The sequence below is a fragment of the Jaculus jaculus genome, chromosome 19 (assembly GCF_020740685.1).
Source record: "Jaculus jaculus isolate mJacJac1 chromosome 19, mJacJac1.mat.Y.cur, whole genome shotgun sequence".
NCBI classification, from domain to species: domain Eukaryota; kingdom Metazoa; phylum Chordata; class Mammalia; order Rodentia; family Dipodidae; genus Jaculus; species Jaculus jaculus.
In genome coordinates this window covers 58,726,987-59,280,846 of record NC_059120.1, presented here as the reverse complement: position 1 = coordinate 59,280,846, position 553,860 = coordinate 58,726,987, and the positions used below count along the sequence as shown (strand labels likewise).

The window sequence follows — 553,860 nt, the reverse complement described above, 5'->3', positions numbered from 1 at the left end:
AATTCCAGGTCAGCATGGTACACAGTGAGATCCTACCCAGAACCTGCCAACCCCCCAAAATATATATAGTTTCCTCTGAATGAAGGGTAATTCACCCTGGCAGAACATCCTTAGGAAGTTCATGGAGACTCAGGAAGTTTCAGAGATCATTAAGGTTCAGGAAGTTCCTGAAAATTAGATCACAAGACCCTTGCACATTTGGAGAAAGAACTATGGACAGAAAAATTCCTACTGGCAGGGCTGCCTCTAAATTGGGCATGTGAGCTTGGGGGATGCAGGTTGAGTTATCCCCTCTGGTAGGGTTTTGTTGGTTTTGTGATGATGGTGGTGGTGGTTCTTCAAGGTAGGGTTTCGCCCTAGCCCAGGCTTGACCTAGAATTTACTATGTAGTCTCAGGTTGGCCTTGAACTCATGGCAGTCCTCTGCCTCCTGAGTGTGGGGATTAAAGATGTGTACCACCACACCTGGCACCCTTTTGGTTTTGTTTTGTTTTGTTTTTAATTTACCTTTGAGCTAGGGAAATGGCTTAGTGGTTAAGGAATGTGCCTGTGAAGCCAAAGAACCCAGATTCAATTCCCTAGGACCAGTAAGCCAGATGCACAAAGTGGCGCATGCAGCTGGAGTTCCTTTGCAGGGGCTGGAGGTTCTTGTGTGCCCATTCTTTATATCTTGCCCCCCTCTGAAGTAAGTAAAAATTTAAATACTACAATAATGGGAGACAGAGGTAGGTGAATTGTAATGACTTTGAGACCACCCTGAGACTACAAAGTGAATTCCAGGTCAGCCTGTGCTAGAGTGAGACCCTACCTCGAAGAAAAAACAAAAAACGTGTGTGTGTAAAATAAATTTATTTTTAATTGGAGAGAGTGGGTGTGCCACGGCCTCCTGCCACTGCAACCAAACCCCAAACCCTTGTGCCACTTTGTATGCCTGGCTGTATGTACTGGGGAATCAAACCCAGGCCCTCAGGCTTTGCAAGCAAGTACCTTTAACCACTGAGCCATTTCTCTAGCCCCAAACACTGCTTTTTTGGGGGAAGTGTTTAGAGGTAGGGTAGGGTCTCCCTATAGCCCAAACTTAACTGGAATAAACTATGTAGTGTCGGGCTGGCCTCAAGCTCAGCGATCTTCCCACCTCTGCCTCCGCAGTGGCAGGGTTAAAGGCATGTGTCACCATGCACAGATTACCTTGTTTGATTTATTAATTTTTGTCAGAGAGAATGAGCACACCAGGGCCTCAAGGCTGTGCAAACAAACTTCAGGTGCATGGTTCTCCACGTGCATCTGGCTATGTGGGTACTAGGGAATTGAACCTGGTCCTTAGGTTTTACAGACAAGTACCTTAACCACTAAGCAATATGTCCAGCCTTTTTAAAACTTTTTTAATTTATTTATTTGAGAGCGACAGACGCAGAGAGAAAGACAGATAGAGGGAGAGAGAGAGAATGGGCGCGCCAGGGCTTCCAGCCTCTGCAAACGAACTCCAGACGCGTGCGCTCCCTTGTGCATCTGGCTAACGTGGGACCTGGGGAACCGAGCCTCGAACCGGGGTCCTTAGGCTTCATAGGCAAGCGCTTAACCGCTAAGTCATCTCTCCAGCCCTCAAACTTTTTAAAAATATTTTCTTTCATTTGTTAAAATGGGCTCACCAGGGCCTCCAGGCACCACAGATGAACTCAGATGCATGTATCACCTTATGCATCTGGCTTCCCTGTGGGTACTGGGGAATTGAACCTGGGTCCTTTGGCTTTGCAGGCAAGTACCTTAGCCACCAAGCCATCTGTCCACCTACCCCTTTTTTCTTTTTTCTTTTACTTTTTTTTTTTCTTTTTTTCTTTTTTTTTTTTTGCAGTAAGGTTTCATGCTAGCCCATGCTAACCCGGAATTCACTGTGTAGTCTCAGGGTGGCCTTGAACTCATGGTGATCCTCTTACCTCTGCCTCCCGAGTTCTGAGATTGAAGGCATGTACCACTAAGCCTGGCCCCTATTATTTTTAAATATTTTACTTATTTGAGAGAGAGAAAAGGCAGATAGAGAATGGATGCACCAGGGCCTCCAGTCATTGCAAATGAACTCCAGACGCATGTGCCACCATGACCTTGATTGTCCTTCCTCTACCTCCTGAGTGGTGGGCTTACAGGAATATACTATCATGCCTGGTTTATGTCCTGGGGATCAAACCAGGGCTTTGTAAAAGCTAGGCAAGCACTCTACCAATTTAGCTATATCCCTAGCCAGTAATTGCTTTCTTAGAGGACATTATAATAAATTTTTTGCTCATCAGAAAAACAAATTAGTCAGAAGGCATCATGGTGCTGGAAAGAAGTGACCGGAGTGCTTAGTACTGTAATATCTCTATCACACCTTCCAAGGCTCAGGGTCCATTGTGGAAGAGGTGGCAGAAAGAATGTAAGAACCAAAGGAAAAGGAGGACTCTTTACAATGTGCTCCTCCAGACACAAAGTGGCCTGGATATCCATGACTTCACAGTGCCTGACACCACCTACACAAGACCATCCTAATAGGAGGAAAAGATCATGACGTCAAAATAAAAGATTGAGGGAGGAGAGGATATGATGGTGAGTGGAATTTCAAAGGGGAAAGGGGGAGGGAGGGTATTAACATGGGATATATTTTTCTTTAGAAAATAATCAAGAAAATGGAATATTTATATGTGCAACAGAAGTGAAAGAATAAGCAAGTCTAACCATATTTGTGTTTGGTAAGCTATGCTAGATGTATAGAAAGTCACATGAAGCTGTATATATAATCATTTCAGTAGAAATGGAAATGATTAAGTCATGAGATATGTTACATTGTGATATTACTCTATTTGTACTTCCTGAACCCTAGTCTGTATAACATCATATACTACGTTCTAGGCCTATCACACACTTTTTTGTCTTACCATGTTTTCATTCCAGAATTATTTTTATGCAATTCTAATGTGTTGAGTTGATTGGACTGTGCTGAATGCAAAGCCTGAAGTTTTTAAGTCATTATTCTGGTATTGTTACCCGAGCAATTATTTTTATTAAGCTCCTCAGATGAATATGATCAAAACAAAACTTTGTTTTTTCTTACCTGAATTAGGGTCTCGCTGTAGCCCAGGCTAGGAAATCCACTTAAGATGGCAGAGTAAGAGAAGAGTAGAGGCCAGGCGTGGTGACGCACATCTTTAATACCACCACTCGGGAGGCAGAGGTAGAAGGATCGCGTTGAGTTCGAGGCCACCCTGAGTATATAGTGAATAGTCACTATAGTCAGCCTGGGCTACAGCAAGACCCTATCTCGACAAAAAAAAAAAAAAAAGGAAGGAAGGAAGGGGAAGTAGGAAAGGGAAAGGAAGGAAGAGAAAGGAAGAGAGAGAGAAGGAAAGGAAATAAAGAAGGAAAAGAAAGAGAAGAAAAGAATCCTGGCTGTATGGACAACCTATGCTGGGGCGCCGGGGAACTACAACACCCACAAGGCACTGGGCGCGCGGAGCGGAACCCTGGCGTTTCCGGCCAGTCCATTTCCGGTCCTCCGGCCGCTGACGTTGTCTTCCGGTCGTGCGTGTCCCCGAAAGGCCGTTAGGGATGAGCACGGTGGGTCTTGCGAAGAGGGGCGGCAGCGGGCCTGGCGGGGGTCGGGTCCGGCCGGGGCCCCCGCGGGGTGTCCGCGCGGGCACCGCGGCTCCCGTCCCCGGCGGGCCGTGGGGCGGGGCACCCCGCGAGCGGACGCCGCGGCCCCCGCGCGGAGAGCCCGCGGGAGCCCGGGACGGCTGCGGCCGGGGCTCGGCGGCGCTTGCGTTCCCGGAGTGATGGCTTCCTCTGCTCTCTGTCCTCGGTCGTGCCAAGATGCGGCTGCTGGCGTGCGCGGTGCTGGTCCTGCTCGCCGCCGCGCGGGCCGAGGAGGGCGCCCGGCTCCTGGCGTCCAAGTCGCTGCTGAACAGATACGCCGTGGAGGGCCGAGACCTGACCCTGCAGTACAACATCTACAACGTGGGCTCCAGGTGAGTTCGCAGGCGGGGCCGGGGACATCGTCGTAGGTAGCAAATCCTCTCTCCCCCTCCCCCTTTTTTCCAGGCCGGGTCTCACTCTAGCGCAGGCTGACCTGGAATTCACTATGTAGTCTCGGGGTGACCTCGAACTCACGGCGATCCTCCTACCTCTGCTTAAAGGCGTGCATCTCTTCTGTGTTCCGTTTACTTCTCCCCTATCCCCACGGGAGACAGGAATGGATTTGAGCGTCTTTCCCTCTAGATTTGAGTATTTTTGCCGTCTCCCTCACCGCCGACCCAAGTTACTGTGTACCTTCATTTTGAGTGGGCACTCGTCAGGCCCAGCGGGCAGGTGCGCCCCTTGGCCGCTTGAACGTGGCGCCCCTTTCTTGCTTCCTCTGCTTTCCAGTGCCGCATTGGACGTGGAGCTGTCTGACGACTCCTTTCCTCCGGAAGACTTTGGCATTGTCTCTGGGATGCTCAATGTCAAATGGGATCGTATTGCCCCGTATCCTCTTGGCTCTGGGTGATGAAGGCTTGGGGTAGCGGGAGGGGCGGGCACGTTGTCCACAAGGCAGCCAGAGGTATTGTGCACAGGATGAGCATGTATGGCCCTGGACGATGAAGGCTGGATGATCTTGTATGTCTCCTCTTACTTAACGGGTTCCTTTTCCTGATCTACCAGATTCTTTTTCCCTATGTGTTAAATTATGTGTATGTAGATTTGAAACAAAAAAGAAAGGAAAGAAAGAAAAGCTGGGCTTGGTGGCTCATGCCTTTAATCCCAGGCAGAGGCAGGAGGATTGCTGTGAGTTCGAGGCCACCCTCGAGACAACATACTGTATTTCAGGTTAGCCTGAACTAGAGTGAGACCCTACCTCGAAAGAACAGAAAAAAGAAAAGAAATGCAATAAATGTATATTTGTTTGTTTGTTTTGGTGGGGTTGGTTTTTCCAGATAGGATCTCACTCTAGCCCAGGCTGACCTGGAATTTACTATGTAGTCTCAGGTTGGCATCAAAGTTGAAGAGATTCTCCTACCACTGCGTCCTGAGTGCTAGAATTAAAGGTGTGTGCCATCACGCCCGGCTTTGTTTTGTTCTTCAAGGTAGGGTCTCGCTTACTCCAATCTGGCCTCAAGCTCCCAGCAATCCTCCTACCTCCACTTCCCAAGTGTTGGAATTGAAGGTATGTGCCACCACACACAGCTTAAAATACGTTCTTCAAATTTTATATATATTTGTTTGTTTGTTTGTTTGTTTATTTTCAATGTAGGAGCTCATTAGCCCAGGCTGACCTGGCATTCATTATGTAGTCTCAGCCTGGCCTCGAATTCATAACGATCTTCCTACCTCAGCCTCCCAAATGCTGGGATTACTTTATTCCTTCCCTTGGAGAATGGCAAATATAATGACATTACTTGTGTTACTAATGGGCATTTAGTCCAAGTTGAAAAGTTGCTGACAGCCTGGGGTCAACATTGTCTCCAGTCCTTAACCCTTGGCCTAGGGCCAGCAATGTCTCCCACACGGTCGTCCTGCGCCCTCTGAAGGCTGGCCACTTCAACTTCACATCAGCAGCGATTACTTACCTGGCCCAGGAGGATGGGCCTGTTGTGGTGAGTTGTACAAATCTGGTTTTTCATGCTGGGGTCTCACTCTAGCCCAGGCTGACCGGGAATTCACTATGGAGTCTCAGGGTGGCTTCAAACTCTCAGTGTTCCTCCTACCGCTACCTCTGCCTTCCCAGTGCTGGGATTAAAGGCATGTGTCACCATGCTACTTGCTGTTTGCAATACTTTTTTTTTTTTTTAATATTTCATTGATTTATTTGAGAAAAGGAGGCAGATATATAGAGAGATTGAGCATGCAGGGGCCTAGTCTAGCCACTGCAAACAAACCCCAGGCACGTGTGCCACCTTGTGCATCTGGCTTATGTGGGTCCTGGGGAATTGAACCTGGGTCCTTAGGCTTTGCAGGCAAGCACCTTAACCTCTAAGCCATCTCTCTAGCCCTGTAACACACTTTTCTAAACTGCTTTGCACAGACTACCTGGAATTGTGGTGTCTTGATCCTAGCTGTGTTCTCATCTTTCATATTATTTTGCACTTCAGAATCAACCTTAGGACTCCAGTTTCAGTGCTGACTGACCCCGAACTCATTTTGCAGACAAGGCTGGCCTTGAACGTGCCTCTCTCCAGAGCTAAGTTTACAGGTGTCTGTTGCAGTGCCCAGCTTTTCTTGACAAGGTCTCATGTAGTCCAGGCTGTTGCCCCTCAAGCTCTTGCTGTGCATTACACACTGGTCCTGAGTTCCCAGTCCTCCTACCTCCGCCTCCCAAGTCTGGCATCACAAGCATGTGCACTGCACCAGGCACTACCTGGTACTTGGTGGGTTAGTATGCACAAAAGTCAAGGGCACAGCTGCCACCTTAGGACCAAGTTGTTTACAGTGTGCTCCAAACCCTTGGCCCCTCTTGAAAGCAAAGGAATGTGGGCCAGCCCCAGCCCTCCGCCAGTAATGGGCACTGGGTAGGGCTTCACTGTTCAGGCCCTTCTGACAGAATTATCTGAGCCTTAGGTCAGCCCTGTGAAGCCATTCCAGGTGTGCCTTGCCTCGCAGGCAGGCCTGAGCCTGTGGCCATGGTGGGTTAAGCTTTAATCTGAGTTGCATGGCTGGCCTGCCCTGTTCAGTACATGCTGGCTGTGGGTTGCTTTGGCTCTTCTACCTCCTGATTTACTTCTTTCCACCACACTGAGGGAGTTGTCCAACTTGCCAGTGCAAGTTCCCTTTTGGGGGCAGTGGCTCTGGGGACTGTTGGGGGCAGTGGAAGCATTTGTGTAGGTGACCTACCACTTGCACTGCAGCCCTTGGCCCTTCATCTTGTGTTTTTGAGGTAAGGTAGGGTCTCACTCTAGCCCAGGCTGAGCTGGAATTCACGGTTAGGCCCTTCATCTTGTTTGTGGGTTTTGTTTTGTGTTTTTTTTTTTTTTCCTATTTTTCAAGGTAGGGTCTCACTGTAGCCCAGGCTGACCTAAAGTTCACTATGGAGTCTCAGGGTGGCCTTGAACTCATGGCGATCCTCCTACCTCTGCTTCCCGAGTGCTGGGATTAAAGGCGTGCGCTACCACGCCTGACTCATTGTTTGTGTTTTTGAGGTAAGGTAAGGTCTCAGTCTAGGCCAGGCCAACCTGGAATTCATGGATAGGCCCTTCATCTTGAAGCACTCCTGGGCACATTGGGTACTGAACTTCGTGCTTAGAAGTGACTGGCTGGGACAACTGTGTGCAGATGAATGAGTGGAGGGTCACCTGGTTCTTTGCTTTGCAGGTTGGTTCCACCAGCGCTCCTGGACAGGGAGGAATCCTGGCTCAGCGGGAGTTTGACAGGAGATTCTCCCCTCACTTTGTAAGCTTCCTAATGCTCTCCTTGTTCTCCTGGGGTGCAAACATGCTTTTGCTTTTGGGAACTCTTGGTCTCCTTAGAAGACTGAAGATTGGTTGGTTGGGCCTTTCCTATATTTTGTAGACCACAGGTGGCAAGACCTGCCTCTTCACAGTTACGACAAGGAGCTGCCGAGTTAGGTGACACTGACTCCACAGCGTGAGAGACAGACTTCAGCCACTTTGTACTAGGAGTGACCGGAGAACTTTCCGGGCAAAGTTCCACTTAAATTTTGGGCTCTGCTGGACCCCTACTTTCCCTTCCCTGTCCCCTCATCCAAACTTCTAAGCAAACCTTTGGTTTTTCCTCCACAGTTGGACTGGGCTGCCTTTGGGGTCATGACCCTGCCCTCGATTGGCATCCCCCTGCTCTTGTGGCACTCCAGCAAGAGGAAGTACGACTCTCCCAAGCCCAGGAAGAACTGAGCAGCGGCCACAGCCCTTCCCCCAAGAAACCAGGTGCTTTCCAGACCCCAGAGGATGTCGCAGATACTATCTACCACTTTGCCCTTGGCCCATGGCCACTTGGTCCTGCATCCTGCCCTGCTCTTGGCTGGAGTTGGGGTGCAAGCCTGGGAGAGCCTCCCGGGCTCCTCATGACGCCATACAGATGGGAACGCCTCCAGCCTCGACCTTGGGGCCAGAGTGCCCCAGCAAGGTGCTGTTGGTGTGTGCTGCTGGCAAGATGAACTCCTGGGGCTCCAGCAGGGGCCCTTTGGAACACTGCCTGATGCCAACTCCAACCCGTGACCTCTCCTTCTCTGAAGAGGGTGGAAGATTAAGTGAAAGCTGTGGGACTCTTGGAGGCTATACAGGCTCTGCCCTGGGTTACTAAATGGGTTTTATAATAAAAACAAATGCCATGCTTACGGATCTTCTTGTCAGCCAGTGGGCAGAGTTGGTTGCTAGAGCCTAAGTCCCAAGAGTGTGCGTGGGTCTGCCTTGGAGGCAAGGCCTCCGAGTTTCCACGCCACGTGCTCCCCAAGCCCATCTTCCTACATGCCTGTGAGCAAATGGAGCTGATGCTGCTCTGCCGAGGAGCGGCTCCTGCTGCTCCAGAAGTTCCCATCTGCTTATCAACCCTTTGTTTTGTTTTGTTTTGTTTTGTTTTGTCTTTCAAGGTAGGGTTTCACTCAGCCCAGGCTGATCTTGAATTTACTCTGTAGTCTCAGGGTGAGGATGGCCTCAAACTATTGGCAAGCCTCCTACCTCTGCCTCCTGAGTGCTGAGGTTAAAGGCGTGCACCACCATGCCTGGCTTTTTTTTTTAAGATGGGCTGTGGTTAAGGTGCGTCCCAGCAATGCCCAAGGACCCATATTCGATTCCACAGTACCCACGCTTACAGATGGACAAGGTGGTACACAGACCTGGAGTTTGTTTACAGTGCCTAGCTGCCTCGTTCTCTTTCAAATTAAATTTTTTGTTTTGCTTTTTGAGGTAGGGTTTCACTCTAGCCTAGGCTGACCTGGAATTCACTATGTAGTCACTATGTACTTTGAGGGTTGCCTCAAACTCTCAGTGATCCTCCTACCTCTGCCTCTCAAGTGCTGGGATTATAGACATGCACCTCCACTCCCGGCAGGGGAAAAATTATTTTTGAGAGAAAGCATGTATGTGCCAGGCTTCCAACCATTGCAGAAAAACTCCAGATGTATGTGCCATTTATGTGGGCTCTGTGGAATTGAACCTGGGTCATCAGGCTTTACAAGCATCTTTCAACACTGAGTCATCTCTGCAGCCTTGTTTATCACCCATTCTTGAAGAGCTTAACTCAGGCTGGAGAGATGGCTTAGCGGTTAAGGCGTTTGCCTGTGAAGCCTAAGGACCCAGATTTGACTCCCAGGTCCCACATAAGCCAGATGCACATGGTGGCACGTGCATCTGGAGTTTGTTTGCAGTATAGCTAGAGGACCTGGTGCACCCATTCTCTCTCCCTCTGTCTCTAACAAAAAAATGGTAACTCTCATGCCTGGTTTAACCCATTCTCTTTAAAAAATAACTAGCTTTGGGCTGTAGAGTTGGCTTAGTGGTGGTGGTGCTTGCTTATGAAGCCTAAGGACCCAGGTTCCATTCCCCAGTACCCACAGAAGTCAGATGTACATGGTGGCACATATGTCTAGAGTTTGTTTTGCAGTTGCTGGAGGCCCTGATGCATCCATTCTCTTTCTGCCTCTCTCCAATAAATAATTTTTTTAAAAAAAGTACTTTCGGGCTGGAGAGATGGCCTAGCGGTTAAGCACTTGCCTGTAAAGCCTAAGGACCCCAGTTTGAGGCTCCATTCCGTAGGACCCATGTTAGCCAGATGCACAAGGGGGCACATGAGTCAGGAGTTTGTGTACTGTGGCTGGAGGCCCTGGCCGACCCATTCTCTCTCCTTTGTCTTCTTTCGCTCTCAAATAAATAAATAAATAAATGAACAAATAAAAGGGGGATAGCTTTGGGCCAGGAAGAAGGCCTAGTAGTTAAGGGTATTGGCTTGCAAAGCCTGAGGGCTCAAGTTGAGTTTTCAAGCTACCCTTGTAAACCAGATACAAAAAGTTGTGTCAGAGCTGGGTGTGGTGGCACATGCCTTTAATCCCAATACTTGGGAAGCAGAGGTAGGAGGATGGCTGTGAATTTAAGGTCAGTTTGAGACTACATAGTGAATTCCAGGTCAGCCTGGGCTACAGTAAAGCCCTACCTTAAAAAAAAATTTGTGCAAGCATCTGGTGTGTGTTTGCAGCAGCAGGAAGCCCTGCCACACAGAGCAATCCTACCTTGGCCTCCCAGGTGCTGGAATTAAAGGCATATGCTGTCACACCTGCCCAAATATGGCTTTTTAAAAAATTGTTTATTGAGGGAAATCCAGAGCCAAAGAAAGGCACCCATGTGGCTAGAGATCCCATGAAGTTCAAGGAGTTTCTGCCATGTGGCAAGCTGGAGGGGCTAAAGAACTCATGTGGAGAGTAAGGGCTCGGGGACTTCCCAGCTAGGCCCAGCCAGCAGCCAGCTGGGCAACCCACAGCTGGACGTTCCCAAGTGGTCAGAGAGCCTGCGCCCACTTGCACAGGTGTTTGTAACCTTATGGTGGTGGGCTGTCTTCTAGATCAGGTGAACCACAGAGGCAGCTGGCTGGTTAGGGCTGGGGCTGTCTCAGGAAGAGGCTAGGCCTCACTCCAAGTTCTGGGGGCTGAACTTGACCAACCAGTGTTTAAATCCTATGAAAGACCTCCCTCCCAGGAGGGGTCCTGGTTGGTTGTGGAGAAACAGGTCTAGGGAGCTAGGCGAGAGATAAGATGTCAGATCATCATTGATTTCTAGCAAGTACACACGTTCCTGTCCCTTTTTCCCTGCAGGGGTCCAGTCACCCTAACTGAACTCCCCTGTCATTCCCCTCCTGTCGGGAGAAGACACTAACTGCTGTTAGAGTGCAGGGGCCTGTAAGTCAGATCGTGGACTATTTCCCGCAGAATGGGGGTGTAGAAATGCAGCAGTTAGGGCTGGAGAGATGGCTTAGCGGTTAAGCGCTTGCCTGTGAAGCCTAAGGACCCCAGTTCGAGGCTCAATTCCCCAGGACCCACATAAGCCAGATGCACAAGGTGGCGCACGCATCTGGAGTTCATTTGCAGTAGCTGGAGGGTCTGGTGCGCCCATTCCCCTCCCCCTCTCCCCTTTCTCTTTCTGTCACTCTCAAATAAATACAAATAAACAAAAAAAATTTTTTAACATAAAAGAAATATAGCAGTTAGAGAAGTTAGAGAGTCTCTCCCAGAGAGGGGAGCTATTCTAAAGGAAGATAACGTTGGGAATTAAAAGTAAGGAATTAGTGAGGAGCCTCAGGGTTGTCCTTCCTGTGGGCTTCTAGGCCTTGGGAGTATTTGAGGGAACCCAGGCCATCAAATGGCACAGGACTATCTGACAGGGTCTGAGCCTATTCCTGTGCGGCTTATAAAACAAAAAAGAGATTAACAGTTATCAGGAACATATACACAACATTTAACCTTGATGATGGTGAATACACCGTATTCTGTATAATTTTTCCAGAGTGTACCTTTTTAAGTTTGCGCTGGGGGTAACCAAGGCCAAAGGTTGGTACCATAGAGCCATAGGGTACCAATATATTGTTGGCCTCAGAACTTACTTAATGATGCCCTGGCACAAGTTAGAAAGAGATTCACCATTGTTCCCAGTATAAGGAAGCCTCATTTTAGATTTGAAAGGAAAAAAAAAAAAACTTTTGGGGGGTGGTTTGAGGTAGGGTTTCACTCTAGCCCAGGCTGATCTGGCATTCACTCTGTAGTCTCAGGGTCGCCTCAAACTCTTCAATCCTCCTACCTCTGCCTCCTGAGTGCTGGAATTAAAGGCATGTACCACCAGGCCCAGCTTCCTTTTTTTAAAAATACTTTATTTTTGTTTATTTGAGAGAGAGAATGGACACACCAGGGCCTCTAGCCGCTGCAAATGAACTCTAGATGCATGCACCACCCTGTGCACCTGGCTTACGTGGGTCCTGAAGAATCGAACCATGGTCCTTTGGCTTTGCAGGAAAGTGCCTTAACCCCTAAGCCATTTCTCTAGCCCTGATTTTTAAATTTTTTTAAATATATGTTATTTATTTATCTGAGAGAGAGGCAGAGTGAGAGAGAAAGAAAGAAAGAAAGAGAATGGGCGCTCCAGGGCCTCTAGCCACTGCAAACAAACTCCAGATGCGTGTGCCCCCTTGTACATCTGGCTTACATGGGGCCTGGAAAGTTGAATTGGGATCCTTTGGTTTTGCAGGCAAATGCCTTAATGGCTAAGCCATCTTTCCAGCCCCGATTTTTTTTTTTAAATTTTATTTATTTATTTATTTGAGAGTGACAGACACAGAGAGAAAGACAGATAGAGGGAGAGAGAGAGAATGGGCGCGCCAGGGCTTCCAGCCTCTGCAAACGAACTCCAGACGCGTGCGCCCCCTTGTGCATCTGGCTAACGTGGGACCTGGAGAACCAAGCCTCGAACCGGGGTCCTTAGGCTTCACAGGCAAGCACTTAACCGCTAAGCCATCTCTCCAGCCCCCAGCCCCAATTTTGTCCAATCTTTTTAAGTTCAGTTGTCCTATGGCAGCATAGGCCATAACTGAGGCACAGAAAGGAAGCATATCTTATCCTTCAAATACCTAAGAGCTATAAATACAGGCAGAACCTGTTACCAGTCTTGAAAATAATATACTTCTGGGCTGGAGAGATGGCTTAGCAGTTAAGCACTTGCTTATGAAGCCTAAGGACCCCAGTTCGAGGCTTGATTCCCCAGGACCCACGTTAGCCAGATGCACAAGGGGCGCATGCATCTGGAGTTCGTTTGCAGAGGCTGGAAGCCCTGGCGTGCCCATTCTCTCTCCCCTTCTCTCTCCCCCTCTCTCTCTCTCCCCCCCCCCCGCCTTGAACTCACTCTGTCTGTAGCTCTCAAATAAATAAATAAACAAAAATTTAAAAAAAGAAAATAATATACTATTAAGCCAATTAATTTAGCCTAGAAGTTGTCAGCAAAAGAACAAATTACGAGCTGGAAAGATGGCTTAGTGGTTAAGCACTTGCCTGTGAACCCTAAGGACCCCAGTTCAAGGCTCGATTTTCCAGGACCCATGTAAGCCAAATGCACAAGGTGGCACATGCATATGGAGTTCATTTTCAGTGGCTGGAGGCCCTGGTATGCCCATTCTATCTGCCTCTTTCTCTTTCTCTGTCGCTCTCAAATAAATAATAAAAAATAAGCAAAAAAAATTTTTTTAATCCTATTTTAAAAAAGACTAGTTACACAATATAAAATTTTGGCACCTGTATTTGAAAATGTCTTTGATTAGTCCAGATACCTGTGTGGGTACCAATTACCCGGGGAACATTGGAAGCAGAGCCACAGTTTGAAATTAGTTCTCTCAGATGAGGAGCACTGAGTATGAGGCTGTACCCTAAAGAAGGGAACATGTGTTCAGAGATAATTTTGTTATAAGCACTGGACTTGAGATGTCAGAAATGAGACGGTTGCTTTACATAAAATAGAGCACAATCTGCTCATTGTTGTAACAAAACAGCTAAACTCTAGTACAACCCTTGACAAATCTGTTTTATTTATTTTTGTTTGTTTATTTTATTTATTTATTTAAGAGCAACACAGAGAGAGAATGGACGCGCCAGGGCCTCCAGCTACTGCAAACAAACTCCAGATGTGTGCCACCTTGTGCATCTGGCTAACGTGGGTCCTGGGGGATTGAGCCTCGAGCCAGGATCCTTAGGCTTCACAGACAAGTGCTTAACCACTAGGCCATCTCTCCAGCCCTGACAAATCTGTTTCGAAAGAGAAAATACTACTTGAGAACCAATGTTTTTAGCTTAATTTTGGATAGCAATTGGCCACCATGCCCAGCTTATGTATAACAGCAATTTTTATTACATAAAACAATTTTGTCTTACCCATAATTGAAAATTGATAAAGCTTAGGCAAGCTATCCCAACATGTTTTATTGAGGGTAAAGTTTATAGTGACTGAAATTAAATCACCTAATCCTAATGGAATAAAGCTAGTGATGACCACTTGATAGAATTAGCATAGATAAAACAGGAGCTGCCTTTAAAGTCACAATGTCTTTAGGTGTGAGTACCTCATCCTTGGAAATTAAACACTTATATGTGAACCTTTACATTAAGACTCAGTTTCTCTAATAGTAAAACCTTGACAGCCAGGTGTGGTGGCGCACACCTTTAATCCCAGCGCTCGGGAGGCAGAGGTAGGAGGATCGCCTTGAGTTCAAGGCTGACCTGGAATTCATTATGTAATCTCAAAGTGACCTTGAACTCAAGGCGATCCTCCTACCTCTGCCTCCCGAGCGCTGGGATTAAAGGCATGTGCCACCACACCTGGCCATTCTCTCTGACTCTTCCTCTCTCTGTCTCTCTCTCTCTCTCTCTCTCAAATAAATAAAATAAAATAAAATGCAGATGGAATGGGTGCACCAGGGCCTCCAGCTGCTGCAAACTGCAGACACATGTGCCACTTTGTGCATATGGCTTACGTGGGTCCTGGGGAATGGAACCTGTGTCTTTTGGCTTTGCAGTCAAGCACTTTAATAGCTAAGCCATCTCTCCACCCCCACCGCACATTAAAACAAACAAACAAACTAGTGGATGAAGAGATAGCTTAGCCGTTAAAGCGCTTGCTTGCGAAGCATAAGGACCCAGGTTCGATTCCTCAGAACCCACATCAGCCAGATGGTGGTGCATGTGTCTGGAGTTCATTTGCAGGGGATAGAGGCCTTAGCATGCCCATTCTCTCTTTCTCTTCTTCTCTCTCTCTCTCAAATAAATAAATAATTTTTTTATTTTAAATTTTTTATTTATTTATTTGAGAGCGACAGACACAGAGAGAAAGACAGATAGGGGGAGAGAGAGAATGGGCGCGCCAGGGCTTCCAGCCTCTGCAAACGAACTCCAGACACGTGCGCCCCCTTGTGCATCTGGCTAACGTGGGACCTGGGGAACCGAGCCTCGAACCGGGGTCCTTAGGCTTCACAGGCAAGCGCTTAACCGCTAAGCCATCTCTCCAGCCCCAAATTTTTTTTTTTTTTAAGACAGTGGGCTGGAGAGATGGTTTAGCAGTTAAGCGCTTGCCTGTGAAGCCTAAGGACACTAGTTCAAGGCTTGATTCCCCAGGACCCAGGATTCTGGAGTTCGTTTGCAGTGCTGGAGGCCCTAGCATGCCCATTCTCTCTCTCTCTCTGCCTCTTTCTCTCTCTGTCTGTTGTTCTAAAAAAAAAAAAAGACAGTGGCGGGCTGGAGAGATGACTTAGCTAGCGGCTAAGGCACTTGCTTGTGAAGCCTAATGACCTGGGTTCAGTTCCCCAATACCCATGTTAAGCCAGATACACAAAGTGGGACCTGTGTCTGGGGCTCATTTTCAGTGCCCGGAGGCCCTGGCTTGCCCATTCTCGCTCTCTTCTCTCTCTGCTTGCAAATTAAAATAAACTATAAACCGGTGTGGTGGCACACGCCTTTAATCCCAACACTCAAAAGGCAGAGGCAGGAGGATTACCATGAGTTCGAGGCCACCCTGAGACTACATATTGAATTCCAGGTCAGCCTGTGCTACAGTGAACTCCTACCTTGAAAAAACAATAAATAAATAACATAATATGATTCACATGTATATGTATATATATATATATACACATATATATACACATATGTATATGTATATATATATTTATTTACTTACAGTGACTTTGGCTACAGCAGCAGTGAGGAGCCACTGACCAACCCAGGAATGCCGTGGTCCGAAAACAGCCTCCCAAGCAGTAGGGAAACAACAAACACCAGCTTTGTTCCTGCCACCGAGTTTCCCCTTTGGTTTCTGCTCCTCGGCTCCCCTGCCCAATGGGTTTAACCTTTCCTTTGCCCAGCAGTGGGAGCCTCGGGACCCCAGGAAGATGAAAAGGACCTGGAGACAACGCGAGGCCCCGAACGGGGTGGCCCTCGGCCAGCTCACATCCCTGCTTCGGGGGTTGCATCTGGGACACTCCAGGCATGGCCAGGTCAGCGGGCAGGAAGGGTCGGTTTGCTTTGGTTCAGTGTGTTCTGGCGAAAATGCGGAGAGGGTGGAGAATGGGGACGGGGGGGGGGGGGGCAGAGGCTGGCGGCTGAGAAGGAGGCAGGGGCGCAGAGGAAGCTGGTCCCCCCGAAAATGCACTCGGATGACTTTGTGGTTTCTTTCTTGATGTGCACACTTGTGATCCATCTCCTTTCCCAAAATCTGGGGAGCTGCCCGTGTGCCTGTGGAAAAGAGGACTAGCAGGGGAACACAGGTGACAAGCAAGGAGAAGAAAACCCTCTCAAGAGAGCAGCTTGGCTTGGTGGCGCACGTGGGAGGCGGAGGTAGGAGGACGGCTGAGAGTTCAAGGCCACCCTGAGATTACATAGTGAATTCCAAGTCAGCCTGGGCTAGAGCGAGACCCTACCTCTAAAAAAAACTTTAAAATTTTTAAATAGGGGCTGGAGAGATGGTTGAGTGGTTAAGGCATTTGCTTGCAAAGCCAAAGGACCCAGGTTTGATTCCCTGGGACCCACATAATGCACAAGGGGGCACACACATCTGGAGTTCATTTTCAGTGCCTGGAGGCCCTGGCACACCCATTCTTACTCTCTCTCTTCTTGCCTATTCCTGTATCTCTCTGTGTCTCTCAAATTAAAAAAATATATATATTTAAAAAATTAAAAAATAGGGCTGGAGAGATGTCTTAGTGGTCAAGGCCCTTGCCTGCAAAGCCCAAGAACTCGGGATCAATTCCCCACTACCCACATAAGCCAGATGCACAATGCAGTGCATGTGTCTGGAGTTCATTTGCAATAGCTGGAGGTCCTGACATGCCTATTCTGTCTCTTACTATCTGCCTCTTTCTCTCAAATAAATAAATAAATACGAATAAATGTTTTTTAAAATATTTTAAAAATTGGGCTGGAGAGATGGCTTAATGGTTAAGGCATTTGCCTGCAAAGCCAAAAGATCCCGGTTCAATTATCCAGGACCCACATAAGCCAGATGGCAAGGTGGCGTGTACATCTGGAGTTTGTTTGCAGTGGCTGGAGGTCCTGGCACACCCATTGTCTTCCTCTCTCTCTGCCTCTTTTTCTCTCTCAAATAAATAAATAAACAAATACATAAAATAAAATATTTTTATAAATTAATTAATTAATTAACTCTGGCCAGTTAGCTCGGTTGGTTAGAACATGGTGCTTATAATGCCAAGGTTACAGGTTCAATCCCTGTACAGGCCAGTTGAAACAATTCCTTAGCCGGGCATGGTAGCACACACCTTTAATCCCAGTATTTGGGAGGCAGAGGTAGGGAGATCACCGTGAGTTTGAGACCACTCTGAGACTACATAGTGAATTCCAGGTCGGCCTGGGCTAGAGTGAGACCCTACCTCCAAAAACCAAAAATAAATAAATCAAAAGAAATCAGCTTGCTTGGAGTTGGTGGACTTCAAACTTCCCTTAAGTAGTTAAAAAACAAAACAAAACAAAACAAAACATGAGAGCCATTGAAATCAGACTTAGCTGGGGTCGCTGGCTTCAGGACTGTACCCCTTTCTTCACCCTCCCAGGCCATCTGGTAGGAGGATAAAGGCAGACAGCGCGCCTCCACTCTAAGAGGACCCTCCCTGGGCGATGTGATCCCTCCCCAGGTCGTGTGGAGCCCTCTCCGGGGAGAGTAAGGACTGATCTCACATCTGTCCTAGACACTGCGTACCCGGGCCGAGGTTCCTCCCTAAAAGGCAATAGAGATAGTGCCCTCGCCGCTGCCTGCTTGTGCCAGGTCTCCTCCACCCCGGGCAGTGCAGACCAGCCTCTGACCCTCCCACGCCGCCTCCGCACAGCCCGGTGCCAGGAGGAGCCAGGTGCCGTCCTTTCCGCCCCCTTCGCATCCCGGCGCTCCAGCTTCTCCCCGAAAACAGTGAGTGGCAGCCAGGGCTGAGGCTATCCGCCTTCCTTCCCGGGAAGGCAGAGCAGGAGAGTGGTGGGGTGCGAAGCTGTCTCCCCTAGCAGAACAGCTCACCCGGCAGGAGCAGCAGAGACCAGCCGAGGCAGGAACCAGGAACGCAGGCCCCAGCCAGGACGACCCCGCAGGCCCCAGCCAGGACGACCCCGCAGGCCCCAGCCCAGGACGACCCCGCAGGCCCCAGCCCGGGACGACCCCGCAGGCCCCAGCCCGGGACGACCCGCAGGCCCCAGCCCGGGACGACCCCGCAGGCCCCAGCCCGGGACGGCCCCGCAGGCCCCAGCCCGGGACGACCCCGCAGGCCCCAGCCCGGGACGGCCCCGCAGGCCCCAGCCAGGACGACCCCGCAGGCCCCAGCCCGGGACGGCCCCGCAGGCCCCAGCCCGGACGACCCCGCAGGCCCCAGCCCGGGACGGCCCCGCAGGCCCCAGCCAGGATGACCCCGCAGGCCCCAGCCCAGGACGGCCCCGCAGGCCCCAGCCCGGGACGACCCCGCAGGCCCCAGCCCAGGACGACCCCGCAGGCCCCAGCCCGGGACGGCCCCGCAGGCCCCAGCCCGGACGACCCCGCAGGCCCCAGCCCGGGACGGCCCCGCAGGCCCCAGCCAGGATGACCCCGCAGGCCCCAGCCCGGGACGGCCCCCGCAGGCCCCAGCCCGGGACGACCCCGCAGGCCCCAGCCCAGGACGACCCCGCAGGCCCCAGCCAGGATGACCCCGCAGGCCCCAGCCAGGACGACCCCGCAGGCCCCAGCCCGGGACGGCCCCGCAGGCCCCAGCCCGGACGACCCCGCAGGCCCCAGCCCGGGACGGCCCCGCAGGCCCCAGCCAGGATGACCCCGCAGGCCCCAGCCCAGGACGGCCCCGCAGGCCCCAGCCCGGGACGGCCCCGCAGGCCCCAGCCCGGGACGACCCCGCAGGCCCCAGCCCGGGACGGCCCCGCAGGCCCCAGCCCGGGACGGCCCCGCAGGCCCCAGCCCGGGACGACCCCGCAGACCCCAGCCCAGGACGACCCCGCAGGCCCCAGCCAGGACGACCCCGCAGGCCCCAGCCCAGGACGACCCCGCAGGCCCCAGCCCAGGAAGACCCCGCAGACCCCAGCCCGGGACGGCCCCGCAGGCCCCAGCCCGGGACGACCCCGCAGGCCCCAGCCCGGGACGACCCCGCAGGCCCCAGCCCGGGACGACCCCGCAGGCCCCAGCCCGGGACGGCCCCGCAGGCCCCAGCCCGGGACGACCCCGCAGGCCCCAGCCCGGGACGGCCCCGCAGGCCCCAGCCCGGGACGGCCCCGCAGGCCCCAGCCAGGATGACCCCGGCTGCGTCGCCGCAGGGGACCACCGTCTTGGAGCTGTGTCCTGCCCTGTGCACGCCTGTGTCCTCACGGAGTAAGAAGCAGTCACCACTTTCAGTCACTCGTGGTTTAAGGCCTAGCCACATAGGAAAGGGCACAGTTCCATGTCTGGCAGCATCTGCCTTCTTCTTCCTCTCAGCTGACTGACAATAAAACGACTAAAAAAAGAAGAAGAAGCCGGCGCACGCCTTTAATCCTACCACTCGGGAGGCAGAGGTAGGATTACCATGAGTTCGAGGCCACCCTGAGACTCCACAGTGAATTCCAGGTCAGCCTGGGCTGGAGTGAGACCCTACCTCGAAAATCAAAAAAAAAAAAAAAGAAGAAGAAGCCGGGCATGGTGGTGCACGCCCTTAATCTCAGCACTCGGGAGGCAGAGGTAGGAGGATTGCTGTGAGTTGGAGGCCACCCTGAGACTCCACAGTGAATTCCAGGTCAGCCTGAGCTAAACTAAAGTGAGACCCTACCTACCTCGAAAAACCAAAAATAAATAAATAAGTAAGTAAATAAATAAATAAATAAAAGAAGGGCTGGACAGATAGTTTAGTGGTTAAGGCACATACCTGTGAAGCCTTAGGACCCTGGCTCGATTCTCCAGGTCCCACGTAAGTCAGTCTGGGGTTCCTTTGCAGTGGCTAGAGGCCCTGGCGCACCCATTCTCACTCTCCCTCTCTGTCTCTAATAAATAAAATCTGTTTTTGAAAAAAAAAAAAAAAGAAAAGAAAAAGTAGTGGCCAAGGACCTTAGCCAACAACAGACAACAGTGAGGCGAGCGTATTTACCTGTTTTTCTTTGCTTTATTGAGTGCTTCACAGGCGGTTGTGCCACTTTACAACTGAAGATGGTCAGACAGCTCCAGCTAGTAGATATCTCAAAGAAACGGCACAATTATTTTTTATTTTTATTTTTTTGAGGCAAGCCCAACAGACTACCTTTTGCGTGTGTGTGTGTGTGTGCGTGTGTGCGCGCGCGCGCATGCGCGCAAAAGAGAGACAGACAGAGAGAGAGAATTGGCACACCAGGGCCTCCAGCCACTGCAATCGCACTCCAGACACATGAGCCCCTTATGCGCATGTGCGACCTTTCACGCTTGCTTCACTGTGCCTCTGGCCTCTGTGGGACCTGGAGAGTTGAACATGAGTCCTTAGGCTTCACAGGCAAGTACCTTAACCACTAAACCATATCTCCAGCCCCACGATTGTTTATTTTACTTTATTTTATTTTACTTATTTGAGAGAAAGACTAAAGATAGGTGCGCCAGGGCCTCCTTCCACTGCAGATGAACCCCAGATGTATGTTTCACTTTGTTACCTCACTTTACCTAAGTGTTGGGGAACCCAGGCCTTAGACAGGGGTGTGTGTGTGTGTGTGTGTGTGTGTGTGTTCTGAGGTAGAGTCTTGCTCTTGCCGAGGCTGACCTGGAGTTCACTATGTAGTCTTGGGCTGGCCTTGAACTCACGGCGATCCTCCTACCTCTGTCAGGATTAAAGGCGTGTGCCACCACACCCGGGACTATCTCCATTTTATAGATGGAGGAATGAAGCTAATAGGTAATTCATCCAAGGCTGTCATAACTAATGAGTTGGCAAAGCTAGACAAAAATCTCCTAACCCCAACAGGCCCTGTCCATGAATCACAGGACCCTCAAACAGGTGGGTTCCTCACTACCTCAGGAAGTCCAATGTGTACTCAAGTTGTCCTCTGTCCTGAAGGAAGAGTGGGTGAGGGAGAGCCTGCCACGCCCCCAGCCGTTATCAAGGAAAGGGTGGAGGAGCTGGTCAAATATCCTGCCACTTGGTATCTACAACAAGCCCTGCCATGGGCTTTCTGTGTACTGAGTTGCTTGGTCACCCTGTTCCTGTTTGGAGCTAGGGCCTTCCTCACATACAGCTGCCCTCCTAATCTCCCTTCCCTGCACTTTCATCACAAACATCATCGTCCCTCCTCCAAGACTGTAACCTGCCTCTTAAAGGGACCAGCAAGCCGTCTGGAAATCAATAGAAGAGGAGACAAGAGACTCCCTTCTGGACAGTGATCCAGCCGATTTCCAGCTGTGGCTGTCTTCCTGAGACGTGCGCTTTCTCCCCTCCCCAGAATCTCCCTGGCCCTGCCAGAGGGCAGGTGAACATTCCCCGGGGTCCCATATTCTCTCCCCTTGGACTCAGCCCAGCCCGCCTGGCTTCCCATACTCACCCCCTTCCCCTGGAGCCTGAGTCCCTCGCTACCCTTTGTTCAGGAATGCAGAGGACGGGGCACTGGCAATGAAGGGGTTAAAGGCTTGGCCACAGCATTGTCTAGTGTGTTTGGAGTAGGGAGGGGAAGGGAAGGGCTTGAGCAGTTGAAGAGGTAGGTCAGGACTGGAATGAGTGTCCCCTGTCCCCTACTCCTGGACCATGAGCAGTTCCCTAAGGACTAAGGGAGGTACTCCCACAGAGGGGCTAGACTGCACCCTCAGAGGGGCTGCCTGAAGAAGGGCTCCACCTATTCGGAAGTTACCAACTGAGGCCAGGAGCTGGTCTCCCATCTTTGGGACATCTCCCAGATCTGGTGAGTTTGCTCTTCCCCCCTGCGCCTCGTCCTTACCTGGTGAAGGAGGAGCGGTCCTTAAGAGGCAGCCATGCCCAGGAGCCCCTCAATACCCCAGCGGTGGCCAAATTCTTTATATTTTCTTTTTTTCCCCCGAGGTAGGGTCTCACTCTAGCCCAGGCTGACCTGGAACTCACTCTGAAGTCTCAGACTGGCCTCAGACTCACAGCAATCCTCCTACTGCTTTCCCAGAGCTGGGATTAAAGTTGCGAGAGACACCATGCCCAGCTCTTTATATATATATATTTTAGTCCTTAGAATTCTATAGGGCTTACATACCCCAGTCCTTATATTAAGTATAAGGCTTAATGAAGTTAAATAACCTATGTCAAATTAGAGATAAATTGTAGGACTAGAATTCAGACTCAAATTCATCTAACATCAAAGTCCATGATGTTCTCTTTAATGCGTTTATTCAGCTTTGTCTTGTTTCAGTTTTCAAAAATAGGGCTGGAGGGATGGCTAAGCAGTTAAGGCGCTTGCCTGCAAAGCCAAAGGACCCAGGTTTGATTCCACAGAACCCATGTAAGCCAGACACACAAGGTGATATATGCATCTAGAGTTCATTTGCAGTGGCTAGAGGTCCTAGCACACCCATTCTCTCTCTATCTCTCTCTCTTTGCCTATTTCTCTTCCTCTCTCTCTCAAATAAATAAATAATTTATTTGAAAGGGGCAGATTGAGAGAGAGAATGGGCATGTTAGGGCCACCACCCACTGGAAATGAACTCCAGACATATGCACCACCTTGTGCATCTGGCTTATGTGGGTCCTGGGGAATCAAACCTGGGTCTTTTGGTTTTGCCGGCAAACAGCTTAACAGCTAAGTCATCTCTCCAGCCCCTTGCTTTTAATTTTGAGCCAGGGTTTCTCTCTAATCTAGGCTGACCTGGAACTCACTCTGTAGCCCAGGCTGGCCTAGGCAATCCTTCTACTTCAGCCTCCAGAGTGATGGATTAAAGGTGGAGAGAGCAGCCTGTCGTGGTGACATGCGCCTTTAATCCCAGCACTTGGGAGGCAGAGGTAGGAGGATCGCTGTGAGTTCAAGGCCACCCTGAGACTACATAGTGAATTCCAGGTCAGCCTGGGCTAGAGTGAGACCCTACCTCGAAAAACCAAAACAGGAAATAAAAAAATAAAGGCATGAGATGCTATTCTTTTTTTTTTTCAGCATTACTTACGTTTATTCTTGGGGTGTTGGGGGTTGAACGCAGGGCTTCTCATAGGCTAGACAAGCACCGCTGAGCTACATGCACAGCCCCACTGTGTTTCTTACTTGGGGAGTCTGTGCACCAAGGACAGCACTGGGGCCATAAAACCCCGAGATTCTAATTCCCCTGCATTTTTTCTTTTACTCCGAGGAGTTAATTCTTAGATGCAATGGGCCACCATAGTTTAAAGAGTTTTCCTCAGACTTTTGAAGAATTTAGACAGGATCATGGTGTAATAAGACATAAGATTTTTCATTTACAAAGAATTTAAGTGCCTATGTAGAGTTAAGAAGCTGTTGTGCCTTTATGATATAATAAAATAACCTTAATGTGGGGGGCATGGCCGGGCATGGTGGTGCACAGCTTTAATCTCAGCACTTGGGAGGCAGAAATAGGAGGACTGCTGAGAGTTCAAGGCCACCCTGAGTCTACGGAGTGAATTCCAGGTCAGCCTGGACTAGAGTGACCCTACCTTGAAAAAACAAAAAGGGTGTGGGTGTGTGCTGGAGATGTAGCTCTGCAATCGAGCTCCTTCCTAGCATGCACAAGGCCCTGAGTTCAATCCCCAGTACAAAGTAAAATAAATAGCCACTGGACTGGAGATATGGCTTAGTGGTTAAGGTGCCTACCTCCAAAGCGTAAGAGCTCATGTTTGAATCTCCAGGTTCCACATAGCCAGACGCACAGTGACGCAAGCACGCAATGTTGCACGTGCCCACAAGAAGGTACACACATCTGGAGTTCATTCCCAGGGGCTAAAGCCCTGGCATGCCCATTCTCTCTCTCTCAAATAGATAATTAAAATAAATAAATAAATAAATAAAGGGCTGGAGAGGTGGCTTAGCAGTTACCGAAGGACCCAGATTGGATTCTGCAGGTCCTATGTAAGCCAGATGCCCATGGTGGGCATGCGTCTGGAGTTTCTTTGCAGTGGTGGAGGCCCTGGCACACCCATCCTCACTCTCTGTCTCTCTCTCTCTTCCTCGCTCTGTCTCAAATAAATAAATAAATAAGATAGATAGATAAAATGTTTAAAACTATATCTTTAAAAATAAGTAAAATAAAATAAATAGCCACCAACTCATCCTTGAAAGCCAGGGACCTCCAGGATCTAGATTGCCCCATCCATCCTATTAGAGGTTCCCCCTTCCACCTCGTCCACTTAACTGTTTCCTGGGTAACCCCCTAGACCACTTGGGCCGAAGTCTTCTCAGAGGAGTCCCTCTGAACCCCAGGTCCCCTCACCCCGCCCTCCTGGCACAGCACCACAGAGACTGGCAGAGGGGAGGAGGACAGGTTGCCTGTGCCCTTTGCCTCCCTGTCCCCAGCCTCACAGCCTGGGCTGGGACCTAAAGTGCTGGTAGAAATGCACAGGCAGTTACAGGCCCCCGGAGCACGCACAGCGTCCCTAAACTCAGTTTGCAAACCAAGCCAAACCAGGTGGTCGCCTTTGAAAGCATCAAAATTCCTGACTGATAGCCGGGTGGGCGTGGTGGCGCACGCCTTTAACCCCAGCACTCGGGAGGCAGAGGTAGGAGGATTGCCATGAGTTCGAGGCCACCCTGAGACTCCATAGTGAATTCCAGGTCAGCTTGGGATAGAGTGAGATTCTACCTTGGAAAAAAAAAAAATTCCTGACTGCTGTGTGAGCTGAGGGTGGGACAGTATTTGAGATGCCTATTCCCTGACTTAGTGGAGGGGTGTGGTTAGATCAGGGTCAGGGGATGCTTGACAGTCTTCCCAGCTTTGAACTTTCTAGAATTTACTGTTAATAAAGCCAGTAAGTCTGCACTATGGGCCCTGGCTACAGGTGAGGAACCTGTCCCGTCCAGAGTCGACCGGAAGCCGATCTGGGCAGGGCAGGTAACTTTTGCCCTTTGCAACCCTGCTCACCCGTGTGTCTGTGTCAAGATCCACCCGGCTCTCTTCTCGGGCCGACACTTGGTAGAGGCCAAAAGAACGTTTGCTGGACGAGCAAGTCCTCCCTCCTTGACTGACCCTTTCAACCCGGGGCGGCGGGGGGCAGGGGTCGTGCGGCTCTCTGGCAGTTGATAAGAAAATCAGAGAAAGCCCTGGAGAGATGGCTCAGAGGTTAAGGCGATGGCCTGCACTCCTAATGACCTAAGTTTCATTCCCTGGTGCCCATGTAAAGCCAGATACAGAAAGTAGTGCGTGCATCTGGGGCTTATTTGCAGTGGCTGAAGGCCCTGGTGTACCCGTTCTTTTTTGTGTGTTTGAAGCTCACTCTGTATTCTCAGAGTGGCCTCAAACTCAGGGATCCTCCTACCTCTGCCTCCTGAGTGCTGGGATTAAAGGTGTGCACCACCACACCGGGCTGGTGTACCCATTCTGTCTGTCTGTCTGTCTGTCTCTCTCTCTTATCTCTCTGGAAAAAAAAAAAAATAACTATATAAGATACATATATATATAGTCAAAGAAGACTCAAACAAGACAGGTGGATGGGTGAAGGTAAGAAAATGTGCCCGCATGGAGTTGTGGAGTTGTCCTGTGTGCAAGGGTGGGAAGGAAGTACAGGTGATTGTTTTGTTTTTGTTTTGGAGGCAGGATCTCATTAGCCCAGGCTGACATTGAAATCACACTCACCCTCTCAAGTGCCATAATTAAAGGCATGCACCACCACACCCAGCTTTTCATTTATTTTATTTTATTTTATTTTATTATTTTATTTTATTTTATTTTATTTGTTGGTATTTTTGAGGTAGGGTCTCATTCTAGACCAGGCTGACCTGGAATTCACTATGTAGTCTCTGGGTAGCCTTGAACTTTTGGTGATCCTCCAACCTCTGCCTCCTAAAGTGCTGGGATTAAAGGCGTGAGCCACCATGCCTGGCTCTATTTCTTGGTGGTTTTTTTTTTTTTTTTTTTTTTTCATTTTTCTTTATTGAGAGTGACAGACAGAGAAAGAGGTAGACAGGGAGAGAGAATGGGCCCTCCAGGGCTTCCAGCCACTGCAAACGAACTCCAGATGCGTGTGCCCCCTTGTGCATCTGGCTAATGTCAGTCCTGGGGAATTAAGCCTCGAGCTGGGGTTCTTAGGCTTCACAGGTTGGCGCTTAACCGCTAAACCATCTCTCCAGCCCTATTTCTTGTTTTTTTTGAGGTAAGGTTTCACTCGAGCCCAGGCTGACCTAAAATACCCCAGGCCATTTTATTTTTTTAAATATTTTTATTTAGCTGGTTAACTCAAAAACACAAAACGAGGGCTGGAGAGATGGCTTAGCAGTTAAGGAGTTTTCCTGCAAAGCCAAAGGACCTCAGTTTGACTCCCCAGCACCCACGTAAGCCAGATGCACAAGGGGCACATGTGTCTGGAGATCACGTGCAGAGGCTAGAGGCCCTGGCGCACCCAATTCTCTCTCCCTCTGCCTTGTTTTCTCTCTCTCTCTCTCTCAAATAAATAAATATATAAATAAAGTTTGAAAAAATACACAAAACAGAACAAACCAGGTATGGTGGCGCACACTTTTAATCCCAATACTTGGGAGGTATAAGTAGGTGGATCCGCATGAGTTTTGAGGCCACGCTGAGAACACAGAGTGAATTCCAGGTCAGCCTGAGCTGGAGAGCGAGACCTTACCTTGAAACACCAATGTGTGTGGGGTGTGTGTGTGTGTGTGTGTGTGTGTGTTTTATTTAGCCAGTCATGGTGGCACACACCTTTAACCCCAGCACTTGGGAGGCTAAGGTAGGAGAATCACTATGAATTCAAGGCCAGCCTGGGACTTCAGTGTGAATTCCAGGTCATCCTCAGCTACAATGAGATCCTGCCTCAGCTAGAGACATGGCTCAGCAGTTAAAGTGCTTGCCTGCAAAGTCTAACAACCTGAGTTTGATTCCCCAGTACCCATGTACTGGTACGGTGGGAGGCCCTTAGTGTGCCCTTAATCACTCTCTTTCCATTTGCCTCTTTTTTTTGTTGTTGTTGTTTGTTTGTTTGTTTCTAGGTAGGGTCTCATTCTAGCCCAGGCTGACCTGGAATTTGCTCTGTAGTCTCAGGCTGGCCTCAAATTTACAGTAATCCTCCTATCTCAGCCTCCCAAGTGTTGGGATTAAAGACATGCACCACCATGCCTGGCTCCATCTACCTCTTTCTCTCAAATAAATAAATAAAATACTTTAAATTAATTAATTAATTAATAAAATGTGAATGATGATACCTTTCTTGTAAGGATATTTAGAAACTTGATAATGTATGCAAAGTAACTGACATTGTGTCATTAACAAGCACTATGATCATTGCTGTTATTTAGTGGCAAAGAGACGGCAGGGCATATTGAAATGGAAGCCTAGAGAGAAGACATAAGACAAACAGAAATAAGCATCATGTGAGAGTGACCCACTCATTATCTTGAGAGAAAATAAGGAGGGATGGAGAGATGGCTCAGCAGTTAAAGACACTTGTTTGGAAGGCCTGATGACACTGGTTCAAATCCCTAGTACCCAGGTCAATCCAGGTGCACAAAGGGCTGCACGTGTCTGGAGCTCATTTGCAGTGGCAAGAGGCCCTGGCCGGCCCATTTTCCCCTCACATTCGCAATCTCATTCTTGTTCTCGCTCTTTCTCTCCGTGCTTGCAAATTAATAAATAAAAAATACTTAAGGCATGGCATGGTGGCACACGCCTTTAATCCCAGCACTTGGAAGGCAGAGATAGGAGGATTGCTATGAGTCGAGACCACCCTGAGAGTACATAGTGAATTCCAGGTCAGCCTGGGCTAGAAGGAGAACATACCTCAAATAACAACAACAACAACAAAAATAGAAATAAAAAAAGGAAAGCCAATAAATAAATAAATAAGGGCTGGAGAGATGACTTTAGCAGTTAAGGCACTTGCCTAAAAAGCCAAAAGATCCAGGTTCAATTCCCTAGGACCCACATAAGCCAGATACACAAGAAGGCGCATGCATCTGGAGTTCATTTGCAGTGGCTGGAGGCCCTGGTATGTCCATTTTCTCTCTCTCTCTTTTTTTCTCTGTCAAATAAATAAAATATTATTTATATATATTTAACATATTTATATATTATAATAAAATATTTAAAATATTTTATTTTTAAAAGTTTAAAAAAAAAAGGAGCTGGGCATGGTGGTGCATGCCTTTAATCCCAACACTTGGGAGGCAGAAGTAGGAGGATCACTGTGAGTTCAAGGCCACCCTGAGATTATATAGTGAATTTCAGGTCAGCCTGGGCTAGAATGAGACCCTGCCTCAGGAAAGTTAAGAAGGAATCCACAGCAGGACACTAGCACAGTCTTGGTGGGAATCAGCAAGAAGAGTAAAAAGCAGGACTAGAGAGCTGACTCAGCAGTTAAAGGCTCTTCCTTGTAGCTGGACGGATGGCTCAGCAGGTATGGCATTTGCCTGCAAAGCCTAACAACCTGGGTTTGGTTCTCCAGTACCCACATTAAGCCAGATGTACAAAGTGGTGCATGCATCTAGAGTTTCTCTGCAGCGGCTGGAGGCCTTGGTATGCCCATTCTCTGTGTCTTTCTCTCTTCTCTCTATGTCTTTCTCTGAAAATAAATCAACATTAAAGGCACTTGCTTGAAAAACCTGAAGGCTGGGGTTCAGTTCCAGTATCCACATAAGGCCAGATGCACGAAGTGGCTCATGAATCTGGAGATCAATTGCAGTAGCAGGAGGCTACAGCATGCTCATTTTCTCTCTCTGCTTATCATTCTCAAATAAATAAAAACATTTTGTTTCAATTTTTTTGTTTGTTTGTTTTCAAGGTAGGGTCTCACTCTGGTCCAGGCTGACCTGAAATTCACTATGTAGTCTCAGGGTGGCCGCGAACTCATGGTGATCCTCCTACCTCCGCCTCTTGAGTGCTGGGGTTAAAGGCTTGCGCCACCATGCCGGCTTTTTTAAAAATTTTAACTTATTTTTTAATATATTTTTAAATTAATTAATTAATTAATTAATTTGAGAGCGACAGACACAGAGAGAAAGACAGATAGAGGGAGAGAGAGAGAATGGGCGCGCCAGGGCTTCCAGCAAACGAACTCCAGATGCGTGCGCCCCCTTGTGCATCTGGCTAATGTGGGACCTGGGGAACCGAGCCTTGAATCGGGGTCCTTAGGCTTCACAGGCAAGCGCTTAACCGCTAAGCCATCTCTCCAGCTCTTAACTTATTTTTATTTGAGACAGAGAGAAGAAGAGAGAGAGAAAGAGAATGGGCACGCTAGGGCCTCTAGCCACTGCAAACAAACTCCAGACACATGCACCACCTTGTGCATCTGGCTTACGTGGGACCTGGAGAATTGAACCTGGTTCCTTAGGCTTCTCAGGCAAGCACTTTAACCACTAACCCATCTCTCCAGCCCCATAAAAAAATTTTTTTTTAAAGAATGTGAATTGGGAAAATGGTTCAGTGATTAAAGGTGCTGTTTGCAAAGCCTGCTTGCCAGGATCTGAGTCCAGTTCCCACATAACATTAGACACACATCCCCCCCAACAAATAAAAATATTTTATGTATTTATTTATTGGAGAGAGAGAGAGATAGAGAGAGAGAGAGAGAGAGAAAGAGAGAGAAAGAAAGAAAGAAAGAAAGAAAGAAAGAAAGAAAGAAAGAAAGAAAGAAAGGCAAATAAAGAGAGAAAAAATGGGCATGCCAGGGTCTCTAGCCATTTCAAACAAAACTCCAGACACATGTGCCACCTTGTGCATCTGTCTTACTTGGGCACTGGGGAATGAAACCTGGGTTCTTAGGCTTTGCTGGCAAGTACCTTACCGATAAACCATCTCTCCAGTCCATTATTTTAAAAAAGGATGCAGTGAGACACACAAAAATCTTGTGAAATTCAAATTTCAGTGCTCATAAAGATTTTCTTTTTGTCTTTCTTTTTTCTTTTTTTTTTTTGGTTTTTCAAGGTAAGGTCTCAGGCTGACCTGGAATTCACAGTCTCAGGATGGCCTTGAACTCATGGTGATCCTCCTACCTTTCCCTCCCTAGTGCTGGGATTAAAGGCGTGCACCACCACACCTGGCTGTCTTTCTTCTTTCTTTCTTTTAGATATAACCATACTCATTCAGTGTCTTTTTAAATTTTCTTTCTTTTTTTTTTTTTTTTTCTCAAAATAGGGTCTCACTCTAACCCAAGCCGACCTGGAAGTCACTCTGTACTCCCAGGCTGGCCCTGAACGTGATCCTCCTACCTCTGCTTCCTGAGTGCTGGCAAGAAGGGTGGGAGCCACCACTCAGACTCTTGATCTGGCACAGTTGTTAGCTGGAGCACTCTCTACCTGTCCCTCTCTCTGCCCTACCACAGGGGACTTTGGGACTGTCTCCTGGAGTGGTAGCTGAGGATGTCTCTCGTCTAAGAGGAGGGAAGATCACAGCCTCCAGCCCTATCTCTGCACACCGCCCAAGTTCCCTCCCTCCCTCTGAGCAGCAAGTTCTCTCCTCTCCATAAACCCTCTCTCCAGCCCTCGCTCACTCTCTTTTGGCTTTCCTGCTCCAGGTCTATTTATCCCCCTTCCTCCCCTCCATCCATTCTCTCTCTCTTTCTCAGCTGATACATGCACTTCCTTTCTCTCTGCTTGCTCGCTGTCTCCCCCCTCTCTCCCTTTTCCTCTTCCCCCTTATCCCCCACTTCCTCATTACAATAAACTCTTGGATCCAAGAAGATGTTCATCTTCCATTGTGAACCCTGAAATCTAACAGTAATGAGTCTCAAAATTTCAGGAAGGACTGAGTGTGGTGTTGAACACCTTTAATCCCAGCACTCAGGAAGCACAGATAGGAGGATCGCCATGAGTTTGAGGCCAACCTGAGACTACATAGTGAATTCCAGGTCAGCCTGGGCTAGAGTGAGACCCTACCTCGAAAAAAAAAAAAAAAGAAAAGAAAAAATCAGCAAGAGTGAGCTGGGCGTGATGGTGCACACCTTTAATCCCAGCACTTGGGAGGCAGAGATAGGGGGGTCTCCGTGAGTTCAAGGCCACCCTGAGACATAGTGAATTCCAGGTCAGCCTGGGCTAGAGTAGACCCTATCTTGGAAACCCCCCCCAAAAAAAAATTCAGGGAGGAGGTCTGGAGAGATGGCCTAGCAGTTAAAGGCACTTGTTTGCAAAGCTGACTGCCTGGGTTCAATTCCCCAGCATCTATACAAAGCCAGGCGCACAAATTGGTGCATGCATCTGGAGCCGGTTTGCAGTGGCAACGGGCCCTAGTGCACCCACTTGCTCTCTCTGTCTGCCCCTTTCTGTCTCAAATAAGTAAATTAAAAAAACATTTTAATTAAAAATAAATAAATAAACTGCACATGGTAGCACACACCTTTAATCCCAGTGCTGGGGAGGCAGAGGCAGGAGGATCGCCATGAGTTTGAGGCCACCCTGAGACTACATAGTGAATTCCAGGCCAGCCTGTGCTAGAGTGAGAGCCTACCTGGGGGAGGGGGGATTGGTAAATGGAAAGAGGGAGTAAGGGCGTGCAAGGGCCTCCTACCACTGCAAATCAACTCCAGGTGCATGTGTCATTTTGTGCATCTGGCTTCATGCGGACTCTGGGGAATTGAACCGGAGCTGTCAGACTTTGCAAGCAAGCGTCCCTAACTGCTGAGCCATCCCTCCAGCCCCTAGTATTTATTTATTTGTTATTTTTATTTTGGGAGAGAGAGAGAAAATGGGTGTGCAGGACCTTCACCCCGTTGCAGACATGTGCGCCCCTTGTGCGCACGTGTGGCCTTGCGCGCCTGCGTCACTGCATCTGGCTGCGCGGGACCTGGAAAGTCGAACATGAGTCCTTAGGCTTCACAGGCAAGCGTCTTAAGTGCTGAGCCATCTCTCCAGCCTTAGTTACTTTCAGGTAGTGTTTCACTCTAGCCCAGACTGACCTTGAAATCTGTCATTTCAGGCTGTCTTTAAACGTACAGCAATCCTCCTACTTCTTCCTCCTGAATGCTAAGATTACAGATGTGCACCACCACAACTGCCTGATTTTTAAAAATATTTTTGGCGGCTGGAGAGATTGCTTAGTGGTTAAAGCACTTACCTGTGAAGCCTAAAGACTTAACGTTCAGTTCCCCAGAACCCACATAAGCCAGATGTACAGGTGGTGCAGGCATCTGGAGCTCTTTTGCAGTGGCTGGATGCCCTGACATGCTCATTCTTTCTCTCTCATAGATAAATATATTTTTAAAATTTCATATATTTATTTATGTGCAAACAGAGGGAGAATGTGAATGGGCACATCAAAGCCTAGTGCCACTGCAAATGAGCTCCAGAGGCATGCCCCATGTGCATCTGGCTTTATGTGGGTATTGGGGATGGAATCCAGATCATCAAACTTTGCAATCGAGTGCCTTTCACTAATGAGCCATCTCCTCAGCCCATCACTGACGCTTTAAAAGTTCCATTTAGTTATTTATTTGAGAGAAACACAGGCAGATAGAGAGAGAACGGGCACTCCATGGCCTTCAGCAGTGCAAATGAACTCCAGACGCGTCTGCCTTATGTGGGTCCCAGGCAATCGAAGGTGGGTCCTGAGGCTTCACAGACAAGCGCCTGAACTGCTGAGCCGTCTCTGCAGCCCTCACCCACCTTTTATAAGATTATGTGGCTTATGAAGATGCGATCAGCATGTCTGATGCACTTGAAAACCACTGAGGCACGCGCAACCAGGTGTGCCCTTGGAGTTCGAACAACAGCATCTCTAGTTCTCATCCCAGCCCCCGTAGTGTGGGGGTGACCACCGCTGACGGGTGAAACTCGGAGGAGGGCACTGGAATGACCTGTGAGAGTAGGGGACAAGAAGACCAGTTAACTGACTACTTCGCGCCCTTTCCTGCCCCCACTCGCCGTCTCGAAAGTCTGATTCCAGACCTATTTCAGAGTCTCTTATCTCTGTCCGGCAGAAACAGTTATGTGACACAATGTGATCTCATTTGAGAACTAAATAAAGCCATTGTTTGAAACCTAGCCCTGGTAGCTCCCTTGTACCGTTTCCTGTGCTCAGGAGGCAAGGGAAGGTGGGAGGGGCCTGGGAACAGAGAACGAATTTCAGAAACTGGAGGAGGAACTGTCTGTGGGAGAAAAGACTTACTAAGCCTCATCCTTTGAAGAAACTAATAAAAATTATTGGCATTACAATATGGATGGGAACAGACGTTAAAAGACAGGAAAAGAGCTTATCATTGTGGCGCCCGCCCTTGATCCCAGCATTCAGGAGGCAGAGGTAGGAGGATTGCTAAAGTCAAGGCTACTCTGAGACTATATAGGGAATTCCAGGTTATCCTGGGATAGAGTGAGACCCTACCTAACCCCCCACCCCGCCAAAAAAAAAAGACAGGAAAATGATCGGAAAGATGGCTTAACAGTTAAGTCACTTGCCTACAAAGCTTAAAAACCCAGGTTTAGTTCCCCAGTACCCACATAACCCAAATGTGTCTGGAGTTCATTTGTAGTGGCTAAAGGTCCTTTATGTCCATTCTTTTTCTCTCTCTCAAGGAAATAAAATATTTAAGCCGGTTGTGATGGTGCACGCCTTTAATTTTTTTTTGCTTTATTTTTATTTATTTACTTGAGAGTGACAGAGAAAGAGGCAGAGAGAGAGAGAAAGAGAGAGGGGTATAGGGGGGAGAATGGGCTCGCCAGGGCTTCCAGCCACTGCCAAGGAACTCCAGAGGCATGAGCCCCCTTATGCATCTGGCTAACGTGGGTCCTGGGGAATCGAGCCTCAAACTAGGGTCCTTTGGCTTCACAGGCAAGCGCCTAACCGCTAAGCCATCTCTCCAGCCCTGGCGCACACCTTTAATCCAAGCACCTGGGAGGCAGAGTTAAGAGGATCGCCATGAATTCAAGGCCACACTGAGACTACATAGTGAATTCCAGGTCAGCCTGAGTTAGAATGAAACCTACCTCGAAAAACCAAAAGTAAATTAATAAATAAATATTTTTTTAAAAGACAGGAAAAACTGAGAAATGATGATGTGAGGGAGATACATCCCAACAAATTACACTCTTATAGAAGGCTGAGACCAAAAATGGAATCCTGGGTGGATCTTTTTTATTTATTTATTTAATATTTATATATTTATTTAAGAGAGAGAGAGTTTTCTCACCACTGCAAACAGAACTCCAGATGCATGCACCACTTTATGCATTGTGGATACTGGGGAATCGAACCCCAGCTGTCTGGCTTTAGTAAGCTAGTCCTTTAACCGCTGAGCTATCTCTCCAGCCCAAAGGTGGGGTCTTTGAGAAGAGGTTGGACCCCAGTTGGTGTGAGCTGCAGGAAGAAAGGTAGGAGGTATGCCCAGATATTCAGATGAGCCAGGCGTGGTTGGCGCATGCCTTTAATCCCAGTGGTTGGAAGGAACAATTTTCTGAAAACCCAGATGAAGCTTCCTGGAGACTGAAGACAGCTTGGAGAAAGGTTAGCTTCCCCCACAGAAACCCAAAGAAGGGAAGGTTCTGGTGCACAGCTTTCTGGTCCTTCTGGGCCTGCCAGAAGTGGTCCTGGGAGAGAAGACCCAGACACTCCTCCCAGCAGAAGGCCTAGAGAGACTTGGCTTGGGAGGAGATGGGCAGAGGTGAGCCTTACTTATCACTTCCCTTCCTGCCCTCCACCACCTTCGTAGAGTGGAGCTGATTTGCAACTTGAAGAGCACCCGAGTGTTCTTAGCACAGACACAGAGACGCCCTGACGCCAGCCAAGCTTGCTGAGTGAAGGCCTTTTGGACGGGAGGAGACACAAAGTGGCTGAAACTCCGAGCCCTTCCCTCTGATGTAAGAGGGGTCGGAATGACTCTCTTACTCCTCCTTGTATAGCCAGGGCCTTGAAAGAATGCATAGCGCTTTCTCACTGTTTTCTTTTTCTTTTATTTTAGAGACAGAGAGAGAAAATTGGCCCGCTAGGGCCTCAGCCACTGCAACCAAGCTCCAGAAGCTTGCACCTCCTAGTGGGCATGTGTGGCCTTGCACTTGCCTCACATTTGCACATCTGGCTTATGTGGGATCAGGAGAGTTGAACATGGGTCCTTAGGCTTTGCAGGCAAGTGCCTGAACTGCTAAACCATCTCTCCAGTCTTGTTTTTTAAAAAATATTTTATTTGAAGCCGGGTGTGGTGGCGCACGCCTTTAATCCCAGCACTCGGGAGGCAGAGGTAGGAGGATTGCCATGAGTTCAAGGCCACCTTGAGACTCCATAGTGAATTCCAGGTCAGCCTGGGCTAGAGTGAGACCCTACCTCAAAAAACCAAAAATATATATATACATTTTTTATTTATTTGAGGGGGTAAAACAGCAGAGAGAAAGAGAGAATGGGCACACTGGGCCTCCAGCCACTGAAAATGAACTCCAGATGCATGTGCCCCCTTATGCATCTGGCTTATGTGGGTCCTGGGGAATTAAACTGGGGTCCTTAGGCTTTGCAGGCAAACACTTTAACCACTAAGCTTTTCCTCAGCCTTTTTTTCTTTTTTTTTAGAGAGAGAGAGAGAAAGAGGCAGAGAGCCAGGCATGGTGGCGCACATCTTTAATCCCAGCACTTGGGAGGCAGAGGTAAGAGGACTCTCATGAGTTCGAGGCCAGCCTAAGACTCTACAGTGAATTCCAGGTCAGCCTGGGCTAGAGTGAGACCCTACCTCAAAAAAAAACAAAAAAAGGGCTGGAGGGATGGTTTAGCAGTTAAGTGCTTTCCTGTGAAGCCTAAGGATCCCAGTTCAAGGCTTGATTCCCCAGGACCCACATTAGCCAGATGCACAAGGGAGCGCACGCATCTGGAATTTTGTTTGCAGCAGCTGGAGGCCCTGGCATGTCCATTCTCTCTCTCTCTCTCTCTCCCTGCCTCTCTCTCTCTCTCTGTCGCTCTCAAATAAATAAAAATAAACAAAAAAATTTTAAAAACCAAAATAAATAAATAAATAAATAAATAAAAGAGGCAGAGAGAGGAGAGAGAATGGTAATGCCAGGGCCTCCAACCACAGCAAACAAACTCCAGAAGCATGTGCCACTTTGTGCATGTGGCTTATGTGGGTCCTGGGGGATCAAACCTGGGTCCTTTGACTTTGCATGCAAGCATCTTAATTCTTAAGCCATATCTCCAGCCCTCACAAACTTTTTCTTTTTGAGGTAGGGTTTCACTCTAGCCCAGGCTAGAATTCACTATGTAGTCTCAGGGTGCCCTCAAACTCATGGTGATCCTCCTACTTCTGCCTTCTGAGTGCTGGGATTAAAGCTGTGTACCATCACACCTGGCCTATAATGTATTTTGATTATAATACCATACCCGGCTCTAAGGTCCTCAAGCTCTGCTCACCCTTCCCTTTCCTTGTCTTTCAGGGTGAGCTGCGGGTGCCTCCCATGAACAGGTCACTCTCAGAGGCGCTCCACGTAGACAGAAGCCCCGGGCCGGGCGGCTGCACGCGCCGCTGCCTATCTGCCATCGAATCCAGAGAGCAGCTAGAGGGGGGAGAAGAGAAGGAGGAGGAGGAAGAAGAGGAAGAGGAGGAGAGTGATGCAAAACAGGAAGATGACAATGACTTCCATGCCTTGCCCCTCAGAAGGTCGGGGGCTTTCCATGGCCGTAGCAACAACTATGACCCCTTCAAAAGACATAGTTGGGGGCCCGGCAGGGAGCTCCAGGACCCCTTGAGCAGGTAAGTCCTCAAGAGACTCCTGTCCCTTACTCCTCTGTCTCTGTACCTTGGAGAAAATGGTGGAGAGGGAATATTCTGATGTCCTTGTGCATCTACTGATCACCTTAGAGATACAAATATCTAAAAGAAAGACAGAGGTGGGAGGATCACAGTGAGCTCAAGGCCACCCTGAGACAACATAGCGAATTCCAGGTTAGCCTGGGCTACAGTGAGACCCTACCCCGAGAAACAAACAAACAAACAAAATAGCTCCCCCAGCAGCCCTCATTTCCTTTCCACTGATCTCCCAGGCAGGCTGGGGGGCTGTTGGGATGGGGGTGTGGAAAGGAGGCATGGGGTTTCCCTATTAGGACACTTGGGCACCATTGGGTTTCATAGCACTGCACAATGCTGTCAGCAGAGCAGGATCCTATGGCCTCTAACTTGGTCTTTCAGATGGGGATCCAGGCCCAGAGAACTCTAGGAGGCGTCTTGACAGAAGTGGGTCCAGGGTTGGCGTGCTGGGTCTTTTTTATCCCTGGATCCTGCCCACACTGGTTTCTGCTGAGACAGAGCAGACGTATCCGGGCTATAGTGGGGAGCAGCTGGGCTTTGTTATTTGTTATTTATTTGTTCTTTTATTTTTTTGGTGGTGGGGGTTGTTGAGGTAAGGTCTCACTCTAGCCCATGCTGACCTGGAAGTCACTGTGTAGTCTCAGGCTGGCCTTGAACACACAATGATCCTCTTACCTCAAAATATTTGACAAAGAGCACAGATAAACTCCAGAGGCATGTGTCACCTTGTGGATCTGGCTTCATGTGGGTTCTGAGGAATCAAACCCAGGTTAGTCTTCGAAGGCAAGAGCTGAGCCACCTCTCTAGCCTTCTGTTGTTTGCTTTTGCAAAAGGGACTTATGTATCCCAGGCTGGCCCCAAACTGTATCCTCCTGCCTCTACCTCCCAAGTGCTGGGAGTTAAAGGCATGTGGAGACCTCACCTAGGGTAACAGATTTTTTTTCGCCAACATAAGGTCTTACTTTAGTCCAGCCTCACCTGGAATTCACTGTGTACTCTCAGGGTGGCCTCGAACTTAAGGTGATCCTCCTACAGACTGTGCCTCCCAAGGCCTGGGATTAAAGGTGTGCACCAACATCCCTGGTCATTCAGATTTTTTTTTTGTTTGTTTGTTTTTGTTTTTGTTTTTGGAGGTAGGGTTTCCCTCTAGCTCAGGCTGACCTGGAATTCACTATGGAGTCTCAGGGTGTCCTCGAACTCACAGTGATCCTCCTACCTCTGCCTCCTGAGTGCTGGGATTAAAGGCGTGCACCACCATGCCCGGCTTTTTTTTTTTGAACAGCTGTTAAATTTTATTTTTCTTTATTTATTTGAGAGAGAAAGAAATAGGTAGAGAGAGAGAGAATGGGTACAGCAGGGCCTTCAGCCTCTGCAAATGAACGAATTCCAGATGTGTACACCTCCTTGTGTATCTGGCTTACGTGGGTCCTGGGGAATTAAACCTAGGTCCTTTAGTTTTGCAGGCAAGTGCCTTAACCGCTAAGCCATCTCTGCAGCCCAGAACAACGGTTCTTGTTCAGAGTTTTGCCTGTGCTCCCAGGAAGCTGTCCACTTCCTCTTGGCTTTCAGACTTCGGTCCTGTTTGGGGAAGGTGTCAGGGATTGCTCAGGAGAGGAGACTCTGGACCTTCCCTGCCCTGGCCGGGGCGGGAACTGGGCGAGCAGTGCTGCATAGAGGAATATCCACAGCACCTTCCGACAGGCCTGCGTGAAGGAAGACAGAGAGCCTCTGCATACCAAGAACGAGGTGCCTGCCAACTGTATCTTGGGGTGTCTCAGTGTTACTCACCTCTCACGACCAGTCATTGATTCTGGGCCTCAGGTGGAGAGGGAAGGGAGCCCTGGTGTGCTATTTAGCTGAGGAAGGGAGAGGCTGTCATCAGCAGCCAAGGTGGGCTGGGGAGATGGCTTAAAGGCTAAGGCCCTTGCCTTCGAAGGCAAAGGACCCAGGTTCGTTTGACCAGGACCCACATCAGCCAGATGCACAAAGTGGCACATGCATCTGGAGTTCGTTTACAGTGGCTGGATGCCGTGGTATGCCCTCTTTCTACATCTCTCTCTTAATTTCTTTTTTTTGTTCATTTTTTATTTATTTATTTGAGAGCAACAGACACAGAGAGAAAGACAGATAGAGGGAGAGAGAGAGAGAGAATGGGCGCGCCAGGGCTTCCAGCCACTGCAAACGAACTCCAGACGCGTGCGCCCCCTTGTGCATCTGGCTAACGTGGGACCTGGGGAACCGAGCCTCGAACCGGGGTCCATAGGCTTCACAGGCGAGCACTTAACCGCTAAGCCATCTCTCCAGCCCTATTTTTTTTAATTTTAATTAATGTATTTATTTAAGAGAGAGATGTAGGGCTGGAGAGATGGCTTACCATTTAAGGCGTTTGCCTGAGAAGCCCAAGAACCTGGGTTTGATTCCCCAGGACCCACATAGGCCAGATGCACAAGGTGATGCATGTGTCTGGAGTTTGTTTGCAGTGGCTGGAGGCCCTGACGCACCCATTCTCTCTTTCTATCTGCCTCTCCCCCACCCCCCGCTGTCAAATAAATAACTAAATAAATAAAATGTTTTTTAAAAAAATTAAAAAACGTGGTGGCTCATGCCTTTAATCCCAGCATGTGGGAGGCAGACTTGAGTTCAAGACCACCCTGAGATTACATAGTGAATTCCAGGTCAGCCTGGACTAGTGGAATAGCATGAAACTCTAACTCGAAAAAAAAAATTAAAATTTAACAAAAGACAAAAAAAAAAAAAATCCATAGACAAGGAGGCAGAATCCAGCTGCTTCTTCCCTTCCCCTGACCCTCTAGAGGGCAGTCCTGCGCTTTGACCAGCAGGCGGCACCCTCGTCCGCAGCCAACAGTGACAAGGCGGAGACCATCGGAGAAGCCAGTTTGGGTCTGGGCGGAGGGTAGGCTCGCTGGAAGGACTGGGGTTAAGTGGCAAACGGCCGGGGTGGGCTGAGGTGGTGTTTCCTCCCCGGTGCCCGTCACTGGCGACTGGCTGAGAGGCAGTGTTGGCAATGCATGTTTCAGGAGGAGACTGCAGCTATTGGGAGGCCCCGGCTCCCAGGACGCCCCCTTTCTGCAGAGCCAAGAGGAACTGGACCTCTTTCTGGGAACCCAGCGGCGGGATGGCCACCTCTTGCACCTGGTATGCCGGAGCCCCCCGGGAGGCCACTACCTTGCTCCCCCTGTCCTGCCCCGCTCTGGGTCCCCGCTGTCCCGCCAGCTGCTGCGTCTCTCTGTGCCCCGTTCTTGGTAGCCTGCCGGTCACTTGCTCCGACGCTCGTTCTTCCTCCTGTCTGATGGGCCCTCCGGGTTCCTCTCTCCTTAGAAGGCCCCGCTTCTTTCCGCAGGCCCCGCATTTTCTAGCGCTGGGCTTTGTATCTGTGGGACCCTGCTCAGCCTTCTGGCTTGGGGGAACCGTGGGGAGGGGTGTCCCAGGGTTTGAGGACCTCTGAGGACGCACAGGGCTTGGAAGACACCCCTCAGTGTGCTAGCGAGAGTCCCTGCGTGCAGGGGAGTGGGGTGTCTCAAGCCCAGTGGCTGGAGGTTACCTCCAACAGCTCGTGCCCTGGCAGCCTCATTATCAGGGGGTCTGTGGTTTAGGAGAGAGGCTGAGAGAAAGAGACTGTGTCTAGCCTTCCAGGAAAGTAGCAAGACCCTATCTTGTACCGTTTCCTACTTTTCTCCACAGCTCTGCATGTGTACCCCTAGATCCACATTTACCATGTGATGATTGAGTTCCTCTTTAAAAATCAAAACAAAACAAAACAAATACATTTTTTTTTAATTTGAGAGAGAAAAGGCAGATAGAGGGAGAGAGAATGGGTGCACCAGGGCCTTGAGCTACTGCAAATGAACTCCAGATGCATGTGCCACCTTATGCGTCTGGCTTACATGGGTCCTGGGGAACTGAAACTGGGTCCTTAGGCTTCACAGGCTTGCAGTGCCTGCAACCGAACTCCAGACACCACGCGTGCGCCCTCTTGTGTGCGTGTGCAGCCTTGTGTTCTTGCCTCACTATGTGTCTGGCTTACATGGGACCTGGACGTACCCTGCCTGTGTTTCAATCTCTTAAGGTTTTCCTCTAGTCCTCTTCTTTACCGGGGGAAGCGAAGCGTTCTTGGGGACCTTACCCACAGATGTTTGGACTTTGTATTCTTTAAATAAGTGAACTTCCCTTAATTAATTTTAAAAAAGCTTTATAAACCAGGGGTGGTGGCACACACCTTTAATCCCAGCACTCGGGAGGCAGAGGTAGGAGGATCACCGTAAGTTCGAGGCTACCCTGAGACTACATAGTAAAAACCAGGGCAGCCTGGGCTAAAGCAAAAAAAGCTTTATACTTTTATTTTTAAAGCTTTATAATTTTTTTGTTTTGTTTTTGTTTTTAGGGGTAAGGTCTCACTCTAGTTCAGGCTGACCTGGATTTCACTGTGTAGTCTCAGAGTGGCCTCCAATTTATGGTGATCCTCCTACCTCTAACTCGCCAGTGCTGGGATTAAAGGCGTGTACCACCATGCCTGGCTAAACTTTATAATTTAAATAATTTATTGATGATTTCAAAAAAAACCAAACAATACCTGGGTGTGGTGGTGCATGCCTTTAATCTCAGCACTGGGGAGGCAGAGGTAAGAGGATTGCCGTAAGTTCAAGTCCACCTCAGACTACATAGTGAATTCCAGGTCAGCCTGGGCTAGAGTGAGACCTTACCTTGAAAATAACAATAATAATAATAAAAGAATGGGTAAGCTGGGTGTGGTGGCACACGCCTTTAATCCCAGCACTTGGTAGGCAGAGGTTAGAGGATCTCTGTGAGTTCGAGGCTAGCCTGGAACTACAGAGTGAGTTCTAGGTTGGCATGGGCTACAATGAGACCCTACCTTGAAAAAACAAAACAAAAGAAAGTGTAGCCCTGCCCCTCTAGGAGAATTTATAGACAGTTAACAGTTGCTGGGGGTGGGAGAAGGAATTCCAAGCCCCCCCCTCCCTGAGAATCTCTAGGCAGTTAATGGTTGCTGGGGGAGGGAGACACATTTTCTTCAGTGGTGTGGCCATTGGTAAGTTGCTTGTGTTCCTGTAAATAATCCCTCACCCATACTCCTGTCCGCAACCTTTAATAAACATATTGGGCCACCCAAAGCAAAACAAAATTTAAAATTATTAAAAAAAAAAAAAAAAAGGTGGTCAGGCATGGTGGCACACGCCTCTAATCCCAGCACTTGGGAGGCAGAGGTAGGAGGATCGCCATGAGTTTGGGCCACCACGAGACTACATAATGAATCCAGGTCAGCCTTAGCCAGAGTGAGACCCTACCTCAACAAAACAAAACAAAACAAAGCAAAAGCCAGATGTGGTGGCGCACACCTTTAATACTTGGCAGGCAGAGGTAGGAGGATCGCCATGAGTTCAAGACCTCAGCCAGGGCTAGTGTGAAACCCTACCTCAAAAAAAATAAAAATAAAAATTAGAAATTGGATGTAATGACACATGCTTGTCATCCCAGCGGTCAGGAGATACAGACCAGCACGCGGATGAGAGTTCAAGGTCATCCTCATCTGTTTTTGTTCTATTTTTTGGAGGTAGTGTCCGGTGGGCTAACCTGGGTTTGGGTGGTAGAGAAGCGTGTGACTCTGGGTAGAAGGCCCCACTTGACGTCTAGGGAGCAGCACGGGAATAGGGGGTGAAGCATGGCCTTTCTGTGAGCACTCTTGACCTGGTTCTAGGGTCAGAGTTCTGGTCACCCGTCTGCTGGCTACCTGACCACCGGCATGCTGTCCAAGTCCGTATCCATGAGTGGCATCAACTTCCTCTTGGACTGCTCGGATCCAAGTGGTAAGTGGAACTGGGGTGATGCTGTGGAGGCCCCTCCCTCAGCGTGTCACCACCGTCCTCAGAGGGGAGGGGGCTGTCTCGGATCCTGCTGTGCTGGCTTATCTCCAGCACACACGCTTGGAGCTCCCAAAATGCCTTTATTCAAGTGATAGATTTTATTTTAACAAATAAATCAATATTTTATTAATTTAACTTATTTGAGAGAGAAAGTCTGGAGTTCATTTGCAGTGGCTGGAGGCCCTGATGCACTCATTCTCTTTCTCTTCCCCAAATAAGTGAAATATATATACATGAAAGAAAGAAAAAGAGGCAGATAGAGAGAATGGGCACGCCAGGGCCTTCAGCCATTGCAAAGGAACTCTAAATGCATGCACCACCTTGCATTTGGCTTATGTGGTTCCTGGGGAATCAAACTTGGGTCCTTTGGCTTTGCAGGCAAGCACCTTAACCATTAAGCCATCTCTCCAGCCCCCAAGTGACGTATCTTAACTCAGCATGTTGGCATTCTGAGACTCCTGCCAATATAGGGGACAGAGGCCAGAGTGAGACTTCCTAGCCTCCCAGAGGTGGGGGACAACGATCACTATGCATCGTGCCCTCAAGACAGTGTGGGGACGTTAGCCAGATGCACAAAGGGGCGCAAGCACCTGGAGTTTGTTTGCAGTGGCTGGAGGCCCTGGTGGGCCCATTCTCTCTCTCTCTCTCTGCCTCTCTCTCTCTCTGTCTGTCGCTCTCAAATAAATAAATAAATAAAAATGAGCAAAATAATTTCAAAAGAAAGAATATTGAAATGGAAAAAAAAAAAAGACAGTGTGGGGAGTCCACTGCTGAACCGCAGCTCCACATTTCTCAGAAGCAGAAATGAACCATCAGGCTTTCAGTCCCCCCCTTTTTTATATCTATATAAAGGCATTTAGTTTATTTTTCAAAAAAAATATTTTGCTAGACGAGTTGAATACTGTAACTTTACATGATCATAATATTTAATAAATTATCTTCCTGTGCAACAGGTTTCTTTCTTTTCTTTTATTTTTCTTTATTTATTTGAGAGAGTGAGAAATAGGCAGGGGAGGGAGGGAGATAAAGAGAGAATGAGTGTGCCAGGGCCTCCAGCCACTGCTAATGAACTCCAGATGCGTGCGCCCCCTTGTGCATCGGGCTTACTTGGGTACTGGGTACTGGGGAGTGGAACATGGGTCCTTTGGTTTTGCAGGCAAGCGCCTTAACCACAAGGCCATCTCTCCAGCCCCTCAGTCCCCTTCTGCACAGAACCCCACCCCTAAGTTCCTCAGCTGTGCTCAGCCCTGACCCCGCCTGCCTTCCGTTTGGGCTCCGGTGTCCGCCCTCCGGACCCGTGTCACATGCCCCGCAGCCTGGGAGCCTGATCTGGATGGGAGCGGTGGGAGAGGCCGCGCCGGGCGGGCACCTTTGTCTGGCTCTAACTGGGCACTTCTTGTGTGTTTGGCAGGTAGCTTGTCCCCCTCTTCGGCCACTGACCTCAGCAAGCGGTGAGTTGGGGGGTTTTGGAAACCTTCCGAGAGGCAGCTGTGGGAGAAGTGATGGGTGTGAGCTGCGGATTTTATAGCCCCAAGGTCTCAGTTTCCCAAAACCTGATTCTTTGTAGAATCCGTCCGAGGGGTGGTCGCCCCCCGGGGTGCGGTGGGGGATTAGGTTCAGAGGACCAGCCAGACCCCAGGGAGCCCGCTGAGCGGAAGGGTGAGGGCTCCTGGGTGTCTGCGACATAAGGGGACCTCCAGCCGACCTGCGGCCCGACAGCCCTCGGGAAAGCCCGTGGTGAGCCCGTGGTGAGCTCAGGGACTGAAGATGAATGGGGGATCGTCCCAAGGAGCCGGGGAGCATCCTAGCTCCTAGCAGGAATCAGGGCTGGGAGCACAGCTCGGAACGGAGGAGGTGGCTGGACGGCCACTATGAAAATCAAATCGGCGTGCACAATCAGCACCTGTTTATTTGGCTTGCATGGCTGACGTCTGAGCATGTGGGGGGGAGCCCTACTCCACTCGGGGTGTCTGTGCTGAGTCACGGGCCCTTTAAGATCGCAGGCTGCTCTGTGGTCCCGGAATTCTCCAGCTGACACATCCTCCTGGCTCCCTGGTGGGGATTAGCTCACAGAGATGGGCTGATGAAATCCCAGGAAATTTGGTTCTCACTGGCTTTAGGCTGAAAGGCTTTTTTTTTTTTTTTTTTTTTTTTACCCAAACGGTAGAAAGTCTACACAGTGCTCTTGTTCTGAGAGGGGAAAATGCCCCTGGAAGGCTCCTTTCCGTCCTCGCCTGGAGGGGAGCAGTTTCCGAGAGGCGCGGCCCTCCCATCCTGAGCCGGACTCGCCAGGCAGGGGGAGGCCCCTTGTAGCTGGGAGGAGTCTAGCAAACGGAGGGGCCTGAAAAACTGCAGTGTCCAGATCCTGAGGTGCTCCGAGGTGGGCATTGTTCCCAGGCCCCCATCTTCCTCTTCCCTAGGATGCTGGTTGTATATTCTTTCCCAACTCCAGCTTCTTCTGTTATTTATTTATTTTTTTTCCAGGTAGGGTCTCACTCTAGCCCAGGCTAACCTGGAATTCACTATGTGGTCACAGGGTGGCCTTGAACGCCTACCTCTGCCTCCTGAATGCCTGGATTAAAAGCATACGATACCAGGCCTAGCTTATTTTGATTTTTGGATTTTTGAGGTAGGGTCTCACTCTAGCCTGGGCTGACCTGGAATTCACTCTGTATGTCGTCTCAGTGCTGGGATTAAAGGCACACACCACCACACCTGGCTTTATTTATTTATTTTCAGTTTTTGAGGTAGGGTTTCACTCTGGTCCAGGCTGACCTGCAATTCACTATGTAGTATCAGGGTGACCTCGAACTACCTCTACCCCCAAGGGCTAGGATTTAAGGCATACACCAGCACACCCAGCCTGGCTCTTTATCTATTTATTAAATATTTTATTTTTATTTATTTATTTGACAGAAAAAGAGGGAGAGAGAGAGAATGGGTGTGCCAGGGCCTCCAGCCACTGCAAACAAACTCAGACACCTTGAGCATTTGGCTTACGTGGGTCTTGGGGAAAGTGAATCTGGGTCCTTTAGCTTTGCAGGCAAGCACCTTAACTGCTAAGCAGCCATCCCTCCAGTCCTTCATCTCTTTCTTTTTTTTTCTTTTAATATTAATTTGTTTGTTTGAGAAGGGGGTGAGAGATAATGAGAAAGAGGGAGAGAGAGAGAATGGCCACACCAAGGCTTCTAGCCACTGCAAACAAACTTTAGATGCATGCGCCACCTTGTGCATCTGGCTTATGTGGGCACTGGGGAATCAAACCTGGGTCCTTAGGCTTCATAGGCAAGTGCCTTAACCATTAAGCTATCTTTCCCATCCCTCATCTCTTTCTTTTGTTTTTGCAGTGGTACTCAGCTGGAAGGGGACTCGGGTACCTGGGCAGGCTCTTCCCTGCGCCGTACCTTCAGCTTCCTGTGGGGCATGACTGGCAAAACCAAGGTAGGAGTCAGCCTGGGAGACAGGCGCCTCGGTGGTCTTTCTCCCTTCTCTTTCCCCGCACCCCAGCAGGACACTCCTCAATTCTCCCTCTTAGCAGTGGCTCACATATGTCTCTCTCTGTTCCAGTAAATCGCCTTTTCTCTGCTTTCTTCCGCACTTTAGCTTAGCAGCCAACTGTGAACAGCTGGATGAGAACAGGCCAGGACCCCCAGAAGCTGAAGGCTACTCACCCTCCCTCACGTTAGGCCTCTGTAGGTAGGAAATAGGGAGCAGAAGTTTCACCGGTGGACATAAGAATGGAAATGTTAGCAAAATTAAAAATATATATATTTTGTTTTTGAGAGAGAGAGACAGGAAAGAATGGGTGCACCAGGGCCTCCAGCCAGTGCAAATGAACTCCAGACACATGTGCTACCATGTGCATCTGGCTTACGTGGGTTTTGGGGAGTTGAACATGGGTCCTTAGGCTTTACAGGCATGCACCTTAATGGCTAAGCCATCTCTCCAGCCCTAGTCTCTTTTATTTTGATGTCATCATTTTTCCCTCCTATTATGAGTGTCCTGTGTGGGTAGTGCCCAGCACTGCAAGGCCATGGATATCCGGGCCATTTTGTGTCAGGGAGGGTGCATTATATAAGCAGTCCTACTCTTCCTTCAGCTTCTATTTATTTATTTTTTTAATTTTTAAAATTTATTTGAGAGAGAATGGGTGTGCCAGGGCCTCTAGCTGTTGCAAACCAACTCTTGTGCAACTGGCTTACATGGGTCCTGGGGAATTGAACCTGGGTCTTTGGCCTTTGCAGGCATGTGCTTTAACCTTTAAGCCATGTCTCCAGCCCTCGTTTCTGGCTGTACACACGTGTGTGGGTTCTGGGAATCCAGCCTCCGGGCTTTATCCACTGGGCCATCTCTCCAGCCACAGAGAAGGATTTTATGTTTTGCGGATTTATATGAGAGTAGGACAGGCTAGGACCGCTTGCTGCTGTAGACAAACTCCAGGTGCACGCGCGACTTTGTGCATCTTGATGTATTTGGGTACTGGGGAGTTGAACCCAGGCTGGGGAGGCTTTGTAAACAAGTCCCTTTAACAGCTGAGCCACCTACCCTGCCTGCAAGGATAAGTAATTTAGTAATCATTATAGACAAGACTGACTCCGTTATTTGCCCAAGATCCTCAGGTGGAGGGTTCATGTGACATGGCCTTGGCCTCTTTAAGTAAACCCAACATATCAGCCTTCCTAGAGGAGCCCGTTGGATGGCCATTAGGATCAGGTGTGTCTTCACTACCCTTCCCAGGATGCCCAAGGGGCATGCTGATTTCAGAAGCAGACTTGTGGAAGCCACAGGGGGCTCAGCAGGAGGCTCTCCATCCCATAACTGGCCACGCCTTCCACAGCCAGTCCTCTCCTAAGGCTTCCTCTCTAGCTGTCAAAGAGTGAGACATATATACATAGGGTCTTATTGTAGCTCAGGCTGACCTGGAATAATCTCAGGGTGGCCTTGAATTCATGGTGATCATTCTACCTCTGCCTCCTGAGTGCTGGGATTAAAGGTGTGTGCCACCATGCCTGTTTTTTTTTTTAAGTTTTTTTAAAGTTTTTTGTTTATTTTTATTTATTTATTTGAAAGCGACAGACACAGAGAGAACGAGAGAGAGAATGGGCGTGCCAGGGCCTCCAGCCACTGCAAATGAACTCCAGATGTGTGCCTGGCTAACGCGGGTCCTGGGGAATCAAGCCTCGAACCGGGGTCCTTAGGCTTCACAGGCAAGCGCTTAACCGCTAAGCCATCTCTCCAGCCCCTGTTTTTTTTTTTTTTAATTGTACTTATTTATTTTGTTTTTTCGAGGTAGGGTCTTACTCTAACCTAGGCTGACCTGGAATTCACTATGTAGTCTCAGGGTGGCCTTGAACTCAGCCTTGCTCCTACCTGTGCCTCCCAACTGCTGGGATTAAAGGTGTGTGCCTCCATGCCTGGCTTATTATTATTATTTTAAGCGTTTATTTATTTAAGAGAGAGAGAGCGCGCATGCACATGCCAGGGCCTCCTGCCACTGTAAATGAATTCCAGACACACGCGCCACTTTTTGCATCTGGCTTTACATGGGTGCTGGGGAATTAAACCTGGGACCTTCAAGCGTTACAAGCAAGCACCTTTAACCACTCAGCTACCTCTCCAACCCCATATGTATTTATTTTTAAATATTTGTATTTACTTGCGTGTGTGTAGGGGTGTGCCAGAGTCTCTTGTCACTACAAATGAATACCAGATGCCTGGGCCACTCTTGTGCATCTGGTTTTCCGTGGGCGGTGCAGCGCTGAACCGAGGCCAGCAGGCACCTTTAGCTGCTGAGGGGTCTCCCCGGCCTGAGATATGCTTTCAATGGGCTAAAGAAGGCAGTGGCTACTTTTAGATTCTGGAAGAGTCTTTGGTTGTATATATGTAAAATCTGGAAGAGATCACAGGGTAGTACGCTGGGGCTGGAATGAAGAAGAGGTATGGGGAGAAAGGGAACCCCCTCCCCCAGGAAAAGGAAGTGTTCCAGAGGATGAAGAAAATAAAAACTGAGTCAAGGTAAAGGTTTAGCTCACTCAGTGCAGATGGTTCTCAAGGTCTGGTTGTCTGACCGCATAGAATGAGGGGCAGGTAACAACAGGTGGGATGAAAAGCAGGCTGGAGGATGGGGGAGGCAGGAAAGAAGAGGGGTGTGTGTGTGTGTGTGTGTGTGTGTGTTTTGAGGTAAAGTCTCTCTCTAGCTCAGGCTGACCTGGAATTCACTCTGTAGTCCCAGGCTGACCAGGAGCTCACAGGAGCTTCCCAACCCTGCCTCCTGAGTGCTGGGGTTAAAGGTGCTTGACAACACACCTGGCCAGAGGGTTTTGTTTTTTTTTGGACGCAGGGTCTCACTCTAGCCCAGGCTGACTTGGAAGTTACTCTTAGCTCCAGGCTGCCCTTGAGTTCACAGCTCACATAGTTTTATTTATTTATTTATTTTTATTTTTTTTCACATAGTTTTATTTTAATTAATTTATTTGACATAGAAAGAGGGAGGGAGGGAGGGAGGGAGGGAGGGAGACAGAATGGGTGTGCCAGGTCCTCTAGCCACTGCAAAGGAACTCCAGACATTTGAGCCCCCTTGTGCATCTGGCTAACCTGGGTCCTGGGGACTTGAACTTGGGTCCTTTGGCTTTGCAGGCAAACGCCTTAACTGCTAGGGCATCCCTTCAGCCCAGGTTTTTTTGTTTGTTTTTTCGAAGGTAGGGTCTCACTTTAGGTCAGGCTGACCTGGAATTCACTCTGTAGTCTCAGGGTAGCCTTGAACTCACGGCGATCCTCCTACCTCTGCCTCCTGAGTGCTGGGATTAAAGGCGTGCACCACCACACCCGAGCAGTTTTATTTCTTTATGGGCAGAGAGAGAAGAAGACAGAAGAGAGACAGACAAACAGAATAGGTCTGCTAGGACCTTCAGCCACCACATGAATGTGCCACCTTGTACATCTGGATTTACATGGGTACTGCAGAATTGAACCTGGGTCATTAGGCTTTGCTGGCAAGTGCCATAACCACTAAACCATCTCTCTAGCTCCCCCTTTTTTGAGTTAGGGTTCCCTCACATAGTTGTTTTTTTTTTTTTTCCATTTATTTATTTGAGAGAGAAAATGAGCAGGGAGAGAGAATGAGAGGGAGAGAATGGGTGTGCCAAGGTCTCCAGCTGCTGTAAATGAATTCTAGATGCATGCACCCCCTGGTGTATCTGGTTTATGTGGGTCCTGGAGTATGCAAATGCCTTAATCGCTAAGCCATCTCTCTAGATCTTTTTTAATTCCTCCCCCCCCACCTATAGGGTTTTGCTCTATCTCAGGCTGACCTGGAATTCACTATGTAGTATCAGCGTGGCCTCAAACTCATGGCAATCTTCCTACCTCTGTCTCCAAGTGTTGGGATTAAAGGCATGTGGTGCCACGCCAAGTCCTTTTAAAATTTTATTTTCATTTATTTATTTGAGAGAGAAATAGGAGGTAGAGAAAGAGAGAAAAGTGGAGTTTTTTTTTTTTTTTTCAAAATACTTTATTTATTTGAGAGGGAGAGAGAATGGATGTGCCAGGGCCTCCAGCCATTGTAAATGAACTCCAGAAGCATGCACCACCTTGTGAATCTAGCTTATATTGGTCTTGGGGAATTTAATCTGGGTCCTTTGGCTTTGCAGGCAATCGCCTTAACCACCACGCCATCTCTCCAGCCCACATAGTTTTTAGTTTCAATTTTTTTTTTTTTTTTTTTGAGGTAGGGTTTCACTCTAGCCCAGGCTGACCTGGAATTCACTATGTAGTCTCAGGGTGGCCTCGAGCTCATGGCAATCCACCTATCTCTGTTTCCCAAGTGCTGGGATTAAAGGCATGTGCCACCACACTCAGCTTCTGTTTTTAATTTATTTATTTGCAAGAGAGAGGGAGAGAGAGAGAGAATGGGTGCACCAGAGCCTCCAGCCACTATAAATGAACTCCAGATGCACACACCATCTTGTGCTCTGGCTTATGTGGGTATTGGGGAAATGAACCTGGGTCCTTAGGGTTCACAGGCAAGCATCTTAACCAGTGAGCCATCTCTGCAGCCCCTGACAGTTTATTATTTTTTAAATAAGTTTATAAGAGACAGGTAGGGAGGGAAAAAGAGAATGGGCACACACATCCGAGACTCCAGCCACTGCAAATGAACTCCAGACACACGTGCCACCTTGTGCATCTGGCTTACATGGGTTCTAGAGATTCAAACCTAGGTCCTTAGCCATTGTAGGCAAATGCCTTAATCACTAAGCCATCTCTCCAGCCCTGTTTTTGGAGGATGGGTCTCACTCTAGTCCAGGCTGACCTGGAGTTAACTCTGTTCTCAGGGTAGCCTCGAACTCACAGCAATCCTCCTGCCTCTGACTCCTGAGTATTGGGATTAAAGACATGCGCCGCCAAAGCTGGCTTTTAAAATAAGTTTTACTTATTTATTTGAGGGGGAGAGAAAGGGACAGACCATGGGTCTGCCAGGGCCTCTTGCCATTGCAAACAAACTAGATGCCTGCACTTTATGTGTCTGGGTTTACCAGGGTATGGCTACTGGGGAATTGAATCTGGCCACTAGGCTTTACAAACAAACACCTCAGCTGTTAGCTGAGCCATCTCTCCAGCCCTTACATGGAGTTTTCATATGTATATGTAAATACATATAATATGTATATTAAAAGGATCTAAGTAACTTTTATTTATTTGTTTGAGAGAGAGAGAGGAAGAGACACAGAGAGAGAATGGGCGCACCAGGGCCTCTAGCCACTGCAAAGGAACTCCAGACACTTGTGCCCCCTTGTGCATGTGGCTTACTTGGGTCCTGGGGAATCAAACTGGGGTCCTTAGGCTTAGCAGGCAAATGCCTTAACTGCTAACCCATTTCCCCAGCCCTAATATATATTTAAAAGCAGAGAGAAAGAAAGGTAGAATAGGTGCACCAGGGCATCTAGCCACTGTAAACGAACTCTAGACGCATGTGCCGCCTTGTGCATCTGGTTTACGGGGATACTGAGGAATTGAACCTGGTTCCTTGGGCTTTGCAGGCAAGCGCCTTAACCGCTAAGCCATCTCTCCAGCCCTCACGTAGAGCTTCTCTACTTACCAGACCCCTGAGGAGCTGGAGGTTCAAGTGCTGGGCTTGCTGGTCACCCAGGCTGTATTTGGATCTCAGCCCTTATGCTCTTCCCCAGGCCTAGGAGAAAAGCTTAGGTCCCACCCAGCTCAACAGAGATCTCTGGGGTCCCAAGGAGCGGGGCCAGGCAGCTTGGACTCTGGCTGGTTTGAAAGTGTACATTCCTCAGTCTCGACTAGCCATCGAGGGGAGGAAAGTGAGAGCTGTGGGCGCCCCAGAAACGGTCTGGGGGAAGGTTTTGAGGCTTCCCCTAGGTCTCCACTGGCAGGCACAGGCCCGAGAAGCTGCCTGTGAAAGCCATGTCTGCTTCTTCCAGCCTGCAAAGGGCACAGCTTGCTCTTTTGCTATATAAGGACCCTAAACAGGAGAATGGGTGCAGAAGGTGAAGGAGCTAGATCGGAAGCAGCGCTGCGAGCGCTGTGGGGGAGGTGGGGGGTGAGGAACCCAGCCAGCTCAGGCAGTGGTGAGGCACTGGAGCCCAAAATAGAGCCAGAGGCTAAAACTGGCACCACAAGAGTGCCGAGTTGAGCTGGAAACCTGTACCCTGGTCCTGCTGCTGAGCAGGCCGGCAGCTAGTAGACCTGGGTGGGGCCTCCTCCCTCTTCCTGCTTCCTCTGCACCATTTGGGTCCAAATCAGACAGGGTCCTGAAAACCTAGTGCCTTGCCCCAGGGTTCCGCGTGCTTCTAGTTTCCACAGAGCAGTGTGGGACCCTGAGAGGTGGAAACGAAGGGGGTGTGAGCAGTGGTTAGACCGGCGGATCTTTTCCTGTAGCATGTAACTCACAACATGGAGGGTCTCTCAAGGTTCACTCCGGGGGTCTCGATGAAAGATGAGCGTCCATGCTGGGCATGGCGGCACACACCTGTAATCCCAGCACCCGGGAGGCAGAGGTAGTTGGATCGCCGTGAGTTCAAGGCCACCCTGAGACTACATAGTTAATTCCAGGTCAGCCTGGACCCGAGTGAGACACTGCTTCAAAAAACAGAACAAAACAAAACAAAAAGAAAGATCAAAGTCCGCTTCTCCAATCTTCTCAGCAGCTGTACTCAGATACTTCCTGACAGGCTGTTTTCTAGTCTTCTGTTTCCATTTTTGAAAAAAATATTTTTTATTTTTATTTATTTAGGAGAGGGGGAGAATATGAGCACGCCAGGGCCTCCAGCCACTGCAGACCAACTCCAGATGGAAGCACCTCCTCCTTGTGCATCTGGCTAACGTAGATCCTGGGGAATCGAACCTGGGTCCTTTGACTTTGTAGGCAAAAGCCTTAACTGCTAAGCCATCCTTCCAGTCCTATTTCCACTTTTTGTTTGTCGTTTTCGAGGCAGGGTCTCACCGTAGCCCAGGCTGATCTGGAACTCACTCTGTAGTTCCAGGCTGGCCTCCAGTTCACAGAGATCCTCCTACCTCTGACTCCCAAGTGCTGGGACTAAAAGGCCTGCACTACCATGCTCCACAAAAACAACAAAAAACTTTTTATTTGCAAGCAGAGAGAAAGAGAGGGAGGGAAGGAAGGGATAGATAAGAATGAATGGGCACACCAAGGCTTTGTGCCCCTGCAAAGGAACTCCAGAAGCATTCACTACTTTGTTCATCTGGCCTTATGTCTACATACTGGGTAATCGAACTTAGGCCTTCAGGCTTTGTAAGCAAGCACCCTTAACCGCTGAGGCATCTCTTCAGCAACCCCTCTTTTTTTTTTTTTAAAGGTAGGGTCTCACTCTAGCCCAGGCAGACCTGGAATTCACTGTGTAGTCTCAGGCTGGCCTCGAACTCACAGCAATCCTCCTACCTCTGCCTTCCCCAGTGCTGGGATTAAAGGCGCGAGCCACCATGCCTGGCTTTCTTCAGCCAATTAAAAAAAAATACATTTTTCCATGTGTTTTCATTTTAATTTGCAGCAGACAGAGGACTGGTATCAGCAGACATGACAGAACTTCTTAGCATCAGGAAAGCGGTAGAATTCCCACCTTCACCCCCCAAAGTAGCTGGCGGAGGTGTAGCTGAGGAGGGTGGCCGGGAGTGTGTGTGATCAGAGAATTCTCTCCCCTCGGTTAAGACTTTGGGGAGTCAGTCCTCTCCTTCAGGTCTACCAGAGGCATAGCATCTAGTTCTCTGGTTTTTCCCTCGCCCATTGGCCCGCCCCCATCATAAAAGGGGGTCTTACCTAGTCTGGCCTGCCGGATGAACCCTTAGGGTCCGGGAAGGACCAGGTTCTGGGACGGAACATCCTCAGGCCCTGCAGGTCTTTTAAAGTTAAAATAAATAAAAGAAGGTCGGGTGGGGGGTGTCGAGCGGGCACCCAGGCAGAGCCGGGCGGCCGGTCCGCGCGCGGACTGGGCAGTGTGAGCGGAGGCCGGCCTGCGGGGCCACACGGCAGCCGGTCCGCGGAGCTCCCCGGGGGGCCGGCGGGGAGGTGGGCACGGCCGCCCCGGGGCCGGCGGCGTCCCGTCCGGTGCGCCCGCCCCCCGCCCTCCGTCCCCGGGCCGCGCTCCGCTCCGCCTCCCCCTTCCTGAGCCCCGGCGGGGGGAGGAGACAGGGTTTGAGGAACTGGCGCCGGGTGCCGGGCGGGAGGACGGGCGGGCGAGGGGGGATCGCACACTTCCTGTCCCCGAGACGACGCGTGCGGGCCGGACCCCTCCCTCGCTGCCTGCCCCGCCGTCCCCGGGTCCGCGCCGCGTCCTCCCCGGGGAAGGGGGCGCCGCCGTCGGATTATGTCTCGGATCGAATCCCTGACGCGGGCGCGCACCGACCGGAGCAAAGAGCTGGCGAGTAAGGTGGGCAGTGTCGCGGGCGCGTCCCGCCGGGGCCCTGCGGCGGGGATGCGGACGCGGATGCGGCGGGGACGGGGACCGGGACGGGGATGCGGCGGGGCGGCCGGGCGGCCTGGTGGGTGGGGCCCGTGGGGGGGCCGGCGGGGGGCCCGGGACCCGCGCGCGCGTCGCTGCTCGCGCCCGGAGGGGGACCCCGGGAGAGCGAGAGGGTCCCGGGCTTCGCTCGGAGCCTCGCAAGAAAGTTGCTCGGGTAAGGACGGGAGCGGGCTCGCGTGCACACACACATGCACACACGCATGCACACGTGCACACACACGCGCGCCCTCGCAAGCACGCGCGGGGGTCCGCGCGGCCCCCCACCCCGCCCCGCCGCCGCCTGGCTCGTTCCGCCTTTGTCCCGGCTCGGGGCGGGCGGGAGGGGGAGGGGAGGGGGTGGTTTCCCGGCTTCCTCCCCCACCCCACCCCCACCCCGCCGAGACAAAAAAAAAAGAAAAAGAAAAAGTCAGCTCCTCGTCGCCGCCGCACAAATGGACTTTCCAGCTGCGATCGGGTTCTCGCCAGGGTGGGCGGCCGAGGCCGGGGTGGGGGAGCTCCGGGGCGGCGGGCTCCCGCGCCGGACCCTCGGGCTGGCTCAGGTGAAGGGCGACCGCCGTGCGGCCTTTGTGTTAGCGCCTTCTCCCGCTCCATCCCCTGGGCCTTGGACCCCGGGCTGGTCCCCGACCCTCGTCTGCCCCGACACCTTTCTCCAAGACCCTTCAACTGACCCCCCTCCCACCCTTCCGGTTCATGTTCACTTCTTGGGGTGGGGGTCCCTTCACCTGTCATCTGCAGCGTGGGGTGTGCAGAACACACACACACCCAGCCCGCATCACTGTTTTCCCCCATGTGTCCTTTATCTCTCTTGTCTTTTGTACCCAGTCCCATTCTCCAATGACTTGGCCTGTCCACACCTCCAGCGCCCAGGAAGTGATGACACCAGGGCTTGCATGTGAATAAGCGAAGCCGGGAGGGACCTAGTGCTTTCAGACAGGTTCCTTGCTTCCTCAGGGCACCCACTCCTCTGGACATTAATCTTAATCTCTGGCCCCACCCCTGGGCCGCTCTGGTCACCTTTGCTGGCCTGGGAATGCCCCCCCCCCCAAGCCACCCAGGGCTTGGAAATTTTCCACCCCCCACCTTCTTGGTTCCAGGGTTTAGCTACCTGATTTTGGGCTAAACTGACCACGGGGGGTGGGGGCTGGGCAGGGAAGGAAGCTTCTAGGCTGTTCTTGGGAGGAGGTTGGGGTTGGGGTCCGCTGGCCCAGGGCGCACTGGTTCTGGAGTAGCTCTTGGGTGAGGTGGCTGCAAGGGTGGAACGGCGAAGTGGCAGACTGGCCCTTCACAGCCCTGGGCCAGGCCAGGCCCCAGCTCCCAAAGTCTGTTTATTTTTTCAACCGTTTGAGCAGAGACCCTGGAGTAGAGCCAAGGGGGGCGGGAGAGGCCTCTTTTTTTTTTTTTTTTTTGAAAGCATGGAAATTTGGTTCCACCCCCAAAAGGGAAAGCCATGGGGAACTGGGGAGCATACCTGTGGGGGCGTTTAGGGAAAGGTTCTCTGGTTCTTTTTTTTTTTTCCACCAATGGGGGAGCTGAAAGTCCAGATACCTGGGATCTTGTGCCCTGCTTTTTTTCTTTTTTCCATACAGGCTCTTCCACCCTGGGGCTGGCTGTGGACCGGGGATTGGGGATCTGGTTGGGGTGGGGGGGCTGAGGGGGTGGATCTGAGGGCGCCCAGAGGCCACCGAGGAGGGCGGTTGTCAGTTTGGGCCGGTCGGAAGGGGAGGGCCACCTCCGGAAAGCTGTGGTTACGGAAGGGGGGAGTTGGTTCTTGGCCAACAAACCCTAGATTCCCCTCTCCCCCCCTCCCCCAAGCGCACCAGCTGTCTCCTTTCTTTTTATACTGTAGTGGGAAGGAGAGGGGGCCCCGCTGGAAATGAGATTATTTGAGGAGCATGGTCTGCCCTGGTACCTGCGGGGGGGATGGGTCGGGGCCCAGTCCGCCGCTCCATTCCTGGACTCCTGCCTGACTGAGAACCACCCCACCGGAGGAGGAATTTAAGTATAGCCTCCCCACTTCTCCTTCCCTCCCTCAGAAGCTTTCTCTGCACCTCCAGGCTTCCCTTTCCTCTTCACTCTGTCTCTGCTCTCCCAGGCTGTCAGGCCTCCACCCCCCCCCCCCATCCTACCTCCTCATGCCCCAGCCCGAAGCCTCCCTCTCCCTCTTCACGCCCCTGCGCATCCTTCCCTTCTTTCCTGAGCTCTGACCTCTATGGCTCTGCCCTTGCCTGCCTCACAGGGACCAGAGGTCCAGCAGTGGCTCGGGAGGTGGTGGGTGGGGGGCTCTCCAGGACCCTAGAGCTGGAATATGGTGGAGGGCAGGTGGAGGGGCCCCGGCTTTGTTCTGACTACGGGAGAGGTGGTCGGCTTTGTGTGCACGGCCAGGAGGGCTGGTGAACTGGGGAGCGGAGGCCAGAGCACTGGCCGTGGAGAGGGCCCTGTGGGGAGGCTGAGACTTTTGAACACATTGAGAAAGATTCTAGGGGTCACGGAGGTTAAGGAAAGCACCCAGAAGCGGGGGAGGGGGTAAGACCAGGGTGGGGAAAGGGGGCTGAAGGCATGAGGAAGCCGTGCTGCAGGGTTGGATGGGGTGTAGGGAAAGATCTGGGGGGGGGGAGCCTGAGGAGGGTCTGATCTTAATCCCACTAGCTCTGGAACTGTGACCTTGGGCTAGAGGGGAACGAGTCTGAGTATATGATTGCTGTGTGCACATGCTACCTGTGTGTGCTTGTCTATGGCCCTAAATGCTTTTTTCATTTTGTGAGAATATCATGTGTCTCAGGCTGGCATTAGACATGCTATATAGTAGAGGATGACCTTGAACTCCTGCTCCTCCTTGCCTACATGAGATTATAGGAGTGTACTACCACACCTGAGTTATGTGGTGCTAGAGGCTGAACTCAAGGTCACGCACAGTGGGCGGGCAGCCGCTCTGTCCACTGAAGCGCAGTCCTGGGGTGCTCTTTGAGACAGTGGTCACCGGAGCAGGGAGCTCATGTTTTCTGAATATGAGGAAGTAGTTATATTTTTAGCTTCAGCCTCCAAGTTGAAGTATTAGGAACAGAGTGAGTGGATGGGTCAAGGTTTCTGGAGCTGGTAGAGAAGAAGGCTGAGGGCTGGAGAGATGGATTAGCCGTTGAGGCGCTTGCCTGCAAAGCCTAAGGACCCATGTTTGATTCCCCAGTACCCATGTAAGCTAGATGCACAAGGGGGGGCACACTGGAATTCGTTTGCAGTGGCTGGAGGCCGTGGCACACCCATTCTCTCCCTCTCCCTCTCTCTCTTTCTCTTTCTCTCTCAAATAAATACATAAAGTATATTTAAAGAGAGAGAAAGGCTGAGAGGAGCTGGCTGGACTCTTCTGGGTTGTTTGGGTCTCCTTGGGGGAGAGGGAGGGGGAGGGAAGGGCTTCAGGCAACAGCTGCCCCTTCCCAACTCAACGGGCCTGCCCTGTGCCAGGAGGGCAGGGAGTCCTGGCACGGCTATTGTTCACTTGCACAAACGCCCGTCTGTTTGCGTGTCTGTTTGCATCGGGCCCTCTCTTCCTTTCTCTGCCATTTTTTTTTTCTCCTGGCTCAGCAGGTGTGGCATGGTGGGGAGGCAGGCTGGGGTCCAAGGTCCCTGGGTGTCGGTGTTCCTAGCCTGATTTGGTGCCTCTGTCCCGCTTCACCATGGTGCATCCTCACTGCCCAGCGTCTCATTCGTCTCCCTGCTGTGAGCATTAAGAGCCCCTGCGCGTTCAGGGATGTCTTCCTGTTGTCTCTGTGCTTGGCGTGAGCGGTTCCCTTTGGCCTTCCTTCTGTCTTCATCCCATCCCTGAAGGAGCAAGGCCTGGCAGGGGCCATTCCAAGTCCTTCTCCTTGGTCCCACGGTGAGGAGCCCTTCCCCTGTCCATTTCCTAGTCCGGTATCTTTCCCCCGCGGTGGTCACACTGAGAACCAGGCCTGAGCCTGGTGTGTTCTGACGCGCTGTTAGGACCAGCGCTGGAGCGCTGAAATATGAGGATTGCCCGCAATCCCAGCTCTCAGGAGACTTCTGAAGTAAGAGAACTGCCTTGACTTCCAGGTCAGCCTGGGCTAGAGTGAGACCCTGTCTTAAAGAAACAAAAGCACAAAGGACCCCCCCCAAAAAAAAAAAAGTCTTATGTCTACTAGGTACTCTGTCACTAAAGCCACAGCCACCCTTCATAGCCAGTGACCCTCATCTGCAGTGTCCACAACTGAGCCACAGGCCTCTGGGTCTCTTCAAGACCCCAGGGTCTGCACAGAGGTCTTGGGAAAGAGGCTGCTTCAGGTCGTGAGCTGAGGTGATGTTTTGGTACCTTGGGACCTGCCCAGAGGCCTGGGTGTAGACTTCCTTGATGGGCAGACAAGGCCCTGAAAGACAAGGGCACTGAGAGCTGAGGCCATGTAAGCGACGCTCTGGCTCTGGGTGGTTCTGCCAGGCCCTGTAGCGCCCTTGGAAGCCAGAGTCCAGGTCAGGCGTGTCCTTACGCATGTCATTTCTGCGTGCCAGCCCAGGAAGCCAGATGGAGAGGACTGAGGGAGACCTTTCAGCTTCTCAGCAGTCGGTTCCAGGCCCCCTAACAAGATCTGGTGTGACCGTGGAAGGAAGGTTTGGGTTCATGTGACCCTCCTGGTGTCAGGTCGGATGAAGTAGCAGAGAGAGTGGGAGAGCTTTAAGAGGGAGAGGAGCCGGGCGCGATCCCTGCACTCAGGAGGCAGAGGTAGGAGGATCGCAGAGAGTTCAAGGCTACCCTGAGACTCCATAGGCCAGCCTGGGCTAGAGCAAGACCCTACCTCAAAAAAACAAAGAGGGAAAGGAGAGACAGAGAAGGCTGACAACTCTGAGGCTCTGGTAGGGAGTGGGGGGCAAAAGGGGCCCCTGAGCAGGGGTGTTACCAAGACCTTATGTCTCTGTTTTGCTCCCTCATTCCTTTCATTTCTAAAAATGTGTTAGGGGCTGGAGAGATGGATTAGTAGTTAAAGTGCTTGCCTGTGAAACTTAAGGACCGAGGTCCAATTCCCCAGGACCCACGTAAGCCAGATGCAGAAGGTGGTGCATGCTTCTGGGAGTTTGCAGTGCCCGGAGGCCCTGGTGCACCCATTCCCTCCCTCCCTTCCTGTCTCCCTCGCTCCCTCCCTCCCCCCCCAATAAATAAGTGGGGCTGGGTGTGGTGGCACACGCCTTTAATCTCAGCATTTGGGAGCCTGAGGTTGGAGGACCGCTGTGAGCTTAAGGCCACCTGAAGACTACATAGTGAGTTCCAGGTCAGCTTGAGCCAAAGTGAAATCCTACCTCAAAAAAAATTTTTTTTTAAATTAAAAAAGAAAGTTTTGGGTGCCTGCTGTGTTCAAGGTGGTGTGCTGGTTGTGTTTATTTGTCATGTGTGGTACGTGGGGAGTGTGCACATGTGTGTCCTGTGTGCACACAGGTGGAGACCAGAGGAGGATATCGGGTGTCCCCCATTACTTACACACACACTCCCTCGAGACTGAGCTACTCTTTTCATGAGCCCCAGCAACTCTCAATCTCTCTCTCTTTTTTCTATTTTTTTCAAGGTAGGGTCTCACTCTAGCACAGGCTGACCTGGCATTCACTGCGTAGTCTCAGGGCGGCCTCGAACTCATGGTGATCCTCCTATCTCTTGGGCTGAAAGGCATGTGCCGCCACACCCGGCTCCCAGCAGTTCTCTAGTCTGCTCCCACAGGACTGGGGTCACGGAGGATCTTAGATCCTCACGCTTTCTTGTCACGTGCTCTTACCTGCTGAGCCGTCTCCCGAGGCTCCCTCCTCCCTGCCCTTTTGAAATCAGGGCCTTGTAGTCTCTTAAAGCCCAGGCTGCCTTGAACTCCTGATCCTCTTGTCTTGACCCCCCACGTCCTTGGATTGTAGGCACGTGCTCTTTTTTTTTGTTTTTTTTTTTTTTGCATTGCTGGCGATTGAGCCCAAGGTCTGTGTGTGCTCACTTAAAAATATTATTTGTTTATTATTTGTTTGAGAGACAGAGAAAGAAAGATGTAGAGAGAATGGGTGTGCTAGGGCCTCTAGCCGCTGTAAATGAACTCCAGATGTGTGCGCCCCCTTGTGCATCTGGTTTATGTGGGTCCTGGGGAATTGAACTGGGGTCCTTTGGCTTTGCAGGCAGTCACCTTAACTGCTAAGCCATCTATCTTCCCAGCCCTGTGTTCACTTAATCTGTGATGTTGCACTGGCTTGGATAACAGCAGTGAGCAAGGATGACTCCTTAGGGAGTTTTGTAAGAAAGAGGCAGGAAGACATCCAGTACTGGACAGTAGACACTGGGCCCAGCAGGAAGGGTCCTGAGTACCGGCATGGGCCGTTGTTTCTCTCCCTGTTGTACTGGGATTGAACCCAATGCTTCATGCGTGCTATACACTTGACCACTGAGCAGCATAACCTGCCCTTTTACAGGTTTTATTTTGAAGGCTGGGGCGATGGCTTAGCAGTTAAATTGCTTGGCTGCAAAGCCTAACGACCCAGGTTCGATTCTCCAATACGTACATAATGCAGATGCACGTAATGGCACATACATCTGGAAGTTATTTGCAATGGATGAAGGCCCTGGTGTGCCTATGAGTATTATTATTATTATTATTTTTAAAGTTTTAAAGCCTTCCAGAAAAAGAGCCGGGAGTGGTGGTGCATGCCTTTAATCTCAGCAGAGGTAGGAGGATCACTGAGCGTTTGAGGCCCCCCTGAGACTACATAGTGAATTCCAGGTCAGCCTGAACTAGAGTGAGACCCTACCTTGAAAACACAACAACAACAACAAAAAGGTTTTATTTTGAGATAGTCTCACTAAGATGTTCGTGTTAACTTTGAATGTGCCATCTTCTTGCCGCAGCATCCCAGATTGCTCCTAAGTAGGCTTTGTGCTACCTACCACCCCTGCCTGTGACAGACAGGTCTCCTGAGGGACAGATTGGGACGTGGAGGTAGATAGTTGTAGTGCTTGGTGGTGCGTATGTGGTGGAGTGAACCAAACCAGCCCACTGAGACAGGCGCCGGGGACCCGGTGTCAGTCCATCCCTAGCAGCCTGAGCCCTGGGGCAGGCTCAGGCCAGCCATCCTGGAGACAATAGTGCTAGGCGGTGCCGGGGCTGCGAGCTGCGCCTGAGCCGGGATGTGCTGCTGCGGCTGCTGTGGCTGCTGCCCGCTGCTGCTGGCCCACCTTGAGCGGGGGCCCGACCCACCCAGGGTGAGTGTCAGGGCCCAGAGTGCCTGAGCTGTGGAGAACATTGGTGCCGAGAGGGGCAGGGCCACCATAGCCCCCTTCTCGGTCTCCAGTCCTCTCTCTTCCGTCAGAACTGTCCAGGCAGGTGAGTACAGAGAGCCATGCAGAAAGGGGGCTTGTGGCAGCCATAGAGTGGATAAGAGAGAGAAAGGGAGAGGGAGGGAATGGGCGCACAAGGGCCTCTGGCCACTGCAAAGGAATTCTAGATGCATGTGCCGCCTTGTGCATCAGGCTAACGTGGGTCCTGGGGAATCGAACCAAGCTCCTTAAGCTTTGTAGGCAAGCTAAGTCATCTCCCCAGCCCCGCTTGTTTGCTTTTAATTCAATTGTAAACACTCATCCTTTCAACTTGTGTACAAGAAGGCTTGTGTGGGCAGAGAGAGAGAGTCTGTGGTGTGATGGCTGATGGTGTAGACTTGGCCTGTGAGATTCCGCAAGGTGAACTTGAGATGACTGATCTACAAACATTGTTGGTTAAGGAGCCGCACCTTCTTGGAAGATGGCCGGGGATTAGGCCAAAACGGGAGACTTCTAGTCATTCAGCTGAGCGGTAACCAGTGAGAAAGAAAAGAGGCTCCTATGTCAGAGGCTGGAGTCTGAGTTGGGGGAAGGGGTCTAAGGGAGGGAAGGGAGGCCACATGTAGTGGAGGAGGAGGAGAAGCAAGGCTAGCTGAGAAAAGGAAGGCAGAGGTGGCAGTGCAGAGGAGGGAGTGCCTGGGCCCAAAAGGGAGGACGTGGGGAGAAGCGAGGAGACTGGGTGGAAAGGAGAAGCTGGCCTGGACCTCTCAGCACATGTCTGCTCTCCCAGCCCTCTGCAGGCTGAGGGAGGAGGCGCTCCCGAGAGTTCGAGGCCAGCCCGGAGCTAGCTACACAGTGAGTTCCAGGTCAGCAAGAACCACAGAGAGAGAGAGAGAATGATAGAGAGAGAGAGAGAGAATGATAGAGAGAGAGAGAGAGAGGGAGAGAGAAGGGAACATGAGGGGAGGAAGATCATGGAATGATCTTTAGACCTCTGGTGTCTGTACATCCTCAGGCCTCCCCAGTTGAGGAGGGCCAGGAGAGAAGGACTTTAATCACCAGGACACCCCAGGGCACTGCAGCCCAGTGCCCTGTGGCCCTGGAGCTATTGACTCAGAGCTTGCACACTTCTCTTTTTCTTCTCTGCCTGAGCCCTGGCTCCATTCCCACCCTGCCTGCAAGTGTGCCAGGCACTCTGGCCAGCTGCAGGCCAGGCTCTGCTCCTCAGGCCGAGGACTGCCCACTCAGCTGTATTTCTCAGTCCCGGGGCCCCGGGCATCCTCAGGGTGCTCTCGAACTTTGGAGGCAAGGGCACCTTGAAGGGGATGGTCAGTTTCTAGTTCTGCGTGGTCCTCTAAGAGTGGGGGGGTAGGGAGAAGTCCACACCTTAGGTAACAACTAAGGAAGATCTTAGAACAAGTGGGAAGAACTATGTCATTCTCTTTTGACCATTTTAGGGTTTTTTTTTTTTTTTGGACGGGGGTGGGGAGAGGCATAGGTTTTTGAGGTAGGGGCTCACTGTAGCCCAGGCTGACCTGAAATTCACTATGGAGTCTTAGGCTGGCCTCGAACTCACGGCAATCCTCCTACCTCTGCCTCCCGAGTGCTGGGATTAAAGGCGTGCACCACCACAGCCAGCCACCCTTTTTTTTTTTTTTTTTTTTTTTGAGGCAGGGTCTCATCAACTTCATTTCAGACTCACTGTAGCCAGGTATAACCTTGAAGTCTGTGCGTGAGGATAAATGTATATGTGTATGTATGGGTATGTGCATGGGTGTGTTTGTGGGGTCAGGGTAGGCGCTGGTTGTCTTTCTCAGTCACTCAACATCTTTTTTTTTTGCAAAGTAGCGTCTCTGTAGTCCTTGGCTGGCCTCAACCTCACAGTGATCCTTTTATCTCTGCCTCTTGAGTACACTACATCCAGCCTTTTATATGTATTTTGTAGTTATTTATTTTTGTTTTTCGAGGTAGGGTCTCCCTCTAGCCCAGGCTGACCTGAAATTTTCTATGTAGTCTCAGGGTGGCTTTGAACTCACAGCGATTCTCCTACCTCTGCCTCCCCAATGCTGGGATTAAAGGCGTGTGCCACCACGCACCAGGCTCAGCCTTTTACTTTTAATATTTTATTTATTTATTTGAGTTGAGGAGGGCACCAAGGCCTCCAGCCACTGCAAATGAACTCCAGATGCATGCACCACCTTGTTCATGTGGCTTACTGGGGAATTGAACCTGGGTCCTTTGGCCTTGCAGACAGTTGCCTTAACCACTAAGCCCTTCCTCCAGCCCTTGTCTTTTCACCTTCTTGGGCTTTTGGGGACGTTCAAAGACTTGAAGAGGGACAGAAAAGAGGCAAGGAGAATGGCTTGACTTGCAGAGGCTACAAGAAGTGGGGGGGAAGCCTAGAAGGAGAAGGCCTATAGGGGTGTGCAAGAGGGGACGCAACGCGGTGTGCAAGAGGGGACGCAACGCTGTGTGCCTCAGCTTTGAAGAGCTGGAGGTTAGATGTCAGCAGGCATTGATTGAGATAGGAAGACCACTTGGGTGAGGAGCTGTTGAGGGCACTCTGAGGGTTTGTCCGGGAAGGACAGCTTGAGTGTCGGAAAGGGTCAGTTGCAGCTGGGCGTGGCAGTGCAGGCCTTTAATCCCAGCACTCAGGAGGCAGAGGTAGGAGGATCGCCATGAGTTCAAGGCCACCCTGAGACTCCATAGTGAATTCTAGGCCAGCCTGGGCTAGAGTGAAACCCTACCTCCAAAAAAACATACAACAACAAAAAAAGTTGAATTGCAGGGGACATTTTTCTTCTGGGCCAGCCAAGCTGGCTAGCTGATTTCCTTCCTTAGACGTCCCAGAGAAGAGGAGTGAGCTGAGGCCAAAATCTGCAACTCCCCCCGCCACACACACACAATCTGGGGATCTGTGTTGGTCACAGAGCCTCCAGGGAGAGGTCTCCAGGGGCTTGGCTTGAGTGGGAGTTAGAAGAGCTAAAAGTTTGGGGTTTTAACTTGGGGGGTTGGAGTGGCTGTGGAGGCATTCCGCCTTTCTAGCCAATCTAATAAGGGGATGTCCTGCCCTCCTATCCCTGCATGGCGTATGTCCGTCCCGTCCCCCCCCAAGAGCTGCCACAGAGACAGCAGCTCCAACACGGTTGTCATGGTTATGAGAGGAGCTAACACCCCATAGATTGGAAACGCTAGTGAGCTGGCACCCTCTGTTTCGCCTGCTCTCCCCTCCTCTCCCTCTCCCCCCCCCCCAACCCCGCGCATCTCCCCCCCAGCACTGAGAACGTACCGCAGCCCGGGGGCGAGCAGAGCTAGGGCTTGGAGGTGGAGTGAGGACGCGCAGATCCAGAGCTAGGCAAGATGAGTGGCAACCGGAGGCAACCTAGCCGCCGGGGCCAGGTGGGTCAGGGCCCCCCCACCCGGAGCCCTCGGTGGGGGGGGGGGGCGACTGTCCCAGGGCCTGATCACACCTGGACAGCCACCTCTTGACACTTGTGGGCCGGCCGTGCAGTGGGAATGGCTGTCTCTGAGCCTGTGCAGGCAGACGTTTCTCCTCCGCCTCAGCTTGTCACTCCGGACTGCAGGCACCTAGCGTTGCTTCTGTCTTTTCTCATCCCTTCTGCAGGCCCGGGAGAAGGAGAAGATGAAGGAAGCCAAGGATGCCCGCTATACCAACGGGCACCTCTTCACCACCATCTCAGTTTCCGGCATGACCATGTGCTATGCCTGCAACAAGAGCATCACAGCCAAGGAGGCGCTCATCTGCCCGAGTAAGCTGCTTGCCCTCCGAGGGCCACTCGGACTGCCATGCCACCCTCCCTTAGTCCTTCCACCCGTCCTTTCTGCCCCCCACCCCCGTGCCAGTGCACGTGTCTGGTCCCCTCCTCACGCAGGATGGTGACTGCTGGAATGTGGCATATTAGCGGGTTGCCTGGGGGCATGGGTGAGGGGAGGCTGGGAGGGCCCTCCATGCAGCTGTCACCTGCGGGGTGTCCCTCTTACTCCCTGTACAGCTGCTGAGAGAGTTAAGGGAGTTGCCTGGAGACCCTGTGGGCCTGAGTGGGCGGGTGGAGTGGGGGGGGGGAGCCGCCGGCCGCAGCTGGTTCTGCCTGTCTTCCCGGGAAGCACTGGACATTTGGATTCCAGATTCTCCTGTGTGTCGCCTGTTTGGTGGGGGGGGGGGGGGTTCTGAGGACAGGATGAGGTTAGGCCCTCTGTCTGTATCTTGAAGCTCTAGTCTGATTAGCCCCTGAAAAAAGAAATACATGTGTGTGATGGGAGCCCGGGCTCCAAACTCTCACCTTGACTCAAGCGGGATCGCCAGGAATTCCTGCCTCCCGGTGTAGACAGGGTCAGCTCAGCCGGCCTCCCCTCGGTCTCCCTCTAATTAGACCAGGATGGGGTTGTTGGGACCCTCACCTCAACCAAGCCTCGAGCCTCCAAATCCCTATAGAACTGGGGACAGGGACCCCGCGGAAAAGAGCCACTGAGACCTGCCTTCCTACTTCTTCAGTGTTTGGTGTAAATCTAGGAGGGTGAAGAGGGAACCCCAATCTAGATTCCTCTCTAGACCTGACAAAATACCCAATCCAGAAGCTTGTTGCCAGGGGAACTGGGGAGGCAGGCGGCACTATTTTGAGAGCAGGTGGAAAGCGGAGGTTCGATCCAGAGACACTAGGTGTTGAGGATAGGAACAGGGGGGAGGGGTTGGTGCTGCTTCAGCGCCCCCCCCCCCTTCTGTCTGCCCCCTCCACCCCACCCTGCGCGCCTTGTATTTGTGGAAGTGAGCGTGGTGCTAGGCATTGTCTGGAGGTTAGCAGTTTCCTGTAGTGTTTGGCAGGGCCAGGGAGGCTGGAGAGGGCCAAGGGGCCGAGAGCATGTCCATCAGTCAGTAAGGGGACAGCCCCAGCCCCATGCCTGGGCTTGCCTCGTCCTTCCTCCTCTTCTCCCCTACTCCACGGCAAGGTGAGACAGGATGGGTGGAGGAGGGACAGATGGCGTGTAGGACTTCCTGGGCTTGGAAGGGAGAACGCAACCTGACTGGAATTGATTCAGGAGTCTGCCAGGCCGGGCAGGAAAGGGTGTGGGCACCCAGCCATTGAAATGCTCTAGGCTCAGCCAGAAGCCACTGGCAAACACATGGGGATTGTGGCTTCGGACTCAGGCACGTCTGAGTTTAAATATATTACTTATTTATTTGAGGGGGTGGGCAGAGAAGGGGCACACCAGGGCCTCCAGCCACTGCAAACAAACACCGGACACGTGTGCCACCTTGTGCATGTGGCTTACGTGGGTCCTGGGGGATTGAACCTGGGTCCGTAGGCTCTGCAGCAAGTACCTTAACTGCTGAGCCACCTCCAGCCCCACATCTGAGTTGAAATCCCAGCTGTGCGTCAGCTGGGTGGCCTGGGCTGGTGAATAAATTGTCCAGGACAAAGTCTTCTCCCATAAAAAAAAAGAGGGCAAGTGGGTCTGCCTGCTGAGGGTTGCAGGGTGAGTGAGCAGAGCACATTTCCCCAGGGCGCAGGGAATGCTGAGTCGGCCTGTCTGCCTCACGGGCACCTTCTGGTGTCTGTGGGAGTCCAGAGCCCGCCTGCCAGCCTCACCTCCTGTGCCTCTCCAGCTCTTCCCTTGCAGCAGTCAGGACCCTTGTTGCTCTGGTCCTGTCTCAGGCTAGCTTTGGTTAGGATTACCCAACCACATCCCTTCCACTTCATTTCCTGTTTGAAGGAAGAGAGAGAGAGGAGACCTGGGGCTGGGCTGGGGGTATGGCTGAGAATTCTGGGAAGGAAGGAGAGTGTCTGAGGAGTGGATGTGTAGCCAGGGGGAGTTGTGTGTGTGTGCTGCCGTGCCACCCCCCCTTCACCTTCTCTACCCCACCCCCCCCAGCCTGCAATGTGACCATCCACAACCGCTGTAAAGACACCCTGGCCAACTGCACCAAGGTCAAGCAGAAGGTGAGGCCGCAGGGCGGGCGGGGGGCTGGGGGAGAGTGCAGGAGTCGCGTGCCGCCTGCACGCCCTGCCACCGCGCCCTACCTTGTCTTCCTCACCCCCCTCTTCTCACCGTGGGGCGCCTCAGGCCCGCCGCTGGAGTTTAAGGCCACGGCGCTTGAGTTTAGTCACCCTCTTGCCCTTAGCCGTAGGGCCAGCTTTGCCCCTCGGGGAGGGGGTGACCCTTGGGTGACAGCTGTCTTGATGACTCCTCTGCTCTCTTCCCTGCCTCGCAGCAACAGAAAGCTGCCTTGCTGAAGAACAACACCGCCTTGCAGTCCGTCTCTCTCCGAAGTAAGAGTGAGTACTGGAGGGTCAGTGGCCTTCCCTGAAAACTGGAAGGAACTAAAGAGTTCATAACTGTCCCTAAAGCACTCAGGCAATAAAGAAACAACAGAGGCATTGGGCCGCATTAAGCCTGACACCTTCCCTGACTGCTGTACTCCCCTTAGCCTAGATGGCCTTGAAGGACCAGGGACCATCTGAGTGTCCTCCCTTAGACATTCCTGGCTGAAGAAGCCTGTTCTGAACAAGGACACACACAGCCTCAAATTTCTTATCCACCGCACCTGGTACAGCCTGATTCTTAGGATCCTCCTCATAAGTTCGCACCCCAGCCTGGCCCAGGGCTTCAGCCTTCATCCCCCAGAAAGCCTGTTGCCCCTCACTGCTCCTCTCAGTAAACAGTCTGTAGAGATCAGGTCCGGTGTTCTCTTTTGCTTTTCTCTCATACTTTCCTTACAGTAGTATTGGAGGGTTCCCCGCCCCTTGGCACCAGGCTGCTGAGCCCGTGGGCTCTGCTGCCCCCATGAGGTCATACCTGGGCATATTCTTAGTCTTAGCGGCAGGACCGAAGAATCCAGTGGATTAGGTGCAGACTGGGATGGCTGGTCAGCTGAGTCTGGCCACATCTATAGAGTTACTGTCAGTTAGATACACTGCGCTTAGGGAGTGTTGATGGCAGCGGATCAAGTGTCAGTTCAGAAAGCGGGGTGCAGGCTGGCCATGGTGGCACACGCCTTTTAATCCCAGTACTCGGGAGGCAGAGGTAGGAGGATCAGTGAGAATTCAAGGGCACCCTGAGACTACAGAGTGAATTCCAGGTCAGCCTGAGCTAGAGTGAGACCTTACCTCAAAAAACAAAAGCCACCACACAAAAAAAGAATAAACTGTTTATGAATGCTGCAGGATGATACCAGTGTAAGGTGGCACCCATGGGGTCATGTTGCCATCTTCTTTCAGCTAGAGAGGGGCTCAGGGTGGGCCCGAGGGTCGGCCTCCATTGTCGTTGAGAAGCCGGCGAGGCCAGAGGCCTGGGGAGTTTGATTCTTGCCTGCCGGGCCTCTCCCCACAGCAGCCACCCGGGAGCGGCCAACCTCTGCCATCTACCCTTCTGACAGCTTCCGGCAGTCCCTGCTTGGCTCCCGCCGAGGCCGCTCCTCCTTGTCTCTAGCCAAGAGCGTCTCCACCACTAATATCGCTGGGTGAGCTCCCTCTTGGGTCCCGAATTCATGATCATAGACAGATGGGTAAGAATGCAGGGGAGGGGGATAGAAAGATGGCTTAGTGGTTAAGGTGTCTGCCTGCAAAGCCATAGGGTCCCAGTTCGACTCTCTAGGACCCATGTAAGCCAGATGCACAAGGGGCACATACATCTGGAGTTCATTTGCAGGGCCTCCAGGCCCTGGCACACCCATTCTCTCTCTTTCCCTCTTTCTCTATTTCAAACAAACAAATAAATAAATAAGCCCAGTTGTAAGCTGGCGTGCTGGCACACACCTTTAATCCCAACACTTGGGAGGCAGAGGTAGGAGGATCGCCTGAGTTCAAGGCCACCCAGAGTCTGATCTAGGTCAGCCTGGGCTAGAGTGAGACCCTACCTAGAAAAAAATATGCAGGGGAGCTGGCCGCCTGGGAAGGGGAAAGGGTCTCCTGCTCATGTGAGGGTGATGCCCATGGCCTGTACTTCCTTCAGACATTTCAATGATGAGTCTCCCTTGGGGCTGCGCCGGATCCTCTCCCAGTCCACAGACTCCCTCAACATGCGGAACCGAACGCTGTCCGTGGAATCCCTCATTGATGAAGGTGAGCGGATCAGAGGACTTTGCAGCATGAGTGGCTTTTGCAAGGAGCCTGGGATGCCCCCGGGCAAGGGCCCAGGCCTCAGGGCGGAGGACTCAGCTTCTTCCCACCGGTGCCCCAGGTGCAGAGGTAATCTACAGTGAGCTGATGGGTGACTTTGAGATGGATGAGAAGGACTTTGCGGCTGACTCCTGGAGCCTTGCGGTGGACGGCAGCTTCCTGCAGCAGCACAAGAAGGACGTAATGAAGCAGCAGGACGTCATCTATGGTGAGCCAGGAGCGCTGGCCCACCTACGTGGGCAGGCCTTGCTTATCTGCACCCTCCTTTGTGCCAGCTCCACCTCGCGTGGCCCTTCCTTCCTACCCACTGACCTCCAGGTCTGGCATCAGGTTGCCCCTGGGCTCCCACATCTCTCTCTCTCTCTTTATTTATTTTTATTTTTTATTTAATTTTTGGCTTTTTTCAAGGTAGGGTCTCACTCTAGCCCAGGCTGACCTGGAATTTACTATGTAGTCTCAGGGTGGCCTTGAACTCACAGTGATCCTCCTAGCTCTGCCTCCCGAGTGCCGGGATTAAAGGTGTGCGCCATCATGCTTGGCCTGGCTTTTTTTTTTTTAATTAATTAATTTTTATTTGAGACAGAGAGGGAGAGAGAGATAGAATGGGCACACCAGGGCCTCTAGCTACTGCAAATTCAGATGCATGCATCACCTTGTGCGTCTGGCTTATGTGGAACTTGGAGAATCGAACCTGGGTCCTTAGGCTTTGCAGCCAGGCTGGCCTCAAACTCCGTTATCCTGCCTTAGCCTCCAGAGTGCTGGGGTGTTTGGTAGAGCCCACCACATGCAGCTCTCAACAGGGCCTCTCTTACTCAGCACACTCTAAATCTTCACACCTCCTTCTTGCCCAACATTGTGCCGGGGACTGTGGGAAACCTAGGTAAGGCCCTAAAAGTAGTTTACAGCCGAATGGCAAGGAATAAGGAAATGCAGATGGTAACCTGGAAGGGACCAAATCCGGCCCCCACAAATCATGGCCAAGCACGAGGAGAAGGCCAAGTGTCCCACTGTCCCCCACAGAACTCATTCAGACAGAGCTGCACCACGTGAGGACCCTGAAGATCATGACGCGCCTTTTCCGCACTGGGATGCTCGAGGAGTTACATGTGGAGCCAGCAGTGGTCCAGGGCCTGTTCCCCTGCGTGGATGAGCTCAGTGACATACACACACGCTTCCTCAGCCAGCTGTTGGAGCGCCGACGCCAGTCCCTGTGTCCTGGCAGCACCCGGAACTTTGTCATCCACCGCCTGGGTGACCTGCTTATCAGCCAGGTGAGAAAAAGCGGAACCCGGCGACGTCCACTAGAGGCGAGCGCTTCTCGCCTCCGGCCGTACCGTCGTGGCTGGAAGGGAGCCAGGGAGATCCGGAGAGGAGGAAACCAACCTGTGTGGCAGGCCGGTGGTGTGCCCGGGGCGGTGTGCCCGGGGCTGAGGCGTGGCTCTGTGGGACGTGCTGATCACCTCGCTCTCCCGGCTTCTAGTTTTCGGGTCCCAGTGCGGAGCAGATGCGCAAGACCTACTCAGAATTCTGCAGTCGCCACACCAAGGCCTTGAAGCTCTATAAGGAGCTGTGTGCCCGAGACAAACGTTTCCAACAGTTCATACGGGTAAGCGGCCCTTTGCCAGCCCCCAGGCCTCTGTCAGGAGCGTCCTGTCAGAGCTGGGCCTGCATGGAGGGCAGACCCTCACCGGTCACCCTCAGGTCCCTGACCACAGCAGCCTCCCCCAGGGAAGAACTTGTTCCACTGGTTGTCCATGTACACTTTTCGTGACTTTTGTTGGGTTGGGCCTTATCACAAACCTGCAACATTCTTTTTTTGTTTGGTTGGTTTTTTTTTGTTTTTCAAGGGAGGGTCTCCCTCTAGTCCTGGCTGACCTGGAATTCACTATGTAGTCTCAGGTTGGCCTCGAACTCATGGCAATCCTATCTCTGCCTCCTGAGTGCTGGGATTAAAGGCGTGCACCACCATGCCCAGCCTGTAACATTCTTTATTGGTTTTAGAAATACACTGCTTTAATTTTTTTTTTGTTGGAGGGGGGGTTCAAGGTAGGGTCTTGCTCTAGCCTAGACTGACCTGGAATTAAATATTTTTATTTTTATTTATTTATTTGATAAAGAGGCAAGGCACAGAGAGGGAGAGAACATGGGTATACCAGGGCTTCTATCCACTGCAAACGAACTCCAGACCCATGCGCCATTTTGTGCATCTGGCTTATGTGGGTCCTAGGGAGTCGAACCTGGGTCCTTTGGCTTTGCAGGCATGCACTTTAACTGCTAAGCCATTTCTGCAGCCCCTGTTTAATTTTTTTTGTGTGTGTGTGTGAGAGTGAGAGAATTGGTGCTGCCAGGGCCTCAGCCACTGCTGTCAAACTCCAGACGTGTGCACCCCTTTGTGCGCATGTGTGACCTTACCACGCATTGCATCACTGTGTGTCTGGCTTATGTGGAACCTGGAGAGTAAAACAAGAATCCTATGCTTTGCAGGCAAGGGCCTTAACCACTAAGCCCGCCTGTTTTAAGTTTTGTTTGTTGGTTGGTTGGTATTTTTAGATAGGGTCTCACTATAGCCCAGGCTGTCCTGAAATTCATTCTATAGTCTCAGGCTGGCTTCCAAGTTGCAGTGATCCTTCTACCTCTGCCTACCGAGTGTTGGGATTAAAGGCCAACTTTGTCTTAAAGTTTTAAAAATACTTTTTTAAATATTTTGTTTATTTTTATTTATTTAAGAGCTACAGAGAGAGAGAGAGAATGGGCGTGCCAGGGCCTCCAGCCTCTGCAAACGAACTCCAGACGCGTGCTCCCCCTTGTGCATCAGGCTAACGTGGGTCCTGGGGGATCGAGCCTCAAACCGGGGTCCTTAGGCTTCACAGGCAAGCGCTTAACCGCTAAGCCATCTCTCCAGCCCCATTTTTAAAAAATAATTTTGTTTATTTATTTAAGAGTGACAGAGAGAGAGAGGGAGAGAATTGGTGCGTCAGTGGAACTCCTGATGCTTGTACCACCTGGTGGGCATGTGTGATGCGCTTGCCTCCCCTTTATGCATCTGACTTACATGGAATCTGGAGAGTCAAGCATGGGTCCTTAGGCTTCAGGCAAGTGCCTTAACTGCTAAGCCATCTGTCCAGCCCAAGCAGTTAAGGTGTTTGCCTATGAGGTCAAGTGACCTGGGTTCGATTTCCCCAGGACCCATGTAAGCCAGATGCACAAGGAGGTGCATGCATTTGGAGCTCACTTGCAGTGGCTGATGGTCCTAGTGTGCCCATTCTCTATCATTCTGTGTCTTTCTCTCTCTAAAATAAGTAAAGTAAAGTGAATAAAACTTAATTGATTACAGTAAGCAGGGAATGAGAAAGGGTGCGCCAGGGCCTCTTGCTGCTGCAGACCAACTCTAGATGCATGGGCCGGTTTGCACATCTGGCTTTTCATGGGTGCAGGGGAATGGACCCCAGCTGACAGGCTTTGCAAGCAAGCAAGCACCTTTTAGCTGCTGAGCCACATCCTCAGGCCCCAAACCTGTGCCATTCTTATCCTCACTCTCAAAAGCCTGTCACCTAGTCCAGTGAGAGTTAAATGGCCATTGCAGGGCCAGCATCAGACCTTGGGCTACCCGTCTCTCCATCACCTTTAGCCTTAGGTCTTCCCTTGCAGAAAGTGACGCGCTCCGCTGTGCTGAAGCGGCACGGGGTTCAGGAGTGCATCCTACTGGTGACACAGCGCATCACCAAGTACCCAGTGCTCATCAACAGAATCCTGCAGCACACCCATGGTGAGGAGGAACAGTGAGCGCAGGGACGCCAGGGCAAAGAAGGGCTCAGGACAGCCACGGGAAGGGAAGGGGCCCCGGTGGGGATACTCTAGACAGCCTCTTAAAGGTAGCATCAAGATTCGGTGGGAATTGGACTAAAATAGCACCCTGGCTAACCCACCTCTCCTGCCAATTCTCCTGTGCCAGGGACCGAGGAAGAGCGCCAGGACCTGGTAACGGCTCTGGGTCTCGTGAAGGAGCTGCTGTCCAACGTGGACCAGGATGTGCATGAGCTGGAGAAGGGCGCCCGCCTACAGGAAATCTACAACCGCACGGATGCCCGCGCCCAGGCCCCGGTGCCTGGCAAGGGCCCCTTTGGCCGAGAGGAGCTACTGCGGCGCAAGCTCGTCCATGATGGCTGCCTGCTCTGGAAGACAGCGACGGGGCGTTTCAAAGGTCAGTCACGCTCCGGAGTCAGAGTGGGAGATGAGTCTGTCCTTAGAACCTCTCTGCTTGTAGCCTTGACTGGAGGGTGCCTGTTGGGAAAAAGTCTTATCTGTTGCAGTAGAAGACTGAATTCTGCCTTTGGTCATGGGCCAGACAGGGACTTCCTTATCAGTATGCATTCATTTCTGTGGTTCTTGCATGCGCCAGGAGACACTGGTTTTAATAAAAAAGACAGTAACTCAGACCAGGAGATGTGCTCACGGCAGTTGATTCCTCAGCCAGAATCCCAACTACCAAAGATACAGCGATGCTGCCCGGCGACCCCGTTGGGGGACTGAGCCGAGCGACAGACAGGAAGGTTAAGGACGAGAGGTCAGACTAGAAGGACCTTAGTGCTGGCAGGATAACTCTTTCCCAGACTTATTTTTCAGAATTTGTCTGCTCTGGCAGACTTGTCACCTAAATCAGGGGAAGAAAACGGCAGGCCTCGGGTTTGAGTTCAGGTTTGGGGGCACCTGAAGCCAGAGCCTGCGTGAGACTCCACACCCATGTCATGAGATTCCTCCTCCCAGGGCCTTGATACTCTCATTTTTCACCAGCTTCTTTCTTCCATCCTTTTCTCCCCTTCCCGTCCCTCCCACGCAGCAGCTAAGAATATAAAGCATAGGGAGTTAAAAATAGCAAAGCTGAAGCCGGGTGTGGTGGCGCACGCCTTTAATCCCAGCACTCGGGAGGCAGAGGTAGGAGGATCGGCATGAGTTCGAGGCCACCCTGAGACTACATAGTGAATTCCAGGTCAGCCTGGGCTAGAGTGAGACCGTACCTCGAAAAAAAAAAAAAAAAGCGAGGCTGGGCTGGAGAGGTGGCTTAGCAGTTAAGCACTTGCCTGTGAAACCTAAGGACCTGGTTCAAGGCTCGATTCCCCAGGACCCACATTAGCCAGATGCACAAGGGGGCGCAAGCATCTGGAGTTTACTTGCAGTGGCTGGAGGCCTTGGCGCACCCATTCTCTGTCCCCCTCTCTCTCTCTCTCTGTGCCTCTTTCTTTCTCTTGTCTGTCACTCTCAAATAAATAAAATGAACAACAAAAAAAAAAAATAGTTATGCTGGAGAGCTCTATTTCTGAACAGTTAGCAGCTTTCCCCTTCTGCGTGCCCACAGGGTAGTGATGCCCCCAACTCCTCCCTCCCTCAGGGCCTAGAGGTATACCAGAGAAGGAAGAGGAAGGGCCTGGCATTAGTTAAAAGAAAAATGGGTGTTCAGGGCTAGCCTTTCCATGTTTTTATTTATTTATTTATTTATTTTTGGTTTTCTGAGGTAGGGTCTCACGCTTGCCCAGGCTGACCTGGAATTCACTGTGTAGTCTCAAGGCGGCATCGACTGTCTGCAGTCCTACCTCCGCCTCCTCAGTGCTGGGACTTAAAGGCGTGTACCACCATGGCTGGCTTTTTCTTTCCTTTTAAAAAAACCATTTTTTAAAATTTTTTTGAAAAATAATTTTTTATGTTTTTTATTTATTTATTTGAGAGCGACAGACAGAGAGAGAAACAGGCAGATAGATAGGTAGGGAGTGGGCACACCAGGGCCTCCAGCCACTGCAAAGGAACTCCAGACTCGTGCTCCCCTTGTGCATCTGGCTAATGTGGGTCCTGGGGAATCAAGCCTCGAACCGTGGTTCTTAGGCTTGACAAGCAAGCGCTTAGCCGGTAAGCCTTCTGTCCACCCCCCCCCAATTTTTTTTTTTATTGGGCTGAAGAAATGACTTAGGGTTTTAGGCGCTTGCCTGTAAAGCCAAAGGACCCAGGTTCAATTCCCCAGGACCCATGTAAGCCAGATGCATCAGGGGTCCCATGCATCTGAAGTTCGTTTGCAGTGGCTGGAGGCCCTGGCACACCTATTCTCTTTCTTTCTCTCTCTCTCTCTCTCTCTCTCCCCCTGCCTATTTCTCTCTCTCAACTAAAGAAAGAAAAATACAATATTTAAAAAATATATCTTATTTATTTAGTTAGTTGAGAGAGAGTGAGAGAGAAAGAGGTAAACAGAGAGAATGGGCACATCAGGGCCTTTGGCCCCTGTAAACAAACTCCAGATACATGTGCCAACTGGTGCATCTGGCTTAATGTGGTATCTGGGAAATTGAACCTGGGTCTTTAGGTTTTGCAGGTAAGCGCCTTAAGTGCTAAGCCATCTCTTCAGCTGTTTTGTTTTTGAGGCAGCGTCTCTGTAGCCCAGGCTGAGCTGCAGCTCACACTGTACCAGACACTTTTGGCACTCATAACACTCCTCCAACCTCAGCCACCCAGTACTGGGATTAAAGGGATGTGTCCCCGTGCCCCACACTCATCTCTCTACCCCAGAACTGGTTTAGTGGAAGGAAGCTAACCTTGTGCCTCTATAGATCAATAGGAATTTAGAGCAGATCCCTAAAAAGGTCCCCATCCTGCACTGGTTAGATGTTAGACATGGAACTTGAGAGTCAAGAAAACATAAACCCTCTTTTCCTGGGAATTGGATGAGTCGCAAAAGCCTTGGACCAGGCCAGGCTTGGTGGTACAGACCCTGTAGTCTCAGCTATTTAGGAGGCTGAGGCAGGAGGGTTGCTTGAAACCACTTTTTTGGTTTTGAAGGTAGGGTCTTGCTCCAGCCCAGGGTGACCTGGGATTCACTGTGTAGTCTCAGGGTGACCTCAAACTCATGGCGATCCTCCTGCCTCTGCCTCCCGAGTGCTCGGATTAAAGGCGTGTATAACTACGCCCGCATATAAAACATATATATTATGTATATGTATATATAATACATATATTTTTATTTTTATTTATTTATTTGACAGAGATAAATAGACGCAGAGAGAGGGAGAGAGAGAATAGTCACGCCAGGTCCCTACCCACTGCAAACGAATTCCAGACACATGTGCCACCATGTACCTCTGGCTGACTTGGGTCCTGGGGAATCGAACCCAGGTCCTTTGGCTTTGCAGGCAAGCAACTTAACCCCTAAGCCATCCCTTCAGCCCACATAAAGTATTTTTAAAAATAATATAGAACCAGGTGTAGTGGTGCACGCCTTTAATCCCAGCACTCAGGAGGCAGAGGTAGAAATATTGCATTGAGTTTGAGGCCACCCTGAGATGACAGTGAATTCCAGCCTGGGCTAGAGCAAGACCCTACTTCAAAAAACTAAAATAAAATGTTAATAAAAATTAAAAAAAAAACTAAAATAAATAAATAAATAAACAAAAGCAAGACAAAAAAATCTTGGGCCCCTTCACCCTGAAAAAATACACATGTATCCTATCAATATGTGAGTGTTTATGTAACTGTAGCGGTTTTACGGAGCCCTTAGAACCGGGAAGTCCTAGGGACTTGAAGACCCTCATTTAAGAAGCCTGAGTCAGTGCTGGAGAAATGGTATCATGGTTAAGGCACTTTCCTGTGGAGCCAAAGGACCCCAGTTCAGTTCCCCAGGACCTACATAAGCCAGATGTACAAGGTGGTACTGCTTCTGGAGTTTGTTTGCAATGGCTGGAGGCCCTTGTGTGCCCATTCTCTGTCTCTCTGTATCTCTCTTTACTTGCAAATAAATAAATAAAGTTTATTATATATAATATAACATATGTATTATATAAATAAAATTTATCTCAAGTAAATAAAAAGACAGAAGGGCATGGTGGCATACGCTTTAATCTAAGCACTTGGGAGGCAGATGTAGGAGGGTCACTGTGAGTTTGAGGTCACCTTGAGACTACATAGTGAATTCCAGATCAGCCTGGGCTCGAGCAAGACCCTACCTCGAAAAACCAAAAAAGAAAAAAAAAAAAAAAGAGAGAGAGAGAGAATGAAGAAATGGGAGTCTAAGAAAGTGGAAGAAAGCTGGTTATGGTGGCTGAGGTAGCAGCATCACAGAGTTCGAGGCTAGCCTGGGCTATAGTGAGACCCTGCTTCAAAAAATTAACGTGAAAGAAGCAATCAGGGGGAAGAGAGGCCAGGGAGGGAGGGATAAGGAACCCGTACAGAGGAGGTAGACCGTGGCCAGGGGAGGGAAGGGCTGCCTGATGAGGTAGTCCCAGTCCCTGGGAAGGGGGGACACTTAATTAATCTCTCCATGTTGAACATTCTTTTTCTCTCTGCCAGATGTGCTGATGTTACTGATGACAGATGTGCTAGTATTTCTCCAAGAGAAGGACCAGAAGTACATCTTTCCTGCCCTGGTGAGACTTTTGTTCTTGTCTTTCTTACTTATCCCTTCTTTTTTTCCTCCCAAAGCCCAAAAGAGCTCTAGAGTCTTCCAAAGTTACACAGCCATTATAACTATTACTGAGCTGATGAGATGGCTCAGCTGTTAAAGGCACTTGTTTGCAAAGCCTGCCAGTCCTAGTTCAGTTCCCCAGTACCCATGTCAAGCCAGGTGCCCAAAGTGGCACTTGGGTCTGTAGTTCATTTGTAGTGGCAAGAGGTCCTAGTGTGCCCATGCTCTATCTCCCTCTTTCTCTACTCATAAATAAACAGTTAAAAAAACTGGGCTGGAGAGATGGCTTAGTAGTTAAGGCATTTGCCTGCGAAGGCAAAGGACCCAGGTTCAATTCCCTAGGACCCACATAAGCCAGATGCACAAGGGGCACATGTGTCTAGAGTTCATTTTCAGTGGCTATAGGCCCTGGCATGCCCATTCTCTCTGTATGTCTCTCTTCTCTCTCTCTGTCTCTGCTTGCAAATAAATAAAATAAAAAACAAAAAAACCTGTTACTGTTAACCAGGCGTGGTGGCACATGCCAGCACTCGGGAGGCCTGGACTAGAGTGAGACCCTACCTTGAAAAATAGGTGTGTGTGTGTGTGTGTGTGTGTGTGTGTGTGCACCTGAGATGTACACACACACACATACACATATTTATTTATTCATTCATGAAAAAAAAAGGCAGATAAAGAGAATGGGCGCACCAGAGCCTCCAGCCACTGCAAATGAACTCCAGACACATGCACCACCTTGTGCATCTAGCTTACTTGGGTCCTGGGGAATTGATCCTGGGTCCTTAGGCTTCCAGGCAAGTGCCTCTCCTGCCTGTTTCTTTTTTCCTCAAGGGAGGGTCTCACTCTAGCCCAATAGCCCAGGCTGATCTGGAACTCAACCCTGCATCTCCAGACTGGCCTCATATTCATGGTGATCCTCCTACCTCAGCCTTCTGAGTGCTGGGATTAAAGGTGTGTGCCATCACACCTGGCTGAATGTCCAAGTTCTTAACTTGTATTGTGGGGGTGTTTTTCTCAGTTCTTTGTGCATTTAATGGTTGAAGACCCAGCACCCTAAGCCTCAGGAGTCCTGGGCTTAATTTTTCATTTCTTTTCTTTATTTTTTTAGCTTATAAAATTGTTTAAATGTTTAATGTATTAAATTTTTTTTTCCAACTTTTTATTAACAACTTCCATGATTATAAAATTAATTTTTCTTTTCCCTGGCAGGATAAACCGTCGGTGGTGTCCCTGCAGAATCTGATCGTACGTGACATCGCCAACCAGGAGAAAGGGATGTTTCTGATCAGCGCGGCGCCCCCTGAGATGTACGAAGTGCACACGGCATCCCGGGATGACCGGAGCACCTGGATCCGCGTCATTCAGCAGAGCGTGCGCGTGTGAGTGTGTGTGTGTCTTGTACATGTGGCCTCTGGGTTCCTTCTGTGACTTCCCTTCCCGGGCCACGGTACTTCCTGGAGGCAGGCGCTGGAGTAGAGGCTTAGAGACGAGAGGAAAGGCTGTCTGTATCCTCACAGCACATGACGTTCTAGTTTGCATGCCGACAGCCCCGACGGCCCTTCAGACGCTCCGTACGCGGCCAGGCCTCGTGGCTCCGTGAGCGCTTGCTTTGCTGCTCTGCCGTCGTGGTCCACGAGCAGAAGGCCGTTTGTTTCGGTGGGGTTGCATCTTAATTTTGTAAAATGCAATGAAGAAGAGGATATGAACTCACCCAGAGCGATGAGCAAGTCTCATTCACACACTTAACACACTACACGTAAGAAGGAACTCAGTCCTGCCACGCGTGGTGGCATATGTTTTAATCCCAGCACTCGGGAGGCAGAGATAGGAGGATCACCATGAGTTCGAGGCCACCCTGAGACTCCATAGTGAATTCCAGGTCAGCCTGGGCTAGAGTGGGGCCCTACCTTGAAAAACCAAAAAAAAAAAAAAAAAAAAAAAAAGATAATTAATTGAGGGCTTGAGGGAGATGGTTCGTTGGTTAAAAGTGCTTCATGGCAAATCCTGCCTGCCTAGATTCAACTCCCCAGCCGCCCACATGAAATACTGGCAGAGATGTTGGAAATGGTCAGATGGGGTGGTGCATGCCTGTAACTCTACCGCTTAGGCAGGAAACTGGAGGATGACAAGTTCTGGGCTACATGAGACCCTGTTTCAAAAACAGCAACCACGACAAAATCTTAGGGCTAGGGACATGGCTCAGCTGTGCGGACCCAGTTCAGTTCTCCTGGACCTAAGTAAAATGCCCCTTGCAAAGTGTCAAGCACGTCCACGACCTCACTGTGGCTACGACAAGGTTAAGTGGAGGCAGGAAGCTCGTCGTCACAGCCGCCAGAGACCCTGTGTCCAAGAAGGTGCCGCACAGACGCCGCCAGGCTGTCCTCTGACCTCCACATGCATGCGTGGCACACGTGTGTGCATACACACGCCAGAAACAAAGGCAAAATAAGTCTTTTTTTCTGTACTTTTTTTAAAATTTTTTTTGTTTTATTTTGTTTTTTATTTATTTGAGAACAACAGACAGAGAGAAAGAGGCAGAGAGAGAATGGGCGCGCCAGGGCCTCCAACCACTGCAACGAACTCCAGATGCGTGCGCCCCCTTGTGCATCTGGCTAACGTGGGTCCTGGGGAACCGAGCCTTGAACCGGGGTCCTTAGGCTTCACAGGCAAGCGCTTAACCGCTCAGCCGTCTCTCCAGCCCCTGTTTTTATTTTTGTGTGTTTTTTTTTTTTTCCAAGGTTGGGTCTCAATTCAGGTTTGCCTCGAACTCAGCCTCCCAAGTGTTGGGATTAAATTGACCATGCAGTCAGTTTTTTGTTTGTTTGTTTGTTTGTTTGTTTTTAAGCTGAAACAATGAATCCTACAGAATGAACTGTTGAAATAAATGGCGGGAGCTGGGGGAGATAGCTCAGTGGTTGAACGTGCTGCCTTTCACACTTTGATTCTCAAACACCCACATAAAGCCAAACAGAGTGATGCATTTGATCCCAAATTAATCCCAACCTGCCATGTCATCGGGAGCAGATCCAAGAGAACCTGGATTTGCCAGGCTGGCCCACATGGCAGGTGGGGTCAAGGAGGAAGAGCCTGCCTGTCTCAAACCCAGGTGGACAGAGATGATTGGTGCACAGCGAAGGGACAGTGGGAGGTCTCACCAGAAGAGGGAGGTGCAGGACACATGTAGAAAGGAAGAAGGAAGCCAGGCCTTAATCTGGTGTCTGTCCCTAAATTCACCCTGCAGATGCCCGTCCAGGGAAGATTTTCCCCTGATTGAGACGGAGGACGAGGCCTACCTGCGGCGAATCAAGAGTAAGTTCTCCCCCAGGGAGCTCATTCAGTGGTTTATCATAAGCCCACTCACAGTACTAGCCGATTGTTGAAAAGATGAAAGAGGGCTGGAGAGGTGGCTTAGTGGTTAAGGCGCTTGCCTGCAAAGTCAAAGGATCCCAGTTCTATTCTCCAGGATCCCCGTAAGCCAGATGCACAAGAGGGCATGTGTGTCAGGAGTTCCTTTGCAGTGGCTGGATGCCCTGACACACTATTCTTTCTTCTTCTTCTTCTTCTTCTTTTTCTTCTCTCTCTCTCTCTCTCTCTCTCTCTCTCGGCCTCTTTCTCTCTCAAATAAATAAATAAAAATCTTTTTTAAAAAAAAAAAAAAAGGATGAGGGCTGGAGAGATGGCTTAGCGGTTAAGCGCTTGCCTGTGAAGCCTAAGGACCCCAATTCGAGGCTCGGTTCCCCAGGTCCCACGTTAGCCAGATGCACAAGGGGGCGCATGCGTCTGGAGTTCGTTTGCAGAGGCTGGAAGCCCTGGCGCACCTATTCTCTCTCCCTCCCTCTATCTGTCTTTCTCTCTGTGTCTGTCACTCTCAAATAAATAAATAATTAAAAAAACAAAAAGATGAAAGAAGGCTGGAGAGAGGGCTCAGCGGTTAAGGTGCTTGCCTATAAAGCCGAACGACCCTGGTTCTGTTCCCCAGTATCCATGTAGGCCAGATGCACAAACTAGTGAGCACATCTGTAGTTCATTTGCAGTGGCCAGAGGCCCTGGTACACCCATTCTTGCTTTCTCTCTTTGTTTGCAAATAAATAAATAGAAATGAAAGAAAAAACATGAGAGAGCCTAGCATGGTGGCACATGCTTTTAATTCCAGCACTCGGGAGGCAGAGGTAGGAGGATTGCAGGGAGTTAGAGGCCACCCTGAGACTACAGAGTGAATTCCAGGTCAGGCTGAGCTAGAACGAGACCCTACTTTAAACAAACAAACAAACAAAAACAAAACAAAAGGAGGACTTTCCATTTCAGCATCTGGAGTGAAAGCTGTGTGGTTGCAGATACCTGTGATCCCAGTACTTGAGAGATTAAGCAAGCTGCATTGTCATCCTTGGTGACGTAGCCAGGCTGATACCAGCCTGGGCTAACATGAGGCTATCTCAAAAACAAGAACCCAAAGTAGGGAGTCGGCCGGAGGGATGGCTTAGCAGTTACGGTGTTTGCCTGCAAAGTCTAAGAATCCAGGTTCTATTCCCCAGGACCCAGGAAGTTAGCCAGATGCACAGGGTGGTGCATGAGCATGCGTTTGGAGTTCGTTTGCAGTGGCTGGAGGCCCTGGCGCGCTCATTCTCTCTCTCTCTTCCTCTTTCTCTCTGCCAAATAAAAAATATTAAAGATAAAGTGGAAAGTAGCGGAAGGATGTGGCCCTGCCCTCTTCACCATGAAGCACCCATCCTGACATTCTTGGTGCCCGCACCGGCTCCCCCCGTCCGGTCTGTGTCCCAGCTGGCAGGAGAAAAGGAGCGAGAGGAGTGTCGTACTTCTGCCGTCTGTTACTTACGTCTAAAGGGCAGAAGTCAGTGACGGATCAGTGTCTGACTGCACATTAGCCTGGGAAACATCATTGCTAACTGGGTAACCCAGTGCCTGAATAAAACTTACCCTCTCTGATTTAAGGAAAGTGAGCCAGGCGTGGTGGCTCAGACTTTTAAACCCAGCACTCAGGAGGCAGAGGTAGGAGGACTGCTGTGAGTTCAAGGCCACCTGAGACTCCATAGTGAATTCCAGGTCAGCCTGCGCTACAGTGAGACCCTACCTCGAAAAAAAAAAAAAGAATGAGGTGGAGGGGGACAGCCTACATACTTGGTCACAAATCGTTCTTTCTTTCTATCTTTTTTTTTTTTTTAATGAGAGAGAGTTGGCATGTTAGGGCCTCCGGCCGCTGCAGTCGAATTTAGCTGTGTGTACCATCTTGTGCACACGTGTGACCTCGCGTGCTTATGTCACCTTGTGCGTCTGGCTTACATGGGACCTGGAGAATCGAACCTGGATCCCTTGGCTTTGTAGGCAAATGCCTTAACTGCTAAGCCGTCTCTCTAGCCCACAACTCTTTCTTACATAAGCTATGTGCACCTCCCTCCCCCCCCAAAAAATATTTTTCTTTATTCTGAATGCCCCAAATCTAAAATTTAAGTCCTGTAACTGTCTCCTGGGTGGCCCCTCCCCCCGCCCCCGTGCTACCCTCTTCCTGCCCACAGTGGAGCTGCGGCAGAAGGACCGGGCCCTGGTGGAGCTGCTGCAGGAGAAAGTCGGGCTGTTTGCCGAGATGACCCACTTCCAGGCCGAGGAGGACGGTGGCAGTGGGATGTCCTTACCTGCTCTGCCTAGGGGCCTCTTCCGCTCTGAGTCCCTCGAGAACCCTCGGGGCGAGCGGCTGCTGCGGGACGCCATCCGTGAGGGTAGGGGAAGAGCCAGGCTGGGCACTTGCCATCAACGCATGTGGACTTGTCGCTGAGGACCCGAGCAGGGCATACCAGGCCCACAGCCCGTAAACAGCCCAAGGGCTTGTCCTGGGCCATTTCACGGCCTTGCTGTGGACACCTCCCACTGCACAGACTGGCTTCCCTTGGGCACATCCTTGATGGCCCTCACATGCCGTCTACAACCCATTTCCCATGTGCGAACTTCCCAGAATACTTAAATAGTCGGTGTTGGAAGCTGAGCATGGTGGCGCATGCCTTTAATACCAGAACTTGGGGGCCAGAGGTAGGAGGATGGCCGTGAGTTTGAGGCCACCTGAAATTACATAGTAAATTACAGGTCAGCCTGAGCAAGAATGAAACCCTACCTTGAAAAACAAACATTTTATATATTTATATAATCTGTGTGTTGGGTGAGTGGGATGTCATACAGCATCCTCCTGGCCTCACTTCATCCCTTTCCACCCTCAGTGGAGGATCTGAAAGACCTGCTGGTGGGGCCTGGCGTAGAGCTGCTTTTGACGCCGAGAGAGCCAGCCGCGCCCTTGGAACCGGACAACGGTGGTAACACAAGTCCTGGGGTCACTGCCAGTGAGTGCCAGGCCAGAGACCAAGGTAGTAGGTGGGAGGGCAAAGGAGAATGGGGGGGTGCCACGGTCCTGGGAAAGTGAGCTCCGTTCCTACTCTTCTCCCCGCCAGCAGATGGCGAGGCGAGAACCTTCAATGGTGCCATTGAGCTCTGCAGAACCGACTCGGACTCCAGTCAGAAGGTTGGTGCCCGGGAGGGTCAGCGCTGGCTTGAGGAGGGAAGGGCACTGTGGGCGCTGTGGATCCCCGGTGGAAAGCTCCCGGGAACAGATCCCCAAGGCCGTGTGTCTGCTGACCCCGTCCTTGCTCATTTTCTGCAGGATCGAAATGGAAATCAGCTGAGGTCCCCCCAGGAGGTGAGATGGGAACTACGGGAGAGGCTCTCGCCTTAGAAATCACAGCCCAGCTTGGGGTGGATTGGGAAGAATCCTTACCTCAACGTGTCTCTCCAGACATTTTTAACTCCCCCCCCCCCCCCCCCCCCCCCCCCCGCGCGCACACACACACTCCCTCACTATCACGTTTGATGATCTCTGGGCAGTTCTCCCATTCTGTTTCTGCCCTGTCCTCTGTCCTCAGGAGGTGCTGCAGAGACTGGTTAATCTCTATGGACTTCTGCATGGTCTACAGGTCAGTGTACAAGGGCTGGAATGGGGGAAGGGTGCTGGCCAGAAGTGCCCAGGTAGCGGTAGTCATCCGAGCAGGCCTGAGTACTTCCAAGCCAAGTTCTCCAGGGTCGATGACCTGGGTCCTGGCGGATTGAGAGTGAGGAGGTGTGGGCTGGAGAGCTGGCTCAGCCATTAAGGTGTTTGCCTGCAAAAAGCCAAAGGACCCAGGTTCAACTTCCCAGTACCCACATAAGTCAGATGTGGGGGTGGGGGGGCATGCATCTGGAGTTTGTTTGCAGTGGCTGGAGGCCCTGAGCAACCATTCTGTATCTGCCTCTTTCTCTCTCTCAAATAAATAAATATATAAATAAACATAAAAATCACGCCTTTAATCCCAGCACTCGGGAGGCAGAGGTGGGAGGATTGCCATGAGTTTGAGGCCACCCTGAGACTACATAGTGAATTCCAGGTCAGCCTAGGCTAGAGCGAGACCCTACCTCGAAAGAGAGAGAGACGGAGAAGAGAGAGAGGAGGTGGAGGAAGCAGCCTTCTGAAGGCGCTTTCTGGCCTGTCCCGCCCGCAGGCAGCTGTGGCACAGCAGGACACTCTGATGGAAGCCCGATTCCCTGAGGGCCCTGACCGCTGGGAGAAGCTGTCCCGGGCCAACTCTCGGGATGGCGAGACCAGCCGGACCGGGGCTGCTCCCGCGGCTCCCGAGAAGCAGGCCACAGAGCTGGCACTCTTGCAGCGGCAGCACACACTACTGCAGGAGGAGCTGCGCCGCTGCCGGCGGCTGGGCGAGGAGCGGGCCACTGAGGCTGGCAGCCTGGAGGCTCGGCTCCGGGAGAGCGAACAAGCGCGAGCCCTGCTGGAACGGGAGGCCGAAGAGGCTCGCAGGCAGCTGGCCAACCTGGGCCAGAATGAGCCGCCCCCACCCGAGGCCCCCTGGGCCCGCAGACCGCTGGATCCGCGGCGCCGCAGCCTCCCGGCCGGGGATGCCCTATACTTGAGCTTTTCGCCCCCACAGGTGAGGCTGCTTGGGATAGCAACTGACCTGGGGGGACATAAGGCCCAGTGGAGCCTGACCATACACAAGAAATTAAGATACTAATTGAGGTTGCTTGAGGGGTGGCTTAGCGGTTAAGGCGCTTGCCTGCAAAGCCAAAGTACCTTGGTTCGATTTCCAAGGAAAGGGAGCACATACATTTGGAGTTCATTTGCAGTGGCTGAAGGCCGTGGCACGCCCATTCTCTTTCTTTCTGTTTGTCTCTCCTTTCTCTCTTTCCCTCTCTCTCTCTCTATTTCTCCCTCCCTCCCTCCCTCCCTCCCTCCCTCCCTCTCCCTCTCCCTCTCTCTCTCTCTCTCTCTCTCTCTCTGCTTGTAAGTAAATACATTTTAAAAAAAGATACTAATTGAGGCCGGCCATGGTGGCTCATGCGATTCATCCCAGCACTGAGGAGGCAGAGATAGGAGGATTGCCATGGGTTTAAGGCCACCCTGAGACTAAATAGTGAATTCCAGGTCAGCCTGGGCTAGAGTGAGACCCTACCTTAAAAAAAAAAAAAAAAGAGCCAGGCGTGGTGGCTCACGCCTTTGATCCCAGCACTCAGGAGGCAGAGGTAGGAGGATCACTGTGAATTCAAGGCCACCCTGAGAATACAAAATGAATTCCAGGTCAGCCTGGGCTAAAGTGAGACCCTCTCTCGAAAAAACAAACCAAAAAAAAGGTATTAATTGTGGGCTTGAGGGAGATGGTTTATTTGTTAAAGGTGCTTCGTGGCAAAGCCTGCCTGCCTAGATTCAACTCCCCAGCCGCCCACATAAAGCCAGGCAGGCATTCAATTGCAGCAGCAACAGACCTGGCACACCCATGGTCGTGTGCACACACACACACACGCGTGCACACACACACACACGAAGATGCCAACTGAAGGCTGGGAAAAGACAGTGGGTAACCATGAAGACCTGAGCTCAGACCCCCAGAACCCAAGTAAAATGCCAGGCTGGTGTTGTATGCCTTTATTCCCAGCCCTGTGGAAATGAGGTGAAATTCATGGCACTCACTGGGTATCTCGTGTAGCTGCATAGGTGAACAGTAGGTTCAGTGAAAGACACGTCTCCAAGAATAAAGCCGAAAGTGGTAGAACAAGAGAGCTGTTGTGGCCTCTGGCCTCCACATGCACGCGCACCTGTATACTTGTGTGTGTTCATACAAGAATGTACAAGCAAAAAAATAAATTTTAAAAGCATATATAACAGCTGTGCATGTGACGCACACCTTTAGTCCCAGCACTTGGGAAGACAGGAGGATTGCTGTGAGTTCGAGGCCAGCCTGAGACTTAGTGAATTCCAGTTCAGCCTGGGGTTAGCAAGAGCCTACCTTGAAATAACAAAACAAGACAAGATACTAGTTGAACTGGGGATGTAGCAGAGGTAGAGATATTTCACTTGGCAAAGTGCTTGCCTTGTAAGCATGAAGACCTGAGATTGAGTCCCATGCCCCGTGTACATAAACTGGCAGTGAGGGCACCTGCAGTCCCAGAACTGGGGAGAGGAAGGAAGGTGGGTCCCTGGGGGCTCAGTGGCCAGCTTCTCTAGCCTCCTTGTGCATCGGCCTCACATGGGTTCTGGGGGAAGGAAACTGGGTCCTTCGTCTTTGCAGGCAAGTGCCTTAACTGCTGGGTCATTTCTCTAGCCCTATTTATTTTTGAAGTAGGGTCTCTCTGTAGCCTAGGGTTAGAGACCCTTCCTCTAAAACCAAAACAAACAAAAAAGTTCAATGGGACTCTGGCACGAGTATTGAAGGCAGACATCCTGGAATTATTTATTTAAACTTTAGTTCTTATTTATTTACTTGAGAGAGAGAGGGAAGCACAGAGAAGGAGAGGGAGAGAAAATGGACGCACCAGAGACAGCCTCCAGCCACTGCAAACGAACTCCGGACACATGCGCCCCCTTGTGCATCTGGCTTACATGGGTCCTTTAGCTTTGCAGGCAAATGCCTAAACTGCTAAGCCATCTCTCCAGGCCCACCCTGGATATTAGAATGAAAGGACCCAGTTGATGGAACTCCTGAGGTGTGGGGGGGGGGGGTCACTGATGAGCCCAGGGCAGAGTGCTCCGAGGAGCCCGCTGCATTCCTGCTGCTCACCTGGCTGCTGCTTTTCCTGCCCGTTGCCCGTAGCCTGGCCGAGGCCACGACCGCCTGGATCTGCCTGTGACTGTGCGTTCCATCCACCGACCCTTTGAGGACCGGGAGCGGCAGGAGCTGGGCAGTCCTGAAGAGCGGCTGCAGGACAGTAGTGACCCCGACACCGGCAGCGAGGAGGAGGGTAGCAGCCGCCTGTCTCCACCCCACAGTCCGCGAGGTGAGGCACTGGTGGGTCTTGGGGTCTGAATGGACCGCGTTCAGTTGAGCCCCGACCACCCAGACCTGAGCTCTCCTGAGAGGCAGGGGGGACTTCCCCACCTGTGCTGATGAGTGGATGGTGGAACTCCAGGAGGAAGTGTTCTCCCACTGATGGCTGACTGTCAGCTTACTCCTTTTTATTGTTTTTTTTTTTGTTTTTGTTTTTGTTTTTCAAGGTAGGGTCTCACTCTAGCCAGGGCTGACCTGGAATTCAGTATGGAATTTCAGGGTGGCCATGAATTCACGGCGATCCTCCTACCTCTGCCTCCACGCCCGGCTATATATGTATATAATTTTAAAAAGGAATAAATTAGCTGGGCGTGGTGGCGCACGCCTTTAATCCCAGCACTTGGGAGGCAGAGGTAGGAGGATCGCAGTGAGTTCAAGGCCACCCTGAGACTACATAGTGAGTTCCAGGTCAGCCAGGACTAGTGTGAGACCCTACCTCAAAAAAAAGATAGTTAAAATTGTATACATATATATATATAATTTTTTGTTTGTGTTTTTTTATTTTTTTAATTATTTATTTATTTATTTGAGAGCGACAGACACAGAGAGAAAGACAGATAGAGGGAGAGAGAGAGAATGGGCGCGCCAGGGCTTCCAGCCTCTGCAAACGAACTCCAGATGCGTGCGCCCCCTTGTGCATCTGGCTAACGTGGGACCTGGGGAACCGAGCCTCAAACCGGGGTCCTTAGGCTTCACAGGCAAGCGCTTAACCACTAAGCCATCTCTCCAGCCCTGTTTGTATTTTTTTTTCTTTTTATTTATTTATTTGAAATAGAAAGAAGCAGATAGAGAGAGCAAGAATAGGTGTATCAGGTCCTCTAGCCACTGCAAATGAAACTCCAGACACATGTGCCATCTTGTACCTCTTATGTGAATCCTGAGGAATCAAACCTGGGGCCTTTGGCTTTGCAGGCAAGCCCTTAACCAATAAGCCAACCCTCGTTTTCTTTTCTTTTTGTTTTTGTTTTTCGAGGTAGGGTCTCACTGTAATCCATGCTGACCTGGAACTCACTATGTAGTCTCAGGGTGGCCTCGTACCCACGGTGATCCACCCACCTCTGCCTTCCTAGTGCTGGGATTAAAGGCGTGCACCACCACACCTGGCCATAAGGAATCCATTTTAACGTAAAGCAGTTTCAAAGACTTTCCACGTCTTAATAGATGATTCAGGAAATAACATAATCAAAGGTCTGTGATCTCAAGATTCCGGATGCAGTAGTGAGCCTGTCACTGAAGTGTTGGTCCCTCCATGTGCTCTAGGCCAAGTCTAGGGTGCCATTTCTTGTGGGAGGCCCTTCCGACTCACCACCTCTACCCTGTGCCCTTTCAGATTTCACCCGAATGCAAGACATCCCAGAAGAGACGGAAAGCCGAGACGGGGAGCCCGTTGCTCCAGAGAGCTAAGCGGGCCTCCTCCCAGCCTAGCGCCCCACCGAAGAACACTGCAGAAAGGGGCAAACCTTGGGGCTCAGATCTGCCAACAATGAGGGAATATTTGGAAGAAACTGCTCATTGTCCTTGCCAGCTTCTGGGATCCGTGGATACTTGGGGCCATGTAGAAAACTGGGAGCGTTAGGTCACAGTACCCCTGGTGGCATCCAAGAGCTACACCACAGATGCCGATCTCTCATGCCTTCTTCCCTCTACTTTAGGAAAACTTATTTATTTATTGTTTATTAGTTATGGGGGAGAGGGAGATTCAAAGGACCCAGGGACATGGGAACCAAGCCATAGGGATCTGGGGGGCCTTGTCCTTTAACACTACTGGGGTATGTTCAGGCTTAGCCTTGCAACTGCTGGGGTTCAGCCCGACATCGTCCCCAGCAACACCTTTGACAAGAGGCTTCAGCCACAGGGCTACTGCCCCTCTCAGGAGGGCTGTGGGCAGTCCATGCCCCTCTCCCTGCTCCCCTCAACCCTCTGCCGCTCTTCTCTCCTCTCTGTATCCTCCACGGAAACCCCAGGGAGATACCCTGGCTTCCTGGAATTGATAGAGTAGAGGTTAAAGTGGCCATAATGGTTTATTGGGGGTAAGGGAAAAATCCACAGGGACCAGAATGTTTTGTTGTTGTTTTTCTTTTTTTTGTACCAAAGCCAAATGCACGTGTTTTTTTATTTTCAAGAGAAGATTGTAGGCACTTTTGTGTCCTCGTCTCTGAGCGAGCGGAGCAGGGAAAGATGTGACTTCCCTCCTTTGTCCACAGCAAGGGGCTCCTGCTCTGACCTCTTCCTCTGCCACCTGGAAGAAGCCCTGGGATGGGTGGGGAAGTCTCGATGTACCTCACCCATCTCCTGCCACAGCAGCGATCACCTGCAACCTCATTAGAATTTGGGGGATTTTTCAGTGGAACCCCAGTGCCAGCCATTTGTCTCCAATTTGATTGTTTAAAAAAAAAATAGAAAAAAGGAAAAAAAAAAAAAAAGATCAAGCAGGGAAAAAAAATTAAAAGACCTGAAACCCATGTGATTGTCTTGTAATATCTACCCTTTTTTTTTTGGTTTTACCAGGTAGAGTTTCACTGTACTCTAGGCTGACCTGGAATTCACTCTGTATTCTCAGGGTGGCCTCGAACTCACGGCAATCCTCCTACCTCTGCCTCCCGAGTGCCGGGATTAAAGGCGTGCGCCACCACGCCTGGCTGTGCCATTTTTTTTTATTATTATTGATTTCAGAGCAAAAAGATGAGGTGAGTGTGCATGCGCACGGGCCTCTTGCCACTGCACAGGAGCTCCAGGCACATGGGCCGCTTTGTGCATCTGGCTTTACATGGGTGCTGGGGAATCGAAACTGCGCCACAAGTTTTGCAAGCAAGTGCTCTTAACCGCTGAACCATCTCCCCGGCTCAGTATCTGCTAGTTCTGAGGATGGTGGTGTCAGCCAGGCACTGACCCATGTCACTCTTCAGTGACTGGCAAGTGAAGCTGTTTGAAGTCTTTGTTGTTTCGTTGGTGTGGGGGAGGGGGACATACACGTGTGCAGAATCCATGCCCTGTACCCCTCGACCTTAGCTCCATAGGTAGCATCTCTTCCTGAATGTGAAGCCATCTGGTTTTTTTTTTTTTTTTTTGGCTAGATTGGCTGAGTCCCAGCTAGCCCTGCTGCGATGGTTTGTTTTGTTTTTTTGAGGTAGGGTCTGTTTTAGGCCAGGCTGATCTAGACATCACTATGTATTCTCAGGGTGGCCTTGAATTCACAGTGATTTCTCCTACCTCTGCCTCCCAAGGGCCGGGACTAAAGGTGTGCATCGCCATGCCTGGCTAGCACACCTATTTAAAGAACCTACAAGGAGGCTGGAGAGATGGCTCAGCGGTTAAGGCGCTTGCCTGCAAAGCCTAAAAATACTGGGTTTGATGGTCTAGTGCCCATGTAAAGCTGGATGCACAAAGTGACACATGCATCTGGAGTTCATTTGCAACAGCCGGAGGCCCTTTTAAGAAGTAGCCAGTCTAAGCCGGGCGTGGTGACGCACACATTTAATCCCAGCACCAGCACTCAGGAAGCAGAGGTAGGAGGATCGCCATGAGTTGGAGGCCACCCTGAAACTACATAGTGAATTCCAGGGGAGCCTGACCTAGAGTGAAACACTACCTCAAAAAAAAAAAAAAGTAGCCAGGCTGCTGGGCATGGTGGCACATGCCTTTAATCCCAGCACTTGGGAGGCGGAGGTAGGAGGATCACTGAGTTAGTTCCAGGTCAGCCTGAGCTAGAGTGAAGCCCTACCTCGGTGAGAAGAAAAAAAAGGCCAGGCCAAGGAGCCAGTGTTCTACTTCACTTCCTCCACCCCAGAGCAGCCGGGCTTCAGGGTTCCAGCATGCAGACCTGATTCTGCAGCTGTCTCCATGTTGGGAGACCAGCCTTGGAAAGGGCAGGTGGAGGAGACTGATTGTGGATAGGTGTGAGGAGACACAGCATTCAGACCACCAAGACGGGATTACAGTTCCCCTGCACATTCAGGAGGGAAACTTGGGAGCCTGGACTGTGGATAAGCCCATCTTCAGTCCCAAAACCAAGTCTTCCCTTTATTTAATTTAATTTTTTAGTTAAAAGTTTTTCAAGGTAGGGTCTCACTCTAGCTCAGGCTGACCTGGCTCTCACTCTGTAGTCCCAGACTGGTCATGAAGTCACAGAGATCCTCCTACCTCTGCTTCTCCCAAGTTCTGAAATTAAAGGCATGTACCACTGTGACCAAAAGTCTCTCTTCTTTTACCATTTTTTCTACTGTCCCATCCCTAATGCCTTTTTCAGAACCCGGTCCTAACCTTTAACCCTCACGCGGCTCTGCACTTGGAAGCCAGGGCCCAACTTACTTTCCACTCTTGCCACATTCTGTTCCTAGAGGAGCCCCGAACTTCTCCAGCCCACACATCATGACACCCTCCCTTTCTCCTTCATCTCTCTTGTCCAGAATTAGGTCCAGATATTGTCACCCCAGTCAATATTTGCCTGTGGACATGAAGGAGATGCCCCCAAGGAAGCCAATATCCGGCCAGGTCAGGAGAGCTGCTGGGGGCCGGGAAAGGAATGCACCCTTGGAGGATTTTCCATCCTCCCAGATTGGCTGGGAGCAGGCCTAGGGTTTTGGAACCAGTTTAAACATTATCAAAAAGGAAATTAAACATCAAAAATCTAATTAAATCTCTTTCCTATTGTTTACTATATTGTGAGCTGGATGACTCTTAAAAGCTACTCAGCAACCCATAGAACTGGTGCTTGGGGGTGTCATGGCCCCCCCTCCAGAGGGGTGCTGCTCTTGCTCTGAGACTTTGAATGGCCAGTGTCGTCCTAGCTTACAAGACTGAGCTTGGTCCTGAAAAGAAGGTGGTGGTGGAAGTTTGATCCCATCTCTCCTGCTACCTCCCCTTCTTCCCAGGAGTGGTCCCCAAGAAAGTCCCTTTTGATGGCTAGTCCGTGTCATTGATGCCCAGTGAACCTGAGAACCAAGGAGAAGCCCTTTTAGAGGCCCATGTGGTAGCCAGAGTGAAGGTGGTGTCCCACTTACTCGATTCCTTCAGTTCATTTTCTGTTTGTTTGGGACTTTTGTTTTCCAGGTAGGGTCTCACTCTAGCCAGGCTGACTTGGAACTCACTCTGTAGCACCAGGCTGGCCTCAAACTCACAACAGTCCTAACAAGGTCTGCGAGTGCTGGAACTGAACTGACGGCATGCACCACTACATCCAGTGTTGTTTGTTTTTTCTCCAAGGGGAGAGAGCACAAGGGCTCGCCAGGGCCTGCCCCTGCAAAGGGACCCTAGATACTTTGTACAACTGGCTTTTTGTGCGTACTGGGGATTCAAACCTAAGCCATCTCCCAGCCCCCCTTTATTTATTTGCAAGCAGAGAGAGGAGAGAGAATGGATGCATCAGGGCCTGCACCTACTGCAAACAATCTCCAGATGCAAGCACCACCACTGCGCATCTGCCTTTATGTGGGTACTGGGGAATCAAACCTGGGTCCTTCGGCTTTGCAGGCAAGTGCCTTAACCACTGAGTTATCTCTCCAATCCCCCTATTTTTTTTTTTTTTCAAGGTAGGGTCTCATTCAGAACTAGGCTGATCTGGAATTCACTCTGTAGTCTCAGGGTGGCTTCAACTCACAGCGATCCTTCTACCTCTGCCTCCCGATTGCTGGGATTAAAGGCGTGTGCCACCACGCCCAGCCTTTTTTTTCTTTTCTAAGCGTGGTGTGTGTGGTACCACGTATGTGGGGTATACACATTTGTGTTCTTGCAGCACCCCTTGTACGTGCTGTGGCGGGGCAGGGCACTTGGAATGTTGGATACCCCACTTAGCCGCTATCCCAGAGCGTCTTCCTGACCCTCGAGCTTGCTGTTTCCCGGCTAGCTCCAAGATGCCTGGGTCTTTGCTCTCCTATAGCACTGCGGCCACACGCCCACAGCCACTCCTGGTCATCTGATGTCTGATTTGAAAGGTTTCTCAGGCCCCCATGGTTGCACAGGAATTGCTCTTCTGAGCTAAGCCATCCATCTTTCCATCCACTTTTTTTTTTTAATTATTTTTGTTGTTATTTTTACTTATTTATGTGAGAATGACAGACAGGGAGAGAGAGAGAGAGGAGAAGGAAGGAGGGAGGGAAGGAGAGGGTGAGAATGGGCATGTCAGGGCCTCCAGCTACTGCAAAAGAACTCCAGATGCATGCACCCTCTTGTGCATCTGGCTAATGTGGGTCCTGAGAAATCGAGCCTCAAACCGTGGTCCTTTTTTTTTCTTCTTTTTTTGGGATATTGTCCCACTTTAGCTTGGAGTTCACTAGTTAGGCTAGACTGGCTGACCAGCGATCAGGCAAGTCTTAGACCCCACCTGCTTCCAACTCCCCCCACCCCCACATTATAAGCACATACCACCTGGGCTGGGTCATCAGCTCTGTAAAAAAAAAAAAAAAAGTTGGGCTGGAGAGATGGTTTAGCAGTTAAACGATTGCCTGTGAAGCCTAAGGACCCCGGTTCAAGGCTCCATTTCCCAGGACCCACATTAGCCAGATGCACAAGGGGTCACACGTGTCTGGAGTTCATTTGCAGCAGCTGGAGGCCCAGGCGTGTCCATTCTCTCTCTATCTGCTTCTTTCTCTCCCTCTCTGTCTCTCTCAAATAAATAAATTAACATAAACAAAAAATATATATTTTTTAATTGGCTGGGCCTGGTGGCACACACCTTTAATCCCAGCACACAGGGGAGGCAGGGGTAGGAGGATCACTATGAGTTTGAGGTCACTCTGAGACTACATAGTGAATTCCAGGTTAGCCTGGACTAGAGTGAGACCATACCTCATAAAACCAAAAAAACAAGAAGGATTGGAGAGATGGCTTAGTGGTTAAGGCAGGCTTGCTTGGGAAGCCTAAAGACCCATGTTTGACTCTAGATCCCACGTAAACCAGATGCGCAAGATGACGCAGACACACAGTGTCGCACATGTGCACACGGGACGCTTGATCTGGGGTTCAACTGCACTGGCCGGAGGCCTCGGTGCATTAATTCACACACACACACAAGCTATCTCTTTCTCGCTCGCTCTCATAAAAGAAACTTGGGGGGCTGGAGAGATGGCTTAGCGGTTAAGCGCTTGCCTGTGAAGCCTAAGGACCCCGGTTCGAGGCTCGGTTCCCCAGGTCCCACGTTAGCCAGATGCACAAGGGGGCGCACGCATCTGGAGTTTGTTTGCAGTGGCTGGAGGCCCTGGCACACCCATTCTCTCCCTCTCTCTCTCTCTCTCTCTCTCTATCTATCTATCTGCCTCTTTGTCTGTCGCTCTTATATAAATAAATAAAAATAAACAAAAAAACTTATTTAAAAAAAAAAGTTTTTTGGGACAGGATCCCATGTACCCCAGCTGGCCTCAGTTCAGTATGTCAACATGTGGCCTAGTTCCCCTGCCTCCACCTTCTGAGTACCAAGATTACAGCCGTGGGCCACACCCGGTCGATGCAGTGGCAGCGATGGGACCCATGGGCTTGTGCACGCTGGGCAAGCGTTCTACCAACATTCCCAGTCCCTACAGAACTGGCGCGCTGCTGCCTGTGGCGGCACACACTTGTGCTCCCCATGTTTGGGAGGGTGAGTCAGAAAGATAAGGACTTCCTGACCTTCCTCACCTACACAGTGAGTTCAAGGCCAGCCTCAGCAATATGAGATGAGAGAGAAAAAGAGGACTTTCAAATCAATTTTTAAAAATTAAAAAGGTATTTTACTTAATTTGTTAGAGAAAGAGAGAGAATGGGCATGACAGGGCTTCTACCCACTGCCAACGAACTCCGGAAGCATGTGCCACCACGTGTATCTGGCTTACTTGGGTTCTGGAGAATGAAACCTGGGTCCTTAGGTTTTGCAGGCAAGCACCTTAATCACTAAGCCATCCCTCCAGCCCCCCAAATAAAATATTTTAAAAAGAGAAAGAATCCAGGCGTGGTGGCACACACCTTTAATACCAGCACTAGGGAGGCAGAGGTAGGAGGATGGCTGTAAATTCAAGGCCATCCTGAGACTCCATACTACATAGTGAATTCCAGGTTGGCCTGAGCTGGAGTGAGACCCTACCTCAAAAAAAAAAAAAGAGAGAGAGAGAAAACTTGGAAAAAGCCAGACATGGTAATACTTGGGAGGTGGTGGGAGAGGGTCAGGATTTCAATGTCACCTACAGCTAACGTAGTTTGAGGTCCTAGGTTACATGACACCTTGTCCTTGTCTCAAAAACGACATCAACAGCCAGACGTAGTGGCGCACACCTTTAATCCCAGCACTCAGGAGGCAGAGGTAGGAGGATCACCATGAGTTTGAGGCCACCCTGAGACTACATAGTGGATTCCAGTTCAGCCTGAGATAGAATGAGGCACTACCTTGAAAAACCAAAAACAACAACAACAAATCAGAGTGATCCAAAGAGGAATAAGTTGACCCAAGATAAAGGCTCAGGTGCAGGGGTTTTGCTGGTCAAGTTGATCTGTAGAAGTGGAGAGGAAGAGGAGCCTCTTCTCTAGTTCCCGTTTCTCTGGCCTTCAATCCCTCTGTGCGGCTCTTACCTCTCTTCACCCACCCACATCTTTCCCTTGTTCTTATCTCTCTCTAAGGCTTCAATTAAGGAGACAGATATTCCCCAGTCAGCACCAGGGCTTCACTAAAACCCAGTGTCTGGCAGGTGCTGAAGATTTCAGCAAGACCTCACGCCTGGCGGCGTCCTGCAGGGAGGCTCCACCCGCGTCGCAGCTCTGTGCACATCCCGAGGTGCTGAGAAGTGTGGGATGACCAGAGGAAGAACGCATTTTTGTCTTGGTTTCACGGAAGCGTGAGGGATATCCTGTTTTGAGGTGAGGGTGGAGGGTAGTTAGGATAGACTATTGATTCCCTAAGGGAAAAGTTCCCTTGAGGCCTTACAGAAAGCAGAAACATGGAAAAAAATTGTCCATGCTGAACTGCAATGAAATATCAAAACAGTCTATGGATAATCCAGAAGTTTATTCTTTTTAAAACCATTTTATTTATTTATTTATTTGAGAGGAAGAGGCAGAGGGAGAGAGAGAGAATGGGTGCACCAGGGCCTTCACCCACTGCGAAGGAACTCCAGATGCATGTGGCCCCTTGTGCATCTAGCTTACATGGGTCCTGGAGAATTGAACTGCGATCCTTTGGCTTTGCAGGCAAACGCCTTAACCACTAAGCCATCTCTCCAGTCCCTCAGAAGATAATTCTTAATTTTCTTTTCCCAACTCCAGAGAGAAGAACAGGGAGAGGCTTTGCTACACCCAGTGCCTACCTAGTCCCCAGCCTCCCCACTCTAGCGTTGGGGAGCCCAGGTGAGACTTTTCCTGGGGACACTGCGGCCTCTTCCCTAGGGTGTGTGGGTCCTGCACCTAGCAGATCCCAGGAATAGGAGCGTCCAACTCAAACCTCATCCAGGTGTCCCTTTGTGTTTGAGAGTGCGGTAGAAGGGCCACTTCTGCCTACCTCCTTAAAGGCCACTTGTTCCACAGAGGCCTTTCCTTGAGGCCAAAGCCTGGACAGGAGATCCCTGAAGGAGCTAGCCAGGGCCCTCCTGGGCTCGCGCCGGAGGAGACAGTAGACCACAGGGTTGAGGCAACTGTTGCCGTGCGCCAGGCAGGTGGTGACTGGGAAGACGTAGGTGTGGACGGTGTAGAAAGTCCTGTCCCAGGGCACCAGGTCGAACTTCACCAGCACTCCCCAGAGAGTGACCACGTGGTTGGGGAACCAGCACAGGAAGAAGGAGGCCACTAGGATGCGGACGGAGCGGGCCACCGCCCTGCTGTCCTGTCGCGGTCGCCTCCGGCGCAGGAAGGCCAGCAGCAGCAGGTAGCTGGTGGTGATGATGGCCAAGGGCAGGACGAAGGCCAGAACCACCCTCTGCAGCTGGTAGGCCCCCAGCCAGTACCTGCTGGGGAAGCGCAGCAGGCAGAGGTGCACACCCCACAACTCATCCTCGCCCCCAAAGATAGCCGTCGGTATGGTCACCACGGCAGCGGCCGCCCACGCTGCCAGGGTAGCCACACGGGCCCAAAAGAGTGAGAGGTGACTGCCTGGTCCCACGGCCGTGGACACCACCCGGTATCGGGCAACGCTCAGCGTGGTGACGAGGAAGATGCTGGAGTAGATGCTGAGGACGGTGGCGGTCAGAACTATCTTGCAGAGGGCACTTCCAAAAGGCCAGTGGAAGTCCAGTGCTGACTCAGCTGCCCAGAAAGGGAGGGTAAGGGCCAGCCCCAGGTCTGCCAGAGCCAGGCTGAAGACAAAGGTATCGGAAGGAGGCCCCGGGGCTCTCTGAGCACAGCTGCGCAGCACCCACAGCACGGCCAGATTTCCCAGCAAACCCGTGATGCCCACAAGTCCATAGGCTACAGCAACCGTGATCCTTAGGGCGAGGAATTCCACAGGAATGGCAGCGCCGTCGGGACTCAGCACACTGCCTTCAGACGTGTTGGCCCAGAAGAGAGTGGGCAGAGTGGAAGAGGCATTGAGTGTGGGCATCACAGGGCATCAGAGGTTGCTGGCACAGGGAAGCAGGTCCAGCGAGTGACTACCTGCTGGACTGGCAAGGACCACAGCAGGCTCTCAGCAGGGGAGCTCTCACAGGGACCTGGGTATTATTCTGGGGCCTTTAGTTGCCAGAGTGCTGGCCTACGCCCACACCTCAGAGGGAGGGCTGTGGGGTGTTGATGGAACAGGCCACCCCTTCCCTGTTGGGCAAGATCAATGGTGGGTGGAGTAGGGCCAGGGAGGAGTGTGTGCGTGCGTGTGTGCATCTGTCTGTGTAGGGCTGTACACAGCAGAGAGGAACGTTGGGGATAGGGGAGTCACCATACTGTGGAGAACAGACAGCCTCAAGCCTCTACCCTAAGGTTTAGCTGGAGATTGGATGGATGTCAGAATTTCCTCCACTCAGAGCAAGAAGCCAGGGAAAGAGCTAGAAAACCAGAGAGGCTGAGAAGAAGCAGCAGGTGTCTGGAGTCCTACATCTACTGCCCCCTGGCTGTGCGTCTTTTAGAGTCCGCTGACTCCCCTGAGACCGTTTCCTTGCTTAACACTTCAGGAGTTAACTGTGTGGTGGTGCATGCCTGTCTTGTAGCCCCAGCTACTTGGAAGGCTGAGGCTGACACATCGCCTGTGCACAAAGGTTCAAGACCAGCCTCAGCAACACCAAGATACAATCTCAAAGAGCAAATAGCAGGCGGCGTGGTGGTGGCGCACGCCTTTAATCCCAGCTCTCGGAAGGCAGAGATAGGAGGATCACGGTGAGTTCGAGGCCACCCCCCACCCTACCTCTGAAAGTACACAGTGAATTCCAGGTCAGCCCGGGATAGTGAAATCTTATATAAAAGAAAACAGAAAACAAAAACAACAAAAAAAGAAAAACCAAGCCAGGTGTGGTGGCATGCGCCTTTGATCCCAGTACTCTGGGTGCAGAGGTAAGAGGATGGCCTTGAGTTGGAAGCCAGCTTCAGGCTACATAGTGAATTTCAGATCTGCTTGGGCTAGAGTGACACCCTACCTCAAACAAACAAACAAAAAACAGGCAGAGTGGTGCACATCTTTAATGCCAGCCCTTGGGAGGCTGAGGGAGGAGGAGGATTGCTGTGAGTTCAAGGCCACCCTGAGACTACATCGTGAACTCTAGGTCAGCCTGGGCTCCAGCAAGACCCTACAAAAGGCCCGGGGGGGAGGGTGGCTGGAGAAAGGACTTTAGTGCTTAAGGCACTTGCCAGTGAAGCCTAAGGGGAGCCAGGTTCAATTCCCCAGGACCCACATAAACTAGATGCACATGGTGGCACAGGTGTCTAGATTTCATGTGCAGTGGCTGGAAGCCATGGCACACCCATTCTCTCTTTCAAATAAACAAAAATAAAATATTTTTAAAAATCAAAACGAAGGAACAGGAAGGAAAAGAAAGGAGGAAGTTGTAGCTTCCTGTCAGCTGCACCCCAGGAGCACTGGACATGTGAGGCCCTAGGCTCTGGTCCATGACTAGTCCTGCCAATCATACCACCCCCCATAGGCATCTCCTCTTGCCCTGGCTAGCAGGCAGAGTTACGCTTCTCCATTCCCTGAACTCTATCCCACATCTCAGGGCGCAGAACAGACCCTCCACTCCTCAGCCTGGGTGCTGGACTCAGCAGTCACCCAAACTCTACTGAGTCACTGGGAGTTCAAAGGTTGAATCTCATGGACAAGAAGGAGTTTTAAAAGAGAAACCAAGCTGGGCGTGGTGGTGCACGCCTTTAATCCCAGCACTTGGGAGGCAGAGGTAGGAGGATCGCTATGAGTTCAAGGCCACCCTGAGACTACATAGTGAGTTCCAGGAGAGCCTGAGCTAGAGTGAAACGCTACCTCGAAAAACCAAAAAATAAAAATAAATAAAAGAGAAACCATTATAGAGAGAAAGGTTAGAGTAAAAATTTGCTGCAGAGAAGCAAATTTTACTGTATACAAATGTTGTGCCAAGACCCCTGACCAGGAGCCAAGTCCCCCAGTCACTCAGGAGTCACCCAGAGAACTGCCACAGAAGCCGAGACACTCGAATGTAAAAGCAACAGGTTTCTTTATTGCAAGCCTAGGCCTGGGCTCCGTCCCCACAGCCCGGCAAAGCGGTAGTGAGGGAGAGAGCCCCTTTCTTTTGGGGGAAGGGGTTCATATAGGAATTCAAACAAAGAAGTAGGGGATAGATACATGGTTGGTTGATTTAAACAGTTCTGATTGGCTTGGGGTTTCAGCGGACAAAGTTGGGGGCAGGAGCTAGGCAGATGAAGTCATCTCCATTGTCCTTGAAGCGGAGATTCCTCAGTTTCTTTTTTTTTTTAATTTTTTTTTTAATTTATTTGAAAGCAACAGACAGAGAGAGGGAAAGAGGCAGATGTATAGAGAGAGAGAATGGGCACACCAGGGCCTCCGGCCACTGCAAACGAACTCCAGACATGTGCGCCCCCTTGTGCATCGGGCTAACGGGGGTCCTGGAGAATCGAGCCTCAAACCGGGATCGTTAGGCTTCACAGGCAAGCACTTAACCGCTAAGCCATCTCTCCAGCCCTCCTCAGTTTCTTATCTAAGCAGGTGGTCTGAGGGCTCCCCCCACACACACAGTGGAGGGTTTCTGCAATGTCCTTGAAGTGGAGATTCCTCAGAAACTTTAGGGGGAAAGGCAGCAATTAAGCAAGCAAAGTTTACAGAAGCAAAAGGTCAGCACATTGGCCGGCTAGTTTTCTATCTAAGTCAGGCCTGGGCCTTTTTTAAAAAATGGTTATATTTGGTCTCACACCAAGAGCTCTCATACAGTACTGAAGAAATGGATTAGTGGTTAAGGCGCTTGCCTGAGAAGCTTAAGAACCCAGGTTCAACTCCCCAGAACCCATGTAAGCCAAGTGCATAAGGTGGCACATGCATCTGGAGTTTGCTTGCAGTGGCTAAAGGATCTGACATGCCCATTGCATTTCTTTCTATCTATCTATCTACCAATTTTATTTTTGTTTAGAAAGCCAGGCATGGTAGTGCACGATTTGGGAGGCAGAGATAGGAGGATCGCCATGAGTTTGAGGCCACACTCACACTACACGTGGGCTAGAGTGAAACCTTACCTCGAAAAACCAAAACAAAAAAAAGGTATTATAGGCTGGGCGTGGTGGCACACGCCTTTAATCCCAGCACTAGGAGGCAGAGGTAGGAGGATCGCCGTAAGTTCGAGGCCACCCTGAGACTCCATAGTGAATTCCAGGTCAGCCTGGGCTAGAGTGAGACCCTACCTTGAAAAACCAAAAAAAAAAAAAAAAAAAAAAAAAAAAAAAAGGTATTGTTTTAGAGACAGTGAGAGACACAGAAGGAGAGAATTGGCGCCCTAGGGTCATCTGCTGGGCATGTGCAGCCATGCGCTTGCCTCGCCTTTCTGCATCTGGCTAAGGTGTGATCTGGAGAGTGGAACTTGGGTCCTCAGGCTTCACAGGCAAGTGCTTGAACTACTAAGACATCTCTCTAGCCCTAGACTTATAGTTTCATTTTTTGAGGTAGGGTCTCTCTCTAGCCCAGGCTGACCTGGAATTCACTATGTAGTCTCAGTTGGCCTTGAACATAGGATGATCCTCTAAACTCTGCCTCCCCAGTGCTGGGATCAAAGGTCCTTCCCACCACACCTGGCTTCTTTGTTATTTTGAGGCATGGTCTTAATCTAGCTTCAGGATGGCCTGGAACTCACCCTGTAGCCTAAGCTGACCTGGAACTCATGCACTTCTACCTCAGCCTCCCAAGTGCTGTGACTACAGGCATGCACCACACCCAGCCCTCACATACTTTTGCAGAACAAAGACCAGTTATTTTGTAGAACTTTCCTTCAATCCGGTGGTGAAATTTCCACGGAGACACCATAGAAGAAGCAACATGTTTTGTTTTTATAAAGGTCCATATTTTGCATATTTTTTTAAAAAAATATTTATTTATTTGACAGAGAAAGAGGGATATAGAGAGATTAAGAATGAATGGGTGAAGACTATACTTTCAGGGATCATTTCTAATAGGGGGTAGATCACAGATGAGCCTAAACAATGGTACCAAACTGCCTGTATTTGATGAAAAGAAAACTAATAAACCAAATTAAAAAAAAAAAAAAAAAGAATGAATTGGCGCACCAGCGCCTCCAGCCACTGCAAATGAACTCTAGATGCCTGTGCCCCTTGTGCATCTGGCTAACATGGGTCCTGGGGAATCAAACCTGGGACCTTTGGCTTTGCAGGCAAATGCCTTAACTGCTAAGCCATCCCTCCAGTCCAACATGGTTTTATTTATTTATTTATTTTTGAGGTAGGGTCTTGCTGTAGCTCAGGCTGACCTGGAATTCATTATGTAGTCTCCGGCTGGTCTCAAACTCACAGCTATCCTCCTACCTCTGTCTCCAGAGTGCTGGGAAGTAAAGGTGTGCGCCACAACATCTGGCTTTATATGCATATATGTGTGTGTGTATATATGTATATATGCATGTGTGTGTGTGTGTGTGTGTGTGTGTATAAAGGTCTGTACTTCGCAGATGTAAAAGAAAAATTTATTTATTTATTGGATAGAGAAAGAGAGAGAGAGAATGAATGAACCTGCCAGGGCCTCTAGCCACTGCAAATGAACTCTAGATGCGTGTGCCCCCTCGTGCATCTGACTAATGTGGGAACTGGGGGATCAAACCTGGGTACTTTGGCTTTGCAGGCAAATGCCTTAACCACTAAGCCATCCCTCCAGCCTAACATGGTTTTACTCTTTATTTATTTATTTATTTATTTATTTATTTATTTATTTATTTATTTTGAGGTAGGGTCTCACTCTAGCCCAGGCTGACCTGAATTCACTATGTAGTCTCAGGGTGGCCTCAAGCTCATAGCAAACCTACCTCCTGAGTGCTGGGATTAAAGGCATGTGCCACCACACCAGGCAACATGCTCATTACAGTGCATCAGGTAAGGAGGAACATAGTATTTATTCCAGTGATGTTAACTTTGATCACTGAGTTAAGGTCCCTGTGAGATTTCTCAACTATACAGGTACCATTATATTTTTGTAATTAATAGGTATATAGATTTTAAAAGATATTTTATTTATTTCAGAGAGAGAGAGAGAGAGAAAAAAAAAAAAAGAGGCAGCTAGAAAGACAAGAGAATGGGTATACCAGGCCCTTTAGTGGCGTAAATGCACTTGAACTCCAGATGTAAGGGCCAACTTGTGTATCTGGTTTATGTCGGTCCTGGGGAATTGAACCTGGGTCCTTTGCCTTCATAGGCACATGCTTTAACCGCTAAGCCATCTCTCCAGCCCACTGATAAGTATCTTTGAGGATTTGGGGAAACACATGTGTGCATGGCTGTGCTCTGATCACCTTGTTTTTGTGGAGTTACGGTCTCATACTCTATCCCAAGCTGACCTGGAATTCACTATGTAGTCGCAGGCTGGCCTTGAACTCCTGGCTATCCTTCTATTTCTGCCTCCCAAGTGCTGAGACTAAAGGCTTGGTACCACCACTCCAGGCCAAAAGTACCCTTTGTACTTGGGAGGTAGAGGTAGGAGGACTGCTGTGAGTTCAAGGCCAGTCTGGGATTACATAATGAAGTCTAGGTTGGCCTGGGATAGAGTTAGACTGTACCTTGAAAAGCTAAAATAAATAATTAAATTAAATTAAATAAACAGATGGGCTAGAGAGATGGCTTGGAGGCACTTGCCTGGGAAGCCTAAGGACCCAGGTTGAATTCTGCAGGTCCCACATAAACCAGGTGCACAAGGTGGTGTAATCCTCTGGAGTTATTTGCAGTGCCCAGAGGCCCTGGTGCATCCATTCTCTCTCTCTCTCTCTGCCAAATTAAAATAAATTAAAATGAAATAAGAAAAAAACAGGCTGGAGACATGGCTTAGTGGTTAAGTGCTTGCCTGTGAAGCCTAAGGACCTCAGTTCAAGGCTCAATTCCCCAGTATCCACATAAGCCAGATGCACAAGGGGGCGCAATTGTCTGGAGTTCCTGTGCAGTGGCTGGAGGCCCTGGTGTGCTCAGTCTCTCTCTCTCTGCCTGTCGCTGTCAAATAAATAAGTAAAAATAAAACAAACAACAAAAAAATGAAATAAGAAAAAGAAATTTTGTAAGTAGAAATCAAAATGGATCATTTTCTTTTCCCTAAACATATAATAAGCAAAAGCAGCAAGATCAACCCCTGCCCCCCAAACACACATCAAGGTGCTGGCCTTGACATAAATCAAACTGGGAAAAGTTTCCAATCAGCAATAATCACATCTCAGATAAACCTCATTGGCTCTGCACAAAGCTAAAAATCATATTGAATTTGGGGAAAATCTGCTACTTTACTGACTCAATGTATATCATGATCTGTGCTACTAACTTGCCTGCAATAAAGATGGCCCAGCTGGACGTGGTGCTACACACCTTTACTCTCAGCACTTGGGAGGCAGAAGTAGGAGGATCACCCTGAGTTCAAGGCCACCCTGAGACTACACAATGAAGCCCAGGTCAGCCTGAGCTAGAGTGAGACCCTACTTTAAAACAACAAAAAAGATGGATTCGGGCTGGAGAGATGGCTTAGCGGTTAAGCGCTTGCCTGTGAAGCCTAAGGACCCCGGTTCGAGGCTCGGTTCCCCAGGTCCCACGTTAGCCAGATGCACAAGGGGGCGCACGCATCTGGAGTTCGTTTGCAGAGGCTGGAAGCCCTGGCGCCCCCATTCTCTCTCTCTCCCTCTATCTGCCTTTCTCTCTGTGTCTGTCTATCTCAAATAAATAAATAAAAATTAAAAAAAAAAAAAAGATGGATTCCCTAGCACTGACTTAGCTTTTAGACTACACACAACACTCATTAAAAACTTTATTTTAACCAGCCGGGCGTGGTGGCGCACGTCTTAAATCCCAGCACTCGGGAGGCAGAGGTAGGAGGATCACCATGAGTTCAAGGCCACCCTGAGACTACATAGTTAATTCCAGGTCAGCCTGGACCAGGGTGAGACCCTACCTCGAAAAACCAAAAAAAAAAAAAAAAAACAAACAAACTTTATTTTAATTATTTGCGAGTGACGGACAGAGAGAGAGAATGGGCACGTCAGGGACTCCAGCCGCTGCCAACAAACTCCAGATGCATGTGCCCCTTGTGCATCTGGCTTACATGGGTCTTAGGGAATTGAACCTGGGTCCTTTGTCTTCACAGACAAACACCATACCACTAACCCTTTTGGTTTCTTTTTAAAATTTGTATTTATTTATTTATTTGACAGAGAAAGAGAGAATGGGCCCACCAGGGCCCCTAGCCACTGCAAAAGAACTCCATATGTGTGCGCCCCCTTGTGCATATGACTAAATGGGTCCTGGAGAACGGAACAACGGATCCTTTGGCTTTGCAGGCCTTAACTGCTAAACAATCCTTCCAACTCTCCTTTAGTTTTTTTGAGGTAGGGTCTTTTAGGCTGACCTGAAATTCATTATGTAGTCTTATGGTGGCTTGAAACTCACAGTGATCCTCCTCATTAAATGTGCACCACCGTGCTCAGCTCCATCACCTCATTTCTATGGGCTACTAGGGATGGCAGAGAATTACACAATGCTCTGATCATGAACCCGACGCCTCCTGCTCGCTGGCCCCACTGTTCAGCCCATCCCTGAGCCAAGACCACTGCTTCAGGGGCTACGCCACCATGCACCCCGAGAACCTGTCGCCCGGCCAGCTCTCCTTTGTGCAGCAGATCTGCAGCTGTCCACCCTGTGGAAGCTGACTAGCAGGAAGCACTGCTGCCAGGGGCTGGTGAAAGTGGGTGCCCTGGCATCCTGCAGGGCACGGTGCTCAGCTTCGGAGTGCTTCAGTTCACAGAGACCCTGACGTGCCCCACAACAGTTACACATTGTGTGGCATCGGACGCTGATAGCAAGCCCTACCTGCATGTGTCCGAGGAGCCCGGATCTATGCGTGCAAGGATCCCGTGGAGCTGACCTGGGCACCAGAGGGCCACACCTTCTCAGCCCTGGTGGCACAACCCACTGCACCCGTCATACATCTCCACCGACCTCGCACACCTGCAGGATCTGCGGCACATGCTGCACCTCCAGGGCATCCTGGCACATGGCCCAGCAGGACCCCGGGCTGCCCTTCTTCTTCTGGCTCAGTGTGGCCTCCCTCATCTCTCTTTTCCACCTCTTCCTTGTCAAGCTCATCTATGAGTACCTTGGGCCAGGAGCACTGAAGATCCCAGTGTTGAGCTTTTGGCCACCATTGGCAAGAGATGCCCAGCCCTGAGCATCCTGCTGCTGCAGTGAACAAGAGATCCTTTGAAAACTTCTCCAACTGACTCAGGCTTTTTTATTTTTATTTTTTTGCTTCGAGGTAGTGTCTCATTCTAGCCCAGGCTGACCTGAAACTGTGTAATGCCAAGCTGGCCTCGAACTCACGACAATCCTCCTACCTCTGCCTCCCAAGTGCCTGGTTAGGTTTTTCTCCCAAACTGCAAAGCCTTTTTTGCTTTTTTTTTTTTTTGGTTTTTCAAGGTAGGGTCTCACTCTGGTCCAGGCTGACCTGGAATTCACCATGGAGTCTCAGGGTGGCCTCGAACTCACGGCGATCCTCCTACCTCTGCCTCCCGAGTGCTGGGGTTAAAGGCGTGCGCCACCACGCCCGGCTTTTTTTTTTTTTTTTTAGTGTATTTATCTATTTACTTGAGAGACAGGGAGGAAGGAGCGCGCCCGGGGCTCCAGCCAACGAACTCCAGGCGCGCGCGCCTCCTTGTGCATCTGGCCAACGCGGGTCCCGGGGATTCGAACCCGGGTCCTTCGAGCGCAGCCCGTCCCTCCAGCCGTCTCTCCGCGGACCCCCTGCAGCCGAAGGTGCGCGGCGCGGGCGCCAGGTCCCCGGAAGCCGCGGTTCCTTCCGGGCCGGAAGCGGGCGCGCGCCGGGGGCGTGGGGAGGCGGAAGTGACGCGCGGCCGGCGGCGGGGTAGTTGGCGGGTGGCGGAGTCCGTGCCCGTCGCCATGTCCGCGGGGAGCGCGACCCATCCTGCAGCCGGCGGGTAAGGGGGCGGCGGCCGGGGGCGTCGCGGCGGGCGTGCGGCCGGGGGCCGAGGGCGAGGCCTCCGGGCCGGCGTCGGCGGAGGGGAGCGCCGGGGCGGGGGCACCGCGGGAAGGGCGAGCCAAGGAGAAGGCGGGCACGGCCCTGGGCCGCGGGGGACCCGAGGGGCCGGCGGCGGCCTTCGCGGGGCGGACGAGCGGGACCGGGCGGGGCTTCGCGGCGGGGGGTGGGCGGGGGGAGAGGACGCCCGTAGCCGCGGAACGGGGAGCTGGGCTCGGCGGGCGCGATCGCGCCGGGCCGTGGACGGGGGCCCGGGCCGGGGGAGGCGGCGAGACCGGCGGAGTTGCCGAGCCCGACGGCCCGCCGCGCCCTTGTGTTCCCGCCTGCAGGCGCCGCAGCAAATGGGACCAGCCGGCGCCCGCGCCCGCGCCCCTGCTCTTCCTCCCGCCCGCCGGCCCCGGCGCCGAGGTCTCCGGCGGCGCGGCGAACCCCGCGGGCCCCGCCGCCGCCGCCGCTCCCTCGGGGGCCTTGGACGCCGCCGCTGCCGTGGCCGCCAAGATCAATGCCATGCTCATGGCCAAGGGCAAGCTGAAACCCACGCAGAACGCGGCCGAGAAGGTATTGCGAAGGATTGCGGTGTTTCCTTCCTTCCTTTCTTTTCTTTTTCCTTTTAGATTTTTAATTATTAATTATTTATTCGTAAGCAGAGAAAGGGAAGTGAGGATGGACGCTGCAGAATGAACCACCTTGCGCATCTCGCTTGACCGCGGGTTCTTACAACCCCGTTGGTCGCTGACGCTTTGCAGGCAGACGACTTAGATGGAACCACTGAGCCATCTCCAAGGCCGCTAATTGCATTTTTTTTTTTTTTTAATCCTGTAGCTTCATAATCAGGCATGTTAAAGCCGGGGATACAGTAATTTAAAGATCATTGAGTTTTGGAACATTCAGGTGGAGCATAATTGTCAAAGTATCTTTCAGGGCTGGAGAGATGGCTTAGCGGTTAAGGCACTTGCCTGCGGAGCCAGAGAACCCAGGTTCTGTTCTCCAGGACCTACGTAAAAGGATGCACAAGGTGGCACATGCGTCTGGAGTTTGTTTCCAGTGGCTGGAGGCCCTGATAGGCCCATTTTCTCTCTCTCTCTCAAATAATTAATAAAATATTTAGAAATATGTATACAACTTTTAGATTAGGTAGGGTTTTATTTATTTTATTTGATGAACTTACAGTTTTGAAAGTGTCTCCCTGTACAGCCAGCCCTTTTTGTAGACAGGCCAGCTTCCAACTTGGCCAGAGACATGGGTGAGTTCATCACACCTGGCTGTGAGGCAGTTTTGGTTGTACTTGCTGTATTTATGGACCAGGTAGATTTTATGCATGTCTTTGGGGCGATTTCGGTGGTATGCCTTTTCCAAAAAAATTTTTTTTTAACTATATGAAAGAAAGCCAAGTGTGGTGGCGGACGCCTTTAATCCTAGCACTTGGAGGCAGGAGTAGGAAGATCGCTGTGAGTTCGAGACTGCATAGTGAATTCCTGGTCAGCCTGGGCTAGGATGAGACTCTACCTCGAAAAAAAAAAAAAATACTGTAGGGGGGTGCAGATACAGAGAGAATGGCTGCACCAGGTCCTTCAGCCTCTGCAAATGAACTCCAGATGCATGTGCCACATTGTGCATCTGGCTATGCCTCCCTCCCCCCCCTCCAGGTAGGACCTCACTCTAGCTCAGGCTGACCTGGAATTCACTATGGAGTCTCAGGATGGCCTCAAATTCAGGTTGATCCTCCTACCTCTGTCTTCTGAGTGCTGGGATTGAAGGCATGCGCCACCACGCCTGGCTTGGGTATGCCTTTTCAATTTTTTTCTAATTCGAGAGAGAGAGAGAGATGAATAGAGAGAGAATGGGCGCACCAGGGCCTCCAGCCACTGCAAACAAATTCTAAACACATATCCCACCCTGTGTATCTTGTTTTATGTGGGTACTGGGCAATCGAACCTGGGTCCTTTGACTTTGTAGGCCAGTGCCTTAACTGCCAAGCCATCTCTCCAGCCCATTATTGGCATTTTCCAAGGTCTCACTCTAGCCCTTGCTGACCTGGAACTCAGGCTGAACTCACAGAGATCCTCCTACCTTTGCCTCCTGAGTGCTGGGATTAAAGATGTGTATCACCATGCCCAGTATTTAGTTATTTTATAGTCCCAGTATAATGGAAGGTAACAACTTAGAAGACTAGATCATTTCCTGTCATAAAGGGCAGCAATCTCCCTTCAAAATGATGGTAGTGGCTGTATTGCTATAGTATATTTGTTGGCAATTAAAAAAGAAAATCCTGCTGGGCGTGGTGGTGCACACCTTTAATCCCGCACTCGGGAGGCAGAGGTAAGAGAATTGCCGTGAGTTTGAGGCCACCCTGAGACTCCATAGTGAATTCAAGGTCAGCCTGGGCTAGGGTGAGACTCTATCTCAGAAAAAATAATCCTGACATCTTTGATAAAGCAGAGCATAAACTGTGAAAAGAAAATCCTAACAACTCTGAATTCTTGTTCCTAGTTAGCATATGAGGAAAGAAGCTCATGAAGGTGGGATAATTTGCCCAGGATCTGTGGTGTTAGGCACGGCATTTGAGTTCAGTCACCTCAGGCAATCAGTGATTTAAAAAAAAAATTTTTTTTTTTTGTTTATTTATTTGAGGGAGACAGAGAAAGAGGCAGAGAGAGAGAGAGAGGAAAGTGGGCAGGGCTTCCAGCCACTGCAAACAAACTCCAGATGCGTGTGCCCCCTTGTGCATCTGGCTAATGTGGGTCCTGGGGAATCCAGCCTTGAACTTGGGTCCTTAGGCTTCACAGGTAAGCGCTTAACCGCCAAGCCACCTCTCCAGCCCCAATCAGTGATTTTTTTCTACAAACTCCAGAATTGTATTTTACTATTGTTCATCTCGCTATAATTATCATTTCAAAACATTGTTCTGGCTTAAATTAAAAGGTGTAGTTTGCCGGGCAGGTGTGGCGGCGCATGCCTTTAATCTCAGCACTTGGGAGGCAGAAGTAGGAGGATTACTGTGAGTTTGAGGCCACCCTGAGACTCCATAGTGAATTCCAGGTCAGCCTGGGCTAGAGCGAGACCCTACCTAAAACCACCCCCCCCCCCAAAAAAAAAGAAAGAAAGTGAAAAGCCGGGCCCTCCCTTTTTCTGGCTATCCATTTGAGGCAGGATCTGAACTACGTCTCACAGATGCTCAGTCAGCCGCTGCCCGTGTGAAAAGTCAAAGATCTGCCTCCACTTCTGTGAAAGCCCATCCACAAGAAAGGCTCCTCTGCCCTAGTTGTCTTGAGCCAGGCGGACAGCTGATTCAGGGTTTCTCTTTCCAGGCTCCACCTGATAACGTTCCTAGAGGCCCCCCCCCCCAAAAAAAGAAAAAACTGGGAGGCAGAAGTAGGATGATCGCTGTGAGTTCTAGGCCACCCTGAGACTACATAGGGAATTCCAAGTCAGCCTAGACTAGAGTGAGACCCCACCTTGAAAAATGAAAAAAAAAGGTGTGTGTGAGGGGGAGTGGAGAGATGGCTTAGTGGTTAAGGCGCTTGCCTGCAAAGCCAAAGGACCCAGGTTTGATTTTCTCAGAATCTACATAACCCAGATTCACAAGGTGGCACCTACTTCTGGAGTTCTTTTGTGGTGGCTGAAAGCTCTGGCACACCCATTCTCTCCCTGTTTGTCTCCCCCCACACACCCAAAATAAAAATAAAAGTAAAAATAATAAAAAGGGTTTTTGAGTTCCATTTTAGGCAACATGATATGTAAATAGTGAATTTAGTACCTGCGTTTGAACCCAGAATCTGTAGTTCATGTTAGTTACAGGAATGCATGGACATGCCCAGCTGGGCTTCAGAGACTCAGACTTGGGTGGTTTCAGACCCTCTGCTTGCATAGGAAGCCCATAGAACACATCGCAGAAAGTTGTTTTCAACATTGGTATGCACTCTGAAAGGCGGTTGCAGGATTCAAGCATGTTTATGGCTCAGGGTAAAGTATTTCACCTTTTTTGTGCTGACTTGCTACACATTCGTTGTTGGAAGGCAATCTTGTTAACTGAAATGTAGCTTTATCAAGTTTATAACTTAAGTTGAAACTAGATTTGGTCTTACTGGCTTTTCATCCATTCTTCTGTAACAAGAACTAATGAGATGATACAGTTAAGGGCTTTTGCGTCTGTCGAAAGGATGAAATCAGTTTGGAGTATTGTGACTAGGAGTTGCGTGAGTGCGGCTTCTGGTGCGCGGGCGAGGTGCGGGCTGCGTGGATGCTGTCTGCCCTCGGTATTTTGCTCCGTGCACAACCTGCAGATTGACCTGTGAAGCAGCACAGCTTCCATGTACTTTCAGCAATTAGAGCTTCCAGTCCGTAGTTTCCATAATGACAGGGTCAAGACGGCATCAGGCAGGCTGGGGAAGTAGCTCCCCTGGTAGAATGCTTGTCTGGCGTGCGCGAGAGCCTCGCGTCCACTGCACCTCCGGCACCACGTACCACAGAGTGCTGGCGCATGCCTGCGGTGCTGGCACTCGGAGGTAGAGGCAGAGGTTATCTTTGGCTACATAACAGGGTCAAAGCCAGCCGGAGCTATGTGAGACCCACCTCTAAAAATGTATTAGTTTATTTTGGTTTTAAATATTTACCTATTTGAGAGAGAAAGAAACAGGCAGATAGAGAAAATGGGCACACCAGGACCTCTGGACACTGCAAACAAAGTCCAGGTACGTGTGCCACCTTGTGCACATGTTGGTACTGGCGAAGTGACCCTGGGCCCTTAGGCTTCGCAGGCAAGTTCCTTAACTGCTAAGCTATCTCTCCAGCCCTGTTCATTTATTTGCGATAGAGAGAAAGAGACAGACAATGCGTGTGCCAGCGCCTCTAGCCATTGCAAATGAAGTCCTGATGCATGCACCACTTTGTGCATCTGGATTTATGTGGGCTCTGGGGAATTGAACATGGATCCTTTGGCTTTGCAGACAAGTGCCTTACCCACTAAGCCTTCTCTCCAGCCCCCACATTTTTTTGTTTGGGATTTCAAGGTAGGGTTTCACTCCAGTACAGGCTGACCTATGTAGTCTCAGGTTGCCCTCAAACTCACAGCAGTTCTCCTACTTCTGCCTCCTGAGTGTGAACCACCACGCCTGGGGTTTCTTTTTGTTTGTTTTGTTTTTGGGTGTAGGGTTTCCCTCTAGCCTAGGCTGACCTGGACTCACTGTGTAGTTTTGGGTGTGGCAAAACAACTATTTATTTATTTGAGAGAGAGAGAGAATCGGAACGCCAGGGCCTCTAGCTACCGCAAGGGAGCTCTAGACGCATGCGACCCATTGTGTGGCTGGCTTATGTGGGTCCTGGGGACTCGAACCTGGGTCCTTTGGATTTATAGGAAAGCTCTTTAACCGCTAAGCCATCTCTCTAGCCATAACTTGAGACCCTGTCTTTTTTTTTTTTTTTTTGGTTTTCCGAGGTAGGATTTCACTCTAGTCCAGGCTGACCTGGAATTCACCATGGAGTCTCAGGGTGGCCTCGAACTCTCAATGATCCTTCTACCTCTGCCTCCTGAGTGCTGGGATTAAAGGTGTACGCCACCACACTCGGCTGAGACCCTATCTTTAAAAAACAACAGGAGAGTGCTGGAGAGTTGGCTTAGTAGATAAGGCACTTGCCTGTGAAATCTAGGGACTTAGGTTCAATTCCCCAGTACCCACTTAAGCCAGATGAACATGGTGGCACATGTGTTTGGAGTTCCTTTGCAGTGGCTAGAGGTCCTGGCTCACCTATTCTCTCTCTGCCTGCTGCTCTCAAATAAGTAAATTAAAAATATGTGTGTATATACACACACACACACACACACACACACACACGTGCTCCCTTGGTGTTTTGGGGTCAGGTCTCTCTAGCTCAGTCTGACCTGGGATTCACTATCTATTCTCAGAGTGGCCTTGAACTCAGGGTGGATCCTCCTACTTCTCCCTCCCAAGTGCTGGGATTAAGGGCATGTGCCGCTACGCCCAGGAAAATAAAATATTTTAAAAAATTAATTTAGTCAGGAGTGGTGGTACATATCTTTAATCCCAGTACTCCGGAGACAGAGGTAGGAGGATCGCTATGGGTTTGAGGCCAGTCTGAGACTACATAGTGAGTGAATTCCAGGTCAGCCTGGGTTAGAGTGAGACCCTACCTTGGAAAAAATAATTCAAAAAATGCCACAAGGACTGGGAGTGATGGTATGTCCTGAAGCCAAGGACTCTCAACATTAGGTCATCCTGGGATGCATGACAAGACCTTGTCTCAGAAACAAAAAGCAGGGCTAGAGAGATGGCTTAGCATTTAAGGCTCTTGCCTGTGAAGCCCAAGAGCTTCATGTTCAAATATCTACATAGCCAGAGGCTCAGTGCTGCACATGCACACAAGGGGGCGCATGCGTCTGTAGTTTTTCTCAAAGCAGGTTGAAGGTCCTGGAGTGCCCATTCTTTTTCTGTTATAATTTAAAACAAAAGCAGGAGTTGGAGAGTTGGCTTAGCCATTAAGGTGCTTGCCTATGGAGCCTAATAACTTCAGTTCAGTTCCCTGGTATCAGCATAAAGCCAGATACACAAAGTGGCACATGCATCTGGAGTTTGTATGTAGCCATGGAGGTCCTGGAAAACCCATTCTCTGTCTCCTATCTCTCTGTCTGCTTGCAAGTAAATACATAAAAATAGTTTAAAAACTAACAACCCCAAAAAGCAAACAAAAAACTTGATATAGTCAAAGTTACAAAGAATTCTGGAAATTGACTCTTATTGTCACTTGACAGGTTCCTTTTTATATCGTTTGTGATGAATGACCACATATAAATGTTTATGTTGATCTGTAAAGGATAAGATGGGGGAAATCAGTGGGAATTCAGATAATTGTAAACCAGACAATAAAATGTTTTATTGAGGCGGGGAAGATGGTTCAGTGGTTTAAAAGGCTGCCATGCCTCCACTCAGTTCCCCAGCACCCATGTAAAGGTGGAAGTACCTTTACAAGGATCTGTGATCCCAATGAGATGAAGGCAGCGGGAGGTGGAAACATGAGAATCTCACGCATATGGTCAGCTAGTTTGATGTTTGTTTGCAAGCAATGCCTTTAACCACTGAGCCATCTCCACAGCCCCAGACTGGTAGCTTATAAAAGAGCAGAGACCTTGTGTTGAAGGTGGACCACACACACTTCGAAGTTGTCTTCTGACTTCCATACACACACACACACACACACACACACACACTCTCTCTCTCTCTCTCTCTCTCTCTCTCTCTCTCTCTCTCTCTCTCCATGGCATGCACTCCCCCACACAAAACGTTTAAAAAGTATTTTGTCATTAAAACTTGTAAAATTTCTCTTTGTAGCTTCAGGCTCCTGGGAAAGGCCTGACTAGCAATAAAAGCAAGGATGACCTGGTGGTGGCCGAAGTAGAAATCAACGATGTGCCTCTCACGTGTAGGAACTTGCTGACACGAGGACAGACTCAGGATGAGGTGTGGACAGCTCTGGGGAAGGTGGCAGGTGCATTTTAAAGAAGCTGTGGACAGGAGTGTTCTGAGTGGGTTTGGGTTGTGATTTTCATTAATTTAACTGCAGAGGTTTCTACTGGGTGGAATGAGTGGGAAAACACTGTCCTGCTGTCTACCACTGAGACCCACTAATTACATCATCTATTTCTAATCAATGAGTTATATAGCTGTGATGTTTCAGTATTTATACATTATTTTAATCGAACATTTTTTTTCTTTCAGATCAGTCGACTTAGTGGGGCTGCTGTGTCTACTCGAGGAAGGTTCATGACAACCGAGGAGAAGGCGAAAGTTGGGCCAGGGTGTGTGTCCTGTGGTGCGGGGAAGCACCAGGCGTGGCTCACGTACATGTTTGTAGCAGAACTGAAGGCAGTCTTCATGCGTATGAGAAATGTTGGCAGCAGCTTTTCTCTGTCATTTGCTGGGCTTTTTTTGGGGGGGGGGCCACTTGAGATAGGATCTCACTGTAGCCCAGGCTGACGTGGAATTGACTGTAGTCTCAGGTTGGCCCTGAATTCATGGCGATCTTCCTACCTCTGCCTCCCAATGCTGGGATTAGAGGTGTGTGCAGCTAGGTGTGGTAGTGCAGGCTGAGACTACATAGTGAATTCCAGGTCGGCCTGGGCTAGAGGGAGACCTTACCTCAAAACAAAACAAAACAAAACAAAAGGTATGTGCCACCACATCTGACTTTGTTGGGCTTTCATTTCACCATTTTCTTTCTTTCTTTCCTGAGGAAATAGATGAAAGTGACTTGGGCCAAATCTAGACCTTACCTTGCAAAAAAAAAAAAAAATATATATATATATATATAAAACAGACAGTAGGTTGGAGACAGCTTAGTTGTCAAGTCGCTTGCCTGTGAAGCCTAAGAATACAGGTTCTATTCCCTAGTTCCCACAAAGGCCAGATGCACAAGGTGGCACATGCGCCTGGAGTTTATTTGCAGTGGCTGAAGGCCCTGGTTTGCCCATTGTCATTCTCATTCCCTCTCTCTTTTTCTCTTTCTCTTTGTAATAAATAGATAAAATAAGATGACAATGATTAGCATTTAACTTATTTATAAACCTTTTTACTGTACAAATAGCTCCCCCCCATAAAAAGTTTAGATTGTGTTTCCCTTACCCACAAACATGCGTGGGTCACTGGTGATTGAATCCGTGGGTCTCATGCTAAGCATAGGCTTTTCCATTGAGTTACATTTCCAGCCCCTCCCTTTAAAAAATATTTTTATTAAGCCTGGTGTCATAGCACACATTTTTAATTCCAGCATTAGGGATGCAGGGGCAGGAGGATCACAGTTTGAGGCCACCCTGAGACTACATAGTGAATTCCACGTCAGCCTGAGTTAGGGTGAAACCCTACCTCAGGGGGGGAAAAAAAATCAAGGGCTGAAGAGATGGCTTAGTAGTTAAGGTGCTTGCATGCAAAGCCAAAGGGTTCAATTCCCAAGGACCCACATATAAGCCAGTTGCCCAAGGGGCCACATGTGTCTAGACTTCATTTGCAGTAGCTAGAGGCCCTGGTGCACCCATATTCTCTCTCTCTCTCTCACTTTGCCTGTTTTTCTCCCTCTCTCTCAAATAAAATAAAAGGGGCTGGGGAGGTGGTTCAGTGGCTAAGTCGCTGCCTAGTGAGCCTCATGTGCTGGGTTCAATTCCCCAGGACTCATGTAAAGCCAGATGCACAAAGTGGCTCATTTATTTATTTATTTATTTATTTATTTATTTATTTGAGAGAGACAGACAGAGAGAAAGAGAGAGAGAGAATGGGTGCGCGCCAGGGCCTCCAGCCACTGCAAACGAACTCCAGACACATGCGCCCCCTTGTGCATCTGGCTAACGGACCTGGGGAACTGAGCCTCGAACCGGGATCCTTAGGCTTCACAGGCAAGTGCTTAACCGCTAAGCCATCCCTCCAGCCCAAAGTGGCACATTTTTCTGGAGCTCATTTTGCAGAGCTGGGCATGGTGATGCATGCCTTTAATTCCAGCACTTGGGAGGCAGAGGCAGGAGAACTGCTGTGAGTTAAGGCCACCCTGAGAATACATGGTGAATTCCAGGTCAGTTTAGACTAGAATGAGACCCTGCCTCAAAAAAAAAAAAAAAGAAAAAAAGAGAGAGAGAGAGAGGTTGGAGGGAGGGAGAGTGGGCATGCCAGGTCCTTCAGCCACTGTAAACCAACTCCAGACACATGTACCACCTTGTGCATCTGGGTTATGTGGGTCTTGGGGAATCAAACCTGAGACTTTCAGCTTTGCAGGCAAGCTCCTGATCTGCTATACCATGTTTCTAGCCCAGACTCTTGATTTTTATGAGTCCAAGGTCAGTGTTTTATGTTTCTCTTTTAGGGATCGTCCATTGTATCTTCATGTTCAGGGCCAGACACGGGAATTGGTGGACAGTAAGTAATATTTCCAGCTCGTATGTCACTTCTTACGAAGACCAAAGCACTAGACTATGTATTACTTGGGTAACTTGTCCTTGAAGGCTCCTCTGACAGAACCGTCCACCAATTTGCTCAGGGGGTTAGAGATGGGTAAAGTCAGGTGCGTACCTTTAGCCTTCACGCTCAGTGGCTGAGGTAGGAGGATAGTCATGAATTAGTGGCCAGACTGTGTTGAGAGGAAAGGTGTGATCATCACATCTACATTTTACTTATTTGTCTTGGTGGATGCCTGTGTGTTCTTGTGTGAGTGCAGACGTGTACGTGCCACTGCATGAATGTGGAGTTCAGAGGGCAATGTCAGGTGTCCGCTCTTGCCTTCTGCCTTGTTTGAGTCAAGTTCTTCTGTAGCTGTCTGCAAGGTGCTGGGGGATTCTGCTCTCGTCTCCCTTCCCTGAGCTGTTTGGAGTTAGAGATGCTAGGACTGTAGTGTCCACCAGATGTGGATTCTGGGGATCAAGCACAAGTAGTCATGCTGCCCCGAAGCACTGAGTCACCTCCCTAGCCTGTATTCCTCCTTTTCCGCTTTCCTCCTCCTCATGTCCTTCGCTCTTCTGTTTCCTCTCCCCTCAGGCTAATGGTTGAGCCAGAGGCCTCATAAGCAAGGCCACCATTCTACCCGCTGGGCTGCATCCCTGTCCCTTCTAACAGTATTTACTGTCTGATTTTGTCTAGGAGCTGTAAACCGAATCAAAGAAATCATCACCAATGGGGTTGTGAAGGCCGCCACAGGGACAAGCCCGACTTTTAATGGGGCGACAGTCACCGTCTACCACCAGCCAGCACCAATCACCCAGCTATCTCCTGCTGTTAGCCAGAAACCTCCATTCCAGTCAGGGGTATGTTTTGGTATTTTAGTTATTTTATTTTTATTTGAGAGAGAGAAAATTGTCACATCAGGGCCTCAGCCACTACAATCACACACAGATGCTTGGGCCACCTCGTGGGCATGTGGGACCTTGTGCTTGCTTTGCCTTTGTGCATCTGGCTTACGTGGCATCTGGAGAGTCAAACATGGGTTCTTAGGATTCACAGGCAAGCACCTTAACAACTAAACCATCTCTCCATCCCTTTTTATAAGGATTAATCAATTTTTGGTTTCTCAAGGTACGCTGACGTGTAATTCGTAATCTCGGTGGCCTGGGTCTCATGGTGATCCACCTACCTCTGCCTCTTGAGTGCTAGGATTAAAGGTGTGCATCACCATGCCTGGTTTAATTTTATTATTTACTTATGAGAGAGAGAGAACGAATGCATATCAGGGCCTCCAGCCACTGCACATGAACTCCAGAATCATGTGCATCTGGCTTATATGGATCCTGGGAATCAAACCTGGTCCTTTGGCTTTGCACTCAAGTACCTTAACCACTAAGGCATCTCTCCATCCCTCCCTTTTCCCCTTTTAAATTTATTTATTATTTATTTGTTTGGTTTTCCAAGGTCAGGTCTCACTCTAGCTCAGGCTGACCTGGAATTCACTATGTAGTCTCAGGGTGGCCTTGAACTCAACAGTGATCCTCCTACCTCTCCCTCCTGAGTGCTGGGATTAAAAGCTGCCCCCCTTTTTAATTAATGCTAAATAATACATATGGAGAAGAAAGTTCTGATGGGCTGGAGAGATGACTCAGTGGTTAAGGCACTTGCCTGCAAAGTCTAACGACTTAGGTTTGATTTCCCAATACCCACATAAAGCCAGATGCACAAAGTGACATGCATTTGAAGTGTGTTTGCAGGTTCTTGAAGCCCTGGTGTGCTTGTTCTCTCTCTCTCCTTGAAAATAAATATATGTTTTTAAGAATTCTGTACCTTCAACTTTAGAATTGCCTACTGTAATGGATCTTTCAACTGCATCTTCTTATAGAAAGGGCTGGTAAGGGGTGTATAGATCAAAGGCTGTGTGCATAGTGCAGTGTGAGGGTGTCGGTGGGGTTGAATTTGTAAACTTGAGAGCACCTGGAGGATCAAGAAGGCAGTGTCTGATGAAGCAAGACTCTGCTGATACACTCCTCCTAGAGAAACAGGGTTGGGGAGAGCAGCCCTTGTTAAAGAGCACTGCGGGGCTGACTGTGCTACCCTACATGCTTCGCTCGTCTTTGCTCTCTACCATGTATATGTTTACACGCGCGCACACACACACACACACACACACACACATTTTGTTTTTTCAAGGTAGGGTCTCGGTCTACCCCAGGCTGAACTACGTAGTTTCAGGCTGGCCTTGAACTCATGGCAGTCCTCCTACCTCTAACCTCCTGAGTGTTGGGATTGAAGTCATGTGCCACTATGACCCAGCTAGTATAATTTTTTAAAAAATAGGGCTGGAGTGGCCGGGCGTGGTGGCTCACGCCTTTAATCCCAGCATTTGGGAGGCAGAGGTAGGAGGATCACCGTGAGTTTGAGGCCACCCTGAGACTCCATAGTGAATTCCAGGTCAGCCTGGGCTAGAGTGAGACCCTACCTCGAAAAACCAAAAAAAAAAATAGGGCTGGAGAGATGGCTTAGCAGTTAAGCGCTTGCCTGTGAAGCCTAAGGACCCCTGGTTCGAGGCTCGATTCCCCAGGACCCACATTAGCCAGATGCACAAGGGGGTGCACGTGCCTGGAGTTTGTTTGCAGTGGCTGGAAGCCCTGGCATACCCATTCTCTCCCTCTGCCCCTTTCTCTGTCTGTCGCTCTCAAATAAATAAATACAAATAAACAAAAAATTAATTCATATATTTGACAGAAGTGGAAAGGAAGGGACAAGAATAGGTGCTCCAGGGCCTCCTGCCACTGCAATCAAACTCCAGATATGTGTACCACTTTGTGTACCTGGCTTTACATGGGTCCTGAGGGGTCCCTGCCAGGCTACATGTTAAGTTCTAGTCCATTCTGAGATATATAGCAAGATTTTGTCTCCCAAAACAAAACAAAACAAAAGTCTTGGTGAAGTTTATGATAGGAATTGTAACAGATTCATGTAGACGTGAGTCGTGGTCAACAATATTTAGTTGAGAGACTGAGGAGAGGACTCCATGATCAGGTGCTGGCTTGCAAAGCCTGCGCGCCTGGGCTCAGCTCCTCAGCACCTACATGAAGCCAAATGCATCCCCCCCCCTTGGTTTCTGAGGTAGGATTTTGCTCTAGCCCAGGTTGATCTGGAATTTACTGTGAAGTCTCGGGGTCGCCTTGAACTCACAATAATGCTCCTATCTCTGCCTCTCATGTGCTGGGATTAGAGGCATTAGTGCCTCCAAGCTCAGTTCCTTTTTTTCCCCTATACCCAAGTTTCTGTCTGCCTCTGCCTCTCCGACCCTCCCTCTTCCCCCCACAGATAAATAATAAGATATAATAAATAGTTAGGTGATTTTTTTTGTTTCATTTTCTATAAGATTATGATCCTATTACATATTCTGTATAATCTGAGGTATTCTGTTCTTTTTCAGATGCATTATGTTCAAGATAAATTATTTGTGGGTCTAGAACATGCTGTGCCCACTTTCAATGTCAAGGAGAAGGTGGAAGGTCCTGGCTGCTCCTATTTGCAACACATTCAAATTGAAACAGGTGCCAAAGTTTTCCTGCGGGGCAAAGGTTCCGGCTGCATCGAGCCAGCCTCAGGCCGAGAAGCTTTTGAGCCCATGTATATCTACATCAGGTATGGGTAGAAACAGAGGCCAGTCACCCTTCACAGCATAGACCAGAAGCAAAAGAAAATAGGCTTTAATTCATTATAACATGAACCCAGCATGGTGGAAACTGCCTATAATCTCAGCCCTTGGGATGTGTAGCCCGGTGGATCAGGAGTTCAAGGTTTCCCTTAGCTATATAGTAGTTTGAGGCCAACTTGCTGCATGAGACCATGTCAAGAAATATCAGGACTGGGTGTGGTGGCACATGCCTTTAATACTGGCACTCAGGAGGCAGAGGAAGGATTACCATGAGTTCAGGGCCACCTGAGACCCCATAGTGATTTCCAGGTCAGCCTGGTCTGTAACGAGACCCTACCTCACAGAAACAGAAAAATCATTTCCCTGAGAAATGCCAATAAAACATAGTCATGACACTGATTATAAAAGGCTTATGTGATGTTTTGTGTTCCTACCGGATAACTTCCGAGGGCTAGAATTCAGCTACAGTGGGTATAGGAAACTTCCAAACTTCGATGAAAAAATATAAATTGCATGAAAAGTGAAAAGTGGCCAGGCGTGTGGCATGCGCGGGTCCTAGCACTCAGGCTGAGGTAGCAGGACCCCATGAATTCAAGGCCTACCTAGATAAAGAAAAGGAAAAAAGAAAAGAATTTGCAAGCTGAAAGTTGAATTGTTCTGTATTATTCTGTTCTTTAAATTTGTGGCTTATTTTTATTTATAGTCATCCCAAACCGGAAGGCCTAGCAGCTGCCAAGAAGCTCTGTGAGAATCTCTTGCAAACAGTAAGTTGCACTGTATATGTGTTTTATGTATGTAACAGAATGTGTATACATGGCACATGTACATGTGGTGTGTTGATATTCCTGTGTACTTTCTTGTGTGTGTATGACGCGGCATGCGTGTGGAGGTCTGTGGACAGTGTTCAGGTATCAGTATTCACTGTCAGCCTGCTGGGGTTGCATGAACCTGGCACACCTCTGGCTTCATGTGGGGATTTATTAGAGAGAATGCGCGTGCCAGGGTCTACAGCCACTGCAGATGAACTCCAGATGTATGTACCACCTTGTGTATCTGGCTTAGGATGGGTTCTGGGGAGTCGAACCTGCGTCCTTAGGCTTCGTGGGTAAGTGGCTTAACTGCTAAGCCCAGGAGTCTGTTTTTCATACAGGATGCCCCCCTTCCCCCAAGCTAGGGTCTCACTCTAGCTCAGGCTGACCTGGAATTCACTAAGTCATCCCAGGGTGGCTTTGAACTCACAGCGATCCTCCTGCCTCTGCCTCTCCAGTGCTGGGATTAAAGGCGGGTGCCACCATGCCAGCAGGATTCTTTTTATATGCTAAATTAAACTTTATGGAGAAAAACTTTCTTGAGCCAAGATCATCCAGAAAGAAGCACGTGATCTAACAGTAGGTCGACCATCACTCTTCACTCCCCACATGAGAGGGATCATAACCAGCCAGGCTCAGCTGCTGACATGGATTCAGGGTTCAGACTCGGGTGGTGTTGAGCTGGAATGCTCGCATAGGAACTGCACTTCCCCTGGGCCGCCGCTCCCTTTGCTGTGCCTTGCGGGGAGTACGTGTTCTTCACTAGCTTTTCATCGTACTTTGGAAACTTAGAAACAATAGTATGCTTAGAAAAATAAATATACCTGGGTATACTTACCCTCACCTTTAATCAAAGGGCAGAGGTAAAAAGGATTGCTGTGAGTTCCAGGTCAGCCTGGACCAGAGTGAGACCTTACCTTGGGAAAAGAAAAATAATTAGTAAGATGAATGTAGTTCACATGTAAAGAATGCACTGAAGTAATTATTCCATCCTTATTAAGTTGGGGGTGACAAGTAAATACAACTGGATGACTAATTGTCATCAATTAACTAGGGCTTAGAAATATCATAATTGATCAGACACCAAAATTAGTCCAGTTTGGAATATTTGGGATTGTTTATACCCCTGATTCCCAAAACCTGGCTTAATAATGTATAGTGGGTGCTAGGAATGGTGGCACACACCTTTAATCCCAGCACTCAGGAGGCAGAGGTAAGAGGGTGGTTGTGAGTTCGAGGCCACCCTGAGACTCCATAGTGAATTCCAGGTCAGCCTGGGCTAGAACGAGACCCTGCCCCTAAAAACAAAACCCAAGCTGAGCATGGAGGCACACGCCTTTAATCCTAGTTCGTGGAAAACTAAACCCTGTCCACCAAAAATAGAAATGTATACAGGTCTGCCTTAGTCCAAATTTAGATTGGACCATTAGTGATGGGACTATTTTAATTTCCATTTGCTTTGGTCCTTGAATTGGAGAAGCAGATTGAGAAGAGCAGTGAGCTGAGTCCGGGTTTGAACTGCTTTCTTCTCTTGTCCAGGTTCATGCCGAGTACTCCCGGTTTGTGAATCAGATCAGTACTGCAGTGCCTTTGCCAGGTGCGTACGCTGAAGTGCCTCGCGGCGTTTTCATAGGGATTTTGTGTAAAGTGACTTACTTGAGCTAGCCTAATGGTGCCAGGCCTTAATGATGCTCCCTTCAACTTAGGGAAATGTGGGAAGCCTTTCATGCTTCAGTGTTGTTCTTCCCTAGATATTGTTTGATGTTCAGATAAAATGTCTCATTCTGCTGCAGCTGATTAAACACTTTTTTTCTTCCCCCTCAGGCTATACGCAACCCTCTGCTCTAAGTAGTATCCCTCCTCAGCCACCATATTATCCAGCCAATGGCTATCAGTCTGGTTACCCTGTTGTTCCCCCTCCTCAGCAGCCAGTTCAACCTCCTTATGGATTACCAAGCATAGTGCCACCAGCTGTTTCACTGGCACCTGGAGTCTTGCCAGCATTACCTACTGGAGTGCCACCTGTGCCAACACAATACCCAATAACACAAGTGCAGCCTCCGGCTAGTACTGGACAGGTAGGATGCCAGTATATACAACATGCTATTGAGCTTGGGACATACTGGGGAAAAGGTAGCATTTCAGAAGTAAATCATTTCCAGAGCAGGGTCTCGCTCTGGCCCAGGCTGACCTGGAATTCACTATGGAGTCTCAGGGTGGCCTCAAATTCACAATGATCCCTTTACCTCTGCCTCCTGAGTGCTGGGGTTAAAGATGTGCGTCACCATGCCTGGCCACTCTTGAGGTTTTTTATTTTTTTAATTATTTTGTTTATTTTGAGGCAAGCCCAACTGACTGGCCTTTCCTTTTTTTTTTTTTTTTTTTTTTTGGTTATTCCACATAGAGTCTCACTCTGGCCCAGGTTGACCTTAAACTGACAGCAGTCCTCCTACCTCTGCTGCCTCCCAAGTGTTGGGATTAGAGGTGTGTGCTGCAATGCCTAGCTCCTTTTTTCATTTTTCTTTAAAAAAATTTTTTTTTCAAGGTAGGGTTTCATTTTAGTTCAGGCTAAGCCAAAATAATTATGTAGTCTCAAGGTGGCAAAGATTTTTATTTATTTATTTATTAGAGACAAATGGGGAGAGAGAGAGGGTGAATGAGAGAGAATGGGCACGCGAGGGCCTCTAGCCACTGCAGACAAACTCCAGATGCATGTGCCACCTTACACATCTGGCTTATGTGGTACTTAGAGAATCAAACCTGGGTCCTTACGCTTCGCAGGGATGTGCCTTTACCATTAAATCCTCTCTCCAGCCCAGCTTAAGTTACTTTTTATTTATTTGAGATAGAGGGGCAGAGAGAGAAAGAGGAGAGAATTGACATGCCAGGGTCTCCAGCCACTGTAAACAGACTCAACTCATGTGCCACCTTGTGCATCTGGCTCATGTGAGTTCTGAGGAATGGCACTTGGCTTCTTTGGCTTTGCAGGCAAGCACCTTAACTTTTAAGCCTTCTCTCTGGCCAGGCCCCCTCTTTTTCATTTGTGTCTTAATTTATTTGAGGGAGGGTCTTCCTATAGTCCTAGCTACCTGGAACACACTGTAGTTCAGGTTGGCCTTTAATTCCTCCTATCCTCCCAAGTGCTGGGATTATTATTTTTTGCTTTTTTTTTTTTTTTTTTTTTTTTTTTTTTTTTTTTTTTGTTTTTTGAGGTAGGGTCTCACTCTAGTCCACACTGACCTGAATTCACTATGTAGTCTCAGGGTGGCCTTGAACTCACAGTGATCCTCCTACCTCTGCCTCCCGAGTGCTGGGATTATTGATGTGGGCTGATACCCAGCTCACTCTTGATGTTTTTCCCCTTCTGTGTTTCCACCACCAAGCACCGTGAGGATTTGGGATCATGTGTGTTTGTCATCCCCTGCTTAGAATGAGAATGACTTACAAGAGTTGCCACCAGATAGTTGTTTCAAGTGGGAGTGGTCAGCTGACTTTCTGTAAAGGATGTTGATGGTAAATAATGTAGGCTTTGGGGGCTGTGGAGTCTCTTGTCACAGCTGTTCACAGCAGTGTCGGAAAATGGCAAAAGGACTGAATGTGGCTCTATCCCGTGGAGCCTTATTTCTGAAATGAGTTGCAGGTCACAGTCAGTTTCCTTGCCCTTAGTATTATCGTCTGAATAGTCCTCAGAGAGAAAGAGGCTGGCCTATAATCCTCCTCTCAGTTATCAGGGGTCCCCCTCCCCCCCGAACACAGTATAGTTTTACATTTTTATTTTTGTTTTTCGGGGTAGGGTCTCATGCCAGCCCAGGCTGACCTGAAATTCACTATGGCCTCGAACTCACGGCGATCCTCCTAACTCTGCCTCCTGAGTGCTGGGATTAAAGGTGTGCGCCACTACGCCCGGCTTTTAATTTTTTATTTTATTTATTATTTATTTGCAAGCAGAGAGAGGAGGAGTGTACCAGGGCCTCCTGTTACTGCAAATGAACTCGAGATGCATGTAGCAGTTTGTGCATCTGACTTTACATGAACACTGGGGAGTCGAACCCAGGTTATTAAACTTTGCAGGCAAGCACCTTAACTGCTGAGCCATGTCTCCAGTCTCTCCCTGTCACACACACCCTCTTTCAGGCAAGGGTTTATGTAGCCCAGGCTGGCCTTGAACTCCTGATCTGTATGTCTTCATCTTCCAGGAACATTTGTCACAGTTACCTGTTTCCTATTCTGATCTTAGAAATACTACATATGCAAATGTTGCTAATGCCGGGGCATGGTGGGCACGCCTTTAATCCCAGTACTCAGGAGGCAGAGGTAGGAGGATCGCTGTGAATTTGAGGCCACTCTGAGACTACATAGTGAATTCCAGGTCAGCCTACCTTGAAAAAAGCCAAAAAAAAAAAAAAGGAAGAAAAACAAATGTTCTATTTAATAAACACGAATTTCCAAACTTTAGAGCCACAAATGCTGGCATGTTTTCTTTACAACTTTTACATTATAGAGGAATTTTTTGGGTCTGGAGATCAGGCTCTGTGACATCACTTGCTGTGGTTGAACCCTTAGCATCACCAAAAAAGTGGGGGGTGAGGGAGGGAAATAAATTGTGGGGAAGATGAGTTTTCTAGCTCATCTGGCAGTAGAAAACTAAATTAGTGCATAGTAATAGTAATGGATTTATAGTGGGTCCTTTCCTATGGGTACCTCATAGTGTATTATTTATTTATTGCATATGTGTGTATGCCACTGCAAAGGAAGCCGGGCACATGGGTCACTTTTTACATGTACTGGGGAATTGAACTCAGGACATCAGGCTTTGTAAGCAAGCATGTTTAACCACTGACCCATCTCCCTAACCCTTAGGATGACAGATAACCTGGTCCATGTTGGTGTTAAGATCTGTTGTGGTCCTTCTTGATTCATTAGTTGGAATTCTTCCTTGGTTTGTTTTGGTCCCAGAGTCCGATGAGTCCTTTCATTCCTGCTGCTCCCGTCAGGACCGCTTTGCCGGCTGGCCCCCAGCCCCAGCCCCAGGCCCCCCCCCCCAACCCAGCCCCAAGCACAGAAGAGACGATTCACAGAGGAGCTGCCTGATGAACGGGAATCTGGACTACTTGGATACCAGGTTAAATAAAAACACTCTCTCTTCCTTCCTTCTTGTCCTCCTAGTGTGTACTCCCTAAGAGAACGAATGTTTACTTCTCTGTCGAAGGCCCTCCTAGTGCAGGATTTCTGTTCTTGGGCCCGTTTAGGTTAGGTTAGGGTTCAGTTCTTGAGTCTAAAGTCAGATGATGCCCTGGTGCCAGTGTGGTCTTCGGGGTCGGTGTATGCAGCGAAGTCTCCATGACTGACTGGAAGTTCTGTAGCACTCTACACACTAACTAACTTTTGAAAGCCTCTGATACTCCACATTCTTTACAACTCAATGATATTCCACATTCTTTACAACTCAACAAAAACGGTCAATTGCAGAGACATCGTTTATATTTAAACTTTGGCTTTCAGTTTACTAGTCTACCCCTCCTTTTTTTTTTTTTTAAAAAAAATAAAAGATGATTTGTTTTAGCTCTACCCTCCTCTTCCATCCCAGGAAATATTTGGCAGAAATGAAGTGATTCAGTGCATACACATGTCCCCATTAAAGCTGCAAGCTGATCAAGGGCTTGGGGGCGTAGCTCGGTGGTAGGGTACTCATCTAGCTTACACCAGGCTCTGGGTTTGACCCAGTACTGATGGAGGAAAGAATAATTTTGTTATGATTTTATCAGAAGTGCTTTGAGGTATCTAAACAACTTTTTTAAAAATACTTTATTTGATGGAGAGAGAGATGGGTGCCCCAGGGCCTTCAGCCACTGCATACAAACTGCAGATGCATCTGCTACCTTGTGCATCTGGCTTATTTGGGTCCTGGGGAGTTGAACCTGGGTTCTTTGGCTTTGCAGGCAAATGCCTTAACCACTAAGCCATCATCTTCAGCCCTAAACAATTATTTTTAAACATATATTTAATATTTATTTATTTGAGAAGAATGAGAAAAAAAGAGAATGGGCACAGCAGGGCCTCCAGATGCTACAAGTGAACTAGAGCTATGTGTACCATTCTACACATCTGGATGCTGGGGACTCAGGCAAATGCCTTAACCGCAAGCCACCTCTCCAGCCCCAACGATCTTCTTGCTCTATTTTTAAAATGTTCTTATTTATTTATTTCATCGAGAAAGAGAGGAGGGCAGGGCTGAGCCTCTGGCCGCTGCAAATGGACTCCAGGTGCATGCACCACTTTGCACTCTGGCTTGAGTGGGTCCTGGGGAACCAAACCCAGACTAGCAGACATTTTTCACCACTGAGCCGTCTCTTCAGCTCATCTTTTTGATCTTTTTCTTTTTGATCTTTTTAAGTTACTCTAGTCATGTTTATATAAAGCAGTTTAGTTAGGAGCAACCAGCTGAAAGCATCATGAATTACACATCCCCGTGACTAAGCCTGTGGGAGAGACAAACGCTTACTTTGACTGAAGTACTAATCCAGATCCCGGAGGACAAGTAGTGCAGCTTAAAGAGATAGGGCGCTTGACAGTTACATTAAGGAGCTAACGTCACTGCAGCAGGTGTAGATTTGCTAATGCCACTGTATTTTTCTGCTCATAGCATGGACCCATTCATATGACTAATTTAGGTACAGGCTTCTCCAGTCAGAATGAGATAGAAGGCGCGGGATCGAAGCCGGCAAGTTCCTCAGGCAAAGAGCGAGAGAGGGACAGGTAAGTTATTGGGATGTTGAGTTGAACACTAACACTGTCTCAGAAGCAGTTCAGTGTAACTTTGAGTAATTTAGTGCTTGTCCAGCCATCTTCCTCTTTTCATTGATTTTTTTTGCCATTTTTCTAAGGGTAGGCAGTAACAAAACTATATAATCATGGCATTTTCCCTACTTAGAATGATGGCATGGTGGCACACCCTTGTAATCTTAGCATTCAGGAGGTATAGAAATGCGGACCAGGAGTCCTAAGCCACCCTTAGCTACATAGCAAGTTTGAGGGCAACCTAGGCACATAAAGAAAAAAAAAAAAAAAGCCAGTCGTGGTGGCGAATGCCTTTTATCGTAGCACTAAGGAGGCAGAGGTAGGATCACTGTGAGTTCAAAGCCCCTCTGGGCTAGAGTTAGACCCAACCTGGGAAACAACAACAGGAACAGGGTGGATCAGTATTTGGGAGGCTGAAGTGAGATCATTGTGAGTTTGAGGCCAGGCTGGTCTACAGGTCAGCCTGGGCTAGAGACCCTGCCTCGAGAGGGGAGAGGTTAAACTAGTGAATGGGAATGATGACAGGATATTATGGGTATACATTCTTTAGGCTTTTGGGGGTAGGGTCTCACTCTAGCTCAGTTGACCTGGAATTTCCTCTGTAGTCTCAGGCTGCCCTCGAACTCATGGTGATCCTACCTCTGCCTCCCAAGTGCTGGGATTAAAGGCATGTGCCACTGCCTGCAGCTGGGTGTGCATTCTTTTTTTTTTTTTTTTTACTTTATTTTTAATATATTTCATTTATTTGAGAGTGAGCAAAAGAGAGAATCGGCGCTCCAGGGCCTTCAGCAACTAAACGAGCTCCACCTGTGTGCGCCCCTTGTCATAAGTGGGTCCTGGAGGGTCGAGCTGGGATCCTTTGGCTTTGTAGGCCAGCGCCTTAACCGCTAACCAGCTCTGCAGCCCTGGGTGTGCATTCTTGAGCCAGAGTGCAGTATTTGATTCAGTGCTTACAATTCTTTCCTGGATTGTTGCCTTAGCTTGTAGAAGAGGGAGCTGAAAGGGGGTGTGTGTGTGGGGGGGGTCAGTCATTAAAGAGCATTTGCCTGAGCAGGCTGGTTAGCTCATTTCTTTCTCTAACATTTCATTCTATATTATTGTTGTTGCTATAATTACTATTATTATTATTATTTTGGTTTTTTGAGGTAAGCTCTCACTCTAGTCCAGGCTGACCTGGAATTCATTATGTAGCTTCAGGGTGGCCTTGAACTCACAGCAATCCTCCTACCTCTGCCTCCTGACTGCTGGGATTAAAAGTGTGTGCCACCTCACCTGGCTTGTTCTGTGGTTTGTTTTTTTTTTTTTTTTTAATTGTTGTTTTGTTTTTGTTTTTTGCATCAGGGTCTCTCTCTAGCCCAGTCTGATCTGGAATTCACTGTGTAGTCTCAGGGTGGCCTTGACCTTCCACCGATTCTCCCACCTCTGCCTCCCAGTTGCTGGGATTAAAGGCGTGCGCCACCACGTGCCACTCATTCTGTTTTTGGCATGACCTGTGTGTAGAGACAGACTTGGTATGGGCTTGAAGAGAGTGATAGGAGGGAGCAGTGGAAAGCATTGAAATTTATGATTAATGAACCTAAGATTATTGACAGCCTTTATTGTTATTCTACATTCTACAAATTGAGTTTGTCTAAGAAGAGATTTCATTCTTTTAACAGGCAGTTGATGCCTCCACCAGCCTTTCCAGTGACTGGATTAAAAACAGAGTCTGATGAAAGGAATGGGTCTGGGGCCTTAACAGGAAGCCATGGTGAGTAGGGGATAGCTGGGGGAAATGGGAGTGACTAAAACGGTCTTAAGCAATTAGTTTTCTAGCTTGAAGACCATTCAGACATATAGTCTAGCCTCTATAATCTACTGGCTAATGAGAGTACTTTAAAGAAAAGTTTGGCTTACAAGGACAGCATGTGGTTATATAGCCTTTTACTTTCAACCAACATGTGCCTAGAAAAGTCGGCTGAGCCTTCTGTTATACATGGCATCAGCGACTGTAACGCCCTAGGAGGACCTTGGTAGGTAATTTCATAATTCGGTTGCTTATGTAGTCTGGCTGCTTGCAGGTAATCTATACAGACTCAATGAAATTTAATTTTCCTTTCTGTTGGGAGCTGAGCCATATGGGCTAACAGCATTCCAGAGCTCTAAATCCTGTGGTAACACAGGACTCATTTCTGTTCTTTGTCTGTAGTTGTGATAAGAAGGAGCAGAAGATCTAGGCGTGGTGGGTGCCTGTAGTCCCAGCACTAGGAGATGGGGGCAGGAGGTCAAGGCTATTCTTAGCTACATAGCAAGTGTGAGGCCAGTCTGGGCTATGCAAGACCCTGCCAAAAAAAAATGGGGGGTGGTGGTAGAAGCAAAGATAGTCTTTTCTTTTCTTCTTTTCTTTTCTTTTAGCTCTTTAAAAGGTGGAATATCAACCCCATAAACTGACTTGCTAACTTTTCCTTTTTTTTTTCTTTTTCCTTTTTTTTTTCTTTTTTCTTTCTCTGTTTTTTCTTACATGGTTCTGGTGGATTCACATTTGCTGGTGCTGGCTGTTTTTCGTGTGATCTTCAACGTTTTGGGGTGACCGTTGACCCTGTGACTTCAAAATGGTGTCCAACTAACCACTTAAAATTAACATCTTTTTTTTTTTTAATTAACAAATTTATGGTATTTTTTCTTTGTTTTTGTTTTGGTGGGGAATGGGGCTGGGGTTGTTTTTTCTCTATTTTAGATTATCCAGCCAAGAAGATGAAAACTACAGAGAAGGGATTTGGCTTAGTGGCTTATGCTGCAGACTCGTCTGATGAAGAGGAGGAACATGGCGGTCATAAAAATGCAAGTAGCTTCCCGCAGGGCTGGAGTCTGGGCTACCAGTACCCGTCCTCCCAGCCGCGAGCCAAACAGCAGATGCCTTTCTGGATGGCCCCGTAGGAAACAGTGGAACACAGCTCTGACTCTTAGCAATAATGCATGCATTTGATGTAACAAGACTCTGGGGCCTGTTCGGAGAGCCATCTTGGACCTTTGCAAAAAGTTAGAGATGCAGTGTCTCGTCTTAAAGGGATTTTAGTCTTTTAAAAACATTCTTATTTCTGCAGTGGCATTATATCTGTTCAAATTTACTTAGAATCACAGATTTGTCTCAAGCTTTTTAATGGTGAAATGTGTTTGTCCAGAGACGTGTCAGGACAAGGTTATTCTCCTGTTTGCCTGGTCTAGCCTTTTCCCAACAAATAGCCTCAACTTTGACATAGAGAAAGTTTTGTTTGTATTTTAATACTGTTGGGTCAATTTTGATAATAACTTGTTATATACAAAGCCTTACTGTTTATTAGTGGGGAAATGATTTCAAGGTCATCTTTTCCTTTCAGTACTTACAGTTCTAAGAACTCATCCCTGTTTCATTTTGGATTCTTTCTGCTTTGGAAAATGCTGTTTTACTAATTTAAAATTGTATACAACTGGAACATGAAGAGGAAAATGAAGTAATTTTTCCATTATGTCTTTTTATTGGGGTGATTGAACGTTGACACCTTAGGCATATTTGTCTCAGATAGCCGCTGCTGTTGTCACTGACCTCCTATGCTCCTGGCTTCAGCCGCATCAAAGAAACTGACTGAAAGGTGGTCAGAACTCGTCACAGAAGTGAAGCACGGTGACCTGTCAGAACTTTTCACAGAAGTGAAATGTGGTGACCTGTTTCTCAGAGCAGGTTGTAGCTACATAGATGCCATGACACATTAGGATGGTGGACTTAATGACCGTGATGCAACCTGCCCTTTTTGGCATACAGATTTGCCAAAAGAACTTTTTTTGTATCAGATACCCATGTGTGAAAGTGAAGGAGCTAGGCCGTGGCCAGGAGTGGTTTGAGAAACTGAACTGTCGTTTTTGCACATTTGAATACTTTGCAGGCTGGCTTTGTACAAACTTACTCCCTGCTTTCCTATATATTGTAAATAATTAGATAATAATTTCATTATAAATAAATGTATAAATATTCTGCTTGTCATTTCTGTTGCTTCCATAGACCATTCATATACTAAAATTAGATTTTTGTTGTTTTGTTTTTCAAGGTAGATCTCACTCTAGCCCAAGCTGAGCTAGAATTCACTCTGTATTCTCAGAATGGCCTTGAACTCTTGGCCATCCCTCAGCCTCTCAAATGCTGGCATTAAATGCATGCGCCACCATGCCCAGCTTTCCTCCACTTTTTATGTGGATGCTTGGGGAATTGAACCTAGGCCAGCAGGCTTTCCAAGCAAGTGCCTTTGAGCCTGGGATTAAAGGCATGAGCCACCAGATCTCATTTTATGTATGTATGTATGTATTTCTTAGTGTATTTATTGGAGAGACAATGACGAAATGAGCATGCCAAGGCCTCTTGACACTGTAAATAAACTCCAGGTGCATCACCACTTTGTACATCTGGCTTTACTGCGTGCTGGGGAATGGGTCCAGGCTGGCATGTTTTACAATCAAGTACCTATAATCACTGAGCCATCTCCCCAACCCCATTTATTTCACACAGGATTAAAAGAACTGAGTGTAAGCGGCTGGAGAGATGACTCAGTGGTTAAAAGGGTTTGCTTACAAAGCCTAATGGCCCAGGTTCAATTCCCCAGCACCCATGAAAAGCCAGAAGCACAAAGTGGTACATGCATCTAGAGTTAGTTTGCTGTGTCAGAAAGCCCTGGTTTGCTTATACACTATCTGTGTTTGCCGCTTTCTGTCTCTGTCTCACAAATACGCTGAGGGTAGCTAGATGAAGTGCCCTATGTATTTTGGAAAAATGTTGCCATGCATGGTTGCACATGACTTCAATCTCAGCACTCAGGAGGCCAAGGTAAGATAATCACAGTGAGTTCAAGGACAGCCTGAGATTACATGGTGAATTTAGGTCAGCCTGAGCTAAAATGAGACCGTACCTCAAAAAAGAATAAATGGGCTTAATTCTCCAGTACCCACAGGAGGACAGATGTACAAAATGGCATGTGTGTCTGGAGTTCATTCATTTGCAGTAGCTAGGGGCATTTATGTAGAGGGAAAGAGAATCGGTGTTCCAGGGTCTCCTGCTGTTGGAAACTAACTCCACGCTCATGCCAGTTGTGTGTCTGGTTTTATGTGGGTAGGTACTTGGTAATTGAACCTCTGCTGTCAGGCTTTGCAAGGAAGCACCTTTAACTATTGAGTCATCTCTTCCATTTTTTGTGTTTTTTTAATTTATTAGCCAGATGCAAATTGTGGCACATTCATCTGGAGCTCTTTTGCAATGGCTGGAGACCCCAGCACACCCATTCTCTTCTATCTCTTCTCTCTGTGCTTGCAAAGAAATAAAAATATTTAAAAACAAAACAAAACAAAGGAACAGGCATAGTGGCCCACACCTGTACGCCGGTAATCAGCACTGGCTTGCAAAAGCAGGAAAATGGGAAGCTAGAAGCGGACCTAAGCTACATACCTGAACAGTCTCTGAAGAAGTGGCTAGTGGAAATTGCATCGGTAAAGTTCATACCACCTTGTGTGCTACTTTTATACTGAGGGACAATACTGCCGAGTATTGCTGGGTTTGTGCTTGGAACTCTAGTTCCAGGTTGGCTTCAAACTCAACAGTCCTCCCTCAGCCTTCCAAGTGTGTATGTACCTGTGCATGGGCACAGCAGTCTCTTGCTGGTGAAATGAGTACCAGGTGCATGTGCCCCCTTTTATATGGGTGCTGGGGAATCAAACCCTGGCTGATCAAGCAGGCAAGTAACATCAGCCACCAGGCAATCTCGCCCTGCTGGTTTTCCCAGGTAGGGGGTCTCTAGCTCAGGCTGACCTGGAATTCACAATGTAGTCTCAGGGTGGCCTCGAACTCTCCGCAATTCTCCTACCTCTGCCTCATGAGTGCTAGGATTAAAGGCGTGTGCCACCACACCCTACTTCTTTTTGTTGTTTGTGACAGGGTCTCATGAAGCCCAGATTGGTCTGGAACATGATGTTGCTGAGGCTGCCCCCCACTCCTCATGAGCTGGGATTGTAGGGCGTAGTCACCACATCTGTCTTGTTATTGGTATCTTAAAAGCCCCTGAATTTTATATTCTTTCTGCAGAGAAAAACTATGCCCAACCTGGGACTACAGAGTGAGTTCTAGGTCTACCTGGGTTAGAGTGAGACCCTTCCTCAAATAAAACCACACATTTATTTAAAACAAAACAAAAAAAATGTGCCTTTTAATGCATATGGCTTAAGATAATGTGCAGCACTCCGACTCAGGCAGCTGATGTGTGAACATCTGGTCGTTTTCAAGCTGTGGGGGGGAAGGGGTTCTCCATGACACGCGGCCACATTCCTCGTTTTCACCAGCAGCGATCAGCCCCGAACAGTCTGAAGAAAGTGCTTTCTGCTCTGCCTGATGGAACACCCGCATAAGTACGTGCCAAACTCGGCGAGAAAATGTGACCACGCGGCTTCCTTTGTGCGTCCTGCAAACCGGCCTCGGCGACCTCGGGCCGGGCGGGCGTGGTTCCCGCGGTGGGCGTGGCCCTCTCCGTGGGCGTGGTCGCGCTGTGGCTCCGCCCTCGGCGCCATCTTGCTCGGCGCCGGCGGGGTCACAGGTCAGAACCGGCTCCTCCGCCCTCCGGGGACCCGGTGGCCGACGCCTGCCGAGACCTTCTGTCCCGGGGGATACGCGAGGGCCTGGGGGCGGCCGGGAGGATCCCCCGCTTCCCCGCGGACGGCCCTCTTTCCCGGGCCCCTTCCTGCCGGCCTGGGGCGTCGCTGTGCGGGGAAGTCGAACTTCTCTGGGCTGGTGACTGGTGAGCCTCCGGGAGGACGGGGGTTTCCCGCGGCTTCCGGGTCGGCGGTGAGCAGGACGGCGTCCTCATCCTCGGTGACACGTTTTCTTTCCTCCTCCAGGGGACCCTGCCCGGGGTCCCCGCGGCCGCCCCGGACGCCCATGGATGCCGGGGCCCGGCCCGGCGGCGGCGGCGGCAGTCCTGCGGGGCTCTCTCGCGAATACAAGCTGGTGATGCTGGGAGCCGGGGGCGTGGGCAAGAGCGGTAGGTGACAACATTGCCGAGCGCTTAAGTGACACCCAAACCAGGCTCAGGGGCTGTTATGCAAAGTTAGGACTCAGATGCTTTCTCCGAGATGCACTTGATAAGGATTTTCAACTTCAGAATTTTTTTCTTGTTTTGAAGCCATGACCATGCAGTTCATCAGCCACCGATTCCCGGAAGACCATGACCCCACCATTGGTAAGTCAGACCCTCACGTAGGTTCCCAGTGCACCCTGTGAAAGTACCTCAGTGGATTTCAAGTTGAGAAATGGTGTACTATATTTTGAGTCACTAATTTTTGGTATGTAGCTCAGATTTATTTGGAAAGGAGTAAACCGTTTAGTATTTGTTTTTCTACACTTGACATGTGCATAAGTCGTCTTTAGTGTCTGGGGGTTAGGTTGAACATTAATAGGACAACTTTCTTTGTAATTCTTTTATGGCTGTTATACTGTATTGTCAGATTAAAGCAAAAGTTTAAAGGCCACTTATGAGGCCCTTTTTTTTTTTTTGCTGTCACGTCTAAAGCTCTGACTTGAGACACCCCGTAAGTATGAGTCAGCTGGTTTGAACTTCCACAAAAGGAAGTAGAGAAACAAGTAGAGCCAGAGGACAGGAGTACAGCCCAGGCACACAGGGCCTCATGTCTCCACTGGACTGCACTCACTTCCCCAGCCTGCAGGCCACTGAACACTCCTGTTTAGGAACTGGATGCATGGCTCAGCAGTTAAAGTGCTTGCCTGAAAAGCCTAAGGACCCAGGTTTGATTCTCTAGTACCCACATAAAGCCAGATGCACAAGGTGGTGCATGCATCCTGAGTTCCTTTGCAGCAGTTGGAGGCAGTGGCAGGCCCATTTTCTGTGTGTCCTCTGCTTGCAAATAAATATACAAAGCCTTACTCAAAAAAGGCCTGGGGGGCGGGGGCAGGAGTGGATGCTGGAGACATGGCTTAGCCGTCAAAGTGTTTGCCTGTAAGGCCTAGTGACCCAAGTTTGATTCCCCAGTACCCACGTAAAGCCACATGCGCAAAGTGTTACATGCATCTGGAGTTCATTTGCAGTAGCTAGAAGCCCTGGCATGCCCATTCTGTCTGTCTGACTCTTCTCTCTCTTACAAATAAACTTTAAAAAAAAATTTTTTTTAAAGTAGTCCTGCTTTCTCCATGTCTTTAACTCTCAGTTGTTGGTGGGTTGCTAGGAAAGTAGCTGTCTTTTTTTGTGGTAGTGAGGATTAAGCCCGGGCCTCAGCCTGTTAGATACGCTCTACCACTGAGATTGTCTTGCTTTTCTGTTTGGTTTGTTTTGAAACCATTTTGCACACTGAAGCCTGGGTTGGCCTGGAACTCACTGTGGAGCCCAGGCTGACTTCAAACTCATGGTAATTCTCCTGTCTCAGACTCCAATATGCTAGGATTATAGGAATGAGCCAACATGCCTGGCTCCATAGCCCTCCTTTTTATATTTACTTATTTGCAGGCGAAGAGAGAGCAGGGAGAAGAGTATATGGACGGAAACAAATTCCACATACGTGCACCCCTTTGTGCATCTGGCTTTGTGTGTGGATACTGGGGAATTGAACCCAGACTTTGCAAGCAAGCACCTTTAACCACTGAGCAATCTCTCTATTCTTTGCTTTGTTTTTTAAATTTTACTCACTTGAGAGAGAAAGAGGCAGGTAGAGGACTGGGAATTTTATGAATAAAATTAATGTAGGGTTCGGATCCATGGTCAGCCAGCAGGCCTGAGCTTTGTACCACCTGCCCTGCCACTGACCCCATTTTGAGCCTTGATAAAACTGTTTGGGTCTAGAAAGTGCCTCTCCCCAGTAACGTGGGAGGGTCACTGCCTATGCCGGCAGGGTTGGTGCCAGTGTCTGCCACCACTGCCCTCCTGTCCGGCCACCTGCAGGCGTCCCATGATTGCTGGGAACCTTGGCCTGGAGTTTCCCTATTGCTATTGCCAAGCACCTGTCACGGGTCTGGTGGCCTTTGTGTCGTCTCTGCTTGCTGGTGGTAGGGTAAATATACTCATGCACCTCCTTCATTTTACCCCTACCCCCATACAAGGTTTTAGAATTTCAGCTATCAAGTGATCAAAGTTTACTCGGACACCAGTCTTTTTGTTCTCTTGTATTGTGATATGATCCTGACTGACTGGGCAGAACTCATTTCCATTCCATTCACAGGTGCCACAAGTAACTTTTTTCATGCTTTTAAGTTTTTATTTATTTTACTTATTTGTTAGTGTGTGTCTTTGTGTGCACACTTGTGCAGGAGTGTGCCAGGATCTCTTATCAGCTGCAAACAAGCATGTGGCTTTCTGTGGGTGGTTGGGGAATTGAAACTGAACCAGCAGTCTTTGTGAGCAAATGTCTTTAAGTACTTAGCCATCTTCCCAGCTCCCTCCCTTGTTGTTGAGGGGCAAGGTCTCATTCTATCTCATGCTGACCTGTAACTCTGTAATCCAGGTTGGCCTTTAATTCATGGTGGTTCTGTCTTCCTATCTCTGCCACCCAGTGTTGGGATTATAGTTATGGGCCATCTCCCTTGGCCAAAAAACATGTTTAAAAAATTAAGAGGGGCTGGAGAAATGGCTTAGCAGTTAAGTGCTTGCCTGTGAAGCCTAAGGACCCCGGTTCGAGGCTCGATTCCCCAGTACACATGTAAGCCAGATGCACAAGGTGGCGTATGCATCTGGAGTTTGTTTGTAGTGGCTGGAGGCCCTGACGTGCCCAATTCTGTCTCTCCCTGTCTCTCTCTCTCTGCCTCTTTCTCTGTCTATTTGGCTCTCTCAAATAAAGATAAACAAAAAAGAAAAGAAAAATAAGAAAAAATTAATAGAGGGCTGGAGAGATGGGTTAACAGTTAAGGCGCATTCCTGCGAAGCCTAAGAACCCAGGTTTGATTCTTCAGGTCCCACGTAAGCCAGATGCACATGGTGGTACAAGCATCTGGAGTTCGCTTGCAGTGGCTAGAAGCCCTGGCATGGCCATTCTCTCTCTCCCCTGGCCATCTCTAATAAATAAATGAGCCAGGCATGGTGGCACATGCCTTTAGTCCCAGCACTTGAGAGGCAGAAGTAGGAGGGTCACTGTGAGTTTAAAGCCACCCTGAGATTAGTAACTAATTTCAGGTCAGCCTGGGTTAGAGAGCAAGAACCTACCTCAAAAAACCCAAATAAATAAGTAATTTTTTTTTTTTTTTAATTAAGAGATCTTGAAGCCAGGTGTGGTGGCATGTGCCTTTAGTCCCAGTACTTGAGAGGCAGAAGTAGGAGGATCACTGTGAGTTTGAGGCCATACTGAGACTACATAGTGAATTCCAGGTCAGCCTGGGCTAGAGCAAGACCCTACCTCAAAAAACCAATAATAATATTAATAATAATAATAATAAAAAGATCGTGAGCTGGAGAGATGTCTCAGTGGCTCAGGAACAAAGACCCAGGATCATTGTGCAGCAGGTAGAATTAGCAGATGCACAAAGTAACGTGTGTCTGGAGTTTGTTTGCGATGACCTTGAACTCACAGTGATCTTCCTGCCTTTGCCTTCTGAGTGCTGGGATTAAAGGCGTGCACCACCACGCCCAGCTGTCATTTTTTAAAAAAATTATTTTAAGCTGGGTGTGGTGGTGCATGCCTTTAATCCAAGCACTCTGGAGGCAGAGGTAGGAGGATCACCCTGAGAGTGCAGTGAATTCCAGGTCAGCCTGAACTAGTGAGACCCTACCTCAAAAAAACAAAAAAAAAGGAAAAAAGACAAAACAAAAATGATGACATCAGTCTTGTCAGTCCGGCCTAGTGGTGTACATCTTTAATCCCATCCATCACTCTACAGAGGTGGGATCACCCTGAGTGCAAAGCCATCTTGGGCCCACAGTGTGAATTCCAGGTCAGCCTGGGCTAGCGTGAGTCCCTACCCCAAAAACACAAAAAAAATCATGAGACTGGAAAGAATGGGTTTGGTGGAGGGGTTTATGGGGAGAGGGATAAAGGGTTGTGGGAGGTGTTACTGTTATCATCGGGTTGTGTGTGTGTGTGTGTTAAGTGTTGCAGGGTGTGTTACTGTTATCATCGGGTTGTGTGTGTGTGTGTAAAGGGTTGCAGGGTGTGTTACTGTTATCATCGGGTTGTGTGTGTGTGTAGGTTGTCAGTCAATGTAAAGTTAAAAAAGATGTGGAATCAACTTTTCCATAGGATGACTTTTAAATGTCATGTCTTACCCCCTCCCCCTCTTTGTTCTGAGGTAGTCTCACTCTACTCCAGACTGACCTGGAATTCACTATGTAGTCTCAAGGTGGCTTCAAACTCACAGCAATCCTCCTACCTCTGCCTCCCAAGTGTTGGGATTAAAACTGTGCACCACCATGTTTAGCTAAATGTCACTTTTCTATGTGTGTGGGTTTATAATAACCTTTTTTCCCTTCCGTAGAAGATGCTTATAAAATCCGAATCCGTATTGATGATGAGCCTGCCAACCTGGACATTCTGGATACAGCAGGACAGGTATTAAATCCCAGAATGCCTGTCCCCATAATGCGTGGCCCACAATCCCCATGGGGTTGACCTGCAACCCCAACCAGGAAGCCCTCTTCAAAAAAGGGGGAGGGAAGGCTGGAGAGATGGCCTAGTGGTTAAGTGCTTGCCTGTGAAGCCTAAGGACCCTAGGACCCACATAATCCAGATGCACAAGGGAGCAGATGCCTCTGGAGTTCCTTTGCAGTGGCTGGAGGCCCTGATGTGCCCATTCTCTGTCTCTGCCTCTTTCTCTCTGTCTCTCTCAAATAAATAAATAAAAATTAAAAAGGAGGTGCAGAGAGGAGGGAAAGGATGGCTCCAGCATGCGATGTTTACATACAAAATATGTTTATATCTAATAATAATTTAAAAGATCCCAGAATGCTCTGAGTGAAGACTTGGACTCTAGTAACGGGGGAAGGAGGCTTATGCAGATTAGGTCTCTAGTTTGTTTCTCGATTTTTCATGCACTCTGACGCACGGCAGTGGGCAGTGGGCCTGCGGGCGTTTCCTGCGCGCGGCACTAACCTGGCACTGCTGGCTTCCCCAGGCAGAGTTCACGGCCATGCGCGACCAGTACATGCGGGCAGGGGAGGGCTTCGTCATCTGCTACTCCATCACCGACCGGCGCAGCTTCCATGAAGTTCGTGACTTTAAACAGCTGATTTACCGAGTTCGTCGCACGGATGACACGCCTGTGGTTCTTGTGGGGAACAAGTCTGACCTCAGACAGCTAAGACAGGTGATGAAAGGCAGTGTTATTTAATCGTGTATAATTGGTCTTTTTATTTCTTGACATAGAGATTTCCTTTGCCTTAAAGGAGAAAGTGAGTGAGAGCCAGTGCACACCTTTAATCTCAGCACTCAGAAGGCCGAAATAGGATCACCATGAGTTCAAGGCCACCCTAGATACATAGTGAAGTTCAGGTCAGCCTGGGCTAGAGTTGAGACCCTTCCTCGGGGGGGAAAAGAAGGAGAGAGAAACCATCAAATAAGGAATTGTACCCCCCCCCCCAAAAAAAAAAAATAAAGCCAGGCATGGTGGCACACGCCTTTTATCCCAGCACTTGGGAGGCAGAAATAGGATTGCCAATAGTTTGAGACCACCCTGAGACTACATAGTGAATTCCAGGTCAGCCTGGGCCAGAGTAAGACCCTACCTCGAAACTCCCCCCCCCCCAAAAAAAAAAGAGTTGTAGGATGGCCAGGCGTGGTAGCACATCCCTTTAATCCCAGCACTTGGGAGGCAGAGGTAGGAAGATCGCCATGAGTTCAAGGCCACCCTGCGACTACATCATGAATTCCAGGTTAGCCTGAGGTAGAGTGAAACCCTACCTCGTAAAAAAAAAAAAAAAAGAGAGAGAGAGAGAGAGTGTATTTAGGATGATTATTTCCTAAAATTTCAGACATACATCTGTTTATATTGCAATAGGAAAAGCTTAGGTCAGACTTCAGGATAAACTTCCCAATAGTGAGGTTTAGGAACCCAGGAAGACCAAGAGAAACTATACACAGGGTTTATACTCAGTTAAACTATTGGAAAATCTGTTCAGGGACATATAAACAATTCATAGGCTGTCTGTCCAAAGTTAGGAGAAATTATGGCATTGTCATAATTTGGTATATCATGTTAATTTCCTAGTAAGGTTTGTATGACAATAATAGAAGTATGTGTCTTTTTCCTTTATGCTTTCCTTTCTTGATTTTTTTTAAATTCTTCTTTGAGGTAGGGTCTCACTCTCGGCCAAGCTGACCTGAAATTCACTCTAGTCTCCAGTTGGCCTCCTGGGTGCTGCGATTAAAGGCATGTGCCACCACACCCATCTTTTTTGCTTTTCTTTTATTAAAATGAAAATGAAGAAAATTGAAATTGTGTATCTACTTGATAGATGTCCAAATATTTTATCTTAGCTATGTGTGGTGGCACACACCTTTGATCCCAGCGCTGGGGAGGCCAATGTAGGATTGCTGAGTGTTCGAGGCCAGCCTGGAGCTACAGAGTAAGTTCTAGGTCACCCTGGGCTGGAGTGAGACTCTGCCTTGGGAAAAAAAATGATAATAATATAATCCAACATTGCTGGGTGTGGTGGTGCACGCCTTTAGTCTCAGCACTCAGGAGGCAGAGGTAGGAGGATTGTGGTGAGGGTGAGGCCACCCTGAGATTACATAGTGAGTTCCAGGTTAGCCTGTGCTAGAGTAAGATCATACCTGGATAAACCAAAAAAAAAAAAAAAAAGCAACATTTTATTTTAGAGAGCTGGGGATATAACTCAGTTAATAGGTAGAGCACTTGCTCAACATACCCTAGGCCCTGAGTTTGCACCCCAGCGTTGCCTAAGCTGGGTGTGGTGGCACATGCCTGTAATGTAGCCAGAAGGATGTTGAGGCAAAAGGATCATAAGCTAAACATTGGGCTGGAGAGAGGGTTCAGCAGTTAAGGCACTTGACTCCAAAGCCTAATAGCCAGAGTTCAGTTCCTCAGTACCCATGTAAAGCCAGATGCACAAAGTGGCGCATGCATCGGCATTTGTTTGCAGAGGCTAAATGCCCTGGGGTGGCACCCATTCATTGCCCCCTTCTCTTTCTGAAATATATAAGTAAATTAGAAAAAAAAAAAAGCAACAGATTATTCTCAGATACATAGCTTGTTCAGGGTTAACCCCAGGATGTATAAGGCCCTGTCTCAATTTAAATTTTTTTTATTTATATTTATTTATTTTTAGACAAAGAATGAGAGAATGTGCATGCTAGGTCCTCTAGCCACTGTAAACGAACTCCAGATGCATGTGCCTCCTTGTGTATCTGGCCTTTGTGGGACTGGTAGAATCGAACCTGAGACCCTGTCTCAGAAGTTATCTTGGGGCTGGAGGAATGGCTTAGCGCATGCTTACAAAGCCAAAGGATCCTGGTTCCATTCTCCAGGACCCACGTAAGCCAGATGTACAAGAGTGTACATGCATCTGGAGTTCCTTTGCAGTGGCTGGAGGCCCTGGCACAACTATTTTCTTTCTCTCTCTCCCTCTTTCTCTCAGATAAATAAATAAGTAAAATGTAGTTTTTAAAAAGTTGGGCTGGAGAGATGGCTTAGCAGTTAAATGCTTGCTTGTGAAGCCTAAGGACCCTGGTTCGAGGCTTGATTCTCTAGCACCCATGTTAGCCAGATGCACAGGGGGTCACATGCATCTGGAATTCGTCTAAAGTGGCTGGAAGCCCTGGCGCGCCCATTCTCTCTCTCTCTCTCTCTCTCTCTGCCTTTTTCTCTGTCGCTCTCAAATAAATAAATAAAAATAAACCAAAAAAAAAGTTTAAAAAAAAAAAGTTGGGCTGGAGAGATGGCTTAGCGGTTAAGCGCTTGCCTGTGAAGCCTAAGGACCCCAGTTCAAGGCTCGATTCCCCAACACCCACGTAAGCCAGATGCACAAGGTGGTGCATGTAGCTGGAGTTCATCTGCAGTGGCTGGAGGCCCTGGCACATCCATTCTCTCTGTCTCTCTCTTTCTCTAAAATAAGTAAAATATGTTAAAAAATATAATAAAGTTATCCTTAAACAAAATACAGTTATCTTGCAGTGAGGCCAGCAATAGAACCATCTACTTTGAAGTCAGCAGAAGCCTTCGAAGGCAGGTAGCACAGCCGTCAACACTACACAAGGCCTACCCTGCTGGCACCCCTCCAGAGTTGGGGCGCTGTCTTCCTGTTATGGAAACCCATTTACTCTTTTTGACAGTTGTCATTGTTTTCTACTGTGCCACTATAAATTTTCTCATGTTTATACTTTTAAAGGTCACCAGGGAAGAGGGATTGTCTCTGGCCCGAGAGTTCAGTTGTCCTTTTTTTGAGACGTCTGCTGCATATCGCTACTACATTGATGATGTTTTCCACGCCCTTGTACGTGAAATTCGTAAAAAAGAAAAGGAGGCAGTTTTGGCCTTGGAGAAAAAGTCTAAACCCAAAAGCAGTGTGTGGAAAAGGCTAAAGTCACCATTCCGGAAGAAGAAGGATTCCGTCACTTGAAGGGAAGTGTGACGCACTGTCCTGCAAGCTGCAGTGCTTAGTTGAAGCCGTCCAGGACCTGCAACATGAGCGCGTTTGCTCCTCTCCCAGCAGGACGGTCTCTTCAATGTCACTGGTGACAGGGACATGCCTACTAGGAGTTACTGGTCTTACCTCTTAGCTGATTCTGACTTACTAGCCCAGCAGAGCACTGTCTCCTTTTAAGTTGTCACTTTATAGAGTTTGATATGCCATTGTTTTGGGTTATGTTGCTGGTATGAATTAGTGTAAATTGTTCAAGCCCAGGAAACTATGTGTATTTGACTCAGTGTACAAAAGGGATTTTGTGCTGTGTACTCCGCACCATCCTTAACTTCAGCTTCTGGGGACTGTCCCACAGAAGGAGTTCCGTTTTGGTTATTTGCTCTGCACTTCCTGGAGACTGAAGAAAAACCCGGTAGAGAGATCAGTTCTGAAGAGGCGGGTGCGGAAGAACAGCAGGTAACTAACTGTGCAGCTGATCCCGTGGTAGGTTGAGAAGTGATAAGCTATGGGGGAACCTGCTATAAGCTTGCCCAAGACGGTCTGGTTAGAAACTCCAGGGCCAGTGTTCCCAGTGTGAGCCTGGCATTCTGAGAAGTGACATCCCAGAGGCTTGGGGAGAGGGGGAGATGACAAGCATATAAAGTGAATGAAGGGTTCTCCTCAGGTGTTACTTCACTCTCCAGAATTTGGCTTGTCTTCACCTTTAAAGGAATGCATTGTGGGAACCAATAGGTCACTAATCTCCTGTTTAAATTCTTAGTTGGGCCAGACATGGTGGCTTACTCCTTAATCTCAGTTCTCCAGAGGCTGAGGCTGGAAGATTGCCACAAGTTCAAAGCCAGCCTGGCTACCGAGTGGGACCTGGTCTCAAAACAACAGAAATCCCTGTTGACAGCTGCTTACAAGTACTCTTGAAGAGCGAGGCTCACGGCCTTGTTCATGCAGTAGAGCCACCAGGGGTCAGAGTAAAGCTGCGCCTCGCAGACCTGCAGGCGTTAGATTCAGGGCTCTAAGAGGGCCTGTGAGCCAACCACGGTGCTGCACGCCCAAATCCCAGTAGGAGGGTTCCAGGTGAAAGGGCTACCCAACCTTGGTTATATATTGAGACTGTCTCAAGAAAAGGAACCAAGACTCAACATAATTTGTGTTTGATAGGCCATTCTTGAAGCTTTAATATTCATATACAAAATTTATTTTGTAATCCAAAGATTTCCTTATTAGGGCCTTACTACATTCACTTCAGGATTGTCTGAGCCGACAAAGTTTAGCCTAAGAGAATATCACTTTGCTCTCTGTATATGGTTCAGAAACTGTAGTCTTGGGGATGGGGAACAGCTTTAAAGCTGGGCACGGTGGCACACACCATTAATCCCAGCACTTGGGAAGCAGCAGTTAGAGGACCTGGGGCCACAGAGTAATTCCAGGTCAGCCTGGGCTGGAGCAAGACCCTGCCTCATAGAGAAACAAGGGAAAGAGCTTTCAGAGTTGGTGATGAGCTCTCCTTTACCATCAGGATTATCTGGATAACTTGTTAGGTGTGGGGAGTCAAGTCAGAAGAGCTGAGTCAGGTCCCATATATCCAATATGAAGTGTCTCTAAAGGACTGTGTGTCCACTGGAAGCTCAGGTGACTTAGCAGCACCTCTCAGAAAGCCACAGCTCAACTTTCTATTGTCTAGAGACAGTGAGGATGGAGTTACTGTGTTTTTCTTTGTAAACTGATGGTAGACTCTCCACTCGATTGACTTTACAGTTCTGAGTGAACTTCTGGAAACTACTGCTACCAGATAAACAGTACCTTAAGCCATCTAGAAAGTGAAGGATCAGAACTTGAGTCTGTGCAGGACAAAAATCTCAGCGGCGCCACAGCAGTCTGAAGTGAGGATAAAAGGACAGTGCAATTCCATTAGCACCATGGCCGCCCCGCTAGATAGCTCATGCCCCTGGTGCTGCGCATGATGGCCTCGGGGTGGTCCTTAGCATCAGCAAGGAGTTGACTACTGTGTCGCACAAGGTAGTTGGGGCAGTAAGAAGTATGGCTAGGAGGAAAACTGTAAGACAGAAGAGAAACAATTCCTATTGTATAGGAGAAAAGCAAGGGTGTTTCGAGTCAGGTACGGTCATCTTTGTCCCTTGAGTAAACTGGTCTTTAGTAAGTACTGAGCAGTCCATCGGTGGCACTAGATGGTCCCTCGGGGGCAGTCTTAGGAAGTCCCAGTCTTGGTGAAAATAGGGCACAGCTAATGCATGAGCGCTAAATGGTGTTTGCCCGGCTTAAGGGCACTAAGATTATTCACTGCCGTGACCTTTGAAGAGAGGGAGATTCACGGACAGCTGAAAGGCACTTGAATCACCTGTGTCAAAGCACCTTTGAAGAGAGGCAGATTCAGGGGCAGCTGAAAGGCACTTGAATCACCTGTGTCAAAGCCAGGTTAGTAACTTCCAAGACTCCCAGAGCTAGTATCTACAGTTAGCTGTTCATAATCAGCAGGGGACATACGCCTTAACTTTGTAATATATCAGCAAAAACATTCTATTGTGATTGCGGGGAGGATGGGAAAGTTTTTCACTCATGTACTTGTATATGAATGCAGTTTGTATGATACAATACAAGATTTTTAAACAATTTGTTCACCTTTTACTTACCTATAATAGGGCAGAATTGTTTGGGATCATTACTAAAGGGTGATTCAAAGGAAACAAATAGAGCGGGGCGTGGTGGTGCACGCCTTTAATCCCAGCACTCTGGAGGCAAAGGTAGGAGGATCACCATGAGTTCAAGGCCACCCTGAGACTACGTAGTGAATTCCAGGTCAGTGTGGGCTACAGCAAGACCCTACCTCAGAGAAAAAAGGGGGTGTTGGAAAGATTGCTTAGTGGTTGAGACACTTGCCTGTGAAGCCTAAGGACCCAGGTTTTTCTCCCTAGTACCCACATAAAGCCAGATGCACAAGGTGGCACCTGTGTCTCGAGTTTGTTTACGGCGGCTAGATGCCCTGGCATGCCTATTCTTTCTCTCTGCCTTTCTCTCAGAGTATTAAAAAAAAAGAAAGACTCGAACAAGTTGGAGCACAGACACCTAAAAGTTAACTACTGGCCTCTCTACACATGGGCCTTGGCAGGCACACGTATAGACAAGACATACACGCGGCACTCAGGAGGCAGAGGTAGGAGTGTTGCCTTGAGTTCGAAGCCACTCACCCTCAGACTTCATGGTAAGTTAAGGTCAGCCTGGATTAGAGTGATACTTTACCCGACCATGGTGGCAGATGCACTCTGGAGGCAGAGGTAGGAAGATAGATCACTGTGAGTTCAAGGCCATCCTGAGTCTACATAGAGAATTTCAGGTCAGCCTGGGTTAGAGTGAGACCCTACCTCAAAAAAACAGGGCTGGAGGGATGGTTTAGCGGTTAAGGTATTTGCCTACAAAGGCAAAGAACACAGGTTCAGTTCTCCAGGACCCATATTAGCCAGATGCACAAGGGAGCGCACACATCTGGAGTTCGTTTGTAGTGGCAGGAGGCCCTGGTGTGACCATTCGCGCTCTCTTTCTCTGTCAAATAAATTAAAAAAAAAAAAAAAAAAAAAGATGGGACAAGAAAAAGTAAGTTCCAATCTTGCTACAAAGGAGATTGTTGGAGAGAACAACAGACTATTAGGTCTTAATGTCTGTATGTTTGAGGCATGCTGAAATTGTTAAACTATTTTTTTTTTTGGTTTTTCGACATAGGGTCTTTAGCTCAGGCTGACCTGGAATTCACTATGTATTCTCAGGGTGGTCTCAAACTCATGGCGATCCTCCTACCTCTGCCTCCTGAGTGCTGGGATTAAAGGCGTGCACCACCACGCCTAGCTCTAACCTCCTTTAAAACATGAGTTGGCCATGAGACAGATTTATTGAAATGTTTTAGCTTGTGTCTAATTATCACATAGAAAAAAAAACAAAAAACCTAGTGAGCAGCCTTTGTTCAGCAAGAGCATTCCTCAGCACACATGGTCATGTTACGAACCCGCCCAGTTTTCTGAACAAAAGCTCCTGGGTGGGGACATGTCTCATCTCCTGCCTTTCCCATGGCTGCTCTCTGCTCAGAGCCAGAAAAGGATTTAGTACCAACCCTAGTGTCCTTGCAAAGGAGTGTGGAGGTGATGGAGACAGATAAGGACATGTAACTGTATGACAGTGAGTCCAGATACGCAGCCAGAAGGTTGGTATGCACACCCAAAATAGTCTCGCCTGGACATTCTGACATTTGGACAGTCTTATTTTCATTTTCTCTTTCTCCATCTTTTTTTTTTTTTTTTTTTTTTTTTTTGAGGTAGGGTCTCACTCTAGTCCACGCTGACCTGGAATTCACTATGGAGTCTCAGGGTGGCCTTGAACTCAGTGATCCTCCTACCTCTGCCTTCTGGTTGCTGGGATTAAAGGTGTGTGCCCCCACAACCAGTTTATTTTCTCTTTTTCTTTCAGTTGCAGTCAGCTTCCAGTTGGCAGAAAACACCTGACCAACAGCAGCTTGTGGAAAAAAGGGGGTTTATTTTAGTTTACAGACTCAGGGGGAAGCTCCATGGAGTAGATGATGGCATGAGCAGAGGGTGGACATCACCTCCTGGCCAACATCAGATGGACAACAGCAACAGGGGAGTGTGCCAAGCATTGGCAATAGGAAGTTTGCCCCCAATAATACACTGCATCCAGGAGGCGTTAATTCCCAAATTGTCACCAGCTGGGGACTTAGTGCTCAGAACACTTAAGTTTATGAGGGACACCTGAATCACACCACCACTCCTTTCTTTCTTAATTTCTTTCTCTGTCTCTCTTTAAAAAATATTTTGGGCTGGAGAGATGGCTTACCGGTTAAGCGCTTGCCTGTGAAGCCTAAGGACCCCGGTTTGAGGCTCAGTTCCCCAGGTCCCACGTTAGCCAGATGCACAAGGGGGTGCATGTGTCTGGAGTTCGTTTGCAGAGGGTATCTGTCTTTCTCTCTGTGTCTGTCGCTCTCAAATAAATAAATAAATAAAATTTAAAAAATATTTTATTGGGGCTGGACAGATGGCTTAGAGGTTAAGTGCTTGTTTGTGAAGCCAAGGACCCCAGTTCAAGGCTCAATTCCCCAGGACCCACGTTAGCCAGATGCACAATGGGGTGCACACGTCTGGAGTTCGTTTGCAGTGGCTGGAGGCCCTGGCGTACCCATTCTCTCTCTTTCTATCTGCCTTTCTCTCTGTCTGTTGCTCTCAAATAAATAAAAAATGAATAAAAATTTTAAAAAATATATTTTATTGGGCCGGGCATGGTGGCACACACCTTTAATCTCATCACTGGGGAGGCAGAGGTAGGATTGCCTTGAGTTCCAGGCCACCCTGAGACTACATAGTGAATTACAGGTCAGCCTAAGCTAGAGTGAAACCCTACTTTGAAAAACCAAGAAAAAAAAAAAAAAGGGCTGGAGAGATGGTTTAGCGGTTAAGCGCTTGTTTGGGAAGCCAAGGACCCCGGTTCGAGGCTGGATTCCCCAGGACCTACATAAGCCAGATGCATAAGGTGGTGCATGCACCTGGAGTGCATTTGCAGTGGCTGGAAGTCCTGGCATGCCCATTCTCTCTCTCTGTGTCTGCCTCTTTCTCTGTCTGTTGCTCTCAAATAAATATCAGCAAAAAGATTGGGGGGGCCTGGAGGAGACAAAAAATTATTTGAGAGAGAAAAAGGCAGCCGCCTTCTTTTTTTCTTTTTTTAATATTTTGCTAAGCCTGGCATGGTGGCGCATGCCTTTAATCCAAGCACTCACTTGGGAGGCAGAGGCAGGAGGCTCACCAAGAGTTCGAGGCCACCCTGCAATGCCATAGTGAGTTCCAGGTCAGCCTGAGCTAGAGAAAAACCCTACCTTGAGAAGCACTTATATGTAATTTGAGAAAGAGTATGAGTGTGCCAGGGCCTCTTGCTTCTGCCAAGGAACTTTAGGTGCATTTGAATTCCAGGTGCATTGGCCACTCTGCATCTGGCTTTATGAGTACTGGTGAATCAAACCCAGGGGCACCGTCCTCCTGCACAGGCTCAGGTTTTCCTTCCCTTCCTTCAAGTTGTCAAAACAAAATACAAACACCGGGGCTGGAGAGATGACTTACCCATTGAAGCACTCACGGGAGAAGCCTAAGGACCCAGGTTTGATTTCCCAGTATCCAAGTAGGCCAGGTGCACAAGGTGGCATATGTGTCTGGAGTTCATTTGCAGTGCCTGGAGCTCTGCCATGCCTATTCTATCTACCTCCTCTTCTGTCTCTCAAGGGAAAAAAAAAAATCTATAAACCGATCAGAATGTTTTAACAATGCATATAATAGCTGGGCATGGTGGCACACACCTTTAATCCCAGCACTCGGGAGGCAGAGGTAGGAGGATCGCTGTGAGTTCGAGGCCACCCTGAGACTGCATAGTGAATTCCAGGTCAGCCTGAGCTAGACAGAGAGACCAAAAAAAAAAAGAAAGAAAAAAGAAAAGAAAAGAAAAACCAAGATGATAATAACAATAATACACATAATTGTAATGATGATTATAGCTTTTTTACTAAGTTGCTTACATTGGCCTTGGACTTACTCTTATGTAACTCTTACTCCTAAGTAGGTGGACATGCAACACCTTGACTGATTTATGATGGTCACAGTATTTGTTTATTTATGAAAAAGAGGGAGAATATGGGCACACCAGGCCCTCAAGCCACTGCAAACTAACTACAGACACAAATGCCATCTTGTGCATCTGTCTTGGGTGGGTCCTGGGGAATCGAACCTGGATCTTTGGTTTTTCAGACAAGTGTCTTACCCACTAAACCATCTATCCAATCCTGATGGTCACAAATTATTGAAGGCTTACTATGTGTTAGGGACCAGTATATTCAGCCAACTTTTATTTTTTTTTGGGGGGGTGTTCTTGTTTGGTTTTTCAAGGTAAGGTCTTAGTGATCCTCCTACCTCTGCCTCTGGAGTGCTGGGATTAAAGGTGTGTGCCACCACACCCAGCTAAGGAGACAATTTTTTTTGCTTATGTTTTTTATTTTTTTTAATTTTTATTTTATTTTTTTTTTGCTTATGTTTTAATTTACTTATTTGAGGATGACAGAGAGAGAGAGAGAAGCAGATAGAGAATGGGTCTGCCAGGGCCTTCAGCAGCTGCAAACGAACTCCAGATGTGTGCGCTCCCTTGTGCATCTGGCTAATGTGGGTCCTGGGGAATCGAGCCTCAAACTGGGGTCCTTAGGCTTCACAGGCAAGCACTTAACCACTGAGTCATCTCTCCAGCCCAGGAGACAACTTTTAAGTTTCATTTGTTTTCTCTATGAGAGAGAATGAACACTGTAGGGCCTCCAGCCACTACAAACAAACTCCAGGCACATGAGCCACCTTGTGCATCTAGCATCCTGTGAATACTAGAGAATCAAACCTAGGTCCTTAGGCTTTGCAGACAAGCACCTTAACAGCTTTTTATTTATTTGCTAGCAGAGTTTGAGAGATTTTTTGTTGTTGTTGTTTGTTTGTTTATTTGTTTGTCTTTTAAGATAAGAGTTTCTAGCCTGAATTCACTCTGTAGTCTCAGGGTGGCGTTGAACTCATAGTGATCCTCCTACCTCAGCCTTCCACGTACTGGGATTATAGGTGTGTGCCACCATGCCTGCTCTAAATATTTTTAAATTTTTATTTGTTTATTTGAGAGAAAGGCAGACATAGAGAAAGAATGGGTATACCAGGGCCTCTAGCCACTGGAAACAAACTCCAAACGCATATGCCTCCTTGTGCATCTGACTTACGTTGGTCCTGGGAAATAGAACCTGGGTCCTTTAGCTTTGCAGGCCTTACCACTATGTAATCTCTCCAGCCCAGAATTTTTTTTGACTTGATACTTATTTAATGCTAGAAACAACTGGTGGATCCTAAGCAACAAAGAGAGTGGAGTTCTGGATCCCTGGGTTAAAGCAAAAGAGGGATTTTAAGGAGTATGTAAAGGGGAAGAAAGCCAGGTGTGGTGATGCATGCCTTTAATCCCAGCACGCAGGAAGCAGAGGTAGGAGGATATTGACGTGAGTTCGAAACCACCCTGAGACTACATGGTGGATTGCAGGTCAGCCTGGGTTAGAGCAAAACCCTACCTTGAAAAAGAAGAAGAAAAGAAAAAGAAAGGGGGAGAGGAAGAACAGAGACAACTTCATAGGAAAGGAGATGTGGGAGAAGCCTGGGGGGGGATGGGGCAATGTGACCACGCGGAGGCTTAAATGTAAAATGTCCCCATGAACTCTCGGGCTTGAATAGTGTGACCCTAGTTGGTGCTGCTGGGAAGGTTGTGGAAACTTCAGGAGGTAGAGCCTAGCTGGAGGGAGTGTGTCACTAGGGGCAGGGGTTGAGGTGGCACAGCAGAGCCCCACTGGCTCTCGACTCCCTGCTGAAGAAAAGGTTTGATGCTGGTTGGCTGCTATTGCCAAGGTAAACTTCCTGTCCAAACTGTGAAAGTTGCCAGGCTTGGTGGCACACGCCTTTAATCCCAGCACTCAGGAGGCAGAGATTGGACGATCGCCGAGAGTTTGAGGCCACCCTGAGACTACATAGTGAATTCCAGGTCAGCCTGGGCCAGAGTGAGACCCTACCTCGAAAAACTAAAAATAAATAAATAAATAAATAAATAAATAAAATGATGTGCTCTGGCCCTTTGAGTATCTCAGCACTTTGAATTCATGTTCATCCCGCCTCCAATAGAAGAACCAGACCACCGTGACTGCGCCTATTTAATGTGAATCAGTCTTTATTTTGCACTTGTGTGGTGCGTTAACAAATTCAACATACAAGATAGCATTACATATTGTAGTTAGTGTTACAGCGTTATGCAACTTCACACAACTCATGTTAGCTTTTTCAGTTTTTTCATTTTTTAAAATTTGAAACATTTATTTTTGAGTTTCATTTTTACAAGAGAAGACACAAGGTAAAGACAACCACTTCTGAGAGGGGTCATGGTGTCACTGACGTGGCCATGTTAAAAGCCTTCCAATTTCCCTCTCCTGTCCCACAAACCAGTTGTCTGCTTCTCGGCTGAGAGCACTAATCCATAAGCATGTCCGTCTTGGCAGTGCTCCACTAAGAACTGAAAGAGGTAATAGCTCATGAAGGGACTTTTGTGACTGTGAAAAGCTCTTGTGGTTGCAGAGGAATGGAGAAGTCCACATGGGACGGGCTCTGAGGCGATCAGGAGTGAGCCTTGCAGACCTAGCCCTAACCTTGAGTGCCTTGTGCAGAAGCTAGGATGGGACTCTCGTCTTCCTAGGGACTCTCGCAGAGGCAGAGGTCGGAGTGGGCCTCCACCTCTGTCTGTCAGATCTGGAAGGAACACGTGTGAAAGCCAGAGTCAGCTAAGAAGCTTTGGGACACCAAAGTCCAGGGCACGATGGGTCAGGCCTGAGGTAGGAGGGAGGAATCCTGTACTGTCCATTTCTCTGCCTTTTTTTTTTTTTTCTGGCAAAAGATACAGAAGCAGCTCCTGGTTCACGGGTCTATGGGTTCCTCCACGATCACCTCACCATCTAGTGCTCCATAGACCAAAGGATGCAAGAAATAGAGCTGCGGGGCGGGGGTGGGGTGGGGGCGGGGAAAGGGGAGTGGGCGAGGCTGTTTTCCCAGACTTCCACCAGGAGGAGCTACAGAGGCACACACAGCAGGGCAAAGACCGGACTCCACCCGTGGCTTAGCAGTGTTTCTGGGAGGCGAAGGAAGCAGGCTGCTTAGCGGCTGCTGCTGAGTTTTTAGACATTAAGGCGATGAAGAGGGATCCTTTCCATTGTTTTTCCTAACGGGGCTTCAGAATGCTCCTGCCAGGCTTCCGTTATAAACTATCTCAAAATGCATTTTTAGAAGACAAAGTATTTTTCTTCTACGTATGATACAATATTTACATCCCATGGGTTACAGGACAGGGACTAGTGATGTGACCCCAACTGATGATGAGACAGGAAGTCAGGTTATGGAGGGGGTGTTTGATAAGGCTGACCCGGCCAAGAGTAGAGAGCTACTCTGTGCTGTCAGGAATCCAGGCTGAAACTAAAAACAAAAAGACGGGTGGAGGGGGGCAGACTGGATTTGAATCCACAAGAGCTAAGGGGACCAGAGGCAATGAATGACACCAGCCTGTCCACGGAGAGCCAGCTTTTCCACTCCCCACGCAGAAGTAGCTGGAGAGCAACAGCCTTGGTGGCAGAGGACACTCCATTCTCAGCTAACCCTTCAAACCCTGGATCAAGCTGTTTCCTACTGCACTGAATTCCTCTTCAGGCTGTCAAAACTACGCACTGCCCATCCCAGCTCACGTACTGTTCCTGAAGTTTCAGATCTACCCGGTGAAAAGTCTCCACCCTGGAGCCAGGAGACCTGGATTCGAATTCCAGCCTCACGTAAGGCAGAAGCCGGATGGGACTCTGGCTCCCCAACCCCTTTGCCAGGTCACGAGGTTCTCAAGTGCCCAGAACTGCAGTCTTGCTTTTGAGGGAAGATCAATCAGTTGTTACCATTTTAAAGAGCCATTGTTGAAAAATTCAATGAGAAAAAAATCCTTTCTGAGGGCCCGTTTCCTTGTGAAACAAAAACGAACTTCATTACATCTACGTAAACTGAGGAGACTCAATGTGTCTCCATGGTCAGCAAAGGCCAAAGAGTCTTTCAAATCTCAGAGGATTGTCCACCTATCGTCTCAGGAATGGCTGTCGCTACTGGAGAGAGCTGCACAGACCTCTAGATGACAGTCATGTTACGTACGTCTTTTCTTGTCCCCCTATCTGCAAATAGCATTTGGGATCATCAGGATGTGTTCGCTGGCACTATCCTATAGCTGAATGGGAGGTCTCCAAAGTCCCTTCTAGAGTGGTAATCTCTTTCTATACACCCGGGTTCCACCTGGCAAGTTGGCCATGTTTACTGGGGCTGTGAGTCTTAGGCTGCCTGTCGCCCCTTCATAGCAAAGACACCCCACCCTCAGCCGCTTTTTCTCCTGCATGCCCTGCCATCCCTCCTTTTTGTGTTGGCTTACTACCAACCTCTGGCCTTTGAACTCAGCCAGAGAGCAGAGATGTAAAAGGTGACAGGGACGCAAGATGGGGACAGGGGGAACATCAGGTCACTAACAGCAGAAGTTTCTTCCGCAAAGATGGGGCAGGGGAATAATTCTCCAGAGAAGCCCAGTAAAAAGGGGCCGTTTCAGGTAATCAGCAAATACAGTTCGGCACAAAACACAATTTTCATGGATTAAAATCTGCAACTTGATATCAGCAGTTAGGCGATTTCTTCAGTTTGTATTAGACATGCAAGTATAAGGATACACTGTTATATATAGACTTGTAGGGGTCTTTCCCTCTCTTTCCCCCCCCTCATTTTAAAAAACCAAAGAATTTCTAGTGCCTTGCAAAGGAGAAAAAAATCACCGCTAAGAACTGATTTGTGGCTGTGGTCACGTGGGATGTTCTCTGAGTGGTTTGTTCTGTAAGAATTTTTTTTCCCTATAACTAAAATGAGGTTTCGACTCTGCTTCTCTGTCCTTTTCTCTCCCTGCCGGGTCCCTACCTAGCCCAGCCCAGGGTTAGAGGCGAGGAGAACAGGATCAGTACTCGCTCAGACTGTGCCACTTGGTTACGGGCTTACGGGGACTCTCGCAGACCTCTCTCCAGTGCTCAGCGCCACTGGCAGTGACACTGTGAGCCCCCAGGATGAGCCTGCCCACCACTTCGTTCTTGGTCGTGCGGTCGAAGTCGATGACCAGGAACTCGATGCTGATGTCAGGCAGGAGGTCGGTGGGGATGTCGTAGATGAAGGACTCGTTGAAGACCGGATTCAAAGTGCATTTCTTTACGTGGGTTTTCTTCTTGGCAATGCGCTTTCTGCCATAGTAGACGGTCACCTTGACATAAGGATCTGGGGCCACCAGAGGAAAGAAAGAGAGAGACAGGCCTATGACACAGTCCCCTGTGCTTTCATATTGGGATGGGGTGGGGGTGGGGGGACACAACTCTGTCGTTCATATGTTTGGTGACCATGTGGGCTTCAATGGTCACACAGTACATGTACACAGGACATTGTGAGCCTGGCTGCCTAGACAAGGTGCCAAGGACCTCGAGCAGGGATAGGGCAGAGTAGCGCCCTGCCTGAGGATAAACCCAGAGCGAGTGCTCAGCACCTGGCATGTGTACCTCATTTCGGACATTTGCTTACCCTGAACACCTCCCCACCAACAGACATCGACTGAACTTACACATCAGGGAAAAGGTTAGCCAGAAAGAGGAACCGATGAGAAGTGAAAGAGGGAAGGGGTCCTGAAATGTGAGGGTGCATTAGCACTATAGTCAGAAGTAGGGAGTGTTTCAGACAATCAGAAACAGATTGGAGTAAAGCCGGGTGTGGTGGTACACTCCTTTAATCCCAGCACTCCAGAGGCAGAGGCAGGAGGATCCCTGTGAGTTCAAGACCAGTCTGGGACTACATAGTGAATTCCAGGTCAGCCTGGGCTAGAAAAAAGAAATAGGTTGAAGTAAATAGCTGCTACCTGAGAGACCGGTGATGTCCATCTTCGGCAAGTGTCTGGCTTTGAGTACCACCACTGTCATTCTCTGTGCCACAGGCTGGTATGACAGAGACACCTGGAGCTCCCCTCTGCTAATGCACTTCTGTAAGGAAGGAACAGCTGGTGAGAATCCTGCAGAGCATCAAGGAACACCGGAGATGTGTGCAAGGAAGACAGCCCGCAGGTGGGCATGTGTGGGAGGTGGGAGGACAGAGAATCCCACTCCTGGTGTTCCAGAAAAGCTGTGAAGATCAGCCTAATGGTTCAGAGACGTGAGCTCTAAAGACATCCTAGGTGGGCTCCAAATCCCCACTGTGATCACTCTGGCTTTTTCACTCTCTTTCTCTCTGGCTTTTAAAATTTATTATTATTATTATTATTATTATTATTATTATTGTTATTATTAGGTAGGGTCTCATTCTAGCCCAAGCTGATCTGGAATTCACTATGTATTCTCAAACTAGCCTGGGCCTTGAACTCATAGTGATCCTCTTACTTCCATCTCTAGAATGATGGGATTAAAGATGTACCACCATGGTCCCAAAACAGTAAAACTCAATTTGATGCCTTTGTTTGAAGTACCCCCCCTGCACTCCCTCCCCCGAGGTAGGGTCTTGCTCTAGCCCAGGCTGACCTGGAATTCGCTATGTAGTCTTAGGGTGGCCTTGAACTCACAGCAATCCTCCTACCTCTGCCTCCCAAGTGCTGGTATTAAAGGTTCGTACCACTATGCCCGCTTCTTTTTCTCTCCTTTATTAAAAGATTTATTTATTTATTAGAGACAGAGGGGGAGAGAGAGAGTGAGAATGGGATGCCAGGGCCTATAGCCACTACAAACAACCTCCAGATGAATGCACCACCATGTGCATCTGGCTTACGTGGGACTTGGAGAATTGAACCTGGTCCTCAGGCTTCACAGGCAAGCACCTTAACTACCAAGCCATCTCTTCAGACCACTGTTTAAGAAAATATTCTATGTATTTATTTGCAAGCAGAGAGAGAGAATATGGACATGTCAGGACCTCCAGCCACTGCAAATGAACTCTGGATGCATGTGCCACTTTGTACATCTGGCTTTACGTGGGCATTGGGAATTGAACCTGGGTTGTTAGGCTTTGCAGATAAGTGCCTTCACAGCTGAGCCGTCTCTCTAGCCTTTTGTTGTTGTTGTTGTTGTTTGTTTTTATTGAGGTAGGGTCTCATTCTGGGTCAGGCTGACCTGGAATTCACTGTGTAGTCTCAGGGTGGCCTGGAACTCAACTCAGTAATCCTTCTACCTCTGCCTCATGAGTGCTGGGATTAAAGGTATGCACCACCATGCCTAGCTAATATTTTTCCTTGAATTAATAAACAGATATATATTACCTTCAGAACTGGCGGGATATTTCAGTGGTTAAAGATACCCATATACCTAGTACCCACATAAAGGCAGATACACAAGATGGTGGTATGGATCTGGTGTTTGCTTGCTGTCTTAATCTCTTTCTCTTTGCTTGCAAATAAATCAATTAAGATATATATATATATATATATATATATATATATATTTCTTTTTGGCTTTTCGAGGTAGGGTTTCACTCTAGTCCAGGCTGACCTGGAATTCACTATGTAGTCTCAGGGTGGCCTCGAACTCATGGTGATCCTCCTACCTCTGACTCCCGAGTGCTGGGATTAAAGGCATTTGCCGCCATGCCCAGCTCTCAATTAAACATTTAGAGGGAGGGTTTCAAGATAGGGCCTCACTTTAGCCCAGGCTGACCTGCAACTCCCTTTGTAGTTCTAAATTGGCCTCCATCTCATAGAGATCCTCCTACCTCTGCCTCCAGAGTGCTGGGATTAAGGTCATGTGCAACCACACCAGACTGTTCTGTTTTGTTTCCGTGGGACAGAGCCTCTCACTATATCTGGAGTTCACTCTTTTCATTAGACCGGCTGACCGGGGAACCCAGTGGTCCTCTTGTCTCTGCCCACCCCAGCTCTGGATTTACAGGTATGCAAGGCCCTTGCCAGCTCTTCATGTGGCAGTGCGAGTGGAACCCAGGTCCTCATACTTGCACAATAAGCACTCTTACCTGCTATGCCATCTCCCCGATAGAAAATCAAGTCAAAAACAGATGGAAGCTGGGCGTGGTGGAGCACACCTTTAATCCCAGCACTCGGAAGGCAGAGGTAGGAGGATCACCCTGAGAGTATAGTGTGACCCTACCTTGAAAAAAAGGAAGGGCTGGAGAGATGGCTTAGCGGTTAAGCACTTGCCTGCGAAGCCTAAGGACCCCGGTTGCAGGGTCGATTCCCCAGGACCCACGTTAGCCAGATGCACAAGGGGGCGCACGCATCTGGAGTTCATTTGCAGTGGCTGGAGGCCCTGGCATGCCCATTCTCTCTCTGCCTCTTTCTCTCTCTGTCTATTGCTCTCAAATAAATAAATAAAAAGAAACAAAAGCATTAAAAAATTAAAAAAATAAAAAGGAAAAAGGAAAAAAAACCCTCCCATTCCTACGACCAACATGCAGTGAAGACGTCTATGGCCATTTAACAGCGTGGCATTATCTACTCTACCCACATGTCCTTCCTTCCCACTGCTCCTGTGGGCCCACAGCTCTCTCTGCATGACCTCCTTTACACTTCTGTGGGAGGCTCAGTGGTTAAGGCACTTGCCCATAAAGCCTAACCACCTGAGTTGACCTCCCCAGTCCACACATGAAGCTACAAGCACAAAGTGACGCAGGCACCAACATGCTGGGTTCACCTTTTTTTTGTTTGTTTGTTTGTTTTGAGGTAGAGTGCACTCTAGTCCAGGCTGACCTGGAATTCACTATGTAGTCTCAGGTTGGTCTTGAACTCGTAGAAATCCTCCTACCTTTGCCTCTCAAGTACTAGGATTAACGATGTGCGCCACCATGCCTGGCTACCTTAACTTTTTTTTTTTTTTTTGGTTTGGTTTTTGGAGGTAGGGTCTCACTCTAGTCCAGGCTGACCTGGAATTCACTATGTAGCCTCAGGGTGGTCTTGAACTCATGGCGATCCTCCTACCTCAACCTCTTGAGTGCTGGGATTAAAGGTGTGCGCCACCATACCTGGCCTCAGCTTAATTTTTTAATAAATATATTATTTATTTTCAAGCATAGAAAGAGAGAGAAGGTAAGTGTACCAGGGCCTCCAGCCACTGTGCATCTGGCTTACATGGGTACCAGGGAATCAAACCTGGGTCCTTTGGTTTTGCAAGCAAGTATCTTAAGCTAAGTACTTAAGTACTTAAGCTTAAGGGCTAAGCCATCTCTCCAGTCCTGTCAGCTTAATTTTTTGTTTGTTTGAGGTAAGGTCACGCTGCAGCCCAGGCTGACCTGGATTCACTATGTACTCTTAGGGTGGTCTCAAACTTAGTGATCCTTCTACCACTGAGTGCCAGAATTAAAGGCATGCACAACAATGCCCAGCTTTTAATTTTTGTATTTTTGTTTGTTTTTTTTTTGATTTTTCGAGGTAGGGTCTCACTCTGGCTCAGCTGATCTGGAATTCACTATGTAATCTCAGGGTGGCCTTGAACTCTCGGCAATCCTACTACCTCTGCCTCCCGAGTGCTGGGATTAAAGGCGTGCGCCACCACGCCCAGCCAGCTTTTAATTTTTTTTTTAATTTTTTTTGTTCATTTTTATTTATTTATTTGAAAGTGACAGAGAGAGAAGGAGAGAAAGAGACAGATAGAGAGGGAATGGGCGCGCCAGGGCCTCCAGCCACTGCAAACGAACTCCAGACGGGTGCGCCCCCTTGTGCATCTGGCTATTGTGGGTCCTGGGGAAACAAGCCTCGAACCGGGGTCCTTAGGCTACACAGGCAAGCGCTTAACCGCTAAGCCATCTCTCCAGCCCCAGCTTTTAATTTTTGATGTTTCTCATCTATGTCTTTTTTTAACCTGTGCTCCAAAAAAGTGGTGTCACTGGTGCACTGACAAATTCAGGAAATAATGACTGGTCCTGGGCTTCTGCAAGTGTGCCACACAATAATAATGGGGAGAACCAGTGAGTTTTCTGATAAAGGCCAGAAAATATAGTTTGGAGGCTGAGTGTGGTGGTGCACACCTTTAATCCCAGCACTCAAGAGGCAGAGGTAGGAGGATCACCGTGAGGTTGAGGCCACCCTGAGACTACATAGTAATTCCAGGTCAGCCTGGGACAGAGTGAGACCCTACCTCAGAAAAAAAAAAGAGAGAGAGAGAGAGAGAGCGCTGCATTTCATCTGTGCCATGCCTGGAATTCCCTCATCAGTCATTTCCAAGACCCACTGCCATGCAGCTTCCTGCATGTCTACTGCAAACCCTCCTTGCTATAACCAAACTCCCGCCCTTTCTGGGTTTGCCCTCAGTGGGCACCAGGTAGAGGTGCTTTGCACGTACCACACAGCCTCTACAGAGCCTTCTCCCAATCGCTCTGTCTCTGTGTGCGTGCATGTATGTGTGGGTGTGTGTGAGTGTGCAGGCATGTGTGTGTGTGCTGCTGAGAATTTAACCCAAGGTCTTACACAAACTAGGCAAATGTTCTACCAGTGAACTACATTCCCACCCCCAGGCGTCCTTTATAACTTGGGTATCTTCTTTCAATGATATCTGGGTAGAGGCTGGTCAGAATCACATGCTTATAGACCATCCTTTACCCCCAACATTTTCTTTATTTCTTTCTTTTTCTTTTTAAGATTTTATTTATTTATTTATTTGAGAGCAACAGACAGACAGAGAGAGAAAGAGGCAGATAGATAGAGAATGAGTGTGCCAGGGCATCCAGCCACTGCAAACAAACTCCAGACGCATGTGCTCCCTTGGGCATTTGGCTTACGTGGGTCCTGGGGAGTCTAGCCCTGAACCGGCATGCTTAGACTTCATAGACAAGCACTTTACTGGTAAGCCATCTCCCTAGCCCTCCTTTCCTTTTTTGAGGTAGGGTCTTGCGCTAGCCCAGGCTGACCTGAAATTTAGTATGTAGTCTCATCTGCACTTGCTTGAAGTGCAAATCTTCCCATAGGTTCTTTTTTTTAAATTTTTATTTATTTATTTAAGAGACAGAGAGAGGCCAGGCCTGGTGGCGCACACCTTTAATCCTAGCACTTGGGAGGCAGAGGTAGGAGGATCACCATGAGTTTGAGGCTACCCTGAGACTACACAGTGAATTCCAGGTCAGCCTGGGCTAGAGTGAGACCCTACCAAAAAAACAAAACAAAACAAAAAAAAAAAAAAACCGAGAGAGAGAGAGAGAGAGAGAGAGAGACAGACAGACAGACAGACAATATGGGCATGCCAGGGCCTTTAATCAGTGCAAATGAACTCCAGACACATGTGCCACCTTATGCATCTGGCTTATGTGGGCAGTAGGGAATCAAACCTGGCTTTGCAAATGCCTTAACTGCTAAGCCATCTCTCCAGCCCAGGTTCTTCTTAAGGCAATGGGTTCAGGGAGCCTGGGAGACCAGCAGCCTGTGTGGGGCTGCAGAAGATCTGTCTGTGATCTCTCTTGTTGGGTACTTTACTCAAGACCCCAACACTGGCCTATTTCTCATGAAAAGAGTTGATAAAGTGGAAAGAAACTTGGCTCTCCTCAAGAGCCCCTGGCGGTTTGGCAAATGCTATTGTCTGTGTTCTGTGCCCAGTGCCCTAGATCTGAAGCTGCTTTGTTCCCAGCCCTAATCGGTTCCTTTCCTTACCAGTCTCTTCCCAGCTGCAGCTGGGCACAGGCCCGTCTCCCTCCCACAGTAGTGCTGTGGAGCGCTCTCGGGAGGAGTCTGGCTGGTGAGTGACCTTGCCAGATTGTAGCTGTAGCAAAGGGTGTGTCAGAAAAGGTCCTCCTGTCAGCACAGACAGAGCAGGGATGGAGCTACTGTAAAGGGGAGCCAGGCAATGGGGAGGTGGGGAGCACAGACCTGCGCAAAAGCAAGTAGTGGAGGGGAGAAGACAGAAAAGGGACCAAGAACAGTCTTGGTTCTCCTCTACTTAAAGCTGGCCTCAGATTCACTACCTAGCCAAAGATGACCTTGAACTTCTGATCCTCCTACCTCTACCTCTAAAGTGCTGGGATTATAGCCTGTGCCATGATGCTCAGCTTTAAAGGTCAAAACTGGCCAGATTTGGTGGCATGAGCCTGTAAATCCAGTTTTCAGATAGCAGGGCAAGACTGCTGCGTGTTTGAGGCCAGCCTAGTCTATATAGCAAGTTCTTAGGCAAGCAGGGCCACACAGCAAAACCTTGTCTCATAAAACAACAATAGATAAATGAGGAAGGAAGGAAGGAAGGAAGAGGCCAGGCATGGTGGTGCATGCCTTTAATCCCAGTACTCAGGAGGCAGAGGTAGGAAACTCACCTTGAGTTGGAGGCCACCCTGAGAATACAGAGTGAATCCCAGGTCAGCCTGGGCTACAAGACCCTTCCTCAAACAAACAAACAAATGAAGGAAGGAAGAAAGAAAGAAGGAAAAAAAGAAAGAAGGAAGGAAAGAAAGGCAGGCGGACTGGGGATATAGTTTGATTGCCAGTGTTTGCCTAGTATGCAGGAAGCTCTGGGTTTGATCCCCAGTGTTTTATAGACAGTATGGTGGCACATACCTATAATCTTAGAATTTGGGGAGTAGAGGCAGGAGGATCAGGAGTTCAAGGTCATCCTCAGCTATACACTAAGTTCAAGGACCACCTGGGTTATGCAATATCCTGTCTCAAAGTAGATTTAAAAACAAAACAGTTAATCTCTGCTTCCCCTCCCCAGTGACGGGGACGGAACCCAGGGCCTCTTACATGCTAGGCTGAGCCACCTCCTCAGCTCTCTTTTGTTTGTTTGTTTTTCGAGGTAGGGTCTCACTCTAGCCCAGGCTGACCTAGAACTCACTATGGAGTCTCAGGGTGGCCTTGTACTCTCGGCAACCCTCCTACCTCTGCCTCCGGAGTGCTGCGATTAAAGGCGTGTGCCACCATACTGGGCTGCTTGCTTCATTTTTGCCCACAATGATTCTCTCCTTGGAGGATGTGAGAACGTCAAAGTGTTGGACTCTAGATGTCTTCCTGGATCTTGGGATGGAATAGTGTGTTCATGTTCTGACCAAATGTTTCTTCTCATGCCTGTAATATTCTCCAAAAGTTTTGAACTTTCCCAACCCCTGTGAGGTGGTGCTAGGTGGAATAGCGGCTGCTTGGGCAGCAGTGAGAAGGCGCCTACTACAGACTATGCCCCTGTGCCCACTCTTCCTGCTGGTACTGTGCTCTCCCGACACCCACTGCACATCTCAGTCCTACTGATTCTGAGCCCCTGGCTCTGCTGAAGTCTGAATGAGCCTGCAGGGGGTCCGGGCAACAACAAGGAGTCATGGCAACTGTAGGCAGCGCTTTCTAGGAGACAGGCACTTTTATTTTATATATATAAATATATTTTTTACATGTGTGTGTGTGACAGAGAGAGAGAGGAGAGGGAGAATTGATGCATCAGGACTTCCAGCCACTGCCATTGAACTCCAGACACATATGCCATCTTATGTGCATGTGAGACCTTGTGCTCTTGCATCACCTTGTGCACTGGCTTAAATGGAATCTGGAGAGTTGAACATGGGTCCTTAGGCTTCGCAGGCAAGTGCCTTAACCGCTAAGCCATCTCTCCAGCCTGACAGGCACTTTTATAAGTGGTCTTTATAGCCTTTTTTTTTGAAATTTTTACTTATTTATTTATTGGAGACAGAGAGAGAGAGAGAGAGAGAGAGAGAGAGAGAGAGAGAGAGAGAGAAAGGGCATGCCAGGGCCTCTATCCACTGCAAGAAAAACTCCAGACACATGTACCACCATGTGCATCTGGCTTATGTGGGTTCTGGGGAATCGAACCTGGGTCTTTAGGCTTCACAGCAAGTGCCTTAACAACTAAGCCATCGCTTCAATCCTGATACTTGTTCTTTTTCTCCAAGAATGTGAAAAAACTCCATAAGGGTAACAACATGCTAGGCTTATTTCCTGGTTTCATCTTCATAAACTCTTCAGGCAGGCAGCGTGAGAGGAACTAGAGTCCTAGAAGGGTTAGGAAGCGCAGGCACTGTCATAGCGGAAAGAGATAAGCTAGCATGTGGAGTCAAGCAGCCCAGCTCCACAGCCCAGTGCTTAACTGTAGTCCTAGTCTGCCTCCCCACTTGTGGAAGAAATGAATGAACTGCGGGCATTGGGCGGAGGTGTAATTTTGGCATTACTGAAATTAATTCAAGAGCCAATTAACATTAACACAGTGAAGAGAGAGGGAGAAAAGGCAGGGTGAAGGGCTCTCATCTGTTTTCTTTTATGAGAGAGAGAGAGAACTGGCACACCAGGGTCTCCAGATACTACAAATGAACTTCAGACACATACGCCACCTTTATGTGGGTACTGTGGAATGGAACCTGGGCTGTTAGGCTTTTCAGGCAAGTGCCTTAAATCTTTCCAGACATTTTTTTTGGGGGGGGGTATTTTTGAGCAATGTCTTTAGCCCAGACTGGCCTTGAACTCATGACGATTCTCCTATCTCTGCCTCCCAAGTACTGGGATTAAAGGCATGTGCCACCATGCCCAGCCTATTGCTTATCTTTTAAATTTTTAAATTTCATTTATTTGAAAGAGAGAGAGAAAGGGTATGCCGGGGCCTCTAGCCATTGCAAACTCCAGATACATATGCCACCTAGCTTTATGTGGGTACTGGGGAATTGAACCTGGGTCCTTTGGTTATGCTAAGCCATCTCTCCAGCCCCCATTGCTTATCTTTAATAGCCAGGAATGTGGTTAACTGCTCTACTGTCACACTGTGCCACCCTTATCTTCCCCTTCCATTTATCCACTGAGACATGGTATCCCTACCCTATCATCCCTCCTCAACACACTCTTCCTCACCTGGATATTCCTTTTGATGATGTCCCTGGTCAGCTGAACCTTGCCTGTGCTAGGGTCCACTCCAGCCAATGGCACCATGACCTCCCCAATGACGTCGTCCCGCGAGAAGCGATCAAAGCTGAGGACCAGGAAGTGTAGTACCAGGTCCTGCAGCTGGCTGTACGGGATGCCATAGAAGGTGAAGGTCTCGTCGAAGACGGGGTCCAGCGTCTTCCGCAGCACTCGGGTCTTCACGCGATGCCGCTTGTCAGGAAGGATGGTCATTTTGATGTAGGGGTCAGAGCCCTGTGTCTGGTCATCCATCACTGGCAGCCCATGGGCCTCCTGGATGGTCACCACCAGAGCTTTTTTGGGAAAGTTATAGTCCACTGAGAAGGTGAGGGACCCCAGCATCACCTCCTCCTCCGGTGATGATGGGGAAGTGGCTTTGCTCTCCCCAGGGGTCACGCTGGTCACAGGACTCCTCAGTTCTTCCCCGTAGTCCCTTTTGATGGGCAACTGGTCTATACAAGACCTGGAGCTAGACCCCCTGGGAGCCTTGTCTTGGGTCAGCAGGCCAGCCTCCGCGGCATCCACCAGCAGGTTCCCGTGGCCTCCTTCCCTCCCGGGGCCATCTCTGTCTCTCCGTGCTTTGGTGATTTTCTTCTTGTTGCTGAGGGTCTCTGGGTATATGCTGATGCCTTTCAGCATGTGGATAAACTTGTACGGCGGGGGCTTGTGTTTCTTCTCAGCCTGCTGGTGGCAGCACGTCCACACAAAAATAGTCACCGAGATGCACACCACCAGCACAGAGGCCCCGATGAGGCCAGCCACCACTGGGGACACGTCTGAAGGGAGAGACCGGAGATGGGTCAAAGCAGCACTCCAACCCCTGTCCAGGGCACCCCACTCAGCACCCCTTGGGGAGCCAAGCTGATCCTCGATCTGGCTTCCACGACAGAACATGACTATCAGGACTCACATTTCCCTTTCTCACTGCCTTGGAGCAAGCCCTGTCCTTCCCTCTCTGGAGCTCTGTGCCTGCTCTGTTCTCTCCACCTCCCCGCACTTACACGCGTGTTCGCAAGTGCGGACCGATGTTACATGCCCATACACTGCTCCCTAAGTGTTCTTCTTTCTTTTCTTTTTTTTTGGTTTTTCAAGGTACGGTTTCACTCTAGTCCAGGCTGACCTGTAATTCACTGTGCAGTCTCAGGGCGGCCTCCAACTCATGGCGATCCTCCTACCTCTACCACTTGAGTGCTGTTATTAAAGGTGTGTGCCACCAAGTGTTCTAAGGTCTCCCCCGTGTCAGAAATCCGTTCATTCAGCACGAGCCGAGCTCTGGGCTTCAGGAGAACATTCCACAGCACTCAGGACAGACTTTGAGAGCAGTGGATCTGTGCTGATGACTGTGGGGTTGAGTGTAGATGGTCTTGGTAGGAGACCAAGTGTGTAAAAGTGAATGAGTAGTAATAAGATGAGAGCTAGGGGCTGGGAGAGATGGCTTAGCAGTTAAGGTGCTTGCCTGTGAAGCCTAAGGACCCAGGTTCAACTCCCCAGTACCTACGTAAACCAGATGCACAAGGTGGCACATGTGACTGGAATTCATTTGCAGTGGCTGGAGGCCCTGGCACACCCATTCTCTTATTCTCTATCTGCCTCTTTCTCTCTCTCAAATAAATAAATAACTATTAAAAAAAAAAAAAAGGAAGAGAGCCAGGTGGGTTGGTGCATGCCTCTAATCACAGCACTCGGGAGGCTGAGGTAGGAAGACAACAGTGAATTTGATGCTATCCTGAGACTACATAGTGAATTTCAGGTTAGCCTGGGCTAGAGTGAGAACCTGCTTCTCTCTCTCTCTCTCTCTCTCTCTCTCTCTCTCACACACACACACACACACACACACACACACACACACACACACACAGGTTTCAGCCAGGCCTGCTGATCCATACTGTCATTGAGCCAAGGGTATTACTGAAAACCTGAGGCCAACCTGGGTTACAAATCAAGTCAGGCCAGAGATTGCTCAGTGGTTAAAGGTGCTTGTTTTAAAGCTAAAGCCGGGGCTGGAGAGATGGCTTAGCAGTTAAGCGCTTGCCTATGAAGCCTCAGGACCCCAGTGTGAGGCTCAATTCCCCAGGACCCCAGTGTGAAGCTCAACTCCCCAGGACCCACATTAGATGCACAAGGCAGCACATGCGTCTGGAGTTCGTCTGCAGTGGCTGGAGGCCCTGGCGCGCCCATTCTCTCTCTCTAATTGCCTCTTTCTCTCTGTCTGTCGCTCTCAAATAAATAAACAAAAAAAAAATTTTTAAAGCTAAAGCTGGTCACAAGTTTGCGTCCCCAGTACCCATGTAAAGCCAGATGTACATAGTGCTTCTGATGTGCCCATCCTTCCTCTCTCTCTCTCTCTGTTGTTCTTAAATAAATAAATAAGAAAGAAAGAAAAAAGGGGAGCCAGGCATGGTAGCACACACCTTTAATCCCAGCACTTGGGAAGCAGAGGTAGGATGATCACTGTGAGTTCAAGTCCAGCCTGTACTACAGAGTGACTTCCAGGTCAGCCTGGGCTTGAGCGAGATCCTACTTCCAAAAAACAAAACAAAACAAACAAACAAACAAAACAAAGAATAAAAAGGGGCTAGAGATGTACCTTAGTTGGTAGAGTGCTTTCCTAGCATGCATGAAGCCCTAAGTCCCATTCCTAGCCCTACATAAACTTGGTATGGCCAGGCATGGTGGCACATGCCTTTAATCCCAGCCCTCAGGAGACAGAGGTAGGTGGATCACCATAAGTTCGAGACCACCTTGCAACTACAATAGTGAATTCCAGGTCAGCCTGAGCTACAATGAAACCCTACCTCAAAAAAAAAAAAAAAAGGTGTGGTGGAACATGACTGTAATCCTAGCATTCAGATGGTGAAGACAAGGAACCAGAAGTTTAGGGTCAGCCTTGGCTACCTAGTCAGTTTGAGACCAGCATGGGCTACATAAGACTGTCAAAAAGGAAAGAATTGGTGGGGGAGAGTTCTGGAAAGATGGTTTATCAGTTAAGGCATCTGACTGCAAAGCCAAAGGATCACAATTCCACTCTCCAGGACCCAAGTGAGCCAGATGCACAAGAGGGCGTATGCATCTGGAGTTCGTTTGCAGTGGCTGGAGGCCCTGGCATACCCATTCTTTCTCTCTTTCTCTTTGCCTCTTTCTCTCTCTCAAATAAATAAATAAGAAATATTTTTTTAAAAATTATTTATTTATTTGAGAGCGACAGACAAAGAGAGAAAGACAGATAGAGGGAGAGAGAGAGAATGGGCGCCAGGGCTTCCAGCCACTGCAAACGAACTCCAGATGCGTGCACCCCCTTGTGCATCTGGCTAACGTAGGACCTGGGGAACCGAGCCTCGAACCAGGGTCCTTAGGCTTCACAGGCAAGCGCTTAACCGCTAAGCCATCTCTCCAGCCCAAGATATATATTTAAAAACGGAAAGAAGGAAGGGAAAGAGAGAGGAAAGGGGGATGGGAAGAAAGGAAGGGAGGAAGGGAAACAGGGATTATGCCAGCTATAATTTTACCTTATTTTGCTTGCTTATTTTTGTTTTTGAGGTGGGTTTCACTGTAGCCCAGACTGACCTGGAATTCCCTATGTAGTTTCAGGGTGGTCTCCAACTCATGGTGATGCTTCTGCCTCTCCCTCCAAGTGCTGGGTTTTAAGGCTTGTGCCACCGAGCCCAGCAAATTACATATATATATATATATATATATATATATATATATATATATATACACACAAAAGAAAACAAAACAAAACATATATATATATATATATATACACACATACACATACACACACACACATACATACATACATACACACACAATCATATACATATATTTTTTTTTTCAAGGTAGGGTTTCAGTCTAGTCCAGGCTGACCTGGAATTCACTATGTAGTCTCAGGTGGCCTCGAACTCAGTGATCCTCCTATGGCTGCCTCCTGAGTGCTGGGATTAAAGGCATGCACCACTATACCTGGCCCCAATCTATATTTGTTTACCTTACCTCATATTAATTTAATAAAAGCAGATATTTTCCTTTCTTTATCTCTCAGCTTCCCTACTATCTCACAGTGAATATAGCTTTGGTCCACCACACACATTCTCTGTTATAATGGTAAAGTAGCTCAGCTGGCCTTGAAGTTACATAGTTGAGAATGACTTTGATGTTCTGATTCTTCTGCCTTCACCTCCTAAGTGATCTTATTCAGGTATGTGCCATAATGCCTGGTCTCTGCTAGGGTGTCTGTCTCAACACAGCAATAATGTCACGTGACCATTAATTGAATTGTCTGAAACATGAACCAAAATGGACCTTTCTGTTTTTGTTTTTGTTTTTGTTTTTGTTCATTTGTATTTATTTGAGAGTGACAGAGACAGAGAAAGAGAGAGAGAGAGAAAGACAGAGAATGGGCGCGCCAGGGCTTCCAGCCACTGCAAATGAACTCCAGACGCCTGCGCCCCCTTGTGCATCTGGCTAATGTGGGACCTGGGGAACCGAGCCTTGAACCGGGGTCCTTAGGCTTCACAGGCAAGCGCTTAACTGCTAAGCCATCTCTCCAGCCCTGTTTTTTTTTTTTTTTTTGAGGTAGGGTCACACTCTGGCCCAGGCTGACCTGGAGTTTACTATGGAGTCTCAGGCTGGCCTAGAACTCATGGCAATCCTCCTACCTCTGCCTCCCAAGTGCTGGGATAAAGGCATGTGCCATCTTGCTGGGCTCCTTTCTTTTTCTTTTTAAATTATTATTTATTTATTTGAGTGAGAAAGAGGCAGAGAAAGGTGGAGAGAGAAAGAATGGGCATACCAGGGCATCCAGCTACTGTAAACAGATGCTAGATGTATGTGCCACCTTGTGCATTTGGCTTATGTGGGTCCTGGGGAATCGAACCTGGGTCCTTTGGCTTTGTAGGCAAGTGCCTTAACTACTAAGTCATCTCTTCAGTCATGGACTTTCTTTTTAAAATTTATTTGTTTTTAGCCGGGCATGGTGGTGCACGCCTTTAATCCCAGCACTCGGGAGGCAGAGGTAGGAGGATTGCCTTGAGTTCAAGGCTACCCTGAGACTCCATAGTGAATTCCAGGTCAGCCTGGGCTAGAGTGAGACCCTACCTTGAAAAACCAAAAATAAATAAATAAATAATAAAATTTATTTTTTTTGCTGGTCGTGGTTCTGCACATCTTTAATCCCAACACTTGGGAGGCAGAGGTAGAATGATCACTGTGAGTTTGAGGTCACCCTGAGACTACACAGTGAATTCCAGGTCAGCCTGGGCTAGAGCTAGACCCTACCTTGAGAAACAAAACAAATATTTATTTGCAAGCAAGAGTGAAGAGATAGACAGAGAGAATGGGTGTACCAGGTCCTCTTGCTGCTAAATGAACTCCAGATGCATGTGCCACTTTATGCATTTGGCTTTATGTGAGTACTGGGGAATTGAACCTAGGTCCTTTGGCTTTGCAGGCAAGTGCCTTAAGTAATAAGTCATCTCCCAGCCTCTAATAATATTTTTTATAAAAACTAAAAAGCTAGAACAATTGCTCAGTGGTTAAGGCGCTTGCTTAGAAAGCCTAAAGACCCAGTTAATATTTCCTGGTCCCCACATAAAGCAAGATGCATGGAGTAACACATGCATTTGGAGTTCATTTGCAGCAGCTGGAGACCCTGGCACACCCCTTCTCCTCTCTGCTTGCAAAAAAAAAAAAAATCAATAAAAATATTAACTGGCCATAGTGGCACACACCTTTAATCTCAGCATTTTTTTGGTTATTTTTATTTATTTAATTGAGAGTGACAGACATAGAGAAAAAGAGGCAGAGATAGCGAATGGGCATGCCAGGGCCTCCAGCCACTGCAAACAAATTCTAGACATGTGCTCCTCCTTGTCCATCTGGCTAATGTGGGTCCTGGGGAATCGAGCCTTGAACTGGGGTCCTTAGGCTTCACAGGCACGCGCTTAACTGTTAAGCCATCTCTCTAGTCCTCCCCTTTTTTTTGAGGTAGGGTCTCACTCTAGGCTAGGCTGACCTCTAATTCACTATGTAGTCTCAGACTGTCTTGGAACTAGATCCTCCTACCCCTGCTTCCCAAGTGCTAGGATTGAAGGAGTGTGTCACCAAGCCCGGTTTCCTTTTTTTTAAAGGAAGGGTCTCACTCTAGTCCTGGTTGACCTGGAACTCACCTTGTTTTTTTTTTTTTTTTTCTTTTTCAAGGTAGGGTCTCACTCTAGCCCAGGCTGACCTGGAATTCACTATGGAGTCTCAGGGTGGCCTCGAACTCAAGGTGATCCTCCTACCTCTGCCTCCTGAGTGCTGGGATTAAAGGCGTGCGCCACCACGCCCGGCTTTGGAACTCACTTTGTAGTCCGGGCTGGCCCCAAACTCACAGCAATTGTCCTACTTCATCTTCCCCAGTGCTGGAATTACAGGCACCAGCCAACATGTCAGGCATTTAAATAAAATTGTTAATTTTTTTGCAAGCAGAGAAAGAGAGAGAGAATGAGAATGCCAGGTCTTGTAGCCACTGCAAACAAACTCCAGGTGCATGTACCACTTTGTGTGTCTGGCTCTATGTGGGTACTGGGGAATCAAACTTATATCAGTAGGCTTCACAGGCAAGTGCCTTTATGCTGAGCCATCTCTCTGACCCCCATATCAGGCATTTTACAGGGTACATGTGTATGGGAGATCAAATTTAAGTCCTTATGCTTCTGAGGCAACAGCTTTACCTAGTGAGCTGTCTTCCAAACCAACCCCCAGCTTTTTCTTTTTTCCAGGTAGGGTCTCGTTCTAGCCCAGGCTGATCTGGAACTCACTCTGTAGTCCCAGGCTGGTCTCAAACTCCCAGCGATCCTCCTACCTCTGCCTCCCGAGTGCTGGGATTAAAGGCATGTGACACCATGCCTGACTTCCAGCCTTTTTTAGAATTTTTTTTATTATTATTTGCAAGCCGACGGGGGGGGGGGGGGGGAGAGGGGGAGAGAGAAAGACTTGGTGCACCAGGGCCTCTTGCTGCTGCAAATGAACTCAAGATGCACGTGCTACTTTGTGTATTTGGCCTTACATGGGTACTGAGAAATCAAACCTGGGCCATCAGATTTTGCAGGCAAGCACCTTTAACTGATGATCCATTCCCAGGCCCAAACCCCAACTTTTTTTAAAAAATTATTTATTTGAGAGAAAGAAAGAGGGAGTGGAGAAAGAGAGAGAGAGAGAGAGACAGAGACAGAGAGAGAGAGAGAGAGAGAGAGACAGAGAGAGACAGAGAGAGAGACAGAGACAGAGGGAGTGCCCGCGGCGTGAGTGAGTGAGCACCAGGGCCTCCAGCCAGTGCCAGTGAACTCCAGAGCATGTGCCCTCTTGTGCATCTGGTTTATGTGGGTCCTACAGAATTGAACTGGGATCCTTTGGCTTTGCAGGTAAATGTCTTAACTGCTAAGTCATCTCTCCAGCTCCCCTCTTTTTTTAGAGACCATGTTTCACTATAGTCCAGACTGACCTGGAATTCACTATGTAGTCTCAGGCTAGCCTTGAATTCACAGAAACTCTCCTACCTCTGCCTCCCAACTCCCAAGTGCCAGGATTAAAGGCATGTTCCACCATGCCTGGCCAAACCCCTGCTTTTTTTTTTTTTTTTAAATAATGACAAGTTTCATTATAGTTGCTCAGGCTGGTCTCAAACTCATGCAGTTGGCCTTTACCTCACGGTGATCCTATTGCTTTAGTGCTGGGCATGGCCGGTCTGGAGAGCAAACCCATGGCCTTGGACATGCCAAGTAAACATTCTACCTCTGAGGTATACTCCAGCCCCAGACCTGATTATTGACATTTGTTCCCAGTAGTGCAGTGGGATTAGAATGAATTTTGGCAATAGCTGGACATTGTTTTAAATTCTAGGGTTACCATAGCTAGTTTGTTTTTACTTTCTTTTACTTCCCTAAACCTTAATTTCCTCATCTGGTGATTATATGTAATAACGTCTACACCAGAAGGTATCAGGATTAAATAAATGACATATATACCCTGGGCATGGAGGATCATCTTGAGTTCGAAGCCAGCCTGAGACCACATAGGGAATTTCAGTTCAGTCTGGGCTAGAGAGAGATGGTACCTTGAAAAAAAAAAAACAACATTGTATATAAAAAGTGGACATATATATTAAATATTTAATTTATTTATTTGAGGGTGAGGGAAAGAGGCAGACAGAAAGAAATAATGGGCACTCTAGGGCCTGTAGCCACTGCAAATGAACTCCAGATGCATGAGCCACCTTGTGCATCTGGCCTGGCTTAGGTCGGTCCTGGGGTCCTTTGGCTTTGCAGGCAAGTGCCATCTCTCCAGTCCCCCCAAAAGTGGATATATTTTTAAAGAATTTAATTTATTTATTTGCAAGGAGAGGAGAGAGAGGGAGAGATCACACCAGGGCCTTCAGCTGCTGCAAGTAAACTCCAAATGCAGTACCACTTTGTGCCTCTCACTTTACATGGGTACTGGGGAATTGAACTGGGGTCATTAGGCTTTGCAAATAAGCGTCTTAATGGCTAAGCCATCTCTCCAGCCCAACACATATATAGTTCCCCATTTCCACTGGTATTCCTTCCAGAGGAAATCATTCTACTATGTTCTGTATAATGTATGTTTAATCGGGGGAAGAAGTAATCAAGGGGTGTGAAGATCCCTTGCCTGGATCTTATTATCATTTTTATTATGTTTAGGAAACAGAGCACATTGGTTTCTGCTCATTTCCATATAATTTACTTGAGAGAGAGAAAAGCCATTTTCTAGCTGGCTTGTGTCCCCACCCCCATGCTCACACCGTTTCGACTGTCTGGAGGACAAAATCTCTTAAGAGCTACGCAGGTTCTTAGTCCCAATGGATTTCCCAAATGAAACTGTAGCGGCCTGGAGGAAGAAACTGGGCAACTGTAATTTATTTACTGGACCAGGAAGCACAGCCTAAGAACTTTGCTCTTAGGAATTCCCAAAGGGGGTGGGGGGGACAGAAACCCCCCCCAAAAAACTTGTTCCTTAAGTTTCTCTTTCCTACCTCCCCATTTATTTATCACTTCACTTTCTGCCCCTGGGATTGTAAAAGTGATTGCCGGGAGCCCCCAGGGCAGGGTGGGGAAGCAGCCGCTCCGCGATGACGTAATGCTTTCTCCGGTACACAAAGCATCCTCCCCGGGGCTGGGCCTCGCTCGCCCCTCCCCCCGCCGCGCTCGCGCCCCCGCCCCCGCCGCCACCAGCGCGGGTGAGTGAGTGCCCCTCTTTTTTCTTTCTTTCTTTCTTTTTTTTGAAAAGCCAGACCAAGGGAACAAAGCCCCCGCCCCCCGGAAGGAGAGCCTAGGCCCCAGAAATAGACATCACGTCATCCCCCAGCCGAGCAGCGCCAAGCGCCATTTGGTAGCATCCTAAAGAGGACCCCGCACCATTACCGTGCAGAAAGGGGCTCGCGAGTCCTCCCGGCCCAGCATCCAACCCGCGGGCTTAAGGAATGGCTTCGTGTTTTTTTGTTTTTGTGTTTTGTTTCCCCACCCCTGCACCCTTCATTCCCCGGGGTGGCTGACGCCTCCCCCCCCCCCCCCCCCCCCCCGGCTGCCACCCTGGCTGCCAGCCCACAAGGCCCGGAGTCTCCAAGCTGCCATCTTGGCGACGCCCATCCCCCACTCGCCACTCTCCCTCCCCCGCAGCCCTGGCATAGGCGGGTGGGGGGGGGGCGGGGAGGCAGGGGCACCGCCCTGCGTGCCCCTAGGGGGAGGGCTTGGCCTACCCCACCTCTCCTCCCTCTGGAAGGAGGGGTTCACAGCTCACCTCCGGCAGTGCTGAGTGGGCACACGCACAAGGTTTTTATTTTTATCTATTTTTTTATTTTATTTTTTGCGTCCTGGACTTATCCACCCGCGGTGTGTTGCTCTGGCCTTGCAAGTCCCTGCAGCCCACAGCTCAAGTTTCAGGGGCTGTTCCACTGCCTGCTAACTCACCCCCCCAGACCCCATGACAGGATCCGATGTGAGCTTCCCTTGACTGCCCCATACCATGGCCCTCTTGGCTTTGCAGCATTTCTGATCACTTCCAAATTAGTTTGCCCGATTCTACTCACCGAAGCTAGGGTGGATATTGGTGATTTCAGCCATGTCGCAATCAGAAGCAGTTGAGATGAATGCTTCTGCAATGGTCAGGCAACTCGAGGCATCCCCCGGTCAGTTCCGAGCCCGCTGCTGTTCGGTCAGGAGAAAAGGACGGTGTCTAGCGGACTTCCCCTGCGACGATTCGGATTCCTGGTTGCCAACTGCGCTATCTCTTGGATGCTCCAGGGATGCTCTGAGCTAAGGATGCAGGTGCAGTCAGACTGGTCCTGATGCGAGATAGGCTCCGCCTCTTTCCGAAGGGCCCTCGGTCCAAAACTCCGCCTCTGCCCGAAAGGTTCCGGATGATCTTCCAGACGGGAGACTCCTCCTACTGCCGAGTTTTCACGAGGATGGAGGCTCCGCCTACTGATGTGCCGAGTAAAAAGTATAGTTAGGCCTGCAGAGCGTCGTGCCCACGCTTGGAATTACAGCCTTCTGGTGGGTGAGGCAGGGGCATAGTTCATGGCTAGTCCCGGCTACAAAGGAAGACCTCGTCCTAGTAAACAAGTTCAGGAAAAGGATCCTATAAGACTGCAGATACTGATTTTGGGTCCCTTGGTTTATATTGGAATAGAATGTTCTGGGTCCCAGGAATTTGAAAAAATCTACGCTTTCTTGATTTCAGTATTGGGTTTATTTAAAAAAATTTTTTTTTCTTTATTTATTTGAGAGGAAGGGAGAGAATGGGCACGCCAGGGCCTCCAGCCACTGCAAAGGAACTCCAGCTGCATGCGCACCCTCGTGCATCTGGCTTGCAAGGGTCCTGAGAACTCAAACCAGGATCCTTTGGCTTTGCAGGCAAACGCCTTAACTGCTAAGCCAGTTCTCCAGCCCCATTTGAAGTTAAGGGATCTAAGACCCAGAGAGGAAAAATGAGGCAAGAAAAAATAACAGGGAAAATTCCGAGACATGAGAAAGAAGGAGTCCTTTCACTTAAGAGTCTGGATGTAGCCTGCACCAGCAGAGAAGTAAGAATTGGAGCCCAGAGCCAGGCATGGTGGCGCATGCCTTTAATCCCAGCACTCAGGAGGCAGAGGTAGCAGGATCACTGTGAGTTCAAGGCCATCCTGAGACTACAGAGTGAATCCCAGGTCAGCCTGGGCTAGAGTGAGACCCTACCTCGAGAAACAAAACAAAACAAAACAATTGGAGCACAATGAAAAATTGCTTAGCTGTGTGTGGTGGGTGGTGTGCACCTTTAATCCCAGTACTCAGGAGGTCAAGGTAGGAGAATAACTGTGAGTTCGAGGCTACCCTGAGACTACATAGTGAATTCCATGTCAGATTGGGCTAGAGTGAGACCCTACCTCGGAAAAAACAAAAACAAAATCCCCGAGCTGGAGAGATGGCTTAGCAGTTAGCACTTGTCTGTGAAGCCTAAGGACCTGGGTTGGAGGCTTGATTCCCCAGTACCCACTTAAGACAGATGCACAAGGTGGCACATGCATCTGGAGTTCGTTTGCAGTGGTTGGAGGCCCTAGTGCACCCACTCTCTCTCTCTGCCTCTTTGTCTGTCTGTGGCTCTCAAATAAATAAATTAAAATAAACAAGCAAACAAACAAACAAACAAAAAATCCCAGCACTCGGGAGGCAGAGGTAGGAGGATCGCCGAGAGTTCGAGGCCACCCTGAGACCCATAGTGAATTCCAGGTTAGCCTGAGCTAGAATGAGACCCTACCTCGAAACCTCCCACCCAAAAAAGAAAAATAAGGTAATTAGTCCTTAGGCTTTATTGTAGTGACTAAGTGACAAAAACTGCTATAGTTTGAATTGAAATATGTTTGTTAGTTTCTTCACCTGTTTTTTTTTTTTTTTTTGAGGTAGGATCAGTTTCAACTTTTTATTGACAACTTTCATAAATATAGACAACACACCATGATTATAATACCTTCCCAACACTCCTTTTCCCCTCTCTCAATCTCCCCTACATTGAATTCCTTTTTTAAAAAAATTTTATTAGCCTTTTCCATGATTATAAAAAATATCCCATGGTAATTCCCTCGCCCCCCACTTTCCCCTTTGAAATTCCATTCTCCATCATATTACCTCCCCATCATAATCATTGTACTTACATATATACAATATCAATCTATTAAGTACCCTCCTCCCTTCCTTTTCTTTTTTTTTGTTTTTGTTTTTCAAGGTAGGGTCTCACTCTAGCCCAGGCTGATATGGAATTCACTATGTAGTCTCAGGGTGGTCTTGAACTCAAGGCATTCTTCCTACCTCTGCTGGGATTAAAGACATGTGCCACCATGCCCTGCTTGAATTCCTTATTCTTTCCAACTAGTCTCTATTCTATTTTGTCGCCATAATTTAAATAAATATTTTATTTTTTTATTTATGAGAAAGAGGGAAAGGGAGAGAAGAGAGAACGGGTATACTAGGGTTTCTAGCCACTGCGAATGCACTCCAGATGCAAGACCCAACATGGACATCTGGTTTATTAGGGTTCAAGGGAATTGAACCTGGGTCCTTAGGCTTCACATGAGTCAACTTCAGCACTTTTTTTTTTTTTTTTTTGAGGTAGGGCCTCACTCTAGTCCAAGCTGGTCTGGAAGTCACTACGTAGTCTCAGGCCAGCCTCAAATTTGGGACGATCCTCCTACTTATGACTACTGAGTGCCTGGATTAAATTTTTTTAAAAATATATATTTTATTTATTTATTTGAGAGGGGAAAGAGGCAAAGGGAGAGAGAGACAGAGAATGGGCATGGCAGGGTCTCCAGCCACTGCAAAAGAACTCCACATGCATGTGCCCCATTGTGCATCTGGTTTACGTGGGTCCTGGACAGTTGAACCTGGATCCTTTGGCTTTGCAGGCAAATGTCTTAACCACTAAACCATCTCTCCAGCTCTGTATTAATACTTTTTTTAATAGAATACCTGTATTTCTTTTTATCTTTCTTTTTTTTTGATCCTCCTATTTCTGCCCCCGAGTGCTGGGATTAAAAGTGTGTGCCACCATGCCTGGCCTTTTAATATTTTACTTTTATTTACTTATTTGAGAGAGAGAGAGAGAGAGAGATAGAAAGGTAGGTAGAGAATGGGTGTGCCAGGGCCTCCAGCCACTGCAAATGAACTCCAGAGGCATGTGCCACCTTGTGCTTCTGGCTTACATGGGTACTGAGGAATCAAGCCTGGGTCCTTAGGCTTCATAGGCAAGAGCCTTAACTGCTAAGCCATCTCTCCAGCCCACATACACCACTTTGTGCATCTAACTTTATGTGGGTACTGGGGAATTGAACTCAGGATGTTAGGCTCTGCAGGCAAGTCCCTTAAGCACTGAGCCATCTCTAGCCCTGTCAATTTTTTTTTTCCTCCGGTTTTTTGAGGCAGAGTTTTGCTCTAGCCAAGACTGACCTGGAACTTACTATGTGGTCTCAGGGTGGCCTGGAACTCACACAGATCCTCCTAGCTCTGCCTCCCGAGTGCTGGGATTAAAGGCATGCACCACCATGCTTAGCCCTGGTACCTTTTTTTCTGCCACCTCTTCTAATAACATGGTCTATGAGCCTTGGAGGGGTTGATAGAAATATTTCATTTAGTGCTGAACACTCTATTTTCACCTCTTAGCACTTGGATGAGTTTTGTTTTTTTTTTGGTATGTGTGTGTGTTTCTGGGTAAGTGGCCTAGAATTCATTCATGGTGATCCTTCTATTTCTGCCTCCAGAGTGTTGGGATTGCCGCAGTTGCCTTTAATTAAAAAAAATGTATTATTAACCCCCCCAAAATGTATTATTATTTATTTGTTTTTCTTTTTCGAGGTAGGGTTTCCCTCTAGTCAAGGCTGACCTGGAATTCACTATATAGTCTCAGGGTGGCCTTCAACTCATGGTAATCCTTCTGCCTTTGCCTCCCAAGTACTGGGATTAAAGGCATGCGCCAGCACGCCTGGCCTTATTATTACTTTTTAAAATATATTTTATTTATTTGGGAAAGAGGGGGGGAGAGAAAGAGAGAGGGGGGAATAGGGAGAGGGAGAATGGGTGCACCAGGGCCTGAAGCCCCTGCAAACGAACTCCAGATGCATGCGCCCCCTTGTGTATGTGGCTTACGTGGGTCTTGGAGAATCGACCTGGATCCTTTGACTTTGCAGGCAAGCGCCTTAACCTCTAATCCATCTCTCTAGCCCCGTATTATTATTTTCATACTTTATTTACTTATTAGAGAAAGAGGCAGATAGAGAATGGGCGCGCCAAGGCCGTTAGTCACTTCGAACGAACTGCAGATGCGTGCGGCCCTTGGTGCATCAGGCTTTCGGGGGTCCTGCGGCTTCGCAGAACCAGTGCCTTAACCGCGCAGCCAGCTATCCAGCACTATTAGCAGCATTATTTTACTATTTTTCCTTTTTTTTTTTTTTTTTGCCATAAGCTGAGGCGCAGGCACTGAGGCTTCCCGGGCCGCAGGGACGGCGCCCCGAAGCAGGGCGCATGCGCCGTGACGTCGCGGCGCGCCTCTGGGACGCGGGGGCGCGCACGTCCGTCGCCGGTGTTGCTCGACTTCCGGCCGCGGCGGCCGTCTAGTTTCCGCGGGGATCCGGCCGGCCTTCCAGGGTACAGTGTAGCGAGCCGCGGGCGGGAGACGGGAGGCCGCGGGCGAAGGGGGCCCGGGGTGCGCGGCCGGGAGGGCGGCAGGGTTGGGCGCGGCGCTGTCCGCGGCGTCGTGGCGCAGGAGCCCGGCGCCGAGCCGGAGCGCAGCGGCGACCCTGGGCGAACGGCTCCCCGAGGGCGCCGCGGCTCCCAGCCTCCGTCCCCTCGCCCGCGCTGCAGCTCCGCAAGCTTCCAGCCAACCCCGCCCCCTGCTGCCAAACAGCTGCCTCTCCTCTCCCCTTCCTCACTTCTCTTCCTCCCCTTCTCCTCTTGGTCCCTTCTCCCCTTCCTTCCTTCTCTCCTTCCTCATTTCTCCCCTTCTCCCCTTTCTCACTTCTCCCCTTCTCTCCTTCCTCCCTTCTCTTCCTCACCTTCTCCTCTTCCTCCCTTCTCCCTCTTCCTTTCCTTCTCCAGGCCTCTGTAATTCACTTGTGCAGTCAAGGGGTCTCCTCGGTTCCTTGCCCTCGCCAGTGCCCGCCTTTCATTGGTGTACAGGTATTAGGGACTGAACATCCTCTTGGTTATTGAGCTATACCAAGATAACGGGTGTCTTTATGGGAGGGGACTTCCCTATTGTCCTATAGAAAACCGGAGTATGGGGCTGGAGAGACGCTCAGTGGTTAAGGCGTTTGCTTGCAAAACCTGAGGACCCCGGTTCGATTCCCCAGGACCCACGTAAAGCCAGATGCACAACAGGAGCGCATGGATCTGGAGTTCTTCTGCATTTGATAGAGGCTCTGGTGTGCTCATTCTGTCTGTCTGTCTCCTGCCCCCCCTCCAAAAAAAAAAGTTAGGGAGGTTTAAAATTAACTTCATAGATAACACGGTCAGAAAAAATTTAATTTTTCAATATATTTTTTATTATTTATTTATTAGAGAGAGGGAGAGAGGAAGTGAGAGAATGGGTGCTCCAGGGCCTTCTGCCACTGTAAACAAACTTCAAAGGCATGAGCATCTGGCTTACGAGGGTTATGGGGAGTTGAACCTAGCTCCTGGACTTCACAGGCAAGCGACTTAACCACTAAACGGTCTCTCCAGCCAGAATTTTATTTCTTTTCTTTACTTTTTTGGTGCTTCAAGGTAGAGTCTCACTCTAGCCCAGGCTGACCTGGAATTCACTATGGAGTCTCAGGGTGGCCTTGAACTCACAGCTATCGTCCTACCTCTGCCTCCGTAGTGCTGGGGTTAAAGGCATGTGCCACCATGCCCGGCTCAGAATTTTATTTCTTAAAGATCTCAGCAAGTCTTCTCTACTGCTCTGTTGGACTGACATCCAGACTTTGCTTGAAGATGGGGGTGATGGAGAACTCGCTGTCACACAGGGCTACTTATGCTGTTCTTACACTTATTTCTTTGAGAGGAAATTTTTCCTGGCTAGAATAATGCAACTTGGGCTTGGCAGTGTGTTGCAGGTGGTAGAATGCTTCCTTTGCATGCATGAAAACCTGAGTTGCATCCCCAGCGTCACATCAGCCGGCATGGGTCCATGCTTGTCATTCTATCACATGGGAGCTGGAGGCAGGAGGATCAGGAGTTCACGGCCAGCTTTGGCTACATAGAGAGCTTGAGGCCAGCTTGGGCTGCATGAGATCCTGTCGCAAAATGTTTAAGATTGGGCTGGAGAGATGCCTTAGTGGTTAAGGCATTTGTCTGCAAAACCAAAGGATCCCGGTTGGGGTCTCCAGGACCCACTTAAGCCATATGCACAAGGAGGTGTATGCATCTGGAGTTCGTTTTCAGTGGCGGAGGCCCTGGCATACCCATTCTCTCTGTCTTTCTCCCTCCCAGATAAACAACAACAACAACAAAATATTCAAAAATGTTTAAAATAAAATTTATTTTATAATTTTCACTAGGAGAACACCACTTTATAAGATGACAAAAGTACGTTTCTGGCTATTTCAGAAATTGTTGGAAATTCTGTCTTAACATCAAGGCAAGATGTAATGATTATTTATTTATTTATAAAAATATTTTGTTTATTTAAGAGAGAAAGAGGTAACTAGAGAGAGAGAGAGAGAATGGGTGTGCCAGGGTGTTCTGCCACTTCAAAACAACTCCAGATGCATGTGCCACCTGTGCATATGGCCCACAGGAGTACTGCCGGTTCCTTAGGCTTTGCAGGCAAGCAACATAAGCACTAAGCCATCTTTTCAGCTTCAGTGTTTTTTGTTTATTTGTTTGTTTGTTTTTGAGGTAGGGTCTCACTCTGGCTCAGGCTGACCTGGAATTCACTGCATAGATGTTGAGCTCACAACGGTCCTCCTACCTCTGCCCCCTGAGTGCTGGGATTAAAGGCATGTACCATCACGCCTGGCTGAGCTCCAGTATTATTTTATTTTAGTTTTTTAAAATATTTTTGTTTTTATTTATTTTTTGGTACGGTCTCTTGGTAGACCAGGCTGACCTGCAATTCACTATGTAGTCTCATGGTGACCTTGATCTCATGGCGATTCTTCTGCCTTTAAGTGCTGGGATTAAAGGGATGGGCTGCCATGCCCGACTTTTAAAAAATTCCAGTCAATTCAGCAACTCAACAGTAGATTTTTTTTAAAAATTATTTTTATTTTACAGAGAAAGAGGGAGAGAGAGAGAGAGAGAGAGAAAATGGGTACACCAGGTCCTGTAGCCACTGCAAGCGAACTCCAGATGGTTGTGCCCCCTTGTGCATTGTGCATCTAGTTAATGTGTGTCCTGGTGAATCAAACCTGGGTCCTTTGGCTTTGCAGGCAAATGCCTTAACTGCTGAGCCATGTCTCCAGCCCTCAACAGCAGATTAAAAAAAAAAATTTTATTTATTTATTTGTTTATGAGTGAGAAAGAGACAGAGAGAAAGGGATAATGGGCAGACCTGGGCCTCTAGCCACTGCATATGAACTCCAGACACATGTGTCCCTCTTGTGTATCTGGCTTACGTGGGTCCTGAGGAATTGAACCTGGGTCCTTAGGCTTCACAGGTAAATGCTGTAACCGCTAAGCCATTTTCCCAGTTCCTGGAACACTAGATTAAAAAAAAAAAAATAGTAATTGTAGCGGGGGCTGGAGGCATGGCTCAATGGCTAAAGGTGTTTGCTTGCAAAGCCTGTATTCAGGGTTCCGTTCCCAAGCCTCCCACGTGAGCCAACACAAAGTGCGGCACAAGCATCTGATGTTTCTTGGCTGAGGCAAGTGGCCCTAGTGCGCACACACACACACACACACACACACACACACACCAACAAATTAAAAAAATTCTAACACGGCTGGAGAGCTGGCTTAGCAGTTAAGTTATAGATGCACAAGGTGGCACATCCATCTGGAGTTTGTAGTGGCTGGACCCCTGGTGTGCCCGTTCTTTCTATCTACCCCCCATAAATAGATAAAAAAACTTATTTGTGGGCTGGAGAGATGGCTTAGTGGTTAAGGCACTTGCCTGCAAAGCCAAAGGACCCTGATTCAATTCCCCAGTACCCATGTTAGCCAGATGCACGAGGAGGGAGCGCACGCGTCTGGAGATCATCTGCAGTGGCTGGAGGTTCTGGCGTGCCCATTCTCTCTCTCTCTAGTCAGCTTCTTTCCCTGTCTCACTCTCTCAAATAAATTAAAACAACAACTTAGTTGTGAGTAGAGAGACAGGAAAGTCTAGGCTCACCAGCTGCACCTCTTGCTGCAGTTTGATGCCTTATACATGCACCACTTTGTATATCTTGCTTTATGTGCATACTAGGGAGTTGAACTTGGACCAACAGGTTTTAAAACCAAATGCCTTTAACCTTGTGCCATTTCCTCAGCTCCTTAAACCCTCTTTTTATTTATTTAAATATTTTTTATTTATTTATTTGAGAGACGGAGAGAGAATGGGTGTGCCATGGCCTTTAGTTGCTGCAAATGAACTCCAGATGCTTGTGCCACCTTGTGCATCTGGCTTATGTGGGTCCTGGGGAATTGAACCTAGATCCTTTGGCTTTGCTGGCAAGCACCTTAACTGCTAAGCCATCTCTCCAGCCCCTTTTTCTAATATTTTTGAATTAGGTTCTCACTCTAGCACTAGGATTCTTTACTAAATCTTACCTGCACTTATGCTGTAGTTACATTCAAACTACTACCTCTCTCTCTTTCTTTTCACTTGATGCAATAGAAATTTGTAGAATTTGAGGTAACAGTTGGCCAAGGTAACATACTAATCAATGTGGGATTTGAGTTTAGTTACTATAACTATTGTTTCTTGTCTTCCTCTAAAGGAATACTTGTCATTTGATATGAAGTATTATATTCAAGATTAGCCTGGGACGCTGGGCGTGGTGGCTTATGCCTTTAATCCCAGCATTCTGAAGGCAGAGGTATGAGGACTACCATGAGTTTGAGGCCACCCTGAGACCGCATAGTGAATTCCAGGTCAGCCTGGGCTAGAGCAATACCCTACTTCTAAAAGTGGAAGAAAAAAAATTAGCTCTGGATCAAATGAAAAGATAGTTGAGTAAATATTGTTACTGCTATAAAGGATTTAGTAATTTGCTTTCATCTTTATAGAATGGAACCAAAGTGGGACTTTTAAAATGTTGCCGTGTAAAAAGAGAAGGACAGTGACAGAGTCCGTGCAGGAGAAGGATGATCAGGGAGAAGATGACTTAGAGTCTGCTGTTAAACCAGAACCTGATGACGTTAAGGACTTGGGGCCAGCATCACTGTCCTGGAGTCCAAGTCACGGCCATGCTGAGGGCCCCGAAGTTCAATCCCTGCCACTTGCTGACAACCAGCTTGGTGTGGAGGAGGCATCGTTGAGCTGTAGCATACTCACCCAACACACACATTTACCCGTTTTGGAAGCTGTTGACGTAGCCATCTCTCAGGGACTTATTCTTCCTTCCTTGGAGTCTTCTCATCCCCATGATACACACACTGAGAAAGGAAAACTTCCGGCCACTCCCTCACGGAGAGGGAAAAAAGTTGTCTTCAAGGCCAGCCTGCTGGCTGAAGACAGAGGCGATCATCCTGTCTTACAAGAGCCTTCAGGAGATAGTGAGGACATCATTGGAGAAGGAGGTGAGGGGGAGGCCTGGGGGGAAGTCACTGGAGAGGGAGGTGAGGAGGAGCTCTCCTTAACAGTGTAAGTTCAGATCTCTGATGGGAGGATCCAAATCCAAAATGCCTCAAAAAATTAGTTTTTATTTTTTTAGGCAAATCCCAAAGACTGGCTTTTTTTTTTTTTTTTTTTTAATGAGGGAGGTAGGGAGGGGAGAGATGGGGATGTGAGGGAGAGAGAATTGTCATTCTAAGGCCTCCAGCCATTGTAATTGCCACCTTGTGAGCACATGTGACTTTGTGCTGTGTGTGACCTTGCACATGCATCACCCTCTACTTCTGGCTCACATGGGAGCTGGGGAGTTGAACCTGGGTCCTAAACCTTCACAGGCAAGTGCCTTAACTGCTAAGCCATCCCACTGCAAACAAACTCCAGATGCATGTGCCCCCTTGTGCATCTGTCTAGCCTTATTTTTTTCTAAGGTAGGGTCTCACTCTAGCTCAGGCTGACCTGGAATTTACTATGTAGTCTCAGGGTGGCCTTGAACTCATGGTGATCTTCCTACTTCTGCCTCCCAAGTGCTGGGATTAAAGGTGTATGTCACCATTCTTGGCTTTGTATTTTTGAGGTGGAGTCTCACTCTATAGACCTAGGCTAGCCTCAGAATCACAGGCATCCTCCTACCTCTGCCTTCTGAGTAAAACTTACTTATTTTTTTTTCTTTCTTTTTTTTTTTTTTTCTAAACTTACTTTTTTTTGTGTATGTGAGTGCATTTTTGCCTGTGAGTTGTGTGTATGCTCTGTGTGTATGCATGTGAAGGCCATAGGTTGACATCAAGTATTTTCCCCATTGCTGTTTTTACACGTGTGTACGTGTGGGTATTGTGTGCATTTATGTGTGCATGCGTGTGGACATACCTGTTTGGAGTTTGGAGCTGACATCAGGTGTCTTCCTTGATCACTCGCCACTTTGTTTTACAGAGGTAAGGTCTCTTACTTGAACCCAGGGTTCAAAATCAGGCTATTCTAGCTAGCTATCCAGTGCCCCAAGGGCATTATGTCTCTGCCTCCCCAGCACCAGGATTGCCTGTGGGCTGCCTCAGAGTGCTTGGGATTTGAACTCCTGTCCTCATGCTTACATGGCAAGCTCTATCCACTGAGTCATCCCTAGAGCCCTGCCACTGTTTTTTTTTACTTTTTTTAAATTTTAATACAGTGTCTCATTCAAGCCCAGGATGGCCTGGAACTCACAGTGACCCTCTAATCTTAGCCACCATGTCTGGCTTTTGGCTACATGTATATATGAAAAAAAAATTTATTTTACCCTTGAGTCCCATCTCCAAGATACCTCTTTAAACTCCCCCCAAATCTAAAATCTAAGCTGCTTTTGGTTGTGAGCATCTTGGGTAAGGGTCTTATCTGTACACTTTGCCATTGCTTTCCCTTTAGTGCCTTTGCAGAGAGGTGCTTCTGGAAAGTGTGCTGGTCTGGTGGCTACATTGTGCATATGGGTTTACATGGTTACTGGGAATTAAACCTTTAATGGCAGGCTTTGCACTCACTGTCTTTAACCACTAAGCCATCTCTCTACCCCCACCCCCTTTTTTTTTCTTTTTTGGTTTATCGAGGTAGGGTCTCACTCCAGCCCAGGCTAACCAGGAATTCACTATGGAGTCTCAGGGTGGCCTTGAACTCAGGGTGATCCTCATACCTCTGCCTCCCGAGTGCTGGGATTAAAGGCATGTGTGCCTCCACACCCAGCTAGCCCCTTCTTTTAATTTTAAAATATTTATTTTCAAGGATAAAGAGAGAGAATGAGAATGGGTCTTTTTCCAGGGCCTTTTGCTACTGCAAATGATCTCCAGATGTATGTATTACTTGGTGCATCTGGCTTTACATGGGTACTGGGAATTGAGCCCTGGCCTGCAGACCTTGCAAGCAAGCACCTTTAACTGCTGAGCCCTCCTCTATATATTGAAGTTCAATGCTTATGTAGATTTAAAGGTTCTGATATGTGTGTGTGTGTGTGTGTGTGTGTGTGTGTATGTTTGTTTGTTTTGTTTTTTGAGGTAGGGTCTCACTCTGGTCCAGGCTGACCTGGAATTAACTCTGTGGTTTCAGGGTGGCCTCGAACTCACAATGATCCTCCTACGTCTGCCTCCCTAGTGCTGGGATTAAAGGTATACACTACCACGCCCAGCTTATTTATTTATTTTTGTGATAGGGTTCTGCTCTCCCGCCCAGTCTGACCTGGAATTCACTGTGTAGTCTCAGGGTGGTCTTGAACTCACGAAAATCCTCCTGTATCTGCCTCTCAAGTGTTGGGATTAAAGGCATGTGCCACAATGCCTGGCTATTTTTTTCCGCCTCTAGGTAGGGCCTTATTCTAGTCCGGCTGGCATAAAGTTGTAGGCTAGTTGGTGGCAGTTACTTTAGTCCCAGGGCCTGGTAGTCTGAGGCAGGAGGATTGGTACAAGTGAGGCAATAGGCAATAGCACGTGGTGGAGGCTAGAGGACATCCTCATTGACATGGTGAGGCCAGGCTGGTCTGCCTGAGACTCAAGACAAGAACAAAGTGAAAGCAAAGCAGGGCAGGTGTGGTGGGCCAAACGTCATCCCAGGACACAGGAAGCTGAAGCAGGGGATTTGCTTCCTGGTTCAAGGTGAGAAGGCCTGGCTGACCTACACAGTGAATCCTGTCCCAAGAACAGCCTTTGGACTGCAGAGGAGGCTTGCAGACAAAGCGCTTGCCACACCAGCTTGAGTACCGAGTTCCAGTCCCGCGCTTGGAAGCTGTGGTGGCTTCTTTGCTAGCATGTCTACTGTGGCACGGGGGCAGAAGTGCACAGGCCAGCTAGTCTGCAGACAAGTAGAAGGTGAGGACTGACCAGAGGTGTCCTCTGACCTCCGCGAGCCTGCTGTGGCGCTGTGCCGCACGCGTACCCATGAAAACAAGAAACGGACCAATATTACGATATGAAAAGACAAGTCTTTGGCTTTTCACCTCTCTTGAACTTCCAGGTCCCTGTTCCCCTCATCTCTGCCCAGCTGGGCTAAGATGGTGGGGTCTCGACCTCTCCTGCCTTCTGCATGGCAGGAGCTCTCTGCATTTTTTTTTTCTCTTTCCTTCTCTTACTGTAATAAATTCTATCTAGGTCTTAAAAACAACAAGCACACCAAAATCCAGCTAGGTCTGGTCATATGCGCAGACACCTTTAGTCTCAGCACTTGGAAGGCTGATGTAGGATGATTGCCTTGAGTTCACAGCCAGCCTGAAGCAACAAAGTGAGCTCAGGTCGGTCTGGGCTAGAGTGAGACCCCATCCAGAACCCTTCCCCCCACCAAGAATAAAATGTACTCTGAAACTGAATGTAGTGGTGTGTATTCCTGATCCAGCATTAGGGAAGTAGAGGCAGGAGGACCAGAAACTCAAGGGCATTCTCTGATATTCAGTGAGTTTGTAGCCAGCCTGGGTTACATGAGACCTTGTCTCAAATAAAAACTGAGCTGAGCATGTTGGCACACACCTTTAATCCCACCACTCAGGAGGCAGAGGTAGGTGGATTGCTGTGAGTTTGAGGCCACCCTGATACTACACAGTAAATTCCGGGTCAGCCTGGGCTAGAGTGAGACTCCGCCTCAAAAAACAAAACAATGGGCTGGAAGGATGGCTTAGTGGTGAAGGCGCTAGTGTGCAAAGCTAAAGGACCCTGGTTCAGTTTCCCAGGACCCTGGTAAGCCAGATGCACAAGAGGGTACATGTGTCTGGAGTTCCTTTGCAGAGGCTGAAGGCCCTGGTGTGCCCATTTTGTCTATATCTGTCTTTCTCTTTCTCTCTCTCTGCTGCTTTCTCTCTTGAATATAAATAAAAAGTAGGAAAAGTTAAAATAAAAACAAAAGAAACAAAGCGACACAGTGATATGTAAGTTACACAGTGAAAGGCTGGGCACCGTTGTGCTCTGCTCTTGCTTGCGCGTCTTCCTCAGTGCAGTGTTGAACAGCCTCTCCTGTGTGTCTCATGGATCCCTTGTGAATGTGCATTCTTCTTTTTTATCTGACAACTTGATTTCTAATGTTTGGTGCTTTTTCTTAAGTGCCACCATGCGCACCATATTTGCTTTTTTCTTGAGAGTACACGAATATTTCTTTCCCTGTTTTTTTAAAAAAAAATTTTTATTATTTATTTTGAGAAAGAAAGAGGGAGAGAGACAGAGATTGAGAATGGGTGTACCAGGGCCTCCAGCCTCTGCAAACAGAATCCAGATGCATGTGCCACCTTTTGCATCTGGCTTATGTGGGTCCTGGGGCATTGAAGCTGGGTCCTTTGGCTTTGCAGGCAAGTACATTAAGCATTAAGCCCTCTCTTCAGCCCCCCTTTCAGTTTTCTTTCATTTTTTTTTTTTGAGCATTGTGTTTGTATATATGTATGTATGATACATGTGTGTATGGATGCACACATGCGCTGGTACGAGCGAATGGCAGAGGACAACTTTGTCATTGCATCCACCTTTTTTTTGAGTTTTTTTTAAAATTTATCATTATTATTTTTTATTAAAAACTTCCATGATTATAAACAATATCCCATGGTAATGTCCTCCCTCCTCCCCACTTTCCCCTTTGAACCTCCACTCTCCATCATATCCCCTCTACCCTCAATCAGTCTTTCTTTTTTTTTTTTTTTTTAATTTTTTTAATTTATTTATTTATTTATTTGAGAGCGACAGACACAGAGAGAAAGACAGGTAGAGGGAGAGAGAGAGAATGGGCGCGCCAGGGCTTCCAGCCTCTGCAAACGAACTCCAGACGCGTGCGCCCCCTTGTGCATCTGGCTAACGTGGGACCTGGGGAACCGAGCCTCGAACCGGGGTCCTTAGGCTTCACAGGCAAGCGCTTAACCGCTAAGCCATCTCTCCAGCCCTTTCTTTTATTTTGATGTCATGATCTTTTCTTCAAATTATGATGGTCCTATGTAGGTAGTGTCAGGCACTGTGAGGTCATGGATATCCAGGCCGTTTTATGTCTGCGGGGAGCACACTGTAAGGAGTCCTACCCTTCCTTTGATCTTACATTCTTTCTGCTACCTCTTCTGCAATGGACCCTGAGCCTTGGAAGATGTGATAGAGATATTGCAGTGCTGAGCACTCCTGTCACTTCTTTTCAGCACCATGGTGCTTTCTGAGTCATCCCAAGTTCACTGCCATCTGAAAAGAGAAGGTTCTGTAACCAAAAGTGAGAGTAGCATTAGTATATGGGTATGAACATTAAGAGAAGAGCTTACTGGGCAGTTTGGTGAGCATAGTATTCACTTTTAGCCAGACAACAGCAGACATTACACCCCTAGGGCTCATGACTGCCCCTGTTGTAGGTTTTCAGTATCAGGGATGTATTCCCTTCCATGGAGCGGGCCTCCAGTCCAATTAGAGGGCAGTTGGTTTCCACCATGACAGACGTGCCACTATTGTACCTGTTGGCTCATTTGGCCTGGCTGGCCAAATGTAAGGCCTGTAGTGTCCACTGTTGAGTATCTTCACTAGTGATTTCTTTCTCTCCGATTGAACTGCATGCAGAATGGCTTTTTCCAGCTTTCTGTCAGCTGGTCTACATGGAGGAGGTTATCAGTTCAGTTCCAACAGGATTTCTCAGTGGCCTTGCAGCCCAAGTATGTGGAGTCTTCAGCAATAGGGTCTTACCATCTATTCCTGGTGGGAAACCAAGGGCCTCGGCAATGGCCTATAATGTTTTTGGGGCATCAGGGACCTCCCTGGGCAACAAGTCACTAGAAGGTATCCCATTCCTAGCACTGAAAATTTTCTAGCAACAACCTATGGCTCCTGAGTGTGTTCCATTGTCCAAAAAGTAGGTTTCCATTACCTTTTTTTTTCTTCAATTTTTATTTGAGAAAGAGAGACAGAGAAAAGTAAGTACACCAGGGCCTCTTGCCACTGCACACAAACTCCAGACACACACACTGCTTTCTGCGTCTGACTGTGTGGGAACTGGGTAATCAAACCTTAGTCCACTGGCTGTGCAGTCAAGTGCCTTTCACTGTGAGCCTGCTCTCCAGCCCTGATCTGTGCCTTGTTTTCAGTGTTTGTCTTAGACTTCTGTCTTGAAGAGAAGGGCATGACTATACATATAATATGTATATATATATATTTTTTTAAGTTTTAAAAAAATATTTGTTTGAGAGAGAGTGGGGGGGAGAGAAAGAGAAAGAGAGAGAGAGAGAGGGAGGGAGGGAGAGAATGGGCACACCAGGGCCTGCATGTACTGTAAACAAACTCCAGCCATATGTGCCACCCTGTGCATCTGGCTTATGTGGTCCTGGGGAATTGAATTATGGTCCTTTGGCTTTCGAGGCAAATGCCTAAGTGCTAAACCATTTCTCCAGCCCAGGGTACAGTATATTTTATGAAGTTGTCTACAAAGATACTAGGATAAGATGCTAATTTTTGCAGTAGTTTTGTTTGAATATGGGTCAAGTGTGGAGCGATATTTGTGGTTTTTCTAGGCAAACCTCAAATGTATTCTGAAGAGGACTTAGCACTCCTGCCTTCAGACAGTCAGTCTGCACCACGAGAGCAGCCTAGGACACCATCCCAGCCAGAGGCTTATGACTCTCCTCAAGAAACGGCACTCAGCTCTGTGGCCCACCAAGCGGAAGAAGAGACTGAGGATGGAGGACTCTTTATTCCAATGGGTAGGCTGTCTTTTTCTTGTTAATTCAAAGATTACCAACAACTATTGAAGGACACACGATGTACAAAACTACGCCTGTCTCATAACCTGAGTTTTCTGGTAGGATAGTGGTGATATTCTGAGCTGTGTGCCGAGAAGTCCATCTTGTCCTCCCTGTGTGCTATCAGCCCCACACATGTGTAACCATGACCCTGACTTTCAGTAACATTTATTAGTTTCTCTGCTTTGTTTTATTTTTTAACTTATTTTTATTTATTATTGTTTTGTTTTGTTTTGGTTTTGGTTTTCGAGGTAGGGTCTTACTCTAGCCCAGGCTGACCTGGAATTCACTCTGTGTCTCAGGGTGGCCTCAAACGCACAGCGATCCTCCTACCTCTGCCTCCAGAGTGCTGGGATTAAAGGCGTGCACCACCACGCCCGGCTATTTATTTATTGTTGAGGTAGGGTGTCACTCTAGGCTGGTTTGAATACACTGTGCAGTCTCAGGGTGGCCTCAAACTTATGGCGATCCACCTACTTCTGTCTTCTAAGTGCTGGGATTAAAAGTGTGTGCCACCACTCCTGTTTCCTCTGCTTTTTTTCTGAAACATTTTTTTGTTTACTTTTATCTATTTATTTGAGAGCGACAGACAGAGAAAGAGGCAGAGAGAGAGAGGGAGAGGAAAGGAGAGAATGGGTGCTCCAGGGCCTCCAGCCACTGCAAATAAACTCCAGATGTGTGCACCTCCTTGTGCATCTGGCTAATGTGGGTCCTGGGGAATTAGCCTTGAACCGGGGTCCTTAGGCTTCACAGGCAAGTGCTTAACCATTAAGCCATCTCTCCATCCCATGCTTTGTTTTTTATAAAAGCAATGAATCATATGCATATACATTTTGCAACTGATTATTTTCCACTCAACATTATGCTTATGAAATTAGTCCATGGGGCATGATGGTGCACACCTTTAATCTCAGCATTTGGAAGGCTGAAGTAGAAAAATCATGACGATCCTTGACTATAGAGTAACTTTTATATCAGCCTGGGTTAGAGTGAGACTCTACCTTGAAAAATACAACAAAGACCCTGCAAGGTACTCTGTGCTATTTTATATTTTCACCAGCAGTATTTGAGATTAGTAGTTGAGCTACATCCTTGCTATATCACTTCTCAGACCTTATTTACTTACTTATTTTTAATATATATTTTTAAATTTTGTATATTTGAGAGAAAGAAACAGAGAGAGGATGAGAGAGAGAGAGAATGGTCACACCAGGGCATCCAGCCACTGCAAACAAACTCCAGACGCATGTGCCACCTTATGTATATGGCTTACATGGGTCCTGGGGAATTGAACATGGGTCCTTTGCCTTTCCAGGCAAATAACTTAGCTGTCAAGCTATCCCTGCAGCCCCAGACTTTTAAATTATATTCATTCTGATAAGTATTTCATTGTGTTGTCAATTTGTATTTCTCAAATGAGTAATGATAGAGTATATTTCCATTTATTTACTGACTGTGTGTATATCTTCATAGAGTTATTGTTTTCATTGTTGTGTTATTTATTATTAAGTTAAAATGTTTCTTTTCTTCTCCCCCCTCATTTCTCTCCTCTCATCTTCCCTCCATATTCTGTCTTGTCCTTCCCTACTTTCTTCTCTGTCTTCTCCTATCCTTTTTGGCAGGTTCTCATTCTAGCCAAGGCTGTCTTACATTTGAGATTCTTCTGGTTCACTTTCCTTATTGAGACAGGGCTTCTTGTACCCTAGGTAACCTTGAACTTGATATGTATAACTGAAGATGACTTTGTACTATGTATATATTTGTTATTTTCATTTCGATTTTTTAAAAATATTTTTGTTTATATATTTAATTGAGAGCAATAGAGAGAGAGAGGTAAAGAGGCCGAGAGAGAGAGAGAGAGAGAGAGAGAGAGAGAGAATGGCTGCTCTAGGGCCTCCAGCCACTGCAAACGAACTTCAGATGCGTGCGCCCCCTTGTGCATCTGGCTAACGTGGGTCCTGGGGAATTGAGCCTTGAATTGGGGTCTTTAGGCTTCACAGGCAAGCCCTTAATCGTTAAGCCATCTTTCCAGCCCTTGTTTTGTTTTTAGAGGTAGGGTCTCACCTAGCCCAAGCTGACCTGGAATTCACTATATAGTCTCAGGGTGGCCTTGAATGCATGGTGATCCTCCTTCCTCTGCCTCTTGAGTGCTGGGATTGAAGGCATGTGCCACCATGCCTGGCTTATTTATTTATTTATAAATAAATAAATAAATACATGCATATATGTATATATATATATTTTCTCAATTTTTATTAACATTTTCCATGATTATAAAAAATATCCCATGGTAATACCTCCCCCCCCCACTTTCCTCTTTGAAATTCCATTCTCCATCATATCCCCTCCCCCTCTCAATCAGTCTCTCTTTTATTTTGATGTCATGATCTTTTCCTCTTCTTATGATGGTCTTGTGTAGGTAGTGTCAGGCATGGTTCGGTCATGGATATCCAGGCCATTTTGTGTCTGGAGGAGCACGTTGTGAGGAGTCCTACCCTTCCTTTGCCTCTTACATTCTTTCCACCACCTCTTCTGCATTAGACCCTGAGCCTTGGAAGGTGTGATTGAGATGTTACTCAGTACTCCAGCCACTTCTTTCCAGCACTATGATACCTTCTGAGTCATCCCAAGGTCACTGCCATCTGAAAAGAGAAGATTCTCTACCCAAAGTGAGAGTAGCATTAATATAAGGGTATAAATATTAAGAGAAGTGCTTACTGGGCAGTTTGATAAGCCTAGTATATATACTTATCCAGACATCAGCAGATGTTACACCCCTAGGGCTCATGGCTACCCCTGTTTTAAGTTTTCAGTATCAGGGATGTATTCCCCCCATTGAGTGGGCCTCCAGTCCAATTGGAGGGCAGTAGGTTTCCACCATGACAGATGTGCCACTATTGCACCTGTTGGCTCATTTTATGTATTTATATATTTTTTAAATTTCTTCTTTTTATTGACAACTTCCATGATTGTAAACAATATCCCATAGTAATTCCCTCCTTCCCCCCACTTTCCACTTTGAAACTCCACTCTCCATCATATCCCATTTGGGGCTGGAGAAATGGCTCAGCAGTTAAAGGCACTTGTTTGCAAAGCCTGACAGCCCAGGTTTGATTACCCAGTACTTACTTAAAGCCAGATACGCAAAATTGCATGTGTGTCTGGAGTTCTTTTACAGTGGCAAGAGGTTCTAGTGTGCCCATTTCCTCATTCATTTTCTTTCTTTCTGCTTGCAAATAAAACCTAAGTAAAATTATATAAATGCATATATTTAAAAATTTTTTAAATTTAAGTTTATTTAAAATAGGCAGAGAGAGAGAAGGAAAGAGGTAGGTAGAGAGAGAATGGAAATTCTAGGACACCCAGTCACTGGAAACGAATTCCAGACACACGTGCCACCTTGCACATCTGGCTTATGTTGGTCCTTGGAAACCCGAATCTGGGTTGTTGGCTTTGCAGGCAAGCTCCTTTAACATCTAAGCTACTTCTTTTTTTTTTTTTTTTTTTGGTTTTTTGAGGTAGGGTTTCACTCTAGCCCAGGCTGACCTGGAATTCAATATGTAGTCTCAGGATGGCCTTGAACTCATGGTGATCCTCCTACCTCTGCCTCCCGAGTGCTGGGATTAAAGGCATGTGCTACCAAGCCCAGCCTAAGCTACTTCTTGAGCCCCAACTTTTATTTCTTTATATGTACCCACTCATATAAAAATGTTTTTTTAAAAATCTAGTTGGGGGCTGGAGAGATTCCTTAGTGGTTAAAGTATTTGCCTGCAGAGCCAAAGGACCTTTGTTCAGTTCCCCAGGACCCACATAAGTCAGATGTACAAGGTGGTGCATGTATCTGGAGTTCGTTTACAATGGCTGGAGGCTCTGGCATGCCCATTCTCTCTCTCAAATTAATTTAAAAAAATTATTTAAAAAAAATCTAGTTAGCCTGGCATGATGGCCTACTCCTTTAATCCCAGCACTTGGGAGGCAGAGGTAGGAGGATCACCGTGAGTTCAAGGCCACCCTGAGACTACATAGTGTATTCCTTGTCAGCTTTGGCTACTGTGAAACTCTACCTTAAAAAGCCAAAAAATAAAAAAATAAAAAAACCAACAACAGCTGTACACACACACACACACGTATGTATGTATGTATACTTATTTATGAGAGATTTTGTGTGTGTGTGCGTGCATGCGCGTGCGCGCGCCAGGGTCACTAGCCAGTGCAAATGAACTCCAGATGAAGGTACCACTTTATGCATCTGGCTTATGTGGTACTGGTGAATTTAACCATGACTTGACTGCTGAGCTCTTTTTAGCCCTTCAGTTTTCTCTTCTATACAGTATACAAAGCCAATAATTAAACCAAATAGGGCTGCTTCTCAGAGGAACAAGGTCACTAATGCTCACTAAGCGTGTAGAAGAGTCTGAGGGAATGTCAGCTCTTACTGCAGTGTCATTACATCTTCATTGTCACCACCATTATATGGTCTTTGTCTGGTTGTCGGGGCCAGCTAGCTGGCAGCTTGGTTTTCTACTGTTGTCTTTTTGGGCAAAGTTCCTGGATGCTTCAGGAGATTCTGGCAATGCTCTTGGTTTATTTGCAGAAGAGCAAGACAGTGAGGAATGTGAGAAAAGAAATAAAAAGAAAAAGGGTACCAAGAGGAAACGGGATGGAAAGAGTCAAGAACAAGGGGCCTTGGCATATGACCTCAAACTGGATGACATACTTGATCGGACACTGGAGGATGGTGCCAAGCAGCACAACCTGACGGCAGTCAACGTGCGGAACATCCTTCACGTGAGTAGCACTGGTGTAGCTCTGGGAGTGAGATGCACATTTACAGTAGAAAGCAAATGAGAGAGAGAAAGAGGCACAGAGAGCGGGAGAGAGAGAAGGAGCATGCCAGAGCCTCCAGCCACTGCAAATAAACTCCATATGCATGAGCCACCTTCTACATCTGGCTTGGGGAATTGAACCTGGGTCCCTTGGCTTTGTAGGAAAATACCTTAAGTACTAAGCCATCTCCTCAGCCCTACATTTTTTTTTTCCAAGTAGGGTCTCACTGTAGCCCAGACTGACCTGGAATTCCCTGTGTAGTCTCAGGCAGGCCTCAGGCTCATAGTCATTCTTCTACCTCTGCCTCTGGAGTGCTGGGATTAAAGGCACAGGCCACCACACCTACCTAATGTTTTTATTTTTTTAATTAAAAATTTTTTTTTGTTACTTTTATTTATTTATTTGAGAGCAACAGAGGGGGGGGGGAGGGAGAGAGAAAAGGTGTGCTAGGGCCTCCAGCCACTGCAAACTAACTCCAGACGTGTGTCCCCCCTTGCGCATCTGGCTAACATGGGTCCTGGGAATCGAGCCTCAAACCGGGGTCCTTAGGCTTTACAGGCAAGTGCTTAACTACTAAGCCATCTCTCCAGTCCTAATTTTTTTATTTTTTATTTTTTTTTTGTTTTTTGGTTTTCCAAGGTAGGGTCTCACTCTAGTCCAGGCTGACTTGCAATTAACACTGTAGTCTCAGGGTGGCCTTGAACTCATGGCAATCCTCCTACCTCTACCTCCCGAGTGCTGGGATTAAAGGTGTGCGCCACCACGCCCGGCATGTTTTTATTTTTTAATGTTATTTATTTATTTGCAAGCAGGAGGTGGAGGTGTGTTGTCTGTGAGTTTGAGGTCAGCCTGAGACTACATAGTGAATTCCAAGTCATCCTGGGCTAGAGTGAGATCCTGCCTTAAAAAGGAACAAAAAGGGCTGGAGAGATGGCTTAGCGGTTAAGCGCTTGCCTGTGAAGCCTAAGGACCCCGGTTCGAGGCTCGGTTCCCCAGGTCCCACGTTAGCCAGATGCACAAGGAGGCGCACGCGTGATCCTCCTACCTCTGCCTCCAGAGTGCTGGGATTAAAGGCGTTCGTCAGCACACTTTTTTCTTTAATATTTTATTTATTTATTTATTTTGAGGTAGGGTTTCACTCTAGCTCAGGCTGACCTGGAATTCACTATGCAGTCTCAGGGTAGTCTCGAACTCATGGTGATCCTCCTACCTTTGTCTCCCAAGTGCTGGGATTAAAGGTGTGTGCCACCACGCCTGGCAATATTTTATTTATTTATTTATTTATGAATGAGAGAAGCAGTGAGCGAGAGAGGGAGGCAGATACAGAATGGGGTTAGGGGGGCAGGGCCTCTAGCCACTGTAAACGAATTCCAGACACATATGCCACCTTATATATGTGGCTTACATGGGTTCTGGGGAAGTGAACCTAGGTCCTTTGGGTTTGCAGACAAGCGCCTTAACCGCTAAGCCATCTCTCCAGCCCCCTTTCTTTCTTTCTTTTTTTTTCTTTTTTGTTCTGAGGCACGGTCTCACTCTAGTTCAGGCTGACCTGGATTCACTATGTATTCTTAGGGTGGCTTCAAACTCACAGCAATCCTCTACCTCTGCCTCACGAGTGCTGAGATTAAGGGCATGTGCTACCACACCTGGCTCCTTTTTTTCTTTTATGGGATATGTAGGGTCTAATACTAGGTCCAGGCTGACCTGGAATTTACTGTGTAGTCTCATGCTGGCCTTGAATTCACAGTGATTTTTCTATCTCTGCCTCTCATTCTAGGATTAAAGGTGTATGCCACATGCCCAGATTTTTTTTGGTTTTTCAAGGCAGAATCTTTCTGTAGCCCAGGCTGTCCTGGAATAGTGTCAGGGTGGCCTTGAACTCATGCGGTCCTCCTACCAATACCTCCCAAGTGTTGGGATTAAAGGCGTGCACCACCACACCTGCCCTGCTTTTTTCTTTTAACACTTATTTTTTAATTAGCCATCTCTCCAGCCCTTAAACACCTTTTTAAATTTTTTAAAAATTTTTATTTATTGTATTTATTAGAGGGAGAGCGAGAGAGAATGGGCGCATTAGGGCCTTACCCTCTGCAAACGAACTCCAGATGCATGCACCTCCTTGTGCATCTGGCTTATGTGGGTCTTGGGGAATGAAGCCCGGGTACTTTGGCTTTGTAGGCAAGTGCCTTAATCACTAAACAATCTCTCCAGCCCTGGACTTCTGTCTTTATTTGCCTTGTTTTATCTAGTTAGAAGCTGTTGGAGCACATAGCTTTTGTTTACCCTCCATATAGATATGGTTGCAGTCACCAGAGGTGAGTGCTATTATCCTGAAGACAGTGCTTTGGCATAAAGTGAAATTCCGTCTTTCTGTAGGAAGTCATCACAAACGAACACGTGGTAGCCATGATGAAAGCAGCCATCAGTGAGACGGAAGACATGCCACTGTTCGTGAGTAGTTTGTTGTCACTTTTTCCGTGTTGTGGAAGAGAGTGCCTATAAACTGGCAGTGTGTAGGAGGGAATAAGGGAGTTCAAGCAACAAATCCCAAGAAACATAATGATTTTTATTGACTATTTTCTTCCTATTTTTCCCTTCTTAGGAGCCAAAAATGACACGTTCTAAACTGAAGGAAGTAGTGGAGAAAGGAGTGGTAAATGTTCTATTTTATTTTTCTTTCTTGGTAAATAGAATCTCATTCTAATTCATAGGGAAGAAATCTATGAAAATTTTTGGATTGGGTTTGCCCCTTTAAAAAATTATTTGTGTGCGCTGGAGAGGTGGCTTAGCAGTTAAGGTGCTTGCCTGCAAAGCCAAAGGACACAGGTTCGATTCTGTCTGGAGTTCGTTTGCAGTGGCTGGAGGCCCTGGCATGCCCATTCTTTCTCTGTCTCTCCATCTCCCTCTCTCTGTCTCTTTCTCTCAAATAAATAAATAAATCTTTAAGAAAATTATTTGTGAAGCCAGGTGCAGTGAATCCCAGCACTCAGGAGGCAGAGGTAGGAGAATTGCTGTGAGTTCGAGGCCACCCTGACACTACATAGTGAATTCCAGGTCAGCCTGGGCTAGAATGAAACCCTACCTTGAATCCCCCCACCAAAAAAAAATTTTTTTGTGGCTGTGCTGGGTTGTGATCAATGGGAGAATGCTTACCTGATATGAATGAGAGTCTTGGTTGAAGTGTCAATATCACAAAAATTTTTAATTTTTTTTGTTAACAGGGAAGAGGCTGGAGAGAATTTTTAGTGGTTAAGGTGCTTACCTACAAAGCCTAAGGGCCCAGGTTTGATTTCCCAGGACCTACGTAAGCCAGATGTGCAAAGTGACGCATGTATCTGGTGTTTGTTTACAGTGGCTGCAGGCCCTAATATGCCTTTTCTCTCTCTCTGTCTCTCTTTTTCTCTCTCAAATAAATAAAAATATTAAAAAATGAAGGATTAAGGAATGGAAGAAGGGAGCAATGGAGAGAACTCAGGAAGGAAGGAAGATGAAAGAAAAAAGAAAAAATTTTATTTTTGTTGTTTTGAAGCAGGGTCTCACTCTAGCTTAGTCTGGCCTACAACTCACATTGTAGCCCAGTCTGAATTCTTGGTGATCCTCCTACCTTAGCCTCCTGAGTGCTGGGATTCAAGATGTGCGCCACCAAGTCTCACCAAGTGAGAAATTATATTTTTCTTTCATTTTTTAATGTTTTAAATGTATTTAGAGAGGCAGCTAGGTAGGTAGGGATGGGTTCACTAGAGCCTCCTGCTACTGCAGATGAACTCCAGATGCATGTACTACTTTGTGTATCTGGCTTTATGTGGGTACTGGGGAATTTAACCCAGGCTGCCAGGTTTTGCAAGCAAACACCTTTAACCACTTAGCCATCTCTCCAGCTCCAAAGAAATTTAATTTAATTTAATTTAATTTAATTTAATTTAATTTTCAAGGTAGGGTCTCACTCTAGTCCAGGCTGACCTGGAATTCACTATGGAGTCTCACTGTTGCCTTGAACTCACAGTGATCCTCCTACCTCTGCCTCCCGAGTGCTGGGATTAAAGGCATGTGCCACCACAACTGGCTGAAATTTTCTTTTTTATTGGTCTTTAAATGCTAGCAGTTGAGAAGGCAATGCAGGAATATTTTGGCCACCTTGGCTACATTTTGGGGCACTTGTCTATCTCCAAGCAAAACAAAGAATTTATAGATACCTTCGAAGGAGATTTATGAGCAAAATCTTTTTTTTTTTTTTTTTTTTTCATTCTGGCATGTGTGTATATGTATGTTTGACTGGATGTGTGCACATGTATGGTGGAGGCCAGACTATATTATATTCAGGTGCCATCTCTACTCACCCTCTCCCCTGACCTCCTTTTTTTTTTTTTTTTGATTTTTTTTTTAATATTTTTTGTTCATTTTTTATTTATTTATTTGAGAGCAACAGACACAGAGAGAAAGACAGATAGAGGGAGAGAGAGAGAATGGGCACGCCAGGGCCTCCAGCCACTGCAAACAAACTCCAGACACGTGTGCCCCCTTGTGCATCTGGCTAACGTGGGACCTGGGGAACTGAGCCTCGAACCGGGGTCCTTAGGCTTCACAGGCAAGCGCTTAACCGCTAAGCCATCTCTCCAGCCCTTTTTTTTGATTTTTCGAGGTAGTGTTTCACTCTAGCCCAGGCTGACCTGGAATTCACTATGTAGTCTTAGGGTGGCCTTGAACTCATGGTGATCTTCCTATTTCTGCCTTCTGCATGCTGGGATTAATGGCATGTATCACCACACTTGGCCTTGACTATATCTTATTTTATTTTTTTAATTTTAGAGAGAGAGAAAGGAATAGAAAGAGGTACATATAGAGAGAGCCCGGGTGCTCCAGGCCCTTCAGCTATAGCAAAGGCGTGTGCCACCATGCCCAGCCCTAAAATTATTTATTTATTTGAGAGAGAGAGACAGAGAGGGGGGTGGGGGGGATGAGAATGGGTACACCAGGGCTTCCAGCCACTGCAAACATACTCCAGAAGCATGTGCCCCTTTATGCATCTGGTTTATGTGGGTCCTGGGTAATCGAACTGGGGTCCTTAGGCTTTGCAAGCAAATGCCTTATCTGGTAAGCCAGCTCTATAGCCCCTTTTTAGTATTTTTTATTTTATTTATTTGAGAGTGACCGAAAATTGGCACACCAGGGCCCCTAGCCATGCAAATGAACTCCAGATACTTATGCCACCTTGTATATCATCTGGATTATGTGGGTCCTTCAAAGTTGAACCTGGGACCTTTGGCTTTATAGGCAAGTGCCTTAAGTGCTAAGCCATCTCTCTAGCACCTTCTTTGTTTTTTGTCTCTTGGCCTGGAATTCACAGTGTAATCTAGAATTTGTAGCAGTCGTGCTGGCTCAGCCTTACATATGCTGGGATTACGTATTTAAGGAGCACATCCAGCTTCTTTTTTTTTTTTTGGTTTTTTGAGGTAGGGTCTCACTCTGGCTCAGGCTGACCTGGAATTCACTATGTAGTCTCAGGGTGGCCTCGAACTCTCGGAGGTCCTCCTACCTCTGCCTCCCAAGTGCTGGGATTAAAGGCGTGCGCCACCACGCCCGGCTAACATCCAGCTTCTTGTATCAAAGTTGATGGACTATGGAGAATATTATGCTTAGGGATGATCGTTGCCAGTAGATGACTGACTCTAATGAAGGGGAAATGAAAAGCAGGGATGGAGAGATGGCTTAGCAGTTAAGGCACTTGCCTGCCAAGCCAAAGAACCCAGGTTCAATTCCCTAGGACCCACGTAAAGCTGTATGTATAAGGTGACACATGCATCTGGAGTTCGTTTGTATGTCTGGAAGCCCTTGCACACCCATTCTGTCTCTCTAATAAATAAAAATAAAGTATTTAAAAAAAGAAAAGCAGTTTCAATTAATTGCTTATGTTCTTTTTTGATAGGTTATTCCAACCTGGAATATCTCACCAATTAAGAAAGCCAATGAAATTAAGGTAAGATTGAAGAAATCATTGTTCCTCTTTTACAGAAAAACTCAGCTGGCCTTGAAACCTAACCACTTTCCTTCTCCCCGCCCACAATTTTTCATTTATTTATGTGCATGTATTGTGTGAATGGGTACAGCAGGGCCTCTTGCCTTGCAAACAAATCTCAGATGTCCATGCTACTTTATTTATTTATTTATTTATTCATTCATTCATTCACTCATTTATGAGAGAGAGAGACTAAGAGGCAGAGGAGGAGAGAGAGAGAGAATGGGCTAACCAGGGCATCCAGCCACTGCAAACTCCATACGCATGCACCACCTTGTGCATCTGGCTTATGTGGGTCCTGGGCAATTGAACCTGAGTCCTTTGACTTACAGGCAAGTGCCTTAACCACTAGACCATCTCTCCAGCCCCTGTGGCACTTCTTGTATGTGGCTTCAGTGGGAGGCTTGGGAATTGGACCCTGGCCAGCAGGCTATGCATGTAAATACCTTAAACTGTGAGACATCTTCCCAGCCCCTTTTTTTCAATTCAACTTTTATTTATTTATTTATTTTGTCTATTTGAGCTAGAAAGATTGTGCACTCAGGGCCTTGCCACTGTAAATGAATTCCACACACATGTGCCACCATGTGTATCTGGCTTACGTGGGACCTGAAGAATTGAACTTGGGTCCTTAGGCTTTGTAGGCAAACACCTTAACCACTAAGTCATCTCTTCAGCCCCAATTTAACTTTTTTTTTCAAGGGAGGTTCTCACTTTAGCCTAGTTGGACTTGACTTCACTATGTACTCTCAGGCTGTTCTGGAATCCTCCTACCTCTGCCTCCCAGGTACTGGAATGTGCCACCATGCTTAGCTTAATTTAACATTAAATTTTTTTAATTTTAATTTATCAGAGAGTGAGGGTGGCAGATAGATTGAGAGAGAGAGAGAGAGAGAGACAGACAGACAGACAGACAGACAGAGAGAGACTAGGTACATGAGAGCTGTAGCCACTGCAAATGAAATCCAACTGCATGTGCCACCTTGTGCATTTGGTTTATGTGGGTCCTGGGGAATTGAATCTGAGTCCTTAGGCTTTGTAGGCAATTGCCTCAATTGCCAAGCCATCTGTCTAGTCCCCAATTTGTTAACTTTTTAGACCTATCTTTTTGTTTTAAGTCCAGGTTTTCTTTTTTTTTTTTGTTCCAATCCTCCTAGTTTGCAACTTCTGGAATCGTGTATCCCTTTCCTGTCATTTTGTGTATATTATTAGGCTTTTATTTATTTAATATTATTATTGTTTGTTTTTCGAGGTAGGGTCTCGCATTAGCTCAGGCTGACCTAGAATTCACTAACGGTGTCTCTCAGGGTGGCCTTGAACTCACAGTGATACTCCTTCCTACCTCTGCCTCCAGAGTGCTGGGATAAAAGGCATGTGCCACCACGCCCAGTTATTTTTTTGCTGTTTTGAGGTAGGGTCTCACTCAAGCCCAGGCTGACCTGGTATTCATTGTGTAGTCTACGAGTGGCCTTGAAATCACAGAAATCCTCCTACCTCTGCCTCCCGAGTGCTGGGATTAAAGGCGTGTGCCACCACGCCCGGCTGTCATTAGGCTTTTAGGATTGTTTTTTTCTGTTCTAATTTCTTTCCAAGTATTGATCATTTGTGCTCCGTCCGTCCGTCCTTTTCCACCTCTTCCCTACGGTGGAGCTGCACTTTCAGCCCCATTCTGTCTCCTTCTTTCATGCAGCCTCCACAGTTTGTAGATATCCACCTTGAAGAAGATGACTCTTCAGATGAAGAGTACCAACCCGATGAGGAAGAGGAAGATGAGACTGCTGAGGAGGTCAGTAAATGCCATTGCTAAGAAGGGTGGGTGCACATCTCTTCTTATCATTGTTTCCTGTTGTCTGGAGGTGACTGGGACCTGTTTCTTTCACTAAGTATTTCTTTCTGCTCTTCCTCCTCCCTCTCCCTCCTTCTCTCTTTCATTTTTTTGTGTCTTGTTTTTGTGAGGTTCGGTCTCACTCTAGATCAAGCTGACATGGAATTCACTGTATAGTCTCAGGGTGGCCTTGAACTCATGGCGATCCTCCTACCTCTGCCTCCCAAGAGCTAGGATTAAAGCCTTGTGCCACCATGCTTGACTCTTTTTTTTTTTGAGGTAGGGTCTTGCTCTAGCTCAGACTGATCTAGAATTCACTATGTTGTCTCAGGGTGGCCTTGAACTCACAGCATTCCTCCTATCTCCATGTCCCAAGTGCTGGGATTAAAGGTATGCACCACCATGCTTGGCTTTTTTTTTTTAGGCCCATTTATTTTTTTTATTGTGTGTGTGTGTGTGTGTATGTATGTATGTATGTATGTATGTATGTATGTGTGTGTGTGTGTGTGTATATATATATATAATTTTTATTAGCATTTTCCATGATTATAAAAAAATATCCCATGGTAATTCCCTCCCCCCCCTGCACTTTCCCCTTTGAAATTCCATTCTCCATCATATTACCTCCCCATCTCAATCATTGTACTTACATATATACAATATCAACCTATTAAGTACCCTCCTCCCTTCCTTTCTCTTCCCTTTATGTCTCCGTGTTAACTTACTGGCCTCTGCTACTAAGTATTTTCATTCTCATGCAGAAGCCCAATCACCTGTAGCTAGGATCCACATATGAGAGAGAACATGTGGCGTTTGGCTTTCTGGGCTTTTTTTTTTTTGTCTCGTCTTTTTTTTTTTTTTTTTTTTTTTTTTTTTGAGGTAGGGTCTCACTCTAGCCCAGGCTGACCTGGAATTCACTATGGAGTCTTAGGGTGGACTCGAACTCATGGCAATCCTCCTACCTCTGCCTCCTGAGTGCTGGGATTAAAGGGATGTGCCACCATGCCTGGCTTGTCTTTTTTTTTGAGGTAGGGTCTCACTCTAGCCCAGGCTGACCTGGAATTCACTATGGAGTCTCAGGGTGGCCTTGAGCTCACCATGATCCTCCTACCTCTGCTTCCTGAGTGCTGGGATTAAAGGAGTGCACCACCATGCCCGGCTTTGTTTTGGTTTTTGAGGTAGGGTCTTACTCTAGCTCAGGCTGACCTGGAGTTCACTATATAGTATCAGGGTGGCCTTGAACTCATAGCAGTCCTCCTATCTCTGCCTCCCAATGGCTGGGATTAAAGGCATGATCCATCATACCCAGCTTGTAAAAATATTTTTATTTATTTATTTGCAAGACAAGAGAGAGAGAACAGAGACAGAGAGAGTATGCACTTCAGGGCCTCCATATACTGCAAATGAACTCCAGATGCATGTGCTACTTTGTGTATCTTGCTTATGTGGGTACTGGGTTGTTAGGAACCTGGGTAGTTAGGCCTTGCAGGCAAGTTCCTTAACTGCTGAGAGATATTTCCAGCCCTCTTTGCTTTTTTATTTTATTTATTTTTTAGTAATTATTTATTAGGAAGAGAAAGATAGGATGGGCTTGCCAGGGCCTCTAGCCCAGTGCAAACAAACTCTAGATGCATATGCCACCTGGTATATCTGGTTCATGTGGGTTCTGGGGTTTTGCAGACAAGCACCTTAACGGCCAAGCAATCTCTCCAGTCCTATTTTATTTTATATTTACTTTTTTTTTTTGGTTTTTGAGGAAGGGTGTCACTCTAGCTCCGGCTGACCTGGGACTCATTCTGTAGCCCCAGGCTGTCCTTGAACTCACAGTGATCCTCCTACTCTCCTTTAATCTCGGACTAAAGGCATAGGTCACCATGCCTGGCTTGTAACGATTTTGAAAAAGTTTATAATGCAACTGAGGTGAAGTTATTCCTGCCACTTTTTCCTACTTAGGATTTTCCACTGTTAATCGTTTATTTTCTTGCTGGGCGTGGTGGCGCACGCCTTTAATCCCTGCACTAGGGAGGCAGAGGTGGGAGGATCGCCATGAGTTCATGGCAGCCCTGATACTACATGGTGAATTACAGGTCAGCCTGGGCTAGAGTGAGACCCTACCTCCTAAAACTAATCAAATCAAACAATTGAATAATGACTGATATTCTGTGACTTATTTCTTGCAATACTTCTACGCGTCCATAAAGTGACCTGGGTGTTTTATAGAGCCTACTGGAAAGTGACGTTGAAAGTACTGCTTCTTCTCCCCGAGGGGCCAAGAGGTGCAGACTGAAGCAGTCTTCTGAAACGGCTGAAACCGATGAGGAGAGCAGCACCTTGTCAGAGGTAAACCAGCCTCACACCACAGAGAGAAGCTGTATGTAACATGAGCCCGTTGATAGGCTAAGGGGGATTTGACTGGTCCCCATTTTTAGACTCTCAGTGAGTGAACAGATAAGAGAACTCTGGAACCTAGTCAAAAGGATAAGCTTGTGTTCTTATTAAAAGTCTTTCTTATTCCCATGTTTTCTTTTGTTTTTTGGTTTTTCAATGTAGGGTCTCACTCTGGTCCAGGCTGACCTGGAATTAACTCTGTAGTCTCAGGGTGGCCTTGAACTCATGGCGATCCTCCTACCTCTGCCTCCCAAGTGCTGGGATTAAAGGCGTGCGCCACCATGCCCGGCTTGTTTTTTGGTTTTTTGAGGTAGGGTTTCACTCTAGTCTAGGCTGACCTGGAATTCATTATGGAGTCTCAGGGTGGCCTTGAACTCACAGCGATCCTCCTAAACACCTTTTTTTTTTTTCAAGGTAGGATCTTGATCTAGTCCAGTCTGAACTGGAATTAGACTCAGGCTGGCCTTGAACTCACAGTGATCATCATCCTCCCTCAGCGTCCCAAGTACTGGGATTAAAGGCGTGTCCCACCATGCTTGGCTTTTTTTTTTTTCTGTTTATTTTCAAATTTATTTATTTGAGAGAGAGGGAGAGGGAGGCCAATAGTGAGGGAGAGAATGTATGTGCCAGGGCCTATAGCCACTGCAGACGAACTCCAGATACATGTGTTCTCTTGTGTATCTGGCTCTACTGGGGCATAGAACCTGGGTCCTTTGCCTTGCAGGCAAGCACCTTAACCACTAATCCATCTCTCCAGCCTCCCCCCTTTTAACTTTTCTATTGATAGCTTCCATAATTATAGATAATAAATCATGACAATTTCCCCCTACAAATCCACAAATCCATCTTCCATCATATCCCCTCCCCCTCTTAATTAGCTTTTAAAAAAATTTATTTTTTTGTTTTTAGAGTTAGGGTCTTGCTCTAGCTTGGGCTGACTTGGAATTCACAATGTAGTCTCAGGGCGGCCTTGAACCCAGGGCAAACATCCTTCCTTTGTCTTCCAAGTGCTGGGATTAAAGTCAAGCGCCACCATGCCCAGCTTCTGGCTGGCCAATCTTAAGGCTTGCAATGTTCACTGCTTTTTTACAACCATGATGTTTTCTGTCTCCCATAGGGCTGCATGCAGCATAGCTTTTTCCAGCTTTCTGTTATCAGGCCCAGAGAGAGGAAGTTTTCAGCTCAGCTCAAGCTTGATTTCTCAGTGACTTGCAATCCAAGTGTGTGGAGTCTCTGGCAGTAGGGTCTTACCATGTAGTGTTGCTGTCCAACCAAGAGTCTTGGCAATGGCCTATAATATTTTGGTGGTGTTAGGGAACTCTCTGGCCAATAAGTCACTGGAAGGTATCCTGTTCTTGGCATTGAAATTAACATTCTGTGGCGTCTGGGTACACCATTATCCAGAGTATAAATAGGTTTTTTTTTTCTTTTTTTATAATTTTTTTTGTATACTTTTATTTGTTTGAAAGCGGTGGACAGAGAGAGAGAAAGAGGCAGATAGAGAGAGAGAGAATGGGCACGACAGGGCCTCCAGCCGCTGGGTCCTTTGCCTTGCAGGCAAGCACCTTAACCACTAATCCATCTCTCCAGCCTCCCCCCTTTTAACTTTTCTATTGATAGCTTCCATAATTATAGATAATAAATCATGACAATTTCCCCCTACAAATCCACAAATCCACAAAAAAAAGATGCATGCGCCCCCTTGTGCATCTGGCTAACGTGGGTCCTGGAGAATTGAGCCTTAAACTGTGGTCCTTAGACTTTACAGGCAGGCACTTAACTGCTAAGCCACCTCTCCAGCCCATAAATAGGTTTTTATACAGCTTAGTCATCACATCTTTTTTCTTCTTTTAGTTTTTCGAGGTAGGGTCTTGCTCTAGTCCAGACTGATCTGGAATTCACTATATAGTCTCAAGGTACCCTTGAACTCACAGCAGTCATCCTACCTGTGCCTCCCAGGTGCTAGGTGATGGAGTGTGCTACCACCCCTAGCCTTTTAAAAAATATGTTTTATTTATTTATTTGAGAGAGAAAGAGGCAGAGAAAGAAAGAAGGGGAAAGAATGGCTGCTCCAGGCATTGTGGCACGTGCCTTTGATCTTAGCACTTGGGAGCCAGGGGTAGGAGGATTCCCATGAGTTTGAGGCAACCCTGAGAATACAGAGTGAATTCCATGTTGACCTGGGATAGAGTGAGACCCACCTTGAAAAGCAAACAAACAAAATATTTATTGTTTATTTCAATCAGAGAGAGAAAGAGAGAGAATGGACATGCCAGGGCCTCTAGCCACTGCAAAAGACTCCAGATGCATGTACCACCTTATGCATCTGGCTTGCATGAGCCTTGGGGAATTGAACCTGGGTCCTTTGGCTTTGCCGGCAAATGCCTTAACCACTAAACCACCTCTCCAGCGCATATCTTAATATTTTTTTTTCAAGGTACCATCTCACTCTAGCTCAGGCTGACCTAGAACAAACTGTGTAGTCAGTCTTAGGGTGGCCTTGAACTCCTTGAACTAGGTGATCATCCTACCAGCACTTGGGAGGCAGACGTAGGAGGATCACTGTGAGTTCAACACCCTACCTCAAAAAAAAAAAAAAAAAAAAGTGGGGGAGGCTGAAGAGATGGCTTAGCAGTTAAGGCACTTAATTGCAAAGCCAAAGGATCCTGGTTCAATTCTCTAGGACCCACATAGCCATATGCACAAGGGGGCACGTGCATCTGGAGTTCATTTGCAGTGGCTGGTGCACCCATTCTCTCTCTGTCTCTCTCTAATAAATAAATAATAAAATATATTAAAAAAAAAAAAAAAAAAAAAGAAAAACGAAACAAAACAGAAAGACAAATGTGCACCAGGGCCTCCTTCTACTGCAAATGAATCCCAGATGTATGTGTCACTTGGTGCATCTGGCTTTATGAGGATATTGGAGAATTGAACTGAGGCTGTTAGGCTATGCAAGTCAAGTGTGTTTAACCACTGAGTGATTTCTCCAACCCTGATAATGCATTTTAATATGCCATTATTTAGATCGAAGAAAAAGGCCCATGTGTTTGTATGTGGACGACTCCTTCTTTCTCTGTCTTTTCCTGCCACCATCCTCCCTTCTTTCCCTTTCTTCTAACAGTTGTTTTTCTTGCTCAGGCTGAGAAAGTCACCACACCCGCCACCAGGCACATTAGTGCTGAGGTCGTGCCCATGGGACCCCCACCCCCTCCGAAGCCCAAGCCGACCAAGGATAGCACTTTCATGGAGAAGCTACATGCTGTGGATGAAGAGCTGGCCTCCAGTCCTGTCTGCATGGATTCTTTCCAGGTAACAGCCTCCCTCTCAGTTGCTGAGAAAATCACTTGTGATTTGGGGAGGAAAAACAGCTAGGAAATCCTTACTGTGTTTGAAACACTCATTTGTTATTTATTTATTTTCTGGTTTTCTAGGTAGGATCTTACTGTAGCCCAGGCTGACCTGGAATTCCCTATATAGTCTCAGGGTGGTGTCAAACAGTAATCCTCTGCCTCACAAGTGCTGGGATTAAAGGCATGTGCCACTATGCTGGCTTGTGTCATTTAAAAAGAAAATTTAGTTAATTAAGTTATTTACCTTTTTTCTCCTAGTCTTAAATATGTGTGTACATGTGCATGCATGCACTACCACACCTGGCTTAGACCTTAAACTTTAAATTATTTCAGTCAATGATAAAATCCTAATGACTCAATAAAAGAAGGAAGAAAAAAAAAAAAAGACCTTGAAGAGATTACATTGGAATTGCTAGCTAAATGAGAAGGCCCCAGGCATGTAAAAGATCTCAGGAAAAAGTGTTCCCAGGTGGGTGAGGGTTGTATACGTATCCTTCTAGTACTTGTGAGGTAGAGAAAGTGGAGGGACAGCAGTTGAAGGCCAGCATTGGTTAATAATGAATTTGAGCCCAGCCTGGGCTACTTGGTACCATATCTAAAAATGCAACAATGAGCCAGCAGGGTGGCACATGCTTTAGTCTCAGCACTGGGGCGTCTGAGGTAGGAGGATTGCCTGACTTTGAGGCCACCCTGAGACTACATAATGAATTCCAGGTCAGCCTGGGCCATAGTAAGACCTTATGTTGAAAAAAACCAAAAGACAAAAACTTCCCCTGGGTGTGGTTTGCACATACTGCAATCCCAGTACTTGGGAGGTAGAGGCAGGAGGATAAAGTTTGAGGCCAGTCTGAGATACATAAGACCCTATTGCAAAAGCAGACAACATGGGACTAGAGAAATGGCTTAGCAGTTGAGGCACACACACCTGGAGTTGGTTCACAGTGGCTGAAAGGCCCTAGCACTCCCATTCTCTCTTTCTCTCTCTTTCAAAAATAAAATAATAGCCGGGCGTGGTGGCACACGCCTTTAATCCCAGCACTTGGGAGGTAGAAGGATCATCGAGAGTTCGAGTCCACCCTGAGACTGCATAGTGAATTCCAGGTCAGCTTCAACAGGAGTGAGATCTTACCTCAAAAACCCAAAAAATAAAAAAATAAATAATAATGAAAACTATTACAACTGGGGAGGCTGAGGTAGGAGGATTACAGAGCATTCAAGGCCACCCTGAGACTACATAGTGAATTCCAGGTCAGTCTGGGTTAGAGCATGAACCTATCTTGGGGGGGGAAAAAAGCCCCAAAACAACAACAAAAAACCGATCATAAATCATTTTGAACTGTTTATTTCAAGCTGATTTTAATTTTCTTAAAGACAATAATAAGCTCAAGTTGTTTAGCAGAGACCTGATGGTTTGAGCAGGAGGAATAGTGGTGTAGTGGACGATTGGGGTGAGCAGCCTAGAGGATGAATAGCGTGGAGGAGAAATCGAGGGTGGGATTTGTTTTTTTTTTTAATGAGATAGGGTCTCCCTCTAGCCCAGGCTGACCTGGAATTCACTATGTAGTCTCAGGGAGGCCTTGAACTCACGGCAATCTTCCTACCTCTGTTTATTTTTCGAGATAGGGTCTCACTGTAGCTCAGGCTGACCTGGAATTCACTCTGTATTCTCAGGGTGGCCTCGAACTCAGGATAATCCTCCTACCTCTGCCTCCCGAGTGCTGGGGTTAAAGGCGTGCGCCACCACACCCAGCTCAATCCTTCTACCTCTGCCTCCTAAGTGCTGGGATTAAAGGTGTGTGCCACCCCGCCCAGCTTGGTTTGGCGAATTTGGAAACATTACTCATATGTTGTCTTTTCCTTTCTCTTCTGGCTAGCCTATGGATGACAGTCTCATTGCATTCCGAACTCGTTCTAAGATGCCTCTGAAAGATGTTCCCCTTGGCCAACTAGAAGCAGAGCTTCAAGCTCCAGACATCACCCCAGATATGTACGACCCCAATACAGCTGATGACGAGGAATGGAAGGTGTGGCTGGGAGGGCTCATCAGTGGTGACGTGGGAAATGAAGGTGAGTGCGTGTGCCTTCAGCATCTGTCCACCTGGTGAGGTGTTCATGGGTTGGACGCTTAACTCTTGGGTTTGTGGTCAGGCAGGTTGGTGCATACCTGTCATCTCAGCTACTCAGGGGGCTGAGGTAGGGTAGAGTGATTCCTCGAGCTCAGAAGTTTGTGGCCAGCCTGGGCAACCCAGCAGCATAGTAACGCTTCATGTGGAGACACCAGAAAGCTTGTGGACTATAGGGGTTCAGCTCAGTGGTAGTGTGCTTAGCATTCATAACATGTTAGGCCCAACCCCAGCATTACAAAGAAAGGAGGAAGGGGCTGGAGAAATGGCTCAGCCATTAAAGACATTTGTTTACAAAAGCCTGCTGGCCTGAGTTCAATCCCCAGTACCCACGGAAAACCAGATGCTCAAAGTGACATGTGTATCTGGAGATACGCTGTGGCTGGGGCCCCTGACCTGCCCCTTCTCACTTCCTCTGTCATAAATACATGCATAGAAAGATAGGGATGGAAGGAGGAAAAGAAGGAATGAGAAAAAGAGATTATGCCAGAAAAAGTTTTTTTTTTTTCTTTTTTTTTTGGAAGTAGGGTCTCACTCTTCGCTCAGGCTGACCTGGAATTCACTATGCAGTCTCAGGGTCGCCTCGAACTCAAGGCGATCTTGATCCTCCCACCTTGTTTCCTGAGTGCTGGGATTAGAGGTGTGTGCCACCATGGCTAAAAACAGTGTTTTTTTTCCTTTGTTCTAACACCAAAGTCTGCATAGAAATCAGAGTTGTGGGGTTTCCTGTCACCAGCAAATCAGCATTTATGTCTCGTGGAAAACAATTTGACGTCTTGTAATCTGATCTACTTGTGATGTTAGTTAGGGTCAGGTCCCCCAAGTCTGGGCTCAGTGCCCAATAGGCCCTCCCTTACATGCCTGTCATAAGCCAGACTGGTTTGCCTGTGATTCTGATCAACTTACTGACTCTTCCTCCACCCACCTTGGGTTTTGTTGAGTGGCTCTAAAGCTCAGAGAAACATGTTTAAGCGTAATTGTAAAGGACATTGTAGGCTGGGTATGGTGGCTGTGAGTTTGAGGCCAGCCTAGGACTACATAGTGAATTCCAGGTCAGCCTGGGCTACAGTGAGACCCTACCTCGAGAATCCAAATCAAACAAACAAACAAACAACCCCACGACGACAAAAGGATACGTTTCATATTGCAGGATATGGATGAAGAGCTGCGTGGGTGAGATGTGGGGCAGGGGTTTCCATGTTCTTCCTGAGTAGATAACCTTCCAGGCACTTCCTGTGCTCAACTACCCAGTAGTTCATCAAGCTATGTTCCCCAAAAGAGATTGGTTGTATGGGCAACCCAGTAAGACTCGTTAGTTGAGATTGGAGGTCTTAGGGCACGGCGGGAGCCAGGACCTCAGGAGAGTCTGGGACCTGTGTTTGGTGAGGGAATGATAAGCAGGGAGCTGAGCTGTGGCCAAAGCTTTTCTCAAGACCAGTGCCTCTTACCCCATTGCAGGTGGACCTTTCCCCTCTGAGTTCTGCACCTACTACCAGCAGGGAAGGTGGGTGGGCAGAAACGCGTTCCTTTAACTGACGAGCCACCTGCTCGTCTCAGGCGTGGAAAGAGAAATGTGCACACATTCTCTCCGAGGGTCTCCTGTTGCCACACGAGTTTCTTCTGCCTCTCTTTAGTCCAAAAAATTAGTTATATGGCCATTACCTGGGTTCCTTTCAGACTCCACAGAGAAAAATTAAAAAAACAAACAAACCAAAAAGCCTTTTCACTGTATGCGGCTGCTGAGGTGGCGCAGATGGCTCCAGAGCAGGGATGCAGTCCCGGTCTACCACCATAGAAGACCCTACCTTGAAAAACAACAACAACCAAAAAAAAAAATGAGTAGAAGTAGACTGAGATACTAAGATGGCTTAGTGGTTAAGGCACTTGCTCGCAAAGCCAATGGTTCCCATTCCCCAGGATCCACATAAGCCAGAGATGCACAAGGTGGCACATGCATGTTGGAGTGTACAGCAACTGGAGGCCCTAGTGTACCCATTCTCTCTCTCAAATAAGTAGATAGGGGGCTGGAGAGATGGCTTAGCGGTTAAGTGCTTGCCTAAGAAGCCTGAGGAACCTGGTTTGAGGCTTGATTCCCCCGGACCCACGTTAGTCAGATGCACAAGGGGTGCACACGTCTGGAGTTTATTTGCAGTGGCTGGAGACCCTGGTACACCTATTCTCACTCTCTCTTTGTATATCTGCTTGCAAATATTTAAATAAAAAATATTTTTTATTTTTTTGAGGTAGGCTGTCACTCTAGCTCAGGCTGACCTTGAATTCACTATGTAGTCTCAGGATGGCCTCAAACTCACAGCGATCCTCCTACCTCTGCCTCCTGAGTGGGGATTAAATGGGTGTACCACCATGCTTGTCATAAAATATTTTTAAAAAATTTTAAAAATAAAACCAAACTAAGCAAAAGTTTAGTCTTGAGTGAAAGTGGCTGAATCCTCCTTTTCCTAGATGAAGCGGATGACGACGACGACCCGGAGTACAACTTCCTGGACGACCCTGATGAGCCAGACACCGAGGACTTCCGCACGGACCGCGCCGTGCGCATCACCAGTGAGTGTGGGGAGGGGTGTGTCTGTCGCTCTTTAAATGTAAATATTCAGAAAGCTATCTGTTCTATTTTAAAGATATTTATTTATGTATTTGTTGTTGTTATTATTTTTATTTTTTTACTGACTACTTCTATAATTGTAAATAATATCCTATGGTAATTTACTGACAACTTCTATAATTGTAAATAATATCCCATGGTATTCCCCCCCCCCCCCCCCCGCTTTCCTCTTTGAAACTCAACTCTCCATCATATCCCCTCCCCCTCTCAATTTTTTTCTATTTTTATTTTTGAAAATATTTTTAAAATTTTTGTTCATTTATTTGAGAGAGATAAAGAGTAAAAAAGAGAGAAAGGGTGTGCTAGGGCCTCCAGCCACTGCAAACAGACTCCAGACACATGTTGTACCTTGTGCATCTGGTTTAGGTGGGACTCAGGGAATTGAACCTGGGTCCTTTGGTTTTGTAGGCATGTGTCTTAACCACTAAGCCATCCCTCCAGCCCTTATTAATTAATTAAATTATTCATTTTTTTTTTTTCATTTTTGAGATAGGGTATCACTTTCTAGCCCAGGCTGACCTGGAATTCACTCTGAAGTCTCAGGGTGGCCTTGAAATCACATCAATCCACCTACCTCTGCCTCCCGAGTGCTCTGATTAAAGGCGTATGCTACCATGTCTGGCTTTTTTTTTTTTTTTTAATTTATTTTTTGAGAGAGAGTAAAATGAGAGAGATTGAGAGAGAGAAAATGAATGGGCATGTCAGGGCCTCTAGAAATTGCAAATGAACTCCAGATGGGTGCACTACCGTGTGTACATGGAGAGTCAAACTTGGGTCCTTTGGCTGTGCAGGCAGGCTCCTTAACTGCTGAGCCGCCGCTCCAGCCCCATCTGTTCTGTACTGTGCCTCCCGGTGCAGTCCTGTGTAGGCCGAAAATGAGCTTTTTATGTTTTGTTTCATTTTGAGATAGGGACTCACTCTGGTCCAGGCTGACCTGGAATTCACTATGTAGTCTCAGGGTGGCCTCGAATTCCTGGCGATCCTACCTCTGCCTTCCGAGTGCTGGGATAAAAGCATGTGCCACCTTGGCCAGCTTTATTGTGCTTTTTTTTTTTTTTTTTTTTTTGAGGTAGAGTTTCAGTCTAGCTCAGGCTGACCAGGAATTTACTATGGAGTTTCAGGGTGGCCTTGAACTCATGGCGATTCTCCTACCTCTGCCTCCCAAGTGCTGGGATTAAAGGCGTGTGCCACCATGCCCAGCTTAATTGAGCTTTTATTATTTGACAAAGATTGTTTTGGGAATGCCAAAATGAATTATGATATAGCTTCTGTCCTGTAGGCAGTGAGTTTAGGCATGGAATACAGCATTCTATGTAGCATAGGTGTGAGGTATACCAGATAACCTGAAAGGTTGTCCTTGAATGTGAGGCTTAGGAATGGACTTTCAAGGTGAGATCTTTTAGCTTAGTTTTTAGGAGGAGTAACAGATTTTTAGTGAATGTGTCTAGATAGTTTTTATTAACAGAAGAGTATCTGTCAATCACAGAATTAGAGTTAAAAGATGGCTTTGAGTGGGGTGTGGTGGTGCACACATTGGTCCCAGCACTTGGGAGGACAACCATGAGTGCTGAGCCAGCCTGGACTAGAGTGAGATCCTCCCTGGAAAAAACATCAAAAACAACAAAATGTATGCTTGAGAATAGTAAATAGTTTGTTTGTTTTTTTTTTTTCTTTCCTCCAGGTAGGGTCTCATTGTAGCCCAGGCTGAGCTGGAATTCACTATGTAGACTCAGGATGGCCTTGAACTCATAGCTTTTTCCTACCTCTCTGCCTCTTTTTTTTTTTTTCCCCTCTCTGCCTCTTGAGTGCTGGGATTAAAGGCATGTGTTACCATGCTCGCCTTAATAAACAGTTTTTGAGGTAGTGATGTTTAGACATAGAGGAGTTTGGAGCTTCCGAATAATTCTAAGCAGGAAATCCATAGAATTGATTTGAGAAAGATCACTTTGATTTAATGTATTACTTTGATTTGATTATAACACTGGAGATGTGGAAAACAATCATGGCTACTTTGATTGAGTCATTTGTTTGAAAAAAATCATTTGCTACTGTTTCATGGAGGAAAGTTTTTTTCAGAAATTATTGATTTTTTAAAAATTTTTATTGTGAGTGTGTGTTACTCTCTCAGTTGTTTCATATACCATGGTGGGAGCTGCTGGCGCCTGGCTGCTCACAGACACAAAGTGTGTGTGCGTGCGCCTGCAGATGTGTGCACAGGGTGTGGAGGCCAAAGCTCCATGTCTGGCACCTTCCTTGCTCCCTCTCTACTGCCATAGGGTCTCTTTTTTATTTTTGTTTTTATCTTAATACTTCATTTATTTGAGAGAAAGAAGTTTAGAGAAGAGAGGGAGAATCGGTGCGCCAGATGCTCCAGCCACTGTAAACAAAACTCCAGATGCATGCGCCCCCTTGTGCATCTGGCTTACATGGGTCCTGGAAAGTTGAATCCTTTGGCTTTCAGGCAAACACCTTAATTGCTAAATCTCTTCAGCCCCTATTTTTGGTTTTTCTAGCTGGGTCTCAGGCTGGCCCTGAACTCCTGGCGATCCTCCTACCTCTGCCTCCTAGAGTACTGGGGTTAAAGGTGTATACCACCACACCTAGCTGGGTCTCTTTGAACCCACATCTCACTGATTTTGCCAGTCTAGCCAGCCAGCTGACCTTGGGGACTCCGTGTCTTCGTCTCCCACATGCTTGGGACTACAAGGAGCTGCTGTGCCTGCCTGCCTGGTGCTTAGTGAGTGCCGGGCATCCTGACGCTAGTCCTTAAGCTTGTATGGCAAGTGCTGTATCCACTGAGTCATCTTCTTGTCCCTAGCAAGTTTATACACATGAGCATTTGGTCAGATGCTCTTTAAAAAAAATTTTTTTTTGTTTATATTTGTTTATTTATTTGAAAATGACAGAGAGAGAAAGAGGCAGATAGAGAGAATGGGTGTGCCAGGGCCTCTAGCCACTGCAAATGAACTCCACTCAGATGCATGTGCCTCCTTGTGCATCTGGCTAACGTGAGTCCTGGGGAATCGAGACTTGAACCGGTGTCCTAAGGCTTCATAGGCAAGCACTTAACCACTAAGCCTTCTCTCCAGACCTGGTCAGATGCTTTTTTAAGTTTTTTTGGAAGCCGGGTCTCACTCTAGCCTAGGGTGACCTGCAACTCATGGCAGTTCTGCCTCTACCTGCAGAGTGCTGGAGTTAAGGGTGTGCACCACCACACCTTGCTTCAGTCAAATGCTTTGAAGGAAACAGTACGCTTTGTCTCCATAGAGTGCTCTTCCTTATTGCAAAATGAAAACAAGTTCTGCTAACACATACTTCTTGGCTTGTTCACAGAAAAGGAAGTGAATGGACTGATGGAAGAGCTGTTTGAAACTGTGAGTACCTCTCCTTCATTGAGAACCTGGGACGTGAACGTAACTTCCTCAGTGAGCTCTGTCCTTTGTGCTGTAGCGTTCTGTCGTCATGAGGTGGTTGCCCTGTGCTAGACTCTGTACTCTACTCAGAAAGAAGGCCAGTGACTAGACTGCTTTGCTAATGACTCTTGAGAATCCATGTGTGCTATTCTTAGGGAAATTCCCTTGCTAACTATCATTTGGGGTATCTTTAAAAATGGTAGCTAGAGCTGGAGAGATGGCTTAGTGGTTAAGTGCTTGCCTGTGAAGCCTAAGGACCCCAGTTCAAGGCTCAACTCCCTAGGACCCACATTATCCAGATGCATAAGGGGTCGCACGCATCTGGAGTTTGTCTGCAGTGGCTGGAGGCCCTGGCGCGCCCATTCTCTCTCTCTCTCTTTCTGCCTCTTTCTCTGTCTATCACTCTCAAATAAATAAATAAAAATAATAAACAAAAAAAAAATGGTAGCTAGTGCTGGGCATGGTGGAGTATGCCTTTAGTCCCAGCACTCAAGAGGCTGAGGTAGGAGGATTGCTGAGAGTTCGAGGCCACCCTGAGACTACAAGTTAATTCTGGATCAGCCTGGGCTAGCGCAAGACCCTACCTCAGAAAACAAAATACAAAAAATAAACAAATTTGTAAAGTAACCTCAATGTGGTGGCACATGCATCTGGCACTTAGGAGGTTTAAACGGGAGGATCACTGCGAGTTCAATGCCAGCCTGGGATTACTGATTGAGTTCCAGGTCATCCTGGGATACATAGGACCCTCAAAACAACAACAAAAAAACCCTGTAGTTTGAGACTACCTAGCACAATGAGAGAGAGAGAACTGGCATGCCAGGGCCCCAGTCACTGCAGTCAAATTCCATACACTTACACTTGCATCACCAAATGGGCATGTGTGACCTTGGTTTGCTTCATCTTTGTACGTCTGGCTTAGTGGGATCTGGAGAATAGAACATGGATCCTTAGGCTTTGCAGGCAAGCATCTTAACTGCTAAGCCACCTCTTTAGCACCCCAAGTTATTACTTTAATTATATTATTGTTTTATTTTATTTGATAGAAAGAAAGAGGCACATAGTAATAGAGAGAGAGAATGGGTGCACCAGGACCTTCAGCTGTTGTAAGTGAACTCTAGGTTGTGCATCTGGCTTAGGTGGATCCTAGGGAATCGAACCTGGGTCCTTTGGCTTTGCAGGCAAACACCTTAACCGTTAAGCCATCTCTCCAGCCTTTGTATTTTTTTGCTTAGGTAATTTATTAAGCAAAACTTATACTGAGAGGAGATTATATATTGTGTAGTTCTGAGGCAGCCAAATATGTCTTTAGAGATATTTCTATACAAGACATTGATTGTTCTGAGTTATCCATTCTCTGTGTTTTCTTTTGTAAGTTTGCTGGTTGAGAGACCTCTTTCTCAGAGTAATAGTCATAATAGTATGGGGTTGTGGGGTTGCCAAAGCGAGAATAGCTCGACTGCCATTACCATGTATGTGTGTTTATGTATTTATTTATTTTTATTTATTTTGAGAGCAATCAGAGAGAGAGGGGTGGGGGAATGAGAGAGAGAATTAATGGATGAATATGGGTGCACCAGGGCCTCCAGCCACTGCAAATGAACTCCAGACACATGTGCCACCTTGTGCATCTGGCTTATGTGGGTCCTGCAGAATTGAGCCTCGAGTCAGGGTCCTTAGGCTTTATAGGCAAGTGCTTAACCACTAAGCCATGTCTCTAGTCCCCATTCTCCTATCTTGTTGGTTGACAGCAGTTATTAAAGTTCTGTCATCTGTAGTCTGTACTTATACGTGCCACACTTGTAAGGGGCTCACTGACGCTTATTACCCCAGAAACTCTTCCTTTATTTTCCCGTAGTTCCAAGATGAGATGGGATTCTCCAATATGGAAGATGATGGCCCAGAGGAAGAGGAGCGTGTGGCTGAGTCTCGGCCTAATTTTAACACCCCTCAAGCCCTAAGGTATGTTCACTGAGACTTTGAATTCAGGAATAATATATTTCTTTATTTTATTTTCTTTCTTTCTTTCTTTATTTATATTCAAGGTAAGGTCTCCACTGTAGCCCAGGCTGATCTGGAATTCATTCTGTAGACTCAGCATGGCCTTGAACTCGTGGAGATCCTCCTACGTCTGCCTCCTGAGTGCTGGGATTAAAGGCGTGTGCCACCATGTCTGTCTTTATTTTACTTTTTTTTTTTCTCAATGTTTATTAACATTTCCCATGATTATAAAAAATACTGTGCTCGCTTTGGCAGCACATATACTAAAATTGGAATGATACAGAGAAGATTAGCATGGCCCCTGTGCAAAGACGACATGCAAATTCGTGAAGCGTTCCATATTAAAAAAATATATATATAAATATATATGGTAATGCCCTCCTCCCCTACTTTCCCCTCTAAAATTCCTTTTTCCATCATATCCCTTCCCCATCTCATTCAGCCTCTCTTTTATTTTGATTTTATTTTACTTTTAATGTACTAATTTGTTTGCAAGGGCAGCGATAAAGAGAATGAATGAGAATGGGAGTGCCAGGGCTGCTAACCACTGCCAAAGTGCTCCAAATGATGCAACACTTGGCATATCTATCTTTACGTGGGTGTGATTGGTAATAGAACATGGGCCAGAATGCTTTCAAAGTAAGCACCTTTAACCACTGAGCCATTTCCCTAGTTCCCTCCTTTTTTTTCCCCCCTAGGTAGGGTCTGCAGCCCAGGCTGACCTGGAATTCACTCTGTATTCTCAAGGTGGCCTGGAACTCAGTGGTTCTCCTACCTCTGCCTCCCGAGTGCTGGGAGTAGAGGTGCCCACCACCACGACGGCTACTGGTGTTTTTTTTTTTTTTTTTTTTTTTTTTTGTGGTTTTTCCAATATAGGGTCTCACTCTAGCTCAGGCTGACCTGGAATTCACTGTTGTCTCAGGGTGGCCTCAAACTCTTGGCGATTCTCCTACCTCTGCCTCCCGAGTGCTGGGATTAAAGACCTGTGCTACCACACCTGGTGGCTTCTGTTTTGTTTTTTGGTTTTTTTTAATGTTATGTAGGAAAGCAAACTTTTGTACTCTGGCTTAAGATTTTTAGAAATTAACAATTTCCCATTGTCAGATTACCTGTTTCTGTTGTGAGGATGTGGAGTTCTAGGGTGAACTACCTGTTAAGTGGAAGATCTCCTTGTTATGGGGCAGTGCAGCTGTAGACTGAGCTGTATCTGTTTGGGAAGGGAGACAAAGCAGTAGCTGGCACCTGTAGCAACTTCTCCAGGTGAGTGGTGCTGGAGAGGTGTGCAGCGCCCACACGCCAGCCACAGACCCTCGTCTGCATTGTCATGTGTCGTGCGGCTCTTCTGTCTGCCTTCCTTGACCTTCCCATGCGCTCGGTGTTGCTGAGGGCTTTACTGAGCTGTGAATGAAATACCTGCAGTCATGTCCTGGGAGCCTGAGACACATGTTCTGACCTTTGTGCTGGCACACGCCTTTAATCCCAGCAGTTATGAGGCAGAGTGATAAGGGGGTCACTGTGACTTCCAGGCCAGCCTGGGATCACCGAGTCAGTTTTAAGTCAGTCTGGCCTAGAGTGAGATCCTACCTCAAAAACAAACAATAAAAAAAGTTGTCATGTATCTCATATTGTCTAGAAAGCTGTTGATGCTAATTCTTTTTTTTTTTTTACATTTTATTTATTTATTTTTTGAGGGGGGGAGGGAGAGAATGGGCACACTAGGGCCTCCAGCCACTGCAAATGAACTCCAGATGCATGCACTCCCTTGTGCGTCTGGCTTACATGGGTCCTGGGGAATCGTACTAGCATCCTTTGGTTTTGCAGGCAACGTCTTAATTGCTAAGCTATCCTTCCAGCCCTGTTGATGTTAATTTAATTACTTCAATTTTTACAGCAGGTTTGGACATGCACTTTATTCAGATTACTGTGCATGGCAACATATAGTTATTGTTGGAGGGATAATTTGGTGTTATTTGCCTTGTTTTAAGGAGATGGGAATAAATGTCTTTTCACTCCAGATGTTGCACTGACAACAGATCAAAATAACAATTCTAACCAAGTAATCTTGTTAAATCAAAGAGTTTGTTGTAATTATTTACCGTAGTATGAATGACTCAAAGGTAACTGTGTCACCAAAAAGACCACACTAGCATGGGTGATGACTTAAAAGCTTGCAGGCAGTTCTGCTAAAGAGTCTCTTCTCTCTAGCAGTTGCTTGCTGCTTTTGTCACTTTGGGGAAGGGCCTAATGTGTTTTAAGTGTCTTAGGTTTCCTGAGCCCTCAACATTTTTTATTTTATTTAATTTATTTATTTAGTTTTTGAGTTAGGATCTCTTTGTATCCCAGGCAGACCTGGAATTCAGTATGTAATCTCATGAACTCATGGCGATCCTCATACCTCTGCCTCCCCAGTGCCAGGATTAAAGGCATGTGTCACTATGCCCAGCAAGTTTTTTTTTGTGTGTTTTGTTTTAATATTTAATTATTTGAGAGAAAGAGAGAGAAGAAGAGGGAATGTACACACCAGGGCCTCTAGCCACTGAAAACGAACTCAAGACACATGCCACCATGTGCATTTGGCTTATGTGTGTACCGAATAATTGAACCTTGGTCCTTAGGCTTTGCAGGCAAGCATCTTAACTGCTAAGCAATCACTCCTTCCCCTGAAAGTTTTCTTTTGTTTGCAAGTCTAGGACATTTTCTTCCTTTTATGAATTAATGCTTCAATATGTATTTTATTTATTTATTTGAGAGAGAGAGTTAGAGAGGCAGATAGGAGAACAGGTGCATCAGGGCCTCTAGCCACTGTAAATGAACTCCAGATGCATGTACCACCTTGTGCATCTGGCTTTATGTGAAAATTGGAACCTCGGTCCTTTGACTTTGCTGGCAAATGCCTTAACCAGTAAACCGTCTCTCCAGCCCTAATGTTTTAATTTGGATGAAAAAGCTACACAACACTCCACCCTTGCTCTACATTCCTTCAACTCCTCCTTCTTCCTTGTTCTCTGAGCTTTGGAGTGGTGATAATAGATACCTGATTATTTTCTTGTATGTATGGCTAAACACTGGACCACTATGCCATAGAAGTCTGTTTCTTAGTAACTTGACTGGTTGTAGGTCTCCCCAGTAACCACTGTCCAGGACCTTCATCTGTGTTGTATCCTTTCATGTTGCACAAAGCCCCTGACCAAAAGCCGCTTTGGGCAGGACTGTTGTTTATCTTGCCCTTCGGTCTGGAGGGGAAGCACCATGATGGCATGAGCAGAGTGTGGACGTCACCTCTGGCACAGCTGCAGGAGAGTGCACTAGGGAACCATCATGGCCACCCCAGCCCCGCACCTCCTCCCGCCTGCCAAGTTGCCGTACGCTGCGGATCAAGTATTCAGAACACACGAGTTTATGGGGATACCTGATTCAAATCCCCACAGTCTGTAACTTCATTTTGGTTATACAGGCAACTCTATGTTTGACTTAAAAAAAATGTTAAGCCATGGTGGCACATGCCTTGGAGGCAGAGGGAGGAGGATCGCTGTGAGTTCCAAGTCAGCCCTGGGTTTGATTGAGATCCTACTTTGAAAAATAAAAAAAAAAGTAAACAAAAAAAATCACAGTGAGTTGGAGGCCAGCCTAGGCTACAGAGTGAGTTTCTAAATGATGAATGGGTCAATGAAGAAATCAAGAAGGAAATCAAAAAGTTTATAAAGTCAAATGATAATGAGAACACAACATATCAAAATCTCTGGGACACAATGAAGGCAGTTCTAAGAGGTAAATTTATAGCCTTCAGTGCCTATATTAAGAAATTAGAAAGGTCGCAGGTAAATGACCTAATGCTTCACCTTAAAGCCTTGGAAAAAGAAGAACAAGGCAAACCAAAAATCAGTAGATGGGAAGAAATAATAAAGATTAGGGCAGAAATTAATGAGATAGAAACAGAGTGAGTTTCTGAAAACCAAACCAAACAAAAAATTACTGGTAGAATTTACTACCTTCTAGTATTCAGTGCACTCGTTGAACTGCCACTGCTTTTCTGTTGCAAATATATACCTGGTTTAACCTGTTTTTTATTTTTTGGTTTTTCAAAGTAGGGTTTCACTCTAGCCCAGGCTGACCTGGAATTCACTATGTAGTCTCAGGGTGGCCTCGAACTCTTGATGGTCCTCCTACCTCTGCCTCCCGAGTGCTTGAATTAAAGACTTATGCCACCACACTGGCTCCTTTTTTAAAATAAACAAACAAACAAACAAACAAAAAACTTTGTCCAGAACTTGCATAAATATAGACAATGTATCATGATCATAAATACCCCCATGCCACCCTTCCTTTTTCCCCTTTACTCTTCAATCTGTGGCCTTTTTACCTGGGATGGACTAGCAGGTGAACTGGAGGCCCAGTGTTATACATTGGAAGCTTCCAGATTGCTGTTAGGATGCACTTGTTGGCATTGTGCATGAATAATGAGGATCACTAGGTCCTTCCTATAGAGCGCTGTATATACATGCTTCTTCACCTGGAGCTGCTGTTTTGATCAGACTAGTTGACAGAAAGCCTCAACAATTTTACAATCTCCACACTTTACCCACAGGACTGGGGTTATAGGTATGTGTGGCCATATCTGGCTATTATTTTAAAATTTATTTTTATTTATTTATTTAAGAGTGACAGACAGAGAAAGAGGCAGAGAGAAAGAGAATGGACGCGCCAGGGCCTCCAGCCACTGCAAATGAACTCCAAACACATGTGCCCCTTTGTGCATCTGGCTTACGTGGGTCCTGGGGAATCAGGCCTCGAACTAGGGTCCTTAGGCTTCACACGCAAGCACTTAACCGCTAAGCCACCTCTCCAGCCCAATTATTATTATTATTATTATTTTGTTTTCTCAGTGACCTGTAGCCGAAACATGTAGAATTTGCAGCATGGCATGGTTACTACCACATGGTGGCCCACGCTTTCATTCCCAGCACTTGGGAGGCAGAGGTAGGAGGATCACTGTGAGTTCAAGGCCACCCTGGGACTGCATAGTGAATTCCAGGGCAGCCTGGCTAGAGTGAAACCCTACCTCGAAAAACAAAAAACAAAAAAAAAACAACATAAAAAATTTAGGGCTGGAGGGATGGCTTTAGCTGGTAAGACGTTTACCTGTAAAGCCAAAAAGGACCCAGGTTCGATTCACCTGGACCCACGTTAGACAGGTGCACAAGGGCGGGTCGCATGTGCCTGGAGTTCATTTGCAGTGGCTGGAGGCGCTGGCACAGGCATCCACTTGTGTGCCCTCTCTCTCTCTCTCTCTCCATCTCTCTCTGTCAAATAAATAAAAGTATAATATTTAAAATATTTTATTTATTTATTTGAAAGAGTGAGAGAAAGAGGCAGATAGAGAGAATGGGCATGTCAGGACCTCTTGCCACAGAAAACAAACTTCAAATGCATGCTTCACCTTTTGCATCTGGCTTTAAGTGGGCACTAGGGAATTTGACCTGGGTGTTTTGGCCTTGCAGGCAAGTGCCTTAACTGCTAAGCCATTTCTCTAATCCTCCAGCAATTTTTATTTTTTTTGAGGCAGGATCTCACTATAAACTAGTCTGACCTGAACTCACTCTGTAGTCTCAGGTTGGCCTCAGACCTCTGCTTCCCTAGTGCTGGAATTAAAGGCGTGAGCCACTACACCTGGCCTGGCTTGTTTTATTTTTAAGATATTTATTTATTTAGTTGTAAGCAAAGAGATACAGAAAGAAGACAGGCAGATGGAATGGGTGCCCCAGGGCCTGTAACCCCTAAAAACAAACTCCAGATGCAGGCATCACCTTGTGCACCTGGCTTTATGTGGGCACTGGGGAATTGAACTCAGGTCATTAGGCATTGTAGGCAAGTGCCTTAACTGCTATGCCATCTCTCCAGCCCCCACAAGTACTTTTTCTTGTTTGTTTGTTTGCTTGTTTTGGTTTTTCATTTTTGAGGTAGGGTCTCACTCTGGCCCAGGCTGACCTGGAATTCACTATGGAGTCTCAGGGTGGCCTCGAACTCACAGCGATCCTCCTACCTCTGCCTCCGGAGTGCTGGGATTAAAGGCGTGCGCCACCATGCCTGGCCCCCAACTGTTTTTCTAAATATGGGGGCTGGGGTTAAACCCGGCTCCCTCTGTGGACATTTGGAAGTGGCCTCAGGCCCTCATGCTTTTGTGGCACGCAGCCTTGCTGACCATCGCCCTGTACTACTCTCAGATCTCCACTCAATTTACTCTTTGTTTATGTATTACATATAGGAGTAACTGTAGAAGAATATGGTTACATACTGAGTGTGTCCATAACTAACAATAATAATAATAAAAAGTAGATGGGGCTTAATTCAGAATCTTGTTTGTGTTGTGGGGCTTGAACCAGGGCTTCACTCTTGGTAGGCAAGCGCTTTCACAAAGCTGTCTTCAGCCCCAGAGTTATTTTGTTTGCATATAGTTTAGGAGTTTGATTGTCTGTTAAAGGGGGATTGGGTATTACCAGTAAGTGGACATGGCGCAGGCTTCATTAGTATACTGTAAGAAGGAGTTAGATGCATTAAGGACCTAGGGAAATGTTCACATTCATTTATCTCCCTGTTGGGAATAGGTTTGAGGAACCATTGGCCAACTTGTTAAATGAACGGCACCGCACAGTGAAGGAGCTACTTGAGCAGCTGAAACTGAAGAAGTCGTCAGCCAGGCAGCAGTCCGACGCAGAGAAGCTCCAGCCTCAGAAGGAAAAATCCCATCAGAGTCTCATTGTGGACCCAGCACAGAGGAGCAGACTGCAGCAGCAGATGCAGCAGGCAAGGCCTTCCTTGACCATTTTGCTACTGAGTTACCTCATGACCTGATACTCAAGCCGGAAATGAACTTTGTAAAGTCAGGGATAGAGCAGTCTTGCTTGTCTTTGATACCTTGAACTCTCTACACCCACCAAGGCCTTTGGAGTACATGCTCGTGGCTCAGGCAGTAGAGCACGAGACCCCGATGATGTTCAGAATTGCAGGTTGCAGAGAGGCCTTAGTAGTCGGTTCAAAATTTAACACCGTTCAGTGCCAGAGTTTTCCTCCTTCTAGTCTCTTTGGTTTGAGGCTCACTTTCTGATTCTGCCTTGTTGCTCAAGTGAATTATTTGAGAATTTCATGCCAAAATCCTGCTTTGTTCTGATAGGCTATCCAGAATGCAAACTATGTGTGATTGATTTGCAGATCTCTTGGTAAGATCTGTGCTACTGAGATGGCAACATGTAATGTGTCAATCTTCTTTTCTTTCTCTTCCCAGCATGTTCAGCTCTTGACACAAATCTACCTTCTCACCTCCTCCAATCCCAGCCTCAGTTCGGAGGCCAACACCACCAGGATATTTCTTGTAAGGTTCCCAGCAAACTTTATACCCAGGTGTCTTTAGCAAGTCTTTTTGCAGTGAGTTATGTTTTTCGTCTCTATGCCTGCTCTGTCTGTCCTATGAATTCCTATTTCCTGAGAGCATATAAGCACAGAGTCCCAGGAAATTGTCTGAATATTATCTTTTAAAAAAATTAATTAATTCAGAACTGTGTGAGGTGACACATGCTTTAAAAAATTTTTTTTGTTGTTGTTCATTTTTATTTATTTTGAGAGCAACAGAGAGAGAAAGAGGCAGATATAGAGAGAATGGGTGCACCAGGGCCTCCAGCCACTGCAAACAAACTCCAGATGTGTGTACCACCTTGTGCATCTGGCTTATGTCTGTCCGGGGGATTCGAGCCTTGAACCGGGGTTCTTAGTCTTCACAGGCAAATGCTTAACTGCTAAGCCATCTCTCCAGCCTCTGTTTGTTTATTTATTTAAGTCCCAGAGAATGAGCATGTGCCATCATGTCTGGCTACATTTTTTTTTTAACCTGTACATATCCTGTTGTAGAAAGGGGGCTGGAGAAATGGCTCAGCATTTAAGGTACTTGCCTGCGAAGCATATGGGCTTGGGTTTGATTCCCAAGTGTCCACATAAAGCCAGATACAAAAGGTGATGCATGCATCTGGAGTTTGTTTGCAGTGGCTTGAGACCCTGGTGTTTCCATTCTCTCTTAATATTTTATTTATTTATTTATTTATTTGAGAGAGAATGGATGCACTAGGTTCTCTAGACACTGTAAACAAGCTCCAGACGCATGCTCCACCTTGTGCATCTGACTTATGTGGGTCCTGGGTAATCAAACCTGAGTCCTTTGGCTTTGCAGGGAATTGCCATAACCATTGTACCATCCCTCCAGCCCCATCATTTTTTTTTCTCTCTCTGCCTATTTCTCTCTCTTACTGTCTTTCAAATAAACAAACAGACAAACAAACAAATAAATATCAAAGTACAGTTTCTAATTCTGAGGTGAAGGACTGTTGTATTGTCTGGAATTGTTTTAAAGCTCTTTTTTTCTTATTTTCCCAGAAAGAGCTGGGAACCTTTGCTGACTACTCCATTGCACTTCACCAGCAGTTCAACCCCAAGTTTCAGACCTTATTCCAACCCTGTAATTGGATGGAAGCCATGCAGCTTATTGAAGACTTCAACACACATGTCAGCATTGACTGGAGTCCATGTAAAACAGTCAAGAAGACTGGTAGGACACAGTCATGTCTATTTCAAGAAATTACTTTTTTTCTTTTTTTTTTTTTGGTTTTTCGAGGTAGGGTCTCACTCTAGCCCAGGCTGACCTGGAATTCACTATGGAGTCTCAGGGTGGCCTCGAACTCATGGCGATCCTCCTACCTCTGCCTCCCAAGGGCTGGGATTAAAGGTGTGTGCCACCACGCCCGGCTTCAAGATATTACTTTCAGTGAGAACTGGGAATTTTTTTTGTTTTTTTGTTTTGAGGTAGGGTCTCATTCAAGCCCAGGCTGACCTGAATTCACTATGTAGTTTCAGGGTGGCCTCGAACTCATAGCAATCCTCCTACCTTTGCCTCCTGAATGCTGGGATTAAAGGCGTGCACCACCAAACCAAGCTTAGTTTTTCTTTTTCTTTTTTTAATTTTTTTTATAGTTAACAACTTCTATGATTGCAAACAATATTCCATGGGAAATCCCTCTCTCCCCCCACTTTCCCTTTGAAACTCCACTCTCCATCGTATTCCCTCCCCTCTCAAACAGTCTCTCTCTTATTTTAATGTCATCATCTTTTCTTCACATTATGATGGTCTTGTGTAGGTAGTGTCAGGTGCTGTGAGGTCATGGATATTCAGGCCATTTTGTGTCTGGAGGAGCATGTTGTAGAGTCCTACCCTTCCTTTGGCTCTTAAATTCTTTCTGCCATCTCTTCCGCAATGGACCCTGAGCCTTGGAAGGTGTGATAGAGATAATACAGTGCTGAGCACTCCTCTGTCACCTCTTTCCAGCACCATGATGCCTGCTGAGTCATCCCAAGGTCACTGCCATCTGAAAAGAGGAGGTTCTCTAATTAAAAAGTGAGAGTAGCATTAATATATGGGTATGAACATTAAGAGAAGTGCTTACTGGGCAGTTTGATGATCATAGTATATACATTTAGCCAGACACCAGCAGACATTACACCCCAGGGGCTCATGTTTTAAGTTTTCAGTATCAGGGATGTATTCCCTCCCATGGAGCAGACCTCCAGTCCAATTAGAGGGTTACCACCATGACAGATGTGCAACTATTGCACCTGTTGGCTCATTTATCTTGGTTGGCCAAATGTAAGGCTTACAGTGTCCACTGTTGAGTATCTTCACTGATGATTTCTTTCTCTCCCATTGAGCTGCATAAAATGTGGCTTTTTCCAGCTTTCTGTCAGCTGGTCTACATGGAGGAGGTTATCAGCTCAGTTCCAGCAGGATTTCTCAGTGGCCTTGCAGCCCAAGTATATGGAGTCTTCAGCAGAAACCAAGGGCCTCGGCAATGGCCTGTAATGTTTTGGGGGCATCACAACTCACTGGAAGGCATCTCATCCCTGGCATTGAATATTTTCTAGTAACCATCTGTGGCTTTTGAGTGTTCCATTGCCCAAAAAAGTAGGTTTCCATATGATTTATTTATATCCTCTTAGATTTTGATTAGCCCTCCCTCCACCTTTCCTTTACTCAATCTCTTCCCCTGACCTCACTTAGGCCTTTCCACCCCCATTAATCTGTTCTTTTACTTACATATATACAATACCATCCTATTAGGTCCCCCTCCCTCCCTCCTTTTCTGTTCCCTTTATATCTCCTTTCTAGCTTACTGGCCTCTGCTACTGAGTTTTATTCCTACTCACATAGAAGTCTGATCATTTGTAGCTAGGACCCATGTATGAGAGAGAAAATGATGTTTTGCTTCCAGAAAACATTTTATTTATTTATTTATTTATTTAATTAATTAATTAATTTATTTATTTATTTAAGAGAAAGAAAGGGGAGGGGAGAGAGAAATTGAGAATGGGCATGGCAGTGCCTCCATCCATTGCAAAGGAATTCCAGACTCATGCGCCCCCTTGTGCATCTGGTTTTCGTAGGTCCTGGAGAATTGAACCATAATCCTTTTGCTTTGCAGGCAAATGCCTTAACTGCTAAACCATCTCTCCAGCCCCCCAGAAAACATGTTTTGAGTGAACATCTTGTTCCAGAATCACTGAGTGCTGTGAGAGTTACTTAGTGTAGAACGTTGTCCAATAGGGAAGGATGCAGGATCAGCTTTTGTTCACATTGAATACACTCTTTTAGCATGAATTGTGTTGGAAAAGAGTAACTTTTAGGGGGTGGGGTATGGAAGGGGATCAAATCAAAAAGGACAGCTCTGCCATTATACAAAATTGTAGACAGGGGCCTGGAGAGATGGCTCAGCTGTTAAAGGTGTTTGCTTGCAAAAGACTGCTCACCAGGGTTGTTCAGTTCTCCAACCACCCAAGTATAGCCAGATAGAAGTAGTACAAGTGTCTGGCTTTTGTTTGTAGCAGCAAAAGCCTGTGGATAGGGATAAAAATAGGGCTCAGGGATTAAAGGCCTGGAATTTCTGGTTCTGTTCCCCAGTTCCTATGTAAAGCCAGATGCACAAAGATGTACATGTGTCTGGAGTTTGTTTGCAGTGACTGGAGGCCTGGCCCACCATACTCATTGTCTCTGCCTCTTTCTCTGTCTCTCTCTCAAATAAATAAATAGATTTGCTGGGTGTGGTAATACTCACCTTTAATCTAAAGATAGGAGGATTACTGTGAGTTTGAGGCCAGCCTGGGACTGTAGAGTGTGTTCCTGATTAGTCTCTGATAGAGTGAAACCCTACCTCAAAAGCAATAAAAATAGATAGATAAAAATTTGCAGATTGTGGGCTGGAGAGATGGCTTAGCAGTTAAGCGCTTGCCTGTGAAGCCTAAGGACCCTGGTTCGAGGCTCGATTCCCCAGGACCCATGTTAGCCAGATGCACAAGGGGTGCATGCATCTGGAGTTTGTTTGCAGTGGCTGGAGGCCCTGGTGCGTCCATTCTCTCTCTCTCTCTGCCCCTCCTCTCTCTGTCACTCTCAAATAAATAAATAAAAATAAAATAAGAAATAAAAAAAAAATTTGCAGATTGTTACTAGAAAATTTTCAGTGCCAGGGATGGGATATCTTCTAGTGAGTTGTTTCCCAGGGAGGTCCCTGATGCCCTCAAAACATTATAGGCCATTGCCAAGGCCCTTGGTTTCCCACCAGGAATAGATGGTAAGACCCTATTGCTGAAGACTCCATATACTTGGGCTACAAGGCCACTGAGAAATCCTGCTGGAGCTGAGCTGATAACCACCTCCATGTAGACCAGCTGACAGAAAGCTCGAAGAAGGCATTCTGCATGTAGTTCAATGGGAGAAAGAGAAAACACCAGTGAAAATACTCAACAGTGGACACTACAGGCATTATATTTGGCCAGCAAGGCCAAATGAGCCAACAGGTACAATAGTGGCATGTCTGTCATGGTGGCAATCAACTGCCCTCTAATTGGACTGGAGGCCTGCTCCATGGGAGGGAATACATCCCTGATACTCAAAACCTACAACACAAGTAGTCATGAGCCCTAGGAGTGTAATGTCTGCTGATGTCTGGCTAAATGTATATATTATGCTCATCAAATTGCCCAGGAAGCACTTCTCTTAATGGTCATACCCATATATTAATGCTACTCTCACTTTTTATTAGAGAACCTCCTCTTTTCAGATGGCAGTGACCTTGACTCAGTAGGCATCATGGTGCTGAAAAGACAGAGGAGTGTTCAGCACTGCAATATCTCTATTACATCTTCCAAGGCTCAGGGTCCATTGCAGAAGAGGTGGCAGAAAGAATGTAAGAGCCAAAGGAAGGGTAGGACTCCTTACAATGTGCTCCCGCAGACATAAAATGGCCTGAATATCCATGACCTCACAGTGCCTGACACTACCTACACAAGACCATCATAATGTGAAGAAAAGATGATGACATTAAAATAAAAGAGAGACTGATTGAGAGGAGGGGGGATATGATGGGGAAAGTGGGGTGGTGTAAGTGAGGGCATTACCATGGTATATTGTTTACAATCATGGAGATTGTTAATTTTAAAAAATAATACATTTAGCTGGGTTTGGTGGTGCACACTTTTAACCCCAGCACTCGGGAGGTAGAGGTAGGAGGATTGCCATGAGTTCGAGGCCAACCTGAGACTTTATAGTGAGTTCTAGATCAGCCTGGGCTAGAGTATGAGCCTACCTCAAAAAAAAATTTTTTTTTAAAAATATGCAAAATTAATTCAGAAGCTTTTATGAAGCCGCCTTGTCACCGCTGCTTTTTCTTCCAGCCAGTGAATTCCCCTGTTTGCCAAAGCAAGTGGCTTGGATCCTGGCCACAAGCAAAGTTTTCATGTATCCAGAGCTCCTTCCAATATGTTCCCTGAAGGCCACGAACCCTCAGGACAAGATCATTTTCACCAAGGCTGAGGACAAGTATGTTTTCTGTGGGGCTGCCAAGGACACATAATCAGAAGAAAAGGGTTCCATTTGAGTAAGTTAGAGGAACTAAGATGTATTACAGTCAGTCACAGTGACGGAAGAAAAGGCAGTGCAGGGACTCGTCTTTTATAGGGGATGCCACACAGTTTTCAAGAATTTAAAGTTACTGTTGGTGTTGTAGAGATCGCTCAGTGGTTGAGGGCATCGAAAACCAGACAGGTTTATTTGCAGTGTTAAGGGGCCCTGGCATACCCATTTTCTTTCTCTCCTATATAAATAAAAGTTTTGGGCTTGAGGGCTGGAGAGATGGCTTAGCAGATAAGCGCTTGCCTGTGAAGCCTAAGGACCCTGGTTCGAGGCTCGCTTCCCCAGGTCCCACGTTAGCCAGATGCACAAGGGGGCGCACGCCTCTGGAGTTCATTTGCAGAGGCTGGAAGCCCTGGCACGCCCATTCGCTCTCTCTCCCTCTATCTGTCTTTCTCTCTGTGTCTGTCGCTCTCAAATAAATAAATAAAAAATTTAAAAAAAAAATTAAAAAAAAAAAAGTTTTGGGCTTGAGAGATGGCTTAGCGGTTAAGGTGCTTGCTTGCAAAGCGAGAGGACCTCTGGTTCGATTCTCCAGTACCCACGTGAGCCAGATGTACAAGGTGGTACATGCATCTGGAGTTTGTTTGTAGTGGCTGGAAGCCCTGGCATGCCCATTTTCTCTTTCTGTCTCTCTCTCTCTCTCTCTCTCTCCTTCCCTCTCTTCAATAAATAAATAAAAATAAAATATTTTTAAGAAAGTGTTAAGAAAAGCAAAAGCGATTTGTCCAATGTGAGGAGTTAGTCTGGGGACGTGTTTTAGAGGAAAGGATTGTGAATTTGAGTTGTGTTATTGCTTCTGTCTCAGTTTGTTGGCTTTAGGACTGAAACATTTTGAAGGAACTGAACTTCCCAAGCCCCTAATCAGCAAGTACCTTGTAACCTGCAAGACTGCCCACCAGCTGACAGTGCGAATCAAGAACCTCAACATGAACAGAGCCCCTAACAACATCATTAAAGTGAGTGCTTCCTGGGAGCTCTGGAGCCTCTCATGCATGTGTGCCCTGCTCTTCTCCTCTCAGTGCCAGAGAGGAGAGGGGATCTTTCTAACCTCCTATCATGAACTGTGCTTACTCTTTTACCTTTTCAGTGACATTGGTCCATTATTTTCCTCTGGAGTAGCTTCAACATTTTTTAGGAATATTTCCCCTAACTGTCTTTGTGTGTGTGTGTGTGTGTGTGTATATGTGTGTGTGTGTATGTGTATATGTATGTTTTTATATATGTATGTATGTGTGTATATGTACACACATAAAGACATACACACACACACATATATATATGTATGTGTGTGTATGTATATATATGTATGTGTATGTGTGTGTGTGTGTGTGTGTGTGTGTATATATGTTTTTTTTTCCTTGTTTCTTGAGGTAGGGTCTTGCTGTAGCCTAGGCTGACCTGGAATTCACTATGTAGTCTCAGGGTGGCCTCATATTCACAGGAATCCTTCTACCTCTGCCTCCCAAGTGCTATAAGTGTGACATTTTTCAAGCCTTAAATAATTTTACAAGTCCTTGATTTCTATAGACAAAAAACCTCCTTAGTTATTTTTTCATGTTATGTATGGGTCTAGGCATGTGTGTGCCATGACGTGTATGGAGGTCAGAGGACGTCAGGGGTCAGCCCTCACCTTGCAGCTTATGTGAAGCAGGGTCTCGTTCACTTTCGTGTTTGTCAGGGTCGCTGGCTTTGACATTCCAGATGATTTTTCTATTTGTGCCCCTCATCCTCCTTGTGGGTCAGTCAGGGGTTACAGACCGGTGCTTTACCTCTGACTGTGTGTGCATTCTGGAATGCCAATGGTGGCACTCAGGCTGTGTGGCAAGTGCTTTATCCATTGAGCCATCTTCCCAGCCCAGAATAATATACTTAAGTATATTTATTTATTTGTAGGCTGGAGGAATGGCTTAGTAATTAACGTGCATGCTTACAAAGCCAAAGGACCCAGGTTCGATTCCCCAAAACCCATGTAAGCTGGATGCACGAGGTGGCTGTGCATCTGGAGTTCATTTGCAGTGGCTGAAGGCCCTGGCATACCCATTCTTTCTCTGTATTTCTGTCTGCCTTTTTTCTCTCAAATAATTAAAAAAAAATATTTAATTATTTGTAAAGAGAGAGAGAGTGAGAGAAAGAAGGAAGAATGAAAGAGGAAGAGAAGGGCCCTGGCATGCCACCTGCACCTGGCTTTGTGAACTGCAGACACATGGGCCACTTTTTGCATCTGACTTTGATAAGTCTGTACTAGGGATTTGAACTTGGGCTGGCAGGCTTTGCAAGCAAGTACCTTTAACCGCTGAGGTATCTCACCAGTCCAAGACTAATGTACTTTAAAATGCTGTCTCAAAAAATAAAAATAAAATATATTTAAAAACCCCAAAACTAGAATTGATGTGAATTTGAGATCAGCCAGGGCCACATAGGAAGACCCCAGTCCAAGTGTCCAAAACAAAACAGAAACGATTCAAATAGTGCTTTAAGGCTTATTATGAAAAAAAGTGTTTTATCCTCTTCCTTCTAGCCAATTCTTTAGCAAGATGGTGTATTTGGTACCACATCTAGGGAGTGCGCTTATAATTTACTTTTTTTTTTGAGGTAGGGTCTGGGTTCAGTTCCCCATTACCCTACCAATGTGAACCCAGATACACCAAGTGGTGCATGCATCTGGAAGTCATTTGTAGTAGCAGGAGGTCTTGGTGCTTGTATACTTTCTTCTCTCTATCATAAGTAAAATATATTAAAAATTGAAACTAAGGCAGAGCTAGGCGGATTCCTGTGAGTGCGAGGCCACCCTGAGACTATATAGTGAATTCCAGGTCAACCTCGGCTAGAGTGAAACTACCTCAAAAAAAACAACAAACAACAAAAGAAACTATCTTGAAATATTTGAAAAATAAGAGGTGAAATCAAGCAGACTGTGTTAGGAGAAATAATGGCTACTCCCGCTCAGCTACAAGATTTTTTTTTTTTTTTTTTGAAGGTAGGGTCTCACTCTAGCCCAGGCTGACCAGGAGTTCACTATCTGGGTGGCCTTGAACTCATGGCGATCCTCGTACCTGTACCTCTGCCTCCCGAGTGCTGGGCTTAAAGTTGTGCACCACCACGCCCAGCTCATCTACCTACTTAAACAAACTGCAGACTGTTAGGGCTGGAGAGATGGACCAGTTAAGCGGTTAAGGCACTTGCCTGCAAAGTCTGGAGACCCATGTTTGATTCCCCATTACCCACATAAGGCAGATGCACATGGTTTTTTAAAGTAGATTTATTATTTAGCCCCTCGTACTAGAAGGACATTATGGATATATTTGGCTTTTCTGTTTTCCCACTAGCTGTTAGAGCCTCAAAGGCAGACACTGCTTGTCTTGTCCATGCACTTAGCAGCAACAACATATTTTGAACAAGTGGATGTTATTGTTGATAGTTTAAATACAATATTCCTTCCCAGTTACATTTCACCTTTGCTTTGCTTCCTTTCTCTTCTCTTTCCTACATTCCCCTTCACATTCTTTCTTTCCCCCTTTTTTCCTGTTTCCTTTCCTTGTTTTAAATAATGGGCATCAAACCCAGAGCTTTGTGTGTGTTAGGCCAGCACCATCCTCAACTCTCCTCATTTCTTATTCTTCTTCTTTTTTTTTTGAGGTAGATTCTCTCTCTAGTTCAGGCTGACCTGGAATTCACTATTTATGTAGTTTCAGGGTGGCCTTGAACTCACTATGCCTGGCCTCATTTACTCTTTTTTTTTTTTGGTTTTTTGAGGTAGGGTCTCACTCTAGCCCAGGCTGATCTGGAACTCACTATGTAATCTCAGGGTGGCCTTGAACGGCGATCCACCTACCTGTGCCTCCCAAGTGCTGGGATTAAAGGCCTGCGCTACCATGCCCGGCTTTCATTTACTCTTAAAAGAACCATCTTCGTCTCTCTTTTCTGTTTTTCTTTTTCTTTTTTATTGGAAATCGGCTGTCATCAAGCCTAGGCTGGCCTGGAACTGGTTATGTAGCCTAGGATGACCTTGAACTTCTAGTCTTCCTGGTTTTCCTCCTGAATACTGTGGTTACAGGTTTGTGCTACTAGATTTCCTTTATTTTCCCCTTTTCCTTTTCTCTTCTAATTGTCCTCTCACAGCATTACATGTTTAAAAATAGCTTTGCTGGGTCCAACATGATGTAGGGCCTGTCCTTGGAGCTGCTGAGTAGGAGGTCAACTCAAGGTTACTCTGACCACCTGCATCTCTTTCTTTGTGACTCAAAGTTTTTACTTCCTGGCAATTGGAGTGGTACTCTCCAGTTAGAAGCTATCGAGAAATTGTGAGATCTTTAAAAATCAGAGACTAATTTAACTTGAAATTCAGGAACATTCAGCATGTGCTACCTATGTTCTATTGTGTGTATGTTTCTCAAACCTCAGCTGCTGCCATCCCCATCTTGGCTGAGGTAGTGGTTCTGGCACGAATAGAACGTATGCTTCTTTTTTTTTCATCCTTAGTTTTATAAGAAGACCAAACAGCTGCCAGTCCTAGTAAGATGCTGTGAAGAGATCCAACCACATCAGTGGAAGCCTCCTGTAGAGAGAGAAGAACACCGGCTCCCATTCTGGTTAAAGGTAGAGCCTCCTCGGTCTGTCAGACACAAGGCTCCACAAAGCTCTGGTAGAAATGTCTTCTCTCAGAGACAGCCTGCCAGCTGGCATCTTTCCCAAATGAAACCGATACTCTGTTTCAGAAAAAGTAAAGAAAAGAAATGCCAAAGGCTACCTTAAGCTTCAGTTAAGTTAGTTTTAGAACTAGTACTTACGGTAGTCTCATTTACCCTTCTTTCTCTGCCTTTCCTCTAATGATTCTACCACCTTTACAAAATAATGAGTAAACGATAATTTCCTCACGGTTGTTCAGGGAAACATTATGGGATGTACAATGGAAGTGCAGTCAGTCTTCAAGGTAGGTTCTCACTGTCCACTATGCAGTCTCAGGGTGGCCTGGAACTCGTGGTGCTCCTCCTACCTCTGCCTCCCGAGTGCTGGGATTAAAGGCGTATGTGTGTCACCACACCCTGCTAAAAAACCCTTCTTGAAATGCTGTCTTGCTTCAGTCTCGCTTGGAATGATCCTTAAGATCTAGAAAGGTATCCAGGCTTGGATTGTTCTGAGTTTGAGGCCAACCTGGTACTACAGAGTGAATTTCAGGTCCGCCTAGGTTACAGTGAGATTATACCTTGGGGTGGGGTGGGGAGCCCGCAGAGAAAAACAACCTTCTCCCCTCCAAAAAAGTCTGGAAAGTTTTGTTCCCTAATTCAGATTTACTGTTTTCAATAGGCCAGCCTGCAGTCCATCCAAGAGGAAGCACGCCGCCTTGCTGACGGTGCGAGAGCAGTAGCTAAGGAGAGTGGGAGTGGTGGCATCGGCACAGGCCAGGACAGGGAGGAAGCCAGCCCAGAGCTGAGCAGTGGCACTCGGTACCCCCTGTTGTTGCCCAAGGGCGTAGTTCTGAAACTGAAGCCAGTTTCCAAGCGTTTCTCCAGGAAAGCTTGGAGACAGAAGAGGCCATCGGTGCAGAAGCCCCTCCTTATCCAACCCAGCCCCTCTCTCCAGCCTAGTTTCAACCCTGGGAAAATACCAGCCTGGTCAACGCATTCAGAAGTCTCTCCAAGCAACATGGTTGTCCAGATTCCGCACCTGATCCAGCCAGCCCCTGTTTTACAGACAGTTCCCATGGGGGTCAGCGGGGGAGACATTTCTGAGGCTCCTACAGCACTGCCTGCTGTGCCCCCAGGCTCTGAAGCCAGGACTCGCATCCCCCTGTCTGACTCTCAGGCCCCGCGCCCTTCTGCCCCTGCACCCTCTGTGCCCAAGGTCCTCTTGCCTTCACTTGGTCCCTCTAAGTTCCGAAAGCCTTATGTGAGGCGGAAACCTTGCAGAAGAAGAGGGACCAAAGCCTCTCCCTGTCTGAAACCAGCTCCCATCATTCACCCCACACCCGTTATCTTTACTGTTCCCGCCACCACTGTGAAGGTCGTGAGCCTGGCCAGCGGCTGTAATGTGATTCAGCCTGTCAGTGCAGCTGTGGCCCCAAACCCGCAGACCATTCCTATCACCACTCTTCTGGTCAATCCTACGTCATTCTCCTGTCCGTTAAACCAACCCCTTGTGGCCTCCTCCATCTCACCCTTAATTGTTTCTGGTAATTCCTTGAGCCTTCCCGTGCCATCCACCCCTGAAGAAAAGGCCGAAGTGAACATGGACATTGCTTGTTCTTTGGCTGAAGGGAAAAATGCCTTGCAAGGCTCTGAACCCAAATCAGAAGCCCAAGAACTAACTCCTCTCTGTGCTGGTGCCATCTTCCCCAAGGAGGAGCCCAGCCCCGGGCATGTAGCAGCGCCCCCAGAGAGCCAGCGAGGGCCGCCTGAGAGCAGCGCCCGCAGCTGGACGCTTGTGAAAGCAGAAGGCCAGGAAGGGTTGTCGGAGTCGAGCGCATGTCGCTGGACCCTGGTGAAAGCGGAGGAGGGAAGTCAAGCTCCAGAGCCAATGCCGCGGGGCTCCCAGGACTCTCTGAACTCCCCGCCCGGTGCGTTGGAGGAGCCGGTAAAGCTGGAGCCCGAGGAGCGCGCTGAGGGCCTCTCCAGCAGCGGCGCAGAGCGGGCCGAGCTCAAGGAGGAGCTGTGCGCGGAGCGGGCCAGCACGCCTGCGGAGGGCCTGCCCTCGGAGCACGAGCGGGGCCGGCTGGCCATCAGCCCTGCAGCTGCCCGGGAGCCTGCTGAGGAGGGGGATGCCGGTGGGGGCTTGAGCAAGGGCCTGCTAAGGACTGCTCCAGCGGCCGGCGACCCCGACACGGTGCTCAGCAGGCCCCCAGGGAAGCCAGAAGAGCCAGCAGGGCCAGAAGCTGGAGGAGAGAAGGATGGGCCCGAGGAAGAAGAGGAGGAGGACTTCGACGACCTCACGCAGGATGAGGAAGATGAGATGTCGTCAGCTTCTGAGGAATCTGTACTTTCTGTCCCCGAGCTCCAGGTGTGAACCAGAGAGGGCTCTCAAGTATTGTGTGGACTCACTAGAATGTTGAATTTATTAGTATGTGCCCTGCTTGCTTGGTCTACTGTAGATAGATAGTCCTAAAATTACTTTTTGATGTTTGAGGGCATTATGGGGTATAATATTGGGACTTAAGTAATATGAGAAAGGGAAATTCTACTCATTTCAGGTAAGCATATTTAAATGCTCGGTTCAAGCACCTGCACGTACTGAAGTGTCTTAAAACTAGCTCATCAGGGCTCGAGGCTAGCCGAATAGTGGAGCAGTTGCACGAGGCCCTGGCTCAGTCGTGAGCACGGTAGCAGAGCAGTGGGAGGAGAAGCTCCTGAGTGTGGACGTGGTAAAGACGCCCGTGTACAGGTTGTACAGGGCAGCCTTCCTGGTGGGTTCTCCCCCCTTCTGCAGCCAGGTCCAGTCTCCACTCTCCATCTTCTGGAACTGTGCGCTGACCCCACTGAGAGTCCTCTGATGTGCTACAGACAGCTTGTTGTTGTTGTTGTTGTTGTTAAAAAATTTTAAAAAATTGAAAAAATTCCGAGGTAGGGTCTCACTCTAGCTCAGGCTGACCTGGAATTCACTATGTAGTTTCAGGGTGGCTTCAAACCCAGGCAACCCTCCTACCTCTGCCTCTCTAGTGCTGGGATTAAAGGCGTGTGCCACCACGCCCAGCTGCACTACACCTTTTGTGAACCACTAGAAGTCCTTATAGGCACTCTTTGTGGTGTTTACAGGAGACAATGGAGAAACTGACGTGGCTGGCATCTGAAAGACGCATGAGCCAGGAAGGTGAGTCTGAGGAAGAGAACTCCCAGGAGGAGAACTCTGAGCCAGAAGAAGAGGAGGAAGAGGAAGCAGAAGGGATAGAAAACCTGCAGAAGGAGGATGAAATGATTGATGGAGCAGCTGGAGACACTGCCGCAAAGCCCCCTTCCAGCCTGGCCACCCCCAGCACAGCCGCAGAAGTTGAGAGCAGCAGAGCCCCACCAGGTGACGGTGACACTCCTGTGCCCAGAGTGGGCAGCCGACAGGTCTGCTGATGTCCCCAGAGAAGACTCTTTCTTTTTTTAAATTTAGGGATTTTATTTGACTTTTATTAGATTAAGAGAAGGAGGGGCTGGGAGATTAAGGCGCTTGCATGAAGGGCCTACTTACACAGAAAACAAATTCTAGATGCATGTGTCACACTGTACATCTGGGTTTATATAGGCATTGGGGAATTAGACCCGGGCCATCAGGCTTTGCAAGCCAGTGCTTCTAACTGCTGAGGCTTCTCTCTAGCCCTCAGCTCTATTTATTTATTTATTTGAGAGCATGAGAGACAGACAGACAGACATGGGCAGATAGAGAATGGGTACACCAAGGCCTCTAGCCACTGCATATGCACTTCTAGAGACATGTGCCACTTTGTGCATGTGGCTTTATGTGGGTACTGGGGAATCCAACTTGGGGCCTTTGGCTTTGTAGGCAAGTACCTTAGCCACTAAGCCATCTCTCCAGGCTAGTTCACACTCACTTTTTTTCCACAGTAGTGTGTTACTCTAGCCTAGGTGGACCTGGAATTATTCTCAGCCTGGCCTTGCACTCACAGCAAGACCCCTACCTCAGCTTCCCAAGTGCTGGGATTAAAGGAGTGTGCCACTATGCCTGGCAGAAAGAGAGAGAATGGGCGCATCGGTGCTTCCAGCCATAGCAAGTGAACTCTAGACGCATGTGCCACTGTGCATCTGGCTTTATGTGGGTACTGGGGAATTGAACTCTGGTTGTTAGGCTTTACGGGGAAGCACCTTAACCACTGAACCATTTCTTTAGTCCCCAGCTCTGTCTCTCCTTTTTGACTTTTTGAGGTAGGGTCTCGCTCTAGCCCAGGCTGACCTGGAATTCACTATGTAGTCTTAGGCTAGCTTCAAACTCATGGCGAGTATCCTACCTTTGCCTCCCCAGTGCTGGGATTAAAGGCATGAGCTACCATACCCAGCTGTGTTTTTTGAGATAGGGTCTCCAGGCTGACCTGAAATTCACTATGTAGTCTCAGGATGTCCTTGAACTCAGCGATCCTGATCCTCCTACCTCTGCCTCGCAAGGGCTGGGATTAAAGGTGTACACCACCATGCCTGATTCCTGCTCTTTTTTGAGACAAAGTTTTACTTAGTACCTCAGGCTGACCTTGAACTCCTGCCTCTGTTTTTCAAGTGCTATGGTTATAGGTGTATGCCATCATCCCAGTTTTCATGCTCAGTCCTTAGATTTACTTTCTGGCTTTGTTTTGTTTTTTTAAAATTTTTTAAAAAACTTATTTTAGAAAGACAGTATGGGTTAGGGTTAGGGCTGCTTCCTGCTGCAGATGAACTCCAGATGCACCACTTTGTGTGTCTGGCTTTACAAAGGTACTGGGGAGGCTGGAGAGATGGCTTAGCAGTTAAGCACTTGCCTGTGAAGCCTAAGGACCCCAGTTCAAGGCTCGATTCCCCAGGACCCATGTTAGCCAGATGCACAAAGGGGTGCATGCATCTGGAGTTCGTTTGCAGTGGCTGGAGGCCCTGGTGCACCCATTCTCTCTCTCTATCTGCCTCTTTATCTCTCTCTGTGTCACTCTCAAATAAATAAAAAAAAACAAAAAAAAATTAAAGAAAAAAAAAAAAACAAAGGTACTGGGGAATTGTGCATGGACTGATAGGCTTTGCAAGCAAGTGCCTTTAACTACTGAGCCATCTCCCTAGCCCTGTGGTGTGGTTTTTTTTTTTTTTTGTTTCATTTGTTTGTTTTATGAGGTAGGGTTTTGCTGTAGCTCAGGCTGACTCGTAAATTCACTATGAAGTTTCAGGCTGGTCTCGAACTCACCGTTACTCTCCTGCCTTTGCTTCCTGAGTGCTAGGATTAAAGGCATGCGCCACCACACCCAGCTTTTTTTTTTTTTCTTTCCCCGTGGTAGGTCTCACTTTCTATTCCAGACTGACCTGGAATTCACTGTAGTCTCAGCTTGGCCTCAAACCCTCGGTGACCCACCAACCTCTGCCTTCCAAGTGCTAGGATTAAGGGTGTGTGCCACCATGTTTGACTCTGTCTGCTTTTAAAATATATATGGAGCCAGGCGTGGTGGTGCACATCTTTAATCCTAGCATTTGGGAGGCAGAGGTAGGAGGTTCACCATGAGTTCAAGGCCACCCTGAGACTACATAGTGAATTCCAGGTCAGCCTGGACTAGAGTGAGATCCTACCTTGAAAGACCAACAAAATACCAAAACTAAACGAAATATGTATCAAGCCAGGCATAGCGGCACATGCCCTTAATCCCAACAATTGGGAGGCAGAGGTAGGATTACTGTGAGGACGAGACCAGCCTGAGACTTCATAATGACTTGTCGGTCAGCCTGGGTAGAGTGAGACCTTACCTTAAAAAAGAAACAAAAAACCAAAAAAAGTATATTTATTTGCATGTGTATGCACTAGCCATGGCCTCCTGCTACTGCAAACAAATGCCAACAAATATACATCAGTTTTTGTAGCCAATTTATGTGGGGCCTCGGGCATAGAACCCTGGCCCACGGGTGCAAGTAAGCACCTTAACCACCGAACCATCTTCACAGCCCCTAGTTGCTTTTTTGATAGGGTCTCACTCTTTTTAAAAAATATTTTTATTATATGCAATTAGAGAGAGAGGAGAGAGAACGTGAATGAATGAATGAATGAATGAACACATCAGAGCCTGTTGCTACTTACAAACGAACTCCAGATTTAGATGCTACTTTATGCATCTGGCTTTACATTGGTATTGGGGAATCAAACGCGGGCCATCAGGCTTTGTAGGCAAGTACCTTTTATACACTGAGCCATCTCTCTAGTTCAGGTTATTACTCTTTAGCCTAGAATGGACTAATGCTGTGTAGCCCATGCTGATCTTGAACTCGCCGTGACTCTACTACTTCAGGCCTCTTTCCTTCCTCTTGTCTTAGTGCTGGGATTGCAGATATGTACCTCCACACCCGGCTTCTGTTTTCGACATGACGTAACCACTTGTCTCCGTTACTGTACTTAGAGTGTAGGCATACTTGTCTTGCTTACTACTTTCCTAGCCACTCTTTTTGTAAGTTGCTCCATGGCATTGACTGTGGTTGGATGGCAGGGCCCTTGTGAATGGTAGTGTTACCTGGACTGAAACCCTTTTTTTCATTTGTATCCCAAGGAGAGAGCACCAAAGCTTCTGGGAAGGGCCGGAGCAGTTACCGTGCTCGGAACAAGCGGGGCAGCCGGGCTCGGGCGAGCAAGGACGCGTCGAAGCTGCTGCTGCTGTACGACGAGGACATTCTTGAGCGGGACCCCCTCCGAGAGCAGAAGGACCTGGCTTTCGCCCAGGCTTACCTAACGAGGGTAGGTGCCACGGTCGGCTCTGCTCCTGTCAGCGTCTGCTCTCAAGGCAGGGTGGGGCAGGGCGCTGCTGTTTTGAGGAAGATGTTTTAAAAATGAAGTCTGTGCTGGGCGTGGTGGCACACTCCTTTAATCCCAGCACTCAGGAGGCAGAGGTAGTAGGAGCACTGTAAGTTCGAGGCCACCCTGAGTCTACATAGGGAATTCCAGGTCAGCCTGGGCTACAGTGAGACCCTACCTCGACAAACAAGCAAAGAAAAAATAAAAGTTTGTGTCTAAGAGAGTCTCCATGGTGGGGTGAATGTACAAACAAAAAGTCTTTTTTGCAGGCGCACAGTAGGCTTCTTGTGCCTCTGACATGGCTTGCGTGGAACTTGTAAGGAAGTCTGTGAAAGGCCCACCAGAGCCCCCAGGATTCAGTGGGGGGTGTGCTTTCAGCCTCCTGCCCTCATCTCTTTTGTCCAGACGTTGGAGGAAAGATGATCCTCCTGTCATCAGTGGGAACATATGACCTTATTGATGGGGTGACAAAGGACTTTTCTTGAGCCCGGGCCTTAGAAGAGTGACAGTTGGTAGGTGGGGCAGAGAGTTCAGTTGGGATGTGGATCATCTGTGTCTGGGGTACCTGGGAAGCATCCCCCTGGTTAGTGACCCAGTGACGTGAAGCAGCAGTAGGCAGTCATGGCCTTTGCTTGTCTGCCCATGCGTCCCAGCGTTCTGAGTTCATGAATCACATACGTGATGCGACAGTCCATGTGAAGACGCCCATTACTGCTTCAGTGTGGAGCCAGAGTTTGGGTGTGACCTAGAAACATGTCTTCCCTGGTAGTCCAGGTGGGCAGTAGTCTCTGAAAACTCAAATTGTCCACTTGCCCTCCCAGAACCAGCCTGTTGTGCTTGCTGCTCAGTGTCTTCCCTTAGCCTGCAGGTCTTTGAGTCCTGCCAGGGGAGAGCCTCTGGAGTTAGCCTTGTGACCACAAGCCCTCTACTGTCTGTGTCCTTGCTTACTGTTGGGTCCCAAAGAAAGGACTGTGATCATTGGAATGTTTATGTGTAGGTCCGAGAAGCCTTACAGCATGTCCCTGGCAAGTATGAAGACTTCCTTCAGGTCATCTATGAATTTGAGTCAAGTACACAGAGGCAGACTGCTATGGAGCTCTACAAAAGTTTGCAAATCCTGCTCCAAGACTGGCCTCAGCTGTTGAAAGACTTTGCTGCTTTCCTGTTACCTGAGCAAGCTCTTGCCTGTGGATTAGTAAGTAGATGGGCAAAAAGAGCCTTGGGGCCCAGCGTGGTGGCACATGCCTTACTTCCAGTATTCTAGAGGCAGAAGTAGGAGGATTGCTGTGAGTTCCAGCTCAGCCTGTGCTACAGCGGGATCCTACCTCAAAACAAACAAACAAACAAACAAAAAACACAAAAAGAACCAACAACAACAACAAAAAACCCAAGATGAGGGGCTGGGGAGATGTCTTAGCAATTAAGGCACTTGCCTGCAAAGCCAAAAATCCTAGATTCATAGAATTGATGCCCCTGTACCCACATAAAGCCAAGTTAGATGGATGCTAGGGTGTTTTTTTTTGGGGGGGGTTGTGGTTCGAGGTGGGGTCTCACTCTAGCCCAGGCTGACCTGGAATTCACTATGTAGTCTCCGGGTGGCCTTAAATACAGGTCCATCCTCCTACTTCTGCCTCCCTAATGCTAGGATTAAAGGCTTGTGCCACCACTCCTGGCTTGGATGCTAGAATTTTTAATTAGAATTTTATCGTTCCCATCATACCCCAGACTTCTGATTTTTGTTTTCATTTCTCAGAGCCCTCAGGTTCTGTTCTAGCCATCTAAATGACTCCTTTCTTGCCCTTCTTCCACTTTGGTAGTTTGAGGAGCAACAGGCTTTTGAGAAAAGTCGCAAGTTCCTTCGGCAGCTGGAGATTTGCTTTGCAGAGAACCCATCACATCATCAAAAGATTATCAAGGTCCTTCAGGGCTGTTCAGACTGCCTTCCACAAGAGATCACAGAGGTGTGTTTTTCTGTCCTTCATTGTTCTTGTCATGTGGGCCTAAGACCCTCCCCTTCTCTCTGTGCCTCATCTTTTCATATCCTTTTATGTCTGAGGATCATAGATCCCTTTGAGAAGATAGAAAGAACTTTGTAGGCTTAACCAAAGTATAAAGCACAGGTATGTGGAGGGATGGCAAATTTAATTCAGAGCCTGACTGGCCTTCACATGCCCTGAGTGCCTTTTGTGCCCTGGGAGAGGCTTCTGAGGAAGGAAGAGATGGATCTGGGAGAGGTGTGTGAGGAAGGAGGTGATGGATCTGGGAGGGGTATGTGAGGAGAAGGTGGTGATGGATCTGGGAGGGGTGTGTGAGGGAGGAGGTGGTGGATCTGGGAGGGATGTATGAGGAGAAGGAGGTGATGGATCTGGGAGGGGTGTGTGAGGAGAAGGTGGTGATGGATCTGGGAGGAGAGGTATGTGAGGAGAAGGTGGTGATGGATCTGGGAGGGGTCTGTGAGGAGAAGGTGGTGATGGATCTGGGAGGGGTGTATGAGGAGAAGGTGATGGATCTAGGAGAGTTATGGGAGGAGAAGGTGGTGATGGATCTGGGAGGGGTATGTGAGAAGGAGGTGTTGGATCTGGGAGGGGTCTGTGAGGAGAAGGAGGTGATGGATCTGGGAGGGTTATGTGAGGAGAAGGAGGTGTTGGATCTGGGAGGGTTATGTGAGGAGAAGGTGGTGATGGATCTGGGAGAGGTGTGTGAGGAGAAGGTGGTGATGGATCTGGGAGGGGTCTGTGAGGGAGGAAGTGATGGATCTGGGAGGGGTATGTGAGGAGAAGGTGGTGATGGATCTGGGAGGGGTCTGTGAGGGAGGAGGTGGTGGATCTGGGAGAGGTGTGTGAGGAGAAGGAGGTGTTGGATCTGGGAGGGTTATGTGAGGAGAAGGAGGTGATGGATCTGGGAGGGGTCTGTGAGGGAGGAGGTGATGGATCTGGGAGGGGTCTGTGAGGAGAAGGAGGTGATGGATTTGGGAGAGGTGTGTGAGGAGAAGGTGATGGATCTGGGAGAGGTGTGTGAGGAGAAGGAGGTGATGGATCTGGGAGAGGTGTGTGAGGAGAAGGTGGTGATGGATCTGGGAGGGGTCTGTGAGGGAGGATGTGATGGATCTGGGAGGGGTCTGTGAGGGAGGAGGTGATGGATCTGGGAGGGGTCTGTGAGGGAGGAGGTGATGGATCTGGGAGAGGTGTGTGAGGAGAAGGAGGTGTTGGATCTGGGAGGGTTATGTGAGGAGAAGGAGGTGATGGATCTGGGAGGGGTCTGTGAGGGAGGAGGTGATGGATCTGGGAGGGGTCTGTGAGGAGAAGGAGGTGATGGATTTGGGAGAGGTGTGTGAGGAGAAGGTGATGGATCTGGGAGAGGTGTGTGAGGAGAAGGAGGTAATGGATCTGGGAGAGGTGTGTGAGGAGAAGGTGGTGATGGATCTGGGAGGGGTCTGTGAGGGAGGAAGTGATGGATCTGGGAGGGGTCTGTGAGGGAGGAAGTGATGGATCTGGGAGGGGTATGTGAGGAGAAGGTGGTGATGGATCTGGGAGGGGTCTGTGAGGGAGGAGGTGATGGATCTGGGAGGGGTCTGTGAGGGAGGAGGTGATGGATCTGGGAGAGGTGTGTGAGAAGGTGGTGATGGATCTGGGAGGGGTCTGTGAGGGAGGAGGTGATGGATCTGGGAGAGGTGTGTGAGAAGGTGGTGATGGATCTGGGAGGGGTCTGTGAGGGAGGAGGTGATGGATCTGGGAGAGGTGTGTGAGGAGAAGGTGGTGCTGGATCTGGGAGGGGTGTGTGAAGGAGAAGGAGGTGATGGATCTGGGAGGGGTCTGTGAGGGAGGAGGTGATGGATCTGGGAGGGTTATGTTTGGAGAAGGTGGTGCTGGATCTGGGAGGGGTGTGTGAGGGAAGAGGTAATGGATGGGGAGGGATGTGTGAGGGAGGACATGCTGAATGTGGGAGGGCAGTGTGAGGAAGGAGGTGAGTGGTCTGGGCTGGCTGTCTGAGGAAGGAAGTGGTAGACCTGAGTGTTCTCCTGTGTTGTCACTGGGGACTAGTCTGGCAGGATTGGAGAATGCTGTCGTTAAGAGTCATGTCTAACTCCAGTCGTCTTCCCCTGTAGACAAGCAGGTAGGGAGAGGTTTGAGAACTCTTGGCTGATGGATGGCCTGCTGGAAGGTCATGTGTGGGATTGAATGGGACTGTTTTGAAGACTGGCTTGGAGAGATTGTGTAGATGTCATCTCTGCCTCCACAACTCTCCTCAGCTCAGGACCCAGATGTGGCAGCTGCTTAAGGGCCACGATCACCTGCAGGATGAATTCTCCATCTTCTTTGATCACCTGCGCCCTGCAGCCAGCCGGATGGGTGACTTTGAGGAGATCAACTGGACTGAAGAGAAAGAGTATGAGGTACAGTCCCGCCCTTAGCCTGCAGTAGGCTTGTGAAGGGAAGGCTCATCTGTGGGAGGAATAACATCCTGAAATCTGTGCTCAGTGCCACCAACTCCTTTCCAGTTTGATGGCTTTGAGGAAGTGGCACTTCCTGATGTGGAAGAAGAAGAAGAACCATCCAAGATTCCCACTGCCTCAAAGAGCAAAAGGAGGAAAGAAATTGGAGTCCAACACCATGACAAGGTGTGCCGCGCAGTCGGGAATTACTGCTTTTTATGAGTCTTCCCTGGTGCACTGTGGCCCACTGCTCGTGGGACCTGAGATACTCATGGGGCAGAAGCTGGTGAGGCTGCTGTGAAGCCCACAGCACACAGTACAGCCATGAAGAGGTCCATGAAGCCTCAGTAGAAGGACTTGTATTGGCATAGTGGCACAGTTCTGTAATCCCAGCACCTGGGAGGCTGAGGCAGGAGGATCACTGCAAATTTCAGGCAAGCCTAGGCAACATCATGAAACTGCCTCAAAAACAAAATAACAGAAAACAAACAAAAAAGCCCAAAGGAACCAGGTATGATGGCACATACCTGCAGTTTCAGCATTGGTAGGTAGAAATAGGAGGATCGGGAGTTCAAGGTCATTCTCAGCTGCTTCTTGAGCTGAAGGCCAACCTAAGCAACATAAGATCATATCTCAGAAATTAAAAACAACAACAGCAACACACTGTTAGGCGGATCACTGTGAGTTCTAGCTGGCCTGGAACTACAGAATGAATGCCAGGTCAGCCTGGACTAGCCTGAGACCTACCTTAACAACAAAACAAAACAACAAAACCTCCTGCCTGGTGTGGTGTTACACACCTTTAATCCCAGTACTTGGAAGGCAGAGGTAGGAGGATTGCCATGAGTTCAAGATCAGTTGAGACTACATAGTGAATTCCCAGTCATCCTGAGCTAGAATGAGATCCTACCTCAAAAATAAAAAACCAAAACAAACAAACTCCCAAGGGCTGAAGTTAAGGCATTCACCTGTGAAGCCAAAGGACCTAGGCTCTATTCTCTAGGACCCAGAAAAGCCAGATGTACAAGGTGGTGCTTGCGTCTGGACCTCAGTTACAGAGGCTGAAGGCCCTGGCATGCCCATTCTCTCTCTTTCTCTCCCTCTTTCTTTCTTTTTTGTTTTTCAAGGTAGGGTTTCACTCTAGTCCAGGCTGACCTGGAATTCACTATATAGTCTCAGGATGGCCTCAAACTCAAGGCAATCTTCCTACCTCTGCTTCCCAAGTGCTGGGATTAAAGGCTTGTGCCACCATGCCTGGCTCTCTCCCTCTTTCTATCTCTCTCAGAAAAATAAAATACCCCCCCCAAAGCTCTTAAAATAAATAAAACTTAAAAAATCATTTCCTGACTTTCTTCCTAGCTCAGAGCTGTTGAGCTGTTTTTCTTTTTCTTTTTCATTTATTTATTTATTTATTTATTTATTTATTTATTTATTTATTTACTTACTTACTTACTTGACAGAGAAAGAGAGAGACAGACTTGGCACGCTAGGGCCTCTAGCCACGGTAAACGAACTTCAGACGCATATGCCACTTTCAGCATCTGGCTAATGTGGGTCCTGGGGAATCGAACCTGGGTCCTTTAGCTTTGCAGGCAAATGCCTTAACTGCTAAGCCATCCCTCCAGCCCTTTTTCTTGTTTTTAAATACTGGAGAGAGGGAGTATGGTCACACTAAGGCTGTTCCCATGGCAAACTCCACATGCATGCATCACTTTGTGTTTCTGGCTTTACATGGGTACATGGCAATCTAACCAGGCTGTTAAGTTTTGCAAGCAAGTGCCTTTCATTGCTGAGCAATCTCTGTAGCCTTCAGATAGTTTTCTTTCTTTCCTTTTTCTGTTTTCTTTTCTTTTCTAATATTTTTTTGTTCATTTTTTATTTATTTATTTGAGAGTGACAGACACAGAGAGAAAGACAGATAGAGGGAGAGAGAGAGAATGGGCGCGCCAGAGCTTCCAGCCTCTGCAAACAAACTCCAGACACGTGCGCCCCCTTGTGCATCTGGCTAACGTGGGACCTGGGGAACCGAGCCTCAAACCGGGTCCTTAGGCTTCACAGGCAAGCGCTTAACCGCTAAGCCATCTCTCCAGCCCCCCCCCCTTTTTTTTGTTTCTTTAAGGTAGGGTCTCATTCTAACCCAGGCTGAACTGGAATTCACTTTGTAATCTCAGGGTGGCCTGAAACTCATAGCAGTCCTCCTACCTCCTACCTCTGCCTCTCAAGTGCTAGGATTAAAAACGTATGCCACCATGCCCAGGTTTTTTTTCTTTTTAATATTTTCATAAATTATTTATTTATTTATTTGAAGGGGGCAGAGAGAAAGAGGCAGATACAGAGAATGGGCTTGCCAGGGCCTCCAGCCACTGCAAATGGAATCTAGACACATGTACCACCTTGTACATGGGTCCTGGTGAGTTGAACCTGGGTCTTAGGCTTTTCAGGCAAGCACCTTAACCGCTCAGTCATTACTCTAACCCTCTTTTTCATATTCTTGGGTTTTCCCTGTTTTTTTCTTTTGTCCGTGGGGGAAACGGAATTAACTTTATTAATGATCATGAAGCAGCTGTGCCATCACGTATCATCTTATGCGAGAGTGTTACTTGCATAGCTACAGGAGAGAGCGGTCTCTGCCAGGGTCAGCTCCTTACTGTGTGGCATTGCTGGCACACTAAAGGATGCAAGTGACTGAACTCTAGCGGGATCGTACTGACTGTCATTCAGGAATTAGTGCGTGTTTTTTGCTATTTTTGTTTTTAGTTTTTTTGCAGTAGGGTCTCACTCTTGCACAGGCTGACCTGGAATTCACTGTGTAGTCTCAGGGTGACCTTAAACTCAAGGCAGTCCTCCTATTTCTGCCTCCCTTAGGTCTGGGATTAAAGGCGTATGCCACCATGCCTGGCCATTGTGTTTTATTTTTTATTTATGTATTTGAGAGATAGGGGGGAAAAAAAGAGGTAGAGAGAGAGAATGAGGACCTCCAGCTACTGCAAACGAACTCCAGATGCATGTGTCCACTTGTGCATCTGGCTTACGGGGGAATATCGAGCGTTGAACTGGAGTCCTTAGGCTTCACTGGCAGGCGTTTAACTGCTAAGCTATCTCTCCAGCCCATTTCTACTTATTTATTTGAGAGAGACAGAGAGAGAGAGAGACCAAGAGAAAGAGGCACACAGAGAGAGAGAGAGAATGGGCACACCAGGGCTTCCAGCTACTGCATAGTAACTCAAGATGAATGCGACACTTTGTATATCTGGCTTTATGTGGGTATTGGCGAGTCCAACCCCGGGCCATCCTGTCAAGCTTTGCAAGCTGAGCCATCTCTCTAGCACAGATAGTGTTTTAAATCCATGTATCTCTGCTGATCTTTCATAGAGGAGAGACTACTGCTTAGTAAGTAAATTCTTTGGGAAGCTGACTTAACTTCTCCAGTTTCGTCATCACATCTGGGATAACAATGGTGCTTATCTCTTGGCTGTACTATATGAAGTGTCCCCAAGTGACCTTCCATATGTACAAAAGCCCTGACTTAAGTTTAGAGAAGAGGGGGCAGTTCTAGTTATAGGGAGACAAAACCCTATCTGGCCCTCCCTCTGGTGACTTTGCCTCAAAACTTCTTTTTTATTCCTTTCAATGTTTTATTTATTTATTTGAGAGAAAGAAAGAGGCAGAGAGAGAGAATGAACATGCCAGGGCCTCTAGCCACTGCCAACAAACTCCAGAAGCATGCGCCCCCTTGTATATCCAACTTAGATGGGTCCTAGAGAATCAAACTGGGATCCTTTGGCTTTGCAAGCTAACACCTTGACCACTAAGCCATCTCTCCAGCTAATACCTCTTCGATTTGATCAGGTCTCAGGCGTCTGGGAACGTGACAGCTCTTTGTTTGGGTCATATAGGGGTCCAGTCCAGGCTTTAGTGTAAGTGGGCTGTTGAGGAGGGGAACTCCTCACATGTACCTCACAACCCAGGCTCCCTTCTTGGAGCTGAACATGCTTGGCAGCTCATCAAGCCCAGGAATCTTGCAGGAGCCGGAGTGGCCTGAGGGGGCCAAGGACTGTTCCTGTTCCTGCCACGAAGGAGGTCCTGACTCCAGGCTGAAGAAGAGCAAGAGGAGAAATTGTAGCCACTGTAGCAGCAAGGTGAGGCGGGCCCTTCGGTGCTGGGCGTCCCCGCCAGGGCAGCCCCAGGCTACCCTGCTCAAGGCACTTTTGCAGCTTGGAAATTATTTCACACATGTGAACAATGCACAGTTTACACTTGTGTGCGTATGAAAAATGAGTAGGAACTTTTAGCAATCCTATGTGGAGTCCGACTAGATGAATGTGCTTGCATTCCCAGCACTCAGCTATGTAGTGTGTTTAAGGCTAGCCTGGGCTACATGAGACCCTATCAGAAAAAATAAATATGAAGCAAAACAAATGAGCAAAAATATCTCTAGGATGCATTTACAAATTTTTATTTTGATTGTGCGTGTATCCTGAACTGTGTGTGGTTTATTCGTGTGTACGTGCTCCTGAGCTTCCCCTGCTCTCCTCTGTAGCAGTGGGCATTTGTCTGCTTCCTTCCGGGAGTATTGTTACTTAGAGCCACACGTGGTCAAGCTCTGTTTTATGTGGAGTCTGGAGCTCAGGCCTCCTCAGGCCCTCATGTTGGCACGCTTAATCACTGAGCTATTTCTTTAGCCCTTAGGTCAGTTTTTAATTTTTATTTATTTCTGAGGGAGAGAGAGGAGAGAGAGAATGGGCACACTAGGGCCCTGTCCACTGCAGACAAACTCCAGGTGAATGGGCCAACATATGCATCTGGTTTATGTGGGTACTGGGGAATTGAACCTGGGTCTTTTGGCTTTGCAGGCCAGTACCTTAACCTTTGAGCCATCTCTGCAGCCCAGGTTTCACTTCTGAGTGTTGAGAAAGTGGCTTCCTTTGTTGCTCAGTCTGCCTCAGACTCACCATCATCTTGTCTCGGCCTTCTGAGTGCTCAGATGACAAGCGTGTGCTGCTGTGGTCATCCTAGGTTTTGCTTTTCCTGTGAAGAGTTTGTGTTCATGTTCATGTGTGAGGAGATGTGTGTATGTGGAAACCAGGGGACAGCTTCAGGGTGTGGGTCCACCACCCCCTCTGAGGCATTGTCTGTCTCACTATTCTTTCTGCTCTTGCCTCTCTCCCCTCCCGTCTTGCAGCTAGAGTGCTGGGATCACAGAGCCCTGCGGATTATAGCTTTTCCATGTAGATTTGGGATCTGGGGTCTGAACTCTGGCTCAAGCAGCAGTGCTGCATCCATGCAGCTATTTTCTCAGCCCCGGTGCTTGAAGAAAAAATTTTTAATGCTGTTTTTAAAAATTTAAATCCAGTGTGGTGGCCAAGGCATTTAATCCCAGCACTTGGGAGGCAGAGGTAGGAGGATTGCTGTGAGTTTGAGGCTACCATGAGACTACACAGTGAATTCTAGGTCAGTCATGGCTAGAGCAAAACTTTGAAAACTTACTCCCCCCAAAATTATTTGGGGCTGGAGAGATGGCTTAATGATTAAAGTGCTTGTCTGAAAAGCCTAAGGACCCAGGTTCGATTCCCCAGTACCCACGTAAACCAGATACACAAGGTAGTGCATGTGTCTGGATTTCATTTGCACGTAGTAGAGGCCCTGGTGCGCCCATTCTCTCTATCTACCTCTCTCTCAAAGCAATACATAAATAAAACTCAAAAAAATTATTTAATGGGCTGGAGAGATGGTTTAGTGGTTAAGGTGCTTGCTTACAAAGCCTAAGGTCCAGGTTCAATTCCTCTGTAATCACATAAAGGCAGATAGATGCACAATGTGGTGCATGCATCTAGAGTACTTTTGCAGCAGTAAAGGCCCTGGAGTGCCCTTTCTATCTCAAATAATGTTTTGTTTTTTGAGGTAGGGTTTCCCTGTAGCCCAGGCTGACCTGACTTCACTCTGTAGTCTCAAACTCATGCTGATCCTTCTACCTTGACTTCCCACGTGCTGGAATTAAAAAAATTCCATGATTTAATCCCAAATGCTTGTATATCTGGCTTTATGTGGGTACTAGGGAATTGAACCTCGGTTCTTAGGCTTTTCCTGGCAAACATTTTAACCGCTAAGCTATCTCTTTGTCTTCAGATTTTGGTTATTTGATTTTTTTTTTCAAGAGTTTTACTGGTAATCACTGGGAAACATGTAAATTGGGGCGAGAATAGGCAACAGAGTGGGGAGTAATTTGATGTTTTGAGGTAGGGTCTGACCCGGAATTCACTATGGAGTCTCCTACCTCTGACTCCCAAGTGTTGGGAAAAAAGGTGTGTACTATCACACCTATCCAGAAGGGTCCTTTGAGTATAGGTTTTGTAACTGGAAAATAAAAACATAAGTTTGAGTATTTTTTCCTAGATTTGTTTATCACATACCTATCACATGTAGCCTGAGCTTGTCTTAAACTCATTAGCCTCATGAATGCTAGAGTTATAAGTGTTAAAACTAAGTATTGAGCTGGCGTGGTGGCACACGCCTTTAATCCCAGCACTCGGGTGGCAGAGGTAGGAGGATCGCCGTGAGTTCGAGGCCACCCTGAGACTCCATAGTGAATTCCAGGTCAGCCTGGACCAGAGTGAAACCCTACCTCGAAATAAACTAAAAAACAAAAAAAACTAAGTACTTTTTTGTGTGTAGTGTGTGTTGAGTGTGCTTGACTGCATGTGTACATGTGTGCATAGGCCAGTGGAAGATGTCATGTCTCATGTATCACTTTTGTCCTATTTCCTTGAGTCGGGTTTATTGACCATGGAGCCTGTGCCAGGTGGAGTGGCTGAGCAGTAAGCTCTGGAGACCTTGTCTCCCTCAGAGCTGGGGGCAGGTATGCACAGCCTCACCTGGCTTTACTTTTTTTTTTTTTTTTGAGGCAGGATCTAGCCCAGGCTGACCCTGGAACTCAATTCTGTAGCCCCCAGACTGGCATTGAACTGTGTTGGGATTAAAGGCATGCATCACCACCACATCCTATTTAAGCAGTTTCATTTGCACGTGTGTGTTGTCACTCCAGGGTCTCATTAGACATAAGACCCTTGTGCCACCTTTAAAAAAAAAACAAAAACATTTTATTTATTTGACAGAGAAAGGGGGAGGGAGAGAATGGGCATGCCAGGGCCTCCAGCCACTGCAACCAAATTCCAGATGCATGTACTCCCTTATGCATGTGGCTAACAGTGGGTCCTGGAGAATCAAACCTGGGTCCTTTGGCTTTGGAGGCAAACGCCTTAACCTCTAAGCCATCCCTTCAGTCCCACATTTTTTTGTTTTTCAAGGTAGGGTCTCTCTGTAGTCCAGGCTGACCTGGAGTTCACTCTGTAGTCTCAAGCTGGCCTTGAACTCACTCACGGCGATCCTTCTACTTCTGCCTCCCAAATGCTGGGATTAAAGGCATGTGCCACTTTCCCCAGCTTGCCAGCCCGCTTTTTATATCTGGTCACATACCTAGGTGGCACTCCACAAGCAATCGCCATTAGCTGCTGAACCTTCTTCCTAGGATATCTAATCAAATCTTTGTTAGGGAAATAGACTGTAAAGATAATTTTGGTTTCTAGACTGAAACTGGCTGGCAGTAATCCTCAGGAGTGATGGGATCTCCTACTCTGCTGGGGCTATTTGAAGTCTAGGGAGAGTCAGGCGTGGTGGCGCACACCTTTAATCCAGCATCTGGGAGGGAGAGGTAGGAGGATTGCTGTGAGTTCAAGGCAACTCTTAGTGAATTCCAGGTCAGCCTGGTCTAGAGTGAAATCATCTCTCCAAAAACAAAAAGTTTGGGAGACTGCAAGTATGTTGGCTCACTTGCTAAACATGAAACCAGGGCTTTTAACTAACTTTTGGGGGGCCTGGTGACAAAGGGGGAGTTTAGGACATACTTGACCCAGAAAGCTATCCTTGCAGGTCTGTGACAGCAAATCCTACAAGAGCAAGGATCCCCATGAATTGGTGGGTAGCAGCCCCTACCCAGAGGCCAGTCCTATGCCTGGCACCAAAGAAGCAGGGCAAGGCAAGGACCTGGTGGAGGAGGAAGCCCTGGAGGAGCAGGAGAATGGAGCCGCCCAGAGCAGGACTGGTAGGACCTCCAGAAAGGGAGAAACGCCCCTTCCAGGTAAGTGACCTGACTGCCAGGACAGGCCGGGTAAGGCCCCCCTGCCTTGTCCTCCTGTGCTTACGGGGCCAGGCCGGGGGTGGGGGTTGGACGCAGCACCTCTTACCATGCACTGCGGAAAGTCAGCCTCCATTTTCTATCCTGAGGCCCCACCCTCTTGCAGTCAGTTGTGCCACAAAGTCCACTGTTGAGCATCCCCTGCCTGTTTTCTCATTGCTTAAGCTTGGTCTCGAGATCCTGTGTACGTTCTGACAACCGCCCCCTGTGCTCTGGCTCTAGGATTTTCTGTTTCCTCACCTCCATCCCTTTTCTCAGCAGCTCAATGCAGGAGAGACTGGTAGTTTCCAGTCCACATCCTGGCACTCTTTCCTTCTCTGCAGGGTCGGTGGTGGGGACTGTGTTGTCTTCCCCAGAAGTGGCTCTCATGGAGCAGCTCCTCCAGGGCCTCCCACCTTGCTCACCTGAGATTCCTGCCTGCTCCAGTGCAGCCCCCAGACCTCCCGCAGAGGCGGTGGCCCCAATGGACGCTTCTGAGCTGCTCCCAGATACAGCAGCAACCAAGAAACCGCCCAGTGCCATGGAGCCCCCCGCCTCCTTAAGGACCAGAGACATGGGGAAACAACATGCATCTGGAAAAGCAGAGTGCAGAGCTGAGGCAGAGATGACTGGCAAGACGTCCCCATCCGTTGATACTTTAGAGCCTGCTCCTCAGGCTGCCAGAGGGGCTGTGACCAAAGGCAGTGGAGTACATGGCAAGGCCCCAGAGTGGGAGCAGCAGCCAAAGGCCACAGAAGCTACAGTGTGTGCCAACAACAGCAAGGTCAGCTCCACTGGGGAGAAAGTCGTGCTGTGGACCAGGTAGGTGAGGGTAGGTGTGTTTGCAGAGCTAAGCCAATTCCTGTGCAAGGCCTTAGAACTGACCCTGACCTGTGCCACTGCAGGGAAGCTGACCGAGTGATTCTTACCATGTGCCAGGAACAAGGAGCGCAGCCACAGACCTTTGGTGTCATCTCTCAGCAGCTGGGAAATAAGACCCCGGCTGAGGCAAGTGTGTGGGAGGGACACCTTAGCGGGCTTGAGCCCTAGAGGAATGGGAGGCTAAACTCTTTAAAAGCTTGACTTCAGGACTTTACACTCACAAGATACTCACAAGATACGATGGCTTATTACAAAGTTCGAAGAGTGCTTTGCACCCTAGATTTTAGGAGTGTGACTTGAGTCTCCCTGTCTATAATCTGCTCATATGGAATTAATCAACTTTTCCAACTGGTGTGCAGTGCTTCACGAAGCTCTTCTCTGCTAGGTTTCCCACCGCTTCCGAGAACTCATGCAGCTTTTCCACACGGCCTGTGAGGCCAGCTCGGAGGAGGAAGACGACGCCACCAGCACTAGCAACGCAGACCAGCTGTCTGACCGCGGGGACCTTTTGTCTGACGAGGAGCTGGATGAGTGAGACTCTGGGGAGGTGTGGGGACACATGTGCTAGGGAGAGGCACTAGCTCACCCGTGCACACCTTCAGCTCTGCCTGCACAGTGAGGACAAGGACAGAGTGAGGGTGGAGATCTCGCCACATCCTATTTCTTGCTCAGGATCTTGTGAGGACCTTATAAGTCCACTCTCTGCGGCACTGGGGGAGGCGGGGCTTGGCGTTCTGTTGTCCTTTTCTGTCTGTCTGCTGGTATTTATTGCTCTGTGTGTGCAGTTGTAAATGCCTGTGTCATGTACTTAGTCCCAAGACACTGAGGCTGTGCTGCCCGGCTCCTGCACCCAGCAGCTTTTATTGAAAAGTAGCTCTCCCTGGGCCCAGAACTTCAGTCTGAGAGGCTTTCGCCTTCCCGGTAATGGTGGGCCAGGCTGTGCAGCTCCTGCAGCAGCTCCTCCTTATCGTCCTGCTCCACTCCCGCGTCCAAGAAGCTGGCCCAGCGCCGCAGGTCCAGTCTGCTTAGCTCTTCAGCTAAGCTTCTCAGGGTCCGGAACATGGATGAAGAAGAACGCAGGGCACCAAACACTGGAATGTTCTGCACTGCTACAGAGGGAGAGAAAAGGTTGACCGAGTGCATTGGATCCTGTAGAGAAGCCTGGGTGCTGGGTAGACCTGGTTATCAGGTCACTCAGTGAAATACGCACTGTCCCTTTAAAATACCAGTACTCCAGAGCAAGGACATTTCTCAGGAGCTGTAGGGTGAATAAAGGAATGTTGAATTGTGATTTTTTTTGTCTTATGAGGTAGGGTCTCCCTTGTAGCTCAGGCTGACTGGGAATTCACTATGTAGTATCAGGGTGGCCTTGAACTCATGGTGATCCTCCTACCTCTGCCTCCCAAGTTTAAGCACTTTTAATGTAGGGAGGGAAAAAGTGAAACCCCTCCGGTGCTTAAAATACTAATTTTCATCATGCCCTACCTACCTTTGTGCCTGGAGGGACTTTCCAGAGCCATGCCTGGCTGCCTGAAGCTTGAGAAGAGGTTGGGGTAAGGAGGTGCCACCATGCAGGGGGTCAGCAGCAAATGCGATGAGCTGCAGGCAGAGAAAGGCAGTTGGTTAGTAGGAAGTCCAGGGTAGTGCCAAGTCCAGAAGAGGGGCAGGAGGAAGTGCTGCACTGACCTTGTGACCCTAGGCTGCTGCTGTTCTAAATACTGGGCCAAGACTTCTTTACCAGAGGCACAGGCGTGGAGGGTGGAGGGCAGAGGCGCCCCTGGAGTGAGCGAGCTGCCAGAACAAAGCCAGAGCTGCTGTGAGCGAGTGTGAGTGTGGCAGGCGAGCGCAAGCTGGAATTCTTGTAAAGTCAGTGAGTGACCTGTCAGAGCCTTTACATGAACTTTTCCTTTCGAGTGTGGTGTGTGTACATGTTTTTATGTGTACCCGGGTACCAGTGTACAGATCCACATACAAGAATGCACACATTTGTGGAGGCCAGAGGACAAGTTGGGTGCTATCTTCTGGGAAGCCATCTGCCGCCTCTTGAGAAGGCTCACCTCTTAGGCAGGCGGGCTGACCAGGGAGCTCCAGAGATCTGCTGTCTCTGGCTGGGATGCACTGGCATGCCCCCTGGCATTTTGTGTGGGTAGTGGGGACTGGACTCAAGTCCTAATGGATGCAAGGTGAAAACACTGTACCAGCTGAGGTATTCCCCAGCTCTCCCACCACACACACATTTTTTTTCCTTGTTTTTTCAAGCAATGGTCTTGCTCTAGCCCAGGCTGACCTGGAATTCACTGAGGAGTGTCAAATTCACGGTGATCCGACCTCCGCCTCCCGAGTGCTGGGATTAAAGGCGTGCGCCACCACGCCCGGCCACACACTTTTTCATTTTTTTTTTTTTGGTTTTTCAAGGTAGGGTCTCACTCTGGTCCAGGCTGACCTGGAATTAACTCTGTCATCTCAGGGTGGCCTTGAACTCATGGCGATCCTCCTACCTCTGCCTCCCGAGTGCTGGGATTAAAGGCGTGCGCCACCACGCCCGGCCACACACACTTTTTGAGACAAGGTTTCCTGCATCCTCCTCCTGAGTGCTGGGGATGCAGGTGTCACCATCATACTTGGTTTATGTAATGCTGGGGACTGAACTCTGGACTTGGTGTGCATGTCAGCCACTCTATCAACTGGACCCACATCCCTAGCCCCATACCCTTTTCAGTGAGTGGGTGATATCAACAGGAAGCTGTATTCTCAAGAATGGTTATATGAGGGGAGAAGACATGAAACAAAAACTGTTAGTTCTTACCTGGTATGGCACGTTCTGTCTATGCCCCTCAACACCACTGACTGGGCAAAGCACTGTGTTCCAGCAGGGTCTCCACATGCAGACAGTGGGGTCCATGGGATGGTATCCCCAAGCTGCAACAGGGTATCAGGAAGGGACTGGCCTGGAACCAAGGGGAAGGGGATGATAGCATCTGCGGTCACCACCTAGACGGGGAGGAGAGCAGGTTACAGAGCCTTCCTCAGTGCTGACCCAACCCTTTCCAAAGCCGCTTACCTTCCTCCCCGAGAAACTCAGCATGTCAGCCAACTGAGCCATGGAGACTGGGGAGGAATGCAGGCGAAAGGGAACAGTGACTGTGTCCAGGGCTGTAGCCAGGATGGCACCGCTGTGGAAGGGCAGAGTGGCCTGTAAAGTGGACCATGACAGGACATGGAAGGTGTGGAGGCAGAACAGTACTGGCAGAGGCTCAGGGGTGAAGCAAAGTTGTGTTTGTCTCAACACTGGGCAAGCATAGGGCAGTGTGACATAAGAAGCCACACAGCAGAGTCTAAGGTAAGGACTTCAGAGTGCCAAGTCCTAACAGAATACCAGGGACCACCCAAGGTGAGGGTTTAGGAACACTGGGTTGTTGGTGGAGGAGCTTAGTAGGGAGTTTATAGGATCAAGCTCTAAGCAGTAGGGGTAAAAGGCAACTATAGTCAAAGGTTGACTTGGGGAGACTCAGGAGGGGCTCCTGGTCCAGCGGTAGCCAGGATAAGCCTCGAGCCTTACATCATAATGCAGGTAAGGAAAGTTGACAGGTGGCTTGGGTCTCAGGCCCAAGTCCCTGCTCACGGATAAGGGGCAGACAAAAGAGCTGGAAGTCGCCAGGTGCACCAGACCAAACACTGTGTTTAACAGCCTGTAGACATTCTTCTGGTGCTCCTGGTGAGAGAAAAAGAATAGCTTTGCAACAAGCCACTTACTCTATGGGGTTCTCTTTTCCCCCACTATGACTTTTTGCCTCCAGATTCCACTCACCCCAAGATGACAGGGCCCAGGGAGCAGGCCCCAGGTTATTATTCCTCGTCCTGAGTACTCATCTTGTAGTAATTCTGCAGTTTTAGCCCCTACTCCAGAGAAACCATCATGCAGGTCACACAGGACCTGGAAGCCCTAGAGAGAAGACCGAGGTTGTGGGTGGAAAGTGCACACTATGCAAGTTCCAGTCCTGTGTGGTGCTGCGCACTTGTGATCTAAGCTTGGGGAGAGGTAGCAGTGCCTAGGAAGTTACCCTCACCATGCATGTGGGTGTGACCACTGCCCCCAGGCAGGGTGAGGAGCTTCTGCCCCTAGCTACCTGTGGGTAGTCACATTTCACGGTGTAGAAGTGCAGCCAATCCCCCTAGCTACCTGCAGGTAGTCACATTCCTCCGTGTAGAAGTGCAGCCTGTCCTCCAGTTCTTCCAGGTACCTGGGTTCCTTCAGGATACTCTCACCCTGGCCAAAAGCCTCCAGACGCCCTGTTTCCCTGTCAGAAATCAGTGAGTGAGGTTAGACAGCCCTGTCCTCAACCTCTTAGTGTGATGTCTGGGAGAAGGGCAGGCAAGATGGGTGCGAGCCTTATCCCATGTGCAGGTGGAGACTCCAGATGCTTTGGGATACCCCCGTACCCATCGTGGTTGTACTTGTGGATCACACAGACGCTCCGGGGATGAAGGTGGACCCTGAGGAAGTCTGACCACACTCTGATGCTGTCCTCTATGTGCAGAAGGGGTTTTGGAGTTGTCCCAGTGGTGACTGGCAGAGGACCTGAGTCAGAGCAGGCAGACAAGCTGTAGCTCGATTGTGTTCCTGCTCTGCGCAGGTCTGGGCTACCCGAAGTCTCACCTTTGCCATTAGGGACAGCTTTGGCCCTCCAGACACCATCACTGTGCGGCACGCCCTGGGAGGAGTGAGACGACGTGCGTTTAGTTCCTGGCAGGTCAGAGGCAGGGTTGATTCCCTCCCTGGGCCCAAACATCAAGCACTTCAAATGATTAACCCCACGTTTTTCAGCCTCTGGGACCACTCTGGTTGTAGCTGGAGTATAAAATCCTCACCTCTGCACTTGTGTAGTCCTGGATGTTGGGATTCTTGGGATCTGTTTCCTCTTTGTGTGTGGTTAGCTTGCCCTGCCTGAAAGAGTAGAGACTGATCAAAGAACTTGTCCCTGTGGAGAGTTCTCCAGTTTTCTGTGCATAGATGCTCATCCCCTCTCCACGCCCCATATACACACCATGCTATTGCGGCATCCAGCTCACTGTCTCCATAGAGCCCACCGTCCTTTTTCAGGGAGTTCAAGCTGCCTGCACAGAAGATACAAACAATGGGACATGAAAGCCCAAGGGCTGATCTGATGGCCTGTCGGGTTACCGTTCCTCTAGCACTAGGCTCTTCCAGGCGTTCGTGGGATGGGGAGAGGCCAGTTCAGGAAGAATTTGGGTTCCATTCTCCTGTCGCCAACTTTGGTATAAGTTGTGGCGCCTTGGGCAGGACCCACATCCAGTGGTCCTCCGCGAATACAGCAGCTTTAACAGCACACAGCCTTCAGGGCCAGGCTGCCCCTTCCCAGGAAGGCGCTGGGGACCGTCTTGCCTTCAGTGTGGCTGGAGTCCGGGACTGATGCGGACACCGCACGCAAGAGGAAAGCCTGGAACGCTGGCTAACCCCAGCCCCGCCTCACCCTTCAGATCCAGGACGATCAGCCGCGGCGTGCACGTTTCCCGGCCGGTCCGGTAGAGAACGTCGGGGCACAGCTCCGCGGGAGCCTCCTGGGCATCGGCCGTTCGGCCCAGCGCAGCATCCTGGGGGAGGCAGAGACAGGCAGAGCGGAGGTGGCAGGAGGGCCAGTGGGGACGGCCCCGCGGTCGATGCTGCAGGGCGGCCACCCGACGGTCTCACCTGCTGGTTCCACCAGTGAGCCCCGACGAAGCCCGCAAAATGTCCCAACTGCAGCGTGAGCACCTCCCGGGCGCCGCCCGCCATGCCGCCCTCGCCCAGCCGCTCGCTGCTCCGCTACGATTGGCTCGTCAGCCTGGTGGGCGGGCCACGTCCTCTGCGCCCCATTGGTTCACGAGGACGTCCTTCCCTATTGGATTACCGATTTGATGAACCCAAGAGTCCCCGCCCCTTCCTCGATCTGACCACTCACGCAGCCAAGCTCGGCGGAGGGGCGGGGCGGCGCGTGCTAGGCCGGAAGCGGCGGTGGCCGCCGCCACGCTGGCGCAGTGCTAATCCTGTGCCTTGGGGCTTGCTGGTTCTCACTTGCCCTTGTTTCTCAATCAGAAACCTCTCTGCAGGCCAAAAAAAAAAAAAAGAAAGAAAAATCAAACCTGCAGGGTGTGGTCGCACATGCCTTTAATCCCAGCCCTCGGGAGGCAGAGGTAGGATAGCCATGAGTTCGAGGCCACTCTGAGACTATGGTGAATTCCAGGTCACCCTGTGCTAGGGGACCCTACCTCGGAAAACCAAAGAAAATAAAAATATAAATAAATAAAAAATAAATCTAAGCTGACCAGAGGCCCTGGTGCATCCATACATCCTCTCTCTCAAACAACAATATTGAGAAGGAAATAGGAACCCATATTACTGGTAGAAATGTAAAATGATACCACCGCTTTGAAATTAGGAGTTTCCCAAAATGCTTAACAATGTCATGGTTGCACAGCCCAGCAATTCTACTTGAGCCACCGCTCTAGGGAAGCGTCCACACAAATACGTGCTCAGGCAACTGGATTTGACTCAAATGACCCCCAAAATTGTGAGTGGATCTGCAGAAAGGGGTAAAGTGCTACAAGGTGAAGAACCTCCTGGCATGAAAGATGGGCTGTGACTGGGTAAGCTGTCTAGAAAAGGCAAGCTGTAAAGGCGGAGATAGAATTACCCAGCGTTCAAAGACAGGTTGGAGCTAGAGTGAGTTCCAGCTCAGGCTGGACTGGAGTGAGACCCTGCCTTGAAAAACAATCAAAAAGCAGAATAAAATCCGACACAACACTTTGGAAATATATGTACTTTTGTTTTTAATGAAAATGTACATGATTATGCTAAATGTGAAAACTACAGATCAAAAACAGGTGTTACTTTTAGGAACAAGTGGACAGCTCATTGCCATGTCTTTGGTCACTGCACAAGGAGCCTGTTTCAGCAAAGGCTCACAGCAAGTTCCCCCCGGTACACTGCGGGGCTTGCTAATGTGACAGGGCCTAGTGTAGAGGGACTGTCCACTGTCTTGCACAGATACTGTGTCCATGCCTTAGAGGTAGGCACAGAGTCTCTCCAGTTGCCCAGGGTTGGAATTACTAAGGAATAGTAACTCCTTCTTCCCTTCTTCGGTAGGAGCTAGAATGGAAACAGACACAAGTCAGTGGCAGTTTTCAGATTGCTTAACTGGAGTCAGAGACACCCAATCAGATGATACATATGCTAACTCGAGTCAGAGACACCCAATCAGATGATACATATGCTAGTATAACTTGACACAGGATTTCAGGTACTACAGACCCAAAGGAGATGCCAGGACTGAGATGGCTGCTAAGGAAAGCTGCTGGCCCCAATGAAGTTTTCCAGGACTGTGAGTAGCCTAGCTGGAGGGGCAGAATTGAAACTCCAGAGACTTGTTGCTGGTTAGAATTGTGGGGCTTGGAGATTTGTCACTGACTAGGGTTGTTGGACTTGAAGCTACAGAGTTTGATGTTTTTCCTGGTTGATTTAAATCTTGTATTGGTTGAATATTGCTTTGCTGTGCTCAATGCCATCTTTTGCAGTGTGAATGCTTATTTTGTGCCATTATTGGTTTGGGGAGGGGTGGATTTTTTGGTATTATGGCTCAGTTAAAAGACCTTGGACTACGGGAATGTATGAACATCACTGGAATTGATAAAACTATGGGGGCTTTTAAAGTTGGGACTGAATGCATTGTATTTTACATCACGTATGGATATCGGTTTATGGGGTCCAGGGGCAGAATGTGGTGGTTTGATTCAGGTGTCCCCCATAAACTTAGGTGTTCTGAATGCTAGGCTCCCAGCTGATGGATATTTGGGAATTAATGCCTCCTGGAGGGAGTGTATTGTTGGAGGCAGGCTTATGGGTGTTATAGCCAGTTTCCCCTCGCCAGTATTTGGCACACTCTCCTGTTGCTATCGTCCACGTTATGTTGGCCAGGGGGTGAGGTCCACCCTCTGCTCATGCCATCGTATATATGCACATATACAATATGCGCATGTACTGAATGCTTGATCCTCAGTTGGTGTTACTGTTGTGGGAGGTTCTGGAAACTTCAGGATGTAAGGCTCAGTAAGTAGGTCACTGGGGGCATGACTTTGGGAAAGGTACCTTCTTTAGCTCTTATCTCTGTTTCCTGTCTGCCCAGAAAACCTTCTGCCACACACCCTTTATGTCCAGTAACACAGGGACAACTGACCATGAACTGAGCCCTCTGAAACCGTGAGCCAAAACTTCCTCCTGAATGTTGTCTTTTGCAGGTCACCATGCAAGACTAACTGGCACCCTCTGATGAGGTGAAGGGCACTGCAAACACTAATCCTGCTACAAGCACAAACTGTTACACTGACCTTTCTCATGTTGAAGCCAGTTGTTCTCTAAATAATACTGAAAAGAACTTTCAAATTCCTTTGGGTTATAATTGGAAACTAGAATGGGAACAAAGGGATCCAGGGCATCAAATCCTTCCTAGAGAAAAAGGATAAAAATCCATTATGAGTTAAGTGACAAAGCAGTGGAGGTTTTGGCTTTTGTTTTATTATACTCCACCCTTCAGTTTCAGGCTGTGCTTCATCATGTAAGTACTGTGCATGACTACTGTATAGAGGGAGTGGTGGTTGGATTCAGGTGTCTGCCATAAGCTTAGGTGTTCTGAATGCTAGATTCCCAGCTGATGGAAATTTGGGAATTAACACCTCCTGGAGGCAGGAGTTTTTTTTTTTTTTTTTTTTTTTTTTTGAAAGTGAGTTTATGGGTGTTATAGCCAGTGTCTCCTTCTCAGTATTTGGCACACTCTCCTGTTGCTATTGTTCACCTTATGTTGGCCAGGGGGTGATGTCCATCCTCTGCTAATGCCATAATTCTCCCCTGCCATCATGGAGCTTCCCCTCAAGCCTATAAGCCAAAATAAACCTCTTTTCCCCACAAGATGCTCTTGGTTGGGTGATTTCTACCATTAAAGCAAACCTGACAGCAAGAGGTCATAGATAATATATTTAGAGAAGGAATCAGGGGAGGGTTTGGGCATGGGAACACACCATAATCCTAGCACAAGGGAGAATCACAAGTTCAAGGCTCGACAGTGAAACCTTGTCTCTAAAACTAAAACAAAAGAAAACCACTCAAACAAAAAGAAAGAATTTAGGGCTGGAGGGATGGCTTAGCCTTTAAGGTGCTTGCCTACAAAGCTAAAGGATCCAGGTTTGATTCCCCAGGACCCACATAAGTCAGACGAACAAGTTGGTGCATGCATTTGGAGTTCATTTGCAGCAGCTGGAGGTCCTGGCATGCCGATTCTTTCTCTACATATATATCTGCCTCTCTTTCAAAAAAAGTTATAATTTATTAAATAAATCTATAATGTGGCTTGAGGTATAACCCAATGATATAGTTTTTAGCTAGCATGTATAAAGCTCTGGCTTTAGTCTTCAGAACCACAAAATAACAAAACTCTAAAGATAAATCTATACTGTAGAAAAGAAACAATGATATAAGAGGGTAGACAAAAGTTTCTAACTCATGTTATTATTAACATGACTCAAAAATAATGGAGAGAGAGGGCTGGAGAGATGGCTTAGCAGTTAAGGTGTTTGCCTGCAGACACAAAGGACCCAGGTTCAATTCCCCAGGACTCACGTAAGCCAGATGCACAAGGTGGCATATGCATCTGGAATTGGTTGGCTGGATGCCCTGGCACGCCCATTCTCTATCTCTTTCTCCCTCTCTCACCTTCTCTCTGAGTCTCTTTCTCTCAAAAAAATAAAATATTTTTTAAAAATATGGAGAGAGGAAGATAAAGCAAATATGGTAAGTTCAACATGTTAGCAAAGCAAGGTAAAGAGCATATAAAAATCCCATTTTTTTTCCCAAAAAAGATTCTGACAAAATGAACTGACTTAAAAGGAAACATGTTTCTAGGCTGAGTTGACTAAAGGGAAGCAGGTTTTTTTCCCCATGACTTAACCTTTCCCAGAAGCTCATGAGGTAGATACGCTGTTTGGGGCTTAAAAAGAGACCCAGTCTGGCTCAACGTCAGCACGATTGCACCTCCATGCTGAAAGAAAGGAAACAAAATTGAATTAAAAATGGTTGGGGTGGCTGGGGAGATGTCTTAGTGAGTGAAAGGCTTGCTGTGCAGGTGTGAGAACCTGCGTTCAGAACCCTAGGACTTGTTGTCTAGCTAGTCAAGCTGAATCTGTGAGCTCCAGATTCAGTGAGGGCCTCTCTCAGGCTGGACAGATGGCGTAGTGGTTAAGATGCTTGCCTGCAAAGCCAAAGGACCCAGGTTTGAATTCCCAGTATCCATGTAAGCCAGATGCACAAAGTGGCACGTGTCTGGGGTTTCTGCATTAGCTAGAGGTCCTGGTGCCTATTCTCTCTCTCATAAATAAATAAAATAATAAAAAAATAAAAAATTTCAGCCAGGCATGGTGGCACATGCTTTTAATCCCAGCACTTGGGAGGCAGAGGTAGGAGGATCGCCATGAGTTTGAGGCCACCCTGAGACTACATAGTGAATTCGAGGTCAGCGCAGACCATGGTGAGACCCTATCTTGTAAAACCAAAAAAAAAAAAATAAAATAATTAAAAAAGACTCTGGGGGCTGGAGAGATGGAGTAGCAGTTAAGGAGCTTGCTTAAGGACCCAGTATAGAGTCCCTACTACACACGAAAGCCAGACACACAAGGTGGCACATGTGCCTGGCGTATGTTGGAAGTGGCTAGAGGACTTGGTGTGCCCCTTCTCTCAAATAAATTAAAAAATAATTTTAAAAATTATTTTTATTTTTTTATTAGAGACAGAGAGAGGGAGAGTTATTGCCTTAATTGCTAGCCATCTCTCCAGTTCCTCCCAAAATATTTGTTAAGAAGACCCTGTTTCAAATAAAAGGTGGTTATAAGCTGCGCTTGGTGGCGCATGCCTTTAACCACAGCACCCGGGAGGCAGAGGTAGGAGGATCGCTGTGAGTTCGAGGCCACCCTGAGACTCCACAGTGAATTCCAGGTCAGCCTGATCTAGAGTGAGACCCTAACTTTAAAAAAAAAAAAAAAAAAAAAAGGTGGTTAGACTGAATAGAGGGCTCAGTGGTTACTGTGCCAGCCTGAGCCCAACTTGGGTTTCCAAAACCCATGTGATCTTGGAGCCAACTGGAAGGTGAAGTCAAGAGACTCCCTGAGGTCACAGGCTAGCTTGGCTTCTGCAACAGCAAAACAATGTGACAACCAGTTCAAATAAAGGAGGAGGCCAGAAATGAAGCCCCAGAGTTGTCCTCCCCTCCCTTGTACACATACACCTGGAGAGTGACTGAGGAAGACACTGACATGCCTATGACCTCCACGTCTACCTGCACACACCACACACACGCATGTACCTACATACACATGCCACAGCAAAACACCACGTAATCATCTGGGAATTTTGCTCAGCAGAGCTGTGGCAGTCAGTTCTCGTTCAATTAATTGGCTATTAAATTAATTGGTTTCTGATTTTTGATCTGCCTCTAGCCATAAATTACTCCATGATCTTAAATTTATCACTATGCAATTCTGAGTTTTAATTTCTTTCACACAGCTAATACGGACATGCTGTGACGACATGCGTGGTGGCACACACTTGTCATGTGAGTATCTGAGTGGCAGGAGGACTGAGTTGAAGGCCAGCCTAGGCATACAGTGAGTTTAATGACAGCCTAAGCTACACAGTGAGACCATGTCTTTAGGGAAAAAAAACACCAAAAATCCCATTTTGAATAATTTAAACCAGTATTCAAATGAAAACAAAAATGGAGTAAGATTGCTCCAGTCAGAGGGTAAGATTAAAAACTAAATTCATAGATACTACTTAAGGCCTAACTTGGGGGCTGGAGAGATGGCTTAGTGGTTAACCGCTTGCCTGTGAAGCCTAAGGACCCCGGTTCAAGGCTTGGTTCCCCAGGTCCCATGTTGACCAGATGCACAAGGGGGCGCACGTGTCTGGAGTTCATTTGCAGAGGCTGGAAGCCCTGGAGCGCCCATTCTCTCTCTCTCCCTCTATCTGTCTTTCTCTCTGTGTCTGTCACTCTCAAATAAATAAATAAATAAAAACTAGAAAAAAAAAAGGCCTAAGTTTACACTTAAGGGAATTAGACAAAAGAACATTCTGGCTATAAATTTAGAGACTGGAGAAAGTATCAGAATCCGTTGAAAATGAAGCAGTGTGTACGTGTCATGGTTACTTACCCAGTCGTTGTCCACCATCTTCCTCAGGTTGTGAACTAGGGCTAGCTCCTCTGGGGCAACCTGCAGGTGGTCAAGAAGAGAGGAGATCGGTTTTGGCTGCTACCCTGAGACAACTGATTGACAACTAGAAAAAGCCAAGTCCTCCACACAGGAGGACAGGGAATGAGAGGCCAGCCTCAGCTGCCTAATGAAACAGTCTCAGAAATATAGGAACTCGGGTGTTGTTCAGTGGGGAGTACCTGTCCTGAGCTTAATTCCAGGCTCTGCTTAGAGAGAGAAGGAAGGAAGGAGGAAGCTGGGGAGGGGAAGGAGAGGTATTTATTGCTCACTGTCCCAAATGGTCTTCACTCCTTGATACTCAAGATCTGTTCAGTTCAGATTCACTTTGAAAAGATGACAAGACAGGCATGATGACTCATACTTTAATCCCACCCCTTGGGAGTTAGGATTGCCTTGAGCAGTTCAAGGCCACCCTGAGACTACCAGAAGAATTTCAGGTCCACCTGCCCTGGCATGCCCGTTCTCTCTGTTTCTCCTCTCTCTCTCTGCTTGCACATAAAAACAAACAAACAGACAAACAAACAAAACTAAGCTAGCAGCAAACAAGTAGAAGAGATAAAGTTAAGCAGGTAAGCAGAACTTTTGATGTTCCGCTCTTTCAAAACACTGCCTTAGTGTTCAGTGCGTAAGTGGTGTCACTCTCTCTACATCCTCATACACACATGTACACGTACACACACACGTATGCATACATACACATACACGTAAACATACACATATACAACAATGCTAGTGACTGATCCTGGGGCCTCACTACGTATTTTAGGTCCCAGAACAGGAAAATACATTGCATGGGCTACATGACTGAGCATCGTCCCTTGCACGTGAGGGAGCAGGAAGCACCCAGGGGAGAAAGCCCTCTTCCTACCGGGCTTTTATCTTCTCTTTGCAGTGTGGTCCTTCCCCAGAGCGCGTTGACTCCGTCCACTGCCACGAGAAGCTGCAGCCTCCCCAGACAGCTCTGCCGCTTGAGCTCCTTCAGCACAATCCCAACGGCGTCGGTGGCGTTCCTCACCCGCATTAAGCCCTGAGGGAGAGGCGCTCAGAGAGGCCCAGGCCTTTCCCGCCCGCCTCATGCTCACTTTGTCCCCTACCTGCTCCACCACTTCTCCCAGGGGACTGCCCTTCTCAGTGCTTTCTCGCTTATTCCAGATGTACTTCTCTTCAACTTTTATCTAAAATTAAACAAACAAAATAAAAACAAGATGAAAAGAAGAAAGAGGCAAATTTGGAGCCTGTATTGGTTAAAGGTGTTTGCTTGCAAAAAAGGCTACTTTGTCTAAAGCAGAATCCAATCTCAAGTCAAGAAAGTAGGAAGCTATGGTTAACTGAAGTTGGCCTGAATCTGCCTGTTAGGTCCTCCAATCGCGTTTAATGTAGACGTGAATGATTCCTAACCTGCATTTCTACTCACAGCTTTACATTCATGTCCACGTGTGTGTTGTGTGTGCATGTGTTTTCATGTGTGCGGGTACATAACCACACGAGGGTGTCTTCCTCTCAGTCAGTCTCCACCTTACGGCCTCTGACTAAATAGAGCTCACTGATGGGGCTAGACAAGCCAGCCAGCAATACCTGGTATTCTGTCTGCCACTTCCCAGGCCTAGGACAAAGGCGAGGAGCCACACCCAGTCTTGATGGGGACACGAGGAACCTGAAATCAGGTCCTTGAGCTGCTGACACGTTGCTTATGCATGGAGCATCTCCCCAGTACCTTGACCCCCAATACTTGTTCATTTATTTGCTAGTACTGACAGAGAGAGCACACAGCAGAAAGAGCATGGGTACGCCAGGGACTCTAGCCACAGCAAACGAACTCCAGATGCAATGGCCACTTTGTGCATCTGCCTTTATGTGGGTACTGGGGAACTGAACTCACGTTGTTAGGTTTTGCAGACAAGCACCTTAATCAGAGCCATCTCCCCAGCACCTGTCCCCCCTTTTTGAGGCAGGGTCTCACTATGAAGCCCAGGCTGCCCTGAAACTCACAACTCACAGCAGTCTTCCTACCTCTGCCTCTTCAGTGGTGGGCTTAAAGCATGCCCCAACATGCTTGTACCTTCAGATCTGAAACAAGGTCTCATCATGCTGTGGTTCAAGTGGTCCCCCAAATCCACAAAATACTCTTGCCTCAGTCTTCTAAACATTAGGATTAAAAGTGATTAAAAGGGGCTGGAGGGATGACTTAGCAGTTAAGGCATTTGCTGGCAAAGCCAAAGGACCCAGGTTCGATTCCCCAGGACCCACATTAGCCAGATAGATGTACAAGGGGCACATGTGTCTAGAGTTCGTCTGTAGTGGCTGGAGGCCCTGGCATGCCCATCCTCTCCTTCTCTCTATCTCCCTCTTTCTGTCAAATAAATAAATAATATAAAAATAAAAAATGTTTTTTTTAAGTGATTAAAAGTAGGAAACAGGCTGGAGAGATGGCTTAGAGGTTAAGCGCTTGCCTGTGAAGCCTAAGGACCCTGGTTCAAGGCTCGATTCTCCAGGACCCACGTCAGCCAGATGCACAAGGGGGCACACGCATCTGGAGTTTATTTGCAGTAGCTGGAAGCCCTGGCGCGTCCATTCTCTCTCTATCTGCCTCTTTCTCTCTCTCTCTCAAATAAATAAATAAAAATGAACAAAAAAAAATTAAAAAAAAAAGTAGGAACCATGGCCAGCTGTGTTGGCATATGCCTTTAATCCCAGCACTCAGGAGGTATAGGAGGAATGCTGTGAGTTCGAAGCCAGCCTGTACCCTGACCCTGGCACCTACATAATTCATAAGTTCCTAGGAGACTCTTTATTCCCAGAGTTGAAAAGCTTCATTCTAGCTGGGTGTAGTGGCACACATTTTAATCCCAGTACTGGGGAGGCTGATGTAGGAGAGCTGCTGTGAGTTCAGACCAGCCTGCGGCTATGTAGTAAATTCCAGGTCAGCCTGGGCTAAAGTGAGACCCTACCTCAAAACACCACCACCACCACCACCACCGACAAAAAATTGAAAGAAAAGCCCCATTGTAAAGGTCCTATCTAAGACACTGCTGGCAATGCCCAGTGTGGTAGTCATACCTGTAATCCCAGTGGAGGCAAGAGGATTCTAAGATCATGGCCAGCTTGGGCTACTAGTGACCAAAAAGAACAAAAGGCAAATAAAAATGCAGTAAAGAACATCTTTTGCAATACTTTTCTGGTTCCCCAAAGAGATGGGTCTTACCAGGAGAAAACTTTTCAGTACCAAATGTGTGTGTGGGGGGATTTAAGGGTGTGTAATCACCCACCCCCAAGATAGGGTCTTGCTCTCGCCCAGGCTGACTTGGAATTAGTCTCAGCGCCTCAAACTCACAGCCACTTTCCTACTTCAACATCCCAAGTGCTGGGATTAAAGACATGTGCCACCATAATCAGCTGGATTTTTATTTACTATCCACTAAATGAGAACAAAAAGTTGCCATTATAGTGCAAACTGATAAAGGAATCTTAAGATGTAAGCCCACAGTGAGCAACATGCATGAAAGAAATAGAAAAGTGTTTGTTTTTTTTTTTTTTTAAGGTAGGGTCTCGCTCTAGCTCAGACCTAGAATTCACTATGTAGTCTCAGGCTAGCCTTGAACTCACAGTGATCCTCCTACCTCTGCCTCCCCAACGCCAATTCTCCATTTTATGCTAAATACTCAGAACTCAAAGGAGAGACTCAAGTAATGACCACATGCACTGGAGTGGGAGCTCAGCACCTGGCTGAGGAAGTGCTCATTTGTTGTTTTGAAGCGTCTCAGCCACGTAGAAGCCTCCAGAGGCTGGTCAAGGCGCTGCTTGTTGTAGGTGGAACGCAGAAGCTCCCGGCAGTTCTTCACCCAAAGATGAGCTAAAAATACACAGAAACCCACATTAGGGACACCAGTAAGGTTAAAATACTCTATGCCTCTTTAAGTCTGAGAAGGATGTCTGTTTCATGTACATATATCCATGTATTGTGGTGCTGGGCCCTGCACCCAGGGGCCACTCTTGGCCAAGCACTCCATTACTGAATCACATCCTGACACCTGCATAAGTAGTTGTTGAAGCCTCCTCACTTCTGGAATTTACAGCTTTGGTTGGTCTATTTTATGTATTTATTTGTTTTTTGAGGTAGGGTTTCACATTAGCCCAGGCCGACCTGGAATTCACTCAGGGTGACCTTGAATTTACGGAGATCCTCCTACCTGTGCCTCCCAAGTGCTGGGATTAAAGGCGTGTGCTACCACACCCGACTCTGGTTGGTCTATTTTAGACTAAACACTTTCAATATAATCAATACATAAGACATACTAAGTGGATTAAGTGTCATTTATGCTTACTGGCAGGTTTTGAAACTAAGTCAGAAAATGTGAATGCAGGGACTGGGGAGATGGCTCCAGGGTCAAAGGCACCTGCTTGCAAAGTCTGAAGGCCCAGGTTCGATTTCTCATTATTCACATAAGGCCAGATGCACAAAGTGGTGCATATATCTCAAGTTCCTTTACAGTGGCAGGAAATCTTGACACTCCCATAATCTCTGCTTGCCTTTTTTTCTCACTTTCAAATTAAAAAAAAATATATATTTCTCCCCCTGAGTTAGAGTCTCACTTTAGTCCAGGCTGACCTCAACATTACAGCAAATCTCCTACCTCTGTCTGCCAGGTGCTGGGATTAAAGGTGTATGTCACCATGAATGCCCAGCTAAAAAAATATTTTTTTTAAAAAAGACAATTTAAAAAAGAAAGACATATAAACTTGGACAAAATAAGTACATATGCAAAGTGTGAGGGTTTAGGTTTTTCTATTCTGAAGAATTAAAAAATGTTGATAAAAGATAAAAGGCTTGCCAGGCATGGTGGTGCACTAATCCCAGGACTTGGGAGGCAGAGGTAGGAGAATCGCTGTGAGTTCGAGGACACCCTGAGAATACATAGTAAATTCCAGGTCAGCCTGGGCCATAGTGAGACCCTACCATGAAAAACCAAAAAGAGATAAAAGGCTCTATGGCTACTCAAAGGTGTTAACTGCTAGCAAAATAAAAATAAAGTGGCGGGGGGGGGGGGTGGCTGAGGAGATGGCTCAGCAGCTAAAGGTGCTCAGTTGCAAAGCCAGCCAGCCTGGGTTTGAGTTCCCAGGACCCACATAAAGCCAGATGTACAAAGCAGTGCATGCATCTGGAGTTTGTCTGCAGTGGCAAGAGGCCCTGTTGCACCCATTCTCTCTCTCTCTGCTCACAAACTTACAAACAGAGATACTGGGGAGGCTGAGGCAGGAGGACAACTTCAGCTAGGAATTTAGAGTCAGCATGGGCAAGCACACAAGACCACTGTTGTTTTCAGGAGGCAGGGTCTCACTTTAGCCCAGGCCGACCTGGAACTCACTCTGTAGCCCCAGGCTGGCCTCAAATTCAGGGCAATCTTCCTACCTCAGACTCCTGAGTGTGAGCAACCGTCCCCAGAGGCCTGCTGTTTCTTAACAAAACAAAGCGAAGGAGCTGAGGGCTGCACATGTAGGAGCACAAAGAACGAGCAGATCCTTACCGTCTGGAACGTGCAGGGTCAGCCAGTTGTGTTTTGCACAGAAATGAATAACATGGCAAAGACTCAGAGTTTTTCCTGTTCCCTTCTCTCCATCTAGAGTATGTGTTAAAGAAAACACCACCACCACCACATTGGCGCTCAACAGCATATCTTTACTCTCTTAATTTAAAGGGAAAATGTACTGGATCAAGAGGGACCAGGCAGGCAAAAAAGGATACAAAGAAGATAGCGCACAGCTGGATGTGTAAAATTGGTGTTTTTCAGGTACTGTAGGAGTTCTAGGGCTGGTTTCCTTACCATTAGGCAAGCTTCACCAAATGTCTTCACCTGGGTAACAGGAGGAAGGAAAGGATGGGCTTGGAACTTGTAACAACTCTTTAAATCACATGCACACTAAGCTTTACATTGTAAAGCAGAGCACTAAATAGTGCCTTTTTTGAGACAGGAGAGGTTGGGCTGGCAAATCAATCCATGTAATTTAGATAAAACTGGAGGTATATCAACTAACCTAAGTACAGAATTCCTGATTATTTTTGTTAACTAAGTTGGATGTCAATTGAAATCTAAAAGTAATTAATACATCTCATAACGTAGTCATATTAATATTTACAGTCACTGCAAGTATTAAAAAAGAGGATCAGGGGGCTGGAGAGATGGCTTAGTGTTTAATGTGCTTGCCTGCGACTCTCATGATCCTCCCTTGGCCAGATGTGCAAAGGAGAGGCAAGCGCAAGGTTGTACGTGCCCACTAGGTGGCGCTAGCAACTGGAGTTTGATTGCAATGTCTGAGGCCCTGGCATGCCAATTCTCTCTCTCAAAAAGATAAATAAATAAATAAATAAATAAATAAATAAAAAAAAACAGGTACAGGGGCCGGAGAGATGGCTTAGTGATTAAGACTCTGGCCGGTAAAGCCTAAGGACCCAGATTCAATTCCCCAGAACCCACATAAGCCAGATGCACATGGTGGCACATGTGTATAGTTTGTGTGCAGTGGCTGGAGACTCTGGCACACCCATTCTCTCTTTCTGTAATAAACAAACAAACAAACAAACAAACAAACAAACAAATAAATAAATAAGGGACAGTAGAGTGTTCAGCACACCCTTCACGGCTCAGGGTCCTTTGCGGAAGAGGTGGAGAAAGCACGTAAGAGCTATAGGAAGTGTAGGACTGCTTACAGTGCTATCATCTAGAAACAAAGTGGCCTTGCTATTCATGACCAAACAGTGGCTGATGCTACCTACACAAGACCTGCACAACAGGAGGACAGACATGATGGCACAGAAAGACACTAGTTGGAAAGAGAGGATTCAATAAAGGGAGTTGGGTGGAAGGAAGGGTAGTGAGAGGGGATTATTTTCATGGTATACTGTTTATACTTTTGGAAGTTAGCAAAAAATACTACACACACAACCAAACAAATAAAAACACCCAGGAAAAAGAATATAAAACACCTTTACAAATTATTTAGTACATAGAGAGTATTCAATGAAGTCTTTTACATTTCTTGTAGTCGGTTACTATGATCATCTCTGCGTTTCACTAGAACAAAGCACCAAGTGGTGGAGGGAAGGTGCCGTCAGTGGTCCCATGACTACAAGGCTACACTCTCCAGCACAATGCGCCAGAGTCTAGGTACTGGTGACACATGAGTCCCTTCTTCTTTTTTTTTTTTTTAATTTTATTTATTTATTTGAGAGTGACAGGCACAGAGAGGAAGACAGATAGAGGGAGAGAGAGAGAGAGAGAGAGAGAGAATGGGCGCGCCAGGGCTTCCAGCCTCTGCAAACGAACTCCAGACGCGTGCGCCCCCTTGTGCATCTGGATAACGTGGGACCTGGGGAACCGAGCCTCGAACCGGGGTCCTTAAGCTTCACAGGCAAGCGCTTAACCGCTAAGCCATCTCTCCAGCCCACGAGTCCCTTCTTGTCACTCAAATACACTGGTGGAAAAGTTTGTAGCTTTTTGATTTTTTAAACTTTATTTTTAATTTATTTGAGAGAGACAGAGACAGAGAAAGAGGGAGGGAGAGAATGGGTATGCCAGGGCCTCCAGCCACTACAAATGAACTACAGATGCATGTGCCAAATTCTGTGTCTGGCTTACGTGGGTCCTGGTGAATCAAACCGAGGCCCTTTGGCTTTACTAAGTCATTTCTCCAGCCCCTTTTTTAAAAATGATTTTTTCTTACAGGCAGGTTATCTAGGCCAGCCTGAAGCTACAGAGTAAATTCAGGTGCTGCTAATCGTAAGAGCCATGCATACAGTTAATTATGACTTACTTCTTTCCCTCTTTCCTTTCTTCCTTCCCTTTCTCCTTTCTTGGTATCTGGTTTTTGGAGGTAGGGTCTTACTCTATCCAGGCTGACCAGAAATTCACTATGGAGTCTCAGGGTGGCCTTGAACTCACAGTGATCTTCCTATCTCTGCCTTCTGAGTGCTGGGATAAAAGGCATGCCAGGGCCTCCAACCAATAACACATGCACCACCTTATACGTCTGGCTTACGTGCGTCCTGGGGAATTGAACCTGGATCCTTTGGCTTTGCAAGCATGCACTGTAACCACTAATCTAACCCTTCAGTACAGATTTCTGTGTGTATTTCATATATATATTTATTTATATACACACATATACATATACATAAGTACATATATATATATATATGTATATACACATACACATATATATTTTTTTGGGGGGTGGGTTTCTGAGGTAGGATCTCACTCTAGCTCAGGATGGCCTGGAATTTACTATGTAGTCTCAGCGTGGCCTTGAACTCACAATGATCCTCCTACCTCTGCCTCCTGAGTGCTGGGATTAGAAGTGTGCACCACCATGCCCAGCTTAATTTTTTTTAAAAAAATTTTATTTATTTATTTGAAAAAGAGAGGAAGAGGCAGATGAACTCCAGAAGCACGTGACACCTTGTGCATGTGGCCTACATAGTTACTGGGGAATTGAACCTCAGTCCTTAGGCTTTGCAAGCAAACGCCTTAACTGCTAAGCAATCACTCCAGGCCAAATTTCTGTTCCTGAGATTCAAATCAAATTTAAAATTTTCTATTTTTCTCCTCATTTGACCAATCCCTGATATCTCTACCTTGTATTATGGGATTCCCCCCCCCCCCCAGTATTGAGCACCTGCATTGCAAAGCGAGGAGGCAGCCCATGGGGGAAAATCGTCTTCAGATCCTGAAGGGGGATGCTGTAGTGTTGACCCTCATGCATGTCCCCATGCTTGGCCTGGGTAATAAAAGCACAGACAGTCATAATGGGGACATAAAGTGACGCGGTACAAACTGAAGAGCCGCTACGCCTGGCATGACGGCTGGTTCACCTAGTGAGTTCCAGGCTAGCTTGGGCTACTGAGTGAGAGACAATGTCTCAAATAAACAAGTAGAAAATTTAACTGATGATTGGATACTGAACATGTGGAATATTTATACAATGGAGTTTCTTTTAGCTATAAAGAAAAGTGAAGTACTGAAATTTGCAGGGAAACGGATGGGTCTGGAAAGATCCATGTGAAGCAGCCTTAGAAGTCAGGTGCCACATGCTCCCTTGTACGTGAACCCTGGCTTCAATACTTGGGCCTGTGTGTGAGTGTGGAGAAAGTGTAGTGGAGCCAAGCGGCTAGTAAGGGGCTACGAGGGAGAGGGCTTAGGAGTATGGAAGATCCAAGTACCCTGTGAAGGTGGACAGCATTGTGACCAGAGGCCATAGATTGTTAGAAAAATTTCAGTGCCAGGAGTGGGATACCTTCCAGTGCGTTGTTGGCCAGGGAGGTCCCTAAATCTCCAAAACATTACAGGATATTGCCAATGTTCTTGGTTGTCCACCTGAACTAGATGGTAACGCAGAAGACTCCACATGCTTGGGCTGCAGGACATTGGAAGACCTTATATAGTCTATACAGCCTACAGAAAAATCATCAACAGTTTTACCCACGAATGGACCTGCAATCTTTATGGCTGGCCAGCTAGGTTAAATGTACCAACTGGTACAATGGTGGCAGGTCTGTTATGGGGGAAGCAACTGCTCTTTGATTGGACTTGAGGTCCGCTCCATGGGAGGGAATTCTTGCCTGACATTGAAAACCTAACCTAAAGCCTAGGGCTGGGGAGGTCATAAGACCTAGGGAGGAAACTGCTTCTTTTGTCTAGCTAAATAAATATATTATGCCCACCGAATTTCCTTATAAATACTTATGTTTATGCCTATATATACTTTTTTTTTTTAAAGGAGGGAGAAAGAGGCAGAGAGAGAGGAGAGAAAGTATGGGCACACTAGGCCCTCAGCCTCTGTGGATGAACTCCACACATGTGTGCCCCTTTGTGTACATGTGGTATATTTGCTCGGGCTATGTGGGACATGGAGACTCGAACATGAATTATTACACTTTGCAGGCAAGTTCCTCAACAGCTAAGCCATCTTTCCAGCCCTGTTTGTTTTTTGAGATAGGATCTTACTCTAGCTCAGGCTGACTTGGAATTTAGGGTGTTCTTGAACTTATAGCAATCCTTTTAACTCTCCCCCTGCCGGCCCAATGCTGAGATTAAAGGCCTTTGCTACCACACTTGGCTGATGCCAGGGCCTCTATTCACTGCAAACAGCTCCAGATGCATGTGCCCCCTTATGCATGTGCCTTACCATGGGCACTGGGGAATCAAACCTGGGTCCTTTAGCTTCACAGGCAAGTGTCTTAACCACTAAGCCATCTCTCCATCCCAGAAAAAATATTTTAAAAATGTGAATAAAAGCTGGGCATGCCTTTAATCCCAGCACTCCGGAGGTAGAGGTAGGAGGATCACTGTGAGTTTGAGGCCAGTTTGAGAATACAGAGTGAATTTCAGGTCAGCTTGGGCTAGAGTGAGATGCCACTTTGAAAAAACAAAAAAGAAAAATAAACAAACAGTGAACAACAATGAAAAAAAAAAAACTAGATAAAATTTGCTAGACCACAACTACAAAAATACTCACATCTTATAGCTGGAAAAGTTCCTTCCCTCCTTGTTTTTTATTGAGGCAGTCTCACTCTAGTCCAGGCTGACATGGAACTTACCCTGTATCCCCAAGCTGGCCTTTATTCAGAGTTCTTCCTACCTCAGCCTACAGTGTGCTGGGACAAAAGGCATGGGATAGGCCACCATGCTGAGCTTCTTTCTGTTGTTTTTTTTTGTTTTGTTTTGTTTTACTTTGTTCTTTTTGGGATAGAGTCTTGTTAGTATAGCTCAGGCTGGCATAGAACATATGGCGATCTTCCTGTCTCAGCCTTCTGATTGCTGGGATTACCTATATGTGCCAGCAGGCCAGGCTTTTCACTTTTATTTTAAAGAAAAATGCTGGTTGTTGTTCTCAAATCCAGTGTATGCATTGTAAAGGTGGTGTCTGACTAATGAAAACTGTAGAACTGGGAGTAACAGATACAATTTTTGCCATCTGGATTCTTCTGTGCTGTGTAAAGAGATGCGCTAGTCATGTGACAAGATCATTTCCATACTGCTGTTTCCATAGAAACATCAGACCAATAGACAGATAAAGAGACTACAATTAAAGAGGAAAGCTGAAAGATACTTTAGTGACTTAAAATTTTATTTATTCCATTTTGTACTTATAAAAATAGGTAAATGCTAAAGAGACATTTTTAAAACATGCCCTGCTGAAATGACTTTTTTTTTGGTAATGGCATCCCTTTTTAAATTTCCACACAGCCATATTAAGATGGGACGGCTCAGATGGTGAGGCAAGGATAAAAATGCCGGTGATTTCTCTCACATTAAAGGAAGCACAGATCACACAACTAATTTCATCTAATGAGAAGCAGCAACAATGCTGGGGAAGCAGAACGGAAGTCAGTATATAGTCTAGCAGCACTGAGCTGGAAAAAATCTGGCTGTTGTGGAATCTTGGCATTTGCTGTCCAATTTTAGTTTAGGGCTGCTCGTCCCATAATAAATCAATTCCCTCTCAAGACACCAGCAAATCAATCTAGAAAAAAGGAATATAATATCAGATTCTGCACCTACCCTGCTGTGTGATTCTGGAAGTAATTTGACTTTTGGGGCGCTCTCTACAGGCTTCATAAGCTATGGCTGGACATCTTTTCTTTCTTCCTTGTTGTTGGGGATCAACCACGAGCCCTACTAGCTTAAGTGTGTAACTACTTGATCATGTAATGCCTACCTGGTTACCTGTTTTATAAATATTTTTATTTGAGAGAGTGGGAAAGGAAGATGGAAGGAGAGAGAATGGGTACGCCAGGGCTTCCAGCCTGTATATCTGGCTTTATTTGGGTACCGGGGAATCAAAGTTGAGTCATTGGGCTTTGCAGCCAAGTAAGTGCTTTAACTGTGGAGCCATTTTTCCAGGCCATAAACAATATTTTTGAATTAATTTATAAGCAGAGAGAGACAGAGACAGAGAGAAAGAGAGACAAAGAGGGAGAGAATGGACTGCTAGCGGCTGCAGATGAACTCCAGACACATGCGCCTCCTTGTGCACCTGGCTTATATGGGTCCTGGGGAATTGAACCTGGGTCGTTGGCTTTGCAGGCAAGTACCCTAACTACTAAGACATCTCTCCAGCTCACATAAATAACATTTGAAAAAATCATATTACTGCTGAGCATGGTGGTACACACCTTTAATCCCAGCACTTGGGAGGCAGAGGTAGGATTGCCATGAGTTTGAGGCCAGACTGAGACTATAGAGTGAATTCCAAGTCAGTCTGAGCTAGAATGAAACCCTACCTCAAAAAAACAAAAAACAGCCGGGCGTGGTGGCGCATGCCTTTAATCCTAGCACTCGGGAGGCAGAGGTAGGAGGATTGCCGTGAGTTCAAGGCCACCCTGAAACTCCATAGTGAATTTCAGGTCAGCCTGGGCTAGAGTGAGACCCTACCTCGAAAAACCAAAAAAAAAACCAAAAAACAAAAAACAAAAAACAAAAAAATCCTTAATATGTATCAAAACTCATACATGGGGCTGGAGAGATGGTTCAGTGGTGAAGGTGCTTGCCTCCAAAGCCTGAGGGCCCAGGTTCTATTCCCCACTACCCAGGCAAAGTAAAATGTACAAAGTGGCACACGCATCAGAACTTCATTTGCAAAGGCAAGAGGCCCTGGTGTGCCCATTGCCTCTCTCTCTGATTGTGCATAAATAAATATTAAAGAAAACCTATACTCTTCAATGTGCTTTAGCACTTGTCATAAGTAACATTTTATTGCAACAAAACCTCACATCTACATGTTTATTTTTTATTTTTGGTTTTTCAAGGTAGGATCTCACTGTAGTCCAGGCTGACCTGGAATTCACTATGGAGTCTCAGGGTGACCTCGAACTCACAGCAATCCTCCTACCTCTACCTTCCGAGTGCTGGGATTAAAGGCGTGTGCACTACATCTGGCTAACATCTATTTGTTTATAGCAAAGCTAGTTAGCGATGACACCGTTATAGCCCAGAAGCCTAAAATATGTACCAACTGGTTCTTCAAGGAAAAGCTTACTGCCTCACAGGAAGATCAATAAGTTATTACTATGCACATACTAGGAAGCAGGCAATATGCTCTGTGTGCACTAGGAGAAGTCATCAGTGAGGCTTCCTCAGAGGGCATGCAGACTGACGTCAGTGCTGGGGCTGCACAGGGCCGGGGTGAGCATGCGGACCGACGTCAGTGCTGGGGCTGCACAGGGCCGGGGTGAGCATGCGGACCGACGTCAGTGCTGGGGCTGCACAGGGCCAGGGTGGGCATGCGGACCGACGTCAGTGCTGGGGCTGCACAGGGCCGGGGTGAGCATGCGGACCGACGTCAGTGCTGGGGCTGCACAGGGCCGGGGTGAGCATGCGGACCGACGTCAGTGCTGGGGCTGCACAGGGCCGGGGTGAGCATGCGGACCGACGTCAGTGCTGGGGCTGCACAGGGCCGGGGTGAGCATGCGGACCGACGTCAGTGCTGGGGCTGCACAGGGCCGGGGTGAGCATGCGGACTGACATCAGTGCTGGGGCTGCACAGGGCCGGGGTGAGCATGTGAGGCACAGCTGACGTGTAGCATCTGAGCACATGTAAGGCAGCTGAGCTGCTCTGAATTCGTTTTCTTATATGACATAAGACAGCAGGGCAGGGAGCAGAGCTCAGTGGTACAGAATTTGCCTAACATGTGTGAAGCCTTAGGTTCAATTCTCAGCACTGCAACAATGAATGAACGAATAAACAAACATAAGACAGTAACACAAATTATAACCCCTGAAAATCCCACATACACATTAATAACTCACCGGGTCACTTTCAGGGGTGCGACAAATAGCCCTAGGCCTTTGGACTGGCAGCTGGTCATCTGAGTGAGTAGTAATGCTGCGGGGTGCCTGGGTGCTCATGCGCAGCAAGCATCCAGGGTCCAGCTATGAAAAAAACCGGTTAGTGTTCTGAAATAACATGTTTCCCATAACTTGGGGATATGAGGCATGCCTACAACGGGGAAAATAAGAGACACATACACATACATATTTATTTATTTAAAAATTCATTTATTTACTTAGAGAGAGAATGGATGTGTCAGGGCCTTTAGTCTTGGAGAACAAACTCCATATGCATACACCCCTGTGTGCATGTGCAACACTGCATGCTTGTGTCACTTTGTGTCTTACAAGGGATCTAGAGATTTGAACCTGAGTTCTTAGGCTTCACTGGTAAGCACCTTAACTGCTAAACCATCTCTCCAGCCCCAGATTTATTTTATTTAATTTACTTATTTGTGTAGGAGCCATGCTAATCTTCTCTTTATCATTCCAATTTTTAGTATATGTGCTGCTGAAGTGAGCACTTACTTATTTGCAAGGAAAGAAAGAGATTGAGTTTGGAGAGAGAGGGAGGGAGGGAGGAAGGATGGGTTTGTCAAGGCCTATAGTCAGTGTAAACCAACTCTAGATGCATGCACCACTTTGTGCATCTAGCTTTTTGTGGGTACTGGGGAATCTCAGGGTGGCCTCGAACTCATGGTGATCCTCCTACTTCTGTCTCCTGAGTGCTGGGATTTAAAGTGTATCAGGGATGTATTCTCTCCCATGGAGCAGGCCTCCAGTCCAATTAGAGGGCAGTTGGTTTCCACCATGACAGACGTGCCACTATTGCACCCGCTGGCTCATTTGGCCTGGCAGGCCAAATCTAAGGCTTGCAGTGTCCACTTTTAACTATCTTCACTGATGATTTCTCTCTCTCCCATTGAACTGCATGCAGAATGGCTTCTTCAATCCTATTAAGTACTCTCCTCCCTTCCTTTCAATTCCCTTTATATCTCCTTTCTAGCTTACTGGCCTCTGCTACTGAGTTTTCTTCCTACTGACACTCTGTTTTTCTTTCCCCCAATATTTATTTAATCATTAGAGAGAAAGAATGAGTGCACCAGGACCTCCAACCACGGCAAATGAACTCCAGGCACATGTGCCTCCTTGTGCATCTACTTTACATTGACACTAAGGAACCAAACCTGAGTCCTTAGGCTTCATAGGCAAGCTTCTTAACCCCTAAGCCATTTCTCCAGCCAAACAGATCCATTTCTACAGTTAAGTCATTTCAGCACAGCTTCATGAGAACTCCCATACCAAAACAATACTTTTATTTTGTAAACTGTGACCCATTATTACCCCCAAGTTATGTTTCTTTTAGCTATTAAGTGAACAAGATAAAGATAAATTTTAGTTAGAAAGGGATACTGTACCTGTAAAATAAACTCCATATACACTTCTCATAGCTGGGCATGGTGGCGCACGCTTTTAATTCCAGTGCTCAGGAGGCAGAGGTAGGAGGATTGCTGTGAGTTCAATGCTACCCTGAGACTTCTGAGTGAATTATTCTAGGTCAGCCTGAGCTAGTGTGAAATCCTACCTCGTAAAATAAAATACAAAAAAGAAACAAACAAAAAAAGGACACACAAACACACATACATTTATTCTTGAATTGGGATCTTCCTATGTAGAACAGGCTGCCTCAAACTCATAATCCTGCCTTAGTTTCTCAAGTGTTGGGATTACAGGTGGAGGCAGAAAAAAAAGAGATAGAGAGAATGGGTGCACCACAGCCTCTAACCACTGCAAACAAACTCCAGATGCATGTGTCACCATGTGTCACTTTGTACATCTGGCTTTACGTGGGAAACTGTAGGGAAACTGAAGCTGGCTCTTTAGGCTTTGCAGGAAAGTGCCTTAACTGCTGAGCTATCTCTCCAGCTCCCCCACCCCCATTTCATTTTATTTTCAGTTTTTCGAGGTAGCATCTTGCTCTAGCCCAGGCTGATCTGGAATTCACTTTGTAGTCTCAGGGTGGCCTTCAAGTAAGGGCAATCCTCCCACCTCTGCCTTCTAATTGCTAGGATTAAAGGCATGTGCCAGCATGCCTGGCTTTATCTTTTTTTAAAAAAATATTTTAGTTTTATTTATTTGTCAGAGAAAGAGGGAGTAAGAGAGAGAATGGGTGCATTAGGGCCTCCAGCCACTGCAAACAAACTCCAGATGCATGTATCCCCTTATGCATGTAGCTAACGTGGGTCCTGGGGAATCGAACCTGGGTCCTTTGGCTTTGCAGGCAAATGCCTTAACTGGTAAGCCATTCCTCCAGCCCTATCTTATTTTTTATTGTTTTGGTTTTTCAAGGTAGGCTTTCACTTTAGCGTGGGCTGACCTGGAATTCATTATGTAGTGTCAGGCTGGCCTTGAACTCACAGCAATCCTCCTACATCAACCTCCCAAGTGCTGCAATTAATGGTGTATGCTGACACGCCTGGCCGGAACATTTATTTATTATTTACAAGTAGAAAGAGAGAAAGTGAACGAGAGAGGAAGAGAATGGGTACATCAGGGCCTGTGGCCATTGCAAATGAACTCCAGGCACAGGCCCACCTTGTGCATCTACATTGGTGCTGGGAGCTGAACCTGGGCTGCCAGGCTTTGCCAGTGTGTGCCTTTCACAGCTTTGCTGTCTCTCCAGCCCTGAAGTAAGCAATTCTGACTAACATAGGAGAACTACAATTCACACCTATTTCCGTCTGACTCTCACATCTTTATTCTTTTTCTTTTCTGTCTTTATGTGGGATGTGTGTGTGAGCGTGAGCATGTGGATGTCACAGGCTGACATCACTCCTCCTCAATCACTCTATTTTACTAAATCAGAATCACTCACTTGAGCCTAGAACTCACTGCTACTATTAACGTAGCTAGACAACTTGTCTACAGATTCCTTGTTTCTGTCTCTTGAGTGCTAGGAATACAGGCAACTCCAAGTGTGCCCAGAAATTACTTGGGTGCTGGTGATGCAAACTCCTACATGGCAAGCATTTTCTCAACTAAGCCATCTTCCCTGCCCTCCAACCTCTATCCTTTTATTATATCACCTTGTCTTCTACATGTTTTTCTTTATTCAAGGTCCCACATCCAGGAATAGAAAGAAGAGCTCATAGTTTTCTCATCTTCTTTGAGTATCTTTCACACCACAGGTACTAGTACTTGTACTTAGGAATAAAGAATGTTTCGGGCTGGAGAGATGGCTTAGCGGTTAAGCGCTTGCCTGTGAAGCCTAAGGACCCAGGTTCGAGGCTCGGTTTCCCAGGTCCCACGTTAGCCAGATGCACAAGGGGGCGCACGCGTCTGGAGTTCGTTTGCAGTGGCTGGAGGCCCTGGCGCGCCCATTCTCTCTCTCTCCCTCTATCTATCTTTCTCTCTGTGTCTGTTGCTCTCAAATAAATAAATAAAAAAAAATGAAAAAAAAATTTAAAGAATGTTTCTACAATGGCATAGTAAAAGAAATAAGCAGAGCACCAAGCTAAGATAAAATAAACTGCTTTGGCAGGGCATAGTGGCATGTGCTTTTAATTCCAGCACTCGGGAGGCAGAGGTAGGAGGATCGCCGTGAGTTTGAAGCGAGCCTGATACTCCATAGCAAATTCCAGGTCAGACTGGGCTAGAAAAACCTTGAAAAACAAAAGAAAACAAACAAACAAACAAAAAAACCAAAAAACTGTTTTGTAGTCAACTCTGAACTACACCTAGAAGCCTCTGCACCATTTTATATTTCAATATAAAGTAACAGTGCAAACTGGTTACTCTATCTTTGAGAATGTGTGGTTGTAAATTCATTCTGTAGCTGAGAAGGCAACGTACTCTACATTCCTCAGTCTCCCTTGCAGATAGGCTGGCGTCACAGCTTAGGTCATTTCTAGTTCAAATCCAGCTACAGGTGACTACAAATTTTCTTTTCGTCTGTGCCAACCCTGAAGCCTCCATCTTGCCAAGTGCACACATAGTGTTTACAGTCTTATCTACTCCACAGGTCCGGGTGGGAAAGTGTACTGGACCCAGAAGTTCCAGATCAACCTATGCAACACTGGGAGATTTTTTCTTAAGACTCCAAACAAAAACAAAAACAAAATAAAACAAACCAACCAGCTGGGTGTAGTGGCACACACCTTTAATCCCAGCACTTGGGTGGAAGAGGTAGGAGGATCACCATGAATTCAAGGTCGCCCTGAGACTACGTGGTAAATTCCAGGTCAGCCTGGGCTTAGCCAATCCAGGTCTGGTGGTGCATGACTGTAATCCTAGTTTGAACTGTGGGATGGATACTGAGTTCCAGGCCAGTACTGGCTACAGAACAGTAAGGTGTTGTCTCAAGGCAACAATGAAAACAAATCTCAAAAACATAAAGGAAGGAAACAAACAAAAACCCTCCAAACTAAAAATTGTAAGTTGAAAGAGGCTGGGTTTGGTCACCTATATCTTTAATTCCAGCACTTGAGGAACAGAGGTAGGATGATCACTATGAGTTCAAGGCCATCCTGGGACTACAGAGTGAGTTCTAGGTTAGCCTGGGCAAAACAAAAACCACTCCCCCCAAACTGTGTGTTGGATCTAAAATGATGAGCTTCCAACTATACATTCACCAGCTACCTTTCCCATCTTGTTTGCAAAGCCTTTTAGGAAACAGTAAAACCCACAGCCTGATTAACACCCAGCACTAAAAGAAAGTAAGTCCTTTTTTTTTTTTTAAGGGTTAGGGTTTAAGGCAGGGTCTCACTGTAGCCCAGGCTGATCCGGAACTCACTCACTGGTCCCAGACTGGCCTTGAACGACTGGATTGTCTTTCTTGCTTTTAAGACAGGGCCTTGCTTTGTAGCCTAGGCTGGCCTTGAACTTGAAATTATCCTGCCTCAGCTTTTCCAGCATAGGGGTTATAGGTTTGCATCAACCCACTGTGCCACATCTTTACAAAGGGGGAAACTTAGGGGCTGGAGAGATGGCTTTGTGGTTAAGGTGCTTGCCTGTGAAGCCTAAGGAACCATGTTGGACTCTCCAGATCCCATGTAAGTTAGATGCACAAAGGTGAAACAAGTGCAAGGTCACACATGCCCACTAGGTGGCACAAGGGTCTGGAGTTCAATTTCAGTGGCTGAGGCCCTGGTGCACCAATTCTCTCTTTCTAAAATTAAAAAAAAAAGTTTAAATATTTCAAGGGCCACAAGGTGGTGCTATTTATTCAACATTTAATTTTATTTATTTATTTATTTTTTGGTTTTTCAAGGTAGGGTCTCACTCTGGCCCAAGCTGACCTGGAATTCACTATGTAGTCTCAGGGTGGCCTTGAACTCATGGCAATCCTCCTACTTCTGCCTCCCAAGTGCTGGGATTAAAGGCATGCGCCACCACGCCCAGCTCTAAAAAAATTATTTTTTATTTTTACTTATTTATTTGAGAGAGAGAGAGAGAGGCAGATAGAGAGAATGGGTATGCCAGGAACTTCAGCCATTGCAAACAAACTCCAGAGGTATGCACCATTTTGTTCAGTTGCCTTACATGAGTCGTGGGGAATTGATCCAGGGTCCTTAGGTTTCACAGTTAAGCACCTTAATAACTAAACCATCTTTCCTGTCCTAAAAATTTTCTTTACTACTTTTTTTTGGACAGAGAGAGAGAGAAAGAGAGAGGATGAATGAATGAATGAATATGAATAGGCACACCAGGGCCTCCTGCCAATGCAAACAAACTCTAGATGAATGCACCACTTTGTGCACTTGGCTTTACATGTGTATTGGGGATTCAAACCCAAGGAAGTGACTTAACCACTAAGACATCTCTCCAGACCTAGGTGGGTGCTATTTCTAATGGTGTGATGATGACTTAACTAAATGTTGGCAAAATTGATTCCCTATGTCTTTATGTGTTATATACGTTTATTATACAGCTGGGGAGATGCCGTGTTTTTTCTTAAGAGTTCACTGTAGCCCAGGCTGACCTGAACTCAATGTCATCTCAGGGTGGCCTCAACTCATGGCAATCCGCCTACCTCTGCCACTCAAGTGCTGGGATTAAAGGCCCCACCGCTGCTGCTTCCAGCTTTCATGTGAGGCTCAGGTTCCTGTGCTTGCACAGCAAGCGTTTTCTCACACTGAGCCCCGCCCCCACCCAAATTTACCTAGTGTTTGAAAACCAGTAACTATTCTAGCACCCAGTAAATGCTTAAGCTCACGACCCTGGCAAGAGAGGATCTTGGTTGACAGGCTGGCTTTAAACCCTATCCTCCTGCCTCCGCTTCCAGTACTGGCCTTGTATGCATGTACCAATACCCCCAGCTTCAAGTAGAACTATTCTACTGAAAGGCGTTATCTGAAGTCTTAGAGCAGCACAGTGAAGTATGCAGTGTGCACATGCAATTCTGACTTCTATTGAGTGTATATTTATAAAAACAGTAGTTAGCTGAAGCGCTGCAGGGCATTTGGTTCTCCATGGAACAAAGCCATCTGGCCAGGTGCAGCAGCACACCTTTAACCCCAGCACTCGGGAGGCCGAGGTAGGAGGATCGCTGTGAGTCTGAGGCCAACCTGGGACTACACAGTGAGTTCCAGGTCAATCTGGGATAGAGTGAGACCCTCCCTCAAACTATGCTCCAACCTCCCCCGCCAAAAAACCCCACCAAAGCCATCTAAAAACAAGAAACCTGCCCCTTGGGTCTGGTAGACTCACCTTGTGGACCCTGGGGATCAGCTTCCTTACTCCTTTCAGCATTGTCTTTCACTCTGGGAGAGAAGGGGGAAGGAAGGTAAGACATTACTAGAAAAAATGAAAAGGTATTTGTGACAGTACAATTAACAACAGGGGCTAGATGTGGTGGTATATGACTCTGGTCCCAGCACTGGGGAGGCTGAAATCACAGTGAGTTTGAGGCAAGCCTGGAGTTAGAGACCCTTCCTCAGTTAACAACAACAACAAAACAATAACAACAAAAAACGTTACCAGGCTTGGTGGCAAAAGTCTTTAATCCCAGCACTTGGAAGACAGAGGTAGGAGGATCGCTGTGAGTTTGAGGCCACTTTGGTGGTTTGATTCAGGTGTCCCCCATAAACTTAGGTGTTCTGAAAGCTAGGTTCCCAGCTGATGGATATTTGGGAATTAATGCCTCCTGGAGGGAGTGTATTGTCGGGGCGGGCTTATGGGTGTTAAAGCCAGTTTCCCCATGCCAATGTTTGGCACACTTTCCTGTTGCTCTTGTCCACTTTATGTTGACCAGGGGGTGATGTCCCCACTTTGCTCATGCCATTGTTTCCCCCTGCCATCGTGGAGCTTCCCCTCGAGCCTGTAAACCAAAATAAACCTCTTTTTCCCAGAAGCTGCTCTTGGTTGGGTGATTTCTGCCAGCAATGTGAACCTGACTGCAACACACCCTAAGACTACATAGTGAATTGCAGGTCAGCCTGGGCTAGAGTGAGACAGTATCTTGAAAATCTTAAATAAATACTTTAAAAAGAAAAATTTGCAAAAGCAAAAAAAAAAAAAATTCAGTGAAAGGGAAACACAAATTATTAATAAATTCACCCTTATTACAAATCAAGATAATGCAAATTTTTGTTTTGTTTTTCAAGGTAGGGTCTCACTCTGGCTCAGGCTGACCTGGAATTCACTATGTAGTCTCAGGGTGGCCTTGAACTCTCAGTGATCCTCCTACCTCTGCCTACCAAGTGCTGGGATTAAAGGTGTGCGCCATCAAGCCCAGCTCAAGAAAATGCAAATTAAAACCATCAATATGAAATGCCATTTATAGAAACCATTTTAGGAAAAATGAAAAAGTCAGAGAACAGGAAAAGTCAAAGAGGTGTGAAATGCTGAAGGTTTCCATGTATTATCAGTGGCTGTGATGCATTTCTAAACAAATGTGTAAGTCTGGAAATGTGAAAGCTGAAGTCTCTTGAAAACTACCTCATATGCATAGCGAAAGAGTGGCCAGAGTACAGGAAGATGAATTATTTCAAGACTGTACAAAACCCAAAATGTTCACTGATAAGAGTGGAAAAATAATGAAGGTTTTAAGTAAGTTGAATAATTTAAATGATTTAACTCACATGAACTGCATTAAAAATGAGAGACCCAGTTGGGCATGGTGCTGCACACCCTTAATCCTAGAACTCAGGAGGCAGTGCTAGGAGGATCATTGTAAGTTTGAGGTAATTCTGAGACTACATAGTCAATTCTAGGTCAGCCTGGGCTACAGTGAGACCCTACCTCAAAAAAAAAAAAAGGGGGGAGGGGAGAGTTAGGGCACATCAGGGCCTCTAGCCATTCCAAACCAACTCCAGATGCATGTACCACTTTGTATGTCTGGTTTATGCTGGTACTGGGGAATCAAACCTTGATCCTTAGGCTTCACAGGCAAGCACCTTAAATTATTAGTCCATTTTTCTAGCCCATGTAAAGCCAGATGAACAATGTGGAAAGTACACATCTGGAGTGCCCATTCTCTCTTCCTCTCCCGTGTGTGTGTGTGTGTGTGTGTGTGTATGTATATATATATTTATGTGTGTGTATATATTTATTCTGTAATACAAAAAGAGCTTATATGATTCAGCAATAAAAACAAAATAGGGCTGGAGAGATGGCTTAGCGTTTAAGGCACTGGCCTGCAAAGACAAAGGACCAATGTTCAATTCCCAAGTACCCACATAAGCCAGATGCGCAAAGTGGCTCATGCTTCTGGAGTTCATCTGCAGTGGCTAAAGGTCCTGGCACACCCATACTCTCTCTGTCTATTCCTTTTCTCTGCTTGCAAATCAATAGATAACTATTAAAAATGTAAAAATTAGCTGGGTGTGACAGCCCAAGCCTTTAATGCCAAGGGGCAGAGCTGTAGGAGGATCGCTGTGCGTTTGAGGCCAGTATGAAACTCCACAGTAAATTCCAGGTCATCCTGGGGTACAATGAGACCCTACCTTGGAAAACCAAAAAAGTAGGGGACTAGGGATATAGTTCAGTTGGTAGGATACCTGTCTAGTGTAAAGTCCTGGTTTTGATCCTTAGCACTGCCCAACACTAGGCCCATGGCTAGAATCCTAGCACTAGGGAGTTGCAGGCAGGAAGACCAGAAATTCAAGGTCATCTTTGGATACATCAAGCTAGTCTACTTTGAGATCTTGTTTCAAACACCAAAAAGAAGGGTACTGAGTATGTGTGTGTGTGGGGGGGGGGGTAAAATTAGGTAGTGGTGGTGTCCACGTAATTCTGTGAATGTACTTTGAACAGGGTGGATTTATGATATATAAGTTATACCTCAATAAAGCTATTATTTAAAGAGGATGCTACTTATATGAAAAGCAACACCAGTTGTAGCAGTTAGCATATATGATTAGCCAGAATGCATCAATGCAATATATCTATTTATTAGTTACTTTACTGTCCTAGCATCTTCTAAAACAGTACGTTAGCCATTGATGTGTAACTAGCCACCCTACAACACAAAATTAAGGCAATATTTTGAGTTGCCCACAAGTTCTCATGTTAACTGGATAATTCTTTTTCTTTTTTTTTTTTTTTTCCAGGTAGGGTCTCACTGTAGCTCAGGCTAACCTAGAATTCACTCTGTAGTCTGAGGGTGACCTCCAATTCCAGGTGATCCTCCTACCTCTGCCTCCTGAGTGCTGGGACTAAAGGCGCACACCACCACACCCTGCATTTTGCTCTAGGATAGGGTTCGCTGTCTAGGTCAGGCTGGTTTACGTTGGCTCCCATTAAGATGATGGGTTCTGGTTCGTGTCTCTCATCCTGTAGTTGCATGGCCTAGACTTGTTCTCATAGTTGTAACTAAGGTCCAAGAGAGCCAAAACACTTCAGTCCACTTGAAATCTAGGTTCAGAATCATCAAAATAGCGCTCTGTATAGTCTAAGAAAGCCTTTTTGGAGCCTGAACCAGATCCAACACAGATCCAATGCGTGAAGAGTAGTACAATTTATTGCTTACGAAAGGAGCTACAAAATAGCACTCTTACTGACGCGGAAAACAACATGCAGAGTGTGGTGAAGTAAGACTGAGCGCTGACACTAACTACGTTCTGATCCTTCAAGTGCAAAGTCTCTCCCCCGTGAAGGTAGACCGGTCCTAACTTCATTCAGAAGTCACTCAGGAGAAGTGAGTCCCCAGGTTACTCACCCTTCTGTCTGACTTAGCTACGAATTGGTGATTTTGCAGAGCTCTCAAGCTTCATAGCATGCCAAAATGACTTTTATGAACTTGCAGGGGGTGGGAGAAGGGAAGAAGCACCTTTTATTTATTTATTTTTAGTCAGGTGTGGTGGGGTAAACCTGTAAATACTCAGGAGATTATGATAGGAGGACCAAAATCCTGTCCATAAGCTGGAGGGATGGCTAAGTGGTTAAGGCATTTACCTGTGAAGCCAAAGGACTCAAGTTCAACTCCCCAGGACCCATGTAAGCCAGATGCACAAGGTGGCGCAGGCATCTGTAGTTCATTTGCAACAGCTGAAGGCCCTGACATAACCATGCTCTCTCTCAAATAAATAAAATAAAATAAAAAGAATTCCTGGGCTGCAGAGATGGCTTAGTGGTTAAGGTGTTTGCCTGCAAAGCCAAAGGATTTTCCCCCCCTCCCAGTTCCATTCTCCAGGACTGATGCAAGCCAGGTGCACAAGGGAGTGGATGTGTCTGGAGTTCGTTTGTAATGTATGGAGGCCCTGGTGCGCCCATGCTCTCCTTCTCTTCTCTGCCTCTTTCTCTCTCAAATAAATAAGATATACTTAAAAAAATTACTGTCCAGCCTGGGCTATATAGCAGGACCCTGACTACCAAGGAACCAACAAGCCTCCTTGCTTATGACTACAAAAATATCATACAGTGCACAAGTGTACACCCAGACAAAGAGGCATTTGTGTGAGGCCCATATGGGTCCCAAACGTAAGAGGATTTTTGTCCCCATGAAATCTTGGATCCATTCCTGGCATGAACACACTTCACCAATGTGGAAGCTCTCCTAATGTCATTTAGATATGGTGGCTTTGTAGGCATGGCTACATCTCTAGTTTCTCTGCTCCATGGAGGATGGCTGGTAGCGAAGAGCTGCAAGCCTGGGCTATGTTTTTATCTTTCTGGTGACCAACTACCAGCCTAAAGCTTTCCAGAAGCCCACCAAAATCTGTTTTGCTGAAACAAAAGATGTTCTCTGTTATTCAAGAAATTCCAAGTGTCCAAGTGTCAGAAACCAAGTCAAAGGCCAAATACCAGAGGAAAAGATACTCCTGGAACTCCTGAACGTGGAAAATTACATGAAATTTAGGAGTAGTGTCAGGAACTGGGAATAGAAGCCAGCTACATTTTTTTATTGCCACACAAAATATTTAGAATTAAAAGCCAACATTTGTCACAACTGCACTCATTTCACTCGATTTTCTCCTAGGAATTACCCTTCACTTGTGCAGCTATTTGTTGACTTTACTATTGGCTAAGCATAAGTAAGCTAATAAACATCACTTAAATAATCATCATGGACCTTCTCTTCTATTAGCTTTTTGAAAATTTGTTATTTAGAAGTATTTGATTTTTATTTGACATTTACTTATAAATAAAAATGAGCTAAACAGGTATTTGATAAGTTATTTTTAATTTAATTAATTTATTGGAGAGAAGAGAGGAGAGAAGGGAAAAGAAGGGGTGTGCCAGAGCCTCTAGTCATTGCAATCCAACTCCAGAGGCATGCGCCACCTAGTGCTTCTGGCTTAAGTGGGTACTGGTGAACTGAACCTGGGTCCTTAGGCTTCCCAGGCAAATGCCTTAACTGCTGAGCATTTAAATCAGAAATTATGGAATGACCATCCTCCAGTAGTATTTTTGTGGGGTAGGGCGGTACTGAGGATTTAATTTGGAGCCTTACTGCTGCTAGGCAAGCTGTCTACTATTAAGCTATACTCCAAGATCCAGATATTGCTAAAAATCTTGCATCATACAGTAAAATTAGCTGTAATAGTTCTTATTTGCATTTTTTAAAAATTTTATTTGTTTATTTATTTGAGAGCAACAGACAGAGAGAGAAAGAAGCAGAGAGAGAGATAGAATGGGCACGCCAGGGCCTCCAGCCACTGCAAACGAACTACAGACGCATGCGCCCCCTTGTGCATCTGGCTAACATGGGTCCTGGGGAGTCAAGCCTTGAACCGGGTCCTCAGGCTTCACAGGCAAGCTCTTAACCGCTAAGCCATCTCTCCAGCCCTCTTATTTGCATTTTTAAAATTATTTATTTGCATGCAGAGAGAGAATGAATATTCTGGCTACACGTAGACTACAGGGGATTTTGGGATCCACATGGTGTACTTCTCTTCCCTTGCCTTCCAGTTTTTGCCCTTCCCCAGTCCTTTGTAAAACCCGAATAAAATGTGATATATATAAAAAAAAGTGGCCCAAAGCTCGGCATGGTGCTGTATATCTTTATTCCAGCACAAAAGAGGCAGAGGTAGGAGGATGGTTCTGAGTTCAAGGCCACCCTGAGAATACATAGTGAATTCCAGGTCAGCCTGGGCTAGAATGAAACCCTACCGGAGAAATCCCCCCCCCAGAAAAATTGGTGGCAGCACAATACATTTGCATATATTAATTTTGGGTGGGCTCCATGAATCAGCTTGGGCTGGGTTAAGAAAATTAATTATACTGTGAGGTAATTAAGGCTGGTTTCCTCTTTAACTCCAAAGAACAAAATAAGCAAATATAACTTGATCCATACATGTAAGGGAGAAATTTAAAACTATCTCAAAGCCAACAGTGGTGGTTTATGACTGTGATCCAGCACTAGGGAGCTTGAGTCAGTAGGACTGCCTGAAGTTCAAGGCTAGCCTGGGTTCCAGAAAGAGACCCTGCCTCAAAAAACCAAAATGAGGGCTGGAGAAATGTCTTCGTGGTTAAGGCGCTTGCCTGCAAAGCCAAAGAGCCCAGGTGCAACAAATGCACAAGGTGATGCACGCATCTGGCGTTTGTTTGCAGTGGCTGGAAGCCCTGGCAAGCCCATTCTCACTTTCTCTCTGTCTCTCCCTCTTTCTCTGTCTCTAATAAATAAATAAAAATAAAATCTTATTTCAACGAATCTTTGTGGGAAGATTAGTATAGTAGTGGTTTTTAAAAAAATATTTACCTATTTGAAAGAGAGAGAGAAACAGAAAGGCGATAGATAGATAAAGAGAGAAAGAATGGGTGCACTAGATCCTCTAGCCGCTGCAAATCAGCTCTAGATTCATCTACCACTTTGTGCATCTTGCTTTACATGGGAACTAGGACTTAAGCCCATGCTATTAGGGTTTACAGGCAAGGGCCTTAATTGCTAAGCCTGCTTTGCTTTTTTTTTTTTTTTAATTTTTTTTTAAATTTATTTGAGAGCGACAGAGAGAGAGACAGATAGAGAGAGAGAGAGAGAGAATGGGCGTGCCAGGGCTTCCAGCCTCTGCAAACGAACTCCAGATGCGTGCGCCCCCTTGTGCATCTGGCTAACGTGGGACCTGGGGAACCGAGCCTCGAACCGGGGTCCTTAGGCTTCATAGGCAAGTGCCTAACCACTAAGCCATCTCTCCAGCCCCTGCTTTGCTTTTTAAGTGAACTAAAAATTATTGATGTTGGGCTGGGGGAATAACTCAGTGGTTAAAGGCACTTGCTTACAAAGACTGCAAGCCAGGGTTCAATTCCCCAGTACCCATGTAAAACCATATTCACAAGGTGGCATAAGCATACAGAGTTTGTTTGCAGGGGCAAAAGGCTCTGGTCACCCATTCTCTCTCTCTGCTAGCAAATATTTTTTAAAAATACTAATCTTGGGCTGGAGAGATGGCTTAGCCCTGGAATGTCCTTTCTCTCTCTATATATATATCTGCCTCTTTCTCTCTCTCTCTGTCTCAAATAAATAAAAATTTTTAAAAAGAATATTAAGGGCTGGAGAGATGGCTTAGCGGTTAAGCGCTTGCCTGTGAAGCCTAAGGACCCTGGTTCGAGGCTCGATTCCCCAGGATCCACATTAGCCAGATGCACAAGGGGGTGCACACGTCTGGAGTTCGTTTGCAGTGGCTGGAGGCCCTGGCGCGCCCATTCTCTCTCTCTCTGCCTCTCTTTCTCTGTCACTCTCAACGGAAAAAAAAAAAGAAAAATACTAATCTTTGGGATTATATGTAGATTTTAATATTTCATACTTCTCCCAGATTCAATCAACAAGTATCAGGGCAGTTTTTAAAAATAACTTTACTTACTTGCAAGGAGAAAGAGACAGAGATTCAGAATAGTCGCCCGAGGGCCTAGTGCCACTGCAAAGGAACTTCAGACACTCGAGCGGCTTTGCGCATCTGGCTTTACATGGGTACTGGGGAATCGAACCCACGCCTTCGGGCTTTGTAAGTAATCAGTTGCCTTTTGGCACTGAGCCGTATCTCCAGTTGTTTTGAGTAACAATTCTACAGTAGCCAAAAAATCTGATAGGCCTACTTTTCATTATTTTATTAACAGTCTAGAAGAACAGAATACAAAGTACCAATTACACCCACAAGCCTTATCGACATCAACAGAATTGTAAACGGTAACATAATAATACTCTGCACTTTCCCCGTGCCCGGGAGGTAACTTTACTTTACATATATTATCTTATTATTTCACTTTCTAACCCTTAAGGCATATTTGGGCTAAACTGACTTTTACAACTAGTTTTCGATAAGTAACTAGAAGAGAGACAGAGATATGAAACTTGAAGGCCCCATAGTAGCTAGATAGCGAAGGAGAAATGCATGGTTACCGTCTAACATGGGGGTGTCCTTTTCGAGAAGAGCAGGTGCAACCTTCTCGGTAAGGCGCCGGAGAACATCGCAGAGGACAGGTAATTGTGTGAAATGGGGGTGGGGGGCGGAATCTAAACCGGGTTAGCAAGCTCCACAATAAAACAAAACAAAACAAAACAAAACAAAACAAAACACCAGACTGCTTATTCTCGCCCATGTCTCAGGTCGGCTGGCAACCCACCAAGTGGGCGGCGAGGATGCCCGAGCTGCGGGGTCCCTGCGGTCCTCACTCCCCGTCTCTCTCTCCCACGGCGAGCGGCGGCGTCCCGGTCCTTCCCCACCCTGGCTGCATCTCCCCTCCGCCCGCCCGCCCGCCTCGTCCCGCCGTGGCCGCTGCACCTTACCCACCGCCGGGGACCTTCACGACAGTACCGGCGAACAGACTATTCGGAGGCCCGCCGATGCCGGCCAGAGCAAGCGCGCAGCGCCCGGGGCCAGCGGCGCGTTGGCAGGAAGCTCCTCAGCGCGCAGCCGCCGCCGCCGCTCCAACCACAGGCGCCGGGCGGAGGGGCGCGCGGCCACCTTCGGGCCCGCTTACGGAGGCCCGCGGCGGCCAGAAAGCCGCGCGTCCGCGGTAAACGCAGGGGAGGTGAGACGGCCACGGGTCTCCTCAGCTAGCCGCTCGCACGGTCGGGGTCAGTCACGGCCGCTCGCCCGCGCGCCGCCCGGGCCCGTTCCCGTCGTCGCGCTCCCCTAACCCTGGTAACGGACGGAATGGAACGGTCCCGCGGGGGGGGTTGTGGGAGGCGCTCGCTGGCTGGCGGGGCGCGCGGGGGGGGTGGCGGAGGAGGCGGCGGCGGCGGCGGTTGGTAGCCGTGGGGGCGGGGAAGGAAGGGAGGGAGGCACGACGAGGAGGCGGCTGGGGCTCGCGCCGCCGAAGGTACGCGTGAGGGCCTGCGTGCCGCCGTCCGCTTGACAGGGGCCGGGCGCGAGGGCGGGCGAGGAGGGGCGCGCGGGGAGCCGGGGGCCAGCACGCGAAGCGGCGCCCTCCGGAGCGGACGACGGTGGCGGGCGGGCGGAGGGAGCCGCTCGCGACGAGCCCAGACCCACTTGTGAGCGTGCCGGCGGGGCGGGCGGGCCGGGGACGCCGACGCGCGGGGAGGGAGGAGTGGGTGGCGGGGGCGGGGGGGGCACGCGGCGCCCTTCGCTCGCTCGCTCCCTCCCGACGAGCCGCCGCCGCCGCCGCTCGGCCGCCGCCGCGGCCGCCGCCATTTTGGGTTCGCTGTGGCCGAGGGGGAGACGATCCGGGGCCTCGGTCGCGGACCCGCCTCCCGTCCGTTCGGCTTCCCCCGCCCCTCTTTAGCGCCCCCCCTCCACCTCCAACGCCATCTTCTTTTTTTTTATTTTTTTTAATTTTTATTTTTTTATTCACCCACCCCCCACCCTCCCTTCTCCTCTCTCGCTATCCCCGTTTTCCCGCTCTTGAATTTCCGCCAGTCTGCCGCCCAGCCCCGCTGGGTCGCCCCGCCGCGAGGATCGTGTCGGTGGAAGGACCCAGCGAAGCGGAGGCGCCCGCCCCGTTCCTCCCCGCACTCGCCGGCAGCGCCCGCCCGGCGCTCTCCGCCCTAAGCCTCCCGCGGCCGGGTGGAGGGTGGGGGGCGGGAAACGAGCGCGGCGCCCCGGGCCGGGCCTGGCAAGGCCTAAAAGGACTCCCAACGACTCGGTGCTGCTCCAGCTGCTCCCCGGGACCCACTGTCACCCGTCGGGACCTGGACCCTCCGGGAGAGCGGGGTAAGCATGGGGGAGGGGAGCGGACAAGAGGGGACGGGGATCCGGAGCTTACCGGGAAGTCCCTCCAGGCGGCGGCGGCGGCGCTCGGGGTGGATGGGTGGGATGCCCGGGTGTTCCTGACAGGCGGGCTCCGGGCCTGGGCGAGGGGCCCGGGAAAGTCAGCAAGTGGAGGCGGAGTCGCCTGTGCCCCCTTGACAGGTTTTAGTTTGGGAGGTACGTAGGCATGCTTGGAGCATCGCTCCCCAAGGATCCCGTTTAGGTCTTTTTCAGTGAGGGACGAAAGTGGCCGCCAGGGACTTGGTCTTCAGAGGGTGTTGCTGACACCCAGAACGGTTCCTAGAAATGACATGGGAATCTCAGTGGTGTAAGTTTTCATAGATGTCACTGGTTGGTTCATACGTGGAAAGAGATGTTTCTGGGTCTAGAAGACAGATGGTCTGTTGGTTTCTAGCGGCCGTGTGTGTGTGTGTGTGTGTGTGTGTGTGTGTGTGTGTGTGTGTATGTGTATGTGTGTATGTGTATTCAAGGATGAAAAGTGTTCCGGAAGAGTTTGCCTGTATTTTGTATACGTGTAATGGAGTTACCCTTTTAGGTTAGCTGATTTTAAAAATCAATGCTGAGCATGTTGGCTTCAAGTTGATAGCGTGTGTGTGTGTTTTCGCATTCTATGTAATCTAGCATGTATGTTAGGGTCAGGGAGAGAAGAAAAGTTGGCATCGCCAGTTGTAGTCTTGGAAGTAGTTTGTGCATTTGAATAGAGTCGATTGTGTAAATGTCAAAATCCCCGACATCATCAAGAGTACTTGCTACAAGGCCATATAGAATGGGTTCCTTTTTTGGTCATAGTAGATTTATAGTAACACTTCATGCTTGTATCAAGCTTTTAATGCTCTTTCGGGTTTTGTGTGTGTGTGTGTGTGTGTGTGTGTGTGTTTCTGTCTGTAGAGGTAGGAAAATAGGGAATTGAGTCATAAAGAGGTAACTTTCAAGGTCACATGTTAAGTTAGTGACAAAGTTGGGACTGTAACTCTCATATTTTGACTACTAGCCTAGTATATATTCATAACATCGTAGTGTCTCAGGAAGTATTTATTGGAAAATATGAGTGTATTGGAAAGTTGGGCAGATACAACTAGTTGGATTATGTTTGGGAAGATTAAAGTGTCAAACATGTGTATCAATATAGGTTGTCCTTGCCAGTCTAACTTATGTGAAATAGGTATTCATGACTAATACTGTTTCAAGGAAGCAGAGCATTTCTGTCAACTTAGTGTGCATGTTTGGAAGGTAGAACGATTTCACAGCGTTATGTACCAGAGCATCGGTTTAGTTCCTGGCAGTTCTACTTCTTAATGTTGTGGTGCTGGGGATCGAACTCACAATGTCCTATCCGCTAAAAGTGAGCACTTTACCACTGATGAGCATTCCCCTCTGGTCATCTTACTTTTACACCTATAGGAGGAAGTACCCACTTTCTAAGCAAGAGTGTATTGAATAATAAGCAATCCCTGCCTTGGAGTGAGGATAATCAAGTTGCCATTATTGAAATAGTTTGGGTGCCTATGTGGGAAATTGTGAACATGTAAGTCAGTAGACAAAAGAGTGTGGAGTTGAAACCAGAAAGCCTCTTTTAAAGTCTAATTGGATTATGCATAGTGGCTCACACCTGTATTTCTAGCATTCCAGAGACTGGCAGGAGGATCAGGAATTCATGTCTAGCCTATACTACATAGGGAGTCTGAGACCAGCATGGGTGCTCTTTCAAAAAAGAACAAAATGCCTATTCTGTTTAGGTTTTTTCAGAATATTTAATGTGAAAAGATATGAGTATTTCAGAATCTAACCAGGTGGTCAGTTTATGATAGAATATGCCTTCTTTGTTTGTCATTTTCTCTTTTTGGTTGTTTTTTGTCTTTTTGAGACAAGATCTCATTAACTCAGGCTGTTCAGGACTCCCTCGGTGGCCCTCAAACTTGAAGCAATTCTCTTAACCTCAGCCTTCCTAGGGTTGGGTTTACTGGCATGAGCCATCATACCTGATTCTTTACCATTTCCTTTGACACTTATGAGCAAAATAAGAATAGAATAATAAATAATAAAATAAGAATAGAATCTGGATTGTTTGATGCATGTGCCCTTGGATGTTGGAGCTGAGACTAATTTTGAAGGAAGGATCCTATGAATTTCAGCAAAGAATGTTTAACTAATACAACTGTATTCCTCTGGAGAATGGAATGTTTCTTGATAGACCAGATTAGTGGTATTTTTTTTAAATCACTTACCCTTCTGAGAATCTGATGAAAGCTATAACCCACATTAGGAAATGAGCATTAGCACAATTACATGAATTATGTATATAATTTCCTGAATTTAAATAGTGAAATATATCCAATTTATATTCAGGTCTTGTTTGAGACACACATCCCTATCTTAAGTTTTGTGTAGGGGTAGAGATGTTGATATAAATTTAAGGTGAATGATTCTGTGATTTTATTTTTGTTTGTTTGTTATCAAGGTGGAGTCTCACTCCAGCCCTGGAACTTGCTCTGTAGTCCAAGGCTGGCTTTGAACTCACAGTGATCCTCCTACTTCTGCCTCCCAAAAAAGGGCATGGACCACCACGCTGTGCTCAGTTTTTTGTTTTTTGTTTTTTTTAGTCTATCTTTGAGTTAGGTATGGTGGTTTATGCCTATGGTGGGTTATCTGAACACTTGAGAGGCTGAGGCAGAAAGATTGCCATGAATTAGAGGCGACCCTGGACTATATAGAATGAGACCCTATAGCACAAAATGAGAAGTTAATTTATCTTCACAGAATTTATTCCTGTAATATAAGTTCATGTTATGAATTACATTTTCTGAGGAAATGTGTCTGTAGTGTGGTGTTACAGGCTTAGCTCCCTTCCCACCCTCCCAGGTAGAGTCTCATTGTAGCCCAGGCTAACCTGGAATTCACTATGTAGTCTCAGGGTGGCCTCGAACTCATGGCGATCTTCCTACTTCTGCCTCCCGAGTCCTATCCCCCTTTAAAAAAAAAATATTTTAATTTTTGGTTTTTCAAGGTATGATCTCACTGTAGCCCAGGCTGACCCAGAATATACTATGTAGTCTCAGGATGTCCTCTAATTCACTGTGATCCTCACACACCTGCTTCCTGAGTGCTGGGATTAAAATCATGTACCACTATGCCTATCTAGGAATTTGTTTATAAAGGTAGAGAGAGAATGGGCGCGCCAGGGCCTCCAGCCACTGCAAACAAACTCCAGACACGTGCACCCCCTTGTGCATCTGGCTAACGTGGGTCCTGGGGAATCGAACCTCCAACCGGGATCCTTAGGCTACACAGGCAAGCACTTAACTGCTAAGCCAAAAAAGTTTTAACTTTAAAATGTTTATTATTTTTATGTTTCGTATATATACATCATGTGTTGGTACCCTCTTTTCCTTCATCTCTGCCCCCATTCCGTTGGGGATGCTCCTCAGTAGGACTGCAGATATACCCCATGGGGTTGTCCCCTTGGGCAGGGTGTCTCAATGTGTGGCACTTAATCTATCCTCCCCTTCTGCAAAATTCCCTGAGCCATGGTGGATGAGTTTTAAGTCTACTTCAATGATGAGCTCTTAGGAACTCTGGATCTCTACTTTGATAGGTGTTGAGTATCCTCAGGATCTGTGTCCTACACCCTGGTGCTGATTATCAGGAACAGAATGGAAGCAGCACTCTTGTTCATCTCCCCATTCTTCTGTGGATTCAGCTGTGGCTTGGGTGAATTGTGAGGGGTAGTTTATCTCCTTGGGTCTTGCTACCTCTTGAAAAAAGATTTCCATGCCTGACGCATACACTTTCTGGCGCAGGGTATCTGGGAGTGGGGATCCAGGGGCACTGCCTTTGTCCAAATTTTATACCTCTTATTTGACATCTACATATTTCAACCAGGAATACTGGTTTATATAACTACTACTACTTTTTTTTTTTTTTTTTGGTTTTTAAATGCAGGGTCTCACTCTAGCCCTGGCTGACCTGGAATTTACTCTCTGATCTCAGGGTGGCCTCAAATTCATGGTGATCCTTCTACCTCTGCCTCCCGAGGGCTGGGATTAAAGGCATGTGCCACCACTCCTGGCCTTATATAACTTCTTAAAAAAACATTTTGCCTGTTGTGGCGGAGTTCGCCCTTAATTCCAGCACTTGGGCAGACCACCATGAGTTCAAGGCTAGCTTGAGACTACATAGTAAATTCCAGGTCAGCCTGGGCTAGAGTGAGATCCTACCTTGGAAAAACCAAAAAAAAAAAAAAAAAGAAAGAAAGGAAATTATATTTATGCGCAAAGAGAAATACTTGCCAAACAGATTCCAGATGGCCATGCCATTTACTGCATCTGGCTTTATGTGGGAGCTAAGGAATCAAACTTTGGTTGTTAGGCTCTGCAGGCAAGCTTCTTAACCACTGAACCATCTTTCCAGCCCTCTATAACTTGCAAATATTTTTAAATTTATTTATTTGAGAGAGGCACGCAGAGAATGGGTGCACCATTGCCTCTAGCCACTGCAAATGAACTCCAGACACAGTTTCCACTTTATATGGATACTGAGGAATTGAACTTCAGTCCTTGGAGGTACTCAGGCAAGCACCTTTACTGCTAAGCCATCTCTTCAGTAATATATAACTCTTAAAATACACTATCTGATGGCAGTTGGAATTAAATTACTTGTACTATCTACTTCTTATCTTTTCAGTAGGGAATTCCTCTACCAACTAAGAGATAACTGAGTAGAATAGAAATTCTCATCACTGCTTTTCTATGTTTGCATTAAAAAATTAGAACAAAAAAATTAGACCAGTTACTGTGTTAGAATAAAGCCTATCAGTTTTTATCACATAAGGGAGAGCAGGAGAGATGGGCTCAGGTGGGTAAAACACTTGCTGTGTATGTGTGAGGCCCTCAGTTTGCATTCCCAAAACACATGTAATAGGATGCACTAGCAAGACTGCATTGTAATCCCAGTGCTCTTTTTTTTTGGTTTTATGAGGTAGGGTCTCACTCTGGTCCAGGCTGACCTGGAATTAACTCTGTAGTCTCAGGGTGACCTTGAACTCATGGTGATCCTCCTACCTCTGCCTCCCGAGTGCTGGGAATAAAGGCGTGCGCCACCACGCCCGGCCCAGTGGTCTTACAGCAAGATGGGAAGTGCAGACAAGAGACTTCCCAAAGCGCACACAGTAGCTACTCTTGATAATGCCACAGCACCACAGAGGCCCTTTCTCAAACAAGGTGGAAGCTAGGACCAGCCCTCATCCAAGGTTGTCCTCTGATCTCCACACATGTGCTTTTGCACCTAATAAACACACGTACAAAATTTACAGTTGGGCTAAGGAGTTGGCTCAATGATAAAGTGCTTGCCATGCAACTCTGAACATGAGTTCAGATTCCCAGACCTACTTTTACAAAACGCTGTGTTGAGATTCTGGCTCTGTGTGGGCACTGGAGAATCCAACCTGGGCCATCAGGCTTTGCAAGCAAGCGCCTTTACCCTCTGAGCCACCTCTCCAGCCCACTCTTATTTTTGCATAAATGTTTTGAATCCATAAAGATTTAAAATTGTTAGTTTAATATTTAGATTTAGTTTTTGTTGTAATTTTTGTTGTTTTGAGGTAGTATCTTACTCTAGCCTAGCCTGATCTAGAACTCATTCTGTAGCTGGTTTCAAACTCACAGTTTTCTTCTGTCTCAGCCTCCATAATGCTGGGATTCAAGGTATGCACCATCATACCTGGCTAGTTTGTTTTTGAGACCGGATCTTACTTTGTAGCCCAGGTTGTCCTTCAACTTGATATAATCCTCCTGTCTCATCTTCCTGGCCCACTGTGCCCTAAACTAGCTAACTTTTTTTGTTTGTTTGTTTATATTTATTTATTTATTTATTCGAGAGCAGTAGACAGAGAGAGAAAGGGGCAGAGAGAGAGAATGGGTATGCCAGGGCCTCCAGCCGCTGCAAACAAACTCCAGATGCATGCGCCCCCTTGTGCATCTGGCTAATGTGGGATCTGGGGAATCAAGCCTCGATCCTGGGTCCTTAGGCTTCACAGGCAAGCGCTTAACCACTAAGCCATCTCTCCAGCCCCTAACTTTGTTTTTTTGTGGGGTTTTTATCTGGTCCAGACTGACCTGGAATTCACTCTGTAGTCTCAGGGTGGCCTTGAACTCATTGTAATCCTCCTACCTCTGCCTCCTGAATGCTGAGATTAAACGCATGCACCACCATGCTCAGCTTTGTTTAATTTATTTTAGATAGAGCACACTTGTGAGAGAGAAATGGCACACCTAGGGCCTCAGCCACTGCAGTCAGACTTCATACACTTAGACCACCTGGTGGGCATGTGTGACCTTGCACTTGTCTCAACTTTGTCTGGCTAATGTGGGATCTGGAGAGCAGAACATGGGCCCCTAGGCTTCAGACATAGGTGCCTTAACTGCTAAGCCATCTCTCTACCCCAAGACCCATTCTTTATGACTTAAAAAAAAAAAAAAGGGTGTTGCCGGGCATGGTGGTGCATGTTTTTAATCCCAGCAGTCGGGAGGCAGAGGTAGGAGGATTGCGTGAGTTCAAGGCCACCCTGAGACTACATAGTAAATTCCAGGTTAGCCTAGGCTAGAGTAAAGCCCTACATTGAACATCAAAAAAAAAAAAAAAAAAAAAAAAGAAAGAAAGAAAGAGAGAGAAGATGCGGGGTGTGGTGACGCACACCTTTAATCCCAGCATTCAGGAGACAGAGGTAGGAGGATTGCTGTGAGTTTGAGGTCACCCTGAGACTACGTAGTGAATTCCATCCAGGTCAGCCTGGACTAGAGTGAAACCCTACCTCAATAAACTAAAAGAAAGAAAGAAAAAAAGAAAAAGAATGGTCTCTTGGGCTGGCAAGATGTCATAGCAGTCACGATGCTTCTCTGAGAAGCCTTAGTCCCATGTTCAATTCAACTCTTCAGATTCCATGTAAGCCAGACACACAAGGGTGTGCATGAGTCTGGGGTTCGGTAACAGTGGCTGGAGGCCCTGGTGTACCAATTCTCTCCCTCTATCTGTCTCTCATGAAAAGAAAACAAACAGGGCTGGAGAGATGACTTAGTGGTTAAGGCGTTTGCCTGCAAAGCCAAAGGATCCCGGTTTGCTTCTCCGGGACACAGATGCACAAAGGGGCGCATGCATCTGGAGTTAGTTTGCAGTGGCTGGAGGTCCTGGCGCACCATTTTCCTTCTTTCTCTCTCCTCTCTCTCTTTATCTCTGCTTCTTTCTCTCTCTCAGCTAAATAAACAGTAAACAAAAAAAAAACAAAAAGCATGGGTCTTGGGGCAGGAGAGATGGTTCAGTGGCTAAGGTACTTGTCTACAAAATCTAACAGCATGGGTTTGATTGCTTAGTACTCACATGAGCCAGGTGCACAAAGTGGCGCGTGCACCTGGAGTTGTAGTGGCTAGAGGCTTTGGCATGCCCATTCTCCACTCTCTGCTGATCTCTGCATGCAGATAAATAATTTTTTTTTTTTTTAAAGAATGGGGTCTGGAGAAATGGCTTAGCAGTTAAGGTATTTAAGGACCCACTTTCAATTCCACCCCATGTAAGCCAGGTGGCACATAGGCTGGAGGTCCTAGTGTGCCCATTGTCTTTATCTGCCTCTCTCTCTCTCCAATAAATAATTTAAAACATATATGTATGTATGTATATGTGCGTGTGTGTGTATATATGTATATATATGTACATATATATATATATATACATATGTGTATACATATATATATATATGCGTACCTATGTGTGTGTATGGGGGGACCACCAGGCCCTCTAGCCACAGCAGTTAACTCCAGATGTGTGCACCCCTTTGTGCATCTGGCTTGACTTGGGTACTGGGAAATCAAACCTGGGCCATCAGACTTTACAGGCAAATAAGTGCCTTTAGTTGTTACTGAGCCATGTCCTCGGTCCTCCATCATTATTCTAAAATGTTAAGTTGACAAGCAGAGATTAACCATCCCAAGGAGTCTTAGCTTGTTTGGTAATATTTATTAGGTACCATAATTGTCACTTGGTAACAAATTTTACATTTTGAACAAATTTCTGCACTTTTTGAAACATGCTTCTACTTCAACAGATGTAACAAAGTAATTCATATATAGTAACCATTACAGTAGTGAGAAATAGGCTAGAGCAATGGCTCAGTGTTGAAGGTGTTTGCCTACAAAGTGTAACTACCTGGATTTGATTCCCCAGTATCCACATAGGGCCAGATGCACAAAGTGGTGTGTTTATCAGGAGTTTGTTTGCAGAGGCCGGAGGTCCTACCACACCCGTAGTCATATTCATTCATTCTCTCGGTCTCTGTTTCTGTCTCTCTCTCCTTGCAAATAAATAATATTTAAAAAAAGGAAAAACCAATTAAAAAGTGAGAAATGACGGGTACATGTGTTTTGAAGGTAAAGCTGATATTTTGCTGACAAACTGCATGTAGCTAATATGTTAGAAAAAAACTAGTTGCGCATTATAAGTTTTTAGGTCAGAAATTTGTCTTCTCAACTAGTGGCATAGGTTTTTTTTTTTTTTTTTTCCTAATGGCCTGAATCAGATCATTTTACTACTCAAAACCCCTTTCATAGCTTTTCTCCCTCATCTTTCTCTTACTATTTATGTACTTATGTATGGGTATGAGTGGGCCAAGGCCTCACCAGATACTTGAACCATTTTTTGCATCTGACTTATTTGCTGGCTTGAGAATTATACCTGCGTTGGCAGGCATTAACTACTGAGACATCTGTCCAGGCCCCTCTTTTGGTGTTTTTGTTTGTTTGTTTTGCTTTGTTTTTGTTTTTTTGAGGCAGCGTCTCATTTCTAGTCCAAGCTGACCTGGAATTTACTCCGTAGTTCCAGGTTGACCTGGAACTCACGGTGATCCTCCTACCTCTGCCTCCCAAATGCTTTTATTAAAGTCGTCCTCCCACTTTTTTTTTTTTTTTTTTAGTTTTTCAAGGTATGCTCTCACTCTGGTCCAGGCTGATCTGGAATTTACTATGTAGTCTCAGGGTGGCTTTGAACTCACAATGATCCTCCTATCTCTGCCTCTTGAGTGCTGGGATTAAAGGCTTGTGCTATCATACCTGGCTTTTAAATAAAAACTTTAAAAAGATTTTAAAGAGGTCTGGAGAGATGGCTCAGCAGTTAAGTGCACTTCCTGCACAAGCATGGTGGCCTGAACCACTCAAGGTTGAATCGGTATAACTCACATAAACAGCTGGATGTCACCAAATGCACTTGTAACCTCAGTCCTGTAACGTAGTAGAGAAGACCAAAGAAATCCTTCAGGCTTGCTAAAAGCAGAAAGTTCTGGTAAGAGACTCTGGCTCAAACAAGAAAAGGCAAAATGATGGGGTGGGACACCTGATGTCACTTAGGCCCAAGATGACCTGGAATTCATTATTTTAATATTTCTTTTATTTGTGTACACAGAGAGAGAGAACAGGCACACCTGAACCTTCTACCTTGGCAGGTGAACTCCAAAATGCATGTGCCCCATTGTATCTGGGCTTATGTGGGCACTGGGGAATTAATTAAACCCAAACCAGCAGGCTTTAACTGCTGACCCATCTCCTCAGCATGACAAATTATTATTATTATTTTTTTGTTCAAGGTAGGGTCTCACTCTAACACAGACTAACCTAGAACTCTTTAGCCTCAAAGTGTCTCAACCTCCTAAGTGCTGGACCTAAAAGTGTATATACCACTACACCTGGGTATATTAATAATTTTAAATCAGTAACATATATGTGAATTGTAAGCTAGCCTTCCTGAAAAGCAGCCGTACATACTTTAAACATTGTACAAGGCTGATAGACTGATAGAACTTCAGTGATTGTGGAGAGATGGAATATTGTAGATTCAGAGCCAAATTGTCTTGGGGTTCCTTTAGTCCCCTAAATAGCCATTTATTTCTACTTTTGTGTTTTGACTTGACATCCTTGTGACTATCAGGTGATTAAGTAATACCTTTTTAAGAATGCACTAATATACTACTAGAAGCCACCAACCCATAGGGTAATGATGTTTCCAGATAGCATCTGAAGCCTATAGCAGATACACCCTGCCTATCTATAACCTGGTTACTTGATGTTCATGCCAGTGAATTTGAAAAGTGACTAGGTTTATGACCTCTCTTGTATAACTATGAAAACTTCATGAAATTGATAACATGTTTCACCATGGAATTTGGTGTAATCTAAATCTGGGTTCTCAGACTTTGGTCACTCATATTTGTCTTTAGAATAAACTAACTCATTACTTTTGAGGTGAGACCTGTGTATTTTGTGTCCATAGAATAATTGTAATTAGAGTCTTCCCATATGCTCCAGCTTTTAGTTTTTAACTCTTTTTTGGTTGAACTTCCTCCCATCTATCCCCTCTTCTCTCCTCTTCCCTACCCCCATTCCTACTTATACCTGCCCACCTCTCTCCCTTAAACCTCTCCTCCACTTCCTCTCCACCTTTCCTGGTTCTGCACACTCACTTCCATATAAACACACACATATAAATATTGGAAGCTAGGATCTACATATGAGATAGAACATGCAGTGTTTGTCTTTCTACACCTGGGTTACTTCAGCTAATATATTTTCCAGTTCCAGATTTCTAAGCTTAATGGCTGAATAGAATTCCATTGTGTTTATATAGCACATATTTATTATCCATTCATCCATTAGTGGGCATTTAGGCTGATTCCATTTCCTTGCTGTTCTGAATAGAGTTGGGATAAACATGGATGAGCAAGTATCTGAGTGTAAAGTCCCTTGGGTATATGCCCAGGAGTGGTTATAGCTGGGCCTTAGGGTATTTCTATTTTTAGCTTTTTGAAAAACCACCACACAGATTTCCTTAGTGGGTACACCAGTTTGTACTACTACTGACGATTAAGAAGGGTTCCTTTTTTCCCAGCCCCTTGTCATTTATTTTCTTGATGATAGCCATTCTGACTGGGGTGAGATGGAATCTTAAAGTAAGTTTCCCCACAAATCCATTCTCCATCATATCTCCTCTCCCTCTCAATTAGTCTCTCTCTTTGTTATCATCTTTTCCTCCTATTATGAAGATCTTGTGTAGGTAGTTTCAGGCACTGTGAGGTCATGAATATCCAGGCCATTTTGTGTCTGGAAGATTGCATTGTAAGGAGTCCTACCCTTTCTTTGGCTCTTACATTCTTTCTGCCATCTCTTCTGCCGTAAGCCCTGAGCATTGGAAGGTGTGATGGAGATGTCTCAGTGCTGAACACTCCACTGTCACTTCTCAAGAATATGGTACCTTTTTTTTTTTTTTTTTTTAGGTAGGGCCTCACTCTAGCCCAGGCTTACCTGGAATTCACTCTGTAGTCTCAGGCTGGCTTTGAACTGATGGTGATCCACCTACCTCTGTCTCCTGAGTGCTGGATTTAAAGGCGTGCACCACCATGCCTGGCTTTATGGTGGCTTTTGAGTCTTCCCAGTGGTCACTACCATCTGAAGAGAGAAGCATCTCTAGCCAATAGTAAGAATAGTATTAATACATGGATATGGGGCTGGGGTGATGGTAGCAGCTAAGGTGTTCGTCTGCAAAGCCAAAGGACCCATGTTCAATTCCCCAGGACCCACATAAACTAGCTGTGCAAGGTAGCACATACATCTGGAGTTTGCAGTGGTTAAAGGCCCTGGCATGCCTATTATCTCTATTTGGTTCTTTCTTGCTGTCTCTCTTAAATAAATTTTAAAAATAAAAAATATTTTGGTATGAACATTAAGAAAAGTGCTTACCAGGCTTTTACCCAGACAACAACAGGTATTACTCCCCTGGAGGTCTTGACCTCCCCTGCCATAGGCTTTTGATTGGGTTTTCAGTACTAGGCATGCATTCTCTTCTGGCCTCAAAAACACAGAGATCCTCCTGCTTGTGCCTCATGAGTACTTGGGTTAAAGGAGCATGCCACCATGCCTGGCAGAATTTGTTTTATTCTACTGATTTTTTTTTTTGTTTGTTTTTTTGAGGTAAGGTCTCATTTTAGTACTGGCCAGAACTTTTATTTTAAATAACAAATATTAAACTAGCTGTTAGGACTCACATGTTGTACTTATAAAAAGTGTTTAGTTGGTGCTAGTGAGGTGACTAAGTAGTTAAGTCTATTTACTGCGGAAGTATGGGGCTGGAGAGATGGCTTAGTGGTTAAGCGCTTGCCTGTGAAGCCTAAGGACCCCGGTTCGAGGCTTGACTCCCCAGAACCCACGTTAACCAGATGCACAAGGGGGCGCACGTGTCTCGAGTTTGTTTGCAGTGGCTGGAGGCCCTGGTGTGCCCATTCTCTCTCCCTCTCTGTATCTGCCTCTTTCTGTCCCTCTCTGTCTCTCTCAAATAAAACAAAAATAACAAAAAATAAAAAAGAAAGTATGACAGCCTGAGACCAAATCTGTAGTTCCCACATAAACAGCTGCACGTGGCCACCCTTAACCTGTAACTTCAGTTCTTCAAGGGAACAGAGACCCAAGAATTGTTGGAGCCCTACACGCTCTGGGAACAGTAAAAACAAACTGGGAAAAAGTGTGATATTGCAAAACATATTATATTCTGCTCTGGCCACCTTAGAAGAGCACATGGTGTGCCACACTACATTCATGTACACAAAAGCAAATAAAAACCAAAAAATGTGAGGCAGAATGTGGTAATGCACATCTTTAATTTCAGTACTCCCAGGATGAGTTCTAGACCAGCCTGGGTTACAGAGTTAAGAATGAGTTCCAGATCAACCTTGTCTTGAGTGAAACCCTGTCTCAAAAAAAGCAAAAGCAAGGCATGGTGGCCCACGACTTTAATCCCATCACTCAGGAGGCAATGTTTTGTATCTCAGACCAAAGCCTTGCCTCCTCCTCTCCCTTGATTCACTGAGTTGTGGGCCATAACCAGTTCTGTGTCAGTCAGCTGTTTCCCTGACCTTAGAATATTGTATGAACAGTGTCTTCTTCAATTTTTATGTGTGTGTTGAAGATGGACCCCACTGAGCTGTGTTCTTTGCCTTATTTTTATCAGATCTACTGTTTGTCACCTATACAGAAGATTAATGCTGTAGTGAGTACAAAAGGAAAAATAGGGTCTAGAAATGAAAAACAAGCTGGAGATAGTCCTGTTCAAAAGTTTCATATGGTAGAATGAGAGATGTCTCAGTAGTTAAAGGCACTTGCTTAAAATGCCTGAGGCCCTGGATTCAACTCCTCAGTACCCACATGAAGTCAGAAGCGTAATGGTTTATGCATCTGAAGTTCCTTTGCTTTGGCTCAAGGCCCTGGCCTCGTGTGCCCATTCTTTTTATTTTTCTGTCTCTCCTTGCAAACAAACAAAAAATTTATGTTTTATATTGGTGGAGTCGCTTGTTTGGTTGCTTTTTTATTTTAATTTTTTAAATTTATTTAATTTTTATTAACATTTTCCATGGTTATAAAAAAATATCCGATGGTAATACCCTCCCCCCCAACACTTTCCCCTTTGAAATTCTATTCTCCATCATATTACCTCCCCATCTCAATCATTGTACTTACATATATATATATAATAATAGCCTATTAAGTACCCTCCTCTCTTCCTTTCTCTTCCCTTTATATCTCCTTTTTAGCTTACTGGCCTCTGCTACTAAGTATTTTCCTTCTCACACAGAAGCCCAATCATCTGTAGCTAGGATCCACATATGAGGGAGAACATGTGGCGCTTGGCTTTCCGGGCATGGGTTACCTCACTTAGTATAATCCTTTCCAGATCCATCCATTTTTCTGCAAATTTAATAACTTCATTTTTCTTTACCGCTGAGTAGAACTCCATTGTATAAATGTGTCACATCTTCATTATCCACTCATCAGTTGAGGGACATCTAGGCTGGTTCCATTTCCCAGCTATTATAAATTGAGCAGCAATAAACATGGTTGAGCACGTACTTCTAAGGAAATGAGATGAGTCCTTAGCATATATGCCTAGGAGTGCTATAGCTGGGTCATATGGTAGATCAATCTTTAGCTGTTTTAGGAACCTCCACACTGATTTCTGGACCAGATTGCATTCCCACCAACAGTGTAGAAGGGTTCCTCTTTTTCCACATTCCCACCAACATTTATGATCATTTGTTTTCATGATGGTGGCCAATTTGACAGGAGTGAGATGGAATCTTAATGTACTTTTAATCTGCATTTCCCTGATGACTAGTGACATAGAGTTTTTTTTTTTTAATTTTTATTTATTTATTTGAGAGCAACAGACACAGAGAGAAAGACAGATAGAGGGGGAGAGAGAGAATGGGCGTGCCAAGGCTTCCAGCCTCTGCAAACGAACTCCAGACGCGTGCGCCCCCTTGTGCATCTGGCTAACGTGGGACCTGGGGAACCGAGCCTCGAACCAGGGTCCTTAGGCTTTTGTGCATCTGGCTAACGTGGGACCTGGGGAACCAAGCCTCGAACTGGGGTCCTTAGGCTTCACAGGCAAGCGCTTAACCACTAAGCCATCTCTCCAGCCCATTATTTAACTTTTTGAGTTTTTGTATATCCTAGATATTAATCCTCTGTCAGACATATAGCTGGCGAAGATTTTTTCCCATTCTGTAGGTTGCCTCTTTGCTTTTTTCACTGTGTCCTTTGCAGTGCAAAATCTTTGTAATTTCATGAGGTCCCAGTGATTAATCTGTGGTTTTATTGCCTGAGCAATTGGGGTTGTATTCAGAAAGTCTTTGCCAAGACCAATATGTTGGAGGGTTTCCCCTACTTTTTCCTCTAGCAGTGTCAGAGTTTCAGGTCTGATGTTAAGGTCTTTAATCCATTTGGACTTAATTCTTGTGCATGGCGAGAGAGAAGAATCTATTTTCATCCTTCTGCAGATATATGTCCAGTTTTCCCAACACCATTTGCTGAAGAGGCTGTCTTTTCTCCAATGAATATTTTTGGCATTTTTATTGAGTATCAGGTGGCTATAGCTACCTGGGCTTACATTTGGGTCCTCTATTCTGTTCCACTGATCTACATGTCTGTTTTTGTGCCAGTACCACGCTGTTTTTGTTACTATGGCTCTGTAGTACAGGTATGGTGATACCACCAGCCTTGTTTTTGTTGCTGAGTATTATTTTAGATATTTGAGGGTTTTTTTTTTTTGTGATTCCAAATGAATTTTTGGATTGTTTTTTCTATTTCCATGAAGAATGCCTTTGGAGTTTTGATAGGGATTACATTAAATGTGTAGATTGCTTTTGGTGAGATTGCCATTTTCGAGCTGGAGAGATGGCGTAGCAGTTAAGCGCTTGCCTGTGAAGCCTAAGGACCCCAGTTCGAGGCTCGGTTCCCCAGGTCCCACGTTAGCCAGATGCACAAGGGGGCACACGCGTCTGGAGTTCATTTGCAGAGGCTGGAAGCCCTGGCGCGCCCATTCTCTCTCTCTCCCTCTATCTGTCTTTCTCTGTGTCTGTCGCCCTTAAATAAATAAATTAATTAATTAAAAAAAAAAGATTGCCATTTTCACAATATTGATTCTTCCAATCCAGGAACAAGGGCTGTTTCTCTACTTTCTAGTGTCTTCTGCAGTTTCTCGCTTGAGTATTTTGAAGTTCTCATTGTAGAGATTCTTTACTTCCTTGGTTAGGTTTATTCCAAGGTACTTTATTTTTTTGGATGCAATTGTGAATGGGAGTGATTCTCTGATTTCATCCGCTGTTTGTTGTTAGCATATATGAAAGCTACTGATTTCTGTATATTTATTTTGTATCCTGCTACATGGCTGTAGGTTTTTATCAGTTCTAACAGTTTGTTAGAAGAGTCTTTAGGGTCCTTTATGTATAGAATCATGTCATCTGCAAATAATGATAACTTGATCTCTTCCTTTCCAATTTGTATCCCTTTTATATGTGTCTCTTTCCTTATAGCTATGGCTAAGACTTCCAAAACTATGTTTAAATAAAAGTGGGGACAGTGGACACCCTTGTCTTGTTCCTGATTTTAGTGGAAAAACTTCCAGTTTTTCCCCATTTAGTAATATGTTGGCTGTAGGCTTGTCATAAATAGCTTTTATTATATTGAGATATGTTCCTTCTATTCCCAGTCTCTGTAGACTTTTATCATGAAGGGATGTTGGATTTTGTCAAATGCTTTCTCTGCATCTAATGAGATGATCATGTGATTTTTGTCCTTCAACTCATTTATATAATGTATTACATTTATAGATTTGCGTATATTGAACCATCCCTGCATCTCTGGGATAAAGCCTACTTGATCAGGGTTAATGATCTTTCTGATATATTCTTGTATTCTGTTTGCCAATATTTTGTTGAGAATTTTTGCATCTATGTTCATGAGGGAAATTGGTTTGTAATTTTCTTTTTTTGTTCTATCTTTGCCTGGTTTTGGTATCAGGGTGATGCTGTCTTTATTTGGAAGCAGGGAAAGAGAGAGAGAGGAGAAAGATGGAGAGAATAAGCATGTCAGGGCCTTCAGCCACTGCAAACAAACTCCAGACACATGTGCCCCTTGTGTGTCTGGCTTACGTGGGTCCTGGAGAATCAAACCTGGGTCCTTTGGCTTCACAGGCAAACGCCTTAAGTGCTAAGCCATCTCTCTCCAGCCCCGTGTTTGGTTGGTTTTTGAATTGTTGACCTCAAACCTGTTAAGTAGCTGAGGGTGATGTTGAATATCTGATCTTCCTGCCTTTATCTCCAGAATGCTGGGATTACAGGGACTCATCACCACATTGCTGTTGACAGCTGAACGCAGAGTTTCATGCGTGCTAAGCAAGGACTTTACCTACTAAGCCATATTATAGCCCTTTCCCCACTTTTTAAAATTGATATTTATTTACTTATTTATTTTCACCTGTGTGTGAATTAGGGTCTCTTGCCTCTGCAAACTAATGCCCATCAGGCTTTATGGGATAATGGAGGAATTAAATTTGGGCTTGCAAACTTGCAAACTCTTGAACCTCTGAGCCATCACCCCAGCCCCCTTTCCCTATTTTCTTCTTCTTTCTTCTTCTCCTCGTCCTCCTTTTCCTCCTCCTCCTTCTGTTTTGTTTTTTCGAGGTAGGGTCTCACTCTGGCCCAGGCTGACATGGAATTCACTGTGTAGTCTCAGGGTTGCCTCGAACTCATGGCAATCCTCCTACCTCTGCTTCCCAAGTGCTGGGATTAAAGGCATGTGCCACCATGCCCAGCAAATAGTTGTACTGGTCTTTAGCCAAGTTTTAGTTGGGTTCCCTTTTTTTGTTTTGCTCTTTTTTCAGGTAGGTTCTCGCTCTAGCCCAGGCTGACCTGGAATTTACTATGGAGTCTCAGGTTGGCTTCAAACTCAAAGTAATCCTACTTTTTTTCTGACTTATTTTGTTTATTTATTTTTTCTGACTTTTCTTTTTTTAATATTTTATTTATTTATTTGAGAGAGAGAGGAAGAGGCAGATAGAGATAAAGGGCATGCCAGGGCTGCTAGCCACTACGAACGAACTCCAGATGCATGTGCCCCCTCGTGCATCTGGCTTACGTGGGTCTTGGGGAATTGAACCGGGGTCCCTAGGCTTCGCAGGCAAACGCCTTAACCGCTCAGCCATTTCCCCAGCCCTTTTTCTGACTTTTCAAGGCAGGGTTTCACTGTAGTCTAGGCTGGCCTGGAATTTACTATGTAGTGTCAGGGTGGCCTCGAATTGAAGGTAATCCTCCTACTTCTGTCTCCCAAGTGCTGGGATTAAAGGCGTGCACTACAACGACTGCCTTTTTTTTTTTTTTGAGTCAGGGTTTGATATAGCCCAGGCTGCTTCAAATTTGCTGTGGAGCTGAGAAAACTTAAACTTAAAAAAAAAAATGACATCCTATTGAGAGAGAGGGCAGAGGGGAGAGGGAGAGAAAGAAAGAAAGTTAGTTAGAAAGAAAGAAAGTTAGTCAAAGAGGCAGACAGAAAGCGAGTATGGTGCGCCAGGGCTTCCTGCCACTTAGTGCATCTGAGGAATCGAATCCAGGGTGTCAGGCTTTTGCAAACAAGCACATTTAACCTCTGTGCCAGTCTCTCCAGCCCGACCTTGAACTTTTGATACTCATACCTACAAACACCCCTGATATTTTATTTTGTTTTGAATTTGCTGCTAGGAATTAGACCCGGGACACATGCATGACATTCTCTACCACTGAGCTACAACTTGTAGCTGAAAACCTTGTAGCTTTTCCTGGTGTTTGGTGGCACATAGTAGGTAGCATTCACAAGTCACTATGCATTGTGATTTTGAAAATTTATATGTAATTCTACCAGTTGTTAAATTATTATATTTTTGTTGATATAAATGCATATAACCTACTAATAATTACTAGTATATCAAAGTTTGTTCATAGCTATAATGACATATATTTTATATTATAGTGTTATTGTTCTTTGAGTATTAACTAGATTGTGGAGTCTTCCAGAAATTTGAAACATAAATCACAAAATTGCATTTAAGTTGAATGTTCATTTTGCCTCTTTGAGCAGAAATTAGTTCTGTATTTCTACTTGGAACTATATTTTAAATTAAACATACTATAGAGAAACCAGAATAAATTGTGTAACAACATACATCCTTGACCCCGGAAAACTTCATCATGTAGATACTTAAAAGCCGAAAGAATGTCATTCATAAATAATGTTCCTTTGAAAATTCAAAATGTAGTATTCTGGGTCTGGCCGTGGTGTGCATGCCTGTAATTCCTGTCCTTGGGAGGCTGAGTTAGAAAAATGACAAGTTTAAGTCTAGCCTGAGTTACATAGTGAGACCCTATCTCAACGGGCATGAGGAAGTGAGCAGATTGCTCAATCAGTAGAGTCTGCAGCACCCACATAAAAGCTAGATAAAACTATATGCCCTTTTAAAAATCAGTACTGGGAGATGCAGACAGGAGGATCTCTGAGATTTGCTGGCTCACTAGTCTAGCCAACTCAGTAAGCTTCGGGGTCCATGAGAGACCCTCTTTCAAAATGGGAGTAAAGGCTGGAGAGATTGCTTAGCAGTTACGCGCTTGCCTGTGAAGCCTATGGACCCCGGTTTGAGGCTCGATTCCCCAGTACCCATGTCAGCCAGATGCACAAGGGGTCACCTGCATATGGATTTTGTTTGCAGTGGCTGGAGGCCCTGATGCGCCCAATCTCCCCCCCCCCCCTTTCTGCCTCTTTCTCTCTCTGTCACTCTCAAATAAATAAAAATAACCCCCCCAACAGGGGGGTGATGAAGGAAGACACCTTTCTGCCCTCATGCACTTGGCCACAGCATACATAACGCACACCACAGTTAAAAACACATTCTTCCTAGCTGGTCGTGGTGGTGCATGCCTTTAATCCCAGCACTTGGAAGGCAGAGGTTGGTGGATTTCTGTAAGTTGGAGGCCACCCTGAGAGACTACATAGTGAATTCCAGGTCAGCCTGAGCTCTAGAGTGAGACCCTACCTCGCAAACAAACAAACAAACAAAAATTCCTGCTATAAGAACTATTCATTTTTCTTTCTTTTTTTTTTCTTCCAGGTAGGGTCTCAGTTTAGCTCTGGCTGACCTGGAATTCACAATGTAGTCTCAGGATGCCCTCAAACTCTCTGTGGTCCTCCTACCACTGCCTCCCAAGTGCTGGGATTAAAGGTGTGCACCACCATGCCCTGCTCTATTCTTTTTTAAAAAATATATTATTTTTATTTGTTTCTTAGAGAGAGACAGAGAGAGAACGCGCGCGAGCTAGTGAGTGAGCTAGCAATACAGAAATAGGCAGGTAGGGAGAGAGAATGTGTGCACCAGGTCCTCCAGCACTGCAAACGAACCCCAAATGCATGCGCCCCTTGTGCATCTGGCTTACGTGGTCCTGTGGAGTTGAACCTGGGTCCTTTGACTTTGCCTTAACCACTAAGCCATCTCTCCAGCCCATAAGAGGTATTGTTTAAGCAGTTTACGTTTTGTGGACAATTTAAGCATATTACTATTAGAAACGTTTGATTTTGGTATATGAGTTTGTCAGTTCTCGTTTTCCATTTTTACTGCTGTTATAGTCAGCTCCACGCTGCTGGAATGAACTTCCAAACTTGACACAGTTTATGGGAGGAAAGGATTTATTTGAAGCTTACAGATCCAAGGGAAGTTCCATTGACAGCAAAAAAGCTGGTCCCATTTCACAGATCCAAGCAGAGACACAGCCACACAGCCCGTACCACAAGCAAAAGCGGAACTTGTCTCCAAACTGTAGGGAATTCAGGCAGAGTTCAAGCACTCTGCACACCTTCAGGCTGGAAATCTATCTGATCTGCTGTCTCCAAATATACCTTTGGACTGGACTCCAGGATTCACTCCCAGTAATACCTCTTTTAGCCAACAGGCTGGAAATCCAAGTTACAAGCTTTAATAAAACAACCCAGCCTGCCAGGCATGGTTGTGCACACCTTTAATCCCAGAATTTGGGAGGCAGAAGTAGGAGGATTACCATGAGTTCAAGACCACCCTGAGACTACAGAGTGAATTCCAGGTTAGCTGGGCTACAGTGAGAACCTACCTTGAAAAAACAAAAGAAAAATAGGAAAAAACGTATCTTTAGAAGGGTGGTCAGTGTTTTGAACTAGTTTTATTTTTATTCGTGCCTAGGTGCTTAATAATCTGTATCACTTGGATTTACCTTTTTTATTATTAAAATGAAGAGTATTCTGTCTGCCACATGTTTCAGACCATTCTCTCTAATATTTTTAGTTGAATATGTCCTTTTTAAAAACCTTTGTTATTTTTATTTGCAAGGGGTGAAGAGAAAGAGTATGCACATGTAAGGGCATATATCTACTGCAAACGAACTCCAGATATATGCACCACTTAGTGCATCTGGTTTTATGTGGTTCCTAGAGAACTGAACGTGTGTCCTTAGGCTTCACAGGCAAGTGCCTTATCCTTTAACCATCTCTCCAGCCTTCCTGGAACATTTTTACTACAAAAAAAATTGTACAGAAACTTAAAGTTGTGTTTGTAAGTAATGATTATAAAAACTTTAGCCAGGCAGAGGTCCATCACCTTATTATTATATTAAGTAACATGAAATATAAGATGGTCATTAGTAATTAGGAAACAATTAGGCAAAGAAAAAAATACAGAAAGGACAAATTGAAGCTAATAAAACTCACAGAAGGCATAGTATTCGTTCAACAAACATTTATTGACACCCCCCCCCCACTACTCTGTGCCAGGAATTGTTCTAAGCACTAGGAAACAACAGTGAACTGAACTAATTAACCACCCTGATAGAGGTTATATTCAAACAGAGGTATATGAATTTCTCATCATAACAAGATAGTCATGTAAGAGCCAAGCATGGTGGTTGCAGGCCTGATCCTCAGCTAGGACATGGGAGGTTGAAGCCATTTTGGCTTATATGGTGAAACCTCATCTTAAAAAATAAAACAAGCTGAGTGTGGTATCGTGTGCCTTTAATCCCAGAACTTGAGAAACAGAGGTAGGAGGATTGCTGTGAATTTGAGGCCACCCTGAGACTACATAGTGAATTCCAGGTCTGCCTGGAGTAGAGTGAGACCCTACCATGAAAAACCAAAATAAAAATAAAAATAAAATGAGGACTGGAGAGATGGCTTAGCTGTTAAGGCATTTGCCTGCAAAGCAAAGGACCTCGGTTCCTTTCCCCAGGACACACGTAAGCCAGTTGCACAAGATGGCGCATGCATTTGGAGTTCATTTGCAATGGCTGGAGGCCCTGGTGTGCGTGTGTTCTCCCCCCCCCCCCTTCTCTCTCTCTCTCTGCCTCTCAAATAAGTAAAGTTTTAAAAACAAAATGAGCCAAGCATGGTGGGGCACACCTTTAATCCCAGCACTTAAGAGGCAGAGAAGTAGGAGGATCACCATGAATTAGAGGCCAGCCTAAGAATAATCAATATCAGGTTAGCCTGGGCTATCAAGAGACTACCTTGAAAAACCAAAAAATATAAACAGACAATAAAATGTCCAGGTGTGGTAGTGCTCGCCTTTAATCCCAGCACTTGGGAGGCTAAGGTAGAATTGCTGTGAGTTTGAGGTCAGCCTGAGACCACATAGCAAATTCCGGGTTAACTTTGGCTAGAGAGGGATCCTATCTCGGGGAAAAAAAAACAAAAACTCAGTAGGTTGTGTACATCTGTATTCCCAGTACTGAGTACTGAGAAGGCTAAGGCCAATGGGGCTGGAGGTCATGGTCACTTCCTGATATATAACAAGTTTGAGGGTAATGTGAGCTGTGTGAGACCCTGTCTCAATCTGTCAGTCAATTAATAATTAATCAAATGTTACCATGTAAAACAGAAAATAAAAATCATTGCTTACATGGTGAACATTATGTTAAAAGCTCTAGAGACTTTAAAATGACATTCTTTTTGTTTTTCGATATAGGGTCTCAAGGTAGCTCAAGCTCCCTGTAATTCACCATGTAGTCTCAGGGTAGCCTTGAACTCACAGTGATCCTCCTACTTCTGTCTCCCAAGTGCTGGGATTAAAGGCATGCGCCACCACACCCAGCTAAAATTACATTCATTTATTCAACCAACCATTTATTATAGATAGTAGTAATACAATGGTGAGGAAATCAGAGGCTTCTGCTTGTGAATCTTTCATTTTAATTATAGTCTGCTTGGAGATGTAGCTGACAAATGTGAAGCAAGAGAAAAAAGTTAATTGTCCAAATTGTGATCCTGTATGGTTAGTTATTTAGGGTTACATCTGTTTAGTTCATGTTTCAATGTAGGTCTTCAAAATGGGTCCATAGTCCATTATCTAGAACTTTTGATGCCAAAAGTTTTGGAGTCTTTTGTTTATTTTATACCCATCTTTCCTCCTCCTTGTCTTTCTCCTTTTGCTTTTATAAACAATATAATTTTTGGTTTTGGAGAGGCAGGGTCTCATGTAGGTCATGTAGGTTTTGGAGAGGCAGGGTCTCATAGGCTGACCTAGAACTCTCTTTGTAGCCAAGGATGACCTTGAACTCTTCTTTAATTTTTTAAAAAATTTTTTTGTTTATTTTTATTTATTTGAGAGCGACAGAGAGAGAGAGAGAGAATGGGTGCGCCAGGGCTTCCAGCCACTACAAACGAACTCCAGATGCGTGCGCCCCCTTGTGCATCTGGTTAACGTGGGTCCTGGGGAATCGAGCCTCGAACCGGGGTCCTTAGGCTTCACAGGCAAGCGCTTAACCACTAAGCCATCTCTCCAGCCCTCTTTTTTAATTTTTAAAAATATTTTTGTTTATTTGTTAGCAAGTAAAAAGAGAAGATAGAGAATGATGTAGCAGGGCCTCCAGCCACTGCAACCTCACTCCAGATGCATGCACTACTTTGTGCCTCTGGCTTTACTTAGGTTGCTAGGCTTTGTAGACAAAGGCCTTAACCTCTGAGCCATCTCTGCAGCTCAACCTTGAACTCTTTTTGTTTGTTTTTTAAGATAGAGTCTTGCTATTTTGGTTGTACTTATTTATTTATTTATTTGCAAGCAGAGAGAGGGGAGAGAGAGAGAGAATGGGCATGCTAGGGCCTTTAGCCATTACAAATGAACTCAAGATGCATGTACCCTCTTGTGCATCTGGTTTACATGGTTACTTGGGAATTAAACCTGGGTCCTTTGGCTTTGCAGGCAAGTGCCTTTACCGTTAAGCCATTTCTCCAGTCCCTGACCTTGAGCTCTTGATTCTTTTGTTACCACCTTCAAAATGCTGGGATTACTGGCATTGGCCACCATGTGGTGGTGGATGGAATTCAGGGCTTTGTGCATACTAGAAAAGCACTCTTATCAACTAAGCTATATTTCTTTGAGGCAATATAATATTGATTGGGTAAACTGACATAGTATGGTTTGTTGAAGTAGGAGGATCACCATGAGTTTGAGGCCACCCTGAGATTACATAGTGAATTCCAGGTCAGCTGAGATACAGCGAAACCCTGCCTTGAAAAACCAAAAAAAAAATAAAAGCCAGGGAGGGCTGGAGAGATGACTTAATGGTTAAGGCACTTCCTTGCAAAGCCTAAGGACCCATGTTTCACTCTCCAGGTCCTACATGGGCCAGACGCACAAGGTGACACACGTGCATGTGGCACTCAATGTCTGGAGTTCCATTGTAGTGGCTGGAGGCCCTGCCATGACAATATATTTTCTCCCCCCCTTCTCTCTCATAAAAAGAAAAAATAAATACAAAAAGCAAGGGAGGGTCACTAGACATGGTGGTGGCAGCCTTTAATACCAGCACTTGAGCAGCAGCAGTAGGAGGGTCATTGTGAGTTTGAGGCTACCCTGAGATTACATAGTAAATTGCAGGTCAGTCTGTGCTAGAGCAAGACCCTATCTTTGAAAACCAAAAAAAAAAAAAAAAAAGCAAGGTTACCAAGTAGGTACAGAAGAGAGAATTTTGTATCACTACGTTGCTTAGGCTGGCCTCAAACTTTAGTTCATCTTGGAATTCTAGGCAACAGTGATTTTACATTTTGATTTACACACCATACCATTGTAGCTTTTTTTTGTAGTATATATAGTATGATGAATTTGTTTTGAAATTTTAAGTATTTGTAAGTAAATGAATTTGCATCTATTCTGAACTGCATTTTTAACTTACCAGAATTTGGAGTGCTTGTTGACTTGTTTGCCCTCTCACTTTATTGTCCATTTTTCATGTTAATCATTTGCCTCTTTTCTGATAAATTTTTGTTATGATCTGTCCTGCAGAGAAAGAGATGCTGGTTGCAAGTTTTGGAAAACCCTATTTTTTATGGAACACAGTTCTGTAAAATTTTCATAAGATTCCTTGGCAATAACATACACTTGTGATGGACCCTAGAAATACTGCTATGTTAGGATTGGGTTCTGATTCCGAAGGTTTTTCAAGAAAGAGTTCTTCTGCCATCAGTACTGGCACCCTGGTCCACAAGAGAGAAGTAGAAACAGAGAACAGCCCAAAGGAGGAAGAAGACCTTCACAAACGGAATCGGGAAAGAAATACTGGAACAGGAAAAGATGATGGTTTGACAGATGCACAGCAACAATTTTCAGTGAAAGAAACAAACTTCTCAGAGGGAAATTTGAAATTGAAAATTGGCCTTCAGGCTAAGAGAACTAAAAAACCTCCAAAGAACTTAGAGAATTACGTATGTCGACCTGCCATAAAAACAACTATCAAGCACCCAAGGAAAGCACTTAAAAGTGGGAAGATGACAGATGAAAAGAATGAGCACTGTCCTTCAAAACGAGTAAGTGACATTTTCAACATACATGGTCATTGACAATGCTTGAATTTTTTTTTTTCCCAAAGGTAGAGTCTTACTGTAGCCCAGGCTGACCTGGAATTCACTGTGTAGTATCAGGGTGCCCTCGATCTCGTGGCAATCCTCCTACCTTTGCCTCCCGAGTGCTGGGATTAAGGCGTGTGCTACCATGCCTGGCTTTATTTATTTATTTTCCTAATTTCCATCTAACCTAAATACATATTCCAGGAAGTTTGATCTTAATCTTGTTACTTTCCAAATTGGCTATGAGGCATATTAAAATAATGCAGTAATATAGAGGGAGCTATATTTTTGTTTGTAAAAATGAGTTGAATTTATATTTGGGAACCTGTATTGAATCTTGCCTCCCTACTTTATAACAAAGAGTAAAAGACAAATTAACAGGAGAAATTGAGACTCAGGGTTGATAAATGGTTACAGTACCATCTCCCTTTAAAGCATTCCTTATATTGGGCTGGAGGCCTGGCTTCAGCAATTAAAGGCATTTGCTTGCAAAGCCGGATACACGGAGTGGTGTGTTTTTCTGGCGTTCATTTGCAGTGGCAGGAGACTCTGGTATGCCCATGTTCTAAAACATTAGGAAAAACAACAATAAAGTTTTGGGCTAGACAGATGACTCATCTGTTAGGATGCTTGTCTGTAAAGCCTAATGAACCAAGTTTGATTCCCCAGGACTTACATAAAGCCAGATGCACAAAATGGCACATGCATCTGAAGTCCCTCTGCGGTGGCTGGAGTCTCCGGGACATTCATTCTCTCTTCAGTTTCTTTCTGCTTGCAATAAAAATATAAAAAATCATTTTTGGAAAAATATAAAGTATTCCTGTTATTGTTTGTCGCAGTTCTGTAGTCCTAACTACTATGTAGGAGACAAAGCCACAAAATTGCTTGAATCCGTAAGCTTAAACAAGTCTGAGCATTATAAGGAGACCCTCAAAACAAACAACCAGGGTTGGAGAGATGGCTCAAGCAGTTAAGGCAATTGCCTGTGAAGTCTCCCTACCTGATTCCCCAGTTCTCACATAAACCCAGATGCACAAAGGGGTGCATGCATCTGTTGTTCGTTTGCAGTGGCACTGGCACTTACTTTCTTCTCTGCAAATAAATAAATAATTAGAAAAACAAAACAAAAAATCCCAGCCAAAGCAAGAAAAGACTCCTTCCTTCAAGCTACTCAAATATAATTACTTTTTTTAATATAACCTTGCCTTATTCTGTAGTAATTAGGATTTTGTGTTGTATTATTCTGACCAGATATTTTACTTATTTTATGTGGTATTTAGTTTCAGACTATGGAAACCATGTGTGTACCCACACAGATTTAGATAGTAGTCATATTATATAAAAAAGTGGCACTATACAGAAAGTGTTGACTTAGAATTTTAGCTAAAATTTAAAACTAATCTTTTTTTGTGAAATGACTTTAAAATTTTTTTTTTTTAATTTCACAGAGAGGGAGAGAGAATGGGAATGCCAGGGCCTCCAGCCACTGCAGAAGAACTCCAGATGTGTGCACCCCCTTATGCATCTGGCTAATGTGGGTCCTGGGCAATTGGACCTGGGTCTTTTGGCTTTGCAGGCAAACGCCTTAACCACTAAGCCATCCCTCCAACTTCTGAAATGATTTTTTAAAAAAACTATTCTTTTTATTAATGTTGCATACTAATTTCTAATGCTAACTACTTGGTTGTGAACAAAGGTTTTGGTTTTTTTTGTTTTGGTTGGGTTTTTGGTTTTTCGAAGTAGGGTGTCTCTCTAGTTTAGGCTGACCTGCAGTTTACTATGTAGTCTCAGGGTGGCCTTGAACTCACTGTGATTCTCCTCCTTCTGCCTCCCCAAGTACTGGGACTAAAGGTGTGCACCACTACACCTGGCTTGAACAAAGGTTTTTTAAAAAAACATTTTTAGTGTTGGAGAATTGGTTTAATGGTTAAGGCATTTTCCTTTGAAGTCTGAGGACCCAGGTTCAGTTCCCCAGTACCCACGTAAGTAGATATACATGGTGGAGCATGGATCTGGAGCTCATTTACAGTGGCTAGAGACCCTTGTGCACCCTTTCTTGTTTTCTCACCCTCCCTCCCTCTTTTTCTCTCTCTTAAATATATATATATTAAAGTTTTTAGTGGGCTGGAGAGGTAGCATAGTGGTTAAGGTGCTTGCCTGTGAAGCCTAAGGACCCATTTCAATTCCTGTTACCCACATATGCCAGATGCACAATGGGGTGAAGCATTCTATCCATTGTTCTCTGCAAGGCAAGCTTAGTGCTCATATGTTCATAAAGCCAGCTTTTATCAATAAAACTTTTCTTTTGGGCTGGAAAAATGGCTTAGCAGTTAAGGTGCTTGCCTGCAAAGCCAAAACACCATGGTTCGATTCCCTAGGACCTACATTATCCAGATGTACAAGGTTGCACTTACATTGGGAGTTCATTTGCAGTAGCTGGAGGCCCTGGTGCTCCCATTCTCTCATTTTCTCTTAACTCTCGTTCTTAGTCTGTCCCAAATAAGTAAACATAAAAAAATATATTTTTTAAAAAAGTTTTCTTTCACCTTTTATTGTGAAGGATAATTTTGGTGGGTATAGTAGCTTACCTTGGCAGCCATGATCTTTCAAAAATTAAAATATTCCCTTCCAAGCCCTTCTAGCTTTTAGAGTTTCTGTTGCAAAATCAGATATAATTCTGATGGGCAGCTTTTAGTAATCTCTCTCTCTCTCTCTCTCTCTCTCTTTTTTTCTTGTATTAGTTTTTTAACTATAATGTATGGTGGGAAATTTCTTCTCTGGTCCTTCTCTGTATGCTTCCTGTATCTGGATAAGGCTGTTTTGCAATATTTGGAATTTTTTTTCTTCTCTTTTTTTTTTTTATAATTAAATAGATACTTTGTATATTCTCACATAATTTTATTGAATGTAATCTCTATGCCCTTTGTAGTTCTTCTCCTTGTACCCCCATGATTCAAATGTTTGGTGTTTTTTTTTTTGTTGTTGTTTGTTTGTTTTAAAGATATCCCACATTTCCCTCATATTCTCTTTGTGCATTTTGTTTTTTTGTTTTGTTTTTTTAAATTTATTTATTTATTTATTTATTTGAGAGCGACAGACACAGAGAGAAAGACAGATAGAGGGAGAGAGAAAGAATGGGCGCGCCAGGGCTTCCAGCCTCTGCAAACGAACTCCAGACGCATGCACCCCCTTGTGCATCTGGCTAACGTGGGACCTGGGGAACCGAGCCTCGAACCGGGGTCCTTAGTCTTCACAGGCAAGCGCTTAACCGCTAAGCCATCTCTCCAGCCCATGTGCATTTTGTTTTTAATTTGTCATTGTTTTAGTGACCTGGCCTATTTTTTCTGTGGTATCCTCAAGCCCTGATAGTCTGTCCTCCACATGCTCTATTCTCTTGGATTGGCTTTCTTGGGAGCCTTTTATAGTAGTGATATCATTTTCACTTTCTTACCATTTCAGAAGTTCATCTTGGAGTCCTTGCTTGGCATTCATACTATAGCAACTATGGTATCGCAGCAGAACAATCATATTTTAAAAAAATATTTTACTTACTATATTTTGAGAAAGAAAGAAAGAGGCAGATAAAAAGAATGGGTATGCCAGGGCCTCTAGCCATTGCAAAGAACTCCAAATGCATGAGCCTTCTTGTAGTTTCTGGGTAATCGAACCTGGGTCCTTTGTAAACAAGTGCTTTAACTATTAGGCCATGTCTCTAGACCAGACTGTTCTTTTTTGGGGGGAGGGGTGGTTCAAGGTAGGGTTTTACTCTACCCCAGGCTGTCCTGGAGTTCACTATGTACTCAGAGTGGCCTCGAATTCACAGCAGTCCTCCCACCTCTGCCTCCTGAGTGCTGTGACACCATGCCCATCTCCCAGCCCATTTTTTAATATAAGTGAAGAACATATTCACCTTTGCTTTCAGAACCTGTTGTTTGAGGGGCTGGTGAAATGGCTCAGTAAGTGAAAGCGCTAGCCAAGCAAGCATGACAGCCTCAGTTTGATTCATTACTCACAGAAAAAGCTTGGTATGCGGTGGGGCGGGGGGTGTCTATGACTCTAACCCTATGGAGTATAAGGAATGGAGAGTTGTTGGGACTCATATGTCAGCCAGCCCAGTCTTGACTGAAAAAAATGGTACCTTTGGGTTCAATGAGAAACTCCCATCTCAATGAAACGAGGTAGAAGAGTGCTAAGAGAAAGATGCTAATATATTATTCTAGCATCCTGCATGTATGTGCACAGGGCATACACACATGTATACACACTACACACAAAAAGAAAAAATAGTTTAAAAATTATTGTTTTTAGAGCCAGGAGTGGTAGCATATGCCTTTATTCCCAGCACTTAGGAGGCAGAGGTAGGAGGATTTTCATGAATTCAAGGCCTCCCTGAGGCTACATATGTGAATTCCAGGTCAGTATGGGCTAGAGGGAGACCCTACCATGGTGTGTGTGTGTGGGGGGGGTTGTAATTACTTGTTTGGAACTAAAACTATTAGAAGAAAACTTTCAGAAAAATAAATACATCAGTATTTTTGATACCTTCTAGAAACTTATATATGTACAAAGAAACATGTCACCAAGTTTATGAAAGATTTATTTTTTGTTGTTGTTAAATGTGTTTCTGTGGTTTAGGAACTCCACACCAGGGCCTTGCACATGGTATACAACTGCTATATCAATAGGCTATGTACCAGCATGTGTATATAAGCTTTCTTATTTTCATTTTTGATATGTGAATCTTGTTCCCTTCTCCCCTTTCTACTTTTATGTCCTACACACACACACACACACACACACACACACACACACACACACAGATATATTCTATATCCTGTATATGAAAGAAATTATATAATATTTGTCCTTCTGAATCTGACTTACTTTGTTCAGTATAATAAATTCCACTTCTGTGCATTTTCTTACATACATCATAATCTCATTCTTACTTTTTTAAATTTATTAGCAACCAGAGAGTATGAATGAATATGGATATATCAAGGACTCTTGGCTGTTGCAAACAAACTCCTGATGTATAAGCCATTTTGTGTATTTGCCTTTTAACATGAGTACTGGGGAATTGGGAATTGAACCAAAGCCAGTAGACTTTGCAAGCAAGTGACTTTAATTGCTGAGCCCTTTCCCTAGCCCCAATAACTTCTTTCTATTTGCTTATTTACTTATTTTATTTATTTTTAATATTTTATTTTTCTTTATTTATTTGAGAGAGAGAAAAAAATAGGCAGGGAGAGAGAGTGAATGGGTGTGCCAGGGCCTCCTGTTGCTGCAAATGAACTCCAGATGCATGTGCCCTCTTACACATCTGGCTTATGTGGATCCTAGAGAGAGAGGAGATACAGAGAATTGACTAGGGCCTTAGTAACTGCAATCAAACTCCACATTCCTGCATCACCTAATGAGCATGTGCAACCTTGCGCTTGCCTCATCTTTGTGTGTTTGGCTTATGTGGGATCTGGAGAGTAGAACATGGATCCTTAGACTTCTCAGGCAAGTGCCTTAACTGCTAAGCCATCTTTCCAGCCCAACTTCTAGGTTGTTTTATTTGGGGGGGGAGTTATTTTGAGGTAGGGTCTCTCTGTAGCCCAGGCTGACTTACAATTCACTATATAGTCTCAGGGTGGCCTTGAAGTCACTGTGATCCTCCTACCTCTGCCTCCTAAGTGCTGGGAGAAAAGGCATGTACCACCACACTTGGCTGGTTTGGTTTTTTGCAGTGTAGTCTCAGGCTGGCCTCAAACTCACCAAGATCCTCCTACCTCAGCTTCCCAAGTTCTGAGATTAAGGGCATGCACTACCACCTGGCCAAGAGGACATTTTGGTGGACATTATATCTACTTACAACAACGGTAGTAATTTACCCCCTAGGCATTATGAACTTCATAGCCATAGAATTTTAACTGGGTTTTCAGTACTTGGCAGGAATTTTCTCCTGAGGAGCCATTCTTAAATCCAATCATAGCACAGTTGGTTTCCCGTATAGTAGACATATTGCCATTGTGCCACTTGACACATTTTGCCTGGCTGACTAGCCATGTAGCTTGTTGGGGTCCATTGCTGCTTAAGACTACCAATGAATTTTCTCCCCCAACATGTGTAGACCACTTTCCAGCTTAATTCTAGCTTGATTTCTCAAGTGACCTGCTGCCTAGGCATGTGCTTTCTTCAGTAATAGGGTCTTACCATCTAGTTCTGGTGGGTAATCACATGTCTTTGCAATAGTTGTGGGGGCATCTGGAGTCTTCCTGAGTGAGTCAACCACTCACTGGGAGGTACACAACCCATGGCACTGAAACATTTCGTTTTTTGTTTGTTTGTTTGTTTTGTTTTTGTTTTTCAAGGTAGGGTTTCATTCTAGCCCAGGCTAACCTGGAATTCACTGTGTAGTCTCAGGATGGCCTCAAGCTCATGGCAATCCACCTACCTCTGCTACCACACCCGGCTCACTGAAACATTTCTTTATAAATTAGTCTGTGGCTTCTGGATGTAGCATTATTTGCCCCCACAGGGTACTTCGCCCAAATGTTTTCCTTTTTTAAACACATATTTTAGTTAGCAAAGAAACAGGTTTCTATATGGCATCTTCGTAACATCTTTAATTTTGACTAACTCTTCTCCTCCTCCCTCCTCTCCATCTCAGTAATTGTAATATATCCTGATGGCTAAAGGTGCTAACCACATTTTTCAAATATTTATTGATAATTTTTTTAACATTTTTTGCTTTTAGAAATATCTATCCATTGGCCCATTTATTGATTTATGGTTTGGGGGTGTTATTTAGGTTTTGGGTTTTGTTTTGTGTTTTTCAAGGTAGGGTCTTGTTCTAGCCCATGATGGCCTAGAATTCACTATGTAGTCTCAGGCTGGTCTTCGACTCACAGTGATCCTCCTACTCCCTCTGCCTCCCAGAGTGCTGAGATTGAAGGTTTTTTATTTTATTTTATTTTTGTTTTATTTATTTACTTGAGAGGGACAGAGAGAGAGAGAGAATGGACGCACCACGGCCTCCATCCACTGCAAATGAACTCCAGATGCATGCGCCCCCGTTTACATCTGGCTAACGTGGGCCCTGGGGAATCAAGCCTCAAACCGGGGTCCTTAGGCTTCATAGGCAAATGCTTAACCACTAAGCCATCTCTCCAGCCCTGAAGGTTTTTTTTTTTTGAGGTAGGGTCTCACGCTAACCTAGGTTGATCTTTGTAGTCTCGAGCTGGCCTTGTACACACAATGATCCTCCTGCATTCTGGGATTAAAGACATGAACCACCGTACCTGACATTTTTGAAGTTCTTGTTTTAAGTCAGGTTCTCATAGAGTCCAGGCTAGCCCAAACTTGGTATGTAGTTATGGATGTTATTGAACTTTGAAGTTCTTTCCAACTTCTAGATATTAATCCTCTTGTGCTGCTTATATATATTCATTACCAATTATGTTAAATAGCATTGGTATTTGGTTGCATATTGCCCAACAGGTCTTTGGTTTATCTGATACTACTTTAGTTTAGAGGAACACTTTCTTTTTTGTTTCTAAAAAACTGTTTTTTTACTTATTTAATAAAGAGGCAGATGGAATATGCACAGCAGGGCCTCCAGCCTCAGCAAATGAACTCTAGATGCATGTGCCACCTTGTGCATCTGGCTTATGTGCGTCCTGGGGAATTGAATCTGGATCCTTAGGCTTTGCAGGCAAGTGCCTTAACTGCTAAACCATCTCTCCAGCATTTTGTTGTTGTTATTTTTTCAAGGTAGGGTCTTGCTACAGCCCAGGCTGACCTGGAATTCACTATATACTCTCAGAGTGGCCTCGAACTCTCTGCAGTCTTCCCACCTCTGCCTCCTGAGTGCTGGGATTAAAGGCATGCCCACCATGGCCATCTCCAAAAAAATAATTCATCTTCCAAAAGTAATTGTAAGTTTTATTATTCTTGTTTTTGAAACAAGGCCTCATGTAGTCCAGGCTAGTCTTCGACTTGCTGTGTACCCAACATTGACCAAGAACTATTGATCTTCCTGTTTCCACCTTGATTACTGGGATCACAAGTGTGTACCACCACTCTCAGTTTATGCAGCAGAGAGAAAGAGAAAATGGGCATACCAGGGCTTCTAACCACTGCAAACAACTCTAGATGCATATGCCACTTTATGTGGGTACTGGAGAATTGAACCACCATCCTTAGACTTTGCAGGCAAGCACCTTGACCACTAAGACATCTCTCCAGCCCATAAAAGTTAATATTTTTAAAAATGATTAATACTGGCCATGGTGGCTCATGTCTTTAATCCCAGCATTTGGGAAGGAGTGAGACCCTACCTTGAACTCTCCCCCCAGAAAAAAATGGGGTTGGGGAGATGGTTTAGCCGTTAAAATTCTGGCCTGCAAAGCCTAATGACCCAAGTTTGAATCCCCATAACCCACGTAAGCCAGATGCACAGGTTGGCACATGTGTCTGGAGTTTGTTTGCAGTAGCTAAAGGCCCTGGCATACATATTCTCTCTATGTTCCTCCTTCTTGCTTTCTCTTTCTCTCTAATAAATTAAATTAAATTAAATTGAAAAGTGAAAGATTTGTTATGAAGCTGGTCATTTTAGCTTTAATGTTAAGTTTTCCAAAGAACACAGTGCTTGAATTTTATCTTATAAATTTGAATATAGTTAATAGTGAATTGCCTTTGTCTTAATGAAGAAATAGAAGTCAAATAGGAATAGACCTATCTATCTAGATTATAGGGCTTCATGAGTTCCCATAATTTTAACAGGTAGCATAAGAGATCTGGTAATAAGGTGAATTGCATGGATGAGCTGGGCATGGGGGTGCACGCCTTTAATCCCAGCACTCTGGAGGCAGAGGTAGGAGGATCGCAGTGAGTTCAAGGCCAGTCTGAGACTACATTCCATGTCAGCCCGGGTAGAGTGAGTACCCTACCTTGAAATTAAAAAAGGAAACAAGCAAACTAGTGAATTGCATGGGTTTGATGATTAAAAAGGAAAGGGAAGTTAGGTGGTTTTGGAGTTCACTGTTATGTTGGGAAGCTCAGCTTCCCCTTTGGGTGGTGTTGGTCCATTTGAAGATTGTCTTTCTTTCTGTATATGTATATATTTTAAACCAAATACTTGAAAATATAGCAATAAAGAAGTCTCCTGGGCTGGAGAAATGGTTCAGTAGTTAAAGGAGCTGTCTTGGAAAGGTTGACTGCTGGTGATTCATTCCCAAAATGGTACGTGTATCTCGAGTTTGAAGTGGCAAGAGGCCATGGTGCACCCATACACACACATATTTTCTTTCTCTTTCTTCCTCCTCTTTCTCTCTCCCTGATTGTAAATAAAGTATTAATTAAAACAAAAAAGGGCTGGTGTGATGGCTTAGCAGTTAAAGTACTTGCCTGGGAGGCCTACGGACTCAGGTTTGATATTCTAGTACCCACATAAGCCAGATGCATGTATCTGGAGTTTGTTTGCAGGGCTAGAGGCCCTGGCACACCAATTCATTCCCTCTCTCTCTCTCTCATAAGTAAAATATTTTAAATAATTTTTGTTCATTTTTATTTATTTATTTAAGAGTGACAGAGAGAGAGAAAGATGCAGATAGAGAGAAAGAGAGAATGGGCATGCCAGGGCTTCTAGCCACTGCAAATGAACTCCAGATGCGTGCGCCCCCTTGTGCACCTGACTAACGTGTGTCCTGGGGAATCAAGCCTTGAATTGGGGTCCTTAGGCTTCACAGGCAAGCGCTTAACCGCTAAGCCATCTCTCCAGCCCTTAAATAAAAAAAAATTCTCTTCCTAAAGCCTAGTGTTGGTGGAAACTTTTTCCCTGGGGCAATAGGTATTCACCTCATGTAGCGCACATAAAGCAGACTAGACTTCAATTGCACCAAAACAGCTTTGGTGAATCAGTGAATTGATTGGGGTTTTTTACAAGGCAGGGTAAGGGGTTGTATGCAGGAGCGGTGGAGACTCTATAGTAGCCACATTACCCAGAAATCTCCTCCCATCCTAGATGAGACGATGACCTCCCCAGAGCTGCTTTGGTGGAGTACCTTATGTCAGAATTACCCCTGTGGATGCTTTTCCTTGAGCCATGAGGGCATAGAGCATGGCAATCCCAAAGCAGCCATACCATGGAGATATCTTATCCCATTCTGGATGATGATCTGTCCTTAGTCACTTCAGTAGGGCGGCCTGTGTCAAGATTACCCCTCAGATGCTTCTTCAGTCTCAGGGTGAGGGCTTGCTTAAAGAGCAAGAAAGGGCTATGGAGATGGCTTAGTGGTTAAGGTGTTTTGCATGAAACCTACGGACCCATGTTTGATTCTCCAGATCTCACATAAACCAGATGCATGTGGTGGCACATACATTGGGAGTTTGTTTGCAGTGGCTAGAAGCCCTGTCATGCCCGTTCTCTCTCTCCCTCTCTTTCAAGTAAAAATAAAATATTAAAATAAAAAAGAGCGGCTAGACGTGGTGGCGCACGCCTTTAATCCCAGCACTCAGGAGGCAGAGGTAGGAGGATCACCGTGAGTTCGAGGCCACCCTGAGACTCTATAGTGAATTCCAGGTCAGCCTGGGCTAGAGTGAGACCTTACCTCGAACCCCCCCCCCCAAAAAAAAAGAGCAACAATGACTCAAAGCCAGCTGCATCTCAGAAAAGCCCACCCAGCATAAGTGAGGCTCACAGAAGCTGGTCTCTGGTGCTCACTACATGACCTGCTGTCAGCTCAGTGGAAGAGCCTCTCCCTAACCCTTTGTTTTCCCTTTATATTTCTAGGGTGTATGTGTGGGAGGGTATTGGAATCTTTTCCCAGACCTGACTTGCCTGAATCCTGAGTTCTCTTCCTTCCTCCCATGAGGAAAGGTTTCAATTTGGCGGAAATTATTCTATATCCCTGTGCCCACCCCACACACACATATCAGTTTGAGGCCAGTCTGGGTTTACAGAATGAGTTCCAGGTCAGGCTGAACTAGAACAAACTTTGCCTTCAAGAAATTAAAAATAATAGGGCGTGGTGGCACATGATTTTAATCCCAGCATTTGGGAGGCAGAGGTAGGATGATAGCTGTGAGTTCAAGGCCACCCTTAGACTATATAGTGTATTCCAGGTCAGCCTGGGCTAGAATGAGACCCTACCTCAAAAAAACAAAAAAAAAAAAAAAAGAAATGGGGCGGGCCTGGGACAAGGGCCTAGCAGTTAAGGCATTTGCCTGTGAAGCATAAGGACCTTGTTTGATTTCCCAGTACCTGTGTAAGCCAGATGCACAAGGGGCGCATGCATCTGGACTTTGTTTCCAGTGGCTAGAGACTGTGGCGCACCCATTCTCTCTCTCTCAAATATATAAGTAAAAATAAAAAACCATAAAAAAATAAAAAAACCATTTCATGCCCAGCATGGTTGTGCATTTATGTGTTTGGTATTGGCAAGGAGAGAGTATGGGTATACTAGAGCCTATTCATTGAAAAGGAACTCCAGATGCATGCACCATATTGTGTATCTGACTTTACATAGGCACTGGGGATTCAAACCCAGGCTGTCAGAGGTTACAAACAAGTGCCTTTAACCACTGAGCCATTTCACCATTCCAGAAATAAATTTGATCCCACAGTGAATACAGATAACCCCAGTGAGGAATGTCCTCTGTAGAACACAGGGACACTGAAGTAAATATAACCAGTAGGACCAGATGGAAATGATTAATGTGTAGTATGTTATAAAACAAATACAAAAAAAAAAAAAAAACACAGAAAAATAGTTCAGGAGGGCTAGAGGGATAGCCTGCAAAGCCAAAGGACCCAGGTTAGATTCCCCAGGACTCATGTAAGCTGATTGCACAAGCTGGCACATGTGTCTGGAGTTGGTTTGCGGTGGCTGGAGGCCCTGATGCACCCATTGTTTCTCTCTGTTTCTCTCTCTCAAACAAATAATTAAAAATAATTTTAAAAAAATGTTCATGGCTGTACTGATGGCTTATCAGTTATGGCACTTGCTTCTGAAGCCTAAGGACTGAAGTTCGATTCCCTAGCACCCACATAAACCAAATGCACAAGGTACACATGTGTCTAAAGTTGGTTTGCTGTGGCTAGAGGTCCTGATGCACTAATATTCATCTCCCCCCCCCCTCTCTCTCGCTCTCTCTCTAATAGATATAATATCTAAAAAAATAGTTCATGGGGCTGGAGAGATGGCTTAGCAGTTAAGGCATTTCCCTGCAAAGCCAAAGGATTTGGGTTCAACTCTCCAGGACCCATGTAAGCCAGATGAACAAGGGGGCTGGAGTTCATTTGCAGTGGCTGGAGGCCCTGGCATGCACATTCTCTCTCTCTTTCTCTCAAATCAATAAATAAAATATATTTAAAAAACAACAACAAAGCTGGGCATGGTGGCGCACGCCTTTAATCCCAGCACTTGGGAGGCAGAGGTAGGAGGATCGCTGTGAGTTCAAGGCCACCCTGAGACACCATAATTAATTCCAGGTCAGCCTGGGCTAGAGTTAGACCCTACCTCGAAAAAAAAAAAAAAACAAAAAACCCAACAACAATAAAAATAGTCCATGCAATAGGGAAAGAAAAGAATACAGTAAGAGGAGTGGACTCAACTAAAGCAACTCCTGTTCTGTGAATTCTAACTAATTTAGGCAGATAATGTAACTCCTGTGTTTATATTGCATATATTTTTCTCTCTGTGTTATGTTGCTGATTTTGATTCTACCTTAGTGTTAGAGTGATTTCAGTTTTTTTATTTCTCGAGCAACATAGAAAATGCTTTGAAGCTGGGTTTGGTGGCGCACACCTTTAATCCCCATGCTAGGGTCTGGCTGTAGCCCAAGCCTGCCTGGAATTCACTGTGTAGTCTCAGCATGGCCTTGAACTCATGGCAATCCTCCTACCTCTGCCTCTGAGTGCTGGGATTAAAGGCGTGTTCCCCCATGCCTGGTTTCAACTACATTTTTATTCATTCATCTATTCAAGCAAGAAGACTTGAGAGTTCGTATGTTCTTTTAGATCCTGCTATTGTGGTTTCTGGTATCTAACGTTTTCTTGATTGCTTACCCTGGAAGCTACTTGAGCTAGAGTTACTTGGGAGTAGAAAAGTGAATACTGGGCATAATGCCCAGCTTCTCCACGGTAGTACCAATTATGTGAATTCTCTTCAATCTTCACATTTTGATAAAGCCTTTTTCTCCTTTTGCATACACAAACCAAAGTTTGTTTGCAGTGGCTTTTATTTATTTATTAGAGACAGAGAGAGAATGAGTGCCAGGTCCTCTAGCCACAGCAAACAAACTCCAAATGCATGTGCCCACCAAATGCATCTGGTGTACATGGGACCTGCAGAATTGAACCTGGGTCCTTAAGCTTTGCAGGCAAGCACTTTAACTGCTAAGCCACCCTCTACCCAGAAACAGATTCTCTCATACTCTGCACCTCTGCTTTAAATGTACTAAGGGATATTTACACTAACATAGTTTAGTCATGCTCATCCCCAATCCTTACTTTCATTTTGTAGGAAGAACTACTACTCTAATCAGTGTCACTTTTTTTTATTTTATGTTATTTTATTATTATTTATATATTTTGGGGATTTCAAAGTTACCCCAGGCTAGCCTCACTCTGTAGTTCCAGGGTGGCCTCAAACTCACAGCAATTCTCCTACTTCTGTTTTCCGAGTGCTGGGATTAAAGGTGTGTGTTCCCATACCTAGTTTAATTTTCTCTTTTTTAAAAAAAAATTTAGGGCTGGAGAGATGGCTTAGCGGTTAAGCTCTTGCCTGTGAAGCCTAAGGACTCTGGTTCGAGGCTCGGTTCCCCAGGTCCCACGTTAGCCATATGCACAAGGGGGCGCACACGTCTGGAGTTCGTTTGCAGTGGCTGGAAGCCCTGGCACGCCCATTCTCTCTCTCTCCCTCTATCTGCCTTTCTCTCTGTGTCTGTCGCTCTCAAATAAATAAATAAAATATGAACAAAAAATATTTAAAAAAAATAAAATAAAATAAAATAAAATAAAAATTAGGTCTGGGGCTGGTGAAATGGCTTAGCAGTTAAGGCATGTGCCTGCCGAGCCTAAGGACCCAGGTTCGATTCGCCAGGACCCACGTAAGCCAGATGCATAAGGTGCATCTTTAATACCAGAGAATTAAGCTTAAATTTCAGCACTTTGGCTATATAATTCACAAGCTGCTTTTTATTGCTGACTATTTTATTCTCATGACTTACAAATCACCCTAGAGATTATTCAATAAGTGCACATTGTTGATTAATTTTAAGATATAATGCATGGAAAAGAATGAACACTTAGGTGAGGCACCAGAACTAAATGCTTACCAAATCTGGACCGTTTATGAGAATTAAAATATAACACACATGGGAAAATGTATGATGAAAGGGATTTGGGGTCCTATCTTATGTCCACTTTATGAGTCAAAATCACTGTCTTTTGCTGTATAAAAGCTTTTAAATTTCATGAAGTCCCAGTGGTTGATTCATTGTTTTATTTTCTGAGCAACTGGGGTTATGTTCAGAAAGTCATTGCATTGAAATATTTTCCCTACTTTTTCCTCTAATAGTTTCAGGTCTGATATTAAGGTCTTTGATCCATTTGGAATGGATTCTTGTGAATGGAGAGTGATAAGGATTTATCTTCATCCTTCAACATAGATACCCAGTTTTCTCAGCACCGTTTGTTAAAGAAGCTCTTTCCCCCCAGTGAATATTTTTGGCACTTTTGTCAAAAATCACATGACTGTAGCTTCCTGGGTTTACATCTGGATTCTCTATTCTGTACCATTGATCTATGTGTATGTTTTTGTGCCAGCACCATGATTTTTGGTGTTTTTTTTGTTTGTTTGTTTTGCAATGGTTCTGAAACATATCAAGGCCAAGGTTGGAAAGATGGCTTAGCAGTTAAAGCACTTGCCTGTGAAGCTATGAACCCATGTTGCATTAAATTTGTAGATTGCTTTTGGTAGAATTGACATTTTCACAATATTGACTCTTCCAATCCAAAAACATGGGATGTCTTTCCATTTCCTAGTATCTTCTGCAGTTTTGCTCTTGAGAGTTTTAAGTTTTTTATTTTAGGGCTGGAAGGATGGCTTAGCTGTTAAGGCATTTGCTTGCAAAGCCAAAGGACCCAGGTTCAATTTTGCAGGACCTACATTAGCCAGATACACAAGGGGGTGCATGCATCTGGAGTTCATTTGCAATGGCTGGAAGGCCCTGGCATGCCCATTCTCTCTCCCCCTCTTTTCTTTGTCAAATAAATAAATAAATAATAAAATATTAATTTTTTTAAATTGTGTTTGTTTTTATTTGAAAGCAACAGACAGAGAGAGAAAGAAAGAGAGAGAATGGGCGTGCCAGGGCCTCCAGCCACTGCAAACGAACTCCAGATGCATGCGCCCCCTTGTGCATCTGGCAAACGTGGGTCCTGGGGAATCGAGCCTCGAACCAGGGTCCTTAGGCTTCACAGGCAAGCGCTTAACTGCTTAGCCATCTCTCCAGCCCTATTTTAAAAATTTTCATTGTAGAGATCCCTCACTTCCTTGGTTTGGTATATTCCAAGATACTTTATTTATTTTTGTTATTGTTGAGGCAATTGTGAATGGAAGTGACTCCCTTATTTTGTCCTTTGCATGTTTGTTGTTGGTATATAAGAAGTCTGCTGAGATGCCTGGCTCAATGGCTTTTTGAATCAGAAGACTTAATATTAAATACATGTTACCCGACTTTGAGAGTCAAAGCCTTGGTTCTGGCAACCACAATAAACTAGACCCAGACCCCCATCCTCAAGAAAAGGTAATAGTAAAAAGCAGAGAAAGATTTATTCAATATAACCAGACTGGGGAGGGAGGCATATAAGAGGTCTAGTAACCCGTCCCCTCCCCCAGCCCTTCTGTTATGTATGATTAAGCAGTCCTAGTTAAGCTGTTGTCCTGCCTTTCATTATGCCATCATGATCTGACACCTTTTTCTCAGATATTTGGTGGTGGTTTGATTATGTTCCATAAACTGAAGCTTCCAGAATAAGATTCCTAGGGAAAATACGGTTCCTTGGTGACTTATTGTTTAAGTAATTTGATAATCAAAGAGAAGGGTGGCAAGTGTCTATCTTCAAAATATCTTCACTACTGCCTGTATTTTATAGGCTTTAATTTTTCCAAAGCTTTGTTTCCATTTTTTTTTTTTATTAAACATTACCAAATTTGCCATGTGAATGAGTACATTATTTTGTTGTTGTTTTGACTTTGGAGGTCAAGTCTTGTCATTTAGCCCAGATGGTCTGAAGTGATTCTTCACTCCCTCCTCCTGAGTGCTTAGAACGTTCCATAATGGCACATGTTCCTGCACTCGGCTCTTTCTAGCCTAAGGTCAGTGGGATGAACCTCCAGACCAGACACAATTTGTGGGAGGAAGAAAGGATTTATTGAAGCATACAAATAGAGGGGAAATTCCATAATGGCAAACAAAGTTGGTCCCCCTTTGACAGATCCAGGCAGAGAGAGAGAAAAGCAACCACCGCTAAAAAGCAAGCAAGCAAGCTTACTTCAGGAACTCAGGGAGTTCTCCATCAAAGCTCCAGCGCTTTGCATATCTTTAGACTGGAACTCCAGATCCACCCCAACACCATAGGGGTGGGCCCTAGGACCTGCCCACTCTGGCACCAGGTTACAAGCTTGAGTAAAACTCTTCAATTGACTAGGGAACATCTATTCAAACTTACACACCAGTTGTACGGTTTTATTTGAGAGAGAAAGAATGGGCACACCAGGCCTCCAGCCACTTCAAATGAACTCCAGATGCATCTGGCTTACATGGGTCCTGGGGAATCAAGCCTCAAACCAGGGTCCTTAGGCTTCACAGGCAAGCGCTTAACTGCTAAGCCATCTTTCTAGCCCTGGTTTGTTTATCCATCAGTGATAGTAGAAGTACTCTTACCTTCTGAGTCATCTCTCCAGCCACCTATCTCCCCCTTTCTTTTCAAGGTAGGGTCTCACTCTAGCCCAGGCTCACCTGGAAATCACTTTGTAGTGAGCTGGCCTCAAACTCATAGTGATCCTTCTACCTCACCCTTCCAAGTGCTGGGAGTTAAAGCGTGTACCACCACGCCCAGCTTATTCATTCTTAACTAATTTATTTATTTATTTTATTATTTATTGTGGTTTATCAATGCAGGGTCTTCTAGCCCAGGCTAACCTGGAATTCACTATATATTCTCAGGTTGACCTCCAACTCACAGTGATCCTCCCACCTTGGCCTCCTGAGTGCTGGGATTAAAGGTGTGGGCTACCATACCCATCCCAAATCTCTTTTTTGGTTTTTCAAGGTATTGTCTCTCTCTAGCCCAGACTGACCTGGAATTCACTGTATAGTATTAGGCTATCCTCTGACTCACAGTGATTCTCCTACTTCTGCCTCCTAAGTGCTGGGATTAAAGGCGTGGGCCACCACATTCAGCCTAAACCCCTTTTTAATAAGCTCCCAACTCTGCCTCAAAATGGTTTGGCTACATCTCGAAAGGTTGTCAAGAAACTTTTTCTTTTGTCTCTTTAATATGTTAGATTCTAGGGTGGCTTTGGTGGTGTCTTAGGATGGGTTATAATCTGATCAAATCAGAAATCCTTAAGGTTACCTCATGTATTTAGAGCATATCCTTTTATATATTTTATTTATTTATTTATTTATTTGAGAGAGAGAGGCAGGCAGATAGGCAGATAAAGAATGGGCTACCAGGGCCTCTAGCCCCTGCAAACAAACTCCAGATGCATGTACCACCTTGTGCTTCTGGCTTACGTGGGTCGTAGGGAATTTAACCTGGGTTGTTAGGCTTTGCAGGCAGGCACATGCCTTAACTGCTAAGACATCTCTCTTGCTGGGCATGGTGGCACATACCTTTAATCCCAGCACTTAGGAGGCAGAGGTAGAAGATTGCTGTGAGTTCAAGACCACCCTTTTGTAACTACATAGTGAATTCCAGGTCAGCCTGGGCTAGAGCAAGACCCTACCTTGATGAAACCAAAATAAATACATATTTTTATTTATTTATTTTTTACTGTGCCAGGCGTGGTGGCGCACACCTTTATTTATTTTTCTCAATTTTTATTAATAAATACATATTCTTAAATATATTTATTTATTTGAGAGAGAGAAAGAGGCAGAGTGAGAGAAAATGAGCCCTCCAGGGCCTCCAGCCACTGTGAACAAACTCCAGATTCATGTGCGCCCCCCCGTGCATGTGGCTTACATGGGTCCTGGAGTGTCGAATCGGGATCCTTTAATTTTGCAGGCAAATGCCTTAACCACTAAGCTATCTCTATATCCATGTTTATGTATACACATGCATACATACATATATAGATATATGTGTGTGTGTGTACACGTATGTATGTATATATTTTTTAAATATTTTTTTTTTAATTTAAGCTAGAGAGGGAGAGAGAAAGGCACACAGAGAGAAAGAGGGAATGAATGTGCCAGGGCCTCCAGCCACTGCAAACAAACTCCAGATGCATGTGCCCTCTTGTGCATCTGGCTTATGTGGGTCCTGGGGAATCAAACCAGGGTCCTTAGGCTTCACAGGCAAACGCCTTAACCACTAATTCATTTTCCTAGCCCCTATATATATTTTTTTATCCTAAAATGAGAGCGAGGCAAAGCCTCTGATGTAGCAGATGAAGTAGCATACCGTGACATTAGTGTTAAGTCGTTTTTTTCTCTTCTTCTTTCTCTCGTTTCCTTCCTTCCTTTTCTTTCCTCCCTCCTCTTCCTTTCCTTTTTCACTCCTCCCTCTTTTTCTTACTCTCTTGCTATGTACCTCAACCAGCCTTAAGTCCAAACCATTAGGCTGCCTTATTCTACTGAGTGCTAGAATTACACACATGAATCTCTGTCTGACTTAACATTTGACTCTTTTTACTTGAAAAAAAAAAAATACCCTAGTACTTACATGTGTCTTGTGTTTTTAATTTGTTGGATTATATGCTAAAATGAAGTAGTATAAGACTTACTTTCGCTGAAACATTTTTCTTTAAATTTTAGGATCCGTCAAAGTTGTACAAGAAGGCAGGTGATGTCGCAGCCATTGAATGCCAATCTGAAGAAGTCATACATCTTCATTCACAGGGAGAGAACAACCCTTTGTCTAAGAAGCTTTCTCCAGTACATTCAGAAATGGCGGAGTACATTACTACAACACCATCTCCAGTTGGTAGCCGGGATCCTGATATAAAGGACAGAGCATTACTTAATGGAGGAACTAGTGTAACAGAAAAGTTGGCACAGCTCATTGCTACTTGTCCTCCTTCCAAGTCTTCCAAGACAAAACCGAAGAAGTTAGGAAGTGGCACTACAGCAGGATTGGTGAGCAAGGATTTGATCAGGAAAGCAAGTGTTGGCTCAGTAGCTGGAATAATTCACAAGGACTTAATAAAAAAGCCAACTCTCAGCACAGCAGTTGGATTGGTGACTAAAGATCCTGGGAAAAAGCCAATGTTTAATGCTGCAGTGGGATTGATCAATAAGGACTCTGTGAAAAAAGTAGGAACTGGCACTACAACTGTATTCATTAATAAAGACTTGGGCAAAAAGCCAGGCACTATCACTACAGTAGGACTGCTGAGCAAAGACTCAGGAAAGAAGGTAGGAATTGGTATCGTTCCAGGGTTAGTGAATAAGGACTGTGGCAAAAAGTTTGGACTTGGCACTGTAGTTGGATTGGTTAATAAAGAGCTGGGAAAGAAATTGAGTTCTACTGTTGGCCTAGTGGCTAAGGACTGTGCAAAGAAGATTGTAGCAAGTTCAGCAATGGGATTAGTTAATAAGGACATTGGAAAGAAATTAGTGAGTTGTCCTGTGGCGGGACTGGTCAATAAAGATGCCATAACCCTTAAATCTGAAGCTCTGCTCACCACTCAGGAACCACTTAAGGCTTCTTGTAGTACAAATATCAATAGTCATGAAAGTCAAGAGCTTTCTGAATCCCTGAAAGGCAGTGCTGCCAGCAAAACTTTTGAAAAGAATGTTATACGCCAGAGTAAAGAAAGTATGTTGGAGAAGTTTTCAGTCCGAAAAGAAATTATTAATTTGGAAAAAGAAATGTTTAAGGAAGGAACATGCATTCAGCAAGACAGTTTCTCATCCAATGAAAGGGGATCTTTTGAAACCTCAAAGCATGAAAAGCAGCCTCCTATATATTGCACTTCTTCAGACTTTCAGATGGGAGTTGCTTCTGATGCATCTAGAGCTAAGTCCCCTTTTAGTGCAGCAGGAGAAAATAGTGTACCTTCCCCATCACCTACTGTATCTATTAACCCTTTAACCAGAAGTCCCCTTGAAACTGCTTCACAGTTGGCTCCAAATCCATTACTTTTAAGTTCTTCAACAGACTTAATGGAAGACATTTCTGAATCTGTTGGAAAGAACCAGTTTACTTCTGAAAGTACCCATTTAAATGCTCATAGGTCCATGGGTCATAACCTAAGTGTTGAGTGTAAAGGAATTGACAACGAGCTAAGTGATTCAAAAGCTACACATATAGACATTTCGAGAATCAGTTCTTCCCTGGGAAAAAAGCCAAGTTTGGCTTCTGAATCTAGTATTCATACAATTACTCCTTCAGTTGTTAACTTCACTAGTTTATTTAGTAACAAGCCTTTTCTAAAACTCAGTGCAGTAGCTGCTTCAGACAAACACTGCCAAGTTGCTGAAAGCCTAAGCACTAGTTTACAGTCCAAACCATTAAAAAAAAGAAAAGGAAGAAAACCTCGGTGGACTAAAGTGGTGGCAAGAAGCACATGTCGGTCTCCAAAAGGGCTGGAATTAGAAAGATCAGACCTTTTTAAAAATGTTTCATGTAGCCCACTGTCCAGTAGTAGTACTGAACCAGCCAAGTTTCTGAAAAACATTGGTTCATCGTCATTTGTTGACCATGACTTTCTTAAACGCCGATTGCCAAAGTTGAGTAAGTCTGCAGCTACATCTCTGGCTCTGTTAAGTGATGGTGAAAAGCCATCTCATAAGTCTTTTGCTGCTCATAAACTATCCTCTAGCATGTGTGTCTCTAGTGACCTCTTGTCGGATATTTATAAGCCCAAAAGAGGAAGACCTAAATCCAAGGAAATGCCTCAATTAGAAGGTCCACCTAAAAGGACTTTAAAAATTCCTGCCTCTAAAGTGTTTTCTTTACAGTCTAAGGAAGAACAAGAACCCCCAATTTTACAGCCAGAAATAGAGATTCCTTCCTTCAAGCAAGGTTTGTCTCTGTCTCCATTTCCAAAAAAGAGAGGCAGGCCAAAGAGGCAAATGAGGTCTCCCGTGAAGATGAAGCCACCTGTACTATCCGTGGCTCCATTTGTTGCCACTGAAAGTCCAAGCAAGCTAGAGTGTGAGAGTGAAAACCACAGGAGTAGCAGTGATTTCTTTGAGAGCGAGGATCAACTCCAGGATCCAGATGACTTAGATGAGAGTCATAGGCAAAGTGTCTGTAATATGAGTGACCTTGAGATGGAACCAGATAAAAAAATTACCAAGAGAAATAATGGACAATTAATGAAAACAATCATTCGCAAAATAAATAAAATGAAGACTTTAAAGAGAAAGAAACTGTTGAATCAAATTCTTTCCAGTTCTGTAGAATCAAGTAATAAAGGGAAAGTGCAATCTAAACTCCATAATACAGTATCAAGTCTTGCTGCCACCTTTGGCTCAAAATTGGGCCAACAAATAAATGTCAGCAAGAAAGGAACCATTTATATAGGAAAGAGAAGGGGTCGAAAACCAAAAACTGTCTTGAATGGCATTCTTTCTGGTAGCCCTACAAGCCTTGCTGTCCTTGAGCAAACAGCGCAGCAGGCAGCTGGGTCAGCATTAGGACAGATCCTTCCCCCTTTACTGCCCTCATCTGCTAGTAGTTCTGAGATTCTTCCATCACCTATTTGCTCCCAGTCTTCTGGGACTAGTGGAGGCCAGAGCCCTGTGAGCAGTGATGCAGGCTTTGTGGAACCCAGTTCAGTGCCATATTTGCATTTACACTCCAGACAAGGAAGTATGATTCAGACTCTTGCAATGAAGAAGGCTTCAAAGGGAAGGAGGCGGTTATCTCCTCCTACTTTGTTACCAAATTCTCCTTCACACTTGAGTGAACTCACATCCCTGAAAGAAGCAACTCCTTCTCCAATTAGTGAATCTCATAGTGATGAGACCATTCCCAGTGATAGTGGCATTGGAACCGATAACAACAGCACGTCAGACAGAGCAGAGAAGTTTTGTGGACAAAAAAAGAGGAGACATTCTTTTGAACATGTTTCTCTGATTCCCCCTGAAACCTCTACAGTTCTAAACAGTCTTAAAGAAAAACATAAACACAAATGTAAGCGCAGGAGTCATGATTACCTCAGCTATGACAAGATGAAAAGACAGAAACGAAAACGGAAAAAGAAATACCCCCAACTCCGAAATAGACAGGATCCAGACTTCATTGCAGAGCTGGAGGAGCTTATAAGCCGCCTAAGTGAAATTCGGATCACCCATCGAAGTCATCATTTTATTCCCCGAGACCTTTTGCCTACTATTTTCCGAATCAACTTTAATAGTTTCTATACTCACCCTTCTTTTCCTTTGGATCCTTTGCACTACATTCGTAAGCCAGACTTAAAAAAGAAAAGAGGGAGGCCCCCGAAGATGAGGGAAGCAATGGCTGAGATGCCTTTCATGCACAGCCTTAGTTTTCCTCTTTCTAGTACTGGATTCTATCCCTCTTATGGCATGCCTTATTCTCCTTCACCCCTTACAGCTGCTCCTATAGGGTTAGGTTACTATGGAAGGTATCCCCCCACTCTTTATCCACCTCCTCCATCTCCTCCTTTCACCACTCCCCTGCCACCACCTTCCTACATGCATGCTGGTCATTTACTCCTCAATCCTACCAAATATCATAAGAAAAAGCATAAGTTACTTAGGCAGGAGGCCTTTCTTACAACTAGCAGGACTCCTCTCCTTTCCATGAGTACATACCCCAGCGTGCCTCCTGAGATGGCTTATGGTTGGATGGTGGAGCACAAACACAGACACCGTCACAAACACAGAGAACATCGGTCTTCTGACCAACCCCAGGTTTCTATGGACACTGGCGCTTCCAGATCCGTCCTAGAGTCTTTGAAGCGTTATCGGTTTGGAAAGGGTACTGTTGGAGAGAGGTATAAGCATAAGGAAAAACCCAGGTGCCACACGTCCTGCCCTCATCTTTCTCCTTCAAAAAGCTTAATAAACAGGGAAGAACAGTGGGCTCACCGAGAACCTTCACAGTCTAATCCATTAGCCTTGGGATTGCAGACACCTTTACAAATTGACTGCTCAGAAAGTTCTCCAAGTTTATCCCTTGGAGGATTCACTCCCAACTCTGAGCCGGCCAGCAGTGATGAACATATGAACCTTTTCACAAGTGCAATAGGCAGCTGCAGAGTTTCAAACACTAACTCCAGTTGCCGGAAGAAATTAGCTGACAATTCTGGACTCTTCTCTGCACAAGATACTTCACTAAGTAGACCTCACAGAAAGGAGCCACTGCCATCCACTGAAAGGGCAATACAGACCTTGACAGGTAAGAGGGTTATTTTGTTGTCTGTTTATGATATTAGAGTAGGAGGTTGTTTTCTCACTCACTGCCTGATGTACATAACTGACCTTAATAGATTTTTTTTGTTTTTGCTTTTATAAATGTATTTTGAAATCTTTAGTTTTTACTTTACTTAGATATAAGTAGAAATGTCTGTGGTTTTCTTTTTTTAAATAGTTTTATTTGAGGGAGAAAGTATGGTCAGACACCAAAGCCTCTTGCTGTTACAAATGAACTCCAGATGCATGTTCCACTTTGCACCTCTGGCTTTAGGTGAATACTGAGGGATCAAACCTGGACCTGCTTTATAAACAAGCACCTTTAACTGCTGAGCCATCTCTCCAAACCTAGAAATATCTTTAAAATTGTTTTGAGAAGCCATGTCATTGTCAAAAAGAATTTCAACTTTGGAAACCAAGGAAAATGATTTCAATTTTGTGGTGGCGCATGACTTTAATCCCAGCACTCTGGAGGCAAAGGTAGGAGGAGCACCACAAGTTCAAGGTCATCGTGAGATTGCATAGTGAATTCCAGGTCAGCCTTGGCTAGAGACCACAAAAAGCCAAAAAGAATAAAATAAATAAAATATAATACTGGGCATGGCCCTGCACATCTGCAACACCAATTCCACCACATCCAGGGACCTGAGAGTTGCTGGGGTTTGCTGACTGAAAATACATGTACATATGCCACACTCATCACACATCACTCTGCAAATGCTCTTCACATACATGCCAATAAAATAAAATAAGCACTGAGCATTTCAGTTATTATAAAATTTGACTGACTACTCAGATACTTTATTTTGCAGGGTACTCTTAGAATAGCTCCATAAAAGTTGCTTCCGTTAGATACAAAAAAACCATAAAACAAGACAGGTGTGGGGTACATGCTTTTAATCCCGGCACTCAGGAGGCAGAGGTAGAAGGATTACCTTGAGTTCAAAGTCAGCCGAGGACTACAGAGTGATTGTAGGTAAGCCTGGGCTACAGTGAGACCCTACCTCGAAAACCAAGCATTATAGGAAGAAGAGGAACAAAACTGCAAGGGAAGGGTAATGTGACTGAGATAGGGGCTAGAAGAAAGCAACATTTCCCTCTTCTCCACCGAGGGAAACGTAATGACTATAACAGAGGCGATTCCAAAATCCCAGGGGAGAGCTGGGTGAGAGGAAGAGAGCTCTAGGACTCCTACATTCCTGCTTTGTTTGTTTACATTTTTTAAAAAAGGAACAGAGAGACAAAGCTATAGAAAATGAGGAGATGGGGCTGGAGAGAGATGGCTTAGTGGTTAAAGCATTTGCTTGCAAAGCTAAAGGATCCAGGTTCAGCTCCTTAGGACCCACATAAGCCAGATGCACAATGAAGCGCATGTGTCTCAAGTTTGTTTGCAGTGGCCCTGATGTGCCTATTTTCTGTCTGTCTCTTTCTTTCTCCTCCTCTCTATCTCAAATAAATAAAGATAAAATATTGTTTTTACAAACTTAAAAAAAGAAAAGGAGGAGATGGAGTGGGAGCCTTATGGAATAATAGGGTAATATGTTCTGTATTGTTTTTTGAGGTAGGGTCACATTCTGTGCCAGGCTGGCCTGAACTCATAATCCTACCTCTGCCATCTGAGTGCTGGGATTAAAGGCGTTGTGCCACCACACCTGGATCATGCTGGACTGAGACATTGTGGGGTCATACCTCCCCATCTCTATAGTGTCTGAATCAGAGACCCCATATCTGTATTTTTTTTTTTTTATTGCCTGAGCAATTGGGGTTGTATTCAGAAAGTCTTTGCCAAGACCAATATGTTGGAGGGTTTCCCCTACTTTTTCCTCTAGCAGCTTCAGAGTTTCAGGTCTGATGTTAAGGTCTTTAATCCATTTGGACTTAATTCTTGTGCATGGTGAGAGAGAAGAATCTATTTTCATCCTTCTGCAGATATATGTCCAGTTTTCCCAACACCATTTGCTGAAGAGGCTGTCTTTTCTCCAATGAGTATTTTTGGCATTTTTATTGAATATCAGGTGGCTATAGCTACCTGGGCTTACATCTGGGTCCTCTGTTCTGTTCCATTGATCTACATGTCTGCTTTTGTGCGAGTACCATGCTGTTTTTGTTACTATGGCTCTGTAATATAGGTTAAAATCAGGTATGGTGAAACCACCAGCCTTATTTTTGTTGCTCAGTATTATTTTAGATATTCAAGGGTTTTTGTGATTCCAAATGAATTTTTGGATTGTTTTCTCTATTTCCATGTGTATTTTTTTAAATATTTATTTATTTGATAGAGAGGCAGATAGAAATTGGCACTCATGGGCCTCTAACCACTGCAAATAAACTTGAAGCACGTGGCATCTTATGCATCTGGCTTTACTTTGGAACTGGGGAACCAAATCTGAATCCTTTGACTTTGCAGGCCAGTGCCTTAACCACTAAGCTATCTCTCTAGCCCTCCCTCCCCCTCCCCCCCCCGCCTTGTGTGTATGTGGTGTGGTATGGTGCTACATACACTCATCTCCACTTTAAGCAAAATCTAGTTCCATTTGCTCTTGCACCAGGTCATGTTTTAAGTTCTAATCTTGTGGGTGTTTATCATTCTCTCAAATCTCTGCTTACTTACAGTACTGGCTACATGCGGCTGTTTATGTAGGTTCTGGAGATTTGAGCTCTGAGTCTTAGCTCCCTCAGCCCTCATTCTTGCATGGGAAATGCACTTAACATTTGAGCCATCTCTCTAGCCCTGTATCTATATTCATATATCAAGAGGATGAGGAAATCCAACTTGCATGGTCTGGATAAATCAAGTTAGCAGAGAGCTAGAGAGGGCCTGTGAGTACAAGAATGAAAATAGGGACTAAAGAGATGGCTTAACGGTTAAGGCCTTTCCTGAAAAGCCAAAGGATCCCCGTCTGATTCTCCAGGACCCATATAAGGCAGATGCACAAAGGGGTGCATGCATCTGGAATTCGTTTAAGGTGGCCGGAGGCTGTGACACCCCCATCCTCTCAGTGTGTCTGTCTCTGTCTCTCTCTCTCTCTCTCTCTCTTTCTCTCTCTCTGCTTCTTTTTCTCTTTCAAATAAATTTTTAAAAAAATTTTTTTTTCCTTTGGAAAGGCGGGCATGGTACCACACTTTTAATCCCAGCACTCAGGAGGCAGAGGTATGAGGATCACCTGAGTTCTAGGCCATCCTGAGACTACATAGTGAATTCCAGGTCAGCCTGGACTGGAGTGAAACCCTACCTCAACGAAAAAAAAATGAAAATGGTCCTTGAGAAAGTAACAAAAAGTATTTTTGTAACCTGTTGGAGTTGCTGAAATGAATCATGTATGTTAAATAGGTAGATGAGGGTTACAGATGTGTGGCCATGTCCAGTTTTTTTTTTTGTTTGTTTGTTTGTTTTTGTTCTTTTTTGTTATTTGGTTGTTTTTTCGAGGTAGAGTCTAACTTTAGCCCAAGCTGACCTGGAACTCACTTTTTAGTGACATTTTGGACAGCAATCCTACCTCTGCTTCTAGAGTGCTGGATTTAAAGGTGTGCGCCACCATGCCTGGCTAGGTGTTTGTTTGTTTGTTTTCTCAAGGTAGGGTCTCACTCTAGCCCATGCTGACCTGGAATTCACTATATAGTTTCAGGGTGCCATTGAACTCACAGCAGTCCTCCTACCTCTGCCTCCCAAGTGCTGGGATTAAAGGCTGGCTGTACCTAGCTCTCTGAAAACTAAGTTTTAAATTTTTTATTATATATTTATTTATTTATTTATGTGAGAGAGTATCAGAGACGGGTAGGTAGAGAAAATGAGCATGGCAGGGCCTCTGGACACATGCCCCACCTTGTGCATCAGACTTACATGGGTCCAGGGGAATTAAACCCAGGTCCTAAGTTTTTTTCTTCTTTTTTTCCTTTTTCTTCTTATTTTCCTTTTGAGGTAGGGTCTTACTCTAGCCCTGGCTGACTTGGAATTCACTATGTAGTGTCAGGGTGGCCTCGAACTCACTTTGATCCTCCTACCTCTGCCTCCCACCCAAGTCCTGGGATTAAAGGTATGCACCACCACGCCAGGCTCCAGCTTTAAGTTTTTTTTGGGGGGGGGGGTTGTTTTTTAGCTTTAAGTTTTTAATTGAATCCATAAAGCAGTATTAAAAAGCAGGGGTAAAGCTTGGCAGTTTGTTTACCTTAAAGCAGCTGTCTGCTTTTGCAAAACTATAAAGAAGCATTTTTACTTTAGAGCCAAAATCACAGACATGAACTCTTCTATATACATTGTAGAATGTCATCAACAGTTTAAAATATGTATGTGCACATTATACAGTCACATTACTTAATGACCATAGATTTACTTCTTTAGTTTTTGTACATAAAAACCTATAAAGAGTTGGGGAGATGGCTCAGTGGTTAAAAGTGCTTGCTTGCAAAGCCTGCAGGCCTGGATTCAATGCTCCCACTTAAAGCAAGATGCACAAAGTGGCACAGGCATCTGGAGTTTGCAGTGCTAAGAGGCACCGGCACACCCATAGTCTCTCTTTCCCTCTATTTCTGCTCATAAATTAATGATTTTTTAAACAAACTGTAAAGACAGGCTACATGAAAAGAACATGAATACATGACAGTGGCTGTGGTCAGCCTTATACATATGACAAAGAACACGTAATATGTTTAAAGAGAAAAGAAACAGTTTTTAGATTTTATCATTTGTCAGATTTGTTTTCAATTTCTTTTTATGTATTCATTTGTGAGAGAGAGAGGGAGAATATGGGCACCCAGGGCCTCTTGCCACTGCAAAGGTCCCAAACCTCTGCCCAGTTCAGGGGAAGTATACATTATCTCACTCGGTGCTGAGCTTTCCAAAGAAGGCAAGTTTCCCAGAAGACCTGATAAATTTGCCAGCCCATTTGGGATTTGGAAATTGGCCAAAGGTATAAGAAGGAAAGTGAGAAATAAAGGGTTATTGGTTGGAGCCAGGCATGGTGGTGCATGCCTTTAATCCCAGCACTCGGGAGGCAGAGGCAGGAGGATCGCCATGATTTCAAGTTCAGCATGAGCTAGAGTGAAACCTTACTTCAAAAACAAAACAAAAAGAGTTATTCGTTGGACCCAAGAAGTAGTTTGTTTCAGTTCAACCTCCTTCAGAGTCAGATCATCATTTCTGTTAGGAACAGGGTTTGAAATAGAAAAATTCAGACAGACTGTTTCTTGTACTCAAGTACTGCCAGAAGAAGATAGGGAGAGGTGGCAAGAAGCTTTGGATAGCTGGGTGGAAAGGGCAGTGGGAGGAGGGCGTTAGGGGTAATGGAAAGAGAAAGGGAATCTGCCCTTAGAGAAAGTTTCATTGAATGATGTGACTAAAGTGGGATCTGGGGAAAGGTGTCATTTTCCTGTTCCCAGCCCAGAGGTTCTCACCATAACAGAACTTGGTTCCCAAATGTCAGGCCTACTCTGAGTCTCCCAGGTAGACAGAATGCTCTAGACTCTTATTCTTAATTCTAGCATTTGAGAGCTATAAACGGGAAGATACAAGAAATTCAAAGCCAGTCTTTTGCTGTTGTTAATGATGATGATGTTTTGTAAGGCAAGGTCTCAAAAAATTAATTAAGGGCTGGAGAGAAGGCTCAGCAGTTAAGGCGCTTGCCTGTAAAGCCAAAGGACCCAGTTTGATTCTCCAGGATTCACATAAGCTAGATGCACATGGTGGCACGTGCATCTGGAGTTTGTTTGCAGTGGCTAGAGGCTCTGATGTGCCCATTCTCTCTGTGTATGTACCTCTTTCTGTTCCTCTCTCTCTCAAATAAATAAATAAAATATTTTTTTAATGTTCTCTAGCCGGGCATGGTGACTCATGCCTTTAATCCCAGCACTCAGGAGACAGATTTAGGAGGATCACCCTGAGACTACAGAGTGAATTTCAGGTCAGCCTGAGCTAGAGTGAGACCCTACCTCAAAAAAAACTTCAAAAATAATTAAGAATGAGGTGTGATAGCCCATGCCTTTAATCTCAGCTCTAGAGAGGCAAGAGATAGGTGGATCACTGTGAGTTTGAGGCCACCCTGAAACTACAAAGTGAATACCAGCTCAGCCTGGGTCAGACCTTATCTCAAAAAACAAACAAAAAACCCTCAAATTTGTTCCTTTACAAAAATGTTTAGCAAAGGCAAGATTTACATAATATGAAGAGAAAGCATAATTGCTTTGTTCTTTGAAATTAGGTGTCCCTCTATAGAACAGACTGGCCTCAAACTTGCTGTAATCCTTCTGCCTCAGCCTATAGAGTGTTGAGATTGCAAGTAAGAGCCACTGTGCTCAGCTATTTTTTGTTTTCCCAGAAGTAGGGTGGTCTCACTCTGTCCCAGGCTGACCTAGAACTCACTCTGTACTCCAGGCTGACCTCAACCTCACAGTGATCCTCCTACCTCCTGAGTTGGTATTAAAAGGCATGTGCCATCACATCCAGCATATAAATCTTTCTTTTGTTTCCTTTTTGGTGCTTTGTTTTGCTTTTCCAGGTAGGACTCTAGAGACAAGGCTGATCTTGCCTCAGACTTCCAGCAATCCTACTACCTCAGGCTCTCAAGTGCTGAGATTAAATTTGGGAACCACCATGCCCTGCTAACATTAAGTTTTACTGTAAATTAAGATACAGTCTGAGGAGCTGACCAGATGGCTTAGCAGTTGGGGTGTTTGCCTACAGGGCCAAAGGACCCAGGTTCGATTCCCTAGGACCCACATTAGCCAGGTGCACAAGGTGGTGCATGCGTCTGGAGTTCATTTGCAGTGACTGGAGGCCCTGGCTCACCCATTTTCTCTCTCTCTCTCTCTCTCTGTCAAATAAATAAATAAAAATAAAAAATATTATATTAAAAAACAGATACAATCTAGGGCTAGAGAGATGGCTCAGCAGTTAAGGTGCTTGCCTGCATAGCCTAAACAACTCCAGTTTAGTTCCCCAGTACCCATGTAAAGCCAGATGCACAAATTGGAGCATTCACCTGGAGTTCTTTTGCAGCTGCTGGAGGCTCTGGCCACATTCTGTCTATCTCTGTTCTTTCTCTCTCTCTGCTTGCAAATAAATATATGAATATATAAGTATTTAAAATAAAATATGGTCTGTAGGGACTCTGTGGCATTTATACTTAATGTATACAATTGCCTTCCTACCATACATTGTTGTTGTTTTAATTTTTTTTTGTGTGTTTGTTTTTTCTTCAAGGCAGGGTCTTACTGTAGCCAACTCTGGCCAGAAACTCACTCTGTACCCCCAGGCTGGCATTTAACTCACAGCAGTCCTCCAACCTCAGCCTCTCATGTGCTGGGATTAAAAGTGTGAGTCACCACACGTAGTTTATACTTACCTTTTTTACTGTTTTATTTCTGAGACAGGATCAAACAGTGTAGTGGAGGCTGGCTGCAAACTCTCAGCAGTCTTCCTAACTCACCTCTCCAACCTGTACATGCTTGGTTCATAGGTGTGGATTGCCATGCATTTCTCCAAACTGTCTTGTTTTTTTCTAGGTAATGTCTCGTGCTAGGCCAGGTTGACCTGGAATTCACTTTGCAGTCTCAGACTTGCCTCAAACTCACTGCAATCCTCCTAATTTGGCCTCTCAAGTGCTGGAATTAAAGGTGTGTACCACCACGCCAGGCCAAACTATCCTTTTTTTCAAATGATTTTTAATTTTTACTTATTTATTATTTGAGAGAAAAAGAATGGACACACCAGGGCCTCTAGCCACTGCAAAGGAACTCCAAACATATGTGCCATTATGTCTTACATAGGTATTGAAATTGAGTCTTTAGGCTTTTCAGGCAAGTGCCTTAACTACTACGTCATCTTTCCAGTTCCCCTTTTCTATAGCCTAGGCTGACCTGGAATTTACTGTGTAGTCTCACACTGGCCCCAAACTCACTTCAATCCTCGTATGTCTGCTTCTGGAGTCCTACGATTAAAGTTGTGCACCACCACGTCATGGATAAACTATCCTTCTTAAAGCTACCCATTCACCCCAGGTGTTAGGGTCTGTATTAGACAGCCTCAGGTCACTGAGATAAACTTCCAAACCAGGCATAATTCTGGAGGACAAGATATGTATTGAAGATAGAGGGGAAAAGCCATAATGTCAGAAGTTACCTTGCTTTCACAGATCCAAGCAGAGAGCCCCAAGCCAAAACCCCAAAACCACACTATACAAGACACTTAGGAATTCCAGGGAAAGCTCAGACACTTTTAGATGGAATTCCAAATCTACCTCCACACCTTAGGGCTGCAACCTAGGATCTGCCCACAGTGACACCACCTCCAGCCAAGAGGCTGCAGATCTTAATTATAAACTTGAATAAAATCCTGAATACATTGAGCCCCATCCATTGATATTGCCCAGGATGTAATCAAACAAAGCACAGAACAACAGTGCAATATAATTCTTCCTTAACTAAACTCTTGGGTGGACATCAACTTTAAAGATGCTATTTAAGGGCTGGAGAGATGGTTTAGTAGTTAAGGCATTTGCCTGCAAAGCCAAAGGATCCCAGTTCAGTTCTCCAGGACCCTAAGCCAGTTAGTGCACAAGGGGTTGCCTGCATCTGGATTTTGTTTGCAGTGGCTGGAGGCCCTGGCACACCCATTCTCTCTTTCTTTTTGAAATAAATAAACACATATATATTTTTTTAAAAGATGCTATTTAAAAGGCATATGCTCATAACATGGTGCAAGCCACATAAAAATATGTGCTCCTTTTCTTTCCCCAACACGTCTGAAGGTTTTACTGGAAAGAGGTAAAGTTTTGGAGTGAAAACAACTACTCACATTCATTTTGGAAAGACCTTAAATGCCAAATGGGAAATAATGACATACTAAGCACAAAAGATTCTTGGAAACGAATTAGGAATTTAGAAGGGAAAGAATTAGGCATGGAGATTAATTCTTTCTGAGAAATTGCCTCTGCAGTGGCTGGGGATGTAGCTCAGATGTTAGAGTGCTTACATGAAGCCTTGGGTTCCAACCCCAGAACCATATAAACTGGTGCTGTTGGCTCAGGCCTATAATTCCAACCCTTGTGGGGTTTTTTTGTTTGTTTGTTTTGTTTTGTTTTTGAAGTAAGGTCTCACTCTAGCCCAGGCTGACCTGGAATTTATTATGTAGTCTCAGGATGGCCTCAAACTCATGGTGATCCTCCTACCTCTGCCTTCAGAGTGCTGGGATTAAAGGCGTGTGCCACCACTCCCTGCTCCTAATTCTAACACTTGGGGAAGAGAAGGCAGGAGAATCAGACAGCCAATATCATCCTTGGCTAGAATGTTCAAAGCCAGCCTGGACGACATGAGACCCTGTCTGGGAAGGAAAGATGAAGGGGAGGATGTAGAACTTTTTTAAAATACTTTGTTTATATTTATTTATTTATTTGATAGAGAGAGTGAGAGAATGGGCATGCGCCCCTTGTGCATCTGGTTAACGTGGATCCTGAGGAATCTAACCTGGGTCCTTTGGCTTTGCAGGCAAATGCCTTAACCACTAAACCATCCTTCCAGCCCCTAGAAATTATTTTTTTAAGAATTTGGACACTTTTGTTGTTAGGGTCAAAACCTGGGCCATAGCAGTCCTAACAAGGTAGGCTTGGCCACCTATCTTGCACTGGGCTAATTTAATACACAAGTAATAGTAAAAAAAATGAGAAGGATGTTTGCAGTGTGGCTACCTTCCTAAATGGAACAAATGAATCCAATGATATCCCTTTCCTACCAAGTTCATCTTTCAGATCCTAATCTGGGGGTTGGTTTTAAATAGAAAGTAAGCTGGGTGTGGTGCTACACTCCTTTAATCCCAGTACTCAGGAGGCTGAGGTAGGAGGATTCCTTTGAGTTCAAGGTCAGCCTGGGCTAAAGTGAGACCTTGCATTGTAAAACAAAATGAGAGAAACATAAAGATAGCAAATCGTATGTGCTACTGAGCACTCCTGATCATGGTGTGGTTCCACCCATTTATTGGTGATCTCTAGTAGTTGATATTCATTTATGTGGATTCTCTAGTTGGGAGACCAGCTTCCCTCCTCCAGTTGTCACGAGGGCCCCAGATTTTACCTTATTGCATCATGAAGCTCCTGGGGAAATTCCAGTTTCTTGGGGGTTATCTTAATAGTTTTAGAACAGAGGGAGAGACCCAAGTATCTTAGAGAAGCTATACTCCTACCAGAACAATTTATATGGTGCTTGATTAGTATTAGTAGTCTGATGGAGTTCAAGAGTTGAAGGTAGGGCTAGAGAGATGTCTTAGCAGTTAAGGTGCTTGTCTACAAAGCGAAAGGACCCAGGTTTAACTCCCCAGGACCCACATAAGCCAGATGCACAGGGTTACCCCTGTGTCTGTAGTTTGTTTACAGGTGGAGGTCCTGGTGTACCCATTCTCTCTATATATCTGCCTCTTTCTCTCAAATAAGTAAATAAAAACAAAAAGGAATTGAGGCTAGAAAAATAGGCAGGAACAGGTCATGATTAGCCTTTAATTTATATCCTATAAGCAATGGGCACTTAGAAATTTCAAGCGGAATGATTTGCTGCAACTACGTTGCTAACAGTACGAAAATTAGATTAACCAAGGATATCAATTTGGATATCCTCTCTGGAAAACTTTTTTTTTTTTGAAGTAGGGGGTTCAAGGTAGGATAGGCTGGAAAACTATTTTGAGGACTTGAACTTATGGTAGTGGTAGAGAAGACATTTAGAAGGAGAGGAATATTAGACTGGCTTCCCTATACCTCTTTGAGCAGTTGGTTGTATGGTTATGAGATTAAGTGAAATTAGGCATTACGTTATGAAGGATGAAAATAGAACAGGTAGAATGTTCATGCTGTTTTGTGATAAATACTTCTGTATCTCATAGGAGAGGTCACCCAGGAATGTTAGCATTTACCTTCTAGTCATAGAGCCAGGAAGGTAAAAGACAGGACAGCCTGGCCTACATAGTGATGTCAGCAGCAGTGGGAGAAGTGGGATTCTTTTTCTTTTCTTTTTTTTTTTTTTTTTTGTTGGGAGGGGGGAGGTTTATTTGGCTTACAGACTCAAAGGGAAGCTCCATGATGGCAGGGGAAAACAATGGCAAAAGCAGAGGGTTGATATCACGTCCTGGCCAACATCAGATGGACAACAGCAACAGGGGAATGTGCAAAACACTGACAAGGGGAAACTGGCTAAAATACTCATAAGCCCACCCCCAACAATACACTGCCTCCAGGAGGCATTAATTCCCAAATCTCCATCACCTGGGAACCTAGCATTCAGGACACCTAAGTTTATGGGGGACACCTGAATCAAACCATCACATTCTGCCCCTGGTACCCATAAACTGATGACCATCATTATCATTAACCATGATGTAAAATGCAATGCATTTATTCAACTTTAAAAGTCCCCATAGTTTTTATCAATCCTAATGATGTTCAAACATTCCCATACTCTAAGATCTTTTAACTGAGCCGTAATAACAAAAAAATCCCCCCAAAACACATAAAGGCATAGAATAAACACTCACGCTGCATTGGGCATAGCAAAGAAATATTCAACCAATACAAGATTTAAAACAACCAGGGCAAGTATCAAACTCTGTAGCTCTAAGTCCAACAACTCTACTCAGTGACAAACTTCCAAGTTTGATAATTCTAACCAGCAACAAGTCTCTGGAGTTCCAATTCTGCCCCTCCAGCTAGGCTACTCATAGTCTTGGAAAACTTCATCTGGGACTGGCAACTCTTCTTAGCAGCCATCTCATGGTCTGGGCATCTCTACCAGGTCTCCACTGCAACCCATGGTCCGTCTTCATGGCTCCATCAGGTCTCCATGCAGGCAAAGCAGCAAACCTGCTTTACACTGCCCATGGACATTTCCAAAACACAAGATAGTGTTGCATATTTAATGACCCTCTCTTTCCTGGATTGCTTATACTCTGTAATACCAGGTAGGGTGCCAATTTGTTAATCCGGGGCGGGGGGGGGGGGGGAATAAAGCAGACTTCGAAGAACAGGACACTCCTTTGACATTCAGTCCCATTCAAAAGACTCAGCATTCTTCCTGTTGTCCAAATGCAGGTCAGCTGGCCCAATCTCAATGATTGTAATCGCTTATACAATTTCAGATGAACAAGCAGCAGTTTTAGCCCAAAGATTTCATTTTTTCTGTGCCATATCCCTCTGCCCACACCAATCCATTTCTATGCAATGAAACCATGCACAAGTTCTCAGGACATGGGCATACAGCAAGCCTCTCGCACAAACTGCTTCTGATCCAGTCCAGGTGAAGCTCTTTCTCACCCTTGCAAGCCAAACTTTACAGTCGTTAGTTCTTACTACATTCAGGTCTTTCAACTCTGACCAGAATAGTTCAACAAGCTGTACTTACAGACTGCAAGGCATCTCATAGGCCAAGGTATCATCTTCCACATCTTCCTGCAAAGCAGTTCCAAAAGGCCAAAGCCACAAAGTCAGGTTCCTAATACCAATAATACCACTCCTCTGGTACCAACGTTACTGTTGCAGTCAGGATCATATTGCTGGCAGAAAACATCCAACCAAGAGCAGCTTTCTATACCATTTCCTCTGGATTACCAACAAAAATTCGTGGGGTTTGGAAATCTTCATCTGTGCTGACCAACAGTTTCTAGAACTTCAGAAAGTTGCCATGCTGACACAATCATAAAGGGAAATGGCACAAAGCAACTTTAATCAAATCCTTTATATTCTCCTCATTTGAGAAATACTTTGATATGCCTGTTCAGTACTTTAAATTATGCCTTCTTGGGTTTCCAAGACTGTAGAAATGTTTATGTGGGTAATTTTTGTGTTTTCTGCTTTATTTGCAAGCTGAGGGGTGGGAAGAGAATGGGTGCTCCAGTCACCACAGATTCCAGATGCATGGCACCGCTTTGTGCACCTGGCTCCACGTGGGTACTGGGTAGTCAAACTTGGGTGCCCTGAGCCATCTCTCCAGCCCTTTTGCGCTTTTTAAACGGCTCTGATCTCCACGGCAGTACTTTGGTTCTGTGGCCCCAGCTAACCCTTTCTGAGTACGCCACAGGCCAGCACCATGTCGGTGTCCAACCTGTCTGGGCAGGAGCTGGGAAAACTCGAGAAGAACTGTCAGAACCTAGGAAGAAGGCTCAGCTCCCATGATGAAGCACTGAGACAATGGACCCGCTCCCACTGGGCTAGTCCGAGCGCTAAGGAAATCAGAGCCCAGAACCCACGGTGTGCAAGCCGAGGAGCTTAAAGGGTGCTGCCGAGAAGTGGGATTCTTTTTTTATTATTATTTTTATTATTTTATTTTTTTTTTTAAGTTTTTATTAGCATTTTCCATGATTATTAAAAAAAATCCCATGGTAATTCCCTCCCTCCCCACCCCCCACACTTTCCCGTTTGAAATTCCATTCTCCATCATATTACCTCCCCATCACAATCATTGTACTTACATATATACAATATCAACCTATTAAGTACCCTCCTCCCTTCCTTTCTCTTCCCTTTATGTCTCCTTTTTAACTTACTGGCCTCTGCTACTAAGTATTTTCATTCTCACGCAGAAGCCCAGTCATCTGTAGCTAGTATCCACATATGAGAGAGAACATGTGGCGCTTGGCTTTCTGGGCCTGGGTTACCTCACTTAGTATAATCCCTTCCAGGTCCATCCATTTTTCTGCAAATTTCATAACTTCATTTTTCTTTACTGCTGAGTAGAACTCCATTGTATAAATGTGCCACATCTTCATTATCCACTCATCAGTTGAGGGACATCTAGGCTGGTTCCATTTCCCAGCTATTATAAATTGAGCAGCAATAAACATGGTTGAGCACGTATTTCTAAGGAGATGATATGAGTCCTTTGGATATATGCCTAGGAGTGCTATAGCTGGGTCATATGGTAGATCAATCTTTAGCTGTTTTAGGAACCTCCACACTGATTTCCACAATGGATTCTTGACATTAGCACAGAAAAGAATTTTAGGAGGAGAGGGTATTTTTTGTTTTTGTTGCTAATGAGATTGTGAGTTGGTAGCTCCAGAGTTTCTTTGACTAGGGTTACATTCTATTAACAAGATGTGATAGTTTGAATTAGGTGTCCCCCATAAATTTGTGTCTTATGAATGGTAGGTCTCCAGTTGATGACAATTGAAAATTGGAGCCTTGGGCTGGAGAGATGACTTAGCAGTTAATGTGCTTGCCTCGGAAGCCTAAGGACTCAGGTTGGATTCCCCAGAACCCACATAAGCCATAATTTATTTGAGAGCGACATAGTGGCGTATGCATCTGGAGTTTGCAGTAGCTAGAGGCCCTGGTACACCCATTCTCTCTCTCTTTTTTTTTAAACTTTTTAAAAAAAAAACTTTAAAACTTTAAAAAAATAAAAGAAAATTAGAGCCTCTTAGAGGAAGTGTATTATTGGAGGCAGGCTTATGGGTGTTATAGACAGCTTCCCCTTGCCATGTTTGACACACACACTGTATTTGCTGTTGACCAGGAGGTGATGTCTACCCTCTGCTCATGCCATCATTTTCCCCTGCCGTCATGGAGCTTCCCCTTGAGTTTGTAAGCCTAAATAAGCCCGTTCCTTTCACAAGTTGCTTATGGTCTGTTGTTTTGTGCAAAGAGGTTGTTAACTACAAGAGTAAAATTGGTACCAGAAGAGTTGTACACTACTGCTAGAAATCTGACTATGTGGCCTATGGCCTTTCAGAACTAATTTGCAATAGTAATGTGAAAGGTTTTGAAACATTCCAAACAATACCTTGCAGTGCTGATGGCAGAGTTTAATGGGCCGTTCTGTTCAGAGTTGAAAGACCTGAATGTAGTAAGAACTATAGACTGTGAGGTTTAACTTATGAGGAAAAGAAAGAACTTTCTTGGGACTTGACTTTCTTTTTCTTTTTTTTTTTTTTTTTTTTTTTTTTTTGAGGTGGTGGTTTGTAGTCTCTCAAACTCACAGCAGTCCTCCTACCTTGGCCTCCTGAGTGCTAAGATTTAGGTGTGTACCACCATGCCCTGCACCCAGGACTTTTCGAAATGCCAGGACTATGTATGTAATGGCCACTAAGGAGAGCTGCCAGCTTGGGATGGTTGTTCCCCTAGCTGTGAGCAGCCTAGCTGGTGGGATGGAATTAGAACCCCAGAGACTGATTAGAGATGTTGGGCTTGGAGCTATGGAATTTGATGTTTGCTCTGTTTGTTTTAAAACTTATATTGGTTCAATCTGTCTTTGCTATGCCCAGTGCCATATTTTATGGAGTGAATGTTTAATTTTGTGCCATTAAGGCTTCTTTTGGTTTTGCAGCTAATAGTTAAGAAACCCTGAAGCCAGTTGTGGTAGTACACATCTTTAATCCCAGCATTTGGGAGGCAGAGGTAGGAGGATCTCCCAAGAGTGCCTGAGACTACATAGTGAATTCCAGGTCAGTCTAGGCTACAGTGAGACCCTGCCTCAACCCCCCACCCCCAAAAAAAATATTGAACTGAAAGCATTACATTTTACATCATGGTTGGTCAGTATATGGGGAACAGGGGTAAAATATGGTGGTTTGAATTAGGTGTCCCCCATAAACTCATTTGTTCTGAAAGCTTGGTCCCAAGCTTTGTTGGATGTGTATTGTCTGGGGCAGGCTCATGGGTGTTAAAGCCAGCTTCCCCTTGGCAGTGTTTGGCTCACCTTCCTGCTGCTATTTGCCACCTGCACTAAAGAGACAGATAGGAGAGTCATTGGTTTTTGTTTTTTTTTTAATTTTTATTTATTTATTTGAGAGCGACAGACACAGAGAGAAAGACAGATAGAGGGAGAGAGAGAGAGAATGGGCGTGCCAGGGCTTCCAGCCTCTGCAAATGAACTCCAGATGCATGCGCCCCCTTGTGCATCTGGCTAACGTTGGACCTGGGGAACCGAGCCTCGAACCAGCGTCCTTAGGCTTCACAGGCAAGCGCTTAACTGCTAAGCCATCTCTCCAGCCCAGTCATTGGTTTTTTTGAGATCAAACTGAACTATATATCCCTGTTCAAAGGTTGTAAATGAGCCAGGTGTGGTGGCACATGCCTTTAATGCCAGCACCAAAAAAGGGGGAGGCACAGCTATGTATAAGTAACTTTTTCAATTATATATTTTTATAGTTGAGAGAGAAAGAAGAAAGAATCAATGAGAAAGAAAGAGAATGATAATGGGCACGCCAGGGCCTCCAGCCACTGCAAACAAAAGCCACAAGCGTGTACTGCCTTGTACATCTGGCTTATGTGGGGCCAGGGGAATCCGACCTGGGTTCTTAGGTTTCCCAGGCAAGGGCCTAAAGTGCTAAGCCATTTCTGTATCCCAGTATGTGATTCTTGAAACTATGAAAAGAATGGTCTCCATTTCTTTTTTCTTGTATTATATTTGGTTTCTTCCGAGGTTGGTGATCACTGTAGCCCAGACCAACCTGGAACTCACTCTGTAGTCCCAGGCTGGCCTCCAAGCCACAGCAAGCCTCCTACCTCTGTCTTCAGGGTGCTGGGATTAAACGCATGTACCACCATACCCAGCAGAAACATGGGATATCTTTTGTAGTGTTGCAGATTGAATTTATGGCATGATTGTGTGGATGATAGGCAAATGCTCTACCAGTATGCTACATCCCAAGCTCTTTTTCAGTCTTAGTTGAAGCAGAGTATCATCAAGATGCACAGGGGCTTGGACTTGAGATCCTCTAGCCCCAGCCTTCTGAGTAGCTGGGATTACAGGTTTATACTGCCATTCCTGTTTACATTAGGGTGTTTTGGGTTTTTTTGTTTGTTTGTTTCTTTGTTTTTTGGTTTTTCAAGGTAGGGTCTCACTCTAGCCCAGGCTGACCTGGAATTCACTATGGAGTCTCAGGGTGGTCTCTAACTCACAGCGATCCTCCTACCTCTGCCTCCTGAGTGCTGGGATTAAAGGCGTACGCCACCATGCCCGGCGATGGGTGGGTTTTTTAAATTGAAACAGGGCCTTATGCAGTTAAAGCTAGCCTCACATTTAGTTTGTAGCCTAGGCTGACCTTGAATTTCTGACCCTCTTACCTCTATCCCCTAAGTACTAGGAAAACAGGCTTGAGCCCACCATGCCTAGTTTATGTGAAGCTGGGGCTTAAACCCCAAGTGTCCTACATGTAGCCCCATACTCTAGTTACTAACAGTCAAGATTGTTAAATGGTAGCTAACTTGATGCACAAACCTATAATCCAAGCACTTAGGACGTTCAGACAATAGGACCTCAAGTTTGAGGCCAGCCTGGACTATATATATATAGGAAGCCCTTGCCTGAGAACCATCCCCCTCTCCAAAAAATAAAAATAAAAGATTATCACTGCTGTTTTAGCTACTTTACTCATTGCTGTGACCAAATACCTGACATGAAATAATTTAAGAAACGAAAAGCTTATTTCTGCATACAGTTCCAGCACCTACAGTCCATCATGATAGAGAAGGCTTAGAGGTGCATCCATTCTGTGTGTGTGTGCTTCTGTCATTGTATCACTCTGCTTGCAAATAAATAATAAAATGCTAAAAAAAAAATCGCAGCTCCCAGTGCCAGGAAATATTCCTTACAATGTACTGCTCCAGACAAAAAATGGCCTGGCTATCCATGACCTCACAGTGCCTGACACAAGACTATCATAACAGGAGGAAAAGATCATGACATCAGAATAAAAGAGAGACTGATTGAGAGGGGGAATATGATGGAGAGTGGAGTTTCAAAGGGCGAAGTGGGGGGGAAGGAGAGAATTACCATGGAATATTGTTTGTAATCATGGAATTTGTCAATTAAAAAAATATATTTAAAATAAATCGCAGCTCCCAGTGCCAGGAAATACTCTCTGAAATTCTTCTGGTTTTGAGTGCTGCTGGACCTGTGATGGAGAAGGCATCTCAGCAGAAGTAGGAAGCCATAGGCTGGAAAAGAGAACAGGAAGTAGAGCCCCTATAAAACCGCAAGGCTGCTGAGCTTGGTGGTGCACACCTCTAATCCCAGTTTTCAGGATGCCAGAAGTAGGAGAATTGCCGTGAATTTGAAGCCAGCCTGGGACTACAATAGTGAATTTCAGGTGAGTTTAGGCTAGAGAGAGACCTACCTGGGAGATAGTGGGAAACTAACACAAAAACACCTCAAGGAATTTCCCCAGTGACCCACTTTCAAGGTTGAATCTCATAAATGTTCTATAACTGGTCCCAAACAGAACCATTAACTGAGGACCTATTTTTCAAACACATCAGCCTTTGGGAAGAGTTTGCTTTGAAACCACAAATACTAAAATCAGGGAAATGAGTGAAAGTATACCCATTGGCTTTAGCAGATGGCTTTTTTTTTGTTTGTTTGTTTGTTTTGTGGTTTTATGAAGTAGGGTCTCCCCTCTAGCCCAAACTGGCCTGAAATTCACTATGTAGTCCCAAACTAGCCTTGAACTCACAGTAATCCTCCTACCTTTGCCTCCAAAGTGCTGGAATTAAAGGCGTGCACCACCACACCTGGCTAGCAGTTGTCTTTTAATCTGAGAGCAGTTTTAATAGCATATGCTTTGTTTCTGGAAGCTAAAGGAAAAGAAAAATGTAGATAAGAGACGTTTTACAAAAATCATTTATATTTACATTTAATATTTATTTGAGAGAGAGGGAAATAGGCATGCTAGGACTTCTGCCACTGCAAGCAAAAATGTGTGTTGTGCTTTATGTATCGGGCTTTACATGGGTACTGGCAAACCTAACCTAGTCTCTCAGATTTACAAGTGTGTTTGTTGTTGTTCTCTTTTAGTTTTTTTCAAGTTAGGGTCTCACTCTAACCCAAGCCGATCTGGAACTCACACTCATTCAGTAGTCCTCGAACTTGGGTAATCCTCCTACCTCTTCCTGCTGGGAGTACTGGGATTAAAGTCATGGGCTACCATGCCTGGTTTTCTTTTTCAGTTTTTCCTGGTAGGGTCTTGCTCTAGCCCAGACTGACCAGGAATTCACCGTGTAGTCTCAGGGTGGCCTCAAACTCATGGCAGTCCTCCTGCCTCTGCCTCCTGAATGCTGGGATTAAAGGCATGCGCCACCACGCCCAGCATCTTTTTTTAAAACTTTTTATTGACAGCTTCCATAAATATAGATAATAAATCATGATAAATCCCTCCCCTCCCTCACTTTTCCCCCACAAATACACACTCTCTCTTATTCCCTCCCCCTCTCAATTAGTCTCTCTTTAATTTAGTTGTCATCATTTTTTCTCCTGTTATGAGGGTTTTTTTGTTAGGTGGTGCCAGCCATGGTGATTTCATGGATAGCCAGGTCATTTTGTGTCTGGGTGATTGGTGGGAATCCAGACTCAGGCCCTCATATTTGTAGGACATGTACTTTTTACCAATAGCCATCTCCTCAGTCCTCCCTCCTGCTGTTCCTCCTCCTCCTCCTTTTGTTGTTTTATTTTTAAATTATATTTATTTACTTAAAGAGTGAGAGAGAGGGCTGGATGGATGGCCCAGTGGTCAAGGCGTTATCCTGCAAAGCCAACCCAGGTTCAATTCCCCAGGACCCATATAAGCCAGATGCACAAGGTGATGCATGTGTCTGGGGTTCGTTTGCAGTGGCTACAGGCCCTGGCGTGCCCATTCATCTCCATTCTCTCTCTCCTCTCTCTCTGTGTCTAATAAATGAATAAAAACAAAAAGTGAGAGAGAACCAGGCGTGTTGGCACATGCCTTTAATCACAGGCAGAGGTAGGAGGATCACTGTGAGTTCAAGCACCCTGAGACTATATAGTGAATTCCAGGTCAGCCTGGACTAGTGTGAAACCCTAAAGAGTGTGTGAGAGAGAACGTGATTATGGGTATTCCAAGGCCTCTTGGTCCTAGAAATGAGCTCTAGACACATGCACTACTTTCTATAGTGGAGAATTGAACTTGGGCCATCAGGATTTGCAAGCAGGTGCTTTTAACCATTGAGCCCAACTTGCTGTGTAGTTAGGGATGACCTTTGAACTCTCTTGTTAAAATTTTCAAACCTTAAAAATTGACATAATATGCATCTTTCCATTTTGATGTCCCTTCCCCATAAGCTGCCACTGGATCCCCTCTTCCTACTATTGCCTGTTCTGTTTTGATGTCTTTTTTTCCCCTCTGCCATCATCCATAACAGCCTATTGATAGTCCCAATATTGTGTGGTTCTTGTGTAGGTAATGTAAGACATTGTGAGTTATCAATACCACAGCCACTTGTTGTGTGGAAGGAAGACAGTATTCCAAAGCACTCCTCTCCATCCTTTGATGCTTACATTCTTTCTACCACTTGTTTGTTATAGTTCCTTAGCCACTGGAAGATGTGATAGAGATGCCTTTGTGCTGAACATGCACCTACCTGTCACTTCTAAGAACTTTGATAGTATTGAGTCTATTCACCAGTCACTGAAATCTGAAAAGAATAACTTATCAAAAGTGAGAGCTGCCTTAATCTATGAGTATAAACATAAGTACTTACAGGGCAATTTGCAGTCATAATATATCCAGGTCACTAAACAACAGTTGTAGCTTCCTCATAGGACTTAAGACTGCCTTGATGACTATCAGGCATGAATTCCCTCTTGTGGAGTGGACCTTAAATCCAGTCAGAGAGCAGTTGGTTACCTCCATAACCAACATGCCACTAGTGCACTGGTGGGCATATCTTGCCTAGCTGGCTAGTGGTATAGCTTGCAGGGTTCGTGGCTGGTTAAGACTACCAGTGATTTTCCCTCCAGCAGGTTGCATAACACTTTGTGGCACTATGACAGCTAGTCAACAGGGAGAAGGCTTCCAGCTTAGTTCTACCTTGATTTCTCAGTGTCCTGCAGCCAATCATGTGGTGTCGTTCAGCAATAGGGTCTCAACCATTTAGTTTTGGTGGCCCCTTAAGAGCCTTGGCAATACCCTAGATTGTTTTGAGAGTCTTAAGGGTATCCTGACCAGTAGCTCACTGAGATATATCCCACTCTTGGCACCAAGATACTTCCTTCTTTAACAATTTATAGCTTTTGGGTACAGCATTTTCTACCTCAACAGGGTACTTCTGCCCCCACCCCCTACACACACTCATTCTCTTTCCTCCCCCACTTCCTCTCTCTGTCTCTTCAGTTTTTCAAGGTAGGGTCTCAGTCTAGTATAGGCTGGCCTCAAACTTAAGGTAATTCTCCTACCTCTGCCTTCTGCACCACAATGCCTGGAAGAAAAAAAAAAATTATATATATATAATAATATTTAATTGATTTGTTTACTTATTTGCAAGCACAGAGATAGAAAGAATATGGGCATGCCAGGGCCTCTAGCCATAGTGAACAAACTCCAGATAACATGTGCCACTTTGTGCATTTGGCTTACTTGGGTACTGTGTAACTGAACCCAGATTGTTAAGCTTTGCATGCAAGCTCCATAACCGTAGAGCCATCTCTCCAGCTCCCCCAAAATTTCAAAATTTATTTATTTGTAGAAGAGAAGGAGGAGAGAGTATGGGCCTGTCAGGGCCTCTTGCTATTGCAAATGAACTCCAGATACATGTGCCATGTTGTGCATCTGGCTTTTTGTGGGTACTGGGAAATTAAACCCCAGCCCGTAGGTTTTGTAAACTAGTGCCTTTAATTATTAAGCTGAGTCCCCACAGCCCTGTGACTCTGAACTCTTTTTTTTTTTTTTTTTTTTTTTTTACTTTCTCCAAAGTAGGGTCTCACATTAGTCTATGCTGACCTTGAATTCACTATGTCTGGAGTGTCCTTGAACTCATAGCAATCTTCCTACCTCGGCCTCCCAAGTGCTGAGATTACCAGCATGTGCCACCACACCTGGCTTGAACTCTTCATCTTCCTGCCACCTCCTCCTAAGTGTTGGGACTGTAGTCATGCACCACTACAATCTGCATGCTACCAACTGAGCTACATCTCCAGCCCTGCTTATTTAGGTTATTCCTCCCCTCCCTTCCTCCCTGTAATTTTCTTTTATTTTCTTTCTTCAAGCCCAGGCTGATTTGAAATTTACTCTGTAGTCCCAGCCTTGCCTTGAGCTCACAGAGACCCTCCTACCCCTCTCTCTGGACTGCTAGAATTAAAGGCATGCACCACTATGCCAGCCTTCTTTGGGTTTCTCAATATTTTGTTTTTATTTATTTTTATTTTATTTATTTATTTGAAAAAGAGAAAGAGGGAATGGGCACGCCAGGGCCTTCAGCCACTGCAAATGAACTCCAGAAGCGTGTGACAAACTCTAGACGCATGCACCTTGTGCATCTGGCTCTCATGTGCGTCCTGGGGAATCAAACCTGGGTACTTTGGCTTTGCAGCCTTAACCACTAAACTCCAGCCCCCTCCTTTGGGTTTCTTAAAGCAAAGTCTTCCTGTGTACTGCACATTGTCCTGAAACTTATGATCCTGCTGTCTCCTTCTGTAGCAGACAGTCAGGTTTGTTGAGATGAACTTCCAGACCAGGTACGGTGATGGAGGAAGGGATATTTATTGAAGCTTACAGGTCCAGGGAAGTTCCATAATGGCAGAAGAAGCTGGTCTGCCTTCACAGGACCAAGCAGAGAGAGAAGCACAAGCCAAAAAGCCAAAAGCCACACCACACTGTACACTTTAGGAACTCCCGCTAGGCACACTTTGCATGTCTTTAGATTGGAATTTCAAACCCACCACCACAATTTAAGATCCTCCCAGTGACACTGCCTCCACCCAGGTTGCTGCAGATGCAAACTACAAACTAATAAAAAACTGAATATATTGGGGGCCATCTATTCAAACCACCACACATTCTCCATCACAATATTAGAATTAAAAGCATATGCCACCATGGGGTAAAGATGTGTGCTACTAAGCCTGCTTTGTCCTTCACCATTTTTGACTCCTGACTATACATGACAGGACTTGTAATCTGCCTTCAAACATGGATAAGGCAAGCCAGATGTAGTGGCACATATCTTTAATCCCAGCACTTGAGAGGCCAAAGTAGGAGGATTGCTTTGAGTTCAAGGCCAGCCTGAGACTACATAGGGAATTCCAGGTCAGCCTGGCCTAGAGTGAAACCCTACCTCAAAAAACTGGGGGGATAAAATGGATAAAACACTAGTAAGGAGTGGGCAGTGGCGCCTTACTATAAATGAGTTTTTTTTAAACCAGTTTTGGTGCTGGGCATGGTGGCGCACCCCTTTAATCCCAGCACTTGGGAGGCAGAGGTAGGAGAATCTACATAAGTTCAAGGCCACCCTTAGAGTACATAGTGAATTCCAGGTCAAGCTGGGCTAGTGCAAAGCCCTACCTCGAAAAAACAAAACAAAACAAAATTTGGTTTTTCAAGGTTGGGTTATGTGCTAGACCAGGCTGAACATGGAATTCACTATGTAGTATCAGGGTGGCCTCAAATTCACAATGATCCTCTTACCTGTTGCTGCCTTTTGAGTGCTGGGATTAAAGGCATGTGCCACCGTGCTCAGCTAACTTTTGTTTGGTTTTAAAAATACTTTTTAATCTTTTATTTATTTATTTACTTATTTGAGGGAGAGAGAATGGGCATACCAGGACCACTAACCACTACAAACAAACTCCATACACATGCACCACCTTTTGCATCTGGCTTTAAATGAATACTGGGGAATTGAACCCTGGTTCTTACTCTTTGCAGGCAAACACCTTAACTGCTGAGCCATGTAGGTAGTACCAGGCATTGCGAGATCATGGGAATCCAGATCATTTGTGTCTGGAAGACTGTATTGTAAGCAGTCCTACCCTTCCTTTGACTTCTACATTCATTCTTCCACCTCTTCCACAATAGACCCTGAGCATGGTAGTGTATGATAGAGATATCGCAGTGCTGAACACTCCTCTTTCACTTCTTCTCAGCACTGTAGTGCCTTTTGAGTCATCCCAGAGGTCACCACCATCTGAAAAGAGAAACTTCTCTAATCCAAAAGGGAGAGAGAGTATTGTTAACATATGAGTAACAACATTAAGAAAAGTGCTTGCTGGGTGGTTTGGAGAGCATAATATATGCATTTAGCCAGACACCAGCAGGCATTACAATACTCCTTGAGCTTATAACTACCCCTGTCATAGGTTTTCAGTATCAGGGGCATGTATTCTTTCCTGTGGAGCAAGCCTCTAGTCCAAGTAGAGAGCGCTTGGTTCCCCCATAACAGACGTGCCACTATCACACCAGTTGTTTCATTTGGCCTTGCTGACCAAACTTGAGGCTTGCAGTATCCACTGTTGTTTATCTCCACTGATAACTTTTCTCTCCCGTAGGGCTGCATGCAGCATAGGGTTTTCCAGCTTGATTTCTCAGTGACTTTGCAGCTCAAGCATGTGGAGTCTTCAGCAGTAGGGTCTTACCCTTACCATCTGTTCCTGTGGGAAACCAAGAGCCTTGGTCTGTCATGTGTTGGGGGCATTAGGGACCTCCCTGGCTAACAGCTCACTGGAAGGTATCCCATCCCTGGCACTGAAAATTTTCTAGTAATAGTCTATGGCTTCTGGGCCTTCTGTGAAGATGATGTATGTAGTGGGACCCAGATTCAATTCCCAGTACCCACATAAGCCAGATGCACAAGGTAGCACATGCAGCTGGAGGTCCTGGTGTGCCCATTTTCTCCCTCTCCCCCTCCTTCCCTTGTTCTTTCTCTCCCTCTCTCAAATAAAGAAATAAAAAATTTAAACAAAGTGTTGCTGGGCATGGTAGTACACTCTTTAATCCCAGCACTCCTGAAGCAGAGGTGGGAGTATCACTGTGAATTCCAGGATAGCCTTTGCTAGAGTGAAAGCCTACCTCAAAAAGCTAAAAGAAGAAAGAAAGAAAAAAAATCCCTACTCTTAATAGGCATTTCCCCATCCCAGCCTGATTGCGATGGTGGGAGAGGAAACCACCCATTTCTCTCTGTGCTTGCAAATAAATAATAGGTTATTGGAAAACATTGCTGGAAAGATGGCTCAGCCATTAAGGTGCTTACCTGCAAAGCCCAAGGACCTGAGTTCATTTCCCTAGGACCTACGTAAAGCCAGATACACAAAGTAGTGCATGCATCTGGATTCTATTTACAATTCCTAGGCCCCAGTATGCCTATTCTATCTCTCTTCTGTTTGTGTCTGCAAATAAATGAAAATATAATTTAAAAACTCAAAAATCAATAAATAAAAACACTGGAGAGGAAGAGGTAGAAGGGTCATGGTGAGTTTGAGGCCAATCTGGGACTATAGGAAGTGAGTTTCAGTTCAGCTTGGGTTAGAGTGAGACCCTACCTCGAAATGGCCTTTTTTTTTTTCTTTTTTCTTTTATTGTAAGGTAAGGTCTCACTTTAACTTAGGCTGACCTGGAATTCACTATTTATTCTCAGAGTGGCCTTGAACTCACAGCAATTCTCCTACCCCTGCCTCCCAAGAGTTTCAATTGTGAGTTTATTTATTTACTTATTTGAGAGGGAGAAAGAACCAATGTTTCATGCTACTATAGGCAAACTACAGACATGTGCCACTTTGTGCATCTGGCTTTTACATGGGTACCCGGGGCTCTCAACCTTTGCAAGCAAGTGCCTTTTTCCACTGAGCCAACTCTCCAGCTGATTGTGAATTTAGATTAAAGAAATAGATTTTTTTCCCAACCAAATAAATGGTTTAATTCACCATGTTCTTTTCCAATTCATATTTAGTATCACAAGGAAAAAAATGTATCATTTCTTAGCCTGGGATATTCAGGTAATCATTGAAGAGTTGGGTTGAATTTTCACATTGTCTTTGTGATGCCTGCATCTCTCTTCACACAGAGATACTGTTTTCATTGTTGTTATCTTTGCTCATTGCATTCTTTCCTCTTACCCAGGCATCGGAAAGAGTAGTCTTGATGTTAGATTTGTCTCAGTTGCTCCTGTGTAGACTTCCATAAGCATCATAGCAGCTTCTCGGTCTCTACTCATTTTTGTAGATAGTGTAACATTTATAGATCTAACATTCTTATACATGATTTTATCGAATGGTTTAGCTATAAAAATGCCATCTGTGCTGTTTTTCCCCTTTTTGTCTTAAAAGTTCATTAAATAATATACAAAATCCAGAATCTATACTCAGACCTACTTCCAGGTCTCCTTTACATGTCTAATTTCATTTCTAGTTCTTCATTGCAATCATATATTATTCTAACTTATGATGCTCTCACTTTCAGTTTACTTCTTTAGTAGTTCTCTGCCCTCTTTACTTGATGGGTTTTATTTGTAATAAAGCAAAAGAATATATCCCAAATATATTTAAGTCTAGTTTTATTTAGTTATATCTTCTCCATGTATAATTTCTACTTTGTGTTTATATAATTTACAAACATTTATTAGACTACATTCTGAGTTATGAGACACTCAGCAGTATTTATACCAAAATGTTTTTGAGTTTAATTTCCATCTATATTCCCTTTTTCCTTTTGAAGTATTTATGTCTGTATAGTAAGTTGAAATGACAAAAGATGAGTTTCCTGATATCTAAAAAATTTTGTTCTCTGCATTATTATCTTTAAAGAAGATTAGATTGCTTTGAAGTTAAATACATAAGAACATTTGTCCTTTGAGAATTGAAGAGTCTTCACATGTTTTTCCAGGTATATTTCACCCTGCCATTCTTAAGACATGGATAAATGTTTCTCACATGAGATTTTGACAAAACAGTACTTCTGCCAGGGCATGGTGGCACATGACGTTAATCCCAGCACTTGGGAAGCAGAGGTAGGAGGAACACTGTGAATTTGAGGCCAGCCTGAGACTACATAGTGAATTCCAGGTCAGCCTGGCTAAAGTGAAACCCTACCTTGAAAGAACGGAACAGAGAGACAGATAACTGCTGCTTTCAATTCATCTCCGTCTGGCACATCTCTTAATGTTACTGTCAATTCCTAACATCATACCAACCTTAGAGAAGCTAGAGTAAAGAGGCAACACATTAGAAGATTCATTTCAGAGGAGCTTTTTATTTTTACTATTCTGCAAGTGCATACCCACCCTGGAAATACCTGTTTATAGGTGGATATCTTAATTGAATTTGATTTTTATGATTGATAAACCAGGCGTGGTGGTACATGCTTTTAATCCCAGCACTTGAGAGGCAGAGGTGGGAGGATCGTTGTGAGTTTGAGACCACCCTGAGACTACATAGTGAATTCTAGATCACCTGGGCTAGATCAAGACCCTACCTCGAAAAATAAATAAATAAAAGATGATTGAATATAGGTTACAGATTTTAGCTCTCTAGTTGTACATAAATGTCTGCCCTGCTTTAAATTTTTCACTTCATGTTAGTGACAAAAGGTATTTAACATTTTTTAAATTATATGAAGAGGCTAGATTTATTGCTTGGTGATAGAACACATGCACCATCTGCATTTAATTTCTAATATCAAAAAACAAGCAGAGGGGCTGGAGAGATGGCCTAGCAGTTAAGGCATTTGCTTGCAAAGCCAGAGGATCCTGGTTCTATTCCCAAGAGCCCACATAAGCCAGATGCAGAAGGGGGCACATGCATCTGGCGTTCCTTCACAGTGACTGGAGGCCCTGGCACGCACATTCTCATTCTCATTCTCTTTCTCTGTCTCTCTCTCCTTCTTTCTCCCTCTCAAATAAATAAGTATGTATATTTTAAAAATATATATATTGGTTTAAAAAACAAGCAGAACCGGGCATGGTGGCACATGCCTTTAATCCCAGCACTCAAAGACAGAGGTAGGAGAATCACTGTGAGTGCAAAGCCAGCCTGGAAATTCAATGTCTTATTTCAGATCAGCCTGGGCTAGACTTGAGGCTCTACCTTGAAAAAATAGTCATCTTATGATCAATTCCAGAGACACTTTATATACAAAAGTCACTAACATTCATGAAACTTAATTTTGTGAAATGATTTTAGCATTACATTATCTTGTTTGGGACTCAACAGCACTATGCTTTGGAGTATTAAGCCAATTGTTCATGCATGATTTTTCCTTCCATTTGCAACTTAATTTGTTTCAGATCAAGAGTCTAATTTAGCATGTTTTGCTCCGTAGTCCATATACTTAACACCGTACTACATTCAACTCTTTACTCCATTTTGTTTTATATTTGGAAATACAGGTATATTAGTCTCTTGAAATAGACATGTTCATTCTCTTTGGACATTATCTTATTCTTCTCTAGCCACCCAGCTGTATAATGTAACTAAAAATTAGTTTAATTTTGGCAATATTAGAGATAATGGCGGGTTTCTTCTACTGTTTAAGCTTTTTTTTTTCATATTTTATACATCTTTAACTTCTTGCTCAAAAGTTACAGCATCATTTCCCAATCTTAAACTTGGTTGCTTGACATCACTGAATAATGGTTTTTGAGGTATCCTCATCCTCTTACTTCTATAAGCACTGTTTTTGAATGTATCTCAGAAATACAATTTTCCCTTTACATATGGAATATTGCTAAGAACAATTCTGCCTTGAAAAACAGGGAATTCAAACATACTTTTAAGAGTAAAAATTGAAAGGCCTTCCTGAATGTAGTTTTACTCCACTCTCATATTAAATCCTAAGAATAGGCTACTGGCCTCCATTACTTTCAGGAAATGAAAAATGGCTCAGAAGCTAAGTGAGTTAAGCCATCTCTTTCTCAATTGTTTCAGTTTCTCAGGAATTGCTGTACAATGCTGCCAATAACGATCTCCGGGGATCTGACCCCATTCCACCTCCCACTGCCTCCTGTGCAGCTCCAGATGCCACCAAAAGAAGGAGCTTTGAAGAAAGTACCTGTACCCTCTTTTACCCTGAGGTGGGTGAGGCCAGGCAGGGTGATTTTCAGGATATCCTGATGATCAAAGGTATAGTTGAAGCCTTCATCACGACGTTCTTGAAGATGACCAGGAAATCTGGGAAACATTAGCAAATAGTGTAGGGACTGAAGATGGAGCTCAAGAACAGACAGCACAAATACGTCCTAAAACGTGTAGTATTGGGTGACATGCTTAATCTTAATTAATTCCTTGAAGAACCAATGATTGTACTCCTTTTCCTCCCAACTCCCTAATATCTAGCCTAGTACTGAACATAGTCAATATATGTTAGGTCATGACTGTGGAGAAGACTTTATAAAAAGTGCTCTCGAGCCCCTTTTCTCCCTGGTGCTTCATCTATAGTTGTTTACTCATTCATCACAAAGCTCAATGATACCTGAAGCTTCTTGGCCACTGTTGTCTTCTGTCTTGTCTGTATGTCTGGGTAGTTAATATATATCTCTCCCACATATGAAGTTTTCAGTCATAATGATCGATGCCTTGCTTTCTACTTCTTAGATGTTTTAGTATGGTTTTTAGCTTTAAAATTTTTTTATTTATTTGAGAAAGAGGTAGACAGAGAAAGTATGGGTGTGCCAGGGCCTCCTGCCACAGCCAACAAACTCCAGACACATTCGCCACTTTGTGCACCTGGCTTTATGTGGGCACTGGGGAATTGAACTGGGGTCTTAATGCTTTTCAGGCAAGCACCTTCAATGCAGAGCCATCTCTTCTGCCCCCATTTTAATTCTTGAATGGCAAATCTTTTATGTCCTGGTAGCCTACTAAAAGATTAATTTTCAGTGATATGATTTATTAAATTGTCACAGAACTTTCGGTTCACTGTTTCTCCTAGAGAAAGGGAAATATTAGAAACTTAGTACTGTTTACTTCTTCTGTCCCTAACATTGTCCAATGTTGAATTCACTTCTTTATTAATGAGTTCAATCATACTTAAAGGCAGATCCGAATAATCTCATCTTCAAGCTTTTGATTTTTTTTTTTCCCCTTATTAAGAGAAAAGGGACACCACGGTCTGTTGCTACTAGGGCAGCTTCTCAGAAGCCCTGATGAACTCATGTGCCACATTGTGCATCTGGATTCTGTGGGTCCTGGGGAATCGAATCGACCCTGGGTCCTTTGGCTTTTCAGGCAAGCACCTTAATCGCTAAGCCTTAGCATTTGATTTCATTTATATTTTGTGTGTCCAATTATATCTTAAAGCTTTTAAAAAATGTTTCCAAGGTGTGATAGTAAACATATCAGAGTGCTGCTAGTTCTTTTGATAAATATGAAGTGAATATTCTTTGTGTATTTTCAATAGCTAACTTTTTTTAGATATAAGCAAAGGAATCTCAGAATCAAGTCTGTTTTACACATAAATAATCTTTCCTGAACAACATACTTTTCTCTTGAGCAAGTCATGTGTTAAATTATGCTACATCAATTTGAGATGTGGTATAATTGAGAGTTTGAAAGGAACTTAGGTTTGTTTTCATTTGCTTTCATATGTGTATCCAAGGAGCCTTTAGTATATGCAAGATGTAGTCCCAAGAATAAATTAATCACTGTTCTTCTTGAGTTTTCTATAAAAAAGAGATGGGATATAAAAATTACGCTCTGAATTGGATAAGATCAACTAAAGGTTCAGCCTTTTACTTTTCATTTTTTATTCTATTAAATGAAATACTTAAATGGAATCTGCTTTGCTCATATCAACTGTTCTAAAGTATTTGTACTGTGAGTTTTACTTATTGGTTTATATAATGAATTTTAATTTATAAAAATCAGGAACAGAGTAGAATATCATTATTATTATTTTTGAGGTAGGGTCCCACTCTAGCCCAGGTTGACATGGAAATCACTCTGTAGACCCAGGCTGGCATTGAACTCACAGCGATCCTCCTACCTCTGCCTTCTGAGTGCTGGGATTAAACGTGCACCACCATGCCCTGCCTGTTAATTATTATTAATAAATACTTTAGTAACATTTCATATTGGTAGCACATAAAAGCTAAATCTTATATTCTTTTTATTCTTTCACTAAAACTAGTTTTCTCTCTGTAATGTAACAGGAGAAATTATATTGGACCTGGGAAAATCTGTCAACAACATCTAAGCGTGATTTTTTCCCTGCTTATTTTCCTCTTATTGTCAGCTTACAAATCATGTTATTACAGGGAATGGCAGTGGCAGCAACTAAAGTATGCAGTTCTAACAAACAGTGGTTTAACACTTGTTGCACTTGAATTTTCCTCTGATTTCCTTCTTTCTTTTTCCCCCCAGGATCCCAGTCAACATCAGATAAATCCTCCCAGCGACCATTAGAGAGCACAAACTGTAGCCCTACCCGGAAAAGGACTTCCTCTGAGAGTACATCTTCAACAGGCAAGTGCTCTGTTTATGTATTTTTTTCCCCATCAGATTTGTAGAATAATTTCCCATCTGAAATTTGCAAATGGTAATCTGTGTAAAAAAAATAAAGTTGTCTTGGTATATATGAATCAATAATATTGTACATGGGAAAAATATATCAGGAGGTAGAGAGATGGTTCAGCCAATGGCTAAAGGTACTTATTTGCAAAGCCTGCCAGCCTGAGTGCAATATTCCCCAACCAAATACACAAACTGGCACATGTGTTTGAAGTTGGTTTGCATAGCAAAAGGCCCTGGTGCACCTATACTCACTGTCTCTCTTCCTCAGAAATAAATAAATAACAAACTTGTTTCTTTTTTTTTTTTTTATTTTTATTTATTTATTTATTCATTTTTTTTTTAATTTTTATTTTATTTTTTTATTTGAGAGCCACAGACACAGAGAGAAAGACAGATAGAGGGAGAGAGAGAGAATGGGCGCGCCAGGGCTTCCAGCCTCTGCAAACGAACTCCAGACGTGTGCGCCCCCTTGTGCATCTGGCTAACATGGGACCTGGGGAACCGAGCCTCGAACCGAGCTCCTTAAGCTTCATAGGCAAGCGCTTAACCGCTAAGCCATCTCTCCAGCCCACAAACTTGTTTCTTAATATAATAGCCTTCATCTTCAAAATACTTGAACATAAAAAAAAAAAATGAGAGCCAGGTATGGTGGTGCACACCTTTAATTCTAGCACTTGGGAGGCTGAGGTAGGAGGATCACTGTGAGTTCAAGGCCACCATGAGACTACATAATGAATTCCAAGTCAGCCTGGGAAACCAGAAAATAAAACTTGAGGGCTAGAGAGATGTCTTTGTGATTAAGGAGTGTCTGCACAACCAAAGGACTCAAGTTCAATTCCCCAGTGTTACACATGATGGTGCACACATCTGGAAATCATTTGCAATGCCCATTCTCTGTCTCTTTCTCTTTCTTTACCTCAAATAAATAAGTTGAGCATGGTGCCACATGCCTTTACTCCCAGCACTTAGGAGGCAGACGTGGGAGGATTGGCATGAGTTCAAGACCACCCTGAGACTATATAGTGAATTCCAGGCCAGTCTGGGCTAGAGTGATACCCTGCCTCAAAAAGACAAATAAATAAATAAATAAATAGGTAGATAGATAAAATATTGAAAAAAAAATGCTTGAACTGAGATAAGACTAGCATATAGCATAATAGGAGAGTGTGAGTTGAGGCCATTTAATATATTTTCATTGCCTGTATTTTGGCATTTGACTGTCATTCCAGCGCTTAGGAGAGGAAGGCAATGGGATTTAAAACTCATGGTCACCCTCAGCATATAAGCGAGATATATGAGACTATGTATAAAATTAATCAATTAATTTGAGGGCTGGAGAGATCACTTAGTGCTTAAGGCACATGATTGTGAAGCCTAAGTACCCAGTTTGATTACCCACTACCCATGTGTAGCCAGATGCACAAGGTGGCGGATGCATCTGGAGTTTGTTTGCAGTGGCTAAAGGTCCTGGTGCACCCGTTTTCTGCTCCCCTTCTCCCTCTTTTAAAAATAAAACTTTTGGGCTGGAGAGATGGCTTAGCAGTTAAGTGCTTGTCTGTGAAGCCTAAGGACCCTGGTTCGAGGCTCGATTCCCCAGGACCCACTTTAGCCAGATGCACAAGGGGGGTGCATGTGTCTAGAGTTGTTTGCAGTGGCTAGAAGCCCTGGCGTGCCATTTTCTCTTTCTCTCTGCCTCTTTCTCTCTCTGTCACTCTCAAATAAATAAATAAGCAAAAAAAATTTTTTTTTAATTAAAATAAAACTTTTTTTAAGCCAGGCATAGTGGTACATGCCTCTTTTTTTAACTTATTTTTATTTGAGAGGGAGGGAGAAAGAGAGTGAATAGGACATTCCAGGGCCTTTAGGCACTGCAAATAAGCTCAAGACGTATACACCACCTTGTGCATCTGACTTATGTGGGTCTTGGAGAATCAAACTTGAGTCCTATGGCTTCACAGGCAAATGCTTTAACCATTAAGCCATCTCTCTCCAACCCTAAAAATAAAACAACTGAGCTGGAGAGATGGCTTAGCAGTTAAGGCATTTGCCTACAAAGCCAAAGGACCTCAGATTGATTCCCCAGGACCCATGTAAGCCAGATGCACAAGGGGCACATGCATCTGGAGTTCATTTGCAGCAGCTGGAGGCCCTGGCATACCCATTCTCTCTTTCTCCCTCTATCTGCCTCTTTCTCTCTCTCTCTCTCTCTCTCTCTCTAATAAATAAATATAAAAACAAAATAAAAATAAGACAATTTTATAGAATGAAAATAGCGGGATGGAGAGATGGCTCAGTAGTTAAAGTACTTGCCTGTATATTCTAAGGACTCGGGTTCAATTCCCCAGTACCTACATAAAACCAGATGCACAAGGTCATGTATGTGTCTGTAGTTCATTTGCTGTGGCTGGAAGTCCTGACATGCTCATTCTTTTTCATAAATCAATAAAATATTTTTTTAATGAAAATAGGGCTGGAGAGATGGGTCAGCGGTTAAGGTACTTGCCTACAAAGCCTGACCACCCAGGTTCTCTTCCTAGTACCCATGTAAATCCAGATGCACAGAATATACATATATAGCTTGTTTGCAGAAGTTTCACTGTGGTACAGGCCGACCTGGGATTCCCTGTGCAGTCTCAGGGTGGCCTGGAACTCATGGTGATTCTCCTACCTCTGCTTCCCAAGTGCTAGGATTAAAAGCGTGCACTACCACGCCCAGCTCTTTGGTTTTTCAAGGTTGGATCTTGCACTAGCTCAATCTGACCTGGAACTACAGTATGAGTTCTCAGACTCACACTGATCCTTCTACCTCTGTCTCATACATGACAAGATCCTAAAAATCATTTCTCGTTTAGTTTAATTTATTTATTGAGGTAGACAGACAGAGAGAAACAGGTAGACCAAAAGAGAATGGGTGTGGGTGTACCAGGGCCTCCTGCCATTGCAGAGGAGCTCCAGAAACATGGAGCTCTCTGTGTGTCTGTCTTTATGTGGGTACTGGGGAACTCCATCCATGCTGCCAGGCCATCCAGTCAAACACCTGCTGAGCCATCTCTTCAACCCCAAAAACGTTTTTAAATTATTTATTTATTTATTTATTTATTTGAGAGACAGAGAGAGAATGGGTGCTCTAACTACTACAAAAGAACTACAGACTCATGCTCCCTGTTGTGCATCTGGCTTTATGTGGGTATTAGAGAATCAAATCTGGGTCCTTTGACTTTGCCAGCAAGTGCTGTAACTGCTAAGCCATCTCTCCTGCGCCCAAAATCATTTTAATCCTGACTTCACAGCATAAACAACCAAAGAAAGACCGAAAACCATGAATTTATTTGATTTGATTTGACAGAAAGAAAGAGACAGATAGAGAGGATGGGTGTGCCAGGGCCTCTAGCTGCTGCAAACAAATGCATCTGGGTTCTGGGGAGTCAAACCTGGGTCCTTTGGCTTTGTAGGCAAGCGCCTTAACCGCCAAGCTGTGTCTCTAGTCCAGTAGTATTTTTTTATACTGATTGGAAATGTATTTGCAAAAGTAACAGTGGACTGTGTCACATATAGTTGTCAGTTGAAAGGGTTGGAACTTTATCAATCATGCATCCAGAAGTTATAGAAGGATTTCTTCTTATTTTTGCTTTTGTGTATAATGTGTGTGGTGTGTGCGCACTTGTATGTGCCTTTTTAGCACCTATATGCTCACCTCCAGGTGCTATAGCAGAGCATCAGATGTCCCACTCTTTTAATCTCCAGGCCAGTCTTTGTGCCAGTCTCTTAGGGATCTCATATCTTACTGTATTTTTTTGCAAGGTTTCTTTTAAACTGTCAGTAGACCTCAAAGGTAAAGATGGAGGGTTTTTTGTTTGTTGGTTGGTTTGTTTGTTTTTCTGTATGGATAGTGTGAACATGTGTATGCTTGTTTACATGTGTGTGTGTGTAGGACAGAAGTTATAACCTGGTGTCTCCCTTGATTTCATTCTCCTTTATTTACTGAGATTGTTTCTCACTTGAAACCAGAGATAACCACTTTGGTTAATCTGGCTAGTGAGATTGCCCTGAGGTTCCTCAGTCTCTACCTGCATAGAGCTGGGATTATAAATGGGCCAACAAGTGTGTCTGGCATTTTCACAGATGCTGGTGATCTGAACTCAGGTCCTCACACTTGCAATGCAGCTGCTTTAGCCACTAAGCCATCTCCCCATCCCAAAGATAAAGATGTAGAACAGTTGGACATAGTATCTTATAATTTCAGAGAGATAAAGACTTAGTGCTATATTCCTGTACCTGAATTAACAATAAATGAAATTGCCCAAGGCATAGTATCAAATGACAAGGTGACAGGCATAGAGCCCTACAAAACATTAGAATTTTAAAAATCGCCAGATGAAGCCAGCTGTGGTGGCACAGACCTTTAATTCCAGCTCTTGGGAGGCAGAGGTAGGAGGATTACTGTGAGTTCAAGGCCACCCTGAGACTACATAATGAATTCCAGGTCAGCCTGGACTAGAGTGAAACCCTACCTCAAAACAAAAAAAAAAAAAAGACAAGACAAGACAAGAGGGCTGGAGAGGTGGCCAAGCTGTTAAGATGCTTGCTGGCAAAGCCAAAAGGCCCAGGTTCAGTTCCCTAGTACTCACATAAAACCAGATGAATACGGTGGCACACGTGTCTGGAGTTTATTTGTGGTGTGTGGAGGCCCTGGTGCACTCATTTTCTGTCTATCCCCCCCACCCAGCCAAAAACTATGCATAGATAAATAAAATATTTGAAATTTTAAAAAGGAAGGAAAAACAAGTGTGGTGGCACATACCTCTATCCCAGCACTTGGGAGGCAGAGGTAGGAGGATCACCTTGAGTTTGAGCCTTCCCTGAGATTACATAGTAAATTCCAGGTCAGCTTGGGCTAGAGTGAGACCCTACCTTGAGAATATGAAAAAAAAAGCCGGGCATGGTGGCACACACCTTTAATCCCAGCACTCAGGAGGCAAAGGTAGAGGCCCAATGTGGTGGTGCATGCCTCCAGGTGCTGAGATTAAAGGCATGCGCCACCACACCCAGCTTCCAGCTTGATTTCTAAGGACCTGTAGCACAGGCATGTGAAATCTTCAATAATTGGGCTTTACCATCTAGTTCCTGTGGGCAACCAAGAGCCTTGGACATACTTGTAATATTGGGGGGTGGATCAGGGGCCTCCCTGGCCAACAATTCACTTTGAAATAAATATCCCTTCCTTGCCACTGAAATTTTTCTAATAACTATGGCTTCTGGGCAGTTGGCACATTTTGCTTGTTTGGCCAGCTGTTTTGCTTACAGGATCCACTGCTGCTTAAGACTGTTAATAGCAGGCTAGGGAAATGGCTCAGCCATTAAAGGCACTTGCTTGTAAGGCTTGCCAACTTGAGTTCAATTCCCCAGTACCCATGTAAAGCCAGATGCCAGAATGGCATGTGCATTTGAATTTCATTTGCAGCAGCAAGAGACCCTGTTGTGCCTGTGATCTCTCTCTCACACACACATAAGCAAAAATAGAAAATGATTATTGATAGCTTGTTTTCCCTTAGGGGGTTACATAGCAGTTTTCAGCACTATGACAATGAGTCAACAGGGAGGAGGCTTCCAACTCAGCTCTTTCTTGGTTTCTCAGTGTCCTGCAGCCAAAGTATATGGTGTCTTCAGCAATAGTCTTACCTCTTTTTTTTTTTTTTCCTTTGGTTTTTTGTGGTAGGGTCTCACTGTAGCTCAGGCTGACCTGGAATTCACTATGTATTCTCGGGGTGGCCTCGAACTCATGGTGATTGTCCTACCTCTGCCTCCCAAGTGCTGGGATTAAAAGTGTGTGCACTCTCTTTCTAGCTTAGCATGAATATTGATATTTGTGAATGAATATATTTAACATAAGAACATTTTACCTCGCTAAAAACAGGGCAAAACTCTCTGGACTTTCATTCTGAACTTATTTTAAAGACTACTATAAAACAGATGCTTCTTTTAAAAATTAAAAACATATATACATATGTGTAAAAAAAAAAAAGTGTGTGCACTGCGCCCGGCTAACATCTTCAATTTTGATTAAACTCTCCCTCACCCATTCCCTTCTCCTCATACCCCCTCCCCTGTACTCAGGAGGCAGAGGCAGGATAATCATCTAAATTTTTTTGTTTGTTGATTTTTATTTATTATTTTGAGAATGACAGAGAGAATGGGCATGCTAGGGCCTCCAGCCACTGCAAACTGAACTCCACACGTGCACCCCCTTGTGCATCTGGCTAACGTGGGTCCTGGGGAATTGAGCCTTGAACCGGGATCCTTAGGCTTCACAGCCAAGTGCTTAACCACTAAGCCTTCTCTCCAGCCCAGGATGATCATCTAAAGCTTAAGGTTTGGGCTAAAGAAATGGCTTAGCAGTTAAGGCACTTGCTTGCAAAGCCTAAGGACCCAGGTTTTGATTCAGCAGTACCCACATAAAGTAAAATGCACAAAGTAGCACATGCATCTGGAGTTTGCTTGTAGTGGCTAGATGCCCTGACTTACCTAGCCCATTCTCTTTCTCCCTTATCTTTTCCTCTCTCTCTCTTCCTCTGCTTGCAAATAAATAACTAAAAATAAAGGAAAAATAAAAATATTTGTAGCCAGGCATGGTGGTACACACCTTTAATCCCAGTACTTGGAAGGCAGAGGTAGGAGGATTGCCGTGAGCTCAAAGCCATCCTGTGACTACATAATGAATTCCAGGGCAGCCTGAGTTTAAGTGAGACCCTACCTCAAAACTCCCCTTCCTCCTCACCCCCATAAAAACAGCATTTTCTTTATTTGAAAGAGAATGTTGTAGACAGTTCCATCATGCTGAAAAGAATATCCAACCAAACACAGTTTATGGGAGGAACAGGATTTATTTCAATCTTACAGATTCAAGAGAAATGCCTTCAAAGGCGGAAAAAGCCTTCATAAATCCAAGCAGAGAGAGAAACCATCAGCAGCCAGCATACACCAAAAACAGCAAGCATGGGCTGGAGAGATGGCTTAGCAGTTAAAGCACTTGCCTGCATAGTCTGAGGACCCAGGTTCAATTCTCCAAGTCCCACATAAGCCCGATACACATGGTAGTGCATGTGCCTGGAGCTCATTTGCAGTGCCTGGAGGCCCTGGCATGCCTATTCTCATATTCTCTCTCTCTCTCTTTTTCTGCCTCTTTCTCTTAAATAAATAAATACTTAAAAAAAAAAAAACCCAGCAAGCACAAAACTCTCTATATCTTTGGGTTGCAATTCACATCTCCAAACACATCTTTGAGCAGGATCATGATATGCCCCCCAGTGACACTGCCTCCAGCCAGGTAACTTGAGTCCCAAGTTACACGCTTTAGTAGAATCACCACAGAGACAGTGGAGTTCGGGTACACCAAGGCTTCCCACCAAGAAAAACAAACTCAAAAAAAAAAAAAAATAAAAAAGCCAGGGGAGGGGGTCTGGAGAGATGGCTTAGCAGTTCAGGCATTTGCCTGCAAAGGTTCAGTTACCCAGGGCTGATGTTAGCTAGATGAACAAGAGGGCACACGCAACTGGAGTTTGTTTCCAGTGGCTGGAGACCCTGGTGCTCCCTTTCTCTCTCTCCCTCTTTCTCTGTTAAGTAAATAAAGAAAAATAAAATATTTTAATTAAAAAAAAAAAAAAGCTGGGTGTGCTGGCACATGTCTTTAATCCCAACACTCAGCAGGTGGAGGTAGGGAGATCATTGAGAGTTTGAGGCCACTCTGAGACTACATAATGAATTCCAGGTCAGCCTGGTCTAGAGTGAAATCTTACCTTGAAATCCCCCCCCCCAAAAAAAAGAAAGAGGGCTGGAAAGATGGCTTAGCAGGTAAGCGTTTGCCTGTGAAGCCTAAGGGCCTCAGTTCAAGGCTCAATTCCCCAGGACCCACGTAAGCCAGATGCACAAGTTGGCACATGCATCTGGAGTTTGTTTGCAGTGGCTGAAGGCCCTGGCATGCCCATTCTCTTTCTTTCTCTCTGTACCTCTTCTCTTTCTCTATGTCGCTCTCAAATAAATAAATAAAAATTAAAAACAAAAAAAATTTTAAAAAAAGAAAAAGAAAGCGAACTCCAGATGAATGCACTACTTTGTGCATTTGACTTACAGTGGGTACTAGGGAATTGTACTCAAGTCATTCAGCTTTGCAAGCAAACACACCTATTACTGCTGTGCCATCTCTCTAGTCCAAAAGAAAGTTAAGCCAGGCGTGGTGGTACATGCCTTTAATCCCAGCTCTCAGGAGTCAGAGGTAGGACGGTCACTGTGACTTTGAGGCCATTCTGAGACTCCATGGTGAATTCCAGATCAGCCTGGGCCAGAGTGAGACCCTACCGCAAAAAAACAAACAAACAAAAAAAAGTAAGTTAAGATCTTTATCCACTCTTTAACTGCCAAAACACTGCTTGCATTTTTTCGCTATTGACAGTTATTTAGCCAGGCATGGTGTAATACTAGCAATGGGGGGGAGGCCTAAGGATCAGAAAGTAGTCTTAGGTACACAGCAGCTTCCAGGCCTGCTTGGGCTACCTGGGACCTATCATAACAAAAAGCAGGCCAAGCATGGTTGCATATGTCCACCAGAGCCTACAGCACCACAGGTCCCACAGCTGGGCTTCATAATGAGTTACAAGGCAAGCTACGTAGCAAGAGCTTGTTTCAAAATGCCATGTAATAATATACAGAAAGTAATTAGATAACTAGCTGTGATCAATTTTTTTCTGTGTGATTTGTTGTCTTTTTTAGTAAATGGAGTTCCTTCCCGAAGTCCCAGATTGGTTGCCTCCATGGATGACTCTGTGGACAGTCTGCTACAGCGAATGGTACAACATGATGACCAAGAGCCTGTAGAAAAAAATATTGATTCTGTAATTGCAACTGCATCTGTATTGCCCTCCTCCAGTCCAAGCTGTAGCCACAGCAAAGAGCGAACCCTAGGAAAACCAGAAAGTCTTCTAGTGCCTACAGATCCAAGTGACTCTTGTAGCAACAATGTCTCACTCCTTTCTGAGAAGTTAACAAGCAGCTGCTCCCCCCGTCTCATCAAGAGAAGTGTAGTTGAAGCTATGCAACGCCAAGCTCGGAAAATGTGCAATTATGACAAAATATTGGCCACCAAAAAAAACTTGGACCATGTCAATAAAATTTTAAAAGCCAAAAAGCTTCAAAGGCAGGCCAGGACAGGGAATAACTTTGTTAAACGCAGACCAGGTCGACCTCGAAAATGTCCCTTCCAGGCTGTGGTATCAATGCAAGCATTCCAGGCTGCCCAGTTTGTCAACCCAGAGTTGAATGAAGGTGAGGAAGGAGTAGCATTGCCACTCAGCCCAGATACAGTTACTGATGTGATCGAGGCTGTTGTTCAGAGTGTGAACCTTAATTCAGAAAAGAAGGGATTGAAGAGGAGAAATTGGCTGTTAGGAGAACAGAGCAGAAAAAAGCACAAGCCATCACCAGAGGAAGAGGAACAAGTAAATAATAAAAGGTAATTCTTCAAGATATTCTCTAGGACGTTGGGTAGGTGGCTCAACAGTTAATGGTACTTGCTTGCAAAACCTGCCAGCCTAGGTTCAGTTCTCAAGCTGCCCACATAAGCCAGATGCAAGAAGTGGTTCAAGCATCTGGCATTTATTTTTAGCAGCAAGAGACCCTAGCTAGTGGGCATGCACGTGCAAATGAACATTTTTTAATATTTAAATAAATACAGCAGGGCTTGCGTTAGCATGCCTTTTATCCAAGCACCAGGGAGGCAGAGGTAAGAGTATCACTGTGAGTTTTAGGTCAGCCTGGGACTAGAGATTGAATTCCACATCAGTCTGGAGTAAAGTGAGGATTTTGTTTTGTTTTGTTTTGTTTTTCGAGGTGGGGTCTCACTCTAGCCCAGGCTAACCTGGAATTCACTATGGAGTCTCAGGGTGGCCTTGAACTCAAGGTGATCCTCCTACCTCTGCATCCTGAGTGCTGAAATTAAAGGCGTGCGCCACCACACCCGGCTTTAAAGTGAGTATTTTTAAAAATCATATGAGTAAATAAAAAACCTCAGATTCATTCCTCTTCATGAAAATCTTTAGCAAAAGAAAATATTTAGCCAGGCATGGTATTGCACACCTTTAGTACCGCCACTTGGAAGGCAGAAATAAGAGGATTGTGGCCACCCTGAGACTACATAGTGGATTCCAGGTCAGTCTGGACTAGAGTTAGACCCTACCTCAAAAAAAAAAAAAAAATAAATAAATAAATGAAGGAAAGAAAGATTTATATAATCTTTAGAGAAAACAAAATTGTTTTTTCCTTTGAGAACTAGCTGTAACTCTATAGCCCAGACAGACCTCAAATTTTCTATAAACCTGCCTCAAACTGTAGTGTTGGTATCACAGGTGTTTTTTTTTTTAAGCATATAAGTTAGGATTTTTTTTCCCCCTGGCTTTTCAAGGTAGAGTCTCAGTCTAGGCCAGGCTGACCTGGAATTCACACTATGTAATCTCAGGGTGGCTTCGAACTCATGGAGATCCTCCTACCTCTGCCCTCTCCTACCCCCAGTGCTGGAATTAAAGGCATGCACCACTACACCCTGCTTTAAAAAATATTTTTAACCATTTATTTGCAGGCAGAGGGAGGGAGAATGGGTGGGCCAGGGCCTCCAACCACTGCAAACAGGTACATCTGGCTTTACATGTGGAATCGAACTTGTCATTAGGTTTTGCAGACAAGCACCTTAACAGCTGTAGCATCTCTCCAGCACTGCTTTTGTTTTTTGGGCTTTTTTGTTTGTTTGTTTTGTTTATTGAGGTAGGGGCTCTCTTTAGCCCAGGCAAACCTCTGGAATTCACTTTGAAGTTCCAGGATGGAATGAAACAGTGATCCTCCTACCTGTCTCCAGAGTATTGTGGTTAGGAAGGTTTAATTATTTCCCTGAAGGTACATTTGGTGTTTGGGTTTTGTTGGTAATGTTTTGTTTTGTTAATTTTTTTTTAATTTTTTTTTTAATTTATTTATTTGAGAGCGACAGACACAGAGAGAAAGACAGATAGAGGGAGAGAGAGAGAATGGGCGCGCCAGGGCTTCCAGCCTCTGCAAATGAACTCCAGATACGTGCGCCCCCTTGTGCATCTGGCTAATGTGGGACCTGGGGAACCGAGCCTCGAACTGGAGTCCTTAGGCTTCACAGGCAAGCGCTCAACTGCTAAGCCATCTCTCCAGCCCTTGTTAATTTTTTTTTATTTGCAAACACTAAGTTCAATTCCCAGTACTTCTTCCCACCTCAGAATAAAGCAGTTGTTCTATAATCTCTTCCTCTTCTTTTTCTGTCTTGAAAAAGTCTGTTTTCAAGCCTTTCTCATACAACATGGCAGCCACATTTTCCTAACTTAGCTGTTCGGATATGGAATGTAGCCATAGTAGAATGTAGACATTGACAAGGAAGGAAGGACAAAGGCCCAGCCTATTGGTAAATACTTGCTACTCAAGCTTGGGGATCTTAGTTCCCATCCCCAGCACTCCTGCACAATGGCAAGGTTTTGTGCAACAAGCCTGTAATCCCTGCTCTGGGGAGGCAGAAACAGGAGGATCCTTAGGGCTTTATTGATTAGCCATATTGGTTTAATGAGAGACCCTGTCTCAAAAAAATAAGTGAAGAAGCTGGCGCCACAGGTCAGCCAGAGCTAGAGTGAGGCCCTACCCCCAAAATACAAAAAAGATAGTCAGGTGTGGTGGCACATACCTTTAATCCCAGCACTTAGGATGCAGAAGTAAGAGGATCACTGTGAGTTCAAGGCCACTCTGAGACTACATAGTGAATTCCAGGTCAGCCTGGACAGAGTGAGACCCTACCTTGAAAACCTCCCCTCCAAAAAAAGCATCTAGGAAGTTCCTTTGTGTCACCATCACATTAGCATGCTGAGACTACAGTACAGAAGCTGACCCTGCTTCGTTTTTACAAGTAGTGTGGAGTTCAACTTGGATACTCAGGCTTAAGCCATGAGTGCTTTATCCACTGAGCCCTCTCCCCATACCCAAAGTCATTTGTAATTCTCAGCACTTTGAGTGTTAAAGTCTTCCTACTATTCATCTTTAGTTGCTAAAAGAGACTTCTGACCAATGTCAAAAGCAGCACTAGTCCACCTGTGCCAAAGAGTGAAGCAGTACTCTCCCTGGTACATTGGACTTTACTGGGCTGACTGGGCTCCTTTCAGTTTTGTGCTGTGTAAGAGGGAATGTCTCCATGGTCCCTTGTTGGCATATACAGCAGGAGATGTAAAATGTTGCTAAGTAGTCTCCCATGTCCTATGCTTCAGGTTTTCATTTTTTGTGTTTTTATATTTTTGGCTTTTCAAGGTACAGTCTCACACTAATACAGGCTGACCTGGAATTCATTATGTAGTCTCAGGGTGGCCTTGAACTCATCGCAGTCCTCCTCCCTTGGCCTCCCAAATGCTGTAGTTAAAGGTGTGGTCCACTATGTCGAGCTTTTACACTTTTTTTTTAGTTATTTATTTGAGAGGAAAATGTGGGTAAGTAGAGAGAGAGAGGCAGGTAGATAGATAAATAGAATACAAGCATGCCACTGCAAGTGAACTCCAGATACATGGGCCACCTTGAGCATCTGGCTTAACTAGATACTAGCGACTCACACCTACCTGGGCCCTTTGGCTTCACAGGCAAGTGCCTTAACCTCTAGGCCATCTCTCCAGTCCCCCAAGGTTAGTTTGTTATTGTTGTTTTTTAATATTTATTTATGAGAAATAGAAATGGGTGAGAGAGAAAATGAACACACCAGGGTTTCTAGCCACTTCAAACAAACTCCAAATGTAAGCGCCAATTTGTGCATCTGTCTTTACATGGGTAATGGAACCTGAGTCCTTAGGCTTTGCAGACAAGCACCTTAACTGCTGAGCCATCTAACCAGCCCCTGCTTCAGGTTTTTGTTTTCTTTGTGTTGTTTTCTGAGGCTACCCTGAAACTGTGTAGTCCAGCTTGCTTTTGTTTGTCAGCTTCTTTTTTCAAGGCAAGGTCTCACTCTAGCCCAGGCTGACCTGGAACTCACTGTGCAGTCTCAGGCTTCCCTCAGTCCCCCAGTGATGCTCCTACCCCTTCCTCTCAAGGGCTGGGATTAAAGGTGTGTGCCATTGTGCCCAGAAATTTTTTTTAATTATTTATTTGAGAAAGAGAAAAAGGCAGATATAGAGAGCAAAAGGATACATCAGGACCTCCAGCCCCTGTAAACAAACTCCAAACATATGCATTACCTTGTGCAGCTGCTTTGTGTGGGTCCTGGGGAGTCAAACCTGGGTCCTTCAGCTTTGCAGTTAAGCACCTTAACCAGTAACCCATCTTTTTGGTTTTTTGAGGTAGGGTCTCATTTTAGCTAAGGCTGACCTGGAATTCATTATGTAATCTCAGGGTGGCCTGGAACTCTCGTGTTAATCCTCCTACCTCTGCCTCCCGAGTGCTGGGATTAAAGGCGTGTGCCACCACACCGGACTGACTAACTCATGTCTAGCCCATCTGTGTTTGTTTTCAATTTAAAGACAATGTCTCTCTGGGCTAGAGAGGTGGCTTAGCGGCTAAGCGCTTGCCTGTGAAGCCTAAGGACCCTGGTTTGAGGCTCGATTCTCCAGGGCCCATGTTAGCCAGATGCACAAGGGGCCGCACACATCTGGAGTTCGTTTGCAGTGGCCAGACGCCATGGCGTGCCCATTCTCTCTCTATCTGCCCTCCCCACCATCTGTCACTTTCAAATAAATAAAAACAAACAACAAAAAAAAGTCTCATTTGCCTAAGCTTGCGGTCTTCCTGCCTTAGCCTACCTGCTATGTGGAATTACATACCTTGTGCCACTCAGCCTTCTTTGGAAATTTTTTTTGCTATTTGAATCATATTTTTACTCTTACCTCAGCTCTTCCCAAGTGTAGAAAATTATGCCAGGTGTGATAGCTCACACCTTTAATTCCAGCACTCAGGAGGCAGAAGTAGAAGGATCAAGGCCAACCTGAGACTACAGAGTGAATTCCATGTTAACCTGGTCTAGAGTGAGACCCTACCTTGAAAAAATAAAAATTTTTAAAAATATACTTTGTAGCAAAGGATAGCAAAAGCTTATAATGCCAGTATTTGGGCATTGGAGGGAGGAGGATCAGGAGTTAAGATTATACTTAACCCTTGGTGGGGGGGTGTATTCCACTGCATATCTTGTTTCTTTATTTGGGGTACATGTGTGTTCATGTCTGTGAGTGCAAGTGTGTGCCATGGTGTGCATGTGGAAGTCAGAAGACATTTTCGGGTTAGTCCTCGCTTTTACTGTTCTTCGCTCCATTCACAAGTGCCTCTCCCTCCATTCTCACCTGGGCACACTAGGATTATAGAAGCCCACCATAGATTCTAGCTTGTGGTCTGGGGATTCGAACTCATTTACTCATAGTTGTGTGGCAGTATCTATCTGCTGAGCTATCTCCCCACCCAGATGGGGGATTGTTGTTTCTTTGTTTATTTTAATTTTGTGTTTTTTGGATTTTTTGTTTTGTCTTTGTTTGGTTTTTTGAGATAGGCTGGTCTTGAACTCATTATGTAGCAGAAGCTAACCCAGGTGTCATGGCACATGCCTTGTAGTGGTAGGAGTGTTGTAAGTTCAAGACCAGCCTGAGACTACTCAGAATTCCAGATTCGGCTTGGCCAAAGTGAGACCCTACCTTAAAAAAACAAAAGATAAAAATTAAAAAAAAAAAATACACTTTGTAGCATATGATAGCAAAAGCCTTATAATGCTAACATTTGGGCATTAGAGGGAGGAGGATCAGGAGTTCAAGATTATACTTAGCTCGGTAGCAAGTTAAATGTTAGCCTGGGCTACCAGAGACTCTGTCTCAAAAACAAACAAAAAAGATAAGAAAAGAGCCAGGCATGGTGGCGCATGCCTTTAATCCCAGCACTTGTGAGCCAGAAGTAGAGGCTATTGCTGTGAGTTCAAGGTCACCCTGAGACTACATAGTGAATTCCAAGTCAGCCTGAGCTAGGGTGACACCCTACCTCAAAAAACACCAAAAGGAAGGAAGGAAGGAAGGAAGGAAGGAAGGAAGGAAGGAAGGAAGGAAGGAAGGAAGGAAGGAAGGAAGGAAGGAAATACAGTTTTCACAATAACATTATCTTTAAACTTTTTTTGTTTTAGCTTTTTAGAAACACCAGTTGAAATTCCCAGTCCTCTTGAAACACCAGCCAAACCTCCTGAAACTGAAAGTACCTTCCAACCTGTGCTCTCGCTCATCCCAAGGGAAAAGAAAGCCCCACGTCCTCCAAAGAAAAAGTATCAGAAAGCTGGGCTGTATTCTGATGTTTACAAAACCACAGAGTAAGTAGTAGTAACTACAAGATGGCAGCCTTTTAATACCTGTTATTCTCTCGTTTGGGGGAAGAAAAAAAAAAAACTATAAAAAATAATAAGCTTGGGCTGGAAAGATGGCTCTGCAATTAAGGTGCTTGCCTCCAAAGTCTTAATTACCCAGGTTTGATTACTAGTACCCATATAAAGCCAGATGCACAAAGAAGCATCTGTCTCCTTCCTCTCTCTCTCTTTCTCTCTTGCAAATAAATCAGTAAAGTAAAAATATAAGTCAGGCACAGTGGCACATGCCTTTAATCTCATCACTTAGGAGGCAGTGGAAAGAGGATCACCATGAGTTCAAGGTCAGCCTGAGACTACATAGTAAATTCTAGGTCAGCCTAGTTAGAGTGAAACTCTACCTTGAAAAACCAAAAAAAAAAAAAAAAGAATTAGCCTGGCATTGTGGCACATGTCTTTAATCCCAGCACTTGGGAGGAAGAGGTAGGAGGATTACCATGAGTTCAAGGCCACCCTGAGACCACATAGTGACTTCCAGTTCAGCTTGGACTATAGTGAAACTCAACCTCAAAAAAAAATAAATAAATAAAAATGTGTGTGTGTGTATAAAATGTACTATAATCTGGAAGTAGTAATACATACCTCTTTTTTTTTTTTTTTTTTTTTTTGAGGTAGGGTCTTCCTCTAGTCCAGGCTGACCTAGAATTCACTCTGTACTTTCAGGCTGGCCTACAACTCATGTGGATCCTGTCAGCTCAGCCACTCACCCCAGTGCTAGGATTAAAGGCTGCACCCCTATGCCCAATTGGCTTTAATTCCAGCACTCTGGAAGCAGAGGAATGAGTGTCGCTGTGGTTTGTTAATGTTTTGCGGGCAAGTGCCTTACCGCTGAGCCATCTCTCCAGCCCTGTACATCTTCTTGTTTGTTTTTGTTTTTTTCTTTGTAAGATCTCACTGTAGCCAAGGCTGACATGGAACTAACTCTGTAGCATCAGGCTGCCCTCAAATTCACCAAGATCCTCCTACCTTAGTATTCCTAATACTGGATTTAAAGGTATGGTTTAAAAATAAGTGAAATATGACTGGAGAGATGGCTTAGTGGTTAAGCACTTGCTGTGAAGCCTAAGGACCCCAGATTGAGGCTCAATTCCCCAGGACCCACGTTAGCCAGATGCACATGGGGGCACACGTGTCTGGAATTCGTTTGCAGTGGCTGGAGGCCCTGGTGTACCCAGTTCTCATTCTCTCTCTCTCTCCTCCCCACCGTGTGTGTGTGTGTGTGTGTGTGTGCGCGCACGTGTGTGTGTGTGTACAGAAAATCTTTGTCTCTCTACTCACTATTGCTTTTTTTTTTTTTTTTTTTTTTCTTTTTGGTTTTTCAAGGTAGGGTTTCACTCTAGCTCATGCTGACCAGGAACTCACTATGTAATCTCAGGGTGGCCTTGAACTAACAAGATCCTCCTACCTCTGCCTCACAAGTGCTGGGATTAAAGGCATGTTCCAAAAAAATAAATAAATAAAGGCATGTGCCACCATGCCCAGCTTCTACTTGCTTATTTTATATACTTATTTAAAACCTATCTGTGATTTCTTAGTTGGTTTCCTTCCTTCAGTTTTTTTGTTTTTGTTTTAATTTTTTACTTCAGAGAGAAAGAAAACAAAGTATGGGTTATTTGGGCCTTCTGCCAGTACGCTGTCCACGCATGCTCCACCTTGTGTATATGGCTCTATGTATATACTTGGGAATTACACTAGGGCTGTCAGGCTTTACAAGTAAGTACCTTTAACCACTGGGCCATCTCTCCAGCCCTGTTTTTTGTTTTTTTGTTTTTTTTTGTTTTTGTTGTTGTTGTTCTTGTTCTTGTTATATGTTTTTGTTTTGTTTTAAGGTAGGGTGTCACTCTAGCCCAGGCTGACCTGGAATTCACACTGTATTCTCAGGGTGGCCTGAAACTCACAGCGATCCTCCTACCCCTGCCTCCCAAGTGCTGAGAATAATGGCAAGGCATGCACCACCACATCCGGCTTTCGTTGTTGTTATATGTTTTTTTTATTTTTTTTATTTTTTGAGGTAACGCCTGATGCTAGCCTGGTCACTATGTAGCCCTTGCTGGCCTCAAACTCATACTTGCTGTAATCCTTCTGCCTTATCTTCTAAATGCTAGGGTTGCACTCGTGTGCACTTGGGAGATAGAGGTAGGAGGATTGCTGTGAGTTCCATGTCAGCCTGAGCTAGCATGAGACCCTACCTCGAAAAACTTGGGGGCGGGGGAATGCTGGGCTGGAGAGATGGCTTAGCAGTTAAGGCGTTTGCCTGCAAAGCCAAAGGACCCTGGTTTGATTCCCCAGGACCCCACATATGCCATATACACAAGGGGGCGCAGTGGCTGTAGGACTTGGCGTGCCCATTCTTTCCTTCTCTTTGCCTTTTTCTCTCTCTCAAATAAATAAAAATAAGCCTGGCATGGTAGCACATGCCTTTAATCCCAGCACTCAGGAGACAGAGGTAGGAGGATCACCTTGAGTTCAAGTCCATCCTGAGACTACATAATGAATTCAGGTCAGCCTGGAGTAGAGTGAGACCCTGCCTTGAAAAATCAATAAAGAAATTAAATTAAAATACATTTTTTAATGCTGCTACTAAAATTTAAGCATTATAAAAATCATATTAAATCATGCAATCATGCTTTTGAAACTGGAATTTGGGGGTTCCTTGCCAATGCCCAATATTATATGAGAATTTTTGGATATCCCCAAATTGGATTTTTTTGTTTTGTTTTGTTTTTCAAGATAGGGTCTCTCTCTAGCTCAGGCTGGCCTGGAACTCACAGCAATCCTACTACTTAAGCTTCTGGAATGTTGGGATTAACACCCCACAACTGGCTGACTCTTGTGTTATGAATTCATAGAATTGAAATCCACAGACTAGTAGGTAATGTTTAGAGAAACTTTAGGAGATTACAGGTTATAACAAGGAAGGAGGATATTATGAAAAACTGCTGCCTATTAGAAGATTGGAGAGGATAAAAAAGAAAATCTGGCCAAGCATACTGGCACATCCTTTAAACCCAGCACTCAGGAGGCAGAGGTAGGAGGATCACCATAAGCTGGAGGCCACCCTGAGACTACAGAGTGAATTTCAGGTCTGCCTGGAGTACACTAAAAACCTACCTCCTAAAACAAAAACAAAAAAGTCTGTCTAGAGATCCACTTGGGGGGGCTATTGGGATGGCTTAGCAGTTAAGACATTTGCCTGCAAAGTCAAAGGACCTAGGTTCAATTCCTCAGGACCCATGTTAGTCAGATGCACAAGGCGGCACACATCTGGAGTTTGCAATGGTTGGAGGCCATGGCACATCCAATCATATTCTCTCTTCTCCCCCTCCCCCCCCCTCCCTCCCTTTCTCCCTCCCTCTTTCTGTGTCAAATAAATGAATAAAAATAGAGATCCAGTTGGGGTCATTTACATTTTCTGAAAGAGCTTCAGCTAACCATCCATCATTCTGTGTATGCAGTCAACTTCCTGTAGCTGACAGAAAACACTCAACCAAGAGCAGCTTGCTGGAGGAAAGGGTTTTATCTTGGTTTACAGAGTCTAGGAGAAGTTCCATGATGGCAAGGGAAAAGTATGGCAATTGCAGGGGCTGGACATCACCTCCTGGCCAACATCATGTTGACAACAGCACCATCATCACCATTATTTTAAGGTGATCGAGAGAGAAAATTGGCACACCATAGCCTAAACCACTGCAGTCAAACTTCAGATGATTTTACCACCTAATGGGCATGTGTAACCTTGTGTTTGCCTCACCTTTGTGCATCTGGCTTATGTGGGATCTGGGTAGTGAAACATGGGTCCTTAGGCTTTGTGGGCAAGCACCTTAGCCACTAAGTCATCTTTCTAGCTGCTGTTTGTGTCTTTTTTTGAGCCCAGACTGACCAGGAATTCACTTTTTAGTTTCAGACTAGCCTTGAACTTACGTCAATCCTCCTACCTCTGGCTCTGGAGTGTTGGAATTAAAGTTGTGTGCCACCTCTCCTGAGCTTTTTCTTTTCTTCTTTTTTTTAATTTACTTTTTGGGGCCCTGGAGGGATGGCTTAGCAATTAAGGTGTTTGTCTGCAAAGCCAAAAGACCCTGGTTCAATTCCTCAGGACCCATGTTAGCCAGATGCACAAGGGGGCACATGCATCTGGAGTTCATTTGCAGTGGCTGGAAACCCTGGCACTCCCACTCTCTCTCTCTCCCTCTTTCCCTCTTTCTCTGTGAAATAAATAAAAATAAAATACTAAAAAATAAATAAATTTACTTTTTATTGAAAACTTCCATAATTACATACAATAACCAGTGGTAACTCCCTCCCCTGCCACTTTCCCTTTTGAAACTCCACTCTCCGTCACATCCCCCTTTTCAATCAGTCTTTCTTATTTTGATGACATCATCTTTTCCTCCTGTTATGATGGTCTTGTGTAGGTAGTGTTAGGCACTGTAAGGTCATGGATATCCAGGCCATTTTGTGTCTGGAGGAGCACATTGCAAGGAGGCCTACCCTTCCTTTGGCTTTTGCATTCTTTCCACCACTTCTTGCGCAGTGGACCCTGAACCTTGGAGAGTGTGATAGAGATGTTTCAGTGCTGAGCACTCCTCTGTTATTTCTTCTCAGCACCAAGATATGTTCTGAGTCATTCCAAGGTCACTGCCATCTGAAAAGAGAAGCTTTTCTAGCCAAAAGTGAGAGTAGCATTAATATATGAATGTGAATATTAGGAGAAGTGCTTACCTGGCAGTTTGGTGAACACACTATATACATTTAGCCAGACAGAAGCAGATATTATACCCCTAGGGCTCCTGACTACCCTGTCATAGGTTTTCAGTGTCAGGGATGTATTCCCTCCTGTGGAACAGACTTCCAGTCCAATTAGGGAGCTGTTGGTTTCCCCTATAACGGAGACATGCCACTATTGCACCCATTGGCTCATTTTGCCTGGCTGGCCAAATTTAAGGCTTACAGTGTCCAATGTTGAGTATCTCCACTGGTGATTTCTCTCTCTCCTCTTGATCTGCATGCAGTGTAGCTTTTTCAGCTCAACTCCAGCAGGATTTCTCAGTGGCCTTGCAACCCAAGTATGTAGGGTCTTACCATCTATGCCTAGTGGGAAACCAAGAGCCTCAGCAATGGCCTGTAATGTTTTGGAGGAATCAGGGACTTCCCAGGCCAATAACTCACTGGAAGGTATCCCATCCCTGGCACTGAAAATTTTCTAGTAACAACCTATGGCTTCTGGGTGTTCAATTGTCCAAAACGGTAGGTTTCCATATGACTTATTCATAACCTCTTAAATTTTGATTAGCCCTCCCCCCCCCCACCTGTCCTTTACTCAGTCTCTTCCCCTGACCTCATTTAGGCCACCCTGAGACTAGATAGTGAATTCCAGGTCAATCTGGGCTAGAGTGAAACTCTTATCTATTTGAGAGAGAGAGAATGGGCACGCCAGGGCATCCAGCCACTGCAAATGAAATCCAGACACATGTGCCTCCTTGTACATCTGGTTCTGGAGAATTGAACCGGGATTCTTTGACTTGTAGGCAAATGCCTTAACCGCTAAGCCATCTCTCCAGCTCCTAAAGAGCCTCTTTTAAAAAAGGATTTTTCCAGGGCTGGAGAGATGGCTTAGTGTTTAAGTGCTTGCCTGTGAAGCCTAAGGACCCCAGTTTGAGGCTCGATTCCCCAGGACCCACGTTAGCCAGATGCACAAGGGGCTACAGTGGCTGGAAGCCCTGGCACACCCATTCTCTCTCTCTCCCTGCCTCTTTCTCTTTCGCTCTCAAATAAATAAATAAAAATAAACCCCCCCAAAAAATTCTTAAAACAGGATTTTCCTGGATTGTATAGAATACTTAGCAGATAAGGTGCTTACCTACGAAGCCAAAGGACTCAGGTTCGATTCCTCGGTAGCCATGTAAGCTAGATGCACAAGGGTGTACAAGGTAGCATGTACATCTGGAGTTCATTTGCAGTGGTTGGAGGCCCTGGTGGGTTTTTTGTTTGTTTGTTTTGCTTTGTTTTGTTTTCCAGGTAGGGTCTCGGTCTAATTCAGGCTGACCTGGAATTCACTATGTAGTCTCAGGATATCCTCAAATTCATGGTGATCCTCCTACCTCTGCCTCCCAAGTGCTGGCATTAAAGATGTGCGCCACCACAGCCAACCCAAAATAAGATTTTTTAAAAATACTTTATTTATTTGAGAGAAGCAGATTAGAGAGAGAGAGTGGGCACACTGGTGCCTTTAGCCACTGTAAACAAACTCCAGACACATGCCCCACCTTGTGCTTATGTGGATGCTTGGGAATTGAACCTAGGCCCTTGGCTTCACAGGCAAGCACCTTAGCCACTGAGCTATCTCTCCAGCCCCCAAATAAGATTTTGTTTGTTTTATTTGTTTTCCGAAGTAGGGTCTCACTCTAGCTCTAGCTGACCTGGAATTCACTATGCAGTCTCAGGGTGGCCTCAAACTCACAGCAATCCTCCTACCTTGGCCTCCCAGGTGCTGGGATTAAAGATGTGGGCCACCACATCCGGCCTCAAAATAAGATTTAAAAAAATATAAAGTATTTGGGCTGGAGAGATGGCTTAGCAGTTAAGGCACATGCCTGTGAAGCCTAAGGACCCCGGTTCGATTCTCCAGGTCCCACGTGGGCTAGATGCACAAGGGGGGCCATGTGTCTGGAGTTCATTTGCAGTGGCTAGAGGCCCTGGCGCGCCCATTCTCATTCTCTCTCTCTCCCTCCCTCTCTCTGTCTCTAATAAATAAATAAAAGTAAAATCTTTTAAAAATATATATAAAGTATTTGGGGCCTTGAGAGATGTCTCAGCAATTAATGGCACTTGCTTGCAAAGCCTGCAGCCCTGGGTTCAGTTATTCAGCTACCAATATAAAGGAAAAAGGACATTCATTTCCAACAGTATTTGGCACCCTTTCCCCAAACAATGCATTTATAATGTATGCCACCATTATATGTCTTTAATACATGATATGTTGCTTATATTTGATTTTATTGCTGTTTTCTACTCTTTTCTTAACCACAGCCCAAAGAGCCGATTAATCCAATTCAAGAAAGAGAAACTAGAATATACTCCAGGTGAACATGAATATGGTTTATTTCCTGCCCCCATTCACGTTGGTGAGTACTGAATGTACACAGTATGTGTGTATATGTATATATGTATGTATGTGTGTGTGTATACGTGTGTGTGTGTGTGTGTGTGTGTGTGTGTGTGTGTATTTCCTTCCGAGGTAGGGCCTTGCTCTAGTCCCAACTGACCTGGAATTCACTCTGTAGTCTCAGGGTGGCTTCGAGCTCATGGTGATCCTCCTATCTCTGCCTCCTGAGTGCTGGAATTAAAGGCGTGAACCACCACACCTCACTCCCAATAGTCTTTAACACTAGTTTTTAAAAAATATTTTATTAACAGGCTAAAGAGATGGCTTAGCAGTTCAGACACTTGCCTGCAAAGCGTAAAGACCCAGGTTAGATTCTCTAGGCCCCACGTAATCCAGGTGCACAAGGTGGTGCGTGCATCTGGAGTTCATTTGCAGTGGCTGGACACTGTGGCGCACCCATTTTCTCTCTTTCTTCCTCTCTATCTCTGATAAATTTTAAATTTTTTTTATTATTTATTTGAGAGAGAAAAAGAAGTGGGGGGAAGGTATTTTTAGCTCACAGTTCCAGGTTACAAGAGCGTAAGTTAATGGTCACATTGGTTCCACAAGTGAGGAAATGGTGTTCTGGAATTTTGGGCCCATGCATTTAACACCTTCAATCCCAGCACTTCTTTTTGGTTGTTGGGGTTTTGTTTGGGGTTTTTTTTGTTGTTGTTGATCAGTTTGTTTTTTCCTTTTTGTTTTTCTTTTCGTGTGTGTATGTGTGTGTGTGTGTGTGTGTGTGTGTGTGTTTTCAAGGAAAGATCTCATTGTAGCCCAGGATGGCATGGCACTCACTCTGTTGTCCCACTTTGGCCTCATCCTCACAGTGATCCTCCTAAATAATGCTTTATATTATTATTATTTTATTTTATTTTATTTTATTTTGAGGTAGGGTCTTGCTGTAGCCCAGGGCTAACCTGGAATTTACTATGTAGCCTCAAGGTGTCCTTGAACTCACAGTGATTCTCCTACGTCTGCCTCCCAAGTGTTGGGATTAAAGGCATGTGCTACCATGCCTGGCTCTATAATGACTTTTTTTTCCTTCATTTTTTTTTGTATTGACAGCTTCCATGATTCTAAACAATATCTCATGGTCATCCCCCCCTCCCACTTTCCCCTTTGAAACTCCACTTTCCATCATAGCCCTCCCCCATCAGTCTCTCTTAATTTAATGTCATGGTCTTTTCCTCCTATTATGATGATGGTCTTGTATAAGTAGTGTCAGGCACTGCTAGGTCATGGGTCAATTCTGTGGGAGAGAGAGAAATCACCAGTGAAGATACCCTTTTTATTTTTTTATTTCATGTATGTGTTTCAGTGTGTATGGGATATGCCCAGAGATTAGAAGACCTTTTTTTTTTTTTCTTTTTTTCAAGGTAGGATCTCATTCTAGCCCAGGGTGACATAGAATTCATTGTGAAGTCTCGAGCTAGCCTTGAACTCAGAGTGATCCTCCTCTTACCTTTGCCTAGTGAGTGCTGCCATTAAAGTCATGTGCTATCATACCCCACTTCTTCTTTGTTTTTTTTTTTTTTTTTTTTTTTGGTTTTTTGAGGTAGGGTCTCACTCTGGTCCAGGCTGACCTGGAATTAACTCTGTCATCTCAGGGTGGCCTTGAACTCATGGCGATCCTCCTACCTCTGCCTCCCGAGTGCTGGGATTAAAGGCGTGCGCCACCACCTTCTTTGTTTTTTTTTTATTGCCCCTCCCAGAGTTTAATTAAGGTTGCCTGAATGGACATGGGGTTGCCACATTCTACCAGAGCATGAGGTAGCAATACCTATGCCACTTGTCAGAAAATAGGGCTCCCACCCCAGTAGCATCAGCCTCCTACAGCTCCTCAAGGACAGTGGATCCCCAGGAGACCATCTGTGGCCTAACCATGTCTAGGAAACCTAGGCTGCTTTGATTTGATGAGTACAGCAGCCCTGTCATGCTCCAAAGACAACTCTCCACAGCACCATTCCCAGTCTCCAGCTCTGGCATTCTGGCGCAGCTACCTTTTTCTTGCTGGGTCAAAACACCTGACCAAAACCACTTGATGGGAGGACAGGGTTTATTTTGGCTTACTCTCAAGAGGAAGATTCATGATGCTGAGGAAAGCATAGCATGAGCAGAAGGTAGACATCACTTCTTCCACATCATTTAGAAAATAACAGCAAGAAAGACATGCTCTGGCAAAGGAGAGCTGACCATAACATCACAGAAGTCCTAACTCCAGCAACCCCTCCATCCAGCAAGGTTCCACCTCCCAAGTTGCCACCAGCCTGGAAACAAGCATTCGGGGCACATGAGTTTATGGGGGAAATCAGATTCCAATTACCACACCCTTCCACCACCCATTCTTCTACACTGTTTCCCAAGCCTTGGAAAGGGTGATATAAATATCCCATTTAGGGGCTGGAAAGATGGCCAAGTGATAAAAGGAGCTTGCATGCAAAGCCTGATTCTCTTGTTCAATTCTCTAGTACCCACATAAAGCCAGATGCACAAACCTGATACACATCTGAAATTTGTTTGCAGTAGCACAAGGCTCTGGCATTCCTATTCCTTATTTTTCTGCTTGCAAATAAGTAGATAGCACACTTGCCAAGGCACAGGGAACAATGGGGAAGAAGGAGAGGAAAGATTTTAATAAATCATAGGGTGGGAATATTCCCCCAAGAGACTGACTGCTGCATTAATGGCCTCAAGGTGAACACTTACCAACAACTCCACTAAAGGGGATCAGTGGGATAGGGATAGGAAAGAGGATATAACAGGATAACATGAGGGAAATGGGGCCAACACATGACTCCTTTATACAGTAAAGCTCATGATTAATTAAAAATAGAAAAGTAGGGGCTGGAGGAGATGGCTTAGCAGTTAGAGCCGTTCCCTGCCATGCCATCAGACCCAGGTTCAGTTGCCCACTACCCATGTTTAGTCAGATGCACAAGGTGGCACATGCATCTGGAGGGGTGTGTGTGTGTGTGTGCTATACTATTTTTCCAGGTAGAGTTTTGCTATAGCCCAAGTTGACCTGGAATTCACTGTGTAGTCTCAGGGTAGCCTTGAACTCTTGGCAGTCCTCCTACCTCTGCCTCCTAAGTACTGGGATTAAAAGCGTGTGCCACCACCCATGCCCAGCTTAGGCTCTCTTGTATTTGCTCTTTCACTCTCTGTTTCTCTAACAAATAAACGAATGAATAAGCAAACCTAGCCAGGCATGCACATGGGTGACCTTGTGCACTTGCATCACCTTGAGTCTGGCTTAATGTGGGACCTGGAGAGTTGAACATGGGTCCTTAGGCTTCACAGGCAAGCACCTTAACTGCTAAGCCATCTCCCCAGCCCAGTTTTTAAAAACAATAATGTCCCATTTAGGGCTGAGCACTCTGTCTTCACTTTTTCTCACAATTTTTTTTTAATTTAAATTTCTTTTAAAGAACTGTTACGAGTCATTATCAACTGCCACCTACTGGAAATAGAAGATTCTCTGATCAAGGCTAAGAGGAACTCTAATCCAGGGGTACAAACATAAATACATATTTTGTTTGTTCAGTTGGATTTTTTATTGCATGCAAAAAAGAGAAAGTATGGTCACACCAGGGCCTCAGCCACTGCAGACAAACTCCAGATGTATGTGCCCCTTGTGCATCTGCCTTATATGGGTACTTGGGAATTGAACCCAGTTGTTAGGCTTTGCAGACAACTGCCTTAATTGTTGAGTGATCTCTTCAGCCCCTCAGTTGGTTTTTTTGAGGCAAGGTATTCACTTTTTCTGTAGCTCAGGCTGGCCTCCAAGTTACGGCAGTCCTCCTCCTTCAGCTTCACAAGTGCTAGGATTTATAGGTATGAAGCAGCATGTCCAACTAAACATAATGTTGGTGGGTGGAGGGGTGTTTAGGTAGGATCTCAGTCTAGCCCCAGCTGACCTGGCACTCACTTTGTAGTACCTAGTCTGGCCCTCAAACTCCCACTGATCCTCCTAACTCCGCCTGGAATTAAGGGTATGCACCACCACAGCTTGTTTGTTTTTATTATTTTGTGTTTTGGGGGTTTTATTTTTATATTTTGTTGATGTATTTTGCAAACAGGGAGGGAGAGAATGAGTGCACCAGGGCCTCTAGCCATTGCAAACAAACTCCAGATGCATGTGCTAACTTGAGATCTGGGTTTATGTAGGTACTGGGGAATCAAACCTGGGTTGCTTGACTTTGCAGGCAAATGCCTTAACAACTGAGAATTCTCTCTTGTCCTCTTTTTTTGTTGTTTTGTTTTGTTGTTGCTGTTTGGTGGTAGGGTCTTGCTGTAGCCCAGTCTAACCTGGAATTTACTATGTAGTCTCAGGCTACCCTCGAACTCACAGTGATTCTTCTACCTTGTCTCCTGTGTGCTGGAATTAAAAACATGTGCCACCAACAAACCCAGCTCAGCCCTCTTTTTTTTTTTCTTTTTTTTCCAGGTAAGGTCTCACTTGGCCTGGAATCTACTCTAGTCTCAGGGTGGCCTGGAATTCACAGAGATCCTCCCACCTCTGCCTCTGAGTGCTGAGATTAAAGGCATGTGTCACCACACCCAACTGTTTTATATTCTTTAAGAGAGAGGGTGTTTCATTGGTCTGGAGATTACCAGTTGGGTTATATTGGCTCATTATACAGCCACAGATATTATGGAACTGAACAGAAAGAATTCTCAAAAGAAATAGAAATTGGGGCTGGAGAGATGGCATTTAGTAAATATTTTAGAAAATAAATAGAATTTTGGGCCAGGTATGGTAGCTCACACCTTTGATCCCAGCGTTCAGAATGCAGAGGTAAGAGGATCACAGTGAGTTCAAGGTTAGCCTGGGCCTACAGAGTAAATTATATGTCAGTCTGGACTAGAGTGACTCCCTGCCTTGAAAAGCAAAAAAAAAAAAAGGGGGGGTGGTCCACTGGAGAGATGGCTTAGCCATTAAGGCATTTGTCTGTAAAGCCAAAGGACCTAGGTTTTATTTCCCCAGGACTTGATTCTCCAGGATGCATGTAAGCAGCCAAATACACAAGGATGTGTCGTCCCCCCCCCCCCCACCTGCTCTCTCCCTGAATATTTCTCTTTCTCTCATTCTCTCAAATATTTGTTTTAAAAAAAGAACGTGTTCAACATCCTTAGTCATTGGTCACAAGAGAAATGCAAATTAAAACTACTTTGGGGACAGGCGAGGTGGCTTAACAGTTAAGGTGCTTGACTGCGAAGTCTAAGGACGCAGGTTTGGTTCCCCAGTACCTATGTAACCCAGATGCACAATGAGGTGCATGTGTCTGGAGTTAGTTTGCAGTGACTAAAGGCCCTGGCATGCCCATTCATATTCTCTCTCTGTACCTCCCTCCCTTCTTCCTCCCTCTCTCCCCCCATCCCTTGTAAATAAATAAGATACTTTTTTAAAGATACTACTTTGGGGCTAGAGAGATGGCTTAGCGGTTAAGCACTTGCCTGTGAAGGCTAAGGACCCCGGTTGGAGGCTTGATTCCCTAGGACCTATATTAGCCAGATACACAAGGGGTCTCAAGCTTATCTGGAGATAGTTTGCAGTGGCTGAAGGCCCTGGTGCACCCATTCTCTCTCTCTCTCTTATCTGCCTCATTCTCTCTCTCTGTCTTTCACTTTCAAATAAATAAATAATTTTCTTTTAAAAAAAATACTACTTTGAAGCCAGGTATGATGACACACACCTTTAATCCTAGCACTCAGAAGGCAGAGGTAGTAGGATCATTGTGAGTTCAAGGCCACCCTGAGACTACATAGTGAATTCCAAGTCAGCCTGAGCTAGGGTGAGAGAGACCCTATTTCAAAAGTCAAAAATAAAAAATAAGTGCTGGAGAGATGACTTAGCAGTTAAGTGCTTGCCTGTGAAGCTTAAGTACCCCATTTCAAGGCTCGCTTCCCCAGGACCCACAGCCAGATGCACAAGGGGGTACACGCATATGGAATTTGTTTGCAGTGGCTGGAGGCCCTGGCATACCCGTGCTCATTCCCTCTCCCTGTCCCTCTCCCTTTCTCTCTTTTTCAAATAAATGGATAAAAAAATAAAATACTACTTTGAAGTCAGGTATGGTGGCGCATGCCTTTAATCCTAGCACTCAGGAGGCAGAGGTAGGAGGATCACTGTGAGTGCAAGGATACCCTGAGACTACATAGTGAATTCCAAGTCAGCCTGAGCTAGAGTGAGACCGTACTTCAAAAGTCAAAAATAAGGGCTGGAGAGATGGCTTAATGGTTAAGCACTTGCATGTGAAGCCTAAGGACACCAGTTCAAGACTCAATTCCCCAGAATCAACATTAGCCAGATGCACAAGGGGGCACACACATCTGGAATTCGTTTGAAATGGCTGGAGGCCCTGGCGCGCCCATTCTCTCCATCTGTCATTCTCAAATAAATAAATAAGAAATAAAGAAAAAAAGATTAAAAATCAAAAATAATAATAGTAATAATAAATAAATAAAAATTAAAAAATACTACTTAGTCATGCATACACCTTTAATCCCAGCTCTGGGATGGTGTGTTGAGCATCACTGTGAGTTCAATGCCACCCTGGAGATAAAGAATTCCAGTCTAAACTAAAGAGAGACCCTCTCTTGGCAAGTGGGGGCACAGTGTAGGAAAGTGTATATAACAAAAACAAAGGGAAAATTTTTTTTTAATTACCTACTTTGAGATTCCATCTCACCCTATTCAGAATGTGTATCAAATAAATAGGGCTGGAGAGATATCTCAGTGGTTAAATCCATTCACTTGAAAAGCCTAATGGCCAGTACACATAGTACATGTGTCTAGAGTTCCTTTGTAGTAGCAAGAGGCCCTGGTGTGCCCATATTGATTCATTCACTCATTCATTCTCTTTCTGTCCCCCCGCAGCCTTCTCTGTCACCTGTGTTTCTCAAATAAATAATTTTTTACGGAGATTTTTCCAAGGCAGGGTGTCAGTTTACTCTAGGTTGAAATGGAACCTGTTTCTAGACCCAGGCTGGCCTTGAACTCAATGATCATCCTACCTGTGCCTCCTGAGTGCTGAGATTAAAGGCATGGGCTACCAGGCCTGGCCACCTAAATTTATTTTTTCTTTTTCAAGATAGGGTCTCCCTCTACCCAGGCTGAACTGAAAGTCACTGTATGGTCTCAGGGTGGCTTTGAACTCACAGGGATCCTCCTACCTTTGCCTACTGAGTGCTGGGATTAAAGGTGGCACATCACTCCCAGCTCTAAATAATTTTTTTAATACTTAAATGTTATTAGCTTAAGAGAAGATGAAAATTGAATTACTTAAAAGAGAGAAAGAAAGAGAAGAAAGTACAGAGAGCTCCTGCCTTGTAGCTGGCAAGAGGGGGCAGAAAACACACATGAATATAGGAATCCATCCCTATATTCCAGTGTTACATGAGGGGGACTTACCAGAGCACAGACCTGGAAGTTCAGGAAGGTGAAAAGCTGAATAAGAACAATAAATATAATTTTTTTAATGTAAAACCACATATTTTAAAATAAGCTTTGCTGGGCATGGTGGTACCTGCCTTTAATCCCAGCACTGGGAGGCCACCCTGAGACTACATAGTGAATTCCAGGTCAGCCTGGGCTAGATGAAGACCCTACCTAGAAAGAGAAAAAATATATATATTGTCAGTGCATAGCATATGTATTGACATTGATAGTGGTTTTTTTGTTTCAGGAAAATATCTAAGACAAAAACGAATTGATTTCCAGCTTCCCTATGACATCCTTTGGCAGTGGAAACACAATCAGGTACAAAGAGCCTGTTTTACCAGGTTTTATTCTTAAGTGAGTGGTAAGGGGTGGGGGATGGAGAATGCAACTTTGTTTCCAGTTCCACCTTGTTGCTTATCCTCTTATAATTCATTAAGAAATGTGCTGGTTGGGAGAGATGGCTTAGAGGTTAAGCACTTGCCTATGAAGCCTAAGGACCTCAATTCAAGGCTCAATTTCCTAGTACTCAACGTAAGCCAGATGCACAAGGTGGCACCTGCATCTGGAGTGCATTTGGAGTGGCTGGAGGCCCTTTCTTTCCCTCCCTCTCTCTCTCTCTCTCTCTCCCCCCCCTCCCTTCCTCCCCCCTTTTTCTGTCAATCTCAAATAAGTAAAATAAAATAAAATCTTTTTTAAAATGTCCCTATGAAGCTCAGAAACTAAGAGAAATGAATTTTTATCCATATTTTATGTGAACTTTTAGTCTTTATTCATACTGCAAAATAGCAGTGAGATCCTGCTTCCCTGGCAACCCTCTGTTGTCATGCAGGCTTTTATTTTGTTAGCAAAGATTCAGTTCTGTAAGAATTCTGTTTGATTCAGTTTTGGGGGAAAATTAGATGCACTGCCAGCAGTACTAAAAAATTTTAGGCTTTATTTTTATTGGCTCCTTCCCATCCATTTACTGTTTAGTTTTCACATATAAGAGAAAATCTTCTAATGAAAGGAAGAAGGGAAATGTTTAACCCTCTCATGCTTCTAGAAAATCTTTAAAAATGTGTTGTAAACTACAAGGAGAGAAGTACTGCTTTTTTCCTGTTTAATCCCTAATTTAAAATTTTACCCCATGGGGCTGGAGAGATGGCTTAGTGGTTAAGACTTGCCTGCAAAGGCAAAAGACTCAGGTTCAATTCCCCAGGTCCCACATAAGCCAGATGCACAAGGTGGCACATGCATCTGGAGTTTGTAGTGGCTGAAGGCCCTGGCTCGCCCATTCTTTTCCCCTCCCTCCCTCCCTCTCTCTCTCTCTCTCTCTCCTTCTGTCTCTCTCAAATAAAATACAATTTTTTTTTAATTTTTAATTTATTCCATGGACTGGGAAGATGGTTCAGTGGCAAAAGGCAATTGCTTGCAAACCCTTCAGGCCTGGGTTTAATCTCCAGTACCTCTATAAGCCTAGGTAAACAAAATGGTTCATGTGTGTGGAGTTTATTTTCAAAAACAAGACGCCCTGTTGCGCCCACTCTCTCCCTCCCTTCTTCCTCCCTCCCTCTCAAATAAATGAATAAATAAAGCCAGGCTTAGTGGCTCACACCTTTAATTCCAACCTGAAGAAATACACCAAACAAGGGGATAGGGTAGTGATAACACCGAACTGAAGAAGAACCTACCAGAAAAATGAAAGTTAATGAAAACTGTTTATGGTGATACATACCATTAATCCTAGCACACTGGAGTAAGAGGATTGCTGTGAATTTGAGGCCTGCCTGAGACTACCAAGTCAGTTCCAGGTAATCCTAGGCTAGAGTGAGACCCTATCTCCAAAATCCATAAATAAATGTAAAATTTTTTTTGTTTTTAACTTTACTCCAAGGCTAGAGAGATGGCTTAGCGGTTAAAGCATTTGACTGTGAAGCCAAAGAACCTAGGTTCGATTCCCCAGGTTCCACATAAGCCAGATGCACAAAGTGGTACATGTGTTTAAAGTTCATTTACACTGGCTGTAGTCCCTGGCATGCCTATTCCTTCTCTCTGTCTATATCTCCCTCTATCTCTCAAATAAATAAAATATTAAAAAAAACTGGGCATGGTCGCATACACCTTTAATCCCAGCACTTGGGAGGCAATGCTAGGAGGATTGCCATGAGTTCTAGGCCACCCTGAGACTACATAATGAATTCCAGGTCAGCCTGTGGTGTTTTCCCTTTGTTGACTTCTCTTAAATGTATCTTGTTTGTTTATTTGTTTGTTTTGTTTTGTTTTGTTCAAGGTAGAGTCTCATTCTAGTCCAGGCTGATCACCTGGAATTCACTGTGTTCTCAGGGTGGTCTCTGATTTACCTCTGCCTCATGAGTTCTGGGATTGTACATCAAGCCTGGTTTGAATATATCTTTTTAAATAATGTTTTTAAACTTTTTTTTTTTCTCCCTCTAACCCAGGCTGAGCTGGAATTCACTGTGTGTTCTCAGGGTGGCCTCACACTCACAGCAGTTTTCCTACCTCTGTCTGCCCAGTGCTGGGATTAAAGGTGTGTGCCACCACACCCAGATAAACATTTTTATTTATTGATTTATTTTGAGAAAGAGGCAGATAGAAAGTAAATGAGCGCACCAGAGCCATCCAGCCACTACAAACCAACTCCAGATGCATGTGCCACCTTGTGCATCTGGCTTTTGTGGGTCCTGGGAATCAGTCCAGAGTCCTTTAGCTCTGCAGGCAAGCACCTTAAACCACAAAGCTATCTCTCAGACAGCCCTTGAATATATCTTGCAATGTTTCTTAGTAATTTTGTTTGTTTGCTTACTTGACTTGAGTTTTGGTTTTTTGTTGTTTTTTTTTTTTATTGACAACTTCCATAATTATAGACAATAAACTATGGTAATTCCCTCCCATCCACTTTCCTTTTGCAACTCCACTCTCTATCATATCTCCTCCCCCTCTCAGTCTCTCTTTTGTTTTGATGTCATGATCTTTTCATTGTATTATGATGGTCATGTATAGGTACTGTCAGGCACTGTGAGGTCATGGATGTCCAGGCCATCTTGTGTCTGGAAAAATGTATCATAAGCAGTCCTACCCTTACTTTGGCTCTTACATTTTTTCCGCCACCTCTTCCACAATGGACCCTGCGCCTTGGAAGATGTGGTAGAAATATTCCAGTGCTGAGCACTCCTCTGTCACTTCTTCTCAGCACCATGATGCCTTCTGAGTCATCCCAAGGTCACTGCCATCTGAAAAGCAAAGCTTCTCTAACCAGAAGTGAGAGTAGCATTAATACATGGGTATGAACATTAAGAGAAGTGCTTACTGGGCAGTTTGGTGAGTATATTATATACATTTAGTCAGACACCAGCAGACTTTATACCCCTAGGGCTTATGACTTCCCCCATCATAAGTTTTCAGTATCAGTGATGTATTCCCAACCATGGAGCAAGCCTCCAGTCAAATGAGAGGGTAATTGGTTTCCCCCATAACAGACATGCCACTATTTCACTAGTTGGCTCATTTGGCTTGGCTGCCCAAATTTAAGGCTTGAAGTGTCCACTGTTGAGTATCTTCACTGGTGATTTCTCTCTCTCCCACTGAGCTGCATGCAGCTAGTTTTGTCCACCTTTTGTAAGCTGATTTACACAGAGAAGATTATCAGCTCAGCTCCAGCAGGATTTCTCAGTGACCTTGCAGCCCAACTATGTGGAATCTAGCAATAGGGTCTTACCATCTGTTCTTGGTGGGAAACCAAGGGCTTTGGCAATGGCCTATAATATTTGGGGAGCATCAGGGACCTTTCTGGCCAACAACTCATCCCTGGCACTGATAATTTTCTAGTAACAAATCTATGGCTTCTGGGTATTCAATTGTCCAAAAAAGTAGGTTTCTATATGACTTATTTATATCCTCTTAGATTTTGATTAGCCCTCCCTCCACCTTTCCTTTACTCAATCTCTTTCTCTGACCTCACTTAAGTCTTTCCACCCCCTTTGATCTGTTCTTTTACTGACATACATACAATACCATCCTATTAAGTTCCCCCACTCTCTTCCTTTCTGTTCCCTTTATATCTCCTTTCTAGCTTACTGGCCTCTGCTACTGAGTTTCATTCCAACTCAGTATAAGTCTAATCATTTGTAGCTAGGATCCACATATGAGACAGAACATGCAGTGTTTGGCTTTCTGGACATGGGTTGCCTCACTAAGTATAATCCTTTCCAGATCCATTAGTTTTCCTGCAAATTTCATAATTTTCATTACCACTGTGTAAAACTCCATTGTATAAATGTGCCACATCTTCATTATCCACTCATCAGTTGAGGGACATCTAGGCTGCTTTCATTTCCTAGCTATTGTGAATAGAGCAGCAACAAACTTGGTTGAGCAAGGAGTGGTATAGCTGGGTCATGTGGTAAATTTATTTTTAGGTGTGTCAGGAAGCTCCACACTGATTTCCACAATGGTTGTACCAGATTGAATTCCCACCAACAGTAGAAGGGTTCCTCTTTTTCCCTCGCATCCTTGCCAGCATTTATGGTCATTTGTTTTCATGATGGTAACCATTCTGACAGGAGTGAGAGGTCATCTCAGAGTAGTTTAAGTTTGCATTTCCCTGATGGCTATGTTTCTTGCTTTTTAAAAATATTTTATTTATTTTTATATATTTATTTCACAGAGAAAGAGGAAGACAGAGAGAGAGAGAGAGAATGGGAGCGCCAGGGCCTCCAGCCACTGCACATGAACTCCAGATGCATGCGCCCCCTTGTGCATCTGGCTTACAGTATGAGTATTGGAGAATCAAACCTGGGTCCTTTAGCTTTGCAGGCAAACACCTTAACTGCTAAGCCATCTCTCCAGCCCTGTTTATTTTGTAGGGTCTCTAACCCAGGCTGACCTGGAATTCACTATGTAGTTGCAGGGGGTCCTGGAACTCAAGATGATCCTCCCAACTTTGCCTCCCAAGTGCTGAGATTAAAGGTGTATGCCACTGCACCTGGCTTTTTTTGAACTTGTTTTTATTGACAACATCCATACTTACAGACAATAAACCATAATTTCCTTCCCTCCCCTTCACAAATCTACTCTCCCATCACATCCCCTCCCCCTCTTAATCAGTCTCTCTTCTATTTTGATGTCATGATCTCTTCCTATTATGATGGCCTTGTGTAGGTGGTGTCAGGCACTGTGAGGTCATGGACATCCAGGGCATTTGTGTCTTAGAGGAGCACCTTGTAAGCAGTCCTACCCTTACTTTGGCTCTTACATTTGGCCACCTCTTCCACATTGTACCCTCTAATTTTCTTGTAAATATTTTATTTAGTTTTTATTTACTTGAGGGAGAGAGATATATATAAAATAGGCAGGTAGAGAGAGAGAATGTGTGCAACAGCACTTCCAGCCACTGCAAATGAACTTCAGATACATGCACCCTTTTGTGCATCTGGCTTACATGGGTCCTGGGGAATTGAACCTGGGTCCTTTGGCTTTTCAGGCAAGCGCCTTAACCACTTAGCCATCTCTTCAGCCCTGTAATTTTCTTTTAAAGAATTTATTTTCTTTTTCTTTTTTTTTCCTCAATTTTTATTAACATTTTCCATGATTATAAAAAATATCCCATGGTTAATACCCTCTCTCCCCCCAAAGAATTTATTTTCAAGAACAGTTGAGGCGATGGATAGGAACCAGGGCCTCTTGCCACTGAAAACCAATTCCAGATGCTTGTGCTACTTTGTGCCTCTGGATTTATGTGGAAAACTGGGGATTCAGACCTGGGCCACCAGGTACAATGCCTGTCTTCAAATTTTAACTAAGAAGGCATACTGCAATCAGTTTTCCCATAAGAATAGTAATGACTAAAATCGATTCTTTATTGATCTCCCCCCCACCCAGGTAGGGTCTCACTCTAGCTCAGGCTGAACTGGAATTCACTGTGTAATCTCAAATGACCTTGAACTCACAGTGATTGTCCTACCTCTGCTTGCTGAGTGCTGGGATTAAAGGCGTGCCATGCCCGCCTATTAGTCTGTTTTTGTTGTTGTTGTTGTTGTTGTTGTATCTTTGCCTGTAGGCCCTTATTCTACTCCAGCCTGCCTTGGAATTCACTCTATAGTCTCAGAAAATCCTCCTACCTTGTACTCCCAAGTGCTTCAATTCAAGGCATGAGCTACCCTAAAATGGACTCATTAGTCTGTTAGAATAACTTTTTTTCCCCCTATATTCAAAGCACCAAGTTCATTGTTAAAACTGGATGGGAGGCCAGGCTTGGTGTCACACACCTTTAATCCCAGCTCTGGGGAGGCAGTTGTAGGAGGATCATCATGAGTTCGAGGCCACCCTGAGACTACATAGTGAATTCCAGGTCAGCCTGAGCTAGAGTGAAACCCTACCTCAAAAAAAGAAAATAAGAAAGAAAAAAAAACTGGATGGGGGAGGGAGTGTAATGGAGAGTAGATTTATGAAGGGGAAAGTGGGGAGAGGAGGGAATTATCATGGTTAATTGTCTATAATTATGGAAGTTGTCAAAAAAAATATGGAGGGCTGGAGACATGGCTCAACAGTTAAGGCACTTGCCTGTGAAGCCTAAGGACTCATGTTCGACTCTCCATATCCCATGTAATTCAGAGACACAAAGTGATGCTTGCACAATGCCGCACCTGTGCACAAGGTAGTGTGGCATGTGCCTCTGGAGTTTGATTATTGTGGCTGGCAGCCCTGGGACAAAAATTATCTTTTGCTGTCTCTCATTTAAAAATTAAAAAAAGCCGGGCGTGGTGGCGCACGCCTTTAATCCCAGCACTCGGGAGGCAGAGGTAGGATCGCCGTGAGTTCGAGGCCACCCTGAGACTACATAGTGAATTCCAGGTCAGCCTGAACCAGAGTGAGACCCTACCTCCGGGGGGGGGGGGGGGGGGGGAGACAAGTGAGTCATCTCTTTAAGAAAATAACAACCTCAAAAAAAAAAAGGCCAGTTGTGATGGTGCATGCTTTTAGTCCCAGCACTGTAGAGGCATTGATAGTAGGATTGCTGTGTGTTCAAGGCCACCCTGAGACCACATAGTGAATTCCAGGTCAGCCTGGGCTAGAGTGAGACCCTATCTTGGGGGGGGCGGGTGGGACACAGGGCCTGGGCATGGTGGTGCATGCCTTGTATTCCTAGCACTTAGGCGGAGGCAGAGGTAGGAGGATCACTGAGTTCAAGGCCATCCTGAGACTCCATAGTGAATTCCATGTAAGCCTGGGCTAGGAGTCCCTACCTTGAAAAAGAAAACAGAAAAAAAAAAAAAAGTAAAGAAAGAAAGAAAAGAAAATTAACCAGGCATAAGTGCACACAACTTTGATCCCAGCACTCAGGAAGCTGAGATAAGAGGACTAAGACTTCATAGTGAATTTCAGGTCAACCTGGGCTAGAGCAATACTCTGCCTTGAAAAAAAGAAAAATGTTTTTGTATGTGCCTGTAATCCCAACATTTAGAGAATGGCAAGAGGATTGGCCAGAAGTTTCAAACCGACCTGCTGCAAGTTCAAGGCCATCTAGGGTTACGTACTGAGATGCTGTCTTTGTAAATAACAAACAAACAAACAAACAAACAAAAATAAATAAATAAATAAATAAATAAATAAAAAGCCATGCATCATGGCACACGCCTTTAATTCTTCAGAGGCAGTCTGTGAATACAGAGTGAATTCCACGTCAGCCTAGGATAGGATGAGGTCCTACCTCGAGAAAATACATATTTACACACACACAAATATATATATATATACATATATATGTATATTTAATCCTTATTTATTTATGTATTATATACTGCTTGTTTTCTGCACTTATATTTAACCTAGAAAGGCTCACAAATATATTCTTTACTATGTATCCTAGGCTGGCCTTGAACTTATATTTATCCTCCTGCCTCAGGTTACCAAGTGCTGGGATTATAAATATTATCTTGATGCCTAGCTATTTATAAACATTTCTATATGAGCAGAGCACATAAATAGCTTTTTGTATAATTAGGGATTGATGCCACTCTTTTTTCTTTCTTCTAGCTATACAAAAAGCCAGATGTCCCACTGTATAAAAAAATCCGTTCAAGTGAGTAACTTAGGGACTTTTTTCTGCCTCCATAATATAAATGTTCCTTGTAGCCTGTCACTTTTAAAATCCTTCAGTATATTCACAATGTTTTTTTCTTTTTCTGTTTTTGTTTTTTTTTTTTTTTTTTTTTTTTTGACTTCTCAAGATGTCTACGTGGATGTCAAACCTCTTTCTGGTTATGAAGCTACCACCTGTAATTGTAAGAAACCAGATGATGATACCAGGAAGGGTTGTGTGGATGACTGCCTCAATAGGTACTGTAACTGATTCCTCTAAGTGTAGACAAGGCATACGTACAAGACCTCCTTTGACTAAGTAGGCTTTTTCACTTTCCTCAAGATGTTGTACACATATATATAAAACCTAGTGCGGCCAGGTGTGGTGGCGCACACCTTTAATCCCAGCTCTCAGGAGGCTGAGGTAGGACAATCACTGTGACTTCGAAGTTAGCACTGGACTACAGAGTGAGTTCCAAGTCAGCCTAGCTAGAGTGAGACCCTATGCCAGGCATGGTGGGCCATACCATTAACCTCAGCACCCTCAAAAAGAGGGAAAAAGGGAGGGGTTGGCTGGAGAGATGGCTTAGTGGTTAAGGCACTTGCCTGCAAAGCCAAAGGACCAAGGCTCAATTCTCCAGGACCCATGTAAGCCAGATGCACAAGGGCGTGCATACATCTGGAGTTCGTGTGCAGCAGGCAGAGGGCCAGCCATGCCAATTCTCTCTCTACCTACCTACCCATTTCTTTCTCTCAAATAACTAAAGGTAGTTTCTTTAAATTTCAATTGGTAAAATATATTTATTTTACCAAATTTTTCTAGTTTTTCCTTTTGGTGGTTTTGTTTTGTTTGGAGGTTTGTTTGTTTAAGGCAGAGTTTCACTTTAGCCACTTTGACCTGGCATTCACTATGTAGTCCAGGCTACCCTTAATTTCATTTCAGTCCACCTACTTCAGCCCCCATACACATGAGCCACTACACACCAACTGTCTTTTATTGTTTTGGCTTAGCATTTAGAGTATGTTCCTGCAATGCCAAAGGTCCCCAGTTCAATTCCCAGGACCCAAGTAAGCCAGATGCATAAGGTGGTACATGCATCTGGAGTTCCTTGCAGAGGCTGAAGGCCATGGCGCTCCCATTCTCTCTCAAATAAAATAAATAAATAAATTATATATGTCTGTCCGTATGTATGGGTATACTAGGATGAACACCAGAGGCTTGTGCCACTCTTTGTATCTGCTTCTACAAGGGTGTTGGAGAATTGCACCCTGGCCATAGGCTTTGCAAGCTAGTGTATTTAATCACTGACCCATCTTCCAGTCCCCCCAGCTCTTTAACTCTGTAAATGGATATCAGGCATGTTGGTGCTTAAGTGTAATCCCAGCACTCAGGAGGCTGAGGCAGGAGGATCTAAAGTTGCAGTTCAGCCTGTGCAACACAGTGAAAGCTTGTCTTAAAACAAGAAAAAAAGCCAGGCTTGATGATGCAGGCCTTTCATCCCAGTACTTGGGAGGCCTCAAAGATAGGACTATCCCTATGCGTTCATGGTCATCCTGAGACTACATAGTGAATTCCAGGTCAGCCTGAGCTAGAGTGAGACCCTGGAAAAAACAAACAACAATAATAATAATTTAATGAAAAAAAAAAAAAAACAGGAAGAAAGCCAGGTGTGGTGGTGCATGCCTTTAATCCCAGCACTTGGGAAGCAAAGGTACCCTACTTTGAAAAAAAAATTTTGTTTTGTTTTTTCAGGTAGGGTCTCGTTCTAGCCCAGACTGACCTGGAATTCACTCTGTAATCTCAGGCTGGCTTCATACTCGCAGCAGTCCTCCTACTTCTGCCACTGTAGTGGTGGAATTAAAGGCTTTGAGCCATCACACCCCTTTTTTAATTGTTTGAAGTTCAGAGAGGCTAGGGTGGAGATGTCCATCTTTAATCCCAGGACTCAGGAGGCTGAGGTAGGAGAGTGTGAGGCCAGCCTGAGACTATAGAGTGAATTCCATGTCAGCCTGGGCTGGAGCCAGACACTACTTGGGGGGAAAAGAAAGTGAGGAGGGCTAAAGAGCCTCTCAGCAATTAAAGGTGATTGTTTACAAAGCCTGATAGCTCAGATTGGGTTTCTCACTACCCACATAAACCCAGCTACCCAAAGTGGCACATTTTGTGTGGAGTTTGTTTATAGTAGAGGCCCTGGTATTCTCTCTGAAGTAAATGAAAGCTTTTTTTCAAGGTAGGGTTTTGCTCTAGGCTGACCTGTAATTTACTATGTAGTCTCAGGATGGCTTTGAACTCATAGAGATCCTCCTACTTCTGCCTCCCCATTTGTGGGATTAAAGGCATGTGCCACCATGTCTGGCTTAAAAATATTTGTTTTAAGTTGGGGGAAATGACCATGGGAGCAGCTACAAAACAAGAATTCAATGAAAAGTTAGTTATGCTGAACAATAATTTTGGAACAGTGACAAATGGCATCAGCAACAGAATGAGTAGAGGGGTGTGGGTTTTCTATGACAATAGAGAAGTGACTTTGGGGCTAAACATGGTGGCACACACCTTAAATCGCCTTTATTCCCAACACTGGGGAGAAGGCTAAGATAGAAGACCAGCCTGGAGCTAGCTATACAGTGAAATCCAGGTCATCCTAGGCTATAGTGAAACCCTGCCTTAAAAAGACTAAAAACAAAAAAAGTGTCTGTGATCTAACTTAAATCCTCAATATTAATTCAATACCATTTTTGTTATTTTAGTTGTTTGACTACTTTTGTTATAAATTCATTTCATGTATTCACTTAAAAATTCTTATTAGAGCCAAGCATGGTGGCCCATGCCTTTAATCCTAGCACTCGGGAGGCAGAGGTAGGAGGATCGCTATGAGTTTGAGGCCACCCTGAAACTACATAGTTAATTCTAAGTCAGCCTGGACTAGAGTGAGGCCCTACCTTGAAAAAACAAAAACAAACAAAAAAACAAACAAAAAAAAATTTCTTGTAAGATAAAACATTGATTGAGTAAACTATATATTATATAAATTGATTACAATTACTCTTTTTCATTTTAGAATGATCTTTGCTGAGTGTTCACCCAACACTTGTCCCTGTGGTGAGCAGTGTTGTAACCAGCGAATACAGAGGCATGAGTGGGTACAATGTCTTGAACGATTCCGAGCTGCTGAAAAAGGTTGGGGAATCAGAACCAAAGAACCCCTAAAAGCTGGACAGTTCATCATTGAATACCTAGGTGAAGTTGTCAGTGAACAGGAATTCAGGTAATTGATATTCTCCTGTAAAATAATGAGATGCAAGATTAAAATAGTGTCAACAATTTGGACTTTTGTTTTTTAAAATATTTATTTGAGAGATAGAGAGAGGCAGATATAGGGAGATAATGGGCATTTGGGGGCCTTTAGCCACAGCCACTACAAACAGTCTACAACACCTTGTTCGTCTTTTTTTATGTGGCTACTGGGAATCTTATCTGGGTCCTTAGGCTTTGCAAGCAGGCGCCTTAACCACTATGCCATCTCTCTAACCCTATTTGTTTTATACGGTAGAGTCTCATTCTAGCCCAGGCTGACCTAGAACTCTAGCTCCAGGCTGGTCTTGCACTCACAGAGATCCTCCTGCTTTGGCCTCCCTAGAGTTGGGACTAAAGCCATGTGCCACCATGCCTGGCTGGATTTGAACTTTTTTCTTTTTATTTATTTACTTATTTGTTTTTGAAGCGGGGGAGAGAATGGGTGGGTCAGAGCCACCAACCACTGTACACAAACTCCAGATGCATGAGCCACTTTGTATATCTGGCTTAACCACTGTTTTATAAGGTAGAGTCTCACTCTAGCCCAGGCTGACCTGGAACTCTAGCTCCAGGCTGGTCTTGCACTGTCAGCAATCATCCTGCCTCAGCATCCCTAGAGTTGGGATGTGCCACTGTGCCCAGCCGGATTTAAACTTTTTTAAAAAATTATTTTTAAAGCAAGAAAGAGGTACATAGAGAATGGGTGTGCCAGGGCTTCTAGCCAATGCAAACAAATTCCACATGCATGTTCCACCTTGTATGTCTGTCTTACATAGGTACTGGGAAATTGAACGTGGGTCCTTAGGCTTTCCAGGCAGGCACCTTAACCACTAAGCTATCACTCTAGTCCCAGATTTGAACTTTCAATCTGTAATTAAGCATTCAGCCTTAGCAGTAAAGTGGTGAGCATAGCTGCCCTCCAATTTAATCAGTAATTGGTTTTCAATCATTTCTCTCTCTAGGAATAGAATGATTGAGCAGTACCATAATCACAGTGACCATTACTGTCTGAACCTGGATAGTGGAATGGTGATTGACAGCTACCGAATGGGTAATGAGGCCAGATTCATCAACCACAGTTGTGACCCAAACTGTGAAATGCAGAAATGGTAAGGAAGTAAGAAAAGATAAAGCCAAAAGTTGAGGTAAATCAAATATTAGATTTTAAATGTTCAATATTTCATAAAGAAGAGAGCTGGGCTTAGTGTCACATATATTTAATCCCAGTACTTGATAGGCAGAGGTAGGAGGATTGTTGAGAGGTCAATGCTACCCTGGGACTATATAGTGAATTCCAGGTCAGCTTGGGCTAGAGTAAGATCCTATCTCAAAAAAAACAAAAATGTGGGGAGGGGCAAGGTATTTGGCAAAATTTGGTTTTTTGAGGTAGGGTCTTACTCTAGCCCAGGCTGACCTGGAATTCACTATATAGTCTCAGGGTGGCCTTGAACTCATGGCGATACTCCTACCTCTGCCTCCTAACTACTGGGATTAAAGGCGTGTGTCATCTTGCCTGGCTATGGCAAATTTTTGTAAATATGTTTTTATATAAAGCACATCCCTATGAATATAAAATAGCTTCATTGTTTAGAGCAGTAAAGTTGAAGCAGGCAAAGGCGCCTGGTTGATTTGGTAGAGTATACAAACACCTGGACTTGGTCCCTGTGCCATGAAATAAAAAATAAATTTTAAGGCCAGAAAGTTATTTTCTGCTTTTATGTAGCCCTGGCTGGCCCTGAACATGTAGTGTGATCTTCCTGATTCTATCTCCTGTGTGCTGGAACTATAGGCATGAGTCACTATATCTAGCTCACCCTTCTTGTTCTTTACAGTTTATCTTCTAAGATGAATTTTGATCTTATTTCAGTCATAATACATCTGTTTTAGCCAGGCATGGAAACACAAATCTGTAATAATAACACCTGAGGTAGGTGCAGGATAATCTCAAGCTAGAGGCCAGCCTGAGCTACAAAATGAGACACTATGAGTAAAATGTTTGTCATGTAAGCATGAGGACCTGAATTCCAATCACCTCCACCCATATAAAAGCTAACGTGGCCTGGCATGGTGGCACACTCAGGAGGCAGAGGTAGGAGGATCCTGCAAATTCAATGCCACCCTGAGACTATGTAGTGAATTCCAGGTCAGCCTGAGCTAGAGTGAAACCCCTACCTTGAAAAGACCAAAAAAAAAAAAAAAAAAAGTGTGGCAGCACATGCCTGTAATCCTAGCAATGGAGAGGCAGAGCAAAAGGAGGATCCCTAAGTCTTGGTGAACTCGTTCTAGATTGTTTGAGATTCTGGCTAAAAAAATAAATAAATAAAACATTACCAGGCAAGATGGCACACGTTTAGTCCCCAGACTGGAGGCAGAGATAGGAGAAACACTGTAAATTTGAGGCCAGTCTGAGACAAGAGATTGAGTTCCCAGAAATGACATAAGAAATTTAAAAGCTGCCTGCCATGCATCCTATTGCATACCTTGAATCCCAGCACTCTGAGAGGCAGAGATAGGAGGATTGTTGTGAGTTCAAGGCCAGCCTGAGACTACATAGTTAATTCCATGTCAGCCTAGGCCAGAGTGAGACCCTACCTCAAAAAAACAAAAAAGAAAAAAAAAAAAAGAAAAAAGCTGGGCTACAGAGATGGCTCAGCAATTAAGGCATTTTATTGCAAAGCTTAAGGGCTCAGGTTCAGTTCCCCAGTACCCACATAAAGCAGATGTGCAAAGTGGCACATGTGTATTTTTTTTTTCAAGGTAGGCTCTCACTGTAGCCCAGGCTGACCTAGAATTCACTATTTAGTCTTGGGCTGCCCTCAAACTCACAGTGGTCCTCCTACTATTGCCTCCCAAGGGCTGGGGTTAAATGCATGTGCCACCATACCCGGCTATAAATAAATTACTAACGTCTGAATTTGAGCTGGGCATGGTGGCACACACCTTTAATCCCAGCACTTGAGTGTTGAACTAGGAGTATCGCAAAAGTTCCAGGTCAACCTGGGCTAGATAGGAAGACTCTGCCCAAAGAAAGAATATCAACAGCAAAAAATATCCCAGCCTTTTATTCTACTAATTTCTTTCTTCATAGGTCTGTTAATGGAGTATACCGGATTGGACTGTATGCACTTAAAGATATGCCAGCTGGGACCGAACTTACTTACGATTATAATTTTCATTCCTTCAATGTTGAAAAACAGGTAAGACTTTAAATTCGAGAGGGAGGGCTGGAGAGATGGCTTAGCGGTTAAGCGCTTTCCTGTGAAGCCTAAGGACCTCGGTTCGAGGCTCGATTCCCCAGGACCCACATTAGCCAGATGCACAAGGGGCGCACACATCTGGAGTTCATTTGCAGTGGCTAGAGGCCCTGGTGCACCCATTCTCTCTCTCTCTCCCTCTTTCTCTCTGTCGCATTCAAATAAATAGGAATAAACAACAAAAATATTTTTAAATAAATAAATTCTAGAGGGAGAGACAAAACTGTCACTTGTAACCCTAACATGGGCTATCAGCCAACATTACAGTCTTGGAATCGTGAATTACATGGGAGAAGACCATTTTTAGTGAAGTTTCCATAACTTTGATTTTTTCATTTTGTTTCTTTTGTTGTTGTTTTGAGATAAGGTCTTGCTGTGTAGCCCTAGCTACCCTTGAACTTGCTATGTAGACTACGTTGACCTCAAAATTGCAATGATCTTCATGCTTTTACCTCCCAAGTACTATACCAGCCATGTACAACTATGTCAGCTTTGTTGTTTTGTTTTGTTTTGTTTTGTTGTGGGGGCAGGGTCTCACTAAGGCCAAGCTAACCTGGAATTCACTCTGTAGCCCATTCTGGCCTTGAACTCCCATTGTGCCTCATACCTCAATCTCCTGAGTGCTGGTATTAATTAAAGGCTTTATACTTTTAAGTATCCCAGACTGGCCTCAAACTGTATAGCCAAGGATGACCTTGAACCTCCTGATCTTCCTTTTTCTACCTCCCCAGTACTAGGATTATAGTCATTGGCCACTATGCCTGGCTTAAATTCTTTGATTTATGCTTTTCTTTGTGGATCTGAGTGTTTAAGCATACTGTTTGAATTATAAAAATATTCTTTCCTTACAAGCAACTTTGCAAATGTGGCTTTGAGAAGTGTCGAGGAATCATTGGAGGCAAGAGTCAACGAATGAATGGACTCACCAGCAGCAAAAGCAGCCAGCCTGTGACCACACACAAAAAGTCTGGCCGGTCAAAAGAGAAGAGAAAGTCTAAGCACAAGCTAAAGAAGAGGGTGAATGAAGGCTTTTGATGAATTACTACAAGGGGGTTACTGTAGAGTGTTCTTCTTATTGGCTTTAGTCATATTAGAGGTGATTTGTGATTGATACATGTATATTTTCTCTCATCTGTTTAGAGAGGCCATCTCTCTGAGGAGCCCAGTGAAAACATCAATACCCCAACAAGATTGACCCCTCAATTACAGATGAAGCCAATGTCCAATCGAGAGAGGTAAAAATAAAAACTTTTATATATGTATTTTTATTTATTTGAGAGAGAGTGGGCGAGCCTGGACCTCCTGCCACTCTCAATGAACACCAGACATATTCAACACTTAGTGCATCTGGCTTTATGTGGGTATTGGGGAATCAAACCCAGAAAGTCAGGCTTTGCAGGCAAGTGCCTTTAACTACTGAACCATCTCTCCAGCCCCAAAATTTGTATATTTTTATTTATTTCTTCTAGACAGGGGATAGGCAGACAGAAAGAGAGGGAGTACTAGGCACACCATGGCTTCCTGCCACACAGACAGACTTCAGATGCACACCCCACTCTGTTCATCTACTTTATGCATGTACTGGGAAAGCAAGCCTGGATCAAGTAAGTGCCCTTAACCACTGAGCCATCTCTCTAGCCCAGAAAGAGTTTTAAAAAAATGGTTACTTGAGCCGGGCGTGGTGGCGCACGTCTTTAATCCCAGCACTCGGGAGGCAGAGGTGGTAGGATCACCGTGAGTTCGAGGCCACCCTGAGACTACATAGTTAATTCCAGGTCAGCCTGGACCAGGGTGAGACCCTACCTCGAAAAAAACCAAAAAAAAAAAAAAAAAAAAAAAATGGTTACTTGAGTTGTTCCTATATTATGTGATTTTCTTATCCACTTAAAACTTATTAAACTTGGACTAGAGAGATGGCTTAGTGGTTAAGACACTTACTTGCCTGCAAAGGCTAAGGACCCATGTTCCACTCCTCAGATCCCACATAAGTACAGGTGACGCATGCACAAGAATGCCCATGTGTACAAGGTGGCACACATGTCTAGAATTCAGTTTCAGTGGCTGGAGGCCGTCATACCAACTCTCTCTCTTATTAAAAAAAAAAGGCCAGTATGTTGGGCTTGCCTCAAAAAAATTACTGGCCAGGTGTGGTGGTGGACACTTTTAATCCCAGCGCTTGGGAGGCAGAGGTAGGAGGATTACCATGAGTTCATGGACACCCTGAGATTCATAGTCAATTTCAGGTTAGCCTGGGCCGAGGGAGACACTTCCTCCAAAAAAAAAATAAACAAAAATGTTATTAAATTTAAAAGGGGGAGGCAAAAAATTATTAAACTTCTTGTTCTGTGTGCATTTGTAGTGTGATGTATGTGTGTAAATGCACATGCCCCATGTGAACATGTAGAGGTCAGAGATCACAGCTCTCCTTTACCACTCACTGGAGGGTTTTCATGAACAAGAGACTCTTTCTGAAACTAGAACTTCTGCTTGTGCAAGCCCCTGTGATTCTCATGTTTCCACTTCCCACGGCACTGGGATGACAGGCGTGTGTGGCCATGCCCAGCTGTTTGACTTGGGTACTGGAAAATTGAATTCAGACATTCTCTGACTCTCATGCTTACCCACTAGCCCCTTAAACTTCTTTGTTTTCTTAGCTTTTAGAAAGATTTTATTAAGCCGAGTACAGTGGTGCACACCTTTAATCCAAGAACTCTGGAGGCAGAGGTAGGAGGATCACCGTGAGTTCAGTGCCAGCCTGAGTCTACATAGTGAATTTCATGTCAGCCTGGGCTAGAGTGAGACCCTACCTTGAAAAAAAACATAAAAAGAAAGATTTTTATTAGATAGAGGGAAGGAAAGAAGAGAAAGTACAGAGAGCTCCTACCATGAGGGAAGAAAGCCTCCCCCCTTAACTTCTTATCTTTGGTCTTTGTGGTGCACACCTTTAATCCCAGCAATCCCAGCACTCAGGAGGCAGACATAGGAGGATTGCCGTGAGTTTGAGGCCACCCTGTGACTACATAGTGAATTCCAGGTCAGCCTGGGGTAGAGTGAGACGCTACCTCAAAAGACAAAAAACCAGCAACAACAAAAATATATATACAGGAGTCAAATATAACTGTAGGCAACGTGGGAAGTGTATGTCTGTATTTAAAGAGAATTAGCTTAGCAGTATCCATGACTTTGTCAGTATTCACAGATATTTTTACTTTAAGCATTTTATCTATTTTATTTATTTATTTGAGATAGGGAGAGAAAGAGAGAGTGAAAATGGGTGGGCCAGATCTTCCAGCCACTGCAAACAACTTCAGACACATGTACCACCATGTGCATCTGACTTATGTAGGACCTAGAGAATCAAACCTGGGTCCTTAGGCTTCGCAGGCAAGTGCCTTAACCAGTGAGTCATCTCTCCAGCCCAGATATTTTCATTTTATATTGCTGGTATCATAGATGTCCCAAAATATCATTTATCTTTACTTCAGCATTGCTGTGGTTGTTTAGACTACCTAACACATCAAGCATTAACAATTAGTATAAGCCAGGCGTGGTGGCGCATGCCTTTAACCCCATTACTTGGGAGGCAGAGGTAGAAGGATTGCCATGAGTTTGAGGCCACCCTGAGACTCCATAGTGAAATCCAGGTCAGCCTGGGCTAGAGTGAGACCCTACCTCGAAAAACCAATAAAAAATAAAGAATTAGCCGGGTGTGGTGGCGCACGCCTTTAATCCCAGCACTCGGGAGGCAGAGGTTGGAGGATCGCCATGAGTTCGAGGCCACCCTGAGATGACAGAGTTAATTCCAGGTCAGCCTGGACTAGAGTGAGACCTGACCTCGAAAAACCAAAAATAAAGAAACAAACAAACAAACAAACAAACAAAGGAAGGACGGACGGACGGACTAGTATAGGCTCTGAGGGTGTTGGCTCACTCCTATAATATCAGCAATCAAGAAGAGGCTGAGGCAGGCAGATAGCCTTGATTTTTTTTTTTTTTTGTTTTTTGTTTTTCAAGGTAGGGTCTCACTCTGGTCCAGACTGACTTGGAATTCACTATGTAGTCTCGGGATGCCTATGAACTCCTACCTCGAGGGTGGCCTCGAACTCATGGTGATCATTCTACCTCTGCCTCCCGAGGGCTGGGATTAAAGGCATGAACCACCATGCCCAGAAGCCTTGATTTTAAGGTCTACATAGTTCAGAAAAGCCTGGGCTACAGAGTGAGACCCTGTCTCAAAAAATTAAAATGAAAGCTGGGAATGGTGGCCCTCACTTTACTGAGGTAGGAGGATCACTGTGAATTCCAAGCTAACCTGAGACTAATTCCAGGTCAGCCTGGGCTACATGGAGATTCTACCTTGAAAAACCAAAATAGCTGGGCATGGTGGCGTACGCCTTTAGTCCCAGCACTTGAGAGGCAGAGGTAGAATGATTGCCTTGAGTTCGAGGCCATCCTGAGATTACATAGTGAATTCCAGGTCAGCCTGGGCTAGAGTGAAACACTACCTCAAAGAAACAAACAAAATAAATAAATTAATTAAAAGAGCCATTGTTGGGCTTTGGCTGGCATGTGCAAGCAAAGCTGTAGGTTTGATCCCAACATCCATAAACAATTATAAGGGCTGGAGGGATGGCTTAGTGGTTAAGGCATTTGCCTGCAAAGTCAAAGGACCCAGGTTCAATTCCCCATGACCCATGTTAGCCAGAAGCACAAGGGGCCGCATGCATTTTGAGTTCGTTTCCAGTGGCTGGAGGCCCTGGCGCACCTATTCTGTCTTTCTCTCACTCTCCCTTTTTCTCTGTCAAATAAATAAATAAAAATATTTAAAATTTTTTAAAATTATAACAATGCCTATATCATAATTTTGGTGTTCTGTGTTTTTGTTTTTATTTTTGTTTTGGTAGTCCTGTGGATTGAAATCATACCTTTCCTTCACACCTGTTAGACATGCACTCCACCACTGGCCACATCTCCAGCCCTTGAAACATATTTGTTTCTTTTGTCTCTCTTCCTGTTTAAAGCAGTTTCATTATGCAGGCCCAGTGGCCTGGAACTCTACTGTGTACGCCACGCTGGCTTCAAACTGAACACTGTCTTCCTGCCTCTGATTCCCAAGTACTAAGATTCTAAGTATAAGCCAGCCTAGATAGCTTCCTTTTATTTTTTTCAATGTATGTTTTTGTTTGTTTTTCAAGGTAAGGTCTCCCTCTAGCCCAGGCTGACCTGAAATTCACTATGTAGTCTCAGGGTGGCCTCAAACTTATGCTGATCCTCCTACCTCTGCCTCCCAAGTGCTCAGATTAAAGGTGTGCACCACTACACCTGGTTTCTTACAATTTTTTTTTTGTTTATTTTTTATTTATTTATTTGAGAGTGACAGACATAGAAAGACAGATAGAGGGAGGGAGAGAGAATGGGCACACCAGGGCTTCCAGCCACTGCAAACGAACTCCAGACGCGTGCGCCCCCTTGTGCATCTGGCTAACGTGGGACCTGGGTAACCGAGCCTCAAACCGGGGTCCTTAGGCTTCACAGGCAAGCGCTTAACCGCTAAGCCATCTCTCCAGCCCCAATTTTTTTTTTTTAATTTATTTGTAAAGAGGGAGAGAATGGGTGCACCACAGCCTCCTGTTTGCTTTTGATAGGGACAGTACTTTTTGAATATAGGGAATAGGAAATACAGTCTCTAAGGGACTGGGAAATGGCTTAGCAGTTAAAGGGAAAGACTGCCAACCTGGCTTCAATTTCTAAGCCACCTAATAAGCCAGACACACACACATACAAAGTGTCCCAAGCCTTTAATCCTTTTTTTGGTTTTTTGAGGTAGGGTCTCACTCTAGCTCAGGCTGATCTGGAATTCACTCTGTAGTCTCAGGGTGGCCTCAAACTCATGGCTATCCTCCTACCTCTGTCTCCAGAGAGAGAGAGAAAAAAAATGGGCGTATCTGGGCCTCTTACCATTGCAAATGAACTCCAAACACATGTATCACTTTGATCATCTGGTTTTACATGGGTAATAGGAAATTGAACCCTGGCTACACGGTTTGCAAGCAAGTACATTTAACTGCTATGCCATCTTCCTAGCCCCTGTTTTTCTTTTAGATTTTTTGTGGGGTTATTTTGTTTGTTTTTGTTTTTGTTTTTCAATGTAGGATCTCACTGTAGCCCAGGCTGACCTGGAATTCACTATGTAGTCGAGTGTCCTCAAACTCATGGTGATCTTCCTACTCTGCCTCCTGAATGCTGGGATTAAAGGTGTGCGCCTCCACGCCCGGCTAAAATAATTTTTGAAATATTTTATTCATTTATTTGAGAGAGAGAGAGAGACAGATAGATAGAGAGAGAAAGCATGGGAGTGCCAGGGCCCCTAGACACTGCAAATGAATTCTAGGCGCATGTACCACCTTGTATATCTGGTTTTACATGGGGCTTCGAACCCTTGCTAGCATGGTTTGTATGTAAGCAAGTACCTTTAACCACTGTGCTATCTCCCCAGCACCTGAAAGAATGGGCGCGTGAGCTCCTCCAGCCACTGCAACCTTCAGACACCTGTGCCCCCTTGTGCATCTGGCTAAAGTGGGTCCTGGGGAATTGATCCTCAAACCTGGGTCCTTAGGCTTCACGGGCAAGCACTTAACTGCTAAGCTATCCCTCCAGCCCTTTCATTTTGTTTTTTAAATTTTTTAAAATTTATTAATTTATTTGAGAATAAGAGGCATATAGAATGGGCGTACTAGGGCCCCTAAACACTGTAAATGAATTCCAGATGCAGGCACCACCTTGTACATATGCCTTAATGGTGGGCACTGGGGAATCAAATCTGCCTGCAGGCAGTTATCTTACCCACTGAGCCATCTCTCCAGCTCTCTGTTTTTTTTTTTGTTTTTTAATTTTTTTTTTTTTTTTGAGTTAGTGTCTCATTCTAGCCCAGGCTGACCTGGAATTCACTATGTAGTCTCAGGGTGGTCTCGAACTCACTGTGATCTTCCTACCTCTCTGCCTACCAAGTGCTGGTATTAAAGGCATGTGCCACCACACCTGGCTTTTTTTTTTTTTTTTTTTTTTTTTTTTTTTGGTTTTTCGAGGTAGGGTCTCACTAGCCCAGGCTGACCTGGAATTCACTATGTAGTCTCAGGGTGGCCTCGAACTCACGGTGATCCTCCTACCTCTGCCTCCCATGTGCTGGGAGTAAAGGTGTGCGCCACCACGCCCGGCTTACCTGGCATTTTTTTTAAGCTTTTGTACATGTGTGTGCATCTACATGAATGTGCACACACTGGGTTGCCTTACTCCTAATCTCCTAATAAATAAATACCTCTGGCTTACATGGGTGGCATGGAATTAAACCTAGAATGGCATGCATTGCAACCACTTTTAACTATTGAACCATCTCCCCAGACTAGCTTTACATTTTTATTTGTGTATTTATTGGGTGGGTGGGTGAGTGTTTTAATCTTGCCCAGGCAATTTTTTGGGTCTTTTGTTTGTTTTTCTCAAGGTAGGATCTCTCTAGCCCAGGCTGACCTGGACTCCACTATGTAGTCTCAGGGTGCCCTCGAACTCATGGTGATCCTACTTCTGCCTCCTGAGTGAGTGCTGCACCCAGCTTTTTTGGATTTTTGAGGTAGGGTCTCACTGTAGCCCAGGCTGTCCTAGAATGATGGTACTGTGTAGTATTTTGCTAGTCTAGAACTCACTACAATCCTCCTACCTTAGCTTCCACATTAAAGGCACATGCCACCATGTGTTCACTTATATCACTTAACAGCTTATGCAGAACAGATGTAATAAAGTACTGTAGTAATAACTCCGTTTTTGTTTTGTTTTGTTTTTTTGAGGTAGTGTCTCACTAGCCCAGGCTGACCTGGAAATCACTATGTAGTCTCAGGGTGCCCTTGAATTCACAGCAGTCCTCCTACCTCTGCCTTCAGAGTGCTGGGATTAAAGGTGTGTGCCACCATGCCTGTCTAATAACTCCTCTTTTTTCCCTGAAGGAACTTTGTATTAAAACATCATGTCTTCTTGGTCCGGAACTGGGAAAAGATTCATCAGAAACAGGAGGAAGTAAAGCATACCAGCGATAATATTCACTCAGCATCATTATATACCCGCTGGAATGGCATCTGTCGAGATGATGGGAATATTAAGTCTGGTAAGGCATGAGACGCTTTTCTGTTAAAATTTATCCAATAATCATTTATGTTAGCTACTTTTCTTTAATTTTTTTGTTTATCATTTTTATTTATTTATTTGAGAGCAGCAGACAGAGAAAGAGGCAGAGAGAGAATGGGCACTCCAGGACCTCCAGCCACTGCCAATGAACTCCAGACGTGTGTGCCTCCTTGTGCATGTGGCTAGCGTGGGTCCTGGGGAATGGAGCCTCAGACGGGGTCCTTAGTCGCTTTCTCTCTTCCTTCCTACCTGGGAAAATAACCTGCAGCCAGAAAGCACCATAGGGGGGAAAAAAGTGTGTGTTTTCCCCATTCAGATGAGTGCTATACTCATAAACCATTGAGTTTTTAAAATATTTACTATTTTATTTTTTAAATTTTTTTGTTTTTATTTATTTATTTATTTGAGAGCGACAGAGAAAGAGGCAGGGGGGGGGAGGATGGGCACGCCAGAGCCTCCAGCCATTGCAAACAAACTCCAGATGCATGTGCCACCTTGTGCATCTGGCTTACCTGGGTCCTGGGGAATCGAGCCTCAAAGAGGGATCCTTAGGCTTCACAGGCAAGCATTTAACCATTAAGCCATCTCTCCAGCCCTATTTTCTTTTTTCTTTCCTTTTTTTTTTTTTTTCCCAGGTAGGGTCTCATTCTAGCCCAGGCTGACATGGAATTCACTCTGTATTTTCAGGGTGGCCTTAAACTCATGGCAGTTCTTCTAACTCTGCCTCTGGAGTGCTGGGATTAAAGGCATGTACCACCACACACGGCTCTTTAAAAAAAAAAAAAAAAAAAAGGCTCTGCCTCTAGCCCAGGCTGACCTGGAATTCACTATGTAGTCTCAGGCTGGCCTCCATCCCATGGCAATCCTCCTACCTCTGCCTTCCGAGTTTTGAGATTAAAGGCATGTGCCACCATGCTCTGTTCATTTTTTGTTGTTGTTTTCCTTTTGTTTTTTTGAGGTAGGTTCTAACTATAGCCTGTGCTAACCTGGAACCCACTCTGTAGTCCCAGGCTAGTCTCAAACTCACTGTCATCCTCCTACCTCTGCCTCCTGGGCACTGCAATTAAAGATCTGCCCCACTATTCCCAGCTCCATGAATTTTTTTTCTTTTTTCTTTTTTTAAAATTTATCTATTAGAGAAATGAGAGAATGGGTACGCCAGGGCCTCTAGCAGCTGCAAATGAACTTTAGACCCATTCCCCACCTTGTACATCTGGCTTACAACTCAGGTTTGACTTATCAGAACCCACGTAAGCCAGATGCACATGATGGCACATGTGTTTTGAGGCCACACTCTCTCTCTCTCTCTCTCTCTCAAATAAGTAAATGAATAATGAATAAAAATTTTAAAAATGGGGGCTAGATGGATGGCTTAGCAGTTAAGGCATTTGCCTACAAAACCAAAGGACCACGATTCAATTCCCCAGGACCAACATTAGCCACATACACAAGGGCACACACATCTGGAGTTCATTTGCAGTGGCTGGAGGTCCTGGCACGCCCATTCTGTCTCTCCCTCTCTCTGCCTCTTTCTCTCTCTCTCTCTCTTTCTCTCTCTCAAATAAATAAAAGCAAAATAAACATTTTTTTCTTAAATAAAAAATTTAAAAGTTGGGCTGGAGAAACAGCTTAGCAGTTAAAGACATTTGCCTGTGAAGCCCAAGGACCCCGGTTCAGTTCCCCAGGACCCACATAAGCCAGATGCACAAGGTGAAGCATACATCTGGAATTCATTTGCAGTGGCTGGGGGCCCTAGTGCGCTCATTTTCTCTCTGCTCCTTCCCCTCCCTCCCCCCTCTCAATAAATAAATAAAATATTTTTTAAAATAATAAAAGATTTTAAAACACCAATAATAGGGGCTAGGGACATGGCTCAGTAGTTAAAGGCACTTTCTTGCAATGCCTGACAGCCTAGGTTTGATTACCTAGTACCTCTGTAAAGCCAGATGCACAAAGTGGTATATGTATCTGGGGTTTGGTGATAGTGGCAAGAGGCCCTGTTATGCCTGTTTTTCCCTGTCTCTGATTCTCTCTCATCCTCACTTTGAAAATGAATAAAATATATATATCTTTTAAAACACCAATTGCTTAGCTGGGCATAATGGTGCACGCCTTTAATCCCAGCACTCAGGTGGCAGAGGTAAGAGGATCAACATGAGTTCAAGGTCTGTCTACAACTGCAGTATGAGTTTTAGGTCAGTTCAGCCTGGGCTACACTGAGACTCTGCCTTGAACTCCACCCACAACCACACAAGAAATATGTTCAAGCTGGGTATGGTGGCACATGCCTTTATTCCTAGTACTTGGGAGGCAGACCCATGAGGACTGCCGTGAGTTCAAGGCCATCCTGAGACTACATAGTGAATTCCAGGTCCACCTGGGCTAGAGTGAAACCCTACCTTGAAAAACCAAACAATGAAAAATATTCAAAATAAGCCAAATATGGTTGCATTCGTCTGAGATCCCATTACGTGTGAATCGGAGACAAGAGTTCAGGGTACTAGGCTATGCAGTGACTTTAAGGCCAGCTTATACTACAGAACTTTGCCTCAGTAAAAACAAAAATGGGCTGACATGATAACTCACATGTATCATCTCAATATGCAGGATACTGAGGCTGACAGATCATAGGTTCTTGACCTGCCTGGACTATTTTGTGAGTTCATTGTACAACCTAGGCTTCAGAGTGAGACCCTGTCTCAAAAAATAAAAATAAAAAAACAGAGCTAGAGAAATAGCTGAGCAGTGACAGGCACGGGTATTTGCTTTCAAAGCCTGACAGTCCAAGATCAATTTCTGAGTTCCCATGTTAAGCCAGATGCAGAGTGACACGTGCATCTAAAGTTTGTAATGGCAGCACGTTCTGACCAATTCTCTCTCCTCTCTTTGCTTGTGAATAAATTAATTTTTGTGTTTTTTGTTTTGTTTGTTTTTCAAGGTAGGGTCTAGCTCTAGCCCAGGCTGACCTGGAATTTACTACGTTGTCTCAGGGTAGCCTCAAACTCAGGATGATCCAGCTCCCTCTTGTCTCCCAAGTGCTGGGATTAAAGGTGTGTGCCACCACACCCAGTCTCTTGAGGTTGGATGTTGCTCTAGCTCTGGCTGACCTAGAATTTACAGAGATTGTCTTATTTTAGTCTACTAAGTCCTGGGATTATAGGTGTGGGCTACTGTGCCCATCTCTCATTTTCCTTTGTACCAGCAAGAGTTCTTGGAGTGCATATATTCTCTACACTTCTCTTTCTCTCTCTTTCTGCTCACAACTAATAAGTAATAAAGTTAAATAAGTAAGGTGTGGTGGTGCACGCCTTTAATCCCAGCACTCAGGAGGCAGAGGTAGGAGGACCACTCTGAGTTCAAGGGTACCCTGAGACTATATAGTGAATTCCAGGTCAGCCTGGGCTACAGTGAGACCCTACCTCAAAAGACCAAAAAAAATTTCAAAATACCAGTGTTGTTTAGTTTTTCTTTAAAGAGAAAAGAAAGTTCTGTATGCCTGCTAATTCTTAATATCTTCAAGAAAAATAGAGCAAGTGGTTGGGGAAGAAAACCTTAAACTTTTTTTTTTTTTATCCCAAGACCTGAAACTTTTTCAATTTGTCTTTTCAGATGTCTTCATGACCCAGTTCTCTGCTCTGCAGACTGCTCGATCTGTTCGAACAAGACGGTTGGCGGCTGCAGAGGAAAACATTGAAGTGGCTCGGGCAGCACGGCTAGCGCAGATCTTCAAGGAGATTTGTGATGGTATCATTTCCTACAAAGGTGAGAATATTACTTACCCTCTGCTGAGACCAAGAACAAGTGACATTTTAGGACTAGAAATTTTGAATTTCTCTGAATTTTTTTAAGTTAATCTTATTTCCTTATTTGCAAGCAGAGAGATAGAAGAGATAGAGACTGGAGATCAAGGGCCTCCAGCCACTGCAAACAAACTCCAGATGCATGTGCCCCCTTGTATATCTGGTTTACATGGGTGCTGGGGAATTGAACCTGGGTCATTTGGCTTTGCAGGCAAGTGCCTTAATCACGAAGCCACCCCTCCAACCCCTGAATTTTTTGTTGTTGTTGTTTTACCTTTTGTCAGAATTAGGGCTGGAGAGAAGGCTTAATGGTTAAGGAGTTGGCCTGAGAGGGCGAAGGACCCATGTACACAACGTGGTACATGCATCTGGAGTTCATTTGCAATGGCTGAAAGCATTCTCTCTCTCTCTTTCTCTCTCTCTCCTCCCTCCCTCCTCCCCCATCTCTCTCTCTCAAATTAATAAAATAAAGTAAAGTTTATAGAATCATAGAAAAACTACCCAGGCATGGTAGCACACGCCTTTAATTAATCCCAGCACTCAGGAAGCTCATGTAGGAGGATCACTGTGAGTTTGAGGCCACCCTCAGATGACATAGTGAATTCCAGGTCAGCCTGGGCTAGAGTGAGACCCTACCTTGGGGGAAAAAAAAAAAGCTGGGTGTATTGGTGCACGCACCTTTAGTCCCAGCACTTGAGAAACTGATATAGGATAATCGCCATATGGCTTATTTATGCCATCTTAAATTTTGACTAACCTTCCTCCCCTCCTTCCTTTACTCATTCTCTGCTTGTGACCTCACTTAAGTCATCCCATCCCCAATGTTCTGTTCATCTACTTACATGTATGTAATACCATCCCCTTGCGTCCTCCTGTCTCCTCCCTCCCTCACAGCCTCTTTCTAGCTTACTGCCTCTGGTGCCGATTTTTACTCAAACTTGCAAACCTAAACATCTGTAGCGAGGCTCCACATATGCGCAAAAACATGTGGCATTTGGCTTCCTGGGCTTGGGTTACCTCGCTTAGTGAAATCCTTTCCAGACCATCCATTTCCCTGCAGATTTTATAATTTCATCTTTCTTTTTTGTTGTTGTTGTTGGGGTTTGTTGTTTTTTTGTTTTGTTTTTTTTTGTTTTTTTGAGGTAGGGTCTCGCTCTAGCCCAGGCCAACCTGGGATTCGCTACGTAGTCTCAGTGGCCTTCAACTCAAAGCGATCCTCCTACCTCTGCCTCCCAAGTGCTGGGATTAAAGGCACCCTTCTTGTTTGTTTGGTTTTAAGGAAGGGTCTCACTGTAGCAGAGAGAGAGAGGGAGAGAGAATGGACACACTAGGGCCTCCAGTCCCTGCAAATGAACTCCATACTCATGTGCCACCTTGTGCACATGACTTATTTGGGTAATTGGAGGCATGAACCTGCATCCTTTGGCTTTGCAAGCAAATGCCTTAACCACTATTCCATCTCTCTGGCCCCTTTAAATATTTTGTTTTTTACACTTAAAAAATATATTTATTTATTTATTTATTTGATAGAGAGAGGCAGATAGAACATTTGTTTTGGTTTTTCAAAGTAAGATCTCACTCTAGCCCAAGCTGACCTGGAATTCACTATGTACTTTTGGGGTGTTCTTCCTACCTCTGCCTTTGGAGTATTCGGATTAAAGGCATTTGCCACCATGCCCAGTGAGAACATAATTTTTTTTCTTTATTTTATTTTATTTGAGAGAGCGAGTATTGAGAGAGCAAGTATGGGCATGCCAGGGCCTCCAGCCACTGTAAAAGAACTCCAGATACTTGCACCACTTTGTGCATCTGGGGAATCAAAGCTGGGTCCTTAAGCTTCACAGACAAGCATCTTAACTACTAAGCCATCTCTCCAGCCCCAAGAATATAATTTATTTTATTTACTTATTTTTTTCTGAGTTAGGGTCTCACTCTAGCCCAGGCTGACCTGGAATTCACTATGTAGTCTCAGGATGGCCTCAAACTCATGTGATCCTCCTACCTCTGCCTCCCAAGGGCTGGGATTAAAGACGTGCACCACCATGCCTGGCTTTCATAATTTTTTAAGAAGGTACTACTTGCTTTTATCTCAGTCTGTGTAGGAACTCTTGCATTCTTTTGCAGATTCTTCTCGACAAGTGCTGGCAGCTCCACTTTTGAATCTCCCCCCCAAAAAAAAGTAGGTTCAATCATCTGAATTTTAGAATTTTAGAAAAAAAAAAAACTAAGTGTACCTGATTGACGGTCCTGGCTTTGTATCCCAGGAATGCTGAGTACTATGAGAAGATCTCTGACCCCCTGGACCTCATCACCATTGAGAAGCAGATCCTCACTGGCTATTATAAGACCGTAGAAGCATTTGATGCTGACATGCTCAAAGTCTTTCGGAATGCTGAGGTATTTTTTGCTGACTTCCAACTCAGATTTTAGAGGTTTGGTCTGAAGAGAAATGTTCTAGAAGTTTATATTTTTATCTTCTGTCTTCATATTTCCAGTTGCGATAGGCAGTCATTTTTATTGAGTACTGTTGCAGTGTGTGTTACAGTATGCTAAATACTGTAGAATCCCTCCCTCCCCCACCCCCGTCAAATAAATAAATAAAAATAAGATTTTTTTTAAAAAGCTGGGTGTGGTGATGTATTTAATTCCAGCACTTGGGAGCAGAGGTAGGAGGCTCACTGTGAGCCTAGATTATTAGCCTGGGCTAGAGCGAGACCTTACCTCAAAAAAAAAAATCTCTAATGGAAAGTTGAACCATTTCTCCAAAAGTACAGTCTTTGCAAAAACCTAATTTGGTCATGACCTTTCACAGTATAAAACCATTTAACTAATTTAAATTATATCTGTATCCTTCCATAATATAGTGATTTATTTACAAGCAGACAAAGAGATGGAGACACACCAGGACCTCCAGCCACTGCCAAAGAACTCCAGACTCATGCACCACAGTGTGCAGCTAGTTTTATGTGAATACTGGGGAGTCCAATTGGGGTCCTTTGGCTTTGCTTGCTAGCAACTTAACCACTTAGCCATCTCTCCTATCCTATTTTAAATATTTTAATAGAGGAAGAAAACATGAGCATGATAGAGTCTCTTGCATACAAACTTCAGATGCATGTACCACTTTGTGCATCTGGCTTTATGTGGGTACTAAAGAATCAAACCTGTAATGGCAGGCTTTGTAAGCAAGTCTTTATCCACTATGCCATCCTTTTTGGTTTTTCAAGGTTGAGTCTCCCTCTAGCCCAGGCTGACGTGGAATTCACTGTGTAGTCTCTGGCTGGCCTTGGATCTCATAGCAAGCATCCTACCTCTGCTCCTGAGTATTGGGATTAAAGGTGTTGTCTAGCCCATGCATATTTAATTTTTTTTTTTAATTTATCTATTTGAGAAAGAGACAGATAAAGAGAGAATAGGCATGCCAGATCCTTCACTGCAAATGAACTCCAGATGCATGCACTACCTTGTGTATGTGGCTAACCTGAATCCTGGGAAATCAGACCTGGGTCTTTTGTCTTTGCAGGCAAGTGCCTTAACCGCTGAGCCATCCCTCCAGCCCCATATTTAATTTTAATTCATTATGGTCCATTTGTTACTGACTGCCTGTCAGGATATTTGCTTTATGCAAAAATGTGCTACCTAAATTGGGAGAGTAAGAAGTCGTGCTGCTCATCAGATACATGCAGCCACAGTAGGAAGACTAAATGTGATTTCCTTCTTCTCTTTCCTTCAGAAGTACTACGGGCGTAAATCTCCTGTTGGTAGAGATGTTTGCCGCCTACGGAAGGCCTACTACAATGCCCGGCATGAGGCCTCCGCCCAAATTGATGAGATTGTGGGAGAAACGGCAAGTGAGGCAGACAGCAGTGAGACTTCAGTCTCTGAAAAGGAGAATGGGCATGAGAAGGACGATGATGTCATTCGCTGTATCTGTGGCCTTTACAAGGATGAAGGCCTCATGATCCAATGTGACAAGTGCATGGTGAGGGTCAGGAAGTGAAGCAAATGCTTCACAGCAAATGAAGCAAAAGCTTAGTCTGATGAGCATGGTGACCATATTTAAAGAAGCATCCCAGGCCTCTTAAGGCTTATCATGACAGGCTTTTTATGAACTATCACTTACCCTTGCTAAGCCCTTTACTGTTCCTATTGCCTTACTCCATTTTTATATGTCTCTTTCATTGCCTTTCCTGTTCCTCGTTCTTTTTCCTGCTTTCCATAGGTCACTTTTGATATAGTTTGGGTCAAGGAGGATAGTATTTAGGGCAGTGCTTTACATTGAAAACATCAGAGATAGTACATTCTAGCATAAGTACTGGTAGATTCCATTCCACTGATTCACAAAGTGCTCCTGATGGTGAAGTCTAGGTCTAGGCCTGGATTTAATTTTAGTTTTCAATTTTATTTATTTATTACTTTACTTGAGGCAGAGAAAACAGGCAGACAAAGTGAGGGTATGGGTATGCCAGGGCCTCCTGCAGCTGTAAAGGAACTCTAGATACATGCACCACTTTGTGCGTCTGGCTTTATGTGGGTATTGGGGAATCGAATCCATGCCATCAGGCTTTGAAAGCAAGTGCCTTTAACTGCTAAGCCATCTCTGGAGCCCTAATTTGTAGTGTCTTTACTTACTACTGTATGTGAACTTATTACATTATATGTAAATAGGGCCATGAGTAGTACATGAGATTGTTGGGAAGATAAAATCAAACAAGAGGAAATAAAAATACTTCATGAATATAAAGCTTGTCACAATAGCTATAGCATAAATATATATCACTCAGCAAATAATAGGTAGTATGTTAATCTTCCTGTTTTCTCTCCATCCCCATTTTAATTTGTCCAGGTATTTAGATTATGAATCAGTCTGTATACTTTATTCAGACACATTCTTTTCTTCTTTACCATTTATCTGTAACTCTCACTCATCCACTTATGTCTAAGTTACTCTTTTATTTAACCCCATCCTTTACTACTACTTTAGGACATCAGGGCATCATGTAGTAATTTGAAATTCCCTTTTCATCCCTCAGCTGTATGTTTTTCTACAGGTGTGGCAGCATTGTGATTGTATGGGAGTGAACTCCGATGTGGAACACTACCTTTGTGAGCAGTGTGACCCAAGGCCCGTGGACAGGGTACGCCGGCCTCTGACCTGTGATGGGCAGATAATGCACGAGCTTCTGCTGAGTTGCTCAGCCTCTCATTGCCTCAGCTTCCACTGCTCTGGCTTGTCTCAGGAATGGGACCAAGGAAAAAATAAAATGCTAATCTCTGAAAGAAATAGGACTATGTAAAACTAAGGTTCATTTTGTGGATTTTTGTTTGTTTGTTTTATTATTATTAAGAGAGAAAGAAACAAATAGAAAGGGTGCACAGGGCCTCTAGCCAATGCAGATGAACTCCAGACACATACACCACCTTGTGCATCTGGCTTTACATGGGGGCTAGGGAATCAAACTTGAGTTCTTAGGCTGAGCAGGCAAGTACTTTCACCACTGAGTCATCTCTCTTACCCAAGATAAAGGGTTCCCTTGTTTGTTTTGTTCTTTTGTTTTTATAAACACTATCTATTATCTATAAGAGGAGTAGCTTTCAGAGTACAGAACTTAGTACTGTAAAAACCTCTTGCTTTAGGCAGTGTTTAGTTAAAAAGGACCTTGGACTCAGAGTAAGCACTTTTACCAGGAGAAGGTTCATTACTTACTAAGTTACTGAGTGGGTTCTTTTTTACTTATTTTAGAGAGAGAGAGCCAGGCATGGTGGCACACGCCTTTAATCCCAGCACTTGGGAGGTAGAGGTAGGAGGATCGCCATGAGTTCGAGGCCACCCTGAGACTACATAGTGAATTCCAGGTCAGTCTGAGCTAGAGTGAAACCCTATCTCAAAAAAAAGAGAGAGAGAGAAAATAAGCACCCCAGGGCCTCTAGCCACTGTAGATGCTTCTATCTGGCTTACGTGGGTCCTAGGAGACCAAACCTCAGTCTTTACCTCCAAAGGCAAGCACCTTAACCACTAAGCCCTTTTTAGTTTTTTTTGTTTGTTTGTTTGTTTTTTAATTTTTTTTGTTTATTTTTATTTATTTGAAAGAGATGGGCAGAGAGAGAGAGAGAAAGAGGCAGATAGAGGGAGAGACAGAATGGGCACGCCAGGGCCTTTGGCCACTGCAAACAAACTCCAGACACATGCGCCCCTTTGTGCGTCTGGCTAACGTGGGTCCTAGAGAGTCGAGCCTTGAACCGGGGTCCTTAGGCTTCACAGGCAAGCGCTTAACCACTAAGCCATCTCTCCAGCCCTGTTTTTGTTTTTTTGAAGTAGGCTCTCACTCTAGCCCAGGCTTACCTGAAACTCACTCTGTAGTTTCAGGCTGGCCTCAAACTCACAGCGATCTTCCTTCCTCTGCCTCCTGAGTGCTAGGTTTAAGGTATGTGTTGCCACACTCAGCTCTCATCTTTTTTGCATAATTTGCTTTACTAATAAGTCTTGGATGGGAATTTTAGGTTTAAATTCTTTTGCTCTTGAATAGAGATCATTAAGCCAAATGTAAGACTTCTCACCTTATCCTTTGGTTTTTCTGCCCTTGTCAGGAGGTTCCCATGATCCCTCGGCCCCACTATGCCCAGCCTGGCTGCGTCTACTTCATCTGTCTGCTCCGCGATGATTTGCTGCTCCGTCAGGGTGAGTACCAGACACACGGATCCGGATCCGCTTGTCAGGACCCACCTTTCTGAGTAGCTTGAAGTAGTTGCCTGCTGCATACTAGTAATTATGCCATATGCCTTTAGCAGTTTTGTTTTATTTCTTCTTGTTGTTTTCAATATTTATTAATTTATTTGAGAGAGAAAGAGTTTGATTGGGGGGGATGGGTATGACAAGAGCCCAAGATCACAGTGTTTAGCTTTCTCTATTTATAATGTATTATTTATTTAGGGGGGGTTGGTAGTTTTGGGATTTTTGTTTGTTTGGGGTTTTTCGAGGTAGGGTCTCACTCTAGCCCAGGATGACCTGGAATTTACTATAGCCTTCAACTCATTGTACTCCTCCTACCTCAGCTTTCCAAGTGCTGGGATTAAAGGCATGCATCACCACACCAACTTTGTTTTGTGTTGATTTCACTATACTGGCTATTGAATAAAGGCCTTGCCCGTGCTAGACAAGCACTCTCCCACTGAGCTATATGCACAGCTCCCTTATTATTATTATTTTGTTTGTTTGTTTTGTTTTGTTTCTTGAGGTAGGGTTTCACTCTAGCTCAGGCTAACCTGGAATTCACTACGTCGTCTCAGGGTGACCTCGAACTCATGGTGATCTTCCTACCTCTGCCTCCCGAGTTCTAGGAGTGCACCGCCACGCCCTGCTCTCCCCTCAATATTATTTTAGGTTATGCTTTCTTTCTATGTAGACCCTGAGTCAGATACATGGATGCCTTTCACAACTCATGCTCGAATCATTTCTCCTGTTTTCTATGCCTTTCTAGGTGACTGTGTATATCTGATGAGGGATAGTCGGCGCACTCCTGATGGACATCCAGTCCGTCAATCCTATCGACTGTTATCTCATATTAACCGAAATAAGCTTGACATCTTCCGAATTGAGAAACTCTGGAAGAATGAAAAGTATGTGCTGAGGTCCTATCCCTTTCTTCCAGCTGGATATTCACTACAATCTTGCTAATGAACTAAACCATCCTTTCTCATTTTTCCTCTTTTCAGAGAGGAACGGTTTGCCTTTGGTCACCATTATTTCCGCCCCCATGAGACCCACCACTCTCCGTCCCGCCGGTTCTATCACAATGAACTATTTAGGGTGCCCCTCTATGAGATCATTCCCTTGGAGGCTGTAGTTGGGACCTGCTGTGTGTTGGACCTTTATACCTATTGTAAAGGTGAGTGAGTGTGACTTGTTATGACATGATCTCATGTTCCCTAATCACTGATAGGCACTGTGTACCTTATCCTTTTGTTGTTGCTGCTGAGTTTGTTTGCTTTGTTTTTTTTGGGTTTTTTGAGAGCCTCATTCTATCTCAAACTGACCTGGAACTCACTCTACAGCCCAGGCTGGTCTTGAACTTAAGACAACCCTCCTCCTACCTCATCCTCCTGAGTACTGGATTGAAGGTACATACCAACACACCATGCTTTTTTCCTTTTTCTAGTGCTTGTTACTCAACAAATACTCTTCCCCGTGTTAGATTTAGTTCACTGTGGGTTTTTTTTTGTTTGTTTGCTTGCTTGCTGGGATTAAACGTTTGTGCCCTAACTATAAAAACTAAAAAAAAAAAAAAAAAAAGAAACAAGGAAGTACTCTTCCCCCTTGTGCATCTGGTTAATGTGGGTCCTGGGGAATCAAACCTGGGTCCTTTGGCTTTGCAGGCAAATGCCTTAACCACTAAGCCATCCCTCCAGGCCCCTGTTCCCTTTTTTTGTTTTTGTTTTTCAGGGTAGGGTCTCACTCTAGTTCAGGCTGACCTGGAATTCACTATGTCATCTCAAGGTGGCCTTGAGCTCATGGATCGCCACCTGAGGCTACATAATGAATTCCAGGTCAGCCTGGGCTAAAGTGAAACCTTACCCTGAAAAAAAAGGGACTCAGGTTTGATTCCCCAGGACCCACATAAGCCAGGTACACATGGCACATGGGTCTGGAGTTCATTTGCAATGGCTCAAGGCCCTGCCATGCCCATTCTCTCTTATCTGCCTCTTTCTCAAATAAGTAACTTTTTGCATTTGTTATTATTGACAACTTCCATAATTACAGACAATAAACCATGGTATTCCCTCCCCCACCTTCCCTTTCACAACTCTACTCCATCATATTGTTAACCCAGAATTCATGTGAATAAAGACCACTGACCACAAATTATGGCCAAATTGAAGCAAACTTTTATTTGTAAAAAGCGAAGCTGGGCCAACAGCTGCCTCCCTAAGTTGGGGGGTGCAGAGAGCAGCCCTGAGCAAAAGAAAAGGCAGGTTTTTATAATTCACAAACGTTAAGATTGAGAAATTTCCAATAGGGAACTTGGCAAGCAAAATACAGAAGCTCACAGTTACTTGTCCTGACATCTTCAGAAAGTCTGAGGTAAGGCATTGTCAGAGTGGGGAGTAACTCAGGTTCCAGGGAGTTCCATGGGTAGGGGATTCCAGGCAGTAGCCAAGGTACAGTTAGACCTTACAGAAACTTAAGCTTCATAGTAAGAGAAATGAAACTGATCTTGATTTAATAATAAAATGGCTCCTAACTGTAATAGTCACACTGGTTCATCAATATTCCTTCCCCCTCCCAATCAGTCTCTTTTTATTTTGATATCACCCTATTGTGATGGTCTTGTGTAGGTAGTGCCAGGTACCCTGAGGTCATGAATATTCAGGGCATTTTGTGTAAGCAGTCCTCTTCTTCCTTTGTCTCTTAGATTCTTTCCACCGCCACTTCTGTATAGACCCTGTGCCTTGGAGGGTGTGATAGAGATGTTTCAGTGCTGAGCACTTATCTGTCACTTCTCAGCACTGTGGTGCCTCTTTTTTTTTTTTTTTTTTTTTTTTTTTTTGAGATATGGTTTCACTACAGTCCAGTCTGACTTAGAAGTCACTGTATAGTCTCAGGGTGGCCTTAAATTTTCAGCGATCCTCTTGCCTCTGCCTCCCGAGTGCTGGGATTAAAGACTTACGTCACCACGCCTTGCTTATGGTATTTTTTGAGTCATCCCAGAGGTCAATGCCATCTGAATAAATAAATAATTTCTTCTTAAGCCAGGTGTGATGGCACACACCTTTAATCCCAGCACTCCAGAGGCAGAGGTAGGAGGATTGCCATGAGTTTGAGGCCACCTTGAGACTTCATACTGAATTCCAGGTCAGCCTGGGCTAGAATGAGACCTTACCTCAAAAAACCAAAAAACAAATAATAAATATATATATATATATATATATATATATATATATATATATATATATTTTACTTTTTAAAAAAACATATTTTTAAACTTTATTTATTTGAGAGAGAGAGGGAGGGAGAGGGAGGGAGGGAGCGGGGGAGAAAGAGGCAGAGAGAAGGAGAGAGAGAATGGGTGCACCAGGGCCTCTAGCCACTGCAAACAAACTCCTGGTTTTTAAAAAAATATTTACTTATTTGACAGAGAAAGAGGGAGACAGGGAATGAATGGGTGCGCCAGGGCCTCCAGCCACTGCAAACGAACTCTAGATGCGTGTGTCCCCTTGTGCCTCTGGCTAACATGGGTCCTGGAAAATTGAACCTGGGTCCTTTGGCTTTGCAGGCAAACGCCTTTACCACCAAGCCTACAGCCCCTATTCTTTGTTTTTTTGAAAATGCTTATTTATTTATTTGAGGGGGGTGCGTAAATAGAGAATCAGTGTGCCAGGGCCTCCAAGCAGCTGCAATCAGACTCCAGATGCATGAGCCACTTTTGTAATAAATATTTTTTTAAAAAAGCCAGGTAGGTGTAAGCCGGATGTGTTAGCGCATACCTTTAATCCCAGCACTTGGGGGGGAAGAAAAAAAAATTTTTTTTACCAACTTTTTGTTCATTTTTATTTATTTATTTGAGAGTGACAGAGAGAGAGAGAGAGGCAGAGAGAGAGAGAGAGTGGCTTCCACCCACTGCAAATGAACTCCAGACGCAGGCACCCCCTTGTCCATCTAGCTAACGTGGGTCCTGGAGAATCTAGCTTCGAACCGGGGTCCTTAGGCTTCACAGGCAATTGCTTAACCACTAAGCCATTTCTCCAGCCTGGGAAGAAAAGTTTTACTTACAGATGTATTCTTATAAACTATTTTGTCCCTCATAATATTTACTCAAGGGCTGGAATGATGATTTAATGGTTAAGGCGCTTGCCTGCAAAGCCAGAGGACCCAAGATCAATTTTCCATGACTCACATAAGCCAGATTCACAAGATGGCCCATGCATATGCATCTGGAGCTCATTTATAATGGCTGGGGGCCCTGGTCTACCCATTCTTTTCTCCCCACCCCCCTCTCGTTTAAAAAAAAAAAAACTTAAAAAAAATACTAAGAGGGCTGGAGAGATGGCTCACCAGTTAAAGCACCTGCCTACAAAACCTGAGACCTCGGTTCAACTCCAGTATCCACGAACAGCCAGATGCACAAAGTGGCAAATGTATCTGGAGTTCGTTTGCAATGGCTAGAGGCCCTGCCATCTTCTTGCAAATAAATTTTTTGTTTGTTTGTTTTGTTTTGTTTTTCAAGGTAGGGTCTCACTCTGGTTCAGGCTGACCTGGAATTCACTGTGTAGTCTCAGGGTGGCCTCAAACTCATGGTGATCCTCCTACCTCTGCCTCCTGAGTGCTAGGATTAAAGGCACGCACCACAAAAACGTATTTTTTAAAATACTCATGTGCTCACTTCAGCTCATATACAAAAATAAGAATAGTCAGAAGTCTCTACAGCATCAGTCTATGTCTCTGGCTTTTTTCTCTTACTCCATCTGCTGTTCTTTGGACACTGGTTGTTGAGAACTCTACTTTCTTCTTTAGCCACCCTTTCCAAATCTCTACAGTTTCCTTCTTAAAGATCTCACTGGTGCATTTCAACTTACAGGGAGACCCAAGGGAGTGAAAGAACAAGATGTGTACATCTGTGATTATCGACTTGACAAGTCAGCACACTTGTTTTACAAGATACACCGGAACCGCTATCCTGTCTGCACCAAACCCTATGCCTTTGACCATTTCCCCAAGAAGCTCACTCCCAAAAGAGATTTCTCAGTAAGTCATCTGACTTTTCCTTGTTGTTTTTTGTTGCTGCTGCTGCTGTTTTTTTTTTTGAGGCGGGATCTCATCATGCTGGTCTCAAACTTTTTTTTTTTTTTTTTTTTTAGTTTGTTTATGTTTTTCGAGGTATTGTCTCACCCTAGCCCAGGCTGACTTGGAATTCACTATGTAGTCTCAAGGTGGCCTTGAACTCATGGTGATCCTCCTATCTCTACCTCCCAAGTGCTGAGATTAATGGCATGTGCACCACACCCAGCCCTTCTTTTCTTTTTTATGTTTGTTTATTTGAGAGAGAGAAAGAATAGGCATACCAGGACCTGCAGTGGTTGCAGAGGAACTCCAGATCCATCCAACTTGTGCATCTGACTTACTTGGGTCCTGGGGAATCAAGCCTGGGTCCTTTGGCTTTGCAAGAAGGAGCCTTAACCGCTAAGCCATCTCTCCTGCCCAGAAATCTCTCTTTTTGCAACATATGAACAGCATAAATCCATTATTTCACATGTATCTCAAGGATTTTTTTTTTTTTTTTTTGAGATAGGGACTCCCTCTAGCTCAAGCTTACCTGGAATTCATTATGTAGTCTCAGGGTAGCCTCAAACTCATGGCAGTCCTTTCTCTACCTCTGGAGTGCTGAGATTAAGGCTTGTGCCACCACACCTAGTTTAGAGTCTCAATGTAGCCCAGGCTGGCCTGGAACTCACAGCGATCTTCCTACCTCTGCTGGGATTAAAGTTCATCACCATACCTGGCTGGATTGAATTGTTGTTATTGTATTCTTAGAGGTAGGATCTCATTCTAGCTTAGTCTCAGGGTGGCCTTGAACTCACAATGATCCTCCTAATTATGCCCCCAATTTTGTTTGTTTGTTTGGTTGGAGTTTTTTGTTTTGTTTTTCCAAGGTAGGGTCTTACTCTAGCCCAGGCTGACCTGGAATTTACTGTGTAGTCTCAGGGTGGCCTCAAACTCATGGTGATCCTCCTACCTCTGCCTTCCTGGTGCTGGAAATAAAGGTGTATGCCACCATGCCCGGCTTTTTTTTTTTTTAATTGAGACGGGTTCTTGTTTTTTTTTGTTTGTTTGTTTTGTTTTGTTTTGTTTTTAGCAGATGAATGAATCATTTAACTTTCTTTACTTCCACTCAAGAATGACAAACCCTAAAATGTATCATCTTATACTGATCAATGGAACTAAGTACAAATGAAGTCAATGGTGTGCCCCATTAGCATGCTGCGGTGTTTGTCAATCAAACATGCCCTCCCCGCCCAAGCCCTGGCTCCTGGATAACATTGATAAATGATTGTGCACTGCGTGATGATACCATTAGGTAAGAACTTTGGTTCATGCAGTTGGCTGCCACAGAGGTTGCACCCAAAACCCATAGCCCTGGTATCCAAAGTCAGTCAGTGGTAATGGCTCATGGTGTCAGCCGTGCTCCTTCCACAACACCAGGTGAATACTGTGGTAAGGCATGCTGGTGGCAAAAACCAAGCCCGTGTCATTGTGCCCATCTAGTCCATTCAGCCAGGACGCTTCGCCTGCCAGGAAGCTGGAGCCTCTCTTTGATTTCCTGTACTCCAGCAGAGGCCAGCGGCTAATCAGGCTCTCTGTCCTCAAGTCCATGATGTACAGGTAGCGGTTGTCAAACAACAAGGCAAAGACATCTCCAAAGCCAAGCAAGGCCAAGTTTGCTACCTCATGTGTCTTGATGACCCTGAGAATATCATAACTGGCAAAGTCCCACTGGTAGAGACCAAGGGCCGAACGGCAGACAATGTATTTGCCATCAAAATGAAGTCTTGGCTGCAGGCAGATACTTCTATCTTCAGAGACAAACAATGTCTTCAAGCACTTGCAATTGATTTCTCTCCCAATTGGCCAAATCTTGATTTCATATTTGTCTGCATTTAAGAGAATATAATCTGCAGGACTATGCAGGAGAGATTTGACTTTGCACCTCTGCAAAACCACTTGGGTGACCCACTCCGTATGCCCAGTGAGTGTGTTCAGGCATGTCCCAGCAGATAAAGCCCATACTTTCACAGTGAAGTCTGCAGAGCCACTCACCAAGATATCCAGTTCATCACTGTAGTCCACACTAAACACCGCCCCAGTGTGCCCCGGAAGTACTGGATCCTGGCTCCGGTACTCCATTCCCAGCAGGCCACAGTGTTGTCAAAGGAGCCTGTCACAAGCTTCTGTTCATCGAACTTCACCGCTGCACAAGTGTGGGTCTGGATACCATAAATGCACTGCCCTGTGCTTACATCCCATAGTTTTGCAGACAAGTCATCTGACCCTGTACAGAGAAGTCCATCTTTGTAGTAAAGTGCATACACTCTGGCACAATGTCCAATTAATGATGAGGTTTCAAAGGCTTCATGGTCCTCCAGTTGCTTCATTCTCAAAATAACCTTCAAATAAACCTTCCAGTGCAAAGCATCCTGAACAGAATCATCTGTCTGCCAGCCCAAATTTCTACACACAGTCTGCCACACCTCTGTACAGGCACTTATCAACTTTGTCCACTGCTTAGAGACGAGGCAGCACGTGAGTAAAGTCTGAGGATCGAGCCACTTTAACAAATAAAAACTGAGCTCCAAGGGAAGGAGTTTGAGGAAGTCCTGCTTGAGGAGAGTCTCCAGGTTATTGGAGAGATGTCTGAGCTGGACTCCCTCACTCAGACTAATCAGGTGATCCAGAGTTTCATTTTTCTGCAAGTCCGTCAGAGAAAGAAATGTAACAGAAATGTTATCAAGCCATGTATCAAAGTCCTTTCTCTCCATAAGGTTATGGAAATATTTACCTGAGCGAGCGCCCTGGGGCCCGGGACCTCGCGCCCAGCTCACACCAACTAGGCGCGCTCAGGCCGCCAGAGCCTCGCAGTGGCTAGGTCCACTCCGCAGCCATGGCACCTGGACCTGAGGCCACCGCTCAGGGTCTGCAGCCTCACCAAGACAGGTTCTTAAATGTAGCCTAGACTTGCCTTAAACTGGTGATCTACCTGCCTTTGCCTTCTTTCTCTCTTTCTTTTTCTCTAATAAAAATAAAATAAGCCAGGTGCTAGGCATGGCAGAATACATTTTAATCCCAGCACAGGCAGAGATAGAAGGATCACCATTAGTTCAAGGCCACCCTGAGACTACATAGTGGATTCCAGATCAGCCTGGGCTAGAGTGAAACCCTACCTCAAAACTACTACCACCACCCTCCTCACCCCCAACCAAAAAAAAAAAAAAAAAAGCCAGGTGTGGAGTCATACACCTTTAATCCCTGCACCCAGGAGACAGAGGTAGATGGATTACTGTGAGTTCCTGGTCAGCCTGGGATAAAGCAATACCCTACCTTGAAAAACCAAAAACAAAAAGGCTGGGCATGGTTGTGCGTGCCTTTAATCTAAGCATTTGGAGGCAGAGGTACAAGGATCACCATGAGTTCCAGACCAGCCTGGTACTACAGAGTGAGTGCCAGGTCAACGTGGGATAGAGTAAGATCCTACCTTGACAGAAACATAAATAATTAATGAATTTAAAATATATGTCTCTTTTTTCTTTCAAAGGAAAGAAAGAAGCTGGGTATGGTAGCACACATCTTTAATCCTAGCCCTTGGGAGGCAGAGGTAGGAGGTTCGCCATGAGTTTGAGGCCAACCTGAGACTACATAGTGATTCCAGGTCAGCCTGAGCTAGAGTGAGATTCTACCTTGAAAAACCAAAGAAAGAAAAGAAAGGAGGAGGAGCGGGGAGAAAGAAGGAGAGAAAGAAAGAAAAATCTTGGAGCCAGAGAAATGGTTCAGCAGTTAATGCACCTGCCTGACAAACTCTAATGACCCGGGTCCATTTGTCTTGTATCCATGTAAAGCTAGATGCACAAAGCGGCAAATGCATGTGGAGTTTGTTGGTAGTAGCTAGAGGACCTGGTACGACCTTCTCCATCATCTCTCTGTGCTTGCAAATAGATAAAACTTAAAAATAAAAGGGGGAGGTGGGTCTGGAGGAATGGCTCAACGGTTAAGGTGTTTGCTTGCAAAGCCAAAGGACCCAGGTTCAATTCCCCAGGACCCACATTAGCCAGATGTACAAGGGGTTACACGCATCTGGAGTTTGTCTGCACTGGCTGGAGGCCTTGGCATGTGCCCATTCTCTCTCTCCCCTCCCCTTTTTCTCTGTCAAATAAATAAATAAAATTAAAATGTTTTAAAAGGAGGTTGCTGGAGACATAGCTTAGTGGTTAAGGCATTTGCCTGCAAAGCTAAAGGACCTTGGTTTGATTCCCTAAGACGCACAGAAGCCAGATGAACAAGGGGTCATATGCGTCTGGAGTTTGCTTACAGTGGCTGGAGGCCCTGGTGCACCCATTCTCGCTCCCTCTTTCTCTTTCTCTGTCTGCCTCTCCCTCTCTCATTCTCTCAAATAAATAAATAAAATTAAGGAAAAAGTAAATACAATTGCTCTATACAGAAAAATTCCTTACAATTAAAAATTTTTAAAAAAATCAGAAGTAGCCGGGCGTGGTGGCGCATGCCTTTAATCCCAGCACTCGGGAGGCAGAGGTAGGAGGATCGCCATGAGTTCGAGGCCACCCTGAGACTCCATAGTGAATTCCAGGTCAGCGTGGGCTAGAGTAAGACCCTACCTCAAAAAAACCAAAAAAAAAAAAAAAAAAAATCAGAAGTCTTGAGCCATATAAAATAAAACACATATAACACAGTCACCCAGCTACCTTTTTTCCCCCATATGGCTCTGATGAGGTTCAGCTTCCATAACATCCTCACCTCTCCCTTTTCTTGTCTGCAGCCTCATTACGTCCCAGACAACTACAAGAGGAACGGAGGGCGGTGAGTCCTGCATGAATGTGAAGCTGCCTCACAGATTGGCCAAAAGCTTAAGCAGAGGATGAAAGGAAGCAGCTCCCATGGGTTTGGCTATTTCCTGTCAAGTAGTCCAGTGCAGTGCTACCACTAATATGGGAGAGCTGGACTTCAGTGGATGTCGTCCTGTTAGGTAGCCTAAGTTGAGGCAGGGTGAAAGCAGAGGTGAAAAGAAGAAAACAAATGTGAAAACCTCACTGCAACATATTTTACTGAAGTTGGACTGGACGCAAGCCCCATCTCTTCTTTTGTGCTCAGGAAACAGAGCTAGCTAAGTTATTTGTCTAGGCGTAGTGTATTTTGTGGATGTCTATCTCATTTTGCTCCAGAAAACGAAAAGTTTAATTTTACAACTGGATATTTAAGTTTCACAGTTGCATGTAGCTCAGGGCTAGAGTGGACACCTAGAAGGTACAAGGGTAGGAGTGGAAAGAGGAGGGAGATTAAATCTCAGAGTTATAGTTTGTAATACAATTAATGTGCAGACCATAGTGGGGTTTTTGTTGTTGTTGTTGGTTTGTTTGTCTTCTTGAGGTAGGGTCTCTGTCTAGCCCAGGCTGGCCTGTAATTCGCCATGTAGTCTCAGGGTAGCCTTGAACTCAGAGTGATCCTCCTAAGTGCTGGGATCAAAAGTAGACACCACTACACCTGGTTACAGACCAGTTTTTTACCCAAAGCCAAAAGCCATAGTTAAGAGTCCAGGCTCTCAGCCTCCCGGGGCCTCTTACCTGTCATGTTCCTTCCCTACCTCCCTCTACCTTGCTCAGCTTTACCCTAACTAAAATCACATATTCTTTTGTCAGATCATCCTGGAAGTCTGACCGCTCAAAGGCTCCCCTAAAAGACCTGGGCCAGGAGGATGATGCTTTGCCCTTGATTGAAGAGGTACTAGCCAGTCAAGAGCAGGCAGCAAATGAGATGCCCAGCCTGGAGGAGCCAGAACAGGACAGGACAGCTGCTGAAGTCACTGAAGGTGACAAAAAAACAGAGGGAAGTAGTGAAGAGCCCCAGTTAGCCTGTACACCCGAAGAACGAAGGCATAATCAACGGGAACGGCTCAATCAGATCTTGCTCAATCTCCTTGAAAAAATCCCTGGAAAAAATGGTAAGAGCCAGGCTCATGATTCTAAGCCTTGGAGATAAGTGAGAAATAAGCATAGATGGAGTATTTTGTTCTGGTGATTGAACTCAGTACCAGGAATATGTTAGGCAGGAAAAAAAAACAAAATTTTGAATTCTCTTTAGAGCTCAAATCCAGACTAAGGCATAAAAGACTGATAATTGACATACCTCTTTGGTTCTGTTTTCAGCTATTGATGTCACTTACTTGTTGGAAGAAGGCTCAGGCAGGAAACTACGAAGGCGCACTTTGTTTATACCAGAAAGCAGCTTTCGCAAGTGACCCTCAAAGAACAAGAGCCTCAAGCATCTGGGATCCAGTGGAGCTAATCAGTCCTGTCCCCTGTCCACTGGGTGTGGACAGTGGTGGGAAAGGTCCGTCCAGGCAAGGGGGATGGGGTCATATGATTGACGCTAGGTACTTGCTAACCTTAGGGCTAGTGGAGAGGAAGAGGAAAGGAATCTGCCAGTTGGGTTTAATTCTCCTCTCCATTTCTTCACCCCAAGGGTTCATGGAGGGGAGAGAGGGTCATATTAGGAATGCCTAGAAACTATTGGTACTTTACAGCACTTGCTTCTCCCCACAGCTTGTGTTTTTTTGGATCACTCTTTGATCCCACAGGCACTACTAAGAAGCTGCTTCCTATACTGAGGTGTGATTCAAAACCCAAAGGGAGAGCCAGGTCCCAGTTCTACCCCATCAGGTCTTCACTTGGCTCTAAGAGCTACCCTAGAGTCCTACAGCACATGCAGTGACAGGACATCTTCCAAGACCCTTGACTGGGGAACTTCCTTCCTCCTTTCTTGCCCAACAGGTCACAGTAAAACATGAAATGACAGCTTAAAGCACTTGGAACTGCTGGCCCTCTCCCTACCTTTACTCCCAAAATGGAATCGTGGGATAGGGGAGACCCCCATGGGGTCAGAATGGCAGTATTTGTTGAAATTATTTTTGTTTTACCCTTCATAACCTGCTGAACATATCTTTTTTTCTAAAGAGAAAGCCAAGTCCCCACAGCAGTCATGCTGTTGTGATGTACTGATTGTGTCTGTTGTGCTGTGCAAATGACAGTGTATCTCAAAATAAAACTACATAAATTCAAACTCCTCCCCCAGGAATTCACTACATAAACTGTTCAGCAGTATTCACCCATCAGTGTATTAGTTGTAAGTGTAGATTATCAATTGAAAACACTACTCTTATTTTCTTAATTATATAGTTTTCAATGTCCATCTCTCAAGAGACAGTGTGTTCTCTTCACCCTGGTCCTCCCACCTCCCTTTTCCCTCCTGAGGGACTTCATCCTCAGGAGTATGCCTAGTCACCTTCTTTCCATTCTCCACCAGAAGTTACCAGACCCTACTGTCCCTTTAAAAGTAAAATCTTAAAGCTTTGCTTTTCTTCTCAGACATACATATGCATATATGTTTGTTTTAGATGTTCTGAGATGGTTTTTAAATGTGCCAAGTTCTCTGTGTGCGTGTGTATGTATATATGTGTGTGTGTATATATGTTTGTGTGTGCATATATATATGTATGTGTATATGTATATATATGCAGTATGATTGGTAAGCAATACAATAGTAAACATGTCCCCATTACTTTTTCTAATATTGGACCAATGCTGTCCCAACTGTACATTTCCTTCCCATTATGACAACAACACTCTGACTCGTTTAGGTAGAAACATTGACCACCTTCCATTCCATCAATTTTTTTTCCCCTTTTTCTCCTTTCTGTGTAATTCTTGAGGAAAAAAAAAAAAAAAGACAAGGGATGCCATAGATTCCCTTGAGCAGAGAAAAAGCAAAATATTTTATTAAAGAAAAAAAGAGAAATGAAGACAATAGTTTGGAGTATTTTCTTACTGTAGAGAAGCACTGTACATTACTCAGAGGCTAGGTCTATGATCCTCATGTGGAGCTGGGAAATCGCATGTCCAAGCCCGGTTGAGTGGTTTCTTCTGTTTTTCATTGCAGGGAGTAGGTGGGAGGGAGTCGGGACTAAGGGCACTTTGGGGGTCTTCTTTTAGTCAAAAGCAAGAATATGATAAGAAAGATTAAATTCAATGTTTCCTTTAATAGTGTTAAACACTAAAGTTTTTAAAAACACAAAAAAGAAAAAACTTTGTAAAATGTGAGAACAGAAGCAAAAGACACTACGCTCTGTCATTTTATCTTTCTTTTGTTGAAAGACTAAAAACTGAAATGTTTTTTAGACAATCAAATGTTAGGTAAGTGCAAAAACTTGTTTTTTCTTACTGGTGTAGAAATTAATGCCTTTTTTATTTTTCAGTTATTTTATAATAACAAAATAAATAAAACAACCCCCAGCTGCCAGGTGGGTTTTGGTGTTTGAAACGCGGGCAAAGCACTACAGCATCACGCAAATAGATAGAGTTAGTCTGCATGTCTGTGGGCTGTGTGATTGCGGAGAATATAAATGCTGCTAATATATTTCCTTTTTACAAAAGCATATCTAAATAGATGATTGTTTTGATGTTAATCTTTGTAAATTATGTATTACCAATTTTAACATTGGATGTAATTGCATAAAAGCTTGCATCTCAATCCTTGAAAGTCTAGTATTAAATGGAAACAACTTTTCCTAACTGCGGAGTTGTGACTTTTTTTTTTTTTCTTTACTATCTTCTCGTGACTTCTGGCATCTTTTCCATCCCATTTCCAATGAAATCTTGAAATTCTCATATCAGGATGTCACATGAGTACATTCACCACTGTTATTACAGGATGAAGCCATTTCATTCTAAGGCCTTTCTACTTGTATTCAGCCTGGCCAATCAGAAGCTTGATTACCACCACACCCAAGTGTTCTAACATGACTTTCTACCCTCTGAATTTAGCAGTTTAGTGCACTTTTTCTCTACCAGTACTGGAGGTCGAGCCCAGGACCCTGCACACAGCCAGGCAGGTGCTCTGTCACTGAGCATTGCATTGCAAGACTAAGGCCACTTTTTTTTTTTTTTTTTTGCTTGAGTTTTTAGATATATATGTATACTTTGTTCTTTTTCATATTCAGACAATGTCAAAAGCACTTTTCATGCATTAACCGTAACCCAACCCTTTTTGGTAGGGTTTATAGATGAACAAACTGATGCAACAGATAGTAACTTACCCAAGAGGATATAACTAGTCAACCGACCTTCAGAGTAGCTGCTTAGAGTCATTTCCATCTGTAGAAGTGAAGTGCATGGTGATTCTCCCACCTCTGCCTCCTAAGAGCTGGGATTAAAGATGTGAGCCACCACCCCTGGCTTTTTTTTTTTTTTTTTTTTTTTAATTTGACAAGAGTCAGAGAGAAATGAGCATGCCAGTCTCCAGCCACTGCAAACGAACACCAGATGCATGCGCCACTTTGTGTATCTGGTTCATGTGTGTTCTGGAAAATTGAACCTAATGTCCTTTGACTTTGCAGGCAAACACCTTAACTGCTCCAACACCCCTTCCCCCCACCAAGCCAAAGGATCCAGGTTTGAGTCCCCAGTACCACATAAACCAGATGCACAAGGTGGCTCATACATCAAGAATTTGTAGTGACTAGAAGCCCTAGAATGCCCATTCTCTCCCTCAAATAAATACATAAAATGGAGCTCAGGAGATGGCTCAGCAGTTAAAGGCACTTGTTTGCAAAGCCTGCCAGCCAGGGTTCAATTCCCCTGTGCTCATATATAGTCAGATGTACAACATGGTGCATGTATCTGGAGTCTGGAATAAGAGGCTGGGTGTGGTGGCACACTAACCCCATCCCTCAGGAGGCAGAGGTAGGAGGATCGCCATGAGTTAGAGGCCACCCTGAGACTACATAGTGAATTCTAGGTCAGCCTGAGCTAGAGTGAGACTATACCTCGAAAAACCAAAAAAAAAAAAAAAAAAAATGTATGTATGTGTATATATATACATATTAGGAGCTGGGTGTGGTGGTGCACACCTTTAATCCTAGCACACGGGAAGCAGAGGTAGGAGGCTCTTGAGTTCAAGGCCACCCTAAAACTACATAGGGAATTCCAAGTCAGCCTGGGCTACAGTGAGTCCCTGCCTTGGGGGTATAAAAAATGTAATGTTAGGAGCTGGGCAAGGTGATACACACCTTTAATCCCAGTACTAGGAATCAGAGGTAAAAGGCCACCCTGAGATTACAGGTGCTTGCCTACAGAGCCTAATGACCTGGGTTCAGTTCCCCAGTACCCACATAAATCCGGATGCAGAGTCACATGTTTAGAGTTCATTTGCAGCAGCTGGCAGCCCTGTAGTGCTCACTTCTCTCTCTCTGCTTGCAAAAAATTTTCTTTCTCAGGACCCACGTTATCCAGATGCACAAGGGGTACACACGTCTGAGTTCATTTGCAGTGGTTGGAGGGCTTGGTGTGCCCATTCTCTCTCTCTCCCTCCCCCCCCCCCGGTCAAATAAATAAATATATTTTTATAAATTAAAATTTAAAAAAGATGTTAGGATGCTAGTTGTGTTGGCATGCGCCTGTAATCGTAGCACTCAGGAGGCTAAGAAAGGAGGGCTGGGTATGGTGGGACACACTTTTAATTCCAGCACTCAGGAGGCAGAGGTAGGATAGCTGTAATTCAAGGGCACCCTGAGACTACATAGTAAATCCAGGTCAGCCTGGGCTTGAGTTAGACCTTACCCTGAAAAACCAAAAACAGAAAGGCAGGTTAGAAGGCTAGGCTTGGTTTGCACCATATTATGGTGGGGCACGCCTTTAATCCTGCTCTCAGGAGACAAAGGTAAAAGGATCCCACTGAGTGTGAGACCACCCTGTGACTACATAGTGAATTCCAGGTCACCCTGGGCTACAATGATACCCTACCTTGGGGAGGAGGAAGAAAAAAAAAACAGGACTGGAGAAATAGCTGTTGCCTGCAAAACCTAAAGACCCATGTTTGACTCTCCAGGTCCCACGGAAGCCAGACATACAAAGGTGAAACAAGCACAAGGTCGCACATGCCCACTAGGTGGCATAAACCTCAAGTTCGATTTCATTAGCCGAGGCCCTAGCATGCAAATTCTCTCTCACTTTGCCTCCTAAGGGGGGAAAAAATGGGCTGGAGAGAATAGTGGTTAAGGTGCTTGCCTACGAAGCCTAAGGAACCAGGTTTGATTTTCCAGGTCCCATGAAAGACAGACGCATAGAGGCCCTGGCATGCTTATTCACTCTCTTCTGTCTGTCTCTAATAAATAAATGTTAAAAAAAAAATGGGGGGCTGGAGGGCTGGCTTAGCACTTAAGGCATTTACCTGTAAATTCAAAGGACCCAGGTTCAATTTCCCAGGACCCATGTAAGCCAGATGCACAAGGTGGTGCAAGTGTCTGGAGTTCATTTATAGTGGCTGGAGATCCTGGTGCGCCCATTCCCCACCCCCCTTCACTCTCAAACAATACAGCTCAGTAGTATAGTACTTGGTCTAACATGCACAAGGTCCCAGGTTCAATTCTTAGCACCAAACCAATATATCAATCAACGCCAGGAATTATAAAGCATTTAAAACTTGAAATCATAGCAAACCACAAGAAGCAAATTTCAAGGACCAGGTAAATGACATGAATTAGCCAGGAGTGGGGAGCATGGAACCCTTGGGGGTATGAGTATTTGGATCTAACAAGGCCCATCCTGCTTCCAGAATTGTGTTGCTACCATTTTTATATCTCCAGGGCCTCTTCTTTTTGTGTCTCACCTCCTAGGACTCAGTACGCCTACATTTAATAGCTTCCTGTTCCTTCTGATCTCTCCTCAGCTCCACATCCCTTTATAACGGATATCATGGAAATGGAAATAGAGGCTATAGTGATGGCTCAGAGTAAAGGTGCTTGCTTACAAAGCTTATCATTCTGGGTTCCCCAAAAGTCAGACAAAGAATGGTACAAGATGGCTGGGCATGGTGGCACACACCTTTAGTCCCAGCATTCAGGAGGCAGAGAGAGAAGGACTACTGTGAGTTCAAGGCCACCCTGAGACTACATAGTGAATTCTGGGTCAGCCAAGGCTAGAGTGAGACCCTACCTTGAAAAAAAAAAAAATGGTACAAGCATCTGGCATTCATTAAGCAGCAAGAGAAAGAGCCAGGCATGGCTCACACATTGGACTGTATCCCTAAAGTGTTAGGATCACTGAGTTCAAGGCCAGCCTGAGCTATATGGTAAGATCTGTCTCAAAAATAAGCAAAGCCAGGCACAGTGGTGCAAGCCTTTATTCCCAGCACTTGGGAGGTAGAGGTAGGAGAATTGCCATGAGTTTGAGGCCACCCTGAGACTACGTAGTGAATTCCAGGTCTACCCTTCCTTGAAGAAAAAAAGAAAAAAAAAAAAAACTGCACTTGCAGACATGGAATGCCGACATGGGAGACGGACACAAGAGGACCAGGAGTTCAAGGCTGTATCTTAAAAATAATTAATTATAAAGCCCCCTAGGCTAGGAAGGAAATGTCTGCCTTGGGCTCCATTAAAAAGACCTTTCATCCCCTCTACCATAACCTATGTCCTAAAACCCACCATGACGCATATACATTCAACTCCCATATTTTATTGGGACAAAGAAGGGAAGGCGGACCAATGCCACAGGCCCACCCACCAGGGGCGTCCAGTGCATCATAAATACAGGCAGTGTGGGTTGAGGAAGCGGGGCAGAGATTCCATACACAGGGAGGAAACTAACCCTGTGGGCTTTGGGGCAAAAGTACAACTGTCCTGGCACAGCCCACGTGGATCATGGTAGAAGGCTTGGTTCTGTTTTGCAGACAGGAAGATGTCCCCTTGTTCATACAGATGGGGAGGAAAGGAGGCATGTGGAGAATTCCTTTTTATACATTTAGAACAGATTTCACCTTCAGGATGGGTGTGGAAGTCTTAGCAGAAATAGGTGTGAAAAGAAATGTTTTACAGATGGAAAGATGCTTCTGGAATGGTCAGTTTACATAGATTAATATTCACGGGCCATTCCATTCCCAAGGGACAAGAGGGAGACACATGACTCAGAGAAGGAATGGACTAAAGAACAAGGGAGGTGTACCCCACTGGCACCAGCCCCTCCACACCATCACGCCCACAGCGGAGCCAGTCCTCATCCACCGTGGCAATGACACGCAGCATGTCCCCACGCCGGAAGCTCAGCTGGTCAGGTCCCGCAGCAGTGTGGTCGCAGAGAGCCCGAACTGCCCTGGGGGAGCCAGAGGAAGATGACAGGATGAAGAGCCAGACATGAGGGGCCTACTGCCCCAGACCTCATCTCCCTACTGCATAGAGCACCTGTTGGTTCAGCATGGTAAACACTCACTGGACTCTGGGACAGACTTGAGGTCATCCATCAACATGATTGCCTCTGGGGCCCTAACCTCCCTGAACCCCAAACCAACTCATCTGCTCCCCCCTCCAAGGTAGGCTCTCACTCTAGCTCAGGCTGACCTGAATTCACTCTGTAGCCTCAGGATGGCCTCAAACTCTTAGTGATCCTCCTACCTCTGCTTCCCAAGTGCTGGGATTAACATCACAACCAACCAACCTCATCTGCTTATTTCAAACTGCACTTCTGGGCTGAAGAGATGGCTCAGCAGTAAGGCTCTTGCATGCAAAGTCTAAGGACCTGAGTTCAATTCCCCAAGACCCACATAAAGCCAGATGCAGGAAAAATCAAGGTGGGGGCTAGCGGGATGGCATAGCGGTTAAGGCACTTCCCTGAAAAGCCAAAGGACCAAGGTTGGATTCCCCAGGACCCATATAAGCCAGATGCACAAGATGGCACAAGCTACTGGAGTTTGCAGCAGCTAAAGGATCTGGCACACCCATTCTCTTTATCTGCTCTAAATAATTTTTTTTAATCAAGGTGGAAGCGGAGTGTGGTGGCGCACACCTTAAGTCCCAGCACTCGGGAGGCAGAGGTAGGAGGATCGCCGTGTGTTCAAGGTCAACCTGAGACTACATAGTAAGTTCCAGGTCAGCCTGGGCTAGAGTGAGACCCTACCTTAAAAAACCAAAAGGAAAAAAAAAAATCCAAGTGGCACACATATGTTTGCAGTGGCTAGAGGCCATGGTGTGCCCATTCTCTCTGCCTTTCTCTCAAATAGATGAAATAAAAATATATTTTTTAAACTGTATTTCTTTCTTGTGCTTCAAATTCATCATATACAAATGGAACAGTTCCTCTGAACACTTCAAGCCCCCTTACAGTGGTAAAGGGCATCACTTCATACTCAGTTGCTCCTGACAGACTCAGAAATCTCACCAAAGCTCATTTGTTATTTGTTATTTAGACCCCTACTCCATCCCACAATTTCTCATTTACCATACTCAGGCCCCACCTTTGCTTATCATTCCTTCTGTCAGACATATTTTCCTGCACCATCACTAAAATGCCTTTGAATCCCCAAGCGTGGGGACATGATCCCAAGAAGTTCCATCTTCCTTTCCTAGTCATGAGCTCTAGGGGTGTAACATCTGCTGGCGTCTGGATAAATGCATGTATTATAACCGGTAAACACTTCTCTTAATAGTCATACTCATATGCTAATACTACTCTCACTTTTGGTTAGAGAAGCTTCTCTTTTCAGATGATGGTGACCTTGTGATGACTCAGAAGGCACCATAGTGCTAAGAAGAAGTGACAAAGGACTGCTCAGCACTGAAACATCTCACACGTTTCAAGGCTCAGGGTCCAATACGGAAGAGGCAGAAAGAATGTAAGAGCCAAAGGAAGGATAGGACTCCTTACAATGCAATCTTCCAGACATAAAATGACCTGGATATCTATGACCTCACAGTGCCTGACACTACCTATACAAGACCATCATAATAGGAGGAAAAGACCATGACATCAAAATAAAAGACTGATTGAGAGGGGAAGAGGATATGATGGAGAATGGAGTTTCAAAGGGGAAAGTGGGGGGAGGGAGGGAATTACCATGGGATATTATTTATAATCATGGAACTTGTTAATTATAACAAATAAATAAAATAATAATAATAACAAATGAACAATGAGCCTGAAGAAATAGCTTAGCAGTTAAAGAGGTGCATGCTTGCAAAGCATATCAGGCCAGGTTCAGTTCTCCAGACATACACATAAAGCCAGTCAGGCATTTAATTTTAGCTGCAAGAGATTCTGTCACACACACACATGCAAATAAATGAGTATTTTTGTAAATGAATGAATATTTAATCTTTATAGCCATAAACAAGTACTGTATATTACTCAAGATTTACTGCCTTACGCTTCCAACTGCTGGGGTTACAGGTATATGCCATCATACATAGCCTCCATTTATTTATTTTTCAGGTAGGGTCTCACTCTAGCTCAGGCTGACCTGGAATTCACTCTGTAGTCTCAGGGTGGCCTCGAACTCATGGTGAACCTCCTACCTCTGCCTCCCAAGTGCTGGGATTAAAGACGTGCGCCCAGCGTCCCATCTTCCCTTTACAGAAAAAGAAAGGAAGGCTCACAGGAAGGACTGCCACGCCAGTAATAAACAGGAAAGACACCATGCAAACTAAGCACCCCTGAACTCCAGCCCCAGCGTCTTTCAAACTTCTTCCTGTCCCTCTCTGCAATCAAAAACGCACACGACACACACAGCAGCGTTTGCCATCACTTACCTGTCAGCCGGCCCCATGCTAGCTGGTGAGGCCACAAGTTCCTCAGGAGAAGGGGTCTCAGGAGGTATCCCCCGTTTCATCAAAGCCAACACACTCACTGTCGGGGGCAGCCAGCGAGATGGTCTCCTGGGTGGAAGGGTACAACTGCAACTCACCAGTCACTCTCCTCACCCTGGAATCCCAGAGCTCAGAGGGAGAGGAGGCTGGAGGTCCAGAGTGGCTCAGGCCAGGAACTGGACACTGCTGAGGACAGAGGAGCAATTGTAGGTCACACGGACCTTTAGGGTAATTAAGAATATGACAATGAAGTTTTTTTTTTGTTTTTGTTTTTTTTGTTTTTTTTTTTTAATGTGAGAGAACTGACACGCCAGGGCCACCAGCCACTGTAATCGAACTCAAGACCCATGGCCACCTTGTGCTCATGCGCCATGGTGTGTCTGGCTTACATGGAATTTGGAGAGTCAAACGTGGGTCCTTAGGCTTCGCAGGCAAGCGCCTTAACTGCCAAGCCATCTCTCCAGCCCAACAATGAAGTTCTACAACACCAAAAGTCACAAGATGCCTATGGAACCATCAGGGTCCACACACAAAGTAACCTGAAACTATTAAGTAGCTCCTGATTGAGTCAAATCCTAGAGCAGGGATCAGCAATTTTTTTCAGCTTGTAAGGCCAAGAAATAAAATCAGGAACATGTGGTTACTTACATAACTATTAAAAGATAACCGTTTAGCTGGGCATGGTGGTGCATGCCTTTAATCCCAGCACTGGGGAGGCAGAGGTAGGAGAATTGCCGTGAGTTCGAGGCCAGCCTGAGACTACATAGTGAATTCCAGGTCAGCCTGGGCCAGAGTGAGACCCTACCTCAAAAAAAAAAAAAAAAAAAAAAAAAAAAAAACTTGCTTGCAAAACATGCCAGGCTGAGGCTCAATCCCCAGGCCCCTCATGTAAACCAGACACACACACAAAAAAACATAGCCCAAGAATGGTGTTTGTCTGCAGCAGCAAAAGGCCGTGGTGTGTGCCCATAATCACACACGCACATGCACATCAATAAATAATTTAAATATATATGTGGAACTGGAAAGATGGCTTATAGTTAGGGCGCTTGCTGGCAAAGCCAAAGACCCAGGTTCAATTCCCCAATACCCATGTAAAGCCAGACGCACCAGGTTGTGGCCATGTCTGGAGTTCATTTACAGTGTCTAGAGGCCCTGGCATATCCATTCTCTCTCTCTAGTAAGTAAGTAAATAAATAAATATATATACATATATATATATATATATATATATATACACACACACACACACATACATATACACGAGTATACATGGGGGGGGATCATATTGACAAAAGTTTCAAATGAAACAAGGGAGCTGAGCGAGAGTGAGAAGGTCACGGAGTGAACAAGGTATCCCAGTACCTGGACTTGAAGGCTCCACTCTCCGTTTCTGTGGGGCTCCCGGGCACACCAAACAGCCTCCCAAGCCACATGCCTCTGCCGGCCGTTGCTTGTTCTGTGGGTGGGGGTATCTCCTGTGCATCCTCAGCTGCAGATTCATGATGTGTGGGTCCCCACCGGAGAACAGGGAAGCCCTGGGTGCCCCCAGAGGCATAGACCCGGGAGGCCTGGGTCAGCTGATCCCACCAGCTGCCTGGTGGGGGAGACTTTGGCGGGTCCAAAGGGCCTTGAGTAGCCTCTGCTGGAGCTCCCCAGAGACTCTGGGCCAGCCGGCTCCCCCAGTGCAGCACGGCCTGCACAGTCTGCTGCAGGGCAGGAGGCGGCCCCGCGGGGCCTGCAGGGGCCTGCGGTGGGGCTAGGGGCAGGTGGTGGTGGTGCTCGAAGAGCAGGTCCAGGTGGAAGGTGAACACCGACAGCGGCTGCAGCAGGAGCAGCAGCTCCGTGGCCAGGGACGGGCAACCACCACATGCCAGGGAGAAGAAGCCGGTGGGCAGGTACAAGAGGGACAGTAGACCTAAGAGAAAGTAGAGCAACATCAGCCCCGCACTGGACCTGAGCTGCAAGGCCTCCCCCACTAGCCCTAGTGCCACTGGACATCCGCCCGGGACTTGTTCCGTGTGGGTCACTGGGACAAAGACGGACGGACGGCAGGACCAACAAATAAACGTGTGCCCATGTGGAGCCAGGGCCTTCAAAAGGAGATGCAGGTGGAGCAAGTGGTGGGAACTGGATAGTAATGCAAAGACTGAGGGAGGGGAAGGATTAAAGGCCTGAGAACGTGTGCAAAACAAAGGGAAGGGCGAGGGCTGGCCTGGGTGGGGTGGCGGGGGGGTGCAGGCGCACCTCCAGAAGATCTGACAGGAGGAATGAATGTTAGTGAGAGCTGAGCTTGGTGGCACACACCATTAATCCCAGCACAAGGGAGGCGGAGGCAGGATTGCTGCGAATTTAATGCCACCCTGAGACTACATGGTGAATTCCAGGTCAGCCTGTGCTAGAGGGAGACCCTACCTCGAGAGAAAAAAAAAAGCAAAATAGAAACAGGAGGGGCAGGAAGGCCAATCGCAGGGACAGCATGAATAGAGCTCAAAGGCAAAAGGCCCAGCTAGGAAGACCGCTGGCAAGAATGCCACATGAACCTCGGACAGGAAGCCACAAAGCAAGGCTCTGAATCTTCCACCATTGGCCAAGGGAGCCCCTGGAAGAGTTTTAAACTGAGAGGCAAAAGGATTAGCTACCCGGACTAATTAATACTCGGCCATCACTGAGAGCCAGCAGGAGAGATCCTCCCCTCTCTTCCGCCTTCCCAAGAGGCCCGCCCTCTCCCATCTAAGGCTCTGACCTGCATCTTCCTGGAGACTCGAAAACCACAGTTCCAACTGTTTGGTGCTGAAGGAGAAAGGACGGGGTGTGAGTTCAGGGGGGAGGTGGGAGTGAAAGATGAAGGGAGACCTCGCGGGATATTGGGTACCACGGCAGTGCCCTGCCCATGATGCCCAGGTAGTCAGTCCCAAGGCCAGAGGAGCAGCGGGTTAAAGGCCACTCACTTGAGGAGGCCCAGGATGAAGGCATGGAAGCGGCTGCGGCTGCTACTCAGCGGGGCCAGGCGTCTAACCTGGCTGTACAGGGATCCCAGGGAGCTCGTGCAGGATCCTGAGAACACCGGGGAACTGTTTAGCCACACCCTGGCGGAGGTGGGGGGCGTTCCCACTCAGTTCCCACTCCCTCCGGGTTCACCTGGCTTCACGGACGCCTCCACCACGTTCCAAGGGCTGCTTCTGCGCTGCCCGGTTATGAGATCCTTCCGGAAAGGCTTCAGCCCATCGGCCACCAGGGCATGGAGGGCCGGGCACAGGGTGGTCAGCACCAGGTGTCCCACGTCTGGGCTCAACCTGCTATCCCCCAACTGAGCCTGGAGGTGGCGCAATGCGAGCGAGTCTGGGTGCCCGGGTACCCGCCCCCCGCCCTCCCTGGGTTCCCAGAGACCCCCTTCCCCACCGCAGCATCAATTTCCGCATTCCAGCCGCCTCCCCCTCCCGCCAGCCTCACCTTCTGAACCAAGTTCCGGGCAGCCCCGAAATGCGAGATGATTTTATCCACCGAGGCGCTGACGGCTATCAGGAGACCTGGGGAGGGTCCGGGAGAAGGGGGGACACATCAAAGCCCCCTGGCCCCTCAACTCTACGGGACAGGCTGGACGAAGGCAGCCTGACCCGGAAAACCCAAGGGATGCCTCCGGGAGGCAGAGTCGGGGTGAACTACCTTTCTTTTGCTCCTGCAGCTGGCCGGTCCCACTCCGGGCTTCTGCCATCCACAGCCGCTGGGCCCCAGGAACACCGGCGAAGGACCAGGAACTACGGACTGGGGAAGAAAAGAGACAGCTCACTGACCAAAGGGTTACCCCCCAAGAGGACGTCGGGCTCTGGCACGGGTTTGTGGCCCTTGGGGACAGGAGAGGCTCAGCCTCGCAGAGCGTAAATAAAGCTGCGTGCAATACTGCACACGCCCAGAACTCGTCGTGTCCCCGACCCCCGGCTCAGGTCCCCCTCCCCGCCCACCACGCCCAGGTCCCCAAGTCACTTCAGGGTCCAGCTCCCCCTCCGGACGGCGACGCTCAGCCCCCACCCGGCCAGCTGGGCCTTTAAGGCGGGAGGGAAGCAAGGTGGCCCAAGGACTCACACCAGCCCCCGCCCAGCCCCGGGAGCACGTGGGAGCCTGAACCAATGGAAAGACAGACAGACAGACCAAGAGCCAGGAAAGGGTGGGAGGACCCAGGAAGGTGAGACCCGTGGATTGGGAGACCGGAAGGCACCAGAAATGAGAGGGGGGGAACTCCGGTCTCACGCCAGGTTCTCTCCCTACCCACTTCGCCCCTCAAAACGCGTGGGAGAGTATGTGGTCTGAACCACCTGGAAGGTCCAAGGGAGCTTTCCAGCCCCCCCAACCCACCTCCGCAGTCTCCCCACCCTGAGACCCAAAGTCCCTAGCAATGGACTCCTGGAGGAACACCGTTATTTAGATTGGGGCTGGGGCAAGCCCGCAACCATCTAAGTCCAAGGTGGGGCCTTGAGGAAACAGGGAAGCGAGGGGCACAGCAACGCTCCCCGTCCCCCGCGCAGGGCGGAGTCCAGACAGCCTGGACCGGTGACTGCTCGCTACCTGCCCCAAGTTGGATCTAGCCTGAAAACGCAAGGGAAAAAAAAAAAAAAAAAGCTGACTCTGAAGGCCGGGCCGGCCGGGGCGCGGGTCTGCCCGCGGGGCTTGCCCGGCCGGGTCGTCTTACGTAGCCTGGGCGGAGGCGGCGGGCGCTCGGTCGGGCGAGGGGCCTCCTGCGGACGCGGCGGCGGTGGCAGCGGGGGAGCGGGCACCTGGCGGGGTGGGGGAGCCGCGGCGGGGAAGGTGCTACTTCTAGGGAAGAGCGGGGACAGCAGCAGGGCCAGCTCGGGGCTGGCCAGGCAAGGCAGGGACCCCCGAGACGGGGGCGAATAGGCACCCACGGGGGACAGGCGGACCGGCAGCAGAGGCTCCTCGGGGGGACTCGGCGGTCCCAGCAGCCTCAGCCGTGCGCCCGACCACCCGGCCAGGGGTGCCAGCAGCAGCGACCCCGCGGCTGCGCCCGCGCGAGCCCCCTCCAACAAGGGGCGCCCGTCGGCCGAGACCCGGAAGACCAGGGGCCCGGGGAGCAGCAGGGGACCGCCTGCGAGCGAGCGGACGGGGTGCGCGAGGCGGGGTGCGGGGAGGGCGGGGGAGGGGTGAATGGATGGAGAGGTGGGGAGGGGGAGACGGGCAGCCAGGCGAGGAGGGCGGGCGGGAAAAAGAGGGAGCACAGAGTTAGTCCCGCAACTCAAAGACCCACCGCTTTTCTTTTTTTTTTTCCCCCTTTCCCGGAGCGCTCCCTGGCAGACGGGGAAAGGGGTTTGGGGGTAGGATGGAGCAGCACACGGAAAGGAAGAAGGGAGACGGGGCGGGGCTGGCAGCCGGCGGAGGCGGGCAGAAAGAGGGGGCGAGGCGGAAGCTCAGCCTTCCTCCGGCTCCATCCTGGCGGCTTCTTACCCTCCGCGCCCGGCTCCGGCGGCTCCTCGGCTGCGGGGACCTCGGGGACCTCAGGGCTGACGGCCCGGGCCTCCTCCGGCGGCTTCTCGGCTATGGGTTGCAGGCCGGGACGGTTCTTCTTCCTCCGGGGAGGCACGGGCGGCGGGGGAGGCCTCGGCGGGACCAGGGCCCACCCTGCTGGGGGGTCTCGGGGTGGGACCGGAGGGGGCGGCGCCCGGCTCCGGCTCCGGAGCTCCTTGAACGTGGTGACTTCTCGAGACGGAGCCGGGGAGGGTCCCAGCGAGCCGGGCGGGGGCAGCTCGGAGTCCGGCGAGAAGACGATGAGCCAGTCGCTGCGGTCTTTCTTGGCCTGCGGAACGAGGGGCAGCCCCGGGCCCCGCTTGCGCTTCTGGGCCAGCTCGTGGAAGGACGTGATGGTCCGGTGGGGCACTGGCTCCTCGCTGACGTCACCTCTCCAGGCTCCATCATTTTTTTCCCCGGCATCTGTCTTCGAGCCAGAATCATTGATTCCGGTGTTGGTGGTGGTCAAACAAGAATCGTACTGCCTGGGGTCCTTCTTCCAGCTCAAGTCGGTATTGCCGTTGTCTTTCCAACCCGTGTGGTTATTGATTTTCCATCCTGCCTCCGTTCGTTCGGTGTCAATTTTCCAAATGGGGTTAATTTTCCAACTGGGCTCGACTTTCCCGCTGTCGATTTTCCCATCCTCGGCTTCCGAAAGCTCAGAGGTAGCGAGATCCTGCTCGGCATTGTCTTCTTCGTCCAGGCCTGGGGAAGGGAGGTCCTGGCCGGTGGTCAGGGCGTTACAGTTCGAGTCCAGGCCAGGGCTGGGCGAGGAGGAAGCTCTGGAGCAGGAATCGGGAGAGCAACAGAAGCTGTCCGGGGAGCAGGTGCCAGGGCCTGCTGACGCCGGCGAGGAGCCCTGCTCCAGGGGGAGGACGCTGGGCTGCGGGTGGGACACCTCATGGCCAGGCAGGTCCCGAGAGTAGACCGAGACTGGGGACTCGTCGGGGCTAAGATCTGAGCAGGAGCTGAGAGAGGAGGAGCAGCCAGGGTCCGAGGGCGAGGCAGCCCCTTCTTCCTGAGAAGGGTCTGGCAGATTTTCGAGACTGGACCCGTGCTCCTGGCAGCATCGGCAGGGAACGGCTGGGCTGTTGGAGTTGGCATCCACTAGGGTCCTGCTGCAGGGACCCTGGCTCTCCTTGCCTCCGGTGGGAGGGGACGTGCTCAGAGGCCCCTCCCTGAGCTCGGGATGGCGGGACAGGTGCAAGCCTAGGGAGACGTGCTGGAGGTGGATGTGATTGAGGTTGCAGAGTAAAGCCCTCTGAGGGGACAGCATGGTACCGGCGGTGACCAGACGGCTTCCGGAGAACCTTGGAGGACCAGCTCGCTCACATCCACCTACCTGGCAATAGCAGCTGGAGGCAAGACCTAGGAAACAGGAGCGGTGTGACCCAGCCAGCGAGGGCGCGCGGGCTGTGGGAAGGGCACCGGCGACGGAGGACCGGGGCAGGCCTGGCGAGGCTCTGGCTGCCCTGGAAGATGTTTTAACAGAGATGCACATCGCCATCGACAGGCCATTAGTTCCACTGCAGTGTTTGCAGGTGGAGTCGAATGGAAGCCCCAGGGGATGGAGAGGTGGATGGTCAGAGAATGCGGCTGCGGGCTCTAGGTCTCCGTGGGGGGTGCGGGCCTTGGGAGATGGGTTCCCCCCACCAAACAAACACAACAGACCCCAGGTCCTTTTTTTTTGTAACGACCTGTTCCTGCCCCCCGCCGGGGGAAGGAGCCAAGGAGAACCCGCCCAGGTGGTCTAAGTGAGGTGGGTGGCGGGGATGGAGGAGCAAGCAGCTGTCCGCACAAGGACTCTGCATCTGCAGGCTGCCCCTCACCGCCCTGGTCTAGCCTGCAGCCTCCGTGCGCCCTCCCCGGCTCGCGACCGCGGAGTCTGCGTCTCCAGCCATCACCCACCGCCTCTCCGCTCTCTCGTACGGCTCCCTTCTCCTGCCCCTTCCCGCGCGCCGCGTCCACCCGTCGCCACCCACGGACCCCGTGGAGCCTTCCTCACCAGGCTTCTCCTGGAATCGGTCCGGCCTTGTGCTAGTCTGCAGCTCCGGCGGTCCCCGCCCAGCCGGTACCGAGCCGAGGGGAGGGGTGCCAGCGCGACCCACCCTGCCGCGCAGCCGCACCTCCCCGACTGGGCGGGGCGCGGCCGGGACCCCGCCCCCGGCGCCTGACGTCCTGCCTATGTCATGTACCTAGACCCAGCCTGCGACTTTGCAGCTTTGGGTCTACAGGGATTCTGGTACCAAGGCCCAGGGCCTTTACTTCTAGGCTGCTGCGCCACCTCCACCCTTCATCCTTCACCCCCACTCATTCTTGACAGCCAAGGATCCTGATGAGAAAGAACCAAACCACAGGAGAGTTAAACAATAATTTATTTAGAGCCCTCTCTCCAGAGCCCTGAAAGGCTCTAAGTCAGTTTTTCCGCTTGTAGATCTTTTTTGCCAGTTCCAGGAAGATGGCTGGCGGCAGGGGTGCAGCATACTGCTCGATGAGATGCAGGAGGCGGCTGTAACTATCTTCCTCATACTTCAGGAACGCAGCGGGCAGGTCGAGCTCCTCGTACAGGGCCTTCACCCGTGCCACTTTCTCCGGGTCCTTCTGCCCGTAATTCTCCTGGAAGCAGGAAAGTGAGCTTTGCTCCCCAGACCCAGGACCTCACCACTCTTCATAGATTCCAGAACATCCCCCAAATAATGCACTCACCCCGACTCCCAACTTTTCTGATTTCTTTTTGTTGTTCTGTGACAGGATCTCATGTGACCTAGACTGACCTCAAACTCCATATGTAGCTAAGGATGACCTTGAGTTATTCCTGATCCTCTTGTCTCCACCTCCCCAAGTGCTGGGATTAGAGCAGAAAAGCCCCACCACTCCTTTTTCTTTTCTTTTTTTTTTCAAGGCAGCGTCTCGCTCTAGTCCAGGCTGGCCTCAAACTCACAAGGATCCTCCTACCTCTGCTTCCAGAGTGCTGGGATGAAAGGCGCGTGTCATCCACACACATCATTCTGAAGAGCCACCACACTCACAAGGGAACTGACTGTCAGCACAGGGCCCCTCCACACACACATCTCAGCCCTTTCTTGGGGGGCAGGCACCTGCAAGATCTGGCGCTGCTCCGGGGAAGCCCGCTGGAGACACTGGACCACCAGCCAGCTGCACTTGTTGTCCTGGATGTCAGTGCCAACTTTCCCCGTCACACTGGGGTCCCCAAAGAGGTCAAGGTAATCATCCTGGGCAGAAGGGAGCAGAGCAGAGCGGAGGTTCAGAGTGCAGGACTGAGGACGGGCTTCCCGTGGATGCCCACATGGGCGTTCTTACCTGGACCTGGAAGAACTCGCCCATCTCCAACAGGATCTTCTTGGCGTTGGCATGCTCCTTCTCCCCGTCAATCCCGGCCTGCAGAGAGACCACCGCCACAGGGTCACCTTCGCCTTCTGGGGAGCTGCTTCCTGCAGCCATCACTTCTTACAAGCATCCTTGGTCCCCACCAAGAGGCCCACTACTTTCCAAGACCTTCCTAGGTGTCCTGGCACATAAACCCACACTTCAGGCCATCGCCCCTTGTTGACTCTCGGGCATCTTTCAGGGTGAAGAGGAAACAGAGCAGGTTCGGGACGGACGTAAGTCCTCCACCTCCTGCTCTCACGACTCTATGCCAGATGCACGTGCAGGCCTGCCCACTGTCACTGTGCAGTCCTGCGAGAAGGACTCCCATCACCGTCTGACAGCTGAGCACTCACGGACAGAGTGGCTTTGTCAAGGTCACACGGCCTTTCAGCAGAGGTACCAGACTGTCCAGTAGGTACTGTGCCCTGCCGTCCAAAGCCACATGGGCGGGCTGGGGGCGGCTGACTCACCATGTACATGGCGGCCGCGACGGGCAGGTAGAAGGAGTAGAAAGCGGTCTTATACTTCACAATAGATTTGTACCTGCGCTAGGAGAAAAATCCATCAGATGGCAGAGGCGAGGCTCACCCCAGCCCTCCCTGACCTTCCACACATGCTCCCTGACCCACTGGCCCTCACCTCTTTTCGGTGTATCTGTCAAGATCTGTGTGACCCTGGGGTGCTGTGATGAGGTCCAGGGTCTGCCCGATCTCGGTCTGATAGGAACTCTAAGGGAGGAGGAGGAGGGAAGAGGATGGCCCCTGAGCCACACTTTCTGCACAATGGAGACCCTGATGTTCTAGGCCCCACATCCCACGGCAGTTAACAACTGGGCATAATCAGAAAGGAAGGGACAAGGACTCCGGGCTCCCAATCATGCACAGTCTTTTTCACTGCTTCTCCCAATCATGTAGAGAGAGCCCCGCCTGCACCCTCCCCAGGCCCCTTCCTTGACTTCTGTGGGAGGCTCTGGGCAGTGGGGCCTGGCTGCGCTACCTGCAGGAACAGCTCCAGCAGGTTCAGGTAGTAGGGCTGCTCCCGGCAGTAGAACTTCAGCAGGCGGTAAATACATGCTTCCAGGAGCAGAGCATCGTTGATGGCGTCCAAACCTATGCCTGGCTGTGAGAGACAGTGAGATAATAAAATTCACCTCTGATTAGATTCATACAGGAATCAGTCATGAGCTGGAGAGATGGCTCTGGCCCAGGTTCAATCCCAAATCACTCACGTAAACCACACACACAAAGTGGTACAAGCATCTGATGTTCACTTGAAGCAGCAAGAGACCCCCAGCATGCCATACACACACATTTTTTTTTTTTTTTTTTCCTGAGGTAAGGTCTCACTCTAGCCCAGGCTGACCTGGAATTCACTCTGGAGTCTCAGGATGGCCTTGAACTCATGGTAGTCCTCCTACCTCTGCCTCCTGAGTGCTGGGATTAAAGGCGTGCGCCACCACCATTTATTTGAGATAGAGAGAATGAATGGGTACACCAGGGCCTCTGGCCACTGGGAACGAATTCCAGACGCATGCGCCACCTTGCGCATCTGGCTTACGTGGGAGCTAGAGAATCGAACCTGTATCCTTAGGCTTCGCAGGCAAGCACCTTAACTGCTAGGTGCTTAACTGCTAAGCCATCTCTCCAGCCACAACTTTTCTTAACATTTTCTTTTCTTGTGTGTGTGTTTTAAAACATTTTTATTAAATAATACTTGGACAATAATTACAAAAGCTTTAAACAGTAATTCCAGGTAGTGGAAGACAATTCCTTTTTTAAAAAAAAATTAAACCAGAAAAATATTATGTCTTGATGCTTTATACAAAGGAATGATTTACTTTACATTCTCAGCATTTGCAACATTAGCCTGTAAGATTGAAACCACTTCCTAGTATGTCTCCAAGGCTGAGTGAACTCCACAGTGATATGCTTTTACATTAATCAGTAGGTAACATTTTCTTTTTTAAACAGCAGTCATACTCATACACCAACCACATCATATGTAACCACCTCCCTCTGGCCGGTCCCTCTGCCCATTGATACCTTCTGGTCCACAGTACCTTCTGATACCAGCAGATCTGCCCCCTACGGGTGAGGGAGGAATCCATGATGTCATCTGACACCAGAAAGAAAGCCTGGAGCTAAGGGAAGGAAGAACAGTGTAAGAGCCCCAGGGACAGCTTCAAGGACCAGAGACAGCTGAGAGCTGCTCCTAATTGCCCCTAGACACCAGGAAGAGATGTTCAGGTAAGGAGGCTGTAACTCCTGAGACCTTATCCCTAAACTCCCCACCTACACAATGGCTCGAAAGCACTTGTTTTCAGGATAAGGAACTAAGCGATCTCAGCTATCACTTAGCTGCCCTCCATTGTCCCTGGTATCAGGGAAATTATGAGAAACCATCATGTATTCTTCTCTTGCCAAAATGTCAATGAATTTACATTTCCCCAGTGTGTAGTTCTTAAAAATGGGAAAACCAGAGATAGGATCACTGAGTTTGAGACCAGCCTGGGGCTATAGTTCCAGGTAAGCCAGGAGTAGGGTGAGACTTTGCAAAAACAAATAAGGTATGGTGGTGCATGCCTTTAATCTGACTTTTAACCCCGACTGACCTGAAACTCACTCTGTAGCCCCAGGGCAGCAATGAATTCCTCAAAAAGGCTGGCTCTTCTCCCATGGCTGCCAACACTTGCTCAAACACCCCAGTGACCACACTGGATACAGTTTCCTGAAGGGTGTGTGCGTGTGTGTGTGTGTGTGTCTGTGTGTAACTAACCCAGAGTATCATGTAGTCAAGCTTGCTGTGTAGCCAGGCATGATGGCGCCCACCTTTAATCCCAGCCCTCAGGAGGCAAAGGTAGAGGATCGCCACGAGTTCGAGGCCACCCTGAGACTACCGAGTGAATTCCAGGTCAGCCTGGGCCAGAGTGAGACCTTACCTTGAAAAACCAAAAACAGTTCAAAAAGAAAAGTTATGTGGCCATGGCCAGCTTTTTTTTACATGGTTTCTGGAGAGTTGAGCTTGGTGAACGTGGGCCTGACAGACCCTCATGCTTAAATAGAAAGTGTTCTGAACGGCAAAACCAATCTTTCCAGCCAGCACCTTAGGGACTTGGTTTGTGTTTGGTTTTTCAAGGTAGATTCTCTGTAGCCCAGGCTGACCTGGACCTCACTGTGCAGTATCAGGCTGGCCTTGAACTCAGTGACTCTCCTACCTCTGCCCCCTGTACTGAGATTAAAGGCATGCGTCAACACACCCAACATAAGACTTTTTTTTTAAACTTTCCCCATTCAAAACAAGGAGGAGGGCTGGAGAAATGGCTTAGTGGTTAAGGCGCTCACCTACAAAGCCTCAAGACCTGGGTTTGATTCCCCAGTTCCCACATAAAGCCAGATGCACAAAGAAGTGCATGCATCTGGAGTTCAGTTGCAGTGGCTACAGGCCCTGACGCTCCCACTCTCTTTCTCTCTGCCTCTCTCTCTCTATGTAAATATGTAAATAAATTACACACACACACACACACACACACACACACGTATAAAGAAAAAAACTAGCCAGGCATGGTGGTGCACGCCTTTAATCCCAGCCCTTTGGAGGTAGAGGTAGGAGGATCGCTGTGAGTTTGAGGCCAATCTGAGACTACATAATGATTTTAAGGTCAGCCTGGGCTAGTAAGACCTTACCTGAAAAAAAAAAAAAAAAAAAAAGCAGCCAGGCTTCTCAGCACCCACATGAAGTAGGACAAGACGTGGCACATGTGTCTGTGGCTCCAGGTGATGCCTCTGCAGCCTGGCAGCTCGTTAGCAGTGGCAAGGAGCCCCGCCTCAAGGAGGGTGGAGTGTAAGTGCCTCAGAGTTGTTCTCTGACCCCACGCACTTGCATCATGGCATACACACCCGTATGTATGAATAAGTATTACCCCAAAAGAGTGGGGGTCTGGAAATGCAGCACAGTGGTAAAGTACGCTTAGCATGGACTTGTTCCCCAGCACCAAAAAAAAAAAAAAAAAAAAAAAAGCCTGTTTAAGGTACAGAAGACAGATGTGGGGACTGAAGCAAACCAAAACCACGCAGGGAACGAATACCTAGCTTGCAACGCTGATTCCAGCCCCAGCCCATGGTCGCTAAAAGTAAAAACGGACCCCGGCCTTGCAATTTTTCCTGTGATATTCGAGAAATGGGTTTTCGAGCAGAATGTCTTCTTGGTTAATTTATAACATTTATGTTTAAAACGTTTTTCAAACTCTAGTAGACTGCTGATTTCAGTTTTTGTTTGTTTTATAAGGTAGGGTCTTGCCCTAGCCCAGGTTAATCTGGAATTCACTATGTAGTCTCAGGTATGCCTCCTACGTCTGCCTCCCGAGTGCTGGGATTAAAGGCGTGTGCCACCACATGGGGCTGATTTCAACTTTTGTTTCAAACCAAGTTCTTGGCACTTCATGGAAAACAGGCTCCCCGTTTGGTTAGCCCTTAGATTCAGGCTGTCCAAACTGAACTATAGCACACCAGACACAGAAACAAACACACCCAGAAACAAATCTGGAACCCGTGTCACCTTCTCAAGGACACACTGAGAAGCCTCTCTTGCTGCCCTTTCCCATCCTGCTCACCAGCTCCACACACCAGCCCACGGTCAGGGCCCTCTGGAGGCCGCTGGCGTCCAGCTCGCTGGGCTCCACCAGCTCCCGCGCCGTCAGCAGCACTGTCAGGCCGCGGTTGTACTTGCCTCCGAGGGCATTGTACTCCAGGACCTGAGGGGGGGCGGGAGGGGCGGACACTTCAGGGTGTATACACCCACCCACATGAACTTCCTGAACTTCCTATGTGGCCTTTCCTCCTCCCACTTACAAACCCAACCCCCTCCAGTCCCTGAATGACTCCCTCCTGGACTTTCCCTAGTTGCACAGTCCAACAGGAAGCATCCCCAGGTCCCCAGGGCTCTGGTGGCTGCTCTGTTTTGTCCTTCCCAGCGAGCTTAATATTGCAGTTCAATAATGCAGACTCAATTCCGTGTCCAGAGCCAGAACCGAGTGGAAACAGTGCATGGAATGATGTGCCTCACCCTACCTCTCCTACACTTCCCCTTCATAGCCCACACATTCTTTTTTTTTTTTTGTTTATGTATTCGTTTAATATTTTTTAAAATTTTGTTTATTTATCTGAGAGAGAGAAGCAGATAGAGAAGGAGAATGGGCACGCTGGGGCCTTTAGCCACTGCAAGCAAACTCAAAATGCATGTGTATCTGGTTTATGTGGGACCTGGGAATCAAACCTGAGTCCTTTGGCTTTGCAGGCAAGTGCCTTAACACTAAACCATGCCTCCAGCTCCATTCTGGTTTTGTTGTTGTTGTTTGTTTATTTTTTATTTATTTATTTGAGAGGCAGATAGAGAATAGGCACGCCAGGGCCTCCAACCACAACAAAAAAACTCCAGACACATGTGCCCCCTTGGGCATCTGGCTAATGTGGGTCCAGGGGAATCAAGCCTCGAACTGGGGTCCTTAGGATTCCCAGGCAAGTGCTTAACCACTAAGCCATCTCTTCAACCACAATTCTCTTTTTAAAAATATGCTATTTGGGCTGGGGAGATGGCTTAGCGGTTAAGGCCTTTGCCTGCAACGCCAGAGAATCCCCAGTCAATTCTCTAGGACCCACGTAAGCCACATGTATCTGGAGTTCCTTTGCAGCGGCTGGAGGCCCTGGTGCGCCCATTCTCCCCCCCACCCCTTCTTTCTCAAATAAATAAATAAAATAACATATATATATATTTTAAAATATGCTATTTATTTATTTGAGAGAAAAAGAAAATGGGTGCACCACAGCCGCCTGGCATTGCAAACAAACTCCAGACATATGTTCCACCTTGTGTATCTGGCTTTATGGGGGCACTGGAGAATCAAACCTGGGTCCTATGGCTTTGCTAGCAAGTAGCTTAACCGCTGGGCCATCTCTCCAGCCCCCATCCACTCTTTCCCTCCACCTCCTTCTACCTATAGTTTCAAGAACCTGCAAAAACAAAAACGTCTATTAGGGCAGGAGAGATGGCTTAGCAGTTAGCAGCAAAGCCTAAGGACCCAGGTTCAATTCTCCAGGACCCATGTAAGCCAGATGCACAAGGTGGTGCATGCATCTGGAGTTCATCTGCAGAGGCTAGAGACCTTGGCGTGCCCATTCTCTCTCTCTCTCTCTCTCTCTCTCTCTCTTCCAAATAAATAATAATTAATTTTAAAAAAAGATCTGGGCTAGAGAGATGGCTTAGCGGTTAAGCGCTTGCCTGTGAAGCCTAAGGACCCAGTTCAAGGCTCAATTCCCCAGGACCCACGTTAGCCAGATGCACAAGTAAGCGCACGCATCTGGAGTTCATTTGCAGTGGCTGGAAGTCCTGGCGCGCCCATTATCTATCTATCTATCTGCCTCTTTCTCTCTCTGTTACTCTCTCTCTCTTGGTCACTCTCAAATAAATAAATAAAAATGAACAAAAAAAAAAAACCAAAATAAAAAGATTCACCATGTTCAATGCCTTTGGATGGTCAACCTTCTACAGAGCCAAAAGTCATGGTGAAGCACTAAGTTTGCCTGCCCAGGTCCCACCCACTCTACAGAGGACCCAGAGTACCCTCAGTGGAACCTTTCTTGCCCGTGTGCCTGAAGCACTGCAAAAACGGGAAGATCGCACCCATCTACCGCTGCAGTCGTGGCCCCTCACCTCCTTCAGCCGGCTAATGGCATCTCCTGTCTCTGGGTGTCCTAGCTCCCCCTCAGTGAGAACCTTGACAATCTGGGAGAAGTGCTGGATGAAATTCTGCTTTTCTTGGTTATAAGCATCCAGTTTCTGGTTTCCGTTCATTGTGAAAGAGGAGCAAAAGGCTCTGAGGAGAAAAGGACACATGAGAATTCTGAGCAGGGGATTCCCTCCCAGAGGCCCCACACCTTAACCAGACTCACCGACGCTCCTCTGTCCACACTTGGCACCAGCAGCAGGCACTACTGTGCCAGGACCCCAGTACTGGACACCCCAACACCACAGAGGGCCTTCTAAGGGAACCCAGCCATCTTTCCCGGGGTGCCCAGCAAGGGGTTGGCAGCAAGAGGACCCCCACAGATCTCAGCCAGCGGGACAGGGGCATTGTGCAAGGATACAGGGAGGGACACCAGCCACTCCCTGCGGGGGCAAACTCCTCTGTCACTCCCAAACCAACTTCTTTACCTCCTGGCTCAGAATGCCACCCCGTTTGTGGATTTAAGCTCAAAGAGAATTACAGAAAGGACATGCAGGGAAGAAAAAGTGTCAGATCTTCACTTAAAATGACTGCCAGACTTGATAGTGCACGCCTTAATCCCAGCAGGCCGAGGTAGGAGGATCCCTGTGAGTTCGAGGCCAGCCTGGGGTTAGAGTAAATTCTGGGTGAGCCTGAGCTAGAGTGAGACCCTACCTCAGAAAAGCAAAAAACAAACAATGGATAAAACTGAATGTCTTGTGCTTTCAAGCCTGCGTGCACAAAGGGAAACGGGGTATAAAAGTACCCCAAAACTAGAGAGTTGGAGAACCCTAAGACACCCTTTTATGAAGACACCAAATGTTGAGTCTGGAGGTAGGAAATCACCTGAGCTACGCCCAAACGGGAGGAAAGGAGCTGAAACCCATGGGTGCGCTGGGCATCCTGAGCCTTAGAGGGCAGCTGGGACCTGATGGCCACTCTGTGGGCAGGAAGGACTCGCACCCGACTAAACTACGGGCCGGACGCACTGGGCACTTTCAAGAAAATGCAAGTGCAGAATTTAGAAATTTCCGAGCACACTGAGGGTCATTCTGTCCCACCGACCCCCAAAACGGGTAATTCCGACGCAGGCTGGGTTTCCGGCGCCTCACAGCATCGCCACGGACGGGGCCGGGGTCCACGCCTCCGCCTCCAATCGCAGCACGCGACGTCTCTCACCTGCTCCAGGACGCCGGCTCTTCCTGGGTCCGGATTGTTGGCGCGAGCACCTAAAAACGGAGTGTGCCCCGCGCGCGGCCCTCTGGGCGTAGTAGTTCCCGGTGTCTTTTCACTGCAGGCAGACGTGAGCCGGGCGGACTACAACTCCCGGCGTGCAACGGGCGGGAAAGCGAGTGCGCCGTCGGTGCGCGGCTAGATGGGCGGAGAGGAGCTTCGCCGATTGGCTGTCGGCCCTCGTATGAGAATGGGGCCTGCGACGAATAGCCAATGGGAGGGCGGCAGTCGGCGGTCAGACCACAGAGCGAGGGGCGGTGTCGGGCGAGAGGCCACTGTGCTCCAAGAGTGGTAGTAAGTCTGGCCGTGCAGGCTGTCATGCAAACGCCCCACATGGTATTTTCTTAATCTTCCTCTACGTCTGAATGATGCTAGTAAAAGCCCTGGGAGCATTAAGGGAAATAAAATAGTAATAATAAAATAAATAAAGCTGGGCGTGTTGGGCACACCTTAAAACCCGACGCTCAGGAGGCTGAGATAGGATGACCATCAATTGGAAGACAGTCTTGGCTACAGTGAGTTCATGATGAGCCTTCAGTAAGAATTCCTCAAAAAAAAAGAAGAAGAAGAAGAAGAAAAGGGCTGGAGCGATGGCTTAGCGGTTAAGGCTCTTGCCTGCAAAGCCAAAGAATCCAGGTTTGATTCCCCAAGACCCACGTAAACCCGATGCACAAGGGGGCGCACACATCTGGAGTTCATTTGCAGTGACTGGAGGCCCTGGCACGCTCATTCACTATCTGCCTCGCTTCTTTCTCTAAGTAAAATAAAATACTTTTTAAAAAAGAAGGGCATTACCTTGGGATATTGTTTACAATCATGGAAGTTATTATAAGAAATTAATTAATTAAAAACAAAGAAAGAAAAAGAATGGTCTGGAGAGATGGCTTTTGCTTACAAAGCCAAAGGATCCGATTCGATTCTCCAGGACCCACCTAAGCCAGATGCACAAGGGGGTGCATGCATCTGGAGTTTGTAGTAGCTGGATGCCCTGGCACACCCATTCTCATTCTCCCTTTCTCTCCCCACCCCCTAAAATAAAATAAAATAATAAAATAAAATAAAACAAAAAGTGAAAGAAGCCGGGCGAGGTGGCACACGCCTTTAATCCCAGCACTCAGGAGGCAGAGGTAGGAAGATCGTAGAGAGTTTGAGGCCACCCTGAGACTACATAGTGAATTCCAGGTCAGCCTAGGCTACAGTGAGACCTTACCTCGAACAACGAAAGAAAGAAAGAAAGAAAGAAAGAAAGAAAGAAAGGAAGGAAGGAAGGAAGGAAGGAAGGAAGGAAGGAAGGAAGGAAGGAAGGAAGGAAGGGAGGAGAGAGAGAGAGGCAGGCAGAGAGGGAGGGAGGAAAAGAAAGGGCCAGGTGTGGTGGCATTCTCGAGGCAGAGGTAGACTTGCAAACCTGAAACTACAGAGTGAATTCCAGGTCAGCCTAGGCTAGATTGAGAACCTACGTTGAAAAACCAAAATATAAAAATAAAGGGCTGGAGAGATGGCTTAGCAGTTAAATCACTTGCCTGTGAAGCCATCGGACCTGGGTTCAATTCCCCAGGACCCATGTAAGCCAGATGCACAAGGTGATGCATGCATCTGGAATTTGTTTGCAGTGGCTGGAGGCCCTGAGCTAGAGTGAAAACCTGCCCCTCAAAAAAAAAAAAAAAAAAAAAGGAACCCTTCTACACTGCTGGTGAGAATGCAATCTGGTCCAGCCATTTTGGAAATCAGTGTGGAGGTTCCTAAAACAGCTAAAGATTGATCTACCATATGACCCAGCTATAGCACTCCTAGGCATATATCCGAAGGAATCATCTCATTTCCTTAGAAGAACGTGCTCAACAATGTTTATTACTGCTCTGTCGGGAGCCATTTTGGCTGGACTGGTACCCGTTGCCCTGGGCTTCTGGCCGCAGGACATTAGCAAAACTATAGCAGCCTTCCTGCAAGTAAGATTGTGTATCTTCAGTGTCGGGAAGCCAGCTGGCAGCAAGACATTAGCATAACCATAACAGCCTACCTGTAAGCAAGATTAGGTATCTTCAGCCATTTGGCTGGTCCTTTGTACTGAGAAATGATTGAAATGCAAAAACTCTGTAACGGGAAGGTTTTTTGATAAGGAACTTGTAAAGCTCATAAAATCTTTGTCCATAGAAAAACTGTTTGTTAAAAGATATAAGAAGGAATGCTGTGAAATAAACCATGTCTTCAGTCCTGGCTTGAGGCCGTGCTTCAGCCCTGGACTGGGGTCCATACTTTCACTCTTTCTTCTGTCTTTCCTTAATCCTCACTCCCCATCAGGCTCCAACCCTTTCAGCCGGCAGGCTCCGGCACTGCTCAATTTATAATAGCTGGGAAATGGAACCAGCCTAAATGTCCCTCAACTGATGAGTGGATAATGAAGATGTGGCACATTTATACAATGGAGTTCTACTCAGCGGTAAAGAAAAATGAAGTTATGTAATTTGAAGAAAAATGGATGGACCTGGAAAGGATTATACTTAGTGAGGTAACCCAGGCCCAGAAAGCCAAGCACCACATGTTCTCTCTCATATGTGGATACTAGCTACAGATGATTGGGCTTCTGCGTGAGAATGAAAATACTTAGTAGTAGAGGCCAGTAAGTTAAAAAGGAGGCATAAAGGGAAGAGAAAGGAAGGGAGGAGGGTACTTAATAGGTTGATATTGTATATTCGTAAGTACAATGATTGAGATGGGGAGGTAATATGATGGAGAATGGAATTTCAAAGGGGAAAGTGAGAGGAAGAGGGAAGGAATTACCATGGGATATATTTTTATAATCATGGAAAATGCTAATAAATTTTTTTTAAAATCTCTAATTTTTTTTCAAATATGAGCATACATATAAGTATTTAAAGGACAGTTTGGTGGACATAGTATGTCCATTTAGCCAGACAACAGTAGTGGTTTCCCCCACTCCCTTGGTCTTATGACTTCCCCAGCCATAGGTTTCTGATTAGGTTTTTAGTACCAAGCAGGAATTCCCTCTTGTGGAGTGAGCCTCAAGTCCAGCCAGAGAGAAGTTGGTTTCACCCATAACAGACAGGCCACCATTGCACCCAGCGGTGTATTTGGCCTGGTTGACCAGCCATAAAACTTTCAGGGTCCTCTGCTGATTGAGACCGTTGATGACTTTTCTCCCCCAACAGCCTGCATAGCTCTTTCCAGCACCCTGACAGCTGGTCCACAGAGAGGAGGCTTCCCACTCAGCCCCAGCCTGGCTTCTCAGTGACCTGCAGCCCAAGCACGTGGCGTCTTCAGCAATAGGATCTTACCATCTAGTTCTTATGGACAACCAAGATCTTTGGCAATAATCAGTAATGTTTTGGGGGCATTGAAGGTATTACACCCTGATACTGACTTTTTTAACAACGTATGGTTTCTGGACACAATATTGTCCAATCCCACAGGGTACTTCTGCCAAAACACATTTTGTCTCTCTCTCTCATTATTTTTTTTTTCTAGGCATGGAGTCACACTGTAGCCCAGGCTGACCTAGAAGTTATCTGTAGTTCCAGGCTGGCCTTGAACTCACAGCAATCCTCCTACCTTTGCTTCCTGAGTGCTGGGATTAAAGGCATGTCACCATGTCTGGCTTTTTTTTAAAGATATATATTGTATTTATTTATTTAAGAGAGGAAGAGAAAGAGAGAATGAGTGTGCCAGGGCCTCTAGCCACTGCAAACAAACAAACTCCAGACACATGGGCCACATTGTGCAGCTGGCTTTATGTGGGTACGGGAAAATTGATCTTGGTCCTTTGGCTTTGCATGAAAGTGCCTTAACCGCTAAGGCATCTCTCCAGCCCTAGTCACTTATTCTTGATATGTTTGCCATCCATTCATCTGCTTTCACCTCTACCCTTTCCATAAAGAAACTATTCCAGTCATGTGGCATGGTGGCACGCTCCTTTAATCCCTGCACTCTGGAGGCAGAGGTAGGAGGATCCTGGTGAGTTCCAGGCCACCCTTAGACTACAGAGTGAATTACAGATCAGCTTGGGCTAGAGTGAGACCCTACCTCAGAAAAGGTGGGGGGAGGCTGGAGAGATGGCTTAGCAGTTAAGGCACTTGCCTGCAAAGCCAAAGGACCCAGGTTTGATTTCCCAGGACCCCAGTAAGCCAGATACAAAAGGTGGTGCATGCATCTGGGGTTCATTTATAGTGGCTGGAGGCCCTGGCACACCTATTCTTTCTCTTTCTCCCTTTATCTCTCTCTACCTGCCTATTTCTCTCTCAAATAAATAAAATACATTTTAAAAAGGGGGTGTCTGGGGAAATGGTTTAGCAGTTAAGGTGCTTGCCTTTGAAGTGTAAGGGCCCAGGTTTGATTCCCTAGTACCCACATAAGCCAGATGCACAAGGTGGCACATGTGTCTGTGGTTTGTTTGCAGTGGCTGAAGGCCATAGCACACCTATCCCCTGCCTCTCTCACTGACTCTCTCTCATTCTTTTTTTCTTTTTTCTTTCTTTTCTTCTTCTTCTTCTTTTTTTTTTTTTTTTTTTTGTTGTTGTTGTTGTTGTTTGAGGTAAGGTCTCACTCTAGCCCAGGCTGATCTGGAATCCATTATGTAGTCTCAGAGTGACTTTGAACTCATGGCAATCCTCCTACCTTTGCCTCCCAAGTGAAAGGCCTGTGCCACCACACCCGGCTTTTGTGTGTGTGTGTGAGAGAGAGAGTTTTGTTGGGTAAAAAGAAAGAAAAAGAAGAAAGTTGGGGCTGGAGCGATGGCTTAGCATTTAAGTGCTTGCCTGTGAAACCTAAGGACCTTGGTTCGAGGCTCGATTCCCCATGACCCACGTTAGCCAGATGCACAAGGCGGCTAACACGTCTGGAGTTCCTTTGCAGTGGCCAGAGGCCCTGGCGCGCCTCCCCCCCCCCCACAAAAAAAAAAATCAGAAGAAGAAAGCTGGTTCAAGATGCAGCTTTTTTTTTTTTTTTTTTTTTAGGTAGAGTCTCACTCTAGCACAGGCTGACCTGAAATTCACTCTGTATTCTCAGTGGCCTCAAACTTTTTTTTTTCCTTGAGAAAGAGAGAGAATATGCACGTCAGGCCCTCCAGCCACTGCAAAATGCAAACGAACTCCAGAGGCATGCACCCCCTTGTGCATCTGGTTTACGTGGGCCCTTGGAGAGTTGAACCGGGATCCTAACCGGTAAGCCATCTCTCCAGCTCCCCTCCACCGTTTTTTGTTTTTTTTGTTTTGTTTTGTTTTGTTTTTTAATTTTCGAGGTAGGGTCTCACTGTAGCCCAGGCTGACCTGGAATTCACTCTGTAGTCTCAGGGTGTCCTCAAACTCAGGGCAATCCTCCTACCTCTGCCTTCCAAGTACTGGGACTAAAGGCGTGCGCCACCACTCCTGGCTTCTCTCGCTACGTCTACGCCTCTAACTCAAATAACTAAAATAAAAATACAGCTTTTTTTTTTTTTTTTTTTTTTTAGTTAGTTAATAAACTGTGCCAGGCTAGGAGCAGTCCCAATCCAAGCGCGGAGAGTGGGGGTTACTGCCTAATGTGACCAGAGAGGCAGAGTCTGACCTTCAATGCCCTCCAAGCCTCCCGGGGTCTAGCCCCATCTCAGTGCCCGGCGGCTCTCTGCCTGAGGGATGCTGCCCTTGTTCAGGTCCTGCAGGGCCCAGAGCGGTCAGCGCGCTGGGGGCGGGCAGCGGAGCGGCGGGGTCTCGCATCGCCGCGCACCCGGCATGCCGTGCCAACCTGCAAACATATTTTGAACACCCTCTCGAAGGCAGGGTCCCTCTTCGTTCCCACCCCCACCCCCTGGAAGAAGGGGGCGCGGCTACGCGTACGTGCCGAGCAGCTGTGCCCGCAGACCTTATCGCCCGGCTCCCCGCGGGGCTCATTATCTGGGGCTGCAGAACCCGGGCCGGCCGCGCCCTCTCCCGGCCTTGCGGGGAGCCGGGCTGGCGCTCCGCTGGCTCCGGGTCTGCAGAAGAAAACCCGGGGTTCGGGACGTAGCATGGGCAGGGTGAGAGTGCAAGCATGCAGGACGGTGTGAGAGTGCAAGCGGCGACGGCGTGCATTCAGTGTGCGTGCAAGGCAGAGAGAGAGAGAGCGTGCGCAAGAGCGCGCACTTGTGTACGTGCACGTGTGCTGGCAAGGGGGGTCCAATCCTTATTTATTTGTTTGTTTTGATGGTGTTTTTTTTTTTAAGATTTATTTTTATTTAGTAGAGGGAGAGAGAGTGAGAATGAGTGTGCCAGGGCCTCCAGCTACTGTAAAACGAACTTCAGACGCATGTGCCACCATGTGCGTCTGGCTTACGTGGAACCTGGAGAATCTAACCTGGGTGCTTCTTCAGGCTTCACAGGCATGTGCCTTAACGGCTAAGCCATCTCTCCAGCCCTGTTTTGATGTTTCTGAGGCAGGCTCTCTAGACCAGGTTCACCTGGGACACTCATTCTGTTGCCCAGGCTGGCCTTGAACTCACGGAGATCCTCCTACCTCAGCCTGTTCAGTGCTAACGCTAAAAGTTTGTGCCACAATACGCAGCTTATTTCATTCATTATTTACTTATTTGCAAGGAAGGAGCGGGAGAGAGAGATAGCCAGAGCAAGCATGTGCTCACAAGGGTCTCTTTTGTTGTTGTTGTTGTTGTTGTTTTATTGAGGTAGGGTCTCACTCTAGCCCAGACTGACCTAGAATTCACTATGGAGTCTCAGGGTGTCCTCCAACTCATGGCGATCCTTCTACCTCTGCCTCCCAAGTTCTAGGCTTAAAGGCTTGCGCCAACATGCCTGCCTGTTTGGGGCTGCTTTTTCTCTTTTTTGAGTTTTCAAGATAAGGTTTCACTCCATCACAGGCTAACCTGGAACTTACTATGTAGTCTCAGGATGGCCTTGAACTCACAGCGATCCTCCTACCTCTGCCTCCTGAGTGCTGGGATTAAAGGCGTGCACCACCATGCCCAGCCTTCACCAGGGCCTTTTGCCCCTGCACATGAACTCCAGATGCATGCACCACTTTGTGCATCTGGCCTTACGTGGATCCTGGGAATCAAACCCTGTCCCACAGGCTTTGCAAGCAAGCACTTTAACCCCTTAGCAATCTCTTTAGCCCCCCCCACACACACACACTTTTTTTTTCTAGATAGTATCTCACTGTAGCCCATGCTGACCTGGGGTTCACTAAGTATTTTCAGACTAGACTTGAACTCATCCTACCTCTGACTCCTGACGTATAAAGGCCTTGATTCTCTCTCTCTCTCTCTTTTTTTTTTTTTTTCCCCTGATTTTTCAAGATAAGGTCTTGTTCTAACTCAGGTTGACCTGGAATTCACTATGTAGTCTCAGGGTGCCCTCAAACTCACAGCGATCCTCCTACCTCTGTCTCCGAGTGCTGGGATTAAAGGCATGCACCCACCATGCCCAGTTTAAAAGCCCTATTTCTTTCCCTTTTTTTTTGTTTTTGTTTTTGTTTTTGTTTTTTGAGGTAGGTCTCACACCAGCCCAGGCTGACCTGGACCTCACTCTGTCATCTCAGGGTGGCCTCAAGCTCACGGTTGATCCTCCTACCTCTGCCACTGGCCAAAAGCCCTGTTTCTATTGGAGGATTGACTGGCTGACTGCTCTCTGAAGCCCAGGCTGCCTGGAGTTCACCAAGTAGCCTAGGCTGACCTCAAACTCCCTCAGCTTCCTTGGTGGTATGATCACAGGCTGCACGGCCATTTCTAGATTGGCTTTTGTTGTTTGAGACAGGGTCTCCTATAGCCCAGGCTGGCTTTGAACTTGTTATGTAGCTGAGGCTGGTCTTGAACTCTTCAACTTCTTGCCTCTATCTCCTTAGTGTTGGAACTACAGATATGGATCCCCCTCCCCCTCTCTCTGCTGGTTCAGTCCTTGAGTTGATCTCTGGAAGCCACCCTGACTTCCTGCCTCTCCACAACACTCAGTCTTCTCTCAGTCCCCTGGATCTAGGACACAATTCTGTCATCAGCTGACGTGCTTTATTAAACCTGTCAGTATTGTGGGCTGGAGGGATGGCTTAGCAGTTAAGGCATTTGCCTGCAAGGCCAAAGGACCCAGGTTCGATTCCCCAGGACCCACGTTAGCCAGATGCTCAAGGGGGCGCACGCGTCTGGAGTTCCTTTGCAGTGGCTGGAGGCCCTACAACCATTCTCTCATACTCTCTCCCTCATTCTCTGTCAAATAAATAATAAGATATGAAAAAACAAAACTGTCAGTATTCCTGCCTCAGCCCACATTCTGGGAAGAGACCTCTGTTCCCATCGTCTGGGCAGGCAGGATTTGAGTTTTTGTCTGTTATGTGATCTCTCCTGAGCCTCTGTGAATGTGTTGGAGGGTGTTTTGAGGTTCTCTTGTAAAGCTGCAACTCCTGCTCTGAGTGGTCCTGGAGGCCTATTGACCTCTTGGTCTCACTTCACACCTCCTGCTCAGGGGTGCATGGACCATCTCACATGCTCACCTGCAAGTCAGGCCAGTCAGTCAGACAGCTTCCCTCTGTGGCCTCGCTCCCGCCCATGCTGACCTGGACCAGGGTGGAGATCCTCATACTTCTGCCTCTGCCTCCCAAGTGCTTTGATTAAAGGTGTGCACCACCATACTTGGGTTTTTCTTTTAGGGTTTTTTTTTTTTTTTTTTTTGGTTTTTCGAGATAGGGTCTTGCTCTAGTCCAGGCTGACCTGGAATTCACTATGGAGTCTCAGGGTGGCCTCGAACTCACAGCAATCCTCCTACCTCTGCCTCCCAAGTGCTGGGATTAAAGGCGTGCACTACCAAGCCCGACTCTCTCTTTCTCTTTCTCTTTCTTTCCTTCCTTCCTTCCTTCCTTCCTTCCTTCCTTCCTTCCTTCCTTTCTTTCTTTCTTTCTTTCTTTCTTTCTTTCTTTCTTTCTTTCTTTCTTTCTTTCCTCTCTTGTCTCCTCTTCTTCTATGTGGCAGGGTTCTCATGCAGCCCAGGTTGGCCTTTAATTCACCAGGCAGCCATGGATAACCTTGAACTTCTGAGCCATCCTGCTGCCTCCACCTCAGGAATGCTGGCATCACAGGCACGTGCCATCATGCCCAGATCTTAACAGGATTGTCTGTGGAGGTGTGGGCAACAGGGTTAGTCAACCCCAGATCAGTAACAGTAGGCTTATTACCCCCAAAACTCGGGGGGATGGGAGAGGATGGTTGCTAGAAGCCAAAGAGAGAGGGTCTCCTGGCAGGAGCACGAGCTCAGTGCCCCTTTCCTGGCCTCCCACGGGTGCCACTCCCCACTGGCCGAACCCTCCAGAAGCTGTGGCCCCAGAGCGGAGAAGGGTGGACTCTGGAAGGGGACAGGGCTGCCTACTGGGTGTGCCTTTCTATTCTCTGGCTCCTTCAGATAAGACCAACTGTTTTGTCACTCTCCTCTCCTGGCCCACGGTCCAGGCAGCCCCGGTCCACGCTCGGGGAGCATGTCCGTCCAGAACATTCCACCTCAGCAGCTGTGGTCATGGTTCTCACAGTCTCAAAAGGACTTGGCGAAGTCTGTTCTAATCGGGGCTCCAGGAGGTAAGACAGGGTAAAAGGCCATCCCAAGGAACAGAAAGGGAAGTAAGGGTGCAAGTCAAGCTTGGGGGGTGAAAAGGTCGGGGAAGGATGGACATCAGAGAGTCACTTGTGTTAAATATGCAAATGACACTGTGACCCTGTGGTCCATACCTGCAGGCAGGCCAAAGGGGAGCCTTACAGCTTGGAGGCCATCGGGCACTCCCGTGGCTCCTGGACTCTGGCCCCTGGTGTACCAGGCTTCCATTGGCAGGACAGACATCAGCTGGTGATACTTTAACCAGTCCTCAGACTGAGCCCACAGGAGGCTGACCTCATAGTTCTGACAGCATTAGGGCAGGAAGCCGACGCACAGAGACAGACGGACACAGAGGGACACGTGGTAGCATGGAAGGTGCCTCGGGGCCGGGCGCTCCCTGCACTGGGCTGGGTCAAGTTCGAAGGTCGCTGCAGTCTGAAGCAGCATGGAGCAGGCTTTAGTAACTCAAAACCAACCAACTGCCAGTGGCTGGAAGGAAATCAACGGGGGACGTTAGGAGACGGCTGTGGGTGATTCCTGGCTAAATGAGAACAGGACTACAAGGGAGCTGAGACTGGGGGAAGGGTGCGGAAGGAAATCTAGGGTTACGGGAAGACGTCAGTGTAGCTGGGCGGTGAGGAACTTGAGTATAGGATTAGATCTGGATTCGAATCCCATCTGTTACACAGAAGCTGCATGATCAACCGGGATAAACAGAGCACTTAACAGTGCCTGCTTGACAGAGACTAGATAAGGCAAAGCACACAGGTATACTTTATAAAGCACATAAGGTATACGTGACACTCAGCTCAGGGCTCCATGCAAACTGGAGAAGACGGACAAGTATCAGAGGGTCGCTGACTTGAGGTGCATGAACAAAAAGGCAGGTGTCCCGCAGACGCTAAGCCCCCTCCTCCTGCAGGGCCAGCAGGGAACCTGCGGCGGGCGAGTGTGGCCCAGCTGACCCAAGAACTGGGCGCTGCCTTCTTCCAGCGGCAACAGCTACCCGCAGCTATGGCAGACACCTTCCTGGAACATCTCTGCCTGCTGGACATCGACTCAGAGCCTGTGGCTGCTCGAAGCACCGGCATCATCGCCACCATTGGTAAGACCACATGCCTCCAACAGCCGCTCAGCTCACAGTGTTTCCTTAAGGTTGTCTCCTTTGAGAGGCTTCCCTGTTTGGCATTCATTCAACAATTATTTTTTGTTTTGTCTTGTGTTTTTTCAAGGTTAGGTCTCACTCTAGCCAAGACTGACCTGGAACTTACTTTGTCGTCTCAGTCTGGCCTCGAACTCACAGCGGTCCTCCTACCTGTGCCTCTCGCAAGTGCTGGGATTAAAGGCCTGCACCACCACGCCTGCCAACAATTTTTTTTTGTTGTTGTTGTTGTTTTGTTTTGTTTTCCGAGGTAGGGTCTAGCTCAGGCTGACCTGGAATTTACTATGTAGTCTCAGGGTGGCCTCGAACTCACTGCAATCCTCCTACCTCTGCCTCCCAATCTGCTGGGATTAAAGGCATGCGCCACCATGCCTGTCTCCACCAACAATTTTTTTTTGGGGGGGTGGGGAGAATTGTTTCTCCAGCCCAGGCTGAGCTGGTACTCACTCTGTAGCCCCAGACTGGCCTCAAACTCATGGTAGTCCTCCTGTCTCAGCCTTCAGAGTTCTGGAATTAAAGACAAGTGCCATCACTCCAAGGTGGGAGGTGACTTTTTGAGACAGGATCTCACATCACCCTGGATTGCTTTATTTTATTCTATTATTCTATCCTATTATTTATTTATTTGAGAGAAAGAGGACCACTTTGTGCATCAGGCTTATGTGGGTCCTGGGGAATCGAACCTGGGTCATGTGGCTTTGCAGGCCACGAAGCCATCTCTCCAGCCCCCTGGAGGGTTCTACACTCACTCTGTAGTCCACACTGGCCTTGCACAGGACCTCACCCTCCTGTCCCTGCCTCCCCAGTGCTGGGAGTTACCCAGGTGCACCACCACACCCATCCTGACAAATATTTACTTGGAGTTTGGAGGTAGACCAGTGGAGAAAAGACAACACTTCCCCTGTTTGCATGATCTGTCAGCTGGAGGTTCAATTCCCCTGTGCCCACTTAAAACCAGAAAAAGTGGCCCCTGCATCTGGAATTTTGTTTTGTTTTTTCAAGCAGGTTGTCCTGGTTGTCTGTCCTCCCAAGTAAATTATATCTATAAAAGGAAGCAGTGGGGCTGCAGCCCGGGGAAGATCATGCTTAACATGTGCATGTTGTTGGGTTTGGTCCCCGGGCACCAAAAATAAAAGGGCTAGAGAGATGGTTTAGTGGTCAAGGCGTTTGCCTGTGGAGCCAAAGGTCCTCTCCAGTCTCTGTAAATTAAATCCAGACACATGTGGCGCCCTGGGCATCTGGCTTTGTTTGGCTTTGCAGGCAAGCACCTTAAAAGGCTAAGCCATTTCTCTAGCCCAAAACTTAAAAAATTAAATTAAAATTAACAACTGGGGGTGGAACCAAGCAGGGCATGATGGCTCAGGCCTTTAATCCCAGCACTCGTGAGGCAGAGGGAGGAGGATCACCGTGAGTTCGAGGCCACCCTGAGACTACATAGTGAGTTCCAGGTCAGCCTGGACTAGTGTGAGACCCTACCTCGAAAAACCAAAACCAAAAAAAAAAAAAAAACCAGCTGGAAGCTGGGCACGGTGGAGCATGGCTTTTGTCCCAAAACAGAGTGAGGCTGGAGGATCACCGTGAGCTCGAGGCCAGCCTGGAGCTTGAGTGCCAGAGGGAGAAGCAAGCAAGCAAACCAAGGACCCTCACAGTGCTTCCTTCTCACGGGGCTGGCTGCTGGCTGCAGAGGGGGGTGGTCTGAAGGACTCCTGGGTGGGGCCCTTTCTGAGGGTGCGGTGGGTTTTGCTCGCCGCCGAGACTCGCGCGGTGTCTCGGGCTGCAGGGCCGGCGTCTCGCTCGGTGGAGCGGCTCAAGGAGATGATCAAGGCCGGCATGAACATCGCGCGACTCAACTTCTCCCACGGCTCGCACGAGGTGCGCCGGGGTCCGCGGGGCGGGGCGGGGCGGGGCCGGGGAGGTCCCAAAGCCTTCCCACGCCCCTGAATCTCGGCTCCGCTCCCCCGCCCCGCCCCGCCCCGCAGTACCACGCCGAGTCCATCGCCAACATCCGCGAGGCGGACCAGAGCCTTGCAACTAACCCGCTCACCTACCGGCCCGTGGCCATCGCCCTGGACACCAAGGGCCCCGAGATCCGCACGGGGGTCCTGAAGGGGGTGAGAGACGGGCGACACCCAGGATAGGTTGATTCGCGCGGGGGTTCTTAAGGGGGTGAGAGACGGGCACACTCAGGGCCTGGACATTCGCACGGGGGTCCTGAAGGGGATGAGAGACGATCGACACCCAGGGTCGGGAGATTCGCACTGGGGTCCTGAAGGGGGTGAGAGGCTGGCGACTCCAGGGCCAGGAGGAGGTCCGAGCGCGCCGTGGGCGGGGCCTGGGCTCTCACGACTGACCCACGCCTCTCTGGCTCCGCCCCCAGGGCTCGGAATCCGAGGTGGAAATTGTCAAGGGCTCCCAAGTGCTGGTGACTGTGGACCCCGCGTTCCGAACGCTGGGAGACTCGAGGACAGTGTGGGTGGACTACCCCAACATCACCCGGGTCGTCGCCGTCGGGGGCCGCATCTACATCGACGACGGACTCATCTCCCTAGTGGTCCGGAAAATCGGTGCGGACGCGCCTCCTTCGCTGACCGTGGGCACCTTCCCCGCGGGTGGCGTCCGGGGTTGCCCTTGGACCACCCACCCCTTCCCCGGCCGTGCTCGCTTCCCCGCCTGTCCCTGGAGGTCCCAGAGTTCGGGCCCTCACTATGGGGTGGGTCTGGACTTGTGGATTGGCAGTTTGCTTGTTTATTTATTTATTTGAGAGAGGGGGGCGCAGATAGAAACTATAAAGAAACTCCAGATGCATGCACACCATGTACATCTGGGAATCGAACCTGGGTCCTTAGGCTCCACAGGAAAGCACTTAAACCACTAAGCCACCTCTCCAGCCCATAGTTTTGTTTTGTTTTGTTTGTTTGTTTGTTTGTTTTAGAGGTAGGGTCTCACTGTATCCCCAGGCTGACGTGGAATGCACTATGTAGTCTCAGGGTGGCCTCAAACTCATGGTGATCCTCCTACCTTTGCTTCCCAAGTGCTGGGATTAAAGGCGTGTGCCACCATAGTAGGTTTATTAAAAAAATATTTTTTATTATTTATTGGAGAGAGAGAGAGAGAGAGAGAGGCAGGAAGATAGAGAATGGGCACACCAGGACCTCTAGGCACTGCAAAGGAACTTAAGATACATGTACCCCCCTTGTACATCTGGCTTACCTGGAGAATCGAACCAGGATCCTCAGGGTTCCCAGGCAACCACCTTAACCACTAAGCAATCACTGCAACCACCCTTAGTAATTTTTTTTTTAATGTGCAAAGTTCATCTGGTCCCTCTTCACTGTGGAGGCTCAGAAATTGCTGATTTCCCAGGATGGGGGAATCTGAGCCTGGAATTTCCTGTGCATGACTCTGCCCCAAACCCAGTCTTGACCCAGGTTGGCTTTGTACGTGCCCACAGGCCCAGAGGGACTGGTGACTGAAGTGGAGAATGGCGGTGTCCTCGGCAACAGGAAAGGGGTGAACTTGCCAGGTGCTGAGGTGGACCTGCCCGGCCTCTCTGAGCAGGATGTCTTGGACCTGCGCTTTGGGGTGGAACATGGTGTGGACATCATCTTTGCTTCCTTCATACGGAAAGCCAGCGATGTAACTGCAGTGCGGGCTGCTCTGGGGCCAGAGGGACAAGGCATCAAAATCATTAGCAAAATCGAGAACCATGAAGGTGTTAAGAAGTGAGGTTTGGTCTTTATTTCCATGAGGCCCTCTAAACATTCCCCATCGCCCCTCTTCCTCCTGCTACTCCCTGGCGCCTCCTGGCCTTGCCTCAGCCGGGATCCCTCCGAATACCCAGGTTTGATGAGATCCTAGAGGTGAGCGATGGCATCATGGTGGCACGAGGTGACCTGGGCATTGAGATCCCAGCAGAGAAGGTTTTCCTGGCTCAGAAAATGATGATTGGGCGCTGCAACTTGAGGGGCAAGCCTGTTGTCTGCGCCACACAGGTCTGGAGTGAACCCTTGGCACTGGGGCACTTGGGTTTAAGGGCAACGGAGGGAGAATTCCCACACCACAGGGCTACAACATGCTTCCCTGTCCAGCACCGGATCCTGAAGTTCAGTGGAGATAATATGACTCCCATTTTCAGGGGAGGAAACTGAACTTCCAGAGTCACACAGCTGTTGCTGTAGTCTTGACTTTCAGGAAACTCAAGAGCGTGGGCATCAGAGAAGTAGCCTGGGCAGGGTCCCCAGTCGGAGTTACCATGCTTCCTATAGCTCTAACACCCACGGTGCCCTCCAGATGTTGGAAAGTATGATCACAAAGGCCCGGCCGACCCGGGCAGAGACAAGCGACGTGGCCAACGCTGTGCTCGATGGGGCTGACTGCATCATGCTGTCGGGGGAGACAGCCAAGGGCAGCTTCCCTGTGGAGGCCGTGAAGATGCAGCATGCGGTAGGAACTCAGGGAAAAGGGACCAAAGAACCAGCCGTCCCCCCCCCCCCGGGACCCCGTGGCACGTACCCAGCCTGACCTCTCGGTGCCCACAGATTGCCCGGGAGGCCGAGGCCGCGGTGTACCACCGGCAGCTGTTCGAGGAGCTGCGCAGGGCTGCGCCACTGAGCCGTGACCCCACGGAGGTCACTGCCATCGGCGCCGTGGAGGCTTCCTTCAAGTGCTGTGCAGCTGCCATCATTGTGCTGACCACAACAGGCCGGTGAGGGACACCACTGCCCAGGGACGGTGAAGGGCTTTGCTCCAGGGCAAGAAAAGTGGTAGCGATGAAAACATGGGAGGGCCCCGAGAAGCAGGCCTCGCGCATGGTGTCTCAGCTGGGGAAGGAAATTGGCAGGATATAATCTGTGGACATATTGGCCTCAGGGCATCTGGCCTCCTGAGGCTGAAAGAGCGTTGTAAGGTTGAGCTGTCACAGAGGAGGAGCCCAGTAAGTCCGAGTTCAATAATTGCTCTGAAGTTTAGCAGTGGAACTTTAGGTAACTCGCCTGGGCCCTACAAAGCTTGCCTTGTCTCCTTGGGTCTAGAGTTAGTCATTTGTTACCCATATGGTTGTGAAAATCAACAAGCAGCCGGGCATGGTGGCGCACACCTTTAATCCCAGCAGTCGGGAGGCAGAGATAGGAGGGTGTCTGTGAGATCGAGGCCACCCTGAGACTACAGTGAATTCCAGGTCAGCCTGAGCTAGACCAAGACCCTACCTCGAAAAACCAAATATATATGTATAAAGCACCCTTTGGGCTGGAGAGATGGCTGTGTGGTTAAGGCACTTGTCTGCAAAGCCAAAGGACCCAGGTTTGATTCTCCAGGACCCATGTGAGCCAGATGCACAAGGTGGCACATGCATCTGGAGTTCATTTGCAGTGGCTGAAGGCTCTGGTGTGCTCATTCTCTCCCCTCCTCTCCTCTTCCCTTCCCTTCCCTTCGCACACGTGCGCGCTCTCTCGCACGCACTCCCCCCCTCCATATATATATATATATATAAAAGCATCCTTTGGGTTCTGAGCTGACCCTCTGCTCCTCTTTCAGCTCAGCCCAGCTTCTGTCTCGGTACCGACCGCGGGCAGCCGTCATTGCGGTCACCCGCTCTGCCCAGGCTGCCCGGCAGGTGCACCTGTGCCGAGGAGTCTTCCCCTTGCTCTACCGTGAGCCCCCAGAAGCCATCTGGGCAGATGACGTGGATCGCAGGGTTCAGTTTGGCATTGAAAGTGGTGAGCTTCAGAGACCCTGCCTCCCCTCCCACCAGGCACTTTCTTCAGGGACACCCCAACCTGGCTTCGTACCCCTCTCAGAAGGACTTGCCTGTCTTCATTCATCCCATAATTCCCCTGGGTCACTAGCATGGAGAGATACCTTGGACTCCAAGTGGGAGAGGTCAAGCTGAAGGAGGGAGAGGGAGGGAGACAGGGCAGAGACCTTCATAAGAAGCCCAGTGTGACCCAAGAGCAGGGGAGAAGAGCCCATATGAGCTGGAACCAGAATCTCATTTAGCTGGGTGTGCTGGCGCACGCCTTTAATCCCAACACTCGGGAGGCAGAGGTTAGGAGGATCGCCATGAGTTCAAGGCCACCCTGGGGCTACATAGTTAATTCCAGGCCAGCCTGGGCCAGAGTGAGACCCTACCTTGGGAGAAACAAAAACCTAATTTATAATTGTGGGCTCACTACCCCTGGCCTCTGGCTGTCAGCACAGTTCCGCCTCACCGCGCGTGTCCTCAGTGCCTCGGCTCAGGCTCCCGGGGTAGCCCTGCGGCGGTGCACAGTGTAGGGTCCTGGCCTGGGTCCCTCAATGACCAGCTCCTTGTTTTGCTCCCAGGAAAGCTCTGTGGCTTCCTCCGCGCCGGCGATCTGGTGATTGTGGTCACAGGCTGGCGGCCTGGATCCGGCTACACTAACATCATGCGGGTGCTCAGTGTGTCCTGAGGCGCCTCTCCCCACCACCACCTGGCTGCACCCCATCTCTTCCAACCCAGGCCCATCCCACTGCCCGCTCCCCTGTCCAAGGTGCCCCGCCCCTGCCCTGTTTCACAGGGGCCCCGACAGTCTGGGTCCAATTACAGCAGGGCCATCCAACAGCTTCGGTTGTTTATCCTGCTTCCAATCCACTCAGCTGGGTCCCAATATGCCCCGAGCCTCTAATCCCAGCCTGGCAGTTAATTCTTTCTCCATGCTGCCTATTTTTGGGGTTGGGGAAGAGACAGGCAACCTTGTCTAGCCTCTGCAGAACCATTATTATTTGTTGAAGCAGGGTCTCACACTAGTCCTGACTGGCCTGGAACACTGTAGCCCCAGGGTGGCCTTGAACTCTCCACATTCCTCATAAGTCACCCTCCTGAGAGCTGAGATTAAAGGTGTGCACCACCACGCCCAGCCCAGAACCATAGTTTTGAAACACATGATGCTCTCCCATGTGGCCTGGTTTCGGTTTTTCGAGGTAGGGTCTCACTCTAGCTCAGGATGGCCTGGAATTCACTATGGTGGTCTCAGTGTGGCCTCGAACTCACAGTGGTCCTCCTACCTCTGCCTCCTGAGTGCTGGGATTAAAGGCGTGTGCCACCATGCCCGGCTTTTTTTTTTTTTTTTTTTTTAAGGTAGGGTCTCAATCTCTAGTCCACGTTGACCTGGAGTTTGCTGTGTAGTCTGAGTGGCCTCGAACTCACACCTCTGCCTCCTGAGTGCTGGGATTAAAGGTGTGCGCCGCCACACCTGACTTCCATGTGGCTCATATGATCATCTCCTGGGCAGAGTGTCATCCCCTGATGATTTCACATCAGGGCAGCCTGGTCCTCCAGTGACGTCAAAGTGCCACACTTTGGGGAAAGTTGGGGTAGATGAATTGAGGGTAGAACCAAGCTAAGCTGATTTTTTTTTTTTTTTTTTTTTTTTTTTTTTTGAGAGAGAGAGTGAGTGCACCAGACCCTTCAGCCACTGTGAACCAACTCCAGAAGTGCGCACCTCCTGTGGCACATGTGTGACATTGTGTGCTTGCGTCAATGTGTCTGGCTACACAGGACCTGGAGAGTCAAACATGTGTCCTGAGGCTTTGCAGACAAGTGCCTTAACCACTAAGCCATCTCTCCAGCCCTGATTTTTTTTTTTTTTTTGAGACAAGATCTTACTTTTTAGCTCAGCTTGACCCTGAACTCACTATGGAGTCCAGGGTGACCTCAAAATTATGGTGATCCTCCTGCCTCAGCCTCCCAATTGTAAGGATCATAGGTGTGAGCCACCAGACTCAAGCTTTAGGCAGTCGGATCCTGTCACTGACTCCACATCCTCGGAACAGCACTAACAGGCCACTCCTCTGATCACACTCATGTCTGGCACCTGTCCTGCTCCCAGAAATCTCTTCACACCCCTGTGTTCCCACAAACAGACCAGGAGCCAAAATGAACATCTCTGCTTTTTTTTCTTTCTTTCTTTTTTTAATCCAACCATTCAGGAGCAATTATAAAAACAACTCCCACATGCCAAGAGCCCTGTAACTCCTCACCCAGGAGAAAAGCAGGTTTAGGGTCCTGACTCCACACTTAAATGCTGCAGTGTCAGAAGGGACAGAGTGGGTGGGTCGTGGACTACTCTTGTCCCTGAGAAGACAGAGGGGCTGGCTGGCCAACCCTCCCCTAGGTTTGAGTACCCCAGGCCCTCCCCAACAGCAGACACAGACCTCCTCTCCCTTCCACGCAGCCCCTCTTGCCACTACCCACAGAGGGAGAGATTTTTGAGTATTGCTGCTGATGGCATTGTGTAAGGATCCCAGAGCTGGCAGGGGAGGGCCCTGCCTCCCCCTGCTCCTCCTGTCTCCCTACCTGGAGTGAGGAAGGACAGATAAAGGAATGAGTCAACAACAACAAAAAGAATAAATCAAACTAGCAAGTGAATAAAATTAATGACTAAGACTGAATAAATAAAGAGGGCAACAGAAAAAGGTCACAGGAATCATGGCCACTTGCTGTCTGACCTGGCTGGAGAGAGGGGCGTGTGGATCTAGCTGGCTCAATAAATAAGGAACCTTAGGACACAGGGCACAGCAGAAAGGCAGCTCCCAGTTTACAGAGACGGTTGGTTTTACCACACAGAGATTGCAGGGGACTTGGCAGAAGATGTGTGTTCCTGCTTAATATAGATAGGGAGGGTCCACAGATGGCAGTAAGGGGAGAAGTAGATGTCTACACTTAGAGCCTGAGACATTTGTTGGCAGACACTGGCGGGGGGGGGGGCACAAATAACTGACAATGCCCAGCTACACTAAGGAGACAGGCAGATAAAACGCTCTGGGCAGGACCTGCGGGGCCACCGACGGATGGCCATCTCATTAGCTGGCAGTGATGGTGGTGGCAAGTACTTGTGCTTAGAAAAGGCGGCAGGAGACTAGGCCCAGACCGGCGCCTGGCAGGATACACTTGTCAGAGGGCTTTGAGTCACTTCTACGTGGCAGTGGAGACATACAGCCCCTGGCACGGTACCTTGAAGATGGTAGGCACTGGGTACGTACGGCGAATGGGTGGGTGGACCAGGGCTAGCCCGACTACGGCTGCGCCAGCTGAGCGCACAGAGAACATGGCGGAAGGTGGCACTGATTCAGATCCCCTCGGCTCCCCCCAGGGGACATCTGTTCTCAGGCTTACACTATTATAACCAAGAGCTAAAGCCAGTGTAGCCAAGGATGTCACATGTTGGCAGAGAGCTGGGGGCCCCGGGGAGTGGCCGGCTCGGGCATCGATGGCCTGGGGGGCTGGGCTGTGGCTGGAGGCTTAGCCAGCAGCCCCGAGGTGGGCAGGCGCTCGCTTCCAGACCCCTTGCGCCCGGGAGAGCCATCGCCTGTTGCCCTCTGGGGCAGTGAGGGTTGAGAGGCCGAGAGCGGGCGACCCCGAGGTCCTAGTCTCCGTGGGCCGCCTCCCGGGGGAGGGCCCAGTAGTGACACCTGGGAACGCCCTGTTCGGGACAGGCTGGCATGGAGGGTTCGGGCAGGTGGGACGGGCAGGCGGGAGGTCGATGCCCAGGGTCCCCGGGCCAGCAGAGGACCAGCTCGGACAGGCACCAGTGGAGAGGCTGGGGAGCCCGCTGATCGCCGAGCAGAACGGACAAGAAGGGTGGCCGGAGAGTCAGGGGACAGAGGCAAGGGGCTTCGCTGGTGGGTGAGGGCAATGGCCACGCTGGAGGTCACGGCAGCGGCCTGCAGGGGCGCGTGCACCAGTGGCTCCCACAGCACTGGCTTTCCGCTAAGCCGAGCTCCTGTGCCCGGAGCCAGGCCTCGGACACCCCTGGCCATGTCCCTGTCGTGTTGCACCAGATGCTGCTCCATGACGCCACCGCCGCTGCCTGGACTGGGCTCAGAGCGCTTCCGCTGCAGTATGGAATTCTTCTTGCCTAGAAGATGTCAGGAAAGGGGAAGGGATCCGAGATGTGGACGGGAGGGCAGAGAGTGAGGGTAACGGGCTGGAGTCAGCATGGTGAGGGTGCCCAGAGCTAAAGCCGGAAGCTTGGGTTGGAGGAAGAGGGTATGAATCAGAGACGGAGCGTTTCAGAGACTGGTACTCAGGGGCACCCCGGGCACGAGGACACGGGATCCTTGATCTAGGACCATGGCTTGCTGAGGGCTAAGAGCAGTGAGCAACAGTGGTCAAAGGCCTGCCGGGGGCTGGAGAGATGGCTTAGCGGTTAAGCCGCTTGCCTGTGCAGTCTAAGGACCCAGGTTTGTCTCCTCAGAATCCACCTAAGCCAGATGCACATGGTAGCACGTGTGTCTGGAGTTCGTTTGCAATAGCTAGGGGCCCTGGTGTGCCTATTCTCTCTCTGCTCTCTCTAATAAATAAGTAATAAACGGGCTGGGAGCCAGGTGTGGTGGCGCATGCCTTTAATCCCAGCACTTGGGAGGCAGAGGTAGGAGGATCACTGTGAGTTTGAGGCCACCCTGAGAATACATAGTGAATTCCAGGTCAGCCTGGGCTAGAGTGAGACCCTACCTAGAAAAATCAAAACAATAAAAGGGCTGGATGGTTCACTTCGTAGTTAAGGTGTTTGTCTGCAAAGCCAAAGAATGCAGGTTCAATTTCCCAGGATCCACATAAGCCAGATGCACAAGGTGGTACATGCTTCTGGAGTTCATTTGTGGCAGCTGAAGGCCCTGGCATGCCCATTCTCTCTCTCTCTCAAGTAAATAAAAATTTGCCGGGTGTGGTAGCATATGCCTTAATCCCAGCAATCGAGAGGCAGAGGTAGGAGGATCACCGTGAGTTCAAGGCCATCTGGAGACTACACAGTGAACTCCAAGGCAGCCTGGGGCTAGAGTGAGACCCTACCTTGAAAAACCAAACATAAATAACATTTTAAATAAGTAATTAAAAAAATGTGTGTGTGTGTGTGTGTGTGTGTGTGTGTTTTAAAGGTCAGCTGGGTGCATTTGCTTGGACTGAGTGTGCACTGGGATGTAACACCTAAGCTCCTAGCTATGGAGGTGGGGCGAGCCTCAGCCAGGGCCCCCAAGGTGACTGAGCAGCGGCCTCACCAATGCGGCGCAGCCTGTCCATGGCCACGGTCTCGAAAGCCCGGCGCATCATGGGGAACTCCTCGAGCACCGCGTTGAAGTGGTCCACGCTGAGCGAGTAGAGGCGGCAGTAGGTGTCCGCCCGCACGCTGGCCGTGCGCCGACCTCTGGTCAGCAGGCAGATCTCTGCGGAGGTTGAGAAAAGTCTCAGAGCCCCGAGTGGGATCTGACTCCAGGCCCACGCGGTGTCCCGGTGATTGCTCCTGGCCCCTTCCGTGCTTGCCAAGTGAAAGCTGGGACAGACACAGTCACTCTGCTGCACCCTCGTTTACCCTAGCCCCAGCCCTACTGCTCAGGCCCCAGGGGGTGACTTGCAGACCCCCCCCCTCCTGCCCTGAGTGAGGACAGAGAGGAGAAAAGCACCAGTAAATGGGACAAAACGAAATGATAGGGGGTAAAAAAAATGTCCGGGCGTGGTGGTGGCACAAGTCTTTAATCCCAGCACTTGGGAGGCCAGTGGGCATGCTGGAGACCCGTGATTGGCTTGGGGGCTGACCGACCTGTGTGAGCCTCAAGTCACTGTGGGTAGCGGCTGGCACACTTTCCCCCACTGCCACAGCCAGGGATCCCGGGTCACACCATCAAGGCAGCTCCTTGAAGCTAAAGCACCTGAGACAGCTCTGCTTCTCCACCCACCTTTCCCTCGACTCAGGGACCCCTTGCGTTTCATTGATGAAGAGCCCCAAAGGCTGCAGGGCGGGGGCAGCGGGAATCCTAAAGGGGCTGCGGGCCGGTAGTTGGCTGCCTGCCTATGAACTGAATGCCTGAGAAGACTGAAAAATGTGGAGTGGTTTTCTCTCTCTCAAATAAATAAATAAATTCCAGGTCAGCCTGGGCTAGAGTGCAACACTACCTCCAAAAAAAAAAAAATAATAATAATAAATAAAATAAATAAAAATAGGGCTGGAGAGATGGCTTAGTGGTTAAGGCACTTGCCCACGAAGGCTAAGGACCCAGATTTGATTCTCCAGGACCCAGATTTGATTCTCCAGGACCCATGTAAATTAGATGCACAAGGTGGCGCATGCGTCTGGAGTTTATTTGCAGTGGCTGGAGGCTCTGGCATGCCCATTCTGCCTCTCTCTCAAATAAATAAATATCAAATAAATAAATAAAACTTTAAAAATAAAAATAAAAAGGAGGGTCTGGAGAGATGGTTTAATGGCTAAGGTGCTTGCCTGCAAAGCCAAAACACCCAGATTCAATTATGCAGGACCCAAGGAAGCCAGATGCACAAGGTGGCGCATGCATCTGGAGTTCGTTTGCAGTGGCTGAAGGCCGTGGCACGCTCATCTCTCTCTATATATATCTGCCTTTCTCTCTCTCTCTTTCACTTAAATAAATAAAGCTAAAGGACCCAGGTTCAATTCCCCAGGACCCACATAAGCCAGAAGCACAAGGTGGCACATGCATTTGCAGTAACTAGATGTCCTCACAAATAAATAAAAATATTTAAAAATATATAAATATATAAAAATTTGGAAATGAGGAACATCGGGTCCCAGGCCCAGAGACTCTCAGTGAGTAGGGTGGGGCGGGCGGTTAAGGCGCTATGACCCAGCAGCGCAATCAAGGGGACCCTGGTCCAAGAGAGAAACTGTCCTCTGTCCAAAGCTTAAGACACCCCCACCCCCGCAACTTCCCTGAGGCCCGCTGACCCCCAAAGTAGGATCCATCAGTGAGGCGGGTGTCCCGGGCGCCGCGTGCCAGGACGCTGAGCAGCCCGTGCTGGATGAAGTACATCTTCCTGCCCACGGAGCCCTCACGCACCACGAAGTCCCCCGGCTGGAAGACCTCGAAACGCAGCTTCGTGAGCACCGCGGTGACGAAGCTGGGGTCCGCGTGGGCGAACAGCGGCATGTGGGCCACCAGGCCCCTGCACGTGAAGTTAATGATCTCCTGTGCGCGGGAAGGGCCTGTCAGACAGGTTGTGCCCAGTGCCCCAGGGTGACCCCACTGAGCTCCTGAGAAACCTCACCCGTGTTGTCAAAAGACCTTTGCAGCTGCCTGCAGAGCTCTCCCATCACGGGGTCATCCCTGTAGGCCCTCCCCATTTAGGCGTCAACCCCTGAAGAGAGGCAGAGGCAGGAGGATCGCCATGAGTTCGAGGCTACCCCGAGGAGACTACATAGTGAATATATAGGTCAGCCTGGGTTGTTGCAGGGAGACCCTACCTCGAAAAAAAAAAAAAACAAAACAACAAAAAAAACAAAAAAAAAAATAGAAGAAAGATGCAGGGCGTGGTGGCGCACGCTTTTAATCCCAGTACTGGAGAGGCAGAGGTAGGAGGATTGTGGTGAGTTCGAGGCCACCCTAAGACTGCATAGTGAATTCCAGGTCAGCCTGGGCTTGAGCAAGACCCTGCCTCAAGAAACAAAAGAAAACAAAAAATCTTCATGGAGACCCTTTCCTCATAAGCCCCCAAATAAGTGGTCTCCATGGGGCTGTCTTTGGGTCTCAGCATCTAATAACATACTAACATAATAATAATAATCTAATAACAATAATAATAATCTAATAACATAACAGCATCTAGTGACCAGTCTCTTTTAACCCCAGACAGCACTGTCAATAGCCTAACCCTAGCTGGGTACGGTGGTGCACACCTTTAACCCCAGCACTTGGGAGGCAGAGGTAGGAGGATCTCTCTGAGCGGAGCTTTGTGGCTATAGAGTGAGTTCCGGGTCAGCCTAGGCTAGAGAGAGATGGTATATGGAAAAACCGAAAAAAAACAGGGGTGGAGGGATGGCTTAGTGGTTAAGGCGCTTGCCTGAGGACCCATGTTTAAGTCTCCAGATTTCACCTTAGATGCCCAAAGGTGAGGCAAGTGCAAGATCGCACATGCCCACTAGGTGGCAAAAGCATCTGGAGTTTGATTGCAATGGTTGAGGCCCTAACATGCCAATTCTCTTTCTCTCTCTCTCTCAAAAAAAGGGGTGGGCCGAGGAAACTGGGCGTGGTGGCGCACGTCTTTAATCCCAGCACTCCGGAGGCAGAGGTAGGAGGGTCACCGTGATTTCGAGGCCACCCTGAGACAGTACATAATAGGTTCCAGGTCAGCCTGGACTAGAGTGAAACCTTACTTTTTATCGTTTTTTGAACTATAAAAAAAAAAAAAAGAAAGAAAGAAAAGAAAACCCCAAAAGAGGGCTGGAGAGATAAGTTTAGCCATTACGGCGTTTGCCTGCAAAGCCAAAGGACCCAGGTTCAGTTCCCCAGCACCCACATGCTCAAGCCAGATGCTCAAGGGGGCGCCTGCGTCTGGAGTGCGTTTGCAGAAGCTGGAGGCCCTGGCGCGTCCTCCCGCCCTCTGGTCCCTCTCGTCCCGCCCGCCTCGCGCAGCCCAGCGCACCTCGCGCAGCGGCTCGCTCAGCTCGCCCAGGATGCTCTCCTCGTCGAACATCTTGCCCTGGTAGCGGTGCTCGTAGTACTCGTGGATGCGCTGCCGCGTGTCGGCCGGCAGCTTGTGGAAGGACATGTACTGCTCCACCTGCTTGTACTGGGGGGCCGCCGTCGCCAGACACACGTGGCACCCGGATTGGCGAACCATGGAAGTGGACGTGGACGCGCAGGGCCGCAGAGGGTGGTGGGCACAGGGAAGACAGATGACAGTCGCAGGAAAAGCCAGGTATGGGCAGGGATGGGGTCCAAAGACACAGGCACAGGGCCGAAGGGTTCACACAGGGTGTGGGAGCGGGTACCGGGAAGGCCACGGAGGCCCGTCAGGACCCGATCTCCAGCACCCCTCTAAGCCCACCCTGCCCGCTCCCAGCCTGCTGACCTTCTCCTGGTACTGACGGCGGGACGAGTCCAGGGACTGGATGAGGGCCGTGGCGTGCCCGATGAACATGGCATAGCACGTGGCGCCCACGATCATGCTGAGCATGGTGAGCCAGACGTCGGGCATGCCCACGGGAGCCTGCTGCCCGTAGCCAATGCACAGCATGTGGCTCATGGCCTTGAACAGGGCGTGGGAATACTGGCGGCCCCACGAGTGGTTCTGGGGGGGGGGGCGGGCAGAATGTGTGCCAGGGCCGGGCATGTATGTGGCTGTCCCTCAGAGCCTTGCTTGACCTCTCCACCCGTCCCTTTTTCTCTCTCAGTCCTGCAAAACGCCTGCGTCTCCTACCTCAGACCTCCCTCTCCGCGGGCACTTGCTGGGGTCTGCAGTCTCTGAAAGGCCTCTTCTGCACTGGGGGACCCTAGTTTCTGCTCCCCCCTCCCCCAGGGTTTCCTTCCCTGCCTCTCCCTCCACCGCACAAGCTGCGTCCCTCTTTGCCTTCTCCTCCCGCCAGGCCTCCTCCCCCTCTCCGGATGTCCCCCACCTCCTGCCCCCTGTGCTGTCCCTGCGGCTCGGGCAACCAGAGCCCTCCGCAGGCCCGGGAGCGGCGCAGTCGTGGGGACTTCTCACCACCATGTGGTTCATGGAGACCCAGCAGTCGGAAGGGAAGTCCTGCAGCATGGGAACCAGGAACTGCAGACAGCCATCCCAGTGACACAGCAGCAACATCATCCCAATGAGGTTGAAGATGCGGACCACCGCGCTGGCCAGGTCATAGGTCATGTGAAAAATCTGAGGAGTCCGAGGAGGGGCTGCTGTGGACAAGAGTCCTCCCTGCTGGTCTGCCTCCAGTCCCAGCCTTGCAGGTCCTCTCTAGCCCCAGCCTCACTGAATTAAAAGATAAAACATCTGTGGCTACGGCTGGAGAGACGGCTGAGCAGTTAAGGCGCTTGCCTATGAAGCCTAAGGACCTAGGCTCAATTCCATGTGAACCAGATGCACAAGGTGGCACATGCGTCTGGAGTGCATTTGCAGGCGTTAGAGGCCCTAGTGTGCCCATTTTCTCTTTCTAGTTGCCTATCTGCCTCTCTCTCAAAATAAATAAATAAAGTATTTTTATTTATTTATTTGAGAGCGAGGGGGGGGGGAAGGGAGGAAGAGAATGGGTGCACCAGGGACTGCAAACAAACTCCAGATGGGTGTGCCCCCCTTGTGCATCTGGATTACGTGGGTCCTGGGGAATCGAGCCTTAAACCGGGGTCTTTAGGCTTCACAGGCAAGTGCTCGACCGCTAAGCCATCGCTCCAGCCCCAAATAAAATATTTTTTGAAAAATGTGGCTGCTAGCTTTCCCTGGGCAAACCTGTAATCTCAGCTCTTAAGAATCTGAAGCGGAAGGATCAAAAGTTCAAGGCAAGCTGGGCATGGTGGCACGCACACCTTTAATCCCAACATTCTGGAGACAGAGGTAGATGGATCACCATGGGTTCAAGGCCACCTTGAGACTGCATAGTGAATTCCAAGTCAGCCTGAGCTACAGTGAAACTGCCTCAAAAACAAAAAGTTCAAGGCTAGCCTGGACAATTTAGTGAGACTCTACTTCAAAATAAAAAGTCAAAAGCTGGGCGTGATGGCGCACACCTTTAATCACAGCACTCAGGAGGCAGAGGTAGGTGGATCACCATGGGTTCAAGGCCACCCTGAGACTACATAGTGAAATCCAGGTCAGCCTGAGCTAGAGTGAGACCCTACCTTGAAAAACAAAAACAAACAAACAAAATCTATTATGAAGGGCATTTTTAACAAAGCAACTCTGCTTCAATGACTATTAATTTTTTAAGTATTTTATTTCTATAGTTGATAGAAAAAGAGAGAGAGGGGGAGAGAATGGGTGCGCCAGGGCCTCCAGCCACTGCAAACCAACTCCAGATGTGTGCACCCCCTTGTGCATCTGGCTAACATGGGTCCTGGGTCCTTTGGCTTTGCAGGCAAACGCCTTAAGTGCTAAGCCATCCCTCCAGCCCCAGTGACTATTAATTATTTAAAAACATTTTATTTTATTTATTTGCAAGCAGAGAGAGAGAACAGGTGCGCCTTGGCCTCTAGCCACTGCAAACACATTCCAGATGCATCTGCTACTCTGTGCATCTAGTTTTATGTGGATACTAGGGAATGGAACCTGGATCATTAGGTTTTGCAGGCAAGCACCTTAATCGCTGAGCCCTCTCTCCGGCCCCATTATTTTGTTATTTTAATTGTATTTATTTATGTATGCAGAGAGAGAGAAGAGAGACACAGAGAGAGAATGGGCATACCCGGCAGGGTCTCTAGCCACTGCGAAAGAACTGCAGACGCATGTGCCACTTTGCATCTGGCTTTATGTGTGTGCTGGAATATCAAACCTAGATCATTAGGATTTTGCAGTCAAGCACCTTAATCATTGAGCAATCTCTCCAGTCCCTGGTCTTTTTCATTTCTTTCTTTCTTTTTCTTCTTTTTTTTTTTTTTTTTTTTTGAGGTAGGGTTTCACTCTAGCTCAGGCTGGCCTGGAATTTACTATGAAGTCTCAGCGTGGCCTTGAACTCATGACAATCCTCCTACTTCTGCCTCCCGAGTGTTGGGATTAAATGCATGTGCCACCATGCCCAGCAACCTCTGGAAAGACAAAAAGAGAGACTATTTTTTTTTTTTTTACGTTTTTCAAGGTAGGGTCTCAGGGTGGCCTCAAACTCACAGCAATTCTCTTGCTTCTGCCTCCTGAGTGCTGGGATTAGAGGCATTCGCCACCATGCCCAGCTATGCATGGGACATTTTGTGCATCTGGCTTTACATGGATACTGGGGAACTGAACCTGGGACAGCAGGTTTTGCAAGCGAGTGCCCTTAGCTGCTGAGTCAGCACTCTAGCCCAGGCTGGCCTCCATTTCACGATGAACTATCTCAGCCTCCCTTGTGCTTACGGAGCCTCAAGCTCTTAGCAATCCTTCTCCCTCCACCTCCTAGCTGCTGGGATTATAGGCGTGAGCCACATGCTAATTAGCTACCTGCTAATGTTTTTGCTATTGTTGGAGGGAAAAGGGGTCCGGGCATTAATGCTTGTACATGTGACCTGTGGAGCTGACACCGAGATGGCCCTCTCATTTCCAGGCTACACTTGGGCAGCTTGTACAACACAGAATCTTCATCTGCGCTGTGGCATGTAATGTTTGTTTCTGGGCATAATTAGCCCCGATTTTTCTACATAAAAGACACAAAGAGGGCTGGAGAGATGGCTTAGGGGTTAAGCACTTGCTTGTGAAACCTAAGGATCCCAGTTCAAGGCTCCATCCCACTAAGGCAGATGCACAAGGTGGCACACAAGGTTTGCAGTGGCTCGAGGCCCTGGCGCATCCATTCTCTCTCTCTCTCTCTCTGCCACTTTCTCTGTTGTTCTCAAATAAATAAATAAAAACAAGCAAGAATTAAAAGACACAAAGAGCCAGGTGCGGTGGCGCACGCCTTTAATCCCAGCACATGGGAAGCAGAGGTAGGAGGATCGCTGTGAGTTTGAGGCCACCCTGAGAATACAGAGTGAATTCCAGGTCAGCCTGGGCTAGAGTGAAACCCTACCTCAAAAACCCAAAACAAATGACAACAAAAAAGGACACAAAGGAAACCCAAGCAGGTGGCAAACACCTGCAATCCCAGCACATGAGAGTAGAGACAGAAGGATCAGTTGTTCAGAGTCATCCTCAGCTACATAGGGAGTTCAAGGCTAGCTAGGGCCTGTACGAGAACTGTTGCAAAAAAAGGGGCAGGCAGAAAGCCAAGCGCCACATGTTCTCTCTCATATGGGGATCCTAGCTACAGATGACTGGGCTTCTGTGTGAGAATGAAAATACTTAGTAGCAGAGGCCAGTAAGTTAAAAAGGAGACATAAAGGGAAGAGAAAGGAAGGGAGGAGGGTACTTAATAGGTTGGTATTGTATATATGTAATTACAATGATTGTAATGGGGAGGTAATATGATGGAGAATGGAATTTCAAACGGGAAAGTGTGGGGGTGGGGAGGGAGGGAATTACCATGGGATATATTTTATAATCATGGAAAATGTTAATAAAAATTAAAAAAAAAAAAAAAAGGGGCAGGGGCTGGAGGGATGGCTTAGCAGTTAAGGTGCTTGCCTTCAAAGCCAAAGGAACCAGTTTCAATTTCCCAGGATCCACGTAAGCCAGATGTACATGATGGTGTGGTACATGACTCTTGAGTTTGTTTGCATTGGCTAACGGCCTTGGCATACCCATTCTCTGTCTCCCCTCTCTGTTTCTAATAAATAAATAAATATAAATCTTTTGAGCCAAACATGGTGGTCCATGCCTTTAATCCCAGCATTTAGGAGGCAGAGGTAGGAATAGGAGGATCGCAGTGAGTTCAAGGCCACCCTGAGACTGCAGAGTGAATTCTAGGTCAGTCTGGACTAGAGCAAGACCCTACCTTAAAAAAGCAAAAGCTGCCAGGAGTGATGGCACACACTTTTAATCCCAGCACTCGGGAAGCAGAGGTAGGAGGATCACCATGAGTTTGAGGACACCCTGAGAATACAGAGTGAATTCCAGGTCAGCCTAGATTAGAGTGAAACCCTACCTCGAAAAGAAAAAAAAAAAAAAAAAGCAGAAGATATATATATATATATATATATATATATATATATATATATATATATGTATGTATGTATGTATACACACACACACACACATATATATATATACACACACACATACATACACACACACACACATACATACATACATACATACATACATATATGGGGCGCTGGAGGCTTTGCAGTTAAGGTGCTTGCCTGCAAAGCCAAAGGGCCCAGGTTCTATTCCCCAGGACTGATGTAAGCCAGATCCACAAGGTGGTGCATGTGTCTGGTTTCATTTGCAGTGGCTAAAGACCCTGGCACACCCATTCTCTCTCTCTCTGCCTCTTTCTCTATCTCTCTCAAGTAAATTTTTTAAAAGGTGAATCATACAACTTACTTTGTATCAGCTATTGCCTATGTGATATGAAGCTCAGTACAAATTAATGGTCATTGAGCTGGAGAGATTGCTTGTTGGTTAAGGCACTTGCCTACAAAACCTAATGGCTGGAATTCCATTCCCCGGTGTCCATGTAAAGCTAGATGCAAAAAGTGGTACATACATATGGAGTTTGTTTACAGTGGCTAGAGGTCAAGGCCATGACACACCCATTCTCTCTCTCTGCTTGCAAATAAATTTAAAAAATATTTTTAAGAAATTAATAACCAGCCGGGTGTGGTGGCACACACCTTTAATCCTAGCACGTGGGAGGCAGAGGTAGAAGGACCGCCACAAGTTCAAGGCCATCCTGAGACTCCATAGTGAATTCCAGGTCAGCCTGGGCTAGCTAGAGTGAGACCCTGCCTTAAAAAAACAACCAAAAAAAAAAATTGATAACCAGGCGGGGTGGTGCACACCTTTAATCCCAGCACTCGGGAGGCAGAGGTAGGAGGATTACTGTGAGTTTAAGGCCACTTTGAGACTACATAATGAATTCTAGGTCAGCCTGGGCTACAGCAAAACCCTACGACAAAAAAAAAAAAAAAAAAAAAAAAAAAGCCTGGAGAGATGGCTTAGCGGTTAAGTGCTTGCCTGTGAAGCATAAGGACCCTGCTCCGAGGCTTGATTCCCCAGGACCCACGTAAGCCAGATACACGAAGTGGGACATACATCTGTAGTTCATTTGCAGTGACTGGAGGCCCTGATGTGCCCATTCTCTCTCTCTCTCTCTACCTCTTTCTCTCAAATAAATAAAATAAATAAACAAAAAAATCTTTTAAAGGTAGTTGCGGTGGTGCACACCTTAATCTCAGCACTTAGAAGGCTGAGGTAGGAAGATGCCTTTGAGTTCCAGGCAGTCTGAGAGTACATGGTGAATTCCAGGTCAGCCCAGGCTAAAGCGAGACCCTACCTTGAAGCAACAACAACAACTAGTAATAATAATAGTGACAAAAATAAAACCAAGCCAGGCATGGTTTTAATCCTAGCATTTGGGAGGCAGAGGTGGGAGGATTGCCCGTGAGTTCAAGGCCACCCTGTGATTGCATAGTAAATTACAGGTCAGTCTGAGCTACAGTGGGACCCTACCTCGAAAAAACAAAAACAAACAAACAAATAAATAAATAAATAAATAAATAAAACAAAATCAACCAAAACAAAACAGCAGCTAATTACTGAGAACTTGTTATCTCACTATATGCAGATTGCTAAACATGTACAATCTCTAACTCTTACAACCACCTTATACATAAACATATCAATAAAAGTTAGTGTATTTAACATTGCCATATTTATCTTGTTTCTTTGGGGCAGGGTCTCACTTTAGCTCAGGCTGTCCTTGAACTCACTGATCTTCCTACTTCAGCCTCCCAAATGCTGTGATTTCAGGCATGAGCCACCATACTCAGTGCCTAGTATAGTCATCCTTTATAGAAGAGGAATTCGAGGGCTGAAGAGATAGCTTAGTGGTTAAGGCGTTTGCCTGCAAAGCCAAAGGATCCCCATTCCACTCTCCAGGACCCATGTAAACCAGATGCACAAGGAGGCGCATGCATCTGGAGTTCGTTTGCAGTGGCTGGAGGCCCTGGCACGCCCATTCTCTCCTCTTTCTCTCTCTCTCTGCCTCTTTCTTTTTGAAAAGCTGGGTGTGGTGGGGCACGCCTTTGATCCCAGCACTTGGGGGGCAGAGGTTCGAGGCCACCCTGAGAATACAGAGTGAATTCTGGTCAGCCTGGCTAGAGTGGGACATTAGGATTTGACTACAGGCAATGAGATTGCAGAGTCGACATTGAGGCAGGAAACTCTGATGCCTGAAGTGGCATCTATCTCTAGCTTCCACTCCACACCCTCAAGTGTTTGCTCAGCTGCTGTGTTCCATGCCCACCCCACCACACACACATTTGCACCACCAACCCTAGGCTTCATCTCCTGAACCCTTATTCCCTCCCTGCTCCGCCACCCACTTTGCAAACAAGTCACCCATGGAAGCCTGGCCCATCTGCTCCACCCAGAGAGTCCCAAGGACCTCCGCCCACAGCGCCGCTTCTGCGGGGTCCGAGGCCCCCTGCCCACCTCCCTGCCCCACCTCCTCCCACTGGTGAATGTATCGGATGAGACGGGAGAGGCGGAGCAGCCGCAGCAGGCTGAGGATCTTGGTGAAGCGAACGATGCGCAGGGCCCGGGCCGTTTTGTACACCTCGGCGTCCAGCCGGGGCTCCAGCTCCACCACGAGGAAGATGTAGTCGACCGGGATGGAGGAGATGAGGTCCACCAGGAACCAGGTGCGCAGGTAGCGCGTGCGGATGGCGCTGGGCGCCAGCAAGATCTCCGCCCCCTCCTCCACCACGATGCCCGTTCGGAAGTTGAGCACCAGATCCATCAGGAAGAAAGTGTCGGAGAGGACATTGAAGACGATCCACGGTGGGGAGTTCTCCTCCTTGAAAAACGTGATGCCCACAGGCAGGACAATGAGGTTCCCCACCATCAGGAGCAGCATGATCAGGTCCCAGTAAAACCTAAGGGGGGGGGGGGGACGGGACAGGGAGCAAGGCCATGTGATATTCCACCAGCCGCTAGACTGACCGGAGATAGTCTGACATAGTCAAGAAAAGGCAAGAATACACAATATATAATAATATGCCGGGTGTGGTGGCGCTCGCCTTTAATCCCAGCACTCGGGAGACAGAGGTAGGAGGATCGCTGTGAGTTCAAGGCCATGCTGAGACTCTATAGTGAATTCTAAATCAGCCTGCACTAGAGTGAGACTCTATCTCGTAAAAACCAGAAAGGAAAAAACACACAAACAAAAAGCAGGCGAATAAGTCGAGCAGGTACGTATGCTGAGGTATAGTACTCACAGCCTGCATTACTACTCCATGAAATCACTCCACTACCATTATGTTCAGCACCACAGATCAAGCTCCCCTTATAACTGAGAGAACGAAGCAAGAAAGAATTTACGTGCCAGATGGTTTCGCTTCCACAGAGGTTTAATTCAGGGAAAACTAGGCTATTCAAAGAAAACCGAGGACACTTTTTTGTTTTGTTTTGTTTTTTGAGGTAGAATCTCACCCTAGCCCAGGCAGATCTGGAATTCACTGTATAGTCGCAGGGTGGCCTTGAACTCACGGTGATCCTCCTACCCCTGCCTCCCAAGGGCTAGGATTAAAGGCATGCGCCACCACGACCGGCTTGAAATTATTTTTTAAAATAAAATGACTAATAGAGGCAAGAGACCGTGCACAGCAAATAATTTAGCCAAGTACAGCGATACATGCTGTTAATCCCAGCCCATTTATTGCTGATGCTACAGGTTCCCATATCCAAAAAATGCAGTAAAAAATCCTGTTGGAAGTTCCTTACATGACCTCAGAACTCATATTAATGTCAAACCACAAGAAAGTAAAGAGCGGGCTGGAGAGATGGCTTAGTGGTTGATTGCCTAAGGACCCCGGTTTGAGGCTCAATTCCCCAGGACCCATGTTAGCCAGATACACAAAGGGGCGCATGCGTCTGGAGTTTGTTTGCAGTGGCTGGAGGCCCTGGCCTGCCCATTCTCCCTACCCCCTCTCTGCCTCTTTCTGTCTCAGTAGCTCTCAAATAAATAAATAAAAATAAAAAACAAAAACCTTTAAAAGCATAAAGCGGGCTGGAGAGATGGCTTAGCGGTTAAGCGCTTGCCTGTGAAGCCTAAGGACCCCGGTTCGAGGCTCGGTTCCCCAGGTCCCATGTTAGCCAGATGTACAAGGGGGCGCACGCGTCTGGAGTTCGTTTGCAGAGGCTGGAAGCCCTGGCGCGCCCATTCTCTCTCTCTCCCTCTATCTGTCTTTCTCTCTGTGTCTGTCGCTCTCAAATAAAAAAAAAAAAATTAAAAAAAAAAGAAAGCATCAAAGTTGTTATTATTATTATTATTATTATTTTGCTGGGCATGGTGATCTATGCCTTTAATCCAGGAGGCTGCAGAAGGGTGAGTTCAAGGCCATCCTGGGGTTACAAAGTGAGTTTCACGTCAGCCCCCTGCTTCAAAAGACAACCAACCAGCCGGAAAAAAAAAAAAAAAAGAAAAAACAAGTAAACAAACAAAAAAAGAAATTTGTGGGAGAGAATTATCAACTCATATAACTTTGTTGTTAATGCTCATTTTTCTTTTTTGGTGCAGGTAGGAGGTGAGTGTCAGCAAGCTCATACGTGTGAATGCAAGTGAACACGTGTGCATTCACAGGCCACGGCACATGCGCGGAGGTCAGAGGTCAGCTTCGGCGGCCAGCCCTCACCTTCCACCTTGTTTGAGGCAGAGTGTCTCACTGCTCACTGCTGTGCTAGCCAGGCCAGCGAGCTTCTGGGTGACGGGCCTCAGGCCTCCCACCTCTCACTAGGTGCGTGCTCATGCTGGGAGTCCAGCTGCTGACAACAGAGCGTCCGGCTTTACATGGTTCTGGGGTCTGAACTCAGGTAGGTGCTTAACCACTGAGCCATCTTCTCAGCCCCAGTTGTTAATTTTAAAGATTTGTTTATTTTGAGACAGAGAGAGACGGGGAGAGAGACTGAGAGAATGAGCGTGCCAGGGTCTCCAGCCATAGCAAACGAACTCCAGACGTATGTGCCACCATGTGCATCTGGCTTATGTGGGACCTGGAGAATCAAACCTGGTCCTCAGACCTGGCAGGCATGCACCTTAACCGCTAAGCCATCTCTAGCCCCCAGTTGTTATTATTGTTTTTGTTTTTTTGAGGTAGGGTCTCGCTGTAGCCCAGCTGGCCTGGAGTTCACTATGTAGTCTCAGGGTGGCCTTGAATCCAGTTGTTAATTTTAAATGTTAATATAGTGCTGGAAATTACAACAGTCATCTATTTAAAGAAAAATAATGAGCTGGGTGTGGTGGCACATGCCTTTAATCCCAGCACTTGGGAGGCAGAAGTAGGAGGATCACCGAGAGTTCAAGGCCATCCTGAGACTACATAGTTTATTCCAGGTCAGCCTGGACTAGAGTGGAACCCTACCCTGAAAAAAACAAACAAACAAACAAAATCTTAAATAAATGAAGGAAAATAATGGCTGGAGAGATGGCTTAGCATTTAAGGTGCTTGCCAAAATAAAAATGAGCCCACAAGTAGATGGAGATGTAGTTCAGTGGGAAAGTGTGTGCATAGTACCCAGATTCAATTTGCAGTCCCCCCCACCCAAAAGAGAAAATGTTCAGTTTCCAAAAGGAATGTGATGGCTTGGAGAGAGATGGCTCAGCAGTTAGGACGCTTGCCTGCAACACCTAAGCACCCAGGCTCAATTCCTCAGTATCTACGTAAAGCCAGATGCACAAAGTGGTGCACACATGTGGAGTTCATCTGCAATGGTTAGAGGCCCTGGCATGTCCATTCATTCTCATTCTCCTTCTCTCCCCTTGCAAATAAGTAAATAAAATATTGCCAGGTGTGGTGGCACATGTCTTTAATCCCAGCATTTGAGAGGCAGAGATAGAAGGATCATCATAAGTTCAAGGCCAGCCTGAGACTATATATTGAATTCCAGGTCAGCCTGGGCTAGAGTGAGACCCTACCTCAAGAAAAAAGAAACATTTGTTTTTTAAATGGCTGGAGGGTCCTGGGAGATTGCTTAGTGGTTAAGCCATCTGCAAAGCCAAAGGACCCAGGTTCAATTCCCAGGATGCATGTAAGCAAGATGCACAAGGTGCTGCATGTGTCTGCAGTTCGTCTGCAGCGGTAGGAGGCCCTGACATGCCCATTCTCCCTCTCTCTGCCTCTTTCTCTCTCTCTCTCAAATAACAAAATAAATAAAAATGAAATGTAAAAAAGGGCTGGAGTGATTGCTCATTGATTAAGGCGCTTGCCTGCAAAGCTTAACAACTCAGTCTCAATTCCCCAAGGCAGATGCACAAAGGGGCACATGCATTTAGAGTTTGTTTGCAGTGGCTGGAGGCCCTCATTGCCATTCTGTGTGTGTGTGTGTGTGTGTGTGTGTGTGTGTGTGTCTGTCTCTTTCTGTGTGCAAATAAATAAATAAGTAAATAAAAGAAAAAATAGAAAGGAATGTGAGACCATATCGTGGGAATTCACCAGGGCTGATGATGTGTGTAACCTCCTTTTTTTTTTTTCTTTTTACAAGTGTGTGTGGTTTCCATGTGTATATGTGTGTGGGGTACACATGTGTAGGTGCCTATGTGTGTGCATGTGGAGATGGGAGATAGATCTCCAGTGTCTTTCTCAATCACTCTCCTATTGATTGCTTGAGACAGCATGTCTTGCTGAACTTTGAGCTCACCGATTTGTCTAGACCAGCTAGCTAGCCAATGAGCTCCAGGGGCTGGGGTTACAGGAACACACACATGCCTGGCATTTCATCTGGTGCTGAAGGTTCAAGCCCAGGTCCTTAATCTTGGGCAGCAAGCACTTTACCCACTGAACCATGTCTCCAGATCACAACCTCTTAGCATAGGTAATTATTATAGTTTGCCCTATATATGCATATATCTATTTGTCCATACTATATAAGATCTATGTCATAAACTGGGCCTGGCAGCACAGGCCTATAATCCCAGCTACTTAAAAAGCTGAAGCAGCCGGGCGTGGTGGCGCACGCCTTTAATCCCAGCACTCGGGAGGCAGAGGTAGGAGGATCGCCGAGAGTTCGAGGCCACCCTGAGACTACATAGTGAATTCCAGGTCAGCCTGAGCCAGAGTGAGACCCTAACTCGAAAAACAAAAAAAAAAAAAAAAAAAAAAAAAAAAGCTGAAGCAAGGGCTGGAGAGATGGCTTAGCAGTTAAGGTGTTTGCCTGTAAAGCCAAAGGACCCAGGTTCAATTCTCCAGGGTCCATGTAAGCCAGATGCACGAGATAGAGTGTGTGTCTGGAGTTTGTCTACAGCAGCTGAAGGCCATGCATGCCTATTCTCTCTCTCTCTCTCTCTCTCTTTCAAATAAATAAAAAATTAGCCAGTCATGGTGGCACACGACTTTAATCCCAGCACTCAGGAAGCCAAGGTAGGAGGATAGCTGAGTTCAAGGCCACCCTGGTACTACATAATGAATTCCAGGTCAGTCTGTGCTGGAGCAAGACTCTACCTCAGGAAAAAAAAAAAATAATAATAATAAAACCTGGGGCTGGAGAGATGGCTTAGTGGTTAAACGCTTGCCTGTGAAGCCTAAGGACATTGGTTCGAGGCTCGATTCCCCAGGACCCTCGTTAGCCAGATGCACAAGGGGGAGTACGCGTCTGAAGTTTGTTAGCAGTGGCTGGAAGCCCTGGCGCGTCCATAAAACCTGGGGCAAGAAGATAAGTTCAAGGCCTGTCTTAGACTACAAAGTAAGTTCAAGGCCAGCCAAGACAAGTGAGATTTTGTCTTCAAAATACAAGGTGAGAAAGGAGACTGGGCAGGGCGTGGTGGCACACAAACTTAATCCCAGCACTCAGCAGGCAGAGGTAGGTCGATCTCTGTGAGTCAGTTTGAGGCCACACCTTGAGACTATATAGTGAATTCCAAGTCAGCCTGTGCTGGAACAAGACCCTACCTCAAAAACCCAAGAAAAAAAGTGGGTTGGGTAGCAGTACCACGGGGTACTGCCCTTGACTACTTGACTAGCATAGTCAATCCTCAGTTCTGAAAACAAACAAATCAATTATGCCATCAGTATTATTTACGGTTTTTTTGTTTTGTTTTTTGTTTTGTTTTGTTTTTTTTTTTAAGAGAGGAAGGGCTTATTTCACTTTACAGTTCCAGGTTCCAGTCCCTCATGGTGGGAAGAATGGTGGCAGGAGCTGGTCCCATTCAGCCACCAGTGAGGGAACAAGAGCGGTGAATCAAGGTGACGGGCCTCAGGCTGTGCCAATGCTTCGACTCACCCACCCTTCGCCCCCAGATCTCTGCGAAGGTGGCCGCTTCTGCCAGCTCCCGTTCTCTAGGCCAGGACCTCCTACTTTCCTCAAGCTTCCTCACCCATTCTTCCTCATCAACAGTTGTACATGCCTCTTGCTTCTCTGTGGAGACCTGCTCCCGACCCCAGCACGGTGGACGTCTGTGTACAGAGCACTCCACCAGGAGCACCCAAGGCAGGGAGGCTGGAGTGTCTGCGCTCTCCGTTCCTTCTCCCTGTGCCTGCTGGGACCCTGACGGAGCCCAGCTGATGTGCTTTAGGAAAAGCTGTGTGTGTGTGCGTGTGTGTGGGTGTGGAGGGGGAAGGGCTGGGTGCAGATTTCATTCAGAGAAAATGACTGGATTATTTGATGGATTCAATTACCTACAGTGGATTTAATTCTAGGACACATCTAATCCCAGCATAAATGCAAATCAGCTGGCCTTCTGATTTTGACTACAAAATCAATCCTTTTAGCTGTCCAAAGGAGGTGGAGGTACCCAAGTCCAGGACCCCAGGAAGCCACTTAGACTAGTGACTTCACTGAACAACAAACCCTTTCCTCTTTCTCCCTGCAGCCGCTGTGAAGAAAAGAGACACTGGAAGAGGGGAGGGGGCATCTTCACTCTCTGACTCACAGGCTGTCACAAGCCGAGAGGGAGCAGAGAAGTACAATCCGAAAGGGGGTGCCTCCAAGAGGAGGGCAGGGAGATCTACCGGACACTAGAAAAGGTGCCGTGTAGTCAAGCATGGTGGCGTATGCCTTTAATCTCAGTACTTGGGAGACAGAGGTAGGAGGATCGCCGTGAGTTCGAGGCCACCCTGAGTCTACAGAGTGAATTACAGGTCAACCTGAGCTAGAGAGCCCCTACCTCAAGAAAAAAAAAAAATCTGCAGAGTGGCTGGTGGGAGTGAGGTCGTCAAAAAAGAGAGGTGCGCTGGGCGTGGTGGTGCACACCTTCAATCCCTCTGCACTCAAGAGGCAGAGGTAGAAGGATCGCCATGAGTTCGAGGCCATCCTGAGACTACATAGTGAATTCCAGATCAGCCTGAGCCAGAGTGAGACCCTAACTCGAAAAACCAAAAAAAAAAATAAATAAATAAAATAAAATAAAAAAGTGCAAGGGTCTATGTGAGCAGCGGGGAGCATTTAGGGGAGGGGGCGCTTGTGGATGCAGGACGCTGTCGGGGTCTCTACTTGTGCTCTCAGGGCTCAGATTCACACCTCATCCTGGTGGCTTCTTTGCACACATCTCCACCTCTTCCAAAAGCTGACTGTCCTTCACTCACTTCCCCCAAGGACAGGGCTTTTCTCCCCTAGCGATCTGGAGGTAGACGCCCTACAGCTAGCTTAGTTAGGGGCTGTGAAATGGCCCCTCCCCACCCCCCAGTCCTTCCTTAGACAGAGTCGCCAGGGAGGTGGTCCAGCCCCCGGGCTTCAACCCTTCCCAGGAGCCGCCCAGCCCGCCGCACCCCGCCTTCAGCACCAGGGACAGCAACCAGAGCGGGCAGCGCACCCCTAAGTCCCCTTGCAGCCAGCGTCCCTGTCTGACCTGCTGAAACGGGGCCTATGCTGGAGGTGGGGGACTGAAGGTGGTAGACAGATGGTAGACATGGGGGGTCCGGCTTGTCCCTCAAGCAGACCTCCCCTCATATCCCATTTCACTGGGATATGAAATGATTTCCCAGATGCCCAGCAAACAGGACCTAGAGAAGGCTGGGGTTCCGAACTCGGGTAGCACCCCAAACCACTGTGGATTCAGATAACGGAGCTCGGGGTTCCCCGAAATAGGAGAACCAAGGTTCTGGAGAGTCCCTGATGTCTATCATCCCAGCCAGACCAGGACTGGCTCGAGGGGGGTGACTCCCGTGCCCAGGACACCCCCCACCCCAGGGCTGGAAGCCAGTGACCCTTGGAGGCCCGGGCGGGTCTGCACCCCGTCTCCCTCCCCGCAGGGGGGAGCCCCCCAATACCGGAAGTCGCTGTAGGGGTGGATGATCCAGACCCCCGCCGACTTGACCCGCTCCTGCTCGATCTCCACCGCCTTGTGGCTTCCGAACACGCGGAGGGAGAACTTGTTGACGGTGGGCTGCAGCAGACTCCCCAGCGGCCTCCTCTTCGGCTCGGAGCCGGAACCGGGGGCCGGACCCGAGGCCGCGGTGGCCGGGTTCGGTGCCGGAGCGGGAGCGGGAGCCGGAGCCGCCGCAGGCGCCGCCTCCAGCACCGGGGTGGTCCCTCCGCCGGCGCCCGCCGCCGGCCGCGACTCCTCCTCCATCTTGTGCACTCACGCGCTCGGCTCCCACGACCCCCGGGCGGTCATGGCGGGCTCGCGGCCCTCGGGAGCCCCGGCGGCAGCACCGGCAGCGGCGGCGGCTCGGCGGGCTCCGAGGGGGTGTGTGCGGGCGCGGGCGGGCGGGCGGGAGGCGCGGGCGGGGCGCCCCCTGGCGGCGGGCGCGGGCACGGCGGAGCCGCGGCGGCCCGGGACTCGGCCCGGGCGTGGTCCCGCGCGGGCGGCGGGCTCCCGGGAGGCCGGGCGGGGAAAGCGCGCGCGCAGGGCGTGGCCCGGAGAGAGCTGAGAGGCCCTGGGAATCCCGCTCAAGGTTGTGCGGAAGGTGAAAGGACAGGGATCCCGAAGCTCGTGATTTTTTTTTTCTTTTTTCTTTTTTGGTTTTGTTTGGTTTTTCCGAGGTAGGGTCTCACTCCAGCCCAGGCTGACCTGGAATTCACAATATAGTCTCAGGGTGGCCTCGAACTTACGGCGATCCTCCTACCTCTGCCTCCCGAGTGCTGGGATTAAAGGCGTGCCTCTAGCCACTGGAAACAAAGTCCAGTCGCTGGCACTACTTTGTGCATCTGGCTTCATGTTTTCATGTGGGTGCTGGGGAATCGAATCTGAGTCCTTTGGCTTTGCAGGGAACGCCTAACCTCTAAGCCACATTCCCAGCTCTTTTATTTATTTTTTAATATTTTTATTTATTTTTTGAGAGAGAGGAAAAAGAAGCAGAGAGACAGATAATGGGGGCACCAGGGCCTCCAACTGCTGCAAAGGAACTCCACAAGCATGCGCTACCTTGTGCAGCTGGCTTACATGGGTTCTGGGGAATCGAACCTAGGTCCTTTGGCTTTGCAGGCAAGCACTTTAACTGCGAAGCCATATCTCCAATCCCTTTAAACAAACAAACAAACATATTTTATTTACTTATTTGAGAGAGAGAGAATGGGCGTGCCAGGGCCTCCAACCGCTGCAAACTCCAGATGCTTGCGACCCCTTGCACATCTGGTTTATGTGGGTCCTGGAAAATTTTGGCTTTGCAGGCAAACGCCTTGACTGCTAAGCTATCTCTCCAGCACCCCTCTGCTTTTTCTTTCTTCACGGTAGGGCCTCACTGTAGCTCAGGCTGACCTGGAATTAATCTCATGGTGGTTTTGAACTCATGGTGATCCTCCTACTTCTGCCTCCCGAGTGCTGGGATTAAAGGTGTGCGCCACTATGTCCAGACTTGTGTCAATCTTTTAGTCTTTTTTTTTTTTTTTTGAGACAGTGTCCCAGGGTATCCTAAACTTTTAAGATTGTTTTAATTTTATTTTTAAAATTAATTTAATTTATTTTTATTAACAACTTCCATGATTGTAAACAATATCCCATGGTAATGCCCTCCCTCCCCCCTGTTTTAATTTTATTTTAATATTTTATTTGAGAGAAGGAGGTAGATAGAGAATGGGCACTCCAGGGCCTCTAGCCACTGCAAATGAACTCCAGACACATGCGCCACCTCTTGCAATCTGCTTATGTGGGTACTGAGGAATCAAACCTGGGTACTTAGGCTTTGTGAGCAAGTGCGTTAACCGTTAAGCCATCTCTCCCTTGTTTTAATATTTTTAAAATATCTTACCCATTTATTTGAGACAGAAAGCAGGGAGAGAGCGAGATTATATGTGTGTGTATGGGAACACCAGGGCCTCCTGCCACTGGAAACAAAACTTCTAGATGCATCCACCACTGTCTGCATCTGGTTTTACATGGGTACTGGGGACTTGAACCTGGGCTGTCAGGCTTTGTAACAGGTACCTTTAAACACTGAGCCATCACTACAGCCTCTGTTTTATTTATTTTATTTTTTGGTTTTTCCGAGGTAGGGTCCCACTCTGGTCCGGGCTGACCTGGAATTAACTCTGTCATCTCAGGGTGGCCTTGAACTCATGGCAATCTTCCTACCTCTGTCTCCCGAGTGCTGGGATTAAAAGCGTACACCACCACACCCAGCTGTGTTTTATTTATTTATTATTAATTTTTTATTTTTCTGAGGTAGGGTCCCACTCTAGCCCAGGCTGACTGGAACTCATTCTGTAGTTCCAGGCTGCCCTTGAACTCATTCTGTAGTTCCAGGCTGCCCTTGAACTCACTACTAATCCTCCTACCTCATTCTCCTGAGTGCTGGGATTAACCACCACACCAAATAAAATTTAAAGTTTTTTTTAGTTTATTTCCAAGGAGAGAGAATGGGCACACCAGGGCTTCCAACCACTGCAAACTCCAGATCAGTGCACCATTTTGGTCATCTGCCTTTATGTGGGTACTGGGGAATCAAGCCAGCGTCATTAGGCTTTGCAGGCAAGCATTCCAACCACTGAGCCATCTCTCTAAATTTTTTGTTGTTGCTGTTTATTCAAGGTAGGGTCTTGCTCTAGCCCTGGCTGACCTGGAATTCACTGTGTGGTCTCAGGGTGGCCTTGAACTCACAGCACTCCTTCTACGTCTTCCTGCAGAGTGATTAAAAGGATTAAAGGAGTGCATCACCATGCCTGGAAAATTTAATTTAATTTTGTTTGTTTGTTTGTTTTTCAGGTAGGGTTTCACTCTAGTCCAGGCTGACCTGCAATTCACTATGTAGTCTCAGAGTGGCCTTGAACTCATGGAGATCCTCCTACCTCTGCCTCCAAAAGCATATGGCAGCGCCCCAATTTTTTTTTTCTTCTTTTTCTTTCTTTTCTTTTTTTTTTTTTTTTTTTTGGTTTTTCGAGGTAGGATCTCACTCTGGTCCAGGCTGACCTGGAATTCACTATGGAGTCTCAGGGTGGCCTCGAACTCACCACAATCCTCCTACCTCTGCCTCCCGAGTGCTGGGAATAAAGGCGTGTGCCACCAAGCCCTGCTCCAAATTTAATTTTGAGACAAAAAATCTCATGTATTCCAGGCTGGCCTCAAACTTGAACTTCTTCGTGTGTGTGTACAAGGTCATGTGTGAGTGACTGCAGCTGCATGCTTGCCAAAGTGTGTGCATGCATGTAACGGCCGGTGGACACATTTTGGGTTGATCCTGCCCTCCCATCATTTATGTAGTCTGTAGTCCGGTATCCCTTCGCTCCCAAGGCCCTTGCTGTTCGCGGTGGTGTAATTAGGGCCTCTGTCAGTCAGTCTCTGGGTAGGGGGCATTGTGCCTCAGGATATTTCAACCCACTCTGAGGCTTGTACAATCCTCGCTCTGCTCCTGCTTTTTTTTTTTTTTCTTTTAGTGAGAGTGAGAGAGAGAGAGAGAGAGAGAGAGGGAGAAAGAGGGAGAGGGAGAGGGTGGGCACACCAGCGCTGCAAAGAACTCCAGATGCACGTGCCCCTTTGTGTGCATGTGCGACCTTGCGCATACTTGCCAGACAAGTGCTTGACCCACTGAGCCATCTCCATCCGCGCCCCTGCACCCCATCCTTTTGTAAGATTCAGCAACCTTACGCTTCTTACAAGTTCTGTACGACACATAGGACACCGTTGTCAAGGGGTTCCCCCTTTCTTAAACCTCATTCCTTTCTCCCGGGCCATGGACCAGTCCCCACAAGTGCAGAGCTTTCGCTCAGGACAGAAAGTAGTGTTATGAGGGTATTTTCAGGCTGTGCATGGAGAAAGAGTCAACGACGGTGATACACTGTAAATGACAATCCTGGACTGGGAAGGTCGTTCAGTGGTTAAAGGACACTTGCTTGCAAGGCCTATTGGCGCAGGTTCAAATCCCCAGTGCTCACGTGAAGCCAGATGCTCCAAGTGGCGCAAGCCTCTGGAGTTCATTTGCAATGGCCAGGGGTCCTGATGCACCCGTGCTCTCTCGCTCTCCTTCTATCTCTCTCTCCGTCTGCTTGCAAATAAATCAAATTGGGGCTGGAGAGATGGCTTAGCGGTTAAGCACTTGACCGTGAAGCCTAAGGAGCGCGGTTCAAGGCTCGATACCCCAGGACCCACGTAAGCCAGATGCACAAGGGGGCGCACGCATCTGGAGTTCGCTTGCAGTGGCTCATTCTCTCAAATAATAAATAAATGAAATATATTTAAAAACCAGATCCTCAAGTAAATGATAATCCTCTCTCCTCCGCGTCCTGTAAGCCACAGATGGGCTTCGGTTTGGAGGGAGCAGAGCGGCGCCCTCCGGGGGCGCACGGGAGGAGGGGAGGGGAGGGGAGGCGGAATGCGGAGACCCGCGGAGCGCGCCGTCACCAAGCCGGGGTCCCCGGGGCGGGGCGGCGGGGGGCGGCGGGGGGCGGGGCTCCGAGCGTAGTTGGGAAGTGACGCAGGACGCGCGTGCGTGAGGACGTGCAGGCTCCCGGCGGCGGCGGCGGCGGCGGCACGGAGAGGCCGGATTGGGGAGCCCCCCCCCCCAAGCAGCAGCGGCAGCAGCGATCGGGCCCCGGGCGGGGGCGGGGCGGCGCGGCGCCGAGCGGACCGTGCGGGCGGCGGCGGCGGCGGCGCGGGGGGCGGCGGGCAGCACGGAGCCTGGCGCGCCGGCCGGCCTGGAGCGGAGCCCCGGCACGGACGGGAACGTGGAAGGCGGGCGGGCGGGCGGGCCGTCCCAGGGTCCCGGGGCTGGGGGAGGTGGAGCCGCACTTCGTCGCCGCGGGGGTGCCGGGACTCCGGCCGCATCGCCGCCGCCATCACGGACTTCCTGTGGGACAAGCGCACGGGCCTCGCCGCCAGAACGGTGAGCGCGCGGGCCGGCCGGGCTCGGGGCCGCGCGGGAAGATGGCGACCGCCGGGCGGGCGGGCGGGCGGGCGGCGAGGGGGGCGAGGGGTCGCGGGACGGAGCCCCGGCGTCCGAGAGGAGGGCCGGCCCCGGGGCTCGCGGACCCGCCCGCCGCAGCCCGCGAAGTTGGAGCGCGCGGCCGGGGCGAGCCCGGGAAGTGTCACTTCCCCGGCGTCCCGCAAGGACTCGACTCCCGCCGGTAGTTCTGGATTATTCTGAGTTTCAGAGGAAAGACGAAGGTTTTCTTTGGGTGGGGGCGGGGAGTTGAGACCTGTGAGAGAGACTTTATTTATGTTACTTTTTTTGATGGCAAGATGCACAGCGGCAGGGCTGGGGGCGTGAGATGGCATCTGGGTTGGCTGTGCTCATCCAGGTTGGGCTCACCTGGCAGAGCCGGTGGTGCCCATCGCTCCTCCGTTTCCTGCCCAGGCTGTTTGAGGCCGGGAAGGCATCGGACATCTCATCCTCCCCAACTGAAGGAAGTTGGGGGAGAAGTGGCCCGGGATGGGAGCCAGATGTTGGAGTCCTTTTAAACCTTTTTGAACACCTGATCTTCTCAACCCACTACCAAGACAGTCCCGCTTCTTTTCCTGGGTTGTAACAATGATTTCCTTGGGATTTTTTTTTTCCTTTTCCCTTTGAAACAAAAAATGGAGTTGTGACCCTCTCTAGTCCAACCGAAAGGTGGACACTATCTGTCAGCCCTGTAGTGCTGATTCTGATCATTTACTGGGCCGGGGATGTAGTGTGACAAAGAGTATTTGTCTAGTGTGCACAAAGCCCTCGGATTTATCTCCTGCAGTGCATAACTAGGTGTGATGACACATGTCTGTGTCCCTAGCACTTGGGAGGGGGAGGTAGGAAATCAGAGGTTCAAGGCCAGCCTTGGATATGTGACACTCTGTCTCAGAAACAAAAATAAAACAAAACCCACTTGTGAGCTGGGCCTTTGTAGCACATGTCTTTAATACCAGCACTTTAAGAAGCCCCCTGGCTGACCCTACCTCCAAATCAAAAAAGTGCTCAGTCAGTCAGTCAGCGATCGATTGTGAGGACTTGAACTCAGTGCTCTGTATCCCTTTAAGTGCTATAGAGATGGAGGCTTGGGTTCCTTCCCCCTGGGCAAGCTAGGCTTATCAGGAAGATCGGAGTTCATGTGAGAGTTTGTCTCAGTAAGGTGAAAGACACGTGACATCAACCTCTATCCTCACGTAGATACACATGCAAACGCACCTACATGTGTGAACATGTGTACACACATTCACAGTTGCAAAATAGATTTTCTCTAGTGGTGTAACAGCTGGTGAGCTGCATATGCTCTGTTAAAGATTCCCTCCACCCATCCCCATGTAAGCAACCCCAGTTAAACTCTGGATCACAAAAACATGAAATTAGAAGGGGGGCTAGTTGGGAAGAAAGGATTCAGCAGGAGGGAGAGGGGAACAGGAAAAGGTAATGGAAGTTAATATGACCAATGTACATTACACACATATGAAATTGTCACTTCCTAAGCATAACGGGGAGCGGGTAGATTGAGAACTAAGTGTACTTTGTGCCTGCTATGTTAAAACCTCATGAGAGGGGCTGGAGAGATGGCTCAGTGGTTGAAGGCGCTTGCTTGTAAAAGTCTGATGGCCTGTGTGATGGCCTCAGTACCCATGTGAACAAAGTGGCCCATGCACGGGGGATGCATGAATCTGGAGTTCCTTTGCAGTGGCTGGAGGCCGTAGCATGCCAATTCTCTCTCCTCTACTTGCCTATTTCTGTATTTCTCTGTCTCTCAAAGAAATAAAAATAATATATATGTATGTATGTATGTATGTATAAATAAAAGGGCTGGAGAGATGGCTTAGCAGTTAGGGCACTTGCCTGCAGAGCCTAAGGATTCATGTTTGATTCTCCAGGTCCCAGGTAAACCAGACACACAAAGTGACACAAGCATATAAAGGGCCCACACCTCTGCAGTTCCATTGCAATGGATGGATGCCCTGGGGCACGGATTCTCTCTCACTCTCTCACATTAAAAAACAGAGGTCAGGTGCGGTGGCACACATCTTTAATCCCAGTACTCTGGAGGCAGAAGTAGGACGATCGCAGTGAGTTCGAGGCCACCCTTCAAATACATAAGTGAATTCCAGGTCAGCCTGGACTACAGTGATACCCTACCTTGGGGGGAAAAAAAAAAGTACAAATAAGCAGAGGGTAGCTTAGCATGTTTAGGTAGCCGGATCTTGGAGGATCGGTTGGTAAACTCGGAATGTTCCCTAGCATTTCTGCTTTCCCTTCCAGATGCCTCATCCGCGAAGGTACCATTCCTCCGAGCGAGGGAGCCGGGGGAGTTTCCACGAACACTATCGAAGCCGGAAGCACAAGCGCAGAAGTCACTCGTGGTCCAGTAGTAGCGATCGCACGCAGCGGCGCAGGAGAGAGGACAGCTACCCTGTTCGTTCCCGAAGGTGAGGCCTTGGAAAGACAAGCTGACTCCAGGTCCCTCGCCCATTCCTTTGTTCAACAAATATTTGTTGGTTTCCTGCTAAGGATATTAAATTATGTGGCTGATGGAACATGATGTGGGGCTGAAGATGTCGCTCGATGGCAGGACATGCTGCGTAGCACACATGTGGCCCTGGGTTCAATTCCCAGATTTCCAAACAGGAAAAGTCACATGCATGTATCTGTACCCCCAGCACCTGGGAGACTGGGGTAAGAAGGATTGTGAGTTCAAGGCTAGGTGAGATGACTTAGCCATTAAAGGTGCTTGCTTTTAGAACCTAGTGGCCCAGATTCATTTTCCTGGCCCCTCCAATAAAGCCAGATGCAAAAACTGGTACATGTGTCTGGTATTCAATTGCAGCTACAGTAAAAGACCCTGATGCACCCCTACACAAGTGCGCCAAGCAGATAATTAATCAAGGTCTAGCCTGGGATATACTGTAACTTTTTTTTTTTTCAAGGTGGGGTCTTGCTTTGGCTCAGGCAGACCTGGAATTCACAGTGTAGTCTCAGGATGGCCTCAAACTCATGGTGATACTCCTACCTCTGTCTCTTGAGTTGAAGGCATGTGCCACCATGCCTGGCTTAATGTTCTGTAAATTTGAGGTCACCCTGGACCATACCATGAGTTACCATCTCAAGAAGCACCTCCCTTGCTTCTCTCCCAAAAAATGCTTTCCTGGAAGAAATATTTAGTGTGAAACAGAGAGTATAACTTATGTTAGAGGTAAATATATATATATATATATGTATATATATAAAATCTGGGAAAGCTTTTCAAGAAAATGCAGTCTAAGCTTGCCTGGGGATAGAGAAATGGCTCAGCTGTTGAAGTTGCTTGCTTGTAGGCTGGAGAGAGAGTGTCACAGTTAAGATGCTTGCCTGGAAAGCCCAAAGAGCCATGTTCAATTCTCCAGGTCCATATAAGCCAGACGCCCACGTTGATGTAAGGTCCCACATGTGCATGCATCTGGAGTGATTGCAGTGGCTGGAGGCCCTGGCACACCAACTCTTGTCTCTCTGTCATAAAAAGGTGTTTGCTTGTACCATGTTTGATTTCCCAGTACCCTGATAAAGCTAGACATGGTTCTGTAGTTTGCTTGCAGTCATAAGAGGTCCTGCTGTGCCCATATTCTCTCTTTCTTCCTCTCTCATTCATAAATAAATTAAATAAAAGCTTGTCTGCCTAGCAGCTGGGAAGCAGAGGTAGGAGGATTGCTGTGAGTTTGACGCCATCCTGAGATTACATAATGAATTCCCGGCCAGCCTGGGCTAGATTGAGATTCTACTTCAAAAAACAAAATTTAAAAAAAGCTTGGCTGGAAGGACAAGTGGGAGTTACTGAAAGAAGTGTCTTTAAAAAAAAATATTTGTTTAGCCGGGCGTGGTGGTGCACGCCTTTAATACCAGTACTCCTGAGGCAGGAGTAGGAGGATTGCCGTAAGTTTGAAACCACCCTGAGACTACATAGTGAATTCCAGGTCAGCCTGAGCTGGAGTGAGACCCTACCTTGAAAGTCCCCCCCCCAAATATATATATGTGTGTGTATGTGTGTATAACTTATTTATTTGAGAGAGACAGGCAACAGAGAGAGAGAGAGAGATTGTGTGTGCCAGGGATGCAGATGAACTCCAGATACATGTGCCACTTTGTGCATCTGGCTTATGTGGGTCCTAGGGAATCGAACCAGGGTCTTTGGCTTTATGAGCACGCTAAGCCATCTCTTCATCCTGTAGTCCCAGGATGGCCTTGAACTCACAGCAATACTATCTCTGCCTCCCAAGTGCTGGCATTAAAGGCATGTGTCACCATGTCCAGCACTTTGAAGGCAGAGGTAGGAGGATCACCACGAGTTCTAGGCCACCCTGAGACTTCATAGTGAATTCCAGGTCAGCCAGGGCTAGAGTGAGACCCTACCTGGAAAAAAAACGAGGGGGGGGGGAGTGTCTTTAGAAGAAATATATAGGCAGTGGACTGGGAGCTAGAGGTAACTAATGAACAAATAGATAAAAGTTTTATCTGTCGCTAGAGAAATGGTTTGAGTGGTGAAGGCGCTTGCTTACAAAGCCAAAGAACCTAGGTTCGATTCCCCAGGACTCATGTCGGCCAGATGCACAAGGTGGCGCATGTGGCTGGAGGCGCTGGTGCCTCCATTCTCTTACCTGCTTCGTTAATAAAAGTTGATTTTTAAAAATTATGTCTGCATGGTTTTTAAGAATGAAGTGGCATAGGGTAGTGGGTTAGGTTAGCCTTTGAGAGCAGCTGCACCCCAGACTGGCTCTTTGTTCCCGTGGGGGCGGGGCGGGGCTGGGAGGAAGCGCGCAGGCGCGGTTTTGCTGTGATGATTTGGAGTCTGGACGCTGCGCGGTGTCCGGTCCGGGTGCCTCCTCCGGTTACTGGGGGTCTTGGTCCTCAGTGCGATAGCGCCTGTCCCCGTGCAGAGCGCCCAGGCATGAGGCCTGCCCTGCGCCTGATGCGCGTGTGTTCCACAGCAGCTATGATGACCGGTCGTCCGACCGGAGGCTGTACGAGCGGCGGTACTGCGGCAGCTACCGGCGCAACGACTACAGCCGGGAGCGCGACCGCGGCGAGGCGTACTACGACGCGGACTTCCGGCACTCCTACGACTACCACCGGGAGAACAGCAGCTACCGCAGCCCGCGCAGCAGCCGCAGGAAGCACCGGCGCCCGCGGCGGCACAGCCGCACCTTCAGCCGCTCGTCTTCGGTGAGTGCCAGCCCCGCCTCCCCTCGCCCGCCCTCTTGCAGGCCCGCCGGGACCCGGTAAGTGAGAGGTGCCCTCCTCCTCGGCCGTACCGGCCTTCAAGGGCCCGGATCTCCCCTGGAGACGGTCGGGCACCGGGCACGGAGCCGGGGCGCCTGCCAGGGCGCTGAGCGTACTGAGTGGGGCCACAGAGCTCCCCGCCTCCCGATGGGGTCCCGATGGGGTCCGCGCCCTTGGCTCCACCGCCCGCAGCAGGCGAGCTGGGGTGGGTGCCTGGAAGGGCGTTGTGTAGAGGGCATGGGGCTGCGGGTGACGCTGGCAACGACATCGCCGCCGTGCTCTGCCCACGCCGCTCCCTGTGCCCTTTTTGGGTCTTGGGTCTCGGGATTTTGCGGTGCGCTCTCTTCTCACCCCAGTCCGCCTTACTGCATCTGACGTGTTCCCTTCCACTGTCCCCCGTCATCGTCCGTCCCCCTGGCTGGGCGCCTGTGACCTGTGACCCCTCCACCACCCACCCCGCCTCCCTCCGGCCCCCGCTCGACATCTGGCTTGCTCCGACCCCCCTGCCCCCCGACAGCAGCACAGCAGCCGGAGAGCCAAGAGTGTAGAGGACGACGCTGAGGGCCACCTCATCTACCACGTCGGGGACTGGCTGCAAGAGCGATGTACAAGCCAAATCGTAACAATCCTATAGCCTGTAATGGTCCCATAGCCATCTTCCGTCCTGAGCCATCCCAAGTCACAGTCTCCTTCGCCGCTTCTCAGTGGTGGTTTAAGTTGTTGTTGAGAATTGACCTCCAGCTCTCATTGCCCTTGGGTTAAAGGTGGTGGGACTCAGACAGGGGTCTTCCCCTGCGATCTGTTCCCCTTCCTTCACCTTCTCACCCCAGGTTGCTGAACCCCTTTTTCTTCCAGTTCAGCTCATTCCCCCTCTTTTCTTCCTCCCTTTCCCCGACCCTGATTTCTTTTGTTTCAGATGAGATTGTCAGCACGCTAGGAGAGGGGACATTCGGACGCGTTGTGCAGTGTGTGGACCACCGCAGGTAACTCAGGAGCCTGTCTGCTCCCCGCCGCTGCGGCGCGATGGTGGGAGCATCTGGGGTCTGTTTGCTGCTTTGGCAAAGGCGGGATTCCTTATTCCCTGCACAGCCCTTTTCAGTGGAAGGTGTGCTTAAGAACCTAATGAAGGCCCATCCCCTTCCAGGGGTGGGGCTCGAGTCGCCTTGAAGATCATAAAGAACGTGGAGAAGTACAAGGAAGCAGCTCGCCTTGAGATCAATGTGTTAGAGAAAATCAACGAGAAAGACCCTGACAACAAGAAGTAAGCCTGCAGAATGTTGGGGGGGGGGGGGTCTCCACCCTGCCCTGGGGACTACTGGTGGGGGTGGGGTGAGGACTGTCATCCACTCCTTCCTTGATCATCTTTGAGTAGTAGACCCTCAGGGTAGGCTGGGAGGGCCTGTTACATTTGCTAGTCCATTCCTCTGGTTTTTAGGACGTTTATGTTGCTCTGTGGTTTGGCACCAGCCCAGGACGGCCTGTGTAAAGATGGCCCTTGGAAATGACCCTGGGGCTAGGGCTAAGCATGAGCATAGGCGCCCAGGCCTAGAATCCAGCTCCTTGGGAGGCTGAGGCAGGAAGCACTGAAAGCCAGCGTGGGCAATTTAGTGAAAAGGGGGCTAGGGACATAGCCCAGTGACAGAGCACTTGCCTGCCTTGCACAGTGGTAGATCATTTGCCCAGCTTGCATTAGACTGTTAGCCCTGGTACTACAACAAAAACCTTTGATCAGGAGAACCATGAGTTCGGGGCTAGTCGGGGCTACATTGTCTCAAACAAACAAACTAAAAACAAAGTGGGGGTGAAGTGTGGCAGCACACACCTCTAATGTCAGCACTCAGAAGGAGAAGGCTGAGGTAGGAAGACCCTTGTGAGTTCCATACCCGTGTGGGCTGGTGTGGAACATTGTGAGACCCTGCTTCAAGGAAAAAAAAGAAATAAAAAGAAACTTAGAAAGAAGGTGGAGATACAGTTTAGTGGAAGAACATTCATCCAGAATCCACAAGGTCCTAGTCTGATCCTTATCACTGCCTTTAAAATATAAAGTTAGGGCTGGAGGGATGGCTTAACCGTTAAGTAAGGTGTTTGCCTGCAAAGATAAAGGATCCAGGTTCAATTCCCCATGTCCCACTTTAGCCAGATGCACAAGGGGGTGCACGCCTTCTGGAGTTTGTTTGCAGTGGGTGGAGGCCCTGGTGTGCCCATTCCTTCTCTCCTCTCCCCCTTTCTCTGTCAAATAAAAAAAAAAAATAGCTAGGCATGGTGGCACATGCCTTTAATCCAGCACTTGGGAGGCAGAGGTAGGAGGATCACTGTGAATTCAAGGCCACCCTGCGACTACATAGTTAATTCTAGGTCAGTGTGGGCCAGAGTGACACCCTACCCCGGAAAAAAAAAAAAAAGTCCTTTACTTGATGCTTGGTGCTCAATACCTTCAGCCAGTAGTTGATCTTGGGACTTCTATTCATCTGGTTGAGACAGGGTGTCGCTATGCAGTCTGCCTCAGCCTCCAAGTGCTAGGATTATGGGCCTGTACCACCAATCCCCCTCCCCTTTTGTTTTCTTTTCCAAAGTAGGGTCTCCTTCTAGCCCAGGCTGACCTGGAATAATTCACTAGTCTCAGGGTAGCCTTGAGCTCACAGAGATCCTTCTACCTCTGCCTCCTTAAAGATAATTGCTACCACATGGATTATTTGGCAATATTTTAAATAGTTCAAAAACATAGGGTTAAAAATATGGCTGAATGGAGTCTTAGCCTGTTGGCTAAGATGCTAAGATCAAGCATGTTATCTGTTTTTATCAGCTTAATAAAATATTGCAGAAAAATGTTTGGAAGCTTGACAGGTAGTGTCTCTTTTTGAGTAAGCAAAAAAAAAAAAGTGGGTGGGGGGATTCTCAAGCTGAATTTTATTAGTGATTTGTTTGTTTTTGTTTTTGAGATAAGGTCTCGCTGTCACCAGGCTGACCTGGAATTCACTGTGTAGTTTCAGGGTGGTCTCGAACTCACAGCGATCTTCTACCTCAACCTCCTGAGTGCTGGGATTAAAGGCGTGCACCATCACGCCCGGCCCCTTTTTTCCTTTTTTAATGAAATAGGGTTTCATGTAGTCCTGGCATGCTTCAAACTTGACCCAGGGTGACCTTAAACTTCCTGATCCTCCTGCCTCCACCTCCAAGTGCCAGAGTTGAAGGTCCACACCAGCACACTCAGTTTATGTAGTGCTGGGCTTGAGCCCAGAGCTCATGTGCCTATTCCAGCTCTGCCAACTGAGCCACCTCCCCAGCCTGTGTTCGTGATAGCCACGGTCATGTTTACGCACCGTATGGGATCAACAGCTATACAGCCCCTCGTATTGGAGGGGGGTGGGCAGACGGGAGCCCATCAGACATCCCCCTTCCTCCCCATCCTTCTCCCCAGCCTCTGTGTGCAGATGTTTGACTGGTTTGACTACCACGGCCACATGTGTATCTCCTTTGAGCTTCTGGGCCTCAGCACCTTCGACTTCCTCAAGGACAACAACTACCTGCCCTACCCCATCCACCAAGTGCGCCACATGGCCTCCCAGCTCTGCCAGGCTGTCAAGTGTGAGTGGGTGGATTGGGCGGACTTCGGGGAAGCTCCTCCCTCCACTGGACCCTTTCTGTCTTGTCTGGGCACTGATCACGCACCCAACTAACTAGTCAGCTCCCCTTTGGGCCTATAACTCAGTGCCATCTTGGCATCTCCTCCTCTCACATAACCCACTGAGTCATGCCTTCAGATCACTGATTGCTGTTCCCCCTCCTCCACTCCAGCAGGAGCTGGAAGACACAGCCTTTGAAATCTAAGCACTTACTGCCTTCCTTTCCCCCCACTCCTCCTTTCTTGGGAAAGTGTTACAAGCGCAGAGACAGGAATACCCTTGGCTCGAGGTTGACACTTGTCTGTAATGAGAAGGCTTCCCGTCGGCCTCAGCCGGTGGGAGAGCGGGAGTAGTCACTGAGGGCCAGCTAGGGAGTCCAGCCAGCGGCGCGTCCTCCAGTCGTCCCGTAGCGTGCGGAGACCAGCAAGCGCGCCAGGGCAGCCCGCCGCCTTTCCCTTTCCCGACCATTGAGATGCGGACGTGCCGCATGTTGGCGAGGAGGGCAGGGCTTCGCAGAGCAGGCGTCACGTTAGTTGTCGAGCAGAGCGAGCCCTCCAGTGCCCTGGCCTCCTGACCTGCCTTCCCTGCAGTCCTCCACGACAACAAGCTGACACACACGGACCTCAAGCCTGAAAACATTCTGTTCGTGAACTCGGACTACGAGCTCACCTACAACCTCGAGAAGGTAAGAGGGCCGGGTGCTCGTTGGCCACTGGGCACAAAAGCCACATGCTTTTTGTTTAGTTATTTTTTCCTTAATAATAATAAAAAAAAATGTTTATTTGAAAGAAAGGGCAGATAGAGAATGGGCATGCCAGGGCCTATAGCCACTTCAGATGAACTCTGAACTCCAGTCGCGTGTGCCACCTTGTGCATCTGGCTTATGTGGGTACTGGGGAAATGAACGTAGGTCCTTAGTCTTCGCAGGCAAACCCCTTAACTGCTAAGCCATCATCTGTCTAGCCCTTTCTATGCTTTTTACTATTTTCTTCCTCTCTGGTTCCAAAGGTTGAAAAGGAAAGGTTTGGGCTAGAGAAATGGCTTAGCAGTTAAGGGGTTTGCCTGCAAAGCCAAAGGATCCCAGTTAAATTCTCCAGGACCCTGAGGTAAGGCAGATGCTCAAGGGGGACACATGTATCTGGAGTTCCTTTGCAGTGGCTGGAGGCCCTGGCACACTTATGCTCGCTTGCTCTCTCTGTCTCTGTCCCTTTCCCTCTCCCTCTTTTTTTTTTCCTCTCAAATAAGTACATAAAATATTTTTTTAAAAAGGGGAGGGGGGCTGGAGAGATTGCCTACAGTTAAGGTGTTTGTCTGTAAAGCCAAAGGACTCAATTCAATTCCCCAGGACCTACGTAAGCCAGATGCACAAGTGGCACATGTGTCTGGAGTTTGTTTGCCGTGGCTGGAGGCCCTGGTGCGCCCATTCTCTGTCTCTCTTCACTCTCTCTCTCTCTCTGCTTGCAAATTAATTAATTAATCATGTATTTTAAAAGAAGAAGATGGACGTGGTGGTTTATACCTTTAATCCCAGCACTTCGGAGGCAGAGGTAGGATCACCATGAGTTCAAGGCTACCCTGAGACTACAGAATGAATTCCAGGTCAGCATGGGCTAGAGTGAGACCCTACCTTAAAAACCAAAAAAAAAAAAAAAAAAACACGGAAAAGAAAAGATTTAAGACTGAAATTGAAAGAAATTAATAAAACAACTTGGGAGTCAGGTTTGATGGCCCAGGTCAGTCTGGGGTAGAGTGAGACCCTACCTGGAGGGGGAAAGAAAAATAAAACAATTTGGGGAGTGGTTTCAAGGTCTTACTCTTAACAGAGGCTAAACCAGATCCTACTCTGTAGTTCCAGGCTGGCCTCAAATTCAGGACCATCCTTTTATCTCTGCCTCCCAAGTGTTAAGATTAAAGGTGTGGACCACACCAGCCCAGCGAATTTTATTTTATTATTTTTATTTTTATGAGAGACAGTTGGCACGTTAGGGCCTCCAGCCACCAGCCACTGGAGTCGAATTACAAATGCGTGCACCGTCTTGTACATGTGCAGTTTTGAGCGCTTGTGTCACCTTGTGGGTCTGGCCTACATGGGTCCTCAGTCTTTGCAGGCAAGCACCTTTAACCACTTAGCCATCTCTCTAGCCCCTAAATTTTTATTTTTTTATGTTTTGGTTTTCAAGGTAGGGCTTCACTCTAGCTCAGCCTGACGTGGAATTCACTATTTAGTCTTAGGGTGCCTCCCGAGTGCTGGGATTAAAAGCATGCACGCCACCAGGCCAAGCTGAAAGTACCTTTTTTATCTTTTATGTTTATTTCGATGAGGAGGTAGGAAAGCTCAGCTCTCGTAGCCAGCTGGAAATGATAAGGGGTCTGTGTGGAGGAGGATGCTCTCTCTTGACCCTTGGCTTGTTACGTACTTTCAGAACCACAGTACACGAAGGAGACACTCAGGTGAGGTCTTCCCATACTTAGAGACTTGCATGCTATTCCACAACCACTCTTAAAGTATTTTGTTTTACTTATTAGAGAGAGAGTGAGAATGGGTGCACCAAGGCCTCTAGCCACTGCACACAAACCCCAGGCGCATGCGCCACCATGCGCACCCAGTTTACATGGTTTCTGGGACTGAAACCCAAGTCCTTTGGCTTTACAGGCCCTCGCCTTAGCTGCTCAGTCACAGTCATCTCTCCAGGTCCCCGTAATCATCTTTAAATATTTTATTTATTTTTTGAAAGAGAGAGAAAGAAGGGCTGGAGAGATGGCTTAGCGGTTAAGCGCTTGCCTGTGAAGCCTAAGGACCCCAGTTCAAGGCTCGATTCCCCAGGACCCACATTAGCCAGATGCACAAGGGGGCGCACGCTTCTGGAATTCGTTTGCAGTGGCTGGAGGCCCTGGTGCACCCATTCTCTCTCTCTCTTTGTCACTCTCAAATAAATAAAAATTTAAAAAGAGAGAGAGAAGTAGAGAGAGAGAATGGGCAAGCCAGGGCCTCTAATCACTGCAAACTCCCGATGCATGTGCCATGCTGCACAGTTGGCTTACATAGGAACTGGGGAATCGAACCCGGGTCCTTAGATTTTTGCAGACAAGTGCCTTAACTACTAAGCCATTTCTAAAGCCCGATTCTGTTTTTATCTATTTATTTTGCTATTTTTAGTTAGGGACTCTTTTGCCCAGGCTGACCTAAAATTGCATATGTAGTCTAAGGAGCTTTGAACTCATGGTAATCCTCCTACCTCTGTCCCCTGAAAGCTGGGATTAAAGGCGTGTGCCACCACACACATATACTTTTTTTATTTTTTCGAGGTAGGGTTTCATTGTAGCTCAGGCTGACCTGGAATTCACTATGTAGTCTCAGGGTGGCCTCAAACTCGTGGCGATCCTCCTACCTCTGCCTCCTGCGTGCTAAGATTAAAGGCATGCACCACCATGCCAGGCTATAAGATATTTAAAAGAAAAAGAAAAACTGAGCAGTAAGATTTTCTTAAATGTCTGGGAACTAGCAATAGTTGCTGGGATTTTTTTTTTTTTTTTCTAGTTTCAGTCTTGCTCTAGTCCAAGCTGATTTGGAATTCAGTATGTAGTCTTAGGGTGGCCTCAAACTCATGGAGGTCTATGTACCTCTGCCTTGCCATTATTGGGATTAAAGGCACACGCCACCACATCCAGTTTGCAGTTGCATTTTTAAAGATATATTTATTTATTTGAGAGAGAGAGAGAACAGGCATGCCAGGGCCTCCAGCCACTGTAAACTAACTCCAGGTGCATGTGCCCCTGTGTGTATCTGGTGAACCCAGATCCTTTGGCTTTTCAGGCAAGTGCCTAAACCACTAAGCCATCTTTTTAGCGCTGCCTTTTTTTTCTTCAAGTTACAGTTCCCCTTTAGCCCATGCTGACCTGGAATTCACTATGTAGTCTCAGGGGGGGACCTCAAACTCACAGTGATCCTCTTTCCTATGCCTCCCAAGTGCTGGGATTAAAGGTGTGTGCCACCACGCCCAGCTCCCTGCATGTTTTTTTTAATGACATCGACAGAGAATTGGTGAGCCAGAGCCTATAGTCACTGCAGTCAAACTCCAGAATATGTACCACCTTGTGCGTCTGGTTACATGGGTTCTGGGGAGTGGATCCTGGGTCCTTGGGCTATCTATGCTGGCACCCGCTTAACTGCTAAGCCATCCCTCCAGCCCTGCAGTTGCATTTTCTGTTTATTTTTATTTATTTATTTGAGAGCAACAGACAAAGAGGCAGAGAGAGAGAGAGAGAATTGGGCGCGCCAGGGCCTCCACCCATTGCAGATGAACTCCAGACTGCGTGCGCCCCCTGTGCATCTGGCTAACGAGGGTCCTGGGGAATCAAGCCTCGAACCAGGGTCCTTAGGCTTCACAGGCGAGCGCTTAAGCGCTAAGCCCTGTCTCCGGCTCTGCAGTGGCATTTTTAAGCCTCAGAAAGACCCATGGAGAGCAGCGGTGGCTGTGACGCGCTCACTCCCGTCTGCTCTCCTAGAAGCGGGACGAGCGCAGCGTGAAGAGCACAGCCGTGCGCGTCGTGGACTTCGGCAGCGCCACCTTTGACCACGAGCACCACAGCACCGTGGTGTCCACGCGCCACTACCGAGCCCCCGAGGTCATCCTTGGTAAGCGGGCACCGGCCTGTCACCGTGGGGCGCGGTGTCGGGGCAGGATGTGCCCAGGCTCATGCCCTCCTCCCTCCCCCAGAGCTGGGCTGGTCGCAGCCGTGTGACGTGTGGAGCATAGGCTGCATTGTCTTCGAGTACTACGTGGGTTTCACCCTCTTCCAGGTAAGGCGGGGTCCGCACCGGAAACGGGCCGTCTTCTGGTTGGTTTCTGTGTGGCTGAGGCTCTGCTGTTCCCTGTCCATCACCCACTTGACAATTCATCCTCGGCACCCTTCTTTGTCCCCCGCTTAGTTCTGTCCTTGTTTCCCAGACTCATGACAACAGAGAGCATCTTGCCATGATGGAAAGGATCCTGGGTCCTCTCCCTTCTCGGATGATCCGGAAGACCAGGTGAGCTTGACTATGCGTGACTCTTCTTTTCTCAGTATTGATCTATTTTACATCCTTTTCTTTTTTCTTTGGGCACTTTCCCTCCCTCAGTTATTGTCACCTGGATAAAGAAGGGATATGTCTTATTATAAAGGAAAATTTCCGGGCTGGAGAGATGGCTTAGCGGTTAAGCGCTTGCCTGTGAAGCCTAAGGACCCCGGTTCGAGGCTCGGTTCCCCAGGTCCCACGTTAGCCAGATGCACAAGGGGGCGCACACGTCTGGAGTTCGTTTGCAGAGGCTGGAAGCCCTGGCGCGCCCATTCTCTCTCTCCCTCTATCTATCTTTCTCTCTGTGTCTGTCGCTCTCAAATAAATAAATAAATAATTTAAAAAAAAAAAAATAAAGGAAAATTTCCAATTCCTCAACTTCCCTTTCCCTTCTAGAAAGCAGAAATACTTCTACCGGGGTCACCTGGATTGGGATGAGAACACCTCAGCTGGGCGCTACGTTCGTGAGAACTGCAAGCCGCTTCGGGTGAGCCTAGTTGAGGATAAATTGTGCCCACTACTACTTTCTTCTCAGGGTGGTTTCTTCTGGAATGCATTCTGTAAGCCGACGGTTAGGGAGGGTGAGGAGGAGAACTGAAATAAAACCTCTTTGGTCAATAAGAGGGGGTGGTTTCATGGAGCGAAGGTTAGACTGCCTAACCTTGAGACAACTAGCGATCAAAGCAATATTGGGTTCTTTAGGTCAGACAGAAAAGAACTACCATTGGAGAGCTTCCATTTTAATGAGCTAAAGAATATTCAGGAAGTTGACAAGAATATTCAAGAACTTTCAAAGCGTATAAAGGAGCGGTTATACTAGTGGAAAGGTAAAAGGAGGTTGAGTCATAACATTGGCAATGTTGGTGTGCTGTGATAAGGCAGTGTTCTCATCCTCTGAAAGCAGTGCCTCGGTTCTCGAATTGAAAACAAGGGCACTAGAAGTGGTAGGGAGCTGAGCTGTATGGCACAGGCCATAATCAAACATTTGGGAGGCTGAGGCAGAACACTGAGTTCAAGATCAACCTGGGCTACATAATGCCAGAACAGTCTGGGCTATGTGACAGAGCATGGAAGAAAAAGAACAACAAAAAAGCCAGGTGTGGTGGCACACTCCTTTAATCCCAGCACGCGAGAGAGGCAGAGGTAGGAGGATCGCTGAGTTCAAGGTCAGCCTGAGACTACAGAGTGAATTCCAGGTCAGCCTGGGCCAGATTGAGAACCTGTACCTCGGAAAACAAAAAACAAAAAAATGAATAAATAAAAATAAATAAATAAATGATCGAGCTGGGCATGGTGGCGCACGCCTTGGGAGGCAGAGATAGGATTGCTATGAGTTTGAGGCCACCCTGAGAGTACATAGTGACTTCCAGGTCAGCCTGGGCCAGAGTGAGACCCTACCTCGAAAAAAACCAAAAATAAAAAATAAAAATAAAGAAGTCTGTAAGGCATCTTGCCTCACCTTTTTCCTACCTCCACCAGCGGTATCTGACCTCAGAGGCAGAGGAACACCAGCAGCTCTTCGATCTGATTGGAGGTATGCTGGAGTACGAGCCCGCTAAGCGGCTGACCTTAGGTGAAGCCCTTCAGCACCCTTTCTTCGCCCGCCTTCGCACTGAGCCACCCAACACCAAGTTGTGGGACTCCAGTCGGGATATCAGTCGGTGACAATCAGGCCCTGGGCCCCTCTGCATCTTGTGTAGCAGTGGGTGTCCAGTCCAGGACACTGGTGCTTTTTTATACAAAAGAACAGAGCCAGAGTTCATTCCCCCTGGCTCCTTATATATCTGTGAATATGTGAAATAGTGTAAATATGACAGAACTTGTACCTATCACTTCATTCCCTGCCTTGTACATACTACTATTGATCTGCACTCTTCCCGTCCTCAACCGCCTTCTCCTGGGAAGTTGGAGGAGGGCAGAGTGAGGTAACCAGGTGGTATCTACCCCGTGTTTTATAAGGACTTTTGTACAGACTTTGTGAAATAAAATGACATGCTTCCATCTGATCCCCATCCCTGGAGTTGAGGTTTGGGGGTACTTGGGTAGAGCTCTGAGCGAGACGACTGGCAGCCGTTCTATTTGATTATTGATTAGCCAATTTAGAACCAGGAATATTTGTTTGCAAGCACACGCAGGAGAGAATGGGTGCACGGGCCTCTTGGTGTCTCAAAGGAAATCCAGATGCACGCTCTACTTTGTGCATCTTGCTCTACAAGGGTACTGGGGAGCTGAACCCAGGCTGGCCCGCTTTGTAGAGCCACCTCCCCATCCCAGGTTACCAATTTAATATGCACATGTGTTAGTGAAGCAGAGAAGTATGGGACAGCGTTTCTTACGGATTACAGTGGAAGCTTGAAAGGTGGTGCTCCTGACTTGGAATGGTGACTGAATACAGAGAGCTGCGATGCTGAGCATGCATCTAGTAGACTAAAAACCCAGGTCAGAAAACTTAGTCGGCCCAGGCCTTTAGTCCAGCGGGAGTGAGGCGCAGAGAGGAGGAAAGCCATGAGTTCGAGGCCAGCACGGAGCGACGGAGAGTTCCAAGTCAGCCTGAGGTGCAGTCCAACACTACCTCGAAAACTCCAGACCAGAAGCGAAGCCTATTCACAAGGATGCAGGAGCTCGCGGCGGCCGCGGGCTGCAGGCGCCTGGGAGATGTAGTTCACGGCGGTCACGTGGGGAAGCGCGGCGCCGGCTGGACGCGGCCCCGCCGAGCACTTCCGCCTGCGGGTTTGCGGAGACGCAGGCGCAGCTCGCGGCCGCCGCCGGATCCCGGGAGCCTTCCGGTCGCCGGGGCCAATTGGTGCTGCGAGGAGCGGCGCCGCCAGTGCCCGGCCGGCGAGGAGGGCCGCGGGCCGCCGGGGCTCGGCTGCAGCATGGCTCAGAGCAGAGGCGAGCAGAACCCCTTCGCCGAGGCCGGCGAGCTGGACAACCCCTTTCAGGTGACCTGCGCCGCGCTCCTGTGCCCTGCGGGCTTTGGCTCGGAAGTGTGGCCCGGTGGGTGTGACGGTGACTCCGGATCGCCGACACCCGGGGAGGGGGCGGGCCTGGGCTGCAGCCTGAGCAAATGGTGGGGCCACCGCGTGGCCCCGGAGGTGCAAAACCTGAGAGCCTCGAGCAGCTGAGCACACTCCTATCCCGAGAGTTCCTTTGGCACCTGTGCCGCTGAACCCTGGTCTTTGCCTTCAGGATCCGGCTGTGATCCATCACCGACCCAGCCAGCAGTATGCCACTCTTGACGTCTACAACCCTTTTGAGAACCGGGAGGTGAGCTAGTAGCGAGCACAGGTGGGCAAGGAGTGGGAGAATGCCATGCCAGGACGCCTTGGTACAGGAGTCTATTGTTCACGCAGAGAAAGGAGTGTTTTGGTCTTAGACGGGTGAGACGCACCAGTCGGCCACCGGATGCCTAACACTGGGGCCTCCAGGGCCAAGGAGCCGTTTGGCTTGAGTTCTTAACGTCGGTCCCGGGAGGACCTGTGCTTTGGCACAGCTGAACCGGGGCTCAATCTGGGAGCCTTGCTTGAAGAGAATCCAAGCTGGGTTGGTCAGGCTTGAATTAAAAGAAAAAAAAAGGAAGCAGAAGAAAACACTAGTTAGATGTGTAACTGGAAAACAAGGTATGGGGGCTAGTAGAAAATGGCGAGTTTTAAGTTGAAATGTGAGGGGCCAGCTGGGTAGATGGCTCAGCAGTTAAAGGCACTTGCTTGCAGTCTGTTGACCCAGGTTCATTTCTGCAGCACTCACATAAGGCCCAATGCAAGTGGTGCGTGTATTTGCAGTGGCAAGAGATCCCGGCGTGCACACACACACTTCCACACACTTGGTCACACAAATCTTTAACAGAAAGCTGAAAAGGAAGCTAGACGTGATGGCTCATGCCTTTAACCCTAGCACTCAGGAGGCAAGCGTCTTTGCTGTGAAGTTAGATGTGATGGACAACCAGGGCAGTGAGTCCTGAAAGAGTTGTCTAACCTGGGCTGGAGAGATGGCTTAGTGGTTAAGGCGCTTGCCTGCAAAGCCTAAGGACCCAGGTTTGAGTCTCCAGTACCCACATAAAGTCAGATGCTCAAAATGGCACGTGCGTTCTGGAGTTCGTTTGCAGTGACTAGAAGCCCTGGCACGCCCATTCTTTCTGTCTCTGCTTGCAAATAAATGAATAAATACATAATTTATATTATATATATTAAAATGATATAATAATAATATATATTTGTTGTTTGGGGTTTTTTTGAGGTAAGGTCTTGCTTTATCCCAGGCTGACCTGGAATTCACTGTGTAGTCTCAGGATGGCCTCGAACTCATGGTGATCCTCCTAGCACTGCTTCCCAAATGCTGGGATTAAAGGTGTGTGCTATCATGCCTGCCTTTAAAAAAATATTTTTAATGTTTATTTATTTATTTGGGGGGGGAGAGAAAGAGGCAGATATAGAGAGAGAGAATGGGTGTGCCACGGCCAGTGGTCATTGCAAACAAACTTCAGATGCATGGACCATCTTGTGCATCTGGCTTACATGGATCCTGGGTCCTTTGGCCTTTTAGGCAAGTGCCTTAACTGCTAAACTATCTTTCTAGCCTTAAAATATTTTTTTGTTTGTTTGTTTTTGTTTTTGGAGGTAGGGTCTCACTCTGGCTCAGGCTGACCTGGAATTTACTATGTAGCCTCAGGGTGGCCTCGAACTCCTACCTCTGCCTCCCAAGTACTGGGATTAAAGGCGAGCCCCACCACGCCCAGCCAAAAAAATTTTTGTTAAAGCTGAGCTCACCTTTAATCACAACACTGGGGAGGCAGAGGGAAGAGGATCACCATGAGTTTGCGGCCACACTAACACTGCATAGTGAATTCCAGATCAGTGTGGGCTAGAGTGAGACCCTAGCTTGAAAAACAAAACAACAACAACAAAAAAATTAAATGTTAAGCTAACTAAAATTCACCTGAAAACTAGCTCTGGGTTCTAGTGCCGTGGGTCAGTTGGTAGAGTGCTTGCCTAACATGCATAGGTTCAACCCTCCGTCCCAAGTAAATCATCTTTAAAACATGAAGTATCTTCCTGGCGTGTGCCCACATCCCAAGCACTCAGAAGACTGAAGCTTCAGGGTTGCGGGTTCTAGGCTAGCCTGTGCTACTCAGTGAACTGCTACCTCAGAAAAAGAGATAGTGAGGGGAGGGCTGGGAGATTGTGCCGCAGTTGCATGTGCTTGCTTTCAAAATGTAGTACCCAGCTCCAATTCCCTAGTGCCTACATAGAGCATGACACAAAGTGTCGCATGCCTTTGATGTTTTTCAGCAGTAAAAAGACACTGGCACACACATTTTTTCAATAAGGTTCCTAACAACTGGGAGAAAGGCGTTGGGTGATGAACTCTGGTTCTGAGCATTTTCGAGCAGGCTAGATTGCTGCATGATGAGGAACTAGACGGTCTCTGAGGCTTTTTTTCCAACAGCCTTCTCAAGCCTATGAGCCTCCTGCCCCGGCCCCTGCACAATTGCCTCCACCCTCCGCTCCTTCCTTGAATTCCTCAAGAAAGCTCAGCCCAACAGAACCCAAGAACTATGGCTCCTACAACACTCAGGTAAAGTGGGTGTGCACAGGTTGGGATCGGGAGAGGGACCAGCCTTGGGGCCTGGACTTCACACCCCTCTCCCCTGTGGGTGCCAAGCAGGCCTCGGCTGCAGCTGCCACGGCCGATCTGCTGAAGAAACAGGAGGCGCTCAACCGAAAGGCCGAGGAGTTGGATCGCCGGGAGCGAGAACTGCAGAATGTTGCCCTGGGCGGTGCCTCCAGTAAGTGGGCCCATGTATTTGAAAGGGACAGAGAGAGAGAGAAAGAGAGAGGAAATGAATAAGGGCGTGCCAGGGCCTCCAGCCACTGCAAACGAACTCCAGACGCATGAGCCCCCTTGTGCCTTACATGGGTCCTGGGGAGTCGAGCCTTGAACCGGGGTCCTTAGGCTTCACAGGCAAGTGTTTAACCACTAAGCCACCTCTCCAGCCCCTTCCTTCTATTTTTGATGGTGCTGGCTATTCATCCAGTCCATGGTGTCTTGCAGGCTGCACAAGTGAGGTTCCACTGAAATAGGCCCTCACTCCCTTGGCTTATTTGTTTGTTTGTTTACTTTTTTGTTGTTGTTATGAGAGAGAATTGGCGTGCCAGGGCCTTAGGCACGTCAAACAAACTAGATGGTTGCACCACCTGTACTTAGGCATCACTGTGCGTCTGGCTTTCATGGGTTCTAGGAAGTCAAACCTGGGTCCTTAGGCTTCACAGGCAAGGGCTTGAAGCACTAAGCCACCTCTGTAGCCTGGTATTTATTCTTGAGCACTTCAGTAACATTTATTTCTGTTTGACAAGATTATCATGAGAGTTAAAGTAACATATGAAAAGTTCTTGGCACAATGCTCACATGTTGGAAATAATGAATATTTACTACTGCTATTATAGTATTTTGTGGGAGCGGGGGAGGGGAGGTTGAGGGAGGGTTTCGCTCCAGCCCAGTCTGACCTGAAATTCACTGTCATCTCAGGATGGCCTCCAACTCACAGTGATCCTCCTACTTTTGCCTCCCAAGTGCTGGGATTAAAGGCGTGTGCCATCAGCTACTTGTTTATTTATTTATTATTTTTTGGTTTGGTGGTGGTGTTTTTTTGTTTTGTTTTGTTTTGTTTTTCATTTGTTTAGAGGTAGGGTTCCACTCTAGCCCAGCCTGTCCTGGAGTTCACTCTGTAGACCCAGCCTAACCTTCAGCTCCGAGTGATTAAAGGTGTGTGTCATGCCCAGCCTACTCTTATTTTTCTATTTTTTGGCTTATTGCATTGTTTTGTGACAGGGTCTTTCTTTCAAGCCCAGGCTGGCCTGTGACTTTCATTCCCTCTGTGTCAGTTAGGATAAAAGGCAGACACCGCCATCTCTTGTCTCTCTGGACACAGCAGACAGAACCTGGGAGTGGAGGACTAAAGGAGTGAGTCCCGTGATGGTCTCTGCCTCACTGCTGCGATTTCCCTGCCATCTCTTCCTAACAGGTCGGCAGAACAATTGGCCCCCTCTGCCTTCTTTTTGCCCCGTTCAGCCCTGCTTTTTCCAGGACATCTCCATGGACATCCCCCAGGAATTTCAGAAGACAGTGTCCACCATGTACTACCTCTGGATGTGTGAGTGTGAGAAGCCTGTAGGGGAGGCGTTACAACCTGTTAAGTGCCCTGAACCCACTCACTGAGAACCAGACCCTTCTCGACATCTGTGTATAAGAGCAATTTCTCCAGAAATCTTCCTGTTACACATATATAATTGACAAACTTCTGTACTTGCAGGCAACAAAGCATGGTATTCCCCCCACCCCTTTTTCCCCTTTATAACTCTGCTCTCTGTCATATCCCCTCCCTGTGTCCATTAGCGTCTCTTTTAAATTGGTGTCATATCTTTTTCTCCTATTACGAGGATCTTGTGTGAGTATTGTTAGGCACTGTGAGGTCTTGGATATTGAAGCCAAATTCACGGACAGTTGTATGTAAGGAGTAGAACCCATCCTTTGGCTCTTACATTCTTTCCCTCTCTTCCACAGTGGACCCTGAGCCCAAGAGTGTGAGATGTTTCAATGGTGGACACTCCTCCATCCCTTTCACTTTTTTTTTTTTTTATTGTATTTAAACCTTACTTGAATAGTTACAAACTTGCTAGCATCTATATGTTCTCACCTTGCCCATTCTTTTGTTTGCATACATAAATGCATTCTGAATTTTTTAAATATTTATTTAGTTATTTGAGAGAGAGAGAGAAACAAACAGAGAATGGGCACTCCAGGGCCTCTTGCCACTGTAAACAAACTCCAGACTCATGCACCACTTTGTGCATCTGGCGTTACATGGGTACTGGAGAGCTGAACCCAAGCCATCGGGCTTTGCTTGCTAGCAAGTGCCTTAAACTGCTAAGCCATCTTTTCAGCCCTATTCTGAATTTTTCTAAAAGCTTTATTTTTATTTTTATTTTGATTTTGATTTTTCAAGGTAAGGTTTCACTCTAGCCCAGGCTGACCTGGAATTCACTATGTAGTCTCAGGGTGGCCTTAAACTCACACTGATCCTCCTACCTCTGCCTCCCGAGTGCTGGGATTAAAGGCATGTGAGACACTTTGCTCAGCTTTTTATTTTTTTTTTCCCTGAAATTTTCAGACATCTTTACATGGACATCACATGATCTGTTGGGTTGATTCCAAGGCAGGGGCTGCCTACCTTACACTGCCGCATTTGGTGAGGGCTGTTGGGTGGGCGAGTGTGGAGGAGGAGTGTCTTTACTTCTGGCCCTCCACCCCTCAGGCAGCACTCTGGCCCTTTTCCTGAACTTCCTCGCCTGCCTGGCCAGCTTCTGTGTGGAGACCAGAAACGGCTCGGGCTTTGGGCTGTCTCTGCTCTGGGTCCTCCTTTTCACTCCCTGCTCGTTCGTCTGCTGGTATCGCCCCATGTACAAGGCTTTCCGGTGAGTGGGGGATGGAGAGGGGCGGGGGCGCCTGGGCTGGGGGCTGCATCTACTCTTCCAGCCCTAAAGCCCGAATTCCCTCACCTTCCTGTCTCTTTCTTTTCACAGGAGTGACAGTTCATTCAACTTCTTCGTGTTCTTCTTCATTTTCTTCGTTCAGGATGTGTTCTTTGTCCTCCAGGCCATTGGCATCCCGGGCTGGGGGTTCAGGTCTGTGGGTTGCTGACATGCGTTCACCCTCACCCTCCCTCCCGCTACTCCAGACAAGCCAGCACTGGGCTCTAGGGTAGGAATTGTCTGGCTTTTAAAGGACTTGTAGGCTTTTTCCTTGGGAGAGGCTAATGTGACAGGAGAGCAGGGAAGGTAGCGATGGTCAGCTGAGGACCTGAGTTCATATTCCCAGCTCCAAGTAAAAGGCTGGTGTGTGTCAGCACATGCCCATAATCCCAGCTCTGGGGTACAGGGAGGGGGCGGAGACAGGAGGATCCGGGACTTGCTGGCCAGTCCATGAGCTCCAGGTTCAGTGTGAGACATTTTCAGAAAGTAAGGTTGCAGGGGACTGGGGAGAAGGCTCAGCACTTAAAGGTGCTTGCTTGCAAAGCCTGTTGGGCACCCACATAAATCCAAACCCCCAAAATGGTGTGCCCTTTACAGTGGCAAGAGGCCCTGTGTGTGTTTGTGTGTGTGTTATGTGCACACACGCATATGTGAGTAAAAAGTCAGTAAATAAGGTGGAGGGGTTGAGGAGATGGCCCAGTGGGTAAGGATGCTTGCCATACCAGCATAAGGTTCTGAGTTTGAATCCTCAGTCCCCACCACCCATGTCACCAGCTGGGCATGGCCACACATGATTGTAATCCCAGTCTCCTGGGAAGCTGGAGGTAAGAGAATTTTTGTGGCTCACAAAAACTGTAGCTCCAGGTTCAGAAAGACTCCATATTAAGCAAATTCTGATTAATGATAGAAGGCACCCCACATTCGCCTTTGACCTCCACACGCATTCTGATAGATGCTGGCATCTGCACGCACATACATACATACATACATACATACATACATACATACATGAATGACAAGATATTTTTAGGCCAGAGACTACTGAAGACGGGAGGAGGCTAAACACGCACCTCCCACCTCCATGGTTGCAGAGGGGAGGGGGCGCCTCAGATGAGAAGGGTCTGCTGGGAGGGGGCAGTCTGCAGCGTCCATGGCCAGTGGCCCAGAGGCTGAAGGCAAGGTGTGAGGAAAGCTCATGTCGTGGGCCTTCAGGTCTGTTCCCGGGAGGGATGGGAATGGGGCAGGTTCCGACGCCCGCGGGCAGCCCCTCCTCATTGGAGCGTTCCCCCCCAGCGGCTGGATCTCTGCCATCGTGGTGGTGAGGATCAACGCGGCCGTGGCCGTGCTCATGCTGCTGGTTGCCCTGCTCTTCACTGGCATCGCCGTGCTGGGGATTGTGATGCTGAAACGGGTGAGGGCTGGCTGGGTGGAGGGGGGCCAGGAGGCTGAGATCATGGGTCCCCAGGGGGCTGAAGTGGAACATCATGGAGGAACTGGGGTAGGCCAGGCAGAGGGGCGGGCTCTCGGCTAATGGACCTCTGGAGTGCTTGTGTGTGTGTTTGTGCGTAGAGGGTGTGTCAGCACAGAAGGAAGGGCCGGTGCAAGCCAGTGCCACAGGGTGGTGAACGGTAGTGTCAGGTTGGGGTGGCATGGGGAGGGGCTTACTTGTGCTGTTGCATCCCCGCCCTTTTGTCGCAGATCCACTCCCTGTACCGACGCACGGGTGCCAGCTTTCAGAAGGCCCAGCAAGAGTTTGCTGCCGGGGTCTTCTCCAACCCCGCAGTCCGAACTGCTGCTGCCAACGCAGCTGCTGGGGCCGCCGAGAATGCCTTCAGGGCCCCATGACCCCCACTGGGATGCCCTGGCACTGCCACCCGAAGGAGGTGGCATAGTCCCCATCCCTGAGCTTTCGTGGACATGGGGAGATACCATTGATGGCTTCTTTATATGGCTCCTAATTTTACATCTAGGACTGCTGAACCAGGCTTGGACATCGGGGAGGCCACTTGTGACCCAGTCATTGTTGGCTGTCTTCCCCCATCAGGCCGCACCGCTGCCACCTCACACACACACGCCCCAACCTAGCTTCCCTCAACTGTGCCAAGGCTGTCGCTTCAGTTATTTAAATAAAAAATAAAATAAGAGAAAAAAAGTGTAATTGGAACTCAGCTGTTTCTCTCTCTCTCTCTGTGTGTGTGTGTGTGTGTGTGTGTGTTTCAAGGTAGGGTCTCACTGTAGTCCAGTTTAACCTGGAATTCACTATAATCCCAGGCTGGCTTCAAACACAAAGCCATTCTCTTTACCTCTGTCTCCCAACTGCTCGGATTTTGCCCATTTAGCCATCCCCTGGATTTGTACTGTAAATTAGGCCTATGAAAGGGAGAGGAGACTGTGTAAGGCTGCGGGGACTGCCGGCACACACCTTTAATCCCAGCGCTCAGGAGGCAAGAGGGAGGAGGATCACTGAGCTCAGTTCGAGGCCAGCCTGAGACAGAGAGACCCTATTTGAAAAAGTAAACAAAACAAAACAGAGAAAAGGAAAATGTGTATGGCACTGGAGTGGGAACCTCGGG

At 46.9% G+C, this 553,860-nt stretch overlaps 17 protein-coding genes, 2 non-coding genes and 2 pseudogenes across 50 annotated transcripts; 11 read left to right on the top strand and 10 right to left on the bottom strand.

Moving 5' to 3' along the window:
* Window positions 1–3,515: 3,515 nt before the first annotated feature.
* Window positions 3,516–8,296, top strand: Ssr2 (signal sequence receptor subunit 2). Its single transcript, XM_045138847.1, has 6 exons — window positions 3,516–3,587; window positions 3,840–3,994; window positions 4,392–4,490; window positions 5,491–5,599; window positions 7,311–7,388; window positions 7,739–8,296. The coding sequence occupies exons 1-6, from the start codon at window positions 3,579–3,581 to the stop codon at window positions 7,847–7,849; spliced, it is 561 nt and encodes a 186-aa protein (XP_044994782.1). The 5' UTR covers window positions 3,516–3,578; the 3' UTR covers window positions 7,850–8,296.
* Window positions 8,297–36,577: 28,281 nt separating this feature from the next.
* On the top strand, window positions 36,578–91,310 carry Arhgef2 (Rho/Rac guanine nucleotide exchange factor 2). 13 transcript variants are annotated; one of them, XM_045138114.1, is made up of 26 exons: window positions 36,578–36,698; window positions 39,791–39,908; window positions 42,487–42,595; window positions 44,064–44,103; window positions 46,000–46,093; window positions 65,550–65,694; window positions 67,814–67,881; window positions 68,154–68,211; window positions 69,272–69,401; window positions 69,893–70,002; window positions 70,121–70,267; window positions 71,080–71,330; window positions 71,540–71,665; window positions 73,708–73,825; window positions 74,012–74,260; window positions 78,382–78,458; window positions 79,706–79,875; window positions 81,738–81,805; window positions 84,028–84,228; window positions 84,721–84,864; window positions 84,949–85,019; window positions 85,158–85,193; window positions 85,417–85,467; window positions 86,029–86,472; window positions 88,630–88,813; window positions 90,194–91,310. In XM_045138114.1, the coding sequence occupies exons 3-26, from the start codon at window positions 42,532–42,534 to the stop codon at window positions 90,265–90,267; spliced, it is 3,120 nt and encodes a 1,039-aa protein (XP_044994049.1). In that variant the 5' UTR covers window positions 36,578–36,698; window positions 39,791–39,908; window positions 42,487–42,531; the 3' UTR covers window positions 90,268–91,310. The 13 variants fall into 13 exon arrangements, with proteins under 13 accessions (XP_044994049.1, XP_044994052.1, XP_044994050.1 ...); XM_045138117.1 differs by having other exon boundaries at window positions 36,580–36,698; window positions 84,721–84,840; window positions 84,952–85,019; window positions 90,194–91,309; XM_045138115.1 differs by having other exon boundaries at window positions 36,582–36,698; window positions 68,154–68,217; window positions 84,721–84,840; window positions 90,194–91,309.
* A 6,944-nt stretch (window positions 91,311–98,254) lies between these two features.
* Window positions 98,255–99,352, bottom strand: Rxfp4 (relaxin family peptide/INSL5 receptor 4). The gene has a single exon (XM_004667100.1). It carries the CDS (start codon window positions 99,350–99,352, stop codon window positions 98,255–98,257), a length of 1,098 nt encoding a protein of 365 aa, XP_004667157.1.
* Window positions 99,353–108,351: 8,999 nt separating this feature from the next.
* Khdc4 (KH domain containing 4, pre-mRNA splicing factor) lies at window positions 108,352–133,645 on the top strand. Its single transcript, XM_045138760.1, is given in 15 exon segments — window positions 108,352–108,389; window positions 108,778–109,006; window positions 115,792–115,920; window positions 116,179–116,258; window positions 118,307–118,359; window positions 119,077–119,240; window positions 121,826–122,037; window positions 122,754–122,814; window positions 124,399–124,456; window positions 124,684–124,937; window positions 127,816–127,899; window positions 127,901–127,981; window positions 129,503–129,615; window positions 131,316–131,407; window positions 132,374–133,645. Coding segments are annotated over 15 exon segments (1,848 nt in total). The 3' UTR covers window positions 132,574–133,645.
* LOC123456154 lies at window positions 120,354–120,483 on the top strand. Its single transcript, XR_006634368.1, has one exon.
* A 2,610-nt stretch (window positions 133,646–136,255) lies between the features above and the next one.
* Window positions 136,256–147,860, top strand: Rit1 (Ras like without CAAX 1). The gene is made up of 6 exons (XM_004667261.2): window positions 136,256–136,442; window positions 136,543–136,685; window positions 136,827–136,883; window positions 141,113–141,186; window positions 141,749–141,940; window positions 144,981–147,860. The coding sequence occupies exons 2-6, from the start codon at window positions 136,583–136,585 to the stop codon at window positions 145,209–145,211; spliced, it is 657 nt and encodes a 218-aa protein (XP_004667318.2). The 5' UTR covers window positions 136,256–136,442; window positions 136,543–136,582; the 3' UTR covers window positions 145,212–147,860.
* A 6,138-nt stretch (window positions 147,861–153,998) lies between these two features.
* Window positions 153,999–177,130, bottom strand: Syt11 (synaptotagmin 11). Of its 2 annotated transcripts, none has more exons than XM_045138881.1 (4): window positions 176,815–177,130; window positions 166,680–167,506; window positions 157,794–157,914; window positions 153,999–157,165 (listed from the first exon to the last, which is right to left on the bottom strand). In XM_045138881.1, the coding sequence occupies exons 1-4, from the start codon at window positions 176,846–176,848 to the stop codon at window positions 156,855–156,857; spliced, it is 1,293 nt and encodes a 430-aa protein (XP_044994816.1). In that variant the 5' UTR covers window positions 176,849–177,130; the 3' UTR covers window positions 153,999–156,854. The 2 variants fall into 2 exon arrangements, with proteins under 2 accessions (XP_044994816.1, XP_004667317.2); XM_004667260.2 differs by having other exon boundaries at window positions 157,791–157,914; window positions 176,815–177,123.
* A 4,199-nt stretch (window positions 177,131–181,329) lies between these two features.
* Window positions 181,330–260,950, top strand: Gon4l (gon-4 like). Of its 3 annotated transcripts, XM_045138877.1 has the most exons (32): window positions 181,345–181,399; window positions 185,945–186,457; window positions 192,949–193,137; window positions 197,771–197,964; window positions 200,380–200,454; window positions 200,606–200,656; window positions 203,927–203,977; window positions 205,707–205,802; window positions 208,062–208,181; window positions 211,371–211,541; window positions 213,457–213,649; window positions 216,169–216,270; window positions 219,662–219,702; window positions 221,600–221,703; window positions 228,345–228,543; window positions 229,022–229,108; window positions 230,161–230,332; window positions 234,502–234,646; window positions 235,545–235,695; window positions 239,219–239,335; window positions 240,044–241,732; window positions 242,485–242,740; window positions 245,934–246,118; window positions 247,173–247,370; window positions 247,993–248,136; window positions 250,425–250,568; window positions 250,674–250,793; window positions 254,633–254,746; window positions 258,534–258,741; window positions 259,122–259,599; window positions 259,683–259,785; window positions 260,045–260,950. In XM_045138877.1, exons 2-32 carry the CDS (start codon window positions 185,971–185,973, stop codon window positions 260,192–260,194), a joined length of 6,534 nt encoding a protein of 2,177 aa, XP_044994812.1. In that variant the 5' UTR covers window positions 181,345–181,399; window positions 185,945–185,970; the 3' UTR covers window positions 260,195–260,950. The 3 variants fall into 3 exon arrangements, with proteins under 3 accessions (XP_044994814.1, XP_044994812.1, XP_044994813.1); XM_045138879.1 differs by lacking the exon at window positions 185,945–186,457 and having other exon boundaries at window positions 181,330–181,399; XM_045138878.1 differs by lacking the exons at window positions 181,345–181,399; window positions 254,633–254,746.
* On the top strand, window positions 221,982–222,088 carry LOC123456090. The gene has a single exon (XR_006634311.1). It is a non-coding gene; the product is annotated as a U6 spliceosomal RNA (small nuclear RNA).
* Window positions 260,483–265,470, bottom strand: Msto1 (misato mitochondrial distribution and morphology regulator 1). Its single transcript, XM_045138880.1, has 14 exons — window positions 265,370–265,470; window positions 265,152–265,272; window positions 264,705–264,774; window positions 264,529–264,604; window positions 264,317–264,371; window positions 264,100–264,238; window positions 263,840–263,957; window positions 263,468–263,602; window positions 263,219–263,371; window positions 262,721–262,852; window positions 262,466–262,650; window positions 261,346–261,450; window positions 261,149–261,258; window positions 260,483–260,768 (listed from the first exon to the last, which is right to left on the bottom strand). Exons 1-14 carry the CDS (start codon window positions 265,451–265,453, stop codon window positions 260,554–260,556), a joined length of 1,698 nt encoding a protein of 565 aa, XP_044994815.1. The 5' UTR covers window positions 265,454–265,470; the 3' UTR covers window positions 260,483–260,553.
* Window positions 265,471–266,470: 1,000 nt separating this feature from the next.
* Window positions 266,471–302,651, bottom strand: Dap3 (death associated protein 3). 3 transcript variants are annotated; one of them, XM_045138062.1, is made up of 13 exons: window positions 302,391–302,651; window positions 292,497–292,549; window positions 285,768–285,890; window positions 280,636–280,737; window positions 277,709–277,817; window positions 277,491–277,583; window positions 275,688–275,818; window positions 273,063–273,143; window positions 272,837–272,995; window positions 271,909–271,968; window positions 269,655–269,744; window positions 268,042–268,159; window positions 266,471–266,806 (listed from the first exon to the last, which is right to left on the bottom strand). In XM_045138062.1, exons 2-13 carry the CDS (start codon window positions 292,536–292,538, stop codon window positions 266,721–266,723), a joined length of 1,194 nt encoding a protein of 397 aa, XP_044993997.1. In that variant the 5' UTR covers window positions 292,539–292,549; window positions 302,391–302,651; the 3' UTR covers window positions 266,471–266,720. The 3 variants fall into 3 exon arrangements, with proteins under 3 accessions (XP_044993997.1, XP_004667315.1, XP_044993998.1); XM_004667258.2 differs by lacking the exon at window positions 302,391–302,651 and adding an exon at window positions 300,952–301,074; XM_045138063.1 differs by lacking the exons at window positions 280,636–280,737; window positions 302,391–302,651 and adding an exon at window positions 300,952–301,074.
* On the bottom strand, window positions 286,196–286,312 carry LOC123456129 (annotated as a pseudogene).
* Ash1l (ASH1 like histone lysine methyltransferase) lies at window positions 302,203–459,380 on the top strand. 2 transcript variants are annotated; one of them, XM_045138060.1, is made up of 28 exons: window positions 302,203–302,338; window positions 327,077–327,597; window positions 346,678–351,235; window positions 382,294–382,395; window positions 391,207–391,945; window positions 397,622–397,801; window positions 404,879–404,973; window positions 412,685–412,758; window positions 420,472–420,517; window positions 420,666–420,774; window positions 423,576–423,782; window positions 424,774–424,920; window positions 426,900–427,008; window positions 427,918–428,082; window positions 428,206–428,300; window positions 435,060–435,217; window positions 438,847–438,999; window positions 441,162–441,216; window positions 441,302–441,434; window positions 442,771–443,019; window positions 444,089–444,175; window positions 445,626–445,716; window positions 446,516–446,654; window positions 446,751–446,923; window positions 450,611–450,777; window positions 455,576–455,616; window positions 456,453–456,754; window positions 456,960–459,380. In XM_045138060.1, exons 2-28 carry the CDS (start codon window positions 327,178–327,180, stop codon window positions 457,049–457,051), a joined length of 8,886 nt encoding a protein of 2,961 aa, XP_044993995.1. In that variant the 5' UTR covers window positions 302,203–302,338; window positions 327,077–327,177; the 3' UTR covers window positions 457,052–459,380. The 2 variants fall into 2 exon arrangements, with proteins under 2 accessions (XP_044993995.1, XP_044993996.1); XM_045138061.1 differs by lacking the exon at window positions 397,622–397,801.
* Window positions 452,063–453,578, bottom strand: LOC105944679 (annotated as a pseudogene).
* A 3,919-nt stretch (window positions 459,381–463,299) lies between the features above and the next one.
* Window positions 463,300–474,080, bottom strand: Rusc1 (RUN and SH3 domain containing 1). 4 transcript variants are annotated; one of them, XM_004667254.2, is made up of 12 exons: window positions 473,961–474,080; window positions 471,896–473,323; window positions 471,695–471,700; window positions 471,126–471,539; window positions 470,105–470,203; window positions 469,892–469,968; window positions 469,580–469,754; window positions 469,390–469,495; window positions 469,185–469,231; window positions 467,804–468,356; window positions 466,382–466,507; window positions 463,300–463,952 (listed from the first exon to the last, which is right to left on the bottom strand). In XM_004667254.2, exons 2-12 carry the CDS (start codon window positions 473,229–473,231, stop codon window positions 463,784–463,786), a joined length of 3,108 nt encoding a protein of 1,035 aa, XP_004667311.2. In that variant the 5' UTR covers window positions 473,232–473,323; window positions 473,961–474,080; the 3' UTR covers window positions 463,300–463,783. The 4 variants fall into 4 exon arrangements, with proteins under 4 accessions (XP_004667311.2, XP_004667312.2, XP_044993897.1 ...); XM_004667255.2 differs by lacking the exons at window positions 471,126–471,539; window positions 471,695–471,700; XM_045137962.1 differs by lacking the exons at window positions 471,126–471,539; window positions 471,695–471,700 and having other exon boundaries at window positions 466,382–466,504.
* A 232-nt stretch (window positions 474,081–474,312) lies between these two features.
* On the bottom strand, window positions 474,313–483,349 carry Fdps (farnesyl diphosphate synthase). 4 transcript variants are annotated; one of them, XM_045137964.1, is made up of 10 exons: window positions 483,282–483,349; window positions 482,051–482,213; window positions 479,955–480,095; window positions 477,405–477,485; window positions 476,342–476,464; window positions 475,985–476,073; window positions 475,816–475,888; window positions 475,277–475,354; window positions 475,054–475,188; window positions 474,313–474,571 (listed from the first exon to the last, which is right to left on the bottom strand). In XM_045137964.1, exons 2-10 carry the CDS (start codon window positions 482,189–482,191, stop codon window positions 474,371–474,373), a joined length of 1,062 nt encoding a protein of 353 aa, XP_044993899.1. In that variant the 5' UTR covers window positions 482,192–482,213; window positions 483,282–483,349; the 3' UTR covers window positions 474,313–474,370. The 4 variants fall into 4 exon arrangements, with proteins under 4 accessions (XP_044993899.1, XP_044993901.1, XP_044993900.1 ...); XM_045137966.1 differs by having other exon boundaries at window positions 483,168–483,299; XM_045137965.1 differs by lacking the exon at window positions 483,282–483,349 and adding an exon at window positions 482,949–483,156.
* A 9,831-nt stretch (window positions 483,350–493,180) lies between these two features.
* Pklr (pyruvate kinase L/R) lies at window positions 493,181–500,911 on the top strand. Of its 4 annotated transcripts, none has more exons than XM_045138385.1 (11): window positions 493,181–493,258; window positions 493,806–493,988; window positions 495,826–495,917; window positions 496,025–496,156; window positions 496,423–496,609; window positions 497,497–497,767; window positions 497,887–498,037; window positions 498,336–498,488; window positions 498,584–498,750; window positions 499,578–499,759; window positions 500,364–500,911. In XM_045138385.1, exons 1-11 carry the CDS (start codon window positions 493,252–493,254, stop codon window positions 500,468–500,470), a joined length of 1,632 nt encoding a protein of 543 aa, XP_044994320.1. In that variant the 5' UTR covers window positions 493,181–493,251; the 3' UTR covers window positions 500,471–500,911. The 4 variants fall into 4 exon arrangements, with proteins under 4 accessions (XP_044994320.1, XP_044994322.1, XP_044994321.1 ...); XM_045138387.1 differs by lacking the exon at window positions 493,181–493,258 and adding an exon at window positions 493,348–493,413; XM_045138386.1 differs by lacking the exon at window positions 493,181–493,258 and adding an exon at window positions 493,378–493,468.
* Window positions 500,912–501,949: 1,038 nt separating this feature from the next.
* On the bottom strand, window positions 501,950–524,077 carry Hcn3 (hyperpolarization activated cyclic nucleotide gated potassium channel 3). Its single transcript, XM_045138803.1, has 8 exons — window positions 523,776–524,077; window positions 516,023–516,452; window positions 509,506–509,667; window positions 508,876–509,094; window positions 508,447–508,593; window positions 506,753–506,993; window positions 505,056–505,220; window positions 501,950–503,917 (listed from the first exon to the last, which is right to left on the bottom strand). Exons 1-8 carry the CDS (start codon window positions 524,075–524,077, stop codon window positions 503,217–503,219), a joined length of 2,367 nt encoding a protein of 788 aa, XP_044994738.1. The 3' UTR covers window positions 501,950–503,216.
* A 41-nt stretch (window positions 524,078–524,118) lies between these two features.
* On the bottom strand, window positions 524,119–529,262 carry LOC123455992 (basic proline-rich protein-like). Its single transcript, XM_045138014.1, has 3 exons — window positions 529,188–529,262; window positions 528,262–529,018; window positions 524,119–524,384 (listed from the first exon to the last, which is right to left on the bottom strand). Exons 1-3 carry the CDS (start codon window positions 529,260–529,262, stop codon window positions 524,119–524,121), a joined length of 1,098 nt encoding a protein of 365 aa, XP_044993949.1.
* On the top strand, window positions 528,641–544,765 carry Clk2 (CDC like kinase 2). 4 transcript variants are annotated; one of them, XM_045138157.1, is made up of 13 exons: window positions 528,641–528,761; window positions 531,093–531,259; window positions 533,792–534,023; window positions 534,601–534,685; window positions 534,997–535,063; window positions 535,225–535,341; window positions 537,499–537,665; window positions 538,294–538,388; window positions 542,210–542,339; window positions 542,422–542,504; window positions 542,653–542,732; window positions 543,156–543,246; window positions 544,239–544,765. In XM_045138157.1, exons 2-13 carry the CDS (start codon window positions 531,093–531,095, stop codon window positions 544,422–544,424), a joined length of 1,500 nt encoding a protein of 499 aa, XP_044994092.1. In that variant the 5' UTR covers window positions 528,641–528,761; the 3' UTR covers window positions 544,425–544,765. The 4 variants fall into 4 exon arrangements, with proteins under 4 accessions (XP_044994092.1, XP_044994091.1, XP_044994090.1 ...); XM_045138156.1 differs by having other exon boundaries at window positions 534,598–534,685; XM_045138155.1 differs by having other exon boundaries at window positions 533,789–534,023.
* Window positions 544,766–545,563: 798 nt separating this feature from the next.
* Scamp3 (secretory carrier membrane protein 3) lies at window positions 545,564–553,451 on the top strand. Of its 2 annotated transcripts, XM_004667248.2 has the most exons (9): window positions 545,564–545,701; window positions 545,949–546,026; window positions 548,205–548,333; window positions 548,424–548,544; window positions 549,781–549,909; window positions 551,071–551,230; window positions 551,339–551,440; window positions 552,581–552,698; window positions 552,986–553,451. In XM_004667248.2, the coding sequence occupies exons 1-9, from the start codon at window positions 545,636–545,638 to the stop codon at window positions 553,130–553,132; spliced, it is 1,050 nt and encodes a 349-aa protein (XP_004667305.1). In that variant the 5' UTR covers window positions 545,564–545,635; the 3' UTR covers window positions 553,133–553,451. The 2 variants fall into 2 exon arrangements, with proteins under 2 accessions (XP_004667305.1, XP_004667306.1); XM_004667249.2 differs by lacking the exon at window positions 545,949–546,026 and having other exon boundaries at window positions 545,579–545,701.
* The last annotated feature ends 409 nt before the right edge of the window (window positions 553,452–553,860 follow it).

Coding starts and splice junctions, on each gene's coding strand:
- Ssr2 (XM_045138847.1), top strand. Junction 4,491..5,490: donor AAATGGGATCGTATTGCCCC/GTATCCTCTTGG, acceptor CCCTTGGCCTAG/GGCCAGCAATGTCTCCCACA. Junction 7,389..7,738: donor GGAGATTCTCCCCTCACTTT/GTAAGCTTCCTA, acceptor TTTCCTCCACAG/TTGGACTGGGCTGCCTTTGG.
- Arhgef2 (XM_045138112.1), top strand. CDS start 42,532: ATGCTGTCCAAGTCCGTATCCATGAGTGGCATCAACTTCCTCTTGGAC. Junction 69,402..69,892: donor TCCACCACTAATATCGCTGG/GTGAGCTCCCTC, acceptor TACTTCCTTCAG/ACATTTCAATGATGAGTCTC. Junction 71,331..71,539: donor GTGACCTGCTTATCAGCCAG/GTGAGAAAAAGC, acceptor CCCGGCTTCTAG/TTTTCGGGTCCCAGTGCGGA.
- Rxfp4 (XM_004667100.1), bottom strand. CDS start 99,352: ATGCCCACACTCAATGCCTCTTCCACTCTGCCCACTCTCTTCTGGGCC.
- Rit1 (XM_004667261.2), top strand. CDS start 136,583: ATGGATGCCGGGGCCCGGCCCGGCGGCGGCGGCGGCAGTCCTGCGGGG. Junction 136,686..136,826: donor CGGGGGCGTGGGCAAGAGCG/GTAGGTGACAAC, acceptor CTTGTTTTGAAG/CCATGACCATGCAGTTCATC. Junction 141,941..144,980: donor ACCTCAGACAGCTAAGACAG/GTGATGAAAGGC, acceptor ATACTTTTAAAG/GTCACCAGGGAAGAGGGATT.
- Syt11 (XM_004667260.2), bottom strand. CDS start 176,848: ATGGCTGAAATCACCAATATCCACCCTAGCTTCG. Junction 157,915..166,679: donor TCATCAAAAGGAATATCCAG/GTGAGGAAGAGT, acceptor CCTTCCTTACAG/AAGTGCATTAGCAGAGGGGA. Junction 157,166..157,790: donor CATCACCGGTCTCTCAGGTA/GCAGCTATTTAC, acceptor TGGTGGCCCCAG/ATCCTTATGTCAAGGTGACC.
- Gon4l (XM_045138877.1), top strand. CDS start 185,971: ATGTTGCCGTGTAAAAAGAGAAGGACAGTGACAGAGTCCGTGCAGGAG. Junction 211,542..213,456: donor TCTGCATGGATTCTTTCCAG/GTAACAGCCTCC, acceptor TCTTCTGGCTAG/CCTATGGATGACAGTCTCAT. Junction 242,741..245,933: donor GAGCAGCAGAGCCCCACCAG/GTGACGGTGACA, acceptor TTGTATCCCAAG/GAGAGAGCACCAAAGCTTCT.
- Msto1 (XM_045138880.1), bottom strand. CDS start 265,453: ATGGCGGGCGGCGCCCGGGAGGTGCTCACGCTGCAGTTGGGACATTTT. Junction 265,273..265,369: donor CTCACTGGTGGAACCAGCAG/GTGAGACCGTCG, acceptor TGCCTCCCCCAG/GATGCTGCGCTGGGCCGAAC. Junction 264,605..264,704: donor CTGGATGCCGCAATAGCATG/GTGTGTATATGG, acceptor CTACTCTTTCAG/GCAGGGCAAGCTAACCACAC.
- Dap3 (XM_045138062.1), bottom strand. CDS start 292,538: ATGCTGAAAGGAGTAAGGAAGCTGATCCCCAGGGTCCACAAG. Junction 277,584..277,708: donor AGCTGTGCGCTATCTTCTTT/GTATCCTTTTTT, acceptor CACATACTCTAG/ATGGAGAGAAGGGAACAGGA. Junction 272,996..273,062: donor TGGGAGAAGTGGTGGAGCAG/GTAGGGGACAAA, acceptor CCTCTCCCTCAG/GGCTTAATGCGGGTGAGGAA.
- Ash1l (XM_045138060.1), top strand. CDS start 327,178: ATGGACCCTAGAAATACTGCTATGTTAGGATTGGGTTCTGATTCCGAA. Junction 441,435..442,770: donor AAGTCTTTCGGAATGCTGAG/GTATTTTTTGCT, acceptor TCTTTCCTTCAG/AAGTACTACGGGCGTAAATC. Junction 455,617..456,452: donor TACAAGAGGAACGGAGGGCG/GTGAGTCCTGCA, acceptor TTCTTTTGTCAG/ATCATCCTGGAAGTCTGACC.
- Rusc1 (XM_004667254.2), bottom strand. CDS start 473,231: ATGCTGTCCCCTCAGAGGGCTTTACTCTGCAACCTCAATCACATCCAC. Junction 468,357..469,184: donor GAGTCTCCAGGAAGATGCAG/GTCAGAGCCTTA, acceptor ACTTTCTCTTAG/GTCTACTGTCCCTCTTGTAC. Junction 466,508..467,803: donor AGTGGAGCCTTCAAGTCCAG/GTACTGGGATAC, acceptor CCTTCCACCCAG/GAGACCATCTCGCTGGCTGC.
- Fdps (XM_004667095.2), bottom strand. CDS start 482,471: ATGCCCCTGTCCCGCTGGCTGAGATCTGTGGGGGTCCTCTTGCTGCCA. Junction 475,889..475,984: donor GACAGATACACCGAAAAGAG/GTGAGGGCCAGT, acceptor CTCCTAGCGCAG/GTACAAATCTATTGTGAAGT. Junction 474,572..475,053: donor AGCAGCGCCAGATCTTGCAG/GTGCCTGCCCCC, acceptor TCCTGCTTCCAG/GAGAATTACGGGCAGAAGGA.
- Pklr (XM_045138385.1), top strand. Junction 496,610..497,496: donor CCTAGTGGTCCGGAAAATCG/GTGCGGACGCGC, acceptor ACGTGCCCACAG/GCCCAGAGGGACTGGTGACT. Junction 498,489..498,583: donor CCGTGAAGATGCAGCATGCG/GTAGGAACTCAG, acceptor CGGTGCCCACAG/ATTGCCCGGGAGGCCGAGGC.
- Hcn3 (XM_045138803.1), bottom strand. CDS start 524,077: ATGGAGGAGGAGTCGCGGCCGGCGGCGGGCGCCGGCGGAGGGACCACC. Junction 506,994..508,446: donor TGAGCGAGCCGCTGCGCGAG/GTGCGCTGGGCT, acceptor TCCCGCGCACAG/GAGATCATTAACTTCACGTG. Junction 505,221..506,752: donor TGATGGATCCTACTTTGGGG/GTCAGCGGGCCT, acceptor CAACCTCCGCAG/AGATCTGCCTGCTGACCAGA.
- LOC123455992 (XM_045138014.1), bottom strand. CDS start 529,262: ATGTCCGATGCCTTCCCGGCCTCAAACAGCCTGGGCAGGAAACGGAGG. Junction 529,019..529,187: donor GGCACCACCGGCTCTGCCAG/GTGAGCCCAACC, acceptor TCTGAAACTCAG/AATAATCCAGAACTACCGGC. Junction 524,385..528,261: donor GGTGACGGCGCGCTCCGCGG/GTCTCCGCATTC, acceptor CGGGATTCCCAG/GGCCTCTCAGCTCTCTCCGG.
- Clk2 (XM_045138154.1), top strand. CDS start 531,093: ATGCCTCATCCGCGAAGGTACCATTCCTCCGAGCGAGGGAGCCGGGGG. Junction 534,024..534,597: donor CCTTCAGCCGCTCGTCTTCG/GTGAGTGCCAGC, acceptor GCCCCCCGACAG/CAGCACAGCAGCCGGAGAGC. Junction 538,389..542,209: donor TCACCTACAACCTCGAGAAG/GTAAGAGGGCCG, acceptor CTGCTCTCCTAG/AAGCGGGACGAGCGCAGCGT.
- Scamp3 (XM_004667248.2), top strand. CDS start 545,636: ATGGCTCAGAGCAGAGGCGAGCAGAACCCCTTCGCCGAGGCCGGCGAG. Junction 545,702..545,948: donor AGCTGGACAACCCCTTTCAG/GTGACCTGCGCC, acceptor CTTTGCCTTCAG/GATCCGGCTGTGATCCATCA. Junction 551,231..551,338: donor CCCATGTACAAGGCTTTCCG/GTGAGTGGGGGA, acceptor TTCTTTTCACAG/GAGTGACAGTTCATTCAACT.